The sequence below is a fragment of the Heterodontus francisci genome, chromosome 1, assembly GCF_036365525.1.
Source record: "Heterodontus francisci isolate sHetFra1 chromosome 1, sHetFra1.hap1, whole genome shotgun sequence".
Taxonomy (NCBI): domain Eukaryota; kingdom Metazoa; phylum Chordata; class Chondrichthyes; order Heterodontiformes; family Heterodontidae; genus Heterodontus; species Heterodontus francisci.
In genome coordinates, this window is record NC_090371.1 from 138108487 (window position 1) to 138615936 (window position 507450).

General features: G+C 43.9%; 3 protein-coding genes and 1 long non-coding RNA gene across 4 annotated transcripts; 2 read left to right on the plus strand and 2 right to left on the minus strand.

Moving 5' to 3' along the window:
* Positions 1-1283: 1283 nt before the first annotated feature.
* Positions 1284-50481, minus strand: LOC137372650 (beta-klotho-like). The gene is made up of 5 exons (XM_068036654.1): positions 49631-50481; positions 14408-14912; positions 10838-11103; positions 9492-10665; positions 1284-7548 (listed from the first exon to the last, which is right to left on the minus strand). Exons 1-5 carry the CDS (start codon positions 50381-50383, stop codon positions 7217-7219), a joined length of 3030 nt encoding a protein of 1009 aa, XP_067892755.1. The 5' UTR covers positions 50384-50481; the 3' UTR covers positions 1284-7216.
* A 116067-nt stretch (positions 50482-166548) lies between these two features.
* On the plus strand, positions 166549-258661 carry rfc1 (replication factor C (activator 1) 1). Its single transcript, XM_068036681.1, has 25 exons — positions 166549-166648; positions 174140-174265; positions 174428-174503; positions 179160-179279; positions 190875-191110; positions 192295-192369; positions 193158-193235; positions 194822-194915; positions 202751-203121; positions 206732-206839; positions 214328-214507; positions 214827-214931; positions 219781-220168; positions 230013-230122; positions 235975-236089; positions 236209-236294; positions 239095-239232; positions 240435-240530; positions 242744-242842; positions 243718-243872; positions 244866-244983; positions 250650-250795; positions 251541-251754; positions 251970-252164; positions 253679-258661. Exons 1-25 carry the CDS (start codon positions 166568-166570, stop codon positions 253772-253774), a joined length of 3606 nt encoding a protein of 1201 aa, XP_067892782.1. The 5' UTR covers positions 166549-166567; the 3' UTR covers positions 253775-258661.
* Positions 166863-169197, plus strand: LOC137372671 (uncharacterized). The gene is made up of 3 exons (XR_010975471.1): positions 166863-167230; positions 168140-168370; positions 168835-169197. It is a non-coding gene; the product is annotated as an uncharacterized lncRNA (long non-coding RNA).
* On the minus strand, positions 255774-465558 carry wdr19 (WD repeat domain 19). The gene is made up of 37 exons (XM_068036669.1): positions 465486-465558; positions 458506-458597; positions 451411-451476; positions 450959-451084; positions 428528-428643; positions 418137-418252; positions 412660-412740; positions 403595-403707; positions 402837-403010; positions 399588-399658; positions 398340-398512; positions 397200-397314; positions 392496-392602; positions 382725-382847; positions 376322-376471; positions 374996-375143; positions 369329-369533; positions 365170-365329; positions 362721-362831; positions 353358-353467; positions 352795-352852; positions 334796-334942; positions 333564-333646; positions 310886-310969; positions 308880-309026; positions 307699-307823; positions 306810-306919; positions 285678-285746; positions 277379-277456; positions 272800-272896; positions 271701-271825; positions 270949-271030; positions 268950-269100; positions 264843-264966; positions 262530-262606; positions 262144-262285; positions 255774-259702 (listed from the first exon to the last, which is right to left on the minus strand). Exons 1-36 carry the CDS (start codon positions 465489-465491, stop codon positions 262174-262176), a joined length of 4032 nt encoding a protein of 1343 aa, XP_067892770.1. The 5' UTR covers positions 465492-465558; the 3' UTR covers positions 255774-259702; positions 262144-262173.
* Between the last annotated feature and the right edge of the window lie 41892 nt (positions 465559-507450).

A 507450-nucleotide genomic window follows, 5' to 3' on the forward strand; every position in this document is an offset into this window, starting at 1 on the left:
GAGCTTAGAACTGATCCGTTGGTTGTGGGATTGCTTAGCTCTGCCTATCACATGCTGCTTACACAGTTTGGCATGCAAGTAGTCCTGTGTTGTAGCTTCACCAGGTTGACTCCTCATTTTGAGGTATGCCTCGTGCTGCTCCTGGCATGCCCTCCTGCACTCTTCATTGTACCAGGGTTGGTCTCCTGGCTTGATAGTAATGGTAGAGTGGGGAATATGCTGGGCCATGAGGTTACAGATTGTGTTTGAGTACAATTCTGCTGCTGCTGATGGCCCTCAGCACCGCATGGATGCCCAGTTTTCCATTGCTAGATCTGTTTGAAATCTATCCCATTTAGCACGGTGGTCGTACCACACAACACAATGGAGTGATCGCCCAACCAGGCAGCGTTTGACTGAGTGCGGCACAAGGAACGCTCGTAAAACTGAAGTCAATGGGGAATGGGAAAAGTTCTTCAGAGGCTAGAGTCACAGCTGGCACAAAGAAACAGGATTTTGGTTGTTGGAGGCCAACAATCTCAGCATCGTTGCAGGAGTTCCTAAGGGCAGCATCCTAGGCCCAACTATCTTCAGCTACTTCTACTTCTTAAGGGCAACTATGGGTGGACAATAAATGCTGGCCTTGCCAGGAATGTCCACATCTTTGGAATGTAGAAAGTAAAATTTTTACATTTTTGGAGGGGCAAGGTGTAGGAAATTGCTGTGTAGTGCAGCTTTAAATGCCCTTAATGTGCAATAAGAATGTAAAATTATTATCCTTTCCTTTGTAAAAAATATTTCTTGTAATATATTACTTTTAGCATCTGATGTTTTCCATCCAATTTTCTCCCTCTCCTGACTTCTGCTGTGATTTGGTTCCACAGGCAATGTGGCCATTCTCAGTGAGTGAACCTCGACAATCAGTGGTGGCAGGCTATTCTGCATGGAGAGTATCACAGCCAAGTCCATTCCTGTCTTCACATGATTTTGACCAGAAACTATGGCTCCTATTGCATTCTCCTTGGCTGAGCGATGCAACCAATTGTAGCACCTGCGCTCTCACTTGGGCTGTGATTAGTTGACTCAACACTGACCAAATAGTGTCTTAGGTAAGGTTAGAGGGCAGATGGTAGATATGGAGCTGCATCCAGCATAAGTTCTTCAGGAAAGGAGGTGGGAAAATGGATTTAAAAGGGTTTCAGTAAACATATTAATGTAAAAACCAATGGTAACGTATATATTACACAGGACTATTAATTCTATAATAATTTATGTTACTTCATATGAAGAAATATATCAGCAACAATATACAAGTTTTTAAAAATTACATTCTATAGATCCAGTAAAGTCTGATATCAAGATGTAAAAACCAAGTACACACATGTAAAAACATTCCCATTGACTGATGCATTAAAACCAATAAAATAATTTCTCTTTAACCTTAGGCACAAAGGAAAATATACTTATGTGTGTTTCTTACTGGCATTCCACCTCAAAGACCTGTAAAAAAACTAACAATTCTCTGAAGTAAGGTGAGGGAGTTCAGATGACAACCACCTCTGGGAGTGAACCTCACAGCATTTAGGATGAAGTTGAGCCTTAGCTTTTTCAACTGCTGAGCTGGATAAATCATATGATCTTCTTTGCTTGTCTTCTGATGTTCTAATATAGTGATGATGCTTGCTTCATTTTAATATAACTGATATGGATTTCCCATTATTGGCTAACTCTCAGATTCCTCCCCAATTCACATGTAACACTAAAGTCTACCCTTTGCACAAATTTTGTTTTGGGGATATGAAATTGGACACTTTAAAGCATTATTGCACCTGGGATTGGAAAAGTTACAAAACTGACATTATTTATTGAGATGCCACAATCAGCCTTTTTAACAATGCAAGTCATAATTTTGTGGAATATCATGAATATTCCCACTTTGGAAAGATAATATTTTCCATAAGAAGAGCTTGGTATATGTTATTATTGTCTCGGCCATTTTTCCTACTGGTCTTTTGGTATAACCATGGCAATCTATGTTCATGCTCAGCGTGATAAAAGTAATACAGTTGATAATCATTGAATTGTGCATATCACACTATTTTCACTTTATCATCTGTGCTAGAATAAGCTTAGTCTGCCAGTACATATAAGCAATGAAATATATATAGGGCAGCTTGCTCACTTGGGCCACAAGTGGATTATATGTCATGAAGTGATTGTGTGCTTTAGGGCTCCCACTTTGCCGCGCATATCTGATGAAAGGCTAACATAAACATAAATCTAACTTTCCCTTTCAGATGGTGCCTGACCCTCTGTGCAATTCCAACATTTTTTTGTTTCTATTTTATATGTTTTAAATGTTGCTTTAATATATTTGATTCCTAGATGTAATCAATTTGTAAATAATTTACAAAGAAATAACATTCTGATATCCATTTTGATAAGATACTTTCTTTGAAACCTCTGTGAATACCTTTATCCTAGCAGATTAAAAGTGTCTCCCATTCAGACTTCAGTAACATCCCAAAACTGGAGTCAACCAACTGACATTACTAACTCACGCTTCTTTATTTTTTAACGTGACCTTTTTATTGTATGCTTGCCTTAAGAGTGATGTCCCTTGAAGATCTCAGTAATGAGCTAAGTACCAGGATGTAATCAAGCCAGATCCACTCTGCAATTGGAACACCCAGATGAGGCTGTAAATAGTTTGCTCTGTACTGTATATAATAGCTTAGCTGTTAATAAAATTGTTTGAGATCTTCAACGAACTGGATTCCATGCATCTCATTTATGTTGCATCAGACAACATAAAGAACTCATTACATGGTGGCAGCTGTGGTGAAAACACATGACTACAGGTAAAACAGCTTTGACAACTACCCTTCCTACAGCCAAAAGAGAGAAAGGTCAAAAAAAATGCTGGCCCAAAAAGTGGAAAGAAGAAAGAACCTACCTCCAGCTGTAGGAGATAGAGCACAGAGTGACAGACTGCAAATTAATTCCTGCGATCGTAGAATCATAGAAAGTTTAAGGCACAGAAAGAGGTCACTTGGCCCATCATGTCTGTGCTGGCTGAAAAATGATCCACCCATTCTAATCCCACCTTCCAGCATTTGGTCCATAGTCCTGCAGATTACGGTACTTGAGGTGCATATCCAGACTCCTTTTGAAAGAGTTGAGGGTTTCCGCCTCAACTACCCTTTCAGGCAGTGAATTCCAGACCATCACCACCCTCTGGGTGAAAATGTTTTTCCACAACTCCCCTCTAATTTTTCTACCAATCACTTTAAATCTATGCCCCCTAGTCACTGACCTCTCTGCTAAGGTAAATTGGCCCTTCACCTCCACTCTATCCAGGCCCCTCAAAATTTTGTACATTTCAATCAGATCTCCCCTCAGCCTTCTCTGTTCCAAGGAGAACAACCCCAGCCTATCCAATCTTTCCTCATAGCTGCCTTTTTCCAGTCTTGGCAACATCCTCATAAATCTCCTCTTTACCCTCTCTCGTGCAATTACATCCTTTCTGTAATGAGGTGACCAGAACTGCACACAGTACTCAAGTTGTGGCCTAACCAATGAGTTATACAGTTCCAGCATAACCTCCCTGCTCTTATATTCTATACCTCGGATAATAGAGGAAAGGATTCCATATGCTTTCCTAATCGCCTTATCAACCTGTCCTGCTACATTCAGGGATCTGTGATGATCAGGTGAGTCATTGTGCTGATGGTCGATGACTCCTACTTTAAAAAAAAAACAAGCTTTGAAGTGCTTAAGAAATTGATTTTTATCAAAGGTTCTGTGAAAAAAAGGGGAAAACCTGATTCCTCTCCCAGGCTGATTGAGGTCAGCACCATTACAGGAGGCGTCCGATAGCAAAAAGCGCAGGAAAACCACGAACACTGCAGAGTCTCGATTCACGTAGCCACAAATAAAAAAAACATCGAGTGTTAAGAACATAAACAAACTTTAGCAAAAAAAACCCAATTGAACTGCCTATTGAACAGCTGTATAAACAGGCAAGCTTAAGTGCTGCAAGCAAGATAAACAGAAAACGCTGTCAAACACCTCCTCTTCTCCATCCAAGCAACTAGTCTAAATAACAGAGAATTTCTTAAAGGGGACACAGCGCAGAGGGAATAGAACAAAGTTAAATATAGAGCAGAAAACAAAGGAACAGCAGAAAGATGGATGCCAAATTTCCCAGCATGAATTGGAAGGCCATTGATATCCTACCCAAATTCAAACTTTTCAAACACAGAATGCAGTTATGTTTCACGAACCAAGTGATTGTAGAATCAAAGAAGCAAGCTCTAAAAATACTGATAGCAGTTGGAAAAGAGGGATTACACAGAATCAATATCACAGACTTATCTGAAGAGGACCATAAAGATCCTGCAAAGATATGGAAAATGCTGGAAGATCAGCTCCCAATTCACCACCTGGAATTGATGTCCTACAGCCAACAGCCACAGGAATCAATAGATCAGTTTGTCAGTCGATGCTGTAGTAAGGGCAACAAATGCGATTTTTCAGAAACTGAGCTGTCAGAGTGACTAATGGAGCTGGTGATTGTCTCAACATATTTTGAGGCATTTCAAAAAGACCTCTTGGGGAAAAAGAAAGGTCACAGCATTGATGGGCTGTTTGAAGATGGCAGGAAATACGAAGCCATTGTAGCTAGACAACAGCATCTGCAAGCATAAGGTGCATCCAACAGTATTGGCACAATAACCAGGTCGAAAAGAGCAAGCAAGCTGTGTGGTAAGTGTAGTTTGTCCCATTCACCATGAAGTTGTCCTGCATTTCAAGACCTGTGCAAGGCATGTGGAGCAAAAGGACACTGGGCCCGCCTATGCAAGAAATCTGGCTCCAAAGATGTGGCCAGAAATCACAGCAGAAAACAGGCAAACAAAAGACAGGTGCAGCAACAGGGCAACAACAGCAAGGAGAGCTCCAGAGACCAGTGCAAACGCAAGTCGATACATGAGGTCCACAGCGAAACACGGCTCAGAGTGGAGCAATTCTCAGCCAGAAGACGAGCAGGTGCTTCACATTGTGAACTTGACACATCATGTTGATGAAGTCAAACAACTGGAAGCTGTTGCTACCATTAACATCATGTGCCCAAAGAAAGTTGGCAAACATACACTCAAGGTTAAGTTTGACACTGGAGCTAGTGCAAATATCCTACCAGTCCGAATCCTGAAGGATATGTACAGGAGTCATTGGAAATTAATGATACAACCGACAACTGCAAAGCTATCTGCATACAATGGCTCACCCATCCCTTGCAGTGGCACATTAACAATGCAATGCAGCTATGACATGTTGGCATGGAAACCACAAATATTTTACCTGGTAGATATGAGCAGGCCAGCAGTGGTAGGACTACCAGCTAAAGGCCTGCTCGGGTCTGCAATTGAAACCCGACCCAAGCCCGACAGAACCACATCCGACCCAGCCCGAGTCCTTTGATTTTTTCCCGCACCCGACCCGACCACCGAAATGAAGTTGATTATATTAAAGAGGTTGTGCTCTACCTTGGATGGAATTGCTCACTGCAGATTAGTGCGGAGTCCGGATGCACATTTCCCGCCTTGACGTTCTGGCTGTCACTGTGTCCGACCTGGCCCGACCCAACCCAAGCCCGAATGCCGGACCCGGAAGAGCGACCCGACCCGACCCGACCCGAACCTGACACATGTCGTTGGCCCCAGTTGGGTTTGGGTCGGGTAGCCATGCTCTACTATCAGCATGTAAGGACCTCAACAATGTGACTATCCACGAGGTCACCAAAGTACCCATTACAGGAGAAGAGACCAAGGGTTCCTGCATTGAATCTGTCCAGGGCTTACAACAAATGCACCCAGACAGGTTCAACGCCATGCGAGACTCAAATGGCGATGCCGTACTCCCTGTGTGCAGCCCCCTGATGTCTGAGATTGAGTAACAGTCCTTCTAGGATCTCAGTGGTTCTGGTTTGGAGAGTATCAGCCCCTTCTCAGAGATGCCACACCAAGAGAATGATGGTCCAAACCTAGATGGTGAATGTTTTTTGTCAACAGGCAGTGTTTCCTCGCACTCCAACGACTCAGATGAAGAGATTGACGTTGAAACTATTGAGAAGCAAAGGCTGGCAGTGGGGAGCATTGCCAAGGGGAAATCTCCAAGGACTGGAACCCGCTTGCAGACTCTGGCCAGCATCAAACGTTGCAGTCTGGAAATCCAGCAACAGCATAACTATGCCGCGCCTTCAGCTCTACTTTCTAGAGAACCACAAGCACCACAACGAGCCAGAATGGACAGGTACCTCCATGAGGCAAGTACTCCTCCCATAAGTCCTCGACCTTGAGCCCTTGCCTTCAGATGCGGAGGATGAGGAGAGGCGAAGTACATGCAATGCCCTGAAGAGGCAGAGGTGGAATGAGTTGAACCGTTGTCTGTTGGCTCTTCGAGATGAGGTGCCGGGACTTTCCAAGAATGACAAGACCTCAGAAGTGGTCATCCTGAGAAAAGCAACAGAGTATATTAGCAGGCTGAAAGCAGAGCAACAGAAACTGAATGCAGAGAGGGAGAAACTTCAGAAAAAACACCAACAGATGAGATGCAAACTCCCTGAACAAGAGTTGTCAAACTACCTAAATGACATATGGACTTTTAAGCCTCTGCACTTGTAAATTTCACAATCCCAATCCTTGTACCTGTAAATGTTAAAGTCTGTATCCCATAAAACTAGTTTTGATGTTATCTAATTTTATGTGTTTTTACTTGTAGTATATGAGACTTATCTTTGGAAAGAAAGGGGATGTTGTATGATTGCCTTAAGAGTGATGGCCCTTTAAGATCTCAGTATGCTAATGAGCTAAGTACCAAGATGTTGTCATGTGCCTACAAGCCAGATCCACTCTGCAACTGGAACACCCAGATCAAGGTTCTGTAAATAGTTTGCTCTGTACTGTATATAATAGTTTAGCTGTTAATAAACCTGAGATCTTCAACGAACTGGACTCCACGTATCTCATTAATGTTGCATCAGAAGATATAAAGAACTCATTACACATTTTTTTATGCAAACATGTTACAGTGATGCATTTCCCCTCTTTTCTTGCATTGAAAATCCAGAAATGAAAAATGGTACCTAAACAGCTAAACATACAGGTAATACACACAATGATATGAACCAGAGCATCAAGCTCTCAAGCATCCCTTTATGAAGTTTTAGGTATTTGATTCAGTATGGATTTCTTTGTTTTTTCTTGTGTATGAAAATGATTGCAGCAAACAATATAGTAGTGAGCAGAAGACAGAATCCGAGAAATATAAATATTTTTTCTTCTTTAATAAGCACACACGTGGGGCAGTGTCTTGGTCTGTCCTCCACGGAACATTGTTTACTTGACATTCCCAAAGGAAAACCATTGGCGCTGATAAGTTTATTGTAAAACTCTACTGAAGTCTTCGGTTCAGAAGCGTTGAAGAATCTCAGTGATTGCTCATTTGTATTTGTATCCTTTAATTTCAAGGCATAGTATCCTTTGACATTGACTTGATCTAGTAGGTGTGCTGTGGACAAAAAGGAGTATTTATTTCTAAGAAAGTAAATTAAATTCTCACATTTCAAAATTTTTTTTCTCCAAGACACACATTATTCTCTGACTGATAGCATGGGCAGCTCAATGCTGCAGGCTTCTATTAATGCCAGTCTGTAACCAGGCTCTACACAGTTTGCAATAGTGGCACTGGGTTGGCTTGCCTTCTGATTTTTCCTTTCTAATGTCGCCTTCAGACAGAATGGCTCCCCTCGACCCCCTCCCGGCCAAAGGTCAGTCGAGACTTGGAAATCATTGTTTGAGGAAGATATCAACAAAGTTTGTTTAAAACTCAGTTTCTACTATCCTTGTAGCTCATTGGTAAATGCCCTGCTTTGTGTGGTACTGAGCCATGGACACCAGGAAGGGCTCAGGTTTGATTCCAGGTCAGCACTGGGTTTGCTGATCTTAGCCAGACCAGCGGTGGAAACATTAGAATTAGCCTCAATGTCCCTGAACCAGGGGAAGAAAACCATGATGGCTCCAACTCCTGATTGCTATCCAGTGACCTATACTGGAAAAAGTATGAATGCGGACTTCAGGATTGGACTTGGTAGTGATGGTGTTTGCAGTGGAGTAACCAGCTGACAATCACTTTTCTGAAGACAGTGACACACACTAGAATACTTGTGGGTGGCACAGTGGCGCAGTGGTTAGCACCACAGCCTCACAGCTCCAGTGACCCGGGTTCGGTTCTGGGTACTGCCTGTGTGGAGTTTGCAAATTCTCCCTGTGACTGTGTGGGTTTCCGCCGGGTGCTCCGTTTCCTCCCACAGCCAAAGACTTGCAGGCTGATAGATAAATTGGCCATTGTAAATTGCCCCTAGTGTAGGTAGGTGGTGGGGATGTGGTAGGGAATTTGGGATAAATGTAGGATTAGTATAAATGGGTGGCTGTTGGTCAGCACAGACTCGGTGGGCTGAAGGGCCTGTTTCAGTGCTGTATCTCTCTATGAATACAACTCCATCAGTGTCTACAGTGCACTACAACATAGCCCAAGTGCTCATTCTTCCTCTGAGAGTGTCAGCCCATTATTTTATCATGGAGGGAGGGGGATTTACTTCTGAGCCCACTCCTGCCTTCATTCACTATATATGCGTGGTTGCTTCCTGTAAGAATCGATCGATAACAAATAAGAAATGGAATTCTACTTCAGTTTTCCCTCCTCTGCTCACTGACTTGTCCTGGTCTGTGTGGTTCAGTGCCACACCATTGGTTATTGAGATAGATTCAATTTGGAATTAAGGAACGATTTTTCCTTTGAAAGTTCATTTTAAGAAAATCAAAATATAAGTATTTCAAACTCACAGTGCACAAGCAATAGACAAATCATCACTTGCACTGGCTCAGCTGCACTGGAACCAAATATGGAGCAGTCCAGTGAACCATTAAACCCAAACTTTCTACCTCTCCACCTGAACGATTTTATCCAATTACTTTTCCAGTGCCCTTCCCTTTTCTCTTCTCCGCTGCCTCTTGCTGGTGTGCAGTTCTGCAGGTGACAGCTATCCTCCATACTTCGCCAAAGTTAGATTCATACTGTATTAACCATAAGGGGCATTACAACTGAGCCCACTCCTATCCTCACCCAATATCCAGACAGTCATATTTTCTAACAGGAGGCCTGGACAACAATCATAAATGGAAACCCTGGCTGGTCTATCAGCCAGCTAGCTGAAGCCAATCATAGCTGAGATCAGTTGACTTCAGAGTGAACCTGGGTCCTTCCTGGTTTATATGGCTTGGATCGCTCCAGAAACTAAGCCACTGGGAAAGATCTATTACCCACATTATTTAATCTAATTTTTAACTATAGGATAAATTTGGTCAGTTGTGAGTTATCATGTTAGCTGCCTATGAGATATAGATCACATATCTTTACAACGTTTGTTCAATGTATATAAATACTAATCTCACCTTTCAAAACCTCATTAATATAATTTTTATGATAATATATTCGAAGTTCATCACTGATGGTGGAGCTGTCCCAAACTCCATTTGCTGTGATATAAATGTCCATATTTCCATAGTGCGACTTGATCCACTCTAGAACTTTACGTATCCCCCATGGTGCGACTGCCATCTCAGAATGGGATTGGGAGAGAAAAGGAAAGTGGGAATGGGAGGGGGGTGGGAATGTCAGCAACGTTACATCTCTCAGCAAACTCCCATCATGATCCATTTCATACTTGCTTCCAGTTTTTGGTTTATGTAGGATCAGCCTCGTGGTAAAATGACTGATAGCAAAAAAATCAGCACTTCCTTTAATCATTTGTTTTTCTTCCCTGGTGAAATATGGCAAGAAGGAACTGGAGAGACGTTTTCTATTTTTAAAGAGGATATATTCCCTCATCATGAGCGGATAGTCTCCAGTCTTGAAAATGGCATCTGCAAACCAGGCTATTTGGAATTGCAGGACCCTTTCAGCAGCTCTCCAGTGGGATTCAAGGAAGGGATTTGCTGGTTCTGCCCAGTCAGCACGCAATGTCAGAGACACAAGACCATGGTACTTATTCCTGAAGTCTCTGTTATAGGTATGCCAAGCTAGGGCATGAGCCAAGATCATGTTATGTGCTGCCCTGTAGGTGTTGGTGCTTCTCTGAACATTGATGTTTGGTTCATTCATAGTGAGCCACAATTTGACCAAATCACCAAATTCTTGAAAGCACAATTTTGCATAATCATTGAAAGCAATGGCAGTTTGTCTATCGAGCCATCCTCCCTTATTCAGCAGTAGTGCAGGTAAGTCAATATCACGATATGTTGGATGATACAAAGTGACAGTGCAGGCAATATTCAGTTTTAACAGTTCGCTGATGATACATCGATAGTAACTTAGAATACTTCTGTTTACATTGGACAGATTGCCATGGGGTAGAATCTGGGACCACTTGAAAGCGAAGTTGTAGTGAGTCACATTCATCTTCCTCACCAAGGCCACATGTTGTTTGAAGTTGCTGAAATCAGTGCACTGAAGTCGACGAGGCCACCTAGTCACTCCACTGACTTTGTATAGTTTCTGATCTCCGCTACAGTTCCAAATGTAAAGGTTGTGATCAACAAATTCAGGGGACAAAACCACATTGTTGACCTGCAACCAAAGAAAAAAGTTAACAAGAGGCCTACAGTTTTGGGTGTACAATTCTAACATTGCAGCTAACAGATGTGCAATTTTCCAATTTCAAAATTCCAGTGAGAAAGGATCCAAGCTGGCAACTTGAAGTTCGAAAATAAAGCCTGTAATTCAGAGAAAATGTTCTTACCTGTGCTGTCTCTGCAATTCCCCAGGAGAAGTTACAGGGAAACCGTCCATTCACCATCTGGCTAACCTCAGTCACCGGAAAACCATTTTGTTCTATAATCTGTTTATAGAAGAGTGCAGAGGATTTGGCAATCCTGGACTTGTTCTTACTGCTGAAATCCACATAAAACAATCCCCGTGTAATATTATAGCCAAACTGCCATTCAAAGCCATCCACTAGGGACCAGGCTGTATATCCAAACACGTTGACTCCATCAAAGCGGATAGCTAATCAGAATGAAAACAAATCAAATTAATGATCAAAAGGCATTAGGAGATATTGACGTGTTTTATATACAAGCCTTCTTTGACGCATTCCTGTCTATTTTCTCACATTAACTAATTTTGATTCTGCACAAGTTTGCTTTGTGGCACAAAAGAGTAGTTTTCTATTTTATTTCTAGCTTTTCTTCCAAGTTTCTCCCCTGGTCACATGATTCTTTTCTGGCGTTTGGTTCCTCTGAATGCCAAACACCCTCTGATACCTTGTCCAAGTAGTATTTATATGTATAGCCATGTGTATTGGTGAGCTGTTTAACCACAGGATGTAGTACAACTGAGCATGATCCTATCCTCATCCAAAAGTTACATGCATGCACTTCCAGCAGCCAGTTAATGTACAGGACTGGGATACTGGCCAATCATCACTCCCTAACCCAGAGGCACTGAGGCCATGACACCAGCTGTAGCACCCTTTCTTAGTCTGAATAGATCCTCTTACCACAGCTGTAATCAGTTAAACCATTGAAAAGCCCCAGGGACAATCTTCAAGAAATTCACAACTCTTATTTAAATCACAATTTTTTCCCTGAAGAATCTTTAATAGTGCTTATTTTAGGATGTGCAAAACGGTAACTGAGAGTGACTTAAACTCCAAATTTCTGCTGGTCAGGAATGTTTCTAATGTCCATCTATTCCCTGCATCTATTAGGACAGCTCATATTTAAATCTGAGTAAGAGGTGGATGGTAGAGAAAGTGAGGATTGGGCAATAGTGAGAGTGAGATGTAGGTGATAGTGAGAGTGGATGATAGTGAGAGTGAGTTGTAGGTGATAGTGAGAGTGGATGATAGTGAGAGTGAGAAGTGTGTGATAGTGAAACAGTGGGAAGTGGGTGATAGACTGGGAAAGTGGGTGGTATAGAGAGTGGGGAGTGGATGATAGAGAGAGAGGTGATTTGTGCTAGAGCGAGTGGGGAGTGGGTGATAGTGAAACAGTGGAAAGTGGGTGATAGGGAGAGAGTAGGAAGCAGTTGATAGAGAATGGGGAGTGGGTAATAGTGAAAAACCGAGCTATGGATGATAGAGAGAGTTGGGTATGGGTGATAGAGAGTGGGGAGTGGGTGATAGAGAGAGTGGGAGTGGGTGATAGTGAAAGAGTGGGAAGCGGGTGATAGAGAGAGTGGGAGTGGGTGATAGAGAGGGGAGTGGGTGATAGTGAAAGAGTGGGAAGCGGGTGATAGAGAGAGTGGGAGTGGGTGATAGAGAGAGTGGGAAGTCGGTGATAGAGAGTGTGGGGAGTGGGTGATAGAGTGGGGAGTGGGTGATAGAGTGGGGAGTGGGTGATAGAGAGTGGGGAGTGGGTGATAGTGAAAGAGTGGGGAGTGGGTGATAGAGAGACTGGGGAGTGGGTGATATAGAGGGGAGTGGGCGATAGTGAAAGAGTAGGAAACAGGTGGTAGAGAGAGTGGGGAATGGGTGTTAGAGAGAGTGGGGAATGGGTGTTAGAGAGAATGGGAAGTGAGTGACAGAGAGAGTGGGGAGTGGTTGACAGAGTAGGAAACAGGTGATAGTGAGAGAGGACAGTGGGTGATAGTGAAAGAGTGGGAAGCAGGTGGTAGAGAGAGTGGGGAGTGGATGATAGAAAGTGTGAGGAGTGTGTGATAGAGAGAGAGTGGGGAGTTGTTGATAGAGAGAGTGGGAAGCGGGTGATAGAGTGGGGAGTGGGTGATAGAAAGAGTGAGGAGTGGGTAGCAGTAAAAGAAAGAGATGGGGAAAATGAAGTTCGGAGGGAAGGAGCACATTAGTGACAATGAAAGTAGAGGTAAATGGATGACTTTAGAAGAAGTAAATGTGTACTTATTGAGGAAAGGGATATTAGGCTGAATTTATGCAAGGCCAGAAGTGCATTCCAGCAGAGGTTGGCTGGGAGTCCAGCGCAGCCTTAGGGAAATCAGATGGAGACCAGAGAAGCCAAGTCCCAACCCACAATTTCCGATGGAGTTTGGGGTTGACTGAATCTGTGTCCAACCTAAACATTGTCCATGATGTCAGTGGTGATGTGTCTCAGGAGATGGAGTTCCCATGATGGGAATTTCCTCAAGCCCTGACTCCCTACTGGTCAGGCACCTTGACACCGGATGAAGCAGACATAGTCAGCTAAACAGTGGAAGTGGGGCCAACTGGGGTCAGCCCTGGAAATCCTTCAGGTCAACCCCACTATCAAAGCAGCTGATCCACCTGTTTACCAGCACGTGGGTGAGATGGGTGCCAGGGATCATGTAGCACTACATTTACTAACCCTTCCTCTGGCATCTCAGATGAGCCCACATCGATGCTAGTGCCCACCATACCTGCCTAAATTCAGTGACCCCACCCTGAATATTCCAGTTGGGTCCAGAACAGAGGGCACTTGGTCCAGCTCTGCTGTACTTCCACAGCCAGAGCAGAGCCAAGGATTTTCAGCCCCCTTGACTCCAACCTTAGAAGAGTACCCCATCTTCAGCATTTTCCACAGCAGCCATCCTTCTGCATCGCCCAGCGTTAGTGCCAAATGTTTGGTCAAATGGAATGTTATATGAAGTGGGCCAATGACCGTTAAGAACTGGGTTAAGACTACTCAAACCTTTTTCACAGAGGATGCATGTAGTGAAGAGACAGAGGAGGCTTTCCATCAGCCTGGACTAAGCCCAGAAGTGGAAGGATAACACACCAATTCACTGCAACACTCACTATGCTCTGCATACCCAATTTTGTTCATATATGATCCAGGAAAATTCTGTGAAGGCTCACAGGTGTAAATGTTTGTACCTTGAGTAACATTTCAACCCTGTTTCTACAGCAATATAGTAATATTACATTAACAGTTATAATCTTGCTTTGAACATTAATTAATATCGGAGTAAAAATGGTAAAGTAGTCAAGGGGAGGCTGTGGCGTAGTGGTAATGGACTAATAATCCAGAGCCCAGACTAATGATCTGGGGGCTTGGGTTTGATTCCCAAAACGGCAAATAAAGAAATTTGAATTCAATTAATAAACCTAGAATTTAAAAAAAAGCTAGTCTAATAATGACCATGAAACCATTGTTGTAAAAGCCCATTTGGTTCACTAATGTCCTTTCGGGAAGGAAATTTGCCTGGTCTGGCCGATATGTGACTCCAGACCCACAACAACGTGGTTGACTCTGAAATGGTCTCAGTTCAAGGGGAATTAGGGAGGGGCAATAAATGCTGGCCTAGTCAGTGACACCTGCATCCCACGAACAAAAAAATAATTGGATATCGAGATGTTACTACAGTAAAATGCACTCACCTTTTAGCACTTCGTTTATGAATTTTTTCATAAGGTAAATAGCAATGGTGTCTTCTGTTTTAACATGGCTTTCGGAAAACCATCCATTCTCTGCAATTAAGATCCTGGGGCTATTGTATTCCAACTTAATCCAGTTGAGGACCCGCCCAAGATGGAGAGATATGCGATCTCCAAGTTTGAGAATGTCTTGCAGTGATCGAAAGTTATATGGACCAAAAGAAAATGCAAAGAAATCTGCAGTTCCATTAATGAAACTCTTTTCTTTTTCAGTGAACGTAGGCAAAGCAGGGTTGATTTGTATTTTCAAGTTGTCAGGGTAGTCACCATCCACAAAGATCGGTTTGGCAAACCACCCTAGCACAAGGTCCATGGACATCTGGAAGTTTTTATAGTTGAAGCTGTCATTCTGTGGTTCAATCCAATGAGAGCCCAATACTATGGACACAAAGCCTTCCTGTGACTTGCGAAATTGCCTGTCGTAAGTGTGCCAGACGGTCGCATGTGCCTGCAAGAAGAAAACAATTTAACACCGAGCTGTTAATAGCAGCAAAATCTGGTCAGAGATCTCAGACTCCTTTTAAATATATGGAACGATGATTATTCTTTAGGGCAGCAGACTGCATTGTCACAAATATATGCCACTATGCAAATATCCACCACAGAATCCTATAGCTGATTGTATAATCGGCTATCCCAACACCTTGGGAAATCATAGGCTGCAAGCCCACCATTCCTCGGTATGTGCTCTCTGCAAATGCTGCTCTCCACTGGGAGAGCTGGCTTGCGGGATCATTTGTTATATGTGAGCTATTCGGTACATCAAAACAGGTCACATTTTAAATGACAGTGAATGACAATTCCTTCTAATGAGTGGCATCTGCCAGTCTGGCAACATCATCTTCATGGATTCTTTTCTTTCCCCCCAGCTTTCCTCCCTCTTTTTCTGAAGACAGCCACTGGTGCTGGGTTACAGTTTCATAGGCTCCTGCGGATTGTTGTCAAACATGAGGAGAGCAAAGGGGAAATGAAAGAAAATATACAAATATAAAATAAGCAACAGAATGAGCAGGTGAGTGGGAGGAAGTTGTGTTTCTCACTTTAACGCATTCCTGGTTAGTATTCCAGGCCTCATCCAATGTTTGGGATTAAACGTTGGTGCTTTCCCGTGGAGAAGGCTGGCAAACCCCTTTTTAGTGCTGGCCTTAACTACTTTTCTGCGTGTGGACCACCAACAAGCAACCCTAAAGGCCACTTCTATGAAAGTGTTTCTGGGAAACGAGCCACAAGCAGTCATTGAGGATGGTGGGATGGACCAGGAAACTATACCTTCTCTGCATTAAACCAGGAACATAGTAAAGTAAGAAGCACAGTATCCTTCTTTTCACCTGCTATTTCTCTTGCTTGATTTATATTTTTATATTTTCTGTTATTTTCCTATTGTTTGCTCTCCCCTTTAATTTTAGGCCCTCCCTTTTGCTGAGAGCTTCATTAGTTATAATTAAAAAAGATCTTTTTTTGGGTGGGAGATATTGCTGACTTGTGCTCCTTCAGAAACAATGGGATTTCTCTCAGACATCCCCTGTTCCTCAGTTTTATGAGGAGAGAGATGAGAAGGATCAGGAAATGCACCACGTTAACCCTATTAGTAGGCTTGCTGACTTTTCCTGGTCCTCTCCTTTCACTAAATCTGGATTATGCCCATTTACTGGGCTGGATTTTAAGCAGCTGATGTCCCTGACTCCTTCACGTGCAGGAAGTGTGTCCAGCTGCAGCTCTTGTTAGACCGCATGACGGCTCTGGAGCTGCGGATGGACTCACTTTGGAGCATCCGCGATGCTGAGGAGGTCGTGGATAGCACGTTTAGCGAATTGGTCACACCGCAGATTAGGATTGCTGAGGGAGAAAGGGAATGGGTGACCAAAGGGCAGAGAAAGAGCAGGAAGGCAGCGCAGGTGTCCCCTGCGGTCATCTCCCTCCAAAACAGGTATACCATTTTGGATACTGTTGAGGGAGATGGCTCACCAGGGGAAGGCAGCAGTAGCCAGGTTCATGGCACCGTGGCTGGCTCTGCTGTTCAGAAGGGCGGGAAAAAGAGTGGAAGGGCTATAGTCATAGGGGATTCGATTGTAAGGGGAGTAGATAGGCGGTTCTGTGGTCGAAAACGAGACTCCCGAATGGTATGTTGCCTCCCAGGTGCACGGGTCAGGGATGTCTCAGATCGGCTGCAGAACATTCTGAAGGGGGAGGGTGAACAGCCAGTTGTCGTTGTGCACATAGGCACCAATGATATAGGTAAAAAACGGGATGAGGTCCTACAAGCAGAATTAAGGGAGTTAGGAGCCAAGTTAAAAAGTAGGACCTCAGAGGTAGTAATCTCAGGATTGCTCCCAGTGCCACGTGATAGTCAGAGTAGAAATGAAAGAATAGTCAGGATGAATGCGTGGCTTGAGAGATGGTGCAGGAGGGAGGGGTTCAGATTTTTGGGACATTGGGACCGGTTCTGGGGGAGGTGGGACTATTACAAATTGGATGGTCTACACCTGGGCCGGACTGGAACCAATGTCCTTGGGGGTGCTTTTGCTAACGCTGTTGGGGAGGGTTTAAACTAATGTGGCAGGGGGATGGGAACCAAATGAGGTCAGTGGACAGTAAGGAGGTAGTAACTAAAGCCTGTAAGGAACTAGATAATGAAGTCAGTGTGACTAAGGGAAAGAGTAGGCAGGGAGCAGATGATGAAAGCAAAGGGACTGGTGGTCTGAGGTGCATTTGTTTTAATGCAAGAAGTGTAGTAGGTAAGGCAGATGAACTTAGGGCTTGGATTAGTACCTGGGAGTATGATGTTATTGCTGAGACTTGGTTGAGGGATGGGCATGATTGGCAACTAAATATCCCAGGATACTGATGCTTCAGGTGGGATAGAGAGGGAGGTAAAAGGGGTGGAGGAGTTGCATTACTGGTCAAAGAGGATATCACAGCTGTGCTGAAGGAAGGCACTATGGAGGACTTGAGCTGTGAGGCAATATGGGCAGAACTCAGAAATAGGAAGGGTGCAGTAACAATGTTGGGGCTGTACTACAGGCCTCCCAACAGCGAGTGTGAGATAGAGATACAAATATGTAAACAGATTATGGAAAGATGTAGGAGCAACAGGGTGGTGGTGATAGAAGATTTTAATTTTCCCAACATTGACTGGGATTCACTTAGTGTTAGAGGTCTAGATGGAGCAGAATTTGTAAGGAGCATCCAGGAGGGTTTTCTAGAGCAGTATGTAAATAGTCCAACTCGGGAAGGGGCCATACTGGACCTGGTGTTGGGGAATGAGCCCGGCCAGGTGGTTGACGTTTCAGTAGGGGACTACTTTGGGAATAGTGATCACAATTCCGTAAGTTTTAGAATACTCATGGACAAAGACGAGAGTGGTCCTAAAGGAAGAGTGCTAAGTTGGGGGAAGGCCAACTATACCAAAATTCGGCAGGAGCTGGGGAATGTAGATTGGGAGCAGCTGTTTGAAGGTAAATCCACATGTGATATGTGGGAGACTTTTAAAGAGAGGTTGATTAGCGTGCAGGAGAGACATGTTCCTGTGAAAATGAGGGATAGAAATGGCAAGATTAGGGAACCATAGATGACAGGTGAAATTGTGAGACTAGCTAAGAGGAAAAAGGAAGCATACATAAGGTCTAGGTGGCTGAAGAAAGACGAAGCTTTGAAAGAATATCGGGATTGTAGGACCAATCTGAAACGAGGAATTAAGAGCGCTAAAAGGGGTCATGAAATATCTTTAGCAAACAGGGTTAAGGAAAATCCCAAAGCCTTTTATTCATATATAAGGAGCAAGAGGGTAACTAGAGAAAGGACTGGCCCACTCAAGGACAAAGGAGGAAAGTTATGCGTGGAGTCAGAGAAAATGGGTGAGATTCTAAACGAGTACTTTGCATGGGTATTCACCGAGGAGAGGGACATGACGGATGTTGAGGTTAGGGACAGATGTTTGATTACTCTAGGTCAAGTCGGCATAAGGAGGGAGGAAGTGTTGGGTATTCTAAAAGGCATTAAGGTGGTCAAGTCCCCAGGTCCGGATGGGATCTATCCGAGGTTACTGTGGGAAGAGAGAGAGGAAATAGCTGGGGCCTTAACAGATATCTTTGCAACATCCTTAAACACGGGTGAGATCCCAGAGGACTGGAGAATTGCTAATGTTGTCCCCTTGTTTAAGAAGGGTAGCAGGGATAATCCAGGTAATTATAGACCGGTGAGCCTGACGTCAGTGGTAGGGAAGCTGCTGGAGAAGATACTGAGGGATAGGATCTATTCCCATTTGGAAGAAAATGGGCTTATCAGTGATAGGCAACATGGTTTTGTGCAGGGAAGGTCATGTCTTACCAACTTAATAGAATTCTTTGAGGAAGTGACAAAGTTGATTGATGAGGGAAGGGCTGTAGATGTCATATACATGGACTTCAGTAAGGCGTTCGATAAGGTTCCCCATGGTGGGCTGATGGAGAAAGTGAAGGCGCATGGGGTCCAAGGTGTACTAGCTAGATGGATAAAGAACTGGCTGGGCAACAGGAGACAGAGAGTAGCAGTGGAAGGGAGTTTCTCAAAATGGAGACGTGTGACCATTGGTGTTCCACAGGGATCCGTGCTGGGACCACTGTTGTTTGTGATATACATAAATGATTTGGAGGAAAGTATAGGTGGTCTGATTAGCAAGTTTGCAGATGACACTAAGATTGGTGGAGTAGCAGATAGTGAAGGGGACTGTCAGAGAATACAGCAGAATATAGATAGATTGGAGAGTTGGGCAGAGAAATGGCAGATGGAGTTCAATCAGGGCAAATGCGAGGTGATGCATTTTGGAAGATCCAATTCAACAGTGAAATATACAGTAAATGGAAAAGTCCTGGGGAAAATTGATTTTAGAGAGATTTGGGTGTTCAGGTCCATTGTTCCCTGAAGGTGGCAACGCAGGTCAATAGAGTGGTCAAGAAGGCATACGGCATGCTTTCCTTCATCGGACGGGGTATTGAGTACAAGAGTTGGCAAGTCATGTTACAGTTGTATCGGACTTTGGTTCGGCCACATTTGGAATACTGCGTACAGTTCTGGTCGCCACATTACCAAAAGGATGCAGATGCTTTGGAGAGGGTGCAGAGGAGGTTCACCAGGATGTTGCCTGGTATGGAGGGCGCTAGCTATGAAGAGAGGTTGAGTAGATTAGGATTATTTTCATTAGAAAGACGGAGGTTGAGGGGGGACCTGATTGAGGTGTACAAAATCATGAGAGGTATAGACAGGTTGGATAGCAAGAAGCTTTTTCCCAGAGTGGGGGATTCAATTACTAGGGTCACGAGTTCAAAGTGAAAGGGGAAAGGTTTAGGGGGGGATATGCGTGGAAAGTTCTTTACGCAGAGGGTGGTGGGTGCCTGGAACGCATTGCCAGCGGAGGTGGTAGACGCGGGCACGATAGCGTCTTTTAAGATGTATCTAGACAGATACATGAATGGGCAGGAAGTAAAGGGATACAGACCCTTAGAAAATAGGCGACAGGTTTAGATAGAGGATCTGGATCAGCGTAGGCTTGGAGGGCCGAAGGGCCTGTTCCTGTGCTGTAATTTTTTTTGTTCTTTGTTCTTTGTTCAGCCCTCGACATCAAGATCCGTGGCGGGGAGTGGCCTGAAGATGGCTCCGGATGAGGCCTGCCACGGACCTCGATGCCAACAGGGCCTGGCCTGACCCTCCCAGCAGCAGCAAAGCATGTGGCAGCCCCCCCGCTGCTTGGTGATGGGACCACAATCACCATATTCAAATTAATAGAATTAATGCATTTACATGTACTTACCTCTGATCATGTCAGCCGTCACTCCCACGCCTTCAGACCCCCCTCTGGGAAAACAAGGCGTCACACTGGCGGGGAGGGGGGAGGAGGTAGGTTTATCAGTGCAGGAAGGGGGATGGGGTCAAATAAACGTCATGGGTGTAGGGGACGGTGGGAGGGGTTGTACTTTAAACTTTGAGCTGTTTGGGGAGAAAAGGTCAGATGTTAAGGGTAAGCGTTTTGGGGGAAGGGCAAATAGTTAATGTATTTGTTATTGAGGGGGTTGGGAGAGGGGCAAAAGAAATGTATTTATTTAATGTTATTGAATATGTCTTTAAATATTTAAATAAGCCAGCAGGGCTGACTGCCCTTTAAAAATGGTGTCAGCGCCTGTGCACGGGCAGCTGACGCCATTGCCGAGGACGGACAGCCTGCTCCCTCCATATGATTGGTGGGGGTAGGCCGCCCTGACTATTTAATCTCGCTGCCAAGATCGGCGGCGGGCTCATCGAATCCAGCCCACTGTTTCAGGATTCTGCAGCTGCTTTGATTATTCAACAATACCTCATTTTTGCCCCTTCTCCACTAGGGGACGGCTCCCTGTAGTGGGTTCTAATTGTATTGGGACTCCAACCTGATTATTTAATGAAGCTTCACTGAGGAAAATTGGACAGGGTCATGGTGATGTAACATTGGCAGGGTGAAGTACAGTTCCACAATAAACTGATCAAAGAGAAAAATCCAGCCCCAAGTGCCAGAGGGGTGTTTAATTGTGGAGGACACCACAGCCAAACCCAATCCTGTCCTAACTAATATCGACTATTCAATAGGGTATCACTGAATCGTATCAGGAAACATTTCTAGATTAGAGACAAAAGGCATTCCTGAGTTCCTATTGCTGCACAGCTGAGCTCAGCTAACTCAACAACAACAACTTGCACTTATATAGTTCCTTCAATTTAGTAAATTGTCCGAAGGCTCTTCACAAGAAGCAACATTTGATACCAAGCCACATAAGGAGATGTTAGGACAGGTGACCAAGAGTTTGGCTCAAAATATAGTTTTAAGGAGCATCTTAGAGGTGGACAGAGAGGTGGAGAGGTTTAAGGAGGAACTGCAGAGCTTAGGGTTTTGACAGCTGAAGGCACCACTGCCAATGTGGAGCAATGAAAATCGGGGATGTGCTAGGGGCCAGAATTGGAGGAGTGCAGAGATCTTGAAGGGTTGTGGGTCTGGAAGAGGTTACAGACATAGGGAGAGGCGAGCCCATGGAGGGATTTGAAAACAAGGGTGAGCATTTTAAAATCGATGTGTTGCCAGACCGGGAGCCAATGTAGGTCAGCGAACACAGTGGTGATGAGAGAACAGGACTTGGTGAAAGTTCGGATACTGTCAGAAGTATTTTGGATGAGCTCAAGTTTACGGAGGGTGCAAGATGGGAGGCTATCCAGGCAAGCATTGGAATAGTCGAGTCTAGATGTAGCAAAGATATGGATGAGGATTTCAGCAGCACATGAACTAAGGCAGGGATGGAGTTGGGTGCTGTTTCGGAGTTGGAAATAGGCAATTTGTGTGAGATTGTGGATATGGGGTCAGAAGCTCAGCTGTCAAATAGGAAAGCAAGGTTGTGAAGAGTCTGGTTCAGCCTTAGTCAGGGAGAGGACTGGAATCAGTGGCTAGCAGATGGAGTTTGTGGCAGAGATAGAAGATAGTAGTTTCGGTCTTCCCAATATTTAGTTGGAGGAAATTTCTGCCCATCCAATACTCGATGTCGGACAAACAATTTTACAAATCAGAGGCAGTGGAGAAGTCGAAAGGGGTGTTGGTGAGATAGAGCTGGATGCTGTTTTAGATTAGAGATACAGCACTGAAACAGGCCCTTCGGCCCACCGAGTCTGTGCCGAACATCAACCACCCATTTATACTAATCCTACACTAATCCCATATTCCTACCAAACATCCCCACCTGTCCCTATATTTCCCTACCACCTACCTATACTAGTGACAATTTATAATGGCCAATTTACCTATCACTCTGCAAGTCTTTTGGCTTGTGGGAGGAAACCGGAGCACCCGGAGAAAACCCACGCAGACACAGGGAGAACTTGCAAACTCCACACAGGCAGTACCCGGAATCGAACCCGGGTCCCTGGAGCTGTGAGGCTGCGGTGCTAACCACTGCGCCACTGTGCCACCCTGATGTGGTACATCTTTAAGAAGGTGTGGTTATGTTTTCAGTGTGCAACAGTATAAGAGAAATGATGTAATGTACCATGTAAATTCTACTCGGTGGGAGTCTGTAGAGAGTAGGTATCCAGACCAGACCTGTGTAAGATTGCTGCTAGTTTTATACCTGCAGTACAATTATAAATAAAGAACCTACATAAATGTTAATTGATCCTCTATGTGTGGTTGGTTCTTGTGTATAGTCAACACTAACACTAAGAGAAGCAAACATAATATGGTGGCAGCAGTGGAGTTTTTTCCGATTCTGAACTCCCCCATCTCCAACGAGGTACAAGTTCACAGATTTGGGAAGATCCTCAACAGCATGTTTGGGAAGATCCTCAACAGCATGAGGGATCTGACTTTTGACTGTATTGTATGCAGTGTGGGCAGATCTGCATTTGTGTAGGGTAAGATTATTTGCACTGTAGCTGTGAGATTGGACCCTTGCAGACTCAAATAAAGGGCTCAGTTCAGTAAGGGAGTTGAGTCCCCAGAGTTATTCTGGACCTACAGAGGGAATCTGCAAGTTAGTACAGGCCCTCTGGAAAACACGTTGAGAGGCGTCATGCCAAATGGGTATTGGGCACAGACACTAGGTGGCTGGATCAGGCCGCCAGATTGATAGCGGGTTAGTGCAAGCCATTACATCAATTTTGACGAGGTTGGGCGTGTTCCAAAGTCTATTCGAAAATTTTAGCAATATTACTGCCTATGGTAGGCGAGCATTTTCATGCTGAAATCACTCTGTTTGGGTGTGGCCAACAGAACGTGCACAAACTGTGAGACAGCGCCATGCACTCCAAGCTTCACTATACCATTCTACTGGGCTGTGACAACTTGTGGAACTGCAGACAGGTGCTGTTCCTCAGAGGAGTGCAGCAACAGCCAGGTCTGTGGCACCACGGGTGGCTCAGCTGCACAGGATGGGAGGCAGAAGAGTGAATGGAAGAGCAATAGTGATAGGGGACTCATTAGTTAGAGGAACAGACAGGTGTTTCTACAGCCGCATATGTGACTCCAGGATGGTATGTTGCCTCTCTGGTGCCAGGGTCAAGGATGTCACAGAGTGGCTGCAGGACATTCTTCTGGGGGAGGGGGAACAGCTAGAGGTCGTGGTCCACATTGGTACCAATGACATAGGTAGGAAGAGGGATGAGGTCCTGAAAGCAGAGTTTAAGGAGTTGGGACAGAAATTAAAAAGCAGGACCTCAAAAGCAGTAATCTCAGGATTACTCCCAGTGCCATATGCCAATGAGCATAGGAATAGGAGGATTAAGTGATTTAACACATGACTGGAGAATTGGTACAGGAGGGAGGGCATCAGATTTCTGAGGCATTGGGATCTGTTCTGGGGTAGGTGGGACCTGTACAAGATGAACGGATTGCACCTTAGCAGGACTGGGACTAACATCCTTGCAGGGAGATTTGCTAGTGTTGTTGGGGAGGTTTTAAACTAAATTGTCAGGGGGATGGGAAACTAAGGGAGCTCAGATTGGAGGAAAGCAAAACCGGTAACAGGAAGTAAAGAAGTAATAAGCAAAATCGGAAGGCAGATGAGATGAAGGCAAACATCAAATAGGATCAGAATGAGGAATAATGTTAAGACAAAGTTAAGGGCACTCTTTCTGAATGTACACAGCATTCGCAACAAGGTAGATTATTTGAAGGTACAAATAGAGGTAAATGGATATGATTTAATTGCCATTACAGAAATGCGGTTACTGAATATTCAGGGATATTTGTCATTTAGGAAGGATAGGCAGAGGGGCAAAGGAGGTGGGATAGTGCTGTTAATAAGGGATGAGATCAATACGTTAGAGAGAGAAGATCTTAGATCAAAGGAGCAAGATGTAGAATCAGTTTGGGTGGAGCTAAGGAACAGCAAGGGGCAGCAAAAAGTGGTGGCAGTTGTTCATAGGCTACCAAACTGTAGTGGTAAAGTTGGGCACAGTATAAATCAGGAAATTAGAGCTGCATGTAGCATGGGCAATACAGTAATAATGGGTGATTTTAATTTACATAAAGATTGGGCAAACCGAATTAGCACTAATGCTGTGGAGGATGAATTCCTGGAGTGTGTACAAGATGGATTTCTGGAGCAGTACATGGAAGAAACAACTAGGGATCGGGCTATTTTAGATTTAGTATTATACAATGAAAAAGGGCTAATTAATAACCTGGCTGTAAAGGAGCCATAAGGAAATAGTGACCACAATATGATAGAATTCTACATTAAGTTTGAAAGAGATATAATTTCTTATGAAACTAAGGTCTTAAATCTGAACAAAGGAAGCTATGAGGGTATGAAGGGCAAGTTGGCTATGATGGATTGGGAAAATACATAAAAAGATTTGATGGCAGACAGGCAATGGCTAGTATTTAAAGTAATATTACACAGTTTACAACAAATATACATTCCTCTAAGACACAAAAACTCTACAGGAAACATGAATCAACCGTGGCTAACAAAAGAAGTTAAGGATTGCATTAGGTTAAAGAAAGTGGCTTATAAAGTTGCCAGAAAAATAAGTCAGCTCAAGGATTTGGGGCAATTTAGAGTCTAACAAAGGAGGACCAAGAAACCAATAAAGAAAGGGAAATGTGATTATGAATCTAAGCTACTTAGAAATATAAAAGCGGACTGTAAATCTTCTTTAGGTATATGAAAAGGAAACGATTAGCAAGGACGAATGTGGGTCGATGGCAAGCGGAAAAAGGAGAGTTTGTGGTGGAGAATGAGGAAATGGTGGAAAGACTATACAATTACTTCACGGAGAAAGGCACAGAAAATCTCCCAGAAATACTAGGGAACCAAGGGACTTGTAAAAATGAGGAACTGAAAGTAATTACTATCAATAAAGAGTAATACTCAAAAAATTAATTGGATTGAAAGTTGATAAATCCTCTGGACCAGATGAATTACATCCCAGAGTTTTGAAGGAGGTGGCTAAAGAGATAGTGGATGCATTGGTGGTTATCTTTCAAAATTCTATCAATTCTGGAAGGGTTCCTGTAGACTGGAAAGTAGCAAATGTAACCCTAGTATTTAAGAAGGGAGTGAGAGAGAAAACAGAGAACTACAGACCTGTTAGTTTGACATCAGTGGTAGGGAAAATGTTGGAATCTATTATAAAGGATGAGATAACTGGACACTTGGAAAATAATGATATGATTGTGCAGAGTCAACAGGGATTTGTGAAAGGGAAATCATGTTTGACAAACCTGTTGGAGTTTTTTGAGGATGTTACTTGTAGCATAGATAAAGTAGAACCAGTGATGTGGTGTATTTGGATTTTCAGAAGGCTTTTGATAAGGTCCCAACAAGAGGTTAGTTAGCAAAATTAGAGCATATGGGATTGGGGGTAATATACAGCAATGGATTGAGAATTGCTTAACAGACAGAAAGTAGAGAGTAGGAATAAATGGGTCATTCTCAGGATGGTAGGCTGTTACTAGTGGGGTACCACAAGGATCAGCGCTTGGGCCACAGCTGTTCACAATCTATATAAATTACTTGGATATGGGGACCATTGTAATATTTCCAAATCTGCAGATGACACAAAATTAGGAGGGAATGTAAGTTGTGAGGAGGATGCAACGAGGCTTCAAGGGGATTTGGACAGGCTAAGTGAATGGGCAAGAAGATGGCAGATGAAATATAATGTGAATAAGTGTGAAGTGATCCACTTTGGTAGAAAAACAGGAAGGCAGAGTATTTCTTAAATGGTGAGCAGTTGGGAAGTGTTGGTGTCCAAAGAGACCTGGGTGTCCTTGTTCATGAGTCACTAAAAGCTAGTATGCAGGTGCAGCAAGCAATTAAGAAGGCAAAGGGTATGTTGACCTTCATTGCACGGGATTTGAGTGCCAGAGTAAAGGTGTATTGCTTCAACTGTATAAAGCCTTGGTGAGACCGCACCTGGAGTATTGTGTACATTTTTGGTTTCCTTATCTAAGGAAGGATATACTTGCCACAGAGGGAGTGCAACGGAGGTTCACCAGACTAATCCCTGGTATGGCTGGATTGTCTTATGAGGAGAGATTGCATAAACAGGGCCTGTATTGTCTAGAGTTTTGAAGAATGAGAGGTGATCTCATTGAAACTTAGAAAATTCTTAAAGGGTGTGACAGGGTAGATGTGGATAAGATGTTTCCTCTGGCTGGTGAGTCTAGAACCAGGGGACACAGTCTCAGAATAAGGGGCAGGCCATTTAAGACTGGGATAAGGACGAATTTCTTCACTCAGAAGTTGGTGAATCTGTGGAATTCTCTACCCCAGAGGGCTGTGGAAGCTCAATCATTGAGCATGTTCAAGACAGAAATCAATAGATTTCTGAATACTAACAGTATCAAGAGATAGTGGAGATAGTGAGGAAAAATGGCATAGAGGTAGATGATCAGCCATGATTTGTTTGAATGGTGGAGCAGGCTCAACAGGCTGAATGACCTACTCCTGTTCCTATTTCCTATGATCCAAAGATCAAGATAAATTTCCATGTTCACTGCCTTGAGTTCATGTCATTCCGTTAGCAGCCACACAAATCTATTGATCATTTTGTTAGCAGGTGTTGGGACAAGGTTCATGACTGCAACTTCTCAGAAGCTGAACTCACTGCAAATCACTGAGTTAATCATTGCGTCAACTCCGATTGAGGCATAGCAGAGAGCTCTCTTTGAGAAACCTAAAGGTTACACCATTGATTCACTAGTCAAGGATGAACGCAAGTACAAAGCAATGATTGCATGACAACGAAGTTTACTTTCTTTGTGTTCTACCCCAATGATTGGCTAATGTACCAAAAGTTCCAAATCTGGAAGACCATATCAGAGATGTGTACTCTTAAATGCACCAAGGAGCTGTCCGGCATTCAATGGTGTGTGTTATGACCGAGGTGGGAGGAGTGCACTGTCTTTTCTAGTTCCACTTTTCCACAGGTCATAACATATATTTAAATGTTTGTCCGGTTACCGATACAGCTAATCATATACTCTACTTTTTTTTATCCCAGAATAAAATACACCAACCAGGTTTCTTTAATAAACAACAAAATTATCAGTATATTATAAAACAAGACTTAACGAGTAACGAAGCAAAACATTAACATACAGATTGAAATAGAAACATAAAAAAATAGGAGCAGGAGTAGGCCATTCGGCCCTTCGAGCCTGCTCTGCCATTCATTATGATCATGGCTGATCATCCAACTCAGTAGCCTGTTCCCGCTTTCGCCCCATACCCTTTGATCCCTTTCGACCCAAGAGCTATATCTAACTCCTTCTTGAAAACATACAATGTTTTGGCTTCAACTGCTTTCTGTGGTAGAGAATCCCACAGGTTCACCACTCGCTGGGTGAAGAAATTTCTCCTCATCTCAGTCCTGAAAGGTTTACCCCGTATCCTAAGACTATGACCCCTGGTTCTGGACTCCCCCACCATCGGGAACATCCTTCCTGCATCTACCCTGTCAACTCCTGTTAGAATTTTATAGGTTTCTATGAAATCCCCCCTCACTCTTCTGAACTCCAGCGAATATAATCCTAACCGACTCAATCTCTCCTCATACGTCAGTCCCGCCATCCCAGGAATCAGTCTGGTAAACCTTTGCTGCCTCTATAGCAAGAACATCCTTCCTCAGATAAGGAGACCAAAACTGCACACAATATTCAAGGTGCGGCCTCTCCCAAGGCCCTGTACAATTGCAGCAAGACATCCCTGCTCCTGTACTCGAATCCTCTCGCTATGAAGACCAACATACCATTTGCCTTTTTTACTGCCTGTTGCACCTGCATGCTTACCTTCAGTGACTGGTGTACGAGAACACCCAGGTCTTGCTGCATATTCCCCTCTCTCAGTTTAGAGCCATTCAGGTAATAATCTGCCTTCCTGTTTTTGCTACCAAAGTGGATAACCTCACATTTATCTATATTATACTGCGTCTGCCATGCATTAGCCCACTCACTCAACTTGTCCAAATCACCCTGAGGCCTCTCTGCATCCCCCTCACAACTCACCCTCCCACCCAGTTTTGTGTCATCTTCAAATTTGGAGATATTACATTTAGTTCCATCATCTAAATCATTAATATATATTGTGAATAGCTGGGGTCCTAGAACCGATCCCTGCGGTACCCCACTAGTCACTGCCTGCCATTCGGAAAAAGACCCATTTATCCCTGCTCTTTGTTTCCTGTCTGCCAACCAATTTTCTATCCATCGCAATGCACTACCCCCAATCCCACGTGCTTTAATTTTACATGCTAATCTCTTATGTGGGACTTTGTCGAAAGCCTTCTGAAACTCCAAATAAACCACATCCACTGGCTCCCCCTCATCAACTCTACTAGTTACATCCTCGAAGAATTCTAGTAGATTTGTCAAGCATGATTTACCTTTCGTGAATCCATGCTGACTCTGTCCGCTTCTACCACTGTTATCTAAGTGCTCTGCGATAAAATCTTTGATAATGGACTCTAGAATTTTCCCCACTACCGACGTCAGACTGACTGGTCTATAATTCCCTAATATGAAAGTTCCCTTTTTAAATTACCCAATTACACAACGCACTGGAAAAAAATACAGAAGTTCTCTCTGCAGAGGTCTGTTACAAAAAAAAGACAAAAAAAGAATAATTTGGCCAAATACTTGCTAATTCTTGATGAAAAAAAGAGAAGGTATGGAAGCAAGTCAGTTGTCCCTTTTGTTTTGTCCCCTGCTCTCATGCTCACATCTCTGTCCTGGGATTGCTGCAATGTTCCAGTGAACATCAACGCAAGCTCGAGGAACAGCATCCCATTTACCGATTAGGCACGCTACAGCCTGCCAGACTGAACATTGAGTTCAATCATTTCAGAGCATGACGGGCCCTCCATTTTACTTTTATTTTTAGTTATTTTTTCTTTTTTACTTTTTTACATTTTGTACAACTTTTTTTTCATGTTTATTTCATTTCATCTTAGTTTGTTCAGTTTGCTTACCCACTGGTTTTTTTTTCATGTTTGGACTTGCTGCTGTTCAACCTTCAGTCCGTTAACACCCTATTTGTACTAATGCTTTGTCTTTTAACACACCATTAACATATTGTTTGCCTTTGCTCCATGACCTTTTGGTCAGCTATGTGGCCTTGTCCAATCTACACCTTCTCCTTTGTTATCTCTTGCCCCACCCCCGCCTCACTTGCTTATAACCTTTGGCATTTCTAATGTTTGCTAGTTCCGAAGAAGGGTCACTGACCCGAAACGTTAACTTTGCTTCTCTTTCCACAGACGCTGCCAGACCTGCTGAGTGGTTCCAGCATTTCTTGATTTTAGCCCCTTTTGTTTGGTCTGGTGTCCGGGTATTTGGAGACGGGTCACTGGGATCATTTCAGAAGCAGTCCGTTCTGGAGATGTCGACAATTATTCTAGTAGGCCTTGTAGGAGAAATGTGGCATCAGGGTTTTCCAACAGCACACACCTGAATTGCAGGATTTTTTTTCAGCTTCTCAGGAGAGATGCAGCACCGGGGATTTTAGCTCTCCCACACTGGATCTGTGCAGGATTTCTTCAAAGAGGTAGAGAAAGAGGTGAGCTCGGTGGTTTCTTTCTCATTGGCAGGAAAAACACCAACTGTCTTCAAACAGTTCACACCCAACTAAAACGGAAAACAATGTCCAAACCCCAAACAGAGAGTCGACCTCCTGACCTCCATAAACCTTGACATGTGGCTTCTCTGTAACCATTTTTCCTCAGGTCACCAAGGATTCTGTTGTTTACTGAGCCTAAAGCACCTAACTTCCAGCACAGGTGGTTTTCAAACAACATCTCAAATGTCCTTTCAGTGAACTTGGTAAAAGCAAACACATCCATGGAATCTTTTCAGTTTTGACACAAGTCCTCAAAAAAATAAAATGTTAAAAAAATGGAAGCACTTTCGTAACATGTATACAAAACATGCAGCGCAAAAGGGCATTGGAAGGGGCAGTGCAAGAGAGTCAAACATGATGGGAGGAGCAAGGCTTGTGACCAGAGTCAAACTGTCAACAAAAAGTTACAACACTCTCATAAGCACAGGGACTGTTCTGGATGCAACAAAAAACAGGTACATGAGGATGCCAACAGAAGTGACCAGAGCGATTTTTTAATTCTTTCATGGGATGTGGGCATCGCTGGCAACGTCAGCATTTGTTGCCCATCCTTAATTGTCCTTGTCAACTGAGTGGCTTGCTAGGCCATTTCAGAGGGCAGTTAAGAGTCAATCAGATTGCTGTGTGTCTGGAGTCTCATGTAGGCCAGAACAGGTAAGGACAGCAGATTTCCTTCCCTAAAGGACATTAGTGAATCAGGTGGGTTATTATGAAAATTGATTATAGCTTCATGGCACCATTACTGAGACAAGCTTTCAACTCCAGACTTTTTTATTAGTTGAATTTAGATTCCACCAGCTACTGTGGTGGGATTTGAACTTGTGTCCCCAAGGCATTAGCCCGGGCCTCTGTATTACTAGTCCAGTGACATTACCACTGCGCCACCATCTCCCTGATGATGACAAAAGTGATCCAGGTTCCATGGGACATGAGGAACAAGCTTTTCACACAGTGACTATCACTGCATATATTGATTCCATCACACCATTGGAAGCATTTGCATCCATACAGATTATATGTCCTCGGAAACAAGGCAAATGTGCTATCGACAAAAGTTGATACAAGTGCGAACATACTCCCTTTGCGGATCCTCAAGAATTTGTACCCAAACATGTGGAAAGCCATGATAACACCTACGAGAACCCAATCACATGTTTGGGTTCCATAAGAACAGACTGTCGATACAACCAATCAGTGTTGGCATTCCAACTCTGTCATATTGTTCAGACTACTGGACCGGCAATTGCAGTCCTACAGGTGTGCAGGGACTTAAACCTTGTTATGATATGTAGGATTAATCATCAAGAGGAAAACAGACTGATCAGTTCCAACGATGATCTTACTTTACAATATCCTGACTGCTTCGACAGAATTGGCAGCTTTAAAGGGGACACCGCGATAATGCAACATTGTCAACAAGCCCACAAGTGCAACATGCACATATGGAGCAAACTCAAGATTGAGCTTGACAAAATGGAAGCAGACGGAATCATTAGAAAAATACAAGAGCACACTGATTTGTGTAGTTCCATTACCTGTGTTGTCAAGAAAGACGGCACTATCTGTGCTTATTTAGATTCCCATAGATTGAACAGGGCACTTAAACATTGCCCACACAAGATCCCACTCTGGAAGAACTAAACCTGAAGTTCACGGGTGCGCAGTGCTTTTCCAAACTGGAAAAATGGGTATTGGTTGGTCCACCGAGCAAAACACTTCCAAGAACTGACCACATTACACACTCTGTTTGGTCGATAGTGCTTTCAGCAACTTCCTTTTAGCCTCTCCATAGGCCAGGATTTTTTTCAGCAGCATATGGATCGCATTACCAGTCAGGTACCAGGATGTATTTGCATTGCTGATGATATATCAAACAAGAGGATGACCACCATTTACACTCTCTCATGCAGGCGGCAAGGAGAGGAGGCCTTGTATTTAACAACCAGAAGTGTGAGGTCAATGCACACCAGATTAATTTCTTTGGATCGACTTATTCCAGCCAAGGTATTCAACCTGAACCGAGCAAGCTGGAAGATATTCATGACATGGACGTACCTCAGGACAAGGAAGACCTTCAAAGATGTTTTGGTCTTTTCAACTTCCTATCGCCGTACATCCCTAATTTTGCACAACAAACTTCATCACTTCGAGATTTTCTTAAGAAAGATATTCCTTTCCTTTGACAGGAAGATCATCAATTTGCTTGCAACCAACTGAAGAAGTCATCGTCTGAAGATGTGTCAGTTCTTTAATTTTATGACCCCGCTGAGGTGACCACTCTGGAAGTTGAAGTTTCCCAGAAAGGCCTCGGGCATGCATTTTGCAGAAGGGGTGACCAATAGTGTTCAGCTCCAGAGCGTTGTCACCGGCTCAAGCCAATTATTCCAACATTGAAAGAGAAACGTTGGCATTATGAGCTTCCATGCTTACCTGTTTGGGAAGAGATTTGTGGTAGACACAGACCACAAGTCACTCGAAATGATTTGGAAGAAGCCTTGGCAAGTGCATTGCCAAGATTTCAAAGACTTCTTGTCAAGATACAGGGTTATGACTGCATGATAAAGTACAGATCAGGCTGACTTATGGTTACTTCTGATACTCTCAGCAGGCTACCCAACCTGGCAAAGACCGCGGATATATTGATCAACCGACAAGTTGACTTGATTGATATTGAGCTTGAGGTTCTGCATGATGATTTGGTTCATTTCGGACAGCAGAAATGTGCTCAGTTGCAAGCAGAAACAGCAACAGATCCTACCTTTCAAGAGCTGTGAAGAACCATTGTAGAAGGGTGGCCAGACTCCATTCATGACATTAATGAGAATATCAGACCATTCTGGGTTTACAGGGATGAGACTGGTATTTCGCGAGGAGTCATTTTCAAAAGCAAACAGGTTCTTATCCCGAAATCGTTGTGAGCTGTCATAGTGCAGGAATTGCACCCTACACCTGGGAATTGACAGGACCAGAAGACTAGCAAGGGAGATAGTCTATTGGCCTAGAATCAATGTTGGCATCAAATCCGTTGTCAAGAAATGTCAGGCATGCCAATCCAACATGCCTAGTCAGCATAGGGAACCACTTCTACCCCACAAAGTTCCCTCGAATCCATGGGCCAAATTAACCACTGACCTCTTACACATTCATTGTACTGACTTTCTGGTTGTAGCCAGTTACTTTTCTAAATTCCCAATTATCTGCCAATTGCACGACACATCTAGTTCTACTGTGGCACACACATTAAGTGCTATCTTCAGTCTGTTGGTGCACCCAAAGAGATAATCTCTGACAATGGGCCTCAATATACTGGGAAGCGATTCCATGATATGTATCAGAAATGTGGAATAGACCACACCTCATTACCCAAGATTTAACGGCTTAGCAGAATGCATGGTCCTCACAGTGAAATTTCTCATTCTCAAGTGCAGGCAGATCAATCAGGATCTCCATATCGCTTTGTTGCATCTTGGAGCTACTCTTCTAAGTTCTACCATTCCGTCTCCGACGGAATTGATGCTTGGAAGACAGGCAAGCATAGATCTACCTAGCTACCATCATTCTACCAGTCCGGACGTACGAAACATGCTTTTGGAGAAACAGGAGAAGATGAAAGGTGAACATGACAGACATGCAAGTTTAAAGGGTTACCCAGTCTGTCAGTGGAACAGCAAGTCAGAATACAACATCTTACAAATGGTACTTGGAGTCCAGCAGAAGTTTCTAATATATGTTCAGAACCACGTTTGTATGAAGTCATCACACCCAATGGTACGACAGTGAGATGAAACAGAAGTCAGATCAGAGAAGTTCCTGACTGTGGATCACTGCATGATTCCATCGCGAGCAGGACCAGATCCAAAACCAAGTCTCAAGCAAAGTCTATGCACATTACTTCCAAGGAGAAGGATCTGTGTGAAACTGTTCAGCAATCCAAGAACAGATATACAGTTACCAAGTCAGGGCATATGGTTATACCACTACAGCGTTAGCAAGACTTATGAGTCTATGAATCTTATGTTATAGTCCTATGAAATGTATATGTGCAATTTACCACTGTGTGCTGACTTGTATAAAGTTATGGTTTATTTGTTTAAGGGGGATAATTTTTATTTAGGAAAAAGAGGGAAGTTGTTGGACACCTTTAAGAATGTGTGGTTATGTTTTCAGTGTACTACAGTGTAAGGGAAATTATGTAATGTACCATGTGACTTCTACTCAGAGGGAGTCTGTAGAGAGTAGGCATCCAGAGCGGACCTGTGTAAGATTGCTCCTAGTTGGACACCTGCATACATTTATAAATAAAGAACCTACATTACGTATTAACCGATCCCTTATGCGTGGTTGGTTCTTGTGTATAGTCAACACTAACACAAGGAGAAACAAACACAACAGATGTTGTCAGCGTACATGTGGAATCTGATGTGTTTTTGGATGACGTCAGTACAAATGAGTGATTAAACTTGCAACACACCAAGTCCATTTGGCTCCATTCCACACTAAGGAGAATCTTCTTTTGCTGAGGAATCAGGGAGTTCTATTAGAGATTTATGAATACTGAATCACATCGGTGTGATGTACCACTGACTTATCAATATTTGACTGGCTTTGTTTTAGTTGCATTATAGGTGCTACGTTGTGACCTAACAGGAAGATTGCAGGTTTCATAAGCTGCTGGCTCCAGCTTCCTGTCGTATCGCATGTCAGCATTCAAATCTATCCATTCAAATCTATCCATTCAAATCTATCCATTCAAATCTATCCATTCAAATCTAATGAGTTTAGTTGAATCTCATCCAAACTATTTCTGATAAGAGCCAGACTCTCAACCTCGGTCCCAATTAGTATTAGTTTTAGGAACATAGGAAGATAGGAACAGGAGTAGGCCATTCAGCCCCTCGAGTCTGTTCTGCCATTCAATGAGATCATGGCTGATCCGCGGCCTAACTCCATATACCTGCCTTTGGCCCATATCCCTTAATATCTTTGCTTAACAAAAATCTATCTCAGATTTAAAATTAACAACTGTTCTAGCTTCAACTGCTGTTTGTGGGAGAGAGTTCCAAACCTTACCACCCTTTGCATGAAGAGGTGCTTCCTAACATCTCTCCTGAACGGTCTGGTCCTAATTTTTAGACCATGCCCCCCAGTTTTAGAATCTCCAACCAGTGGAAATAGTTTATCTTTATCTAGCCTGTCTTTTCCTGTTAATATCTTGAAGACTTCAATCAGGTCACCCCTTAACCTTCTAAATTCTAGTGAAAACAGGTCTAATTTGTGTAATCTCTCCTCGTAACTTAACCCCTGTAGTCCAGGTATCATTCTTGTAAACCTACGTTGCACTCCCTCCAAGGCCAATATATCCTTCCGAAGGTGTGGTACCCAGCACTGCTCACAGTACTCCAAGTGGGGTCTAACCAGGGTTTTGTACAGCTGCAGCATAACCTCTGTGTCTTTATACTCCAATCCTCTGGATATAAAATCTAGCATTCCATTAGCCTTTTTGATTATTTTCTGCACTTGCTCGTGGCATTTTAAAGATCTAGGCACCTGAAACCCCAAGTCTGTTTGGACATCCACAGTACTTAACCTCTTCCCATTTAGAAAGTACCCTGCTCTATCCTTTTTTGGTCCAAAATGGATAATTTCACACTTGCCCGCATTGAAATCCATCTGCCACAGTTTTGACCACTCACCTAGTCTGTCAATATCTCTTTGCAATTTTATGCTATCATCTAAACTGTCTACAATGCCGCCTAACTTTGTATCGTCAGCAAATTTGGATATATGACTTACTATGCCATCATCCAAGTCGTTAATGAATAATGTGAATAATTGAGGCCCCAACACAGATCCCTGTGGGACACCACTAGTCACATCCTGCCAATCAGAATACTTACCCATTATCCCCACTCTGTCACCTACCACTCAACCAACTTCCTAACCATGTCAATAATTTGCCCTCATCTCCATGGACTTCTACCTTAGTTAACAGTCTCTTATGTGGGACTTTATCAAATGCCTTCTGGAAGACCATATAAATAACATCCATAGACATTCCCCTGTCCACTACCTTAGTCACCTCTTCAAAAAATTCAATGAGATTTGTCAAGCATGACCTTCCTGTCATGAATCCATGCTGGCTGTCCCTGATTAACTAAAATTTTTCTAGGTGTTCAGTCACCCTATCCTTGATTATAGATTCCAGCAACTTCCCCACCACAGATGTCAGGCTAACTGGTCTGTAATTTCCTTGGTTCCCCCTTTCACCCTTCTTAAAAAGTGGAGTGACATGTGCAACTTTCCAATCCAGAGGAACCACTCCTGAATCTAGGGAACTCTGAAAGACTATAGTTAGGGCATCTACAATGTGCTCCCCAACTTCCTTTAACACCCTCGAATGGAAACCGTCAGGTCCTGGGGATTTCTCACTCTTTAGTTCCATTAATTTCCTTGTTACTGATGTTTTACTTACATTAATTGTATTAACTCCCTGTCCCCTATAGGCTATTAATTTTTTCGGGACTTCCGGCAAGTTATCCTCCTTTTTAACTGTAAATACTGAGGCAAAGTAATTGTTCAACATGTCTGCCATTTCCCCATTATCAATGACAATATCTCCATTTTCAGCTTTTAGTGGGCCCACATTGCTCTTGACCACCCGCTTTCCCTTTATGTAACTATAAAATTTCTTCTTATTGATTTTGATGTCCCTTGCAAGTTTCCTTTCGTAATCACTTTTAGTAGCTCTTATAAGCTGCTTTGTGACCCTTTGCTGGTCTTTGTATCGATCCCATTCGGCCGGATCTGTGCTGCGTTTTGCATTTTTGTAAGCCCTTTCTTTTTGTTTTATGCCATCCCTAATCTCTTTAGTTGTCCATGGCTGTTTTTTCTGTGAAGTGGAGCTTTTTCCTCTCCGGGGTATATACTCGCTCTGTATTTCGTTAAATGTTTCTTTAAAAATTCCACTGTTCTTCAGTCGTTTGACCCATTAACAGATCTTCCCAGTTTACCGTGGACAGTCTCTGTCTCATCCCGGTAAAGTCAGCCTTACCCAAGTCTAAAATTCTAGTAGCTGATTTGTGCTTTTCACTTTCAAACGCTACCTTGAATTCGATCATGTTGTGATCACTATTTGATAAATGTTCACGCACAGTTAGGCTACTAATTAAATTTGGCTCATAACTAAATCTAATATTGCCTGTCCCCTTGTTACATCTAGGACATATTGCTGTAGGAAACTATCCCGGATACATTCCAAAAATTCATACCTATCTGACAGGTGCTAGTCTGCCTCTCCCAATCTATGTGTAAGTTAAAATCCCCCATTAATACTACTCTGCCTTTGTTACACACTTGCCTAATTTGTGCATTTATACAATCTAACACCTCAGAACTGCTACCAGGGAGTCTATACACAACACCTATTACAGTTTTAGATCCTTTTCTGTTCCTCAGTTCCACCCATAAGGTCTCCACTGGATGCTTTCCCCTCATTATATTCTCCCTCACCAATGAGGTGATATTATTTCTAATCAGTAAGGCTACTCCACCCCCTCTGCCATTTTTCCTGTCCCTTCTGTAAACTTTATAACCAGGTATATTTAGTTCCCAGTCCCGACCATCCTGCAGTCACGTCTCCGCAATGGCCACCACATCATAATCTTCCATTTAAATTTGCGCCTGCAGCTCAACTAGTTTATTCCTTACACTCCATGCATTTGTATCTGGAGGTCATATTTGGGCTATACCCCCTAACCTGTCCCTCAGCACTGATGCTTTATTTGCCTGTTTATTATTTCTCTGTTCTGGTTTAACCAGTATACTTCTATCAGTTTGGTAACAATCAGCCTCACCACTAACCTGCACTCCTCCCTTCTCCTTCAACGTCCTGTTTTTCCATGTAACTGAACCCTCTCCCCCAATATGAACAACATGGACAAAAGAGCTGAACTCAAGAGGTGAGGTGAGAGTGACTGCCCTTGACATCAAGGCAGCATTTGACTGAATATGACATCAAGGAGCCCTAGCAAAACTGAGGTCAATTGGGAATCAGGGGGAAAACACTCTGCTGGCTGGAGTCATATCTAGCGCAAAGGAAGATGGTTGTGGTTGTTGGAGGTCAATCATCTGAGTTCCAGGACATCACTGCAGGAGTTCCTCAGGGTAGTGTCCAAGGCCCAACCATCTTCAGCTGCTTCATCAATGACCTTCCTTCAATCATAAGGTCAGAAGTGGGGATGTTCGCGGATGATTGCACAATGTTCAGCACCATTCGTGACTCCTCAAATACTGAAGCAGTCCGTGTAGAAATGCAGCAAGACCTGGACAATATCCAGGCTTGGGCTGATCAGTGGCAAGTAACATTCGTGCCACACACGTGCCAGGCAATGACCATCTCCAACAAGAGAGAATCTAACCATCTCCCCTTGACATTCAATGGCATTATCATCGCTGAATCCCCCACGATCAACATCCTAGGGGCTACCATTGACCAGAAACTAAACTGGAGTAGCCATATAAATACCGTGGCTACAAGAGCAGGTCAGAGGCTAGGAACCCTGCGGCGAGTAACTCACGTCCTGACTCCCCAAAGCCTGTCCACCATCTACAAGGCACAAGTCAGGAGTGTGATGGAATACTCTCCATTTGCCTGGATGGGTGCAGCTCTAACAACACTCAAGAAGCTCGACACCATCCAGAGCAAAGCAGCCCACTTGATTGGCACCCCATCTACAAACATTCACTCCCTCCACCACCGACGCACAGTGGCAGCAGTATGTACCATCTACAAGATGCACTGCAGCAATGCACCAAGGCTCCTTAGACAGCACCTTCCAAACCCGCGACCTCTACCAACTAGAAGGACAAGAGCAGCAAATGCATGGGAACACCACCACCTGCAAGTTCACCTCCAAGTCACATACCATCCTGACTTGGAACTATATTGCTGTTCCTTCACTGTCGCTTGGTCAAAATCCTGGAACTCCCTTCCTAACAGCACTGTGGGTGCACCTACCCCACATGGACTGCAGCGGTTCAAGAAGGCAGCTCACCACCACCTTTCAAGGGCAACTAGGGATGGGCAATAAATGCTGGCCTGGCCATCGACGCCCACATCCCATGAACGAATAAAAAAAACTATTTAGTTTAAAGCCCTATCTACAGCCCTAGTTATGTGATGCGCCAGGACTCTGGTCCCAGCATGATTCAGTTGGAACCCGTTCCATCGGAACAGCTCCCTCCTTCCCCAATACTGGTGCCAATGTCCCACGAATTCAAACCCATTTCTCCCACACCAATCTTTGAGCCACGCATTTACCTCTTTAATCTGATTGACCCTTTGTCAATTTGCTCATGGCTCAGGTAGCAATCCGGAGATTATTAGCCTTTTGGTTCTGCTTTTTAATTTAGCCCCTAGCTGCTCATATTCCCTCAGCAGAATCTCTAACCTCGTTCTACCTACATGGTTGGTACCTACGTGGACCACGACAACTGGATCTTTCCCCTCCCACTCCAAATTCCTCTCCAGATGAGATATCCCGAACCCTGGCATCAGGTAGGCAACACAGCCTTCGGGACTCTTGATCCTAGCCACAGAGAACAGTGTCTATGCCCCTAACTATACTATTCCCGATTACAACTACATTTCTCTTTTCTCTCCCCACTTGAATGGCTCCCTGTACCACGGTGCTGTGGTCAGTTTGCTCATCCTCCCTACACTCCCTGCTCTCGTCAACACCTCACTCATAATCACACCCTCCTGTCCCTGACCACTGGCCAAATTCAAGGTAGTTAATCTAAGGGGTGTGACTGTCTCCTGAAACACAGCATCCAGGTAACTCTCCCCCTCCCTGATGTGTCACAGTGTCCGAAGCTCAGACTCCAGCTCATCAACTCTGAGCTGGAGCTCCTCGAGCAGCCAACACTTGCTACAGATGTGTTCACCAGGAACCACAATAGGGTCCACCAGCTCCCACATCATGCAGGTACAATACATTGCCTGGCCCTGCATCTCTATTTTATTTAATTAGATTTTAATTTGTTTTTTAAATTTCCGACTGGTCTTTAGTTTTTAATCTGTACAATATTTCTCTTATTCACCTTTAATCTGAAATCAATTTAGAATAGGTCATTCAGATTGGCAGTTACTTACCAACCAATGAATTTATGGTTTTCCTGTGATGTCACTCTTTGTTTTTTTTCACACTGTTTTTACTCCGTTAAATTACCCAAAAATTAGATTATTTACACCAGGAACCTTGATTCCACCCCCCCCAAAAAAAAACACTACCTACTATATTAAAAAAGAAATGTAGACCTTTCTCTTTACTTTAGTTACGAACCCTGCTACTTCAATTTTGTGTGCTTTATTTAGTCCTTATGACCACCTGTTGTTCACTTTGTCCAGTTAAAGTGTGTTACTGTCACACTGGAAATTTTCACCTGTCTTTCTCTTTCAGATGTTGGTTGATCTGCTCTGTATTTCCAGTATTTTTCCTTTTATTTCAATTACCAACCAGCTAATCACCATTCTCCAGTGATGGGGCAAGTCGGGTCCCACTGGACTTGAAGATTGGAACTAAATCAATCCTCTGTGGCAGTCTTGATAATCTGATACCCAAATCTGGCAGATCCACAATACTCCAATGATCTTGGCTCATTAATGGGAGTTGGTGGATTAGATCTATCACTGAGGCTGTGATTTTTCCCACTCAGATAACCTTACAAGCCAATGCCTCCATGGTAGGATGGTCCTGTTTGCAGACAAGCTTATTGATACTTTGTACTAGTGAGTGGAGTGACTTAAATTGTTAAATTCCAGCAGTATCCCATCCCACACTTGGAGTCCCTAAACCTTGTTTTTTGGCTAAACTGCATCTAAACTCTCTGTACTTAGGAGTATGGGGTGTGTCCCCACAGGTAGAGAGTTTAACATTCCACTTCAAGCAAACAGAAACACAACTTGTCTGGATTTCTCAGTAGCTTGGTTTGGAGATTCTTAAACATGGTGATGGGTTTCCATGCTTGTCAGACATCAACTCAGCAATAATATTTCAGATTTCTGACACTTTTTAAAATCTAAAATTCTACAGACCTCATTTCAGAAAATAATACCATCAGTCACAGCATAACATTTGCATTGTACTTTGAACTGAGTCTTTGAGGGATGCTGTTTTAAAAATATTTCTCTTTAGGTGTTTGGTATTTTCTTGTTCCTTGTCACTAGATGGTGCAGTACTACAGATCGAACTAAGAGGGCCATTAATGTTGAATACAGTTTAGTTAGTGGAACGTGGTCATAATTACCAAGTACCTGCAATTAAATACAGCAGAAATGTGTAGGTTTGTTGCATAATTTCTTATCTCTGCCAATGAGTTTCACAGTTACTGGATGTTACAAGAATGAAGAGCAACAATAGATTATGTAATAAGAACAAGAAATGCTGGAAATACTAAGCAGATCTGGCAGCATCTGTGGACAGAGAAGCAGAGTTAATGTTTCAGGTCAGTGACCCTTCTTCAGAACTGACAAATATTAGAAATGTAAAAGATTTTAAGCAAGTAAAGCAGGGGTGGGGAAAGAGATAACGAAGGTGAAGGTATTGATAGGACAAGGTTACAAAGAATAATTGACCAGAAGGTCATGGAACAAAGGCGAATGGTATGTTAATGGTGTGCTGAAAGACAAAGCATTAGAACAGAGAGGGTGTGAATGACTGTAAAGCACAAGGCACAAAAACACATTAAAAAACCAAAACAGTGGGTAAGCACAGTGGAAACAAACTAACAAACTGAGTATTTCCAGCATTTCTTGTTTTTATTTCAGATTTCCAGCATCGCCAATATTTTGCTTTTATTTTAGTGTTTAATTCACTGCCACTTCTCTTCCAGGAATGCCTACCTTGAGGAAGTTCTGCTCTTCTCTCCAACTGAATTTTTGTTTGTCTCTTCTACCTTGTTCATCTTCATTGTTTTCTATTTCCCTCCTGGTGTTTGTCACAGCCACATCTCCTTGCTCAGTGACTGTCTCCAGCTCCGACTTATTCCACGTGGATTCCAACTGAAGTTTCATCCTTCATGTTTTGAATCCACCCAGGATTACAGGTACCGTTTGCCTTTGTTCCATGACCTTCTGGTCAGTTATTCTCTGTGACCTTGTCCTATCAACACCTTCACCTTTGTTATCTCTTGTCAGTTCTGAAGAAAGGTCTCTGACCTGAAACGTTAACTCTGCTTCTCTCTCCACAGATGCTGCCAGACCAGCTGAGTATTTCCAGCATTTCTTGTTTTTATTTCAGATTTCCAGCATCTGCAGTATTTTGCTTTTATAATAGATTATGTAAAACAGACTGCGCAAGTGGACTCACCCCATAATGGAAAATATCTTTCTACCTTTTTTTTATCTCCATGCAGATCTTCAGTAAAAGCACAAGAAGGTTTTGCTCTTTCCATCTATTTCCAGTTTTCATATGCCCTCCCAATGCAATATGTTCAAATGAAATTCACAATATATTCGCTGCCTTAAGCTGTGGTGGCAGGAATATTTTTAAGTTGTTCAAAATATTGTTCCAAGAAAAAGGTTGTAGGAACTTCTTGATAGTGAGGTGACTTTTGTGCACCATACAGTTTAGTGTTGAATCATGTTAGGGAGTTGTGGGGGATAGGTCCCAGGTAAATCACTGATCTGTGTTGAGTCAGCTGATCATAGCTGTAGGCGAAGTACTCTGATTGGCCACAGGAACTAAGGACGGAGACAGAAATGGTGGAGGGCAGGATGGTCAGCATTGACCAGAAGTTGAACTGGACCAATCATATCAACATCATGGCGACTCTATGATATGTGCTCACTGCCTCTCAACCGTCTACAAGGTTCAAGTCAGAAACTTGATGGAATACTCAGCACTCTTTTGGATATATGTAGCCACAACAGCATTGAAGAAACTCAAACACCATCCAGGAATGAACAATTCACTTGATAGGTGCCACTGTCACTGAACTTAATTTCCACCACCAGTGCACTCAGGCTGCAGTATGTGTGATTTACAGGATTAACTGAAGCAAGTCATCAAGGTTACTTTAACCGTGACCTCTATCACTGAGAAGGACAAGAGCAGCAATGTCATAAGAATGCTATCACCTGAAAGCTCTCTCCACATCACACACCATCCTGACCTCGATGTATATCACCTTTCTTTCTGGTTGCTAAATCAATGTCCTGGAATTCCCTATCTAACTATTGTGGGAGCACCATCACCACAAGGACTGCAGTGGTTCATTGAGAAGGTCCACCAGCACCTTCTCACAGCAATTCAGGATGGGCAGCATCCGAAGAACATTAAACAAAGAGTGGTTAGGGTATTGTGGATAAGCTTAGCTCAGCACAGACTGGAAATTGAATCAGATTCCTACCTTCCACTTTTTGTTTCAAATCCCTCCATGCTTCCGATCTACCCTACTCCTGCAACCTCCGCCAATCCTAAATTCCAGCGTACACGCTATGTTCTTCTGATTCTGGCTGACTGTGTTTCCTTCTGTCGACTCCACTGTTGATGGCAGCACTTCTGACACCACTTCCCTGTATTCTGGGACTCTCCTGTACTGTGTCAGTTTGGTTCAGTTGGTAGCACTCCTGTCTTTGAGTTAGCAGGCTATGGGTTTAATCCCCACTCCAGGACTTGAGTGCATAATTCAGAGCAGTAACGTATCACTGAGGGAGGGCTGCTTTGGCAAAGGTGCTATCTTTGGGATGAGATATTAAACCGGTACCTCATCTGCCAGTTTATTTAGATATAAACCATCCTAGGGAACCTATTGAAGAAGAGCATGGTGTTCTTCGGGTGCTGGCCGACACTCCTACAACAATCACCACTACAGTAAACAGCTTAAATAGTCATTCTTCTTACTTGTGGGATAAATAAAGAGAATGTTAGAGATTCACAGCTAGTTTGCAAGACTGTATACCTGAAATATCATAGTGTGTTGTTTGCTCTGTTCAGGTGCTGGCTGGCCTGCTGTGTATGTCCAGCTATTTCTGTTTATTTCAGATTTCTGGCATTTGCAGTTTCCCCTTTTATTTTGTTGTTTATGGGATCTTGCTATGTGAAATTTGATTTCCTACATATGCCTACACAACAACATATTTGCACTTCCAAAATTAATTCATTTCGGTAAGAAGCACTTTGGGAGTACTTAAGGCTTGATAAGATGCTATGTAAAGGCAATTTTGTTTCATTGCTTATTTGCAAAACTGCTGCTCCTTGCCACCTCTCTCCCAACCTACTCAAAACTGTGCTTACAATTGTACCTTTGACCACCTCCTGGAATTTCTCTTCTCTGTCCTTCTCAATATCTGATAACAACATCTTGAGAAATTTATCATTTGGCTGATTTCCACACTCAGCATCATTCTCTACCAACTGACTTGGGGAAGAAACGAATTCCCAAATTATCCCAACCACCTGGGGCATGAAAGTCTGCGGTCATTTCATTGGTCTCCCACTGAAGTTACCATAGAATTTCAAGGCCACTATCTTTAACAAAGTGTTCCTTGGTACAAAGTGTCCAAGCGACAACTTGGGTTACATGTGGTCCACGACACTTGCCTACCTAGCTCAAGAACTTTTGCCCCTGAGATGATTGACTGCATCGACTGGGACATAGTCTCTCCTGTGCTTACTCTCTGTGTCCCTTCACATTGTTATTTAACGGAGACTTTAATTGTGGTATCAGCTGGAGGACTTTGTGAAGAGAATGAGAGTGAGACAGACACATAGAGGAAGGTTACAGGGTGAGTGTCACCTGTGCAAAGTTTTCATCTAAATGATAAGTTTTGGAGCAGTTTTGTGGGGTAAGGGAACAGAGTAAAGGAAGTGAGAATGTGATTAATACAGAGGAAAGTAGTTTTGGAGGTATCTTCTTTGGCCTCCTTATCTCGAGAGACAATGGGTAAGCGCCTGGAGGTGGTCAGTGGTGTGTGGAGCAGCGCCTGGAGTGGCTATAAAGGCCAATTCTAGAGTGACAGGCTCTTCCACAGGTGCTGCAGAAAATTTTGTTTGTCGGGGCTGTTACACAGTTGGCTCTCCCCTTGCGCTTTTGTCTTTTTTCCTGCCAACTGCTAAGTCTCTTCAACTCGCCACACTTTAGCCCCACCTTTATGACTGCCCACCAGCTCTGGCGAACGCTGGCAACTGACTCCCACGACTTGTGATCAATGTCACAGGATTTCATGTCGCGTTTGCAGACGTCTTTGAAGCGGAGACATGGACGGCCAGTGGGTCTGATACCAGTGGCGAGCTCAATGTGTCTTTGGGGATCCTGCCATCTTCCATGCAGCTCACATGGCCAAGCCATCTCAAGCGCCGCTGACTCAGTAGTGTGTATAAGCTGGGGATGTTGGCTGCCTCGAGGACTTCTGTGTTGGAGATACGGTCCTGCCACCTGATGCCAAGTATTCTCCGGAGGCAGCGAAGATGGAATGAATTGAGACGTCGCTCTTGACTGACATACGTTGTCCAGGCCTCGCTGCCATAGAGCAAGGTACTGAGGACACAGGCTTGATACACTCGGACTTTTGTGTTCCGTGTCAGTGCGCCATTTTCCCACACTCTCTTGGCCAGTCTGGACATAGCAGTGGAAGCCTTTCCCATGCACTTGTTGATTTCTGCATCTAGAGACAGGTTACTGGTGATAGTTGAGCCTAGGTAGGTGAACTCTTGAACCACTTCCAGAGCGTGGTCGCCAATATTGATGGATGGAGCATTTCTGACGACCTGCCCCATGATGTTCGTTTTCTTGAGGCTGATGGTTCGGCCAAATTCATCGCAGGCAGCCGCAAACCTGTCGATGAGACTCTGCAGGCACTCTTCAATGTGAGATTAGATTAGATTAGAGATACAGCACTGAAACAGGCCCTTCGGCCCACCGAGTCTGTGCCGACCATCAACCACCCATTTATACTAATCCTACACTAATCCCATATTCCTACCAAACATCCCCACCTGTCCCTATATTTCCCTACCACCTACCTATACTAGTGACAATTTATAATGGTCAATTTACCTACCAACCTTGTTAAAGCAGCATCGTCAGCAAAGAGGAGTTCCCTGATGAGGACTTTCCGTACTTTGGACTTCGCTCTTAGACGGGCAAGGTTGAACAACCTGCCCCCTGATCTTGTGTGGAGGAAAATTCCTTCTTCAGAAGACTTGAACGCATGTGAGAGCAGCAGGGAGAAGAAAATCCCAAAAAGTGTGGGTGCGAGAACACAGCCCTGTTTCACGCCACTCAGGATAGGAAAGGGCTCTGATGAGATGCCGCCATGTTGAATTGTGCCTTTCATATTGTCATGGAATGAGGTGATGATACTTAGCAGCTTTGGTGGACATCCAATCTTTTCTAGTAGTCTGAAGAGACCACGTCTGCTGACGAGGTCAAAGGCTTTGGTGAGATCAATGAAAGCAATGTAGAGGGGCATCTGTTGTTCGTGGCATTTCTCCTGTAGCTGATGAAGGGAGAACAGTATGTCAACGATTGATCTCTCTGCACGAAAGCCACACTGTGCCTCAGGGTAGACGTGCTCGGCCAGCTTCTGGAGCCTGTTCAGAGCGACTCGAGCAAAGACTTTCCCCACTATGCTGAGCAGGGAGATTCCACGGTCGTTGTTGCAGTCACCGCGGTCACCTTTGTTTTTATAGAGGGTGATGATATTGGCATCGTGCATGTCCTGGGGTACTGCTCCCTCATCCCAGCACAGGCGTAGCAGTTCATGTAGTGCTGAGAGTATAGCAGGCTTGGCACTCTTGATTATTTCAGGGGTAATGCTGTTCTTCCCAGGGGCTTTTCCACTGGCTAGAGAATCAATGGCATCACTGAGTTCCAATTTTGTTGGCTGTATGTCCAGCTCATCCATGACTGGTAGAGGCTGGGCTGCATTGAGGGCAGTCTCAGTGACAACATTCTCCCTGGAGTAAAGTTCTAGGTAGTGCTCAACCCAGCGGTCCATTTGTTTGCGTTGGTCAGTGAGTAAGTATTGGAGCAGTTTTGTGGGGTAAGGGAACAGAGTAAAGGAAACGAGAATGTGATTAATACAGAGGAAAATAGTTTTGGAGGTATGAAGGAGATAAATCAGTAATTAATAAAATGATTTATCAGCTGGACTTGAATCTGTGAGTGCAGCAACTGTTTTACTTTTTAACTTCAAACCTAAAATGTAAATTCCTGTCTGTTTTAGGGAGAATGGTTCCAGGGATGAGGAATTTCAGTTATGAAGATAGATTGGAGAAGTTGGGACAGTTTTCCTTAGAGAAGAGAAGGCTGAGAGGTGATTTGGTAGAGGTGATCAAAATCATGAGGGGTCTGGACAGAGTGGATAAGGAGAAACTGTTCCCAGTCGTGAAACGATCAAGAACGAAAGGGCAATTGGTAAAAGAAGCAAAAGCGACTTAGGAAAAACCTTTTCACACAGTGAGTGGTTAAGGTCTGCAATGCGCTCCCTGAAAGTGCGGTGGAGGCAGGTTCAACTAAAGCATTCAAAAGGGAATTAGACAGTTATCTGAAAAGGAAGAATGTGCAGGTTACGGGGAGAAGGTGGGGGATGGCATTAGGTGAATTGCTCATTTGCAAAGTCAGAGCAGACATGATGGGCCGAATGGCCTCCTTCTGCACTGTAACAATTCTGTGATTCTGTTTTAACATGAAATAAATCACTACTTTGGTCACTGTTTGCTTGGGGCTATTGAATGTGCTCAGTGATTGGAGATTAGAAGCTGCTGCTATTTGATGCCTCAAAAATGTTTCCTCAGAAAAGATGGAAGGAGAATCTCAGGACAAAGACAAGCTTAAAATTAACGGAAACCTCCACTCTCCCAGTTTGTCACTGTGTTTTTGCAAAAACACCAGGGGCATTGAATTTAAGCAGCCCTCGACGTCGAGCTATGTGGCAGGGGGGTCTGAGGATGGCTCCGGATAAGGTCCTCCATGGACCTCGACGCCGGCAGGGCCCAGCCCGATCCTCCCGGTGGTGGTGAGGTACCATGGTGGCCTCTCCGCCGCTTGGCGACGGGACCACAATTGCCATATTCAAATTAATAAAATTAATGCATTTACATATACTTACCTCAGATCTTGAGGGCCCAGTGCGATCTTTGGTGTGGCGGCCGGTACTCCCGCGCCTCCGGATCCCCACCCGGGAAAACGAGGTGTGACACTGGTGGGGAGGGGGGAGGAGGTAAGTTTATCAGTGCGGTGGAGGGGAAGGGGGTCAAATGAATGTCATGGGTGTAGGGGATGGTGGGGAGGGTTGTACTTTAAAGTTTGTGCAGTTTTGTGGGGGGGAAGGTCAGATGCTAAAGGTAAGTGTTTGGGGGGGAAGGGCAAATAATTCATGCAATTGTTATTGGGGGGGTGGGAGACTGGCAAAAGAAATGTATTTATTTAATTTTATTGAATATGTCTTTAAATATTTAAATAAGCCAGCAGGGCTAACTTCCCTTTAAAAATGGTGTCAGCGCCTGTGCACAGGCAGCTGACACCATTGCCGGGACGGACAGCCCGCCTCCTCCACATGATTGGGGGGGGTGGGGGCCACCCCGACTATTTAAATGAGCCACCACGCTTAAGATCGGTCGCTCTTTGATGTGCGGGCCATGCGGATGGGCCACCATTTTTGAGAATCCAGCCCCAGGATTGTGTTACCAAACTGTAGTAACTGTATCCCAGGGTACTCCATGGTACACACATAGTGTATATGTGACCTGTGGGACATTCCATGGTGCACAACTAGCATACATCACCAGTGGGATTCCATGTTACATTACTAAATGATGTATAACAACAAAGCAATTGGGCACCCCTGCTATAGTTTAGTTTGTTTAAAATACTTTACAATGCAGTAAGACTCTGTAGATTGCTTTCAGAAAAATAAACATGGATAGATCTAGAAGAAAAATTATAAATAATGAAGGATTTATTTAGTGCTTTTTATTTAATTTAAAAGTTTTACAAGACAATTTTAAAAACTTTTTTGCAGTATTAATGTTTGCCTGGAGTCAAATCAACTAACCAACAAGAACTTACATTTATATAGTGACTTAAACGCAATGAGAGGCTGAAGGAGGGGAGGAGGAGTAGGCAGTCTCAATCTTTTGAGATGAGAAACTCCATCATTTCCTTGAATTTATGTAGTGCCTTTAAGGTTAAAAAGCATCCCAGTGTGCTTCACCAAAATAGAAATAAGTGAGGAAAACAGTGATAGACCTGCAGGGGATTGAGGGTATTAAAGGCAGAGATAAGAGAACAAGTCAAGAGTTACATAAACATCATCATCGTCAGGGGTAAAATCCTCTTTCAGTGAAAATCAGGAGAATGTTATTCTGCGTAATTAATGATCCACTAACAGATTCATATTTCTGAAAATTAAGGTTGCATGTTCCTATAATTACAATAGCATGTTATTTATTTTGGAGAAAAACAGACACCCTCTTCCTTTAAAGGAGGAATATTTCCGTAATGTTAAATGAAAGAAGTGAAAAAAATGTAAAATACAAGGAATTTTTTTTACCTTAATCAAGTTGTGACCTACAGTATACATTTCTGTAGGATTCTCTTTCTGTCCAGGGGGATATTTCCCTGTTTTGTATCCATGCCAGGCAATTAGGAAAGGATTGTAGATTGTGATCCAAAATTTAACACGATCCCCAAAGGCTTGAAAGCAGAACTTAGCATATTCATTAAATATATCAATCATAGCCTTGTTGCTCCAGCCTCCGTACTGCTCTTGCAATGCTAAAGGTAGATCCCAGTGGTAGAGGGTGACAATGGGAATTATTTTTCTCTGTATCAGGGAGTCGATAAGTGTATTGTAGTACTGAAAACCCTTGTTGTTGACAGACTCCACCATTCCGCTTGGAAATAGTCGGGGCCAGGAAATGGAGAAAAGGTAAGAAGTGACTCCCAGGGATTCAAGAGCTGCCAAGTCTTTGTCTAAGAAGGTGTAGCTATTACTGGAGGTATCTGCAGTTGTGTTGTTGAATCTGAAGTATTCAGTGTGGGTGAAGTGATCCCAGACAGAAGGTCCCTTTCCATCTCTCTTCCAACCTCCTTCGATCTGAAATGCAGAACTTCCCACACACCACATGAAGTTCCTAGGAAAGGTGTCATGCAGAAAAAGCCTGTTATTCTTCATGTAATTGTGGCTCCATTTGTTTTCCCAGACAACCTTTCCTGCCCCAGGTTCTCCTTGAACAGTAACACTTGCTCCAATATAAAGCAAAAGGAGAGCTATGAAAAGTCTCCTTAACCCACACACACTCATCGTATGTTTGTGGATCCCAAAACAGATCTGAGTCAGTTCATTATTGTAGAAACAACACCGAGGCACAGTAGCCTGGCTCCATTAAAAGTGAACCAAGCACTAGTTTAAGTGCGTGGTTATATCTGATCTCTGTCAATGATTAGCTTCCTCTGGACTTCTAGCTATGGGCTGTTTAAACATTGTTGCTGAAACAGCACATTGGATAGGTCCGTGTCAGAATTCATCATCTGCAAGGTGTACAACATGACTGGAAAAAACACATCTATATCAAGTAATGTAAGCCACAAACAATGAATTAATATCTATGTATCTATCCATTTACCTATCTATCCATCAATCTATCTATCTACACAAGTAGAACTCCAAGGCATGGCTTGTGAAATGATAAGAGTGTTGTACTATGTAACATATTGTATATTATCTCTGAAGCCTCTCCCTACACCCACAATAATTGATCTCCCTTGACATTTTGCACAAACAAAGTAAAAACTCTTCCTGTAACTGTTTCTCTCCATTTTTCTCACTATCCATTCTTTTTTGTGCTCTACTCTCTGTATTTTTTCCTTTCTCTTCCATTCTCACGTCAGACCCTGAAAATGCAGAAGCCAAGATCCTGGCATTTATATCAGGATTGCATCTACCAATGTCCCTTAGCACTGGCTCTGCCAGACTCGGTGTATGGGTAGCTCATTAGCAAGAGGCAGGTGGGCTTTTTGTGCTATTGCAGGCATTTTCAGATGCATGCCTGCTCCTTGCTGCTGAAAACTCCAGAACTTGACTGCCACAAGGGCAGGTGGCCGGATACCATCCCAGGAGATCCCATAGTCACCTCTTGGCCCCCTGTGCTAGGGTGCTTAAACTAGCATGTATGGGGCCCACTTCTGTCTTTCTGGAAACTGCTATACCTCATCTGATTCAGTGTAACAGCCTCCAGTTTATGGTGGATCCCTTATGAAGTGGGAAATTCCAGAGTCTGTTGTTCCCCTCAGACATGGCTGTCCTTTTGAGAGGCTGGTGAACACTCTGCCCCTTACAAGACTAACTGTGATTTCCTAACTGAGGTCAGGACAGAGTATATTTGCGTTATGGTCTGTCTTTGAGTGGTTCCATTAGACTCTTGTCTGAGTTGTTGTAGGAGTACAGTGGATCTGGTGTAGATCCTAAGCCTGAGTGTCTGTATCACATGGCCCAAATCTTTTTATTCATTCATTCTGTTTTACTCTTTCTGTAAGTTTCTCCTCCCTTCTGTCTTTTATCTCTTTTGTTTGACTCCAAGGTCTCTGTGTGACTATCACACATAAAGAGAGATACAGCACTGAAACAGACCCTTCAGCCCAACAAGTCCGCACTGACCATCAACCACCCATTTATACCAATTCGACATCAATCCCATTTTTTCCCTCTCACATCCCCACCTTCCCTCAATTCTCCTACCACCTACCTACACTAGGGGCAATTTACAATGGCTAATTTACCTCTCAACCTGCAAGTCTTTGGCTGTGGGAGGAAACCTGAGCACCCGGAGGAAACCCACACAGTCACAGGGAGAACTTGCAAACTCTGCACAGGCAGTACCCAGAACTGAACCCGGGTCGCTGGAGCTGTGAGGCCACTGTGCCGCCCTTATGTTTCTTTACTGATGTACTTAATACAAATTTGCACTACTGGCATGGGAACTTGCCCACCAGGAGTATATAACAGGAATTCAGCACAGACCTGCATGATTTTTTCTCCATTTGCTTTAATCCATGTCAGAAGCGGCAACTTGCAAAATTACCCCAATATGTATGTTTGCCTTTTTGAGGCCTTGGGCAGACAGGAAGATGGGAGATGGGAGACAATCAAATTTGGATTGGAGGAAGAAGTTTCAGAGATATGGGCAGTCAGTTGAGGAGATATTGTGAAGGTTCAGGCCCGGGGTACTGGAGTGCTGCCACAGAGAAGATCAAAGGGGTTGAGTTTGGAGCCTGGGCAGTAGTAAAGGGAGGGATGGATCTGAAAATAATCATGGTTGGAAGTGTTAGCATCTGGGAAATTCCTGGTATTTTAGGGATGGCTGGGTCTTGGGAAACCTAGTGGGGGAATTGTGCATGGGAATATGAAGTGGGCTGTGAGATCTGAAGGCCTGGAAGGGGCTGACGCTTAAGAGTAATCAGAAGTAGTACTCAAGGAGCCAATTGGAAAATCAGTCTGGGAGAGCTGAGAAACTAGGGTCTGTGAGCAGACAGGGAGGGGGTTGGGGACATGAACACTGGCAGTGTGGAGCACTGGTGTGGGTGGGGTTTAGAAGCACTGGGAGAGAAAGTAGGTTCTGGAACACTGAGGTAGCAGCTGGAGGCTGAAATCACATGAGGTTGGAAGTAGTTCTGGCACTAGGCAAGAAGTGGCCCAATATAAGAAAGGTGCATAGTCTTCAATCTGATAGATATGCTGTGCACTGGACAACAGGCTTTTAGAATGGGAGTGAGCCATGAGTGCTAAAGGGAAGCAAACACTGCTATAAAGTGTAACCAGCATCTCTCTTTGGAGGGACAAGGAGTAGGCACATCTAACTTACGGCAAAATCCTGAAACTCCAGAGTACGTTGTTTAGTTTTGATAAGACCAATTCCATGTGGTGCATTGTCCTTCCTCGCACATTCTGCTACCTACAATGCAGTTGAGTATGCCATTCTTCTCCAATGCTTCTCCTTTGATATCTAGCACCCACTAATCTGAGTTTCCACTTCTATCTATCCAAAGGCAGCCAGTGCAATTCCAGCAATGGCTTCTCTTCCATCCCACCCCAGCCCCCACCATCTATCATCTCCTAGGTAAAACGACAAACCTATCCTTGCTTCCTTATCTTCCCAATTGTTATGACCAGGTGAGAAAAGTGTCTAGGGGTCTCGCTCAGCCTTCACCTGGTCTTACCGTAACAGGGTTTAATTTTAAACACAACGTGTTTTTAGTTCCCCCTTGGTGAATCCTTGCTCACTGCTTTCTACTTATAAGACAAAGAAACCAGCACAAACAGGTTTTCTTAGGTTTAAAGAAGAAAAGTTGAAATTTATTAAACTTGAACTCAAACTTTAATTTGGTTGACGCTTACGGATACACGACACACCCACGTTAGCATGCAAACGCGATGCACCCATGCAAATAGAGACAGAAAAGAGCAGAAGAAAAGTAAAGTGGAAAAGTTTGAGGCAATATCTGAAGAGTTTTTGTTGAGGTTCTTCGAGCTCAAGTAGAGTTCTTGATTGTAGGTAGATCTTGCTTTTCATTGGGGACCAGTATTCTCTTAAACCTTGTTCACTGTCGGACACTTTTCTCTCTTGGGGTTCATGTGTCTTCATTGGATTCAGAGGCTTGTGAGAGAGAGATGGGAGCAGGCAGACAGGAGCGGCTGTGGCGAGCCAGCTAGGAGAGATCTTCTCAGGCCAGGAGCATTCTGCATTCTGACCAATCTGTTTGTACAAATTCAAAAAACTCAGGTTGCCCAGCAGGTTAGTCATGTGACTAGCTGGTTTGACCATGTCCATTTGTGTGCCATCCTAGCAGTCAACCTGGAATGCGAGCTCCCCCATCTTCAATGTCTGGTGATCAAAAGTCCATTGTGGGTTGAATGTGTCAGAGAATGGCTGCTTTATCCTTCCAAACACTGTCTGTTAATATGCAAATATCTTTTCCAGCCACGGCTGATCTGTTTAACAAATGCTTTCTTCACTCCGGCAACGGTTTAAAATTGATGTTCATGACAAATTACTGCGCCTCATTCTTGGCAGGTGGGGGCCGAGCATGACACCTCCACACCCAGTGGAATGAAATGCAATTTGAGAAAAGGCGCATTTCATTAAAAGGGGCGAGAGAAAAATGTAAGATATAGAAAAAAAACATGCATTTCTCTCATTCATTCCCATTCATTCATAAATCCTAAAACGTATTACAGCCTGTCTTCTCTTGGTGCCAGTGCAGCTCTACTTGAACCCTTTTTGGCATCCCAATAAACATGTGTTTTTTTGGGGGGAAATTTTTCTTTCATTTGCCCATTTCCATGGCTGCCTAGGGTCTTTGTTCCTGTTGAGGTCTGAAAAGGGGGATGGGTGGTTTCTCTTTGGTTCTGACTGTGGGGTAGGATTCTTTGCTAATCTCCCCTTTGTCCCAGAGGACATTCTTGCCTGCAGCTATTTGTGCAGACTCTACTGCACTCCCCTGTGTCACTTCAACTAGGTGAGGCATCACCCTCACAGTTTCTCTGCCCCCTAGATGTCTTTCTTTGTCTCTGCAGGTTCCTGTAAATGCTGTTAGCAACTCTTTTTTTTTAGAACATTACAGCGCAGTACAGGCCCTTCGGCCCTCGATGTTGCGCCGACCTGTGAAACCATCTGACCTACACTATTCCATTTTCATCCATATGTCTATCCAATGTCCACTTAAATGCCCTTAAAGTTGGCGAATCTACTACTGCTGCAGGCAGGGCGTTCCACGCCCTTACTACTCTCTGAGTAAAGAAACTACCTCTCACATCTGTCCTATATCTATCACCCCTCAACTTGAAGCTATGTCCCCTCGTGTTTGCCATCACCATCCGAGGAAAAAGACGCTCACTATCCACCCTATCTAACCCTCTGATTATCTTATATGTCTCTATTAAGTCACCTCTCCTCCTCCTTCTCTCCAACTGATGGGGTGCTTCTAGAGTCTGCATACATAGGAGGGTGTGGGGGTCTAACTTTTCACATTTTTTGGGGCTGGCTGACCGGACAATAGGGGTTTTCATCCGGAAGTCCTCCTGGACTTCCTTTAACCTGTCCTCTTGGTCACTTTTTCCCCTTCCCTGTCTAACCTTTTGCCAGCCTTGTGTCTGCCTGTCCCCTTTTGTTCTCAGCGGGTGTCCCTTACAGTCCACCAGCCTTCTGCTGGAGGGTCCTCCTGACACCAGTACAGGACCCAGAGGAGCAGGTTTCACTGTAGCTTTGGGTCTCCCCTCAACCAGGCACATGTGGCAACTCCTGCAGTACTCCACCACATCTTTGTGGAGTTTTGGCCAGTCAAACTGCTGTCTTATGCGGGCTTTGATCTTTCGTATACCAGCATGTGCAGCCACTGTAGTCTTGTGGGCCCTTCTTAATATTTCTCTCCAGTACCTCTGTGGCACAACTAACTGGTGAACTACTGTCCACTCCTTGCTCTCAGCTCTGTGAGGAGAACTCCATTTCTTCATCAGTACCTCATTCTTAAACAGTAGCAATCAGGGACTCCCTCTGCTTCACTATCAGACTGGGCAGCCTGTGCTAACTCTCGCAATACTGGGTCGGTTCACTGAGCCTCAGCCAGGGAAAATTTGTTTAATTCATTCCCTGGGTCTCCTAACTTTCCAAAGAAAGTCTCAGACAGACAGACCTGGTCATCTGCCTGCAGTGCTAATTCAGTCTCCTTTGGGGGAGCTGGTTTGATCATGGCCTGACTCGCTACACATTCAGGGATACTGCAGGGGTCCATCTTCTGCCACGGCCCTGTCTCTTTGACCTCATATGGTCTCTCTTTCACTACTGGAGAAGCTACCACCTTCACCCCCGACAGATCATTATCTAGAAGCAGGTCAACCCCATCCACAAGCAAACTAGGGACAATGTCTATGATCACTAGTCCCAAAACTAGGTCACACTCTAGGTGCACCCAATGTATAGGTACAGGCATGGACTGCCCTCCAGTACCATTCACCACCATTCTGGTGTTCACTGCACTCTCTGGGGGATAGGTCAGGTCGTTTCCCAGTAAAAGGGATCTAATGACCCCTGTGTCCCTGAGAATCACTATGGGCTTGCTTGCCCCACTTGAGGGGTATGGGGTTGCTCTCCCTTCATACACAAAACCCTGATAACCTTCAGGAATCCTATTAAATTTTCCTGCACTTCAGCCATAAGCTTCCTGGATCTCACTCTTACTGCAGTTAAACCCATAACTTGTTCTGCTGTGCTTTCCATCAGGTTCCTTTCTTCACTGAGTGGGTGTGCCCTGATTAAACCTACTGGTTTTCACTTTAGTTTCCAGAAGACAGCTTTTAAATGCCCTGCTTTATTACAATGGAAGCACACAGGTCTCCAGGTCTCACTCTTGCTCACAGCACCTTCTTTTTTGGCTAGAGGAGTGCCCCCTGTGTCTCCTGCTTTTCTTTCTCTCCCAGGACTGCTTGGGCTCCTATCACCTTCCCTCCCTTTGTCCCTTTCGGATTCGTGGGGGTGACTAGGAAAGGTTTTCCCCTGGGAAACCGACTTATAAATTAAAGCAAACTCTTTGGCCATAACAGCCACTTGCCGGGCTCTCTGGACCCACTGCTCCTCTACATGGGTCTTTATTAAGAATGGGCGAGAGTTTTTAAATTCCTCTAACAGAATTACTCCTCTGAGAGTCTCACAGCTGAGCTGTATTTTAAGGACCCTCAGCCACTGGTCAAAAGCCAGCTGCTTACTTCTTTCAAACTCCAGATAAGTTTGATTAGCTTGCTTCTCAAGGGTTCTAAACTTTTGGCGATAGGCTACGGGTACTAATTCATATGCCCTGAGGTTAGCATTTTTTGTCAGTTCATAATTTGATGAACTCTCATCTGGCAACAAGGAATAAACCTCATGGGCTTTTCCAGTTAGCTAGCTTTGCAGTAAAAAAGGCCAGATCTCAGCTGGCCATTTTAGCTGCCTTGCCTGTTTCTCAAAGGACACAAAAAATGTTTCTACATCCCCCTCATTGAATTTTGGAATTAGTTGAGTTAATTTTAACAATTTTGTACCCAGCCTTGAATTACGCTCCTCCATATTGACCATGCTTTCACTGACGTTATTCTGTCGCCCCCTAGTTAACTCAAGCTGCCTTAGGTCTCTTTCTTCGCATTCTTTCTGGAATATTCTCTCTCTCTCTCCTCTCTCTCTCGTTCCTTCTCCTGTCTTTGTTTTTCTTCACGTTCCTTCTGGAAGGCTCTCTTTTTCTCCCTCTCCTGTCTCTTTCTCTTTCTCTTGCCCTTTCTCTTTCCCTGTCTTCTAATTCAAGATTCCTTTGTTCCAATTGTATCTTTGCTAACAATACCCTGTCTGGGTCTACTTCTACCTCTGTTTCTGCTTCTTCAGATTCAAGGGAAAAATGATTGGTCACTAGTCTTAGGAGTTTGGACTTTCTAGCCTTGCCACGTACAGTGATCCCACACTGCTCAGCCATTTTCCTCAGCTCCTCCACAGACAGTTCTTTTAACTTATCCCAAGCTACTTCACCCTGGCTTGGAGAGCTACTAGCTTCAGTTGCAGACATGTTAGTATTCAATCACACACAACCACAAGAAAACCTGTTTTGAAATCTTGCTCTTTTTCGCTTGGGGACAATTTGGCTTCCCCAGTCCAAGTTCTCCCATTTGCCTGTGGGTCAATTCTGGATGCTGGCACCCAAATTTCTGTTCCTTCCAGGTGAGACAGGTGTCTCGGGCTCCCTCTCAGCCTTCACCTGGTTTTACTGTAACAGGGTTTAATTTTTAATGCACCGTGTTTTTAGTTCCCCCTTGGTGAATCCTTGTTCATCACTTTCCAATTATAAGGCAAAGAAGAAAAGTTGAAATTTATTAAACTTAAACTCTAATTCGGTTGATGCCTACCGATACACGACGCGCCCATGCTAGCATGCATATGCGATACACCCATGCAAATAGAGACAGAAAAGAGCAGAAGAAAAATAAAATGGAAACTTTTGAGGCAATATCTGAAGAATTTTTGTTGTGGTTCTGCAAGCTCACTGTAGAGTCCTTGATTGTAGGCAGATCTTGCTTTTCATTGGGGACCAGTATTCTTCTGAAACCTTGTTGGCTGTAGGAAACTTTTCTCTCTTGGGGCTCATGTGTCTTCAGTGGATTCAGAGGCTTTTGAGAGAGAGATGGGAGCAGGCAGACAGGAGAGGCTGTGGCGAGCCAGCCAGGAGAGATCTTTTCAGTCCAGGAGCATTCTGCTAACTGACCAACCTGTTAGTACAAATTCGAAAAACTTGGGTTGCCCAGCAGGTTAGTCATGTGACTAGCTGGTTTGACCATGTCTGTTTGTGTATTCTGCCATCCTAGCAGTCAACCTGGAATGCGAGCTCCCTCACCTTCAACGTCTGGTGATCAAAAGTCCATTGTGGGTTGAATATGTCAGGGAATGGCTGCTTTGTCCTTCCAAACACTGTCTGTTAATATGCAAATGTCTTTTCCAGCCACGACTGATCTGTTTAACAAGTCCTTTCTTCACTCCAGTAACAGTTTAAAAATGTTCATGACAAAATTAATGTGCCTCGTTCTTGGCAGCTGCCGGCCTAGCATGACACAATATATGTGCTGCCCATCAGTGACATCATCTGCAGAAAAGGGCTTGCTAATCCTACCAAGCCCAACGCTTCACCTCTTCTCTTGACCCCTCAGTTACAACCGTCCAGTTGAATTGCCTGTTTGATGAAATCCTGCATGAATGATAACATCCTCCAGCTCAACATTAGGAAGTCTAAAGGCATTGCCTTCAGCCTCCACCACAAACTTCTTTCCCTTATCACTGACTGCATTCTGTCCCCAGCCTCTTTTTCAGTTTCAACCAAATCATTCTCAATCTCATTATCTTGAGCTGAGCTTTAAATGCCATTACCTATTTATCATTAATACTCCTTACTTCCACTTCCACAACGTGACCCACAAAAAAAAAGGGAGAGAAAGTTGATCAGTTTATATCGAAGGTAATATGTATTATAACTTGCAGATCTGTTTAACCCCTTCAGACTCCCTCATGTCCTGGAGAGTGAGGGCTGGATTTTGTTCTCAGCCCAACGTTGGGTTTTGTGGCGGGGTGGGTGGGTGCCAGAGAATCGAGTAGTAATGGCCGCCATAGAGCCTGACTGCTGGGATTGTTAAGTGGCCGCCCGCCATGTAATCACGGCGCCACGGGTCCCATGCAGGGCGACCACCATTTTTTGCAGCCGCCGCTGGCAGGAAAACAAAATCCAACCCTGAATCTCCTGCACGTTGCACACAATAACTTGGACAATATGGTGTCTCTTTTTACCTTTCTTCATCTTGCTGTTTCCTTCTTCAGCTTCTCTCACACTAACTGTCTTTTTGCTAATGTTCTGACCTTGATAGAAGCTAAAAAATAAATTTCAAAATCTCTATTCAGGTAAAATTATCTTTCTGAAACAGAGAGGCAATATATGTATCTGTGCATGCTTGTGTGAGTGAGAGAGAGAGAGAGAGAGACAGAGACAGAGAATGAGAGTATCAATTACACATCTGTTAGGAACCTAAGAACAGAAAGAAGCCATTTAGCCCCTCAACCCTGCTCCACCATTCAATTAAATCATGGCTGATCTGTGACCTAACTCCATATACCCTCCTTTGCCCCATTTCCCTCAATACCTTTGGCTAACAAAAATCTGTCAATCTCAGACTTAAAATTAACAATTGATCGAGCATCAATTGCCCTTTGCAGAAAAAAGTTCCAAACTTCTATCGCTCTTTGCGTGAAGATGTGTTTCCTAATTTCACTCCTGAAAGGTCTGGCTCTAATTTTTTGACTATGCCCCCTAGTCCCAGACTCCCTGACTGGCGGAAATACTTTCCCCCAATCTACCTCCCCTTAATAGCTTGATTACTTTGATGAAATAACCCCTTAACCTTCTAAATTCCAGGGAATATGTGACTTTCTGTTCCATCATCTAATTCATTGATGAATATAATGGGCCCAACAGATCCTTGTGGAACACAACCAATCACATCCTGCCAATTTGAGCACCTGCCCATTATCCCTACTCCCTGTCTCCTTCCGCTCAGCCAAATTCCTAACCAGGTCAATAATTTAACTTCAACTTCAGCTAATAATCTCTTATGAGAGACTTTATCAAATGCCTTCTAGAAGTCCCCATAAATAACATCCATAGACATTCCCCAGTCCACTATTTTAGTCACCTCTTCAAAACATCCAATCAGATTCATTAGGCATGACTTACCCTTTACAAATCCATACTGGCTCTCCCTGATCGGCTGAAAAATTTCAAGGTTTTCAGTCATCTATCCTCAATTATAGACTAATGTAACTTTTTTGTGCTTTCTCAACTTCGGAAAGTATATTGTCACAAAATGTTATATTTTTGTACTAAAATCTTGGACTTCTATCTGTTTCAAAAAAATTGAAAAAAGGATTTTGCTCAGTGAAAGATACCTGCAAAAATAATTGGAATTCCTGCAATGATTTGAAAGGAAGTTCAGAACAAGGGTTGAACTTTATGGATGTTTTGAAAGGAAGTTAAACTTGTAAAAGGAGAGGAAGGTCAGCAGTTTCAAGGAAATCACAAGGATTTGACGTTTCTTCAGAGCAGTTTTTGAACCAGAGGGAGACACTGTGTCTGGACATGTGACCATGTTCAGGAAGGTTCTTTTTTCACTTTGCACCCTTTAAAAAGCCTGTGAATTGGACAAAGGGGGACATTTGAAAATCTTTGCTTGACCTACCTGGTGCAAGGGAGAAAAGATCCAGAAAAGTGTTACCTCTCTCTGTAAAGGAGACTTGCATCTCTTGAAAAGGAATCCTGCATTTGAAAGGTGGCAGATTCCTGTTGCCTCTGGTCTCTGAAGTATTTCTGTATCCAGTGAGATTCCTGTCTCCTGTGTTCTAAGAAATCCTAAAATCTGAAGAATTCTTCTACTGCTAGACTGCTGCTTCAAAACCCTAAGCAGATCTGCACCCCTGATGGAAGACCTATGTGACGTCTGCTGCAGTTAAATTGCCATGAACACCTATTCATCACAGACTGTTCATCAACTTCGCCTGGAGAGACTTTGAGTGGCATCCAACTATTTGACTCTGGGAAACCTCACTGTACCAAAAACATCATACCAGAATGTGAACGTCAATTATTTTTTATTATTCCTTCTATTCCTAAGAAACAGTTATAATGCAAAATACCCTTTTGAAACTGGTTAACCGTTTCTCTTTGAATGTATGTGTGTGTGCATGAGGGTTAAGGGATTAAGGAGTTTTCTCATATATATAGATTTATCTCATTAGTAGTTAAGACCTGTTATTTCTTTTCTAATAAATAGTTAATGTTGTTGTTGTTTAAAGAAACCTGGTTTGGTGTGCTTTACTCTGGGGGAAAAATATAATGTTTAATTTGGCTAGTCTTCGGTAGGTGGGAGACTTTATTTGATATGCTGTGACCTGTGGAGTAATGGGACAGAATTAACTGTACATTACCCCCTCCTTGATCGTAACAATATACAAGATGAATTTTAAAGCAAACAGAAATCCTCTTAAATAATTATCACTTGTGTTTTGTTCACAGTTATCGAACGTACATATTCTAATCGCTGACACCTATGTACCAAAAAAGAGAGGCAGAAACAGAGATAATGAGAGATAGAAAAAAGGCTTTCTTCATCCCAATTTGACTTCTTATTTTAATATGTCGAATCTTGCAAGCAAACAAAGCCTCTGAGGGTAATTGATAGGAACGGAGTGCAGGAGTAATAAAGGGAAGGAGGCAAAAAAGTTGATGTTTGGATAAATACTTTTGCACACCTTGGCTTTCTGTACACGTGACCTCTGCTGTCATGATATGTAAATAAAGGCTTTTGGGCAGTAGCTATTTTATACATCACATAGAACATGGTGTTAGAAGTGAGTAGCCGGGATTTGAGATGATTTTGATAGCTGTAAGACAGTCAGCAGATGTGCAAAACATCAGAGTTTAAAACAACTCCTGTCTGCAACTTTGCACAGGACATCGACAGCTGGGTAAGTCATTATGGCTTTGAATTTTCCAGTACCTGCTCCTTTGGACATGAAGGAAGATATGAGAGAGAATTGGCAATTTTTCCAATCTCAGTGGCAGAATTATGAGATTGCCACAGAAGTAGTGACTATGTTATCATTGATGGGGAAGGAATGTTACAAGTTGTATTGCATCCTAGATCTCACTGAAGAGAAGAAAAGCAAGACTTGTGAGATTTTGGAGGCCTCAAAGAGCCACTTTGAATCCTCTACTAATGTCATTTATGAACATTATGTGTTTAACACTAGAGCTCAGGGAGAGAGGGAGAGTCTCGATCAGTATGTGACTGTACTCAGACGTCTAGCTGAGTCTTGTGAGTTTGGGCAACTGAAGGATGATCTCATCAGTGATAGGATTGGCTTAGGAACAAGAGATCCTGCTGGAAGAGCATGTCTGCTGAGTCAAGATAAGTTTACTCTCAAGAGTACTTTCATGTACAGAGGCTCTGAGGTGGCTAATCAACAGCTGAAGAGTATTGATGGGAGAACCGACGAGGCTGTGCACTACATTGAGAGGCAGTCCAAGTTTGCCATGCACAAGTCAATGATAAAAAGGAAGGACAACTTACAGGGCCAGCAAAAAGATCAAGGCAAGATTACTGGATGTACTGTGGGGGAACACCACAAAAAAGAAAAGGAAGCCTGTCCAGCATGGGGAAAGCAGTGCTCTAACTGCAAGAAGAACCACTTTGCGTTCAAATGTTTAGTTAGAAAGAGAAAAAGCAAGCCTGTAAAGATGGTTGATGGAGAGATGTCAGATAATGATTCTGACAAATCACTACACACTAGAACATGTTGGTGCCGTCAAGTCCTGAGTAAAAAGTGGTTTGTGACTGTTGGAATGATGACTGCAGAAGGAGAGCATCAAGCTGATGTGAGGTGTCAGAGAGCCACTGGTTTTACCTGTAACATCATGAGCTTCACAGACTTGTGTGAAATTGCACAAGATAGTGACCCTAATATTAAGCCATCAAAGGTAAACTTGAGGCTCTATAATGAAATGATGCTAACTCCAAGAGGACAAACCAAGCTGAGAGTCCAATGCAATGGGAAGAAAGAAGAACTTCAGTTCCAGAAAGTGAACATTAAGTAAACCCTCCTCATCTCAGCAGAAACAAGTCAAAAGCTTGGACTGGTAATCCTCCACATACCACAGGAGATTTGCAGTGTTTCGCATGACACCAAGCCAATGACTGCTGAACAAATCCTGACAGGTTACAAGGATGTTTTCACAGGTCTTGGATGCATTCCTGGTGAATATCATCTTGAAATAGATGGGAGTGTGAGGCCAACTCAACATCTTCCAAGAAGAGTTCCAGTTTCCTTCAAGTCCAGCCTGATAGACAAGGTAGAGGAGCTTGAAAAGATGGGAGTAATCAAGAAAGTGACAACTCCTACAGACTGGATTAGCAGCATGGTAGCAATGAAAAAACCTGGAAAGTTGAGAGTCTGTTTAGATCCAAAGGAACTCAATAAAGCTTTGAAGAGATCTCACTCCCTATACCAACCATTGAAGAGATTCTACCTCAACTTGCTAAGGCAAAGGTTTTTACTATCCTAGATACTAATGATGGATACTGGCAAGTGAAGTTGGATGAAAGCAGCAGTTTTCTGACTACTTTCTAGAAGCATTTGGGAGGTACAGATGCTTGCACATGTTGTTTGTACCAACACAGACAACATGAGATAGTCAATTGTCTACCAGGAGTGGAAACGATCGTGGATGATCATCTAGTCTATGGATGTGGAGATATGATGGAAGATGCCATCGCAGACCATGATCAGAATCTAGTGAGATTGCTAGGGACAGCTTGCCAGATGAACCTGAAGTTGAACAAGAAAAAGTTGCAGCTGAAGAAGACTTAATTCAGATGAATAGGTCATGTATTGACAGCTAAAGGACTTTGCCCTGATCCTGATACAATGTGAGCTGTAGCAGAGATGCTGAAAACAACAAATATGGAGGCAGTTCAATGATTTGCTGGATTTGTGAACTACCTAGCCAAGTTCTTTCCCAATCTGTCATCAGAGTGTGAACCTCTGTGCAAGTTCACTGCAAAGAATGTTCAGTGGTATTGGGGCATGGAACAAGAAGCAGCATTCACTCGCATCAAATAACTAATGACGATAACGCCAGTGCTGAGGGAATGTGCTATCAATGAGGAAGGCACCCTGCAGTGTGATGCCAGTGAAACAGGACTTGGAGCCACCCTCATGCAGCAAGGACAACCAGTTGCGTTTGCATCCAGAGCATTAATGCAAACGGAACGACGCTATGGACAGATCGAGAAAGAATGTCTGGCTATTGTCTTTGACTGTGAACATTTCAACCTGTACCTATTTGGGAGAGAGAAAGTGATGGTTAGTCTGACCACAAGCCACTTCAAAGCATCTTTCTCAAACTGCTTCTATCTGCTCCAAAGCATTTGCAAAGAATGTTCCTTCATTTGTGGAGATATCTCTTGGACGTAAAGTACAAGCAAGAAAAGCAGATGTCCTTCGCCAACATGCTGTCGAGATCTACACTCTCTTTGAAGGAAGTTGATGATGCTGTGCAAAATCTTCCAGATTCAACAAGAAGCAACAGCACGATATGCACTGCAAGTTATCAACCCAGCAGAGACATTGAATCTGACAGACAAGCGTCTTGCTCAGATCAAGCAAACTACGCGATGAGATGAAACTCTTCAAGTGCTACAGGAAGTTGTGATGAAAGGATGGCCTGAAACCATCAAGGACACATCTGTTGCTGTAAGAGAGTATTTGGACACAGAGATGAAGTGACCACCCAAGATGGCATCTTGTACAAAGGGAGTAGGGTCATTATCCCTAAAGATATGAGAAAAGAGATGATGAAGAACATCCATGCAAGCCATCAAGGAATCAAGTCTAGTCTGAGGAAGGCAGGACAAGTGCTTTACTGGCCAAACAAGAGCAATGAGATTGAGGACCACATCAGCCACTGCAGTGCTTGCAATGAACATCAAGCTAAGCAAAGTAAAGAGCCCCTCATGATTCATGATATCCCAGACAGACCATGGATGAAGCTTGGAGTAGACCTCTTCATTTTCACTGGAACTGATTATCTCATTACAGTTGACTACTCGGAGTTAGACCAACTGACACCAGTGAGATTGTAGAATGCCTGAAAGCACACTTCATTTGTTATGCCATTCCCGACATTGTGATGAGTGACAATGGCCCTCAATTCACGAGTGAAGAATTTAGACGCTTCATGAATGATTGGGAAATTCAGCACTACACATCATCTCCACACTATCCACAATCAAATGGAAAGGCTGAGGCAGAAGTGAAAAATTGCCAAAAGGATCATAAAAAAATGTACTAGATCCAGAACAGATGTACACAAGGCAATCTTAGACTAGAGAAACACACCTACTGAAGGTGTGGGAAATAGTCCAGTCCAGCAACTAATGTCATACCGCACCCAGACGGCACTTCAAACAGCTGAGAAACTACTGAAGCCAGTAGTAGTAACAGGTGTAAGCGACAAGATCATAGTGAAATGACAGAAAGTTAAATGTCACTTTGATAAAACTGCCAAATCGTTGCCAGAGCTGAGAGTTGGAGAGCCAGTCAGACATTCAACACACTCAAGAATAATGAGCCCACTTGGCAACTTGGGACTTGCAAGAAGAAATCGTCACCTCGATCATACCAGTTAAAGGTGAACGACCAGATCTATTATCGCAGCTGCAGACATCTACGCTCAACTGGAGAAGCTGCTCCCTCATAGTAAACAGCTGATGAGACAGATTTGAATTTGACAACTGAACAAGAAACTGAATAACCATCAGTCCCAGAGGTCAACCATACCCCAAACAGCACAACAGATGATTAGCAACAATCACCACAGCAGCAACACTCACCACAGCAACAACATTTCCCAGAGAAGGAACACCAGCAACATCACCCAAGGAACCAGCAGGCACCAGACAAACAGCCAATAACAACTCACACATGTATCATAAAATGACCTGAATGCTTTAAAGATTATGGGCTGAATTTAATGAGCCCGCAGCCGCAACCGGCAGCCGGTGTGGAAAATGGCGGTGGTCCTACGTGTCACATGTGCAGCCATGCTGCGGCCTTTTAAAACAATGGAGGGGGTTGTCTCCCCCAATCGCGTGGCGGGGGCGGCAGGCGAGACGTCAATCGCGGTGTCAGCTGACATTGGAACAGACGCTGGCTCCATCTTTAAAAACCTGCCAGTCCTGCATTCACTCCTTCCTTACAGTCCACATCAGCTCATTTAGCTGAAAAGTTTAGAAATTTGCATCACTGTCAACTTCAGCAATCACCTCCCAAGGAAGCCAGGAAAGGATGTCAGAGGTCAGAGCAAAGGTAGCCTCATGCTTCAGTGATGCCTCCCTGCTGATTCTCCTCGAGGCTGTAAGGGAAAGGCAGGAAGTTCTCTTCTCCATCAAGATGAGGTCCTCCCACCTGACCAAGCAAGCCTGGACAGAGATCGCAGAAGAGGTCAGCAGCTGTGGGGTCACCCAACGCAACTGGGCGCAGTGCAGGAAGGTCAATGACTTCCTGCGTTCAACCAAGGTGAGTGCCACGCTCATCCCAAAGACAGCGAGGTTATAACTTCATCATGACAGATGCATGGCTACATCTGTGAAACAAGCCACCCTCATTCAGAGCTCAGCCCCAATAAATCCCATGACAGCATGAGTCATTGTGATACATTCAGATCCCCCAGTTGGTGATGAGGAGCCCATGGTAGCAGAGCATCCATATTGAAACCTATGACAATTTATAATTTTACCATCCTTCCTCTTGCAGGAGAAGAGGGTCCTTAACAGGAGGGAGGCAGCCAGGAACCGGTGGTGATGTACCAAACATACGTCCACTCAGGCAGGCCGAAGAAGAGGCCTTAGAACTAGCAGGGAGTCAAGGCAGATAAGCTATAACAGACGGGGAGACCAGAGTCCCTGTGCATGACAGTAACTATTGCCATCCATTGAAAAATCCATTAATGATGGAGAGCGAGCTCAGGCATGTTTGCTATAATGGGAAATATGCAGCCTAACCAACACATGGTTTTGTTCAACCTTGCAGTTTGACATTTGCAGGTGACTGCATCCCCAGAGGGATACCTGTCGACCTCTGAGGTGGAGTAACACTCAGAGGAGGGAGTGCGGGAGGAATGAATGGATGTTTAAGGGCCAGGTGAGTTGCAACAACATGAGGGGGAAGAGGACGATACAGGGATTGAATTGTTTATATGGAATAGGGAATGTGAAAGGGTAGTGATGAGAGTGAGGGAGTGGTTCGAAAGCCACAAGGTAGTGGAAACAAAAAAGAATAGGGAACACAAAGGAAGTGAGTAAGCACAAGTGATGGTGATCGAGATAGGAAGGAAACGATTGATAACAACATTTCCTGCAAGCCTCAGTGAAGAAATGGAGCTGGCAGCCAGTGGTGGCTCCTGTTCCTGTAGTATCACCCAAATGAAAAGAAGAAAAAGACAGATAAAGAAGCAGAAGGAGATAAGCAACAGGGAGAGATGAGGAATTAGAATGAGAGAAGCTGAAGAGGGAAACAGAAAAATGAAGACAGGTAAAAGATAGACCAGATTCTCGAGCTTATTGTGTGCAACACCCCAGGAGATTTACTCTCTAGGATGTGAGGGAGTCTGAAGAGGTTAAACAGATCTTTTATTTATAATAGGTATTATGTGAGATATGAACTATTAACTACCACACAATGCTGTTGTCCTTCAGGTTGAATATCACAATGAGCAGTATCTAGACAAAATGGTAATCGATTCAAAGCGGTCACTGAAATGAGGGGAGCAGGTCAGCTAATGCACAGTACCATGCATGGTGTTGGCTTTCAGCCCATCAGGAAATTATTTAAACTTTCAATGATTCCAATTCCCTGTTAATCATTAGGACAAAGGCAGAGAAAATCAGCCAGGAACATTATTTAATAAAAACAAGCCAGATACAGTAAAAATTAAAGGCGAGTAATGGGATCATTATTGCCCATTTTTTGGACACTATGAGTGCCCTTAGAGCTCCAAAATGGTATTTGCAGTACACGTGTACACTTGTCAGGCGAACCGTGCTGGATGGCATATTGGTGATGGTGTTAACAAGTAGTGAACGTCCACCAGAAGCATGCAGAGCAGGCAGATCATGAAGTCAATCAAGGTTATTTGACTCCAGCTGTGCTATTTTGGAGCTCAACCCTCTCTTAAATTCGCACAACTGAACATGTGTTCAACAGCAGGAAGGAGCCCAGGAATTCTCGCCCCCCCCACCCCCCCCACCAGTGCTATCTAAAGGGATCTTCAACTAATTACAGGTTAGATGATGGTTAGTTGTTGGCTGTTACTATGATTGCACAAGTTTTTGGTGCTTTCTATAGTTGTTTCAAGTTGCAGAAGTGTACAGGGAATGGTGTGGCAGGTGATGAAGAACTTTTTCCTGACTTCAAGACCTCTCCATAAATCAGTCGGCATTCCCCTTGGAGTTCAGCCACTCAGAGCAGGACAAGCTGCTGGAAGAGGGAGGAAGAGGAGGAGAAGGAGGCCATATCCATCCAGGGCATTCAGGGAGCAATTCCCCTACCGGAACCTCAGTCAGGGAGAATGTGAGGTGTCCATGCGTACTGAAATTAGCTACCTGCTGCAGCCAGAACTGCAACCTCAGAGCAGGACAAGCATCGCATTGCCAGTGGCTGCAGAGATTAGCTTTTATGCATCCGGCTCCTTCCTGGCTAGAGATGGAGATATTTACAACATCTACTTGTTCGCCATCCACTGTTGCATAAGGGAGGTCACTGATGCTCTCTACTCATAAGAACATAAGAAACAGAAGTAGGTGTAGGCCATTCAGCTTGTAAAGGGTGAGGGCTTGCCCCGGTACCTAAAAATGCCTCGAGAGTCGGATTTCTTGTCCAAACAAATGATCTTTATTACAAGCATGCAAGGAGAAGTCCGACTCTCACGAATGATTGTAGGGATTCTACCAGTACAATATCTGAGCAGTCAATTTATACAGTTACAGGAGGTTTACTTGACGAGCTGTTTCTTTAATTACGTCAACTTCCCATCTTACTCTCTTCCCTGATCTCATCTCTCCTTGATCATCCTTCCTTGATCATATTATTCACCTCGTCAACCTCTTTATTAGGTTATTCATGTGTCTTCCCCCTGTCCCCGTCTATCTCTTGATTAGATAATTCATGTGATTTTCTGTGTCTCACACAGATAAGCTTTTCTCAAGTTTCAGGAGCCTAAGTTTTATGCCAAGTATCCCATGATCCCCATAAACCAGTTTCCCCTTACAGACCCGCCTTTTGTCCCTTGGCCAGCTCCTGGCCCAAGGTAGCCATTACCCAAGAATCCGCTGCCCGTCGAATAATCTGGGGATCCTACCAGTTTCGATGCGCTTTGGAGCCTTCCCTAGTATCCTCTTGTGACCTCACCTGTGTCCTTGTGACCAGGCTTAGTCTGGGATTGAAACTTTGTATTATGCTACATAAATTACAGCAATTTTAGTCAAGCCTGCAGTACTCCCAGGGTACACCACTTCAGTTGCCTCTTTTGGCCCTTGGCTACTAGCATGATGGCCAACTAACGCAAAGTGCTCCTTGCTCCATCACTGTTGGCCAGACAGGCGGTTAGGTTTGCATGGTTACACATTTTCTAAATTTTGTCTAACATCTCAATTTAGGTGCCAGGGTACAACATTCAACCATAAGTCCGATAGCAAATAGCAACAGCACCACCACCAGTAATTAGAAACAATTCTAATCCAGGGGTGAACATCCACCCTAATACCCCAGTCCCAAACCGTCTCCCACCACGATGTGTCCTCCAGTTCAGCTTCCACATCCTCTCCCAGTTGCTTGACCTCCTGTTGGATTTGGTGATACTGCTTCTTTGCTGTCCAGGCCACTTGCCTCACTTTCAGAAGATGTTCTAGCAGTTTAGGGATTCACTTCCCCTTGGGAAGCAGGCAACTCAACAAGTCCTCTGTTAGGTCATCGGTTATGTTCATCTGCTCCCTACGGGGAGGCCTGATGTGAGTTATCACCGAATGTCTGATTGTCGTTGGGGCTCGGGGGTGGAAGACGAAACTCAAGTTGATCACTGGACAGTGGATGTTACCGTACTGGTATTGAGGGTCGCTGGTGGTCACACAGTATTCCCTTTCTCCACGATGTGCCACCTGCATCAGTTCATGGTGGGCGCTGGAAATTTCAAGGGTACAGTTTAGAGTGTCATTAAAGTCATATGTGGCTCTCATCCCTATCCCCATGGGATGTGGACAGACAACATTATTCCCTACAGCCAGCCAGCGAGATCCTGTAAGGAGGGAATCTCTCTGGGTCGTCTATTTGGGTACGAGGTAGTACTTTGGCCAATTGCTATCTCCCATGGTCCCTGTATTCTCTACCCTGAGAAGGCCTCTCATTCTTTAGTGTTTTGCTAGCATGTTGGTTAAATTCAAATTGAACTTAAAATTCCATTTAAGCATTGCTTTTCTCAATATGATTTAGAGGTCAGTAAGCTCATTATGGCTAACAGCTGTAATTCATTAATAAATACTGACTGGCTCGACACAATTATTCTAGCAATTCAATTTTTTTTAAATTGAATTACAATTGGATCAGTGAATCTGGCTGTGCAGTTCAGCCACAAAGCTAGCTAATGTGCTCATGTACGCTTAATGGAGTCTAACAACCTGTCTCATTCAGGATACAAATAATGAACAGATTACCCAAAATAGGAGCCTGCAGTCAACAATCACGTTGGTTAGACAATTTAATAACAAATAACTTGAATAGAATTTAATCCAACAAGTAACTGCAGACAGATAGAATAGGGGTTATAAATTTAGAACTACTGTGGGTGATACTGATGCTAGATTTATGCATGACTGCTTTATGTATAAAGGGAACCTTCATTGTCACACTTTGAAACTTCAGGCACTGCTGTTCCCCATTCCTAACTGCCCTGATCTACTCCTTAGGCATACTAACTTGTTAACCGTGGCATTTAATGTTCCACGCGCCCGATCACAATTGGCATCGCTCAAGTCCTTATAGAACAGGCCTTGTTGGGGCCCCCAGTCAACTGACTTGGTTCCTTCCGCGATTGTGATTGCCAGACAGATCAACATAACTACGGTTTTCATGGTCCTGTAAAGAGAGAACATAGCGGACGCCAGTTGTCACCGGTTAGTCCTTACTATTCTTTACGTTTCCATACTCCTTGATCTGTGTCCAGTGTTTCCACCGGCCTTTCCCTTCCACATCCACACGTACAAGTGTTGTTGGTCATCGGGACCTTGTAAGGTCCTTGTCAGCAACAGGCTAAGCCTGGTTTTGCAAGTAGGGCCCTAACAATCACTTGATCCCCTACTCCTGGCAATGTTTCCCTGTCCTTTAGAATAACTTCCAAGTTTTAATGTTCCCTATTTAACCACATTTGATTGCATCTTTATATTTGGAAAACAAACTGGAGCTTCATCCCCAGTAGCCAGTAGTTTGTGCCAGTATGTCTTAGTTTTAAAATCGCACTGAAAATCACAAATTCATGCGCCCAAATAAAATAAATAAATCCACACACAAAGACAGAAAAGAGTAGCACATGCGTTTAAAGGAAGGGAAACAGAAATAAATCAATTATGTCAATGATCCCAATTCTCCTTTCTTCAAATGTCTTGCAACAACTATAATTAGAAACTAAAGGAAAAAGATAAACTCTCACAAAGCAGACAAACTCCAAGAGGTTATGCAGCAGCCTTTCACAGTCACTCTTTGACCAGTATTCTGAATTAGCTGATATGAGTCCCCTTTTCTGAGGCCCATAGCCCTAGTTACCTAAGTCCTCATTTCATCCCAAGTGCCTCAAGCCATACTCCCTTTCTCTGTTAGAGCTGAGTAAATCATGCACAATGCATGGTCTATCCTGGTCTCGTTCTCTGACTGCAAAACCCAGTAAGCAGCCTCAACATCATCTCACTCCTGCTCAGCTTTGCTACACCTCTGCTTTAACAATCTCTTGTTAAAAGGGGTCATGAAAAGTCACTGGCAAACAGGATTAAGGAGAATCCCAAGGCTTTTTATACGTATATAAAGAGCAAGAGGGTAACTAGGGAAAGGGTTGGCCCACTCAAGGACAGAGAAGGGAATCTATGTGTGGAGCCAGAGGAAATGGGCGAGCTACTAAATGAGTACTTTGCATCAGTATTCACCAAAGAGAAGGACTTGGTGGATGATGAGTCTAGGGAAGGGAGTGTAGATAGTCTGGGTCATGTCGTTATCAAAAAGGAGGAAGTGTTGGGCGTCTTGCAAAGCATTAAGGTAGATATGTCCCCAGGGCCTAATGGGATCTACCCCAGAATACTGAGGGAGGCAAGGGAAGAAATTGCTGGGGCCTTGACAGAAATCTTTGTATCCTCATTGGCTACAGGCGAGGTCCCAGAGGACTGGAGAATAGCCAATGTTGTTCCTTTGTTTAAGAAGGGTAGCAAGGATAATCCAGGAAATTATAGGCCGGTGAGCCTTACGTCAGTGGTAGGGAAATTATTAGAGAGGATTCTTCGGGACAGGATTTACTCCCATTTGGAAACGAACTTATTAGCGAGAGGCAGCATGGTTTTGTGAAGGGGAGGTCGTGTCTCACTAACTTGATTGAGTTTTTTGAGGAAGTGACGAAGATGATTGATGAAGGAAGGGCAGTGGATGTTGTCTACATGGACTTCAGTAAAGCCTTTGACAAGGTCCCTCATGGCAGACTGGTACAAAAGGTGAAGTCACACAGGATCAGAGGTGAGCTGGCAAGATGGATACAGAACTGGCTCGGTCATAGAAGACAGAGGGTAGCAGAGGGGAAGTGTGACACTGAGTATGGTGCAATGTGTTAGCTGTCATGGCCTTTGTGTGCAAGCTGTGAGATGTGAGTGTGAAGTATGCAGCAGTGCTAAGCATGTGAGGGCACAGTGTGAGGCATAGGAATGTCAGGCATGAGTCCTGATTGATAGAGATTATTGGTAGGTGAGTGATGGGGTGTGGTGCATTGAGCAGTGTCTGAGGCTAGTGCTGCAGGTGGTAGAATTTGGCATTTGAAGATGCATTCACTGACCTTGACCACTCATGTGTGGTCATTGAACTTCTTGTGACACTGTCCTTGTGGTCTATAATAGATAGACTTAATTTGGAATCTATCTTCCCCTAGAAAATGTCTTCTTTGGACATACAGGGTTAAAATTGGTCCTGAAGACTTGGAAGCAAAGTCTTCTGGACATAGAATGGTTACTATTATTACCATTATAATAAACTCTTTCTGCATCAGTATTGCTGAGCTGACATTGTGTTGATTTTAAATAAAACATTTTGGGGCTAAATTGGATAGCCCCCAAAAACAGGTGGGAGATTGCAGTGTGCAATAACTGTGGGCTCTCCCACCAACTGCATAGATGCCCGGCATACACATACATGTGCAAGGCATGGGGGCTTAGACAGCACTAGGGAAAACTTTGCAGAATGTCCAGCTGCAGGAACGCGGGTAGAAGCCAGAGCGAGCAGCACTCAAACTGCAGAGGTACGCCACCCTGAGGTGCAGGGAGGCGAGACACTTGCAGGCATTGCCAAAAGCATGGACCCATCCACAAAATGGGTTAATGCCTGACCAAAATGGATGAGTTGGATCGAGGTGAAGACACTACAGGTAATCAGCTACTTCACACGACTTTAGGTCCATTCCGTTAACAAAACAGAAGCTTTTGCAACACTCCATATCATTTGCCCCAATAAGTCTGGACGGTATCGACAGAGAGTGAAGGTTGACACAGGTGCAAGTGCCAACACACTATCTTTCTGCATCCTCAAGGACATGTATCACAAGGCATGGAGGTCTGTGGTCCAACCCACAAGCGCAAAGCTTACGGCACACAATGACTTGACAATAAAGTGCCCAGGTTCCCTCGACCTGGAATATAGGTACAAAGAGGCAATATGGTCTACATAGTGAATATGTCAGGACTAGCAGTAGTAGGGTTGGTGGCCTGCAATGAACTTAACATGGTCACCATCCATGAGCTGACCCAGTCAGAAGACCACAGCAGTCAAAACAGGTGAACACCCAATGGATTGGTACAAGACTTTTAGTAGTAGTACCTGGTTGGGAATTTCCACGGGGACACAGTTCTACACCTTAAAGAAGGTGCAACGCCATCAATCGATCCATTGTGAAAATGCAGTGTGCACATTCGAGAAAAGTTGAAGATGGAACTGGATGGAATGGAAAAACAAAGCATCATTCGACCAGTGCACACATGGACTGGTGCAGTTCCATCACTACCACAATCAAGAAGGATGGTTCAATTCGACTATGTTTGGACCAAAGGCGGCTAAACAAAGCCTTAAAGAGATGGCCTCATATGATACCAATGCTAGGAGTTAAACCCAATATTTGCTAGAGCAAAACACTTTTCCAAATTAGATGCAAAAAACAGATATTGGTCCGTACTCTTGTCAAGAGAATTGCAAGAGCTAACAATGTTCAGAACTCCTTTCGGTAGGTCCTGTTTCCTCCATTTACCATTTGGGCTATCGGTCGGCCAGGATATATTTCAACAGCATATGGACTAGATTACGGAATGAGTCCTGGGCTGTGTGTGTATTATGAATGACATCACCATAATTGGACGCATGGATGAAGAGCATGACAGAAACCTACACTTGTTAATGGAGATCCAGAGGTTTGGTTTTCAACAGCAAAAAGTGCTCCATTAAGGCAGATCACATAAATCTTTTCAGTGCCATCCAGTAAATTCCGACACTGCAGGGCAAGGATGACCTCCAAAGGTGTCTAAGTCTCTTCAATTTCCTTGCCGCATACATATCAAGCTTCTCGGAGAAGACATACCCACTAAGAGAATTGCTGAAGAAAGACATGCCATTCCCATGGCAGGACAATCACCAACATGCGTTCAGTGTGTTGAAACAAGCACCGTCAGCTGAGTCATGACTTCAATACTATGACCCTCAGAAGGCAACAACATTAGAAGTGGATGCATCGCAAAAGATCTTGGTGCATGTCTTCTTCAAGATGGCAAGCCTGTCGCATTTGGTTCAAAGGCTCTGTCACCAGCACAAGAAAATTACTCCAATATCGAATGAAAAACTATCACTCTTGTCTTCAGGATCACCAGGTTCAACACATACTTATTTGGGAAAGAGCTCACGGTCAAGACAAGTCATAAGCTGCTGGAGATGATCTGCAGAAAACTACTCATGAGTTCACTGCCTCGACTCCAGAGGTTACTCATCAAGATTCAGGGCTACAACTGTGATCTCAGATACAAACCCAATAGTTAGATGGACCTATCCAACCCTGGGAAGGTGCGTGACATACCACCTGACTTTCAGATGGACAAAGTCTGTGCAAGCTTGGAGGATGTCTACAATGTAGATCTCATGTGCTTTGGTCAAAACAAGAGGGAAGAACTCCAGAAGGAGATTTCTCAAGACCCCATACTCTGAGCTCCATGGCAAATCGTTGTGAATGGGTTGGCCTGAGTCCATTCAGGAGACCACTATGAATCTGAGAATGCATTGGCCATATCGAGACGAAATCAGTATATCCGATGGAGTACTATTCAAAGGACGCCAAGTACTCGTTCCAAGACACTTCAGTCTGACATACTTGGACAGCTCCACCAAGGACACATGGGGATAGAGAGGACAAGAGGACTTGCTCGGGAGTCAATATTCTGGCCCAGCATCAGCAAGGACATTGACCAGATGGTGAGATCTTGTGATGCGTGTCAGGAACACCAAGCTAGTCAACAAAAAGAGCATCTCCAACTGCATGACATACCATCATCACCATGGATCAAGATAGCAACAGTGATCTGTGAGCAGTGAAAACTATCTGCTAGCGACTAACTACTACACCAAATTTCCTATTGTGCAAAAGCTTCGAGACACATCGAGTATAGTAGTGGCCAACACTGTTAGTGTTATCTTTAGTCCAACAGCAGTCCACAATAAATGGGAATACCGTTCCATGTGAACGATGGTCTATCAACCATGTCATATCATTACCTCAATATCCTCATTCAAATGGGATGGCTGAACATATGCTCAGGACAGTCAAATCGCTGATCAAAAAGTGTTGGGAGACTGGGCATGGTATCCAAGTTGCGTTACTGCAGCTTCACGCAATGTCATTAGACTCACTTGCTGATATTCTATTTGGTCGACTGGTGAGAACCACACTACCAAGTTATTATCTCACCGAGTCGTCCTTGATCACAGACCAGTTACATCAGAAACAAGATAAGATGAAAGGCACACATGATGTGCATGCCGGTGCAGAATTACCCCCACTATACGTTTGCCAGGAGGTGAGTATCCTTCACCTGCAAGAACAGACATGGATCCCAGAAGAGATGTCCAAGGTGTGCAAAGAACCACATTCATATGAGATGACACCATCAAATGGTTCGGTACTGTGAAGGAATCAATCTCACCTCAGGGGACTTTCTGCTTGCCATGTACAAGGCAACCAACCAGCATCCGTGTGCCTCTGTACATTTTACAAATGAAGAGACAACAAGCAACACACTGACAACTGTGGAGAATCCTCCCAAACACAATCTTCAGGAGGAGAGGATGGACAGTTCGAGAATACACCCACACATCATTGCCACAAGGTCTGGTTGAGTCAGCCGACAACCAGTAAGATTCCAAAGGTAGATAAAACCTTGATGAGGAACATTACAAATGTTCATGTTACAGTTGAATATTTTATTTAAATAGTGTTATGGGGGAGGATTTGTCATTTAAGGGAAGGGGGATGTTGTGATGATATATTTTTTAGCATGTTAAATATAATCATTTAAATATATGTTTATGCTAATAGGTATGTCATTACAGGAAGTGATGTAATATCACGTGATAAAATTCTTTTGCACAATCAGTTAGCATGTGTAAGCTGAAGCAACAAGTTTGCATTAAAGCTCCACATTCAACCCATATGTCGGCCCTTCAGTTTTATTTGTATCAATCTAGAAAGAGATAACACAACACAGAGAACTGAAGGTTTGCTGCGATTAACAATATTAAATAAAAAAGAGTGGGGAGAGAGAGAGAGAGAATGTAAGGAACAAAAAGAAATAAATGGAAAAAATGACAGTCAAAGCTGGAGCTTGGAAAATTTATGGCAGTATCCTGAAAAGAGAATAGTGAAGCATCAGGGAGACAACTTGTGTTTCCCCTCAGCTCCTTTACAAAGGAGCTGATGATACAAGTTAGAATTTCATTTTTACCAATTAAGTTTGACCCCATAACTGCCATTGAAGATACCTCTTCCTCTTGGCATACCAGCATCCAATGATCTACCAGGCCTCATAGGCCTGGGATGTGAGAACTCCCAGCATAAGGGATAAAGGGTAGATGTTGTGTATTTGGATTTCCAGAAGGCATTTGATAAGGTGCCACATAAAAGATTATTGCACAAGATAGGAGCTCACGGTATTGGGGGTAATGTATCAGCATGGATTGAGGATTGGTTAATTCACAGAAGACAGAGTCGGGATTAATGGGTCTTTTTCAGGTTAGAAAAATGTAACTAGTGGAGTGTCACAAGGATTAGTCCTAGGGCCTCAATTATTTACTGTCTATATTAATGACTTGGAGGAGGGGGCAGAGTGTAATATATCCAAATTTGCTCACGATACAAAAATAGGTGCGAGGGCATGTTGTGATGAGGACATAAGGAATCTGCAAGGGGATATAGATAGGTGAGTGAGTGGGCAAAAACTTGGCAGGTGGAGTTTAATATAGGAAAGTGTGAGGTCATGCACTTTGATAGGAAGAATGAAAAGGCAGACTATTATTTAAATGGAGAGAGACTCCAAAAAAGTGCAGCACAGAGGGATCTGGGTGTTCTTGTGCATGAAACACAAAAAGTTAGCATGCAGGTTCAGCAAGTAATCAAGAAGGCAAATGGAATTTTGGTCTTTATTGCTAGGGGGGTTGGAGTTTAAAATAGGGAAGTCTTGTTACAACCATACAGGGTGTTGGTGAGGCCGCACCTGGTGTATTTTAAATTTTTTTTTTAATTTTAGAGATACAGCACTGAAACAGGCCCTTCTACCCACTGAGTCTGTGCCGACCAAGAACCACCCATTTATACTAACCCTACAGTAATCCCATATTCCCTACCACCTACCGACACTAGGGGCAATTTGCAATGGCCAATTTACCTATCACCTGCAAGTTTTTGGCGGTGGGAGGAAACCGGAGCACCCGGCGAAAACCCACGCGGTCACAGGGAGAACTTGCAAACGCAGTACCCAGAATTGAACCCGGGTCCCTGGAGCTATGAGGCTGCGGTGCTAATCACTGCGCCACTGTGCCACCCTGTGTACAGTTTTGGTCCCCGTATTTAAGAAAGGATATACTAGCCTTGGAGGCAGTTCAAAAGAGATTCACTAGGCTGATTCCTGGGATGAAGGGGTTGACTTACCAAGAATGGCTAAACAGGTTAGGCCTTTATTCATTAGAATTTAGGAGAATGAGGGGTGATCTTATTGAAACGTACAAGATTCTGAGGGGACTTGACAGGATAGATGTTGAGAAGATGTTTCCACTAGTGGGGGAATCTCGAACTAGGGGACATAGTTACAGAATAAGGGGACACTCATTTAAAAATGAGATGAGAAAGAATTACTTCTCTCAGAGGGTTGTGAATGTCTGGAATTCTCTACCCCAGAGAGTTGTGGAGGCCAGATAACTGAAAGTATTTAAACAGGAGGTAGTTAGATATTTTGAAATATTGGAGAGTTGAGGGCTATGAGGAGCTGGCATGAAAGAGGAGTTGAGGTATGGGGCAGATCATCCATGATCTTATTGTATGGGGGGGGGGGCAGGCTTGAGGGGCCAAATGGCCAACTCCTGCTCCTATTTCTTATGTTCTTTTGAGTACCCACCCTCAGCTGTGCCATCTACACATCAATTTCTTTTGTGGGCGGAGTCTGTACCTCCATCAATACCATTGGAAGAACATCAATTATATTGGGATACAATGTATTCAGGTCCTCTGCCTTTTTGCTGCATTCCTGCAAGTGTTATGGTGGGACTGCACCACAAGCATTTTCTGTCTTATGAGAGAATTATTTAGAAGTAACAGTCAAAAAGTCTGTGAACATAGGAACATAGGAGCAGGAGTAGACCATTCAGATCATTGAGCCTGCCTGGTCATTCAATATGTTCATGGCTGATCAACCACTTCAACGCCTTTTTCCGACACTATCCACATATCCCCTTATGTCATTTGTATTGGAAGGGAGGGAGGAACTCAAGAAAATTACAATCACCAGGGAAGTGGTGCTGAACAAATTGTTGGAGCTGTGGGCCTGATGAACTTCATCCTAGGGTGTTAAAAGAAGTGGCTGGTGAGATAGTTGATGCGTTAGTTTTAATTTTCCAAAATACTCTAGATTTGGGGAAGGTTCGTTAGATTGGAAAATAGCGAATGTAACTCCTTTATTAAAAAAGGGAGGGAGACAGAAAGCAGGAAATGACATGCCAGTTAGCTTAACATTTGTCTGAGGGAAAATGTTAGAAACTATTATTAAAGACGTTAATGCAGGGCATTTAGAAAAATTCAAGGTTGTCAGGCAGAGTCAACGTGGTTTTGTGAAAGGGAAATCATGTTTAACCAATTTATTAGAGTTCTTTGAGGGAGTTACATGTGCTGTGGATAAAGGGGAACAGGTGGATGTGTTGCACTTAGATTTCCAGAAGGCATTTGATAGGGTGCCAAATCAAAGGTTATTGCAGAAAATAAAAGCTCATGGTGTAGGGGGTAACATATTGGCATGGATAGAAGATTAGCTAACTAACAGGAAAGAGAGAGTAGGTATAAATGGGTTATTTTCGCACTGGCAAGATGTAATGAGTGGTGTGCCACAGGGATCTGTGCTTGGGCCTCAACTTTTTACAATTTATATAAATGACTTAGATGAAGGGACCAAAGGTATGGTTGCTAAATTTGTTGAAGACACAAAGATAGGTAGGAAAGTAAGTTGTGAAGAGGACATAAGGGGGCTACAAAGGGATATAGATAGGTTAAGTGTGTGGGCAAGGAGCTGGCAAATGGAGTATAATGTGGGAAAATGTGAAATTGCCCACTTTGGCAGGAAGAATAAAAAAGAAGCATATTATCTAAATGGTGAGAGATTGCAGAGCTCTGAGATGCAGTGGGATCTGGGTGTCCTAGTGCATGAATCGCAAAAGGTTAGTATGCAGGTACAGCACGTAATTAGGAAAGCTAATAGAATGTTATCGTTTATCACGAGGGGAATTGAATACAAAAGTAGGGAGGTTATGCTTCAGCTATACAGGGCATTGTTGAGATCACATCTGGAATACTGTGTACAGTACTCGTCTCCTTATTTAAGGAAGGATGTAAATGTGTTGGAGGCAGTACAGAGAAGGTTTACTAGACTAATACCTGGAATGGGCGGGATGTCTTATGAGTAAAGATTGGACAGGCTAGGCTTGTATCCACTGGAATTTAGAAGAGTAAGAGGCGACTTGATTGAAACATATAAGATCCTGAGGGGTCTTAGAACATAGAACATAGAACATAGAACAGTACAGCACAGTACAGGCCCTTCGTCCCATGATGTTATGCCGAACCTTTAACCTACTCTAAGATCAAACTAACTACCTACCCTTCATTCTACTATCATCCATGTACCTATCCAAGAGTCGCTTAAATGCCCCTAATGTATCTGCTTCTACTACCACCGCTGGCAGCGCATTCCACGCACCCACCACTCTCTGTGTAAAGAACCTACCTCTGACATCTCCCCGAAACCTTCCTCCAATCACCTTAAAATTATGCCCCCTGGTGATAGCCCTTTCCACCCTGGGAAAAAGTCTCTGGCTATCCACTCTATCTATGCCTCTCATCATCTTGTACCCCTCTATCAAGTCACCTCTCATCCTTCTTCGCTCCAATGAGAAAAGCCCTAGCTCCCTCAATCTTTCTTCGTAGGACATGCCTTCCAGTCCAGGCAGCATCCTGGTAAATCTCCTCTGCACCCTCTCTAAAGCTTCCACATCCTTCCTATAATGAGGCGACCAGAACTGAACACAATATTCCAAGTGTGGTCGAACCAGGGCCTTATAGAGCTGCAGCATAACCTCGCGGCTCTTAAACTCAATCCCCCTGTTAATGAAAGCCAACACACCATACGCCTTCTTAACAACCCTATCAACTTGGGTGGCAACTTTGAGCGATCTATGGACATGGACCCCAAGATCCCTCTGTTCCTCCACACTCCCAAGAATCCTGTCTTTAAGCCTGTATTCCGCATTCAAATTCGACCTTCCAAAATGAATCACTTCACACTTTTCCAGGTTGAACTCCATCTGCCACTTCTCAGCCCAGCTCTGCATCCTGTCAATGTCCCGTTGCAACCTACAACAGCCTTCCACAGTATCCACAACTCCAGCAACCTTCGTGTCATCGGCAAACTTGCTAACCCAACCTTCCACTTCCTCATCCAAGTCATTTATAAAAATCACAAAGAGCAGAGGTCCCAGAACAGATCCTTGTGGAACACCACTGGTCACCAAGCTCCATGCTGAATACTTTTCATCTACTACCACCCTCTGACTTCTACGGGCCAGCCAATTTTGTATCCAGCCAGCCAACTTTCCCTGAATCCCATGCTTCCTTACTTCCTGAATGAGTCTACCATGGGGAACCTTATCAAACGCCGTGCTAAAATCCACATACACATCTTCCTTCATCAATGTGTTTTGTCACATCCTCAAAGAATTCAATAAGGCTTGTGAGGCATGACCTGCGCCTCACAAAGCCATGCTGACTGTCTCTAATCAGACCATGCTTTTCTAAATAATCATAAATCCTGTCTCTCAGAATCCTCTCCAATAATTTGCCCACTACCGACGTAAGACTGACTGGTCTATAATTCCCAGGGTTATCCCTATTCCCTTTCTTGAACAAGGGAACAACATTTGCCACCCTCCAATCATCCGGTACTACTCCAGTGGACAGTGAGGACACAAAGATCATCGCCAAAGGTGCAGCAATCTCTTCCCTCGCTTCCCGTAATATCCTTGGGTATATCCCGTCTGACCCCGGGGACTTATATGTCCTCATATCATTCAAAATTTCCAGCACATCCTCCCTCTTAACATCAACCTGTTCGAGCATATCAGCCTGTTTCACGCTGTCCTCAAAAACGACCAGGTCCCTCTCACTAGTGAATACTGAAGCAAAGTATTCATTTAGGACCTCCCCTACCTCCTCCGACTCCAGGCACAAGTTCCCTCCACTATCCATGATCGGCCCTACCCTCACTCTGGCCATCCTCTTGTTCCTCACATAAGTGTAGAATGCCTTGGGATTTTCCTTAATCCTACCCACCAAGACTTTTTCATGTCCCCTTCTAGCTCTCCTAAGTCCATTCTTCAGTTCCTTCCTGGCTACCTTGTAACCCTCTAGAGCCCTGTCTGATCCTTGCTTCCTCAAACTTAAGTAAGCTTCCTTCTTCCTCTTGACTAGCTGTTCCACATCTCTTGTCATCCAAGGTTCCTTCACCCTACCATCCCTTCCCTGCCTCATCGGGACAAACCTATCCAGCAGTCGCAGCAAGTGCTCCCTAAACAACCTCCACATTTCTGTCGTGCATTTCCCTGAGAACATCTGTTCCCAATTTATGCTCCCCAGTTCCTGCCTAATAGCATTGTAATTCCCCCTACCCCAATTAAATATTTTCCCATTCCGTCTGCTCCTGTCCCTCTCCATGACTATAGTAATGGTCAGGGAGTTGTGATCATTATCACCGAAATGCTCTCCCACCGAGAGATCTGCCACCTGGCCTGGTTCGTTGCCGAGCACCAAGTCCAACATAGTTTCCCCTCTAGTCGGCCTATCTACATATTGAGTCAGGAAACCTTCCTGGACACACCTGACAAAAACTGCTCCATCCAAACTATTTGCACTAAGGAGGTTCCAATCAATATTAGGGAAGTTGAAGTCACCCATGACAACAACCCTGTTACTTCTGCACCTTACCAAAATCTGCCTCCCAATCTGTTCCTCCATGTCTCTGTTGCTATTGGGGGGTCTATAGAAAACTCCCAACAAAGTGACTGCTCCTTTCCTGTTTCTGACTTCCACCCATAATGACTCAGTAGACAAACCCTCCTCGACAACCTCCCTTTCTGCAGCTGTGATACTATCCCTGATTAACAATGCCACTCCCACACCTCTTTTACCTCCCTCCCTATTCCTTTTGAAACATCTAAACCCCGGAACATCCAACATCCATTCCTGCCTGGGTCTTGACAGGATGGATGTGGAAAGGATGTTTCCCCTTGTGGGAGAATCTAGAACTAGGGGTCACTGTTTAAAAATAAGGGGTCGCCCATTGAAGACAGAGATGAAGAGAAATTTTTTCTCTCAGAGGGTTGTGAGTCTTTGGAATTCTCTTCTTCAAAAGGTGGTGGAAGCAGAGTCTTTGAATATTTTTAAGGCAGAGGTAGATAGATTCTTGATAAGCAATGGGGTGGAAGGTTATCGGGGTTAGGTGGAAATGTGGAGTAATCAGTTCAGCCATGAACTTATTGAATGGCGGAGCAGGCTCGAAGGGCCGAGTGGCCTACTCCTGCTCCTAATTCGTATGTTCGTATGTATTTAGAAATCTGTCAATCTCTGCTTTAAACATACTCAATGACTGAGCTTCCACAGCCCTCTGGGGTACAGAATTCCAAAGATTCACAACCTTCTGAGTAAGGAAATGTCTCCTCATCTCGGTCCTAAGTGGCTTCCCCCTTATTTTACAATTGTGGCCCTTGGTCCTAGACTCCCCAACCAGGGGAAACATCCTAGCTGCATCTACCCTGTCTATCCCTTTAAGTTTTTTTTTAGGTTTCAATGAGATCACCTCTCATTCTTCGAAACTCTAGAGAATACAGGCCTAGTTTCCCCAATCTCTCTTTATAGGACAGTCCCGCCATCCCAGGAACAAGTCTGGTGAATCTTCATTGCACTCCCTCTATGGCAATAATATCCTTCCTAAGGTAAGGGGACCAAAACTGCACATAATACTCCAAATGCGGTCTAACCAAGGTTCTATACAACTGAAGCAAGACTTCACTACTCTTGCACTCAAATCCTCTTGCAATAAATGCTAACGTACTATTAGCCTTCCTAATTGCTTGCTGCACCTGCATGTTAGCTTTCAGTGACTTATGGACAAGGACACCCAGGTCCCTTTGTACATCGACACTTTCCAATCTCTTACCATTTAAGAAATACTCTGCACATCTATTCTTCCTACCAAAGTGGATTTTTCCACATTATATTCCATCTGCAACGTTCTTGACCACTCACTCAGTCTGTCCAAATCCCCTTGAAGCGGCTTTGCATCTTCCTCATAACATCTAGTTTTGTGACATCCACGAACTTGGAAACACTACATTTGGTCCCCACATCCAAATAATTGATATATATTGTGAACAGCTGAGGCCCAAGTACTGATTCCCTCTGGAACCCCACTAGTCTCAGCCTGCCAATATGAGAATGACCCAGTTATTCCTACTCTCTGCTTTCTGCCTGTTAACCAATCCTTAATCCATGCCAGTATATTACCTCCTATCTCATGTGCTTTAACTTTGCTAACAATCCTCCTGTGGGAACTTTATCAAAAGCCTTCTGAAAATCCAAGTATACCGCGTCCACTGACTCCCCTTTATCAATTCTGTTAGTAACATCCTCAAAAAACTCCAACAGGTTTGTCAAACATGTTTTCCCATTCATAAATCCATGTTGACTATGCCCGATCAGAACATTATTATCCAAATGTCCATTTATCACATTCTTTCGAATATATTCCAGTATTTTCCCAATGACTGATATAAGGCTAATAGGTCTGTAATTCCCTGTTTTCTCTCTCCCTCCCTTCTTAAATAGGGGAGTGACATTTGCGACCTTCCAATCTGCAGGAACCATTCCAGAATCCATAGAATTTTGGAAGATGATCAGCAATGCATCCATTATCTCTATAGCTACCTCTTTCAACAGTCTGGGATGTAGAATATCAGGTCCTGGGGACATCAACCTTCAGCCTCATTAATTTTTCCAATGCAACCTTCTTACGAATACTAATTTCCTTCAATTCCTCATTACCCCTAATCCCTTGGATCTCTAATTCTGGGAGATTTCTTGTATCTTCCTCAGCCAAAGTTATTCAATTAACCAATATTAAAGACACCATAGTAGTTGAGGAAACTGAATATCATGTTAGGGAGTAGATGCTCTTACATACCCTAATTGCCTTGATCCTGCATAATTCAGGTCACGGTTATATCCTGCCTAATTTCTTGTTCAATCAACTAGGCCTGAGTCCACTAGAGATCTTTATTACCCTTCGGCTGGATGTCTCCAGCTGGTGCTTGGCAGGGTAAGCGACAGTAGGTGTTATGCTGTGTTGGCAGGGCTGGATCTTTCTTGTTCCTGTGTCACATCTAAAGGAGGAGAAGGAGAAGAAGGATAGAGGTTAGAATGGGCCACTGAGGAGTGGTGTTCACACGTTCAGCAGATGGACTGAAAGGAGGGCTTCATGAAATGGTTTGCTGCCACAAATATATGATCCAGTAGAATGCAAAGGAAGACAGGCAGAAACTTGCAGCTGACACCTTCCCTCTGACTTCTACCTTTTCAACTACCTCTGCTCCCAGGAGCTTCAAATCTTACTCCTCATAGGCCATGCAAAGATCGGGAGGTCCACCACCTGTGACCAAGCTCTCTCACATATTACAGGCCGTATTTCTTTTAAGAAAAATGGAACAGATGTGACTACCTTCTGGTAGCCATGAGTTACAGTCTGATGCACATGTCAGCAGGCAGACCATATGAAGGGTGGATGATGACAGGTGCATGAAAACAGCAATTATGTACTATGTAGATCCACCCATGTAAAGTTGTGAGTGTAGGAAGAACTTAAGAGTAAAGGACAATTCCAAAGTGCTTAACAGCCAATGAAGTACTTTTGAAATGTAAGGGGTGATTTTAACCTCACCCAGAAGGAATGGGGCGTTCACACGGTTAAAATCACCTCTGAAAAGGTTACGCTCTGTAACTGCTCCACTCTCACTCGCCTCCACCTTATCCTGGGCCATAATGCTTGTGAGAGTCCAGTGGAAGGGCTGAATCAGGCGAGAGCCTCATTAATACAAGTGAATTGGGGTCTTTTGACATCAAGAGGACCACAATGGCATTTTAACCACTGACTAAGCTGGCCGTGGCTACATTGCTCATTAGAACCTGTTGGGAAGAAGCGGAGGCCCAAACAGGTAGATTTTAAATGTACTCAATGACCCCTGTAGGACAGTGCACAGGTGTGACTGGTAAACACAGGATCAGGCTCAGCAGCGATGCCCTGAATAGTAGAATAGCCTGTCGACACTCACTGTCAAGAATGGCCACTTGGACCAAGTACCAGGGGTCACAAGTCCCCCTGGAACAATCCCAGCAAGAGTCAATACTGTCAGGAACAGAAAAGGAGAAAATGATCAAAATAAAGTACGATTCACACATAGCTAGCAGTTAAACAATATAGAAATTCAAATTAATAATATTAATCTTAGAACCTGGAGGTTTGAGGAAAATGTTCAATTATGCACTTCTTAAATATTTCAGGCTTCTATTTAAGGTAAATAAGCTCAGTTTGCAATGAGAACGTTTGCGGAGGATGTGAAACAATAATTCTGATGATTCCCCTGTTATTCTTTTGAAAATCATGGCTATTCATTACACATGGTGGATGTTTTTCTCCCACATGTATAAAAACAAGGTAACAAACACAAACCTTGCAATAGAGTTAAGGACACTCACCCAATATAGAAAATAAAAACTGTACTTTGAACTAAACGGCAACTGATAGCTACTCCACAGGCATTAAAATCTAAGGTCATTGCCTCCTCAAGGACTTCTTTTACTCTATTTAGGATCTAATCTAGGGTTGAGGGATCATAAAGAATTTTGAAACAGTAACCAGAACAAAAGCTCTCAAGGAAAGCTGTTAATAGTCTAGATGCTCAGAATAAGAACTTCAGTTTATCCCTGAAAATAATAAATGTGAAACATAAAATGACAAAAATCTGGATGATATGAACCGTCTGAGGCAATACTATGGGGGGAGAATTTCCACAGGGCTTCTCCTGTTTCATCGCTGTGATTTTGGTGGAAGCTGAGCATAACATTTGTTTCCATGGAAAATCAGGGGTTGGCGAGCTCAGAAGCCATAAAGCCCCCAGGAAGTAGCTTCTGGATGACTGGGTTGTAACCTATCACCCAATGTTGCCAGATTGAAAAGGTGACTTGAATATTTGTGTCTCTCAACAGTGCTGGCACATGCCATCAGCCCACTGGTAAGATAGCAATTTGCAATAATTGTGACGTGAATCACACACTAACCCCACAGATGTGTACCAGCTGTAACACCGACCATTGATTTCAGTCAAATCCCAGTGGATCGAATGCACAGCGGTCCATAAGTAGACTTAGCGCAGTTTCACAGAAACTTCCCACATGATCCCGCAGGCACCGGTGAGGATTAGTATCTTCCGTCTCTTGTTCTAATTGTGCATGTGATTATGTCTTTTAAAGACTGCCAGTTTCCTATAAGAGGGGAGATACTTGTTGCTACCTGAGTCTGCCCTGAAATGAAGCATGAGATATTTCTACGCATGGGCCATGGAGACTGCAGCTGAACACAGCTGCATGGAGACTGCAGCTGCACAGTGGCGCAGTGGTTAGCACCGCAGCCTCACAGCTCCAGGGACCTGGGTTCGATTCTGGGTACTGCCTGTGTGGAGTTTGCAAGTTCTCCCTGTGTCTGCGTGGGTTTTCTCCGGGTGCTCCGGTTTCCTCCCACAAGCCAAAAGACTTGCAGGTTGGTAGGTAAATTGGCCATTATAAATTGTCACTAGAATAGGTAGGTGGTAGGGAAATACAGGGGCAGGTGGGGATGTTTGGTAGGAATATGGGATTAGTGTAGGATTAGTATAAATGGGTGGTTGATGGTCGGCACAGACTCGGTGGGCCGAAGGGCCTGTTTCAGTGCTGTATCTCTAATCTAAAATCTAATCTAAATACACATTGAAGCAAAGGTACTTGTTGAAATTTCTCAAAGTATTGAACTCCACCATTGAGAAGTTGTCACAGAATCACTGAGGGGTATCCATGAATACCTTAGTTGCCATCATGGACTGCAACTCTACAAATCTGCACATTGAGGAAATGGCACATTCATTTAGTGCAAGCAAAATCAATTGGTAAAAAGCAACTTAATGACAGAAAGAACCCAAAACTAGGTTGCTTTTCTGGAGGGATTGTCTGTCACAAAGTCTGTTCAGTTCAGGAACCTGGTGCTAAATGGGGTGCGGCAGTGGATTAGTTAGTGTCCGCGCACTTCAGGAAGGCTTTTGATAAGGTCCCGTATGGGAGATTGGTTAAGAAGGTAAGAGCCCATGGGATCCAGGGTAATTTGGCAAATTGGATCCAAAAGTGGCTTAGTGGAAGGAGGCAGAGGGTGATGGTTGTGGGTTGTTTTTGCGATTGGAAGCCTGTGACCAATGGTGTACTGCATGGATCGGTGTTGGGACCCTTGCTGTTTGTAGTGTACATTAATGATTTAGACATGAATATAGCAGGTATGGTCAGTAAGTTCTCAGATGACACGAAAATTGGTGGTGTCGTAAATAGTGAGGAGGAAAACCTTAGATTACAGGACAATATAGATGGGCTGGTAAGATTGGCAGAGCAGTGGCAAATGGAATTTAATCCTGAGAAGTGTGAGGTGATGCATTTTGGGAGGACATACAAGGCAAGGGAATATACAATGGATGGTAGGACCCTAGGAAGTACAGAGGGTCAGAGCGATCTTGGTGTACTTGTCCACAGATCACTGAAGACAGCAGCACAGGTAGATAAGGTGGTTAGGAAGGCATATGGGATACTTGCCTTTATTAGCCGAGGCATAGAATATAAGAGCAGGGAGGTTATGATGGAGCTGTATTAAATGCTAGTTAGGCCACAGCTGGAGTACTGTGTACAGTTTTGGTCACCACACTATAGGAAGGATGTGATTGCACTGGAGAGGGTGCAGAGGAGATTCACCAGGATATATAATTTCAATAATTTCAGGGCATGATGGGTCCCCCTTTTTATGCTTAGTTATTTTTTTTTTTTTTTCCTTTTTTATTTGATTATTTTATTTTAGGTTTTTCAGTTTATTTAGTTTGTTCCCGCTGTGCTTACCCACTGTTTTGGTTTTTTTAATGTGCTTTTTTTATGTTTGTGCTTGGAGTGCTTTGTGCTTTACAGTCATTCACACCCTCTCTGTGCCAACGCTTTGTCTTTCAGCACACCATTAACATACTGTTTGCCTTTGTTCCATGGCTTTCTGGTCAGTTATTCTCTGTGACCCTGCCCTATCAACACCTTCACCTTCGTTATCTCTTGCCCCACCACCGCTTTACTTGCTTAAAACCTTTTACATTTCTAATATTTGTCAGTTCTGAAGAAGGGTCTCTGACCTGAAACGTTAACTCTGCTTCTCTCTCCACAGATGCTGCCAGACCTGCTGAGTATTTCCAGCATTTCTTGTTTTTATTTCAGATTTCCAGCATCTGCAGTATTTTGCTTTTATTCACCAGGATGTTACCTGGGCTGGAGCATTTCAGCTATGAAGAGAGATTGGATAGACTAGGGTTGTTTTCTTTACAGCAGAGAAGGATGAGGGGGTGGAGGGGACCTGATTGAGGGATACAAAATTACGAGGGGCAAAAATAGGGTAGATAGGAAGAAACGTTTTCCCTTAGCAGAGGTGTCAATAACCAGGGGGCATAGATTTAAGGGAAGGGGCAGGAGGTTTAGAGGGGATTTGAGGAAAAACATTTTCATTCAGAGGGTGGTTGGAATCTGGAACACACTGCCTGAAGGGGTGGTAGAGGCAGGAACCCTCACAACATTTCAGAAGTATCTAGATGAGCACGAAATGCCATAGCATAAAAGGCTATGGGCCAAGTGCTGGACAATGGGATTAGAATAGATAGGTGTGTGATGGCCAGCACGGACATGATGGGCCAAAGGGCCTGTTTCTGTGCTGTATAACTCTATGATTCTATGACTTTATGACCTGAAATTGGTACAGCTGAGGCAGTACAAGAGGAAGAAAGAATAAAAGACAAGTTGCAGCAAAGTACATAAATTCTATTCAGAGTGAGTTAAAAAGCTACTTTAAAAAACGATTATAGAAAGATACAGGGGTACAGCAGGCAAATGTGATTAGGCCAAGTACATGAAGAAAAACACCAGCAGAGGACTGATAGGTTGAATGGCCTTTACCATGCTTATGATATTTTGTGCAAACAGCTGTCATATTTGCATTGGAAATGAAATATACACATCAGGAACAAGTATCCAAGAGATTTCACAAGACGATTGCAATTCTGAATAGAACAATCACACCATGTGATGTGTGCCAAATGTACTACAACTCTGAACACAGCAGTTCAGAACTGCACACAGTGCTCTAACTAAGGCTTCACCAAGGTCTTACCTAAATTCACCACTACATCTTGATTAAAGTACAAAGGTATATATTTTTAAAATCATGACTTTTACTCAGAACCTCCCTCCAAACTTGTACATTCCTTTCACAGCTTGCCACTGTTTATTTGAATCATTTGCTTTCCTGTTCTTTAAAGTTTTGTAATAATCATGAACAAAATTTTTTTTTTTAATTCGTTCATTGGATGTTGGCATCGCAGGCTAGGGCAGCATTTATTGCTCATCCCTAAATGTCCTTGAGAAGGTGGTGATGAGCTGCCTTCTTGAACTGCTGCAGTCCATGTGGGGTAGGTATACCAACAGTGCTGTTAGGAAGGGAGCTCCAGGATTTTGACCCAGCGACAGTGAAGGAACGCTGATATAGCTCCAAGTCAGGATGGTGTGTGGCTTGGAGGGGAACTTGCAGGTGGTGGTGTTCCCATCCATCTGCTGCTTTTGTCCTTCTAGATGGTAGAGGTAGAGGGTTTGGAAGGTGCTGTTAAAGGAGGCATGGTGAGTTGCTGCAGTGCATCTTGTAGATGGTACACACTGCTGCCACTGTGCGTCTGTGGTGGAGGGAGTGAATGTTGAATGTGGTGGATTGGGTGCCAATCAAATAGGCTGCTTTGTCCTGGATGGTGTTGAGCTTCTTGAGTGTTGTTGGAGTTGCACCCATCTAGGCAAGTGGGGAGTACTCCATCACACTCCTGACTTGTACCTTGTAGATGGTGGACAGGCATTAGGGAGTCAGGAGGTGAGTTACTCGCCGCAGAATTCCCAGCCTCTGACCTACTCTTGTCGCCACGGTATTTATGTGGTTGTTTCAGTTCAGTTTCTGGTCAATAGTACCCCTGGATGTTGATAATCAGGGATTCAGCAATGGTAATGCCATTGAACATCAAGGGGAGATGGTTAGATTCTCTCTTGTTTGAAATGGTCACTGCCTTATACTTGTGTGGTGTGAATGTTAAATGCAGCACGAGTATACTACAAGCTATAAAAACTGTCCAAGCCATTCCACTCCAGTGTTTCTCCACTCTGGTTTTCATCTCATCCATATCTGTGTTCAGTTCTCGAACCGTATTTGCCTAAATTTTTGTGAGAGATCAGCTCATATATTATATACATTATTTTTGCTTTCAAAGTTACATAAGAAAATGTTATCGTTCATGCACTGCATTGTTTTTGATGTTTTGTACAAGAAGAAACAGCACCAAATTCTGGTGACTTTAGCTGTTCTTAAAGATCATGGTGTAGAGTTTACACTTTGGCTGCAATCCAGAAACAGTGCCGAAAATATGCTTGAAATTGCACTCATTAGGTTACAATTTAAATTTCTGCAAACGTTCAATCACGTAATCACAAACGTAAAGTGGGCAAATTTGGTTACCCCAAAGAACCCCGCCTTCCAATTTAAATGATTGTAAGGTGCAGCTCAGCACTAAACATGCTGTTTTCCTGCTTTAGCTGAGGATCAAATTTGTGCAAGGCTAGTTCCACTTAAAGCTAGTCTGCGCTTCTTAAAGTAAGTCTGCACCTCTTAAAGGGGAGGTGTATTGTGGCTGGAGAAGGTTCTGCAAGTGGCTAGGGAAGAGTGTGTGACCTGGAAGAAGTGTCGCACAACATGGGAAACAGTGTGCTCCAAGGCTCTCAGACATTGCACTGGAGGTCTTGGTGGAGAGGAGGACAGGTATCCTTGATCCACAAGGGGCGAGGAGACATTGCGAAGGCAGTGCTGCAAGAAGTTCAGAGACCTCACACGAGTGGGTAACGTCAGTGAATGCATCTTCAAATGCCGTATCTCAACCAACTGAACCAACAGTCTCAGAGACTGCTGAATGTACCACACCCCAGTACTCACCTAGCAACAGTCTCTGTCAATCATTACTCACACCTATATTCATAGCCTCACCTCACCCTCACCACGACCCTAACCTTGTGCATTTCTCCTTTCAGATACCCAAGAACTGCAACCTGACCAGGCAGTGGTGGAAGAGCAAGATGTGGAAAAGCAGGAAGACAGTGATGAAGAAGATACACCGTCATTTGCTCTCACACTCGCAGCCACCAGTTCAGATACTGGCACTGCGCTTCCTTTAGAGGATAGCTTTGAGGTAGCAGCTGCACATGATGAGACACCAGGCACAAGTGACCTGCAGCCAGGGCAGGGGACAAGGATAGTGCAGGTGAGAACTCACCGCAGGGCATGGCCGCAAGTGAGTTTTACTGCAGAGGACTTTGAGGGAGCATCCTACAGTAGAATGCTGATTGGTATGTGTATTGAAATGCTTGGTGCATTGGCAGGCCTGCCAAAAAGTCTGTCGTCACTTATCATGAGCATGGAGGAATCTGACACCAACTTGGCAGAGGGCTTTGCTAAGAGCTTGGAGCCCATCCTCTCCAGCATGGAAGTGATGGGCAACTCCATGAGAACCCTTGTGGACCCATCCATGATGCAGGGAAGAATTTAATGTGGCCACTTAAAGCAGGTATGGCAGCGTGGGGGGACGGAGAATCGCGTCAGAGCCGTCCACCCGGAAATCCAGTGTTGTGACGTCGATTCTAGATTTTGTCAGCAGCGGGAAAGCAACAAGGCAGCATTGCCGCCCCAACCCAACGGGAATCTATTTTAAACTGCTGAGCAGTTGATTGTAAAGCATTAACAACTAATTAACGTTGATTTAATGGCTGGCTTTTGATTGAGTGGATGGCGGATGGCAGTCATGTGCCTTCAGGTTCACGACCGTTAAAAGCTGGTGGCACTGAGGAGAGGCTTCAGTGCTGTGACGGGGAGGCAGCTATGAACAGTGTTGAATAGGGGAAGAGGGGATTCGGAGGCCACTGTTGGACTGTGTTGCTGTGTGCTCTGCAAGGAGGGTTTGGGATCTCAGGCTCTCGACCAGGGGCTTGGGGGTCTCGAGGTCTCTGCAAAGGGGGTCGGGGTCTTGGGGTCTCAGTGGCTTTGCAAGGGCAGGGGCTTGGGTTTGGGGGGCTGTATTGGGTGAGCAAACTGCTATGTGAGATGTTTGGTTGTCCATACTGCTGGATGAGAGGTTCGGCTATCAGCAAGGGTGAGCACTGAGGGCCATTAGGGAGTCTGTCGGGACAATTGTCGAAAGCTCAGTTGCCAAGGCAGTGTTGCCTCTGCATCGACAGTGCTCTCCAGGCCAACTGGTCACCTGGCATGGGTTTCATACACCCTGTCCGTGGTGTGATGTGGTGTCTCCGAAGGAGGGAGGGCCAAGAGGCAGCTGTGCCTGCCCATGAATCTCCACAACGAGAGCAGCAGCAGCCAGCAATGCCAAGAAGGGACCACCTGCGGCACAGAGTGTACCGGACTCGAATCAGCTACCTCCAAATGTCCAAGCAGCATTGTCAGTGAAGACTACAAACTTCCAGGAAGGTCATCACTGACTTAAACACCCTGCTGCAGGACGAGTTGCGACCTATGGGATTTGAGGGTCATCCTATCTTAGTGGCCCTGAAGATCACCGTGGCACAAAACTTTTACGTACTGGATTTTCCCAAGGATCCACCGGGGACACGGGTGGAGTCTCCCAGGCAGCAGCCCACCACTGCATTAAGGAGGTGACCAATGCCCTGTTCAAGAGGGCCGGTGACTATGTGTGCTACCGGATCGACCCTGACAGTCAGGCTGAGAGGACCATCGCTAGATTTCCCTGGGAGCAAGGTATGATAGATCGTATGCATGTGGCCATCAAGGCTCCCACAGACCAACCAGCTGCCTTCACCAACAGGAAGGGCTTCCATTCAATCAATGTTCAACTAGTCTGTGACCACTGAAAGCATTTCCTGTAGGTGTGAGCCCTGCCTCAGCCCCTTGAAGAACCCCCCCACCCAGCTCTATTTAACGGTACTCTGTGGGATCCTGCCTCCAAGTGCTGCTGGCCAATTAGAGGGCTGGCAGCTTAGTAGTATTGGTGGTGCCACCAGGAGAAATGGGCACTGCCAGTACTACAAGAGACCCAGGACCGGGCCCATCACTGGAGTCCCGGACTCCAGGTAAGTGTAGCAGGGACTGGCCTTGGCGAGGAGGGTGGGAGGATGAGCATGGAAGGTGGGGGGGGGGGGGGGGGTGGGTGGTGCTTGCAGTGGGGCCGCTTTTGCTGCCAGGGGCCCTCCGTGCACCACAGATTGCTCACGGAGGAGGCCCCCCCGAATCCTACAGACCGGCTGCCAGCAGAGTGGGAAGAAGCTCTTAAGTGGTTAGGTGGTATTGAAGGTGGCATGACAGGTTAAGAGAGCGGTAAATAAAGAATACAGTATCCTGGGCTTTATTGACAGGGGCAGAGATTACAAGAGCAAGGAGGTTATGTTGAATTTGTATAAGACACTAGTTTGGCCTCAGCTGGAGCATTGCGTCCAGTTCTGGGCGCGGCGTTTTAGGAAAGATGTGAAGGTGTTAGAGATGGTGGAGAGAAGATTCACGAGAATAATTCCAGGAATGTGGAACTTCAGTTATGAAGACAGATTGGAGAAGCTGTTTTCCTTGGAGAAGAGAAGACTGAGAGGAGATATGATAGAGGTGTTCAAAATATGAGGGGTCTGGGCAGAGTAGATAGGGAGAAACTGTTCCCACTCGTGAAATGATTGAGAATGAGAGGGCACAGATTTAAAGTAATTGTTAAAAAAAGCAAAAGCGACTTGAGGAAAAAATTTTCACGCAGTGAGTGGCTAAGGTCTGGAATGCACTGCCTGAGAGTGTGGTGGAGGCAGGTTCAATCGAGGCATTCAAAAGGGAAATAGACTTTTATATGAAAAGGAAGAATGTGCAGGGTTATGCGGAGAAGGAGGGGGAATGGCATTAGGTGAATTGCTCTTTTGCAGAGCTGGCGCAGACATGATGGGCTGAATGGCCTCCTTCTGCACTGTAACAATTCTGTGGTTATTAATTGCCAATTAAGGGCCTCAATTGGCCTCTGGGCAGGAAGGCTGCCTTTGGCCTTTCCTGCCCCGACAAAATTGCATGGCAATGGGAACCCCTGCCTTCCGTCGCTATTTTGTGGGCTCCACCGCCTCCCATCCCACCTCCCGGGGGCCCATAAAATTCTGGCCGTTAAATCTCTTTCTCTGTCCGTAGATACCTGTTGAGTATTTCCAGCATTTTCTGTTTTTATTCCAAGGCCTTCAGCACCTGCCATACCACTCCCTGTAGACTTCAGCAACTTTAAACAACAATACAAATCACCAAACGCTTTTACAAATTCAGCAAGAGCCAGTAGAAATCAATCAGCAACTAACCTGAAAGTAATTGATGATCCCTTTAAATAACGCTGGTGAGGGCTCCTTCCTGCTGCTGAATGCATATTCAGCCGTGCAAGGTTATGAGATTGCGATGGCTGGAGTGTTGAGTTCCAAAATGGCAGCACTGGCATCAAATCAGCGACACACACCAACTGACATGACAATCTGCCTACTCTACATACGTTCAGCGTACACTCCCTATGCCCACACTAATGCCCTACCCAAGATGGTATCCACCAGAAGTGTGTGTGCATATCGGGAACACCATTTTGGTATCAAAACAGCACCCATAACACTGAAAATATGAACAGTCCGCAACGGAATTTTGCGACCAAAATCTTCCATGAATCAGAGCAATCGGCAACATCATGAAACAAAATCATTTTTTTTTCTTCCATTAATTAAAAAGAATTCCTTGATGTATTTAAGAATGGTAATCTGGTGCAGTTTTAATTATACAGTTAAAGATGGGTTTATCACCAGAAATAAGCATTTTTAATAAGGGCGTGCAGTCCTCCATGAGTGTGCAACCTGATTTAAAATAACCGAGAATTAATTAAAAGAACTGCACTGAACCAATTTAATAGTTCAATTGGCATACACTAATCAGTTTCTTAGTATTGAAATACTTTTTAATATGAAAAAAGTTTAACAACCAGGACCTGTGCACCGAAGGAAATGAGTGCAATTTGAGGAGCCTTCCAGAACTAATGCAATTGGTGCAATCTCACAATTTTGACTTAAGGGCGTGACCAGATTTGTGTGTGGGGCCTGATTCAGGTGAACTGAATCCAGAACCGGCATAAATGATCACTTGTTTAGCCAATTGTGCTGGAATCTGGATGCAAAACTAACAGAAAAAAGTGGAAATGCTACCCCAATTTCCCTACAGCCCATCTCCACAGTGATTTTCCCTCAATGCACAGGAACAGAGCAAGTCCTGACAAGTTACGTCAATATCCAGTCTTGCCTTCAATCGATTGTTCACAATCTGTCACACCCTTGGGGCTGTGGATCGAACCTACCTGCAGCTGTGGCTTGCTCCAAAGTCCTGCCCACCCAACTGGAAGCCAAACCTGTCAATCAGGCTGATTTCTGGGTGGGGAACCTGTCAGGGCAAAAAGATGCACGCTGTGGAGTTAAAACAGCATGTGAGGAAACTAGCTTTCATATCCGAAACTCTGGCATCATCCCAACACTCCTTTACCAGCATGCCCTTGATATCAAGGCAGCATTTGACCGAGAGTGGCATCAAGGCGCCCTATCCAAATTTAAGTCAATGGGAATCAGGGGGAAAACTCTCTACTGGTTAGAGTCAGACCTAGCACAAAGGAAGATGGTTATGGTTCTTGGAGGCCAATCATCTCAGTCCCAGGACATTACTGCAGGAGTTCCTCAGGGTAATGTCCTAGGCCCAACCATCTTCAGCAGCTTCATCAATGACCTTCCCTCCATCATAAGGACAAAAGTGGTGATGTTCGCTGATGATTGTACAATGTTCAGCACCATTCGCGACTCCTCAGATACTGAAGCCATCTGTGTCCACATGCAGGAAGACCTGGACAAGATTCAGGCTTGGGCTGATAATTGGCAAGTAACATTCACACTCCACAATATGCCAGGCAATGGCCATCTCCAAAAAGAGAGAATCTAACCATCTCCCCTTGACATTCAATGGCATTACCATCGCTGATTCCCCCACTATCAACATGTTGGGAGTTACCATTGACCAGAAACTGAACTGGAGCAGCCACAGAAATACCATGGCTACAAGAACAGGTCAGAGGCTAGGAATCCTGTGGCGAATAACTCACCTCCTAACTCCCCAAGCCTGTTTACGATCTACAAGGCAAAAGTCAGGAGTGTGATGGGATACTCTCCACTTGCCTGGATGGGTGCAGCTCCAACAACACTCAGGAAGCGTGATGCCATCCAGGACAAAGCAGCCCACTTGATTGGCAACTCATCCACCACCTTAAACATTCATTCCCTCCACCACCGATGCACATTGGCAGCAGTGTGTACCATCTACAAGATGCATTGCAGCAACTCACCATGCCTCCTTCGAACAGCATCTTCCAAGCCCACGACCTCTTCCACCTAGAAGGACAAGGGCAGCAGACACATGGGAACATCACTATCTGCAAGTTCTCCTGCAAGCCACACACCATCTTGACTTGGAAATATATCGCCATTCCTTCACTGTCGCTGGGTCAAAATCCTGGAACTCCCTTCCTAATAGCACTGTGGGTGTACCTACTGCACATGGATTGCAGCGGTTCAAGAAGGCAGCTCACCACCACCTTCTCATGGGCAATTAAGGGTGGGCAACAAATGCTGGCCTTGCCAGCGACGGCCACATCCTGTGAAATGGATAAATGTAAAAAAAGTCACCTGCCCCATTAATATTCAGGAGATAATTTGTATTTGTTATGTCTCTTCACGGGACATTGATAGATCTGGGAATTTGCTTGAATTCAATACTCAGGCTATTCATGTTGACACAGGCTTCCAGCAGAAACCTGGATGGACAGAGCTGCAATAACACTCAAGAAACTCAACACCGCCCAGGGTAGGGCAGTTTGCCTGATTCCGTATGACTGCCACTGTATTGAATATCCAACCCTTGATTACCAGTACTTTGTGGCTACAGTATTATACAATCTACAGGATGCACTGCTGCATCCCACCAAAGTTACTTTTATAGCATCCACCCTGCCTATTATGATGTCTACTACCGAGAAGGACAAGAGCAGCAATGCTATTGGAAAACCATTGCCTCCAAATTCCCCTTGAAGATATACACCATCCTGATTTGGATGTATATCACAGTTTCTTCATCACACTGGAGTATCATCTTGAAATTCCCTGCCTAACACTGTTGTGTGAGTACCATTACCAGAAGCATTGCAACAGTTCAAGGAGAAGGCCCACCACCACCTTCTCAGGGCAATGAGAGGTAATCGTACCACCACACCCAAGAGCAAATATAATAAAGTCATGTACCAATTGTATAAGGGTTTGAAAGGTTAATATCTGAGACAGTGTGAGTAACATCTCTCACTGTGATGATGTAAGTGATCACATGAGAGAGACTTGAGAAGAAGTAGCTTGGCATCAAAGGAGTCAGTCATACTTGAATGAAGCTGTATATAATTCTTAGCATGTAATAAACAAGTTACTGTTAAAACCTACCGAAGATTCAGTAATCTCTCCTAGCTCGACTAACCAAACATACAACATGGTGAACAGCGGTGGTTCTTGCCATACAACACCCAAAAAACTTTGAAGGAAAAAAAGGTTGGAAAGTCAGACCTGAGAGAAGTGGCGCCAAAACTCCAAGACTGCAGAGCTTGAGAAGAGGCTGTGAAGAGCTCCAGAGCAGCTCTGTGGATGAAGTAGAGTCAGGCAGCCGGCTTGCAGAGGCATTCAGGCTGCACCACATGGCGTGGTGGTCTGTGAGGAAAAGAATCCCATTCCAGCGATCGGAGGCTTTGAGTCGGAGAACCAAGCAACAGTCAGGGATCTGGAGTGGAACCTTTAAATAGGGTAGAAATTTGTTTCTAATGGTGCACTAGGCAGGCAGCACCGGCAAAACCAAATCGCTAGCAAGGGTGGATCCCAAGGCAGCGCCATTATACATGGCAAACGCGAGGCAGAAAAAAAAAAAAAAGTGGCTGCAAGTACTTGATACTCCAGGGGAGGGGAGTGAAGAGAGATTGTTCAATTAATGTTAAATTCTTAGTCTAGCAGAGAGATGTCTCGGGTAGAGACAGTGACCACTGTAGGAGTCAGAGCAAGGCGTGGTAAAACTTCCGATACTGGAAGGAAAATTTAAATCAGAATATAAATTACCTTGGAACCACAGAAAATGCTATGGCTCTTAACTTTATGCTACCAGAGAGGGTTGGACACATTGAAGGACCAAATCAAACTCAAAACTGGTCACTTTGGAGCAAAACATTTTGGAGGTACAGAATGGTTTCAAAATTAAACAGCAAGTCTGAAGCAGAAAAAGTCAACATTACTTGATTCCAAAGGAGCAATAGCAGATGATGTTATTGAAAGACAAGGCATTAATGGGACATCAGATAAATTTGAAGAAGCCTTTGATAATTATTTCAACCTGAGGAGTAACAAGATTCTAGAAAGGGCCAAATTAACAGAAGGGTCCAGAAACCAGGTGAACTGATAGATGCTTTTATTAATGACCATTACAGGCTAGTGGAAGGATGCGAATATGGAGATCTAAAATCAGAATTCATACGAGACTACATTGTAGCCAGTATTGCTGATGAATCCCTACCAGATTTATTGCAGTCTAAGGAAGACCTCACCCCAGACAAAGCAATACAGCTGGTGAGACAAACAGATGTCCGAAAGTAGAACAGAGCAATCCTGAGAGGTGAAGAAAAACCTTAGGTCAGGAAACCGCCAATGACCATACAGTTCCTTAAGCACAGGACTGTAAATGAAGCACCAGAAAAGAAGGTACACTTGGGAGGGAAAGTGCAAGATGCTATAAAACCCTGCCAGCGCTGTGGCACCAAACAGACCCACAGGCATGAACAGTGTCCTGCGAACAAGGCAGAATGCTTCCACTGCAAGAAACTTGGCCATTTTGGGAAGATGTGCCAAAGTAAAACCTCTGCTTTCACAGGTTCTAAAGGAAAAGTCTTCACACACAGAGCTATTAATGAAGTTGAACAATCTCCAACAGAAGAGAAATCAGAAAACTTGCTTGGTGAGATCAATGACCCTAATCATGCAATCTGTACTGCAGATATATATGTCAACGGACGTATCAACAATTTTAAACTAGACACTGGAGCAAATGTGACAGTTTTATCAGACAACGAACTGCGGATATCAATGCATTGTCTGCAACCAACAGAAACTCGGTTACACAGTCCAGGAGGGATTGAACTGAAAGTCAAGGGAAAGCTACAGGCAACACTCCAGTACAAGGAAAAGCAGATACGGGAAACACCATATGTTCTATAAAATCAAGAATTTTCTTTTTTAAATAGAAGAGCTTGTATAGACTTTAATCTTAACAGGAAAGTGGAAGAAGTTAGGTAGCAAGAATCCAGGAGTCATTTCCAAAAAGACTTTCCAAAATTATTTCCTGGTCTACGAAGACTTAAGACCGAATATAGTATTACTTTGCGGGAAGATGCTAAACCTGTATATCTTTTCACGCCTAGGAAAATAACACACCCGCTAATGAAGTCAGTCCAACTTCAGCCAGAAGAGATGACCAGGATGGAAATCATTTCTCCTGTCATTAAACCGACAGAGTGGTGCTCTGGAATGGTTGCAGTTCCTAAACCTAATGGTACTCTTCACATTTGTGTAGACTTAACGCAACTTAATAAGGCTGTGGCAAGAGAAGTACATCCGATGTCCTCAATCGACGAAAGCCTGGCAAAGTTATCCAAAAGTACCATGTTCATAAAGCATGATGCAAATAGTGGCTTTTGGCTCGTTCTATTGGATAAGAAATCAAGGTTATTGACAACCTTTATCACTCAGTTCGGAAGATTTTGTTTTAATCGGTTAGCATTCGGTATAATATCAGCACTGGAAATATTCCAAAGGACTATGTTGAACATTCTACAGGGCCTTAAAGGAGTAATATGTCATATGGACAACATCTTAGTCCCTGGTGAATCTGTCAAAGAACATGACCTGAGGGTTAGAGTGGTTTTGAATCGTCTACAAACAGGGGGCCTGACACTAAATTAAAAGTGCGAATTCTTGAAAACGTCTGTTCGTTTCCTAGGGCACATTGTTAGTAACAAGGGCATAATGGCAGACCCGAAAAAAACAAGGGCCATTGGTGAATTCCCAATTCCTACTTGTGTCCAAAATCTTCAACAATTCCTTGGAGTAGTTAATCAGCTGGCAAAATTTCTGCCCAATCAAGCACAAGTTACTGAGCCCTTAAAACAACTGTTAAGCTCAAGTGCGGTGTTGGGATACACATCAGGAGCAGGCATTTCAAAGGATAAAGGAAATGCTGATTTCGCCAGATATCTTAGCTTCACTACCAACCACAATTACAGCAGACACTTCATCTGGGTTAGGGGCAGTCCTTTTTCAAGAACAGCCAGATGGATGTCGTAGACTGGTTTATTATGTGTCTCGAGCATTGTCTGAGACTGAGACAAGGTTCGCCATCATAGAGAAAGAAGTTCTTGCAGTCACGTGGGCTTACCAGCTTAAAGGTTGTCATACAGACAGACCACAAACCCCAAGTTTCCTTATTTGATGAAAAGGAACTCACAAGTATGCCTCCGAGAATCCAGAGTTTCCAATTTGAGGCTAATTAGATTCATGTATAAAACCGTATATTTTTGCAGGGAAGGCTGCAAAATACAGCAGGTGCATTGTCTAGAGGTACTGTTTACCATCTTACAAAACAGGATGTGAACTTCATGAATGAGATTAAGTCATATTCCCAGTTCACTGCATCACAATGGCCGGCAAGTTCAAAAAAGCCCCAAGAAATTCGTTATGCTCTGATGCAAAATGAGGAATGCATCTATAACTGCCAATATTGCACGCAAGGTTGGCCACTGCAGCGTCCCAGTGGTACAGTGATAAAAATCTTCTTTGAACACAGAAATCGCTTTACTATTGTGGACGATTTGCTGGTATATGACGAGAGGCTGGTGATTCCAGTCTCACTCCGGGCAGACATCTTTGAAAAAATACACCAGGGCCACTTGCTATCACAAAATGCAGAGCACGAGCTCAGTCGTCTGTGTGGTGGCCGGTAATATCGAGAGATATAGAATAAATAATTTCTATGCGCAGTGCACAGACCAGACCAGAGGGAACCCCTTATCTCAATGCAATTTCCAACCAGACTGTGGGAATGTCTGGGGTTGGATCTATTCATGTTTAATGAGAAAACCTGCCTGATTGTCATTGATTTATTTTTCCAGGTGGGCCGAAGTCAAACGTTTATACACAACGACAACTGAGACAGTCGTTCAAGCTTTAAACAAGATCTTTGCAACACATGGTATATCTGACCAGGTTGTTTTCGATTATGGTCCATAATTTGCAAATGACTACTTTACGCACTTTGCGGAAGACTGTGGTTTTGTACATCTTACAAGTTCCCCTAGATATCCTCAAACAAATGGTGAAGCTGAACGTGGAGTTAGAACTATCAAAGCACTCTTAAAGAAGAATGAAGATTTTAAATTTCTAAATTACACATCTACTCCATTGCTATGTGGATTAGCACCATCAGAACTGTTGTTGGGGAAGAAGCTCATAACACAACTTCCTATGCTACCCAAAAAATTACTTCCAGAACGAAAAGTCCAGGATTATCAGAGAGTTCAAGACAGAGAAAAGTCTTATCAAAAACAACAATCTTATTACTGTACCAGGAGATATCATACCAGGAACCTACCCAAGTTGATGCAAGGAGAAAAGGTATGGGTACAAGACCAAGGCAGAGAAGGAGTAATCATCCAGAAAGATGATAATAAACAGAGATCTTATTTAGTACATACATCAGAAGGTACAGATAAGAAACAGAAGAAATCGTATTTCTATTCATCAAAGATGTCAATCAGTCATACATTTGGATCAGATGCTGAACCTGAAATTCTGAAAGCACTGGATACTACAAACCTCAATGAAGGCCATCCAAGTCAAGAAACAAGAGTTCAAAGGAGGACTACTGATCTTCCGAGTATGACAACAACACGATCAGGTAAAGTTGTGAAGCCTTCTGACAGATTGAATCTGTGATGTCAGAGACACGGGGGGAGATGGGGTAGTATGTATAAAAAGTAAAAATGAATGTGTAAAAAATATATATGGTTAAAGACTTGGGGGCGATGTCGTATAAGGGTTTGAAAGGGTTAATGTCTGGGACAATGTGAGTAATACCTCCCACCACGACGCTGTAAGAGATCACATGAGAGAGACTTGACGAGAAGTTGCATGGCATCAGAGGCGCCAGTCATACTTGAATGAAGCTGTATATAGTTCTTAGTATGTAACAATTACTGTTAAAACCTACCAAAGACTCAGTAATCTCTCGTAGCTAGACTAACCAAACATACAACACCAATCTGCTGCACCATGTAGTAGAGGTTGCTTTCCATGATTTCCTTGTAAGGGTCAGTTAATGATACCAGCTAAATACTGAGTGGAGCTGCTCACTAATGGGAGAGAAGGAAAAACGTTCGGTGTCAAATCCACATGGTGCTTGTTTATCTCCAAGTGGTCAGCTGCAGAGTGCTAACAGCAGAGCTCTGGAAACTGGTCATCTACCTGTCTCAGTGCCATTGACCCTTGGCCAGGCTCTTTTTTCAAATTTGGGGCTGTTGTTTTTTATTTTTATATCTACCCTTGAATTAATTATAACTGTTTGCAATCATTTGTCATGTGGTGTCATGGTACTTGCTACTGTTGGTACAAGATATTGACTTAGAGCTCTTTACATTCAGGGAGCTCATAAATTCCTTATTTTTCTTATGGTTTTAATCATATTTGCTTTCATGTCTAATCTCTGCATTGCACTTTGCTGAAAGGGAAAACAGTCATTTAAAAACACACTGAACAAAATTCTCCTGTATTTATGGCAGCGGTAAACACTGCAGCATGGTTACGCAGCAACAAAAGGCTGTTAATCTCCTATTAAAGAGTCTAATATTTGTTTCCTAGACAATGGAAAATATTCCCTTTAGAAACCTAATTTATGGTTCAAATAAAGCAATGGATTAATACAAAGTAGATTTAGGAGACGTCTTTTGTGTATTCACTGTAATAAACACAGAGTTGGTGATTTCCTACTACACTTATCAGAGCAACCTCTTCTCTGCGTAATAACACCCATATATTAAAGATTTAGACCAGTATTGAGTTTAAAATTGCCCACAAGATGTATCTGCCTGTAATTGTGTATTGTGGTGCAGAATATTGGCTTCCCAATGTACAATATCTCTGTGTCTCATTGAACTTCACTCTGGGGGTGATTTTAACCCTATCCATCTGGTGGAAACTGGGCAGTGAAGATATTAAAATCCCCCAAGGTATAGAAAATAATCAAAAAGGCAAATGAAATGCTGGTCTTTATTGTAATTAGTTTTTTATGTTGTCTGATGCAACATAAGTGAGATGCATGGAGTCCAATAATGCTGAAGATCTCAAACAGGTTTATTACAGCTAAACTGCTAAACGGAGAAGACTCGGAGGGCGGAGTTCCGGACCGGTAAGTATAAAAAACTTACCTCGGGGATTCGCAGCCTACATCCATGGAGAAGACTCTGAGGGCGGAGTTCTGGACCAGTAAGTATAAAAAACTTACCTCGGGGATTCGTGGCCTACATTCACGGAGAAGACTCGGAGGGCGGAGTTCCAGACCGGTAAGTATAAAAAACTTACCTTGGGGATTTGCGGCCTACATTCTCGGAGAAGACTCAGAAGGCGGATTTCCAGACCGGTAAGTATAAAAAACTTACCTCCGGTAAAAAAAAACTGAAAAGTGACGTCACAGGAAAGCTGTGACCTGATTGGCTGGTAGGGAATTTGTACTGAATTTGAAAATAAAACATTGGTAAAAATTGATTAAAAGCCTTAATTAACTAACAAGTAGAGTAACTAAACCAGAGGGAGGAGATTACTGTATTTATTAGCATTTAATATTTATAGTAGAAATCTAGCATTAGGGACCATTAGTTAATTTTAACAATTTAGTAAGGATTTAATAAGTATTTATTTATTTTATATTAATTAACTAATTAGTGCTAGAAATGACAGTTAGAGGGGTGAAAAGCTTCACCTGTGAGATGTGGGAAGTCCGTGATGCTTCCAGCGTTCCGGACGACGACATCTGCAGGAAGTGTACCCAGTTGCAGCTCCTCACAGACCGCATGGATCGGTTGGAGCGGCAACTGGATGCACTTAGGAGCATGCAGGTGGCAGAAAGCGTCATAGACAGGAGTTTTAGAGAAGTGGTTACACCCAAGGTGCAGGCAGATAGATGGGTGACCGCTAGAAGGGACAGGCAGTCAGTGCAGGAATCCCCTGTGGCTATCCCCCTCTCAAACAAGTATACCGTTTTGGATACTGTTGGGGGGGATGGCCTATCAGGGGAAAACAGCAGCAGCCAGAGCAGTGGCACCACGGCTGGCACTGTTGTTCAGCAGGGAGGGACAAAGCGCAGAAGAGCAATAGTTATAGGGGACTCTATAGTCAGGGGCACAGATAGGCGCTTCTGTGGACGTGAAAGAGACTCCAGGATGGTATGTTGCCTCCCTGGTGCCAGGGTCAAGGATGTCTCTGAACGGACAGGGGGCATTCTGAAGGGGGAGGGTGAACAGCCAGAGGTTGTGGTACACATCGGTACCAACGACATAGGCAGGAAGAGTGATGAGGTCCTGCAGGGGGAGTTTAGGGAGTTAGGTAGACAGTTAAAACACAGGACCTCTAGGGTTGTAATCTCGGGATTACTCCCTGTGCCACGTGCCAATGAGGCTAGAAATAGGAAGATAGTGCAGCTAAACACGTGGCTGAACAGCTGGTGTAGAAGGGAGGGTTTCAGATATCTGGACCATTGGGATCTCTTCAGGGACAGATGGGACCTGTACAAGAAGGACGGGTTGCATCTAAACTGGAGGGGCACAAATATCCTGGCTGCGAGGTTTGCTAGCGTCACTCGGGAGGGTTTAAACTAGTGTGGCAGGGGGGTGGGAACCAGAGCAGTAGGACAGCAAGTGAAATAAATGAACGGGATCTAGTAAATAAGGCCAGTAAGACGAAGAGGAAGAGCAGGCAGGGAGATGTTGCGGAGAACAACGGGACTGGTGGTCTGAAGTGCATTTGTTTCAATGCAAGAAGTATAACAGGTAAGGCAGATGAACTTAGAGCTTGGATTAGTACTTGGAACTATGATGTTGTTGCTATTACAGAGACTTGGTTGAGGGAAGGACAGGATTGGCAGCTAAATGTTCCAGGATTTAGAAGCTTCAGGCGGGATGAAGGGGGATGTAAAAGGGGTGGGGGAGTTGCATTAATGGTTAAGGAGAATATCACAGCAGTACTGCGGGAGGACACATCGGAGGGTTCATGCAGCGAGGCAATATGGGTGGAGCTCAGGAATAGGAAGGATGCAGTCACGATGTTGGGGGTTTTCTACAGGCCTCCCAACAGCCAGCGGAAGGTAGAGGAGCAGATATGTAGACAGATTTTGGAAAGATGTAAAGGTAACAGGGTTGTAGTGGTGGGTGATTTTAACTTCCCCTATATTGACTGGGACTCACTTCGTGCTAGGGGCTTGGATGGGGCAGAATTTGTGAGGAGCATCCAGGAGGGCTTCTTGAAACAGTATGTAGATAGTCGAACCAGGGATGGGTACGTACTGGACCTGGTATTGGGGAATGAGCCCGGCCAGGTGGTCGAAGTTTCAGTCGGGGAGCATTTCGGGAACAGTGACCGTAATTCCATAAGTTTTAAGGTACTTGTGGATATGGATAAGAGTAGTCCTCGGGTGCTAAATTGGGGGAAGGCTAATTATAACAATATTAGGCAGGAACTGAAGAATTTAGATTGGGGGCGGCTGTTTGAGGGTAAATCAACATCTGACATGTGGGAGTCTTTCAAACGTCAGTTGATTAGAATCCAGGACCAGCATGTTCCTGTGAGGAAGAAAAAAGAACAAAGAACAAAGAAAATTACAGCACAGGAACAGGCCCTTCGGCCCTCCAAGCCTACGCCGATCCAAATCCTCGATCTAAACATGTCGCCTATTTTCTAAGGGTCTGTATCTCTTTACTTCCTGCCCATTCATGTATCTGTCTAGATACATCTTAAAAGACGCTATCGTACTCGCGTCTACCACCTCCGCTGGCAATACGTTCCAGGCACCCATCACCCTCTGCGTAAAGAACTTTCCACGCATATCCCCCCTAAACCTTTCCCCTTTCACTTTGAACTCGTGTCTCCTTGTAATTGAATCCCCCACTCTGGGAAAAAGCTTCTTGCTATCCAACCTGTCTATACCTCTCATGATTTTGTACACCTCTATCAGGTCCCCCCCAACCTCCGTCTTTCTAATGAAAATAATCCTAATCTACTCAACCTCTCTTCATAGCTAGCGCCCTCCATACCAGGCAACATCCTGGTGAACCTCCTCTGCACCCTCTCCAAAGCATCCACATCCTTTTGGTAATGTGGCGACCAGAACTGCACGCAGTATTCCAAATGTGGCCGAACCAAAGTCCTATACAACTGTAACATGACCTGCCAACTCTTGTACTCAATACCCCGTCCGATGAAGGATAGCATGCCGTATGCCTTCTTGACCACTCTATTGACCTGCGTTGCCACCTTCAGGGAACAATGGACCTGAACACCCAAATCTCTCTGTACATCAATTTTCCCCAGGACTTTTCCATTTACTGTATAGTTCACTCTTGAATTGGATCTTCCAAAATGCATCACCTCGCATTTTCCCTGATTGAACTCCATCTGCCATTTCTCTGCCCAACTCTCCAGTCTATCTATATTCTGCTGTATCCTCTGACAGTCCCCTTCACTATCTGCTACTCCACCAATCTTAGTGTCGTCTGCAAACTTGCTAATCAGACCACCTATACTTTCCTCCAAATCATTTATGTATATCACAAACAACAGTGGTCCCAGCACGGATCCCTGTGGAACACCACTGGTCACACGTCTCCATTTTGAGAAACTCCCTTCCACTGCTACTCTCTGTCTCCTGTTGCCCAGCCAGTTCTTTATCCATCTAGCTAGTACACATTGGACCCCATGCGCCTTCACTTTCTCCATCAGCCTACCATGGGGAACCTTATCAAACACCTTACTGAAGTCCATGTATATGACAGCTACAGCCCTTCCCTCATCACTCAACTTTGTCACTTCCTCAAAGAATTCTATTAAGTTGGTAAGACATGACCTTCCCTGCACAAAACCATGTTGCCTATCACTGATAAGCCCATTTTCTTCCAAATGGGAATAGATCCTATCCCTCAGTATCTTCTCCAGCAGCTTCCCTACCACTGACGTCAGGCTCACCGGTCTATAATTATTTGGATTATCCCTGCTACCCTTCTTAAACAAGGGGACAAATTAGCAATTCTCCAGTCCTCCGGGACCTCACCCGTGTTGCAGGATGTTGCAAAGATATCTGTTAAGGCCCCAGCTATTTCCTCTCTCGCTTCCCACAGTAACCTCGGATAGATCCCATCCGGACCTGGGGTCTTGTCCACCTTAATGCCTTTTAGAATACCCAACACTTCCTCCCTCCTTATGCCGACTTGACCGAGAGTAATCAAACATCTGTCCCTAACCTCAACATCCGTCATGTCCCTCTCCTCGGTGAATACCGATGCAAAGTACTCATTTAGAATCTCACCAATTTTCTCTGACTCCATGCATAACTTTCCTCCTTTGTCCTTGAGTGGGCCAATCCTTTCTCTAGTTACCCTCTTGCTCCTTATATATGAATAAAAGGCTTTGGGATTTTCCTTAACCCTGTTTTCTAAAGATATTTCATGACCCCTTTTAGCCCTCTTAATTCCTCGTTTCAGATTGGTCCTACATTCCCGATATTCATCCAAAGCTTCGTCTTTCTTCAGCCGCCTAGACCTTATGTATGCTTCCTTTTTCCTCTGAGCTAGTCTCACAATTTCACCTGTCATCCATGGTTCCCTAATCTTGCCATTTCTACCCCTCATTTTCACAGGAACATGTCTCTCCTGCACGCTAATCAACCTCTCTTTAAAAGCCTCCCACATATCAAATGTGGATTTACCTTCAAACAGCTGCTCCCAATCTACATTTCCCAGCTCCTGCCGAATTTTGGTATAGTTGGCCTTCCCCCAATTTAGCACTCTTCCTTTAGGACCACTCTCGTCTTTGTCCATGAGTATTCTAAAACTTACGGAATTGTGATCACTATTCACAAAGTAGTCCCCTACTGAAACTTCAACCACCTGGCCCGGTTCATTCCCCAACACCAGGTCCAGTATGGCCCCTTCCCGAGTTGGACTATTTACATACTGCTCTAGAAAACCCTCCTGGATGCTCCTTACAAATTCTGCTCCATCTATACCTCTAACACTAAGTGAATCCCAGTCAATGTTGGGAAAATTAAAATCTCCTACCACCACCACCCTGTTGCTCCTACATCTTTCCATAATCTGTTTACATATTTGTACCTCTATCTCATGCTCGCTGTTGGGAGGCCTGTAGTACAGCCCCAACATTGTTACCACACCCTTCCTATTTCTGAGTTCTGCCCATATTGCCTCACAGCTCGAGTCCTCCATAGTGCCTTCCTTCAGCACAGCTGTGATATCCTCTTTGACCAGTAATGCAACTCCTCCACCCCTTTTACCTCCCTCTCTATCCCGCCTGAAGCATCGGTATCCTGGGATATTTAGTTGCCAATCATGCCCTTCCCTTAACCAAGTCTCAGTAATAGCAATAACATCATACTCCCAGGTACTAATCCAAGCCCTAAGTTCATCTGCCTTACCTACTACACTTCTTGCATTAAAACAAATGCACCTCAGACCACCAGTCCCTTTGCTTTCATCATCTGCTCCCTGCCTACTCTTCCCCTTAGTCACGCTGACGTCATTATCTAGTTCCTTACAGGCTTTAGTTACTACCTCCTTACTGTCCACTGACCTCCCCATTTGGTTCCCAACCCCCTGCCACATTAGTTTAAACCCTCCCCAACAGCATTAGCAAAAGCACCCCCAAGGACATTGGTTCCAGTCCGGCCCAGGTGTAGACCGTCCAATTTGTAATAGTCCCACCTCCCCCAGAACCGGTCCCAATGTCCCAAAAATCTGAACCCCTCCCTCCTGCACCATCTCTCAAGCCACGCATTCATCCTGACTATTCTTTCATTTCTACTCTGACTATCACGTGGCACTGGTAGCAATCCTGAGATTACTACCTCTGAGGTCCTACTTTTTAACTTGGCTCCGAACTCCCTAAATTCTGCTTGTGGGACCTCATCCCGTTTTTTACCTATATCATTGGTGCCTATGTGCACAACGACAACTGGCTGTTCACCCTCCCCCTTCAGAATGTTCTGCAGCCGATCTGAGACATCCCTGACCCGTGCACCTGGGAGGCAACATACAATTTGGGAGTCTCGTTTTCGACCACAGAACCGCCTATCTACTCCCTTTACAATCGAATCCCCTATGACTATAGCCCTTCCACTCTTTTTCCCGCCCTTCTGAACAGCAGAGCCAGCCACGGTGCCATGAACCTGGCTACTGCTGCCTTCCCCTGGTGAGCCATCTCCCTCAACAGTATCCAAAACGGTATACCTGTTGTGGAGGGAGATGACCGCAGGGGACACCTGCGCTGCCTTCCTGCTCTTTCTCTGCCTTTTGGTCACCCATTCCCTTTCTCCCTCAGCAATCCTAATCTGCAGTGTGACCAATTCGCTAAACGTGCTATCCACTACCTCCTCAGCATCGCGGATACTCCAAAGTGAGTCCATCCGCAGCTCCAGAGCCGTCATGCGGTCTAACAAGAGCTGCAGCTGGACACAGTTCCTGCACGTGAAGGAGTCAGGGACATCAGCCATGTCCCTGAGCTCCCACATTGAGCAAGTGGAGCATGTCACGGGTCTGAGATCTCCTGCCATTTTTAATCTTAAGCTTAAACTTATTTAAATGAAAAAGGAACGAAAAGTTTTTAACCAATCACATGATAAAAAAAAAAGAGAAACAGAAAAAGCCTTACCTTATCTACACACCACCGAGTCCTTTTTTTTGGTTAGAGGAGGACGGGTGGGAGACACTACAGGTGTAGTGTCTCGGGTTCAGAAACGGCCCAAATATAAAGGGTTTTACTTACCCAGCAGCCCCCTGGTCTCCGCCGAAAACAAAAAGAAATTAAGTTTACTTTAAACTGACCTTCCCAGCTGCTCACTCGCTCGCACTCTCTGCTCTCGAAAAAGCTGCTGCAATGAAAGGCAAGTTATTTTAAACGGCCCAAATATATAGGGTTTTACTTACCCAGCAGCCCCCTGGTCTCCGCTGAAAACAAAAAGAAATTAAGTTTGCCTTAAACTGACCTTCCCAGCTGCTCACTCGCTCGCACTCTCTGCTCCCGAAAAAGCTGCTGCAATGAAAGGCAAATTATTTTAAACAGCCCAAATATATAGGGTTTTACTTACCCAGCAGCCCCCTGGTCTCCGCCGAAAACAAAAAGAAATTAAGTTTACTTTAAACTGAAGGATAAGTTTGGCAAGTTTCGGGAACCTTGAATAACGTGGGATATTGTGAGCCTAGTCAAAAAGAAAAAGGAAGCATTCGTAAGGGCTGGAAGGCTAGGAACAGACGAATCCCTTGAGGAATATATAGACAGTAGGAAGGAACTTAAGCAAGGAGTCAGGAGGGCTAAAAGGGGTTATGAGAAGTCATTGGCAAACAGGATTAAGGAAAATCCCAAGGCTTTTTATACGTATATAAAGAGCAAGAGGGTAACCAGGGAAAGGGTTGGCCTACTCAAGGACAGAGGAGGGAATCTATGTGTGGAGCCAGAGGAAATGGGCGAGGTACTAAATGAGTACTTTGCATCAGTATTCACCAAAGAGAAGGACTTGGTGGATGATGAGCCGAGGGAAGGTAGTACAGATAGTCTCAGTCATCTCATTATCAAAAAGGAGGTGGTGTTGGATGTCTTGCAAAGCATTAAGGTAGATAAGTCCCCAGGGCCTGATGGGATCTACCCCAGAATACTGAGGGAGGCAAAGGAAGAAATTGCTGGGGCCTTGACAGAAATCTTTGCATCCTCATTGGCTACAGGTGAGGTCCCAGAGGACTGGAGAATAGCCAATGTTGTTCCTTTGTTTAAGAAGGGTGGCAAGGATAATCCAGGAAATTATAGGCCGGTGAGCCTTACGTCAGTGGTAGGGAAATTATTAGAGAGGATTCTTCGGGACAGGGTTTACTCCCATTTGGAAACAAATAGACTTAATAGCGAGAGGCAGCATGGTTTTGTGAAGGGGAGGTCGTGTCTCACTAACTTGATTGAGTTTTTTGAGGAAGTGACAAAGATGATTGATGAAGGAAGGGCAGTGGATGTTATCTATATGGACTTCAGGAAAGCCTTTGACAAGGTCCCTCATGGCAGACTGGTACGAAAGTGAAGTCACATGGGATCAGAGGGGAGCTGGCAAGATGGATACAGAACTGGCTCGGTCATAGAAGACAGAGGGTAGCAGTGAAAGGGTGCTTTTCTGAATGGAGGGATGTGACTAGTGGTGTTCCGCAGAGATCAGTGCTGGGACCTTTGCTGTTTGTAGTATATATAAATGATTTGGAGGAAAATGTAGCTGGTCTGATTAGTAAGTTTGCGGACGACACAAAGGGTGGTGGAGTTGTGGACAGTGATGAGGATTGTCAGAGGATACAGCAGGATATAGATCGGTTGGAGACTTGGGCAGAGAAATGGCAGATGGAGTTTAATTCGGACAAATGTGAGGTAATGCATTTTGGAAGGGCTAATGCAGGTGCGAAGTATACAGTAAATGGCAGAACCCTTAGGAGTATTGACAGGCAGAGAGATCTGGGCGTATAGGTCCACAGGTCACTGAAAGTGGCAACGCAGGTGGATAAGGTAGTCAAGAAGGCATACGGCATGCTTGCCTTCATCGGTCGGGGCATAGAGTATAAAAATAGGCAAGTCATGCTGCAGCTGTACAGAACTTTAGTTAGGCCACACTTAGAATATTGCGTGCAATTCTGGTCGCCACACTACCAGAAGGACGTGGAGGCTTTGGAGAGGGTACAGAAGAGGTTTACCAGGATGTTGCCTGGTCTGGAGGGCATTAGCTATGAGGAGAGGTTAGATAAACTCGGATTGTTTTCACTGGAACGACGGAGGTGGAGGGGTGACATGATGGAGGTTTACAAAGTTATGAGCGGCATGGACAGAGTGGATAGTCAGAAGCTTTTTCCCAGGGTGAAAGAGTCAGTTACTAGGGGACATAGGTTTAGGTGAGAGGGGCAAAGTTTGGAGGGGATGTGCGAGGCAAATTCTTTACACAGAGGGTGGTGAGTGCCTGGAACATGTTGCCGGGGGAGGTGGTGGAAGCAGGTACAATAGAGAAGTTCAACAGGCATCTTGACAAATACATGAATAGGATGGGAATAGAGGGATACGGACCCCGGAAGTGCAGAAGGTTTTAGTTTAGGCAGGCATCAAGATCAGCGCAGGCTTGGAGGGCCGAATGGCCTGTTCCTGTGCTGTACTGTTCTTTGTACGGTACAGAGCTAATATAGAATCTAACTTTAGGTGTTACCATTGCAGAGTGACTCTGACATCGAGTCACATGACTGCATCCTGGTTCTTAGCTCATTAGCATACTAAGATCTTAAAGGGGCGTCACTCTTAAAGGCAATCGTACATTTACATCTGGAGGTCTAGAATACAAAGGGGTAGAAGTCATGCTTCAGCAATACAAAGTTCTAATTAAACCACACCTGGAGTATGTTAGCAGTTCTGGATACCTCACCTTAAGAAGGATATATTGGCCTTGGAGGGAGTGCAGCGTAGATTTACAAGCATGATGCCTGGACTCCAAGGGTTAAGCTTTGAGGAGAGATTAATCAAACTAGGTTGGTATTTCCTGGAATTTATAAGGTTAAGTTTGATTGAAGTTTTCAAGATATCAAGGGGAACAGCTAGGTTAGATGGAGAGAAACTATTTGCACTAGTTGGGAAGGCTAGAACTAGGGGTCATAGTCAAAAGCCTTTCAGGAGTGAAATTAGAAAACACTTCTTCACACAAAGGATGGTAGAAGTTTGGAATTCTCTTCTGCAAACAGCAATCGATGCTAGATATTTGTTAATTTTAAAACAGGGATTGTTCGATTTTTTTATTAGCCAAAGGTGTTCAGGGATATGGGGCAAAGGCATGTATAGATCACAGATCAGCCATGATCTGATTGAATGGTGGAACAGGCTCAAGGGGCTAAATATCGTACTCCTGTTCCTATATTCTGAGTTACCCAACCAGAAGCCACTGAAAGCTGACAGGTTTCAGTTTTACACTGCTCTTATGATTAGGCGGCAAGAGCATCTGCCCAAAGCTGGCAAGGTCCTTTCCAGCAGATGGCTGTCGGTTCTTGATGACATCATAGGGATCCAACTGCAGAGAGACCTAAGTGGGAACCGGCAGCCAGTTTCCCACCAGGCTAACCCACTATTTGATTGGATTGGGGCCAGAAGGAACCCAAAGTGGTTAATTTATATATTTTGATTTTATATCCTTGTGTGCAAGTTCAATCTTCATATAGATTGGACAAATCAAATTGGCTAAGGTAGCTTTGAGGATGAGTTCAAAGAATGCCTTCGGGACAGTTTTTTTCGAATAGTACAATCTGGAACCAACCAGGGAACAGGTTATTTTAGATCTGATAATGTGTACTGAGACAGGATTAATTAATGATCTCATATCAAAGGATCTTCTAGGAAAAGAATGATCATAACATGATAGAATTTCATATGCAGTTTGAAAGTAAGAAACTTGGGTTTGAAACCAGTGCCTTAAACTTAAACAAAGGCAATTACAAAGGTATGAAGACAGAGTTGGCCAAAGTAGACTGGGAAAATGGATTAAAAGGTAAGACTGTAGATAAGCAGTTGCAGACATTTAAGGAGATATTTCATAATTCTCAACAGATATATTCCATTGAGAAAGAAAGTTTCCACAAGAAGGATGAACCACCCTTGGCTAACTAAGGAGGTTAAGGATGGCATCGAATTGAAGGAAAAGGCATACAATGTTGCAAAGATTAGTGGTAGGCTCGAAGATTGAGAAGTTTTTAAGAAACCAGCAACGGATGGCCAAAAAAAGAAGGGACTCTGGCAAGAAATACAAAAACAGACAGTAAGAGCTTCCACAAGTATATAAAAAGGAAGAGTGTAGCTAAGGTAAACGTTTGTCCCTTAGAAGATGAGACTGGGGAATTAATAATGGGAAACAATGAAATGGTAGAGACTTTGAACAAATATCTTGTATCTGACTTCACATTAGAAGATATTAAAAGCATCCCAATAATAGTAGAAAATTAGGGGGCAAAAGGGAGGGAGGAACTTAAAACAATCATTATCACTAGTGAAAAAGCACTAGGCAAACTAACAGGACTAAAGTCTGACAAATCTCTCAGACCTGATGGCCTGCATCCTACAATCTGAAAAGACGTGGCTGCAGAGATTGGATGCATTGGTTGCAATCTTCCAAAATTCTCTAGATTCTGGAAAGATCCCAGTGGATTGGAAAACAGCTAATGTAATGTCCCTATTCAAAAAGGGAGCAGGACAGAAAGCAGGAAACTATAAGCCAGTTAGCCTAACATCGGTCATTGGGAAAATGTTGGAAGCCATAATTAAGGAAGTAGAAGCAGAACATTTAGAAAATCATAACATAATCAAGCAGAGCCAACATGGTTTTATGACAGGGAAATCATGTTGACAAATTTATCACAGTTCTTTGCGGATATAACAAATAGGGTAGATAAAGGGGAACTAATAGATGTAGTTGCGAGGGGAGGAGGGGGTGGGGGAAGAGGGTGCGAGGGGGGAGCTGGGAGGGGGGGGGGGTTGTTGGTGGGAAGGGGGTGCAGGTAATAAAACATTTCATCAGTTCCCACCATCCCAGAAGACCTCGCTGTGCCTGGTGTGTTGGTTGCTGCTGTGTTTTACAGGATTCCTCATAAGGAATACTAATGGAGATGACAAAGGGGAATGGTTCATAACCCAGCACAAAACCACTGCCGCACATCAATTGTCATCAGCCTGGGAGAATGTTACCAGTGAAGTCCCACAGGGGTCTGCTTTGAAACCTGTTTCATATCTTCATAAAAACTTTGCAGCGAGGAGTCACAGCTCATCCGCGTCCTCCGGGAGGTGGGCGACAGCATCAGCAGAAATTCGCCGACATTGCACTGCAATGTCCCAGCTCCCCCCTCGCATCATCTTCCCCCCCCCACACCCCCTTCCCCTGCACCCCCCCTACCTCCCTGCAGCCCCCTTCCCAGCTCCCCCTCGCACCCCCTTCCCTCCACCCCCCCCCCTCGCACCCCCTCCTCCCACCGGCATCTACCTATGCCTGAGCAGGGACCCTAACAACCCCACTGCCTTGTGGGCATCTCGTGAGAGTCCAAGGCTAAGGGAGTAAACCCGAACAGAAAATCCGGAGCGGAACCCCGTAGGCGGTCATGTGTCACCTTTGGCATGTTTCCGGCAGTTCCTGCAGCCATACCGGTGCCAAACGTCGTGCTCTGCACTCCTTTGGACCCCACCAGAAAGGCTGAGAGGGGGGTTTTGATGCTTGAGCAACTCACAACCCCCATACATTCGCCCAGGCATGCGCAATGGAGAGGTCACTCCATAGTTGCCTCACAGCGACCGAAACAACACGGAAGGCAGCAGTTACGGGTTATAAGTCCAGCTCAATTGGCGTAGAGATTGGGCGCCACGGGTTGCATTTTTCGGTGGGAGAGGTCATTGCACCTCACTGGACAGCTACCGCCCGCCTCAAACCGGGCAGCCCCCGGTCAATAAGGTTCTGTCCCTCCACAGTCCACCTACTTCACTGGGTGCTTGGAGCTCAGGGTCATTGCCCGAAAAGCAGACTGTAACACCGCACCAAACAGCACAATAAAAAAGGGAAAGAAGGTACCAGCCCTTCGTTTTGCAAGCTGGAACATCAGAACTATGTGTCCTGGCCTGTCGGAAGACCTTACACAAACACAGTGGTGCAGTGGTTAGCACCGCAGCCTCACAGCTCCAGTGACCCGGGTTCAATTCTGGGTACTGCCTGCGTGGAGTTTGCAAGTTCTCCCTGTGTCTGCGTGGGTTTTCGCCGGGTGCATCGGTTTCCTCCCACAGCCAAAAGACTTGCAGGTTGGTTGGTAAATTGGCCGTTATAAATTGCCCCTGGTATGGGTAGGTGGTGGGGAAATGTGGGGACGGGTGGGGATGTGGTGGGAATATGGGATTAGTGTAGGATTAGTATAGATGGGTGGTTGATGGTCGGCACAGACTCGGGGGGCCGGAGGGCCTGTTTCAGTGCTGTACCTCTAAACTAAACTAAACTAAAACTAAATCAACGATTCTCGGAAGACCGCCATCATTAACAACGAGCTCAGTAGACTCAATGTGGACATTGCAGCACTGCAGGAGACTTGCCTCCCTGCGAGCGGATCTCTAAGAGAGCAAGACTACACCTTCTACTGGCAGGGCAGGGATCCTGAAGAACCAAGACAGCATGGACTGGGCTTCGCCATCAGAAACTCTTTGCTCAGCATGATAGAGCCTCCCTCAAATGGCTCAGAACACATACTGTCCATCCGACAGCTCACCGCCTCTGGCCCAGTACACCTACTCAGCATCTATGCTCCAACACTCTGCTCCGCACTTGAAGCTAAAGACCGGTTCTACGAGGAACTCCATAATATCATTAGTAGCATCCCCAATACCGAACATCTGTTCCTGCTGGGGGACTTTAATGTCAGGATTGGGGCCGACCATGATTCATGGCCCTCCTGCCTTGGGCGCTATGGCATTGGAAGGATGAATGAGAATGGACAGAGACTGCTTGAGTTGTGTACCTATCATAACCTCTGCATCACCAACTCGTTCTTTCACAATAAACCCCGTCACCAGGTTTCTTAGAGGCACCCAAGATCACGTAGCTGGCACCAGCTGGACCTCATCGTCACAAGGCGAGCCTCCTTAAACTGTGTTCAAATCACACGCAGCTTCCACAGTGCGGACTGCAACACCGACCACTCCCTGGTGTGCAGCAAGGTTAGACTCAAACCAAAGAAGCTGCATCACTCCAAGCAGAAGGGCCACCCGCGCATCAACACTAGCAGAATTTCTCATCCACAGCTGTTACAAAAATTTCTAAATTCACTTGAAAAAGCCCTCCAAAACACTCCTACAGGGGATGCAGAGACCAAGTGGGCCCACATCAGCGACGCCATCTATGAGTCAGCTATGACCACCTATGGCAAACGCGTGAAGCGGAATGCAGACTGGTTTCAATCTCACTTTGAAGAGCTGGAACCTGTCATAGCCGCTAAGCGCATTGCACTGCTGAACTACAAGAAAGCCCCCAGCGAGTTAACATCCGTAGCATTTAAAACAGCCAGAAGCGCTGCACAAAGAGCAGCCAGGCGCTGCGCAAATGACTACTGGCAACACCTATGCAGTCATATTCAGCTGGCCTCAGACACCGGAAACATCAGAGGAATGTATGATGGCATTAAGAGAGCTCTTGGGCCAACCATCAAGAAGATCGCCCCCCTCAAATCTAAATCAGGGGACACAATCACTGACCAACGCAAGCAAATAGACCGCTGGGTTGAGCACTACCTAGAACTGTACTCCAGGGAGAATATTGTCACTGAGACCGCCCTCAATGCAGCCCAGCCTCTGCCAGTCACGGATGAGCTGGACGAACAGCCAACAAAATCGGAACTCAGTGATGACATTGATTCTCTAGGCAGCAGAAAAGCCCCTGGGAAGGACGGCATTACCCCTGAAATAATCAAGAGTGTTAAGCCTGCTATACTCTCAGCACTCTACGAACTGATTTGCCTGTGCTGGGACGAGGGAGCAGTACCTCAGGACATGCGCGATGTCAATATCATCACCCTCTATAAAAACAAAGCTGACGGCGGTGACTGCAACAACTACCGTGGAATCTCCCTGCTCAGCATAGTGGGGAAAGTCTTCGCTCGAGTCGCTTTAAACAGGCTCCAGAAGCTGGCCGAGCGTGTCTACCCTGAGGCACAGCGTGGCTTTCGAGCAGAGAGATCGACCATTGACATGCTGTTCTCCCTTCGTCAGCTACAGGAGAAATGCCGCGAACAACAGATGCCCCTCTACATTGCTTTCATTGATCTCACCAAAGCCTTTGACCTCGTCAGCAGACGTAGTCTCTTCAGACTACTAGAAAAGATTGGATGTCCACCAAAGCTACTAAGTATCATCACCTCATTCTATGACAATATGAAAGGCACAATTCAGCATAGCGGCGCCTCATCAGACCCCTTTCCTATCCTGAGTGGTGTGAAACAGGGCTGTGTTCTCGCACGTACACTGTTTGGGATTTTCTTCTCCCTGCTGCTCTCACATGCGTTCAAGTCTTCAGGGCGGCACAGTGGCGCAGTGGTTAGCACTGCAGCCTCACAGCTCCAGCGACCCGGGTTCAATTCTGGGTACTGCCTGTGAGGAGTTTGCAAGTTCTCCCTGTGTCTGCGTGGGTTTTCTCCGGGTGCTCCGGTTTCCTCCCACAAGCCAAAAGACCTGCAGGTTGGTAGGTAAATTGGCCATTATAAATTGCCACTAGTATAGGTAGGTGGTAGGGAAATATAGGGAGAGGTGGGGATGTTTGGTAGGAATATGGGATTAGTGTAGGATTAGTATAAATGGGAGGTTGATGGTCGGCACAGACTCGGTGGGCCGAAGGGCCTGTTTCAGTGCTGTATCTCTAAACTAAACTAAAAACTAAACTAAACTAAGAAGGAAGTTTCCTCCATGCAAGATCAGGTGGCAGGTTGTTCAACCTTGCCCGTATAAGAGCGAAGACCAAAATATGGAAAGTCCTCATCAGGGAACTTCTCTTGGCTGACGATGCTGCTTTAACATCTCACACTGAAGAGTGTCTGCAGAATCTCATTGACAGGTTTGCGGCTGCCTGCAACGAATTTGGCCTAACCATCAGCCTCAAGAAAACGAACATCATGGGACAGGACGTCAGAAATGCTCCATCCATCAATATCGGTGACCACGCTCTGGAAGTGGTTCAAGAGTTCACCTACCTAGGCTCAACTATCACCAGTAACCTGTCTCTCGATGCAGAAATCAACAAGCGCATGGGAAAGGCTTCCACTGCTATGTCCAGACTGGCCAAGAGAGTGTGGGAAAATGGCGCACTGACACGGAACACAAAAGTCCGAGTGTATCAAGCCTGTGTCCTCAGTACCTTGCTCTATGGCAGCGAGAGCAGGACAACGTATGTCAGCCAAGAGCGACGTCTCAATTCATTCCATCTTCGCAGCCTCCGGAGAATCCTTGGCATCAGGTGGCAGGACCATATCTCTAACACAGAAGTCCTCGAGGCTGCCATCATCCCCAGCTTATACACCCTACTGAGTCAGCGGCGCTTGAGATGGCTTGGCCATGTGAGCCACATGGAAGATGGCAGGATCCCCAAGGACACATTGTACAGCGAGCTAGTCACTGGTATCAGACCCACCGGCCGTCCATGTCTCCGCTTTAAAGACGTCTGAAAACGCGACATGAAGTCCTGTGACATTGATCACAAGTCGTGGGAGTCAGTTGCTAGCGATCGCCAGAGCTGGCGGGCAGCCAGAAAGACGGGGCTAAAGTGTGGTGAATCGAAGAGACGTAGCAGTTGGCAGGAAAAAAGACAGAAGCGCAAGGGGAGAGCCAACTGTATAACAGCCCTGACAACCAGTTTTATCTGCAACACCTGTGGAAGAGTCTGCCACTCTAGTATTGGCCTTTATAGCCACTCCAGGCACTGCTCCACAAACCACTGACCACCTCCAGGCGCTTACCCATTGTCTCCTGAGACAAGGAGGCCAAAGATGAAGAATAGATGTAGTGTATTTAGATTTCCAAAAGGCATTCAGTAAGGTGCCACATAAAGGGTTACTGCACAAGATAAAAGCTTATGGTGTTGGGGGCAATTTTTCGGTATGAATAAAGGATCGGCTAACTGACAGAAAACAGAGCGTCAGGATAAACGGTCATTTTCAGGTCAGCAAATTGTAACTATTGTGGTACTACTGGGATCAGTGCTGGGGCCTCAACTATTTACAATCTATATTAATGACTTGGATGAAGGGACCGAGTGTATTTTAGCCAAATTTGTTGATGATACAAAGACAGGTGAGAAAGCAAGTTTTGGGGAGTCTGCAAAGGGATATAGATAGGTTGAGTGAGTGGGCAAAAATTTGGCAGATGGAGTATAATGTGGGCAAATGTGAAGTTGTCCACTTTGGTGGAAAGAATAGAAAAGAAAAATATTTAAATGGAGAGAGACTGCAGAATGCTGCAGTACAGAGGGATCTGGGTGTCCTTGTACATGAATCACAAAATGTTAGCATGCAGGTGCAGCAAGTAATTAGGAAGGGAAATGGAATGTTAGCCTTTATTGCAAGGGGTATGGAGTAGAAAAGTCGGGAAGTCTTGCTACAACTATACAGAGCATTGGTGTGACCACACCTAGAGAACTGCATACCGTTTTGTTATCCTTAATTAAGGAGGGATATACTTGCATTGGAACCATTTCAGAGAAGGTTCACTAGGTTGATTCCTGGATGAATGGCTTGTTTTATGAGGAAACGGTGAGCAGGTTGGGCCTAAACTCATTGGAGTTAAGATTCAGAGGTGATCTTATTGAAACATATAAGATTCTGAGGGGGCTTGAGAGTGTAGATGCTAAGAGAATGTATCCCCTCGTGAGGGAATCTAGAACTGGGGGCATAATTTCAAATAAGGAGTCACCCATTTAAGAGGGAGATGAGGGGGAATTTCTTCTCTCAGAAGGTCATGAATCTTTGGAATTCTCTACTCCAGAGAGCTGTGAAAGCTGAGTCATTCAATGTAGTCAAGACTGAGATAGACCGATTCTTGAAATTTAGGGGAGCCAAAGGTTATGGGGAACAGGCAGGAAAGTGGAGTTGAGACCAAGATCAGATCAGCCATGATCTTATTGAATGGTGGAGCCAGCTCAAGAAACTGTATGGCCTACTCCTGCTCCTGTTTCTTACATTCTAATGAGGAGTAGGAGTGCTTCTCTGCACTTCACAAGTAAATCAGAGGCCTCCCTTGCCACAAGCTCACCCTCCTCACAGGACAGCCCAGCAGCAGTACTCTCGGACATATGCTGGGTGTGAGGCCTTCAGGCCCTGCAACTGTGTATCGATTGCTGCTGACTCACAACAGGTGGGAAGTTAGCACATGGCAGTTGAATGAAGCCCGGCTGTTAAAATAGTCACAGTTTCATCTATTCCTGTGCAGGTAAGTTTTGAACTGAAATAAAAACTCACCCATCGAAAACTCACCCTGGTTAAAACTTGATTTACTTTTATTTACAAATGTGTTCACTTGCAGTATCATTGACAGCGTTAATGTGAGCCGGTACTTTATTGAGTCAATCCTAATCTTCTGTTTAGTTCTAGGATAGCTTCTGTGATGTGATGATTGTGCCTTACAATCTGATTGGTTGCTGTCTATGTAGCACCATTTTGATCAATAACAACATAGGTGAGAATAGGAGGCTCAAGTGCTGACGAATCACAGGTCAAGACCAGGATCCTCAAACAGGGCAAGGCTGACTGTGCCTAAATGTAACTGGCCTTGCTTTGTGCATGAGTCCTTGTTATATCCAGGATTTTATAGCTGCCTTAGTTAATCAGTAGATCCATGTACTGTTCAATTTGGTTCTGCGCCAGATCCCATTCTGTACTGAGCTAACTTATCATGGTTGATATACTACCATTACTCATAACACACTGGACTATGGAAGAGAATATAATCAGCCAGTTACTCCTCCTGATGTCATGACTCAGTAATGATTTCTGCTGAAAAGTGTACATGTGTGGGCGTTGGCCAAATAGATGATTGGGCTCGGCTTTGGGACTGTCATAGTCGAAAAGCTTGTCAAATACTGTCTCAACTCCAAAATGAAGAATACTGTTGTGAGATTGTTTGTTAATGTGTTTGCACATGTAAACAGAGTTTCTGTTAACAGTGCAATAGAAGACCTGAGGATATTCACTTCCATGGTCTCTGCTTCAATCGTTAACTCCAGTCATGCATTCCACAGCCACAGGAAGTTGCATTCTTAATTTCCTGCCTATCAGTAACTCTGCAGGTGACAGACAACACATCAACGGTATAGATCGATAAATTATAATTGAGGTTGGAAGGTCTTCATTCTTCTTCAATTAAGGACTTTATGGTTCTTACACCTCTTTCTGCTTCACCATTTGACTGTGGATAACATGGTGAACTTGTGAGATGTTGAAATCCCATTCTCATTGCAAACTGTGTGAAATATTCATTAGCAAACTGTGGTCCGTTGTCTGACAGCGCTTCGTCCTGGATATCATGTGTTGCAAAGATGTCTTGTAGGACTCTTATAACTGCTTCGGTTGTAGTTGAATATAATCTTCTCAATTCTATCCACCCTGAGAAGTAATCAATGATGATTATGTAGGACTTTCCTTTGAACATGAATAAATCCATACCTCGACCTTCCCATGGTCTGATTGGAAATTGAGTAGTTATCAGAGGTTCACGCTGTTCTGGTCTTTGTATTGCACAGATCTGGCAGTTCTGGATCACATTTTCGATGTCTTTGGATATTCCTGGCCACCACACTGATGAATGTGCCATAGTTCTGCACTTTGTTATTGCAATATGGCCTTGATGCAGACATTCCAAGATATCCGATCTAAGTGAACTGGGAATGAATAGTCTGTCATTATAAACTAGCAAATCATCTATGATTGTGAAGTATTTTCTATATTAATAGAAAGTTTTCATTGTCTTCCCACTAGGATGTTCTTGTGGACACCCTTGTATGCAATACTGCCTTATATGAATACATTCTTCATCACTTTTTGGGCGTGATGAATTTCTTGTAGTTTCTATATACTTGCCAGCCAGTAGATTGTGAATATGACTCCATCTCATCCACAAAATTCACATCTCGATGTGTCGGATGGTCTACTGTCGCTCTTCATAGCGTATCAGCGGATGTTTGCATATTTTTACTCATACATATATCACATCACTCTCAAACAAAATCTTTGGATTCTTGGAGGCATTTTTGCGATCTCCTTCTCATCCAACAAAAATACCAAAGATTTACGGTCTGTCTTGATGATGACCCTTAGCCCAACAATGTAATCAGAAAACTTTTCACATGCCCATGTGATGGTAAGTGCTTCTTTTTCAATTATCACATACCTTGTCTCTGCCTCGGACAAAGCTCCAGATGCATAGTATATTGGTCTGCGACAACCATTAGGTTGCTCCTGGAACAGGACTGCCCCTAACCCCATGGAGGAGGCATCTGCAGCTATCATTGTTGGTAGTGTAGGGCTATAGTGTGCCAAATGTCCAGCAAGATTAGCATTTCTTTAATCTTCCAGAATCCTTGTTCTTGATGTGACTCTAACACTACACTTGATCTTTTTTGAGAAGTTGTCTCAGCAGTCTGTTACCTGCGCTAAATGAGGTAGAAATTTGGCTGACAGATTCACCATTCCAAGGAATCTTTGGAGATGTTGAACGGAAATGGGAGAAGGGAATTTTGTAATGGCTCGTGTCTACTGTGGGTCTGCCATTATACCTTTACTGCTTACTATGTGTCCCAAGAAATGGATTGATGTCTACGAGAATTCGCACTTCTCATTCAGTGTTAGCCCTGCTTCTTGGAGTCGTTGTAAAACTGCTCGAACTCTTTGGTCATGATCCTCTACTGACTGTCCATATACCAGGATGTTATCCATGTGACAAACAACTCCCTTGAGCCCTTCTAAGATGTTAGACATAGACCTTTGGAAGGTCTCTGGTGCGGAAATTATCCCAAACGGTAACTGATTGAAAGAAAAACTTCTGAATGGTGTTATAAATATGGTTAGTAATCTTGAGGTTTCGTCAAAGGGAAGCTGCCAAAACCCACTATTGGCATTGAGTTTGGTAAACATGATGCTCTGAGACAATTTTGCCAAGCTGTCATCCATTGCAGACATTGGATGAATTTTACGTGCCACTGCTTTGTTAAACTGCATTAAATCCACACAGATACAAAGAGTAACATTCTGTTTTAGGATTGAAACCATAGCCAACCACCACACTGCTGGTTTCATAACAGGAGAAATGACTCCCATCCTGGTCATCTCTTCCAGCTGGTCTTGACCTTGATTTGGGTCATTAACTTCTCCTGGAAAATCTCCTGGTTCTTTTTCTGCTGGATGTTGATGCACTTCAATCACCGCTCTTTGAGCAGGTCTTTTGCTTTGCGATTTTGAGTGAAGAGGTCTTGCTCTGGCAAATTTTTCCATAATGGCCTTTCTTTTTACAGCAGAACCATTCCACTTTACTAGCAGGACACTGCTCCCATCTGTGGGTCTTCCTCGCTCTACAGCACTGGCACGGTTTCCTGGTGTCATGCACCTTCTCACCTGTGTGTTTCTTCTTCCCTATAGATTGCCTCTCCATCTTTGGTTCAAGACTGTACAGTCATTGGACTTCTTCTAATTCAAGGCATCTCTTCAGCCTGCAGAATGCCTCTATTTTATCTTCGGACTTCTGCCTGTCGTACGATTTGAATTGCCTTCTCAAGTGTAAGGTCATCTTTTGACTGTAAGAGATCTGATAAAGACTCATCAGCTATTCCCACAATTATTCTGTCCCTTATCAGTTCTGCCTTCAATTCCCCATAGTCACATCTCCCAACCAGTCTGTACAAATCATTTATAAAAGAATCTATGGATTTGCCTATCTTCTGGACTCGCTTGTTAAATGTTGCTCTTTCCAGAATTTTGTTAATGCTTAAATTGAAATATTTATCAAAGGCTTGTAGCATATCCTCAAATTTATCAGAGCCTCTTTTATTTCTTGCCTCACAATCATGCCATCCACAATTGAACCCATAGAGTAGCAAGATGTCACAGGGAGCTGGAGGTCTGTCACTAGGGGCAGGGCAGCCCGTTGTTTCGTTGATGCTGACCTGGATTTAATGCTGGCGGCTCTGAGGGAGAGCGTTCTCTTCCTGAAGGATGGCAGGAGGAGGCCACCTCGTCGTGCAGCCGAGTCATCTCTCTGTTCAATGTTATCCACCTCTTCTTCCTCTCCCTCTCTCACCTCCTGCTCCTGCTCCTCCTCCAATGAGCTGCCTCCTTCCAGGGCCTCATTGTCCTCAAAGTCCACACCTCTCTGGAGGACCATGTAATGCAGAGTGCAGTAGACCAGCACAATGACCGATACCCTTCCAGGGGGGTTTTGGATGTTGCCACCTGACCAGTTTGGCCAGCGGTATCTTCAGAGGCCCGATGATCTACTCAATGGTTATCACACTGAGCAGGTGGTATTGGTTGTACCGCCTCTGTGCCTCTGTCTGGGGTTCCAGTAGAGGGGTGAGTAGCCATCTCTTCAAGGGATAGCCCTTGTCCTCTTGGATCCATCCACAGACTTTGGGCATTGAAGTGAATATATGAGGCAGTCTGGACTGGCGGAGGATGATGGAGTCATGGCAGTTGCCAGGAAAGTGAGCGCACACATGGAGGAAGCTCTTGTTGTGTTTGCAGACCAGTTGGATGTTGAGGAAGTGGAAGCTCTTCCTGTTGATGGATCTCACTGGCCGGTCACTGGGTCCCTTGATGGCCATATGGGTGCATGATGATTCCATGCACCTGGGGAAATCCAGCAATGGAGGCGAAACCCACTGCCCTCTGTGCCTGTGATGCCATGTCTGATGTTAAATGAAAGTACTGTCCGGCTCTAGCAAAGAGAGCATTAGTGACCAGTGAGATGCAGTGGTATGCAACCATTTTTGAGATGCCACTAAGATGGCTATGGACCAGGTGCTGGAAGGTGGGATTAGATTGGGCGGCTAGTTTCTTCGACCGGCACAGACACGATGGGTTGAATGGCCTCCTTCTGTGCCGTAATTTTTCTATGGATCTGTGGTTCTATCCGCAGCTGATCTTTGGAAGGAGCCAGAAGCGATGAAGTTCAAGGCCACAGTGACTTTGACGGCCACTGGCAGGGCATGGTGACCAGTACTGAGAGGTGCGAGGTCTTTGGTGACGGGGGTACAGATGTCTGTGACCATCTGCCTGGAGAATCGCAGTCTCCAGTAGCACTGGCTCTTGGTCATCTCCAGGTAGCTCCTTCTTCGGTGGTAGATCCTGCATTGAGGGTTTGGTCTCTGTTGCCTTCCTGCCCCTCTTTCCTCTCCTGTGACCTCCTGATGTCCAGGGTTCTGCCCTTCCTTGTGCCTCATCGCCACAGAGCCCAAAATCTGACAGTCATGCCCCCATTGCCAGCTAGAACCTTCCTTCTGGGCAGGAGGCCACACAATTATCCTTGGCAGCCTAGCCCCCTGCTCTTCTGCCCCTGGGGGGGGGAGTGGGGGCAGACCCTGTTCAAAGCCAGGTCGCTGAGTGCCCACTCTCCCTGCCACCTGTGCAGCATCAATGGCACCACCTTACCAACCGCCAAGTCCCCCCTTCATCCCATTGACCCTCTTATGGGGTCAGTGATGCCCTGGAGCAGCCATCACTGGCTCCCCACTCTTTACCTACCACCCTTCAGCTGATCTGTTTCAGAAGGCACAGGTAATCCATGTGCCCCTCGAAAAATTTAAACATCCAACCTTGACAAGCTCTTAATGAGCTTTTAAACTGCTTTAATTGGCCTCAATTGGGCGGAGAGCAGGATTCCTGTCCCACCCTCCCGCTGCCTTGGTTATTGTTGCTGGCACTAGGAATGGTGAAGTGTAACTGGCATGTTGCCCAGTGCCGGTATTTTTGGGGCCCCCCCCCGCCTCCATTCCCGACTTGGGAGGGTCCCTAAAAATCAGTCCAGAGATAGGATCGATGAGGGTAATGTAGTCCTGTATATGAATTTTCAACAGGAATTTGATAAACGACCACATAATAGACATGTTAGCAAAAGTAAAGCCAACTGGATTAAAGGGACAGTGACAGAATGGAAATGAAATTGCCGAATTGAGTTATTTTTCAAACTGATGGGAAGTGTCTCTCTTGGGGTCAGTATTAGGATCACTGCTGTTTCTGATATATATTAATGGTCTTTTTTTTTTTTTCTTTTTTTTTTCTTTTGGGCCTCCTTATCTCGAGAGACAATGGATACGCGCCTGGAGGTGGTCAGTGGTTTGTGAAGCAGCGCCTGGAGTGGCTATAAAGGCCAATTCTGGAGTGACAGGCTCTTCCACAGGTGCTGCAGAGAAATTTGTTTGTTGGGGCTGTTGCACAGTTGGCTCTCCCCTTGCGCCTCTGTCTTTTTTCCTGCCAACTACTAAGTCTCTTCGACTCGCCACAACTTAGCCCTGTCTTTATGGCTGCCCGCCAGCTCTGGCGAATGCTGGCAACTGACTCCCACGACTTGTGATCAATGTCACACGATTTCATGTCGCGTTTGCAGACGTCTTTATAACGGAGACATGGACGGCCGGTGGGTCTGATACCAGTGGCGAGCTCGCTGTACAATGTGTCTTTGGGGATCCTGCCATCTTCCATGCGGCTCACATGGCCAAGCCATCTCAAGCGCCGCTGACTCAGTAGTGTGTATAAGCTGGGGGTGTTGGCCGCTTCAAGGACTTCTGTGTTGGAGATATAGTCCTGCCACCTGATGCCAAGTATTCTCCGAAGGCAGCGAAGATGGAATGAATTGAGACGTCGCTCTTGGCTGGCATACGTTGTCCAGGCCTCGCTGCCGTAGAGCAAGGTACTGAGGACACAGGCCTGATACACTCGGACTTTTGTGTTCCGTGTCAGTGCGCCATTTTCCCACACTCTCTTGGCCAGTCTGGACATAGCAGTGGAAGCCTTACCCATGCGCTTGTTGATTTCTGCATCTAGAGACAGGTTACTGGTGATAGTTGAGCCTAGGTAGGTGAACTCTTGAACCACTTCCAGAGCGTGGTCGCCAATATTGATGGATGGAGCATTTCTGACATCCTGCCCCATGATGTTCGTTTTCTTGAGGCTGATGGTTAGGCCAAATTCATTGCAGGCAGACGCAAACCTGTCGATGAGACTCTGCAGGCATTCTTCAGTGTGAGATGTTAAAGCAGCATCGTCAGCAAAGAGGAGTTCTCTGATGAGGACTTTCCGTACTTTGGACTTCGCTCTTAGACGGGCAAGGTTGAACAACCTGCCCCCTGATCTTGTGTGGAGGAAAATTCCTTCTTCAGAGGATTTGAACGCATGTGAAAGCAGCAGGGAGAAGAAAATCCCAAAAAGTGTGGGTGCGAGAACACAGCCCTGTTTCACACCACTCAGGATAGGAAAGGGCTCTGATGAGGAGCCAGCATTTTGAATTGTGCCTTTCATATTGTCATGGAATGAGGTGATGATACTTAGTAGCTTTGGTGGACATCCGATCTTTTCTAGTAGTCTGAAGAGACCACGTCTGCTGACGAGGTCAAAGGCTTTGGTGAGATCAATGAAAGCAATGTAGAGGGGCATCTGTTGTTCACGGCATTTCTCCTGTATCTGACGAAGGGAGAACAGCATGTCAATAGTCGATCTCTCTGCACGAAAGCAACACTGTGCCTCAGGGTAGACGCGCTCGGCCAGCTTCTGGAGCCTGTTCAGAGCGACTCGAGCAAAGACTTTCCCCACTATGCTGAGCAGGGAGATTCCACGGTAGTTGTTGCAGTCACCGTGGTCACCTTTGTTTTTATAGAGGGTGATGATGTTGGCATCGCGCATGTCCTGGGGTACTGCTCCCTCGTCCCAGCACAGGCATAGCAGTTCATGTAGTGCTGAGAGTATAGCAGGCTTGGCACTCTTGATTATTTCAGGGGTAATGCTGTCCTTCCCAGGGGCTTTTCCGCTGGCTAGGGAATCAATGGCATCACTGAGTTCCGATTTGGTTGGCTGTATGTCCAGCTCATCCATGACTGGCAGAGACTGGGCTGCATTGAGGGCAGTCTCAGTGACAGCATTCTCCCTGGAGTACAGTTCTAGGTAGTGCTCAACCCAGCGGTCCATCTGTTTGCGTTGGTCAGTGATTATGGTCTAGACTTGGGTATAAAGGACATAACTTCAAAGTTTGCCAATGACGTGGAGCTGAGAAGTCTTGTGAACAATAAGAAGGATAGTAACAGATTTTGGTAAAATGGGCAGACACAAGGGATATGAAATTTAATGCAGGGACTTGTGAACTGATACATTTTAATGGAAAAATGAAGAGAGACAATATAAACTAATTGGTGAAATTTTAACTAAAAACAAGAAATGCTGGAAATACTCAGCAGGTCTGGCAGCATCTGTGGAAAGAGAAGCAGAGTTAACGTTTCAGGTCAGTGATCCTTCTTCAGAACTGGCAGATATAAGAAATGTAAAAGATTTTAAGAAAGTAAAGCGGGATTGGTGCAAGAGATAACAAAAGAGAAGGTGTTGATAGGACAAGGTCACAGAATAGCTGACCAGAAGGTCATGGAGCAAAGGCAAACAATATGTTAATGGTGTGTTGAAAGACAAAGCATTAGTATAGATAGGGTGAAATTTTAAAGTGGGTGCAGGAACAGAGAGACCTGGGGTTTCACATACACAAATTATTGAAGGTGGCAGGACAAGTTGAGAAGGCTGTTAATAAAAGATTAAGCTCCTTGCATTTATAAATAAAGACATAGAGTACAAAAGAAATGAAATTATGGTAAACCTTTACAAATCATTGGTTAGATCTCAGCTGGAATATTCAGTCCAATTTCAGTCAAAGATATCTTCTAAATGACTGACAGGGACCTTTAGCAGCACCATTAAAGAAACAGCAGTAACATGTCTTGAGGCTTCAGATGTTGTCTGAACACCTAGGGCTGGATTTTCAAAACAGAGTCGTGAACCCGATGCTCAGATGATCTCTGGGTCCTGACCCTACGCCTCAGCTGTGTGGCCAACGCGACGCAATCTTCAAATGGTAATGCCCTATTTGGGTGGAAGCTGCCTGTCTGGTGCCAGAGGCAAAGTCAAGCGGCAGCCATGATCTTGACCTGCTGCTGCCTTGTTGAGGAGAGCAGGCAGCTCCTCACAGGGACAACAGAATGAACAGGTGAGACAGTAATTCCATAATGAAAAAAAAGTCCTGTACTGAGCCCGGCGCAAGATCCCCATGAGCCAAAAACATTTCTTGTTCAAACAACAAAGTTAGCCCCCTTCCTGCTGCGAGCCCAACAGCTGTGCACTAGATCGGGCTCACCGGATTCCTCTTTGAAAATTGTGGTGCCGACCCCCACCCCCTCCTTTTGCAGATTAATTGCCCCTTAATTGGAGGCAAGCAGCATTTCCGCCCCCACCCCCGCCTCACATTAAAAATTGCAGACTGTCCTGGAGGCGTTCGGTTCCAGAGACGACCTCCAGGACCGCAATTTTTAAATCGTGTCTGCACCGGCTCCTGACCCCACACCCTTTCAAAATCCAGCCACTGGTCCCTACTAACTATAGCTTGCATATTGATCTGGCATCAAATAGCACCAACACCTGACAGAACAGTTTGAAATACTAAGAGAAGAGAGGTTAATATGCAGGTACAGCACGTAATTAGGAAAGCTAATAGAATGTTATTGTTTATCGTGAGGGGAATTGAATACAGAAGAAGGGAGGTTATGCTTCAGCTATACAGGGCATTGGTGAGAGCACATCTGGACGACTGTGTACAGTACTGGTCTCCTTATTTCAGGAAGGATGTAAATGCGTTGGAGGCAGTACAGAGAAGGTTTACTAGATTAATACCTGGAATGGGCGGGTTGTCTTACCGAGGAAAGATTGGAAAGGCCAGGCTTGTATCTACTGGAATTTAGAAGAGTAAGAGGCGACTTGATTGAAACATATAAGATCCTGAGGGGTCTTGACAGGGTGGATGTGGAAAGGATGTTTCCCCTTGTGGGAGAATCTAGAACTAGGGGTCACTGTTTAAAAATAAGGGGTTGCCCATTTAAGACAGAGATGAGGAGATACCTTTTCTCTCAGAGGGTTGTAAGTCTTTGGAATTCTCTTCCTCAAAAGGCGGCGGAAGCGGAGTCTTTGAATTTTTTTAAGGCAGAGGTGGATAGATTCTTGATAAGCAAGGGGGTGGAAGGTTGTCGGGGGCAGGTGGAAATGTGGAATAATCAGTTCAGCCACGAACTTATTGAATGGATGAGCAGGCTCGAGGGCCGAGTGACCTACTCCTTCTCCTAATTCGTATATTCGTATGTTCATATCCTACCTAAGGTGTGATATCCAGAACTACTCACAATACTCCAGTTGTGGTCTGACCAGTGCTTTGTATAGCTGAAGCATGACTTCTACCCCTTTGTATTCTAGTCCTCCAGATATGAAGGCCAACATTCCATTCGCCTTTTTGATTATTTTCTGCACCTGTTCATAACATTTTAATCATCTGTGTACCTGGACCCCCAAATCTCTTTAGACTTCTACTGTTTCTAGCTTTTCACCCTTTTCAGGTCCAAAGTAGATGGCCTCACATTTGCTGACATTGAAATCCATTTGCCACAGTTTTGTCCAATTACTTAATCTATTAATATCTCTTTGTAATATAAGCTTTCATCTACATTGCTTACAATACTGCCTATCTTTGTGTCATCTGCAAATTTGGATATTTGGCTTTCTATTCCATTATCTAAGTTGTTAATAATAATGGTGAATAGTTGAGGCCCCAACACAGATACTGACAGGACATCACTAGTCATATCCTTCCAATTAGAGTACCTGCCCATTATCCCTACTATCTGCCTCATGATTCAATTCAACTAATTTCCAAACTAGCTCAGTAATTTGCCTTCATTTCTATGAGCTTCAACGTAAGCTAACCGTCTCTTATGAGAGAATTTTTCAAATGCTTTCTGGAAGTCCATATAAATAAAATCCATAGACGTTCCCCTGTCCTCTATTCAGTCACCTCTCCAAAAAATTCAATCAGATTCATTAGGCATGACCAAACCTTTACAAATCTATGCTGGGTCTCTCTGATCAGGTGAAAATTTTCAAGGAGTTCAGTCACCATATCCTTAACTACAGATTCTAGTAATTTCCTGACACACGATGTTAAGCTATAATTCCTTGGTTTTCCCTCCGCCACTTTTCTTAAAATGCGAAGTGACAATTTTGCAATCTAAAGGAATGGTTCCCGAATTGAGAAAACTTTGTACTCAAAAGTGGAGTCAGAAACCACATTGGCACAGCCTTGCCTCTCCTGACCCATGACACTTCTTCATACGTCAACAGTTCTTGTTGGCAAACATTTTAATTTGAGAATGGAGGCACAATATTTTTCATGCTCCAGCTATTATCTGTACTTTTCCCAGGCACCAAGCCTCTGTAGTGAAATTGTAGCAAACCTTACCTTGGATACAGAATCTGGAGAGAAGGACCCCTCCTTTCTCATGTAGCCCTCCTAAGACCTTTGGCGATGACCCTTTGACTTGTTTAATTTCAAGCTGGTGTGCAGCTTGGTGTGATTTTTGTCCTTAAGGATCCTGTGCCAAAAGCTGAGGTCATCCTTCAAATTTCTGAAGGTATTCCTTTTGACAGATTACTTCACCATCGTTATGAATCACAGGAAAATGGTTAGGTACAGACCAACTGTTTCCAGGGTGGGACAACGTTATAGGATCTGTGGGGCTTTATACCTCTGCTTCTAAGTTCATTTTCAATTACATTTCAGGTTAGTAGAAGCATTTCAAAAACAGATAACATACCCTCAGTTTCGCAGGCAGGATTCTTGGACCAAGGGGTGCTTCCAGATCCTTTCTATATTCAGTTCCCTCTCCCTCGATAAGTATAGATTACTTCACTGCAGAAGCAGAATGAGGTGGATGCTCTGGACCTGGGAGCTCAATTTGATGCCTAAGATGAAAACAGAAAATGCTGGAAATACCCAGCAGGTCTGGCAGTATCTGTGGGGAGAGAAATAGAATTAATAAAAGCAAAATACTGCGAATGCTGGAAATCTGAAATAAAAACAGAAAGTGCTGGAAATACCTGAAACGTTAATTTATGTCTCTCTCCAAAGATGCTGCCAGACCTGCTGGGTACTTCCAGCATTTTCTGTTTCCTATTTCAGATTTCCAGCATCTGCAGTATTTTGCTTTTGTGTTGCCATTTGTGATGGACAGCTTCACCAATGAGCTTGAGTTTGAGTCTTACAGAGACTGCTGGAGACTTTCGGACAAACATTCTCAACACAGCCCCTGCTTTTGTCCTACTAAATGTTGGTTTATAGCACAGCTAAACCGTAAAAAGTTGGAGGATAGCAATATAATTACTTTGGTCACAATTTAGGGCCATTTCTAAAAGAAAATGCTGAGTGGCTCCCAATGAGTAAATGCACCACCTTGTGTGATAACGAGCTAAACAAACCAGGAACGCCCAGTTTCATTTCCCCATTCTGTGTTGAGTTAGCTTACTTTTGCCAAGCCAATGGATAACAGTGATTCAAATAGACTCAGTGGTGGGGAGATGATAATTTGCCAGCTTTCCTGCTTCTGATCACTGTGGGGTACAGTGCTATGAGTACATGTGTGTGACATTGTGTGAGCTAAGCATTAGGCTTGGCTGTGAGGCCTGCCACAATTGAACAACCTGTTACCACTGTTTGTCTAGGCTTCCATATGAAGAATGGTTGCTCGGGTGTAAAGTTGGACTCCAGCAAAAAGAGGAAAAACTGGCAAAAGGATGAAATTGCAGGGTTGAATTTTATGCTCCTCTAGAAGGCGGGATTTTAGATGGAGGGGGCAGAGAATTGGCATGCAGTCATCCACCATGGAACACAACACCGTAATGCTGTATTCCGGTTCTGCCGGAGGGGGTGAATTACATGGCGGCACTTCCACACCACTGCGACGGCATTGGCAGTAACATATGTTAAACACTCATTAGCATACATCTGAATTTAATTTATAGTGATCTTACCAGCCGTTCACAATCTTGTATAAAAGCAAAATACTGCGGATGCTGGAAATCTGAAAGAAGGGTCACTGACCCGAAACGTTAACTCTGCTTCTCTTTCCACAGATGCTGCCAGACCTGCTGAGTGAATCCAGCATTTCTTGTTTTGGTTCACAATCTTGTGTTGGGCATGTGGCACTCACGTGCCTTCAGATTCGTGTCTTTAAAAAATTGGCAGCACCAAGGCGAGAGTCCTCAGTGACTCGAAAGGGTAATTTACTTGACCGCTGTTATCTAGGGGAACTGGTTGGTTGGAAGAACTCAGCAACTGCATTGTCTGTGTGGGGGGGAGGTGGGGAGGTGGAGAACTCAGCAACTGCATTGTCTGTGTTGGGGGGGCGAGGTGGAGAACTCAGCAACTGCATTGTCTGTGTGGGGGGGGGGAGGTGGAGAACTCAGCAACTGCATTGTCTGTGCAGGGGGGAGGTGGGGAGGTGGAGAACTCAGCAACTGCATTGTCTGTGTTGGGGGGGGCGAGGTGGAGAACTCAGCAACTGCATTGTCTGTGTGGGGGGGAGGTGGAGAACTCAGCAACTGCATTGTCTGTGTGGGGGGGAGGTGGAGAACTCAGCAACTGCATTGTCTGTGCAGGGGGGAGGTGGGGAGATGGAGAACTCAGCAACTGCATTGTCTGTGTGGAGGGGAGGTGGAGAACTCAGCAACTGCATTGTCTGTGTGGGGGTGGGGGGGAGGTGGAGAACTCAGCAACTGCATTGTCTGTGCAGGAGGGGAGGTGGAGAACTCAGCAACTGCATTGTCTGTGCAGGGGGGGAGGTGGAGAACTCAACAACTGCATTGTCTGTGCAGTGGGGGAGGTGGAGAACTCAGCAACTGCATTGTCTGTGCAGGGGGGGAGGTGGAGAACTCAGCAACTGCATTATCTGTGTGCAGGGGAGGTGGAGAACTCAGCAACTGCATTGTCTGTGTTGGGGGGGGGGGGGGGGGGGAGGTGGAGAACCCAGCAACTGCATTGTCTGTGTGGGGGGGAGGTGGAGAACTCAGCAACTGCATTGTCTGTGTGGGGGGGAGGTGGAGAACTCAGCAACTGCATTGTCTGTGTGGGGGGGAGGTGGAGAACTCAGCAACTGCATTGTCTGTGTGGAGGGGGAGGTGGAGAACTCAGCAACTGCATTGTCTGTGTGGGGGGGGGGCGGTGGAGGTGGAGAACTCAGCAACTGCATTGTCTGTGCAGGGGGGGAGGTGGAGAACTCAGCAACTGCATTGTCTGTGTGGGGGGGGGGGGAGGTGGAGAACTCAGCAACTGCATTGTCTGTGTGTGTGGGGGGGTCTGGAGGTGGAGAACTCAGCAACTGCATTGTCTGTGTGGAGGGGAGGTGGAGAACTCAGCAACTGCATTGTCTGTGTGTGTGGGGGGGGGGTGGAGGTGGAGAACTCAGCAACTGCATTGTCTGCGTGGGGGGGGGGGTGGAGGTGGAGAACTCAGCAACTGCATTGTCTGTGTGGGGGGGGTGTGGAGGTGGAGAACTCAGCAACTGCATTGTCTGTGCAGGGGGGGAGGTGGAGAACTCAGCAACTGCATTGTCTGTGTGGGGGGGGAGGTGGAGAACTCAGCAACTGCATTGTCTGTGTGGAGGGGGAGGTGGAGAACTCAGCAACTACATTGTCTGTGTGGGGGGTGGGGGTGGAGGTGGAGAACAGCAACTGCATTGTCTGTGCAGGGGGGGAGGTGGAGAACTCAGCAACTGCATTGTCTGTGTGGGGGGGGGGGAGGTGGAGAACTCAGCAACTGCATTGTCTGTGTGGAGGGGGAGGTGGAGAACTCAGCAACTGCATTGTCTGTGCAGGGGGGGAGGTGGAGAACTCAGCAACTGCATTGTCTGTGTGGAGGGGGAGGTGGAGAACTCAGCAACTGCATTGTCTGTGTGGGGGGGGGGGGTGAGGTGGAGAACTCAGCAACTGCATTGTCTGTGCAGGGGGGAGGTGGAGAACTCAGCAACTGCATTGTCTGTGCAGGGGGGGAGGTGGAGAACTCAGCAACTGCATTGTCTGTGCAGGGGGGAAGGTGGAGAACTCAGCAACTGCATTGTCTGTGTGGGGGCGGGGGGGTGAGGTGGAGAACTCAGCAACTGCATTGTCTGTGCAGGGGGGAAGGTGGAGAACTCAGCAACTGCATTGTCTGTGCAGGGGGGAAGGTGGAGAACTCAGCAACTGCATTGTCTGTGTGTGGGGGGGGCGGTGAGGTGGAGAACTCAGCAACTGCATTGTCTGTGCAGGGGGGAAGGTGGAGAACTCAGCAACTGCATTGTCTGTGCAGGGGGGAAGGTGGAGAACTCAGCAACTGCATTGTCTGTGCAGGGGGGAAGGTGGAGAACTCAGCAACTGCATTGTCTGTGGGGGGTGGGAACTCTGAAAGTGGTGTGTCTGTGAAGTGCGGGAAGAACTCGGTGGTTTTCTTTCGGAAGGCCGGTGCAGGGCACTGAAATGTTGTTGGTTCGCTCATGATGGCTCGCACTTTTGGAAAAGTTGTGGGTCCAACATCAGTCCATACCATGGAGCTAATATAGGCTTTCTGAAACCAAAATTTCAACATCTCTTTGCACATCTCTTTGGTAAACTTAACCTTTGAAGGAAACCGAGTGTCCAAGGAGGATAGAAATGGGTATGATTCACCCTGTTTTCTTGGATCCTTGTGCTGTGCTGAGGCAAATCTGCTGGAGACGGGCCAAAGAGGCAGCCGCGGTGCAAAGGAAGCCTCCCAGACGTGGCAGCCAAGAAAGCAACGAAGAGCATTGATACAGCAGCGAGTATATAGAACTCGCCTGACATACCTGCAGATATCTGAGCGGAATTGCCAGAGAAGACTGCGGCTGTCCAGAGAGGCCATCACAGACCTCTGTCCACTGCTCAATGGTGATTTGCGACCAATGGGTTTTGGTGGTCACCCTATGCCTCTGGCCCTGAAGACTACTTTGACCCTAAACTTTTATGCCTGTAGATCATTCCAGGGATCCACCAGGGGCATGTGTGGGCTCTCTCAATCTGCAGTGCACCACTGCATCAAGGAGATGATGAATGCTCTGTTCAGGAGAGCTGGCGACTATGTCAGGACAGACCCGGAGCGTCAGGCCAAGAGGGCCATTGGATTTGAGGCCATTGCGGGATTCCCACAGGTCCAAGGTGTGATTGACTGCACACATGTGGCCATCAAGGCTCCCATGGACCAACCAGCCACCTTCATCATTAGGAAAGGTTTTCATTCCATTAATGTGCAACTTGTATGCGACCACAAAAAGCGCTTCCTACAAGTGTGTGCCTGCTTCCTGGGAAGTTGCCACGACTCATTCATACTTCAGCAGTCCAAGGTACCACGTCTTGCCCCCGCTTGCCCTTAAGGGTGATTCTCGAGGATAAGGGCTGCCCATTGAGGACATGGCTTCTGACGCCTGTAAGGAACCCCAGCAATGATGCAGAAGAGCGTTACAATGCCTGTCATGGCTCCACCAGAGTGACCATAGAGCAGGCCATTGATATGCTGAAGATGCGGTTCAGCTGCCTCGATAGATCTTGTGCAGCTCTTCAGTATGCCCCACAGAAGGTTGGATGCATCGTTGTGGTCTGCTGTGTTCTACATAGCATTGCACTACAGACGGGAGAGGCCTTGCCAGAGGAAGACATCTGGGAGTATGAAACTTCCTCTGATGAAGAGGACAATGAGGGCACACAAGGCCAAGTAGCCATAAAAGATCCTAGCAGAGTGATGGAGGGCAGACATCTTGAGCAGCGTGCAAATGAGGCAGGACAGAGCCTCATAATAGAGCATTTCCAAAATCCGTGACTTGCAATAAATATACTTCTGATCAAAATGCATCCTTATGCATGTAGTGTCAATTTTTCTGCCTCCGTACTATCTTACCCTCCAGCATGAATGGCAATGTCCAATTCAGCTAGTGCCCATATGACATCATTCAAGTCATGAAACAATCATGCTCATTGGCAGGTTAATGATGCCAGTGGTCACTTTGCAATGTAGTCAAGTGTTTGAGGCAATTGCAGTAGTTACACTCACACCATGGTGGAATGTGGTTATCTAATGAAGGCTGAAGATTTGCACCATTGAACTTTTAATTACATTAAACATGAGATATCTCACCCGTGAATACCCATTATATCAAGGTGTCTTTTTTATACATTTGTGTGTGCTCCTGCGTGGTACATCCCCTGTGACAGCAGCTGGACTGGAGGCAGGCTGCTGATCATGATGTCCCTTGGCTTGGGATGACTTCGGTAGCCGTCCTCTGGGTGCCTGAGGCCTGGAGGGCTTCAGCTGCCTGAAGGCTTCCTGCACTGGTGCAAAAGTGCACTTAGACGTCACAGCTGCTGGAGCTTGGCTCACTGGCGGAGGGGATGAGGAGCTGGTGTGCACACTCGAATCGCCCATCTTGAGACCCGAGATATGGAGTCCATCCTCTCCTCCTCCATCTCAAGGCTCCTTGGAGCCTCCCTGCTCACCGGAGAAGGACTAGGAGCTGGAACATTCTCTGGCCGCCTGGTCTTTCTTTCACCCTGCCACCGCTAAGTGGACCTCATGGCCAAGGCAAGGGTTTGCAGGTCATTGTGCATCTGTGGAATGTGGCTTTCCAAAAGGGTCGCAAACCTTTCCATAGATGAAGCCATGTGCTCATATGCCTGGAACATGGCAGCAGTCTCCCTGCAACTCCAGCATGCCCAATACTGTCAACACCAGAGGTTCATCATCAGCCTGGGGTTCAGCTTGAGGCTCATCACCCACGGTCCTCCGACTATCAGAGGCCTCGGCTGTCTCAGCCTCAGCCAGCTGTTCGGGTGCATGTGTTGTGCTCTCACCAGGTTGTGACACTGATTGTAAAGTGAGCGGATTCCCACCAAGGTTAAAGTACCTGCGCTGGTGGAAGATGCAGGAGAGCCTGGGATGGTGCATCCTCTGAGTGCTCTTCATCCTCAGAGGTTGTTGTCAGTCGCTTGGGGTCTGTGGTCTCCTGCGAACAGTGACCTGCAAGATACAGTGCAAACAACATACGTGTGAGTTAGTCTGCTCATATCCCATTAAGTACAGCATGCCAGAGCTAATTCACCATGACTAATGCATCTTTATCTGATCGGCAAAAATCATTCTTTTGCACTGGGACCACAAGCTCCACGTCTGAGATGGCGCCTTGTCTTTGGCTCCCGGCTAGTCGCAGTGCCTTCTCTTCGGCCTGACTTAAGGGACGCAGGTCGGGCACTCCGCCACTGGCCATCTCCCTCCTGTTATGGGCCCTCTTCTCCTGAAAGAGCAAGGATGCAGATATTGAACATTTCCAAATGTCAACATCATGGTTCTACTAACATGGGTGCTTCATCAACATCTGGGCGATGCTTTGTCTGGCATATTTGACTCAACCTGTCATGGGTCTAACTTGCTCTGTAGTATTAGCGAGGGAGACCTGATTCACATATACAGCCAGTCATGTACCAGCAATCTGATATGACCTCCTTGTCTTTGAAATGGCAGTGGCACCTATGTGGGATACCATGTAGTGGCAACCAGATCACACCAAGTAATTTTGGAATGTGCCATTTACCTTTGCTGAATGCAGGAGGTCATTGATGCTCTTCCTACATTGGGCCCAATTTCGTCAGGTGACTCCATGGCTACTGACCTCCTCTGTGATCTCTGTCCAGGCTTGCTTGGTCAGGCAAGAGACCTTTTCTTGCCATCGCTGGGGAAAAGCACCTCCCGTCTATCCCTTGCTGCCTGGAGGAGAATCAGCAGGAAAGCATCACTGAACCATGGGCCAACCTTCCTCGGACCTCTGACATGATCAGAAGGATGCCCAGTTGCTTGCTGAGTTTTAACTTTTTGGAACAGCACAGAGGTGTTGCTTCAGTGAGCTTCTATAGAATGCAGGGAGACAGTGAATGCAGGCTGGCAGGCTTTTAAAGATGGCGCCAGCACCTGGTCCGATATCAGGTGTTGCTGTGAATGCCGTCTCCATTTCTGCTCCGCCATGTTACTGCAGGGCACGGCCACCTTCATTATGCAAAATGGCCACCCATTACGTAATCACGGTGGCGTGGCCGATCACGGGACAAGCGGGAGCACCACCATTTTGCACACCCACTGGCGCTTCTGGTGCATGATCATACAATTCAGCCCATAGACATTTTGGGCTTAGTTTTCATGTTGTGGGTGGGAAACAGGAATCGGGACTGCCCCCGGGCATTCGATTTTCACAAAGGCGACCCTTAATTGGCATGGAAACAGATTCCATGTCCAATTAAAGGCAACAGATGAGCTTTTCTGCTGGAGGGCCAATCAGAGGCCTTCCAGCTTGAGAGGAAAAGCAGGCTGCAGTAAAGAGTAAGTAACTGAGAGGGTGCTTCAACATACAGATGCCCTCTCACCAATTATTTTTAAAAAGTTTCAATAAAAAACAGAAAAAGTAGCCAGGTCACAACCATTGCCGGGTTTGGCGGGGGGGGGGGGGCGGGGGTTGTGGGGGGGCAGAATCCCTCTACAGGGTGGCCTTTGGCTGTACCCACATCTAGGGAGGCAGGGAGGCCCTGTAAGTTAAATTGCCCCTCCCCCCACCCCTACCCCCTCCCCCGCCGCATCGTCATGTCAGGAAGTAAGAGAGGTTAACAAGGCTCTTAATGAACCTAACTGGCTGCCCTGCTCCACCCTGCCCTGTTGGGGGACAAGTGGCCCTGCTGGCCCATAACCTGCCTCAACAAAAATAACCAGCACCAGTGGAGGGGTCAGGAAACAGTCACGCCAGCCGGCACTGGTATTTTCGGGCCCTGTCCACCTCTGTTCCCGGCCTCGGCGGGGGCCGACAATTCCTTTATGTTTGCAGCCATGACATTCAGTTCAAGGTGCCTTAAACAGACAAGATATATTTGAGGTTTGGACTGTGACCTTTATTTACAGATGCAATTAAAAAGTTTGTAGTTTTCAAAATAAGCAAATTTTAAAGAAAGCACAGAACGTATGATGCAAGGCAGGTTTACAATTATCTAGGAACAGTAGTTTGTCAATACACATTAAACAGATTTGAGTGAACTGCGACCTTGAGTTTTTCAGTACAAGGTCTACACTACAAATGTTTGTAGGAATGGTGGAGCCTCGTTATTGATGAATTAGACCCTCTATTATTGGGAACATATGGCACAGAAGCACAGTTATTAACAGAGTGTGTTACAGAACAAGCACTTTTAAACTGGTTTCTTTCCTAGAGCCAGCAGTTATATCTGAGTCTGTGAAGAGGATATAGTGAGGGGCTAGCCTCGTTCCTTTCTGCAACATAGGTGCCGATCTACATATTGTATTCAGAATATCAGTTGGCTGCTTAGTGGTTTTAGTTTTGATCTGCTGTAGAATGAATCAGCAGCCTTTTGTTTGTGTGTGTCGGTATCTAGCATGGCAAGGACGGGGACTAACTGCTAACCCACTCCATCGATTTGGACTCAAGCATTTTATTTAAGTTGATTGTATGGAACTGATAAATAACACTGCAATAAACATTTACCGACCTCCCTCAAAACATCAAATATTGGTACACAGTTTAAATATTTAAAGTTACAGTCTAATTTATTTTGAAAAAAATTAGATCGTTAATTGATTTAGTTCAGGTCAGTCCTTGTATTTCGCTTGTCATTGGAAAAATAAATTTAGAATTTAGAACATTACAGCGCAGTACAGGCCCTTCGGCCCTCGATGTTGCGCCGACCTGTGAAACCATCTGACCTACACTATTCCATTTTCATCCATATGTCTATCCAATGACCACTTAAATGCCCTTAAAGTTGGCGAGTCTACTACTGTTGCAGCCAGGGCGTTCCACGCCCCTACTACTCTCTGAGTAAAGAAACTACCTCTGACATCTGTCCTATATCTATCACCCCTCAACTTAAAGCTATGTCCCCTCGTGTTTGCCATCACCATCCGAGGAAAAAGACTCTCACTATCCACCCTATCTAACCCTCTGATTATCTTATATGTCTCTATTAAGTCACCTCTCCTCCTCCTTCTCTCCAACGAAAACAACCTCAAGTCCCTCAGCCTTTCCTCATAAGACCTTCCCTCCATACCAGGCAACATCATGGTAAATCTCCTCTGCACCCTTTCCAAAGCTTCCACATCCTTCCTATAATGTGGTGACCAGAACTACACGCAATACTCCAGGTGCGGTCTCACCAGAGTTTTGTACAGCTGCAGCATGACCTCGTGGCTCCGAAACTCGATCCCCCTACTAATAAAAGCTAACACACCATATGCCTTCTTAACAGCCCTATTAACCTGGGTAGCAACTTTCAGGGATTTATGTACCTGGACACCAAGATCTCTCTGTTCATCTACACTACCAAGAATCTTCCCATTAGCCCAGTACTCTGCATTGCTGTTACTCCTTCCAAAGTGAATCACCTCACACTTTTCTGCATTAAACTCCATTTGCCATCTCTCAGCCCAGCTCTGCAGCCTATCTATGTCCCTCTGTACCCTACAACATCCTTCGGCACTATCCACAACTCCACCGACCTTAGTGTCATCCGCAAATTTACTAACCCACCCTTCTACACCCTCTTCCAGGTCATTTATAAAAATGACAAACAGCAGTGGCCCCAAAACAGATCCTTGTGGTACACCACTAGTAACTAAACTCCAGGATGAACATTTGCCATCAACCACCACCCTCTGTCTTCTTTCAGCTAGCCAATTTCTGATCCAAAGCTCTAAATCACCTTCAACCCCATACTTCCGTATTTTCTGCAATAGCCTACCATGGGGAACCTTACCAAATTGTGTGGATAAATCTTCCTGGAGGTAGGAATAACACTGGAAGTATGACTGTTCTGGGGTTGCTACTCGTCTCCTCCTGACGCAACTGGAGTGACATCTGACCCTTAACTATTAGAACAATAAAAACAGAAAAAGTTAGAAATGAGCAGCTGGGTGTTCAGCTCCTGAGACTGTAAAAGATAGGCTAACATTACTGGTGGGATTGTTTTAGGAAAAGCAGTTTTGCGACATTTCTACCCATGCAAATAGTCACCAAGTGTTATGAATTAGGCCTCTGGACTCATTAGAGATGTCAAAAGACATAAATATCACGTTTTATTTCTTTTGGGTTTAAAAACAATATTCATCTCACAAGAGGAAACTCAAGTGAGGTTTACATCCCCCTTCTGTTACACCACATAATTCTATTTATCTTGTATAATAAAAGCAAAATACTGAGGATGCTGGAAATCTGAAATAAAAACAGGAAGTGCTGTAAATACTGAAATAATACTAATACTGCCAGACCTGCAAGGACTTCAGTAAGGCTTTTGATAAGGTCCGCATGGGAGATTGGTCAAGAAGGTAAGAGTCAATGAGATCCAGGGTAATTTGTCAAATTGGATCCAAAAATTGGCTTAGTGGTGATGGTCGTGAGTTGTTTTTGCCAATGGAGGTCTGTGTCCAATGGTGTACTGCAGGGATCGGTGCTGGGACCCTTACTGTTTGTAGTGCACATTGATGATTTAGACGTGAATATAGGAGGTATGATCAGTAAGTTCGCAGATGACACGAAAATTGGTGGTGTCGTAAATAGTGAGGAGGAAAGCCTTAGATTACAGGATGATATAGATGGGTTGGTAAAATGGGCAGAGCAGTGGCAGATGGAATTTAATCCTGAGAAGTGAGTTGATGCACTTTGGGAGGACTAACAAGGCAAGGGAATATACAGTGGATGGTAGGATCATAGGAAGTACAGAGGGTCAGAGGGACCTTGGGGTGCTTGCCCACAGATCACTGAAGGCAGCAGCACAGGTAGATAAGGTGGTTGGGAAGGCATACGGGATATTTGTCTTTATTAGCCGAGGCATAGCGTATAAGAGCAGGGAGGTTATGTTAGAGCTGTATAAAATTCTAGTTAGGCCACAGCTGGAATACTGTGTACAGCTCTGGGCACCACACTATAGGAAGGATGTGATTGTACTGGAGAGGGTGCAGAGGAGATTCACCAGGATGTTGCCTGGGCTGGAGCATTTCAGCTATGAAGAGAGACTGAATAGGCTAGGATTGTTTTCCTTAGAGCAGAGAAGGCTGACGGGGGACCTGATTGAGGTGTACAAAATTATGAGGGGCATTGATAGGATAGGTAGGAAGAAATGTTTTTCCCGTAGCGGAGCGGTCAATAACCAGGGGGCATAGATTTAAGGTAAGGGGCAGGAAGTTAAGAGGGGAGTTAAGGAAAAATGTTTTCACCCAGAGGGTGGTTGGAATCTGGAACACACTGCCTGAAGGGGTGGCAGAGGCAGGAACCCTCACAACATTAAAAAGTATTTAGATAAGCACTTGAAATGCCATAACATACAAGTCTACGGGCCAAGTGCAGGAAAACGGGATTAGATTGGATGGGTGCTTGATGGTCGGTGCAGACGTGTTGGGCTGAAGGGCCTGTTTCTGTGCTGTATAACTCTATGGCCTGCTGAGTATTTCCAGCACTTGTGCTGTGGATCCTAAGGGCTGTATTTTGTTCCCAGCCCGACGTCAGGTTTCGTAGCTGGGGTGGGGAGGGGGGAGCGCGGAGAATTGGAGTGGTAGTGGCTGCCACAGAGCTCGAAGCCAGGATTGCTGCCCCGAACCTCCCAGCGGCAGCAAGGCTCCATGGCAGCACCTCCGCTGCTCTGTGATGGGACCCGTGTTTACATATTTAAAATACCTCTCTGCATAAATTTAAATTTAATTCCCCGTGATCTTAACTTCAGTTCCCAATCTTGAGCATGTCGTGAGGCTCTCACTTGCCTTCACTTTCCCATCCAGGAGAAGCTGACGCCAACGAGGTGGGGAAGGGGTCAACTCTGCAGTATTTAGTGTATGGGGTGGGGAAGGGGTCAACTCTGCATTATTTTGAACTGCTTGCAAGACTGGCAGCCTTTTAAAAATGGCGGCAACATCTGCTCCGGCATCGGGTGACGCTGTGAATGGCGTCGCCAATGCCGCCCCCGCCACGTAATTGGGGGGTGGGGGTGGGCAGCCGCCATCAATATGTTAAGTAGCCACTCATCGTGTAATCGCGACAGCACGGCTCCCATGTGGGGCGGCCACCATTTTCTGCATCCGCCGCTGCTCTTGGTGGCGGGACAACAAAATCTAGCCCTGAATTTTGCTGGATGGCTATCTCAGAGTCTCACTTGTTCCAGGTTGCACTGACTTTATTTGAAACATAGGTTATGCTGGAGTTGACACAATGCTAAATCACTAAGCCCTAAGAACATATCGGAGAAGACTCACCAGAGGAGTACTGCAGTATACTGCAGTATATGCAGTATCCCTTCCTGTATCTATGGAAAAGGATTAATGCCATTGAGGTCTGCTGCCTCCCTATCAGATCCCAGTTTTCATTTTGCTGTTGAAGGAAAAAAGAGATGGAGGGAAAATAGGGCAAGAGATTCAGACCTTGGAGTCTAATCTGAAAGTTTGCGCTGGTACATTTTTACAAAATTCTTAATGAAAGAAAAACAATCCATCGTGGCTCTGACCATGTGTAGAGTAAACTAAATATGAAAGATATTAATTTGATCTGGATGTTGGGATAATGCTTATGAAGTAAACGCAGACATTTATTTATGATAAAAGTTGAGATTAATACAAAAAATTGTTGGAAATGTTTTATTCCCCTTAATTGAGAATCTGTGAGAGCAGACGTAAATGGTAACGATTCACACTTTGTGGCCTTTGCTCAGAGATTCCAGAACAGTAAAATACAATCCTTGAACTGTGACACTTGGCATCATTACCTATTCCAGTTGTGCAACGCCCCATCTTTATTCTTGCTGTCGCTGTCAGTTAAGTGTTTACAGAGATACTGATGTATGATTTTGACCTTGACACTTGTAATTACCTGTTATTAGCAAGCTAAATAACACTGGAGCTTAGTGAATTTTATCAATGCACTGTATGGATAGGCGTTGTACAACTTGCCTACTTTAAATGTTGCCATAATAAACATGATTATATTTCCAGTAACCCATGAAAGTATCAGTGTCATTGTGACTGTAATTGATGGTTCAGCAAAAAATCCAGGCCTAGAAACTTGGGTGCAAATATCAGTCCCTGAGCCTGAGTGGTGAGGCCTGAGCCACCCCTGATACTGAACCTCAGTCCTCATTTCAATCAAGCCAGTGAGTTGCAGAGATCACCAGGTAGCTTACTGGTGAAGCTTGACTGAAGATCAGGCCACTGCTGGCACTAATCAGCTAAGTGAAGAATGGGTGAGTGACTGGGTTGGGGAGAATGGTGGTGAACAGGGGAAGGGGAGCAGCTGGCAGCTGCGCATGCTCTTTTAATGTGCAGTTGGGAGGCAAGCTTTTATTTTTTAAACTCATCTTGTTGATTGTGGCCTGTTACGGTCAAGTGGGGAGGGATTGAAGGGCTTCTCTCTTTTCCTTCTCCTTGTTAGACCACAACAGGTTTAATTATTTCTTACTTACTTGCTATGATCATAACAAGAACCAATCGGGCAGGTTTTCATGAGTTAGCAAAGAAAGAGGTTAACTTTATTGTACGTAAACCAAACTAATAAAATAATGAACAACACGCCATCTTTCACTCTCACACACACATGAGAGGTTTTACACACACACAAATAGATTACAGATTGAGGAAAGGTAGATTGGTTGAGTTAGAGTCCATAAAAAAAGTATACAGTCTGTGGAGTTTGGTGATTCAGCTGGCTTCCAGCTGAATTCACTGGTCCTGAGGCTTTTAGTTTGAAGAGGTAGATGACTGGTTCGATGAGTCTTTTGGAGATAGCGATGCGGATGATTTCCTCCAACGGGATTTCTGATTGTAGCCGGAGTATGCAAAGGTGGTCAGTCAACAAGCAGGATTTGAAAGCTTTCAAGCTGGAATGGAGAGCGAGAGAGAGAGAGAGTGATCTAGTTTTGTTGAAAGATAGCTCAAGGGAAGTGTTTTTACTGTTTTTGTATATGTATCATTTTGCAAATACACTGTTTCATGCTGAATGCTGTTCATTTACTTGTTTATCTAAATAAATTCTCTGTTGGTTTATAGCCTGAGCCTTGTTCTTATTGAGCATAGATTGAAGAGAGAAGAATTACATGGTGGCACATTCTAGTTAGCTGGCATACAGTGGCAAAGATTCTCTATTCAGCCTCTGGTTTTGCTATCATTTACCAACATCCTGTGCAAGTAATAGCAAACCTTGGATTGTGCTTATGTCATTGGCACTAAAACCCAGGAATAATACATCTATCACAAAATCCAAGAACGTAACAGCCACCTCACTCATTGAATTGACAAAAACATAAAATGATTGTAACTCTAAGAAGTTCAGTAAGCCTGGATTCTTAGCTCTTGAGGAATTTGGGTGCAACTTCAGTGGGAAATAGTTCAGATGTAACATAGGTACAATTCTCTAAGGTCAGGGTAATTTCCATTTTTTAAGCAGAGTCTGCAAGCTCTGCAAGGGACCCAGGTGGAGAGGGAAAGGATAGGCAGAGATTAGACATGGTGTAGCTAATCTGCAACTCATCTAACAGGCATCTCAGCATGTTAGAATGTGCCTTGTGTCTTCTCCGTTAGAGCAGTCGTGGGGTTATATGAAGAGGAAACATCTTCATCCCTGCACACAGATGTTCTGGTGTTGTCAGGATATTTCTTTATAGATCTAAATGTTCTTGTGTGAAATGGTAAAACTTGAAAATTCGGTGCAAAGCAAAGTGGTGTAAGAGGGTGAAGAGTAAAGAAGGCAGTTTTCTTGATGAATTCCTCTCAACTCAGCACTGCTGCAATTGAGGTCTGCTTCTCCTTTAACCTACTAATCAGGAAGTGTTCAGGCAATATAGATACCAACATCAAGTCTTAGGGAGCTAAACTGGACAGCCCGAAAATAGCTTATGATGCCTGATTACCCCGCGGCCATTCAATACCATGATTGCACATGCACTAACCACATTGTTGAGCAGCTGCACACCTCAGCAGGGGGCCCAAAATTGTGAGAGGCTAGCATGAGTTAAAGCCAGCCTGTACTTCTTAAAGGAGAGGTGCGTTGTGACGGGAGCAGGTGTTAGCAGTCTTTGTACAAGTCCCTCTGAAGTGGGAAAAGGCTGAATAACGGCACAACATGGGAGAGAACATCCTCCAAAGTTCTCGGACTCTGCTCTTGAGGCCATCCAGACAACAGCTCAGAAGTCAGTGGGACCAGGTAGCCAGGCAGTTAATGCCAAGAGTCAAACATGGAGGACCTGAACACAGTGCCACACAAAGCTCAAAGACCTCACATGAGTGGTCATGGTCAGTGAATGTATTTTCAAATGCCATATCCCACTGACTCCACCACTGGCCTCAGACACTGCTCAATGCACCACATCCCCATCACTCACCTACCAACAATCTCTATCAATCAGGGCACTTTCCTCACATTAATAGCTTCACCTCACCCTCACATCCTTGGCAATGCTGCAAACCTCACACCTACATCTCACAGCTTCCACACACTGCCAGCTATTCAACCATGACAGCCACATCACCCAAACAGATTGTATCACATTCACTGATACACTCCCCTGTCTCTTTCAGGACAAAGTGGCGCTTAACCACAGGCAGCAGCAGCTAACCCACAGGGGACAGACTCGGCTGCACATGCTCACCCCCATGGAGGAGACGGTGCTCACCATCATTGGAGCAGCCATTGCTGCAGCCATGGCCAGTGTTGGGGCTGAAATCATCAAAGGTGATGATATCCTCATACCTGCTCCTCCTCCTCACATCCCACAGGCAGCATGCTCCTCTTGATTTCTCCTGCCCATCCTTTCAACACAATCTTACCCTTGTACCCTTTCCCCTTTTAGATCCACAAGAACTGCCACCTGGTTAGGCAGTGGTGGAAGAGCAACAAGACACTGCTGATGAAGAAACATCATCATTTGGCCTGCAGGCAGGGCAGGGGGGCAAGGGTTGTGCAGGTGTCAGTTCACCAGAGAGTGAGGTGACACAGGAGTTCTGCTGTAGAGGACTCAGAAGAGGATTTAATGAGGTGGCCTACAGAAGATGGCTGATGGGTATACATAATGAATTGCTTGGTGCATTGGAAGGCCTGCTAGAAAGCCTGCTGTCAATGTCAAGGAGCAGGGAGGAATCTGGCATCAACTTGACACAGATCTTTGCACAGAGCTTAAAACCTATCCTTTGCAGCATGGAAGAGGTGGCCAACTCCATTAACACACATGTAGACCCGACCATGGTGCAGCATCTGATGGCCGATGTCTCAGCTTCCCTTGCAGCACAAGCAGAAGCCATTCAACGTCTGGGTGCTGCAGTGGAAGCTCAGCTATCTTTAATGCAAGGTCAGCTCACTGCCATCATTGACTGTGAATAACAGTGATCAAAGGGGTCTGCAGGGTGTCATAGCAGTCCAGCAATTTGTCCACCAACTGATTGCTAGGATTGCCGAGGCGATGCCCCAGAGGAGTGGCAGCGGTGCTGTGGAGCAGGAACCTGCTGTCCTCTGTCAGGATGACAGCATTTGTCCTCCCACCACTGCCTCTCCATCAGTGCCCTTGCTGTTGCCTGTCAGCCAGCCAGCCGAGACAGCTGCCACCCATGCCAAGGTGGTGCAGTCTGATGCCAGGCCTTCCAGACCCAGAGCAGCTTGAGGTCATCTTCCAAGGCCATCTGCAGTCTCCCCACTGAAGGTCAGCAATCTTCCACCAGCCATGCTGCAGCCACTGGGGTAGCACTGCACAGGAGAACGAGTACAGGCAATGGTTCATAGAAGACAGGCACTAAAGGAATGCACAAGGATGAATAGTTTACATTTGTATGCAATATAGCAGTCCTTGGTTTATAAATTTGGTTTGGAATGTTTATTTAGTGTTGGCTTTTATTTTTGTATTGTGGCTAAGTGGACACTGTGATGATCAGTGACAGAGGGAAGGGAAGGCGTGGGACTGTTGGTGAATGGGGAATTGGGGTTTTGTTTGCTAGTATCACAGTCAAATGAGTTGTTCACAGACAGCTGGGCCAGAAAGGGCCTGTCTAGGTTGCCGCCTCCCTTCCTCTTGCTCCTCCTTCTCCTCCTGCTCCTCAGCTGCTCATCATAGAGCTAGTGGCAAAGGCTGTCTCCTCATGACAGTGAGGTGCACAGCATGCAACAGGCCACCACGTATCTTGACACCTGCTCTGCTGAGTATTGCAGGGCTCTTCCAAAGTGGTTCAGGCAGTGAAAGTGTTGATTAAGCACACCAATGGTCTGCTCTATCACAAGCCAAAAGACTTGCAGGTTGATAGGTAAATTGGCCATTATAAATTGTCACTAGTGTAGGTAGGTGGTAGGGAAATATAGGGACAGGTGGGGATGTTTGGTAGGAATATGGGATTAGTGTAGGATTAGTATAAATGGGTGGTTGATGTTCGGCACAGACTCGGTGGGCCGAAGGGCCTGTTTCAGTGCTGTATCTCTAATCTAATTTTGTGTAGCAGTATAGCTTTCATGTACTCATGTTGCCATATATGCTTGGGTTGTGGACCGGAGTCATGAGCCATGCCGTCAGTGGATAGCCTTTGTCATCCAGTAGCCACCGTTTGGTTCGGTGTGGTAGCTCAAATCAGATGGCATAGTGGTCTTCTGCAGAGTGAAGGCATCGTAACTGCTGCCAGGATACGGGGCACTGACCTGCATGATACGTTGCATATGGTCACACACCAGTTGGACCTTGAAGGAGTGCAATCTCCTTTGGTTGCAGTACATCTCAGAGTTAGCATGCAGCACCTGTAAAGCAACGTGCATATAGACAATGGCACCCTGCACCATGTCGAACCCTGCAAACTTTGTAAAGCCATGTGCTCAGTCTGCTTGCTTCTCTCTGGCAAGAGAGAATGAAACATGTTTAACTGTCTTTCAGCAGAGAGTCTCAGTGACCTCCCTTATGCAACAGTGGACAGCAAATTGCAAGATGTTGGAAAACCCCCAGCTCCAGCCTGGTAGGAGCCCAGCCATGGGTGACATAGATCTGAAATTTGCAACCTTAAAGTTTTAACTGAGAGTTGGTTTCGGGCCTCCTCTGCCTACAGTCCTACTTTCAACCATTGGTTATTAAAATGTCAACTGAGTTTCTCATGACATAACTGGACACTGACTTGCATCTATTAATGAGGTGCCCGCCTGGACTCAGCCACCTAATAAAATGGCCCAGTCAAAGCAGTGATGGGCAGGAATGGTATGGAATGGGGCTGGGTTTTCAGAGGCAAATTTCACTGCATAGCCATCCTGGCCCTTCTGGTTGAGGTGCCTCACTCCAAACCTCTGTGAGGAGGAGGGGAAACTGATGTTTCTCGTGACCTGCTTATCATTCTGTCAGCTGAAGTCCAGGCCATACAAATCAAAAATTCTGTAGAAATGAGGATCCGCAAAGTAAGAGAGATCACCTGAATGAGAATTTATCTGACTTAGTTGAACGATGTTTAAAAATTCACACCTCCCCCACCACTGCTAACTGATGGTACAGACTCTTGCTGTTTACTGTGCCACTGATGTCAGAAACCCTTCAGTATTTGGCACAAGTGCTTGGATTTCACTTGTAAGCCAAGGCAGTTTGTTGTCTATGGAGAATATCCCACCCATGTGCATTTCTATCCTGACATTTGTGCACTTTCAAGCAGTGATCAGGAGTGAGAACCCAGCTGATTTTTATTTTTTGCCCTTCCTGGATTACTCCCAGTGCCACACGCTAACAAGAGCAGAAATAGGAAGATAGGGATGATCAATGTGTAGCTTGAAGCATGGTGCAGGAGGGAGGACCTCAGATTCTTGGGGCATTGAGACCAGTTCTGGGACAGAAGGCACCTATTCAAAAGGGATGGGGTGCACCGCAGCAGGAGTGGGACCAATGCCCTTAAGGGGAGGTTCACTAGTGGGGAGGGTTTAAACTAAATTGCAGGGGAATGGGCACCCACATATAGAGGTAAAAAAGAGGAATAAGGTTCATAATGTGTGAGTTTAGAGATACAGCACTGAAACAGGCCCTTCGGCCCACCAAGTCTATGCCGACCATCAACCACCCATTTATACTAATCCTACACTAATTCCATATTCCTACCACATCCCCACCTGTCCCTATATTTTCCCTACCACCTACCTATACTAGGGGCAATTTCTAATGGCCAATTTACCTTTCAACCTGCAAGTCTTTGGCATGTGGGAGGAAACCGGAGCACCCGGCAGAAAGCCACGCAGACACAGGGAGAACTTGCAAACTCCACACAGGCAGTACCCGAAATTGAACCAGGGTCACTGGAGCTGTGAGGCTGCAGTGCTAACCACTGCGCCACTGTGCTAGAGTACTAGAGAAGGGAATAGTTCCATATTAGATAGGAGCAGACCGAGAAGGTCTATGAGGAATGCAAAGACAGGATTACAATGCATGTATGTAAACGCACAAACTGTGGTGAATAAGGTTGATAAGCTACAAGCACAAATAGCAATATGGGAATATGATGTAAATGGCAATAATGGAAACGGGGCTTAAAAAGAACTGGGTGCTTAATCTACGAGGATATAGTGTTCAGAAAAGAGCAAAGGAAAAAACTGAGGTGCTGTGGTAGTAATGATTAGGGAAGACATTGTAGTGTTGTAAAGAGGGGATGTCCTTGAGGGGGCAAGGACAGAATCCATTTGGTTAGAGCTGAAAAGCAAAAAGAATATGATCACACGACTTGGGGTGTAAATCTGAGTTCTTTTTTCCTTCAGTCTGGTTCAGTAAATATACCGAGTCGGATGTGTAGGTAAAATCAATTACTTTATTTGCGCAGTCGCCAGCGGACTTACTCTGAGAACAGCGGCACTGACTCCACCAGAGTCTGTCGGGTCCCCCCCCCAGAGTAAGTAAGTTTTTTTGATACAGGTACTACTGTTTATACATAAAGATTCATGTTACACCTCCTTGTTTAACCAATCAGTGCGATACAATTCAACTTCACCCACGTGGTGACATGCAGTACATCTGTTACTGAGGTTAACAATACACACCATTCTCAATACATACTTGTTACTAATATATTGTTTTGTACCAGCAAGATAAAAGAAAGCGGACACGCAAGCTAATTAGCAAGAGCATAGGAATCATCAATAACCATTCTGGTCTCACCCCCTACATGGATCATGAGTCTGTCTCTACCTTGTGACAAGTAATTGCGGCACATCCTGCTATCTCTATTAGGTGTACATTCCTGAGTGTTTCGTGCAGTCTGCAGCTACATCAAGTAGTGGCAGTTCACAAAGATAAGAGGGGCCTAGCACTCCTTATCACTCACACAGGGATGGACATCATTTGATTCACAGGAGTCCATTTGTTCCAAACCACAGGGAGTCACACAATCAGGCCATAAAGAACAGATGTCCTTGCAATTACCAGTGTCGGCTAGTCTTTACAGTCTCACACGCTCTGCCTTTACTTTTAACTATTTCATTGTGGTTTCTGCCACTTAAAATCAAAGCTCAGCAAAGCTACTATTCCTAACTTGGCTATATTTCCCATTAAGCATAGTGCCATGCCTTTCTGCTCACTTCCAAATAGGCTTCCAAATAGTGAGAGAGAGATAGAGGAGCAAATCTGCAGGAAATCACAGCGAATTATAGAGTGGTGATATTGGGGAACTTTAATTACCCAAATATCAATTGGAATAATGTTAGAGTAAGGAAAAGGAGGGAGAGGAATTTCTGGATTGTGTTCTGGAACTTCTGTGATCAGTATGTTCTTGGCCCACTTAGAAAGGAGGCATTGCTGGATCTGATGCTGCAAAATTAGGTGGGCAAAGTGTCTGTGGAGGAGCACTAGGGTAAGAGTGATTGTTGTATCATAAGGTTTAGACTCGTAAGGCAGAAAAGCATGGAATGATATAAGGTAGAATGGCTAGATTGGAACAGTGCTAATTTAAATGCAATGAGAAAACAATGGGTTATCTTTAAGGAAGAGATGCTTCAGATACGGGCTAGGAACATTCCAACAATGGCGAAAGGTAGGGGAACCAAAATCAGGGCTCCATGATGACAAGGAAATAGAAATTATGATGGAACAAAAAGAGGGTGTATGATGTATGTTTGGTAAATTCTTCAAGTCAGAACAAGGTCAAATACAATAAGTTGAGAGGGGAGGTGAAGAGGAACATAAGACTGGCAAAGAGGAACAGAGGAGAATGAGGGGGGACTTAATTGAGGTGTAAAAAATTATGAGGGTCCTAGACTAGACAGGAAGGACCTGTTTCCCCTAGCGGAGAGGTCAATTACCGGGGGCACAGATTTAAGGTGATTGGTAGAAGGATTAGAGGGGACATGAGGAAAAACCTTTTCACCCAGAGGGTGGTGGGTGTCTGGAATTCACTTCCAGGAACAATGGTGGAGGCAGAAACCCTCAATTCTTTTAAAAGGTACCTGGACATGCACCTGAAGTGGTGTAACCTGCAAGGCTATGGACCAGGTGTTGGAATGTGGGTTTAGATTGGGTGGCTAGTTTTTTCAGCTGGCACAGACATGACGGGCTGAATGGCCTCCTTCTGTGCTGTAATCTTTCTATGGTTCTAAGAGAGAATATGAGAATAGAATGGCAGTCAACATAAAATGGAACCTACAAATCTTAACTGGCATGTGAATAATAAGTGGGTAGTAAGAGAGGGAGTGGGGCCTATTAGGAACAAAGAGGGTAATATATGCTTAGAGGCACAGGGCAAGGCTAGAATACTTAATGAGTACTTAGTATCAGTGTTTACTAAGGAAGAGGAATCTGACAAAATATTGGTAGAATCTGAGAAAGTAGAGGCAATGGATAGGGTAAAAATTGAGAGGAAGGAGGTACTGGAAAGGCTGGCTATGCTTAGGGTAGATAAGTCACCTGGTCAGGATGGCTTGCATCCCAGGTTGCTAAAGGAAGTGGCAATGGAGATAGCGGAAGGGCTTGCCATAATCTTCTAATCTTCCCTGGATACAGTGGAGGTGCCAGAGAATTGGAGAGTGACACCCTTATTCAAGAAAGGACAGTCCTAGCAACTACAGGCCAGTTAGTTTAGCATCAGTGGTGGGTAAGGTTTTAGAAACAATAATCAGGGGGAAAAAATCAACAGGCACTTGGAGAGGTTTGAGTTAATTAAGGAGAACCAGTACAGATTTGTAAAAGGCAGATCATGCTTGACTAATCTAATTGAATTTTTTGATGGAGTAACAGAGAAGGTTGATGAAGGGAATGCAGTGGATGTTGTCTATATGGATTTTAAGAAAGCATTTGACAAAGTACCACATAAAAGGCTGATTAACAAAACTGAGGCTCTTGAAATAGGAAGATCAGTGTCCAATTGGATAAAAAATTGGCTTAAAGACAGAAAACAACGAGTCGTGGTAAATGGTTGCTTTTCAGATGGGAGGTGATGTTCCCCAAGGGTCAGTGCTGGGACCACTGCTTTTTTTGCTATATATAAATGACTTGGATCTCAGAATACAGAGTAGAATTTCAAAATATCCAGATGACATCAAACATGGACGAGTGGCAAACAGTGAGGATGATGCAAACAGCCTGCAACAAGATAGAGATAGGTTAGCAGAATGGGAAGAGAGATGGCAGATGGAATTTAATACAGACAAGTGTGAGGTGATGAATTTTGGCAGAAGTGTTAGGGTGAGGCAATATAGACTTAATGCCGCAGTTCTGAAGAGTGTGCAGGAACAGAGGAGCCTGGGGGTGCAGGTACATCGATCTTTGACAGTGGCAGGACATAACTGAGAGAGTGGTTAGCAAAGCATATGGGATATTGGACTTCATAAATAGAAACATTGAGGACAAAAGCAGGGAAGTCGTTTGCTAAACCTTTATAAATCTCTGGTTAGACCTTAACTGCGTCCAGTTCTGGTCACCACACTTTAGGAAGGATATGAGGGTCCTTGAGAGGGTGCAGAGGAGATTTACGAGAATGGTTCCAAGGATGGGGGATTTTAGTTACAAGATTAGGTTGGAAAAGCTAGGGTTGTTCTCCCTGGAGCAAAGGTGATTGAGGTGAGATTTGATAGAGTTGTACTAGATTATGATAGGCCTAGACAAGTTAGACAGGGAAAACCTGTTCCCATGAACTGATGGTACAAGGACAAGGGGACACAGATTGAAGGTTTTGGGCAAGAGATGCAGGGGCAATGTAAGAAAGAAGTTTTTTATGCAGCAGGTGGTAATGGCCTGGAACTCACTGTCCAGGAGACAATCAATGATTTCAAAAGGAAATTGGATGGGTATTTGAAGGAAATAAACTTACAGAGCTACAGGAATCGAGTGGGGGAGTGGGACTGACTGAATTGCTCCAGGGAGAGCTGGCATGGACTGGATGGGCTGAATGGCCTCCTTCTGTGCTGTATATGACTCTATTCCCTGGCTGAGATTAGCAAATTCAACATAAGTTCAACCTAGGACCTTCTATACAGTTTTAGTGACACAGTGGCGCAGTGGTTAGCACCGCAGCCTCACAGCTCCAGCGACCCTGGTTCAATTCTGGGTACTGCCTGTGTGGAGTTTGCAAGTTCTCCCTATGTCTGCGTGGGTTTTCTCCGGGTGCTCCGGTTTCCTCCCACAGCTAAAAGACTTGCAGGTTGGTAGGTAAATTGGGCCATTATAAATTGCCCCTAGTATAGGTAGGTGGTAGGGAAATATAGGGACAGGTGGGGATGTGGTAGGAATATGGGATTAGTGTAGGATTAGTATAAATGGGTGGTTGATGGTCGGCACAGACTCGATGGGCCGAAGGGCCTGTTTCAGTGCTGTGTCTCTAAACTAAACTAAACTATACTAAGTGTTGCTGCAACCCACCAGGCCACTCGAGGGAGCCGAAGAAAAGTTCAGTAAATGATCCAGGCTAAGTCAAAGAAGCCTCAATTCGATATTTCTGTGGTGGAGTTTGCAGCAAACAGACTGATGGCAATATGTGTTGTGAAATGTTAGTTTCGGCAATCACAATGCCTGTAGCTGTAGTCTCATCGGAACACAGCTACAGAAACACAAGAAGATCTATCATGACAAAAATGTCAGCAACACACTCCCTGTAAGAAATATGACTTACTAATTCTAATGCTGTGTTACGGTGCTGCAGGACATGGTGAGTTTAGGATTTATCTGAGATTTGGAAGGAGTGAGTGAGGGGGAAACACAGCAATGATGGATGCTAGACTGCAGATGTGGAATGACTGTCTTGCATGATCCTCTCTGATGGATTTATTGATTCCAGGCTGGTTGCTTGCAGGATCATTTCCTCAAACTGCATTAAAGGCTTCAGATTGGCAGAGAGGGGTGGGGGTGCAGTTCCTGTTGGTTACTAATTCTCCCTTCTCCATGGACTTATTTATTTTGAAAGTATTAATAGATTAATGAGGTGCTGCCAGTTCAAAGAGACCATTGCTCTGGAAATGGTTGCCATGCCTCCAATAGTATGAATCAATGAGTATACAGCAGGAAAGTGGAAACATTGTCAGTCTAACCTTTTCTGATGGCTGACGTATATCATTGGAAGATTTCCTCTGAAGGTGAGAGGCACTTCATGGACAAATATGGGCTGCTTTGTGATGTGTGTCAGTGAATGTTCAGAGAAACCAAATTCTTGCCATGTGCCCAATCTCAGCTGGTTGAAAGCACGCTTTGAAGGTACTACATTCAGGGTACATTTAACTTGGCCAACTTTTTCAACCTGGTAAACTCACCGGTGTTAATGACCTTGTCACATGTGGATGATACTCACCTCTGTCACCTGTTCCCAGACAGCCGAGGCAACTGCCGAGTGGGGCTTCCATTCTGAGCCAATTGTGACAATTCATTTTTGTTCAGCTTCCCGTCAGCATCAATTCCAAGTTCTCTCTATAAAACAACAACTTGCATTCATATAGCTCCTTAAATGTAGTAAAACATTCCAAGATGCTTTACAGGAGTGTAATCAGACAAAAACTCAACACTGAGACAAGTACATAGTGGCGCAGTGGTTAGCACCGCAGCCTCACAGCTCCAGGGACCCTGGTTCAATTCTGGGTACTGCCTGTGTGGAGTTTGCAAGTTCTCCCTGTGACCGTGTGGGGTTTTTGCCGGGTGCTCCGGTTTCCTCCCACTGCCGAAGACTTGCAGGTGATAGGTAAATTGGCCATTGTAAATTACCCCTAGTGTAGGTAGGTGGTAGGGAATATGGGATTACTGTAGGATTAGTATAAATGGGTGGTTCTTGGTCAGCACAGACTCAGTGGGCCGAAGGGCCTGTTTCAGTGCTGTATCTCTATTTAAAAAATAAAGACACTCTGTCCAGTATGGGTAAGCACTGCCACAGTGGAAACATTTTGGGCGGCGCAGTGGTTAGCACCGCAGCCTCACAGCTCCAGGGACCCAGGTTCAATTCTGGGTACTGCCTGTGCGGAGTTTGCGAGTTCTCCCTGTGTCTGCGTGGGTTTTCGCCGGATGCTCCGGTTTCCTCCTACCACCAAAAGACTTGCAGGTTGATAGGTAAATTGGCCATTATAAATTGCCCCTAGTACAGGTAGGTGGTAGGAGAATATCGGGGATGTGGTAGGAATATGGGATTAGTGTAGGATTAGTATAAATGGGTGGCTGTTGGTCGGCACAGACTCGGTGGGCCGAAGGGCCTGTTTCAGTGCCGTATCTCTAAATAAAATAAAATAAAAATAAAATATGAACATACATACATACGAACATTCAAACTGGATGCAGGAGTTGGTTATTCTGCCCCTCGAGCCTGCTCCGCCATTCTATAAGATCATGGCTGATTTGTTTGTGGACACAACTCCACTTTCCTGTTTACCCCCAATACCCTTTGACTCCTTTGTTTGTCAGGAATCTGTCTACCTCTGCCTTAAAAACATTCAATGACCCTGCCTCCACTGCTCTCTGGGGACTCGAGATCCACAGACTCACGACCCTCTGAGAGAAAATATTTCTTCTCATCTCTGTCTTAAATGGGAGACCCCTTATTTTTAAACTGTGCCCCCTAGTTTTAGTCTCTCCCACAAGGGGAAACATCCTTTCAACATCCACCCTGTCAAGACCCCTCAGGATCTTATATGTTTCAGTAAGATCACCTCTCATCCTTCTAAACTCCAATGAATACAGACCCAACCTGTCCAACCTTTCCTCATAAGATAACCCTCTCATCCCAGGAATCAGTTGAGTGAACCTTCTCTGAACTGCTTCCTTTGCAATTATATCCTTACTTAAGTAAGGAGACCAAAACTGTACACAATAATCTAGATGTGGTCTCACCAATGACTTGTACAACTGTAGCAAAACATCTCTACTTTTATATTCCATTCCCCTTGCAATAAATGACAACATTGCATTTGCCTTCTTAATCACTTGCTGTTCCTGCGTACTAACTTTTTGTGTTTCGTGTACCAGGGCACCCAGATACCTCTGCATCTCAGAGTTCTGCAATTTCTCTCCATTTAAATATATGTTGCTTTTGTATTTTTCTGGTCAAAGTGGACAAGTTCACACTTTCCCACATTATACTCCATCTGCCAGATCTTTGCCCACTCACTTAACCTATCTATCTATAGCTTGGTCAAAAGACAGGTTTTCAGCACAATTTTAAATGAGGAAGGGTAAGTAGAGAAGCAGAGAGGTTGAGGGAGACAATTTCAGAACTTAGGGCCCAGGCAGCTGAAGAAACAACCACCAGTGGTGGAGCGATGAAAATTGGGGATGTGCAAGAGGTCAGAATTGGAGGGTTGAAAGGCTGGAGGAGATTACAGAGATAGGGAGGGGGATGGGGGGACGGTGAGGCGATGGAAGGATTTGAAAAGTGAGGTGTTGCCAGACCAGCTGCCAATGTAGCATAAGGGTGATGGGTGAACTGGACTTGGTGCGAGTTAGGATATGGACAAACGAGTTTTGGATGACCAGCCATTAGTCAATTCTAAATTTAGTTGCAGTTAGGGAATCAGCACTTCACCTTTAAGCTTTTTAAATCTTTGCTGAGCTGGAAATTGTGCCACTGAAGCCTACACGTTCCCAGTACAGAGTCCAATGGGAGTGCTGAGTAATTATTCAAAGGAGCAGAATGTACAATTTCTCGCCAGGCCAACTCCATGCACACCAAATGCAAGGGGCTGAAGTTTTGGGCTCTGTCGAGGTTGCGAACGGAGGCAGACAGAGCCCAAAAAGACTGTTGCTGGCCATGTGCTGGTTTCCCAGGTTGATAGGTAAATTGGCCATTATAAATTGTCACTAGTATAGGTAGGTGGTAGGGAAATATAGGGACAGGTGGGGATGTTTGGTAGGAATATGGGATTAGTGTAGGATTAGTATAAATGGGTGGTTGATGTTCGGCACAGACTCGGTGGGCCGAAGGGCCTGTTTCAGTGCTGTATCTCTAATCTAATCTAATCTAACTCCATTCCTGGTGAGAGTTTCAGGACTAGCATCCCGCACCCAAAGTGAGAATTCAGCTTTGGCTGTATTCACACACTTTTGAGCATGGTGCCACTATGGCCCAAATGCAAAATTGTGTCTTACGTGAATAATGTCTTAGCCATTTTATGGTATTACTGTTTCAATATAGCCATGGTATTCAATGTTTATGATTAGTAGGACATAAGTAATGCAGTTTATGATCACTGAATCATGAATATTACATATTGTACCACTATTACTTGATCACTTGCTAGAAGAGGCTACGTCTCCTCAATATGTATTGATATCATTTATTAAGTATACTTTGGGGGGGGGGGGAGTCCATTTCTGTCAGGTTTTCGCCTCATAATGGCTGAGTTGGAATTTCTGTTCTGGTCTGGAGCCATGTGTGTGTTTGTCTGCCGATGTTGTTGTGAAGTCATTTTCATATATGTTGTTACGAAGGTGTGAAAAGGGTATAGGGGTTCCCTCTCAGCCTTTGCCTGGTTTATCCGTAACAGGGTTTAATTTTTTAGAACAAAGTGATTACTGACAACGCAGCCGGCAGCATAGGTCATCCGACTGCGCCAATCTGCGCACAGATTGGTTCCTACCCTCTGCGCATTGTGCCATGTGTTTAGTTTGCCATTGTGTGATTTTCACCTTAGGGGATGGTTGGTTCCTTTTTCTCCTAACTGTGGGGGGAGGATTCCTTGCTAATCTCTCCTTTGTCCTCTGGGACACTTCTGCTTGCAGATATTTGCCCAGATTCTGCTGCATTCCCTTGCAGCACTTCAAATAGGTGAGGCATCACCCTCACAGTTTCTCTGCCCTCTTGAGGACTTTCTTTGTCTCTGCAGGTTCTTGTAAATGCTGTTAGCAACTCTGGTGGGGTTCTTCTAGAGTCTGCATTTATATGTGGGGTCTAGCTTTTCAAGTATTTCGGGGTTGGCTGACCAGACAAGTTGGAGTTTTCATCCAAGATTCCTCCCGGACTTCCTTTAACCTGCCCTCTTGGTCCCTTTCTCCCCTTTCCTTTTTAACCATTTGCCAGCCTTGTGCTGCCTGTCCCCTTTTGCTCTCGGCAGGGGTCCCTTACCGTTCACCAGCCCTCTGCTGGAGGGTCCTCTAAACACTGGTACAGGACTTCAGGTTGCAGGTTTCACTGTCGGTTGGGGTTTCCCCTCAACCTGGCACATGTGGCAACTCCTACAGTACTCCACCACATCTTTGTGGAGCTTTGGCCAGTCAAACAGCTGTCTTATGCGGGCTTTGGTTTTTCGTATACCGACATGTACAGCCATAGTAATCTCAGGGCCACTCTTGATATTTCTCTCCGGTACCTCTGCGGCACCACTAACTGGTGAACCACTGTCCACTCCTTGCTGTCAGGTCTGTAAGGAGAACTCCATTTTCCTCATCAGTCCCTCATTCTTTAGATAGTAGCAGTCAGGGACTCCCTCTGCTTCAATTTCAAACTGGGCAGCTTGTGCTAGCTCTCTCAGTACTGGGTCAGCTCACTGATCCTCAGCCAGGCAATATCCATTTAACTCATTCCCTGGGTCTTCTAACTTTCCAAAGAAAGTCTCAGACAGATAGACCTCATAGTCATCTGCCTACATTGCCAATTTAATCTCCTCTGGGGGAACTGGTTTGATCATAGTCTGATTTATTACACATTCAGGGAAACTGCAGGGGACCGTCTCCTGCCACTGCCCTGTCTCTCTGACCTCCTGCGGTCTTTCTTTCACTACTGGGGAAGCTACCACCTTCGTCCCCGCCAGGTCATTACCTCGGAGCAGGACAACCTCGTCCACAGGTAAACTAGGGACCATCCCTACAGTCACCGGTCCTGAAACTAGGTTGCACTCCAAGTGCACCCGGTGTAAAGGTACAGGCATACACTGACCCCCAATACCATTCACCACCATTCTGGTGTTCACTGCACTCTCTGGGGGATAGGTCAGGCCTTTTCCCAGTAAAAGGGATCTAGTGGCCCCTGTGTCCCTGAGGATTACTATGGGCTTGCTTGCCCCACCCAAGGGGTTACTCTCCCTTCAGGCACAAAATCCTGATAACCTTCAGGAATCCTATTAAATTTTCCTGCACTTGCAGCCGTAAGCTTCCTGGTTCTCATTCTTACTGCGGTTAAAGCCACAGCTTGTTCTGCTGTACTTTCCATCAGGGTCCTTTCTGTCACTGAGCAGGTGTGCCCTGATTAACCCTTTAGTTTCGAGCAGTCAGCTCGTAAATGCCCTGCTTTATTACAATGGAAGCACACAGATCACCGTGTCTCACTCTTACATACAGCACCTTCCTTTTTGGCTGGAGGAGGGCCCCCTGTGTCTCCTGCTTCTCTTTCCCTCCCAGGACTACTTGGGCTTCTATCACCTTCCCAGCCTTTGTCCTTTTCAGATTTGTGGAGGTGATTAGGAAAGGTTTTCCCCTGGGAAACCGACTTATAAATGAGGGCAAACTCATCGGTGAGAAGTGCTGCCTGCCGGGCTCCATGAACTTTCTGTTCCTCTACATGTGTCTTTATGGAGAGTGGGAGAGAGTTTTTAAATTCCTCGAGCAAAATTACTTCTTTGAGATTTTCATAGCTGAGCTGCACTTTAAGAGCCCTCAGCCACTGGTCAAAAGCCAACTGCTTATTTCTCTCAAACTCCAGTTAAGTTTGATTAGCTTGCATCTTGAGGGTTCTAAACATTTGGTGATAGGCTTCCGGTACTAACTCATATGCCCCAGGATAGCATTTTTTATCAGTTCATAATCTGATGAATTCTCATCTGGCAACATGGAATAAACCTCATGGGCTTTGCCAGTTAACTTGCTTTATATCAATAGAGTCCAGACCTCAGCTGGCCACTTTAACTGCATTGCCAGTTTTTCAAGAGACACAAAAAACACCTCTGACACGACTGAAGGGAACATAAGAAGAAATTGGAGGCATATCATTCCTATTCTCCAAAAGCAACAGCCATTAATTCATTTGGAAGACCCAGAGGAAGATGAACAAACCCAAACCGAACAGAATGCTGTACTCTGTAGTAAAGTTCAACCAAGTCAACAATCCAGATTTACAAAGACTACTAATCATCCCAGGCAGACTACAACCAGATCAGGGAGAATTGTCAAACCTCCTGTCAGACTAAATTTGTGAAGTCAGAGACTTGGGGGGAGAGAGGGTAGTAGATAAGTCATGAATGTATGTATGTTTGAGAAAATGTTGGAGAAAGACTTGGGGGAGATGTAGCATAAGGAGGTAAAGGATTAATACTGAAGATAGCGAGAGAATCCCTTCCCACTGTAAGAGTGATGATGTAACAGTCACATGGTATGGGCTTGAGGAGAAGAGGTAGCAGCCTAGAGGATGCTTGCAGATAGTAAATGTAAATAACAAAGAGTTGTTATTTGACTTTATCCAGAATGCCCTAGCAATGCTACAAATACAACAACAACACACAACATGGAGTACTGCGAGCAGTTCTGGGCACCACACCTTAGGAAGGATACATTGACCTTGGAGGGAATGCTGTGTAAATTTACCAGAATGATACCTAGACTGCAAGGGTTAAATTATGAAGACAGATTACACAAACTAGGGTTGTATACCCTGGAATTTAAGTGCTTTAGTGGTGATTTGATTGAAGTTTTCAAATGTTAAGGGGAATAGATAAAGTAGATTGAGAGAAACTAGTTCTGCAGAGTCTAGGACTAGGAGGACATAGTCTAAAGATTACAGCCAAACTTCTCAGGACTGCAATCAGGCAATTGATACTAGATCAACTAAATTTTAAAACTGAGTTGATAGAGTCTTGTTATCCAAAGATATTAAGGGATATGGAGTTCGGTCACACATCAGCAATGATCTCATTCAATGACACAAAAGCCTCGAGGGGCTAAATGTCCTATTCCTGTTCCCATGATTAGCAAGAGTAATCTGAATCTGGAGGCTGTAATGTTCAGCCGCTAAAATGGAGCTGTTTTAACTTGGCCTGCCCCTTGTATGCTACTGGTGAGATACTATCTGTGGGGAAATAGTCCAAATAGGCACATGCTGAGCTAAAATGGAGTTTTAATTGCAACTGCTTTGTTTCTTTCTTGTGATGCATCTAAATCTCGCTGTGACATTTCTAGGACAGTCAGTGCCTTTACAACATTGTGCATTCTGACGCTGTACAGCAGCCCAGTGCAATGACCCAGTTTCTTCCCGTCTCTGCACCTGTCAATCAAACCTCTCCTGATCCGGGCCCAGCCGCCGGAGGTGCATGACGTCATCCCCGTGCGCCGCACGCCTGCGCGTTGAAATTGTTGGCGCCAAATGTAGTGGCGGAAGGGACGGTGACATGGTGAGCGGGGGGGGATTGGGGGTAGCCTCCTGAGGGCCTTGGGACTGGCTACCGGCCACTGCTGCATCACTTGTGGCTGTAGCTTGGGCCGGGCGAGGGGGTCGGTTGTCAATTTCGGGGGGGTGGAGAAGGGAAGCGGGCCCAGTCGGTGGCCGGATTGTGGGGGTGATGTGTCCGCAGTGGCGGCCGCTTCTTCGCCCTGTTCCTGCCTCTAGATTTTCCGACACTCCGCACTTCTCCTTCGGGTTCCGTCGCTTCTATGACGTTTCTTTTTATATTGTAACATTTACCCTGTTTGAAGAACCGATGTTGGTTCAGTGTCTCTGGTGGGTCGGGGTCGGGCTGCCACACTGCTTCTGCTGGTTCTCTCACTTGTCTGTGTGGGGTAATCACAGAAGGAATCTCGCTTAGGCCCATTTCTGTGACTGCTCTGCCTGTGCGTTGGGTTGAGATTGCATCGAACCTTCAGATGAAAAGCTTCCAGTGGAAATGTTTGCCTGTCTTGTGAGTCCAGTGATTGGGAATCTGGATGAAAATCATGACTTATTGAGGGATGCTTTCCTGTGACCAGAAGTTGTATTGGTCAGTAGAGTCATACATGGAAACCCTAAAAATATACAGTTGATCTAGTAAAGGTGATTTAGTGAATGGGGTCTGTGGATCCACACCTGCTAAATTCCCCTGTTACAGCCCCAGAGGGTGGGTGAAGAAGGGAAGTAAATTCCATGAAAAGTTATGGGTGATGATCTGGAGCAGAAATACCAAGTGCTGAAACATTTACATTCTTTATTACCTAGGGCTGAGGAGTTGGACAAGGGCTTGTTTGTAAGAATTCCTTTCTGTTCCTTTGGATTCCTGAGGGACATCTCTGGCTTGTCTGTAAATAGTATATTTATGTATATGTTGTGCAAAGATGTTGAAAGTGAAATGGGTGATCTTGGTGATAGATGGGGTGTTGGGTTTGAAGCTCTGTATTTTGGAGCAGTTTTCAACTTTGTGATGGGTAAATTGAATGCTGCCAGTGGAGAGTATTCTGGGTATAATCAGCATACATGTGAAAACCAGACTTGCAGATGATGGGAAGATGCAACATGTGGCTGATGAATGGGACAAGGGAAGGGGTGGATCTTTGGGTTGATTTGGAGGTGAATGTATCACAGGAGATGTGCTTGTTGTGATGGTATGGATATGAATGGAATGTGAGACCAGTGCCACAGACTGTGAAGGAAGGTGGTGTGGTCCACCACATCAGTTGTCGCTGGGAGGATGTATCTTGGTCATGTTTGCATAGAATATGATTAGGGCAGAACTGCATGTTGAAGATAAGATTGTCCTTGCAATTTTTCTGCTAGTTTTCTACTGGCTCTTGCTTCCACTCGAGGGGCCTTATGGCCTACTCTTGCTCCTATTTCTTTGTTACTGAACTACAAACTGACAAAAAAGGTGTGTTATAGTGTTTATATCTGCCAAACACCTTTTCTGTCTGCACAGATGTAATGAGCAGGGACCTTCGACTGTACAGGTGTTGTGTTGGGGAGGAATACCATGACTTCAAAGAACTGTGACAGGATGCTTTCTATTCCAACTTTATTCTGCAGTGGCATTACTGCAGACATTCTAAACTGGACACCAAGCACTCTGAAGAGAAAAGAACTTATTTTAACTTTACGGCAATGCTGAATTGGATCTTCACAGCAAGTGGTGTGAAATTCACGTGTTGAGGTAGGACTGTAAATGGTATAATTTCAAAAACTGCTGTTAGGATATTAATACTAATTTGAATTGGGAGGTGGAAGAAACTGGAGGTTTTGTAATCAGGAGTTTCACCTGAGTAAATTTTTTAAAATGTATTTCAAAATGTCTAATTTTTGCAAGAATGATTTTGCTTCATAATTCCATCAACTTTATTTCCTTTTCTCCCTTTTCTAAAAAAGACTAAAAGGGCAGACAGCCTGTGTGCTTGTAATGTTACTTCAGTTGGCCTAAGTTTTATCTTTCATTTTCCAAGATCAGTATAAGATTTCGTTGATGGGCATAAAAAAAGGAAATTACTTGTCAAATTTTCGCATAGGACCTCCCCTACATCAGAGTTTACATAAATATCCAATGGATGTTGAATGCCATTTTGTGATAACATCTGTAACTTTTATGAAATTGGATTAATTTTGTAAAATTTTACATTTTAGGACCATGGATCATGCAGAAGTCATGCTGGTTTTTCTAGTGTGACATGTTTCTTGTCTGGAAAGTGAATGGAGGTGACTGCCCCATTGTGAATGAAGTTGGAACTGGGAATGGACCCCACAAAAGTATAAGAGGAATTTGTCTGCAGCTGGATTGGTGGGAACTGCACTCATGCAAAATAAAGAGCAGAGGGAAGATTGACCTGTTTGTGAACTGTGGGCTTTCTCCTGATTTAAGGACCTGTTATATGTTATGCATAATTACAATTTGAGGGTTTATTTTAATGCATCATATTCACACATTGCACTGACCTGTAACACATTTTGCTGTTCTTGTACTTGCATATAAAATAAACACTTTATTTAGAAAAACTCCTGAATTTTGAATTTTCATTTTTGGCATCAGAACTATGGAGTTGATGGCTGTGCAAGCCTGGAACCTGATTGTACAGGGATAAGAGATGACCAGATTCTCTCTTCCAGTCAGAAGCTTTCATTGAACATGCATCAATAAAGTTAACAGTTGGGCAGCAGTGAGGGCCGAGGAGCAGGTGGGGTGGTGTGAAAGAGGAACTGAGCTCGCTTCTTCCCTCCTGCTCTTAAAGTTGTTGCCACCTTGCTGGGTTATGCCTATATGGGCACTGGTCACTCTCCTATACCTCACCTTTGCCTTTTATTCATTTGTGAGCTTTGGAGATGATCACCAGCAGGCTGCTCATCTATGAGGGTGGGCATCACAGTTGAGTCTGTATTCATCTGATGTCTACGCATTAAGTTTCAGCAGGAGTTACAGGACAGCAATCAAGAGAAGATCTAAGTTGAGGCTGAATCAGCAAAGACTGGGAATTGAACCTTGGATTTTTTGTCTGTATGGCTCTATGACTTACTGGGTCGGTTAGCTGGGCCATCAAACCACTTGTTGCTGACTTTTTTTTTTGCACTAAGTAGTCGGCTTTGTTGAATTAGGTGTGAGTCTCATGCCAGAGTTGTCTTGTTTCACCTTTTAAGGTCAGTGTGAAGAGAAATTACACAAGCAGACTACGATCAAGTGTAGTCGCTTGTTCTTCAGAGTCTGATACCCTTCAGGTACTCCACCAGGCACCTCTTCTAGTAGTACTAAAACTAAACACCGCAGTCTGTTTACATGTTCATCAGTTCTGCTCAAGTTCCTTGTACTTCCCTGTTGGCTGCCTTTTGCCATATGCTGCTTCCCCTTCATTCATTTTCTTTCATGCCTGGACTTGCCTTTTATCATGAGCCACTTCCTGACTTTGTATCACAATTAATCCAATCAACTGTTGCTAGGCTAGTGCTATTGAACCTTCTTCCTGCCTTCCATGTTGTTTTGAAATAGCTGTTTGGAGACATGGCTGGGTTCAGTTTACTGCTCATCTGCCTGTCAGATTTGTCACATTTTTTTTTCTACGAAATTGATAACGTTCACCAGACAATTTGACTGAACTTCCATCTGTTCTTGCCCACTGCACTGGAATACTACTGTACTCCATCAACATGTTGCTGGAATAAGTTTATATAAAAAAATTGTTGCCTTTGATTCACCTTTGAAGTTGGGAGTTAGAATCTGTGAATCGTAATGCAATAATAGGTTTATGTATGCTTTGAGCTTTAAGGTTTTTTTTCCTGAGTGGAGTTGTGGGCTATGGGTTCTTCCTCCTCGCCTATATGGCGAGTTCCTAGTCTCAACCAGGCTGTCTGGCGATGTGTGTTGCACACCACTGCAGCATCATTTCAGCTTTTGATGGAAACTGGTCATTTACCTGTCTCGTGTGTTATTGACGAACGTGTGGCATAAGAGGGCAACTTATATCAAAAGTTACTGCTGGAGGAGAAAGTGGGAATTTCATTTTAGGCTTGAATATTTTTATTGAAATAATCTTAGATATGTTATGGATAAACTTTAAATTAAAGCTAGGGCTTCTGTTTGCTAGAATCTGGGGCAATAGAATCAGTTTTAGTTTGGTGCTACTTCCATAGAGTTCAATCATTTTTAAACTCTTAACCTTTAACCGTGTGCAACTGGTGAATAGATGCGCTGTGTATTTGTCAGTATTCTTAACTTCAGAGCAAAACTAAAAATATTTATTGCACTGTCAGTATTTTGTTGCACAGCATTATTTACCTGATATTCATAACAGACCATGATCAGTCACACAAATGTTACTGTGACCCTGGCAGCTGCTGCTGGTATTGGTTTTCCTGCAAAGGGAGGAAGAGGCAGATTATGTCTTCCTGTCTGACTACTCCAGTTCTCTCCTGGCCTGCTTCCCATCTTCCACCCTCTTTAAGCTTGAGCTCATTCAAATCTCTGCCGCCTATATTCTAATTCTCACCAAGTCCCGTTCACCCATCACCTCTATGCTTGCTGATCTTCTTCGGCTCCTTGTTCAGCAACACCTCATTTAAAATTCTTATCCTTGTGTACAAATCCCTCCATGGCCTTGCCCATTCCTATCTGTGCAACTTCCTCCAGGTATAACTTTGAAATCACTACATTTTTCTAATTCTGGCCTCTTGTGCATCCTCTTTCTTTTGCTCCACCATTGGTGGCTATGCTTTCTGATGTCCAAGCTCTGGAATTTCCACGCCTTTACCTTTTTTTTCCTCCTGTAAGACATTCCTTCAATCCTGTCTCTTTGACCAAACTTTTGGTAACCTGTCCTAATACCAAATGTCAAATTTTGTTCAGTAGCACTCCTTTGAAGTGCTTTGAACACTTTACTACTTTTAAGGTGCTACGTAAATGCAATTTGTTGTGACTATTGACTTTACCCATACATGTGCAATGACTGGTTCAGCATTATGATTGTTAGCTTCATTGCTTTCTGTCAGAAATACTCCAAGAATGAGGACCAGGTTTTCTCATGTCCCATCTATTCAGGCAGTAAACCGTTTCTTCAGATCTGGCCATCTGCTGCATTTGTACTCTCATTGAGTTGAGCAGCGTGTGTTTGGTCTTTTTAGTAGGATATACCATGATGAACTTGCAAGCAGTGGGGTCCTAGAAATTATCCCACTGTTGCCCTTAAGGAAATTGCTCTGAAGAGAAGTCCCAGGGGGCAATGTGTTTCATTGAGCTCAAGGGGATGACAGGTTATCTTTTTGATTGTGCCAAAAATTATAAACATGCCAGCATTCAGAAGACGCGTGGCATTGTGCTTTCTCCACATCCTCTTCAGCATTTTTCCAATGTTTTGGGATTCCAGTTGGTTATACAGATTTAGTATATCCTGTGTTTTACCTTAATCTTTGGACTCTTGCTACTAACCACAGTAAGACGCACATTGTGGGAACATACAGCGTATAGTACAGTGGTGAGAAAAGCAGCTTGTTCATGTAGTTATTTTTATTATGGTCCAGTGAGAGAGGCTGTTCCTGTTTTCTTCCCCATTCCCCACATATTGCTGAATGCCGTTTTACCATCTGTCATTCCCAATGGAATGAAGCCTCAATTCTGGTGGACCTACTGCCTCCAGAGAAAACAATGTCCTGAGACGCATCTCAGGACCTCTAGAGGCGGCAGCACCATTTCATTCATTACAGCGCTGCTGCTAAAATCCAGTCTGGTGTCAAAAGCAAGATTAACTGAAAAGGGCCATTTAACTGGAATCTTGCCTACTCAACTGTAGGCTGTTGTAGAGATGTCATTCAGAAAGCTTTGAAATCTTGCTGAACAAATCAAGTTTGTGTTGTCATTGAGCAATACCATCCAATGTGCCGGACTGTACAAGACCTTCCATGTATTCTATTATATCACAACCAAGAAAGTGTGCCCAATTTGTGCAACTTAATAATTTTCTTTTTGAGAGAGGATAATATTGGAATTGTGCATATGTATGTTTTTTTTTCAAGAGTAGATTAATTGCTCCTCCTTGATGGCTGAACTGCTTAAGACAATGGAAAGCTAAATGCAGATTGAAAAGGTTCCAGGTTTGATCATTTATAAAACACTGGCCAGGCTTCAACGGGGCATCTGACTTTAGGAAGGCTTTCAAAGGATGCGGTAGAGATTTACGAGAATGGCATCAGGGATGAGGGACTTCAGTTATGTGGAGAGATTGGGGTTGTTTTCCTTAGAACAGAGCAGGCTAAAAGGCAATTTGATAGACATGTTCAAAATCATGAATGGCCTTGATATGAGTAAATAAGGAGAAACTGTTTTCAGTGACAGAAGGGTCAGTAACCAGAGGTCACCAGTTTCAGGTGATTGACAAAAGAATCAGAGGTGACTTGAGGAAATGTTTCTTTACATGGCGAGTTGTGACCTGGAATGCACGACCTGAAAGGGTGGTGGAAGCAGGTTCCATAATATTTAAAAGGGAATTGGAGAGATACTTGAAGGGGCGAAGAGACTCTACAGGGCTATGGGGAAGGGGCAGGGGAGTGAGATTAATGAGATAGCTTTGTCAAAGAGTTGATACAGGCACAATGGGCTGAATGGCCTCCTTTGCTATAGCATTCGATTGATTGGCGGTGAGTTAGCTTATCTTGGCTGCGATGCTCTTAGCAGCATTACAGTTGGCCTCTGCCCTAATTTGGAGAGAGGAGTATTGCTGGGGATCTGTTCCTGTCGGAATTGAGTGTACTGTTTGTTGACACCAGGGCTGGGCTTGGCTGAGACCCCCATGGTCGGAGAACTTGCTGACACTGCATGAAAATTGCCCACTTCTGTGAGGGACTAACATGCACCTGTGAAACCACCTCAGTGAGGAGTTAAAGCTTTCAGGAGGGGGCAGAGATAATTGACAAAAAAAAGAATCATTTAAATTTTAGGATTTATTATTTATATGAAACATACTAGCTGTTGGGCCAATTTTGTGACTAAACTAAAGGCCCTATACAATTGCAATGTCGAATTTCTTTCTAAAATGGTTCCACAGATGTTCTCTTTACTGGTCTACCTGGGGGTCCATTTGATGTACCAATCAGTCCTTGCATGGAGCGCTTTGTGATCAATCACTTCTACATTTGCTTTGCACTAGTTTTGAAGTCAAGTCCCCATGTCCTAATCTTTGTAATCGAGTTGGAAATAATATTCCAGATTTACCTTTCCATACTGTTTACTGTCGGGGCTGAAATGTCTTAAGTATTTTCAGGATTCCCTTGTAACTCCAATCTCTAGCACTGTCTCTGAATTGCCAGTGATAGGCCATTTAGTGTGCATGTGTTATTTGCCCATTCTGAACTTTGAGGCAACAACTTAAACTTTTTTCTATTATGGAAGTATGAGTTATCTCAAACAACTGGTGAATTTTTTTAAAGTGAGAATTTTACCATTTTATATTCATAGGACATCAGAAGATTCTTTGGTGGGCTTTCTACTGGGAAAAAACCTGGTAGCGAAACTTTGGAAAAGAACAGAACTAAAAATGTTGGCAAGGGAACTTCTGACGTGAAGAAGAAAACTGATGTCGAGGTCCGTTACTTTATGCCCATTTTATGAGGTTCTGAATATTTCGCTATCACTAATGCTTCAATGAAATAAGACTGCCAGCTTGCATCCAGTGCAATGGACAGCATAGACAGGACAGTTAAACATGATCTAATGGTGCACACTTTATCTGTTTTGTGTTTTCAGGGAAAGGGTTCACCCAATTCGACCTCAGGGAAACAAAAGCCAATACACAGGAAAAAGCACATTATTTATGATTCAGGTAAAGTTTTGTGGAAATTGTCTTCTCTGTTAAATATAATCTATGTAGAATGAGATATCTGGAAGAGTGCTGGTTTCCCCAATTTTTCATCCTCCCATAAAGTTATCGACTCATTGTTAGAGTGTGGTTTCGCTGGCGCTGGATGCTCTGATGTCTTGTCTATCTGCCCATTATTCATGTGAGTCTTCACGATAAGTATGGGCATGGGTGAGGAGGGTGTATCACAGCTGAGACTGGTCCTCTTTTCAGCAGCCATCCAGATGCCTTAACATTTGGCAGACGTTATTGGCTAGGAATCGCAAATAGGGGCGCTGACTGAATTTACTCCCTCCAGTCTAGGGGTGTTGAGACCTATTGTGTCTGTACCATTTCTGTGTCTGAGGGCTGCAATTCTCCCCGGCCCCTCACAGGTGAGGCATTGGATCTTGGATTTTGCTAATCATAGAATGGTTACAGCACAGAAGAGGCCATTCGGCCCACCGTGCCTGTGCCGTGCTCTCTGCAACAGCGACTCACCTAGTCCCATTCCCACACCTTTTTGAGTGGTTTACTAAAGGGCTATTAGTTTGTTGGGAGGAATGAACTAGTCACATGATGTCAATTGCTGAAGCTCATTTCTCATGGCTTTTTTGCCTTATAGTTGCAGTTTGAGTGCTCTCTTAGTTAGCTAGCTTTAATGATGATGACACATGGATTTTTATGACCTGGACTCTTGCCTCTGCCCACTGATTCTAGTAGGTACTCGGCCTTGTGCTGGATTTTAATGTTGGGGCTGAGATGGTGTGATGGCAGCTCTTCCTCCTTTTATAGTAATGTGTCATTGGGAATGCTGTTTGGTCAGATTGGTGGCTGTCATATGGACTGTATAATTTTTGAGTGTGAAGCTGCAGCTGAGAATTAAATAGGGGCCTGTCTTGATGTCTTTTTTTTTTTTGCAAAACCTTGTTGGAGAGTCAGCACATTGAGAGAGTTTTTCTTGACTGGTTTCCTTCTGCAGAAACAACCAATTGGAAAGCAGCTTTCTTTAATATTCATGGATTTTGTTTTTGTTTTTATTGGCTCATGGGATGTGGGCTTTGCTGGCTCAGCCAGAATTAATTGTCCTTGAGAAGGTGCTGGTGAGGTGAATTTGTATGGATCAGGCTCATTGTTGAAGAAAACTAACTGGAATAAATGAGCCAAAAACAATTAAACACAGTACAACTTCCAGGTTCACCACAAATGGAACAAAATTGTTTATGATGCAGGAATTGTTTAAAAAATATATTCAAAAATAATCTGCTCAATTTTAATTTAAGCAGAATAAATTTACAACAACGATAAATAACTGACACTGAAGGCTTGGTGCTAGTTTGAGGGCCCTGGCCTCCCTCCCCTGCATTGATGATAGAAGGCAAACTAAGTGGACTTTGGTCCTTTTTCGTCCAGCAGTTCCTGTGCCCCAGATATAGTTGGTTGTTGTCAGAGGGGGAAATCATTATATTGCTCCTGTTGGGGGTCAAGATCACTCAGTATACTTCTGCTGTGAGAGTAATACTGAGGAATAATTTTAGATTTGGAATTGGTAGTGATGCCCCCAGGGAGGACTCAGAAGATACTGTTCTTTTGTCATTTGTTACTTGTCTCTATTTCTATCTGCATGACTGTCACTGGAATGTAAATGTAAATTGAAAGTGTTAATTGAGAGGGCACTGTACTTGGATCTGTGCCCCTGCTTGTGTTATATTTATTTATCAGCGCTGGTTAAATGTATAAATTACAAGAGTGAATGTTGAATGTGGAAGAAGTTGAATTGGAAATTTAAGCTGGATCCATGACTAGTTGTTAAAACAGATCTGAAATAATAAAAAATGCTGAAAATTCACGGGTGATTGCAATGTAACAATTTTGCATTTGTATTACACCTTTCAAACATCTCAAAACGTTTTGTGGTTAATTCCTTTTGAGGTGCAGTTATAATGTATGAAGATATAATTCTGTACATAATTAATGAGACTATCACTCAAAAATTGAATACATGAATGTTGTCCTTCTGAAGAGGTTTAGCATTGGCAATGTTCGCTACTCTCATAGTGTCCAAGTTAACACTGAAGTGGAGGCAAAAAGGTTACATAGTTTCTCCAGCTCTCATTTGGCACTACAACAGTCATCAAACATGAACACTGCGTTGTGATTCCCTCTGTGAATCACTTGATCCTGAGGGTAATTGACAGCCTCTTGGTTCTATGGGGGCAGCAGTGCTTCATGTGACCCCCTGAGGTGTATTAAAGCACCCTTGTGTTTCAGTTCTTGCTACAGCTATATTCATATCCTAAGTGGAAACATATGGGGTCACAGCCATGAATCCTGCCATAGTGAGTTCCTTGCTATCAAAAGGCTAAACTGAGGGATGGCAACTTTTCAGAATAAGTAAAGCTTAGGGGAGATGGTAGCGTCGTGATAATGTCACTAAACTGGTAATTCAGAGGCTCAGGCTAATGATCTGGGGATATGGGTTCAAATCCCACCATGGCAGCTGGTGGAATTTAAATTCAATTAATTTTTAAAAATTGAATTCGATATCAAATTATCATTTGATAAATTTAAAATTGAAAGCTAGTCTCAGTTTCATGGCTCCATTACTATCATCGATTGTCGTAAAAACCTATCTGGTTCACGAATGTCCTTTACGGAAGGAAATCTGCTGTCCTTACCTGGTCTGGCCTACATGTGACTCCAGACCCACAGCAATATGGTTGACTCTTAACTGTCCTCTGAAATGGCCTAGCAAGCCACTTAGTTGTCCAAGGAAACTAGGGATGGGCAACAAATGTTGGTCTTGCCAGCGATGTCCGGATCTCGTGAAAGAATAACTAGAAAAGCTCAGCACAGGAATGTTTCAGGTTTCTTATGTACATGTTCCGACTTGCAGTTTGATAATGGCAGATACAGAATAAGTTGCTTATGTGCACTGTGTAGTGGGGAGGAGAAAAGGAAAACCTTTCATCTCCTTGCAACACTACTTAAATTACAAGTAATTGATATAAATAGAATATTCTAGTTTTTTTTTAAGCTACTTGGTGTACAAACTGCAGATGCTGGAAATCTGAAATAAAAACTGGAAGTGCTTAACAGGTCTGGCAGCATCTGTAGAGGGAGAAACAGAGTTGATGTTTCAGGGTCAATAATCTTTCATTAATTCTGACAAAAGGCCAATGACCTGAAACGTTACCACTGTCTCCACAAATGCTGCCAGACCTTCTGAGCAGTTCCATTTTTTTCTGTTTTTATTGCTCATTTGGTATGTTCAGCTTGTAAAAGTGTGTGTTGCAGTCATTCTAAAAATATTCAGTTGTGCAATGGGGTGTGCTGACTTTAGACCTGTTCAGGAGCATTTCTATGTATTTTTGTTTTCAGTTTACTTGGTAAATGCTTTTCAATATCTAACGTTGCTTACCTTGTCAATATGCCAGTGTTTTCAGTGAGGTTGGTAAGTACTCTGAGGCGTGCGCCCAAAAATTGTAAACTTTAACTCGTGAATAAGAATAATAGAAGTTAATGGATTGTCAAAAAATCCCAACTAGTTTACTAACGGTCCCTACCTGGCCTATACGTCATTCCAGTTCCATGATGTAGTTGATTCTTAATGTCCTGAGGGTAGCAAATGCGACTTGAAGCTGTTGACCACATTCCAAGAACAAATAGATGGTTAGTTTATTTTAAGAAACTGACTAGTCAAGTGTAGTGAGTAGATTTGCTTTTTCTGTTTCCTCTCCTCGATGAAAGTGCTGGTTACGGGTAGGATACAATTCCATTTGTGGAGGAAGCTCTCTGGTATCTCTTTAAGATGACTTAAAGGCATGCTTGGGTACAAAATTGAAACCCGACCCAGGCCTAACCCGACCCTGGCCCGAGTCCTTTTTTTTTTGCTGCCCCCGACCTGACCCGACATGAATATCACAATAAATTTAGTGATATCAAGCATGTTATTGTGCTCTACCTTGTCCAAATGGTAATACTTATGATCCTGTTCATCTGTTCCAGCAGCAGGCTATTCCTGCAGATCGAGCTGTGGGGAATCATGGGTGAGCCTGATCCTGTGAGTTCCCGGAGGCAGCACTGTCCAACCTGACCCGAATGCTGGACTCGGAATATAGACCCGACCCAAACCTGACATGTCGTTGGGTCTGTTCGGGTCGGGTAGCCAGGCTTTAAGATGACTGTTCTGCATATGCAAGTCTAGATAGGTAATTTGATTATGGAAGGCATCACAACTCATGCTGATCCTGACCCAGCAGGTTCACTGGTTCACTATCTGACAGATGAGATCTCTGATTTTTCCTTCCCTCTTCCATAGCATGGGTGTAATGATAGGAGGTAGAACAAATCAAGAGCAGATTTACCATGTAACGTAGCATGTTCCTGTACTGTAATATTCTGTGATGGTAGCTGTGTGTCCTCCCTATAGCCCATCTCCAGATCAGATAACACAGCAAAGGCCACCAATGAACCTAGGTCCGTGTGTGAGATTTAATACAACACCACTTACTGTAGCCTAGTGCATAACTGCAAACTAGTCATTCCAGCATGTTTTGAGCAGATTTGTATTGTCATAAGATTTGCTATCTATAAGGAAATGTGTGTTTTTTTTAAAACACCTGTGTTACTGTACTTCAGATTCTGAATCAGAAGAGTCTCCACCGGATAAAAGATCCAAGAAAAATACTTCCTTCTCCTCCTCCTCCAAACCTATAAAACCTTCCAAACCAGAGACTGCAATTGTGGTTTCTGAAACTGGTAAGAAACAGATTTGATCGGTGTTCCTATATATAGTTCTATTCTCAGTTTTTGTTCTTGTGAAATAGCAGAATAACGACAGATTGCTTGTGTTTTCACTCATTCTTTCTTGTGCCTGTTGTGCATTTGCTAATCTAGACCAGTAGGTTTTAACAGCCCCATTGTTTGATTGTCAGTATTCTTCGCTTGATTTCAGAACTTTCAAACTATAATTTTAAATTGGTGTAACCCACTTGAGATGGAAAATAAACTACAGCAGATTGGATGTTAGAAGGCTTGATCATAGCTGGTCATGCCTGGGCAGCTGGGAGGAATACTTTTTTTCGTGTAGGATCTATGCTGCTAATGGTGCTTGCTGCCTTGAACTTATAACTCACTTTTATAGGAGCATTTCATTCAGTTTAACTTCAGTCAGAAATGTGGTAAGTTTTTTTGCCTTCCCCGACCAATAACTTTTTAATATAGAACAACACTTAATCATTGGACCATTACTCAGTTATTTGCTTGCACTAATAAGTCATGAATTTATTTCTGATTGCTATTTGTGGCATATTTCAAACTCCTTTTTAGGGATTAAGAAAATAAGAATTAGCATTTTAATCTTCTCCAAGACCAGACATCCTTCCTGAAGACCACAGAAACATAGAAAATAGGAGCAGGAATAGGCCATTCGGCCCTTCAAGTCTGTTCCACCAGTCATTATGATCATGGCTGATCATCCAACTCAGTAACGTGTTCCCGCTTTCCTCGCATATCATTTGATCCCTTTTGCTCCAAGAGCTATATCTAACTCCTTCTTGAAAACATACAATGTTTTGGCCTCAACTGCTTTCTGTGGTAGCGAATTTCACAGGCTCACCACTCTCTCGGTAAAGAAGAAAAAACTGAGTGCAGTACTCCAAATGGACTCTGACCAAAGCTATATACAACTGAAGGATAACTTCCTTCCCTTTCTAATCCAAGTCTCTGGGGTTAAGTCCAATATTCCATTAGCTTTTTTGATTGCTTTTTGTACTGGTCCACTAATTTTAAATGAGTAGTGTGCTTAGACTCCAAATCTCTTTGCTCCTCCACAATTCCTAGTTTCTCACCATTCAGAAAATACTCTGATTTATCTTTCTTCGGTTAAACTGGATGTGTCCACATTAAACAACAACTGCCATAGTTTCACCCACTCAATTAATCTATGTTTCTTTGCAACTTACTGCTCACATCTACACCACTTACTGTCCCTCCCAATTTAGTGTCATCCACAAACTTGGGTGAAGGGATAGAGTTGTATATCCAAGTCATTAATAAATATGGTGAAAAGTTGAGACCCCGGACCAGATCCCTGAGACGGTGCAGAGGAGATTTACCAGAATGATTCCAGGGATGGGGGATTTTAGTTACAAAGTTAGGTTGGAAAAGCTGGGGTTGTTTTCCTTACAACAAAGGAGGTTGAGGGGAGATTTAATAGAAGTGTACAAGAGTACAAGTCGTCACTATTGAGGATACACGTAACATCCCAGTATTAGCTGTAAGTCAGGAAATGGAAGGGAGGGAGGAACACAAGAAAATTACAATCACCAGGGAAGTGGTACTGAACAAATTGTTGGAGCTGTGGGCTGACAAGTCCCCGGGTCCTGATGGACTTCATCCTAGGGTGTTAAAAGAAGTGGCTAGTGAGATAGTTGATGCGTTAGTTTTAATTTTCCAAAATTCCCTAGATTCGGGGAAGATTCCTTTAGATTGGAAAATAGTGAATGTAACTCCTTTTATTCAAAAAGGGAGGGAGACAGAAAGCAGGAAACTACAGGTCAGTTAGCTTAACATCTGTCTGAGGGAAAATGTTAGAAACTGTTATTAACGACGTTCTAGCAGGGCATTTAGAAAAATTCAAGGTAATCAGGCAAAGTCAACATAGTCTCGTGAAAGAGAAATCATGTTTAACCAATTTATTGGAGTACTTTGAGGGAGTTACATGTGCTGTGGATAAAGGGGAACAGGTGGATGTATTGTACTTAGATTTCCAGAAGGCATTTGATAAGGTGCCAAATCGAAGATTATTGCAGACAGTAAAAGCTCATGGTGTGGGGGTAACATATTGACATGTATAGAAGATTGGTTAGCTAACAGGAAACAGAGTACGTATAAATGGGTCATTTTCTGGTTGGCAAGATGTAATGAGTGGTGTGCCACAGGGATTTGTGCTGGGGTCTCAACTTTTTACAGTTTATATAAATGACTTGGATGAAGGGACTGCAAGTATGATTGCTAAATTTGTTGATGACTCAAAGATAGGTAGGAAAGTAAGTTGTGAAGAGGACATAAGGGGGCTACAAAGGGATATAGATGGGTTAAGTGTGTGGGCAAGGACCTGGCAAATGGAGTATAATGTGGGAAAATGTGAAATTGTTCACTTTGGCAGAAAGAATCTAAAAGAAGCATATTATCTAAATGTTGAGAGATTGCAGAGCTCTGAGATGCAGAGGGATCTGGGTGTTATCGTGCATGAATCGCAAAAGGTTAGTATGCAGGTTCAGCATGTAATTAGGAAAGCTAATAGAATGTTATCGTTTATCGCGAGGGGAAGCGAATACAAAAGTTGGGATCAGTTATACAGGGCATTAGTGAGACCACATCTTGTGGACTGTGTACAGTACTGATCTCCTTATTTAAGGAAGGATGTAAATGTGCTGGAGGCAGTACAGAGAAGGTTTACTAGACTAATACCTGGAATGGGCGGGGCTGTCTTAAGGGTAAAGATTGGACAGGCTAGGCTTGTATCCGCTGGAATTTAGAAGAGTAAGAGGCGACTTGATTGAAACATATAAGATCCTGCGGGGCCTTGACAGGGTGGATGTGGAAAGGATGTTTCCCCTTGTGGGAGAATCTAGAACTAGGGGTCACTGTTTAAAAATAAGGGGTCGCCCATTTAAGACAGAGATGAGGAGAAATTGTTTTCTCTGAGGGTTGAGAGTCTTTGGAATTCTCTTCCTCAAAAGGCGGTGGAAGCAGAGTCTTTGAATATTTTTAAGGCAGAGGTGGATAGATTCTTGATATGCAAGGGGGTGTAAGGTTGTCGGGAGTAGGTGGAAATGTGGAGTAATCAGTTCAGCCATGAGCTTATTGAATGGATGAGCAGGCTTGAAGGGCTGAGTGGCCTACTCCTTCTCCTAATTCATGTGTATTTTGCCAAACTTAGGTAAGTTAGACAAGGAAAAACTGTTCCCATTAACTAATGGTACAAGGACTAGGGGACACAGATTGAAGGTTTTGGGCAAGAGATGCAGAAGGAATGTGAGGAAGAACTTTTTTATGCAGCGGGTGGTAATGGCCTGGAACTCGCTGTCCACAAGGGCAGTGGAAGCGGCGGCTGACAACTTCAAAAGGAAATTGGATGGCCACTTGAAGGAAATTATCTTGCAGGGTTATGGGGATCGAACGGGGGAGTGGGGCTGACTGGATAGTTCTGTGGTGAGTTGGCATGAACTCGATGGGCTGAATGGCCTCCTGTGCTGTAAATGTCTGTGACTAGTTAGTGGTAATCTGCTGACCTCTTTAAAAAAAAAAAAATAAGTTGTATGATTTACAGCTTGGGTTATTGGGAGGGATTTGAGCCTTGGTGATTAAGTAGTTGGGGAAAACTGCTGTCTTATTCAGTGAATATTTGGAGGATGTTGAAAAGGCTGTCATGGCTTTTATGAAAATTCTGGCTGGTATTAGTGACCTTCAAGTTATGGATGGTTAGGTGGAGGCCATGACAAAAGTAGTTGCGTACAGTATCTTAGAGATTGGGCCTGATGGGCTGAATAGTCTTTTGCTGCGCTTTTTTTCATTCATAAAACTAATTGTTCAACCAATCAACGTTTTTGCAAATTGATTTGAGTACTGTCACATGGTCACCAGATCCAGTGTACACGACACAGTCCTGATTTTTGGTGAATGGTGTCGCTTTAGTTTAGCTCAACATTTAGATTATGCCAGTGACACAAGAATGACTGTAAAAGATAAACAAGCTGCCATTAATGTTCCAGTGCCATAGAGATGCACCCACTGAAGTAGTTTCTACTATTGTTGCTGGAGGTAAGTATAAACAGTGCCAGCTCTGGGTGATTTGTGCAGGATGTGCTGAACTCTGTAAGCATTTTGCAATGTAAATGTGACTATATACAGTATCTGTTGGTAACCTGTGTCATGCTGACTGGGTTCAGCACATTATTGCTCATTTTCTGACATAGTTGCAGATCTTTGCAGCAGAGTTTTGTTTTTGTACCCTGTGAAATATATTCAGTTTGTGTGAGCTCGTGTAGTTGGAATTGTGGGTCATGCGCCTGACATCACCTGGATCCACTTGCAGCAGGGCATTTTATGCTACATCTGTTTACTTGAACTTGGCTTTTAAAAGCATTTTCTTGCTGTCAATTTTCTCTGCTCCCCTCCTGAAGCTGATAAATCCTGGTGAGCTGTGGTTCTACAGGCACTTGCAGCACTTGGTACTTGCATTCAAATGCAAATTTTGTAAATTTCCATCTCACATTTTGGGTTACAGTGTCTTGAGTAATTTGAGAGATATGTGAAATATGCATGGGAGGTACGGTGACTTTGGACCTATAGCTCCCAAAGCTTTCCACCACTGGGATTTTCACAATCTATCATGCCTCTGACCAAGTAGTGTAAACTAAATATGAAAGATATTAATTTGATCTGGATGTTTGGTAAATGTTTATGAAGCAACCACTGGCAGTTATTTTATTATGAAAGTTGAGATTAACACTAAAAATTGTGGGAAATGTCCTATTTCCCTTAATTGAGAATTTGAGAGAGTGGTAAATGGGAAGGTTTCACATTTTGTGGCCTTTGCTCAGAGATTCCAGAACAGTAAAATAGAATCCTTGAACTGTGACACTTGGCACCATTACCTGTTCCAGTTGTGCAACGCCCCATCTTTGTTCCTGCTGTCGCTGTCAGTTAAGTGTTTCCAGAGATACTAACGTATGATTTTGACCTTGACACTTGTAAATACCTGTTATTAGCAGGCTAGATAACACTGGAGCTTAGTGAATTATACCAAAGCACTGTATGGATAGGCGTTGCACAACTTATCAAAGTTAAATGTTACTATAGTAAACATTATATCTCCAGTAACCCATCTCCCTGCAAGTATCAGTGTCACTGTGACTGTAATGGATGGTTCGGGAAAAATATCCAGACGTTTAGATGCAAGGTTTTTCTCAATTGTCTCATTGCATTTGAGACCACTTATTTCAAATTGGGACCCTTTTTTGGATATGCCAATCATCCAGGAAATGTTGGTCAATTTTTTTCCTGCCCCTTTTTTTTGGCACCATAATGAATTGAAGTTGAAATCTTGTAGCCTGAGTAACAGTGTAAATTATTTCTGGAAATGGGATTTAGTTGGTGTTTTTATGAGGATAGCAGGCAATGGCAGACACTGATGTGTATTTGGAAAAATCCATTAAATTCTGCCCCATGATGCGTCTGTGGGAGACAGAGAAGATGTGAAATGGGAGGCAGCCTCTGAGAGCAAGTTGAATTTTGCTGTCCACTATTTTGTGCCTGGAATTTGGCTTTGGGTACAGGCTTTTTTCCCCACAGGTTTGGACTGATAAAATAGTGCAGAGAGAGATTTAAAAAAACTTGATTAACAGCAACTTACATTTATATAGCACCCTTAATATAGTAAAACATTCCAAGTCACCTCACAGGTACATTATCAAACAAAATTTAACACACAACCAGATGGAGATATTAGGACAGGCGACTAAAAGTATTGGTCAAAGACAGTAGCAACTTAAAGCAGGAGAGGGAAGTGGAGAGGTTTAGGGAGGGTATTCCTGAGTTTAGGGCTTAAGCAATTGAAGGCATGTGCGTCAATGGTGGAGTGATGAAAATCAGGGATGCCTAAGAGGCCAGAATTGGAGGAGTGCATATATGTTTGAGGGTAGCAGATCAATCATGATCATATTGAATGGCAGAGCAGGCTTGAAGGGCCGAATGGTCTACTGCTATTTCTTATGCTTTTATGTCCTTGTAGAGCTGGAGGAGCTTAGAGAGTTGTGAAACCATGGAAGGATTTGAGCACAAGGATGAGAATTTTAAAATTGAGGCTTTGCTTGGCCGGGTGCCAATGTAAGTCAGTGAGCACAGAGGTGATAGGTGAATGGGACCTGGTGAGAGTTAGAATATGGGCAGTAGAGTTTTGGATGAGCTGATGTTTATGGAGGTATTCAGTCAGGAGGGAGTTGCCCTGGGAGTCTTCAACATTGATTTTGGACCCCATGCAGTGTCATGGCATCAGGTCTGACATCAGCAAGGAAACCTGCTGATTACTACCTACCGTCCCCCACCCCCCTTGACTGATGAATCAGTGCTTCTCCATGTTGAACACCAATTTGGAGAAGCACTGAGGGTAGCAAGGGCACAGAATGTACTCTGGGTGGGGGAACTTCAATGTCCATCACCGAGAGTGACTCCGTAGCACCAGTACTGACTGAGCTGGCCGAGTGCTAAAGAACATAGCTGCTAGACTGGGTCTTCGGCAGGTGGTGAGGGAACCAACAAGAGAAAAACCTACCTGACCTCGTCCTCACCAATCTACCTGTTGCAGATGCTACTGTCTATGACAGTATTAGTAGCAGTGACCACAACACAGTCCTTGTGGAGACGAAGTCCCGTCTTCACATTGAGGATACCCGCCATCGTGTTGTGCGGCACTACATGCTAAATGGGATAGATTTTGAACAGATCTAGCAACTCAAGGTTGGGCATCCATGAGGCGCTGTGGACCATCAGCAGCAGCAGAATTGTATTCAACCATAATCTGTAACCTCATGGTCCGGCATATCCCCCACTCTACCATTACCATCAAGCCGGGGGACCAACCCTGGTTCAATGAAGAGTGCAGGAGGGCATGCCAGGAGCAGCACCAGGCATACCTCAAAATGAGGTATCAACCTAGTAAAGCTACAACACAGGACTACTTGCATGCCAAACCGCGTAAGCAGCATGCAGTAGACAGAGCTAAGTGATCCCACAACCAACGGATCAGATCTAAGCTCTGCAGTCCTGCCACATTCAGTCGTGAATGGTGTTGGACAATGAAACAACTGACAGGAGGCGGAGGCTCCACAAATATCCCCATCTTCAATGATGGGGGAGCCCAGCACATCAGAGCAAAAGACAAGGCTGAAGCATTTGCATCCATCTTCAGCCAGGAGTGCCGAGTGGATGATCCATCTTGGCCTCCTCCTGAAGTCCCCAGCATCTTCAGTCTTCAGCCAATCCGATTCACTCCACGTGACATCAAGAAACGGCTGAAGGCATAAGATACTGCAAAGGCTATGGGCTCTGACAACATTCCAGCAATAGTACTGAAGTCCTGTGCTCCAGAACTAATTGTGCCCCAAGCCAAGCTGTTCAGTACAGCTACCACACTGGCATCTACCTGGCAATGTGGGAAATTGCCCAGGTATGTCCTATGCACAAAAAGCAGGACAAACCTAACCTGGCAAATTACCGCCTTATTGGTCTACTCTTGGTCATCAGCAAAGTGTTGGAAGGGGTCATCAACAGTGCTATCAAGCGGCACTTGCTTAGCAATAACCTGCTCAGTCGCGCTCCGTTTAGGTTCCACCTGGGCCACTCAGCTCCTGACCTCATTACAGCCTTGATGCACACATGGACAAAAGAGCTGAACTCCAGAGGTGAGGTGTGAGTGTCTGCCCTTGACATCAAGGCAGTATTTGACCGAATGTGGCATCAAGGAGCCCTCGCAAAGCTGGAGTCAATGAGAATCAGGGGGAAAATTCTCCGCTGGTTGGAGTCATACCTAGCGCAAAGGAAGATGGTTGTGGTTATTGGGGGTCAATTATCTCAGTCCCAGAACATCACTGCAGGAGTTCCTCAGGGTAGTATCCTAGGCAGAACCATCTTCGGCTGCTTCATCGTAAGGTCAGAAGTGGCGATGTTCGCTGATGACTGCACCATGTTCAGCACCATTCGTGGCTCTTCAGATACTGGAGCAGTCCACGTCCAGATGCAGCAAGACCTGGACAACATTCAGGCTTGGGCTGATAACTGGCAAGTAACATTCGTGCCACACAAGTACCAGGCAATGACCATCTCCAGCAAGAGGGAATCTAACCATTTCCCCTTGACGTTCAATGGCGTTACCATCACTGAATCCCCCACTATCAACATCCTGGGGGGTTACCATTGACCAGAAACTGAATGGGACCAGCCACATAAATACTGTGGCTACAAGAGCAGGTCAGAGGCTAGGAATTCTGTGGCAAGTAACTCACCACCTATCTCCCCAATACCTGTCCACATCTACAAGGTGCGAGTCAGGAGTGTGATAGAATATTCTCCACTTGCCTGGATGAGTGCAGGTTTAACAACATTCAAGAAGCTCCACACCATCCAGGACAAAGCAGCCCACTTGATTGGCATCCCATCCACTAGCATTCACTCCCACCACCACCGGCGCATAGTGGCAGCAGTATGTACCATCTACAAGATGCACTGCAGCAATGCACCAAGGCTCCTTAGACAGCACCTTCCAAACCCGCGACCTCTATCACCTAGAAGGACAAGAGCAGCAGATGTATGGGAACATCACCACCTGCAAGTTCCCCTCCGAGCCACACACCATCCTGACCTGGAACTATATCGCCATTCCTTCACTGTCGCTGGGTCAAAATCCTGGAACTCCCTTCCTAACAGCACTGTGGGTGTACCTACACCCCAAGGATTGCAGCTGTTTAAGAAGGCAGCTCATCACCACCTTCTCAAGGGCAGTTAGGAATGGGCATAAATGCTGGCCTAGCCAGTGACGCCCACATCCCATGAATGAATAAAGAAAAGGGCGGGTGGGGGCTGACCTACAGAGCATTAGAATGGTCAGGTCTGGAGTTAACAAAGGCATGAATGAGGGTTTTTACAGCAGCAGAAAAGAAAACTTGTTTTAATCTGTGATATTTGGAGGTAATGGTCAGATTAATTCGGGAAAAATTATGCAGGCTCATTTATTTTTGTTTGTTAGTCCTTGCTCATGCTGCTCCTGCATAGCACGAGTGAGTATTGTTCTCTGGTAGTTGAATTTGAGTACCGCAATACGTGAGTGTTTTGTAACCAAGTACAGAGCTATCTGGTTCAAGCAATTGCTCAAAATGGAAAGCAACACTTGATTGTGATAAAAATAGAAAATGCAGGAAATAGACTGCAGGTCAGGCAGTATCTGGAGAGAGAATCAGTTAATATTTCAGGTTAGTGACGCTTCATCAAATTGGAAAAACTTAGAGATATAACAGGTTTTAAGCAAGTATAGAGGTAGGGAAAGGAGGGGGTGGGGTGGGGAGAACAACCAGGAAAGCATGAGCGATTAAGTGACAAAACGGATGGTACAAGGCAAAAGGAGATGGGCCAAGTAAAGAAACAAAAGATGAGTCTGGTGGAGGTCCAAATGGGAATAGCAGCTGGTGTCTGAGAAAAAATGGGGCAGTCATTATGTTCTGAAATTGTTGAACTCTGAGTTTGGAATGTTGTAAAGTGCGTAATCGAAAGATGAGATACTGTTCCTTGAGCTTGCTTTGAACTTCATTGGTACAGTGTAGGAGGCTGAGGACAGAGAGTCTGCCTGCTACACTTTCCTGGCAAAGAGGAGAAGGCTCTCATGGCCTGGGAATGTGGCAGAGGTGCAGACCCCCCCCCCCCCCCCACCCCCCGCCGATTTGTTGTGTATTGATAAGGGATCCCCAGCCCACCCCACCTCCACTCTCAATAGCTCTGGTGCAGCCATCCTCCATTGCAAGCACTTACTGTGAGAAAATGGGAGTGGCGGTTAAGATCTAAAGATGTTAAACCCATTAGTCATAGAGTTATACAGCACAGAAACAGGCCCTTCAGCCCATTGTGTCTGTGTCGGCCATCAAGCACCTAACTATTCTAATCCCATTTTCCAGCACTTGGCCCGTAGCCTTGTATGCTATGGCGTTTCGCATGCTCATCTAAATACTTCTCAAATGTTGAGGGTTCCTGCCTCTACCACCTCTTCAGGCAGTGTGTTCCAGATTCCAGCCACCCCTCTGAGTGAAAGATTTTTTCCTCAAATCCCCTCTAAACCTCTTGCACCTCTCACCAGCATGCTCTCCTAATGTTTTTGGGCTGTGCATGAGTTAATTCCCTCCCAAGCTAACACCAAAACTTGATGCAATTTATAGAATTCGTATTGTGTGCATGTTTCCCTCCAGAAACCAGTGTGATTTAATGTCAAAACTTTCCATTCTTCTCTTTGTGATAACTGTTTCAGAGACTTGGTTGAATTGTAAGAGGTTGTTTTTCTGACTGCACTGCGACCTGGTGCAGAACTCTTCACAAAGGAGCTTATATTTTGCTTTCGTGTAATATTAGTTATAGTACTGAGCTTCTTTCTTCAGTAAGTAAAAAAGGATATAGTAAATAGAGTCATAGAGTTATACAGCACAGAAGCAGGCCCTTCGGCCATCAAGCACCTAACTATTCTAATCCCATTTTCCAGCACTTGGCCCATAGCCTTGTATTCTATGGCGTTTCGCATGCTCATCTAAATACTTCTTAAATGTTGTGAGGGTTCCTGCCTCTACCATCCCTTCAGGCAGTGTGTTCCAGATTCCAACCACACGCTGGGTGAAAAGTTTTTCCTCAAATCCCCTCCAAACCTCCTGCCCTTACCTTAAATCTATGCCCCCTGGTTACTGACCCCTCCGCTAAGGGAAAAAGTTTCTTCCTATCTAACCTATCAATGCCCCTCATAATTTTGTATACCTCAATCAGGTCCCCCTCAGCCTTCTCTGCTCTAAGGAAAACAACCCTAGCCTTTGCACTCTCTCTTCATAGTGAAATACTCCAGCTCAGGCAACATCCTGGTGAATCTTCTCTGCACCCTCTCCAGTGCAATCACATTCTTCCTATAGTGTGGTGCCCAGAACTGTACACAGTACTCCAGCTGTGGCCTAACTAGCGTTTTATACAGCTCCATCATAACCTCCCTGCTCTTATATTCTATGCCTCAGCTAATAAAGGCAAGTATCCCATATACCTTCCTAACCACCTTATCTACCTGTGCTGCTGCCTTCAGTTATCTATGGACATTTACACCAAGGTCCCTCTGACCCTCGGTACTTCCTAGAGTCCTACCATCCATTGTATATTCCCTTGCCTTGTTAGTCCTCCCAAAATGCATCACCTCACGCTTCTAAAGTACTCTTTCATTCCATCTCTTTTCTTTCCTCAATGTATCGTATATCAGTAAAGTCATTGAATTTTGGAGATCTTGGATTATCTCTGGACAGGCAGGTCTTGAAAGAGATTAAAAGACTCGAAGCTTTTTGGAAGATTTCCTGAGAAATCCCAGGAAGAAATGGGTTAAATCCCCTGCAGTGTGATATATTGGTGGCATTTAAAAGTATTTTTTCAAAAGCAGGGTTCATATGTACTTACTAATGATGCTTTCTGATGTTTAGTGCTGCTTATCCTTTAGAACACAAGCAACACCTCTTGTTAATCATCTTTGTTTTATCCTTCCCCCCCCGCCCCCCCAATCATCTCAAGATGAAGAGGATGATTTCCTGGAAACTAGGAAGATGACCCAGAAATCCAGAGAAAATGGTGGCCTCCCTGGAACGTCGGGCTCTGGAAAGTCCGCAGGCATGAAATCACAGGTCAAACCGACACAGCCTAAACCAACAAGTCCAGTGAAATTCACCTGCACGTCAGTGCGTGATTATTTTGGCACCAGCAGTGTGCAGAGGTCAAATAAAAAACTGGTGGCTAGCAAAAGGAAAGCAGTAAGGATTTTTTTAATATACATATACAGTCCCTGTCTTTCTGATTTTTAACCTTGGTTCTATTTGGAACTGGGTTCTCTGGAAAAGCTTCAGTTGTATAGCTTTTGTAAGGGACCACCCATATTTGTTGGACTTTTCACAAGAGTATAACTCTGATCTTTTCTTCTTCCCTCTTGCATTTGTTTACTTTTGGGAAGTCATCAATGATATTAGTTGATCATGAACTTTAGATCTTTCTGTTCTTTCCCTCACTGTTTATTTTCTTCTCCTGAAACCTTTGACCCTTTTCGGTAGTCGTTCTTCTTGTGAGTTTATATGGTGAGTATTAATGGGCTATTTGGCTGTAAAAGGCAACGCATTTGGGTATCTGGAAGGGGGGATCCTTAGCCATGGTTTTTATTTGGTGTCTCTTCTGTAGTTCAGAGATGCTGAAGCCAATAATAGCACTGTATCTGAGCTCAACTAATGCAGAACTGATTGGGTATTGAACCTCACTCACCGCACCTCCCCCCAACCCTCCCAAACTTGGGCCACAACTCCCAGTCTCAGGCTTCACTCACACTTACCTTTGGTTAGTATGGCTCAGTACCATCCTGGCCAGTGAATTTAGCACTTCCTCAGGTGGAAGTCACCTAGCTCAGCAGAGACTGGGAATTGAACCTGGCACCATTTTGTATAGATTAATAGTACACATGGTGATCTCTTTACCCATTAGATCATTAGAGGAGTTTCAAAATATTTTTTAAAAAGTGGCTGGAGGCTAAGTTACTGCCTCTGATCTAGTCATACCAGGAATGTCCCAGTTTCAAGGTCTGGCCTGTATGGAATAGCTGATCTCAGCTGAGGCACCAATAGAGGAGCTGCAGTTGACTGCAACACCCTTCGATTAGGAAAAGCAAAATTGGTCGTGGTTGCTGCTCTTGATCACCATGCGGCATTTCCTGCTGAAGATGTATGTGTGTGAGGATAAGACTTGGGTCTGTTGTGATGCCATACACAGTTGAATAGCCAGATGATATGCACTGCTAAGGCTTAAGCATGGTTGATGGCCAGTTGGGCAAGGAAGTGGACTTGCTGAATGCTGCGTGTAGAACAGTACACCAGTAAGAGAGTCAACAACCTGAGGAGCGGAAGAAAATTGGAGGGAAAGATAAAATGGGTTAACTTTATTCCTCTGATCTTAGCCTTCAGGCAGTGCTGATTCCACAGTAGATGATGAGGAGCTAGCTCGCCAGCTACAACTTGATGAGGATGCAGAGGTAACAGAAGCTGAAAGACGTGAGCAATTAAAGGGAAGATGCAGGTTTCTTTTTAATGCAATATCTGTCTTTTACAATTAATCCACTTTTTTATTTAATCTGTGCAGTAAACACAAGTGCCAAAGTGAATGTTTTGCACATATTGCCAAGAAAAGCTTAGTGACTTGCTTGAATTTGGAGTTAATTTGGTGAATGTTGTATTGTGTGTTCTTTCTGCACACGGCTTATTGTTCATAGAATGATAAAGTATTCTGAAATGTGGAACTTGCATCCTCCCTGTGTAATGGCAGATAATGTCTCAATTAGAGTCCTCCCTCCAGCTTGATAGTTTTATTTTTTCTTTCATGGGATGTGAGCGTCGCTAGCAAAGCCAGCATTTGTTGCCCATCCCTAATTGCCCTTGAGAAGGTGGTGGTGAGCTGAGTGCGAGTACTTGTACCAGCCAATCTGTTTTGCTCTGGCCTCGCCATTCTCATCCTCGTTGGGCGAGGCCTCCCCATTCTCCTCCTGCCAGTTGGTGTCTGACATGGATGGTTGATCTGACTACACTCTTTTCCTCTTGGGATTGTGCCACTTTCTTCATACAGCCTTAGTATGCAGGTTTGCCCTTTGCAAATCATTGTGTCCAAGTTGATTGAGGAACCTATTATGTGCTGGTAACTTTGCTTGCTCATTCGTTATCTGGGAAAAATACTTGTAAATAATTCCAAGGTTCTGTATATAGTGCTTCTGGTTTTTGGTCCCAATTTTTTCTTTTAAAACCATGTTCTGTTTTTGACTTCTTTCAGCTTGAGAGGCAGCTTCATGAGGATGAGGAATTTGCTAAAACACTGGCCATGTTGGATGAACTGCCAAAAAGCAAAAAGGTAACTTCTGAAATAAAGAACTGCCATTTTAAACTCAACCAATAAAGCTGATTTATAAATGTAAAATAATTAGATTCAGTGACTTTGTATTTTGTTGTGGTACTTTATTTGAAAATGCCTAATTTGCAACTAGTAGCAAAAAGTGACATTTTGAAATCTCTTGGCCATTGTTTTGCAAGGAATGTATTTCATTGTGTTTAACTCAGCACCATTATCAATGTGGAAGGAAGGAATGAATCTAGTTTCTTCAAAAATATGAGTAAATAGGGAAAAAGGCCAAGGAAGCCTGTGCTAAAGTAGCTCACCAGTGTGCTTTTCAGCAGCTCTGACCAGTTTTGGATCATGTTGATCAATTCAGTCATTCATAACGTCCCAGGGAATCAAATCCTTATTGAACTCTTGGCCCTCATAAGGTAAGGGGCCTGAATGGCTTGGGAAGATATTTTTAGCTAGGAATCACTGCACACCAAGTACACATGGAAAATTATTTATCCCAACAGCTGGGTATTAATTGGTCTCATCCCCATCATCCATATAGGGAATGCAGCTCTGCCAAATCAAAGAAGCAATCTATTACATCACCAGGAGGGTTCTGGAGCTCTAGACACACAAAGTAATAATTTTTCACAGACATATCATCTGCATAAAGATTTCTGCACTGTTTCTAGATGGCTAGCAAATCCATCTTTTATCAAAGACTTGCTCTGCTAAGTCTTCAGCATAGACTAGAAGCTTCACTACAACTTTGGAGGGAAAGAACAGGATAGTGAGCATTACTCTGAGCCACTTTGACTCCCCAGTGACAAATTTCAGAAGAGACAATGGTAACACTTGAACAGGTTTCTTTCTGGACCTCTGACTGTAGTAGAAAAGAGTAAAAACTAGTGGGTAAAGGCACAGCGTAGGACTGAGTCATACAGACAAGAATGTCCTATGTCTGATTCTTAGCCTGCTGAGTTAGATAAACTCAATAGGGTTCAAAGAGAGAAAGAACTTGTATATATTTCACATCCTCAGGACCCACTGAAGGTCTTACAGCCGGTGAATAACTTTTTGACGTGTAGTCATTGTTTTGTAGGCGAATGCGGCAGTCAATTTGTGCACAACAATGTTTCACAAATGGCAGAGATAAATTGTTAGTCATTACACTGGGAGAACTCCTCTGCTCTTCATAGAATCATAGAATAGTAGTTTCTAAGGAAGCCATTCAGCACATTGAGTCTGTGCCAACTCTTTCGAAGATTGCAATGGGATTGTTTACATTCACCTGAGCATGTTTAACATGTCATCTGAAAAACAGCACCTCCAGTAATGCTGTTCTCTTTCTGCATTGCACTGAACTGTGAGGGCACAACAGCCTCGATAAGTGAATAGCTTGGTGCAGGTAGAACAATAGCTCAGCAAGGAATTTAAACGTAGAGGAGGTGTGAAGCTTAAAGATGGAGCCAGATCCTCAATATTTTTGTACTTTTTAAAACATTTATTGGATTCCAGGAGCAATATTTATTATTTTTGAAACTGATACCTGAATTAAGGCCATTTGTGATTACTACTTCAAAAATTGACTTTATCCCAATCCTTTGCAGGCACGTACTGATCCTAAAGGCCAGGAACTATCTTTATCCTTGGTTTTAAAAGCTGAACCCAGAAAAACAGATGAACAGGCTGCCGAACACTCGGGTAAATGCACTTTTTAAAAAATGTGATTATAAACTCTCCAGAGGCCCCAAGGTTGAGTGTTAAGGCTGTATAACCCTTAAATTATTGTTGGGTCCATGGAATTCCAGGCTGTCTGGGTCAGTCAAGGGTTTTTGGAATATGTTGCAGCAAAACCGAATGCTGGGATAATGCTAATAGGATGCCAAGAGTAGCGTTATTTCTTTGATGTTTTCCCTGTTCATTTTTTTCCTAACTTTTTTTATCTGTTCCTGGGGTGTGGTCGTTGCTGGCCAGACCAGCATTTATTGCCCATCCCTGATTGTCTTTGAGAAGGTGGTGGTGAGCTGCCTTCTTGAACCACTGCAGTCCATGTGGGGTAGGTGCACCCACAGTGCTGTTAGGAAGGGAGTTCCAGGATTTTGACTCCGCGACAATGAAGGAACGACGAGATGGTTCCAAGTCAGGATGGTGTGCAGCTTGGAGGGGAACTTGCAGTTGGTGGTGTTCCCATGCATCTGCTGTCCTTGTCCTTCTAGTTGGTAGAGGTTGCGGGTTTGGAAATGAAATATGGTAGAATATTTATTAAATTTTCTGTAATTTAAAAAAAAAAATAAGTTTGCCCCTATTCCAGTGCTGCTGGAATTTCTTCACCCATTCTGGATGTGAGGCTAAGAACATCTTAAATTGGCCTTTGGCTGATGACTGTTTTCAAAGTATATTTTTACTCCCATCGTTTGAAGCTCACTGCAATAAGCATTGAACAGGCCACACTATTGCGCGTATAAGGAAGGATAGCAGTGTGGACACACATGAAGGACAAGTTTAAGGTTAATGGATGTTTGGTCTGGATAAAGATTGGAATCCCAGGGGTTCAATTTTCTTCTTGGTATGTGCAGATGATTTGAACAGGCAACGTGATGTTGGAATTTGTTGATGACACAAAAGTAGGAGCTTTGGCAAATCTCTTAATTAAAAAAATACTTCTGAAGACGCAGCTTAGCGGAATGGGAGGACAGGAAGCGGGTGCAGTTTAACGTAGGGAAGGGTGAGGCAATGGGAGGAAAAACAAGGAGTGGAAGTACACTCAGTGGAAAGATGCAGAGGAGTGTGGATGAACAAAGATCCCCAAAGCAGATGATGGAAATCTGAAATAAAAGCAAAATGCTGGAAATGCTCAGGTCAAGCAGCATCTATGGAGAAAGAAGCAGAGTTAATGTTCCAGGTTGATGACCTTTTGACAGAACTGGAAAAAGTTAGAGGTGTGACAGGTTGTAAGCAAGTATAGTGACAGGCAAGGAGGGCGGGAGCGGGAGGAGGAAAGAACAAAAAGGGAGATCTGTGATGGGGTGGAAGGCAGGAGGGATTAAATGGCAAAAGGGATGATGGTGCAATTCATAATTCCTTGAAATTGTGTTTGGAAATGGCTGAGTCCATAAAAAGGCTAATAGAATTGTGGTTTTTATAAATAGAGGCATAGAGTACAGGAGTAACTAATTATAGTAGATTTATACCAAACATTGGTTAGACCATAGTTGTGTGTGCTCTGTCAGGCATTCCATTATGGAAAGAAGATTAAAGCCATTGCGAGTATACATTCATCAGGGATTGAAAACTATAGTTGTGAGGAGACCCTTCAGCTTTTTCCATTGAAGCAGCAAAAGCCAAGATGCAAGACTTATGAGTGGGGCAACAGGGCAGTGGGTTTAGTTTTGGATTGCGTTAGTGAAGGGCTTGCACAGATGCAATGGGCTGAACGACCTCCTTCTGTGCCGTTAATGTTTTTGGTTCAATGGATCAGTTCAGTCTTTTGATCTTTGTTTCTTGAGCATGCTGTTGAATGCTCCAATCACTTAATATGAGCTTGTCAATGACCCACTGAAGGTGCCCTTGATGATTCCTGCTGGAACTGCACATAAGGGATTGGGCATGCTTCCTCCCTTGAGCTCAAACATGAAGGATAGCCACTCAGTGAGGCATGAGAAAGCATATATTGGTGAAATTATACCCTGGAAGAAGAAAGTTGGTCAGTGGACAATGGGGGAAATGTCTTCCCGTTCTTGCACGAGTCACTAGTTAATCTGTGAATGTCACACTAATAGGAAAATGTATGATTAATGGTATGTCCTTGTCAATTCCCATTACTGTTCACAAATTTCCTGTTTTAAAAGGCTTTAACAAATGTCTGCTTTTTGTCACAAAAGTTGAAACGGTTAAGTCACATTTTAAAGCACTTTTGTTCCAAGTTCAGTTCTGTGAAATCTATGGCACCATCTGAAATAACAAAGGCAATAAAAAAAACTTTTTCTTAAGTATAAACATGCCACGGAACTTGGAATCCACAAACCAGGAGCTCATTCAACACATTGTGTTGTGCCAGCTCTTTGTTACAGAGTACATGTAGATGGGCCACTGGGATCTTTTAGAATAGTTCTTTTCAGGTGGCGTTGAGAATTAATTTAGCAGGCATTTTTTGGAAGACAGGAGACGAGATGGGTTGTCACAGTGGACTTCTCGGGGTCCTTTTAGAGAGGTGCTGGAAAGCTGAGCTGGGTTGTGGTCTTCTCTCCTTTCTGGGGAATTCTCCTCTGCTTGGAAGTTCTCCTTTTTTTACGGTTCAACCCCAACTCAAAACAATTCAAAAGCAAAACTGACAACAGGAGGTCAACCTTTTGACCTCCATCAATCTCGACCTGTCACTTCATTGTAAACAGCTTCTCCAGGGGTCCAAAGTTCTCTGCTGTTTATTGAGTTGGAAGTCAGTTGGTTTCCCGGAAAGGGTTGTTGCTGGAAATCAGGTGGTTTCCTGGAAAGGCTTGTTTTCCTCACAAAACCTCTGTGACCCTTTTTAAGAAAAAAAACATTTCCAGGGACTGTTTTTCAAATCAAGTGGCCTATATACGACTCCTTCTGAAAATCCCAAAGTTCAACCTTTTTTTAATCTTTCAAAAATGAATCCTCAAAAAATATATTTAACAAAACACCGAGGCACTTTCATAACACCTCCATCCTTGGAGGAATGTAACGCCCTTTTTAAATCCATTTTATTACAAAGTGTGGAACAAATAGAAGATGAAAACATTTAAAACACACTTTCACACTCATACTCATTCACTCTTTTCTTATAGCTAATACAGTTCTGCTTTGTACTATCTTTGCACTTAGATAACTCAAAGCAAGGTTAGCTTCTAGATAAAGCATCTATGATCACATCATTTTGTCCCGCAATGTGAATAATCTTTAAGCGATAGGGCTGTAATAGTAAACTCCATCAGAGGAGTCTGGCATTCTGGTTTTTGAATTATTCCACGAAGGCTAAGGGATTATGATCAGTATATACTAGTGTATCTCTGTAGTCGCGGCGAACATCGACTTCAAAATACTTCAGAGCCAATAATAGACCTAGGATTTCTTTTTCCACTATTGAATATCTTTTTGGTGTGGATTTAGTTTTCTGGAAAAGTATCCCACTGACCTTTCTATATCTGATACCTCGTCTTCTAACAGGACCGCACTGACACCCCTGGTCACTAGCAGCAATTGCTACCTTGAAGGGCTTAGTAAAATTTGGAGCTGCCAACAGTGGTTCATTAATCAAAATGGCTTTCAGCCTCCCAAAAGATGCTTGGCACATCACTGACCACACTACCTTAGATTTACTACAAAAAAAAAGAAAACCGTCAGTGGAGCAGCTATGGTACTGAAATTTGGTACAAATGTTCGGTAGAAATCACACATTCTCAAAAACCTCATGATTTCTCGCTAAGTCTTAAGGGCAGGGAACTCCACCGATGCTTGTACTTTTGCTGTTCTTGTCAACATTTGTCCTTGCCCCACTCAATGCCCAAGGTAGATCACTCTCGCTTTCGCAAATTCACTTTTTGGCAAGGTTTATTACCAAATCAGTTAATTGTAATTTTCTCAACAGAGCTTCTAGTTGTTCCAAGTGCTACGGTCCACAGTACATCATCAAGGTAAACTACACAGTTAGGAACACTGGCTACCACTTGGCTTATTAGTCTTTGAAAGGTCGCTGGGGCATTTTTTTTAACCCGAATGGCATCACTCGGCATTGGAAAAGACCGCCTGGTGTGACAAAGGCCGTTATTTCTTTAGCTCGGGGTGTTAGAGGAAAGTTGCTGGTTAGACCAGCATTTATTGCCCATATAAATACTGTGGCGACAAGAGCAGGTCAGAGGCTAGGAATCATGCAACGAGTAACTCATCACCTGACTTCCCCCAAGCCTGTCCACCATCTACAAAGCACAAGTCAGGAGTGTGATGGAATACCCTACACTTGCCTGGATGAGTGTAGCTCCAACAACACTCAAGGAGCTCAACAGCATCCAAGACAAAGCAGCCCGCTTGATTGACATCCCATCCACAAACATTCACTCCCTCCACCACTGACGCACTGTGGCAGCAGCTGTGTACTATCTACAAGATGCACTGCAGCAACTCACCAAGGCTCCTTAGACAGCACCTTCCAAACCCACAACCTCTACCACCTAGAAGGACAAGAGCAGCAGATGCATGGGAACACCATCATCTGCAAGCTCCCCTCCAAGTCACATACCATCGCTGTTCCTTCACTGTCGCTGGGTCAAAATCCTGAAACTCACTTCCTGTCAGCATTGTGGGTGTACCTACCCCACATGGACTGCAGCGGTTCAAGAAGGCAGCTCATCACCACCTTCTCAAGGGCAATTAGGGATGGGCAATAAATGCTGGCCAATCCAGCAATGCTCACATCCTATGAATGAATAAAAAAATTCTGCTGATGGTCCTCATGGATGCCCAGTTTTGCATTGCTAGATCTGTTCGAAATCTATTTAGCATGGCCACACAACATGATGGCGGGTATCCTCAATGTGAAGATGGGACTTTGTCTCCACAAGGACTGTGCGGTGGTCACTCCTACCAATACTGTCATGGACAGATGCATCTGCGGCAGGCAGATTGATGAGGATGAGGTCAAGTATGTTTTTCCCTGTTGTCGGTTCCCTCAATGCCTGCCGCAGACACAGTCTAGCAGTTATGTCCTTTAGGACTCGGCCAACTTGGTCACTAGTGATGCTACCGAGTCACTCTTGGTGATGGACATTGAAGTCCCCACCCAGAGTACATTCTACACCCTTGCCACCCTCCATGTTTCCTCCAAGTGGTGGTCAACATGGAGGAGTACTGACTCATCAATTGAGAGGGAGCGGCAGGAGGTTTCCTTGCCAATGTTTGACCTGATGCCATGAGACTACATGGAGTCTGGAGTTGATGTTGAGGACTCCCAGGGCAACTCCCTCCTGATTGTAAGACATTGTCTGTAAGGTATGATTTGGTGAGTATGACTATTCAACAAGAATTCCCTATAACTCTGAGGTATATTATTCCCAACCCCTGCACTCACAGTGGTTTTTGTGTTTGACCTTACAGCTGCAGTCAGAGCTATAGCCTGATCTGTTGTACTCTCAATTTACCCCGCAACTTCCAGCATTCTGCACGAAGATGCCCACCTTGTGACAGTGGTAACACTTAGGCTTGTGGACCTCACTTCTACCCTCAGCATCTTCCTTTCTGGCCTGAAGGAGGAAATCCGGGGAATTCCCAGCTGTCCCTTCCTGTCCCCGGCTACTTGCCTTCCTTTCACTCTCCCACCTTCTATCCTTCTCGGTTTTTTTGGGTTAACGGACAAAGGGTTCGGGCTTATAACCAAGCTCGTAATATCAGCAATTTCCTTTGACTGTTGAAACCTTCTGGTTCTCTACATGGGTTCTTACTAAGTGAATTTTTAAATTCTTCCAGGAGAATTAGTTCCCTAGGGTTGTCATAGGTGGTTGCTACCTTTAGTGCCCGTATCCAACGATCAAAATTAATTTGTTTTACCCTCTCAAATTCTGTGTGTCTGCCCAGGCTGTCTCTGGAGGTTTTGAAATCTCTGCCTGTACACTTCAGGAACCAACTCATATAAGTAGTAAGAATAGCCTTTTTTGCCATCTCATAATCGGCAGAAGCCTGCTCAGAAAGCATGGCATAAACTTCATGAGCTCTGCCCATTAACCCGCTTTGCATAAGCAATGTCCGGCTTTCCTTTGGCCACCTCATATGTTTGGTTATCTTTTCAAAAGAAATGAAAAATGTCACTACGTCCCTTTCCTCAAACCTAGCGAGGGCTTGCACAAATTTAAACAGCTCTTGGTCACCAGAGTTTTCCTTAAAGTCAAGGCCACCCTGTTGTCTTAGTTCTAGCTTTTTAACTTCAACTTCCCTTCCTTCTCTTTCTCTTTGAAAATCTAGTTCAAGTTTTTCATTGTCAATTCTTTTTCCTGCTCAAGTTTTCTCATTTCTATTTCTTTTTCATTGTCAAGTTCAAGTTGCCTCATCTGTAATCAAATTTTAGCTAATTCAACTGCACTACCCTCTGGTTTGCTTTCCTCTTCCAATTTCAAATGGTGTGCTATTACTTCAATTATGTCTGCTTTCTTAGTTCTTGGTTTTAACGCCAACAGTTCTGCCAAATCCTTCAGCTTATCCTTGGTTAAGTGTCTCAAATCACTCTGGGGTATAGCTTCCTTCCCCAAAAAAGTCGCTGCAACTGATAGAGACATTTTGGTAGAGTAAACTTTAATCCACTGCGCAACAAACCTGCTTTTCTTTTCCTTTTTCTTTTCAATTTTTATTACCCCACTTAAAATTGTACGTTGTCGGCGTTGGGTTTATCCCGCAAAGAGCCCCCAATTATATGTTACGACGGAGGCGGGAGAAGTGCACTATTCATTCTAGTCCCACTTCTCCACAGGTCACAACGTATATTTAAACTTTCCCACTTACCGATACGGCCAAACATATACTCTATTTTTCCCTGAATAAAACACACTAACCAAATTTCTTTATTAAACAACAAAATTATCAGTTTATTATAAAACAAGTCTTAACCAGTAATGAAGTAAAGCATAAACACACAGATTAAAATATCACAGTTCCCTTTGTACCTTAGCTCCTCACACACTCACCGCTAAGGATCTTATATGTTTCAATTAAGTCGTCTCTTACTCTTCTAAACTCAACAGATACAAGCCTAGCCTGTCCAACCATTCCTCATAAGACAACGCACCCATTCCAGGTATTAGTCTAGTAAACCTTCTCTGAATTGCTTCCAACACATTTACATCCTTTCTTAAATAAGGAGACCAGTACTGTACAAAGTACTCCAGATGTGGTCTCACCAATGCCCTGTATAACTGAAGCATATTCTCCCTAGTTTTGTATTCAATTCCCCTCGCAATAATTGGTAACATTCTATTAGCTTTCCTAATTACTTGTATCTGCATACTAAACTATCCGATTCGTGCAGTAGAACACCCAGATCCCTTTGCATCTCAGAGCTCTGCAATCTCTTCCCATTTAGATAATATGCCTTTTTATTCTTACTGCCAAAATGGACAATTTTACAATTTCCCACATTATACTCCATTTGCCAGATCCTTGTCCACTCACTTAACCTATCTTCTATCCCTTTGTAGCCTCCTCATGTCCTCTTCACAACCTACTTTCCTACCTATCTTAGCAACCACACCTTCGGTCTCTTTATCCAAGTCCTTTATATATTTCAGAAGCTTGTGTTTCATGCTGTAAATATTTTTATGTTACCTCTGGAGTTCCATGGTAAGCAACTGAATGTACAGCAAGAGAAAGTGGTTGGACACTCTGGAGCAGAGGAAGCTTTACTCTTTAGTTAGCTATACTGTGTTGGGAAAGGTTATTGTTAACACTGAATCCTGGAAAGAGAAGAGTTCCATTCCATGACATCCTCAGCTTGATGTACAAAACGATCTTCACTGATCAATCTCTACCTTAATTTTCAGCCAAGATGTTGACTGAAACTGACAGCAATGTGAAAAACTGCAGTGAAAAATTAGTAAGTAGTAAATCACAGAGCATGAGGACTTTTTCTCAGCCTTCATCTGAATCTTCCAGTACTAAAGTGGAAAAGTCATTTAGTAAAACATCTCCAGTGAAAACGAGTACAAAACTGGCCGTCATGAAACATAGAGAAAAATTGACACGAGTGATAGAGAACAGCTCAACAAGACCAGTCCGAGAAAAGAGAATTTCACCAAAAAAAGAGGAGAAAACTGGATCTTCAGAGAAAGGAGAAACAAAGATTTCTTCAAGGAAAGAAGAGAAAACTGTTTCTCCAAACAAAGAGGAGCAAATATCCCCAAATAAACCTGAGGTAGGAAGCACTTGATCACATTTGCTATACTTTGGGTCAGGTGCATGCTGGGTCGCTTCAGTTTGCGGTTCCTTTCAAATTAAAAGAGAAAGGAATATTTTGTATTCAAAATCCTCCCCCTCACCTGCCCCAACCCCTCCTGTCGACATGGAAAAACAATTACAACAATGTTGATGTACTTGTATTCTTTTTAAAAAAACAAATTAGATTCTCTGTCAGAGAGCCTCGCTTTAGGCCACCGTCCCTCCACTACATGCCACTGACTGAGAGGAGTTGAAACTGTCCAGGGTTGACTCCGTGGGTTGAATTTTAAGACGGCAAGCTTCAAAGGTGGCAGTGTGAACGCACGCGATTTATTCCGTGGAGCCACTGCGATATTGAATGGGTGGACTGACATCCCCCACCCCCCGGATGACGTGGGTGGGGGCGGGCAGTCCGGCCCCGGCAACAGTGTCCGGCGCCATTGCGCAGGCGCTGACGCCATTTTTAAAGGACTTCCAGCTCTTCAATGTAATTTAAATTTTTAAAGATGCATGATTTTAATTTTTAGCAGTTATCCCCACCTTCTCCCACCCCTCACCCGCAATTACAAACAAAGAACAGTACAGCACAGGAACAGGCCATTCGGCCCTCCAAGCCTGCGCCGATCTTGATGCCTGCCTAAACTAAAACCTTCTGGACTTCCGGGGACCGTATCCCTCTATTCCCATCCTATTCATGTATTTGTCAAGATGCCTCTTAAACGTCTCTATCGTACCTGCTTCCACCACCTCCCCCGGCAGCAAGTTCCAGGCACTCACCACCCTCTGTGTAAAGAACTTGCCTCGCACATCCCCTCTAAACTTTGCCCCTCTCACCTTAAACCTATGTCCCCTAGTAACTGACTCTTCCACTCTGGGAAAAAGCTTCTGACTATCCACTCTGTCTATGCCGCTCATAACTTTGTAAACCTCTCATGTCGCCCCTCCACCTCCGTCGTTCCAGTGAAAACAATCCGAGTTTATCTAACCTCTCCTCATAGCTAATGCCCTCCAGACCAGGCAACATCCTGGTAAACCTCTTCTGTGCCCTCTCAAAAGCCACCACGTCCTTCTGGTAGTGTGGCGACCAGAATTGCACGCAATATTCCAAGTGTGGCCTAACTAAAGTTCTGTACAGCTGCAGCATGACTTGCCTATTTTTATACTCTATGCCCCGACCGATGAAGGCAAGCATGCCGTATGCCTTCTTGAGTACCTTATCCACCTGCGTTGCCACTTTCAGTGACCTGTGGACCTGTACGCCCAGATCTCTCTGCCTGTCAATACTCCTAAGGGTTCTGCCATTTACTGTATACTTCCCACCTGCATTAGACCTTGCAAAATGCATTACCTTACATTTGTCCGAATTAAACTCCATCTGCCATTTCTCCGCCCAAGTCTCCAACCGATCTGTATCCTGCTGTATCCTCTGACAATCCTCATCACTATCCGCATCTCTACCAACCTTTGTGTCGTCCGCAAACTTACTAATCAGACCAGCTACATTTTCCTCCAAATCATTTATGTATACTACAAAGAGCAAAGGTCCCAGCACTGATCCCTGCGGAACACCACTAGTTACAGCCCTCCATTCAGAAAAGCACCCTTCCACTGCTACCCTCTGTCTTCTATGACCGAGCCAGTTCTGTATCCATCTTGCCAGCTCCCCTCTGATCCCATGTGACTTCACTTTTGTACCAGTCTGCCATGAGGGACCTTGTCAAAGGCTTTACTGAAGTCCATATAGATAACATCCACTGCCCTTACTTCATCAATCATCTTCGTCACTTCCTCAAAAAACTCAATCAAATTAGTGAGACACGACCTCCCCTTCACAAAACCATGCTGCCTCTCGCTAATGAGTTTGTTTGTTTCCAAATGGGAGTAAATCCTGTCCCGAAGAATCCTCTCTAATAATTTCCCTACCACTGACGTAAGGCTCACCGGCCTATAATTTCCTGGATTATCCTTGCTACCCTTCTTAAACAAAGGAACACCATTGGCTATTCTCCAGTCCTCTGGGACCTCACCTGTAGCCAATGAGGATGCAAAGATTTCTGTCAAGGCCCCAGCAATTTCTTCCCTTGCCTCCCTCATATTCTGGGGTAGATCCCATCAGGCCCTGGGGACTTATCTACCTTAATGCTTTGCAAGACACCCAACACCACCTCCTTTTTGATAATGAGATGACTGAGACTATCTGCACTCCCTTCCCTCGGCTCATCGTCCACCAACTCCTTCTCTTTGGTGAATACTGATGCAAAGTACTCATTTAGCACCTCACCCATTTCCTCTGGCTCCACGCATAGATTCCCTTCTCTGTCCTTGAGTGGGCCAACCCTTTCCCTGGTTACCCTCTTGCTCTTTATATATGTATAAAAAGCCTTGGGATTTTCCATAATCCTGTTTGCCAATGACTTTTCATGATCCCTTTTAGCCCTCCTGACTCCTTGCTTAAGTTCCTTCCTACTGTCTTTATATTCCTCAAGGGATTCTCCTTCCAGCCCTTATGAATGCATCCTTTTTCTTTTTGACGAGGCTCACAATATCCCGCGTTATCCAAGGTTCCCGAAACTTGCCAAACCTATCCTTCTTCCTCACAGGAGCATGCTGGTCCTGGATTCTAATCAGCTGACGTTTGAAAGGCTCCCACATGTTAGATGTACGATCAAATTTATTACTTGCCCTCTTCCCCCCGCTCCCCCCTTCCCAAAAAAACTTGTGCTCCCGACCTTCCCTCCCCACCCAGTTAATAAACATGCACTTTGTCCCATCCTGCCACCCCCTAGACCAATCGAAAAACATTTAACCCTGCTCCCCCCAGCCCCCCCTGAAAACCTACCTGCTCTCTCCTGCTATCCAGTGTTCCGCCTTGGATCTCTGAATAGAGATCCAAAGGTGCGGGAGTGCTGGCTGCCATCACCAATATGGAACCGGGACCGATGTCAGGAGCGGGTAAGTATTTGATTCATTAGTTTAAATGCATTAACATATTCAAATTTTAATGCTACCGTCGGTTGGTGGGGGGGCCGCCACGAGGCCTCACTGCCAACGGCATTATGGGGCGGGCCTCTCCCAGAGCCATTTTGCGGGGTTCCGCCCCCCCCACCACGATCTCCAATGTCGGGGGGCCGGTAAAATCCAGCCCCATATATTTTTATGGGTTACAATTCTGATAGGGTTTGAGAGTAAAAGTGCCTGAAATCCAGGAATATATGTGACTGATAGTAGACAAGTACTTTGAAGAAAAATTACTTGCTTAGACTTTTCCTTATCTTAAACTAATAAAATGGGGCTGGTTAGCTTTCATGAGACCAAAAGAATGGAAATCGTTGGGTCAACCACAGTGAAATGTGTTAATACTAGCTAGTTGGCAAGACTGTGTTTTATTTTACAACTAGGATGGCTGCGCTGTCTGAATGCCGAGGAATGTGTTGGTTGCATTTGTTGTTGATCCTACTTTCCATACTCTAGCTGTTGTTATTAAGCTGAAATGTGTGCAGTTTGGTTCAGATTGGTTCTTTCTGGGGTAGCTTGATATTTTGAAGGCAGCTGCTGACAGAGCACTGTTTACATCTTTGTTTCCATAGTCCAAGCACCCAGAGAATGCTGAAAAGAAGCGTCAGAATTACCTGGCCTATCGTAGCTTCCTGAATCGTGATGGACCTCGAGCTCTGGGGTCCAAAGAAATCCCCCAGGTAGGTTGGTAGAAAGATACAGAAGAAAGATATTTGTAATTAAACAATAGATAAGTTTCTTTTTATAATATGTTTGAAAACCAACTCTATGCTATAGAGTTCTTTTATGCAATTAATACTATGTATGAATTAGGAAATTGTTTAAAATCCATTGCGTGGTTTTATAGTATTTGTCATCCATGTATAGTCAGCCAAATATACAACAATCATTTGCTCTTATGTGGGATTTTATTGTACTATTTGTGATGATGCAATACATAATTTCAAATTTTGCTTTAGTCAGCATGGTATTCAGTCATTTGAGGAATCACTGGATGTCCCTTTGATTCTTTTTTGTGTATTTGACAGGTATAATTTAACTGTGCAGATGGCACGAAATGGGCAGTATGATTAACTGAAGAGGTCTGAGTGACATGAGGTTGATGATGGGTTTATGGAATGGGCAGACAGATACTGGATATAATTTAATACTGAAAAAAGTGAGGTGATTAATTTTGGAAGCAAGAATGAGAAGAAAATTTACATTAAATTATTTTTAAAAAATATTTAGGGGGTCAGATACCCAATTTCTTTTAAAGTGGGCTGACAAGTTGGTTAGTTTTTAATAAAGCAAAGCTAATGCCAAGTCTATGCAAATCATTGCAAATGAGTGTGAGCAGATTATGGTTTTCAGAGGAAGTGGATAAACATATGAGGAAAGACCAGGGGACTGGTCCTAAGTAGATGCTGCTTTTTAAGAGAGCTGGCATGTGTGTGAAGAGCTAAATGGCTTCCTTCCATCTGCACTGTAAAGTTCTGGTTTTGTTTATAGATTGAAATGGAAGAAAGATGTGCTGTGTGTACGTACATATATAAATGTTTGCCACATGAGCATCGTGCTGCTCCTCCCCATAGCTCAATTGGTTAGACCCACTCTTTCTAGTCTGCACCGCACCTCCCTGCCCCAATATAGACCAGGAAGGTCCCAGATGTTTTTCCTCATGGCCAGTTTTGGTAGCGTCAGCCAGTTAGCATTAGGGTTACTACAAGTGGCCTCAGTGTTGCTAGGTAAGAGGAAGGGAGGAAATTGGCCACATATCTTGCTCCTGATTCCTTGTTGGAGAACTAATTTATAAAAGGGAATTGGATGGGGACAGGATTGGTTGTGATTAGCTTGAGAACACTCATTGTTGAGGCTCACATACAAAGAACATCTGAGTGAGATATTTTCTAAAGCAGAAAGGGAAAGGCAGAAAGACCATCATCATTGAATGAGCTTCAAAAAGAATTTTGTAAATAAATAAGTCCTCATTGACAGTTGCCTGAATAGCTTTGGCAAAGGGGAGGCGGTGGCGTAGTGGTATTGTCACTGGACTAGTAACCCAGAGACCTAGGGTGTTGCTTTGGGGACATGGGTTCTAATCCGACCACAGCTGAAGGTGGAATTTGAATTCAATTAATAAAAAAGCTGGAATTAAAAGCTAGTCTAATGATGGCCATGAAACCATTGTCGATTGTTGTAAAAACCCATCTGGTTCACTAATGTCCTTTAGGGAAGGAAATCTGCTGTCCTTACCTGGTCTGGCCTACATGTGACTCCAGACCCACAGCAATGTGGTTGACTCTTACATGCCCTCTGAAATGGCCGAGCAAGCCACTCAGTTGTATCTAACCGCTACAAAGTCAATAAAAAGGAATGAAACCCGACAGACCACCCGGCATCGACCTAGGCACCGGAAACGACAACGGCAAACCCAGCCCTGTCGACCCTGCAAAGTCCTCCTTGCTAACATCTGGGGGCTTGTGCCAAAGTTGGGAGAGCTGTCCCACAGACTAGTCAAGCAACAGCCTGACATAGTCATACTCACGGAATCATACCTTACAGACAATGTCCCAGACACTGCCATCACCATCCCCGGTATGTCCTGTCCCACCGGCAGGACAGACCCACCAGAGGTGGTGGCACAGTGGTATACAGTAGGGAGGGAGTTGCCTTGGGAGTCCTCAACATTGACACTGGACCCCATGAAGTCTCATGGCATCAGGTCAAACATGGACAAGGAAACCTCCTGCTGATTACCACCTACCGCCCTCCCTCAGCTGATGAGTCAGTACTCCTCCATGTTGAACAGCACGGAGGAAGCACTGAAGGTGGCAAGGGCACAAAATGTACTCTGGGTGGGGACTTCAATGCCCATCACCAAGAATGGCTCGGTAGCACAACCACTGACCGAGCTGGCCGGGTCCTAAAGGACATATCTGCTAGACTGGGGATGCGGCAGGTGGTGAGGGAACCAACAAGAGGGGAAAACATACTTGACCTCGTCCTCACCAATCTGCCTACCGCAGATGCATCTGTCCATGATAGTATTGGTAGGAGTGATCACCGCACAGTCCTTGTGGAGACTAAGTCCTGCCTTCACATTGCGGATACCCTCCATTGTGTTGTGTGGCACTACCATCATGCTAAATGGGATAGATTTCAAACAGATCTAGCAATGCAAAACTGGGCATCCATGAGGTGCTGTGGGCCATCAGCAGCAGCAGAATTGTACTCAACCACAATCTGTAACCTCATAGCCCAGCATATCCCCCACTCTACCACTACCATCAAGCCAGGAGACCAACCCTGGTTCAATGAAGAGTGCAGGAGGTCATGCCAGGAGCAGCACCAGGCATACCTCAAAATGAGGTGTGAACCTGGTGAAGCTACAACACAGGACTATCTGCGTGCCAAACTGCGTAAGCAGCATGCGATAGACAGAGCTAAGCGATCCCATAACCAACGGATCAGATCTAAGCTCTGCAGTCCTGCCACATCCAGCCGTGAATGGTGGTGAACAATTAAACAACTAACTGGAGGAAGTGGCTCCACAAATATCCCCATCCTCAATGATGGGGGAGCCCAGCACATCAGTGTAAAAAATAAGGCTGAAGCATTTGCAACAATCTTCAGCCAGAAGTGCCGAGTTGATGATCCATCTCGGCCTCCTCCTGAAGTCCCCAGCATCACAGATGCCAGACTTCAGCCAATTCGATTCACTCCGTGTGATATCAAGAAACGACTGAAGGCACTGGATACTGCAAAAGCTATGGGCCCTGACAATATTCTGGCAATAGTACTGAAGACCTGTGCTCCTGAACTTGCTGTGCCCCAAGCCAAACTGTTCCAGTACAGCTACAACACTGGCATCTACCCTGCAATGTGGAAAATTGCCCAGGTATGTCCTGTACACAAAAGGCAGGACAAGTCCAACCCGGCCAATTACCACCCCATCAGTCTACTCTCAATCGTCAGTAAAGTGATGGAAGGTGTCAACAACAGTGCCATCAAGCGACACTTGCTTAGCAATAACCTGCTCAGTGACGCTCAGTTTGGGTTCCGCCAGGGCCACTCAGCTTCTGACCTCATTACAGCCTTGGTTCAAACATGGACAAAAGAGCGGAACTCAAGAGGTGAGGTGAGAGTGACTGCCCTTGACATCAAGGCAGCATTTGACCGAATATGGCATCAAGGAGCCCTAGCAAAACTGAGGTCAATGGGAATCGGGGAAAACCCTCCGCTGGCTGGAGTCATACCTACCGCAAAGGAAGGTGGTTGTGGTTGTTGGAGGTCAATCATCTGAGCTCCAGGACATCACTGCAGGAGTTCCTCAGGGTAGAGTCCTAGGCCCAACTATCGTCAGCTGCTTCATCAATGACCTTCCTTCAATCATAAGGTCAGAAGTGGGGATGTTCGCTGATGATTGCACAATGTTCAGCACCATTTGTGACTCCTCAGATACTGAAGCAGTCTGTGTAGAAATGCAGCAAGACCTGGACAATATCCAGGCTTGGGCTGATAAGTGGCAAGTAACATTCGTGTCACACAAGTGCCAGGCAATGACCATCTCCAGCAAGAGAGCATCTAACCATCTCCCCTTGACATTAAATGGCATTGCCATCGCTGAATCCTCCTTAGACAGCACCTTCTACCAACTAGAAGGACAAGGGCAGCAAATACATGGGAACACCACCACCTGCAAGTTCCCCTCCAAGTCACACACCATCCTGACTTGGAACTATATCGCCGTTCCTTCACTGTCGCTGGGTCAAAATCCTGGAACTCCCTTTCTAACAGCACTGTGGGTATATCTACACCAAATGGACTGCAGCGGTTCAAGAAGGCAGCTCACCACCACCTTCTCAAGGGCAATTAGGGATGCGCAATAAATGCTGGCCTGGCCAGCGACGCCCACATCCCATGAATGAATTAAAAAAAAAGACATGAGATATGTGTCGGTAGGGTGTTGAGTGCCTTCCAAATGGCGGAGAGGGGAAAAGGGATTTTTCCCTCGCGGGGACGAAGAAAAGAGGTTTGAAAACACATCTATTCGGGGTTGCCAATTGGAACTTTGCTGGAGCTGCAGTGCTTGATGGACCTCTCACTGAGAGTGCTCGAGTCAGCAGTCATTACATCGTCCCATTTGCATGCTGGTGAGGATAATTGTTTGAAAAGGAAATCCATGTTGTTTCTCCAGTTTCAATTCAAAGACGTCTTTGGGCAAATGCAAGCTGAAAACTGAAAGTGATATTTGCACTGACCTCCAGCTCAAGACCTCTGTATCTGCCATTCATTCCCAGTGCACTGGTTAATAGCTGGCAGGCTCAGCATTTGAATTGAGATTATTGGTGACCAGGATTTCTAAAGATGCTGTTTCACTTAAAGGAGAAAGGAGCAGCACATGCCTCTAACAATTATACAGCAGGTTACAACTTGCATGTTGTCCACTGCTACACTTTTTGAGTGTACTACTCTGTAGAACTTCATTGTGCTTGTCTTCCAATACTAATCACTCTTTTGCTGAAAATTTCTCTTCACATCTTTATCAACATCCTGGGGGTTACCATTGACCAGAAACTCAACTGAAGTAGCCATATAAATACGATGGCTGCAAGAGCTGGTCAGAGGCTAGAAGGCGTGCAGCGAGTAACTCACATCCTGACTCCTCAAAGCCTGTCCATCATCTACAAGGCACAAGTCAGGAGTGTGATGGAATACTCTCCCCTTGCCTGGATGGGTGCAGCTCCAACAGCATTCAAGACACTCGATACCATCCAGGACAAAGCAGCCCACTTGATTGGCTCCCCATCAACAAACATTCACTCCCTCCACCACCGATGCACAGTGACAGCAGTGTGTACCATCTACCAGATGCACTGTAGCAACGCACCAAGACTGCTTAGACAGCACCTTCCAAACCTGTGACCTCTACCACCTAGAAGGACAAGGGTAGCGGATGCATGGGAACACCATGGGCGGCGCAGTGGTTAGCACCGCAGCTTCACAGCTCCAGGGACCCAGGTTCGATTCTGGGTACTGCCTGTGCGGAGTTTGCAAGTTCTCCCTGTGACTGCGTGGGTTTTCGCCAGGTGCTCCGGTTTCCTCCCACAGCCAAAGACTAATGGGTAAATTGGCCATTGTAAATTGCCCCTAGTGTAGGTAGGTGGCAGGGAATATGGGATTACTGTCGGGTTAGTATAAATGGATGGTTGTTGGTCGGCACAGACTCGGTGGGCCGAAGGGCCTGTTTTAGTGCTGTATCTCTAAATACTAAATACCACCACCTGCAAGTTCCCTTCCAAGCCACACACCATCCTGACTTGGAACTATATCGACGTTCCTTTACTGTCACTGGGTCAAATTCATGGAACTCCCTTCCTAATAGCACTGTGGGTGTACCTACTGCACATGGACTGCAGCAGTTCAAGAAGGCGGCTCACCATGACCTTCTCTAGGGCAATTAGGGATGGGCAATAAATGCTGTACTAGCCAGCGATGCCCACATCCCATGAACCAATAAAAAAAATTCAAGTTTCTTTAGATTGCATGTCCTCTGTGCACAGACTCAAGTGGAGCATTAATACTGGCATGGACTGGTTGGGCTGAATGGCCTGTTTCCCTGCTATATATTCCATGTAATAGCCACCTTCATGCACTGCATTCTGAAAGCAATGAATCGTTACATCTTTTCTTCAGTGAGCAATGAAAGTCTTGTTTCTTCTCATTTTTTTGAAGAATTTATTTCTTCACCTCCCACAAATCAAAACTAACCTGTAGCAATTCTTACCATTTTGATGTACCACAGGGATCGGTGCTGGGTCCCTTGCTGTTTGTAGCGTACATTAATGATTTAGACGTGAATACAGGGGGTATGATCAGTAAGTTCGCAGGTGACACGAAAATTGGTGGTGTCGTAAATAGTGAGGAGGAAAGCCTTAGATTACAGGATGGTATAGATGGGCGGAGCTGTGGCAAATGGAATTTAATCTCGAGAAGTGTGAGATGATGCATTTTGGGAGGACTAACAAGGCAAGGGAATATACAATGGATGGTAGGACCCTAGGAAGTACACAGGGTCAGAGGGACCTTGGTGTACTTTTCCATAGATCACTGAAGGCAGCAGCACAGGTAGATAAGGTGGTTAGGAAGGTATATGGGATACTTGCTTTTATTAGCTGAGGCATAGACTATAAGAGCAGGGAGGTTATGATGGAGCTGTATAAAACGCTAGTTAGGCCACAGCTGGAGTACTGTGTACAGTTCTGGGCACCACACTGTAGGAAGAATGTTATTGCACTGGAGAGGGTGCAGAGGAGATTCACCAAGATGTTGCCTGGACTGGAGCATTTCAGCTATGGAGAGAGACTGAAAAGGCTAGGGTTGTTTTCCTTAGAGCAGAGAAGGCTGAGGGGGGACATGATTGAGGTGTACAAGATTATGAGAGGCATTGATAGGTTAGATAGGAAGAAACTTTTTCCCTTAGTGGAGGGGCCAGTAACCAGGGGGCATACATTTAAGGTAAGGGCAGGAGGTTCAGAGGGGATTTGAGGAAAAATTATTTCACCCAGCGTGTGGTTGAAATCTGGAACACACTGCCTGAAGGGATGGTAAAGGCAGGAACACTCACAACATTTAAGAAGTATTTAGATGAGCACTTGCAACGCCATAGCATACAAGGCTATGGGCCAAGTGCTGGGAAAATGGGATTAGAATAGATAGGTGCTTGATGGCCGGCACAGACAGAATGGGCCGAAGGGCCCGTTTCTGTGCTGTATAACGCTGTGAATCTATGACTCTATATTTGCTATTCCTTAGTCTTTCTTCATCTACTGACTTGGTGTCTCCTGTGTGCTGAAATGGGGTTCTTGCCTCTTTCCTATTGCTAAAGCTGTTCTCCCAAGAAATGTTTCCTCTTTCTGCCAATTACTTTCTTACCTCTTACCAGTTCTTAATTCTCTGTAAAGGCCAAGCCCATCTATTTCTCCCATATATGGGTAGGCTTTGCTAGCACCTCTCTTGCACTCCTGGAAAGGATATACGATGAAGCTCAACATCTGGTAACAATTCTTCCAGCTCTAGCATCCAATCTGCTGTCTTGCTCTGTCACATTCTCAAATGTCATAAAGACCTCGTTTAAGAGTGATTACTTTCTGATTAGAATGACTGTTCAAATTCTTATCATTAAGGGAGCTGAGAACTGCTTGGAAGGACTTTCGTTCGTCATTACAGGAGTCCTGGAGTCCATGGAACGTGATGATGCCAAGTCTTTAATCGAACGCCATGGAGGGAAGCTGACAGGAAATGTTAGCAAGAAAACAAATTACCTGGTGACTGGTCGAGAAGGTGGACGAGCAAAACTGGACAAAGTGAGTAACTGTCAGTAGCTTGTGTTTAGCAATATGAGTACCAGTCTTAAATATAGTAAGAGATAATTGATATTCTGTTTTGAGTTCTGATGATCCTGTGGCATTAAAGGTGGCCTTTGTGACATTGCAATTATAAAACTGCAGTGTAATATTCTAACGAGATAGAGATCAGATGTTAACATTTTCATAATTGTTGTCTTGTCATTCTTTGCTGACCTGCAATTTGTAGTAATGACCTTTCTGAAAGAACCAAATATATGATCCATTAATCAATTTTCATCCTAATTTATTTTCTTATTTTAAAAAAAAACTTTTTTAGGCAGAGAGTTTTGGAACAAAACAAATTGATGAAGATGGACTGCTGGATCTGATCCGTAGAATGCCGGGAAAGAGATCCAAATATGAAATTGCAGCTGAAGACGAGGTTAGTTTCAAAGAGATTAAGAACTCAATCTGTAACGTTTCAGTTTTATGTCCTGCACAGGGTTCATATATCCAAGGTAACAGAGCTGTGAGTTTGTCAGGGTTTGTACCCTTTTGATTAACATAGTGATTCCTGACAACGCACCAGCCCGCTGACATCATCAGGGTGCGCCAAGCTGTGCACATGCGCATCTACATCTTGCCAGGACTTAGTGGTGTATGTGCTGGATGATGTCATTGCGCAGCACTAACATCATCGCATATCCATGGCAAGTCCATCTTCGCGCATGCACGATAAAGCGTCATCGGGTATCTAGCTACCCAACTCGGCTGGCGGAAGCGGCTGAATGGGAGACTTTGAGGCTGGAGCTCTCCCGCCTCGGCAACTCACTCCAGGCTTCGACGCTTCCTCCCTTCAGCTGCTCAGTCCAGACCTCGCTGCTTCCTCCCCACTCCCCTGGGCGAATGTTCCTCGCTTCGCACCACCCCGCTCTCTGGCCGCTTGCTCCCGGCCACCCCACCCCCCACTCCCCCACCCCAGCCGCTAGCTCCAGGCTGCACTGCTTCCCTCCTCTCGGCCACTTGCTGCTATGTCGCCCCGTCACCCCCTGCGGCCCGCCTGCTTCTTTGGACGGTGCCTGGTGACTGATGAAACTTGGGAGCGCGTGGCAGGGCCAGCGCTAGCGGCTGTGGGGGGTTGCGGAGAGCGAGCAGCCAAAGAGCGGGGTGGTGCGAGGCGAGGAACAATCAGCCAGGGAAGTGAAGAGGAGCAGCGAGGTCTGGAGCGAGCGGCTGAGTTGGGCTGGGGGGTGGGGTGGGAAGAAAGTAAGTTGCCGAGGGGGGAGAGCGGCCAGTGGGTTGAGAGCTAGTAGCTGCATTCGGGTGAAATCAGTCCTGGTCAGTCAAATAAACGAATCACAGTAACGAATTGGCAGCACATTTTATACTCTGCCCGATTTTCCTTTCGATTGATTGGGGTGCTAATTCACTCTTCCAATGGAAATTCAATCAGAAAATTCCTTTTATATTTAATAGGGTTACTGGAATGTTAAATGGATCTGAGGATTACAGTTAGTATTCTATACCTACATAGCATATTACTGGGCTTCCATCCAACTTAATGTAAGGTTAGTTTGCTAGAACGATCTAGCCATGAGCTTTTCCTGTGATAAATTAGGCAGTGCCATCTTTAATCCTGGCAGCTGCCTGAACATTTCGGACCCCGATGTTCCAGTTGAAGAGCCTGCATTTGTGCATGTGCAAGTACTGTGCCACCTAGTGGTTATGTTGTCAGCAAACACAGCCTTTGATTGAAATAATTGATGGTTGTATGCTTCTGTTGTAGTGAGTTTATGAAGTTAGTACCTAATATCCATACTATTTTCTCAGGAGATAATGTAACTTGTACATGCCTCATTGAATGCAGTTAATGCTCTTCCTTGGCCAGCCCACCAAGGTAGAGTCTCTGCCATTTATTTCTGTGCAGTCTCGCAAGTGACTTGCCTGGGGATTGATCTATATACCGCAAGTGGGTTAGTTTGATAATTCATGGTCATGTGAGTCATCCCTCCTTCCATAGGTTATGTCCCACAGTTATTTATATATTCTTATGGCGTTAGATGAGTAATTGATTAAATTGCATTTTGAATTTGAACTAAATAGATTGTAGATTGGTTCTGATGTTGAACTGTCAGCGTTCGCTGTCATTCCCTGTCTGAAACTGACCACAGTTTCAGGATGTCGGGCATGCGCAGATTAGCTAGGAAATCCTGAAGTTGTGGTCTGTCACTCAGGGCTCCGCTGTAGCCTGGGTTTGTAAACGGCGATGTGATTAATAAAATTTGATGGACAACAGAATTAGCTGTGAAAAACTCATTTTATATTCATGGAGTGCCATTAAATTATTAATGAGTTTTTTGAAGCTAATTTCTTTTTACACATTTTTAATTTTAAAAATTCAGAATATTTTAGCTTCTATATTCACCCCATGTATAATGTTCCAATCTTTAATTTGCTCTTTGTAAAAATTAAGTGTTTTTATTTTAGTGCTTTAGTTTCCTGTTTGTGTGTCTGTGAAAATCCTTTAATGTGATTGGCTGCTTGCACAGCTTGATGACATCACTCCAGCTCTGCGCTGTATATGTCCAGTAAAGAAAGCCGCATTCAGTTGCGGTACCACTACACAGCGTTAGAGGTGAAATTCACGCCAGAGAGCTTGCTTGATCTCTGAGCGAGACTTACTTTGTAGTCAGTGACGAGTGCTTTTGCTTCACCGCTGACCGCAAAATCCGGTCCATTGTGTTGTCATGGTATCAAACGTGTGACATCATATACATATAGTTCAAGTGTTTGAAGAGTTGAGTCAGGTTTTTTTTTCATAATTCTTTTCCTTCCTGTAGTCTGGAAATCACAGGGATTATGGAACATATTTTTCTGAGAATTTCTAGGGCAAGGTGGCGAATTTCTAAGAAAAATAGATGTAACTGATAAAAGCTGTGGACAGGGTGATGGCACAGAAGGAGGCCAAGGCACTTGATCTAGATAGATTGCAACCTAGCGTACTTAAAATAACTAATAAAAATTGAGTATGTTTTAGTGGGAAATCCCTGAAAATGCAGAGATGGGATTGGAGAAAAGCGAATGTAATGTCAATCTATTTTGAAGAAAAAGGGGAAAAGGAGAATCCCGGGAACTGCTGTCCAGTTGGCCTCACATCCACCTTGGGGTAAGCAATGGAGGGCAGCCTGACGGAACAAATGATGAACCACCAGGAAAAATACAAACTTTAAGAGGGAGTCAGGATTGGTTTATGCGAGGGACATTGTGTCTGAAGAATCTCTTTAATTACTTTGAGCAGTTAACAACTTACGGACAGAGGGAACTCAGTGGATGTTGTTTATTTAGATTCCAGCAAAGCTTTTGATACAGTGCCACATAGGAGATTGGTCCACAAGGTTGGAAGGCACGGCATAGGTGGAGTGCTTCAGAAATGGTTCGAGAAATTGGCTGAAACAGAGGAAGCGAGGGTGGTTGTATACAGAGTTGGATCAGCATGGAAGGAGGTAACCAGTGGGATTCCTCAAATCCGTTCTGGGACAGTTGTCTATAATGTACATAAAAGTGATTTAGAAGTTGGAACAGAAACTAACTCCAGTTTGCCAAGATTACCAAACTGGGGGTACTGCAGTAGGAACGGGCTGATATAATACAGAAGGGCCAGGATAGATTAGGGGACTGGTCTGATGAGTGACGGATACCATTTAATGTGCTCAAATGCAAAATAATGAGATTGGGAAAGGATAATAAGTGAAAAATGTACTACCCCTCCTTATCCATATTAAATTGCCTTTGCCACCTGTCTGCCCATTCTGTTAATCTGTCTTCCTGAAGTCTTTTACAGTCATCCTCACTGTTTGCTGAACCTATTTCTGTTTTACCAGCAAAGGTTAAAATTGTTCTCTATTCAAGTCCAAATCATCAAGATGTGCTAAGAGCAAAAGTGGACCCAGCATGATTTTCAACCCTTTCCAGTGGGAGCAGCATCTATTCATCCTAATTCATTTTTTCATGTCTGTCAACCAACTTTCTCTCCATTCTGCTATGTTTCCTTTTATGCCATATGCCAGAATGTTTCTAATAAACCTCTTGAGGTATCTTATATACCTTTTGAAAGTGATCGTGTGGAAAACCTGGTTGTTTCTTCCCCTGCCCTTACCTAGTCCAGCCTGTTTCATGCTCCAGCACTTCTCTGACTGAGATCAACTAGTTCAACACAAATCAGATAGCTAACCTGGCACCTTGGTTTGTTTGGCTGAGTACCAAATTGCACCAGGTATTCTTAAAGTGAGAATAATCCTGCTATTTGGATATTGGTGGTATTTTAACCTTTCACTTTTCACTCCGTTATTTCATATAATTCCAATTCCTCCTCTAGCCAGTTGCTCTCCTGGAATAAGGTCTTAAGTTGCCAAACACTTTGAAATTTTGCTTGTACATTTGTTGGAATCAAACTCTTCAATATGTATCTCAAATCTAAGTAAGTGCAGCTGTGATTGCATTGATATGTCCTATGGTGATTTAGGTTCCTATTGGATAGTAGTGGCACTCTCAGAAAGATGCTGACATTTACCAAATGTGTTCCACTTTAATAGTGCTGTGTAATTAATTTGAAGTTACTGTTGAGACTGGTTTACAGAGTGCTTGTTGATGTGAGTTCAGTCCTTTTTTTTTCCATTTAATTTGTCTGATTCAGGCAAGAACATTTATTTTTTAATTAAGATTTTAAATAATCAATTTCAGTTTTTGCAACACCCTGAGTTTAGTGTGAGTCATGCTTTTAGTACTGCATGGTAACCACGATAATAAGAAACAGATGAGCATTGGTGCATGCACAAATCCATTAGGCAGCTCCACCCATAAGGTAAAATTTCAGAATGTAAGTTTCGAATAAGATATTAAGCTAAGGCTCTGTCTGTCCCCTCAGGTGGACATAAAAGATCTTGTAGAACTATTCGAAAAGCCAGGCATTTCTCCTGGTGTGCATTTATCCCTCAAACAACTTAAATTCAAGAAAAATAGATTATCTGGTAATTTATCTCATTTTTGGGAACTTGCTGTGTACAAATTGTCACATTTCCCTACTTTAACAATGACGGCATTTCAAAAGTGCTTAATTGCTGTGAAACACTTTGACATCTGCGGGTCATGTAATGCTTTCTTTCACCATGAGTTAATGAGCACCTCTATGCAAATGACCAATAAAAACTTCCCTCAGATCAAGTGTAATAATGTAAAATACTTAGTTGACTCGATGAAGACCGACTTTATTTTCTTAATTTTTAAAATGACAGGTTAAAAAATCAAATGCCAATGCAAAAGAAGCTGGTACGGTCACAGAAAAAGGTGAACGTAGCAAGAACATCTCGCCGGCATCGAAAAAACAAACTGAAGATAAAAAGAGAAGTCCTCCAGCACCTGAGAACGGCGAGTCCTCAAGATGTACAAAGAGGAGTATTTCACTCAAAGCAGAACCTTTCATCAATCAGTCTGCATTGAAGTGTGAACCTCCGTTGCAGACGTCGGCGAAGGAGGAGCAGAGTTTGCTGTGGGTGGATAAATACAGACCTGCAGCACTGAAGAATATAATAGGACAACAAGGGGAGCAGAGCTGTGCAAATAAACTAGTCCGCTGGCTAAAAAAGTGGCACGTGAACAACTCTAGAGACAGCAAACCTGTAGGTGAGGATGACAAAATATTTCTTTGGAACTTGTTAGTTCAGTATCAGAATTGGTTAATACTTATTCAGGGCTGTACCATCTATGGTATAAATGATGATGTCAAAGCAATACCTGTACCTGTCCTTTAGAATTGTTGCATTCCCTGCTCTTTCGAAGCCCAGACAATTTAAATCCCTGCATAATCACTGAGTTCTGTTTAGAAAGGGAGATACTTTTCTTTTCCTGACAGTGCTTAAGAAATAAACCGTTGCATTCTACAGGCACAAACAGATCTCTATAGGATGGGTAAATATTCTCATGTGAGTTGTGTGCACATGCAAAATAACAGCTTGCATTTATACAGTGCCTTAAACATAGTCATATGTTGCAAGGCTTCATTCCTGGAAGTGGGAGTGTAATAAAACAAAATTTGACTGAGTCCTACAAGGAGATATTAAGATAGGTGACCAAAAGCTTATTCAAAGAGTTAAGTTTTAAGAAGCCTCTTAAAGGACAAGGGATAGGTTTAGGAATGGAATTTCAGAGCTTAGGGCCTAGACAGATGAAGATATGGCTGCCAGTGGAGGGGTGAAGGAAATTGAGGGTGCATAAAAGGCCAGAATTGGAGGAAGCAGAGATCCCAGAGGATTGTAGAACTGGAGGAGGTTACGGGGGAGAGGTGAGACCATGGTGGGGAGGGGTGGTGAGAGAAAGGGGGATTTGATCACAAGGATGAGATTTTAAATTTAAATCACTGGGATTGTAAAATCAGGCAGGTTTTCCTCCAGCTCACCCAACCTAGATTATTATTATATATTATTACAAATTATTAGAGAGGATTCTTCGGGACAGGATTTACTCCCATTTGGAAACAAACAAATTTATTAGCGAGAGGCAGCATGGTTTTGTGAAGGGGAGGTCGTGTCTCACTAATTTGATTTGAGTTTTTTGAGGAAGTGACAAAGATGATTGATGAAGGAAGGGCAGTGGATGTTATCTATATGGACTACAGTAAAGCCTTTGACAAGGTCCCTCATGGTAGACTGGTACAAAAGGTGAAGTCACAGGGGATCAGAGGTGAGCTGGCAAGATGGATACAGAACTGGCTCGGTCATAGAAGACAGAGGGTGGCAGTGGAAGGGTGCTTTTCTGAATGGAGGAATGTGAGTAGTGGTGTTCCGCAAGGATCAGTGCTGGGAACTTTGCTCTTTGTAGTATATAGAAATGATTTGGAGGAAAATGTAGCTGGTCTGATTAGTAAGTTTGCGGACGACACAAAGGTTGGTGGAGTTGTGGACAGTGATGAGGATTGTCAGAGGATACAGCAGGATACAGATCGGTTGGAGACTTGGGCGGAGAAATGGCAGATGGAGTTTAATCTGGACAAATGTGAGGTAATGCATTTTGGAAGATCTAATGCAGGTAGGAAGTATACAATAAATGGCAGAAGCCTTAGGAGTATTGACAGGCAGAGAGATCTGGGCGTACAGGTCCACAGGTCACTGAAAGTGGCAACGCAGGTGGATAAGGTAGTCAAGAGGCATACGGCATACTTGCCTTCATCGTTCGGGGCATAGAGTATAAAAATTGGCAAGTCATGCTGCAGCTGTACAGAACTTTAGTTAGGCCACACTTAGAATATTGCGTGCAATTCTGGTCGCCACACTACCAGAAGGACGTGGTGGCTTTGGAGAGGGTACAGAAGAGGTTTTACCAGGATGTTGCCTGGTCTGGAGGGCATTAGCTATGAGGAGAGGTTGGATAAACTCGGATTGTTTTCACTAGAACGACGGAGGTGGAGGGGTGACATGATAGAGGTTTACAAAGTTATGAGCGGCATGGACAGAGTGGATAGTCAGAAGCTTTTTCCCAGGGTGGAAGAGTCAGTTACTAGGGGACATAGGTTTAAGGTGAGACGGGCAAAGTTTAGAGGGGATGTGCGAGGCAAGTTCTTTACACAGAGGGTGGTGAGTGCCTGGAACTTGTTGCCGGGGGAGGTGGTGGAAGCAGGTACGATAGCGACATTTAAGAGGCATCTTGACAAATACATGAATAGGATGGGAATAGAGGGATACGGTCCCTGGAAGTGCAGAAGGTTTTAGTTTAGGCAGGCATCAAGATCGGCGCAGGCTTGGAGGGCCGAATGGCCTGTTCCTGTGCTGTACTGTTCTTTGTTCTTTGTAACCTGGTGTCCAGCGACCAGTGTGGCAGCATTTCACTGCATTGTAGTGAGGCTACTGGGCCCTTCATCAAGATACAGTCCCACTGGTTTCTCTGCTTGGTAAATTCAGACAGACCAAACTCGTAGACACTGGATCGGAGTTAGGACATTCCCAAGAAAATGTGCGACCCCTATTAAGGGAGAGGCAGCTGAAGGGAGTATTGTGTTGAGCCTCTGGTCAGCAAGTTCCTGCTTTTCTGCCAGTTCCAGTTGCACCTCCTTATTTATCCTGTGTGCTTCACCGGTGTGCTGTCCTGAATCTCAATCTAAGTACTGGAGTGAATATACCTCTGCTGATGCAGGTGCTGATAGTCTTCCATGTCCTTGGGATGTGGGAAGCACGTTCCAGGGCCACTCAGCTCCTGACCTCATTACAGCCTTGGTTCAAATATGGACAAAAGAGATGAACTCAAGAGGTGAGGTGAGAGTGACTGCCCTTGACACCAAGGCAGCATTTGACCTAGTATGGCATCAAGTAGCCCTAGCAAAACTGAAGTCAATAGGAATCGGGGAAAACTCTCCGTTGGTTGGAATCGTTCCTTTCGTACAAAGGAAAATGGTTGTGGTTGTTGGAGGTCAGTCATCTCTGCTCCGGTACATCACTGCAGGAGTTCCTCAGGGTAGTGTCCTAGGCCCAACCATTTTCAGCTGCTTCAACAATGACCTTCCTTCAATCATAAGGTCAGAAGTGGGAATGTTTGCTGATTGCGCAATGTTCACCATTCACAACTCCTCAGATACTGAAGCAGTCCGTGTAGAAATGCAGCAAGACCTGGACAATATCCAGGCTTGGACTGATCCGTGGCAATTAACATTCGTGCTAAAGGCCTGCTACCTGACCCGATGACATGTGTCGGGTTCTGGTCGGGTCGCTCTTCCAGATCTGGATTTCGAGCTGGGGCCGGGTCCGGGTTGGACATGTACAGTATTAATCGGACTTGAAAGGTTGTTTAAAAGGAATTGCAAGGTAGGTAAAGTGAACATTCCTGTGGTTGGGTTGGGATCGGGTCGGGCGCAGCGAAAAATGGAGGGACTTGGGCCGGGTTGGGCTCGGGTCTGATGTGGTTCAAAGAATGGTACAGCACAGAAACAGGCCATTCGGCCCTCCAAGCCTGTGCCGATCTTGATGCCTGCCTAAACTAAAACCTTCTGCACTTCCAGGGCCCATATCCCTCTATTCCCATCCTATTCATGTATTTGTCAAGATGCCTCTTAAACGTCATTATCGTACCTGCTTCCACCATCTTCCCCGGCAGCAAGTTCCAGTCACTCACCACCCTCCGTGTAAAAAAAACTTGCCTCGCACATCCCCTCTAAACTTTGCCCCTCTCACCTTAAACCTATGTCCCCTAGTAACTGACTCTGCCACCCTGGGAAAAAGCTTCTGACTATCCACTCTGTCCATGCCGCTCATAACTTTGTAAACCTCCATCATGTCACCCCTCCACCTCCGTCGTTCCAGTGAAAACAATCCGAGTTTAGCCAACCTCTCCTCATAGCTAATGCCATCCAGACCAGGCAACATCCTGGTAAACCTTTTCTGTACCCTCTCCAAAGCCACCACGTCCTTCTGGTGGTGTGGTGACCAGAATTTCACGCAATATTCTAAGTGTGGCCTAACTAAAGTTCTGTACAGCTGCAGCATGACTTGCCAATTTTTATACTGTGTGCCCCGACCGATGAAGGCAAGCATGCCGTATGCCTTCTTGACTACCTTATCCACCTGCGTTGCCACTTTCAGTGACCTGAGGACCTGTACGCCCAGATCTCTCTGCCTGTCAATACTCCTAAGGGTTCTGCCATTTATTGTATACTTCCCACCTGCATTAGACCTTCCAAAATGCATTACCTCACATTTGTCCGGATTAAACTCCATCTGCCATTTCTGCGCCCAAGTCTCCAACCGATCTATATCCTGCTGTATCCTCTGACAATCCTCATCACTATCCGCAACTCCACCAACCTTTGTGTCGTCTGCAAACTTACTAATCAGACCAGCTACATTTTCCTCCAAATCATTTCTATATACTACAAAGAGCAAAGGTCCCAGCACTGATCCCTGCAGAACACCACTAGTCACATCCCTCCATTCAGAAAAGCACCCTTCCACTGCTACCCTCTGTCTTCTGTGACCGAGCCAGTTCTGTATCCATCTTGCCAGCTCACCTCTGATCCGGTGTGACTTCACCTTTTTTACCAGTCTGCCATGAGGGACCTTGTCAAAGGCTTTACTGAAGTCCATATAGATAACATCCACTGCCCTTCCTTCATCAATCATCTTTGTCACTTCCTCAAAAATCTCAATCATATTCGTGAGGCACGGCCTTGCCTTCACAAAACCATGCTGCCTCTCGCTAATAAATTCATTCGTTTCCAAATGGGAGTAAATCCTGTCCCGAAGAATCCTCTCTAATAATTTCCCTACCACTGACGTAAGGCTCACCGGCCTATAATTTCCTGGATTATCCTTGCTACCCTTCTTAAACAAAGGAACAACATTGGCTATTCTCCAGTCCTCTGGGACCTCACCTGTAGCCAATGAGGATGCAAAGATTTCTGTCAAGGCCCCAGCAATTTCTTCCCTTGCCTCCCTCAGTATTCTGGGGTCGATCCCATCAGGCCCTGGGGACTTATCTACCTTAATGCTTTGCAAGACACCCAACACCTCCTCCTTTTTGATAATGAGATGACTGAGAACTGATGCAAAGTACTCATTTAGTACCTCGCCCATTTCCTCTGGCTCCGCACGTAAATTCCTTTCTCTGTCCTTGAGCGGTCCAACCCTTTCCCTGGTTATCCTGTTGCTCTTTATACACGTATAAAAAGCCTTGGGATTTTCCTTAATCCTGTTTGCCAATGACTTTTCATGACCCCTTTTAGCCCTCCTGACTCCTTGCTTAAGTTCCTTCCTAATGTCTTTATATTTCTCAAGGGATTCGTCTGTTCCTAGCCTTCCAGCCCTTACAAATGCTTCCTTTTTCTTTTTGACTAGGCTCACAATATCCCGCGTTATCCAAGGTTCCCGAAACTTGCCAAACTTATCCTTCTTCCTCACAGGAGCATGCTGGTCCTGGATTCTAATCAACTGACGTTTGAAAGACTCCCATATGTCAGATGTTGATTTACCCTCAAACAGCTGCCCCCAATCTAAATTCTTCAGCTCCTGCCTAATATTGTTATAATTAGCCTTCCCCCAATTTAGCACCTTCACCTGAGGACTACTCTTATCCTTATCCACAAGTACCTTAAAACTTATGGAATTATGGTCACTGTTCCCGAAATGCTCCCATACTGAAACTTCAACCACCTGGCCGGGCTCATTCCCCAATACCAGGTCCAGTACGGCCCCTTCCCTAGTTGGACTATCTACATATTGTTTCAAGAAGCCCTCCTGGATGCTCCTTACAAATTCTGCCCCATCCAAGCCCCTAGCACGAAGTGAGTCCCAGTCAATATAGGGGAAGTTAAAATCACCCACCACTACAACCCTGTTACCTTTACATCTTTCCAAAATCTGTCTACATAGCTGCTCCTCTACCTTCCGCTGGCTGTTGGGAGGCCTGTAGAAAACCCCCAACATCGTGACTGCACCCTTCCTATTCCTGAGCTCCACCCATATTGCCTCGCTGCACGACCCCTCCGACGTGTCCTCCCGCAGTACAGCTGTGATATTCTCCTTAACAAGTAATGCAACTCCCCCACCCCTTTTACATCCCCCTCTATCCCGCCTGAAGCTTCTAAATCCTGGAACATTTAGCTGCCAATCTTGTCCTTCCCTCAACCAAGTCTCTGTAATAGCAACAACATCATAGTTCCAAGTACTAATCCAAGCTCTAAGTTCATCTGCCTTACCTGTTATACTTCTCGCATTGAAACAAATGCACTTCAGACCAACAGTCCCACTGTGCTCCGCAACATCTCCCTGCCTGCTCTTCCTCTTAGTCTTACTGGCCTTATTTACTAGCTCCCCCTCATTTATTTCACTTGCTGTCCTACTGCTCTGGTTCCCACCCCCCCTGCCACACGAGTTTAAACCCTCCCAAGTGACGCTAGCAAACCTCGCAGCCAGGATATTTGTGCCACTCCAGTTTAGATGCAACCCGTCCTTCTTGTACAGGTCCCATCCGTCCCTGAAGAGAGCCCAATGGTCCAGATATCTGAAACCCTCCCTTCTACACCAGCTGTTCAGCCACGTGTTTAGTTGCACTATCTTCCTATTTCTAGCCTCACTGGCACGTGGCACAGGGAGTAATCCCGAGATTACAACCCTAGAGGTCCTGTCTTTTAACTTTCTACCTAACTCCCTAAACTGCCCCTGCAGGACCTCGTCACTCTTCCTGCCTATGCCATTGGTACCGATGTGTACCACAACCTCTGGCTATTCCCCCTCCCCCTTCAGAATGCCCCCTGTCCGTTGAGAGACATCCTTGACCCTGGCACCAGGGAGGCAACATACCTTCCTGGAGCAAAAACAAGAAATGCTGGATTCACTCAGCAGGTCTGGCAGCATCTGTCAGCATTCCAGCATTTCTTGTTTTTGTTTCAGATTTCCAGCATCCGCAGTATTTTGCTTTTATACCTTCCTGGAGTCTCTTTCACGTCCACAGAAGCGCCTATCTGTGCCCCTGACTATAGAGTCCGCTATAACTATTGCTCTTCTGCGCTTTGTCTGTCCCTGCTGAACAACAGTGCCAACCGTGGTGCCACTGCTCTGGCTGCTGCTGTTTTCCCTTGATAGGCCATCCCCCCCAACAGTATCCAAAACGGTATACTGTCGGGTTCGGGTCGGGTTTTTTATCCTGACCTGGACAGGCCTTTAATTTGTGCCACGCAAGTGCCAGGCAATGACCATCTCCAACAGGAGAGAATCTAATCATCTCCCCTTGACATTCAGTGGCATTACAATCGCAGAATTCCCCCAGTATCAACATCCTGGGGGTTGCCATTGACTAGAAACTGAACTGGAGTAGCCATATAAATACCGTGGCTCCAAGAGCAGGTCAGAGGCTAGAAATCCTGCAGCGAGTAACTCCCCTCCTGACTCCCCAAAGCCTGTCCACCATCTACAAGGCACAAGTCAGGAGTGTGAAGGAATACTCTCCACTTGCCTGGATGGGTGCAGCTCCAACAACACTCAAGAAGCTCGACACCATCCAGGACAAAGCAGCCCGCTTGATTGGCACCCCATTCATAAACATTCACTCCCTCCACCACCGACGCACAGTGGCAACAGTGTGTACCATCTACAAGATGCGCTGCAGCAACTCACCAAGGTTCCTTCAACAGCACCTTCCAAACCCGCAACCTCTACCACCTAGAAGGACAAGGGCAGCAAATGCATGGGAACACCACCAACTGCAAGTTCCCTTCCAAGCCACACACCATCCTGACTTAGAATACATGGTGTGTGCTAATACTGTAGTGCCTACTCTGTTTGTAAATGACTGGACTGCCTGAGCATGTGAATAACTGGGGAGGAAGAATAAACACCTGCTTTGAATACTAGCCTTCAACTGGGAGATACTCTGCAGCATGTACCTCTTCAATTGCCTCTTTATATTCCAGGCCCATTGCATGGAGAGTGATTTGCCCGAGTGGTGCTGGGATTTGAGGTTGGCGGGACCATTACCTGTTCTTTGATTCTCCCTTCCTTCCATTTTGTGCTGCTTTTTCCTGCACGTTGGACCAAACTGAAATGCTGGGGCTTTGAGAGCACAAACATTACAGTACAAGTAGCCATCGTGCCTCTTAAAGTATGCAGGAGTTAGTGAGTGTGCTGCATGGTCAAAGATAAATTAGTGGATCAAAGTTTTCTGATTGAGTCACATCATTTGAAGGTTTCCACCTATAAATATGGGCTGGTTTCTATTGTGTAATAAAAATCGAGGCTAAACCATTCACAGTCAAAGTGCAGTGAAAGTCTTTTGTTCGAGGCAAGGTGTACCATTATGCTAGAAGCAGCTAAATGGAGGGTACACTCACCGTCCTCATCTTGGGGAGATATATTGCTCGTCCATGTGCCAACCTCTGCACATCTGAAAGTACGCTTGCCTGCTTTGCCAGATTCTCCCAGGGAGCAGATTCTTGGGGTGGGGGAGGGTAAGAGAAGGAGGAATGACTCACTGCTCCACTGAGGATAACTCATTTGGTGCATCTCCCCCTTGGCAAGACCACCAGGGCTCTTTCAGTTTTCTCTTCTTCCTGGGCCCCTGCCTTCAACCATCAATTGCAAACCAGTGAATGGAATTCTTGCAGCAAACCACAAATTGACAAAAATCTGTGGTTGCCTCCTTAAGGCACGGCAGCATCTTCAAATTTGCTATCAAACTGGGCATTTTGCCCATGTGACCTACATGTTTCCTGCACAGTGTTATTTAATTACTATCTAGGTACAACTAACCCTTACTGGACAGTTGTCCTCTATTAGTCACCCAAGTCATTAGCAGACTTGTCTGGGTGTTTGAAATGAAAACAAAGTGCCAGAAATACTCAGCTGGTCTGGCAGCATCTGTGGAGAGAGAACCAGAGCTAATGTTTCAGGTCTGTGACCTTTCCACGGTTCTGATAAAAGGTCACACATGAAACGTTAACTGTTTCTCTCTCCAAAGGAGCTGCCAGACCTGCTGAATATTTCCAGTATTTTCTATTTTTATTTCAGATTTCCAGCATCTGCAGTGTTTTGCTTTTGTGTTGTCTGGATATTAAGTTCTGAAGTGACTCGGGAATAGAGGGATACGGAGGCTGTGGTTCTTTTTATTTATAATTATTTAATATTTCTGCAGAAGGTTATACATGACCTACTGCTTGCTTTCCTCAGAGAACCTGTGTCCTTATGCCTGATCAATCTGTCAGCTTTTCTATCACACAGCCTTTCCTTACTACTGCTCTTGTTAGATGAAAGCAGTTCACCTATCCACTTGTCAGGTTCAGTTCCTGTGGTATAGTTATCATATTTGAAAGATGACATCTGGACCTGACATCTGATGTTTTTATATTTTTAACCATCTTTGAGGTCTTTTTGCTCGTTAGCAGTCCTTCCATTATCTTCAGCAATTTCTCATATGAGCACACCTTTATTTGTGTTTGTAACCCTATACTGCTCTGATTCCTACAAATCAGAATTTTCTTTCTCCATGAAAAATATCCTTGTTTTTAGGCACATAGATTCCGATGCCAGTTGGAATCTAACCTTTTCCCCGCATAGTTCAATTTTTTGCAGAAGCTTAATTTTAGTTAACATAGTACAATGGTTCGCAATAAGCGTGCAAAGATAGGTTCATAAAGCACTGAAGGAGAGCGTTCAGCCCATCATACCTGCGCTGGCTCTTTTGAAAGAGCTATTCAATTAGTCCCACTCCCTTTCTGTTTCCCCATGCCCATATATACTATATATCCACTTCCTTTCAGGAAGTGCATTCCAGGTCATTGTAACTCACTGCTTAAGAAAATTCTCATCTCCCTGCAATTCTTTTGCCAACTGTAGGGTCCAGTCATTGCAGGGATCACCAAATAATTGCTAATGAGGGAATCTCAGATCATTAAAAAAAAAAGCCCTTATATGCTTTCTCTTAGCAATAAATTGTGCACTGTTTTGCCTGTATAACACAGAGCATGTAATTCATTTTTTAATGCCTCTATGTACAGCGAAATTCACCAAATTTGGTGGGAAAGATGACGGTTCAAGTTTCAAAGCTGCTCTGCTGTCCGGTCCTCCTGGTGTAGGGAAAACAACGACAGCCACTCTAGTCTGTAAGGTAAGAACACATCAGCGCTAGAATAAAATGTCTTTCCCTTTCAGAATTAACATGTGGTGCATTTATAATGCAGTTTTTGCATTTTCAAATAACACTAAAGTTGTATTGTAGATCCAGAGAGATGCGACCTGATACTCTTACAGCAAGTAGACTTTCATTACTCCAGTATTACTGCAGCTATGATTTAGGAAGTACCAGTCAGTCCCTTTGACTTTACACCCATCTGCAGTTCATTTACTTTTACAGTGTGGATCTTGCTCGCATTTTGTAGACGTGTACATTTTAATTGCTGGGAGAAAAGCTGCACTCAGCTGAGTGCGCATAACTCTCTCCTGAAAGAGAGCATAGCAGTTCCAACCAGGCAGTGCAAAGGAATGTACTGACTGTTGGAATCGGTACTGCAGCTTTCTGTCAGCAGTGTAAATGCAGCAATGGGATACTGCACCAATATTAAGTGCTTATTAGTTGTCTCGCACTTTATGTTCAGTTATAAGAATATGTCACAATGAGAACTATAGTGTTTGGCAGCGTCATTCCGGCACAGGAGGAGACCATTCAGCCCATTGAGTCCATGCCGGCTCTTGTACAGCAATCCAATCAGTCCCATTTCCTGCTCTATCCCTGTAGCCCCGCAAGTTTATTTCCCTCTAGTGCCCATCCAGTTTCCTTTTGAAATCATCTCTGCTTCCACCACCCATGTAGGCAGTGAATTCCAGGTCATTACCACTCACTTTGTTTAAAGAAAGTTCTTCCTCATCACCCCCTCCACCTGCATCTCTTGCCCAAAACCTGGGTCCACTAATTCTTGTACTATCAGCTAATGGGAACAGCTTTTCTTTATCTACCTTATCTAAACTTGTCATAATCTTGTACACCTCTATCAAATCTCCCCTCAGTCTCCTTTACTCCAAGGAGAACAACCCCAGCTTCTCCAACCTAACCATGTAGCTAAAATCCCTCATTCCTGGAACCATTCTTGTAAATCTCCTCTGCACCCTCTCAAGGACCCTCATATCCTTCCTAAAGTGTGGTGACCCGAACTGGATGCAAACCTCTAGTCGTGGCCTAACCAGAATGTTAAACAGGTTCAGCATAACTTCCCTGATTTTGTACTTAGTACATCTATTTATGAAACCCAAGATCCCATATGCTTTGCTGACTACTCTCTCAATATGTCCTGTGATCTTCAAAAATCTATGCACATGAGCTTCTAGGTCCCTCTGTCCCTGTACACTCTTTAGAACTGTGCCATTTACTCTATATTGCCTCTCCCTATCCTTTGCCAAAATGCATCACCTCACACTTCTCTGTATTAAATTCTGCCTGCCACTTGTCTGCATATCCTGCAAGCTTACCTGTGTCCTGTTTGATATCCTCACTGTCTTCCATACCTCCAAGTTTGGTATCATTGGCAAATTTTGAAATTTTACTGGGATCCAATATACAAGTCATTTATATATGATATATATATCTACCATCCTCCAGTCTGAAAAGCAACCATTTACCACGACTCCCTGTTTTCTGTCCTTAAACTAATTTTTTTTTAATCCAAGCTGACCCTCCTATTCCATGAGCCTCAATTTTGATAACCAGTCTTTTATGTGGTACTTCATCAAACCCTTTCCGAAAAGGCTGCGTTTGCTGAAAATGCAACCACGAGGTGGCGCTGCACTGGCACATGCGCATATGCAACCTGTTCCACTAAAATGTCACAGTCTGCGACGTTCAGGTAGCTGCCAGGACTAAAGATGGCGCTGCTCAAATAATCTCACAAAGGCAACGGAAACCCATGGCAGCACACAATGGCCGCAGAGAGCGGGTGGGGGAAGCGGGGAGTGAGTGGGTGGAGAGGCAGAGCGGGCGGGGGGAGCGAGTGGGCGGAGAGAGAGAGAGAGCAGGCGGGGGGGCGGGGGTGGGATGGAGTGGAGAGAGCGGGCGAGGGGTGCGAGAGAGCGGTCGGGGGGAGGAAGAGAACTCCTCCCCACCCCCACATCGCGCTCTCCCCTGCTTCCCCTCCCCCTGCTCTCTCCGCCGCTCCCCCCACGCTCTTTACCCCCCCATTACCCGCTGTCTTCCCAGCATTACGCGATGATGTCATCTGCGCATGCGCCAACCAGTCCTGGCAATGTGGAACGCCGCGCATTCGCAGAGAACAGGAGCCCGTTTCCACATGTGGTAGCTTGGCGCAGTCTGATGATTTCATCGGCTGGCTGAGTTGTCAAGAATCACTTTATTCCTAAAATCCATATAGACAGCATCCCTTCATCGACCTCTTTACTTCATCAAAAATTCAGTTCGCTTAGTCAAGCATGATCTGCCTTTTACAAATCTGTGCTGGCTATCCTTAATTAACTCAAATCTCTCCAAGTGCCTATTGATTTTTTTTTTCTCCCAGATCAGCTTGTAGTTACTGGGAATGTCCTTGTACACTTCCTTGAAAAAGGATGTCACATTTACCACTCTCCAAACCTCTGGCACCTTCTCCCATATCAAGGGAAGAGTGGAAGATTATAGCAAGCCCTTCCGCTATCTCCACCCCCACTTCCTTTTGCAACCTGGGATGCAAGCCATCCGTACCAGGTGACTTATCCACTCTAAGCATAGCCAGCCTTTCGAGTACATCCTTCCTATCAATTTTTATCCCACTCATTACTTGTAACATCTCTGCTTCTAATATTATGTCAGCTTCCTCTTCTTGAGTACTTTGCATTAGTGTTTACTAAGGAAGTATTTTAGCCTTGTCCTGCGCCTCTAAGCATACATCACTCCTTTGTCCCTAATAGGACCCATTGTCCCTCTTAGTACCTACTTACTATTTCCATGCCAGTAAAAGATTTTTGGATTCCCTTTTGTGTTAACTGCCATTCTATTCTCATATTCTCTCTTTGCCAGTCTTATTTTCCTCATCACCTCCCCTCTCAAATTATTGCATTTGACCTGGTTCTCACTTGAAGAATTCACCTAACATGCATCGTACACCCTGTTTTTTGTTTTTGTTTTATCATATTCTCTATCTCCCTCATCATCCACAGAGCCCTGGCTTTGGTTACCTTGCCTTTCATCCTTGTTGGAATATACCTAGCACATACTTGAAACATCCGCTCCTTAAAGATCAACTCTTGTTCCGTTAGTTTTTCCTGTCAGTCGTCTGTTCCATTTTACACTGGCTAGATCCGTTCTCATCTTATTGAAGTTAGCCCTCTTCCAATTTAGAAGTTCTACTTTAGTTTGTTCCTTGTTCTTCTCCCTTGCTAATCTAAACCTTAAGCCACGATGATCACACCCAAGGGCTTGCCCACTGACACTTGGTCCACCTCATTTCCCAGCACCAGATCCAGAAATGCCTCCTTTATAGTTGGACTGAGAACATACTGGTCAGATATGTTGTCATGAACACATTTCAAAAATTCTTCCCCCACCTTACCCTTTACTCCAACATTATCCCAATCGAAATTTGGGTAAAGTCCCCCATTATCACTGCTCTCACGCTCTCTCACACTCTCACTCTCTCACTCTCACTGCCTCTCGCTCGGCCCCTCGCCCCGGCCCCCGCCTCCCTCTCTGCCCTCCCCCTCCCGCCTCCTTAGTTTAAACCACGTCCGTCCTTCAGCAAGAAGGAAAAACTTAAAACTCACCAACCAGTCTCCTGCTGTCGTCTGATGTTACTCCTTTCTTTTCTTCTTTTCTCGCAGAACGCGTTGGAAGATATTCTCTTTATCAACCACCACAGCTGCTGCCTCCAATTGGGTCCTCTCCTCCCCCGCTCTGTTTAGCAACTGCTGCCTCCAGCTTTTGTATTTATTTCCCTCTTGTAATGCACAGAAATCCAAAAATTCACAGCACTGAATGGACTGGCACAAAAGTGAAAATGTGCATGTATTGATGTATATTTACTGTCAATTTGTACAATGTTCTGAGCAACTCTCAATAGAAGCAACGATGATTAAATATTATATCCTGTAATCTTGTATTTTGGAAATGATGCAGGACTTGAGATTAGAAACGCAGCAAATTTCTGAAAAAGAGTGATCCAGCCTAATCCCACTTTTCAGCTCTCAGTCCATTGTCTTGAAGGTTACAAGTGCACATCCAAGTATTTCTTAAATGCAGAAACCCTCATTGCCTCTTCCACCCTTTCAGGCATTGAGTTCCAAACCAAGCCCCTGCCACCCTCTAATACTTCTGCCAATTACTTTAAATCTGTGCCCCCTGGTTATTGACCTGCTTGCTAAGGGAAGTAGATCCTTCCTGTCCACTCTACCTAGGCTCCTCAAAACTTTGTGCACATCAATTAAATCTCCTCTCAGCCTCCTGAGTTCTGATGAAAAGTCATTGACCTGAAGCATTAAATCTGCTTCTCTCTTCACACATGCTGCATAGCCTCCTGAGTATTTCCAGCATTTTCTCTTTTTATCCTAGCCTACCCAACCTTTCCTCATAGCTAAAATTCTCCATTCCCGGCAACATCCTCGCAAGTATCCTCTTTAGAGCAATCACATCCTTCCTGCAATGCAGTGACCACAGCTATACACAGTACTCCAGCTATGGCCTAACTAGTGTTCACAGAATCCTTACAGTGCCAAAGGAGGCCATTCGGCCCATCGGCTCTCTGAAAGAGCAATTCCCTCAGTTCCATTCCTCTGCCTTCTCCCTATAACCCTGCACAGTTTTTCCTGATGTCACGTTTGCTTCTCTTACCAAATACTTTAATTCAGTGCCCTCTCGTTCTCGATCTTTTCACAAGTGGGAACAGTTTCTTTCTATCTACTCTGTCCAGACCCTTCGAAGTATTTGGTAAGAGAAGCAAAAGTGACATGAAGAAAAACCTTTTCACGCAGCGAGTGGTTAAGGTCTGGAATGTACTGCCTGAGAACATGGTGGAGGCAGGTTCAATTGAAGCATTCAAAAGGGAATTAGACAGTTATATGAAAAGGAAGAATATGCAGGGTTATGGGGAGAAGGCAGTGAAATGGAACTGAAGGAATTATTTTTTCAGAGAGCTAGTGCAGATATGAGGGGCCGAATGGTGGCCTCCTGCGCTGTAACGATTCTGTGATTTTTTTCTCCAATTCCTTTTTGAAGGCTACTATTGAATCTGTATTCCCCACCCTATCAGGCAGTGCAGTTGAAATTGTTGCTTAAAAGAATCTTTTCCTCATGTCATCTCTGATGTTTTACCAATTTCCTGAAACCTGTGCCCTCAGGTTATTGACCCTTTAACCACTGGGAATAGTTTCTCTTTATTTACTTTATCTAAATCTTTCATGATCTTAAACATCTTTATCAAATCTCCTGTTAGTCTTCTGTGCTTTAAGGAGAACTTGAAACACTAGTTCTGAAATCTGAGATGAAGCTGATTTTGGTACTGATTGGCACAGTAATCAATTGGCTTGTACATTGAAGACCTCCATCAAAACTGAAATGCAAACTTTACAAAACATTTTTGCATGCTTATCTCAGAAAAAGATAATGAACTGAGTAGCTATAATACTAATGGAAATTAATGTAATTTCTTGCACTCATCAAATGTGACAGTTGGTAGTTTTGTATCTGTGTAAGGGAACTTACATTCTCCATTTTTCAATGGCTGCGTTGGCTGACGATGCACGTCAGCGGCTGCCTCGTTGTCAAGAGTCACTTTGTTTTTGAATTTATATAAAAACAGTACAATATATAGGTGTCTCAATCCCAAGCTTGATGTCACCTAACCTTTAGTTGCCTTGCCATCTCTCTACTGTCAAACTTTGGTGATGTTCTTCAACAAGAGCCTTGGCCCTTCATTGTGATTTTCTTTATATAACCTTTTTTTTAAACAAATGTTTATACAAGTTGTATCTTTTTTTTTCTGGCAGGATCTGGGGTACAGCTATGTTGAACTCAATGCCAGTGATACTCGCAGCAAAAACACACTGAAGGAAGTGATAGCAGAGTCATTGAACAACACGAGCATCAAAGGATTCTACTCTGGTAGGTGCTGTTGCATGTCCTGGGTTCAGATCAGTTTTACCAATACACTGCTGGTACAGTTTGACAAATGGTTGATGAGAGTATTTTAAAAAAATTTTGAATTATGTTTTTCTTTTCAGGAGCGTCATCAGTAAGCACCAAACACGTACTCATCATGGATGAGGTGGATGGGATGGCTGGTAATGAGGACAGGGGAGGGATACAGGTAACAGTTTGATTGCTTTGTTTGACATAGAAGCTTGTTTAAATAACATTTAACCAGGGAGCTCCCAATGAAATGCCACATCTTGTTTATGTTTGAGCATTGAGATGGCTGCGAAATGAGACTGCTGTTTATCATTGTATTTGCAGGTTGGTGTTTCCAACAATACACTGTCAGTATTTAGTGTGAACTTGTGTGACCCAGTGAGATGTTACTGATTTCCTGTAGTGTTGATTGAGCAGGACACTTCTGTGCAGTGAAATTGAAGTGTAGATTGCTTTGTTTTTTTTTTTACCCCTGCTAATGTGCACTTACTTTCTATGAGATTTTCTTTGCTTATTGTTGGGATATGGTGACGCTGGTAATCCAGTATTTATTACCCATCTCTAGTTGCAACAGAGACATTAAGAGTCAATCAAGAAGTATGTGACTGGAGTCACATGTAGGCCAGACTGGGTGTTGATAGTGGTTCCCTTCCCATTAGCGAACGAACTGGGTTTTAAGATAATCCGGCATGGCCACTTGGTTGGGGTGGGGGGGGGAGGGTGGGTGAAGGAAGGAAGGAATCCAAATTCTGTGCTTTGGTTACTGATTTCAGCTGAAGCAGTAATTAAGGTGCAGCCATTGGCTTCAGAACCCCTGGGTTAAGATGGGGATAATTAGCCAGAATACCTGCTCCTGATCTGTATCTAGTGATCCCTCTTACAGTTCTGACACTGACGAGTAGTAAATGACCCACTGGTCTATCCAGCCTGTTCCACACAACAATAGACTCGCCACCCAAAAGCCATGTGGTCTCCTGGGAGAGGCGAAACGCCAGGTAAAAGTTCAAGCTAATTAGGGGGGAAAAAAATCTGGAAAAACCTGTCATAGATGCAGTTGCAAGTCTGGACCTGAAGTGAGGACTGCTTTGGGATCAGTGGCGATGTGGACATCGACTTTCTGGGTCAAGAATTGTCCCTTGGGTGAGGTACCCCAGGGTGACTTACCCAATGGAATCCTTGGTATCCTACCACGGAGTTGAAAACTAGAAATTTGGGATACATAGAAAAATTTTCCAGAAAACCTCTTCGGTGAAATAAGATGCCAGGGTTTGACATCACTTGCTAATCTGAGAAGTACAGATCCACATGGGAGCAAACAAAACAAAAACAAAATCCTGCAATTAGAGTGTAATGTTATCTGACTGTGTAGAACCTGGATTAACAGTTATGATTTCAAATAGTTGTTTGGTAGTACAGAACTTGAAAATTTCTGAAACTAGTCAAAGCTTTTCGTCTTGCACTCATCTGGGCAATCTGAAAGAATGCCAAATGTAAGGGAAAACAACAGCTTCATGCCTTGAGAAGAGAGTGCTGATTGGTGGGCAAGTGAACTCTGGTAGAGGCGTTGCCAGTTTATGGTGACTGTCAGTTAACTGCCAAGTTTTGTTTGAAATTTAAACCAGGCAGCTTGACTCTGATTGGTCAAGGCATTGCCCTGAGGAATGAACCAACGAATGGCTGTTACTTATTTTGTTCAGCTGAAACAGGCGCAATGTGTGTACATGTTCTTTGCCACACTGCGAGCCCTACTGACAATCTTAAATTGGTTGTCAGTGTAATTCTTAGCACACTGCGGATTATTTAGCAAATGTTGTCCAATTGCGGAATCGCGTCTAATGTTGGACACTGTTTTGAGTTTCGCAAGCATGGGCTGGTTGGTACGGCCTGTACCTTGCCCGTTGTGAACAGCAGAAGGGACATGTTGTTTGATACGATCCGCCAGTCTTTGGGATGTATGGCCTACATACTTAGCATCACACTGGCATTGAAATTCATATATCACATTACTCATTTGTGTGATTGGCAGGACGTCTTTTTGGCTTGATGGCAACATCCTGTTAGTGGCGAACACCACACGTGTAGCAGCATGAAGCAGCTAGCTTTACATGCTGCTTAAATTTTTGGGATACATTACCCTTCCAGGGTAATTTGAGGTAGACTGGGCACTTTTCAGGGCTGGAAATGACGGCCTTAGGCCAGTTCATAAGTTTGCGCGATGTACAGCGAGAAATGATCTGATCAGGTAGCCATTGTCACGCAGGATGTCTTTGATTCGCCCTATTTCTGCATCAAGCTGGCATGGTGAGCGAATGGCTCGGGCCCTATTTGCGAGGTTGCTGATGAGGCCAATCTTATAGCGTGTGGAACTGTAAGAATGCGTGTATTGACCAGTGAAGGTAGGTTTGCGGTAGACAGTGGTATAGAGCCCCTTAGCAGATTTCTCAACTAGTACGTCAAGGAAAGAGAGCTTATTTGACTGCCCCATTTCAAAGGTGAATTTGAGCACAGGATGGAGTCCATTAAGACATGTAAGGAAATTATTGCATGCAGCTGTGGATTCAAATATAGCAAACGTATCATTGACATATCGGAAATATGCAAGAGGTAGGAGGTTAGGGGTCATTCCCTCAAAGACATGTTTCTCATGGAACCCAACGAAGATGTTTGCGAGAGCCTAGAGGGGATCCCATGGCATCACCATCTATTTGGGCAAACAAGGTTTTGTTAAATCTGAACTCAACTGCGCGAGTATAAGTTACTGTTTTCCCTTGCATTGTTTTTTCTTGCGGATTGCCCTGATGAGTGCAAGACGAAAAGCTTCGAAAACATGTCTCTATTTTCAGCAATTCTCTAGTTATGATTTCCTTCTCTCCTCTTGGTTTTGTCATGTCAGAGGGCAGATTCAGAGTGCCTGCTGTAGCCACCTTTAAAAGGAACTTGGTTGAGACGTTGGATGTATGTTTGTGCTTCTGTTTCAGGAACTGATTTCTCTCATTAAGCAGACCAAGGTTCCTATAATCTGTATGTGTAATGACCGGAACCATCCCAAGATCCGCTCATTGGCCAATTACTGCTTTGACCTCCGCTTCCAGCGGCCTCGAGTAGAACAAATCAAGGTGGGGCTTGAATAGTTCTCTATCTGTTGTCAAACAAGACTCTCATTCTAATACTGCATTGTTTCCTGTTTATTTAAATTTCAGTGTACTGGTCATAATGCCATAAATGTAGCAACTACAACTGTTAGACTATTTAGCCACCGAAGGGTTGATGCTTTTGATGTATAAATTGTGCTTCCAATGTAACATTCGCCCCCATTCTTCAGAGTGTTGCCCCCACTTGCCATGCTTGCAGAAGAGCTGGGTGTAACCTCTCTCGTACATGCACGAGTACAAATGGTGGGTGAATGGTGTGCTGAGAACTAGTTACCATTGTGTTCAGTGTACTGCATGGGTTTGCCTGCTTTTAGTACTTGTCCAGTTAAATGGCTGATTTTTATTTAAGCACTTTGGAGAAGTGGAAGTGGTGACAATTGAGGCCATTTTGTACAGTATAGTAAATTTGAATGTCTCCCACATAGGGACAAAGGCAGCATTATATGTTACAGAACAGTCACTCTATAGCAACTTATAACTATCAATGTCCGCAAACACACCAATAAACAATACTGAAAATAAAACTCATCGAATCATAGAAAAGTTACATCACGGAAAGAGGCCATTCAGCCCATCATGTCTGTGCCGGCTGAAAAAAATAGCCACCCAATCTAATCCCACCTTCCAGCACCTGGTCCGTAGCTTTGCAGGTTACAGCACTTCAGGTGCAGGTTCAGGTAACTTTTATAAGAATTGAGGGTTTCTGCCTCCACCACCGATCTGGGCAGTGAATTCCAGACATCCACTACCCTCTGGGTGAAAAAGTTTATCCTTATGTCCCCTCTAATCCTTCTACCAATCACCTTACATCTGTGCCCCCTGGTAATTGACCTCTCCGCTAGGGGAAACAGGTCCTTCATGTCAACTCTTATCTAGGCCCCTCATAATTTTGTACACCTCAATTAAATCACCCTCACTCCTCAGCCTCTTCTGTTCTAAGGAAGACAACCCTAGTCTATCAAATCTTTCCTCATTGTTGCAATTTTCAAGCCCTGGCACCATTCTTGTAAATCTCCTCTGTATTCTGTCCAGAACGATTATGTCCTTCCTGTAATGTGTTGACCAGAACTGTATGCAATACTCACAGTCTGTGCCATTTCTGTAGAAACACTTATTTATTTGATCCTCCAAATACTTCTGTGAGCCCCATTCTCTCTCATTTTCAGGGTGCAATGATGACTGTTGCTTTCAAAGAAGGCTTGAAGATTCCCCCTCCAGCTATGAATGAAATTATCCTTGCAGCCAATCAGGATATCAGACAGGTTAGTGACTACAGTAGTGAAGTAAACTCAGATCTTGGCAGAAAACTAGAGTCAATGATGAAATGTTTGTATTTGTGTGTAATTCAAGACCCTAAAGTGAAATTTTTCAGAAGTGCCTGTTTTCAGGTATCTCCTTGTTACCTCAATAATTTAAAAACCGTTTACCAGCCTTGTATCAGACTTAATGAGTTGGATTTTATCTGGCCCTAGGAGACGGGCAGAGAGGCAGCGTGCCTGACGTCCTATTCCCATGCCTTTTGTCTACAGTGGGCACTGGCGGATGGGAAGCCTGCTGGGAGGCCAATTAAACCACTTAAGTGGCCCATGAAGGGCCACTTAAGGGCTGCTTCCCATCTCTGCTGGCACTTAGCCAATGTCAGAGGGGCCCGCCACCACACGGAGAGACCGCCACATGCGATCTAGCAGTGGCCTAGCGGGCTCGGTGGGTGGGTGTGGGGAGGAGAGAGGTTTCTCTCCTCACGGAGCAATCCATGACCCACGGAGGGTTGCCCTCACCAAATGTCCCCTTTACTCTTTTCCCCCCCCCCCCCCCCCCCACCCCCCACGTCGCCGGGGCCTGCCTGACTGGCCCTGGTGACCTGACCCCACTTACCGGCGTCTCCTTCATCTTTGCTGCTCCGGGCCTCTTGTGGTACTGGCAGTGGCCACCACTTCCAGTGGTACTGCTGAGCTGCCAGCCCTCTGATTAGCCAGCAGTTCTTGGAGGCAGGATTTTGTCCCTTAAAGGGACAACAACCTGATGATTGGTGAATTCATCTGGGGGTTTGATAGAGGGCCAAGGGCCCCCCTCCCCACACCCGCCTTCCAGCCCGTTGCTGATCATGGCTGATCTGTACCTCAACCCATTTACCCACCTTTGCTCTGTATCTCTTGATACCCTTACCTAATAATAATCTATTGATCTCTGTCTTGAAAGCATCCACAGCCTTTGGGGGAGAGAGTTCCAGATTTCCATTATCCTTTGTGGAAAAAGTGCTTCCTGATTTCCTTCTGTAATGGCCTAACTTTAATTTTAAGATTATGTCCCCATGTTCAAGATTCCCTCAGAGGAAATAGTTTCTCCAGTTCTACCCTATCAAATCATTATAACTTTTTCGATACCTCGATCAGATCACCACTCAATTTCCTATGCTTAAGGGAATACAAACCAACTTTATGCAAACTGCCCTCATAATTTAACTCTCCAAGCCCCAGCATCTCTTGAATCTGTGCTATACCTCTCCAAGGCCAATATGACCTTCCTGAGGTGCGGCGCTCAAAACTGATGCAGTATTCCAGATGCGGGTCTGATCAAGGCTGTGTACAACTGAATCATAACTTCTTTCCCTTTTTATTGCCCCCCCTTTGAATATACCATTAACCTTTCTGATTACTTTTTGTACCTGTGTGCCAGCTTTTAGTGATTTGTGTACCTGGACATCAAACCTCTTTGCTCCTCTAATAGTGCAGACTCCTTGTTTTACTAGTATATTCAGTATCAGGGATGAACTTCAATTAATTTACTTCCCTAGTTTCCCATTATTATTTTACAGCAGACGTTTGAGTAAGGAGTCTGTCTTTACTTGGGAGAGGGACTTTCAGAAGTCGCTCACGAGTAAATTGGGCAACCCACATCTATTCATTTCACAGCAACTGGGTACATAGACCCTTCAATTGAAATTTAAATAACATTGGCAATAATGTCACCAGACTAAAAGCTTAAATGTTAAGGCTCTACAGTGACCTTACTGTTGGATATTAGAAAACGTTCCATCACGCTCTCGTCTCAGTATGTTACATTTAAAAAAAAAAATCATACCGCATATTGTCTTCCTGCCCCTCGCTTATTGGGTTGCTGTCTTCACTGTTTCTGAAGATCTGATCCTTGCCAGCTGGGAATGCTGCCAATTAGTCAATCCCTCATACAGCTCATTGTGGAAGGTAATTGGGAGTCTTGGAGTAAAGGGCCATGTGCACCCCCTCAGCTGTGGTGTGTCCATGACCCTAACTTAAAAAAAATAGTGTGTGGATGGGTTTGGGGTGTGGGTGAGAGGAAATAATTCCAAAGTTAATGGTATGCAGTTTCTGTTTAAAGTGTTCTGCAGTCTCCTTATACTTTGTCCTCTGTCCACCAACCCAGCATGAGTCCTACGTGTTAAGGCACTCTACGTTGACCTTGTACCTTGTGTATCTGTCTTTCCCACATTTTCTAGGTTCTGCATAATCTCAGTATGTGGTGTGCAGAAAGTAAAACTCTGACTTACGATCAGGCCAAAGAAAATGGCAGCAAGACCAAGAAAGATATTAAACTGGTGAGGCCATTTATTCTTTATTGTTACACATATAGGAATGGAATTATTATGTAGAGTATTATTTGTGGAGTTTTGGGCTTCCCTTTAAGAACTCAAGAATTTGTATCCTAGCACTGATTTGATATTTGTTCTTGCTCAGTGTAATTTGGTAAATCTTATTTTTTTGGTGAATTTTCTGCTTGAGTAGTGATGTTAGCGCTGGGGAGTGGAGCGCGTTCCCTTTAGGGCATTCAGCATTGGAATCGAGTAGTCTCAGGAAAAATTGCAAAGTGGAAGAGAGATATAAATAGAAAATAGATCTTTTGGAAAATCGTATTGTACTCTTCTTGCTTAGTGTATCATATCGGAATGGTATTTGTGATGGTATTTATGGGCGGCACAGTGGCGCAGTGGTTAGCACAGCAGCCTCACAGCTCCAGCGACCCGGGTTCAATTCTGGGTACTGCCTGTGTGGAGTTTGCAAGTTCTCCCTGTGTCTGCGAGGGTTTCCTCCGGGTGCTCCGGTTTCCTCCCACATGCCAAAGACTTGCTGGTTGATAGGTTAATTGGCCATTATAAATTGCCCCTAGTATAGGTAGGTGGTAGGGAAATATAGGGACAGGTGGGGATGTGGTAGGAATATGGAATTAGTGTAGGATTAGTATAAATGGGTGGTTGATGGTCGGCACAGACTCGGTGGACCGAAGGGCTTGTTTCAGTGCTGTATCTCTAAACTAAAAAAACTAAACATGATCCTATTATTTTGAGAAAGGCATGAATCTTGATGAATATAAAGAGAAACCCTTTTGGATATCCCATTAGATAAATGCACCTCATATATTTAAAAAAAAATCTATATAAAAAGTGCTTACAAAAAGTCAACTTCCTGATTTCAGGGTCCTTTTGATGTTGTGCGAAAAGTGTTTGCTGCTGGTGAGGAAACTGCCCACATGAGTCTGATAGACAAATCAGACCTCTTCTTTCATGATTACTCAATAGCACCACTTTTTGTGCAAGAAAATTACTTGCATGTGAAGCCAGCGGCTGCTGGGTAAGTAGCAAAGTATCGACCTGCTCCCCTTGTCCTTTCGTATTTTGGGATATATTTCCATCTATGAATAAATGTTTTTGTACAAAAATGTTGAAATAAGGTTGGGATGTGTGTTTTTTCTGAACTGGTGATACCATTATTAATAATGTGTACAAAATTAAACAATGAATTAATAAATAAATAAAATCCAGAAGTACCAAGTTATTCTGGGTTCAATAATACAATTGATTACCTGTTGACTTGACGTTGATAATAAGATCTTTACATTGCTGGTGAAAGTAAAATCCAGGTGATTCAACAGCTGACCAGCGGAATGATGTTAAGGGGTAGTGTCACGACGGAGATAGTTTCAGAGGAACCTCTGCCCAAGAGTGTGCATGGCACAATTTATTAACTATAGAACTTTTTAAGGTGTGTGCATGTGTGATTTTTAGCAGGTCCTTGAATCACTGTGACTTCTCATGACGATATCTCACTTAGACAAAATTCTGTAGAGTTTATATCATGAATATATTTACATAATGTACAGTCCTTCCATAGCGATGTTACCCTGCTTAGGATGCAGTGCCAGAAGGAACTGGAATGCTAATAACTGAAGTGTAAAAAAACACAAACTTGAGTTTTCCCACAGCACCACAACATGTACCTTGGAGCACCAGGCAGAGGGTTGATTAACTGGAATTCATCATGTTTGTTAAATGCACTGTTTCCTTTTAATAGTTATGCATTTTAATTGAATGAACTGTAAAACCATAATGCTGAATGTCAATTTTGAATAGCAGTATTTTTGTATCTGAACATTTACATCCTGTAGTTTAGACAGCTACTGAGTTTCATTGCTTTCATAGCTTATTCAAAACAGTTGATCTGTATGTTCCTAGCTGTCTTTCCACAGCATCTTATCTACTTGTTGCCTGTTACATGACAAATGTCGTCACTGAATCCAACTTCACTTTCTGCTGTTAGTTGTGTTGTTCTGTGCTTATGTTTTAGAGCAAATCTGAGGAAGCACCTCATGCTGTTGAGTAAGACGGCAGAAAGTATCTGTGATGGGGACCTTGTTGATAAACGAATCCGCTCTCTGCAGACGTGGAACCTACTCCCCACTCAGGTCAGTGCTGGTGTGAGGTGTGTGTTGAGTAGGAGGCATTTTCTCTCTCATTCTTTCTTGTTACTTTCTATGTCTGTTACTGATCCCGAAATGTGCCTCAATTGAATTGTGTAAAATTAACTTTGTTTCGCAAGTTCTGGAATTGTGGTTTGAAGTTTCCATAGTTGCAGGCTACTTGCCAAATAACTAATAAATCAATATATTTATAGTTGCCTTTGTCTGTTTGGTTCCATGGGATAGTACTCGTAACTTCGAGTCAGAGGAATGTGGGCTAAAGCACCACTTCAGGACAGGAGTTTATAATCTAGTCTGACACTTAGTGCAGTTCTGAGGGAATGCTACATCATTAGAGTTGCTGTCCTTTGGGAGAGATTTTAAACTCATTTTTCTGCTTATTCAAGTACATGTTGAATAAAATCCCATGCAGCTTTTCAAAAAACAGAGTTCTACCAATCTCCTGGGCAGCATTTCTCTCCTAACACCACAAAAAACAAATTAGCTAATCACATTTCATCTCGTATATGGGATCTTGTTGCATGCATATTAGATGTTTTTTCCTACATGATAGCTGTGACTATACTCTGATGGTAATTCATTGGATAATGAATCTTTTGGGATGTCCTACACAAGTGCTAGTTCTTTCAAGTTACGTTTTGACTGGTTTAAATTTAACCTTAAACAAACGGCGCAGTGGTTAGCACCGCAGCCTCACAGCTCCAGCGACCCGGGTTCAATTCTGGGTACTGCCTGTGTGGAGTTTGCAAGTTCTCCCTGTGTCTGCGTGGGTTTCCTCCGGGTGCTCCGGTTTCCTCCCACATGCCAAAGACTTGCAGGTTGATAGGTTAATTGCCCATTATAAATTGCCCCTAGTATAGGTAGGGACAGGTGGGGATGTGGTAGGAATATGGAATTAGTGTAGGATTAGTATAAATGGGTGGTTGATGGTCGGCACAGACTCGGTGGGCCGAAGGGCCTGTTTCAGTGCTGTATCTCTAAACTAAACTAAACAAAGTAAGAATGATAGTGCTTCACGTGCATCGGACTAAATCAGTTCAGGTCTGACGTAAATAAATCTTTATCCAGCGCCACTCAGTTCCTGACTTGCTGCTGTTAAAGCTATCCTTGATGCAAATAATACTGAATGTGTTACTTATTTGGCTTTGTTGGACCTATTACGTGTAAGGAAATTTCAGTCTACCATTTTCTGACTACAGTTTGTGTGATCTTGCTGTGTCCAAATTGCTACTCAATATGCCAACATAGTTCTGTACCTGAAAGTAACTAATTGGATGGGAAGCACGACAGAGTAATGCCCATTGCTCGGTGTAATGGATTTTGTAGTGTGTCTTGCACAATGTATTATGCATGCAGAGGAGTGCAATGGCATAATGTTGCATCAGTTTAACTAATTTTCTAAGCTATTACAAAATGATTGTAATGTTTAATTTGCTGCTATATTTTAAATAGTCACTAAGTATGCAGTTCGTGTATTTAAATAAGAGAAATCAGTGGTTCTGTTTGCCTGTAGACTTTGCTTTCTGTTTTTTATGAGAAGACCTTGGATAAGTTGCACAAATCTGTGGTATTGTCAATTGTATTAATTCGTGATAATGAATTTTATACTTCGAATCATGGAATAGTATAGCATAAAAGGAGGCAATGTGGCCCATTGTATCTGTGCCAACCTTTTGAAAGGGCTATAAGCACTTAATCCTATTCTTCTGACCATTCTCCACAGGCCTTTTATTATTTTTCAAATATTTATCCACTTCCCTTTAAAAGCTAAAATGGATTCTACTTCCACCCCTTTTTTTCGGTCAGGCATTCAATATATTAACCCTCTGGGTTTATCAAAAAAAAATCTTCTAACCTCCCTTCATTCTTTTGATACTAATTTTAAATTTATCCCATTTAATTACCAACTCACCAATGGAAATAGAGTTCCCTAACTCTCGCCAAAACCCCTCATAATTTTGAGTAACTCCATTAGGTCTCATCTTAACCTCCTCTTCTAGTGAAGAGAGCCCCTCTTTACTATTCACTTACAAATAAAGCCTGTCTTCCTGATATTGTCTTTATAAATTTCTTCTGCACACTCCATAAAGCTTTGATGTCCTTCCTGAAATAGAGCATTCCAAACCAGATGCAATAATCTAATTGAAGTGTAACCAATGATTTTGATTGGTTTAACATTACTACTTTCCCTTTGTTTTTATAAATAGGGGCTTATAGTACAATGCTTTTTTAATAAAACAACTTTATCATTCTTCCCTCACCACTAGCAATGATATGTGTACCTGAATTTGTATGTTTTCTGTTCTACTTTTTTAAAGATTATTTTTAACCATTTAGTGCATGCTTTATCGCCTTCAGGCTCCTCCAAAAATGTTGCGTCAACTGCACAATGATCCTAACATTGACCCTGGCATGCACCACCGTTTATATCCCTTCAGTCTGACAATCTAACATCAACCTGTTTCCTGTCCTTCAACCAATTTCCCTTTGATATGATGTGCATTAAATTTATCAACAAGCCTGCTATGCAGCAACATAATAACTGCCTTTGAAGATCTGTAAACAGAACATTCACTTTTTTTATCATTCTACTCTGCTTATTTATTTAAAACATTTGCCTTTTACAAATTGGTGCTGCCTATTAATTTACCACTGTCTCTGTAACTGAGTAGTAATTTTATTCTGTATCCTGGTAGCTAGCAGTTTATTCGCTACAGATATTCATAAATCTCTTTGGCCTCCTTGTCTCGAGAGACAATGGGTAAGCGCCTGGAGGTGGTCAGTGGTTTGTGAAGCAGCGTCTGGAGTGGCTATAAAGGCCAATTCTAGAGTGGCAGACTCTTACACAGGTGCTGCAGATAAAATTGGTTGACAGGGCTATTACGCAGTTGGCTCTCTCCTTGCGCTTCTGACTTTTTTTCCTGCCAACTGCTAAGTCTCTTCGACTCGCCATGCTTTAGCCCCGCCTTTATGGTTGCCCGCCAGCTCTGGCGATCACTGGCAACTGACTCCCACGACTTGTGATCAATGTCACAGGACTTCATGTCGCGTTTGCAGACGTCTTTAAAGCGGAGACAAGGACGGCCAGTGGGCCTGATACCAGTGACGAGCTCGCTGTACAATGTGTCCTTGGGGATCCTGCCATCTTCCATGCGGCTCACATGGCCAAGCCATCTCAGGCGCCGCTGGCTCAGTAGGGTGTATATGCTGAGGATGTTGGCCGCCTCGAGGACTTCTGTGTTGGAGACACGGTCCTGCCACCTGATGCCAAGTATTCTCCGGAGGCAGCGAAGATGGAATTAATTGAGACGTCGCTCTTGGCTGACATACGTTGTCCAGGCCTCGCTGCCGTAGAGCAAGGTACTAAGGACACAGGCTTGATACACTCGGACTTTTGCGTTTCGTGTCAGTGCGCCATTTTCCCACACTCTCTTGGCCAGTCTGGACATAGCAGTGGAAGCCTTTCCCATGCGCTTGTTGATTTCTGCATTGAGAGACAGGTTACTGGTGATAGTTGAGCCTAGGTAGGTGAACTCTTGAACCACTTCCAGAGCGTGGTCGCTGATATTTATGGATGGGGCATTTGTGACGTCCTGTCCCGTGATGTTCGTTTTCTTGAGGCTGGAGGTTCGGCCAAATTCGGTGCAGGCAGCCGCAAACCTGTCGGAGTCTCTGCAGACACTCTTCAGTGTGAGATGTTAATGCAGCATCGTCAGCAAAGAGGAGTTCCCTCATGAGGACTTTCCATACTTTGGTCTTCGCTCTTAGATGGGCAAGGTTGAACAACCTGCCACCTGATCTTGTGTGGAGGAAAATTCCTTCTTAAGACTTGAATGCATGTGAGAGCAGCAGGGCGAAGAAGATCCGAAACAGTGTAGGTGCGAGAACAGTCCTGTTTCATGCCACTCAGGATAGGAAAGGGGTCTGATGAGGTGCCGCTATGCTGAATTGTGCCTTTCACATTGTCATGGGATGAGGTGATGATACTTAGTAGCTTTGGTGGGCATCCGATCTTTGCTAGTAGTCTGAAGAGACCACGTCTGCTGACAAGGTCAAAGGCTTTGGTGAGATCAATGAAAGCAACATAGAGGGGCATCTGTTGTTCACAGCATTTCTCCAGTAGCTGTCGAAGGGAGAACAGTGTGTCATTGGTGGATCTCTCTGCTCGAAAGCCACACTGTGCCTCAGGGTAGACACGCTCATAAATATGACTCTTTATAGCCACCACTCCCACTAGTCCCAGCTTGAAACGCTTTTTATCTGATTTCTGTCCTACCACAACGTGAAACCACTAGTTAGTCGCCAGTGATATCCTCTGTGACTGTGATCATGGGCACTTTCTCTTTTTGACTTTTCTGCAGTATTCAACGCTGAAACTCCTTCATTGTCCACCTCTGCACGACTGCCTTTCTTTGGTACCACTTCTGTGGCTGGAAACCAGTTTTTGCTGTCTCGTGAAAGCCTGAGTGGAGAGACCTGGAATGACATATTAGTCAGTGCACCTGCTTGCCTGCATTAGGACACAAGCATGCAACTACACAGTTTCTGCTCATTTAGCAGCCCAGAGCAGCAGATGTCCAATCTGATGAAAGCTTGCGCACCCATTAAAAAAAATGGAGCTTTAATACTGTTGGAGACCAAGAACCGGCCTCATTAATAAGTAAATTGTGATAGAGGGCTTTGTATCTGCTGCCATTCACCAAAATGTGGCTTGAGTCAATTGCTGGGATGCACAGAAATATTCCCTTTGTTGCCTATCCTCTTCCTTGAGGGGAAAGGCCTGATTTAGGAGCTGCATCTTTTTGTAATGAGCTCAGGACAGTGCAGGGTCACCCATGTATCCCACCACTCTGATGCTGTCTGTTGGGTTTTCGGTGCTCAGTACCAAGGTGCCACAGTAATCCCTGTTTCCTTAAATGTAATTGTTATCTATGCAGAAATTCTGATTCAACAACTGCATTAGTAAGATAAAGAAATTAAAACAGAACATTAACTGCACATAGAACCTGGCCAAATGACTCATAGACCAAACTATTAAGAGTGAAATGGGCGATCATTAGATTGAAGGATTGGTTGCAAATTTGAAGATGAGATTTTAAAGAACTATTCTATAATAGTGTGCTGATGAACAAGATGAACTCTAAATCTCTGAATATATTTTTTCACTGATTTTTGAGGCAGTTTGGTTCTTTCCTTGTGATCTAAAACCTGGCTTTGTTAGTTACATTAGTTTCAGTCTGTGAGTTAATTCTCAGTTGGGTGGAACAAAATGTGATAAAGGAAAATGAAGGAAATTCAGCCTTGCTTGAATTGTACCTTCTGCTGGCAGGCCAGAAAATAGCATTGATAAGTCTAACAGCAGCATTCTAAGCAGTTCTGATGAAAGGTCACAGGCCTGAAACATTAACTCTGCTTCTCTCAGTACAGATGCTGCCTGAACTGCTGAGTATTTCCAGTATTTTCTGTTTTTATTTCAGATTTCCAGCATCTGCAGTATTTTGCTTTTATTCTAAGCTTCTGGGTTGTGACGAGTTAAACCAGTGTACCGCATTAGAGGGGTGCTGGGTATGAATTAAGAATGACAGTGAAAATATGTTTAAATGAATTTCTGCTGCAGACTGTTGAAGTCTTGCTGTCTTGTTGCTTTGCAGGCCATTTATGCCAGTGTAATCCCTGGCGAGTTGATGAGAGGTTACATGTCGCAGTTTCCAAGTTTCCCAAGTTGGTTGGGAAAATTTTCATCCACTGGCAAGCATGATCGTATCGTGCAAGAACTTAGCAGGCACATGTGCCTAAGGTATGGAGATGTGATATCAACAGAGCAGCCACTTAGTAGGACAGTATTTACATTGTGTGCTTTATTTAAAAAAGGGGTCACATTGTAAGGATCTCCTCAGTAGCTTAATAGGATGTATGATACTGAGCTATACAGATCAGGAAGGTCCGGGTTCAAGCTCCGATCATTATTAAGTTAGCTAACGCCTTGATGTTGAAGTGGCGGCATTGCAGTTGGTCTGGTACCTCTAGCTATCTATGGAGGGGGTTGGTTGATAGGAGTCAACCAGGATTATCACTCCTGATAACTATAAGTCACGTTTGCTAGGAATAGATTGGTGTGGACTTCAGGTCAGAATGGATTTATTTGTGATGCTTCAGTAGAGGGATAGCTAGTCAGCGCTCAGGGTTAGGTTCGCACACCAAAGGATGGTAACTTGGGGTAGGCACTAACCAAACTCTGCACTAATGTCGCCCAGTGTTGAGTCAATGCTTTGAGTGGGGAGTGGGAGAATGTAAGGTGGGTAAGTGTGCAGCCTCAGCAGAGTGACACACATTCAAGTGTTTGTCAGCCCAGTCTTTGGTGGTTTCTAGTGTGATGAGCACCCTGTTGAATGGCATGGAATCCATACTTGAAGCTGATCAGCCAAGAAAGAATACTGACAATAAAGATAACCAAATTCAGAAGAAGATGGTTTTTAATTTGTTTGTATTTGTTGAACTTGCTCCAACCTCTCACATCTATACTTCCTTTTAAAACTCAAAAGGACACATGCCAGTAAGCGTGCTGTAAACTTGGATTACCTTCCTTACCTGCGGGATGCTCTGGTGCAGCCTCTGACACTTCAGGGAACAAATGGTGTTCAAGAGGCAGTTGAAACAATGGATGCATATTATCTGATGAAAGAGGATGTGGATTGCATCATGGAGATCAGCAGCTGGGGTGGTCGACCCGATCCTTTCTCTAAACTAGATCCTAAGGTAACTCCAAGTCCATTTCAGTGCAGTCTGTTTCTGGTGGAACTGAATTTGATGCTTCTTCCATGTCTAAGCAAAATTCATATGTGAGACACACCTGATATTAAACTTCTGTGCTGCAGTAGGTCGAATAGTCTGTGTAATCCTTACCCATCTAAATTACTTACAGCATCTCAAACTTTTCATCTGCCCCCCCCTCCCCCCCCAACCCCTATCAGGTGAAAGCTGCATTTACTCGGACCTATAACAGAGAGACTCACTTGACTCCCTATACACTGCAAGCTGTAAAGAAATTGAAACGTGGAAGTGCAACTGGATCATTGCTGGACTCTGAGCATAATGATGAATTGCAGACAGAGGATGTACAATCAGAAGAGACTGAGGATAATCTGGAATTAGATGGAATGATTAAGGTACAACCTCATCTTTTACTTAATGTTTCTTTTTGAAACCACTTAAGAGATCTACCTCACTGAATAAAATGATTTGAAGTAGAATATTGACTGAAGAATTTTACCTGGAACTGCTTGATATTTAAAATTGAGCAACCAAATGAAGTTGCTCTGTAAAGAGGGATTGATGTGGAAGAGCAATGGCATAAATAGGATAGTCTGTGGAAAAGTCCTCTGCTCTCGACCCAGCTGCAGAAAGTTTGTATGAAAACCGAACAAGTAACTCCCCAGGAATAATAGCTGATTGAAGTATAACTTATGGATTGGAACGGTGAGTTGAGGATTTTACCTAGTTGAGAATTTAGGGTTAACCACATACCTCCTGTTGAAATGGACCTGAGTAGTTTGGACACTAGGTGCATTAAAGATGCTTTTATTTTGCACCAAGACCTGTCCTGGTGGTGATGGGCCTGAGCAGCCAAACTGCACCCCTAAAAGTAATCTTACGAAGTCAGGAAGATGCATTTTGCATTTTTAACCACAGAAATATACAACATAGAACAAAGCTGTTTACCCTGTTTTCTGTGCGGGCTCTTTGGTACAGAAATCCTAAACTAATCCCACTGTCCTGTTCTTTCCTCATAAATTCTGTATCTGCCTCTACTTCGAATGCTCTTCCCTTAAAAGAAGCAATGGTCTCTGCTTCAACCACTCCCAATGGCAAAGCATTCCAAACTCCAGGAACTCTTGCTTAAAGACATTTCTCCTTGTCTTTCTCCTCATCCCTTGGTGACATTTTAAATTGATGGCCTCTCATCACTTGACTCCCTAACAGCAGAAATAGTCATTCCTTATCAAAGCCTCCAGTTAACTCTCTTGGCCTTCCCACCTCCAATGATAATAGTACCAGTATCTCAAGTCTCTTAGAATCATTGTTTCTCATCCTGATATTTTGAAACTGGCCATCCTGATCATAGAACATTCTAGTAACTTTACTATGAGTTGCAGCTACCTATGCATATTGGAAGCACAGGTCCCGTGAAATATAAAAGCATCTAAAACATGGGAAGAAGCCATTCGATATCCTGCGTATGGCCCAGGTGTGTTTGTGTATTAGTTATTAAAGGGTCAGGTATAGACCTACTTCTGTTTGGCGTAATGAGTCTGAGCAGATCTATGGTATGTGGAAGGAGGGTAATGTTTGCTGGATGAGCAATGTGTTGCATATTTAATAATTTGTTTTATTAAAAAGGGTTTGGGACTTTCTTGTGGTTGAAGGCATCTGTTTGTGGGGGCAGTACTGGCTGGAGGACAATGAGCCAGGGTTGAATAGTGAAGATACAGGAACAGAAGTTCCCTCAGGTAATTTTAGGGGTTAGAGTCTACGATCAGGTAGATTGTATCGAGTATGTGGAAGGACCAGGTTTGGGTGGCTGAATAGCCTTTTCTTATTCTCTGCTTTGTTATGGTTGTTTTATCTTTTCAATGTAATGCTTTCATAATTAAAATTCTTTATAAATTGCTTTTCCTTTTAGCCAAAGAAGCCTAAAGCATCAAAGAGTAGAATGGAAGAAAAAATATCACAGCAGAAAGGAAGAAAAGATAAAGGAAAACGAAAGGCAACAAAATGATATTGTCCAGAGATCAGCTACTTTTTATTGGCTGTAGCTCTGCTGACAGAAAATGGGATTGTAGAGACCAGGCTCAATGGCTGGTGCTCAATATGACAATTCAGGCCAGAGCACAGCTCCTTTTGGATTCTTTAAATTTTTATTTACTGTCTTTACTTACTGAAGTAGAGCTGTGTGTGAGAATTATTCACTGTATATATGCAATGCAAAAAAAACTACCCTTTAGGTATTTTTTGAAGCTGTACATTAACAAAATGTGGCGCAAGTTCCTTTTTTTTTGAATAAAGTAATTTTTGCAGTCTCATCTGCACCAGGAAGGTGATTCCTGTGTTACTTTCCTGTGCAGACATAACTGTAAACTGCTAAGCCAAGATTTAAGGATTAGCTGGTCTATTCCCTGCAGTGCCTCTCAAGCCTTGAGATCTGCATATCAGAATCTGTGTAAGCATTGGTCCTGTTCTCGCTATGGCCTTCTTGAAGCTAGTTTGCCCCTCGGTGTCTAGAGCCAGCCCGGCACCCATCATCCCTTCCCTCACAGTTAAATCAAACCCACAGTTCTGCACTTTATATTTCTGAGGCTATAAGTAGTTTAATTGGTCTATGTGACAACAGAAACTGAAGATGTCAAAAATTGCTCCATTTAGATTGAAGCTGTTAACTCAGGAATACATTTTGGTTTAGTGTTTTTTTTTTTTTGGACCCATTCAGAGCCTTCTGCCTGCAGGATGATGCGAGGAAGTGTATGCTATATAAATATAATGCAAGGTTGCTCAGTAAACACATCCTGGAGTGAGCAAGGAAGAATCATTGACTAGGTAGACATTGCTGTATGCCATATTTTGTAGAGTCTAGTTACCATCAATATTCCAGCAGTTTTTGTAGTGTCCAAGCCTAGTGTACCAGGTCGTATCAGATTTTCCAGGTTTTATTCTGTCACTGGCTGGGTTTATTTACATTGAGGTAAAATGCAGTAAATGTGCTATTCAGTGGAATATTCCAGTTGCTGCCTTGAATGAAAGTCAAAGTAAACTGATGCATGGAAAGAGGCTTTTATTGTTGCTTTAAATGCTCTAAAGGCTCGTGGTATTTCACTAGAGGTTGCAGCTGAAGTTTGAATACGAAGTCTATTCAGATTGCTGTAGTTACTGAAAATTTCTGCCTTTAAATGGAGTCAGGTACAAGCTCCAGTGTGCAACTTTCAACTGGTGGGAGGTGGGTGGCACAGATGGTGAGCATCGTCGAGCTGCTACGTCATTTGGCCATGAAAGAGGCTGTTGAGTCTGACTATGCCAGCAGTCTGTTGCATTGCCTTTATTGCTTTCAGGCCTCAGTATTTGGCTTCCTACTAAACATGTACAAAAGATTGCTAGTGCTTCCATTTTCAACTCTGTTTACTTGGGGGCTAACCTTGAGAGCTTCAAAAAGCAACGATAAGATCTGATTTCTCCTCTTCATACTTCATTAAAGGGCGCAGTTTGCCAGACATAGGTTCACTTTAGCCAAGAAACAATCTCTTCCAGATTAAGGTAAGGCTTCCCTCTGGGATTATAGGGCTGAAATTATATGTCGCAATATTTGTAACATGCTTTAATATTAAAAGACAAAAGTAAGACTTGCATTTATACAGTGTCTTCTCAAATCCTACAGAAACATTTCAAAGCACATAACAGGTCATAAATGACCAGTTAATGTTATTTGTGATGCTTGTTGACCAGGAGAGTTTCCTCCTTCAGGAACTTTTATCATTCACTGGAGCAGACATGGAGTTTGGATTAATGTTCCATCTGAAGAATATCCCCTCTGACAGTGCAGTATTGCTCTGGATTCTATCCTGCAGTGGGGCTTGAACCCATAAACCTTCACCTTGAGATGAGTGCTACTAAAATTCTGCTATTTTAAAATGGAAGACAGATTCCTTACTAATTCCTTGCAGTGTGACGTGAAGCCATGAATTGTCTTTCTTTTGAAGAATGAAGAAAATCATTTTTGTGGAAGAGGGTCTAATGGTTAGTTTTATTTGTGATAAATTGAACTAAAGAAAGCAACAATTATAAAAAAATTCATTATAAAAATGGTAGTAATGAAATAACTGCTGGTGAGAGGAGCTTTGTGATCATATGGAAAGCTAGGTATGTTAACAGCATAATACGTTTTATGGAGCGGTGTGTGCACAAATTGTTCAGAATATTTATTTAAAACCATTGACTTTCTACTTCAAAGTAAGTGTTAGTCTGGGAGTAACCAGTGAGCTAGAAATTTCCACATGTAAAACTTAGAATTGAAAACAAAATCCTGAAAAGGCTATCTAGATATTATGTAAGACAAAAAGTCCTTAAGATAGTGATTTTAAATTCATTTATAAAAGGACAAAATTGGGACAATTGGGCATGTAGAACAGACAGACTTGGGGCTGTAACATTTGAGCAGAGATCAAAGTTTGTTTCAAGGGTATATTTCTAACTTTTGTTTAAAATGATAGTGACTGAATTGGAGAAATAAGTAAAATAGTCTGATTTAGTTTCTATTTACAGCATGGAAACAGGGCATTCAGCCAAACAGGTCCATGCGAGTCATCGAGAGATACAGCACTGAAACAGGCCCTTCAGCTCACTGAGTCTGTGCTGACCAACAACCACCCATTTATACTAATCATACATTAATCCCATATTTCTTACCATTCTCCTACCACCTACCTACACTAGGGGCAATTTACAATAGCCAATTTACCTATCAACCTGCAAGTCTTTGGCTGTGGGAGGAAACCGGAGCACCCAGCGGAAACCCACGCGGTCACAGGGAGAACTTGCAAACTCTGCACAGGCAGTACCCAGAACTGAACCCGGGTTGCTGGAGCTGTGAGGTTGCGGTGCCAACCACTGCGCCACCCTGGGTGTTTATGTTCCACACAGTCCTCCTCCTACTCTACTTCATTAACCTCATCAACGCATCCTCTATTCCTTTCTCCCTCATGTGTTTATCTAGCTTGTCCTTAAATGTATCTCTGCTAGTTCCCTCAACTACTACTTGTGGTTGGTAGCGAGTTCCACATTTAAACCACTTTATGGGTAAAGATATTTCTCCTGAATTGGATTTGTTGTGACTTATATTTATCGCTGTAGTTCTAGTATCCCCTGCAAGTGGAAACATTTTCACTACATCTACCCTATCAAAGCCTTTCATAAGGACCTCTATCTGGCCTCCACTCAGTCTTGTCTTTCCTAGAAGAACACTGCCAGAACACTGCCTGTTGATTCATCCCTCATAGGTATAACTTCTCAGTTCTGGTATCTTATCGTTTTTGCCTCGATGTCCTTTCTATAATATAGAGACCAGAACTATGCACTGTATTCCATTTGTGGTCTGTTCACTGCTTTTTAATTCTATCCCTCTTGAAATTAACTCCTTTTTTTTTTATGGCCTTATTAATCTGTATCTGTACTCTCAGCTCCCTCTGCTCCTCTACCCCATTTAGACATTATTTCCAAGTAGTGTGTGGCCTCCTTATTCTTCCTACCAAAATGTACCACCTCATGCATATTAATATTTAAGCTCTCTTGCCAATTACATGCCCATTCTAAAAGTTTATTAATATCCTCCTTTATTTGGTTGTAGCCCTCCACTGTATTAATCACACCTCTTAATTTGGTGTTGTCTGCAAATTTTGAAATTGTACTTAGAATCCGGAGTCCAAATTCTTTGTGAATGGTGAACAGTGGTTCCCAGGACCAATCCTTGTGGAACATCACTTCCCACCCTTTACCAGTCTGAGCAACAATTTTTAACCCCTACTTGTAGCTAAACCCTGACTTCACATGTTCTGACCTTAGTCATGTCTCCTATGCAGTACCTTATCAAAGGCCTTTTTGAAATCCAAACATTTTATGTCTACTGCATTATCCTTATATATCCTTTCTGTTGCTTTTTCAGATAATTTATTAAGGTTGGTCAAACATGGCCTTCCCTTTTGAAATCTGTGCTGATTATTCGTTACTGTATTTTCAGTTTCCAGATGTTTTTCTATTACATCATTGAGTAACGATTCCATTATCTTTCTGATCACCGATGTTAACCTAATTGGTCTATAGTTCCCTGGACTTGTTCCATCTCCCTTTTTAAATATAGGAATCAAATTAACTGTCTGTCAGTCCTCTGGCAAACAGTGTTTCTGCTATCTCTTCCATAAGTTTTAATATGCATGGATACAAGTTTATCAACTACCGCTGACCTTTCTTAAATGTTTTTAAATCTTTTGTGATCTCTTTGAATGTCATGCCCACCTTGTTAGTGCCCCTGGCAAATACTGAGGCAAAATAATTGTTATTTCTGCCATTTTGCTATCATTACCTGAGTTTATTGTATGTATCCCTTAATGGCCCTATCCTGATTTTTCTTTTCTTTGTGTCTGTTGAATATAATTTCTTTTTATATTTCCTTGAAAATCTAGTTTGTTAGTTTCTTATTGTCTTTCTAATTGTGTGTTTTTATCTACTTTCCAAATCTTATTCCCTTTTGTCATCCTTTCCTTTGTTATCTTTGTATGCCTTTTTTCTTCACTTTAAATTTTGTCCTTTGTGTTCATACTTTTTAGTGGAATATATTTCTTCTGGACTTTCTTAATCACCATTTTAAATGGCTTTCACTAATCTATTTATTTGTTTTGTCTATTTTTTTTCTAGTTCCATTCTCAATCAGCTGTTTTCATCAAGTGTATTACTTTGGTCTTTGTCTTATGTCCTTCTCAATCTTTATCTTAAACCTCATGCTGTGATTACTATTACTTAGATGTTCCCCTGCCCTTCTCAATCTGTTTTTTTTTACATACTGGGTAAGAAAGAAGTTTTGCACACATTGCTTAAAAACTCCACTTCCCAGCAAGACCCCCCCCCCCCCCAAAAAAATACATGATCAGGAAATCTACAGAAGTCAGAAACTGCAGTCACTTTCAACAGGCCTAGTCTCTGGATGAGGATAAGAGGGAAAGTGATGCAAATAAAGTGGTAATGTCTGAAGGTGACAGCCAGATACTAAGTAATCTCACAGGTAAAGTGGACAGAGGAGGGATTTATTGGAGCGTATTATGAAAGAGTTTCATACATTGGCAACATAGGCTCTAAATTTCTTTAAGAGCCTGTGTGGAATTACAAACAGCAGATCTTTGGCCCAAAGAGTGCATTTTGGAAATTCCAGGTGGGTGGATATTTCATCAGTTCCATTAAAGGCCTGTGTATAACCTGAGGTGGGGCTGCTATCATCAGCTGCCAGATTTCCCACTACTGCTATGTCCTTTGAATGCTATCAAAATATGGGGTCTACTTTCTATGGCCACAGTTGAAAGATCTCAACTGTAGGGCATTAAATTTTTAAATCAGTCCTTTTATAAAGGGGACTGATTAGTAAGGATTCATTCACTCTTTACAGCCAGCCCTGCTAGTTACTGCCCCACATGGTAATGCAGTTCTGTATCTCTTTCACTAAGTTAATTTGATACATTCTTTAAAAAGATGTGCTTTCAAAATTAAAAATCTGCTGAATTCCAAGAATTTTTGCCTCGGTGTAACTTTGAGGTTGAGCTACCGTGCAATGCACTCAATCATACAAAATGTAATGAATGTTGCAGGAGACTGCAAACAAGTGAGATTGTGATGGGATACTGTACTGGTGAATATTGAACTGGCACTATATATTGTAATGTTCCAATAACTGGTTTACTGTCACCATAGAATTATTTTTATTTTTAAACAGGCTCATTAAACAGATTAGAGTTTACTATAAACATTATGTAATAAACTTAATTTGTGTTTTTTCAGAAAAGAGTATTTACAATTTGGCCATATGTTCATAAAGGAAACAGGTTTGAAGCCTCAGCTGCAGCTTTTCTGTGCACATCTACATTCCAAACAGTGGCGAAATGAGTGTCTCATGCTGGATCTGTAAAACAAATGATAAAACATTTAAGGGTGTACTTGGGCAGTAAACTGGCAAAGCAGAGCACCTGGCCCTCATCAAATCTTGCTGCTTCTCATTTCTGCCCCAATAATAACACCCAACTGAAATTATCCCATTATGTATGATTATAAACACACAAATTCTTGAGCAGTTGCATTTATTGAAAATGGTGACTATTCCAGTTATCTGTTGATTATTGACTGCTTCAGTAAATGTCTAATAGTTGATGTAAGGCTGGAACTGTATTTCCTCTGTTTTAGCATGAACAGACCAAAGTGGTGTCCAACTGAAAAAATGACAGGTATTTTCAACAAGACAGTGCTTTTAAAAAAAAATCATGTGCTCAGTGCTAAGCTTAGAGCTGTCAAACTCCAACATATGCTCATTTAATGTAGCTGCTACAGTGAAAAGATTCCCTCCCCTCCCCCCCCTTTCCAGATGAAAATGAATTAATGGGCACAGGCAAAATCTGATACCAATATTCAGTGATTCTTCAATAAGTGTTTCAGACTGGGTGCTAGTGACCAGAGGCAAGATGGTTCGCCTAGAATGTTATGTGCAGACAGGTGCTCTGGCTAATGACAGCTCTGAGTGTGCCACAAAGCTGAATGTGGTGTGACCCCAAGTTATTCTGAACAACATGAGCTACCCTCAGCTGAAGATGTCTGGCTATCACCAAATAGATGTGAGAACAAAACTGTAGTAATGTTGCTTCACATTGTTCAGATGTATGGGTTCTTACCAGAAGGCATTGTAGGGATTGGAAGCAGATCACTACTCTAAATAAAGGCAATACCACAGAATTTAACTCATGGATTAATTATAGTAAACTTAGGCACTGGAGAAATCTTGAATAAAGGACAATCTGAATTTTTTTTCTCAAAGCAATAACTTGTTTTAAGTCAATATATGCCTTTTCAACTAATTACTTTCTTTATTAAACTAGGATACAATAGGGCTTTATGGAAAATGGAACAGCATGTAAGTTGGTGTTAGTGTAAATATTATTGCAGGATATTGTATAAAACAGAAGAAAACTTGATTTGGAAGGTAACTTTTGTTAGGTGTGGTTGTTTGTAGTCAGTTTATTTTTCTTTATCCCTTTCTAAGTTCCATTCCCCTGTTTCTTGGCAATTGAACATTTGTGAGTTGAGACTGAATGTCGGGAGGCATTGTTGTTGAGCCCGGTCTGTTGCCACTTCATACCCATACATGCACGTTTTTCATTAAGTATTACTGAATATTGCCCATCTGAGGTGAGCATACTCAGCCCTGATGAGCTACCTTCTTGCACTTTCCCCCCATTAGGCAGAGCATTTATTAATGGAGTTGTTCACAACAAAATCATTTTCTAAAAAGGGTAAAACTGGCTCAATTGTGGCCTTATACACATGGAGTAGGTGATCATTCAGGGTAGGCCGCAGGGAAAGAAAATATGCATCACTTTTGTCTATTTAAAAGAAATACTGGAACAGAGGAGGCTATTGAGCAGTTTCCCTACTAGATCTCTTGACTGAGCAGGGCCGTGGAGTGGAAGTCAAAAATCAGCCATATCATCTTGAATAGAGGAGCAGGCTCAAGGGGCCATATGGCCTACTCCTCATATTTCTTAGGAATGAGGCAGAGTACAGAGGGATTTAATTAGCATAAAAGGAGCACTCCTGGAGCGATATTAAAAGAATTTTGATAGTTACCTGGATTGGATTCTAATCCACCAAAGGTTGAAGCCACTACCCCCTTCAGGGTTCAGCACTTGCACATCAATCTGATGTACCCCAGAAGTTAGCTCAGGAATGAGCTAAAGCATGCAATCATTCCAGTGATTAGGTAAGTTAGATTTTAGAATAAGTTCAAAATTATTTTTTAATCTTAGCAACTGCCAGATACCAGAGTATTTACTGACCAGCCTTTTCCATTCTGTATCCAGCTACCATGCTTGGTGTGATCAGTCCTCAGATTATCCTCTCATTTTCTTGCTAGTTCATTTAGTTGGGAGTGTTTTAGTAGATTCAGGTTTGTGTGTAACCTTTGGCTTGCATCATCAGGAACACAAAACTACTATTAAACTGTTAGTACCTGATGGTAGTACTGCCCTAAAGAGCAACCTGTTTAGCTCTTCCAATTAAGTATTAGAAACCAGTTGCAATGGTTACTGAATATGTTATATAAATATTGTACTTCACATTGTCGAGCCTATGCCTGAATCCTTTTGGTTGGCTGTCATCTTTGACTCTATTGAGTGCCTCTTAACAGTAATAGTGTAGTATAAACCTCTACTGTTGGAAGCTCCGTTTTCAAATGGCACAGATGCTTTAAAGTCAAATACATTGGTTAGCGGACTCTTCAGACTGCTACTCACACCTTGATCAGGTGAAATACAATCACTCACCCACATACAAATAGACTACTTAAAACTCTTGTACCTTGAACATTGCATCTCCATTTAGCATTTCTCATGAATCAGCATCATCTGGTAGTAGGTATGGTGCTGGATCAATGATTGACAGCTGCTCCATACTGAGTTTTTCTGAGCACATAGGACAAGCTTTCTCTGTAGCTAGTACACTATTGAAGATACCAAAAAAAGTCATAAATGCACTTTTTGAGCTAATGTTAGAAATAGGTACCTCTGAAAACAAACCTGCACAAGTAGGAATGCAGATATAAACCTAATAGTTCCCCTGAAGAACCAAACCCCTCCCAGCAATCTTCCTGATTTATAGACAAGCATTAAAGCCACAATTTCCCCTGTTAATACTACTCCATTTATCAGACTTTACACATAATTATTTTGAATGGTAATACTCACGCTTTGAACTCCGAGTATAAACCAGGAAAATCACAGTGGGTGCAAACGGTCCAGTCATCCTTCACCATGTGGCGGCCCTGGTGAAACAAATTCCAAATGTGCACTCTGCCAGCTTGCACTGAATATTGATACACATGTTCTGTAAGTTTCTGTTCTTACGATAATGATAACTCTTCAAATAAAGAAATCGTCCATGATAAAAAGGTCTTTTCCTTGAATATTACTTTAAAATAAAAAAATTGGATATTTTTCTTTGAAGTGGAAAACAGTTAAATGCTTTGGAGGACTGTCATCCTCAAAAGAAGCTGCTAATTTTCCCATAGTTTCTAAGCCTGTGTGGGTATAGACTGTATCACCACATGTTTAGGTAAAGTTCTAGGCTAAGGTCCAAAATGATAGTTGTGTTTGGGAGCCTAGCCAACTCCAGGCAAAATCTGTTCCATTTTTAATTTTAAAAAAATTATACACATTCCAGGGTATATTTACAAAGAAACAGTAAAACTTAACCAGGCTTAGAAATGATGTGAAAATTATCAATTTTGCATTTCTTTAATTACATGTTGGCTGGGATTTCAGCTATCAACAATTCATCTACACAGGTATCCGTCTGCAAACAACTGGTCTTCACTGAGTTTGGAAAGATCCAATCCAACCCAAAAGTGGGATAAAAAAAAAAACAGTAATTGGTCAGAAATCAAACCAGTTTAAGATGTACTAACAACACATAGGAGATCCCTATGCTTGTGTTTGGTAGATTTAAATGAATAACAATGGGTATAATGAAACCATAATTTCTTGTGCATTGAATTATAAATAATAAAATAAATTTTGTCTCCTACAATCCTCTACATAAACAGCTCACAACCTTTCAGTTGCTCCATCATGGGAAGCAACAAGAAGCTTTCTTGGGGGATGGGGGAGTAGATTAACTCTGTCCGCATGGAAGATACGATAAAGGGAAAATGATGCCTTTTTTCCTAAAAAGGGAGAATCTAATGCTAAAAAACAAGAATTTACAGAATAAATAACTATTTCAAAGATAAACAGTTAAAAACACAAACTAACTAGGGGCAGTAGAAGGTGCCTATCCAGAGAATCGCTGCTGTAACATAGAAACATAGAAAATAGGAGGAGGAGTGGGCCATTCAGCCCTGCTCCGCCATTTAAAAAAGATCATGGCTGATCATCTAATTCAGTACCCTGTTCCTGCTTTTTCCCCATGTCCCTTGATCCCTTTGGCATTAAGAAATATATCTCCTTGAATATACTTAATGACTTGGCCTCCACAGGTTCACCACCCTCTGAAGAAATTTCTCCTCATCTCAGTTCTAAATGGCGTGACCCCTGGTTCTGGACTACCCCACCATCGGGAACATCCTCCCTGCATCTAGCTTGTCCTGTTAGAAGTTTATAGGTTTCTATGAGATCCCCTCGCATTCTTCATACACTCCATGTGTATAGGCCTAGTCAACCTAATCTCTCCTCATACATCAATTCTGCCATCCCAGGAATCAGCCTAGTAAATCTTCTTTGCACTCCCTCCAAGGCAAGAACATCCTTCCTCAGATAAGGAGACCAAAACTGCACACAATATTCCAGATGTGGTCTCACCAAGGCCCCGTATAACTGCAGTAAGACATCTTTGCACCTGTACTCAAATCTTGCGATGAAGGCCAACATACCATTTGCCTTCCTAATTGCTTGCTGCACCTGAATGCTTGCTTTCAGTGAATGGTGTACAAGGACACCCAGGTCCTGTTGCACCTCCCCTTTTCCCAATCTATCACCATTCAGATAATCTGCCTTTCTGTTTTTACAACCAAAGTGGATAACCTCACATTTATCCACATTATACTGCATCTGCCATACATTTGCCCACTCACCCAACTTGTCCAAATCACATTAGAGACTCTTTGCATCCTCCTCACAGCTAACATTTCCCCCCAGCTTTGTGTCGTCTGCAAACTTGGGTGAGGGAACTAAATGTAACATTTCCAAGTTATTAATATATATTGTGAATAGCAGGGGCTCAAGCACTGATCTCCACTAGTCACTTGGAAATAGATCCATTTATTCCTACTCTCTGTTTCCTGTCTGTCAGCCAATTTTCAATCTATGACTGAACACTGAACTTTTGTGAGGAACAGCAAATTTCTGAAGATTAGTAACGTGAATATTCACCCTGAACACTCTACTGCCTATCATTAATACTGAAGATGAGTCACCTTACAGGAAAACATTTAATTTCAATTTGAAAAGCAATTTTGCCCTCTATTATGCTAGAGAATGGTGTAGCCATTTTTTGATACTCACAGTAACAATGCAGTAAGGCAGGTTGTTTTTACAACCTGAACAGAGCAGCTCACATTCTGGCAACTGAAAAGCACAGTATGGACAGGGAGAGGTAAACTCTTCCACCTCTGATTGGTCAGGACGCCTGGTAAAAATCATCAATAATTTATCTGTCATTACAAAGGTATAATATTGTAACAAGATAATTTCCCCTCTTCCACTGCTCCCCCCAGACAAGGCCTCTTTCTCCACCAACTCTATTAACCCCACTAAAGTCTCTCACTCAAATTTGCTATGAGCAATGCCACAGAAGATCCAATAATGATATATAGTATATAATCATTTAATATTGCCACAATTAGATGTCCTCTGGTGTTACTCACAGAAAGTCATGTTTTGATAGGGGCAAAATACCATGAAATGCACAATGGGCTCTATTTTCATGTATTACCAAATCTAACTTTTGTGCATGATGTAGATTTCCATTGGTCAAATAGACAAGACTAGCAAGCAAATGCCTGAAACAGAAGCTTCCAGATAATATAATAATGATGTGGAAGTGACATATTTACAACCGTTACATTGTGTGCATGCCACTTTTAATCATTGCCCAAAAATAGGCAGCTGGGCACTGAGCAGTAAGTATAAAGGGCCAGTAAGAAGATTCATATCCCATTACATTTGATCAATACACAATTTTCCACCCATAGCATTAACATATTTACTCTACCTGCCCAAATTTCCACCTGGATCTGAATAATTATGCAAATTGTCTGATTCATAAAATATGAGCGCTACTAATCTGATTGGCTCAGTCGTAGCACTGATGTTGTGTCTACTGCTTCGGATGAACACAAAAGATCCTAGTGGCAATTTTTGAAGAGAAGGTGAGTTCACCTGGGGTTCTGGACAATGTTATTTTGGTTGAAGGAGAAACAAACAACAGATTATCTAGTCATTTATCTCATTTCTGTCTGTGGGCCCTTACTGTGTGCAAATTGGCTGTCAATATTTATTACAGCAGTGACTACACTTTAAAAGTACTTTATTGGTTGTGACACACATTGGGATTTCCCGAGATCATGAAAGGTGTGACGGAAACCACATTTGCCAAAATGAGACATATTAATTTTGTCATATGGAACATTATTTTGAACTGTTACTGGACTTGAAATAACTTGTTTAAAAAGACCACAACAGTGGCTGAAAACCTAGTTGCACATTTGCATTCTAAAAGGTAGTTGCATGAAGAAGACAATGGGAGCACTCCCTGATTCAATTAGCCAGTTGGGTTTTGTCAATAGTGATGATCAAGAGACACAAAGTCATTGAATGTGTAAAAGCCAGCATTCCACCGCCATCTCCCCCCCCACCCGCAACTGAGAGTCTGGTAAGCTTGGAGGAATCCACAAATTTCGCAGGCGAGGCTGCTCCAAATAAGGAGCTAGTTATATGACTAACCTGCCGGCCAACTTGGGAGTTTTTTGAATTGTGCCTGACACAGAACAGTTTTTGGAAGAGACTGCGACTGAACTTCAAGAAGAGAGCACCTCTGTCTCTCTCTCCCCTTCTCACGCAAAGACCCACAGAAGTAACTCGAGCCTCAAGACAGAAGACCAGCGAAACAAGTTTGAAAGTGTGCACTGGGTCCCAACGAAAACTGCAAGACTTAACTTCAATCAAAGACTTTACATCCAATCCAAAACCAGTAACTGAACTCAGCTATTACTTCAAAGCTTTCCCCATCTTTCTCCTCCTCTGTCCCTATTTGTGTGTGTTTATCGCGTATGCATACTAGCATGGTTGCGTCGCATTGCGTATTTTTAGTAGCTTTAACTGAATTAGAGTTTTAAGGTTAATAAGCTTACACATTTCTCGTTTAAATCTGAGAAAACCTGTCTGGTTGATTTCTTTGACATTACCATTAGAGAGCAGTGAGCAAGGACTCACTGAGAGGAAGTTAAAAACTCCGTGTTTTAAAAATTAAACTCTGTTCTGGCCAAATCAGGAAAAGGCTGAGAGGGTAGCCCTAGACCCTTGCCTGACCCGTCATAACAAAGGCACGATATAAATGCAAATTCTTTCTACCATTCAGTAGGATAGCACCAGCATGTAAACATCTAGAATTGATTTACACCAACAGACAAAAACTGGGTACAAAATATTATTCTGCTGCTAAGTTATAGATAAGAATGCTTGGGATCAATTACAGGCCAAATTGGATTTTATTAATGTTTAATTGCTATTATGTAAACGCCGTCAGTCACTCTGGCTTTCATCGTTGTTTGTACAGGGTTCACAGTTCCCTGACCAATATGCTTGTCAGTTTCACGTTGTAGCTTTGAAGGATGAAACATTTTGGATTAAATTTGCTGACACCTGTTTGCGGGCGTGGGGGTCACGACTTGAGATCTGCCAGTGTCTGTTCCTGTTGAGACAAACTTTGTGCTGCCTCCTCACTTGTATCATTTTAGTTTGCAGCCAAGTGCGACAACTGCTGCTGGCTGCACGCACAACAGGGCTCCTAACAGGGTGCCAGGCTAGCATGTGTTCCACTTAGCCTCTAGATCTTTAAGGCAGTCTGTCCCTCTTAAAGGGAAGCTGCACTGAATGAAGGAGGCTGCTGCTGACTGTCACTGTTGCAATTCGAGAGAAGGGAAATCAAGCACCAGGACAGAGAGAGGGCATTATGGTTCACAGATGTGGCGCTTGAGACCTTAGTCATGGCAGTGAACAGGAGGAGGGATGCCATGTTTCTGTGGTGGGCCAAGAGGCCCTCAAGACAAACCCTCAGAAGGAATGGGAGTAGTTGGCCAGGGAGGTCAACTCCTGGAGTCTGGCTCCAAGGACCTGCAGCAGTGCTGGAAGAAGTTTAATGACCTCACGCATGTGGTAAATACCAGTGAATGCATCTTCACAGGATAGATGGATCATACCCACTGCACAACTAAGTTTTCATGCTGCACAATGTAACACATTCTTATCGTTCACCCATTAGCAGTCCTTAGCACTCAGGACACTCAGCTAACATTCAACTCACTCTCACATACCTCCAGATACTTCCAGCTATTCGAATATGGAAGGCACATCATCCAAATATAATGCAACAGACTCACTGACATTCTGCCCTCTCTTGTACAGGACAAGGGTGCCCATAATAGAAGGGAGAAAAGCCGAAATGGTAGAGGACAGGCAGGCCTGCAACCCAAGCCTGCTGGATGAGATGGTGCTGCACGTCTTGGGGCCGGCTGCGACAGAGCCTGTAGTATCTGGCATTGTCGAGAGCATTCAGGATGATGGCATGTTACAGCCTTATGCCCCTTCTCAACTTCCACCGTCCTCATACTAGATTATATGGAGTGCAAGCTGCAGATGGTGAAACAATGGACATCCTGCTTTACACTCCACAGCACCCCTCACCCACCCAATCCTCCCCTTCTGATTTTATGCATTCAGAAATCCAAGAACTTCCACCTGGCCTGCTACAACAGCCCCAAGAGGGAGAGAAAGAGCGCAACTCCAGACCTCTGCGAAAGAAGCACCAGCACTTGATTTGACATTTGCAGCCACCAGCTCAGATACTGGCACTGCACAAACTTTAGGATCTAGTATAGAGGAGGGATCTCCTGACGCTTCTGGCACACATGCCCTTGCTAGCATGGGGCGCTGTTGCAGAAATGGCTGAAAGCGTAGCCTGCACAATTTTCAGCCTTCGGAGCTTCTAGACCAGCGATGCAATGGAATCCAATCTCAGTCCTCTGAGACTGGTTTGCATCAGTAACAATGCATTATCTGTGCCTGCAGATGTATTGTTTTAATATAGAGATCTAAACAGATGTTTTGGAATTTCTTAATTTTCCTTTCCAAGTCTACTGGCACTGACGCAAACTGCAGTACTTCCACTACTGCATCCAAGATCAGTAAGGCAGAAAAGACCAGGTATCGACAAGTCAAGAATGTTGCCTGTCTATACAATCTAGTATCACACTCGGTGCTATTGTTTCCATATAGCTAGGTATGACTATCTGTAATCTGAAGTTCTAAACAAGGTGCATTATACCAAAGGCTACTATTTAACACAAGGAGGCACCATAAATGAGAACTTTGGCATTTGAAGCCGATGCTTACCTAACCATAGCCTCTATCTTCTTCTTGTACTTTGCATCAATTTTGTTTCTGTACTCTGGTCTCATCAGCATGGCAGCAAAACTAAAGGCAGAGTTCCTCAAACCTGCTCGGTGACATTCAATTACTGTTGATGTCAGAATGGGCACAATATCTGACAAAAAGATGCAAATATGAGCATTGAGCAACCTTTAAAGCTTTTATAGCTGCTTTGTGATTTTGATAGTGCTGTAAAGCTCAAAAGAAGGGTCATCCAACTCATGTATTTATAATATCAAAATCAGAATCCATCAACCTGGAATGAAAGTCAAGTATCTGATAACTACTAATGGTTTTAGTTTTAATCTAGTTATGAGTCTTTAGTCTGAAGTTGTCCTTGAATTCAAATTGGTAATATTGTAATAAAAAGATAATTTATGGTGTCCTACAGAAATGTCATGCGATCTCAGCTGAGTTATGAGGAACATTACTGAACACTTGCCTCTCCCAGGATATTTGTGGCTGTGTGAACGGGGGAGTGATGGTGTACACAAGTTACACCATGCTAGGATGGGACCGGCTCAGTTGCTGCTGGTCTTTACTTATCACCTGTTTCTCAGTGGGTAGCACTCCCGCTTCTGAGTCAGAAGGTTATGGGTTGAAGTTCTACTTCAGAGACGTCAGCGCAAAAATCTAGGTTGACGCTCCAGTGCAGTACTGAGGGAACACTGCACTGTCGGAGGTGTTGTCTTTCAGATGAGACATTAAACCGAGGCCCCATCTGCTCTCCAGGGTGGTTGTAAAAGATTCCAAGGTGTTATTTCGAGGAGCAGGGGAGTTAACCCTGGTGTCCTGGCCATTATTTATCCCTCAATCAACATCACAAAAACAGATTATCTGGTCATTACCACATTGCTGTTTGTGGGAGCTTGCTGTGTGCAAATTGGCTGCTCATTTCCTACATTACAACAGTGACTACACTTCAAAAGTACGTCATTGGCTGTTAAGTGTCTTGGGAGGTCCAGAGGTCGTGAAAGGCACGATAGAAATGCAAATCTTTGTCCTTTTTTTGTATGATTGTAAGATGCTAAACCAACAGAAGGAATGAAAATTAGCTATGCTCCCTTTTTGACTAGCATTTCTGCATCCCTGCTGACTCTAAGCATCTGTCTGTGAGGCCTCTTAGCCAAAGTCTAGGGTGTGTATTCTCATAATATATGAAAGGGCAGAATATAGTACTTAAAATAAAAAATGTTTAATTCATGCTTTAAAGAGATTGAGGTCAGAATTAAGTATTATTCCTCAGAGACATACCCAATAAGTGTAAGATGCATAATGTGTCTTAAACTCTCAGAAGCAATTTGTTTGAGGTTAGAAATTTTGTGTTACATCTAGCTAATGCAAATAATAAACATAAAGTGCCTAATCACTGATTGCATTAAAATGTGTTCCATAGCATGGTCACCCTGCCCTGGAAAAGCATGTAAAACATGCAAAGTAACATATAATGGAATATCAATTCAGAATTATATGAGTGATTCAGTGCAATATTTACCATGCTGAAATATTGGCTTTATTAGAAAAACAACTGGGCTGTGTAATTCTGCAGGGGTTCTCCTGATCTCCCATTTTAACTTCATCAGAACCCCCAGAGAAATGGTGTAAATGTCTGAAAAAAGCTGTTCACGCTGTTCCTTTGGGGGTTACACCATCTCCAACTGATGTCACAGTGGGAGATCAGGACAGCTTCTGCAGTGTTTCCAGGCCCTGCTATCTCAGTTTTTCTATAAGTAAATTGTTCCATCTGTTTTATAACATCAAAGGTACTTTAAAAGTGAGAGAACCATAACAATTCACAATTGAAATCTTTACTGTTAAGCATATATGCCACATTGTGGCTGCAACTAAAAAATACGTATTTATCCTACCCTCAGTAAAGTAGCAACAGTTTTTTTGTGAAAAAGTTTAAACCATGGCACTTGACTGTCGCTTTGTAATTACAACACTCACACTAGATACTTACGAGATGGAAACTTGCTGATGTTGTTTGCAACACGGATGAGCATCCTTGCTCCTTTCATGTGGTCCCCACGCTTCACATGAGTCTACAAAGAGAAAATAAATCTTCAATTAATCAAAGTGTAGAAACACCCATATCTAAATAATTCCTGCTAATTGTTTAATTCTACTTATGCTTTATCTAAATTAGGACAACCATCTTCTATGCTGTACACCATTTTTCTTATAAACCTGCTTTAATAACTCAAATGATTGTCTCACTAACCTCTTCAAATCATGGCCAATAGGTCCACAAGAGATTGATTTGTTCAGGAATTTTACTTCCCTTTCTTTAAGGAAATACATAGACTTCCATCACCCCAATTTAGATGAGGGATTCACTGGGAGGGATGGTGTAAAATGGATGGTATTTGATCAGCAACCAATAATTCACCTCTCCTGATTCTCAATGTCATTGACTTTTGATATGTTGTGTATTTTGAAGGTATAATCAAACAGGAGTGTTCTATTTGCTCATGTAATGTAGTGGGGGAACTACAATTGGCAGCATAATTCCATTGGTAGCTCATAAATGCCCTTTATATCCAGAAAGTGGTATACGTGCATGAAGCACATTAGAATGCACTAGTTTACAGTTGATTGTTAAGCACATGAATATTTTTAAACTACCAACGCCCAGACAACATGTAATACTATGCTCACCAGGCATGAAAGCTTCCACCCTAATAGCATACGTGAGTGGTTTTAGTTTCCTACCTTTACCAGAATGTAGCTGTGTAGAATCATAAGATTTGTTACCATTTCTGAAGGGATTTTAATTTTCTGAGCCTTGAGCTCTGTGTACATACTAAATAGCACATCATGTGCATTCCTGTAGTTTCCTGAAACAAAGCAAATGATACAGTAAACCTCATTGCTTTCTCAATATCTGCCACATGCATAGAATTTTGCAGCTTACTCTTTGGCACTTAGAGTACAATTGTTTTGTTAGGCAATTTATCCATCACAAACTTGGTTTTGAAATGACAAACTTCTCTGGGGATTTTGAGTTATTGGATCTATATCAGGAGAACTGAATTTCTAGGCTTGGTCAGTATTTGCAGACCAATTTTCAATAGGCAAGACTAAAACAAAGCTGCAAGTGCTTGAAATCAAAAATAAGATAGGACTTCCTACATAAATCTCAAAAAACTTTTAACTGGTAGGGAACAGGCAACTATTCCCTTGCTGCGAAGCATTTCTCCACCTTTTGTTAGAAGGATTTCCAATGGAAGTTAATTGAAGCAACTCAACTACCAGGTGTAACTGTTTAACCTTTTCATAAATGAAATCAAAGCTGCTACATTATTTGGATTGACTTCAATAACTCATTGTAAATGATTATCGATCAATAAATCCATTTGGCAATTTAGTCTATTACATAACATATTAATTGTCTTCTGACGTTAATATCGCTTACAAGAGCAATTCTCTAAAAGTTAAATCCCACTGTGCAGCTTATTATTCATTCTTTCTGGAATAATTCTCGTGTGTATGTGCACAACAGAAATTTAAACAGGCCTACTGTTGACGCAGCCTACACTATCCCAGATTACTACATCATGGGTTGGGAACAAGAGAAAGTACAAGGAGAAACTCGAGTCACTACAATTAATAGTCTTAAGACCCTTGCCAATGAAAGCTGAACATTGTTGGGGTTATTCCAGAATGACAATAAACATATTAGGTGCAGTAACAATGGAAAATAACTTTTAAGAGCAGCACTTTTGCAACAGATATCCTATAAAAGTTTGCTCTCACTGTGATAAAATACAGGTTTCTACATGGCAATCAGTTCTTGCAAAGATGATCATACCTGCAGATTGTTCTTCTCTGGCAATGATTATGGCTGTTCTGGCTGCTTCTCGATATTGCTTCAGTGCCATATACAGTCGGAAAAGGTACTTTGCATCCTATATTGGCAAGGTGAGAGGGGAGAAAACGGGTGGGGCGAAAAGCACAGTATTGATTTTTAAATGCAAATTTGTGTATTTCAGGCATTTAGCAATTAAGAACAGCGCATAAAATTCAAACAGAATAAAGGCCTGCTACCCGACCTGAACCTGACGGGACCTGATGACGTGTCGGGTTCGGGTCGGGTCAGGTCGCTCTTCCGGATCCGGCTTTTGGGCTCGGGTCGGATTGGGCCGGGTCCAGCTTGGACACACAAAGTAAGTATTGCATTTTGCTCTGCTGGTAAGTGTTAAAAGTTAAAAACCTACCTGAGCTGCGAGTCTGGGACGTCAAGGACGGAAATTGAGTGTGCGCAGTGAGCGAATGAGCGTCTCTATGACATCATCACGCTCATGCTGCAGCTTCCTGCAGATTCTGAATAGACAGGTAGGTAAAGGGAACATTCCGGTGGTCGGGTCGGGTCAGGTTGGGCGCGGGAGAAAATGGAGGGACTTGGGCCGGGTCGGGCTCTGGTCCGATGTGGTTCTGTCAGGGTCAGGTTGAGTTTTTTTCCCTGACCTGAGCAGGCCTTTAACAGAATCCTTTTCAGTATGCTAGTCTGATGCTTGAATTTGTCTCATTAAACCATAGTCCAAAAAAATGCTACAAGAGCATTTAACTGGAAATCAATGTCCTGACATCCTTACACCCAAAGCTCAAGGTTAATATTTTTGAAATTTATAAACTTTGGAAGAAATACAGGAATTGTTAATACCCACTATTCCTTTGGAAAATGGACAAAAATAAAACTTGCTAAAAAAAAAAATACACTCCAGAATTTGCAAAGTACTCAATTGTCCTTTCTGTCCTAATCATCAAAAAGTTGTTCCAGAATTCCCAGGTTTCAAATGGCTTTTGGAAATAACTAGTCAAACTTCATGAAGAAAAACATCACTGTATACAAGCTAAAGACAACTGGGAATAAGATCCTCAATTCAAATGAGAGTTAATTTTAAATGCTTTGTTCTTGTCTATTCAATCTAATTTAAGTTAAATAGGTTATTCCCTTGTGTTTGGCAGCATCTCCCAGCCCCATGACCTCCACCACAGAGAAGGACAAGAACAGCAATTTCACAAAAACACCCACACCTCAAGTTTCCTTCCAATTTATACACCATGCTGATTTGGACACAAATCACATCTGCTTCGTCATTAACGGGTCACTGTCCTAGAATTGCATACCTTCCTAACACCATGGTGTTAGCATCATTACAAGAAGGAGGAGGTCCACCCACCTTCTCAAGGCAATTAGAGATAGGCAGTAAATTCTACTCTGCCATTGCTGCCTACATCCTGAGAACTAAATAAGAAAAAAAAAATCCTGTAATTTTGAAGTATGAATGCTGCTCTTCCTCCTACTAAAACAGAAATTTAGGGCCAAACTCTACAACAGAGTTTCACTGTAAACTAAACAGCTGGGGGATTCTCATGTATGTTTTACTGTGATGCGTTGCACTCAGCTCACTGTATAACTTAAGCAATCAGGGAGGTAAGACCAAAGATTAGTCATTTTGTTGCCAATATTTTTTTCACCCAGGAAACAACATGGGAGCAGTCAAACATAAAACAATTAAAGGTCCAGGTATATCACAATTTTTTTAAATTTAAAAAGCAGATTATTATCCCAATCCGCTAATTAAACTCAACATAAATACACATGGCAGAAATCTTTTTAAAAATATCTAAAAATACTATGCAATGTAATTATCACTGCATCTACTTAATGGATTGTTACAACCGAGGTGGGAGGAGTGCACCGTCTCTTCTAGTCCCACTTCTCCACAGGTCACAACATATATTTAAAAAATGTTTATCCAATTACCGATTCGGTCAATCATATACTCTACTCTTTACCCCAGAATAAAATACACCAACCAGGTTTCTTTATTAAACAAAAAAATCATCAGTTTATCAAACAGGACTTATCCAGTAACAATGTAACGCATTAACAGACAGATTGAAATATGAAAGTTCCCTTTTTAAATTCCCCCCCACCACCCCCCCACACACGCACACACTGAAAAAAAATACAGAAATTCTCTCTGCAGAGGTCTGTTACAAAAACGAATACTTTGGCCAAATACTCGCTAATTCTTGAAGAAAAAAAAGAGAAGACATGGAAGGGAGTCAGTTGTCCCTTTTGGTCTGGCGTCCGCTATACGGAAATGGGCCACTGGGATCTTTTCTAAAGCAGTACTTTACAGGCGGCATTGAGAATTACTCTGGCAGGTTTTTCCAGCTTCTCAGGAGAGATGCAGCATCAGGGATTTAGCTCTCCCATACTGGATCTTTGCAGGTTTCTTCAAAGAGGTAGAGGAAAAGGTGAGCTAGGTAGTTTCTTCTTCCTTGGCAGGCAAAATACCAACTGTCTTCAAAACAGTTCACACCCCAACAGAAAGTCAACCTCCTGACCTCCAGAAACCGTGACATGTGGCTTCTCTGTAAACACCTTGCCCAGGTCACCTGTTGTTTATTGAGCTTAAAGCACATGATTCCCAGCACAGATTATTTTCAAACATCTCGTGTCCTTTCAGTGAACTTGGTATAAAAAACACATCCATGGAATCTTTTCAGTTTTAACACAAGTACTCAAAAAAAAAATGGAAGCACTTTCATAACAGGATACAATATAGGAGCATCAAGTAACTCAAGGAACTTAATGTAAATGCTGGAAAGAACATTTTCAACAACTTCTCAACCATGAATCACTGCCACAGTGGCAGCTGATATTCTTCAGGTTATCCCCCAGTATCCGTTGGTAGAATCCATGGATGAACAGCCATCGATGGGAGAGCTGCAACAAGCAATCAAACGGACAAAAAACAAAGTCTGTGGCCCTGATGGTACTCCAGCTGAGGTCTTCAAAGCTGGTGGGGTTTTGCTCACTTCAAGACTCCATGCACGCATCTTATGGATTTGGGAGGAAAAAAGAACTCCCCCACCCCCGACTTCAGGAATACGACAGTTGCAACATTCTTCAAGAAAGGAGATAAATCACGCTGTGGCACTATCGAGGTATTTCCCTCTTGCCCACAGCAGGGAAAATCCTGACATGCATTCTCCTGAATCGCCTCCTTCCTGTGGCTGAGGAAATCCTCCCAGAGACATAAGGTGGCTTTAGACTTTCCAGAGGAACTTCCAACAGGGTCTTTGTTGCCCGACAAATCCAGGAAAAATGTCAAGAACAACACCAGGAACTCTTCATTGCATTCATCGACCTGACCAAAGCATTTGTCTCAGTAAATTGCGATGCTTTGTGGATTGTGCTCCAAAGATTTGGATGTCCAAGAAACTTCATCACAATCCTGCAATTGCTCCATGATATGACTGCAACTGCCTTGAGTGGGAGATCTGAAACAGACACCTTCAAATCCAGACTGGGGCCAAGCAAGGCTGTGATAGCCCCCACACTATTTACAATCTACCTGACAGTGGCTATTCACCTCATGAGAGATCAGCTGCCCTCTGGTGTGATTATTAAATACTGCCTAGATGGAAAACTCTTTAACCTCTCTGTGCCAAAACTAAACTGACCACCACAGACATACATGACCTACAGTTTGCGGATCACTGCAGTGTTGTTGCCCGCTCTGCACCAGGTTTGCAAGCCACTCTCGATCTCTTCAATTCTGCATACAAGAGACTTGGCCTGTCCTTGAATGTTGCCAAAATAAAACTCATATCAACCCACACCTGGTCAGCCAAAGATTCCACTTCCCATACATGTTGAGGAGAGATTTGGGTAATGTTGAACACTTCCCATACCATGGCAGCCACCTCTCTCAAAAGGCCACCAGTGACGTGGGGATCCAAAACCGGATCAGCTGTGCCAGCTCAGTCTTCTACAAACTACAGCAGCAAGTGTTTGACAACAAAATTCCTAGTGTACAGAGCAGTTGTTGTCACCACACTCCTGTACTGCAGTGAGACCTGGACACATAAGAGCGCTAGAACAGTGCCTCTGACACTCTGAAGCTTTCTTTGAAGCGTGGCAGCATTGATGACCGGGAGGAGCTTGCTACCAATCATTCAAAATGGCGACAACTTGTTCATCAAGCTGCATCATACTTTGAGCCCCAATGCCTTAATGATGAGGTAGAGCGGTGACAGAAAAGGAAGCAAATCCTGCACTCCGGATCCCACTACCTCATGGGATGCTCTGCCCCATGTGTCCAAAGATCTGCGGGTTGAGAATCGGCCTGTTCAGTTACCTGAAGACCAATGGCAGAAACTAGTGACCTTGAGTAGACATCAACCTCGAATCGAGGGACAGTCGATGACGACAATGACAATATAGAAGGAGCATCAAGTAACTTGAGTACTTAACTTTGAATGTTACAATCTTATTGAAAAGTACATTAATACATATTAAGTGTATAATGTAGCATGTAAAATAAATAAGAAAATATATAGCTCATATTATAATTCTGGATCAGAGTTACCTTGGGCATTCCATCGCCCTCACCCATTAGATAATCTATCAGCTGATTAGTTAGAATTTCATCCTTGGCTTGTCCAACCTTGAAAAAGTAAAAGCAAAACTTTAAAAAATGACCAATTCTGTCAAGTCTTCTTTACCCTTACAAAAGTACCCTCCTCATATCACTGAAGCAAGCACAATATTCTAAGAAAAGGAACAAAGTAAGATGCAATAACACTGGGGGTTAAATATCTGCCTTTCCCACACCATACAAAATGCAGCTTTGGCTCAGTTTTGTAGTATATGGAGAAGTAATGAAGAATTTTTTTTAAAGCCTTGACTTTATAATGGTTTCCATTCATTCAGTTATTGCATGAAGAAAAATGGAGAAAAATACTGAAGAATAAAACTCTCGTCCCGTTCTCAGGAAAACACTGCTGACTGCATAAGGGGTAGGAAACAGATCAGGACACTTTGCCTCAGCTCCTCCTATGTTTGCTGCAATATGACAGCTCACACTGCCCCATTTGTTCCCGTAAAGTTTTTGTTGTGTATTCACTGAGTAAATCTAACATGAGTCTTACTGTAGGCAGCCATTGTGGAACTTTTTATTTACACATCCCCAACAGAGAGGGCAGCAGAGAGGCAGTATAGATATAGCTCTTGGGTTTAAAGGGATCAAAGGATATGGGGCGAAAGCAGGAACAGGTTACTGAGTTGGATGATCAGCCACGATCATAATGAATGGCAGAGCAGGCTCGAAGGGCCGAACGGCCTAATCCTGCTCCTATTTTCTATGTTTCTATAACAAACGCTCAGCTATTACAACATATTACATTCCCTCCCCACTTAAAAACAACTTATACATTAAAATGTAAAATAGCACATGTACATAATTTCCCAGAATACAGTAACAATACCTGCAATTTAACAGGTTGTGTTGCATGCTTGTTGTTCACAACTAAAACATAGAGAACTAATATTTCCAGAGTAATTTCCATGTTAAAAAATGTATTTCCTTAACACCAGTATGTCTCTAACAAAAATATCATTTGACAATTAATGAAAAGAACAACTTATTTCTTCTTCCGCCCTACATACTTTCAATTAACATATCTGGCTTCTTTCTCTTTCTGTTTTTCTTCCATTTCCATTAGCTTAACTCTGCTCCCTCAACATCTCAGACTGTCGATCCTGAATGCTGACTTTGACTACCAACTCCACTTAATGGTTAGGACTGTGAAATTGATTGATAAGTCTTACTCAAAGACCCTGACTCACTTTGCTCTATTAGTAGATTCTGTGATATCAGCAAACTTTCAGTTTCTTTGTGACTTACACCTTCTTTCTGACTTTCACTTGGGACTGTAAGAATTTGGACTATAGGTGGTTTCTCATTTGTCCCTTTGTCAGATTTTCTCTTTCAAGCAAATGATCTACATGACACTGATGGATTCTCTCTCCAATCCTCATTAGATATGTGAATGCACCTAGTCTTTTTACAACAACTCCAAACACATACTTCTCCTTATCACCTCAGTGGTTTTTCACCATGACCTTCTGACCAGCACTGAACTCTCTAAGTTTCATGCCTCGTGTATCATGACTCATCTTCACTCTGTCTTGCTTTTCTCTTACTTTGCTATTGATGTCAGGCTGAAGAAAACTAAACCTTATACTAGGAGCATGTTTAAATACCAACTCTTAAGGTGAGTAACCTGTTGAAGACTGTGGGGTTATTCTGTAAGAACAGAAAATTGTCTAGCCTCTGTCGAAGAGAAATATGGAAGTTACTGGCTAGCTTGTCACCTAGCAAATACTTCTGCAAAGACCTCTTTACAATCTATACACTTCTTTCTGCAGCACCACTCGATTCTGAGTGATATGGTGGTATTAGTGTGTTTGACTCTGCTCTTACTCAAATATTTCAAACTCTTCTGACATAAACTGTGGATCATTATCTGACACCAACACTTCTGGCAACTTTTAGTTTAGTTTAGTTTAGAGATACAGCACTGAAACAGGCCCTTCGGCCCACCGAGTCAGTGCCGACCATCAACCACCCATTTATACTAATCCTACACTAATTCCATATTCCTACCACATCCCCACCTGTCCCTATATTTTCCCTACCACCTACCTATACTAGGAGCAATTTCTAATGGCCAATTTACCTATCAACCTGCAAGTCTTTGGCATGTGGGAGGAAACCGGAGCACTCGGAGGAAACCCACGCAGACACAGGGAGAACTTGCAAACTCCACACAGGCAGTACCCGGAATTGAACCCGGGTCGCTGGAGCCGTGAGGCTGCGGTGCTAATCACTACACCACTGTGCCGCCCTAATAAATTGCAAACTCATAAATTGCAAACCAACTTCTCAAAACCGCAATAGTTTTGGCACTTGGGGTGGACTCGACATTTATCCACTTGCTATAGCTATCAACCAAAATAAAATGCTCTTTACTTTCTACTTCAAAGAAATTAACATTTCTACGGTTTTCTTGTGTTTGACCATGGAATGAAAGGAACCTTGGTTGGATCATTTCTCATTCTGAGACATGCTTCACAACTTTTCACCAACTCTTCTATATCTCTATCTATCTTTGGATACCAAAATAGCTTCTTGCTACTGCTTTCATACGGACAATCCCTGTGTGCTCTTGATGAAGTTCCTCTAACAAACGCTCCCTAACCTTGGCAGAATAATGTCTCAAACCTCATAGTAGACGGCCTTGATCTATACTCAGTTCATTTTTACGTGTGAAATACTCCTGCAATTTCTCATCATCACACTCTTTAGGTCAGCTATTCATGACATAATTGAGTATTTTACTGAGCACCACATCCTTGCGAGTTTGTTCAGAAATTTCTCTGGCAGACACTGGTATGCCATTTGTGTATGTAAAGTAATTTACAGGTAACTAATTTGCTAAAAATGAATCAGTCTTCATGAGAAATCTCGAAAGAACATCCACATTTGCATGATCTGCTGACTTTCTTATTTAATATCGTACTGATGGGCCATCTCTAAAGCTGTACTGCCACTAGAGATGTACTCCCTACTTAGAACCAAATATGATCGTAAGGGTTTGGTGGTCAGTTAACAAAGTGAACTTCCTACTGTACAGGTATTTATGGAACTTTGTAACACCATGTATGATAGCTAATGCCTCTTTCTCAATTTGTGAGTAATTTTGCTCTGACTTAGTTAAAACACGTGAAGTATATGCTACAGGCTTCTCCACACCATCTTCTATTATGTGAGATAACACCACAGCTAACCCTTGTGGTAAGGCATCACACACTGAAACCAATGGTTTCTTGGTATCATTAGCGGGTCAAAACAGAATCCTATAGTCAGTACTTCACTTCTTCAAACGCTTTCTGACACTCCACAGACCACTCCCCCAATCTATTCCATCTTTGAGTATTTGCTGGAATGGAGCAAATGTATTAGCTAAGTCAGGGATGAACTTCGAATAATATACAACAATTTCTATGAATGTTCTAAGTTCTTCTTTGTTCTCTGGTCTCTTTGCTTTCAAAATCCTCTTAAACGTCTCCTACATCGGATGGATACCTTCACCATCTATTTGGTGACCCAGGTATGTTACACTCAACACCATGAAGCAATACTTGTGCTTTTTAGCTTTGAAAAATACTCTTGATGTCGATCTAGGACTTTGTTCAACCTTACAATGTGCTCTTTCTCTGTCTTACTGCTAACTAAAATGTCATCCAAGAAGCAGCACACTCCTTTCATCCCACTTAGCACCTGCTTCATGATGCTCTGGAACACTGTGGGAGCAGGAAACACCTCCAAATGGTACCCTTTTGTACTGGTACAACCCTGTGTGTGTATGAATGGTAAGCAATTCCATACTCTTGTCAGTTAATTCTAGTTGCAAATATGCATTTGACAAATCTATTTTACTGAACAGCTTCCCATTTGCTAAATTAGAAAACAAATCATCACGAATAGGCAGTGGCTAAGTATCATTTTCAATCACCTTACTTACTGTTTGTTTATAATCTCCACAAATCCAAACAGACCCATCTGCTTTTTGAACTACCACAATGGGTGCAGCATATTCACTGCTCTTCAGCTTTTTATTTGCCCCTGTTCTTTCTAATCTATTCAGCTCTTTACTTACTGCTTCTAACTGTGCACAAAGCACTGGCCTAGCTTTGCAAAGTGTCAGCTGTACATTGTCCTTCATCTTGACTTTTAGCCTTGTGATGCCTAATTTTATCATTTGGTCCTCCTTGCTCAAAGACCACTTTGTGCATTCTTAGCACTTCCTCAGTGTCAAACGTACTCTTACTGATCCCGACTATAAATAACTCGCCCCAGTTTAAACTTATTTTCTTATGTCAATTTCTTCCCACCATGGAGACTTTGCTCCCTCCCACTACTACCAATGGCAAGTAGTAGGATGCATCATTGTATTCCACCCTAACACTGGAATATTGTTATCGGAATAACTAGTCAATTTCACACCAGTTTTCTTAAGGGAATGTGACTTCGGGACTTCTTGTACTCTCCTTCCGAGATAACAGACACTGCTACAGCTGTATCAACCATGAAAGTAAGTTGTGAATCTGCAACTTTCATTTTTACTGTGGGCGCTGGAATTATATCTTCAGCCTTTTTTCTCTCATCTTTCATATGCTGTTTTTCTTGCTCTGAGTACAACTCTTGATCTTCCTGCTCAATAACATTAACTTCTGTTTCCATATCCATCACATACGCATTTGAGGGCTTCCAGGCTCCTGAACTAGCTTTAGGTCTACTAAGACCTCGACCTGGTGCATTACTGTTTCATCTACTCCTGCATGCCGTCTAGATATGATCGACTTGCCCACAGGCATAGCACTTTGACTGGAAATGGGGGCATTTAGTGGTTGGTGGCTACCATGGCAACGGTAGCATCTAAATTTCTCACTCTGAGTCTGTGAACTTGGCTGTCCTGGCCTGGTACCCACTGAAATCTGGGTGACCTCCCCTGCCAGCTCAGTAAAAGAACTTCCTTGCTGCCATTTCCGTGGCTGTGGCCTCATCGCAGACCTCTTCCACATCAGCTTATTGCCTTTACTCAAAAGCTTGGCATGGATCTTACTGTTCTTTAGATCTCCAACAAAATTGTCTCTAAGGTTGGCTTCTAAGTTCACACCATACCCACAGTAACGAGAAAGTTTCTTTAATTCAAGAATATAATCTGCAATAGACTCACTTAGCAACTGTTTCTTTCCACAGATTGCACCTTGCAGTGTAATTTCATTCTTAGTCGTCCCATAAAATGAGTCCAAAATCTCATTAATTACAGAATTGTCCATAGTACTGGGCTCTCGCGGGTAACATTGGTTACACACCACCTCAAAAGCATCTGGCCCCGTCATGGTGAGGAAAACATTCACTTTATTCTCATCTCCTATTTTATTAGCTTGCAGCCAAATGCGTAACCTTTGTTCATAATTACAGCAGTCCTCTTTAAGGTTAAATTCGTCCATTGTCCCAAAATAAGTCTTCAGTGCCGTTTTTTTCAATTACATATATGCTGACTCAGAGTTATACTTGATCATGATGTGCAGACACACCCAGAGCAATCTTTCAAATCGCACAAACTTCCTCAAAATCGACTTTGAGTTCCAAAAAGTGTGTCACAATGTTCTTCAGACCATAATCTCTCAAATGAAATGTAAAAAATTCAATCCCATCTCGTCATCATCTTTGTGTGTATTCACTGACTAAATCTAACATGAGTCTTACTGTAGGCATCCATTGTGGAACTTTCTATTTACACCTCCCCAACAGAGAGGCAGTATAACAAATGCTCAGCTCTTCCAATATATCACAGTTTTGACCCCAGCACTATGTTTAATTTTTAGCAAATATGTTCATCTATTCCAGAGGCAAAACCATCACTTAATGGATGCCTCTAAGCATATCTTTTTGTATGGTCAGAACAGCTTTCATTTAACTAAGCATAATTCTAGCATTCAAACTCACAATTTAAGACATTCCTTCGCCCTCACCCATGAGCTAATCTATCAGCTGATTTGTTAGAATTTCATCCTTAACTTGTCCAACCTTGCAAAAGTAAAAACAAAAGTTCTTGCTGCCCTCTGACAAAGTTGCAATCAACCTGCATAGATGAAAAGTCTGTTCATATCACAACTGGGAGCAGCAAATTCAATAAGGATAAACATGCCCTGCATGTATTCTGTATATTGCAGATACAACCTGAGTCCTGATACAGTAATTCAAAAAATATTTCAAATTTGCTTAGAGCAGGAAAGAGGCAACAAACGTCTTAAACAATTCAACTTCCCAAGAAGGAAATTTCAGCCCATAAATTTCAGGGCAATTATGTCCTGGAAGATTGTGATCCACATAGCCAGGCTGAAAAATCCAATCCTATTCATTGTTAAGATCTCCTATTTTAAGGGCAATCCATCTGTGGAATTTCTCAATGTTTTATCTCCCGAGGGAGCCACTCCACTTCCCAAGCAATGGTGGGTAGAGGGAAGATGATGGAACTTGCCAATCAGTAACCAAGCCGGCTGTTTCTAATTTCCACCCTTCTCTCACCTTTACATGGTCCATCTCTGACACTTCCCTTCCCCTCCTCAACTTCTCTGTCTCCATCTCTGGGGATAGGCTGTCTACTAATATCCATTATAAGCCCATCAACTCCCACAGCTGACTCGACTACACTTCTTCACACCCTGCCTCCTGTAAGGACTCCATTCCATTCTCTCAGTTTCTCCGTCTCCGACGCATCTGCTCTGATGATGCTACCTTCCATGACAGCGCTTCTGATATGTCTTCCTTTTTCCTCAACCGAGGATTCCCCACCCCCCGCCCCCCCCCGCCCCACTGTGGTTGACAGGGCCCTCAACCGTGTCCAGCCCATTTCCTGCACCTCTACCCTCACCCCTTCCCCTCCCTCCCAGAACCGCGACAGGGTTCCCCTTGTCCTCACTTTCCACCCCATCAACCTCCATATCCAAAGGATCATCTGCCGCCATTTTCGCCACCTCCAGCATGATGCCACTACCAAACGCATCTTCCCCTCCCTTCCCGTCAGCATTCCGAAGGGATCGTTTCCTACGCGACACACTCGTCCATTACCCCCACCACCTCGTCCCCTTCCCACGGCACCTTCCCCTGCAATCGCAGGAGGTGTAATACCTGCCCATTTACCTCCTCTCTCCTCACTATCCCAGGCCCCAAACACTCCTTTCAGGTGAAGCAGCAATTTACTTGTACTTCTTTCAATGTAGTATACTGTATTCGCTGCTCACAATGTGGTCTCCTCTACATTGGGGAGACCAAATGCAGACTGGGTGACCACTTTGCGGAACACCTCTGCTCAGTCCGAAAGCATGACCCCGAGCTTCCGGTTGCTTGCCCTTTCAACACTCCCCCCTGCTCACATCTCTGTCCTGGGATTGCTGCAGTGTTCCAGTGAACATCAACGCAAGCTTGAGGAACAGCATCTCATTTACCGATTAGGCACACTACAGCCTGCCGGACTGAACATTGAGTTCAATAATTTCAGAGCATGACGGGCCCCCCATTTTACTTTTATTTTTAGTTATTTTTTCTTTTTTTTTGTGTTTATTTTATTTTATCTTAGTTTTTTCAGTTTGCCGACCCACTGTTTTTTTCATGTTTGTGCTTGTGGCTGTTCAGTTTTCAGTCCATTAACACCCTATCTGTACTAATGCTTTGTCTTTCAACACACCATTAACATATTGTTTGCCTTTGCTCCATGACCTTCTGGTTGGTTATTTTCTGTGACCTTGTCCTATCTACACCTCCTTTGTTATCTCTTGCCCCACCACCGCTTTACTTGCTTAAAATCTTTCACATTTCTAATATCTGCTCGTTCTGAAGAAGGGTCAATGACCTGAAACTTTAATTCTGCTTCTCTCTCCACAGATGCTGCCAGACCTGCTGAGTATTTCCAACATTTCTTGTTTTTATTTCAGATTTCCAGCATCCGCAGTATTTTTCTTTTATTCTGGTTTATGATCTATTTATATGTATCAGGTCTCTGCTATTCTGGTAAGTTGGCACAAATTTGTTACTGCTATATAGTGCAAGCCTTATTAACACTGCAATTGCTAAACACTAACACTACTGTTTTAGAGAAGTCATCGATTTCTTCTTCCTTGAACACTGGAAATTAAGCTCTTCCCATCTAGTTGTAAATAGTTACCACAGCTCCAAAGGATTGCTGTTCTGTAGGATGCTAAAAAATAGCCTTTGCTTCGTCTCTGGCTAGAACAGGCCATTACTCTGCTCTTACCGCTTCAATGGCCATCTCAATAGCGTGGCCATCTTCAGATACTGGACATTTCAAGAAGTGTTTCAATGCCTGTTGAATAAAATATATCAAATTAAAGCCAGTAGTGTGCATTCCTTTCAAATAAATATTAATGTATGAGTCACAAAAACAACAATTTACATTTATACAGCACTTTCTGCCGCACCTCAAAGTTTGGGATCATCGGCAAATTTTGAAATTTTATGCTGTATTCCAATATCCAAGTCATTTATATATATCAGAAAAAGCAATGGTCCTAGCACTGAACCTTGGGCAACACCACTGTCCACCAACCTCCAGTCTGAAAAATTTACTGCAACTTGCTGTTCTCTATCCTTAAGCCAATTTTTTATCCAAGCTGACACTGACCCTCCTATTCCATTAGCCTCAATTTTGTTAACCAGCCTTGTATGAGGTACTTTGTCAAACACTTTCTTAAAATCCATACAGACAACATGCATTGTTTTCCCTTCATTAAACTTCTCTGTTACTTCGTCAAAAACTTCAATTAGATTAGTCCAACACAATCTACCTTTTATAAACAAAAACAAGAAATGCTGGATTCACTCAGCAGGTCTGGCAGCATCTGTGGAAAGAGAAGCAGAGTTAACGTTTCGGGTCAGTGACCCTTCTTCGGAACTGACAAATATTAGAAAAGTCACAGATTATAAACAAGTGAGGTGGGGGTTGGGCAAGAGATAACAAAGGAGAAGGTGCAGATTGGACCAGGCCACATAGCTGACCAAAAGGTCATGGAGCAAAGGCAAACAATATGTTAATGGTGTGTTGAAAGACAAAGCATTAGTACAGATTAGGTGTGAATATACTGAATATTGAACATCAGCAAGTGCAAACCTGAAGAAAAACAACCTGAAAAAAACAGTGGGTGAGCAAACTGAACAAACTAAGATGAACTGAAATAAATACAAAAAAAGATTGTAAAAAATGTAAAAAGGAATGCCAAAAAAAAAAAAAAGGAATGCCATTGTAAAAAATGTAAAAAGAAACGTTAACTCTGCTTCTCTTTCCACAGATGCTGCCAGACCTGCTGAGTGAATCCAGCATTTCTTGTTTTTGTTTCAGATTTCCAGCATCCGCAGTATTTTGCTTCTACCTTTTATAAATCTGTGCTGGCTTTCCTTAATTAACTCAAACCTCTCCAAGTGCCTATTGATTTTTTTCTCCGATTATTGTTTCTAAAACCTTACCCACCACTGATGTTTAACTGACTGTCTGTAGTTACTAGAAATGTTCTTATACCCTTTCTTGAGTAAGGGTGTCACATTTGCCACTCTCCAATCCTCTGGCACCTCCCCCATATCTAGAGAAGATTGGAAGATTATGGGAAGCCATTTAGCAACCTGGGATGCAAGCCATCTGGACCAGGTGAGTTATCCACTCTAAGCACAGCCAGCCGTTCCAGTACGTATTATACGTATATAAACCAGGGAAAGGAAAGGGTTGGCCCACTCAAGGACAGAGGAGGGAATCTATGCGTGGAGCCAGAGGAAACGGGCGAGGTACTAAATGATCAGTATTCACCAAAGAGAAGGACTTGGTGGATGATGAGTCTGGGGAAGGGAGTGGCTGGGTCATGTCGATATCAAAAAAGGAGGTGGTGTTGGGCGTCTTGAAAAGCATTAAGGTAGATAAGTCCCCAGGGCCTGATGGGCTCTCCCCTAGAATACTGAGGGAAGCAAGGGAGGAAATTGCTGGGGCCTTCACAGAAATCTTTGTAAGATCATTGGCTACAGGTGAGGTCCCAGAGGACTGGAGAATAGCCAATGTTGTTCCTTTGTTTAAGAAGGGTAGTAAGGGCAATCCAGGAAATTATAGGCCAGTGAGCCATACGTCAGTGGTAGGGAAATTATTGGAGAGGATTCTTCGGGACAGGATTTACTCCCATTTGGAAACAAATGAACTTATTAGCGAGAGGCAGCATGGTTTTGTGAAGGGGAGGTCGTGTCTCACTAATTTGATTGCGTTTTTTGCGGAAGTGACAAAGATGATTGATGAAGGAAGGGCAGTGGATGTTATCTATATGGACTTCAGTAAAGGCTTTGACAAGGTCCCTCATGGCAGACTGGTACAAAAGGTGAAGTCACACGGGGTCAGAGGTGAGCTGGCAAGATGGATACAGAACTGGCTCGGTCACAGAAGACAGAGGGTAGCAGTGGAAGGTTGCTTTTCTGAATGGAGGGCTGTGACTAGTGGTGTTCCGCAGGGATCAGTGCTGGGACCTTTGCTCTTTGTAGTATATATAAATGATTTGGAGGAAAATGTAGCTGGTCTGATTAGTAAGTTTGCGGACGACACAAAGGTTGGTGGAGTTGCGGATAGTGATGAGGATTGACAGAGGACACAGATCGGTTGGAGACTTGGGCGGAGAAATGGCAGATGGAGTTTAATCCGGACAAATGTGAGGTAATGCATTTTGGAAGGTCTAATACAGGTGGGAAGTATACAGTAAATGGCAGAACCCTTAGGAGTATTGACAGGCAGAGAGATCTGGGCGTACAGGTCCACAGATCACTGAAAGTGGCAACGCAGGTGGATAAGGTAGTCAAGAAGGCATACGGCATGCTTGCCTTCACCGGTCGGGGCGTAGAGTATAAAAATTGGCAAGTCATGCTGCAGCTGTACAGAATCTTAGTTAGGCCACACTTGGAATATTGTGTGCAATTCTGGTCACCACACTACCAGAAGGACGTGGAGGCTTTGGAGTGGGTACAGAAGAGGTTTACCAGGATGTTGCCTGGTCTGGAGGGTATTAGCTATGAGGAGAGGTTGGATAAGCTCGGATTGTTTTCACTGGAACGATGGAGGTGGAGGAGCGACATGATAGAGGTTTACAAAGTTATGAGTGGCACGGACAGAATGGATAGTCAGAAGCTTTTTCCCAGGGTAGAAGAGTCAGTTACTAGGGGACATAGGTTTAAGGTGCGAGGGGTAAAGTTTAGAGGGGATGTGCGAGGCAAGTTTTTTTTTACACAGAGGGTGGTGAGTGCCTGGAACTTGCTGCCGGGGGAGGTGGTGGAAGCAGGTACGATAGCGACGTTTAAGAGGCATCTTGACAAATACATGAATAGGATGGGAATAGAGGGATACGGACCCCGGAAGTGCAGAAGGTTTTTAGTTTAGACAGGCATCAAGATCGGCGCAGGCTTGAAAGGCCGAATGGCCTGTTCCTGTGCTGTACTGTTCTTTGTTCTTCATCCTTCCCATCAAATTTTCACCTCATCCATTACTTCTACCATCTCCGCTTCTACTGATATTAAAAAAGATCCTGACAAAATAAACACCAATACGAAGTACTCTTTGAGTATTCTTGACTTGCCCTGTGTCTCTAAGCATAGATCACCTTCTTTGTTCCTAGTAGGACCCACACTGCCCCTTACTACCCGCTTACAATTTACATGCCAGTAAAAAATGTTTGGATTCCCTTTTATGTTCACTGCCATTCTATTCTCATATTCTCTCTTTGCCAGTCTTACTTTCCTCTTCACTTCCCCTCTCAACTTATTGTATTTGGCCTGGTTCTCATTTGAAATATTTACCTGACATGTATCATACACCCTTTTTTGTTTCATTATATTTTCTATCTCCCTTGTCATCCAAGGAGGCTTTGGTTCCCTTACCTTTCACCCTTGTTGGAATGTAGCTAAAACATCTCTTCCTTAAAGATCACCCATTGTTCCCTTACAGTTTTCCTGTCAATCTTAAATTCCATTTTACACTGGTTAGATCCCCTTCCATCCCATTGAAGTTAGCCCTCTTCCAATTCAGAAGTTCGACTTTAGATTGTCCCTTGCTCTTCTCCATTACTAATTTAAACCTTATGACACAATGATCATTCTTACCCAAATGCTTCCCCATGGACATTTGCTCCATGTGACCCACCTCATTCCCCAGCACCCGATCCAGCAATGCCTCCTTCCTAGTTCGACCAAGAACATACTGGTCAAGGAAGTTCTCCTAAACACATTTCAGAAATACCTCCCCTTCCTTACCCTTTACTCTAACATTATCCCAATCAATATTTGGGTAATTAAAGTCTCCCAATATCACCACTCTCTAGTTCTTGCACATCGCTCTCTCTCTTTTACTATTTGCCGGCCTGTAGAAAAACCTCAGTAGCACGATCATACCCTTTTTACTTCTCAACTCTAACCCAATGGATGCCCCTAAAGGACATGCTCTCTTTACAATGCTACAGTGCCTTCCCTTATCAGTATTGTCAACACCCTTTTTTCCTTCCCTATCTTTCCTGAACACTTTGTACCCTTGAATTTTAAGCGCCCAATACTCACCATTTTTAAACCACGTTTCCCTTATTGCCACATCATATTCTGACATGATTTGTAGCTCACTACACGTTTATGTTGAGATACATGCATTGAAAACCAGTCTCTGTCATCCTATAGCCCTTCTTAGTCTGCTCCTATCTAATATGGTACTACTTCCTTCACTGGTACTATTCAGCACTCTCACTCCTTTATGCACCTTCTTCTTCTTTTCTACTTCTATATGCTGGTGCCCATCCTCCTACCAATTTAGTTTAAACTCTCAACCACACTAGCGAACCTCCCTCCAAGGACATTGGGCCCAGACCCGTGGAGGTGCAACTTGTCTCTTTTGAACAGGTTTCTCCTGCCCCAGACTCCATGATGTCCTTTATCCTGGCACCAGGGAGGCAACACTCCATGCAGGACTCATGATAATAGTTATAGAAATGCCTGTCTGTCCCCTAAATATAGAATCTCCTATAACGACTGCATTTCTACTCTTTGCTGCTCCCTCCTGCACAGTCCCTTGCCCATTGATGCCATGTTCTGGACTGCACTCCTTCAAGGTGTTGTCATTCCCAGCAGCCACCAATGCCGAGTACCGGTCTAAGAGAGGCACACACGCCGAAGATTCCTACACTGCCTACTCTTCTAGATGGCCATCCATCTACAATCCGAACATTTCACTGCCTGTGAGGTAATCACCTTCTGGAACTTACAACCCAGGCAACTCTCATCCTCCCTAATGCTCTGCAGTGACGCCAGCTGTCCCTTAAGTTCAGAAATCCTGAGCTTGAGCTCAAGCAGCTGGAGACACTTCCTACACACATGGTCCCCCAAGACAAATGAAGTGTCCATATGGTGCAGGAATTGCAAGAAACAGATCTCAGCTGCCCATCCATGATCTAAAGTGTGCTAATACTCTTATTATTAATTCACTTAGTGTTTTACTTACCCCAATTGAAAATGTTTAATTTCCAGCTCTTAGTTTAAAACAATGCCTTAGTTTCGAGAAACAAAAAGGTGACCTGTCCATACAAAGGTACACCAGGTAGAGTGACAGCATTGGCAGTGCCTCTATATCTGTAGGATGACAGGGAGATGGAGCAGAGTCTGCAGAGAAGGAAAGCTCTGTTTATGCCCTCTGCTGGATTCCTCCATGCTCCTTGACAGTGACAGGAGGCTGTCTGGCAGGCCAGACAATACACCCAGCATCTCAGTGTGTATTCCCATCAGCACTCTTCTGCATGAGGACCAAACAGATCCTCATCTGAGTCCTCTGCAGCAGAACCTTTTTGCTACCTCATCTTCCGCTGAGCTGGCAAACAAACCATCCTTTACCCCTGACCTGACTGCAACCCACTTGTGCCCAGATGATTCACTGTGTGCTGATCTCAACTCTGTACTAGCCTCCAGGGATAATTGCAGTGCCAGTATCCAAGCTGGTGGTTGTGAGTGTCAGATCAAGCGACAAGGCCTTTTCATCAGTGCTGTGCTGTTGCTCTCTCTTGCTCTTCCTCTGCTGTGGCGGGGCAGGCAGCAGTTCTTCTGTGTCTGAAATCAGGAAATTTGAAGGGGAAGGTTGGTGTGAGGGGAAGTGGGTATGGTGTAAAACATGCCAGATAGCAGGATGAGTGTGTGTTGAGGATTGAGAAGGGCCATACCGTCATCCTCAAATATTCTCAGTGATGCCAACTGCCAGGGATTCTTTCACAGACAGCCCCATGATGCTGAAAGCCATCTCCTCTGGAGGGTTCAGGAGACGCAGGCATCCTTGTCCCCGCCAGCTCTGCACTTCTCTCTTTGTTAAGAGTGCTTCCATTATTTAGTTAAATTTTGAGAATTTGTGTTTTAAAACTGAAAAGGAATCTGTGTTTTTTTTTCACAAGGGTTACTGAGAGGTTTGAATTGTATACAGTTACTGAAAGGCAGCTGTCTTCAAATAATTAGCCAGCAGGGGTAGCTTTTGACTTGGGGAAGATGTTTACAGAGAAGTGACAGGTCAAGATTTATAGAAGTCTGGAGGCTTGACTTCTGGAATGTTTTCAGTTTCACTTTGAATTGTTACAAAAGGCAGTTGGGGACCAACAGTGGTTTGAAAAGGAGTAAAGAATCAGCTTGCCAAAAGTACAAACCACCCAACTCAGTCTGTTCCCACTCTTTGAAGAAAAACCTGTCATTTTTCCATTTCTCGGGAAGCTAAGAAGCAAGTGTAAGAAGCAAACAAAACTGTTGCCACATTTCTCCTGTAAGGCCTGCGTCGGAAACCTCTGTTGCTGCATTTCCTGGAAGCCTATCCAAACTGATCTTCAACGTCACCTGAAAAGAACTGTTCTAGGAAGATCCCAGTGACAGCCATCTATACGCATTGGGGACACCAAATCAAAATAAATGACATCTTTCCATATCTTCTCTTTCTTGTTCAAGAACTAGCAAGTATTTATCTCTATGTTTTTTTTGTAATAGAGCTCTAAAACGCAAATCCCTTTATTTTTCCGGTTAACTGATTATATATATATGTGTGTGTGTGTGTGTGTGTGTGTGTGTGTGTGTGTGTGTGTGTGAGGGGCTAAGGTAAAAAGTGAATTTCAATATTTCAATCTGTGTGTTTATGCTTTACTCAATAATTGGTTAAGACTTGTTTCATAATTAACTGATAATTTTGTTGTTTATTAAAGAAACCTGGTTGATGTGTTTTATTCTGGGATTAAAAACGGGTGCTCTGGTTTCCTCCCACAGCCAAAGACTTGCAGGTTGATAGGTAAATTGGCCATTGTAAATTGCCCCTTGTGTAGGTAGGTTGTAGGAGAATTGAGGGAAGGTGGGGATGTGGTAGGCAATATGGGATTAATGTAGGATTAATATAAATGGGTGGTTGATGGTCGGCACAGACTCGGTGGGCCGAAGGGCCTGTTTCAGTGCTGTATCTCTCTATGACTCTAAAAATACAGTCTGTGATTGACCGTATTGGTAAGTGGGAAAAAATATTAATATATGTTGTGACCCATGGAGAAGTGGAACCAGAATAAACAATGCACTCCTCTGCCTCAGTCGTAACGCCTTCTATTGTGTGCCATCTTGTTCTGCAGAGGGCAGAATGCCAGTGATTGGGTGATGTGCCAACTGAATAGCTGGGAGGTATGTGGAGTCAGTGAGAGGTGGGTGTGAGGGTGAGTTGGAGTATCTAGATGTGAATCCTGAGTGCCAGGGAGTGTTGCTATGCAAATTGATGGATGTGTTGTGCACTGAGCAGCATGAGAGCTTGGTGTGGTGGGTAGCAAATGTCATGTGACGATGCATTCACTGACCTTGACCACTTGTGTGAGGTCATTGGACTGCTTGTGGCACTGCTGCCAGGTTTCAGAATTTGGGGATTGATATCCCTGACCACCTGCTCCCATTCTCTTCTGAGGGTGATCCTTGAGGCCCTCCTGGCTCCTTGCAGAAACATGGTCTCACTCCTTCTGCCCACCTACACCACTAACGCCTCCAGTGCCACATCCGTCTGGAACCCTCTCTCAGCCCTGGTGTTTAATTTTCTTATGTTTTAACTTGTAGCAATTTTTTTCAGTGTAGCTTCCTCTTAAGAGGGACAGCCTGCCTTTAAGAAGGGAAGGCTGGCTGTACACATGGTTTCCAAACAATGCCGCCTGGCTCCCCTGCTGAGCGCAGAGGCTGAAGGCAGCATTTCGCAGAGCAGCAGCAGCACTGGAGCTGCTCAGGCTAAATTACATTCATTCAGATGAGGTGCATACACCAAATTCGTGTGTTGCCCACCTTGATCTGAACAGGTGTGGGCAGATCGTGAATTGCAATGCCTACATACAAAAACAGGGCTATCCAATTTCTAGCCCAGAGGTTTTAGGAAGTGTCTTGGCAGCTGAAGGTATGACTTACAATGGTGGAGCAATTAAAATCAGCGATGCTCAAGAGGCCAGAGGTCTCAGAACGTTGTAGGGCTGGAGGAGTTTACAGAAATATGGCGGGATGAGGCCATGGAAGGATTTCAAAACAAGGATGTGAATTTTAAAATTGAGGTTTTGCCTGACCAGGAACCAACCTAGGTCAGCGATTACAAGGGTAATGGGTAAATATGACTTGGTGTGAGTTAGGACACTGGCAGCAGAGTTTTGGAAGACAAGTTTATGGAGGATGGAAGATGGGAAGAGCAGAAAGTATTCGGTTGTGATATATGGGTTAAAGCAAGTAAATCTGAAAGAAACTAATCTAAATTAGAATCCTACAGATAATACAATAACAGATTCCAAAGTCACACAGGTGCCATTATTTAAATGAGTCCCATGTAAATTAAATTCCTGTTGAAAGAAAAGGGAATGAAATATACCCAACGCCTCCGAAATTCCGATTGGGGCTAAGATGGAATCCCAGCTGATCTTCAAATTGGGAACTGGAAAATGAAACATAAGATCGATCCATTGGAATTCTGTTCCATATTCAAGGGAAGCACAGGTGGATGTTCCCAAACATCACGAGGGCATCTTAGGAATTCTACCCTTGATGTCCTCTATAGGCCTCTGTGGAACTCACACCAACTGAGACCTTCAAAAAGTCCCAATCCTTACTAGGGAAATGTAATTGATCTCAGAGGACATTGATTACTTTCCCCAAGGCCTACTTGCTCCACTGAGAGCAGAAGAACCAAAAGGAGGGATTTTTATGGGCCTCCTCTACACCATCAGAGTGGCATGATGCAACTCTGATATTCCATTGGCAGCTCAGGCTGGATGCCACTGATGCATCCTTGCAAAAGAGGGCAGCCTACTTAAGCCTTGCAGATGACCCGATTCTCAGGATTCGGAGCTCTAGCTTGGGGCTAGAGCGTGCAGGGATTCCACTACACCATACCTGCACCAGTGCAGCAGACCCAGGAATTTTAGGCCCATGCTTATTACTATGCTCAAAGTCTAGTTTCCTGATCACTGCTGAAATGGCAGATTTGAATTCTAGGCCTTTCAGTCCTATAGATAATCACTTCAGCTAGCTCAACTGTAGTACATTGCGGCAAAGTGCCACTGTGAAGTTTTCTCTCCCTCCCATTGGATAGACAGCCCAGTAATGCTGAAATAGTGCAGAATAGTGATGAGTTCAGTGACATCGATAGTGGATAGAAAAGAGAAGGTTAAGGGGGGCGGGAACGAGGAAAGATTTTTTTAAATAATGAAAAGTTTTGATATGGGAAGTAGTAAAAGATTGTTATCACTGGCTGATAAATCACTAACATAGACTGAGGACTGGAAAATTTATTCAAAGTTTTATTCATTTAGGGCATGTTTCACTTTCTGTTTCCACAAATGTACATAACATTTCTCTGAATTGAACTGCATCAACCACCTACTTATCCACTTCACTAACCTGTCTATGTCCTCTGCAATCTTGCAGTTTGCCATGCTCCCTAACATGGTACAGTTTCCACCACTCGCGATGCATTCATGCAAGCATAATTTGTCCACTACAAGAGATAGCCAGTATAGCATTAATTTCAAGTACTGTAATTTTGTTGTAAGTGAAATGCCATGCCTTTTTGACCTGATTGATTGCTATGTCAATGAAGTTGTTCTTTTAAATCATTAATTACATGAATTTGCAATCTTCCTTACCCTTTAAGACTTGATAGACGTTGCCATCCCTGTCATTACAAAGTTTCTATTCAGATAGTTGATGAAAAGTAAAGGCATGAAATGTATTTTTGTCCCTGGTGAAAATAAAATTACAACTGCTGTATAACTGCTATAATATCCCCAAAATGTTCTGTAAAGCAGTGTAAAGTGAATGAAGTCCATTGAACATTGTTTCAGCGCGACTGGCTGCAAATTATATAATGTTTCTCACACATCAACGTTGTCATAGCCTAAGGGAAGTGGAGGGCTAAATTGGATAGCTCCTGAAAATGGGCGTGGAGATCGTGATGCACGATTCACTCGTGCCTGTTGATTGAATTGCAGGTAGCATGCCAACTTTGTGACACCTTCTCATTATGATTTGTGCGTGCAGCCGTGCTAACCATGTTGTTCATTGGCTGTATACATCAGTAGGGGGCACAAAATCGTAACTTCCTTGCAGAACTTAAAGCTAGCCTGCACTGCCTAAAGTTAGCCAAAATCTCTTAAAGAGGAGGCACTTTGTGGCTGCAGCAGCTGCTGGCAGTCGTGCAGGAAGTGAATCTGTCCTGGGAAACTGTGAAGGTGGTCACAACATGGCAGAGAACAGGCTCCACGATTTTCAGACACTGCATGGAGATCCTGGTGGAGGCGGTGCAGAGGAGATGTCCTGAGGGCAGGAGGCCTCCAGACACAGTCAACAGACAGTAGCAGCAGATAGTTAGGGAGGTCAATGCCACGAGTCAGGCCCCAAGGATCTGGATGTAGTGCTGCAAGAAGTTCAATGACCTCACACGAATGGTCAAAGTCAGTGAATGCATCTTAAATGCCATAACCTACCAACTTCACCACTAGCCTCACACAATGCCCAATGTACCACATCCCCATCACTCACCTACCAACTATCTGTCAATCAGGACTCCTATCTAACATTCATAGCTTCACCTTACCCTCATACTTAGCAGTGCTGCAAGTCTCAAACCTACATCTCACAGGTTGCACACACTGCCAGCTATTCAACCAAGACAGCCACATCACTCAAACAGATTGCATGGCACTCACTGACACACTCTCTCGCTCTCTCTTCTGTAGGACAAGGTGGTGCACAAACATAGGACGCAACAGCCAACCAGAAGGGGACAGGAGGTTCTGCATGTCTTAACCCCCATGGAGAAGGCGATGGTGGCCATTGCTGGAATGGCCATTGCCAGGGCCTTGGTCAGCACTAGGACTGAAACCATCAAGGATAATGGTATCCTCATACCTAATCTACCTAACATCCCACTTGCCCCTCATCCCACAATCTCTTCTGTTATACAAGCTGCATATGGTGTAAGCGTGCACCTCTTACTTCCTCCTCTAATGCCCTCACAATCTTACCTTTGTGTCTTTTTCCTTTCTGAAACCCAAGAGTTGCAAACTGGCTAAACAGAGCAGGAACACCAAGAAGACAGAGTGACAATGAAGACACAGCACCGTCACTTGATTTGAAATGCACAGCCACCAGCTCAGACACCAACACTGCACGTATATTAGAGCATAGATTAAAGGTAGTATCAGCACGTGGTGAGGCTCTGGGCATGATTGTGCTGCAGCTAGGGCAGGGGCAAGGACAGCGCAGGTGCCAGCTCGTCAGTGGGTGAGATAGCACATAGGTTCTGCTGCAGAGGACTCCGATGAGGATTTTGATGGAGCAGCCTACAGAAGAACGATGATGGGTATGCACAACAAAATGCTTGGTGCATTAGCAAGCCTGCCAAGGTCAATGTCAAGGAGCTCGGAGGAGTCCAATACCAACTTGGCATAGGGCTTTCCACAGAGCTTGAAGCCCATCCTTTCCAGCATGGAAGTCATGGCCAACTCCTTTAGCACACTTGTGGATCCATCTGTGATGCAGCATCTGACGGCTGATGTCCCAGCTTCCATTGCAACACCAGCAGCACCCAATGTCTCAGCACTGCAGTGGAAGCTCTGATTGCTGTCATGCAAGGTCAGTTTGCTGCCATCCAAGCTCACACGGCTGGATCATGGCTATTGATCACTGTTTTGCCAATCTGTTTTGTTGAATGATAATTTTTTTTGGTCCACTGACTGGAGCTCTGACTTTAAATTTCTTCCAAAAAAAATAACAAGAACATTTTCAAAAAGACAAGCTGCCAGAAAAGTAATCTTTTCTGTTTAAGATGATCACCTAGTTGGCAACACTGTATCCTATATTACAAAGGACTGAGGAGAGAGATGAAATGTCTGCTAATATCCCAGCAAGAACCAAGACCCAGGAAGTTTAAAGGAACTACCTGATCTCTCAGCAAACAAAGAAATACTGCTAACAGCTATGTTTGAATGACTGAGTGACTGTCATGTGACAAGCCCCTCCACAACTGTGGTTTTAAACTGGTGTTTTTTCTGCAGCAGAGGAGAAGCAACTGGACTCTGAGATGAGCAGACCTTAAGTGGGGGTCCCCCCCCCCCCACTCTCTCTCTCTCTCTCCATTACAGCTTGAAAGCTTTCAAATCCTGTTGTTGACTGACCACCTTTGCATACTCTGGCTACAATCAGAAATCCGGTTGGAGGAAATCATCCGCCTTGCTATTTCCATAAGACTCACTGAACCAGTCATCTACCTCTTCAAACTAAAAGCCTCAGGACCACTGAATTCAGCTAGAAGCCAGCCAAATCACCAAAATTCACAGACTGTATACCCTTTTTTATGGACCCTAACTCAACCAATCTACCTTTCCCCGCTCTGTAACCTGTGTGTGTGTGTAAACCTCTAGGGCTGAATTTTACAAGCCCCTCAATACCGTGGGTCACAGTGGGGAGCCCTGTAAGATTCTGCGGGAAAAGGCCCGCCTCAACTCCCGATGTCGAGAACAGCCCACCGCATATTCCCAGCGGCGGGGGGACCTCGATGCGGCTTCCCCACTGCTTGGCAGTGAGGCCTTCATCTACAAATTAACTGTCCGAATTTAGATGCAAATTCACTTATCTGTTGGCGGTAGCCGTATGGAGTTCCGAGGCAAGAACCTGGTTGTGGGTGGAGGAATAAAATTTTCAGGGTGGGAGGGGTGTAGGAGTGGGGAAAACACTTTTGATTGGGTGGGAGGATGGTGGGAAGGGGTTGAAAGACAAAAAAAGTTAGAAGGTTGTGGGGTGAAGTTCGGGTAGGGAAAAAGGCATGTTTCGGTTATCTCGGGCAATGCAATGATCATTGTGGGGGTTGGGGAAGGGCCTCCATATCATTATTATTTGTAATCAAAAAATTAATGCTTACTTTACCTTTAAAAATTAAAATTACTTCTAAGGGCTTAAAGCTCTTAAAAATGGCTGCGTGGTGGCACTGGATGCCGTTGCCAGGGATGCAGTGGCCGCCCCCTCTATGTCATCGGGGGCACCCGCTCCGCCCTCTCTACTTAAATCAGTCCCCGCATGTAATATCGCGGGGGCTGTGCGGTGGCCCTTCCATGTCGGAAGGCCGCTGCTCTCTCAGTGCGCCACCGCGGAGCGCGGCATTCTAATAAAATCCAACCCCTAATATGTGTGAGAGTGAAAGTTGGTGCGTTGTTTATTATTTTATTAGTTCGGTTTAGGTACAATAAAGTTAACCTCTTTCTTTATTAACTCAAGAAAACCTTTCCGATTGATTACTTGTTATAATCACAACTAGAACCAAACACCTACTGAAGTGGCCAGTACATCCACCTTACAAAAGAATTAAACCTGTTGTGGTCAAACAAGGAGGGGGAAAAGAGGGAAGCACTTTGACCCCTCCCCATTTGACCGTAACAATCACAGTGTTCAAAGGGACTTGCAGTGTGTCACAGCAGTCCAGCAATCTGCCCCCAACAGATTACTAGGATTGTGGAGGTGCCACTTCAGGGCAGTGGCTGTGTACAGCACTCAGAATGACAACATTTGCCCTCCCACCCATCAGCCACTAGCGTAGACTGCTGCCACCTATGCTGAGATGGTGCAGTCCACAGCCAGGCCCACAGGTCCCAGAGCTGTTTGAGGTCATCCTCCAAAGGCCATCCACAGTCTCCTCCACTGCAAGTCAGCAGCCTTCCACCAGCCATGCTGCAGCCACTGGGGTAGCACTGTGTAGGAGCACTAGAGTAGGCAAAGACACACAGAAGACAGGCATTAAAAGAATGCACAAGGGTAATTTGTTTATGTCTGTATGCAATATTGTATGTTTTGGTTTATAAATTTCATTTGGAATGTTTATTATCCTCATGGCTTTTATTTTTGCATTGTGGCCAAGTAGACACTGTGCTGGTTAGTGACAGAGGGAAGGTATGGTGTGGAACTGCTGGTGAATTGGGAACGTGGTTACTGGCATCACACTCAAAATAGTTCTTCTTCATGAAGAGTCTGGGCAGAAAGGGGCTGTCTAGGTTGACTCCTCCCTTACTCTAACGATGCTCATGGTCCTCAGCTTCTCACCGTGTAGCAGCTGGAAAAGGCTGTCCCCTCATAATGGCGAGGTTGTGCAGCCTGCAGTAGGCCACCACGAATTTTGACACACGCCCTACTGAGTACTGCAGGATTCCTTCAGAGTGGTCCAGGCAGCGGAAGTGTTGTTTCAGCACACCAATGATCTGCTGTATTACATTTTATGTGGCAGCCTGGATTTCATTGTATACATGCTGTGCATGTGTGAATGAGTTGTGCACGAGTCATTAGTCATGTTGTCAGTGGATAGTCCATGCTGATTTCATGACTGCCAGCCTGTGGTGGACCCTAGTGACAGACCACAATTTCAGGATGTCCGCGCCAATTGTGCATGCCTGACATCCAGAATTTGGGGTCAGCTTCAGGCAGGTAATGATGGCACACACACTGCCAAACACCCACCCCCCACAAAATCCGTTCCAATTAAACGGAACGAGCAAGTTCCGAATGGCAGCCTCTTTCAACTGAAATAATCTCTGTAAACCCCGCCTTCCATCAGTGTTAATTAGCCAGTTTCTGGTCCATTGAGGAGATCCTGAGGAATTGGATCGTCTGGAGAGAGTGCCTGTCACTCAGTAACCAGATTCTCACTGAGAAAGAGCAGCACTTAATCACAGATCGCAAGGAACGACGGGAAAATTCAAAAAACAATAGAGCCAAATCTTAGAGAAATTCAAGAGAATTTAAATTCTATTGAGGAGAAACTTTCAAAGTTGCAGAAATATATGGAGCAAAAAGACTGACCGACATTTTTGAAAGTAAGGGATTATATTGCAGGTCCATTCAGTAAAATTTCACACAGTCAAAAATAACCGATGAGACCTGCTGAATAATTTTCAAATGATTTAAATCAATTGTTTTGTCTATTCCGGGGCAGTTCTGCTATTGTCACTGAACTAACCTTCTTCCATGCTGTCTGCAAAATCCCAGGAATGCCTGCAGTCTCAACAACAACAGCTTGTTTTTGTACTGCACCTTTAACGTAGTAAAATGTCCAAAGGCATTTTGCAAGTGTGTTATCGAACTAAATTTGACACTGAGCTACAGAAGGAAATATTAATACAGATAACCAAAAAACAATCAGAAGTATGTTAATGTTAAAGATGCGATGGTTACAGAGACTATTTCAGTTGAAAGAGGCTGCCACTCAGAACTTGTTCATTTGGTTTAATTGGTACAGATTTTGTGTGTGGGGGTGGGGGGGTGGTGTTTGACAGCAGATCATCAGTGTTTGCCGTCATTACCTGCCTGGAGCTGACCCCAAATTCAGGATGTCAGGCATGCGCTACTGCCGTGGAAATCCTGAAATTGTGGCCTGTCACTCAGGGGTCCGCCACAGGCTGGCAGTCATGAAATCAGCAAGAATTTCAACTTTCCTACCCGGACGTCACAGTTTGAAACCCCTTAAAAAGTTACACCTTGATCAATCAGGTGTAACTAGATTTTTAACGGCAGTGTGATTAATAAATAAATAAAATTAATAAACAGTTCTGATGCAAGGTCACTGACCTGAAACGTTAACTCTGCTTCTGTCTCCACAGATGCTGCCTGACTTGCTGGGTATTACCAGCACTTTTTGTTTTTATTTATAATAAATTATCATTTGATGACCAACAGAACTCCACCCCATCCCCCGCCCCCACAAAAAAATAATCACGGAGAACATTTCCTTTAAAAAAATTATTTTAAAGAATTAGTTTGAGCTTTTTTCCAGAATGTTTTAACTTCTATCTTCACCCCATGTCTATGTCCCAATCTTTAATTTGCTCTGCGTAAATTTTTTTTTTAAAAGGTGATTTTGTTTCAGTGCTTTTTGTTTCTTGTTTGTGTGTCTGTGAAAATCCTTTAATGTGAATGGCTGCTTGGACAACCTGATGACATCACGCAGTTCCATGCAGTACCACTGCATAGCAACAGAGGTGAAAATCATATCAGAGAAATGGCTTGACCTCTCAGCTAGGCTTACTTCGAGATTAGGGGTGAATGCCCTTGCTTCACCGCTGACCGCAAACTCTGGGCCAATATATTTTTAAATTGGTGGTAATCTTTGTCCGACAAAGCAATGTGTTTTGGTGAACCCCTTGAAACTTTCTCAGAGATCCCCTGTTGAGAACCCCTAGTTAAAGCCAGTATCAAACATAAAGAAAAAGCATATAATTACTCAAAGATGGTTGGCAAGTCAGAAGATTGGACAGAATATAAAAAACAGCAAAGAATGACTAAAAGATTAATAAGGAGAGAAAAATTAGAGTACGAGAAAAAGCTAGCTAGAAATATAAAAAGACAGATAGTAAAGAGTTTCTATGGATATTTAAAAAAGAAAAGTTAACAAAGTGAGCGTTAGTCCTATAGAAAGTGAGTCTGGGGAACTAATAAGGGAAAATAAAGAAATGGCAGATGAATTGAACAGGTATTTGCATCGGTCTTCACTATAGAGGATATAAGTAAAATCCCAGAATTAGCTGTAAGTCAGGAAATGGAAGGGAGGGAGGAACTCAAGAAAATTGTAATCACCAGGGAAATGGTACTGAACAAATTGTTGGAGTTGCGGGCTGACAGGTCCTGGTTCCTGATGAACTTCATCCAAGGGTCTTAAAAGAAGTGGCTAGTGAGATAGTTGATGCATCGGTTTTAATTTTCCAAAATTCCCTATATTTGAGGAAGGTTCCATTAGATTGGAAAATAGTGAATGTAACTCCTTTATTCCAAAAGGGAGACAGAAAGTAGGAAACTACAGGCCAGTTAGCTTAACATCTGTCATAGGGAAGATATTAGAAGCTACTAATAAAGACGTTAGAGCAGGGCACTTGGAAAAGTTCAAGGTAATCAGGCAGATTCAACATTGTTCTGTGAAAGGGAAATCATGTTTAACTAATTTATTGGAGTTCTTTGAGGAAGTAACATGTGCTGTGGATAAAGGGGAGCCAGTGGAGGTACTGTACTTAGATTTCTAGAAGGCACCATCCAGGACAAAGCAGCCTACTTGAGTGGCAGCCCATCCACAAACATTCACTCCCTCCACTACTGCACAGTGGCAGCAGTGTGTGCCATCTACAAGATGCACTGCAGCAACGCACCAAGGCTCTTAGACAGCACCTTCCAAACCCGCGACCTCTACCACCTAGAAGGACAAGGGCAGCAGATGCAAGGGAACACCACCACCTGCAAGTTCCCCTCCAAGCCAAACACCATCCTGACTTGCAACTGTATTGTTCTTTCATTGTCGCTGGGTCAAAATCCTGGAACTCCCTTCCTAACAGCACCGTGGGTGTACCTACCCCACATGGACTGCAGCGGTTCAAGAAGGTGACTCACCACCACCTTCCCAAGGGCAATTAGGGACGGGCAATAAATGCTGTCCTAGCCAGCGACGCCCACATCCCATGAACGAATAAATGAAAAAAAAATTTGATAAGGTGCCACATCAAAGGTTACTGCAGAAAATAAAAGCTCAAGGTGCATTGGTAACATATTGGCATGGATTGAAGATTGGCTAGCTAACAGGAAACAGAGGGCTGGAATTTATACTTCCACCACCATAATTGGTGGCAGATGAAAACAATGGTGGTCCACCTGCACGTTGGGGAGCTGCCCCCCCAACCCGGATGATGTGGAGGGCGTGGGCTGTCCATCCCCGGCAATGGCGCCATCTTTGTGCACAGGTGCCGACGCCATTTTTAAAGGGCTTTGAGCCCTTCCATTCAAATATTTAAAAGGTAAACTTAATTTTTAAAATTAAATCCATTTAAATTGCCCCACTCCCACCTTCCCAATAGCCATAAAAGTAATTACTTGCCCTTCCTCCTCAAACACTTCCCCTGCCCACTTGACCTTCCACCCCACCCCCCCACAAAGTACATAAACTTTACACTCTAACCCTTCCCACCATCCCCTAAACCAAGGAGATGAGTTTGACCTCACCCCACCACCCACCCCATCCCCAACTGAGAAACCTACCTGCTCCACCTTCCCTACCAGCATTATGCCTCGGTTCCCCGGACAGGGATCCGAAGGCGTGAGAGTGCTGGCCACTGGCATGAATATATTGAAGGCAATTAATTCCTTTATTTAAATATTTAAATTGGGCTCCCATCGCCGAGTGGCAGGGGCCGCCACCATCAATATCAGGCCAGGCCTTCCCAGTGTCAAGATTCATGGCAGGCCTCTCCCAGAGGCATTTTCTAGCATCCACAAACAACACCCCCACCCCCCCCCAAGGGTAGGCGCAAATGGGTCATTTTCTGGTTCGCAAGATGTAACGAGTGGTGTGCCACAGGGATCAGTGCTGGGACTCAACTTTTTATAATTTATATAAATGACAGGGATGAAGGGACCAAAGGTAAGTTAATAAATTTGCTGATGACACAAAGATAGGTAGGAAAATAGGCTGTGAAGAGGACATAAGGAGGCTACAAAGGGATACAGATAGATTAAGTGAGTGGGCAAAGATCTGGCAAATGGAGTACAATGTGGGAAATTGTCCAGTCGGCAGGATTAAAAAAGCATATTATCTAAATGGTGAGAGAGAGATTGCAGATCCCAGAGACGTGGAGGGATCTGGGTGTCCAAGTGCATGAATCGCATAAGGTTAGTATGCAGGTACAGCAAGTAATTAGGAGAGCGATTAGAATGTTACCGTTTATTGAGGGGAATAGAATACAAAACTAGAGAGGCTATGCTTCAATAATACAGGGCATTGGTGTAACCGGGATTTAGTTCTTCCCCCAGGTGTCTGGGTCTGTGGCGGGGTGAGGGCCTGAAGATGCCTTTGAGAGAGGGCCGCCACGGACCTCAGCGCCGGGAGGGCCGAGCTCGATATTACCAGTGGCGGCAAGGCCTTGTAGCAGCCCCTGCCGCCACTGAGCAACAGGACCGCCATCTGTATATTTAAATAAATGAAAATGAATGAATTAATGATACTTGCGTTGCTGCCCGAGTTCCCGCTCCAATCTTCGGCCGGTGGCCGGCACTCCCACGCCATCAGATCCCCGTCTGGGGAAACAAGGCGCCACACTGGTGGGAAGGGGGGAGGAGGTAAGTTTCTCAGTGTGGGGGGGGTGGCGGGTGGAAAACAGGGTCAAAGTAACACCATTAATGTAGGGGATGTTGGGAAGGGTTTGAGGTTAAAGTTTATGCAGTTTGTGGGGGAAGGTCACATTGTAAAGGTAAGTGTTTTTTTGGGGGGGAGAAATTAATAATTTTATGGTTATGGGGGGGGGGGGTGGGAGAGGGGCAAAATAAATGGATTTAATTTTTTAATATTTAAATCTCCCGGTAGGACTGACAGCCCTTTAAAAATGGCATCGGTGCCTGCGCACTGGCAGCTGACGCCATTGCCAGGGACGGACAGCCCACCCCTCCACCTGATCCAGTCGGTGTGCGTCCGGCCACAGCTATTCAAATGAGCCGCCACACAGTAGATTGTGGCGGGTCCGCGACATGCAGCCCGCATGGACGGGCTGCCATTTTCTTTGCCCGCCCGCCATCAAGAATCTATCTACCTCTGCCTTAAAAATATTTAAAGGTTCTGCGTCCACTGCCTTTTGAGGAAGAGAGTTCCAAAGACTCACGACCCTCTGAGAAAACATTTCTCCTCATCTCTATCTTAAATGGGCGACCCCTTATTTTTAAACAGTGACCCCCCTACCCCCCAGTCCTAGATTCTCCCACAAGAGGAAACATCCTTTCCACATCCACCCTGTCAAAACCCCTCAGGATCTTATATGTTTCAATCAAGTCACCTCTTACGCTTCTAAACTCCAGTGGATACAAGCCTAGCCTGTCCAATCTTTCCTCATAAGACAACCCACCCATTCCAGGTATTAGTCCAGTAAACCTCTTTGAACGGCTTCTAACACATCTACGTTCTTCCTTAAATAAGGAGACCAATACTGTACACAGTACTGTAGCTGTGGGGCTGAATCTAAGGATGGCAGATTTCCTTCCCTAAAAGACATTAGTGAGTTTTTACGACAATGGCACCATTACGGAGACGAGCTTTCAATCCCAGATTTAAAAAAAAATTAAAACATTGAACTCTTATTAATTAATTGAACTTAAATTTCACCAGCTGCCGTGGTGGGATTTGAATCCATGTCCCCAGGGCATTAGCCTGGGCCTCTATTACTAGTCCAGTGGCATCACCACTACGTCACCGTCTCCTTTAAATTTAAGTTTATCATCATCCACCACATTGTAAAATTCAAATAAATGAGTCGAACACAATCTCCCATTTACAAATCCATGCAGATCATCCCTCACTTTTCTAGGTGCTCACCAACTTCATCCTGTATTTGTACTCTGAGCTTATCCACAACTGAGGTATAACTAACTGGCCTACAATTTCCTGGTTTATTTATTTTCTGTGTTCTTGAACAGAGGTGCAACATTTGCCATCCACCAGTCCTTTGGCACAACTGCTATTTCCAAACATTTTGGGGAGTTTGCTTAGTTCTTTTGTTATTCCATCCCAGCATCCTTCAATATTCCTGGATACTTTTCTACTTCAAATCCTATTAACTTTTTCAATAATGAGCTTTTCAATACTTATCTCCATTGTGGTTCTTTCACATTCTTCTCAGGTACTCCTACAGTCCCACTTTTAAATCTTTGTGCAAAAACAGTGTAAATCTCAGGTATTCTCTGAAATACCCATTTACAATTATAGTAAACTTATCTCCCGCCTACTTGGTTGAACCCATCTCAAAAACGCTGACTTCGGAAGGGGAAGCCAAGTAAACCTTCAAGTACTTACTCGGGTGTACTGGCCACAAAGCATGAAGAATTTTCCAGCCAGGAAATGTTTCTTTTCGCCTTCAAAGTACAATGCAATACTCTGATAGTCCTCATTATTGGCATCAGAACCTGCAGAGAAGCACATGTAGCCTTACATACTAGAATCTAATCCAAAATAACAATGCTTTGCTAAATTCCAGGAGAGATAACAGATACTTTTAATTAAAAAAAACTTTCGTTCATCCGAGGAAATAGAAATCAACTGAGTTAGCAGACATGGTGAATAGCTGAGCAATAAAGGTCAGATTAATCCTAGATTCAATCTTTAGTGTTGAATTAGCCAAGATATGGACAGAGGCGCTGAAAATGGTATCAAACTCCCGTAGTATGGGGAAGAAAATTGGCCAGGTCTTCTGCTCCTAATTGCAACCCAGCAAACCAACAACCCTTGCTGAAAGTGCATGTGTGAACCGGAGGTGAGGGTGAGGTATCTGACAGCACCTGGTACTGGTGGCATTGTTAAGGAAATTGGGAGCAAGATGGAAGAAAACAAAGATGACCTACAGATGTAGACAAAATTACAAATCATCAGAGGGAAAAGAAAACTTAATTGCTATGTTAGAAATATTATTTTGCTTCACTTGGACAATGGGCTTTAAATGTTTGCCTTAATACAATTAGTATTAGGTTTACTGGTACTCTTATTCATACAACCATTAAGGACAAAATGCCATCTCTGTTGTTTTTGCTTTGTTTTTCCACTTTCTTTGACTACAAAACCAAGCTACCCAGAGAGAACATTTTGGGTGAGAATTTTGCTGAAAACTACTGCAAATGCAAACCCCAAGTTTGTATTTGTGTTGAATGTGTTTGTTTCAACCCAGCACCTCTTCCAAATATGGGCTTACCAATGATGTCAGCATAGACTTCCATTTGATTATGTTGCTGTGCAAGCTGAAAGGCTTCATCATTACACTTAGACATCACCAGGAACTGGATGGCAGAGCCATAGTCACCGAGATGCAAGAAGAACCTAAAAAGAAACACATCCTCTTCACAAGAACCAGCACATCATTTACATTATACCACTAATTTATAAACATTGTTTATCTTAAGGAAGCTTAAATATTTGTTTAGCTAGGGTCTACTTTTTAAAGTTATGAAGTGTTGATTATAGCACAGCAAATAACTGGTCAACAAATGCAATTACATCTAGAAAGGAAAAATGAATTAGCATTTACATAAGATCTGGGATGTACCAAATTAATTACTTTTCAAAGGCCGACACTGGTTTTGTAGGTAAACGTGACAATCAATTTGAATACAACATAAACAACAAATTAAATAATGCCTAGTTAATCTGTTTTGGTAATGTTGGCCAAGAGAAGAATGTTGACCAGGAGACCTGGAAAAAACTTGAATAGTGTTGTGAGATCTTTTACATCCACCTGAACAGGTGCACAGGGCCTCATTTAAACTCATATAAATGATGACATCTCTAACAGTGCACTAATCCCTTAGTACTGCACTAAAGTGTTGAGATTGCATGATCAAGTCCTGCTTTAAAGCTTGAATCCATAACCCTCAGAGGCCAAGTTGTTTCCACTAAGACAAGGAGACAAGGTTACACATAGTTGTTTGTTATATGCAGCAACTAGTGTGATGTGCATGATTAAATTGGTTTTATTGGGGCGGCACAGTGGCGCAGTGGTTAGCACCGCAGCCTCACAGCTCCAGGAACCCGGGTTCGATTCTGGGTACTGCCTGTACGGAGTTTGCAAGTTCTCCCTGTGACCGCGTGGGTTTTCGCCGGGTGCTCCGGTTTCCTTCCACCGCCAAAGACTTGCAGGTGATAGGTAAATTGGCCATTGTAAATTGCCCCTAGTGTAGATAGGTGGTAGGGAATGTGGGATTACTGTAGGGTTAGTATAAATGGGTGGTTCTTGGTCGGCACAACTCGGTGGGCCGAAGGGCCTGTTTCAGTGCTGTATCTCTAATAAAAAAATGTTTTTCGAAATCTATTAGGACACAATAATCTTAGATCTATGCATTTGCAAGTAACTATAGTTGATTAAACCAGCCTGTGTACCTCGCTACCATTTTGGCCCCATCGATTGACTGGGTTTCTCGGATGATACGAACAGCTTCTTCTGGATTACTGAGATGATCTAACTGAATTCGAATCATATTGTCCCAGTCTTTGGCATTTTCATAAGCCATTGCAGCTTCCCTATATCTAGAAGACAGTCACAAAAGAAAGCAATTTAATTATAAATTCCCCAAAACAAGATAGATTAACCTTGGCAACCAGATCCACAAATGAAGACTGATGTTAAAACATTTAGTACTAATTATAGCAATACGATATACACTCCACAATATCAAGAAATGGCTGAGTACACTGGACACAACAAAGGCTATAGATTCTGACAATAGCCTGGCTGTGGTGCTGAAGACCTATGCTCGAGAATTAGCCATGCCTCTAGCCAAGCTGTTCTAGTACAGCTACAAAACTGACATCTACCCGACAAAATGGAAAATTGCGCAGGTATATCCTATCCACAAAAAACAGGTTAAATCATCTGGCCAATTACGGTCCTATCAACCTGCTCTGAATCACCAGCAAAGCGAAAGACAGAGTCATCAACAGTGCTATCAAGTGGCACTTGCTCACCGGTAATCTGCTCACCAATGCTCAGTTTGGGTTCTGCCAGAATCACTCAGCTCCAGACTTCACTACAGCCTTTGTCCAAACATGGACAAAAAACATAATTCCAGAGGTGAGTTTAAAGTGACTGCCTTTGGCATCAAGGTAGCATTGGGCCAAGCGTGGCACCAAAGAGCCCTAATAAAACTAAAGTTTATGACCATCTGGCTGCTGTTTCATAACCACATCAGTCTGAATGATGTGAGGCAGTGGCACCATCTTGAATGGTATCTTTTTAAAGTGCCCCAGGATCTAACACAGAATGAAATTGTCCAAAATTTCTTAGCGACCATGAAATACTGCAAGTAAACTCATCCCATCCCTTTCTTGATGCAGTTGAACTTGCTCAATTGCCAGAGATGATAGAAGGCTTCTGATCTGCATGGCTGCTGGTGAATGAAGTGGCTACAAACTGAATATTTAAAATATTCCCAGGTATTCACTGCTTAAATGACATTTTTAATTCTTTTATATGAAGACTCTGACTCTTTGCTCACATTAAAATTTAAATGATAGCCACCAGTGTAATTTGGGTCTGTGGAATTGGTACCTGTAATATATCAATAGTAATATGCTCAGCACTTGAATTAAAATAAAGTTCTCCCTAAGGATCGATGTAAATTGCCCATGAGGGGTTTTAAGAGTCGATTAAATTATAAAGACAGGTTGAATAAACTTGGTTGCATTTCCTAGAGTTTACAAAGTTGAGGGTGATCTAATCAAGGTGTTTAACAAATTAAAGGAATTTGATAGAGTAGATGCAGAAAAACTATTTCCTCTGGTGTGGGAATTCAGAATAAGGTGCACAATCTTAAAATTAGAACTAGGCCATTTAGAAGTGAAATCAGAAAGCACTTTTCACACAAAACATACTGGAAATATGGAACTTTCTCCCCCTGTGAAGTAACGTATATTTGTTAAAATAAAGAATCTATAGGTTAGTCAAAATTAAATCAGATACATAACATGAGTTTATTTATATTAAAGAACAAGAGCGTTCACCCATAGTAGCTATAATCTTTTAAAAGATGGGAGAGGGCACAAGAAAGAGGAGAGGCTGATACAGAAATTCTAAGCGTAGCAATGAAATTTTAATCTCAATTTGTATTTCATATAGTGCACAGTCTCTGCCCGGCTATCACTTGTACTTCAATGTACTCCTCCAAAAAACTGGATGCTGGGTCAATTGGAATTTTCAAGTCAGAATGACATTTTTTTTGTTAGGCAAGAATGTCAAGAGATATGCAGCAAAGGCGAATGGAGTTGAGGTACAGATCAGCTATGATGTAACTGAATGGCAGAGCAGGCTCAAGAGGTTGACAGGTCTACTCCTATTCCTAGATTCCTATTACCTACAGTAATTATATTCTAGTTGTACAAGACTGTACCTGCCATCAGCTTCTTTTGCTTTCGCATACTGCAGGTGTATCTTTGGAGATGTTACATGAGGGAGAAGCTCACCAACTTTTGCCCTGTGTTTAAAAAAAAAGAGATCTCTAAATAGCTGTATCTGACAGAAATGTGTTTTAGTAGAACCATGAAAAACAATAGTTATGCAATACAATATGCAAACATTGGATTTTAAAAAAAAATCTACCCCATGCTTGATCTGCCAACCTGACATTGCATGCTTTTGTATTCTTTTTTAAAAAATTCATAGGAATTGAGCATTGCTGGAAAAGCCAGCATTTATTGCCCATTCCCAATTGCCCTTGAGAAAGTGGTGGTGAGCCACCTTCATGAACCGCTGCAGTCCATGTGGTATAGGTACACCCACAGTGCTATCTGTAGCACTTTGATACAACTGAGTGGCTTGCTAGGCCACTTCAGAGGGCAGTCAACCATATTGCTGTGGATCTGGAGTCACATGTAGGCCAGACTGGGTTAGGAGACAGATTTCCTCCTCTGAACCAGATGAGTTTTTACATCAATCCAGTAGTTTTGTGATCATTATTGAGACCAGCATTTTATTCCAGATTTATGAATTGAATTTGAATTCTCCCAACTGCCATGGTGGGATTTGAACTCATGTCGCCGGAGCATTACTAGTCTAGTAACATTATCATGATGCTATCGTCCCCCAATTAGAGGCTACTTTGCAAAAAATCAGTGTAAATTGCTTATCATTTCACAAATGAAGTGACTACTAAACTTTGGGCTTTTCCCCCAACAATCTTGTGTTTGTCGCTCAAGGATGGTTTCCATAAACAAACTGAGTCTCCAATACACAAACTTGTGTCTTTACATATTCAGTGCATGGGCTAGCATGCCCAGGTTTAACAATTAACACTTCACACAATCAACTTATGTGCAATATTCACCAGATTCTCCTGAAGGCATACGGCATGCTTGCCTTCATCGGTCGGGGCATAGAGTCTAAAAATTGGCAAGTCATGCTGCAGCTGTACAGAACTTTAGTTAGGCCACACTTAGAATATTGCATGCAATTCTGGTCGCCACACTACCAGAAGGACGTGGAGGCTTTGAAGAGGGTACAGAAGAGGTTTACCAGGATGTTGCCTGGTCTGGAGGGTATTAGCTATGAGGAGAGGTTGGATAAACTTGGATTGTTTTCACTGGAACGACGGAGGTGGAGGGGTGACATGATAGAGGTTTACAAAGTTATGAGTGGCATGGACAGAGTGGATAGTCAGAAGCATTTTCCCAGGGTGGAAGAGTCAGTTACTAGGGGACATAGGTTTAAGGTGCGAGGGGCAAAGTTTAGACGGGATGTGCGAGGCAAGTTCTTTACATGAGGGCGGTGAGTGCCTGGAACTTGCTGCCGGGGGAGGTGGTGGAAGCAGATATGATAGCGAGGTTTAAGAGGCATCTCGACAAATACATGAATAGGATGGGAATAGAGGGATACGGTCCCCGGAAGTGCAGAAGGTTTTAGTTTAGACAGGCATCAAGATTGGCGCAGGCTTGGAGGGCCGAATGGCCTGTTCCTGTGCTGTACTGTTCTTTGACTTCCAGACAGTGGAAAATATTATTCTGGCACAACAATGTATACCGACTAAAACTACTTGTTAGAATTATTTATAAATTAAGTAATGCATTGAAGTCAAGTGATACAGCAAGCTGCTCAAACATGCACAATGTTTAAAAGATTTATAAAAACAATAAAATTAGAATCTATCTATAAAGGGTTTATATAAGAGCAAAGTACTGCAGTTTCTGGAAACTTGAAAGAAAGACAGAAAATGCTGGAAATACTCAGCAGGTCTGGCAACCGATTCTGATGAAAGGTCATTGATTTGAAACGTAAACTGGAATTTTGTGGGACCGCTGGAGATGGGAACAGAAGCTTGGGGTGGCTGGGGGAGGCATTTTACTGTCAGCGGCCAACATGGAGGGCAGTCTTCACACATCCATGCAGTGGGAAGGCAATTAAAAAAGGTATTTAAGAGCCCAATAGACAGCAATTTTATTCACTGGGTCCAATTTAACTAACGGCTCACGGGAACTAAAGGACTTCAGAGCCTTGCCTGGTAAAAGGAGGCAACAAGGAGTGGGAGCTCAGTGCTGGCTTCACTGAGACGCCAATGGGTGAGGCAGCGTCGTTTGGCAGGGAGGGTAGAGGAGGGAAGGTGGAGGATGGAGGGCATCAGGAGAGATGAAACTGTGGGGCAAATCATACCAGGGTGCCATTGGGGCAGTGCCATGTGAGAAAAAAAAGTGGGGGATGGGGGTGGGCGTTTGCTGTGAAAGCCTTGCACTCAGGGCCTCATTCATCCTGGCTTTGGGACCCCCATTGAGGAGAAACAGCAGTATAGAGGAAGGAGGTTCAGGCACAGGCAGGTGCACGCCAGCAACTTGGGGGCCTACAGGAGGGCCAGCCTCGGGAACAGGACGCTGGAGAAGGATGCAGAGGGGCAAGCCAACAGCCTCCTGTATGTAGAAGAAGCTACTCTCCTGAGAGGGTCTATCAGTTGAGGCTCAACTAACTGCAGATGTCTGAGCAGCAGTGTTTCCAAAGACTCCAGATCTCCAGGGAGGCTTTCACTGATCTGTGTGCCATGATGCAGGATGAGCTGATCCCCATGGGACCTGGTGATCACCCGTTGCTGAAGGTCACCATGGCATTGAACTTCTACACCACCGGATCATTCCAGGCATCCACTGGAATAATGTGTGGCACTTCGCAGTCTGCAGTGCATCGGTTCATCAAGGAGGTCACCAATGCCCTATTCAGGAGGGCCGGCAACTTCATACGCTTCCACGCCAACCCAAACAGTCAAGCAGAGAGGGCTATAAGGGATCAGTGGCACCACTGGATTCTCCCAGGTGCAGGGTGTGATAGACTGCACGCATGTGGCCATTAAGGCTCCCACTTACCAGCCTGCAGCCTTCATCAACAAGAAGAGCTTCCACGCGCTCAATGTGCATCTGGTCTGCGACTACCCCAAACCAATCCTGCAGGTTCTGGAAGGTTCCTGGGAATTAGCCTACATACCTGGCAGTCCCAGGCACCAGAGTTTTTCTGATCCCGTGCGTCTTCAGTGATGGATACTATGAGACAAAGGCTACTCACTGAGGACATGGCTACTGATGCCTATGAGGAACCCATGCATGGATGCAGAGGAGAGTTACAACACCTGCCACGGGTCAACCTGAGTGAACATCGAGCAGGCCACTGGTCTCCTGAAGATGAAATTCAAGTGCCTAGATCGATCTAGTGGAGCCCTTCAGTATGTCCCAGTGAGGGTCTCAGGCATCGTGGTGGTCTGCTGTGCACTGCACACCTTGCGCTACAGACGGGGAGGAGGATGCTCCCTAGGCAGTGCCAGGTGAAGGGCTCCAGGGAGAGCAGTAAAGGTGCCATTAGTTATAGAACTGTAGAAAAGTTACAGCACAGAAAGAGGCCATTCAGCCCATCATGTTTGAGCCGGCTGAAAAAACTAGCCGCCCAATCTAATCCCACATTCCAGTACTTGGTCCGTAGCCTTGCAGGTTACAGCACTTCAGGTGTAGTCCAGGTACCTTCAGGTGCAGTTGGGGGTTTCTGCCTCCACCAATTTGGGCAGCGAATTCCAGACACCCACCACCCTCATGTCCCCTCTAATCCTTCTACCAATCACCTTAAATCTGTGCCCTTTGGTAATTGACCTCTCCGCTAAGGGAAACAGGTCCTTCCTGCCAACTCTATCTAGGCCCCCCATAATTTTGTACGTCTCAATTAAGTCACCCCTCAGCCTCCTCTGTTCTAAGGAAAACAACCCTAGCCTATTCAATCTTTCCTCATAGCTGCAACTTTCGAGCCCTGGCAACATTCTAGTAAATCTCCTCTGTACTCTTTCCAAAGCAATTATGTCCTTCCTGTAATATGACCAACTGCAAGCAATACTCCAGCGGTGGCCTAACCAGCGTTTTATACAGTTCCAGCATTACATCCCTGCTTTTGTATTCTATACCTCGGCCAATAAAGGAAAGAATTCCATATGCCTTCTTCACCACTTGACCTAATTGTCCTGCTACCTTCAGGGACCTGTGGACATGCACTCCAAGGTCTCTCACTTCTACTCCTCTCAAGATCCTCCCGTTTATTGTGCATTCCCTCGCTTTGTTTGCCCTCCCCAAATGCATTACCTCACACTTCTCCAAATTGAATTCCATTTGCCACTTTTCCTCCCACTCAACCAAACCATTGATATCATTCTGGAATCTACGGCTATCCTCTTCACTATCAACTACACAGCCAATTTTTGTGTCATCTGCATATTTCCCAATCATGCCTCCCACTTTTAAGTCCAAATAATTAGCATATACCGTAAACAGCAAGGGACCAAACACTGAGCCCAGTGGAATGCCACTGGAAACTGCTTTCCATTCGCAAAAACATCTGTCGAACATTACCCTTTGTTTCCTGTCACTGAGCCAATTTTGGATCCAACTTGTCACATTCCCCTGTATCCCATGGGCTTTTACTTTTCTGACCAGTCTGCCATGTGGGACCTTCTCAAATTCCTTACTAAAATCCATGTAGACAACATCCACTGCACTAACCTCATCAATCCTCCTTGTTACTTCCTCAAAAAAAATTCAATTAAGTCAGTAAGACACGACCTTCCCTTAACAAATCCATGCTGACTATCCCTGATTAATCCGTGCCTTTCTAACTTACAGTCTATCCTGTCTCAGAATTGATTCTGATAATTTGCCCACCACCGAGGTCAGACTGACTGGCCTAATAATTATTTGACCTATCCCTCGCATCCTTTTTAAAAAATGGTACAACGCTCGCAGACATCCAATCCTCTGGTGCCTTGCCTGCATCCAGTGAGGATTTGAAAATGATCCTCAGAGCATCCGCTATTTCATCCCTGGCTTCCTTTAACAGCCAGGGATACAATCCATCCGACTCTGGTGATTTATCCACTTTCAGGAATGTCAGACCCTCTAGTACTTCCTCTCTCATTATGCTTATCGTATCTAAATATTTCACTTTAACTACAATGTCTGCATCATCTCTCTCCTTTGTGAAGAGAGACAAAGTACTCATTAAGAACCCTGCCCACATCTTCTGCATTCATCCATAAGTCACCTTGTACATCTCTGATAGGACCTACCCTTTTTTTAGTTATCCTCAGTACTGATAAAAACACCTTTGGGTTTTCCTTGATTTTACCTGCCAATATTTTCTCATGTCCTCTCTTTGCTTTCCTAATTTCCTTTCTTACTTCACCCCTGCACTTTCTATACTCCTCTAGGCTTTCTAAAATATAAAGTTTTTTGTGACTGTCATAAGCTTTCTTTTTCTGCTTACCTGTATGCTTCTAGATAATCAGGGGGCTCTAGATTTGGCAGTAGCACCCTTTATCTTTGTGGGGACATGTCTACACTGTGCCCGTAGAACCTCGCTTTTGAATTCCTCCCACTGGTTTGCCAGTGATTTTCCTTCAAGTAGCTGTATCCAGTCCACTTTCGCCAGATCACCTCAGCTTCATAAAATTTGCCTTCTCCAATTTAGAACTTTTACTCCTGTTCTATCTTTGCCCTTTTCCATAATAATGCTAAATCTATCTGTATTATGGTCACCATCTCCAAAATGATCACTCACTGCTACTTCATCCACTTGCCCAGCTTAATTTCCTAAAAGGAAATCTAGAATTGTGCCCCCTTCTCATTGGGCTTGCTACATGCTGGCTCAAAAGTTTTCTTGAATGCAGACCAAGAATTTATTGCCCTCTGTGCCCTTCACACTGTTTGTATCCCAGTTGATATTAGGGTAGTTGAAATCCCCAACTATTATTGCCCTATTGTTTTTGCACTCAGAAATTTGCCTACATATTTGTTCTTCTAACTCCCTCTCACTATTTGGGGGTCTATAGTACATTCCTAGTAGTGTGGCTGCCCTTTTGTTTTATTTCTGAGCTCAACCCATATGGCCTCATTTGATGATTCATTTAGCATATCATCCCTCCTCACAGCTGTAATTGATTCTTTAACCAATAATGCTACACCCCTCCTTTTATCCCCCTCCATCTTGTCTGAAAACTCTATATCCAGGGATGCTGAGCTGCCAATTTTGCCCCTTTTGCCCTCAGCTCATTGGCTTTATTTGCTATACTCCTTGCATTTAAATAAATATCTTTTAATACTGCCAAATTCCTGTGCTGCACACTTTTTACCCTTTGCTTCTTCTGTCTTTCAAAGTCATTCACTAATTTTCTGCTTCCCGTTCCCTGCTCTGAATTCATCCTATCTGAAATGGCCCTCAGGTTCCCATCCCCCTGCCAATCTAGTTTACCCATCCCCAACAGCACCAGCAAACCTTCTTGCAAGGTATTTGTCCTGGTCCTGTTCAGGTGTGGACTTGTACAGGTTGCACATTCCCTAGAACCAGTCCCAATGCCCCAGAAATTTGAAGTTCTCCCTCCTGGACCATCTCTCCAGCCACGCATTCATCTGCTGTATTCTCCTGTACTCACTAGTGCGTGTCCTTGGCAGTAATCCGGAGATTACTATCTTTGAGGTCCTGCTTGCTGATCTCTTTCCTAACTCCCTAAACTCAGCCTGCAGGACACATCCCTTTTTCGACCTATATGTGCAAGTGAGGCTCGAGATGCCCTTATACAGTTATGTTTCCTAAGACCCTTTCCACCTTCTAGAACTGCACCAATAAAGCCCTACCTTTAAGCAGCCCTGCTGTTGCCTCCTTCCTTCTGCACTCCAGCACCCAGTGTCCAAGTGCACATTGCACAGTGGCAAGGCCGCAGTGTTGAGTGCTCGCAGCTTGGTCCCTTTCTTCCAGCCTCTTGAGAGGCAAGGTTTAAATGAAGTCCCAAAAGACATCAATAGGAAGGAAATGTAGTGAGATAACATTGTTTCTTTATTCTGCGTGACACCAAATGCGACCCTATCCATTTAGAATGTACATTCACCTGTGAACCCCTCAGTGCATCTAGGTGCTGCTCTTCAATCTTTTCTGGGTGCTCCTAAGTGGTGCTCTCCCTTGTGCTGTCAGCGGAGGTGGAGGCAGGCTGCTAACCTTGCTGCCCTGTGGCTTGGGATGACCTTGGTGGTCGACCTCTGGCTGCCTGAGGTCTAGAGGGCCCTGGCACACCGAGGACATCCTGCACATGTGCAGTTCCCTCCTCTGTTGTCAGGGATAATGGAGGTACTGGCATCACTGGCAAAGGGACTGAGGAGCTGCTACCCACACCAGGAGCATCTTGAGAGGAGCCCCCAAATGCAGGAGGCAGTCACTCCTCCTCCCTTGCAAGGTGCACTTGTACCTCCCTGCTGACCCATGGAGAATCCAGGTGCCTCATCCCCTACTTGCCCAGCCATTGCTGCAGAGAGCTCATGGACAAGGTGAGGGTATGCAGGTCTGCACGCATCTCCGGCAGCCACTGAGTGGTTTGCTGTATCAGGCTCTCCATGAGTGTATCTGATCTCTCAATGGAGGAAGCTGTGTGTACCAGGCAGAGACATGGCAGCACACAAGGCCTGGATGGACTCTCCATTCTCCGCACTCGGGTACGCATAGCCTATGGCAGCTCTGCCAGATGTTGCCTTATCTCTCACTGCAGCGGTAACATTTCCTGTGTTGCCAGTGATTCCAGAGGCATGTCATCAGCCTGGTCCTCAGCATGGGCTGTCCTCTGCCTGTCCTGCAATTGTTAGTGGCCTCAGCTGTCACAGTCTCCGTCAGCTGCTCACACACGTAAGTGATGTGCTCACCAGCTTGTGCGCCCGAATCTAAATGCAAACAAATACCCACTGATGTGATAGTATCGGTACTGGTGGAGGATCCGGGGGAATAATGCGACAGTGCACCCACTGCAGCTCCCTCCTGCTCAAAAGTGGCCCACTGTCCCCTGGTCTCTCCAGCTCTTTGCTCTTGTTGCTGAGCATGGCCTGCATGAGGGGACAGATAGCATGAAGGGTTACTGGTATCCCGTCACGACATTCCAACCACCCCAACTGTGGAGCTCCATGTCTCCAGTGGTGGACACACGAGCTGCATGGCTTGTCTGTGCCACATACACCCTTGTGGCCCAGGACAACCTCACTCACTCTCTTAGGTGGGTAGCCCTGTCTCACAATTCCCTATGGAGCCTTGCTGCCCTGCCAGTTCCATTGCCTTCTCTTCCATTGGACCAAAGACCTGAAAAAAGGCAGACCACCCAGTCTTGGCCCACTCTTTTCGTGTCTTCTCCTGCAAACACAAAGAAATGCCACGTTATTCTACCAGCGGAGACAATCTATGCTGATTGTAGTCCAGCGGCCTACAATGAAGGTACACAAATGCCTCCTGCATGTGGTCATTCTCAAGGCACTCGGTGGCGGAATGCAATGACAGATGGGCACATCACACAGAGATGCAGCCACACCTCAAGCAGCATTTCATCCTGCCTTATCCCATTGCCCACGGCTGGGTGGTCACTCTCTCGCCACCAAATGCACCCTCTCGCTCTACCACATACAAGGCACAAAGGGTAAAAAGTGTATGGAGCACTCACCTTAGCAGACCTCATGTCATTGACCCGCTTCCAGCACTGCATCCAGGTCCTAGTGGTGACACCACAGCTGCTGATGTCCTCTGCTATCTCCATCCAGGCATGTTTGGTTAGATGAGCTGGTCTCCTTATCCTGTTCTTGGGGGAGGACCCCCCAACCTTTCCTTTGCAGCCTGGAAGAGAACTGGAGGGAGGCATCGCTGAACTGTGGGGCCACCCCAGGTCTTTCTTCTGTCATTCTACTTAAAGGCTTCCATTCAGCTCCTTGGCAGCAGGCTGGCAGTCAGACAGACAGAGGCTCTTTCCAAGCTGGCAGCAGTCAGGCAGAGGCTTTTTCCCCGAACAGGCAGCAGTGAATGCAGGGCTGGCAGCCCTTTAAATATGGTGCCAGCACCTGTCACAGCGTCACCGGACGCCGCCTTCTCAGCCTCCGTCCTCTCACTGGATGGTCCACACGCCTCCCGACTCTTAATTGGCCGGCCGCCGCTTGATTGCGTGGCCAGCTGCTCAATGCCCCAATTGAAGCAGCGCCTGCTTCCTGTCCTGACTTTGGGACCTGCGGCTTCCGATAAAAATTCAGCCCATTAATACTGTTTCTCTCCATAGATGCTGCCATACCTGCTGAGTTTTTCCAGCATTTCTGTCTTTAATGTAAGGGTTAATATAGGCTTTCTTTAAAATATGGCTTTTACAGGTTTGATAAGCAACAGTACTACAGAAGACTTTCTATTATAATTAGCTATTTTAAAAACACTAAGTAGTAATGCAGAAATGTCCTTGTCAGAGGGACCATATAATTTGAACACAAGAGTTGTTGTGGTTACTGTCAGGCTCACTAGCCCATTAAATAGACACATTCTCGCATTCTTTTCGCTTAGGAACATTGGAACAGGAGTAGGCCATTTAGCCCCTCAAACCTGTACCACCATTCTTATGTTCTTAATCAATGTGATTAGGACTGGATCCGTGACTTAACTCCATAGATCGGCCTTTGCCCCATATTCCTTAACACCTTTGATCAACAATCTGTTTTAAAATTAACACTTGATCTTGCATTAATTATCATTTGTGGAAGAGATTTCCAAACTTCTATTATCCTTGTGTGTCGAAATGTTTCCTATTTCACTAATGAAAGGTCTGGTTCTAATTTTTGGACAATGTCTCCTAGTCCTAGCCTCCCAAACAGTGGAAATAGTTTCTCTAGCTGCCTTATCTGTTCCCCTTAATATCTTGAAAACTTTGATCAAATCTCCCCTTGACTTCCAAATTCGAGGGAATACAACTCTAGTTTGTTTAATATCGCCTTGTAATTTAACCCTTGCAATTCAGGTACCACTCTATATTACACTTCCTCCAAGGCCAATACATCCTTCCTAAGATGTGGGGACTAGAACAGCTCATAGTACTCCAGGTGTGGTCGAAATGGGATTTGTGTAGTTCAAGAATGGCTTCCACCCCCTTGCATTTTAGTCCTCTAGACATAATGGCCAGCACCCTATTAGCCTTTTTAACTATTTTCTGTACCTGTTCAAGACATTTTAATAATCGGTGTACCTGGACTTCCATGGTTTGTAGGTTTTCATGCTCTAGAAAGTAATCTTTTTAGGTCCAAAGTGCATGACCTCATATGTGCCTGCATTTAATTCAATTTGCCACAGTTTTGCTCATTCACTTAATCTAATCTATATCTCTTTGTAATTTTTCACTTCAACCTACATTGCTTACAATGCTACCTATCTTTGCCATCAGCAAATTTGGATATCTGGCATCATTGAACTAGCTAATAAATAAGGTAGATTTCTTCTGGCTGTTGCTAAGATTCAACAAATGTTTGGTGCTTTCCATAGTTCTTTCAAGTTGCAAAAGTCTAAAAAGTCTACAGGCGGTGGTGTGGCAGGTGCTGAAGGACTTTTTGCTGACTTTAAGGCTTCTGCGTAAACCAGTTGCTCCCAGACATGGATGCACCAGTCGGTAATCCCCTTGAAATACAGCATGACTGGGAGAATTCGCAGAGGCCATGCAGAGCAGGACAAGCTGCTAGAAGAGGGAGGAGGAGACGAAGAAGGGCTCTCAGCAAGGGTGTTTGGGGAATATTTCTTCTTCCTGAACCTCAGCAACAATGTATGAGATGTCTATGCTTCAAAAAGGACATACTCACTGAAACCTGCCACCTGCAGCAGCCAGAACTGCAACCTCACAGCAAGGCAAGGATTGCATTGCCAGTGACTGTGCAGGTGACCATGGTGATAAACATTTATGCAACTGGCTCCTTTCTGGCTGGAGCTGGAGATATTTGCAACATCTCGCAGATTGCAATCCACTGTCGTGTCAGGGAGGTCACTGAGACTCTCTGGCAAGAGAGAATGAAAATTTTCTCTTTGATTAGAAAGCAGCAGACAAAGTAAGCACAGAGTTTTGCTCGGATTACATGCTTCTCCATGGTGCAGAATGCCACTGTCTGCATGTGCATCGCTTTTCTGATGCTGCACGTCAACACTGCCGTACACTGAAAATGAAAGGGACTCCACACCCTCAATATCCAGCTGGTGTGTGATCATAGGCAGTAAATCATGCAGGTCAATGCCTGGTGTCCAGGCAGCAGTCATGATGTCTTCAGTCTGTGGTCATTTGCTGTGTCAGGTGCTTTTCAGCCTCTACAGCAAAACAAAAGGTGGCTACTGGGAGGCGAGGGCTATCCGCTGATGACACGGTTCATGACTCCAGTTCACAAATTACGCTCACAGGCGCAGCCTGCATACAAGGAAAATATGCTGCCACATGAGATGACCATCGATACCCTGAAGCAATGATTTTGCTGAATGGATCATTCTGGAGGAGCCTTGCAGTACAGGGCTGAGTGGCTCAAGTTTTTTTAAAAATTCGTTTTCACGGGATGTGGGCATTGCTGGAAAGGCCAGCATTTGTTGCCCAGGCCCAATTGTCCTTGAGAAGGTGTTGGTGAGCTGCCTTCTTGAACCACTGTGGTACATCTGGTGCGGATACACCCACAGTGCTGTTAGGGAGGGAATTTCAGGATTTTGATCCAGCAACAGTGAATGAACAGCGATATAGTTCCAAGTCAGGATGGTGCGTGGTCTAGAGGGGAACTTGCAGATGGTGGCATTCCCATGCATCTGCTGCCCTTGTCCTTCTAGGTGGAAGGGGTTGCGGGTTTGGAAGGTGTTGTCGAAGGAGGCGTGGTGAGTTGCTGCAGTATATCTTGTAGATGGTACACACTGCTGCCACTGTGCGTCGGTGGTTAAGGGAGTGAATATTTAGAGATGGTAGATTGGGTGCTGATCAAGTGGGCTGCTTCGCCCTGGATAGCGTTGAGCTTCCTTAGTGTTGTTGGAGTCGCAGCCATCCAGGCAAGTGGAGAGTATTCGATCACACTCCTGACTTGTGCCTTGTAGATGGTGGACAGGCATTGGGGAGTCAGGAGTGTTAAACAGGCAGATGAGGAAGCAAATGACAGTCTCTAATCCACAACTCTCTTTGGCCTCCTTATCTCGAGAGACAATGGATAAGCGCCTGGAGGTGGTCCACCACTGTTTTATTGGTAATTCATAATTCAGTCCAAACATCAGTTCCCAGTCTTTCCTTCTGGAATAACACTCTGGCCAGAGGCAACTCCCCAACTGGGCAAAATCCCAGCCCTTAAATACAAAACTATAGTGAGCATCAACTGCTCTCTATTTACACTGAAATGAGTTCCGTCTAATTAAAGGGACCAGCATTTTCAATATGGTCAGATTCCCTTTCTTTTAAGAAAAAAAAGGATGTATATATATATATATATATATATATCTTTCCTTCCTTTCCAACATTTGCTTCAAACTGGCTATGTCTATCCTCAGCCTTTTTTTCATATACGCTTTTTGTCAAATGTATATTATCCCACAGAAATCGATTATCTATGTCAGATTCAATTTGTATTGTCGTTTCAGTCTCTCTTTTATATAACATTTCTTCCAAGATCTTGGACAAATATAACACCATATCAACAGCATCCATGAGTGCAAGAGTTTCAGCAGCTAGCGTGCTCTTCACCACTCTTATTTTCTTGGCCTCCCATGCCAGAGCAACTTTTCCCATTCTCTCCCACAAGGAATATCACAAACCCTCCTACACTGGCAAATCCATCACCCAGGTTTGCATGCGAGGCATCACTAAAAACGATTAATTTCATATTTTTGGGATCACCCAAAGCAGGGAAGTTCTCTATTTTTAATTATTTTAATGTCTTATTTGCCCTCAGGATGTCTTCAACCTTAGGATGTTTCATCACAAGACTAAGTTCTAGCACATCAAAACTTGCATCTGGTCTTGTCTGTGAGGCTAACCAATTCAGCTGTCCAACAAGACTCCTCAACTGTTCCATTTCATCCTTACACGTAGCTGTGTCTTTCTGTCCCGATCTGGTGCGATCAGTTGTGATGGGAGTGACATTTTCCAAGTAAGAATGCTGATGTAAAACTACATTTGACTCACCCGGTTTCATCTCCAAACCCACATATATAAAAGCCCCAGAAGCTTGACTGCCAATTTTAAATACTGCTATAATTTGATGAATAACATTCTTTTCAAACTCATTAGTACCACCCCACAAAAAATCATTCACATGCATCATAAAGATACCAGAGAGTTTTCAATTATAGTGTTAATAAAACATTGCAGGGTCCGCCTGCAGTTGTGAACACCCTAACTGTAACAGAACTGCCCCCACCAAAAAATACCCAGGAAGCATCATTCAACCCATAAACACATTTATTCAACTTCCAGAGCTTCCCTTCTATGTCTGATGCTTCCTTCGGAGGCAGGAGAAACACTTCCCTGTGAAGTAGGTCACCCTGAAGGAAAGCCACTTTCATATCTATGGACTTGCACCTGCCAAGAATAAGTTGCTAAAATAACCAAAAAGACTCTCAAAATCACTGCTGTGGAAGAGTCTACCCTGATATCTTTATCCTCCAAGCACTCCTCAAAACCTCTGGCCACCAACCGAGCCTTGGCCTTATAGGTCCCATCTGGTAGCACTTTCTGTACAAATCCATCTGTGTGATAAAACAGGTTGGCCCCTATTCACAATCTCTGAATATAGCCCAAATTCTCTCCAACTATCTAACTCTCAGTTTAGCCTCTCTTATTGCCCTATCTTCTAATCTATTCGCGGCTACAAATGCTTCCCGATCACGGGGCCTGCTGCTTCTGCCCTTACCCAGAGAAGGTTCGCCACTATCTAGGCTACACAGTCGCCTTGTCAGGCTGCGGCCTCTCACGTTGAGCACTCTCTGGACTACCTCTGTCAAAATGTCTACTAGAGGTCCTTTCAACTGTACGCGACCTTTTTTTCCTCCCAGACGCATCTCCCAAATGATTATCTGAACTCGAGCTACATTTTCTTGTTCTCCATTCTTGAACTCCTGTTTGCCAATCTATGGCCTTCACTTCTTGTCCCTCTTCTTGGACATTTAACTAATTTTTGAATTTTCCTATAGACTTCCCTGCTCATCCAACTATTGTAGCCTCCCTCCAGTTATTGGACCCTGCTGGTCAGTACACCACCTGGGAACCTACTTTGGGCAATTGATCCCTGGATGAGATGGCTTCTTTTTGTGCTTCCCGAACAGTACGGGTATCAGTATCTATTTCTTGACCTCTCAGATCCCACCCCTCTGGCTCAAAATCGCAGAATGCATGGGTATGCGATGTAGATGGTGCCTCATGATCATCACCTTCTCCCATGTTCTCGGTATTCGAAAATTCATAACGCATCCCTAGTACCCGCGAACAATGTGCTTTTATGGTTTAATTCCCATGTTATATTACTAAAATTTTCCCATCACGTCCAATAACTTTTCCTAGATCTTTCCATTCCCTATGCCCTTCTCTTTTATAATAAACAAGACCGCCAGAACTAAAGTCTTCCGCAGACCGTCTTATGCGATGTCTTATGCTCTCCGAATTTTTTCTAATGCTGCAGCTTGGATAAACGCTCGCCTGTCAGCATTTAGCACATTTAAGTGAGCCGAGAAAGTAGAGCTAATAGTCGTTCCCTCCAGGGCCAGAAGATCGTCACATAGTATGGAAGGCAATTTTGGATTAGGGCCGTATACCAATTGGTATGGGCTATACCACACCCCCTCAACACTTGTAAAGAATTATTTCATGTACTGCCCATGCCAGAGCCATTTGTAGCTTACAGTTCCGTTGATCCGCCAGTATTTTGTGTAACAAGTCATCAATTATCCCATGATTTCTCACACAATCCATTGCTGAATGGACTTTCTGCAGCAGTGTTCATAACTACAAGTATTTAAGTTCTCACACATGTCCCTTAAATATTTGCAAATTCCCCTCCATTATCTGTTAGAAATTTTGCTGGTGTTCCAAGACCTGTACCAACCCACTTTTCCATAACTTTATCCACTATTGTCTGTTTGTCCTTGTTGTTTATTACTGTAGATATGCTGAACCTAGTTGCCACATTGACAAAATGCAACAGATAAGTACCATGATCTCTGTCCCACACTTTCAAGTCCATAGCCACCACTTCATTAAATTCCTGATCAAATGGGAGAGTCACAACCAGGTGCGGCAGTGTCTTCTGATATTTAATACATAGGTCACATTGAGATGTGATTTGTTCAACAAGGGAGTCGTATTCTTTATCCACAACTCCAGCATTCTTTAGTCGTAGCTTTAACTTCTGCGATGAAGGATGGGCAAATTGTCTGTGCAACTTCCAGGCAAGACACACTCAGTTTCCTCAACGGAATACAATAATCTCCTGATCCAGTTAATTGTAAAGTTACCACTTTATCAAAGACAAACGCTTTGTCATTCTCCATGTCCAATCTCATCTTCGCTTTTCTCATCGAAGATTTACTCAACATCGGTATGTCACTCTGGACCACATCAATGCTGTGAAATGACGCATTCCTACTATTTCACACGGGAGGACCACTCTTTAAAGACGTTAACGTATTATCGTCTCCAAACCTAAAGCAAGTAGCACTTTCACATTCTCTAACTTTACTTCTATCTTCTTTGTCAAGGGATTCCAAGTAACAGTTCAGCCAATCGACTCCACACACTGTTGAGGCACAGCCACTATCTAATATCGGACGACTGAATGAATCGGCAACCAAAATGCTCATGGCCCAACTCGAGTTTTCGGTCACCAATATGATATTGTCATGTCGTTCATCATTATCATATTCATCAGCAGAACCGTCAGTCTCATGAGTGACTTCAAATACTCGATTCCTGGTTCTAGGACAATTCCTTGCACAGTGATACTTAGATTCACACCGAAAACACGTATCAACCACTCCTCGCGCATCTCTGGGATTCATTCGCCTTCGGTTATCATCCCAACCTTGCCTTCTGTTTTGATCCATAGATCTATCATAAGTGCAACCCACTTCAAAAGATCTTTCAGCAACTCTCTCTCTGTACAAGCGCCCATGACTAGACCCCTGTCGATTTTGAGAGCCAGTAATCATGGAGTCCTCCATTCTCTATCACTGTAGAATTTCCAATTTGTGAAATGAAGGTAGCTAAAAATGATTGTTTTCCCAAAAATTTCTTTAGGGCTGCAGTCAATTGCTCAAAAAGAGAATCTTTATCATGGAACTGAACCCTTGTCAAAACCAAAAGTCTGTCTATACGAGAGATCTGTGCACAATCTAACAATTTGAATGCAAGCATAGACTCAGGAATTTCTAGACAGAATTTTTTTAAGTTTGTTATGTAACCTATCAAATTCCATGACATATTTTTCCATGGACTGATTGATAAATTTAGGAAGACGGACAAAAATCGACCGTGCCTCATAGGCTTCCAACAAATCATCCTTTTTGTAAATCTTGTCCATAAATTGTATTAGAATTGGCAATCCCTCTTCAGTATCCAAGTCAGTAACGTTCAGTTCGGAAAATACTTTATTTCTAACCTTGCTTTTTCCTGGTAAAGCCAAAGCCAAGGCCATACCTTGCTTCCTCTTGGTTAGGGAAGTGACCCGAGTCCATATTTCCACCTCATTCTTCCATTGTTCATATGCTTCCAATTCCAAGAAGACCGGTGGGTAATCATAGTTCGAGAGCCTGCAGCATGATTCAGTCATTTCATCCCAAAGGCCACCAGGAGCCTTGCTTTGGTTAGAGAAAGAAACATTGTTTTTCTTTATATTCCCACCTGAAGATATCCAGTCACCAAAATGAGGAAGCAAATGACAGTCTCTAATCCACAACTGTTTTACTGGTAATTCATAATTCAGTCCAAACATCAGTTCCCAGTCTCTTCATCTAGACTAACTCTCTGTCCAGAGGCAACTCCCCGTCCAGAGGCAACTCCCAACTGGGCGAAAACCCAGCCCTTAATTACAAAACTATAATGAGCATCATCTGCTCTCTATTAACATTGAAATGAGTCCTGTTTAATTAAAGGGACCAGCATCTTCAATATTGTCAAGGAGGTGGGTTACTCGCCACAGAATTCCCAGCCTCTAACCTGCTCTTGCAGCCACAGTATTTATAGAGGTGCTCCAGTTCAGTTTCTGGTCAATGGTAACCCCAGAATGTTGATAGTGGGGGATCCAGTGATGGAAATGCTACTGAATGTCAAGGGGAGATGATTTGACTCTATCTTGTTGGAGAACGTCATTGCCTGGCACTTGTGTGGCGTGAATGTAACTTGCCAATTGTCAGCCCAAGCCTGAATGTTGTCCAGATCTTGTTGCATATGGACACGGACTGTTTCAGTATCTGAGGAGTTGCGAATGGTGCTGAACATTGTACAGTCATCAGCCAAGATCCCCACTTCTGACCTTATTATGGAGGGAAGGTCATTGATAAAGCAGCTGAAGATGGTTGGACCTAGGACACTAGCCTGAGGAACTCCTGCAGCAACATCCTGGGGCTGAGATGATTGGCCTCCAACAACCACAATCATCTTCCTTTGTGCTAGGTATGACTCCAACCATTTAGTTGTTACATGAGGGAATGGCCCTTACAAAGGGCAAGAAGCAGAGGAGCAGGAGCGCAAGGAAGATGCAGAGGAGGACGTTGAAAAGGAAGGGGCGGATGAGAAGGAAAAGGAAGGTAGGCTGCAACCCAGACACCCCCATCTTGCCCTGGCTCTGGGTAAACAAATAATTATTGAGTGACACCAATAACCTCAATCCCAATTCACTATTCACTAAGAGTCCCACACTCATTACTTTCCCTCTGTAACTGACCATTAAATTGCCCTTTTTGGCACAATGCAAAAGTAAAAGCCAACACAAAATGCACATTCCAATCCAAATTTATATATTAAATCATGCCATTGTGCATACAAAAACAAAGTAATTACTATTATGCATTCCTTTAGTGTCTCTTCTGTGTGTCTTCACCTGTCCTCGTGCTCCTACGAGGCGCTTCCCCAACATGGTTATAGGTGGAAAGTGGCTGACTTTCAGTAGAGGACTGCAGATGGCCTTGGATAGTGACCGCTAGCAGCTCTGGGCCTAGAAGGGTCAGCTGCAGACTGTATCATCTTGGCCTGGGCCACAGCAGTCTGGGCTGGCTGGCTGACAGATGACAGCAAGGGAACTGCCAGAGTGCAGGGGTGGTAGCATGAATGCTGTCATCCTGAGACAGGACAGCAGGTTCATATTCCATGCAGTCTCTGCCACCGTTCCGGCAGTGCCTCAGCAATCTGAGTCCTTTGTTGGAGAGCAGATTTGTGGAGTGCTATGATGCCCTGGAAGACCCTTTGAACAATGGCTTCCAGAGCTATGATGGCGCAGTCTGAGCTTCCATGACAGAAAGCTGACATTGCATGATACCAGTCTGAGCTTCCACTGCAGCTGCTTTTGGATGCTGCTTGTGCTGCAATGGAATCTGTGACATCATCCATCAGACACTACATCGTGTTGGAAAGGGTGGGCTCCAAGCTCTGTGCAACCCCCCAAGGTGGTGCCAGACTCCTCCATGCTTCTTGACAATGAATTCAGGCTTTCTGACAGACTTTCCAGTGCACCAAGCATTTGGATGTGTACATCCGCCAGAATTCTTCTGTAGCCTGGCCCATTGAAGTCATCATCTGCATCCTCCGCAGCAGAACTAGTATGTGACCTCACCCTCAAGCAAGCTGGCACTGCAGTATCCTTTCCCCCTCCCCTGGCTGCGGAACACTTGTGCCCCATATTCCATCATGTGCATATCCTACCTCTGTGCTATCCTTTAAATTACGTGCAGTGTCAGTGGCTGATGGTTGTGACTGTGAAATCAAATGACAGTGTGTTGTCATCTTCATTTTCTTCTTGCTGTTCCTCCACTGCCTGGGCAGGTTGCTCTCCTTGGGAATCTGAAAGGAAAAGAGATAAAGGTTTGGTTGTGGTAATGGGAGAGGAAAAAGAAAAGTGCAAGCTTACACCATCAGCTGCTTCTCAGTCAAAAGAGATTGTGAGATGAGGGAGAAGTGGGACGAGAAGGGGGAATTAGATATGTAGATACCCTCATCTTCAATGAATTCAGGTGGTCACAGACTCAGCAATGCCCTTCCCATAATAGCCAACACCATTTCTTCCATGGGGGCTAGAACATGCCTGTCCTCATTCTGATTGCTCCTGCTGTCTGCAGTTGTGCATCACCTTCTCCTGTGAGAGAGGGAAGTGTGTCATTGAATGTTGTGCAATCTGTTTCGGTATTGTTGCTATCAAATTTGAATAGCTGCCAGTGTGCGCAAGCTGTGAGATGTAGGTTTCAGGCTTGCAACAGTGTTAAGTGTGTGAGGGTGAAGTGAGCAGATGAAGGTTGAGTTCTAAATGATAGAGGTTGCTGATAGGTGACTGATGGGGCTTTGGTGAATTGATCAGCAGTTAATGGTGCAGTTGATGGGATGAGGTATTTGAAGACGCATTCAATAACCTTTGCCACTCGTGTGAGATCATTAAACTTCTTCCTGCACTGCATCCATGTTCTGGGAGCTATGCTCCTACCACTGGCCTCCTCCGCTATCTCTTGCCACTGGCTTCTGAGCATGTGTCTGGAGGGTCTCTGGGCTCCCCGAGGGTACAGGACATCACTTCTTCTTTCCATCTCTTCAAGCAAGACCTCCAGTGCAGCTTCCTAAAATCCTGGTGTCCGCACTTTCCCATAGACAGCTATTCTTCGCTCTTTCCCAGGTCAGACTCTCTTGTAAAACAACTTGCAGCACCTATTGCAGCCACAATGAACTTTCCCTTTAAATGGTGCAGGTTAGCTTAAGTAGTGCAGGCTAGCTTTAGCCACTCATGACATTGGGTCCCCTGCTGATACGCACAGCTGATTAACAGTGCGGGGGAGTGCTAGTTGCACACAGAAATCATTATGAGCAAGCAGCATGAAGTCGGGGTGCTGCCTGCATTCCACTCAATGGGCATCATTTAATCATGTGTTGTGACCCCTGGGCCTGTTTTCAGAGGCTAACCAATTTAACCCCATAGGGTTGTTTCTCCTGGGGCCCCATAAAAATGAGCATTACACGTGAGCAGTGCATTGGCATAATGCTGCATCTGGAATCATCTGGTGAGGATTTTGTAGTTCTTTTGCCCAATCTTTATTTTGCTGAAGTACTTTGGGGTATTACTGGGCTTCCAGAGGATTGGCAACAGAATGCCCTGATGGTTCCCCTCTTGGCATAGCAGTGTGCTGCTCTAAGATCACACCGACTGCATGGGCCCATTATTTATGGGGTGGTGGGGTAAGAGTGGAAGCATGTGTTTGTACTTTGGAAATCTGGAAATGCCCAGATCTAATTTAATGGCAGGATCACATTATCTTTTTATTAGTCCACCCAATTTCCCCACCATGTTAACCGATATTGTTAATACCTCTCTCTTCAGGTGTTGTTCCTCTCTCTTTTAAATCTTCCATCATCACCTCTCTCCTCAAAAAAATCAACCCTTGACCTCCCATCCTTGCAAACGACCATCCCATCTTCAACCTCCCTTTCCTCTCCAAAGTCCTTGAACATGTTGTCACCTCCCAAATCCATTCCCATCTTTCCCAGAACTCCACGTTTGAATCCCCCTCCAATCAGGTTTCTGCCCCTGCCACGGTCCCGAAACAGCTCTTATCAAAGTCACAAATGACATCCTATGTGACTGTGACAAAGGGACTGTGACAAAGGTAAACTTTCCCTCCTTGTCCTTCTCGACCCGCCTGCAGCCTTTGACACGGTTGACCACACCATCCTCCTCCAATGCCTCTCCACTGTCATCCAGTTGGGTGGGACTGCTCTCACCTGGTTCCATTGTTATTTACCTAATCGTAGCCAGAGAATCACTTGTAATGGCTTCTGTTCCTGCTCCCAAGGATCTATCCTTGGCCCCCTCCTATTTCTCATCTACATGCTGCCCCTCAGTGACATCATCTGAAAGCATAGCGTTAGTTTTCACATGTATGTTGACGACACCCGCTCTACCTCACCACCACTTACTTCTCTCAACTCCTTCACTGTTGCTAAACCATCAGACTGCTTTTCTGACATCCAGTACTGGATGAGCAGAAATTTCCTCCAATTAAATATTGGGAAGACTGAAGCCATCGTTTTTGTTCCCCGCTCCAAACTCCATTCCTTAGCTAATGACTCATTCCCTCTCTGTGGCAACAATCTGAGATTAAGCCAGCCTGTTTGAAACCTTGGTGTCACTTTGACCCCCAGATGAACTTCCGACCTCATATTCACAGCATCACTAAGACTGCCTATTTCCACCCCAGTAACATCGCTCGACTTCGCTACTGTCTCAGCTCATCTGCTGCTGAAGCCCTCATTCATGCCTTTGTTATCTCTAGACTTGACTATTCCAACGCACTCCAAGCTGGTCTCCTACATTCTACCCTCCGTAAACTTGAGGTCATCCAAAGCTCTGCTGCCCGTGTCTTAGCTCGCATCAAGTCCCATTCACCTATCATCCTTGTGCTCGCTGACCGACATTAGCTCCCAGTCAAGAAACTTCTTAATTCTTGAGTCTTTTCTTTTTTTACATTCCTCCATGGCCTCACCCTTCCCTATCTCTGCAATCTCCTCCAGCCCCAGAACCCTCCAAGATATCTGCGCTCCTCTAATTTTGGTCTCTTGAGCGTCCCTGATTTTAATCACTCCAATATGTGTACCTCGCTTTCCTCGTATAAGACACTCCCTAAAACCTACCTCTTTGACCAAACTTTTGGTCATCTGATCTAATACCTCTTCATGTAGCTTGGTGTCATATTTTGTTTCATAATGCACCTGTGAAGCGCCTTGGGACATTTTACTATATTTATAGAGCGTCTTTAACAGAAGTTGTTGTTGTTGCTGCTCCATATCCTGGCTGTGAGAGCGCACGCCCCTGTTGTGCTCTTAAAGGTGAAGATGCCCAGTCCATTATTAAAATACACTGTCCCCTGAAATTCAGATGGAGATCGTTGCAGGTGAAAGTTCCAGACCTCCAATGTATACTAGCCCATCTCCTCTTGAGTCAAGAACAGCAGACTCAACAGAGACCCAGGAGTGAGTATCTGGGATAGAGCAAATGACAAGTAGCAGGCAAGGTGAGAAAACCATAAGACAAGGAGTGGTAGGGAGTCAGGCTGAAACAGGTTACAGGTAAAGCATGTATTAGTGGCAATGGGTTCTGGAAGTTAAACATGCTACAAGAAGAACGGGTACATCACCTATGGAGCTATTAAGAAAATAAAAAGTTACATCCTATTCTATGTTTGCTAGTTACAGTGTAGAGGGAGCTGCCATGATGGTTGAAAAGGAATTGAATGATATTCACACTATCTGATTCTTTTCCTCACTGTAGAAACATGAAATCCTTGTAGACACTAATTTAAAATAAATCTCCCTATTCTGATTGGTTTAGTGTTTTATAGTGGAAAAGAACTACAAAACCAGAAAGGGGAACTGATTTTTTTCCTCCAAAATATGCTTAATTCTTTTTCACAAGAACCACTGAATTAATTAGAACGCTTGTACATGAGCCAAGACACAACTATTACATTTACAAACATGTTATTAGACAGTTTGTAAAGCATAATGCACACCTTTTAAAATGAACTTTGATGCATCAGTAAAATTTCCTTACCAATTTTTACAACGGATGTAAACAGATGCTGCTTTGTCATAGTATTGTCCTTTCTCATATAACTGAGCAGCCTCGGAGAACTGCTGTGATTAAAACATAAACAAGATTACAGTGTAGAAAACCAATTATGACATAGTCTACAAAGATTCTGGATTCAATCTGTATTTCTATTTAACTTTGTTCTGTAATATTGAGAGAATTATAGTGCAGAATCACTGGAAATTGCAATTACATTATACTACAAAAATGTGTTCTTTATTGAAATAATGCTATTCTATTGGATTCCTTGGTGGAGTTTTGTATTCAAACATTTCACAGGGGAAAACACACCAGTGTGATAGAGAACAAGAGCTCCAAACTTCAACAGCTTTGATGTCAATGGACTGGGTTGTTAAGAAACTGCTCACAGGATGTACGCTCCATAACCCCACATTTCCAACAACTATTTGCTCAAGCACAGAGATTAACGGGAAAAAGGCGTGCAAAATGTCTCCAAAAACATCTGCACATACTTTGGTATATATTTTTCTTAGTTGCATAGGAAACCTTTGTGAAACACACCAATCCCCAACTAGTTCCTCTAAAAACAGGCTTGTGACCCATTGTTAATGCATCTCTGAGCTAGTTCCGAGTGGAACATGAGAACAACACAGATTGAATGAGCAATTGAATTGGATGAGAATTCTCTCAATATTACAGAACAAAGTTAAATAGAAATACAGATTGAATGAGCTCTGCCAAATGCTCATCTATCAGATATTAAGTACATTTTCTAAGTTGGGTTTACATCTACAATCCTATAGCTCAGAGGCATTAATGCTACCACTAAACTAACCAACATTATCAAGTATAGCAAAAACTCCCAAAAATTCTTGTCACTTACTATCTTGAATCTCCACCAATGTAATCACACTGGGGTAAAACTGCGACTCGAGTAGTGGCGCAAAACGGGTAATATCAGATCGACTGCCCATTATACGCAGCACCTGATATTCAGGCACTGCATAAAACAGGCAGCTGATCTGATATTGCCCGTTTTGCACCACCGTCCGAATTGCATTTCTACCCCACTCTCTTTAAAAACTAGTCCTTGTGAGAAGCTACGAGGGCTCCGATATTGGTACCATTTCCATAGTTGGTTTTGATAATTGCAATTATCATTCCTGCTACTTGAGTCTGCTGGGACTTCTCTTATGCCCTGTAGTTCTAATTATCCAGGGATCATCTTATACCTTCATACTCTCTAGAATAACACCACAGTCTTTCTTCAGAACTCTGCTGGTGTGTCTGATTGCCTGGTTGACTCCACGTCGAATATCACCCATCCGTATGGACATCCTTGCAATTCCAGCTGAACAAGCTTCATCATGGTCAAGGTACTATACAAAAAAGAACATTTCAGAAAGAAAAACAATAGCACACGGAAAATTAATTAGATAGAACCACTATGGCCATGAAATGTACTGATGTGCATAACAGCAATGATCATTTGAGCTTGGGAGGCTGGCACAGAGAACTTGAGCCAGGAAGTAGCAATGAAGACATGGATAATCCCAGTGCGGAGTGAGGTAGGGAGAAGGCAGGCAATACTGCAGCTGGGGAACTGAGTAGTCTGAATGAAAACAAATTATAATCATATCTATTGTAATTGTTGGGGCTGTGGGATGCTTAAGTCACACCAGTGCAATAATACTGAAGGGGCTAAGCTGCAAGAAGGTGAAGTTGTGGGTCCTCTTCCCCTGGGAGGGGGAAATTGGGTACATAGGGCCAACCCCAGAGAATCTATGAGGGAGGGAGAAAAATGAGAGAGTTTAACATGGTAGCAGAGGATGGTTGCCTAAAGCTGAAGGTTGGAAAATAGGAAATTATTTTGGATAGAAAACTAAAGTCTAAAGGGCAATTGTGAAAAATATAGCAGAAAGCAAGGGCAAAGTGTTGGGGTATGATTACCCTCCGGTGTTTTCTGAGTCTGAACTATATGACCAGTGGAAGAATGAAGTGGATATGTGGACACGGGTTACATCTCTACCAAAAAGGAAACAAGGTATGACCTTGGCATTGTCACTTCCATCCAAAAGTAAAATCAGAAGTGAAGTGTTTTCTGAACTGGATGCTCGTCAGTTGGATACTGATGGATCTTCTGTTAGAATTCATGGATGAAATTTACAAGAAAGATGACCTATTGAATGTCTACGAGGCATGGTCAGACTTTGATAGATTTTGGAAAGCACATGGTTATTCAATGGAGGAATATGTCATGGACTTTAACAGACTGTATGAAAGATTGAGGAAATTCAATTTGGAGATCCCTGGTTCAGGGCTAGCTTTTAAATTGCTAGATTGTGCTAGGGTGTCGCATATGGACAGGCTCCTGGTTCTAACTGGGGTTCGGTTCTTTGACAAAGATTCCCTATTGGACCAAATGTCCACTGCCTTAAAATATTTCCTGGGAAACAGTCATTTCAGTCATTTCCCGCAGTCCTGGTAGAACAAGCGGGGCACTCTGCGGTGACACAAAGAATGGAGGACTCAATCTTTACAAGATTTAGAAATAATCCAGGTACTGGAAGCAGGCCTAAGTACAATGGAAGAGTTAAAGACAGCAGGAATAAGGATGAAAGCACCTTTAGCAGGTCTGAATATTACAATGGAAGACAGGGTTGGAACAACAATCAAAGGTGAATGAATCCCAGGAATGCCCAAGGAATAGTTAATAGATGCTTCAGATGTGACTCAAAGTATCATTATGCAATGAACTGCCCTAAGCGGAGGGGCAGAGTCTTCGAAATAACACATGACGCAGAGAATTCTGAGGCAGAAGAGGAAGATACTGATGGATCTGAACGAATGGTAGTAGTCACAAGGAGTTTTAGTCCTGCGATGAATGTGTTGGTTGCGGATTCGTTTAACCGTGCGGTACTGGATGGAGCTTGTACGTCGACAGTATGTGGAACTGTTTGGTTACAGTGTTATCTGGATTCACTCAGTAGTGAGGATCGATGCAAGGTTAAGGAGTATAAAAGTACTACCAGCTTTAGGTTTGGTGATGACAACACATTGAATCACTGGAGAGAGTAGTAATCCTATGTAAAATAGCTGGGGTAAGCCACTTTATTAGTACTGATGTAGTCTCCAGTGAGATACCTTTACTCTCAAGTAAGCCTTCAATGAAAAAGGCACAGATGAAACTTGATATGGAGCATGATGAGGCAATTATTTTTGGGAAGCCAATGAATTTGCAATTTACCCAGTCAGGGTATTATTGTATACCCTCAACAAAACCTGATATTTCTAGTCAGAGTGTTAAAGAAGTATTGATAGCATCAGGTGTCACGAATCAGAGAAATAAAAGGCAAGTTGTCTTAAAGTTACACAGACAATTTGCTCACTCTTCTTATCAGAGATTAAAAACCCTACTAAAAGATACAGGTGTGACTGATGAAGAGTATACAAGGATAACAGAAGAGATTACTGAAAAGTGTGAAATTTGTAAAAAGTATTGGAGGACACCATCATGTCCTATTGTCAGCCTTCCATTGGCACGTGACTTTAACGATGTAGTTGCCATGGATTTAAAGGTATGGGAAAAGACAAGAATATTTTCATTCTACATTTTATAGACCTAACAACTAGATTTAGTCTTTCTACGATAATAAATAGTCAGGACAAAGGGGTGATTATAGACAAAATTATGGAGAAATGGATAGGGACTGGGCTTGGGGCAGCAGCTAAGTTTCTGACTGATAATGGAGGGGAATTTGCCAATGATGAGTTTAGGGATATGTGTGAAAATATGAACATTATGCTTATAAACACTGCAGCTGAACACTTTTAGCAATGGGCTTTGTGAAAGGAATCATGCAGTGGTCGATGAAATGTTACATAAAATCTTGGCTGACCAGCCAAACTGCAAGTTGACAACTACCCAGGCATGGGCGGTTCATGCGAAGAATTCACTTCAGATGGTTGGAGGATATAGTCCCTATCAATTGATCTATGGGCGGAATCCCAAAGTGCCTTCTGTACTGTGCGACCATCCTCCTGCTCTAGAAGGAACTACAATTAGTTCCATTATTTCTACACATTTGAATGCTTTGCATGCAGGAAGACAGGCTTTCATCAAGGCTGAGGTCTCTGAGAAAATTCAGAGCTCTGCGGCACTGTATAAGACCATCTGAGGTGGTGTTTAGTTCAGGAGATTTCGTATATTATAAAAGAGAGGGCCATAGGGAATGGAAGGGCCCTGGTAAGGTAATCAGTCGGGATGGTAAAACAATAGTTATCAAGCATGGAAATCAAACTGTTAAGGTTCATTCTTCACAATTAATCGGGGTTCGTTACAAAATCTCAGAATCTGAGCAGCTGATAGAGGGAGAAGAGGCACCTTGTATCTCAAATACTCATGTGTTTTGTGATGAAGGCCCTGAGGCACAGGTAGCTCAAGAGTTGGATAGTAATGTAACCGATCATGATGCTCAGGAAAGAGCTATGGCATCCAAAGGCCAATTGCCTCAAATAGATACTTGGGTGACAAATATTCCAGAGGGGTCTGGTAAATGGAGGGATGCGACAATTGTGGGGCGTGCAGGAAAATCTACAGGAAGTTTAAATATTGGTTAAATGTTCAAGATGATGGCCAAGAAGCCAGAGCTGTGGACTAGCAGAATGGGTTGAAGAGTGAAGGGTAAGAAAGCGCAGTGCAAATTTTGATAGTGGGTCAGGAAGTGACTCTTGCATAAGGAAGCGATCACGTACTGGGGAAAGAGCCTCCAATAAGGTGCGAGGGAGATCTTCTAGCAATAGTCCCGAAAGACATCAAATTGCTAATAGAGGCCGTAGTATGAACAGATTCCACAATGAAACGAAGGCTCAGGGGAGTCTCGGAATAGAACTAGAAGCAGAAGGCCTCATGATCGTGAAGTTTTAGTGGCTGCCAATAAGCTCGAGGATAAACTAATAAGAGAAGCAAAACATAAGGAATTAGTGAGTTGGAGAGAGTTTGGAATTTATTCTGAGGTACTGGATAGGGGACAGCCAGCCTTTTCACATAGATGGATTTGCACTGAAAAAGTCCTTCCTGATGGAACTTATAAGGCTAATGCGAGGTTAGTTGCGAGGGGCTTTGAAGAGTGATTGGGGAATACCGATGTTGGAGTGGACTCTCCCGCAGCTGGAAAGATAATCTTGAAAATCTTTTTGGCACTTTTGGCCACATATTCATGGAAATGTCGGTCCACGTGCTAGTGAGTAGAGGAATAGAAGAATAGAGCAGATGAATGCGTGGCTGAAGAGATGGTGCAGGAGAGAGGGCTTTAGTTTCCTGGATCACTGGGCCTGTTTCTGGCAAAGGTGGGACCTGTACAGGTTGGACGGGTTGCACCTGAACCGGAACGGGACCAACATCCTTGCTGGGATAAAAGCAAAATACTGCGGATGCTGGAAATCTGAAATAAAAACAAGTAGTGCAGGAAATACTCAGCAGGTCTGGCAGCATCTGTGGAAATAGAAGCAGAGTTAACGTTTCAGGTCAGTGACCCTTCTTCAGAACCTTGCTGGGAGGTTTGCTAGTGCTGTTGGAGGGGATTTAAACTAATTTGGCAGGGGAATGGGATACAGAGGGGAGGTACAGTAGGGGGTGATGCACAGTCAAATATAGAAGAGAAACTGAGTCACTCTGGAAGGCAGAACAAATATAGACCTGTTAAGGCACAAGTGAAAAATGCAAGGCTGGATTGCATCTATTTTAATGCAAGGAGTCTTACTAGTAAGGCAGATGAATTGAGGGCGTTGGTAAGCACGTGGGATCATGATATTGTTGCTATCAGAGAGACATGGTTGCGGGAGGGGCAGGACTGGTAGATCAATATTCCAGGGTATAGAATCATCAGGCATGACAGGGGAGGGGATAAAAGAGGAGGTGGTATGGCACTGTTGATCAAGGAGTCAATTACTACAGTAAGGAGGGATGATATCTCAGAAGGTTCCTCAAATGAGGCCATATGGGTAAAACTTAAAAACAAAAAGGGAGCAATCACTTGCTGGGAGTGTACTATAGGCCTCCAAACCGTCAGGGAGAGATAGAGGAGCAGATATGAGGCAAATCTCAGAGAGGCAGAAAAATAATAGGGTAATAATAGTAGGGGATTTCAACTTACCTAATATCAACTGGGATAGTCTTAAGTGTAAATGGCTTAAAGGGGGCGGAATTCCTAAAATGCATACAGGAGAGCTTTTTGAGCCAGTGCATAGAAAGTCCTACAAGAGAAGGAGCAGTACTGGACCTAATCCTAGGGAATAAAGAACAAAGAACAAAGAAAATTACAGCACAGGAACAGGCCCTTCGGCCCTCCAAGCCTGCGCCGATCCAGATCCTCTATCTAAACATGACGCCTATTTTCTAAGGGTCTGTATCTCTTTACTTCCTGCCCATTCATGTATCTGTCTAGATACATCTTAAAAGACGCTATCGTGCCCGCGTCTACCACCTCCGCAGGCAACGCGTTCCAGGCACCCACCACCCTCTGCGTAAAGAACTTCCCACGCATATCCCCCCTAAACATTTCCCCTCTCACTTTGAACTCGTGACCCCTAGTAATTGAATCCCCCACTCTGGGAAAAAGCTTCTTGCAATCCAACCTGTCTATACCTCTCATGATTTTGTACACCTCAATCAGGTCCCCCCTCAACCTCCGTCTTTCTAATGAAAATAATCCTAATCTACTCAACCTCTCTTCATAGCTAGCGCCCTCCATACCAGGCAACATCCTGGGGAACCTCCTCTGCACCCTCTCCAAAGCATCCACATCCTTTTGGTAATGTGGCGACCAGAACTGCACGCAGTATTCCAAATGTGGCCGAACCAAAGTCCTATACAACTGTAACATGTCCTGCCAACTCTTGAACTCAATACCCCGTCCGATGAAGGAAAGCATGCCGTATGCCTCCTTGACCACTCTATTGACCTGCGTTGCCACCTTCAGGGAACAATGGACCTGAACACCCAAATCTCTCTAAAATCAATTTTCCCCAGGACTTTTCCATTTACTGTATAGTTCACTCTTGAATTGGATCTTCCAAAATGCATCACCTCGCATTTGCCCTGATTGAACTCCATCTGCCATTTCTCTGCCCAACTCTCCAGTCTATCTATATTCTGCTGTATTCTCTGACAGTCCCCTTCACTATCTGCCACTCCACCAATCTTAGTGTCATCTGCAAACTTGCTAATCAGACCACCTATACTTTCCTCCAAATCATTTATGTATATCACAAACAACAGTGGTCCCAGCACGGATCCCTGTGGAACACCACTGGTCACACGTCTCCATTTTGAGAAACTCCCTTCCACTGCTACTCTCTGTCTCCTGTTGCCCAGCCAGTTCTTTATCCATCTAGCTAGTACACATTGGACCCCATGCGCCTTCACTTTCTCCATCAGCCTACCATGGGGAACCTTATCAAATGCCTTACTGAAGTCCATGTATATGACATCTACAGCCCTTCCCTCATCAATCAACTTTGTCACTTCCTCAAAGAATTCTATTAAGTTGGTAAGACATGACCTTCCCTGCACAAAACCATGTTGCCTATCACTGATAAGCCCATTTTCTTCCAAATGGGAATAGATCCTATCCCTCAGTAACTTCTCCAGCAGCTTCCCTACCACTGACGTCAGGCTCACCGGTCTATAATTACCTGGATTATCCCTGCTACCCGTCTTAAACAAGGGGACAACATTAGCAATTCTCCAGTCCTCCGGGACCTCACCCGTGTTTAAGGATGCTGCAAAGATGTCTGTTAAGGCCCCAGATATTTCCTCTCTCGCTTCCCTCAGTAACCTGGGATAGATCCCATCCGGACCTGGGGACTTGTCCACCTTAATGCCTTTTAGAATACCCAACACTTCCTCCCTCCTTATGGCGACTTGACCTAGAGTAATCAAACATCTGTCCCTAACCTCAACATCCTTCATGTCCCTCTCCTCGGTGAATACCGATGCAAAGTACTCGTTTAGAATCTCACCCATTTTCGCTGACTCCACGCATAACTTTCCTCCTTTGTCCTTGAGTGGGCCAATCCTTTCTCTAGTTACCCTCTTGCTCCTTATATATGAATAAAAGGCTTTGGGATTTTCCTTAACCCTGTTTGCTAAAGATATTTCATGACCCCTTTTAGCCCTCTTAATTCCTCGTTTCAGATTGGTCCTACATTCCCGATATTCTTTCAAAGCTTCGTCTTTCTTCAGCCACCTAGACCTTATGTATGCTTCCTTTTTCCTCTTAGCTAGTCTCACAATTTCACCTGTCATCCATGGTTCCCTAATCTTGCCATTTCTATCCCTCATTTTCACAGGAACATGTCTCTCCTGCACGCTAATCAACCTCTCTTTAAAAGCCTCCCACATATCACATGTGGATTTACCTTCAAACAGCTGCTCCCAATCTACATTCCCCAGCTCCTGCCGAATTTTGGTATAGTTGGCCTTCCCCCAATTTAGTACTCTTCCTTTAGGACCACTCTCGTCTTTGTCCATGAGTATTTTAAAGCTTACGGAATTGTGATCACTATTCCCAAAGTAGTCCCCTACTGAAACTTCAACCACCTGGCCCGGCTCATTCCCCAACACCAGGTCCAGTATGGCCCCTTCCAGAGTTGGACTATTTACATACTGCTCCAGAAAACCCTCCTGGATGCTCCTGACAAATTCTGCTCCATCTAGACCTCTAACACTAAGTGAATCCCAGTCAATGTTGGGGAAATTAAAATCTCCTATCACCACCACCCTGTTGCTCCTACATCTTTCCATAATCTGTTTACATATTTGTATCTCTAGCTCACGCTCGCTGTTGGGAGGCCTGTAGTACAGCCCCAACATTGTTACCGCACCCTTCCTATTTCTGAGTTGTGCCCATATTGCCTCACTGCTCGAGTCCTCCATAGTGCCCTCCTTCAGCACAGCTGTGATATCCTCTTTGACCAGTAATGCAACTCCTCCACCCCTTTTACCTCCCTCTCTCTGCCGCCTGAAGCATCGATATCCTGGGATATTTAGTTGCCAATCATGCCCTTCCCTCAAACAAGTCTCAGTAATAGCAATAACATCATACTCCCAGGTACTAATCCAAGCCCTAAGTTCATCTGCCTTACCTACTACACTTCTTGCATTAAAACAAATGCACCTCAGACCACCACTCCCTTTGCGTTCATCATCTGCTCCCTGCCTACACTTCCCCTTAGTCACGCTGACTTCATTATCTAGTTCCTTACAGGCTTTCGTTACTACCTCCTTACTGTCCACTGACCTCCTCATTTGGTTCCCATCCCCCTGCCACATTAGTTTAAACCCTCCCCAACAGCGTTAGCAAAAGCACTCCCAAGGACATTGGTTCCAGTCCGGCCCAGGTGTAGACCGTCCAATTTGTAATAGTCCCACCTCCCCCAGAACCGGTCCCAATGTCCAAAAAATCTGAACCCCTCCTTCCTGCACCATCTCTCAAGCCACGCATTCATCCTGACTATTCTTTCATTTCTACTCTGACTATCACGTGGCACTGGTAGCAATCCTAAGATTACTACCTCTGAGGTCCTACTTTTTAACTTGGCTCCTAACTCCCTGAATTCTGCTTGTAGGACCTCATCCCGTTTTTTCCCTATACCATTGGTGCCTATGTGCACAATGACAACTGGCTGTTCACCCTCCCCCTTCAGAATGTTCTGCAGCCGATCTGAGACATCCCTGACCCGTGCACCTGGGAGGCAACATACCATTCGGGAGTCTCGTTTTCGACCACAGAACCGCCTATCTACTCCCCTTACAATCGAATCCCCGATGACTATAGCCCTTCCACTCTTTTTCCCGCCCTTCCGAACAGCAGAGCCAGCCACGGTGCCATGAACCTGGCTACTGCTGCCTTCCCCTGGTGAGCCATCTCCCTCAACAGTATCCAAAATGGTATACTTGTTTTGGAGGGAGATGACCGCAGGGGACTCCTGCGCTGCCTTCCTGCTCTTTCTCTGCCTTTTGGTCACCCATTCCCTTTCTCACTCAGCAATCCTAATCTGCGGTGTGACCAATTCGCTAAACGTGCTATCCACGACCTCCTCAGCATCGCGCATGCTCCAAATATATGCTTCAAATATAGCTGGACAAGTGGTAGAAGAGTCAGTCGGGGAGCATTTCGGGGATAGTGACCATAACTCTGTAAGATTTAAGGTAGTTATGGAAAAGGACAAGGACAGGCCAGAAATAAAGGTACTGAATTGAGGGAAGGCCGATTTCAATATGATTAAACAGGATCTGGCCAAAGTGGACTGGGAGCAGCTACTTCTAGGAAAGTCTACATTAGACCAGTGGGAGTCATTCAAAGAGGAAATAGTGAGGGTTCAGAGCTAACATGTACCTGTTAAGGTGAAGGGTAGGACCAACAAGTCCAGGGAACACTGGATGTCAAGGGATATACAGGATTGGATCAGAAATTAGATATATCAGGGATTAATCAGGGATAGTCAGCATGGCTTTGTCAGGGGGAGATCGTGTCTAACTAACTTGATTGAATTTTTCGAGGGAGTGACTAGATGTGTAGATGAGGGTAAAGCAGTTGATGTAGTCTACGTGAACTTCAGTAAGGCTTTTGATAAAGTCCACCATGGGAGATTGGTCAAGAAGGTAAGAGCCCATGGGATCCAGGGCAATTTGGCAAATAGGATCCAAAATTGGCTTAGTGGCAGGAGGCAGAGGGTAATGGTAGAGGGTTGTTTTTGCGAATGGAAGCCTGTGACCAGTGGTGTACCGCAGGGATCGGTATTGGGACCCTTGCTGTTTGTACTGTACATTAATAATTTAGACGTGAATATAGGAGGTATGAAAAGTAAATCCGCAGATGACACGAAAATTGGTAGTGTCGTAAATAGTGAGGAGGAAAGCCTGAGATTACAGGGCGATATAGATGGGCTGGTAAGATGGGAAGAGCAGTGGCAAATGGAATTTAACCTTAAGAAGTGTGGGGTGATGCATTTTGGGAGGATTAACAAGGCAAGGGAATATACAATGGATGGTAGGACCCTAGGAAGTACAGAAGGTCAGAAGGACCTTGGTGTACTTTTCCATAGATCACTGAAGGCAGCAGCACAGGTAGATAAGGTGGTTAGGAAGGCGTATGGGATACTTGCCTTTATCAACCGAGGCATAGAATATAAGGGCAGGGAGGTTATGATGGAGCTGTATAAAACGCTAGTTAGGCCACAGCTGGAATACTGTGCACAGTTCTGGGCACCACACTATAGGAAGGATGTGATTGCACTGGAGAGGGTGCAGAGGAGATTCACCAGGATGTTGCCTGGGCTGGAGAATTTCAGCTATGAAGAGAGACTGAAAAGGCTAGGGTTGTTTTTCCTCAGAGCAGAGAAGGCTGAGGGGGGACATGATTGAGGTGTACAAAATTATGAGGGGCATTGTTAGGTTAGATAGCAAGAGGCTTTTTCCGTTAGCGGAGGGGTCAATAACCAGGGGGCATAGATTTATGATCAGAGGCAGGAGGTTGAGAGGGGAGTTGAGGAAAAAAATTTTCACCCAGAGGGTGGTTGGAATCTGGACCGCATTGCCTGAAGAGGTGGTAGAGGCAGGAACCCTCACAACATTTAAGAAGTATTTAGATGAGCACTTGAAACGCCATAGCATACAAGGCTACAGGCCAAGTGCTGGTAAATGGGATTAGAATATTTAGGTGCTTGTTGGGCGGCACGGCCAAGATGGGCCAAAGGGCCTGTTTCTGTGCTGTATACTCTATGACTCTATTGACATAAAAACTGCATTTCTGCAGGGTGAAACTTTTCAGAGAGAAGTGTATCTGAAATCACCTAAAGAGGCAGCAGACACAGAAGGGAAATTATGGAAACTGAACAAATGCTTCTGTGGCCTTAATGATGCTTCCAGGCTGTTGTATTTCTCAGTGAGCTCTGTTTTGTTGAAAATTGGTTGTGTTCAACTAAAAGCAGATCCTGACAGGTTTTTTGTTGGTATCATAAAGGGAAACTTTCAGGCATCTTCATGATGCACGTTGATAATTTCTTATGGGGTGGTAGTGTGGATTTTGAGAAATATGTTATTCATAAGATTAAGGCAGAATTTAAGATTGGGAGTCAGGTTTGTGGAGCCTTCAAATATATTGGTTTAGATATTAAGCAGAATAAGTCTGGAATAAGTTTGAATTAACAATCCTATTTAGTGTGTGTTATTTCCATCCCAGTTAATCGTGTTAGGTCATCACAGGAAGATGATGATATATCTAAAGAAAAGACTGAGCAATTGCAAAGCCTGGTGGGTCAACTAAACTGGTTGGGCTCTCAGACTAGGTCTGTTGCTAATTTTGATGTGCTGGCGTTAAGCATGATGATGAAACTTCCAAAAGTTGAGAATGTTTTGAGGGCAGATAAAACGATGAAAACACTAAATCTGGAGAAATGTGTACTGAAGTTCCCATCCTTAGGTAACCCAAAGAACATGAAGCTAATAATTTTTAGTGATGCTTCACATGCTAATCTTGCTGATAGGTATTCAAGTGCAGCTGGCTTCATAATACTTCTGATGGGTGAAAATGGAAAATGTTGCCCTTTAGCTTGGCAGGCTAAGAAAATAAAACGGGTTGTTAAAAGCACGTTAGCTGCAGAAACAAAGAACAGTACAGCACAGGAACAGGCCATTCGGTCCTCCAAGCCTGCGCCGATCATGATGCCTGTCTAAAGTAAAAACCTTCTGCACTTCCGGGGCCCATATCCCTCTATTCCCTTCCTATTCATATATTTGTCAAGATGTCTCTTAAACGTCGCTATCGTATCTGCTTCCACCACCTCCCCTGGCAGCAAGTTCCAGGCACTCACCACCCTCTGTGTCAAAAACTTGCCTCGCACATCCCCTCTAAACTTTGCCCCTCTCACCTTAAACCTATGTCCCCTAGTAACTGACTCTTCCACCCTGGGAGAAAGCTTCTGACTATCCACTCTGTCCATGCCACTCATAACTTTGTAAACCTCTATCAGGTCGCCCCTCCACCTCCATCGTTCCAGTGAAAACAATCTGAGCTTATCCAACCTCTCCTCATGGCTAATACCCTCCAGACCAGGCAACATCCTGGTAAACCTCTTCTGTACCCTCTCCAAAGCCTCCACATCCTTCTGGTAGTGTGGCGACCAGAATTGTACGCAATATTCCAAGTGTGGCCTAACTAAGGTTCTGTACAGCTGCAGTATGACTTGCCAATTTTTATACTCTATGCCCCGACCGACGAAGGCAAGCATGCCGTATGCCTTCTTGACTACCTTATCCACCTGCATTGCCACTTTCAGTGATCTGCGGACCTGTACGCCCAGATCTCTCTGCCTGTCAATACTCCTAAGGGTTCTGCCATTTACTGTATACTTCCCACCTGTATTAGACCTTCCAAAATGCATTACCTCACATTTGTCCGAATTAAACTCCATCTGCCATTTCTCCGCCCAAGTCTCCAACCGATCTATATCCGGCTGTATCCTCTGACAATCCTCATCACTATCCGTAACTCCACCAACCTTTGTGTCGTCCGCAAACTTACTAATCAGACCAGCTACATTTTCCTCCAAATCATTTATATATACTACAAACAGCAAAGGTCCCAGCACTGATCCCTGCGGAACAGCACTAGTCACAGCCCTCCATTCAGAAAAGCACCCTTCCACTGTTACCCTTTGTCTTCTATGACCGAGCCAGTTCTGCATCCATCTTGCCAGCTCACCTCTGATCCTGTGTGACTTCACCTTTTGTGGAGTCTTGTGGAGGCAGAGGACATTGGGTTCTATTTGTCAAATATTTTGGGTGAAATTCTGAACAAGGGACATCCTGAAGATAGGAAACCCATTGAATGTTCCGTGGATAATCGTTCCTTGTGGGACAATGTACACTGTACAAAAAGTTTGAGTGAGAAAAGACTACATTTTATTTTTTATTTATTTTTATTTAGAGATACAGCACTGAAACAGGCCCTTCGGCCCACCGAGTCTGTGCCGACCACCAACCACCCATTTATGCTAATCCTACATCAGAACTATGTGTCCTGGCCTGTCGGAAGACCTTACACAAATCAACGATTCTCGGAAGACCGCCATCATTAACAACGAGCTCAGTAGACTCAATGTGGACATTGCAGCACTTCAGGAGACTCGCCTCCCCGCGAGTGGCTCTCTAGCAGAGCAAGACTACACCTTCTTCTGGCAGGGCAGGGATCCTGAAGAACCAAGACAGCATGGAGTGGGCTTCGCCATCAGAAACTCCTTGCTCAGCATGATAGAGCCTCCCTCAAATGGCTCGGAACGCATACTGTCCATCCGACTGCTCACCACCTCTGGTCCAGTACACCTACTCAGCATCTATGCTCCAACACTCTGTTCCGCACCTGAAGCTAAAGACCAGTTCTATGAACAACTCCATAACATCATTAGCAGCATCCCCAACACCGAACACCTATTCCTGCTGGGGGACTTTAATGCCAGGGTTGGGGCCGACCATGACTCATGGCCCTCCTGCCTTGGGCGCTATGGCGTTGGAAGGATGAATGAGAACGGGCAGAGACTGCTTGAGTTGTGTACCTATCATAACCTCTGCATCACCAACTCGTTCTTTCACACTAAACCCTGTCACCAGGTTTCATGGAGGCACCCAAGATCACGTCGTTGGCACCAGCTAGACCTCATCGTCACAAGGCGAGCCGCCTTAAACAGTGTTCAAATCACACGCAGCTTCCACAGTGCGGACTGCGACACCGACCACTCCCTGGTGTGCAGCAAGGTTAGACTCAGACCAAAGAAGTTGCATCATTCCAAGCAGAAGGGCCACCCGCGCATCAACACGAGCAGAATTTCTCACCCACAGCTGTTACAAAAATTTCTAAATTCACTTGTAACAGCCCTTCAAAACACTCCCACAGGGGATGCTGAGACCAAGTGGGCCCACATCAGAGACGCCATCTATGAGTCAGCTTTGACCACCTAAGGCAAAAGTGCGAAGAGAAATGCAGACTGGTTTCAATCTCATAATGAAGAGCTGGAACCTGTCATAGCCGCTAAGCGCATTGCACTTTTGAACTACAAGAAAGCCCCCAGCGATTTAACATCCGCAGCACTTAAAGCAGCCAGAAGTACTGCACAAAGAACAGCTAGGCGTTGCGCAAACGACTACTGGCAACACCTATGCAGTCATATTCAGCTGGCCTCAGACACCGGAAACATCAGAGGAATGTATGATGGCATGAAGAGAGCTCTTGGGCCAACCATCAAGAAGATCACCCCCCTCAAATCTAAATCGGGGGACATAATCACTGACCAACGCAAACAGATGGACCGCTGGGTTGAGCACTACCTAGAACTGTACTCCAGGGAGAATGCTGTCACTGAGACTGCCCTCAATGCAGCCCAGCCTCTACCAGTCATGGATGAGCTGGACATACAGCCAACCAAATCGGAACTCAGTGATGCCATTGATTCCCTAGCCAGCGGAAAAGCCCCTGGGAAGGACAGCATTACCCCTGAAATAATCAAGAGTGCCAAGCCTGCTATACTCTCAGCACTACATGAACTGCTATGCCTGTGCTGGGACGAGGGAGCAGTACCCCAGGACATGCGCGATGCCAACATCATCACCCTCTATAAAAACAAAGGTGACCGCGGTGACTGCAACAACTACCGTGGAATCTCCCTGCTCAGCATAGTGGGGAAAGTCTTTGCTCGAGTCGCTCTGAACAGGCTCCAGAAGCTGGCCGAGCGCGTCTACCCTGAGGCACAGTGTGGCTTTCGTGCAGAGAGATCGACTATTGACATGCTGTTCTCCCTTCGTCAGATACAGGAGAAATGCCGTGAACAACAGATGCCCCTCTACATTGCTTTCATTGATCTCACCAAAGCCTTTGACCTCGTCAGCAGACGTGGTCTCTTCAGACTACTAGAAAAGATCGGATGTCCACCAAAGCTACTAAGTATCATCACCTCATTCCATGACAATATGAAAGGCACAATTCAACATGGTGGCTCCTCATCAGAGCCCTTTCCTATCCTGAGTGGTGTGAAACAGGGCTGTGTTCTCGCACCCACACTTTTTGGGATTTTCTTCTCCCTGCTGCTTTCACATGCGTTCAAATCCTCTGAAGAAGGAATTTTCCTCCACACAAGATCAGGGGGCAGGTTGTTCAACCTTGCCCGTCTAAGAGCGAAGTCCAAAGTACGGAAAGTCCTCATCAGAGAACTCCTCTTTGCTGACGATGCTGCTTTAACATCTCACACTGAAGAATGCCTGCAGAGTCTCATCGACAGGTTTGCGTCTGCCTGCAATGAATTTGGCCTAACCATCAGCCTCAAGAAAACGAACATCATGGGGCAGGATGTCAGAAATGCTCCATCCATCAATATTGGCGACCACGCTCTGGAAGTGGTTCAAGAGTTCACCTACCTAGGCTCAACTATCACCAGTAACCTGTCTCTAGATGCAGAAATCAACAAGCGCATGGGTAAGGCTTCCACTGCTATGTTCAGACTGGCCAAGAGAGTGTGGGAAAATGGCGCACTGACACGGAACACAAAAGTCCGAGTGTATCAGGCCTGTGTCCTCAGTACCTTGCTCTACGGCAGCGAGGCCTGGACAACGTATGCCAGCCAAGAGCGACGTCTCAATTCATTCCATCTTCGCTGCCTTCGGAGAATACTTGGCATCAGGTGGCAGGACTATATCTCCAACACAGAAGTCCTTGAAGCGGCCAACATCCCCAGCTTATACACACTACTGAGTCAGCGGCGCTTGAGATGGCTTGGCCATGTGAGCCGCATGGAAGATGGCAGGATCCCCAAAGACACATTGTACAGCGAGCTCGCCACTGGTATCAGACCCACCGGCCGTCCATGTCTCCGTTATAAAGACGTCTGCAAACGCGACATGAAATCCTGTGACATTGATCACAAGTCGTGGGAGTCAGTTGCCAGCATTCGCCAGAGCTGGCGGGCAGCCATAAAGACAGGGCTAAATTGTGGCGAGTCGAAGAGACTTAGTAGTTGGCAGGAAAAAAGACAGAGGCGCAAGGGGAGAGCCAACTGTGCAACAGCCCCAACAAACAAATTTCTCTGCAGCACCTGTGGAAGAGCCTGTCACTCCAGAATTGGCCTTTATAGCCACTCCAGGCGCTGCTTCACAAACCACTGACCACCTCCAGGCGCGTATCCATTGTCTCTCGAGATAAGGAGGCCCAAAAGAACATTAATCCCATATTCCTACCACATCCCCACCTTCCTTCAATTCTCCTACCACCTACCTACACTCGGGGCAATTTACAATGGCCAATTTACCTATCAACCTGCAAGTCTTTGGCTGTCGAAAACCCACGCAGTCACAGGGAGAACTTGCAAACTCCGCACAGGCAGTACCCAGAATTGAACCCGGGTCGCTGGAGCTGTGAGGCTGCGGTGCTAACCGCTGCGGTGCTAACCACTGCGCCACTGTGCTGTGTTAATTGGGGTTTTAATTGAGCACTTAAAAGGAGACACTCACTGGGACTGGGGAGGGTTATATGCTTGTAATCTTTTTACCCTGCACAATAAATGTGAAACTGAGTAAATATAGGTTCCAGTATTAACCTTCCACAACCAGCTTTTTAGATTTTAACATCCTGCTCCTAATTCTTATGTTCGTATGCGCATCAATTGGGTGTTTAATGGTATTCAGGTGGTGGGCATTAATTGGGAACTCACCTGTCCACATATATATAGGAACAGATTGAAAGGGGGCTGGGCTTTTGGATGTGTACCATATGTTATGTGTAACTCTGCAAATAAAAGCTAATGAGTGAATAAAATTTGACTTCAGTGCTCTATCCTTCATCACCTGGCTCTCTGAGTTTTGACACTCAGGACCTCCAATGAAGCAATACAGCCAATGAAGTACTTTTGAAATGTAGTTGCTGTTGTAATGAAGGAAACATGGCAGCTAATTTGCACATAGCAAGGTCCCACAAACAGTAATGAGATAATGACCATATCATCTGTTTTAGTGATGTTGGTTGATGGATAAATATTGGCCAGGACACCAGGGAGAACTCCCCTGTTCTTCAAAATAGAGTCAGAGAGTCATTATGGCACAGAAAGAGTCCACTTGACCCAACGAGCTCATGCCGGCTCTCTATAGAGCAATCCAATCACTCAGTCCCATTCCCCTGCTCTAACCCCGTGGCCCTGCCAGTTTATTTCCCTTAAGTACCCATCCAATTTCCTTTTGAAATCACTGATCATCTCCGCATCGACCAGCCTCGTAGGGAGCGAGTTCCAGGTCATTACCACTTGCTGCATAAAAAAGTTCTTCCTCACATTCCCTCTGCATCTCTTGCCCAAAACCTTAAATCTATGTCCCCTAGTCCTTGTACAATCAGCTAATGGGAACAGCTTTTCTTTGTCTACCTTATCTAAATCTGTCATAATCTTGTACACTTAAATCAAATCTCCCCTCAATCTTCTTTGCTCCTAGGAGAAAAACCCCAGCTTCTCCAACCTAACCTTGTAGTTAAAATTCCTCATCCCTGGAACCATTCTGGTAAATCTTCTGGTGCAAAATAATCTGAGAAGGCAGAGGAGGCCTTGGTTTAACATCTCATCTGAAAGACAATACCTCCAACAGTGCGGCATTTGCTCAATACTGCAATGAAGTGTCAGCCTGGATTTTTACGCTCAAGACTATGGAGTGGGACTTGAACCCACTACTTTCTGGCTTAGATGTGATTGTACTATCCACTGAGCCACACCTGATGCCTACGACTGAACAGCAAAACCAATCAGATCAGGCAGCATCTATGGCGAGAGAAGCAGAGTTAACGTTTCAGGTCTATAACCTCAGAACTGATGAAAGGTCACAGAACTGAAACGTTAACTCTGCTTCTCTCTCCTCAGATGCTGCCTGACCGGCTGAGTATTTCCAACACTTTCTGCATTTATTTCAGATTTCCAGAATCTGCAGCATTTTGCTTTTATTATAGCAAAACCAATCATCCTGGATTAGGAAATCTGGTTTAATGTTGAATATTTTGAGGATTTAGTGAGATCCTTGATTTAAAATTGTCTAAGATTATTATTTCTGGAGCAAAATAATGTTAGGTGCTTAAAGTTCATTATTGTAATCACATACTGCTTTTGTTATTATCCATGAAGTGGGACAATTTAATCTACAATGTCTTGCCTTATTGTCTCCGGTCATGCCTTTTTCATAATGTGCCAAAGCATTCACATAGTCACCCCTGGAAAACAAATATTGTTCAATGTGACAAACAGAAAAACTTGTACATTTTTATCATTAATCCAAAAATAGGGGAAGTCTATTTTGCAATATTCCATAACTTCATTTGTATGTAATGTAACCCATGAAAAGGTGGCGAGATAATGTGCATATTAAATGTGAAGTTAGACGAACATGTATCTTAACTAGTAAGGAACAGCAATTAAAAAGTTATCCTAAAAATTGGCAACAAAGAGAAAAATAAAAAAAACTCCATTCCTTTTAATATTCCAAATTTTGGATCGATAAATCTCGCACATTGCATATGCGGAGGATAATCCAAAGTAACTTTTTGCTTAAAGAAATTCAAATTATCCAGTAAATCAAATTAAGCAAAATAAATGGATAAAATTAGCATGTGATTTGCATTAAGTAACTGAATAAGAGTAGACTGTATAGTAGGTTGACATCACATGGAGAAATTATCGATATTTACAATATAAAAAGAGCTCCCTTTTTAGACATACGTGAATTCCAGTTGAATAGCATATTCTTTGGAGATAAATGAGATCTGATCAGGAGCCAGCCGTTTAGCTAATTGCAGAGCGCTGTCCCAATGCTGTAGATCCCTCCGCATCTGCATGATAAAAGCTCTGCATCACTCAAGAAATAATACGTTTACAAAATATCTATCATAATTCAGAACAAATAATAAATATTTTAAATGAGCTAATGGAGTACTTCCAAGACACAGGCCGTAATTTTATCAAAGCCCGGGCTGTCCAACCTAGAGGAGTATAGAAAATGCAGGGGTGAAGTAAAAACAGAAATTAGAAAAGCAGAGGACATGAAAAATTATTGGCAGGTAAAATCAAGGAAAACCCGAAGATGTTTTATCAGTACATTAAGAGCAAGAGGATAACTAAGGAATGGGGTGGGCCTATCAGAGATGTGTAAGGGAACTTATGCATGGATGCAGAAGATGAGGGCAGGGTTCTTAATGAGTTTTTTGTCTCTGTCTTCACAAAGGAGAGGGTTGATGCAGACATTGTAGTTAAAGAGGAGGCGTGTGAAATATTAGATACAATAAGCATAATGAGAGAGGAAGTACGAGAGGGTCTGACATCCTTGAAAGTGGATAAATCACCAAGGCCGGTTGTATTGCATCGCAGGTCGTTAAAGGAAGCCAGGGAGGAAATAGCGCATATGCTGAGGATCATCTTCAAGTCCTCACTGGATAAAGGTGAGGTACCAGACGACTGGAGGTCTGCGAATGTTATACAATTGTTTAAAAAGGGTGTGAGGGATAGGCCAAATAATTATAGGCCGGTCAGTCTGACCTCGATGGTGGGAAAATTATTAGAATTAATTCTGTGGGACAGGATAAACTGCCACTTAGAAAGGCACGGATTAATCAGGGATTGTCAGCATGGAAATAGGCGACATGTTTAGGTAGAGGATCTGGATCGGTGCAGGCTTGGAGGGCCGAAGGGCCTGTTCCTGTGCTGTAATTTTCTTTGTTCTTTGATTTGTTAAGGGAAGGTCATGTCTTACAACCAGTCCCCATCCACCACCACCCTCCTCCGCCTGGCTGAACTTGTTCTCACATTGAACAACTTCTTCAACTCCACTCACTTCCTCCAAGTAAAAGATGTTGCTACGAGTACCCGCATGGGTCCCAGTTATGCCTCTCTTTTCGTGGGATATATCGAACATTCCTTGTTCCAGTCCTACTCAGGCCCCCTCCCCCAAATCTTTTTCCGGTACATTGATGACTATATCGGTGCCGTTTCCTGCTCCCGCCCCGAACTAGAAAACTTTATTAACTTTGCTTCTAATTTCCACCCATCTCTCATCTTCACATGGTTCATTTCCGACACTTCCCTTCCCTTCCTCGATTTCTCTGTCTCCATCTCTGAGGATAGGCTGTCCACTAATATTCATTATAAGCCCACCGACTCCCACAGCTCGATTACACTTCTTCACACCCTGCCTTCTGTAAGAACTCCAAACCCTTTTCCCAGTTTCTCCGTCTCCGACGCATCTGCTCTGATGATGCTGCCTTCCACGACAGTGCTTCCAATATGTCTTCCTTTTTCCTCAACCGAGGATTCCCCCCCACTGTGGTTGACAGGGCCCTCAAACTCGTCCGGCCCATTTCCCGCACCTCTACCCTCACCCCTTCCCGTCCCTCCCAGAACCGCAACAGGGCTCTCCTAGTCCTCACTTTCCACCCCACCAGCCTCTACATCCAAAGGATCATCCTCCGCCACTTCCGCCACATCCAGCATGATGCCACTACCAAATGCATCTTCCCCTCCCTTCCCGTCAGCATTCCGAAGGGATCGTTCCCTCCGCAACACCCTGGTCCAATCCTCCATTACCCCCACCACCTCGTCCCCTTCCCACAGCACCTTCCCCTGCAATCGCAGAAGGTGTAACACCTGCCCATTTACCTCCTCTCTCCTCGCTATCCAAGGCCCCAAACACTCCTTTCAGGTGAAGCAGCAATTTAATTGTACTTCTTTCAATTTAGTATACTGTATTCGCTGCTCACAATGTGGTCTCCTCTACATTGGGGAGAGCAAACGCAGATTGCGTGACCGCTTTGCGGAACCCCTCCGCTCAGTCCGTAAGCATGACCCCGAGCTTCCAGTTGCTCGCCATTTCAACACACCGCCCTGCTCTCATGCTCACATCTCTGTCCTGGGATTGCTGCAGTGTTCCAACGAATATCAACGTAAGCTCGAGGAACAGCATCTCATTTACCGATTAGGCACACTACAGCCTGCCTGACTGAACATTGAGTTCAATAATTTCAGAGCATGATGGGTCCCCCTTTTTATGATGTTATTTTTTCTTTTTTCCTTTTTTATTTGGTTATTTTATTTTAGGTTTTTCAGTGTGTTTAGTTTGTTTCCACTGTGCTTACCCACTGTTTTGGTTTTTTTTTAAATGTATTTTTTTATGTTGGTGCTTGGTGTGCTCTGTGCTTTAGTCATTCACACCCTCTCTGTACTAATGCTTTGTCTTTCAGCACACCATTAACATACCGTTCGCCTTTGTTCCATGACCTTCTGGTCAATTATTCTCTGTGACTCTGTCCTATCAACACCTTCACCTTTGTTGTCTCTTGCCCCACCCCCGCTTTAATTGCTTAAAACCTTTTACATTTCTAATATTTGTCAGTTCTGAAGAAGGGTCTCTGACCTGAAACGTTAACTCTGCTTCTCTCTGCACAGATGCGGCTAGACCTGCTGAGTATTTCCAGCATTTCTTGTTTTTATGTCATGTCTTACTAAGTTAATTGAGTTTTTTGAGGGAGTAACAAGGAGGATTGATGAGGGTAGTGCAGTGGAGGTGGTCCTGCATGGCAGACTGGTCAGTAAAATGGACGCCCATGGGATACAGGGGAATATGGCAGGTTGGATCCAAAATTGGCTCAGTAACAGGAAACAAAGGGTAGTAGTCAACGGATATTTTTATGAATGGAAAGCAGTTCCCAGTAGCATTCCACAGGGCTCAGTGTTGGCTCCCTTGCTGTTTGCGGTATATATTAATGATTTGGACTTAAATATGGGAGGCATGATTGGGAAATTTGCTGATGACACAAAAACTGGCCGTACAGTTGATAGTGAAGAGGACAGCCGTAGACTCCAGAATTATATCAATGATTTGGTTAAGTGGGTGGAAAAGTGGCAAATGGAATTCAATCCAGAGAAGTGAGAGGTAATGCATTTGGGGAGGGCAAACAAAGCGAGGGAATACACAATAAATGGGAGGATATTGAGAGGGGTTGAAGTGAAAGACCTTGAAGTGCATGCCCACAGATCCCTGAAGGTGGCAGGACAGGTACAGAGAGTGGTGAAAAAGGCATATGGAATGTTTTCCTTTATTGGCCGAGGTATAGAATACAAAAGCAGGAATGCAGTGCTGGACTGTATGAAACACTGGTTAGGCCACAGTTGGAGTATTGGTCTGGTCACCACATTACAGGAAGGGCATAATTACTCTGGAGAGAGTACAGAGGAGATTTAGAAGAATGTTGCCAGGGCTTGAAAGTTGCAGCTATGAGGAAAGATTGGATAGGCTAGGGTTGTTTTCCTTAGAACAGAGGAGGCTGAGGGCTAACTTAATTGAGGCGTACAAAATTATGAGGGATCGAGATAGAGTAGACAGGAAGGACCTGTTCCCCCTAGCAGAGAGGTCAATTACCAGGGAGCACAGATTTAAGGTAATTGGTAGGATTAGAGGGGACATGAGGAAAACCTTTTTCACCCAGAGGGTGGTGGGTGTCTGGAATTCACTGCCAGGATCGGTGGTGGAGGCAGAAACCCTCAACTCATTTGAAAGGTACCTGGACATGCACCTGAAGTGCTGTAACCAGCAAGGCTACGGACCAGGTGCTGGAAAGTGGGATTAGATCGGGTGGCTAATTTTTTTCCGGCCCCGCAGACACAATGAGCTGAATAGCCTCCTTCTTTACCGTAATTTTTATTGTGATATTTATTTATTTTTATTTAGAGATACAGCACTGAAATAGGCCCTTTGGCCCACCGAGTCTGTGCCAGCCATCAACCACCCATTTACAATAATCCTACATTAATCCCATATTCCCTACCACATCCCCACCATTCTCCTACCACCTACAGGGGCAATTTACAATGGCCAATTTACCTATCAACCTGCAAGTCTTTGGCTGTGGGAGGAAACCGGAGCACCCGACGGAAACTCACGCTGTCACAGGGAGAACTTGCAAACTCCGCACAGGCAGTACCCAGAACTGAACCCGGGTCGCTGGAGCTGTGAGGCTGCAGTCCTAACCACTGCGCCGCCATTGTGCCAATGTGGTTCTATGGTTCTAAATGCGGGACCTTAGCAGACGGATGGCGGGACCATACTGGCAGTGGCGAATTAAGAAGATGGTGGTCCACTTCACAGAGCTGCCGTCCCAGTCAGAGGGTAGGCAGATTGGCAGCGCCACTGATAGAGGTGGCTACTGCTGAGGCTGCAGAAAAACAAAGAGCGTGCCTCTATCTTGAGGCACCCTCGAAGCCCAGATAAGATTTTTAACTTAATGTGCCTTGGCCAGGCAGGCAAGAGCCGGCAATTGGCGGGGTGCACCCTCCAGTGGCGGTGCCATAGCTGTCATTGCTGCCGGGAGACCCCTCCATGGGCCATGGAGCGGCCATAAAGGAGGGACCCTTGTCACTCCATCCTAGCACAGCCACCACCCCTACAACCTCCAGGAACCCGCTGGGAGGCTGCCACGATTTACCTGGCAGTCTCCCCACAAGGCAGCGATCCAGACGCCAGTAAAATGTCAATAAGTGGCCAATAATTCTACAATTAATTGGTTTAATTGGCCATCCACCTCCGGTTGGTGGCAGTTGCATTGCTGAGGTTTCCGTACCTGAGACTATTCCGCGGTGGCAGAAAGATGCCAGAATCTCCTTCCGACTCCTTCCATTGCCATTTTACAAGGCCTCCCACCTCCCAGCCTGTCTCCACAGAGCTGGTAAAATCCAGCCCATAATCTTGATTATACTACACTAATATTACTTTACAATTTTAATTATGTGCTGTTTTTAAAAACATCATTTTATAGGTTTAAAAGATCCAACAATCATCATTGTAGCAATTATTGTGTCATGTCAAGAACAGTCTCCAATGAAAGAAGATCCTGCTCGCCACTCTAGTTCTCCAAATGGGCCATTTTAGAAGTAGTAAAGTCAGTCAAATGTTCTGTAGAACCAGGACTGACCAAGCCTGTGAGTTAGAAGATGTGTTGTGATGTAACTTACACAAAAAAATTCTCTCTTCAAGCCAACAGAGGTACTTCCACTGTTTGGTGAAAGAGAACCGTAGTGCTATTTTTGGTGTGGGAAACATAGATCTGACGACAAAAGAAACAGAACTAATGTGACAGAATGTTCCTGACATGGCAGAAGATTTTGTGGGGAATGGCAGTATCCTATTTATATGCGGAGATTGAATAAGTGAGGAAGTAGCAAACTCTTCCTTTCCCACCCTCCTGTTAGGCCAATTATGACAAAATTCTGATATTTAAATATTTTCTGCAATTAGCTCATTTAGCATTTCTAGGAGAGAAAGCATAGATACTGTTGTAAGTTAGTAAGTTACACAGGCAGCAAAGACCCCAAAGCGCTTCACGGAGGTGATAATTATAGCCAACAAGCACTTGAAAGTCCATTTGAATGCAGTATTGATTTCCATTTTATAATCCTATTTTAGAAGTATCCCCTACAGACAATGAGGAGCTTGTAAACTAGTAAATATTTCCTAGCCATTATTGTTCTAACACAGCCTATTTGCAGAGCAGTACAAAATAAAAAAATCAATTTTCGTCATTGATTTTTCAAATAATATTTTGCTTTCAACATCTTCAAAACCAGACTGAAAAACAGGAACAAAGAGCACATTAAGCCATTAAGACTAGCTTGGACATAGTTCAACTGACTGAGAGCGCAGGTGCACTCAATCAATAATCACTTCTATCAAAATAAATAATGGGACATAATCAAATTGATGTATGAGCTTTTGCTTTTTTTCCCTCCTATTTTATGCCTCTCCCTATCTTGCATTAACAGGGCTGAGAAGGCTGGTAAACTGCTCCTAACAACAGCAAAAATGAGCATTTATACAGTGTCTTTAATATAGAAAAACATCACAAAGCACTTCACAGAGGTGCAATAAAAAATGGGTGCTCAGTCAAAGAAATATTAGGAGAGGTGACCAAAGCTTGGTCTAAGGGTTGGGTCTTAAAGGAGCAGAAAGAGGTGGAGAGGCTAAAGCATTTAGGGAGCGGTACAGCAGAATATAGATAGATAGATTGGAGAGTTGGGCAGAGAAATGGCAGATGGAGTTCAATCAGGGCAAATGCGAGGTGATGCATTTTGGAAGATCCAATTCAAGAGTGAACTATACAGTAAATGGAAAAGTCCTGGGGAAAATTGATGTACAGAGAGATTTGGGTGTTCAGGTCCATTGTTCCCTGAAGGTGGCAACGCAGGTAAATAGAGTGGTCAAGAAGGCATACGGCATGCTTTCCTTCATCGGACGGGGTATTGAGTACAAGAGTTGGCAGGTCATGTTACAGTTGTATAGGACTTTGGTTCGGCCACATTTGGAATACTGCGTGCAGTTCTGGTCGCCACATTACCAAAAGGATGTGGATGCTTTGGAGAGGGTGCAGAGGAGGTTCACCAGGATGTTGCCTGGTATGGAGGGCGCTAGCTATGAAGAGAGGTTGAGTAGATTAGGATTATTTTCATTAGAAAGACGGAGGTTGAGGGGGGACCTGATTGAGGTGTACAAAATCATGAGAGGTATAGACAGGGTGGATAGCAAGAGGCTTTTTCCCAGAGTGGGGGATTCAATTACTAGAGGACACAAGTTCAAAGTGAAAGGGGAAAAGTTTAGGGGGGATATGCGTGGAAAGTTCTTTACGCAGAGGGTGGTGGGTGCCTGGAACGCGTTGCCAGCGGAGGTGGTAGATGCGGGCACGATAGCGTCTTTTAAGATGTATCTAGACAGATACATGAATGGGCAGGAAGTAAAGAGATACAGACCCTTAGAAAATAGGCGACATGTTTAGATAGAGGATCTGGATCGGCGCAGGCTTGGAGGGCCGAAGGGCCTGTTCCTGTGCTGTAATTTTCTTTGTTCTTTGTTTTCTTTGAGTAAATTATAGAATGCAAGGTCCAGGCAAATGAAGGCATGACTGCCAATATTGGGGACATAAAAGGGGCATATGTCAAAGAAGTCAGTGTCAGAGGAATGGAGAGTTTGGGGGTGGTTATAGGGCTAGTGGAGGTTGCAGAGATAGAGAGAGTCCAAGCAATGAGGAAATTTAAACATAACAATTAGAATTTTAAATTTGACACACTGCGGTACTGGAAGACAATGTAGGTCAGTGAAGACAGGGGTTATTGGTAAATGGGGCTTGGTATGGGATAACATACACAAGCTTGTAGGAAAGTGTCTTACTCCTGCACTGTGTCTCCCTACAATAGCACAGTAGCACCAAGGTGTAATGCACTCTGTGGTGCAATATGTTAAGGACTCCAATCCCCAGTTTCCTTTTATTTTTATTTTCTTTCATGAGATGTGGGCGTCGCTGGCTAGGACAGCATTTATTGCCCATCCCTAACTGCCCTTGAGAAGGTGGTGGTGAGCTGCCTTCTTGAACCGCTGCAGTCCATGTGAGGCGGGTACACCCACAGTGCTGTTAGAAAAGGAGTTCCAGGATTTTCACTCAGCGACAGTGAAGGAACAGCGATATAGTTCCAAGTCAGGATGGTGTGTGACTGGGAGGGGAATTTGCAGATGGTGGTGTTCCCATGCATTTGCTGCCCTTGTTCTTCTAGTTTTTAGAGGTTGCAGGTTTGGAAGGTGCCGTCCAAGGAGCCTTGGTGCGTTGCTGCAGTGCAACTTGTAGATGGTACACACTGCTGACACTGTGTGTCGGTGCTGGAATATTTGTGGATGGGGTGCCAATCAAGTGGGCTGCTTTGTCCTGGATGGTGTCGAGCTTCTTGAGTGTGGTTGGAGCTGCACTCATCCAGACAAGTGGAGAGTATTCCATCACACTCCTGACTTGTGCCTTGTAGATGGTGGACAGGCTTTTTTTTTGGGGGGGATGTCAGGAGGTGAGTTACTTGCCGCAGGATTTCTAGCCTCTGACCTGCTCTTGTAGCCAGGGTATTTATATAATAAAAGCAAAATACTGCGGATGCTGGAGATCTGAAATATTATTTCAGGGTTTTTATATGGCTACTCCAGTTCAGTTTCTGTTCAATGGTAACCCATAAGATGTTGATAGTGGGGGTTTCAGTGATCGTAATGCCACTGAATGTCAAGGGGAGATGGTTAGATTCTCTCTTGTTGGAGATGGTCATTGCCTGGCACTTAACTGGCAAGTAACATTCGTGCCACACATCAGCCCAAGCCTGGATATTGTCCAGGTCTTGCTGCATTTCTACACGGACTGCTTCAGTATCTGAAGAGTCGCGTATGGTGCTGAACATTGTGCAATCATCAGCAAACATCCCCACTTCTGACCTTATGATTGAAGGAAGGTCATTGATGAAGCAGCTGAAGGTGGTTTTGCCTAGGACACTACCCTGAGGAACTCCTGCAGTGATCTCCTGGAACTGAGATGATTGACCTCCAACAACCTCAACCATCTTCCTTTGCACTAGGTATGACTCCAACCAGCAGAGAGTTTTCCCCCTGATTCCCATTGACTTCAGTTTTTCTAGGGCTCCCTGATGCCATACTCGGTCAAATGCTGCCTTGATGTCAAGGGCAGTCACTCTCTCCTCATCTCTTGAGTTTAGCTCTTTTGTCCATGTTTGAACCAAGGCTGTAATGAGGTCTGGAGCTGAGTGGCCCTGAGCAGGTTATTGCTAAGCAAGTGCAGCTTGATGGCACTGTTGATGACACCTTCCATCACTTTACTGATGATTGAGAGTAAACTGATGGGGTGGTAATTGGCTGGGTTGGACCTGACCTGCTTTTTGTGTACAGGACATACCTGGGCAATTTTCCACATTGCCAGGTAGATGCTTTACTAATAAAATATTTTGACATATTAGCAAACTATTGTTCTCCTTCTTTGTGACTTAAAAAACACAATATAAACTAAAACTAAATGCATGACTGTTTAGCTACATTATTTAAACAGCTTTTTCTCTCACATTTGCGGATGTTGAGAGATATCCTGTCTTCTACAAAATAAAACAAATATTCTAAAGAGTGAAAGAAAAACAATTTACATCAAATAAAAGGATTACCACTCCCTTAAAAATGCAAACATCCTTAGTCGAAAGATCAAAGGATTCTAGTTATAATAACACTCAGCTTACCTCTAGAGCAGCAATTGGGCAGCTGGAGGCCAGATAGAGATCCTGTGCCAGATTGAAATCGTTTGTAAACATAGCAAGGTGTCCAGCTAGTAAGTTGTGATCTTCTATTCCCTAAAATATTAATGACACTACACTGAAACATATTACTATTTTGGTGAGGAATGGAGCAGTGCTAAAATGAAGAATGTGACAATGTAGCCTAAGTTTTAAAATGTGCTCCTCTCACTGCTCACCTCTGTTAGCATGCAAAGAACTAGTAAATAGCTTGATGGTATGCCACTGGTAAGTAGGGTTGAAGAATGTTTGTGGTATATTTTTTGCGGTATTGTTGCAAATTGCTGAATAGTAGAATAGTAGGAGCCACCAGTCTGTGGGCTTGGGATGGGAGATTCTATATAAAATGTGGCCCCCAGTGGCTGCCTCTCTTCCACACCCCTCACATCCCTACTCTTTCCTATCAACTGCTCACTCCCAACACAACGCCTTACTCTTCCCCTTTGTACTGTAATTCTCACACCCTGATTTCCCTTTAACAGTCAACTGTTCAATAGTAGACATTTCTTTCTATGCGCTGATAGCACTGATAATTGGCAATCACCTACCAGACAAGATGACCTGTGACACTCAAGTGATGTGGTCTGGGAATGTTGGACAGTTTACTGCTTGATCAAGGTATGTGTGTGGTAGTTAAACAGACATGGATGTACAGAGAGAATGTGACCACAGTGGCACTGCACTCACTATGAGCCTCATATTTATTGGTGATTGCTGTGTTTCTGGAGAAAGCTTGGGAAGCTTTTGACACATTGATGAAAGTTAGTAACAGTTCATTTCAAAAAATTGTACTGTAGTTTCAAAGCAATAATAATACAATAACTGTATCCAATATTAATTATACAATTAATCATTGTATAAAATACCTTTCTCTAACTGATCTTTGAAAGTTAATGCAGTGCTGGTGAGCAACATGTGTGGAACCATATTACAAACCAGTCTTGAATTGCATTAATTACAGGCTATTTTTTTGACGGTTCCCACAGTCACTTCAGTAATTTGTTCCCAGTTTAGAAGTCAAACATCTATCCTTGTTCTTTCATTGCCATTATAAATTCCTATTTCAAAATTTATAATGGAAACTGCTTCTGTAAAGTTAACTCACTGCACTTGCACCCTTCAGCCAATGACCTGCTTTTTATTCTTTTTAAGTGGGAAGTGATATGGCTTTGTCCGATCGGAAAGGAGCCACCAGTCTATGGGCTTGGGATGGGGGATTCTATATAAAATGTGGCCCCCAGTGGCTGCCTCTCTTCCACATCCTTCACATCCCTACTCTTTCCCATCAGCTGCTCACACCCAACACAACGCCTTACTCTTCCCCTTTGTACTACCTACTCAATCCCTGTACTCACACCTTCCTATTGCTCCAATGTCATTCACCTGTCCTTTAATCTTCCATCACTGCCACCCCAGTCCCACTCATTTCCCCCCAAGATTAGGTGGCGAGTAGCCTGAAGCAATCTTATCGTCTACCAGTTCCCTCCTTTCCTACATGTTTCCCTCACAAAACTGCTTACTTTCAAGCTAAAACTCAAAAACAAATCAAATTAGAATAAAGAACGGAATTGTCTGACATTCTCTGCGTGTGTGACTGTCTCCCAATTCACCCCTCATTCTAACCACCTCCCTACCCTTAATTTGTATATGCTTCCCTCCAAGAGGCCCTGTTTGCTTTCAAAATGTAACTTTAAAAAATCTCATTAGAATAAGGAGTAAAACTGTTTGCCTTTCTCACTCTGTCTCATGTATGTTAGAAATTACAGCCCATCTCACAGGTAAGTGATTGGCATTGACCTTTTCTATCTGTTACTAAAAACAGTGTGAAATAATTAGTAGGTTTCACAATTCACTATTTTTTGAAAATTGAGCATTAGCATAAACAAAGACACTCTTAGCTCAATACATTTTCCGAAATGTATAGAACACACAAAAGCTGTGTATAATTAGTAGCTACTTTTCCCTCACACTCTCACACAAACATTTTAAAAAATTCAATATAAATTTGACCTCAATTAAGCTTTTGAAATTTACCTTCTTGTGCTTCAAATTTATTTAGAATAATGTACTGGGTGATTGCTAGAAGCGCAAGAAAAGTATTGCAGCAGTACAGCTGACTGAATGGTACTGGCTTGTCGGGGGAAATTTGGTGCGCCAAATATACTTGGACTGCACAATCCAAATTCGCCTTACTGAGACACAGCTCTGGTCAAAAAGATCAACTTAAAGCCCAGGTTTCTGGGAGAGGCTGAGGTCTTTAGGTAAAACTTTAATGAAGACATTAAAAGAAATAAAATGTAATTCAATGGATAAATGCAACCATGATGTTGTATATTCTCATTTTATACAGTAGCAGTTGATTAAGATATTTCCAGTCATCCTCATCAGGACCAACCTTGATCTGCTCCAGTGAAATTACCATTCCTACATTTCCAATCATACGATACACACGTATTGCAAACTCCACCTCCATGTGATGGAGGCAAGCACGAGCAAACTCAGTCCATGCTGAAGGATCACTAAGTATTCTGCATACATCCCATGCTTCACTAAACCTGCAAGAGTCAAAATAAAAATTGATAGTAATATGACTTCAGAATAGTTTGGGTGTTAAGCATGATATGTACATAAAATGGTATCATACCAAGCCACAGATACAAGCTTTGCGCTGGGTACAGCCAGAAGAGCAATGGGAGGCTACAATTAGTTTGAGTGTGTCTGGACTAAGGATAGACTTGAAAAGTCAGAATTCAGTATGTCAAGTTGCCTGGAAGCATTCTTTTATGAAAATTTCCACTAACTGAGTCAACATCCTTGTTACAGTTGTAGTAATCTGTGACACCTGTGGTGGTGCTGCAATAAGGTTTCCCCATTTAGAACACTGAGCCACCTGTCATATTTTTAAAGCACAAAAGCCTATGGCTGCAAAATACATTTGTGTAGTGCTGCTATTTAGGCTTACCTTAATTCCCTTGGGGGGGGGGGGGGGGGGGCAGTGCTGCGAGTCATTAGCTGCAGGCATTCTTAATTGATAATGGGCACAGGTAGCTGCTTCCCCGCTTGCACCCAAGCATGTGGAAACGCCACTATACTGACATCACAGAACTGATGTGACACAGGATACCAAAATTGGACAACGCAAGTCCTGGCAATGCTTGTATTGTCCACTCTTAAAAAAAAAGTGCGGGCCCTGCAGTAATGTTATTTAAAGGACCAGGCGCCCTGATAACAGGCAAGTAAAATTTCTGGAACTTTAATCTATTGGAAAGTGTCTGAAAGTACTCTCCAGCACTTTTTGAGAAGTTTGGGTGCATCTGCCAGAGAATGTTGCCACATCCTCACAGGGATGGCAGAGCATTAGGTGACCTCTCCAAACAAAGGCCGTAACAGGTATGGGGGCAGCAGTGACAGTGCCTCTGGATCTGCAACACGGCAGGGAGATGGAGCAGAGGCCGTGGAGAGGGCAAGCTCTTCATGATGTTCTATGCCAGTTGGAGCCGGACTTCTCCATGCTCCTCGACAGTCATAGAAGGCTGTCTGTCAGGTCAGCCAATGCACCCAGCATCACAGTATGCATGCCCATCAGCGCACTCCTATACGCTGCCCCATCGAAGTCCTAATCTGAGTTCTCAGCAGCAGAACCCATCTGCTACCTTGCCCTCCAGTGAGCCAGCACACAAACCATCCTTTACCCCTGGCCTGCTTGCAACCCATTCATGCCTGGCGGCTAGCCCCCAAGGTAAGTGCAGTGCCACTGTCTGTGTTGGTGGCTGCAAATGTCAGCTAAGGTGACGGGCCTCCTCATCAGTGCTGTTGCTCTCTCTCTTCCTCCTTGAGCTGCTGCAGCTGTGCAGATGGCAGGTCTTGGATGCCTGAAAAACAGGAACTCAGAAGGGGAAGATTGCTGTGAGGCAAGGGGGCTGGAGTGAGAAGCAAGAGGCCCATGGTCACACCATCATCATGTGAGAGAGCAGGCTAATGGTGTGCTTAAAGTTGAGAAGTGGCATAAGGCAAGAAGATGTCATCCTCAAAGTTCTCAGTGACGTTGGATGCTACCCCATTGCAGCTGGCCCCATGATGCAGAGAACCATCTTCTCTGTACGGTTTTAGCGATGTTGGTGCCCTTGTCCCCCATCGGCTCGGCTCTGCTCCCTTCTGGTGTATGCCATCTTGTCCTGCAAGAGAGGGGGAAGAATGCCAGTGGTCGTGGAGCACTGTGTTTGGGTGATATGCCTGCCATAGCTGAATAGCTGGAAGCATATGGAGGCAGTGAGAGATATATGTGAGGCTGGCAGCATTGTTAGGTGTGTGAGGGTGAGGTAGTGCATGTGGATGTTAGGCATGAGTCTTGAGTGCCAGAGAGTGCTACTGACTGAGTCATGAGGGTGTGGTGCACTGAACAACATGAAGCTGGTGTTGTGGTGGCTAGATGTCTTGTGAAGATCCATTCACTGACATAGACTGCCTGCATGAGGTCATTAGACTTCTTGTGGCACTGATGCCAGGTCCTCGGGTCCAGACTTTGGGAGTTGGCCTTCCTAGCTACCAGTTCCCATTCCCTTCTGAAGCTGTCCCTTGAGGGTCTCCTGGCCCCTCCATGTGACCATAGCATCTCTCCTCCTGCCCATCTACACCACTAATAGCTCCAGCGCCGCATCCATTAATGTGGATCCCTCTGTGTGCCCAGGTGTTCAGTTTGCAAGTTATCTTTTTTCCCACCCTCCCTTTAAGAGGCAGCCTGCCTATACTACATGATCGGCATACAATGCTGCCATTGCCTGCTGCTGTGTGTAGAGCGCATCAACAGCATTGAGAAGAGGAGACCAGCAGTGCAGCCGCAGGTAATGGTGCTGAAATCATGCAGATGAGGTGGGTAGACCAATTCTGTGTCTTAACCACCTCAATCTGAACAGGTGTGGGCATGCTGCAAACTGCAGCCCCCAAGCCCATAAACCGAGGCAAATGAATTTCACATCCTGTGTCTTTGTGCACTTTATATTGTGTGCGCCTGCAGTTTCAAACACTGAACATTGAATGACACTGTAGAGCTCTTCCCAGCTCTGAATCTCCATCGCATTGGATTTCAATTGTGCAAGGGAAGAACCAGGTAAGTATTATTTATACATATTATATACTTAATAAGTAAGTTTTTATTTTTCCCCTTCCAGATATAGCAAAGATGATACAACTATGAATTTCTGGTAGTGATGAGACAGAATATAAATCAACTTTTTAAAAGTTTCATGAACACCATAAGAACACAATTTCCGGTCAATGTAGGTCAACACTGGATGGAGGGCATTAGGCCCAAGGTCCTTCAACTGCCAAGGGAAGAGTGAGTGCTTAAGAAAATGGTGATTTTTGCACTCTTGGTCTGACATATTAACTCTCCATTATCAAACAATAGTGGCTTGTGAGAAAATAGAGCACAACACTATTTGTTGTGTTTTTATTCTCTTCCTATTCAGAACAGTTGTTGTTACAACCATCATATTTGTACTTATAGTCGTCTGGTAGTACAGAACTTGAGTATTGCTGAAAATAGAGACATGGTGTCGAAGCTTTTCGTCTTGCACTCATCAGGGCAACCCACAAGAATACCAACGTAAGGGAAAACAACAACTTTATACTGTATGAGAAGAGAGTGCTGATTGGTTGGCAAGTGAATTCTGATTGGTAGAGGCGTTGCCATGGAGAATGCGCCAGTTTACGGTGACCGACAGTTAACTGCCAAACTTTGTTTGAAATTTAAACCAGGCAGCTTGACTCTGATTGGTCAAGGCATTGCCCTGAGGAATGAACCAGCGGATGGCTGTCACTTATTTTGTTTAGCTGAAACAGGCACAATGTTTGTTCATATTCTTTCTGTCTGCAAAGAACAGGGCCCTGTGTATTAATAAGCTACATATATTAATGCACAGGGCCCTGTTCTTTGCAGACAGAAAGAACATATACAAACATTGTTCCTGTTTCAGCTAAACAAAATAAGTGACAGCCATTCGCTGGTTCATTCCTCAGGGCAATGCCTTGACTAATCAGAGTCAAGCTGCCTGGTTTAAGTTTCAAACAAGGTTTGGCAGTTAACTGTCGGTCACCGTAAACTGGTGCATTCTCCATGGCAACACATCTACCAATCAGAGTTCACTTGCCAACCAGTCAGCACTCTCTTCTCATACAGTATAAAGTCGTTGTTTGCCCTTACATTGGTATTCTTGTGGATTGTCCTGATGAGTGCAAGACAAAAAGCTTCAACAACATGTCTCTATTTTCAGCAATATTTGTACTTGTTAAGGTGAACTCAATTCCAGAAACTATCAGCATCATGTAAATTTCTTAATCAAAGGATTAAAAGTAGCATTTCAGATTTCAGACAACTTCTCATGAAATCAATTTATAGGTATCTACACAACTAGAACAAAAACAAAAAATACTGGAAATACTCAGCAGGTCAGGCAGCATCTGTGGAGAGAAGAACAGAGTTAATGCTTCAGGTCTGTGCCTTTTCATCTACACAACTCGCTTACTTTCATCATTCCTTACAAAATCTATCTCACCTTTTCAGCATTAAACACTGGGTCAACACTGGCTGAAGATCATTAGGTCCAAGGTCCTTAAATCCGCCAAGGAAAGAATGAGTGCTTAAAAGAATAGTGTTGATCTTTCCATTCTGTGTCTGACATGTTAGCTCTCCATTATACAACAACAGTGGCTTGTGAGAAAATGGAAGTTTAGTACCACCTGCCAGTATGACTTTGGAACCTGTGAATTAAGAAAATATGATGAGAAAGGGATTGCTGTACCAGATGAATATTAACACAGGAATATATTTATTTATTTAGAGATACAGCACTGAAATAGGCCCTTCGGCCCACCGAGTTTGTGCCGACCATCAACCACCCATTTATACTAATCCTACACGAATTCCATATTCCTACCACATCCCCACCTGTCCCTTTATTTCCCTACCACCTACCTATACTAGGGGCAATTTATAATGGCCAATTTACCTATCAACCTGCAAGTCTTTGGCATGTGGGAGGAAACCGGAGCACCCGGAGGAAACCCACGCAGACACAGGGAGAACTTGCAAGCTCCACACAGGCAGTACCCAGAATTGAACCTGGGTCACTGGAGCTGTGAGGCTGCGGTGCTAACCACTGTTCCACTGTGCCGCCCTAGGAACAAAAATTAAACAAAGGATTAAAAATTGGAAACATACTTCTAAATAGTAAACTGTTCAGTGCAAAGGAGCCTAGTGTGTATGGACAGCGAATTGACAGATTTTTTTTAAAAATCAAGAAAATAAATGGTATTTTGGAGTTTATAGTCTGAGGGATCTAACTTTCCTCTCCAAAGTCCTTGAACGTGTTGTAGCCTGCCAAAATCTGGTGCCCATCTTTCTCACAACCCCATATTTGAATATCTCTAATCAGGTGTTTGTCCCCACCACACGTAAATGACATCTTTTGTGTCCATGACCACGGTACAGCATCTTGCCTCACCCTTCTCAACCTCTCTGTAGCCTTTGCCACAGTTGACCACAGCATCCTTTACCAATGTCTCTCCTCAGTTGTCTAGCTTAGTGGTACTGCTCTCACTTGGTTCCACTATCATTTATTCAATCATAGCAAGAGCACCTCCAACAATGTTTTCTCTTCCTGTCCATCCTTGGCCCCTTCCTCTTCCCTATCTACATGTTGCCTTTGGCGACATCATCCACAGATATGTGGCCAGCTTTCACATGTATGCTGATGACACCCATCTCTAACTTTATCGACCCCTCCACTATCACTGTGCTGTCAGGTGGCTTGTCTAGTATTCAGTTTTTAATGAGTCAGAATTTCCTCCCAATAAATATTTGGAACATCAAAGCCATTGTCCTCTATGCCTGCCACAAGCTTCATATCCTTGCCACTAATTCCATTCCCCTCACCAACCACTGTCTCAGGCTGAACCAGACTGTTTCCAATCTTGGCGTTTTGTTCATCCCAGAGTTGAGCCATCAATCCCACATAAACTCCATCACAAAGGCCACCTACTTCAACTTCTAACACTGCCTGTTTCCAACCCTGCCACATTCCACCTGCTGCTGACACCCTCTCCACGCCCTTTTCAACTGCAGATTTGACTATTCTAATGCTGTTCTGGCTATTCTTCCCCCCTCTGTAAACTTCAGTTGATTTAAAACTCTTGTTTCCCATCTCTATTCCCCACCAAATTCTACTCAACCACAGTATCAATTGTGGGTCAGTGGATAGCACTCTTGCCTCTGAGTCAGAAGGTTGTGGGTTCAAGTCCTACTCCAAACACTTGAGCACAGAAACCTAGGTTGACACTCCCATTGCAGTATTGGGGAGTGCTTCATTGTTGGAGGTGCCATCTTTCAGATGAGACATTAAACTGAGGCCCTGCTTCCTCTCTCAGGTGGATGCAAATGATTCTATTTTTAAGAAACGCAGGGAAAGTCTCCCTGGTGTCCTGCCCAATATTTATCCCTCAATCAACATCACAAAAATAGATTTTCTGACCGTTGTCGCATTGCTGTTTGTGGGAGCTTGCTGTGCATAAATTGGCTGCTACGCTTCAGATAACAGTGGCTACACTTCCAAAATACTTCATTGGCTGTAAAGCACTTTGAGATATCCTGAAGTCGTGAAAGACACTATATAAATGTAAGTCTTTCTTTTCCTTTTCTGTCCTTGAGCTAATCCTCATGTTTACGTCTGATAAATTCCTCACCCCTCCCTATCACTGTAACATGCTCCATCCCTACAATTCTCTCCAGAACTCTGTGCTCCTCTGACTCTGGCCTCTTGTGCACCTCCACTCACTAACCCCCCCACTCCCACACCTTCCATCCCTATACTTCACTGTCCCTATATTTCCCTCTTCTCCTTTAAGACCCTCTTTAAAATCCAAATCTTTGAGCAAGTTTTTGTTCACCCCTTCTAGTAGCTCTTTCTTTGAATCAGTGTACATTTTTGTCTAATGATACTTCGGTGACTGTGCTTCTACGTTAAAAGGGCTATATAAATGCAAGTTGCTGCTGTTCTTGATTTAATACAAAACCAAGAGGTCATGATAACTCTGCATAAAATTATGGTTCAGCTATATCTGGAATACAGTATGCACTTTTGGGTCCTATACCATAGCTACAGAAAAAGTAAAATGCAAATTTACCAAGACAATACCAGGGATCAGGTGGCTGAGCTGTATGCTCTCAAACTGAGAAAACCGAGGGGAGATTTGATAGAGATATGCACCTGATCTTCGCCTTCCCTGCAGATACAGAAGGAGTCTACTTGCACACTAGGTCAGATGGCAAGCTCTACAATCTATCAAGGCTGAAAGCGAAGACAAAAACACATTGTGTCCTCATCAGAGAACTTCTCTACACTGATGATGCGGTGCTAGTCGTTAACATGGAAACTCAGCTACAAAGACTCAGGGACTGTCTTTCCATTGCCTGTAACTTGTTCTCCTTGACTATAAGCATCAAGAAAACTGTGGTCATGGGACAAGGTGTTGCATCTCTGCCCCTGAACACACCAACATCCCACTGGAAGTGGTTAGCAAATTCTGCTACCTTGGGTCTACGGTGATAAACACTCTGTCCCTTAATGCAGAGGTCGATACACACATACAGAAAGCAGCTACCACCTTTGGTCAAATCACAAAATGCGTATGGGTTAACATCAAGCTGACCTTAGGACTAAGCTGAAATAAAAACAGAAAGTGCTGGAAATACTCAGTAGGTCAGGCAGCAACTGTGGAGAGAGAAGGAGAGTTAATGTTTCAGGTCTGTGACCTTTCATCAGCAAGAGAGTTCTGATGAAAGGTCACAGACCTGAAACGTTAACTCTGTTTCTCTCTCCACAGGTGCTGCCTGACATGCTGGGCATTTCCAGCACTTTGTTTTTATTTCAGATTTCCAGCGTCTGCAGTATTTTGCTTTTACCATAGGACCAAGCTGATGGTTTCTAAGGCCTATGTTCTCAGCACCTTGCTGTATGAGTGTGAAACATGGGCGACTTACAACTACCAGGAAAAGAAGCTCAATAATTTCCTTCTTCGATGCCTGCAGCGCATTATGGTTATATCCTGGTAGGACAAAAATTACAAATGCGGCAGTCCTCTCAAAGGCAGAGTTCCCAAGTGCATTGGCACTAATCAAACAGAGCTGGCTTCAGTGGATCGGACACATCAGCAGGATGGAAAATGGTCGCATACCCAAGGACCTTCTGTATGGTGAGGCAGCCAAGGCCAGACAACCAGTAGGGCGCCCAAAGCTCCACTTCAAGGATGCTTGCAAGTGTGACATGAAGGCCCTATATGTTGACTATTGCACCTGGGAGTCACTAGCTGGTGAAAGAGAGAAATGGCGACACATCTTGTGGATTGGTGTGCACTACCACAATGACCAGTTGCTACAGCAGCTTGGCCACAGGCACCAACGTCGAAAACAACAACTCACAGCATCACTTGGCAGCGTCACGTGCAGCACTTGTGGCGGAATCTGCCTCACAAGGATTGGCCTTCACAGCCATCAGCAAAGGTGCACCAAGAGAAGACACCCCACCTAAATAAATTGTTTACAACAAAAACAAGAAATGCTGGATTCACTCAGCAGGTCTGGCAGCATCTGTGGAAAGAGAAGCAGAGTTAACGTTTCGGGTCAGTGACCCTTCTTCGGAGTTCCGAAGAAGGGTCACTGACCCGAAACGTTAACTCTGCTTCTCTTTCCACAGATGCTGCCAGACCTGCTGAGTGAATCCAGCATTTCTTGTTTTTGTTTCAGATTTCCAGCATCCGCAGTATTTTGCTTTTAAATAAATTGTTTGTTGCGTGTCCATCATCATTCGTAGATGGAAGGATGCCAACCAATCCATTCAAAATAATGTGATGAATAGACAAGATAAACACACACAACTTGTACTGGTAGTTAAATTGAAGACAAGAGGCCATGATCTTAAGGTGAGCACTGTTACATGAAGTTAGAAGAAAAAGTTATGATGTGAAATTCTTTGCCACGACTGATGCTCAACGCTAAATTAATTACAGTATTCAACTAGGTGCTGCCTAATTACTTCAAGAAAAATAAGTAGCATGAGAATAAAGCAGAAAAATGAGAATGATTAAACTGAACCCACAACTGGCCTTCAGTACAGACAAAAAAGCTAAAATTTGTGGCTTGGATGTGGTAACAGAATACACCCAGAATTCAAGAATAAATAAAATTAGAGATAAAACTCAATAGAAAACATATTTCAGCTACTCCTTGACTAATAACATAGCTATTGTGTAACTTTTAAATCAGAAATAAAGATTTTTTTCCTTACAATACAGCATTAAAACAACTGCTGTAGAGAATAATGGGAGAAAAAGAAATGGATGTCAGAATGCAAAAAAGGCCTCCTATAACAATATAGGATAAATACGTAGGTTCTTGGGGTACCGAGAGAAGAGGAAACTCAACTTTCACAGGGTAGATGATAATTAATTGTAGGTGTAGCGGGAGGAACAAATGAGAATGAATATCACATTTTATTGTCCAGAGTTTTGGTCTCCCTACCCAAGGAAAGATATACTACCTTACAGGGAGTGCAATCAAGGTTCACCAGATTGATTCCTCAAATGAGGGGATTATCCTATGAGGAGAGACTGAGCAGACTAGGCCTACATTCCATAGAGTTTAGAAGAATGAGAGGTGATCGCCTTGAAACATAAAAAATTCTTAAGGGGCTTGACAGGGTAGATGGTGAGAGGATATTTCCCCTGACTAAGAAGTCTGAAACATGGGGTCACAGTATTAGAATAAGAGTTTGGCCATTGAGGACTGAGATGAGGAGAAATTTCTTCATTAAACAGGTTGTGAACCTTTGAAATTCTCTACTCCAGAGAAAAATAGATGCTCAGTCATTAGGTATATTCACATCAGAGATCAATACATTTTTGGATTCAAGTGGAATCAAGCATATGGGGAAAGTGCAGCTGAGGTACAAGATCAGCTATGATCTTGTTGAATGGCGGAGCAGGCTCAAGGGGCCGACTGGCCTATTCCTGCTCTTATTTCTTATGCTCTTAATGACAAATTTCTGTTTTCATTATACTTCCCTTATTGAGGTTTCTATATGTGTCTTATTCCTGACAATAAGGAGGACAACAGAAATACATCATGACAGCTTAATCATACTTGATTCATGCAGCCTCTAGTATGATACCTTGAATTGTATCCTTATGAAACACGTAGGTATACACTTTGTCATCATCATAAGCAATAAAGACCCCTTTATCCATTGTGAAGTGTTCCCAGAGAATGCTTCTAACAGTAGTGGGAAAGTTTGGGATCTCATATACAGTATCGTTCACCTTTAAAAGAACAAGGTTAATGAGAATCAAAGGTTGTTCAAATTTTAAAAAACTCATGCAAAAAATCTGGAGTACTTTATCCTAAAATTACAGTAACCTGCACTGTAAATACAATTATGAGTCTATCTCAGGATAGAACCATAGAACAATTACGGCACAGAAGCAGGCCATTCAGCCCGTCGTGTCCGTACCGGCTGAAAGAAAAAACTAGCTGTCCAATCTAATGCCACCTTCCAGCACCTGGTCCATAGCCTTGCAGGTTACAGCACTTCAGGTGCAGGTCCAGGTACGTTTTAAAAGAACTGCGGGTTTCTGCCTCCACCACAGTTCCTGGCAGTGAATTCCAGACACCCACCACCCTCTGGGTGAAAAAGTTTTCCCTCATGTCCCCTTTAATCATTCTACCAATCACCTTAAATCTGTGCCCCTTGGTAACTGACCTCTCTGCTAGGGGAAATAGGTCCTTCCTGTCTACTCTATCTACGCCCCTCATAATTTTGTACACCTCAATTAAGTCACCCCTCAGCCTCCTCTGTTCCAAGGAAAACAACCCGAGCCTATCCAATCTTTCCTCATAGGTGCAACTTTCAAGCCCTGGCAATATTCTTGTAAATCTCATCTGTACTCTCTCCAGAGCAATTATGTCCTTCCTGTAATGTGGTGACCAGAACTGCAATACTCCAGCCGTGGCCTAACCAGCATTTTATACAGTTCCAGCATTACATCCCTGCTTTTGTATTCTATGCATCGGCCAATAAAGGAAAGCATTCCATATGCCTTCTTCATATCTGTCCTGCCACCTTCAGGGACCTGTGGACATGCACTTCAAGGTCACTCACTTCTTCTACGCCTCTCAATATCCTCCCGTTTATTGTGTATTCCCTCGCTTTATTTGCCCTCCCCAAATGTATTACCTCTCACTTCTCTGGATTGAATTCCATTTGCCACTTTTCCGCCCACTCAACCAAACCATTGATACCACGAAAGAAGTCTCAACTTTCCCAGTCTAGATGACAAGCTAATCATTTTAATGTGGCGAAAAAACAAATGTAGAATATTTAAATTTTATTTGATAAATTATTGTTGTGATTACACTTCCATTCATGAAAATGAGAACAACTGAAGCACAGTATGATAACGTCATGATGCTTGATGACACTGAAAACAGCGTTACTTACTGGGCAATAGACAAACCCATCACTCTTGTCATCAATGAATGCCATTTTGGTCCCACTGGGATCTGGGAAAACTTTACGGATACTGACTGAATGGCGATACTCATTCACATACTGCCAGTCCTCAATATAGAAATATTGGATGATGCCTGTCTGAAAAAAGAAAGTCATGGAAATATTGTCAATACTCTCAATATAAGCTTCTTTGGTAATTTTACATGGGGGTGGGGGAGTGAGAAAAGCAGTGATGGCCTGCCACTCCTCAGCCAGCATCACCAGCAGAGAAATATTTTCTTTTAAATCTGTCCCCTTTATAAGGAAGCTGATATTACAAATGTAGTTGGGATTTCAGCTGGGATCTTGGGTGTCATGCAGTGATGTCTAGGATAGATGGAAGTTCCATGTGCCCCAGGCAAGTTTCAAAGCAAAGCCCTAGTGGCCCTGCGTCCCACTTGAAATCCTACCTCCACCAGCCTCCTGTGCCCCACTTCCATCCTAGGAGTGTGGATGGGGTTGAGAAATTTTGGTCCCTAGATCTTTACTGCTAACTATCCAGTGTAACTGTAGATAAGGATTTAACCTTTAGTTTTACATCAGCTCCTGAACACCAGGCCTCAAGAGGCATCGGAACCACAGCACCTTCTATACACGAGGGTTGATCAAAGCATTCTGTGGTGGGATTTCTGGGGACTTCAGGCCAGGTACCCAGTCTGGACAGTCGTAGGCTTCAGTGCTGCTCCTACACCTCATGTAGGCCAGGTCATTCCTGACATCCAGAGGAGGATTGATCAGAAGGGTAGACAGTAAAGGCATGCTGGGGCAAGTGCATCAAAAATGGACATGAGGGAGCTGCAAAAATATTGCAGCAAATGGAGAGTCAAAGGCGAGCCGGTTGGGATTTAGAAAGTGCAGCCGCAAGCGGCTTCAGGAAATGGTTTTTTTAAACCAGGGACGGACACAGAAGGAAACGCTGGAAAGAATATTGGTGGTGAGGGATGCAAGGATATGAACAGAGATGGCCTTGTCTGTGATACAGACCATGGGAGTAAAATGGTCAGGAGAGCGTGAGGCACATCACCCAAAAACTCACTGACTTTTTACATGCACCATCAGCCACAACTAGGAACTCATCCAGTTTCCTCTTGAACTGTACCAGGCCAACAAGAAAACAGATTCCATATGGATTTAATAATTCAATTTCAGTGCACTGGGTCCCAGATCATAGAATAGGAAAGTACAGAAGGAGGCCATTCGGCCCATTAAATCTGCGCCAGCATTTTTGAAGCAAAGTACTCATTTACTACCTCAGCCATGCCTTCTGCCTCCACCAGTAGATCTTCATTTTGGTTCCTAATTGGCCCACTGCTCCTCTGACAACTCTTTTACTGTTAATATGCCTACAGTAGACCTTTGGATTCCTTTTTCTTAGCCGTCAGTCTATTCACGTACTGTGTCTTTGCTCCTTGTATTTCCTTTTTCATTTCTCTAATGTACCTTTTACGTTCAGTCTAATTCTCCCTTGTATTATCAAGCTGACATCTTTCATACACTCCACTTCCTGCTCTATCCTAAGTTTGAACTCATTCATCATCCAGGGAGCTCTAACTTTGATTGCCATCCCTTTCCCCCTTACGGGAATGCACCCACTCTCATTTTAAAGTCTGCCCATTACTTCATTACATTTCTGCAATCTAGTCTTTGACGCCAATTTACCTGGGCCAGATCCCTCCTCATTTCCCTGAAATTAGCCCTATTCCAGTTAAGTACTTTTATTCTAGATTGCTGCTTGTCCATCTCCATAACTAATCTAAACCTTATGATATTATGATCACTATTCCTGAGATGTTTCTCCACTGTCAGCCATGCATAGAGAGTAGTACTCTCACCTTAGATTCAGAAGGTTGTGGATTCAACTTCTACTCGAGACTTGAGCAAAAAAAAAAACTAGGTTGATACTCCAGTGCAGTACTGAGGGAATTTATTTTACATTTGTTTCATGGGTTTTGGGCATAGCTGGCAAAGCCAGCATTTATTGCCCATCCCTAATTGCCCTTGAGAAGGTGGTGGTGAGCTGCCTTCTTGAACCGCTGTAGTCCATCTGGTGCAAGTACATCCACAGTGCTGTTAGGAAGGGAGTTCCAGGATTTTGATCCAGCGACAGTGAAGGAATGGTGATATATTTCCAAGTCAGGATGGCGTGTGGCTTGGAGGTGAACTTGCAGGCGGTGGTGTTCCCACATGTATGCTGCCCTTGTTCTTCCAGGTGGAAGAGGTCGCGGGTTTGGAAGGTGCTGTCAAAGGAGTTGCTGCAGTGCATCTTGTATATGGTACACACTGCCGCCACTGTGCATCAGTGATGGAGGGAGTGAATGTTTATGGTGGTGAATGGGGTGCCAATCAAGCAGGCTACTTTGTCCTGGATGGCGTCGAGCTTCCTGAGTGTTGTTGGAGCTGCACTCATCCAGGCCAGAACAAGAACACAAGAAACAGGGGCAGGAGTAGACTATATGGCTCATCGAGTCTGCTCCGCCATTCAAAATTATCATAGCTGATCTTAGGTATCAACTCCACTTTCCCGCCCGCTCGCCATACTCCTTGATTTCCTGAGAGACCAAAACTCTGTCTATCCCAGCCTTAAATGTATTCAACGATGGAGCATCCACAAGCCTCTGGGGTAGAGAATTCCAAAGATTCACAACCCTTTGAGTGAAGTAATTTCTCCTCATCTCAGTCCTAAATGATTGCCCCCTTATCCTGAGACTGTGTCCCCATGTTTGAGATTCCCTGACCAGTGGAAATAATCTCAGTGTCGACCCTATTCAGCCCCTTTAGAATTTTATATGTTTCAATGAGATCACCTCTCATTCTTCTAAACTCCACAGAATACAGGCCCAATTTGCTTAGTCTCTCATCATAGGACAACACCCTCATCCCAAGTGAAGTGTATTCCATCAAACTCCTGACTTGTGCCTTGTAGATGGTGGACAAGCTGGGGAGTCAGGAGGTGGGTTACTCGCTGCAGAATTTCCAGCCTCTGACCTGCTCTTGTAGCCACAGTATTTATGTGGCTGCTCCTGTTCAGTTTCTGGTCAATGGTAATCACCAAGATGTTGATAGTGGAGGATTCAGCGATGGTAATGCCATTGATTGTCAGGGGGAGATGGTTAGATTCTCTTTTGTTGGAGATCGTCATTGCCTGGTACTTGAATATTACTTGCCACTTATCAGCCCAAGCCTGAATCTTGTCCAGGTCTTGCTGCATATAGACACGGACTGCCTCAGTATCTGAGGAGTTGCAAATGGTACTGAATATCTTACAATCTTCAGCGAACATCCCCACTTCTGACCTGAGGATACTGGGAAAGTCATTGATGAAGCACCTGAAGATGGTTGGGGCTAGGGCACTACTCTGAGGAACTCCTGCAGCAATGTCCTGCAGCTGAGATGATTGGCCTCCAACAACCACAAACATCTTCCTTTATGCTAGGTATGGCTCCAACCAGTGGAGAGTTTTCCCCGATTCCCACTGATTTCAATTTAGCTAGGACTCCTTGATGCCACACTCGATCAAATACTGCCTTGATATAAAGGGCAACCACTTTCACCTCACCTCGTGTCCAGCTCTTTTGTTCATGTTTGGACCAAGACCGTAATGAGGTCAGGAACCAAGTGGCCCTGGCAGACAGTCAGAGGTGTCATCTTTCGAATGAGATATTAAATCAAGGCCCCATCAGATGGATCTCTCAGGCGGATGTAAAAGATCTCATGGCACGTTTTCAAAGAAGAGCATGGAATTATCCTGGCCAATATTTATCCATCAATAAACATCACAAAAAACAGATCATCTGATCATTATCATATTGCTGTTTGTGGGAGATTGCTGTGAGCAAATTGGCTGCATTGTTTCCTACATTACGACAAAAAGTACTTCACTGCCTGTAAAGTGCTTTAGGATGTCCTGAGGTCATGAAAGGCACTATTTAAATGCAAGCCTTTTTTTTTTTGAGACATTCACCACTTGATCCACTTTCATTCCCCAGGTCTAGATCCAGCAATGATACACTGATGATTGCACAATGTTCAGCGCCATTCGCGACCCCTCAGATATTGAAGCAGTCTGTGTAGAAATGCAACAACACCTAGACAATATCCAGGCTTGGGCTGATAAGTGGCAAGTAACATGCGTGCCACACATGTGCCAGGCAATGACCATCTCCAACAAGAGAGAATCGAATCATCTCCCCTTCACAGTCAATGGCATTACCATCGCTGAATCCCCCACCATCAACATCCTAGGGGCTACCATTGACCAGAAACTGAACTGGAGTAGCCATATAAATACCATGGCTACAAGAGCAAGTCAGAGGCCAGGAATCCTGCAGCGAGTAACTCATCTCCTGACTCCCAAAGCCTGTCCACCATCTACAAGGCACAAGTCAGGACTGTGATGGAATACTCTCCATTTGCCTGGATGGGTGCAGCTCCAACAACACTCAAGAAGCTCGACACCATCCAGGACAAAGCAGCCCACTTGACTGGCACTCCATCCTCAAACATTCACTCCCTCCACCACCGACGCCCAGTGGCAGTAGTGTGTACCATCTGCAAGATGCACTGCAGCAACACACCAAGGATCCTTAGATAGCACCTTCCAAACCTGCAACCTCTACCAACTAGAAGGACAAGGGCAGCAAATGCATGGGGACACCACCACCTGCAAGTTCCCCTCCAACTCACACACCATCCTGACTTGGAACTATGTCGCCGTTCCTTCACTGTTGCTGGGTCAAAATCCTGGATCTCCCTTTCTAACAGCAATGCGGGTGCACCTGCCCCACATGGACTGCAGCGGTTCAAGAAGGCAGCTCACCACCACGTTCTCAAGGGCAATTCGGGATGGGCAATAAATGCTGGCCTGGCCAGCGACGCCCACATCCCATGAATTAATTTTTAAAAATGTTTTAAATGCCTCCTTCCTTGTGGGCCAGAAACATACGGATCCAGAAAGATCTCCTGAGAACATTTCAGAAATTCTTCCCCCTCTCTGCTCTTAACACAATTCACTGCCCCATTCAATATTTAGGCAGTTACAGTCTCCCATTATCACTACTCAATAGTTCATGTACCTCTTAGTAATATTCCTGCAAATCTTTTTTTTTTGTTATTCTTTCACAGGATGCGAGCATTGCTGGCTAAGCCAGCATTTACTACCCATCAGTAATTGCCATTGAGAAGGTGGTAGTGAGCCACCCACAGTGCTATTAGGAAGGGAGTTCCAGGATTTTGACCCAGTGACAGTGAAGGGACGGTGACATAGTTCCAAATCAGGATGATGTGTGACTTGGAGGTGGTGGTGTTCCCATGTGTCTGCTGTCCTTGTCCTTCTAGGGCGAAGAGGTCATGGGTTTGGAAGGTGCTGCCAAAAGAGCTTTGGTGAGTTGCTGCAGTGCATCTGGTGGGTGGTACACACTGCTGCCACTTTCTGTCAGTGGTGAAGTGAGTGAATATTGAAGGTGGTGGATGGTGTGCCAATCAAGCCGGCTGCTTTGTCCTGGATGGTGTCGAGTTTCTTGAGTGTTGTTAGAGCTGCACTCATCCAGGCAAGTGGAGAGAATTCCATCACATTCCTGACTTGTGCCTCGTAGTTGGTGGACAGGCATTGGAGAGTCAGGAGGTGAGTTACTTGCTGCAGGATTCCCAGCCTCTGACCTGCTCTCATAGCCACAGTACTTATATGGCTGCTCCAGTTCAATTTCTGGTCAATGGAAACCCCCAGGATGTTGATAGTGGGGGAATTCAGTGATGGTAATGCCATTGAATGTCAAGGGGAGATGGCTGGATACTAGGTTGGAAATGGTCATTGCCTGGCACTTGTGTGGCGTGAATGTAACTTGCCACTTATCAGCCCAAGCCTGAATGTTGTCCAGGTCTTGCTGCACATGGACACAGACTGCTTCAGTACATGAGGAGTTGCCAATGGTGCTCAGCATTGTTCAATCATCAGTGAACATCCCCAACTCTGACCTTACGACGGAGTGAAGATCATTGATGAAGCTGCTGAAGATGGTTGGGCCTAGGACATTACCCTGAGGAACTCCTGTGGTGATGTCCTGGGACTGAGATTACTGACCTCCAATAACCACAACCATCTTCTGCTCTCTCAGCTCAGGCAGAGTGCAGTTTGGTTTGTGCCCAGACAGAGTCGGGGAGCAAAATTGTCCTCTTTTCTCAGGATGTGAGCCATTACCCTGCTCAGCTTCTAGATCACTGTTAAAAAGGAATGAGTGTATTTTAAAATTCCAGAGAATTAATTTGATCTGTTCCTCTATCCCCTTTCTACTTTTGGTATACAAAATACACCAAATAGCGTAACAGCTCCTCTACTGTTTCTTAACATGGCACTTACATCTGTTCCATAGACCAAGAAGTCAGCAGTAAGTGCGTGGCATGTGACTCGGCATGTGTCATCACGTCCTGGAAAAAGACGAGTCTCTCTTTCTTCCTGAGCTTCAATGCCTTCCATTTCAATCTGCAACCAAATCAGAAAGGGTCATAACACTCTTCCAATGGCTAAGTAAGCTAAATGACTCATTTGCTATAAAAATTTAACAATTTCAATAAATTCGCAACACCCTCCAACAGTACTACCATGACCAATTCAGGCAGAACACAGGATCCATGACATAATTCCCAAATTTATTTGAAGCTGATAGTTTACAACACAAGACAATAGAGTGAGCAAAGCCATTCTGGCCATCAAGGCCAATCTACCCATAGTCCACGCATGATTATTCTATAAATGACTTTTATCTCCTCCCTGCCCCACTGCCTTGATTCCACTACTTTAAGAAATGGTAAGTTCCTTCACCTACCTTTGCTGAAAAAAAAACCAATTCTATTAATCCCTCTTTGACTCTCATTTCTCCCCTTCAACAAATATTGATCCAGCTCCCTATTAAAAGGTGTCAATATAACACAAATTAATTAAATTCTCTGGAATTTTAAAATACACTCATTCCTTTTTAACAGTGATCAAGAAGCTGAGTATGATAATGGCTCAACATCCTGAGATAAGAAGTCAATTTTGCTCCCCGACTCCATCTGGGCACAAGCCAAATTGCATTTTACTTGACCTGAGCAAGCCATTGTTTGCAGGTTCAATTCACGACAGGGCTTTGTGCCTGCAAATTGGACAGAAATCCACTCTAGGCCTAAAAGGTCTGCAGCTGCAGTAATGGCTTTTCGTTCTGGGGCGTTCTGGCCATTACAAAGAGTAACCAAAAGGCCTCTGGCACAATCCTCTTTTTGAATCTTCATTTAGGTCCAACAAATGGCACTCAAGCCCTGCTCAAATTCTCTGATGTGACTGGGGCAGGGTGCAACAAACAAACAGCACCTCTTCTGGGCACTCCTCCAATTGGGATCCACTCATCACCAAGAACAAGGTACATGCAAATGTCTAAAACAGAATATATCTAAAATGTACTATAACCATTTTTCAGGCAAGCCCCCCACCTGCCAAGAATGATGAAAATTAATTTTGCCACAAGAGCATTGATTGTAAACTGCTGATGGTGAAGAAAGAACTTGCTTGAAAAAACAATTGGAGACTTTGGCTGGAGAGAGATATTAGCGTATCAACAGACAAGTACTCCAAAAGGACAAAGAAGCTATTCCCTGCTCCAATTTAATCCACAATGGACTTTTGATTACCAGATGTTGAAGCATTCCAGGCTTACTACTAAGATGGCCGAATACACAAACAGACGTGGTCGGGCCAGTTTGGTCACATGGCTGACAGTTGGAGTTTTTTGAATTTGAGCTTCCAACAAGGAATTTGAAATCAGAAGGCTGTTTTCTCTTGGACTGAGAACACCTCTCTCCTGTCTGCTCTCACCTCACTCTCACCAGCTTCAGAAACCATTGAAGACATATGAACCCCAAGAGAGAAAAGACTACTACAGTGAACAAGGTTTAAGAAGAATACTGGGCCCCAATGAAAAGCAAGACTACCTACAATCAAGGACCCTACAGTGATCTCGAAGCACAGTAAAAAAACACCCCTTTTCAGAGATTGCCTCAAGCCTTTCCTCTTTTCTGTCTCTGTTTGCACGTGCGTATTGCGTGTGCATGCTAGCGTGGGCGCGGCGTAAAGGCCTGCTACCCAACACGAACCAGGCGACATGTGTCGGGTTCAGGTCGGGTCGTGTCCCTCTTCCGGGTCCAGCTTTCTGGGTCGGGTCAGGCCGATCTGGACACACACGGTAGGTGCTCTGCCATTAAGTATTAAAAATTTTTTAAAACTTACTTGAGCTGGGAGTCCAGGACGAAACTGTGTCTGCGCAGTGAGCAAGTGACGTCACTATGACATCATCACGCATGCGCCGCAGCTTCGTGCAGCTTCCCAGTCGGAGGGTAAGTAAAGGGATGGTCGGGTCGGGCGCGGGAAAAAATTTGAGGGACTCGGCCAGGTTGGGCTCGGGTCCACCGTGGATTGGTCAGGTTCAGGTCGGGTTCTTTTTCCCGACCTGAGCAGGCCTTTAGCGCGGCGTCTATCCGTAGGCATTAACCAAATTAGAGTTTAAGTTTAAGGTTTAATAAATTTCACTTTTCTTCTTTAAACCTAAAGAAAACCTGGTGTGCTCATTTCTTTGCCTTATAATTGGAAAGCTGTGAACAAGGATTCACAAAGGGGGGGCTCAAATCTCAGTGGGCTGGATCTTACCTTAAGCGGACGGGAATTCGCCACAGACGTAAAAGTCGGTGGCTAACCCACTTCCTCCTATCCAGGGGATCCGTCCAGCATTTTATGGGTCCCCGGGCTTTAATTGTCCTGAGGCGGGACTTCCACCCGCTGGAGGGAGGAAGTTCTGCCTCAGTGAGCTGCCGGACAATCAGCGGGCTGGCAGCTCTTAGTCCCAGCAGCGCCACCAGGAGTGGTGGCCACTGCTGGGACTGCAGCCCAGCCAACCAGATGGAGCCAGGAGACGAAGTAAATTGGGCTTGCCTCACCAGGGAGATCGGTCTTTCCCTGGTGAGGCTGGAGTGGTCGTTTGGGGGGAGGGGGCATCTTGGGTCCTGGGGGTGGGTTGGAAGGTGGGGGCAGCCCTCAATCAGGCACCCTGTGCCCAGCTGCCATGGCTCCCCTCCCCCGCCCCCCGGCGCTCGGAAAGGCCTGCAGCTATCACTGGGTGGCCTTTCACGTCCCCAGCACACCCGCTTGCCACGGGTAAAATACCCGTGGAGGCGGGCGAGGGCCCTTAAGTGGCCACTTAAGGGCCTTGATTGGTCTCGGGTGGGCGGGCCGTTCCCCCCACACCACCACCACCCCCGCCCGACTGCTGTTAAGTTGACCGGAGGCGGGAGCAAGGCGGGTAGCCTCCCTGAGCCTCACGCTCTATTTTACGCCGCCCCCAAGCCACCATCCAACCAGCTGAGGCGGCGTAAAATTCAGCCCAGTGTGTTTAAAAATTAAACCCTGTTACAATAAGACCAGGTGAAGACAGTAAAAGACCCCGAGGCGCCTTTCTCATCTGGTCATTAACATATTATATTAACCAAAGAAATTTAGTTGGCACCCCCCCAGTTTTCAGCATAAAATAGTGTGATTCTAATATGTGCTTGATGATGTCGGTGAGAGGACAAACCAAATTCAGGATGGGGCCTCATTTGGATGAAACAGGTGAGCTGCAGACGTTAATTGGGCATCCCAATGCATTTCACCAATTGGGGCTTGATGAAATGCACCGGGCACGCAGATAGGTCCCGGGGGAAGGCAAACCCCGGCTGGCAGTATTTTTGTGGAACCAGAAGGAGCACTCCTCTTGGCTCCATAGAAATGAAACATCTAAATATTTTTCTTGCCGTTAATTCAGCGACATCCAGCGGTTCCTTTAAGGGTCATACCACTTATAAACCAATTTCAATCAGGGTCCTACAACTGGTGTTAGGACCTTTATTTGCATATATAAGGCATTGGACACATATCAGTTGGGCACCTCGGATAGTTAAAAGTCGCCTGTTTTCAACTGGGCAGCTGGCGTACTTCTGGGGAGATCAGAATTTAATCTTCCCAAAATTTATTTTAGGTCGAAATTTCTTCCCCATGTGTCCAATTCTCCCATTCATTACATCTGCATTCCAAAACGCTCTGTAAATTAGCCCAAGTTCAGTTTCAATACATTATTTCCTTATGTGAGTACATAGTAATGACAATGATAGAAGTGACATCAGTCATTCTGAATATCCTTGTTCCTACTTTCATTTAGCAGAACACAGAACTCAGAATTTAGATACTGAAAAGTTCAGAACAGTAGATTTCACTTTGAAGTAAGTGGGTCTGTAATAAGAACTAGCGAACAGATTTGAGAATTCGTTTGGTGTAAACTAGGTGTGTAATTAACTCCTTTACTGTTCTGTACAGAAATCACAACACAGCCTATCAGCTTTGCCAGTGCTAGCTCTTCAAGAGTGGAGTGCCACATGGACCAGTGTTGGGACCTCAACTATTTACAATTTATATCAATGACTTGGATGAAGGGACCAAAGGTATGGTAGCTAAATTTGCCGATGACACTAAGATAGGAAGGAAAGTAAGTTGTCAAGAGGAGGTAAAGAGTCCACAAGGGATTATAGATAGGTTAAGTGAATGGGCAAAATTTGGCAAATGTGGGAAAATGTGAACTTATCCACTTTGGCAGGAAGAATAGCAGCATATTATTTAAATGGAGAGAGATTGCAGAACTCTGAGGTACTGAGGGGTCTGGGTATTGTCATGAAGACCCCCACCTGCCAAGAATGAGACATATTAATTTCATCATATGAACATTAATTTTAAACTGTTGCTGGAGTGAAGAGATGACTTGTTTAAAGAGATCAGCAGTGGCTGGAAAATATTTGCATACTGAGAGACAGTGCTTGGAGAGACAATGGGAACTGTTCACTGATTCAATTAACAGAGATTGGTCTGGACAATGGTGATCCACATCTTGTCGTAAGAGACAGCACTACACCCCCCCTCACCAAGAGCTTTGGAATGCACAAATGCAGGAGTTTGTTAAAAAAAGCGAGTGACACGGCCCAGGTCTGGTTTTGAACTGCTCACAGGGCAGCTTGGGTCAGACCTCAGATTGCAACTGAACTCGGAAGAAGAGAGCCTCTCTCTCTCTCTTTCATTAATCTCCAGATCCACTGAAGTCACTTAAACCTCAAGAGGGAAAAGACTCCTACATCGAAACAAGTTTTAAAGCATGCACTGGGCCCCAACGAAACGGCAAGACTTACCGGCAACCAAAGATTCTACATCAAACTTAAAGGGCCATAAATAGAAACCCAGCTATTGCCTCAAACTTTTCCCCTTTATTCTTTCTACTTTTTCTGTCTCTATCTGCTTGTGTGTTTATTGCGTATGCATGCTAGCGTGGCCGCGTCGCGTATTCGTAGTCGTTAACCGAATTAGAGTTTAGAATTAATAAATTTCCACCTTTCTTGTCTAAATCTAAGAAAACCTGTCTGATTTTTTTGCCTTACAATTGGAAAGCAGTGAACAAGGATTCACTGAGGGGGAGCTAAAAACATGGTGTTTTTAAAATTAAAGCCTGTTACGGTTAAACCAGGCAAAGGCTGAGAGGGAACCCCTAGACCCCTTTCTCACCTGGTTGTAACAGCGTCCTGGTACATGAATCACATGATAGTATGCAGATACAGCAAGTGATTGGGAAGGCAAATGGAATGGTGTCGTCAATTGCAAGGGGAATGGAATATAAAAGTAGGGATTTTTTGCTACAGTTGTATAGGGTATTGATGAGACCACATCTGGAGTACTGTGTACAGTCTTAGTCTCCTTATTTAAGAAAGGATATAAATGCGTTAGACGCAGTTCAGAGAAGGTTCACTCAACTGATATCTGGGATGGGAGGGTTATCTTATGAAGAAAGATTGGTCAGGTTGGGTCTGTATCCATTGGGGTTTAGAAGAATGAGAGATGATCTTATTGAAACATATAACATCCTGAGGGGACTTGACAGGGTGGATGCTGAAAGAATGTTTCCTCTTGTGGGAGAGACTAGAACTAGGGACATAGTTTAAAAAACAAGGGGTCGCCATTTAAGATGAAGATGAGGAGAAATTTTTTTCTCTGAAGGTTGGGAGTCTTTGGAACTCTCTCCCCGAGAGTGTGGTGGAGGCAGGGTCATTGAACATTTTTAAGTCAGAGGTAGATTCTTGACTAACAAAGGAGTCAAAGGGTATCGGGGGTAGGTGGGAAAGTGCAGTTGAAGACACAATCAGCCATGTTCTTATTAAATGGCAGAGCAGGCTCGAAGGGCCTACTCCTGCTCCTAATTCGTATGTTTGTATGGAGCAACTACTCTAATTCCATTTCACTGCACTGTCTCCATGCCCTTTTGAGTCCTTCCTTGTTAAATACATAACCAATTCCATTTAACATGATGTTAGTTTCTGCCACATTTTCTTGCTACCTTTGGTAAAGCATTCTAAAAACCTTCTGTGAAAAAACTCATCTAGTTAAATCCTGAGTTTGTGACTGATATTACTGATTCTCCAACCACTGGAAATAATCTTCCACTATTTACCCTCTTAAAACCTTTCCTTATTTTGAAGACCTCTATATGCTTCCCCTTCATGTTCTCTGTTCCAGTGGAGAATTCCAACAGACCAGAGAGCTGTGGTTGTAAGGACAATGCCAGGTGATCCACTACAGCCAGAGATATGAGTGCAATACGGTACTGTCATAATATCACCTAGCTTGAAGGTTCCATGAGGAGGAATTAAAATGATTGGGAAACTCAAGCGCAACAGAATTTCAACAACAATGTGACAGAAATTTTCTAACAATAATCATGATAATGAAATAGTCAAGGAATATGAAAGTACAGGGTGCATATAATATGCTAATTAATCTATATAACAGATATTGTTAAATTCAATGCGAAACAAAAAGAAAAATATTTTCTACAGTTTATTTTTTAAAGGGATAGTAAGCTTCTCTAAGGGGTGCCTTTACCTCTGGCGGTACACTTGTGTATAAAATTTCTGCGTTATTTAAAAAAAAATTAACAATTGCATTAAAATAATGCACAAAGGAATTTAACTCAAACATGTTAACCAGTGAGTTACCAGAGGGAGCTAAAGTCCAAGTAAATGGCCTTGAAATTAAACTACAGAATAACAGTGTACATTTCCTTAATATACTCATCTGAAATTTCTCTATTTGCTACTTTACTGTTTGCATTAATTCATTTGAAATATGCGGGTTAATACCTAGTTTAAAATAGCAGATAAAAAAATTTCACAAAAGTTAGTTAAGCATTTGTGTGCTACGATTCCACAGTGCAATGTTAAGGGTAACCCCTTTTGTAATATATATTATATATATTTTTTCTTAGTGATTTAACCTCAATTGCATTAACTAAAAATTTGCAATAACTGGATCAGATAAATGTCACCGTTAAACTAAAGTAACACTTATTGACCTGCTGATTCCAATAAACTGCACTTTCTGAACAACCTGTATTATACCTGCTGAATAACTGGGAGCATAAAATCGAAGTTGGAACTGATCTACAAATGAAAAAAAAAAATTAGGCTTTAGAGTTAGTTATTCAGAATGTATTACTAGGGGAAGGCAGACAAAAATCATTTGTGAGGCTAAACCTAAGAATTATAGCATTATATGTAAATCACATATGTAAAGCTTTTCCAGTTTTAGTTTACTTCCTTGCTCCAACAGGTGATAACGTAGCAGGATCAGTGCTGCCTCTGCAGTATTCCTGCACTAATGTTAGAACGCTGCGATATGTAAAAAAGATGAACGACATTATAGTGCTGGATGTTAGTTCCTCTGATTTCAAACAACCAGCTAATGAAATGAAATAACATTTAATAATTTTGCCTGCCCAGCAGACAGTCCAGTTCCAATTTTGATCTCATAGAGACTGCTGGGTTGGAGGCCATTATTTTGTTAAAATTCATTTGAATTCAGTACCTGGTTCAGCATTGAGCACAATGGAGTGAAGATTTAATCTCTGGCCCCGTTAATTTCATTGTTGAATATCAAAATGAACATGGGGAGGCATGAGTATCAAAATGAATATAAAAAACATAAATATAATAAAAGCAAAATACTGCAGATGCTGGAAATCTGAAATAAAAACAAAAAATGCTGGAAATACTCAGCAGGTCTGGCAGCATCTGTGGAGAGAGAAGCAGAGTTAACGTTTCAGGTCAGTGACCTTTCATCAGAACTGGCAAAGGTTAGAAATGTAATAGGTTTTAAGCAGATAGAGCAGGGGTGGGGCAAGAGATAACAAAAGGGAAGGTGTTGATAGGACAGGGTCACAGAGAATAACTGACAAGATGATCATGGGGCAAAGACAAACGGTATGTTAATGGTGTGCTGAAAGACAAAGCGTTAGTGCAGAGGGGGTGTTAATTGACAGAAAAATGAACCGCCCTGGTCCAAAGCACAAACATGAAAAAAAACAGTGGACAGGCACATGGTAAAAAAAAATGAATGATGAAACAAACAGAAATAAACTGCTTCTCTCTCCACAGATGCTGCCAGACCTGCTGAGTATTTCCAGTATTTTTTGTTTTTATATTATATAAAAAACATAAATCTTGACATGTGTAAAAGCCACAGTTTAAGAAATAAAATTCCCATTAAAGACATACAAATTTACACATACGCTTTTTAGATAAGGAATTTGTTTCTGGGGTGTTTAGGCTCATAAATGTGTTTTTTATGAGCTTTCATTAAGCATTACTTTAGTTTCACACTATGAATAAAACTTATTGTTCTGATTCAGTACTAAGTGTCAAATACAGCTGACAATTATTTAATACTCCAGCAAGTAACTGGGATACTGAACCCAAAAACAAGGGTGAGTTACAAATAAATTAGTCTTATTAATTGTTGAATTTTTTAACCAATTTTCGTTGATTAATTTGTGCTTTGATTTAGCAACAATTGAATCTTATTGAAACTATAGAAAATAATTCCACATAAGATATATAATCCTGAATTAAGCTGAGAAACAATTCAACAAAAGGTTGTTTTGATTTACATGCCATTGGCTAGATTAAATTATGCATCTTAAACAATCTGTTAAAGTCTTAGGTCTAATTGTGAACCAAATTCATTTTTTCAATTATCTAGTGTGGTCAAATTAAATTGGTCAGTCGGGAGGTGGGTGAGCGGAAGAAATAAGGAATGTGATTTAGAAATAATTAACGTAAAATAGACAGCTATTAGGAAGTCACTAGGTAGTAACTCAAAACTGTTCCAACCCTTTGATAAACTGTGAGAATGTTTGAATGACTTATGATTATTTATATAAACATAAGATTCACTTAAAATCCCTGCCAAACTTATTTTTTGATTTTAATTTATATAAATTGCTTTGTGCTTTTAAAATCTTAAATTGAGTTTTCTGAACGTTTATATTGGCCGTGTTGAATGTAGCAAACAGTAATGTTTGTGATGGGTAATAAAGCTGATGATGATGGCATGTAGCATCATGTGATACATACTATACATAAATGCTTTACCAGTAGGAGCAAGGCAAGAAGGCTCATTTATAAGAGCTAGACCTGTCATTGAGGATTGAAATTCTTCCACATGGTTCCAGATAAGCCTGCAAGCCAAGACTCTGATAAGTAGGTTCATCCCGGATGGACAAGCACTGGGGAACCTAACAGTGTTTTAGTAAGCAGCCTATTTTAGTAAGCTGCATACTTCCTGCTGATTAAACTCCAGCAGTTCTTTTATGAATATTTAAACGTCCCTAAGCCTTGGTTCATCCCAATCTGCATGAAAGCTCTCTGGACTTGGGAAAGTAGGGGAATATCCTTATGTGTGGAGCATGCACTCCATAATCAGGCAAACAGAAACTTGACTGATGCAAATTTCTCGATAGCTCAGTCAATCAACTCTGAAGCGTGAAGATGTAATTTTTTTGTATATCTGACATACGATTGACGAAAAATTTTTGAAACACTCTTCTGTGAGAAAGAATTCCTTTGAACTAGAAGCTTATGGTTTCCATTTTGATAAAACTAATAGTTGTACTAGCTAGAAAATATAAGTTAAAAAAAAAACTAATTTACTAGTGGTTGGAAAGTTAAATGCAAAATTTGAACCATGTTGCATATTTACCATATGTAGCTGAACTCTTCCCTCAAACAGCACTGCCGCATAATCAGAATTCAAGCACATGCTAGTTACTGTACCCAAGTACTCCATGTCTTTTAGCTTCTCCACTCCTGAAATGTTGAAAGAAACAGCAAACCAATCAGCACATTTTGGGATAAAAATAACATTCCATATTAATCAGGAAACTGCAAACTCATTTTCATTCCACGAGATCTATAGAAGTTCATGAGCGAAACTAAACATTGCTCTTGTTTTCTTAACATAAAAAGCTAAACTGGTCAGATCCAAGTGATTTGTCACATTTTCATAGATTTGTGCATTTCAAAATGATTTGTAATATATTGTAGATGGGGCAACAAACAATTGTATTTTGTTTATATTTTCTCCCTTTAGCTCTTCCACTGCCTGTAGCTGTCAATAACAACCTAATTTCAATTGTCCATCTTTCAATGAGACATACTATTGTATTATGGCATCATACATCTGTGATTTAAGACCATTTTGACTGCTTCTAAAACAATTGCAGACATATAGTCCACTAAAAAAACTACAGAGGTCTATAAAGCACAAATCTGGAGACAAATACACAATAAATGAACTTACACAATAATGAAATAAGTACATCATAGTCTGAAAAACAAACTTCTTATACTAAGAATTTTATCCATGCAACATAGTGGTTTTAATAATACGTTAATAGTACAATGCTTAAAGGCAACAAACTGTCATATTAATTGCCCTCCAACCCCCACCAAGAAAAATACTCAAGTTCAGGGCAAGTGCCTAAAAGTAACATTTTATTCCTTCTAATATCTTCAGCAATTTCAGCTCTGTAGAAAAATTCTTTGGGGAAAAGGGGAGAAGGAGATGGAGGAATGAGGAGGGCAGAAGATGGAATAGAGAAGGAAGCAAGGAGGTTATGGATGGGAGTGGGAAAGTGGCAGGATAGAGGCTGATAGTTTTCATTTTCATTCACTTCCTCAAAATATTGTCAGACTCCAGACCAATACCTCCTCCAGTCTAATCTACAACCTACCTGACGGACAACTGGTACCAATCAGCAAGATAAAAAGATAAGGTAGGATATAAAGGGGAGATCAGGGTAGGTGGAGGTTGTCAGATTGGGGTGGGGTGGAGGGAGTGCTGGGAAGGCCTTGCCATTCAACGTGAGTCTCCAATCATGCCACGAGACCCCAAAATCACTTTCCCAATGCTGATAGCCCCTTCCTTTTGCGGCCAGAGGCCTGGTCCCTCCTCACAATCCTCCCCTACCTGAGTTCAGAGAGATGTCAGGACCATCTTCCTTGTGGTACAGGAACCCAGACACTGTTCTCCAGTTTTGCTACAGCCTAGGCAACCCTTCCAGTACTGACATTCCAAGGGCTTCACCCCATGTCCCAAACCCACGAATTCTGCCTGCATAAGCCAAATCCCAATCTTGCCAAAGCCCAGATTCCTCCTGAACAGTGCTACCAAACCGTGAGGACAGTAAAAGGGGCAAGGATCATAGGAAAGATAAAAAAAAGATAAAAGAGATCATAAGGAGGATACAGTAACATAGGAATATTAGAAACAAGAGTATGCCATTCAGCCCCTTGGGCATGCTCTGCCTGTCAATTAGATCATGGCTGATCAGCACCTTTACTCCATTTTCCTGCCTTTGCTCATCTCAGTCTTGATAGACCCAGTTGACTTAACATCCACACTATTTTGGGGAGAGAGTTACTGATTTCTACTATCCTTTATGTGAAAAAGTGCTTCCTGATTTCACTCTTAAATGGCCTAGCTCTTTCATAATTTTAAGATTATGTGGTCTTGTTCTTGATTCCCCTACCAAGAAAATAGTTGCTCTGTGTCTATCCTATCAAATCCTTTTAACATTTTAAACACTGCAATCAGATCAACCTTTAACCTCCTACACTGAAGCGAATACAAGCCATGTTTATGCAACCTGTCTTCATAATTTAACTCTCTAAGTCCCGGTATCATTCTGCTGAACATGAGATGCACCCCTTCTAATACTAATATAATCTTCCTGAGTTTAGAAGCCCAAAACTAAACATAGTACTCCAGATACTCCAACTAAAGCATCATTCCTCCCCTTCATATTCCAGCCCTCTTGAGATAAAAGGCCAACATTCCATTAGCCTTGTGATTGTTTTTCATACCTGGCTTTTAATGATCTGTGCACTTGCACTCCCAAATCTCTTTGCACTTCTACATTCCTTAGTTTCTCAATATTTAGAAAATTCTCCAATTTTTTTTTGGGTTGAAAGTGGATGACCTCACGCTTGCCAACAATGAACTCCATTTGCTAGAATTTTGCTCGCTCACTTAGTCTGTCTCTGTCCCTTTGCAACTTCTTGCTCACATCTGCACTACTTACTCTCGCTCCTTTGTGTCAAAAAAAATAAGACTGCCAAACAGACAGAGATTTACATCATTATGCATGTTAATGCACAAAGTATTATGAATAAAACTCGTTAGCTAAAGGTACTAATTGTTATCGGGAGTATGAAAGAATATTAACAGAGATGTGGCCTAGGCTGGGGCAGTACCAGAAGCTGAACATTCTTGGTTACAAAATATTTATGAAAAAAAGGGAGGTCAGTGTTAATCTGATTCCATTACAGGTATAATGCTAGAGCTGTTCTTTCATAAATATTTTGTAACCAAGAATGTTCAGCTCCAGATACTGCCCTAGCCTATTCCACACCTCTGTTAATACTATTTCATACACCCCATAGCAATTAGTGGCTTCAGATCGCCAATTTTACTCATAATACTTTCTGCATTAACACACATAACAACTCCAACCTCTACTTGGTACAAAAGCTGGATATATTTAGTTGAATTAAGGAATAAGAGGAGAAAGTGGCTATTCTTTTGGGAGTACATTATATTTAAAAAAAACAACGGAAAGTAGACAGAAAGAGATAGGCAGACAATTCAGAGAAAATGCAGGAACAACATGTTAATGGATTACTTTAATTATCCAAAACATTGACTGAGATAAGATCAAAGCAAATAGCAAAGAAAAGGATGGGTTTCTAGAATGTGTCCAGGACTGTATTTTTAGTTCAACAAAAAATGGACATTCTAGATCTTGCTCTAAATAGGACAAATGAGTAATGCAAGATAATAAAAAGAGCCATACATTCACAAGTCAAATCACCCATCCCTGGTATCATCTTAGTGATTTCTCTTCTACACATTGTTCATAATAACATAACTAATAGAAACAGGAGTAAGCAATCATATCATGGCTGATCTTCCACTTCAACTTTCCTACCTGATCCCCATTCATGACGTCCTCCCTAAAGTAAGACACCCAAAACTGGGCACAATATTTGAACTGCAGCCTCGCCCATGATTTGTATGGGTTTAGCATTATCTCTTTGATTTTGTACTCTGTGTCCCGATTTATAAAACCTAGGACTCCTGTATTTCTTATAACAGCTTTATCAACTTCCTTTCCCACTTTTAAAGGTTTGTTCATCTGATACCCTAGGTTTCTTTTCTCCTTTACACTTTTTTAAAGCTTTGCCTTTCAATGCATATTTCCTGTCCTCATTTTTTATCTGTGCCATCCTCCCACACTTGAGGACTCCACTTCCACTGTTCTCCAATACCTCAACATCCACTTCTTAATCCTACCTCATCACAGTAGCCCCTTCCCAAACGCTGCCGGATCCTGAAAACACCCACCTAGTTATCCCATATCCACACAGACAGCCCAATGCTTCCACACCCCATAACCCCTACTCCCAATCCTTCCAGGACCACCACCCAGTACTCAAAGATTCAAACCTCACAGCTCAGCACAACACAACTTGGAACTGCATTCCAATAGTGATACATTATTCCCAGACTCTAGGACCAACTCTCATCACCATCATTACCATCAACCTGGGGCTCTCGACATTGGTCTACACTGATATCCTAGGACTCTCATTCCACTTCTGCTATCCCCTGGAAACTAATTTGTTAAGTCACTAAAGATAGCAAAGTTACCAGCACAAAGCCAATTCTGATGGAGTCTAGAGCCCAGGGATTGAAGGACAAGCACAAGTTTGAGACTGGACTAGAATTGCTTACCATCTGATTGATAATACATTTAACAGTTACACAGTTAGTGAAGAAAAATCAGATGTGAGAAATGGAGGGACAGAAGATGCCTTTATTAGGATAGATAGGAGGAGCTGCTTCCCACCAAGATGCTGCTTTCTTCTTAGAGGAAGCAGTCTTCTGCTATTGTGGAAAGTATATGTCAGATATTTCAGTTTTCTTCTAAACTTGCCGTAAACTGTACTAAGTTGATTTGAGACATTTAAAAAGCCAGTCCAAGCTCTTATTTGGATCTGCACTAACTTATCCAAAATCATGTGAAAAATACTGCCCAAATTTTTCAGCACAGAGGGATGAGACAAAATTAGGAAAAAATAAAAACTTTTGAACATTTATTTAGGAAGCCTTAGCAACATGGTATACATTAGAACTGTTCATAAACAAATTTAAAATGGAATTCATGTTGGCCATATGTGCTGACTTCTACAAAAGTTTCTCTTCATTGCTGTTAAATGCAGTAAAGCAAACCCTTTTGAGACATTATACACTGTGAAAATGTAACATTCAGAGTGGTATATTAAAAAAAGTTTACATTTTTCATTAAGTTTTTATGTGTATAAAGCATTCATCTCAACCTACGATTTTCTCCAAGAGCATAAAACCAGGCTCGATTATTCATTCCAACAGCCACATGATATGGGCCTACAGCGATAAAGTTAGGTTCTACTTCAACAGAAACTGTGATTTGTGGTTCCTGTAGGGAAAATAAATACAGAATGCAGACTGGTGTAAGTTTAACAGGCTTGCCATGATCTACATTTTTTCTAATGAAACTATACCTAGTTCATTCATTCACCAAGGACAGAATATTTCCTTAGTTTTTAATTCTTCAGTATGACAGATAAATTACAACGAGGAAAAGCAAATGTCTATTCAATGGTAGGTGTTATTTAATGGAACATTCTCCTGTGTCCGCCAAGTGACCAAAATTCTTTGTTCTTTGCACTTATTCATGAATAATGTTGTGGGACATTTTTGGCAACAAACCTAAAGCAGGCAATACAAATGAGTATAATTAGACTTAGAAACCCACAAATGTCACCTTCTATTGGGTTGCTCTCCTGAGAGCTCAGTGATCTTACCAATTCTCTACACTTCAACATTTGTGTGTTAATCATTATCAGTAGTAAAAATCAAATTATCTATGATTTTGTTGATTGTGTAAGTTTACATTTTACTTAATTTACTAGCCATTCAGACAAGAGTTAAGCCTAAAACCTGTCTTTTCTCTTTACGGATATTGACAGACCTGCTATATATCTCCAATAATTGTGTTTATTTTGTTTTATGAGCATCTTATTCAGTTAACTTTTTTTTTTACAAAATTTTATAAACATGATGGCTCACACAAATATTTCTGGCTGTGGACAGAATAAAACAGATTTTAGCCTTTTAAAATGTGTTTGACAAAAATGCCCACTAATTGGTTTGATATATAAGTGCATGCAAACAGCTATTTAAAAAATTGCTTTGAATCAGTAAAGAAATTCCACGTTAAGATGCATAACATTCGCAATCCAACCACATTGATTTTCATACAAAGTTAAAATATGTCTTATTTTGAAATGATAAAATGGGACTGTAGGAAACAACCAGCACCAACTGTCATAATCTTGACATAGCAAATGATAAAGGTTTGTAAAGAGCAAATAATCAGTTTCCTAACTAGTCAACCAATCTGAAAACAAAACTTCTAGGTAATTTTATAATTGCACATACATCCTCAACCTGATTGGTCACTGTGACCTCCAGCAGAGAGGTTAGGAAAGCGATGCGAGTTCCACATGTATTTCCGAGAACTGGCAGTTTTGTAAGGAAAACATGCAGTGTTCCACGCTGTGTAGATACAGCAAGCAACTGTCCATCATCTGTCCAAGACAGCCGATCCAGTCCTGAAAGTTTGATATTAAAATATTAAGGCAACTGTACTTGCAACTCTGCAATTTGTCTCACTGATAAATACAGTGGGTAAACATAAATCCAAAACAGACTTGCTGGTTTTAACTAATTTCCTGAATATAAAATATCACCATCCAATCACCTATTCAATTCAGTACCTATGTCCTACACTCCTTATTTGGTTGTCAGCCTGTCATGCCTCTAGATGGCACCTCAAAAAGATTTCCCATTATTAAGTCAGCATCTAAGTCACACATTATATCACTTGTTATACATATCTATAGCTAAGGCACCATTATTCAGACAGACTCAGAGCCTTGAAACTCCAGTTGACCAGAAGTGATTTTTCCTGTCAGGTTAAGTTTTGTTTGAGGTTTAAAATTAGTAAGTTTTTTGCTTCATGAAAGAATTTCCACCCTCTACCCTACCCCAATTTTGGGATTAGAACATTGTTTATAAACTTGCTGTAAATCATTTACTGCTTCCGCCACTGGCCGGCAGCAGGACCCATCTAAGCCACCACTGCTCCCAGCTCAGCTACAGGCCCATTCTTCTCTCCTACTCAGCTATTTTCGTACTACTGCTTCCTGCCCATTAGATGCTTCTGTGCCTCCCTGCCCCCTTACCTTTGTTAGTCAGCTTCTTGTAGTCCAGGTTAGAACAGCTGTTCCAGTATAGTCAAACAACAGGTTGGCACAATCATACTCACAGAATCTCAGAATTGTTACAGTGCAGAAGGAGGCCATTCAGCCCATCGTGTCTGCACTGGCTCTCGGAAAGAGCAATTTACTTAGTGCCATTCCCTTGCCTTCTGCCTGTAACCGTGCACATTCTTCCTTTTCATATAACAGTCTGATTCCCTTTTGAATGCTTCAATTAAACCTGCCTCCACCACACTCTGCAGTGCATTCATATCTTTCTCACATAAAAGAAGAAAAAAAGAGAATGACTTGCAATTGTATAACACCTTCACAACCTCAGGATGTCCTAAAGTGTCCCAAAACTGAGCCAATGCTGACACTGTTATAATTGCTAGGTTTCTCACACACAATTTTTTAAAGCAATTACCTTTAGTTTCATCATCCAAGTTTATAATAGCATACATCTCTTTCAGTTCAGACAGATCATGGATCTTAATGCTGGTAAAGAAAATACATTAGATTACTACATCAGGAGAGACACTGGTACCCAATAAAGAAACAGGAATTCTTCATTAGAATAATTTACCAAAGCAGTAGTTTGAAAACTTTTTTTTTTTTTAAAGAGAGCTGTGGTGTGAACTAAAGCCTGGTTCAGGTATAAAATTAAAACCCAATCCGACCACAGCCAACGCAAACCCGACCCGGGCCTGAGTTCTCTAGTTTTTTTTCATGCCCGACCTGACAATATTAAACATATTATTGAAACAGAAAAAAATCACGTCAAAACGTAGATTAAAAAGAAAACAATACAAAACAAAACAGTACAGTTGAGCCCGACCCGAGCCTGAATGCTGGACACAGAATATAGACCCGACCCCACACGAACCCAACACAGATAGTTGGGTTTGGTCAGGTTCAAGTCGGGTAGCCAGACTTTAGTATGAACTGCTGAATGAAGAAAAATTCAAGCAAATTATATTTGTGAGTCTAAGTTTGGCGACAGGACCCCATTAACATATTGAAATAAATTTAAGTTAATCAATTAATTACCTTTAAGTTCCCACCATCTGTCCCGTTGTGGTATTCGTTCCGCTGGCCGGCCCTCACGCGCCTTCGGATCCCCATCCGGGGAACCAAGGCAGAACACTGGTGGGGAGTGGGCTGGAGGTAAGTGTGGAGGTGACTGGAGGCGGGGGCAGTGGGGTCAAAGTCATATCATTGGTGTAGGGGATGGTGAGAAGGGTTATAGTGTAAAGTTTATGCACTTAGTGGGGGGAAAGACAGGTGGACAAGGCATGTGTTTTTTGGGGGGGGGGAAAGAGGGCAAATAATTCTATGGTTATTGGGGGCGTAGGAGGGGGGCAAGATAAATGTATTAATTTTTAAAAAATCAATATATCTTTAAATATTTAAATTGAATGGCAGGACTCGAAGTCCTTTAAAAAGGGCGTCAGCGGCTGCGCACAGGCAGCTGACATACAAACATACGAATTAGGAGCAGGAGTAGGCCACTTGGCCCTTCGAGCCTGCTCTGCCATTCAATAAGTTCATGGCTGAACTGATTACTCCACATTTCCACCTAGCCCCAATAACCTTCCACCCTTTTGCTCATCAAGAATCTATCTACCTCTGCCTTAAAAATATTCAAAGACTCTGCTTCCACCACCTTTTGAGGAAAAGAATTCCAAAGACTCATGACCCTCAGAGAGAAAAAAATTCTCCTCATCGCTGTCTTAAATGGGCGACTCCTTATTTTTAAACAGTGACCCCCTAGTTCTAGATTCTCCTTTCCACATCCACCCTGCCAGGACCCCTCAGGATCTTAAATGTTTCAATCAAGTCGCCTCTTACTCTTCTAAATTCCAGCAGATACAAGGCTAGCCTGTCCAATCTTTCCTCGTAAGAAAGCCTGCCCATTCCAGGTATTAGTCTAGAAAACCTTCTCTGTATTGCCTCCAATGCATTTACATCCTTCCTCAAATAAGGAGACCAATACTGTACACAGTACTCCAGATGTGGTCTCACATATATTCTTTCTTTCTTTCTTCTTTTCTTTTGGGCCTCCTTATCTCGAGAGACAATGGATACGCGCCTGGAGGTGGTCAGTGGTTTGTGAAGCAGCGCCTGGAGTGGCTATAAAGGCCAATTATGGAGTGACAGGCTCTTCCACAGGTGCTGCAGAGAAATTTGTTTGTCGGGGCTGTTGCACAGTTGGCTCTCCCCTTGCGCCTCTGTCTTTTTTCCTGCCAACTACTAAGTCTCTTCGACTCGCCACAATTTAGCCCTGTCTTTATGGCTGCCCGCCAGCTCTGGCGAATGCTGGCAACTGACTCCCACGACTTGTGATCAATGTCACACGATTTCATGTCGCGTTTGCAGACGTCTTTACAGCAGAGACATGGACGGCCGGTGGGTCTGATACCAGTGGCGAGCTCGCTGTACAATGTGCCTTTGGGGATCCTGCCATCTTCCATGCGGCTCACATGGCCAAGCCATCTCAAGCGCCGCTGACTCAGTAGTGTGTATAAGCTGGGGGTGTTGGCCGCTTCAAGGACTTCTGTGTTGGAGATATAGTCCTGCCACCTGATGCCAAGTATTCTCCGAAGGCAACGAAGATGGAATGAATTGAGACGTCGCTCTTGGCTGGCATACGTTGTCCAGGCCTCGCTGCCATAGAGCAAGGTACTGAGGACACAGGTCTGATACACTCGGACTTTTGTGTTCCGTGTCAGTGCGCCATTTTCCCACACTCTCTTGGCCAGTCTGGACATAGCAGTGGAAGCCTTACCCATGCGCTTGTTGATTTCTGCATCGAGAGACAGGTTACTGGTGATAGTTGAGCCTAGGTAGGTGAACTCTTGAACCACTTCCAGAGCGTGGTCGCCAATATTGATGGATGGAGCATTTCTGACGTCCTGCCCCATGATGTTCGTTTTCTTGAGGCTGATGGTTAGGCCAAATTCATTGCAGGCAGACGCAAACCTGTCGATGAGACTCTGCAGGCACTCTTCAGTGTGAGATGTTAGAGCAGCATCGTCAGCAAAGAGGAGTTCTCTGATGAGGACTTTCCGTACTTTGGACTTCGCTCTTAGACGGGCAAGGTTGAACAACCTGCCCCCTGATCTTGTGTGGAGGAAAATTCCTTCTTCAGAGGATTTGAACGCATGTGAAAGCAGCAGGGAGAAGAAAATCCCAAAAAGTGTGGGTGCGAGAACACAGCCCTGTTTCACACCACTCAGGATAGGAAAGGGCTCTGATGAGGAGCCACCATGTTGAATTGTGCCTTTCATATTGTCATGGAATGAGGTGATGATACTTAGTAGCTTTGGTGGACATCCGATCTTTTCTAGTAGTCTGAAGAGACCACGTCTGCTGACGAGGTCAAAGGCTTTGGTGAGATCAATGAAATCAATGTCTCACATATATGGCTGAAGCATAACCTCCCTACTTTTTATTTAATTCGCCTCCTGATGCCATTGTCATGGCACATCATCAGTGGGGGGGTCAGTCCGCCCCGGCTATTTAAATAAGTTGCCTCACTTAATATTGTGGCGGCTCCGCGACGTGCACCCCGCCATTGTTTTCGCCCACTGCCGATATCAGCGGGGAGTATAAATTTCAGCCCTACATGCTATGGGTAGCTTGAAATAGTAAGGAGACTTATAATGTAACATACCAATTGTCTCCACAGGAAGCAGCTTTGTTCAGGGACTGTGAGATGGCGATACTTGTCAAATTGTCTTTATGGTTGTGGGCTTGGAACAGTTCCTGGCCAATCTCACGGATATGTGTTGAAATTACTACAAAGTAACCTTGAGAAAAGCCAATCATGATATACCCATCCCCATACCTGAAACAGAACAAAAGAAGATACAGTATTACAAGAAAAAAATATATAGTATTTGTCATGCCAAGTCAAAAAAAATCAAACAATAAGCATTAATTGAAAACATACCAGCATTATCTGTACACCACAGCATTTTACATTTCCAAGGTGCTAGTTATATGACCATTATATTTCTGTAAAAAGTGTTAATAAGATTTGGTCTATGTATCAATCACTGGACTTTATGCTAATTGAAATATTAACAGTACAATACATCAAGGTCAGTGCTGAATTTCTATGTTTTCAGCTTCATCTCTCCATTTGAAACAGACGAAACTGAACAAGTTGAGTGAAAAGAGTCAGAATTAAAATTTGCAATTGTGTGTTTATTGTCAGCATGAGTAAAAAATATTCAGACTGCCTCAATAACCAGACTAACAAAGCAACTTTAATGTCCTCGAGAAAGTTTGTCAGGACTGCAAGAGTGGTGTTCAAATAGTCCCATTAAATCTGTGACAATGCAGCACACTCTGATTATGCATAGACTCTTTCCCTTTCTAACTATTCAAACATGCTCTAATTTCTACCACGTAAGAACATAAACTCACCATCTGTAAGATATGATGCTGCCATAGCGTTGCTGGAATGCCAACTCAATAGGATTATCAGGATCACTCAAATTAAATAGGAAGAGTGTTTTCTTGCCTATAACTGCACTCACCTAGTAATAAAGGGCAGAAAGATGACAAGTTACAATCCACATAACCTTACAAACGTATTGAAGCATGTTGTGGGAAAATTTACAATAAATTTCTTAAAGGAATTATTTAGAAAAAGTATTCCAAAATCATTGAGCAAATTATTTTGAAAACATGTTTTGGTAGCTGAGCCATAAAGACTAGGAAAGGCCACTTTGTACTGAATTGACTGATCTCAGTCAGCCAAAGTAACAGCAGGGGTGCTACAAATGCTCTCAAGCATTATTTGGCTTAAAGGAAGAATTTCCTCCCTCTTATCCTATCCCAAAACCGTCTGAGTTTCTGCTCCTGACTGCTATTCAGTGACTCTTTTGGAACTATGCATGTGATGCCTGTTAACTGTATTGGTTTTGAGCAGATTGTCAGTTAAGGCTCATGCATGAAAAATTATTATTTGGGCAAGCATCAGAAGAGCCCAGCCAGGAGTTAACAATCATCAGAAGGAAAGGACAGAAAATTGGCAAGCAAAATAAGGGAAAATCATACTGATTATTAGCAAATTGGAGCATTTCCAATCCTGATCAAGTTACTCATTTAAATATAAGGCATTTGCAAGTCTTCTAAAGATCCCTGACCCAGGGTGAAGCTAGATAAGCACTTTGGAGAACTGACAACATACAGAATACCAGCATTTGTAATCTATCCTCAGACATCTCCACACTTTAAATGCATTTTTACTCTCAGAAAAAAGGGTATGTTGCTTCAAACTGAAAACAAGCTTTGAGACATACAAGATGATCTTGTTGCTCTCTTGATTACAGTGGACGGAAACATCAGGAATTTAATGATCAAATTTAAATCACCTGGTCTGGTGAGTATGGTTTTTGCCATTGCATGTCATAATATCATACCCTGAAGCACAGTGCGGCTTTCGAGCAGAGAGATCCACCATTGACATGCTGTTCTCCCTTGGCCAGCTACAGGAGAAATGCCATGAACAGCGCAGTGGTTAGCACCGCAGCCTCACAGCTCCAGCAACCCAGGTTCAGTTCTGGGTACTGCCTGTGCGGAGTTTGCAAGTTCTCCCTGTGACCGCATGGGCTTCCGCCGGGTGCTCTAGTTTCCTCCCAAAGCCAAAGACTTGCAGGTTGATAGTTAAATTGGCCATTGTAAATTGCTCCTAGCATAGGTAGGTGGTAGGAGAATGGTGGGGATGTGGTAGGGAATATGGGATTAATGTAGGGTTAGTATAAATGGGTATAGATGCTGAGACCAAGTGGGCCCACATCAGAGACGCCATCTATGAGTCAGCTTTGACCACCTACGGCAAAAGTGCGAAGAGAAATGCAGACTGGTTTCAATCTCATAATGAAGAGCTGGAACCTGTCATAGCCGCTAAGCGCATTGCACTTTTGAACTACAAGAAAGCCCCCAGCGATTTAACATCCGCAGCACTTAAAGCAGCCAGAAGTACTGCACAAAGAACAGCTAGGCGTTGCGCAAACGACTACTGGCAACACCTATGCAGCCATATTCAGCTGGCCTCAGACACCGGAAACATCAGAGGAATGTATGATGGCATGAAGAGAGCTCTTGGGCCAACCATCAAGAAGATCACCCCCCTCAAATCTAAATCGGGGGACATAATCACTGACCAACGCAAACAGATGGACCGCTGGGTTGAGCACTACCTAGAACTGTACTCCAGGGAGAATGCTGTCACTGAGACTGCCCTCAATGCAGCCCAGCCTCTACCAGTCATGGATGAGCTGGACATACAGCCAACCAAATCGGAACTCAGTGATGCCATTGATTCCCTAGCCAGCGGAAAAGCCCCTGGGAAGGACAGCATTACCCCTGAAATAATCAAGAGTGCCAAGCCTGCTATACTCTCAGCACTACATGAACTGCTATGCCTGTGCTGGGACGAGGGAGCAGTACCCCAGGACATGCGCGATGCCAACATCATCACCCTCTATAAAAACAAAGGTGACCGCGGTGACTGCAACAACTACCGTGGAATCTCCCTGCTCAGCATAGTGGGGAAAGTCTTTGCTCGAGTCGCTCTGAACAGGCTCCAGAAGCTGGCCGAGCGCGTCTACCCTGAGGCACAGTGTGGCTTTCGTGCAGAGAGATCGACTATTGACATGCTGTTCTCCCTTCGTCAGATAGAGGAGAAATGCCGTGAACAACAGATGCCCCTCTACATTGCTTTCATTGATCTCACCAAAGCCTTTGACCTCGTCAGCAGACGTGGTCTCTTCAGACTACTAGAAAAGATCGGATGTCCACCAAAGCTACTAAGTATCATCACCTCATTCCATGACAATATGAAAGGCACAATTCAACATGGTGGCTCCTCATCAGAGCCCTTTCCTATCCTGAGTGGTGTGAAACAGGGCTGTGTTCTCGCACCCACACTTTTTGGGATTTTCTTCTCCCTGCTGCTTTCACATGCGTTCAAATCCTCTGAAGAAGGAATTTTCCTCCACACAAGATCAGGGGGCAGGTTGTTCAACCTTGCCCGTCTAAGAGCGAAGTCCAAAGTACGGAAAGTCCTCATCAGAGAACTCCTCTTTGCTGACGATGCTGCTTTAACATCTCACACTGAAGAATGCCTGCAGAGTCTCATCGACAGGTTTGCGTCTGCCTGCAATGAATTTGGCCTAACCATCAGCCTCAAGAAAACGAACATCATGGGGCAGGATGTCAGAAATGCTCCATCCATCAATATTGGCGACCACGCTCTGGAAGTGGTTCAAGAGTTCACCTACCTAGGCTCAACTATCACCAGTAACCTGTCTCTAGATGCAGAAATCAACAAGCGCATGGGTAAGGCTTCCACTGCTATGTCCAGACTGGCCAAGAGAGTGTGGGAAAATGGCGCACTGACACGGAACACAAAAGTCCGAGTGTATCAGGCCTGTGTCCTCAGTACCTTGCTCTACGGCAGCGAGGCCTGGACAACGTATGCCAGCCAAGAGCGACGTCTCAATTCATTCCATCTTCGCTGCCTTCGGAGAATACTTGGCATCAGGTGGCAGGACTATATCTCCAACACAGAAGTCCTTGAAGCGGCCAACACCCCCAGCTTATACACACTACTGAGTCAGCGGCGCTTGAGATGGCTTGGCCATGTGAGCCGCATGGAAGATGGCAGGATCCCCAAAGACACATTGTACAGCGAGCTCGCCACTGGTATCAGACCCACCGGCCGTCCATGTCTCCGTTATAAAGACGTCTGCAAACGCGACATGAAATCGTGTGACATTGATCACAAGTCGTGGGAGTCAGTTGCCAGCATTCGCCAGAGCTGGCGGGCAGCCATAAAGACAGGGCTAAATTGTGGCGAGTCGAAGAGACTTAGTAGTTGGCAGGAAAAAAGACAGAGGCGCAAGGGGAGAGCCAACTGTGCAACAGCCCCAACAAACAAATTTCTCTGCAGCACCTGTGGAAGAGCCTGTCACTCCAGAATTGGCCTTTATAGCCACTCCAGGCGCTGCTTCACAAACCACTGACCACCTCCAGGCGCGTATCCATTGTCTCTCGAGATAAGGAGGCCCAAAAGAAAAAAGAAGAAGTATAAATGGGTGGTTGTTGCTCGGCACGGACTCGGTGGGCCGAAGGGCCTGTTTCAGTGCTGTATCTCTAAGTAAATAAAATAAAATAAAAACAGCTATCCCTCTAAGTTGCTTTCATAGATCTCACCAAAGCCTTTGACCTTGTCAGCAGACGTGGTCTCTTCAGACTACTAGCAAAGATCGGATGTCCACCAAAGTTACTAAGTATCATCACCTCATTCCATCACGTGAAAGGCACAATTCAGCATAACGGTCCCTCATCAGACCCCTTTCCTATCCTGAGTCGTGTGAAACAGGGCTGTGTTCTCCCACCTATACTGTTTGGGATCTTCTTCTCACTGCTGCTCTCATATGCGTTCAAGTCTTCAGAAGAAAGAATTTTCCTCCCCACAAGATCAGGTGGCAGGTTGTTCAACCTTGCCCATCTTAGAGCGAAGACCAAAGTATGGAAAGTCCTCATCAGGGAACTCCTCTTTGCTGACGATGCTGCATTAACATCCCACACAGAAGGATGTCTGCAGAGACTCATCGAACGGATTGCGGCTGCCTGCAATGAATTTGGCCTAACCATCAACCTCAAGAAAATGAACATCATGGGACAGAACGTCAGAAATGCTCCATCCATCAATATCGGCGACCATGCTCTGAAAGTGGTTCAAGAGTTCACCTCCCTAGGCTCAACTATCACCAGTAACCTGTCTCTCGATGCAGAAATCAACAAGCGCATGGGAAACGCGTCCGCTGCTATGCCCAGACTGGCCAAGAGGGTGTGGGAAAATGGTGCACTGACACAAAAAAAAAGTGTTTCAAGCCTGTGTCCTCAGTACCTTGCTCTACAGCAGCGAGGCCTGGACAATGTATGTCAGCCAAGAGCGATGTCTTAACACATTACATCTTCGCTGCCTCTGAAGAATCCTTGGCATCAGGTGGCAGGACCATATCTCCAACACAGAAGTCCTCGAGGCGACCAACATCCCCAGCATATACACTCTACTGAGCCAGTGGCGCTTGAGATGGTTTGGCCATGTGAGCCGCATGGAAGATGGCAGGATCCCCAAGGATGCATTGTTCAGCGAGCTCGTCACTGGTTTCAGACCCACCGGCCATCCATGTCTCCGCTTTAAAGACGTCTGCAAATGCGACATGAAGTCCTGTGACATTGATCAGAAGTCATGTGAGTCAGTTGCCAGTGATCGCCAGAGCTAGCGGGCAGCCATAAAGGCGGGGCTAAAGAGTGGCGAGTCGAAGAGACTTAGCAGTAGGCAGGAAAAAAGACAGAAGCGCAAGGAGAGAGCCAACTATGTAACAGCCCTGACAACTAATTTTATCTGCAGCGCCTATGGAAGAGTCTGTTACTCTGGAATTGGCCTTTATAGGCACTCCAAGCGCTACTCCACAAACCACTGACCACCTCTAGATGCTTACCCATTGTCTCTCAAGACAAGGAGGTCAAAGAAGAAGAGTGAATAATATTGAGACCCACGTACAGAAGTAGAGCTCCAAAGCTCTGAACTTTATAAGAACAACAACCCTTTAAATATCATGGTCCCAAAATACTTGAACTGGGGGCCAGAATCAGAGGTGGAACTAATGGGATAACATCCCCTGCCGGAAATTCAACCAGTTCCACCTTTCCTGTGGCCAGGGGCAAGTACACTTGCACCATCAACATTCTGGATGTTACCACTGACCAGAAACTTAACTGGACCAGCCACATAAATACTGTGGCTACAAGAACAGCTCAGAGGCTGGGAATTCTACGGTGAGTAACTCACTCCTGACTGCCCAAAACCTGTCCACCATTTGCAAGGCACAAGTTAGGTGTGTGCTGGAATTCTCTTCACTTGCCTGGATGACTGCCGCTCCAACAAAGCAAGAAGCTCGACACCATCCAGGACAAAGCAACCCACTTGATCGGCAAACCCATCCACCACCTCAAACATTAAAGCCCTCCATCACTGATGCTCAGTGGCAGCAGTATGTACCGTCTACAAGGTGCACTGCAGCAACTTGCCAGGGCTTTTTAGACAGCACCTTTCAACCCTGCATTTTATATCATCTAGAAGGACAAGGGCAGCAGATGCATGGGAACACCACCACCTGCAAGTTCCCCTCCAAGTCACACGGGATCCTGACTGTTCCAGCACTATCACTGGGTCAAATTTCTGGAACTTCCTCCCTAGCAGCACTGTGGGAGTACCTACACCACATGGGCTGCAGCAATTCAAAAAGGCAGCTCTATACGTGGATAATGAGGAAAAATGGCGTAGAGGTAGATCAGGGTTGTCCAACCTTTTCAGGCAGACAGCCGCATTATGATTTTTGCTCAGCCCAGGGGGCCGGTGAGCAAATTTCAAAAGATAAAGGCATTAAAAATGTTAAATTTAAAACAAATGTGCATTTTTGTGAATAAGCTTTAAATGAGAAGACTAATTTATTGACCTGCTTTCTCATCACAATATTGAAAACTGATTTAGTGACATACCTGGCATTGCTTTTGCTTGCATAAGTAGTCAATCTTTGTTCACATACTTGATATTGCGATGCAGAGTATCCTGGATAGATGTCCATCTTTCAGGAGAGACGTTGATCTCTCTCTTTCCCACCCCCCTCCACTCTCCTCTCTCCCTCTCCCCCATCCCTCTCTCTCTCTCTCTCTCTCCAAGTCCCCCACCCCCTCTCTCTCTCTGTCCCCCACCCCCTCTCTCTCCCCCTGTACCCCCCTCTATCTCTCCCCCTGTCCCCCCCCTCTATCTCTCCCCCTGTCCCCCCCCCCCCCTCTATCTCTCCCCCTGTCCCCCCCCCCTCTCTCTCACACAATTGCAGAGAGTAGAACATTCAGCAGATGGTTGGTCAGTTCGTTTAAAAAAAAGAGCGCTGTCAGTTCACAGATGACAGCTGCTGACATCGGGAACAGCCGTTTCCCAACAGACTCTTGGTTTTCCAGCAGGCATTTAAAAAAAATAAGTCATAACCCACCGGAAAACCCCAAGTCTGTTGGGAAATGGCTATTCCCTATGTCAGCAGCAGTCAGCTGTGAAACTGACCGCAATAGTTCAAAAACTGGTCTGGCAATGGAAATTGCGTATCTCCAGTCACGATGAGGATGAGGAATGGCCCCGGGAACAGTTTACATCTGCAGGCCGGATGGAAACGTTTGACAGGCTGGATCCTATGTACGTTGGACAACCCTGAGGTAGATGATCAGCCATGATCTGTTTGAAAGGCAGAGCAGGCCCGACAGGCCGAATGGCCTATTCCTACTCTATGATCCACCACTTTCTCAAGGGAAATTAGGGATGGGCAATAAATGCTAGCCTTGCCAACGACACTCACATCCTATGTCCTGTAAGGATTCCATTCCATTCTCCCAGTTTCTCCGCCTCCATCACATATGGTCTGATGACGCAACCTTCCATACCAGCGGTTCTGATATGTCTTTTTTCTTCAACTGAGGATTTCCCCTGCACCGTGGTTGACAGGGCCCTCAACCGTGTCCATCGCATTTCCTCTCTCCCTCTCCCCCATCCCTCTCTCTCTCCAAGTCCCCCACCCCCTCTCTCTCTCTCTCACTTCTGCTCTTACCTCTTCCCCTCCCTCCCAGAACCATGATAGGGTTCCCCTTGTCTTCACCTTCCACCCCAACAGCCTCTGTATTCAATGGATCACCCTCCACCATTTCTGCAACCTCCAGCATAATGCCACTGCCAAATACATCTTCCCCTCCCCTTTCAGCATCCCTCCGCAACACCCCCTCCACTTCCCATGGCACCAGTCTATTTAAGCGCAAGAGATGCAACATCTGCTCTTTTACCTCCTCTCTCCTCAACATCCAAGGCCCCAAACACTCCTTTCAGGTGAAACAGCGATTTATATTTACTTCTTTCAATTTAGTATATTGGTATATTATACTCGCTGCTCACAATGCGGTCTGCTCTATAATGGAGAGACCCAAATGCAGATTCGGTGACTACTTGCGGAACACCTCCATTCAGTCCGCAAGCATGACCCCAAGCTTCCAGTTGCCTGTCATTTTAATTTTCCACTTTGCTTTCACACTGACCTCTGTCCTCAACCTCCTGCAGTGTTCCAGTGATGCTCAACGTAAGCTCAAGGAATAGCACCTCATCCTTCAATTAGGCACTTTACTGCCTTCCGAACTCAACATTGAGTTCAATGTTGTTCCCTTTTTCTTAGCAGGTTTTGGCTTTACTCTCATTTTTGCTTTCGGATGGCAGCTGTTCTTCATGCTACTATTCACAACTCCTCTAGCCATATCTTTTGTTTCTTTACTTACCCCATTACCACTCCCTTTGGCCCTGCACCACCAACTCTTTTTTTTTAGATTAGAGATACAGCACTGAAACAGGCCCTTCGGCCCACCGAGTCTGTGCCGAACATCAATCACCCATTTATACTAATCCTACATTAATCCCATATTCCTACCAAACATCCCCACCTGTCCCTGTATTTCCCTACCACCTACCTATACTAGTGACAATTTATAATGGCCAATTTACCTACCAACCTGCAAGTCTTTTGGCTTGTGGGAGGAAACCGGAGCACCCGGAGAAAACCCACGCAGACACAGGGAGAACTTGCAAACTCCACACAGGCAGTACCCAGAATCGAACCCGGGTCCCTGGAGCTGTGAGGCTGCGGTGCTAACCACTGCGCCACTGTGCCGCCATTTAATTTCTCCTGTCTTCCACCCCATCACAGATGTTCCCTTTGTTCTTTTTCCACCCTGCCCCCTTACACTTGCTTAAAACTATTACATTTTTAACTTTTCTCAGTTCTGATGAAAGGTCACACAGACCTGAAACATTAACTCTGCCTCTCTTCCCACAGATGCTGCCAAACCTGCTGAGTATTTCCAGCATTTTCTGTTTATTATTTTAAAAATACCTGAAATTCTTTAGTGGAAGTGACCCCCACCATATCATTTTCCTAATGGCAATTGATCCCAGAGCAATCAAATGCTGGTGGAAAAGCTTTAAGTTTAAAATCACTAGTCTATTCAAAGTACTTGCCTGCCTTTGGGGTCAATGGCCCACCCCTAGATGGACTGTCAAGGCACCACCTTGATTTTCTTGGTACTCCATGTGACAGATGCCCAGAAAGTGCCACAAATGGCACAAGCACCAACCCTCCTGTTGCTAATGACCCACCCCACCCAGCATTTGGAAGCCAGAATTCTCATCCTACCACATTTTCAGTTGTGGAATAGGGCCCCTCTAAGTGAAATAGGCCTGTGCAGTCTTATGCACCTTCCTAAAGGCACAACTTCACAACAAAGGACTGCTTTCTTGACTGCTTTCTGGGTGGTCAACCTGCTTAAAAAATGTAATGTAATTCATGAATGTAGAACATCAGATTTTCCAGGGAATTCACCGTGCTTTCTCCCACTGATGCCCGTTCATCTGTCTTCATCACTGAGAACTGTACATCACTTGGCTCTGCTCTCACTGTGGTCTGTTGAAACAGAAACAATTGAGGCTCAGGACAATGGAGTAAGTGCACCCAGTATTAAACAATCAAAAACTGTATTTAATCTGAAGGGGTCTAGACACGGTAGATAGGGAGAAATCGTTCCCATTGGCGGCAGGCTCGAGAATCAGATGACACTGATTTAAGATGAATGGCAAAAGAACCAATGGCAACATTAGGAAAAACTTTTTTATGCAGTGAGTGGTTAGGATCTGGAATGTACTGCCCGAGAGTGTGGTGAAGGCAGATTCATTTGTGGCTTTCAAAATGGAATTGGACGTATACTTGAAAAGGAAATTTTGCAGGGCTATGGGGAAAGAGCAAGGAATGGAACTAACTGGAAATTGGCTTTTTTTTTTAGAACATTACAGCGCAGTACAGGCCCTTCGGCCCTCAATGTTGCGCCGACCTGTGAAACCATCTGACCTACACTATTCCATTTTCATCCATATGTCTATCCAATGACCACTTAAATGCCCTTAAAGTTGGCGAGTCTACTACTGTTGCAGGCAGGGCGGTCCACGCCCCTACTACTCTCTGAGTAAAGAAACTCCCTCTGACATCTGTCCTATATCTATCACCCCTCAACTTAAAGCTATGTCCCCTCGTGTTTGCCATCACCATCCGAGGAAAAAGACTCTCACTATCCACCCTATCTAACCCTCTGATTATCTTATATGTCTCTATTAAGTCACCTCTCCTCCTCCTTCTCTCCAACGAAAACAACCTCAAGTCCCTCAGCCTTTCCTCGTAAGACCTTCCCTCCATACCAGGCAACATCCTAGTAAATCTCCTCTGCACCCTTTCCAAAGCTTCCACATCCTTCCTATAATGCGGTGACCAGAACTGCACGTAATACTCCAGGTGCGGCCGCACCAGAGTTTTGTACAGCTGCAGCATGACCTCGTGGCTCCTAAACTCGATCCCCCTACTAATAAAAGCTAACACACCATATGCCTTCTTAACAGCCCTATTAACCTGGGTAGCAACTTTCAGGGATTTATGTACCTGGACACCAAGATCTCTCTGCTCATCTACACTACTAAGAATCTTCCCATTAGCCCAGTACTCTGCATTCCTGTTACTCCTTCCAAAGTGAATCACCTCACACTTTTCCGCATTAAACTCCATTTGCCATCTCTCAGCCCAGCTCTGCAGCCTATCTATGTCCCTCTGTACCCTACAACATCCTTCGGCACTATCCACAACTCCACCGACCTTCGTGTCGTCCGCAAATTTACTAACCACCCTTCTACACCCTCTTCCAGGTCATTTATGAAAATGACAAACAGCAGTGGCCCCAAAACAGATCCTTGCGGTACACCACTAGTAACTCGTCGGCTCTTTCAAAGAGCCGACGCAGGCATGATGGGCCCAATGGCCCTCTTCTGTGCTGTAAGATTCTGCGCTTTTCTGTACATTTCAATAATGGTCTGTTGTGAAGAAGGAACGTATTGCTCTATGTCATATAGTTTGGGGATTGAAGCATTGAACCACTACAACAACAACAGCTTGCATTAATATAGCACCTTTAATGTGATAAAATGCCCCATGATGCTTCACAGGTGCATTATAAAGCAAAATTTGAAACCGAGCCACACAAGACGATATTAGAATAGATGACCAAAAGTTTAGCAAAAGAGGTAGGTTTTAGGGAATGTCTTAAAGGAGGAAAGAGAGACAGACTGACTTAGGGAGGCAATTCCAGAGCTTAGGGCCTAGGCAGCTGAAGGCACGGTCACCAATGGTGGTGCAATTAAAATCAGGGATGCTCAAGAAGCCAGAATTAGCTGAACACAGATATCTCCCAACAGCTGTGGAGCTGTAGGAGATTACTGAGATAGCGAGGAGTGACACCATGGAGGGACTTTAAAACAATTCTAAAATTGAGGCGTTGCTTGACCGGCAGCCACTGCAGTTCAGTGAGCAGAGGAATGATAGGCAAGGGCAGTTGGTGCGAGTAAGGACACGGGCAGCAGAGTTTTGGATGACCTCAAGATTAAGGAGACCAGCCTGGAGTGTGTTAGAATAGTCAAGTCTAGTGTTAGCAAAGGCTTTGATGAGGGTTTCAACAGCAGATGAACTGAGGTGGGGCAGAGTCGGGCGATGTTACTGAGATGGAAAAAGATGGTCTTAGTGCTGGTGCAGATACGTGGTTGGAAGCTCATCTCGGGGTCAAATATGCACCACGGTTGTGAACAGTCTGGCTGAGCCTCAGACAGTTGCCAGACTGATGTTGGACAAGCAGTATGGTAATTTAGTAACAGTGGAGGAATCAAGAGAGGTGGTGGAGACATGCGACAACTCATACTGTTTTCAGATGATGTAGGTGAGAAGTAGGAGGGGACCAAAGATAGATCCTTGGGGACATCGGAGGTAATGGTGCAGGAGCGGGAAAAGAGCCATTGGAGGTGATTCTATGGCTACAATTAGATAGATAAGAATGGAACCAGGCCAGTGCAGTCTCACCCAGCTGAACCACTGTGGAGAGGCATTGGAGGAGGATGGTGTGGTCAACTGCTACCCAAGGTACTTGGTCTTTACAGAAAATTGGAACATAATAATGAAATTAACTTAAGTAATGGATTCTTTTATCCTTGCAATGGTGATCTGACGAGAAGACCATCATAGTTCATTGAATGCTGTGTGCAGTCTGAAGCTCAGCTCCTTATCACTTTAGCATAAGTGAACAGTCTTGAATATGAATTTAATATCCTGCTGTAGATTTATAAAATCATCGAATGTTTATAGCACAGAAGGAGGCCATTTGACTTGTCGTGTCCATATCAGGTCTCTGCAAGGGCAACTCAGCTAGTCACACTCCCCCGATCTTTCCCCGTAACCCTGCAAATTCTTCTCTTCAGGTGCATACCCAATTTCCTTTTGAACTCATCGAGATGTGAAAGGCGGAAGAGCCTTGCAGAGAAGGCTAACTTCACTCACTCCAACAGGACAGCATGGGCTCTGCGTCTTCAACTTGGCAGTGCAAATCCTGCTTACAAACACAGGAGGACCATCAGAGCTGATGCCATTGCATCCCACTTGACATAAATATCAAAGGCTCTGGGCAACAAACTTGATGGCGGCACTGAAACTATCAACTACGTCTGATCCATTCACCTTGGACGAATTGAACATAGCCCTGTCGACAATCAAATCTGGAAAAGCTGCTGGTCTAGATGGTATTTACCTAGCACCCTTAAAAGCACTGAGACTCAAAGCGAAGAGATGGTCAACCTCCTTCTTCTCTGAGGTACTGGTAACCGGTAAAATTCTATCTATCTGGAGGAAGGCTAAAATAATTGCTTTCCTGAAGCAGGGGAAGATTACTTGAGGCATTCAACGATAGCCCGATCTCTTTACTTTGCACTTATCACAAATTGCTGGGGAGGCTATTACTCCAAAGACTCGCCCAATTATCAAGCTAACCATCCCTAAGGAGCAAGCGGGCTTCCAGAGCAGAAATAACTAATGCAACCAAGGGTCAGCGTTAGCAACGTATATCGAAGCAGGCTTCCACACCAACTCAAGACTGTCGTGGCACTCGTGGATATTCAGAAGATCAGGTAAAGGACATATAGCTATGAACAATGGATTTCCCCATGGTTCTGTCCTGGCACCCCTGTTATTCAACACTTACAGCAGTGATTTGCCCAAAACAGAGTCCTGCAAGTTCATATATGCTGATGACATTGCTTTGGCTACACAAAACAAGAACCTGTCTGCCACTGAGGAGACCCTGACCACTAATATATAGTGGATGGCCTTCTTCCGCCGATGGCAACTTCGGCCAAACTGGAAAAGACGATAACTTCGGCATTCCACCTCAACACCCATCAAGCAAATCAAGATATGCAAACTCTGCAACCAAGCTCCTTTTGTGGCAGATGTAAACCATGCCAAAACCCCTCCTACTCAGGTGTCATGTTCGATCGCACCATGTCATATATCAGCATCTCCAGACTTTGGGAAGAAACTAAAAAGTAGGATCACTCTGATCCAGAAAATCGCTGAATCCACATGGGGAGCAGACAGTCAAACCCTCCGTATAGCAGCATCCGTCCTGGTGTACACTACAGCGGAGTACCGCCCTCTGGCATGGTTATCAAGTACGGATGTCAAATCCACAGATGGCCAGCTGAACTTTACGATGAAAATTATCACTGGCACACATTTATCGACACCAACATCCTGGCTGCCTGTGCTAGCAAACATCGCTGCAAATATGCAGTCCCTAGAAAATACAACCGCTACATCGGTGAAGACATGCTAATGCAGGCCATCTTGACCAATCTATCACAAACCTGTCTCAAATCTAGAAGGTTATTTTGGAACGTTGCCAAAACTCTTCGGCAATCTCCCCTCAGCTTTAATAACCATGGCTTAATGTTTGGAAGAACTGCAACATACCAAATGAATTCCATATAGAGGAGCCCACAGTACAACCTGAAGGATCAAACCTTCCTCGCAAACAGTGAACAACCATCAACCTCCTCAGAACATGTCATGGTGGATGCTGCCACCTTCTCCGCAGATGGAAGATTAAAGTATCCCCATCATGTGATTGTGGAGCTCCTAAAAAGACCCTGGCACACATCAGCGAATACCGTCCTCAAAGGAAATTTGCAGGCAGCCTACAAGATAGCCACGCAATTATAACAGGAACTTTGGCCTGGGTATCTGACTTAGATATTGATATCTGATTTGGTTTTTTTGTTATTACCATATAAAAGAAAAAGTGGAGACAGTTTATCCATACTTATGCTATCAAAACCCTTCAGAATTTTGCATACCACTGTTAAATCTCCCCATAACCTTCTCTCAAAGGAGAATAATCTCAACTTCTCCAGTCTGTCCACATAACTGAAGACCCTCATGCCTGGCACCAAAATCTGTTCTCAAAGACCTTGCCATCCTTGATGAACAGTTGAATATTAACATGAGGAATTATGTAAGGAATTAGATAGTGACCACTAAAATCAATAAAAGATAATAACTTAAAAACTAAAAATCCAACCACAGGTGGCGGATGTTTTAAAAGAATCCAGCACATGGAAAACAACAGATTGACCTGAACAGGATTTTCATCAAATTAATCCAAACATGTTCAATTTGGATCACTTCAAGTTCAGAACTTGCTTCAACATTCTAATTACATTGCATGAGTAATTCACACTATTTGTATCCCTTAAATGAATTACGACTTTGCAACTCCATTATAAATCTTACCAGAGAGATTTCATGCAAAAGTTCTGTAGATTTTTAGGCCTAGCTTTTCTAATTGGGGTTATTTTAATGCCAGTGTTAACCCATTTTAAATAAATCACCCGCATTAAAATGACAAACATTGGCAATCCAGGCTGTAATGTTCTCTCTCTCACCTGTCTAATGGTATCTCCCTCCTGGTTGCTGACAGTTATCGTCTTATCTTCGCTACCCAGTGCGAGCAGGTTCTGTGAACTCCAGCAACCACAAGTGATTCGTTTTGTGTGCTTCCCTGAGATATTGGTGTGAAAAAAGAAATAAAGATTAACCCCTGCTAGAATGAATAAAAGACAAGCGACTGAGTGACAGAGTAGGTTCACACACAATCATTTCACCTTTGTGACACTGGTTCTAAACTACCCCAGACAAATGAATATAAAGGTTCCAAGTCAGTTTCAACCCAGTTTCTAATGAGCACCTGCCCAGAACCATGAAAAGCTACCACTAAACTGGCAACCCGAATGCAGACACTATAGAATGGCTCAAATAGGAAATGGAAATTTAGGGAAGTAAATTGCTCACCTTACCTGGTCTGGGCAACATGTGACTCCAGACCCACAAATGCCCTCTGAAATGGCCTAGCAAGCCATTCAGTTGTATCTAACCGCTACAAAGTCAATAAGGAATGAAACCAGACAGACCACCCGGCATTGACCAAGGCACCGGAAACAATAACAGCAAACCCAGCCCCTGTTGACCCTGCAAAGTCCTCCTTACTAACATCTGAGGGCTTGTGCCAAAGTTGGGAGAGCTGTCCCACACACTAGTCAAGCAAAAGTCTGACATAGTCATACTCACCGAATCAGACCTTACATTGTCCCAGACATCACCAACCCTGGGTATGTTCTGTCCCACCGGCAGGACGGACCCAGCAGAGGTGGCGGCCCAGTAGTATACAGTCGAAAGGGAGTTACCCTGGGAGTCCTCAACATCGACTCTGGACCCCATGAAGTCTCATGGCATCAGGTCAAACATAGGCAAGGAAACCTGCTGATTATCACCTACTACCCCACCTCAGCTGATGAATCAGTACTCCTCCATGCTGAACAGCACTTGGAGGAAGCACTGAGAATGGACTCTGGGTGGGGGACTTCAATGTCCATCACCAAGAGTGGCTCGATCGCACCACTACTGACAGAACTGGCCAAGTCTGAAAAGACATAGCTACTAGACTGGGACGGCAGCAGGTGGTGGGGGAACCAACAAGAGGGAAAAATATACTTGACCTTGTGCTCACCAATCTGCCTGCCGCGGATACATCTGTCCATGACAGTATTGGTAGGAATGACCACCGCCCAATCCTTATGGAGACAAAGTCCCGTCTTCATATTGAGGAAACCCGCCATCGTGTTGTGTGGCACTACCACTGTGCTAAATAGGATAAATTTCGAACAGATCTAGCAATGCAAAACTGTGCATCCATGAGGTGCTGTGGGCCATCAGCAGCAACAGAATTGTATTCAACCACAATGTGTAACCTCATGGCCCGACATATCCCCCACTCTAGCATTACCATCAACCCAGGGGACCAACCCTGGTTCAAAGAAGAGTGCAGGAAGGCATGCCAGGAGCAGCACCAGGCATACCTCAAAATGGGGCATCAACCTGGTGCAGCTACAACCTAGGACTACTTGCATGGCAAACAGCGGAAGCAGCATCCGATAGACAGAGCTAAGCAATCCCATAACCAACGGATCAGATCTCAGCTCTGCAGTCCTGCCACATCCTGAATGGTGGTGGACAATTAAACAACTAACTGGAGGAGGTAGCTCCACAAATATCCCCATCCTCAATGATGGGGGAGCCCAGCACATCAGTGCAAAAGATAAGGCTGAAGCATTTGCAACAATCTTCAGCCAGAAGTGCCCAGTGGATGATCCATCTCGGCCTCTTCCTAAGGTCACCATCATCACAGATGCCAGTCTTCAGCCAATTTGATTCGCTCCACGTGGTATCAAGAAATGACTGAAGGCATTGGATACTGCAAAGGCTATGGGCCCCTGACAACATTCCAGCAATAGGACTGAAGACCTGTGCTCCAAAACTTGCCACGCCCCTAGCCAAGCTGCTCCAGTACAGCTACAACACTAGCATCTACATGGAAATGTGGAAAATTGCCCAGGTATGTCCTGTACACAAAAAGCAGGACAAGTCCAACCCGGCCAATTACCATCCCATCAGTTTACTCTCATGCATTGGTAAAGTGATGGAAGGTGTCGTCGACAGTGCTATCAAGAGGCACTTGCTTAGCAATAACCTGATCAGTGACGCTCAGTTTGGGTTCCGTCAGGGCCATTCAGTCCTGATCTCATTACAGCCTTGGTTCAAACATGGACAAAACAGCTGAACTCAAGAGGTAAGGTGCGAGTGACTGCCCTTGACATTCAGGCAGCATTTGACAGAGTATGGCATCAAGGAGCCCGAGCAAAACTGGAGACAATGGGAATCAGGGGAAAACTCTCTGCTGGTTGGAGTCATACCCAGCACAAGGGAAGATGGTTGTGCTTGTTGGAGGTCAATCATCTCAGCTCCAGGACATCACTGCAGGAGTTCCACAGGGTAATGTCTGAGGCCCAACCATCTTCAGCTTCCTCATCAATGACCTTCCTTCAATCACAAGGTCAGAAGTGGGGATGTTCACTGATGATTGCACAATTTTCAGCACCATTCGCGACTCCTCAGATACTGAAGCAATCTGTGTAGAAATACAGCAAGACCTGGACAATATTGAGGCTTGGGCTGATAAGTGGCAAATAACATTCACGCCACACAAGTGCCGGACAATGACCATCTCCAACAAGAGAGAATCTAACCATCTCCCCTTGACATTCAATGGCATTACCATCGCTGAATCCCCATTATCAACATCCTGGGGGGTTACCATTGACCAGAAACTGAACTGCAGTAGCCATATAAATACTGTGGCTACAAGAGCAGGTCAGAGGCTAGGAGTCCTGCAGCGAGTAACACACCTCCTGACTCCCCAACGCCTGTCCACCATCTACAAGGCACAAGTCAGGAGTGTGAAGGAATACTCTCCACTTGCCTGGATAGGTGCAGCTCCAACCACACTCAAGAAGCTCAACACCAGACAGGACAAAGCAGCCCATTTGATTGTTTGTGGATGGCGTGCCAATCAAACCCTCCATCACCGACAAAGTGACAGCAGTGTGTACCATCTATAAGATGCATTGCAACAATGCACCAAAGCTCAGTAGACAGCATCTTCCAAACCTGCGACCTCTACCACCTAGAAGGACAAGGGCAGAAAATGCATGGGAACGCCACTACCTGCAAGTTCCTCTCTAATCCACACACCATCCTGACTTGGAAATATATCACCATTCCTTCACTGTCGCAGGGTCAAAATCCTAGAACTCCCTTCCTAACAGCGCTGTGGGTGTATCTACCCCATATGGACTGCAGCGGTTCAAGAAGGCAGCTCACCACCATCTTCTCAAGAACTAGCCTAGCCAGCCATGCCCACATCCCATGAACAAATTTTAAAAAAAGGAAACTAGGGATTGGAGTCCTTAAAATAGTGCACCACAGAGTGCGTTCCACCTTGGTGCTGCTGTGCTTTTGTAGGGAGATACAGTGCAGGGGTAAGACGCTTTCCTACAAGCTTGTGTTCTTCTGGGATTGGGGCTAAGGTGCAGTACATGGTTAGCGTAGAGTAGAGGGAGCTTTGATCTGGAGATGGTTGTGCTACACCAGATCTGTAAGTGCTCGTTTTGGTTACTGGGTTTCTTAGAATCTAGGAACATATCCTGGAACATGGGAAAGTGCTCCATTAATGAAGAAACAGCACTGAAACCTGAACTGCCCAAGCCACTGGGTCTGAAAAATTCAAACAGATGAACTCAGTATTCAGAGTACATACTGCTTCAACTTTCAGTCTCATCCTGACCTTATCATGCACAGGTTTGAGCTCCCACTAGGTAGACGGATGCCAGAAATTCTCCATGAATGGCATAGTAAGCAACAAAACCCACCATAAAGTGTCCAAGTTCATTGGCACCATGCACTCGATTACAGCATGGATACACATCCTACCCATCGAACAGCTATAATAGGGGATCGGGGAGTCAGGAGGTGAGTTACTCGCAACAGAATTCCTAGCCTCTGACCTGCTCTGGTAGCCACTGTATTTATCTGGGTGGTCCAGTTCAGTTTCTGGTCAATGGTAACACCAGGCTGTTGAAAGTGGGGGATTCAGTGATGGAAATGCCAATAAATGTCATGGGGAGATGGTTAGATTCTCTATTGCTGGAGATGGTCATTTCCTGGCACTTGAGTGGCGTGAATGAGGAGTTGCGAATGGTGCTGAACATTGTTCAATCATCAGTGTACATCCCCACTTCTGACCTTATGATGGAGGGAAGATCATTGATGAAGCAAATGAAGATTAGAGTACATAGCTTTAGGACTAATTGTTTGTCCTGCTGTATTCAATCATAGCAGACAACAAATCCTAGAAATGTGTAAGCACTGTCTCATCACAAGCCTCTGAGTTGCCTCATCAGCTACATTAGAGTCATCGAGTTTTACAGGACAGAAACAGGCCCTTCGGCCCAACGCGCCTGCTCCGACCATCAAGCACCTGTCCTAACTAATCCCATTTCCCCGCACTTGGCCCATAGCCTTGTATGTTATGGCGTTTCAGGTGCTCATCTAAATACTTCTTGAATGTCGTGAGTGTTCCAGCCCTTCAGGCAGTGTTCCAGATTCCAACCACCCTCTGGGTGAAAAAATTCTTCCTCAACTCCCCTCGAAACCTCCTGCCTATTACCTTAAATCTATGCCCCCTGGTTACTGGCCTCTCCGCAAAGGGAAAAAGTTTTTTCCTATCTATCCTATCAATGCCCCTCATAATTTTGTATACCTCTATCAGGTCCCCCCTCAGCCTTCTCCGCTCCAAGGAAAACAACTACAGCCTATCCAGTTTGTCTGCATAACTGAAATGCTCGAGCCCAGGCAACATCCTGGTGAATCTCCTCTGCACCCTCTCCAGTGCAATCACATCCTTCCTATAGTGTGGCGACCCGAACTGTACACAGTACTCCAGCTGTGGCCTAACTAGCATTTTATACAGCTCCATCATAACCTCCCGGCTCTTATACTCTAGGCCTCAGCCAATAAAGGCAAGAATCCTGTATGCCTTCCTAACCACCTTATCTACCTGTGCTGCTGCCTTCAGTGATCTATGGACAAGCACACCAAGGTCCCACTGACCCTCTGTACTCCCTAGGGTCCTACCATCCATTGTATATTCCATTGCCTTGTTAGACCTCCCGAAGTGCATCACCTCACACTTCTCAGGATAAAATTCCATTTGCCACTGGTCCGCCCCTCTTACCAGCCCATCTATATCGTCCTGTAGTCTAAGGCTTTCCTCCTCACTATTTACGACACCACCAATTTTCGTGTCGTCTGCGAACTTATTGATCATACCTCCTATATTCACGTCTAAATCATTAATGTACACTACAAACAGTAAGGGTCCCAGCACCGATCCCTGCGGTACACCACTGGTCACAGGCTTCCAACTGCAAAAACAACCCTCTACCATCACCCTCTGCCTCCTGCCACTAAGTCAATTTTGAATCCAATTTGCCAAATTGCCTTGGATCCCATGGGCTTTTACTTTCTTAACCAATCTCCCATGCGGGATCTTATCAAAAGCCTTACTGAATTCCATAGGGACTACATCAATTGCTTTACCCTCATCTACACCTCTAGTCACCTCCTCAAAAAATTTAATCAAATTTGTTAGACACGATCTCCCCCTGACAAAGCCATGATGACTATCCCTGATTAATCCCTGCCTCTCCAAGTGGAGATTAATCCTGTCTCTCAGAATTTTTTCCAATAATTTCCCTACCACTGATGTTAGACTCACTGGCCTGTAATTACCTGGTTTATCCCTGCTACCCTTCTTGAATAATAGTACCACATTCGCTGTCCTCCAATCTTCTGGTACCTCTCCTGTGGCCAGAGAGGATCTGAAAATTTGTGTCAGAGCCCCCGCTATCTCCTCCCTTGCCTCACATAGCAGCCTGGGATATATCTCATCTGGGCCTGGGGATTTATCCACCATTAAGCCCAGTAATACAGCTAATACTTCCTCCTTTTCAATGCTAATTTGGTCAAGTATATCACAATCCCCTTCCCTGATCACTACACCTACATCATCCTTCTCCACAGTGAACACAGATGAAAAGTAATCGTTCAAAACCTCACCTACGTCCTCCAGCTCCACACACAGTTGCCTCTATGATCCCTAATGGGCCCCACTTTTTCCCTGGTTATCCTCTTGCCCTTAACATACTTATAAAACACCTTGGGATTTTCCTTTATCTTGTCTGCCAGTGATTTTTCATGCCCCCTCTTCGCTCTTCTAATTACTTTTTTTTTTTAAGTACTCCCCTGCACTTTCATACTCCTCTAGGGCCTCCGTTGTTTTCAGCACTCTGAATCTGCCATACGCCTCCTTTTTTTTCCTTATCCAGTCCTCTATATCCCTTGACATCCAGGGTTCCCTTGACCTGTTGGTCCTACTCTTCACCTTTACAGGAACATGCTGCACCTGAACCCTCACAATTTCCCTGCTAAATGACTCCCACTGGTCTGATGTAGACTTTCCTATAAGAAGCTGTTCCCAGTTCACTTTGGCCAGATCCTGTTTTATCATATTGAAATCTGCCTTCCCCCAATTCAGTACTCTTATTTCCGGTCCCTCTATGCCCATTTCCATAACAACCTTAAATCTTACAGAGTTGTGGTCACTATCCCTGAAATGCTCCCCCACTGACAGTTCTACCACTTGTCCGGCTTCATTCCCTAGGATTAAGTCCAGTACCGCCCCTCCTCTTGTAGGACTCTCTACGTGCTGGCTCAAAAAGCTCTCCTGAATGCACTTGAAGAATTTCGCCCCCTTTAAGCTTTTTGCACTATACTATCCCCTCTAATATAGGGGAAGTTGAAATCCCCTACTATTATTACCCTATTATTATTGCACCACTCTGAGATTTGCCTACATATCTGCTCCTCTACCACTGACTGTTTGGAGGCCTGTAGTACGTTCCCAGCCAAGTAATAGCCCCCTTTTTGTTTTTAAGTTCTACCCATATGGCCTTACTAGAGGAACCTTCTAAGATATCATCCCTCCTTACTGCAGTAATTGTCTCTTTAATCAACAGTGCGATGCCACCTCCTCTTTTACCCCCTCCCCTATCACGTCTGAAGATTCTATACCCTGGGATATAAAGCTGCCAGTTCTGCCCTTCCCTCAACCATGTCTCAGTAATAGCAATAAAATCATATTCCCATGTGTTAATCAACACTCTCAATTCATCTGCCTTACTAGTAAGACTCCTTGCATTAAAATAAATACAATCCAGCCTTGCATTATTTGCCTCAGCCTTGCATTATTTGCCTCAGCCTTAACAGGTCTACATTTACTCTGTCCTCCGAACAGACTTAGTTTCACATTTATATTTGATTGTACATCACCGTACATCACTGTGCTTCTACTCAGTATCCCATCCCCCTGCCAAATTAGTTTAAACCCCACCCCCAACAGCACTAGCAAACCTCCCAACAAGGATGCTGGTCCCGTTCTGGTTCAGGTGCAACCCGTCCATCTTATATAGATCCAACCTTCACCAGAAACAGGCCCAGTGATCCAAGAATCTAAAGCCCTCCCTCCTGCACCATCTCCCCAACCATGCATTCATCTTCTCTAACCTCCTATTCGTATACTTACTAGCCCGTGGCACTGGAAGAAACCCAGAGATACAACCTTTGAGGTCCTACTTTTTAATCTGCTGCCTAGCTCCGTAAATTTTTTTTGCAGGACCTCATCCCTCTTTCTACCTATGTCATTGGTACCAACGTAGACCTCGACCTCCGGCTGTGCACCCTCACCCCCCAGAATACTTTGTAGCCGCTCGGTGATATCCAAGACCCTTGCACCAGGGAGGCAACATACCATCCTGGAATCATGTCAGCGACCACAGACCTCTGTTCCTCTAACCATAGAATCCCCTAACACTATTGCCCTTTTGTCCCTTTTTTTCTATCCCAGCACAGCTGGGTCAGCCATGACATTCCGGTCATGACTCTTGGTGCATTCTCCAGAGGAACCCTCTCCCTCATCGGTACTCAGAACTGAATACCAGTTAGAAAGTGGGATGTCGTCTGGGGAATCCTGCACTACCTGCCCTGACTTCTTTGTCCGTCCGGCAGCTACCCAGTCACCACCCCCCGATTGTGCTCGCCTAGGCACTGGCTTGACTGCCTCCTGAAACGTGTCATCCACGTAGTCCTCCACCTCGCGGATGCACCACAGTGACTCCAGTCGCCGCTTGAGCTCCGAAACCCAAAGCTCAAGCTTCTGCAACTGGAGACACTTTCTGCAGACATGTTCACCAAGGTCATATGGCACTTCCACGACTTCCCACATTGCACAGGAGGTACATTCCGCTTGGCCAAGCTGACCCGCCATTACTTACTTCTACAATGAAAAAAAAAACTTGCACGTGTAATATCTTACCAGCTATTTACAATTGACTTTTATTCCCTGTACCTTTGAGACTGAGAAAGAAAAAGATCAAAGAGCACCTTCCACCGCCCCCAGCCAACGAAAATACCCACATTTAACTTACAGCCTCACTCCATGCAAACAGCACTAGTATAGCCAGTAAATACTAAAAATTTACAGGTAGCTATCCCAGGGCTTTAATTTAAAAGGAACCTTTTTTTTAAACTCCAATCAATCAGTTATCCCCAGGCAATAACAGCTGCCGCCCACCGACCAATCAGCGCCCAGAATTTCAGTGATGTCACTATTCTTTTTTTTAAACTAAATCCAAACTGAGCGTGCACAGGAACAGTCAGAGAGTTTACCGCTGCCCCGGACGTCAGGTAGGTGAAGGGCATCGAGCCCCACTCTTTATTTATAGGTTTTCAGCCCTGTTCCTTTCAGGTCCGCCGCCGCCGCCCCAGACGTCAGGTAGGTCCAAATATATTGTGTAAAGGATCTATACAGAACAGCTTGTGCAGTTAAGTGATCCTAATCTTCTAGATATCCAAGTTCAATGCCACATTTCAAACCTAATAGTCACCAACAGCTTGTGAGAAGAGCTCTGCCAAAGCCATATGCCTGCTATGAGGCTGACATCTCTTCACTGCATAAGCAACAGGTTGGTGTAAACCAGAACTGCCATCTCTGCACCATTTCCTCTTCCCACTTTTTGCACAAGTAAAGCTCTTGTAAATGGGCAAAAGGAAGGCCTTCTGTTGCATGCCTCAGTGTACCAAACTATGAAGGAGAACTGTTTGGACACACATCTTACACCTGCATTTGTTGTAATTGAAGAAAAGCAAGATCAAAGTGCTTGGAGCTCAATCTCAAAGAACAGTGTCTAAGCTAAAGCAGGGATCTACTACAATCCACCGGGTACCAATATGAATCAGTTGAAATCTACTGCAGTTTCAAAATCACCTCTTCGGCTATGCAAAGTCATAGAGCTACAGCTACATTACACCATTATTCTGCCCTAATCTAGAATATATTTTTAAACACCATCATAAAATAAATCAGTCACAAAAAGAAAATTTTCACAACAGATTACAAAAAAATAAACCATGAGCAAATTGAGCCTTCACAAGTCATGCACCCTTCAATTTCATCACTATCATTTATTTTTCAGTAAATAACTCCCATTGTACATCTACTACAAATCAGACAGCATTTTATTTATATGATAAATTGAAAATTTAAAAATATTTATACCTAGGGTGTCACAGTGCAAGTTTAATTTCCCAAGCAAACTTCAGGATGTTTACTGTTGGGAAGTGCGAATGGAGGTCAGTCACTCCCCCAACATTACTACTTCAAAATGATGCACCAATGTACTGCCCTTAATTTATACCTTTTAAAAAAAAGATAAAACTAAATCGTTTCATGAGAGGGGCTGATCGAAGCTTGGGAAGCAAAATGGAGAGTAAAACAGAGTTTAGGTTTAATATTAAAAACTTAAATTCTTGGCATGGAGCTTCGCATGCCAAAAGTACAAATTAAAAACTTAGGCACACGAAGCATGGCCATAATTTTCCATTCATAACGACTGGAAAATGTCACAGGCCTCGGTGGCCTGCTGCAGAAAAAGTCCATCCCCAAACCAGCAGGACTCCCCAAAGGAGGCCCGGGAACCCATCTTAAAAATGTAAACAACCCTAATTCAGAACGCTGGCCGACATCCAGTTTACATCTCTGCGAGAAGGTAGTTCTTCACCTACAAGAGATGTTAACTCAATTACACAACAGAGGAAATTCTAGGTTAAAGGATGTAAATATAAAAACTTATTTCAGAATTTTGATATTACACAAGTAAGGGAATGTAAAATATTGAATCAGAACAACTGACTAATTGCTTTTCAAATTTTCAGAAGACAAAGGATCTAAAAAAAGATGTACCAAGATAGGTCACGTTTTACTCACCAAGGACTGGAACTTTGCGGGAGGTCTGTAGGTTATAGACAAGCAGATTTCCTTTGGTTGTTCCAACAGCAAGAAGTGATCCTGCTTTTGACCACATCAGAAATGACATCTGGTCCCTGCAAAAATATACTGGAACTAAGACTTATAACCATAAACTATGGGGGGCTGGGGGGGGGGTGGGGGTGGGGGGGCACATGGTACTTCGCATGGAGAGAGGTTGCATAGGCTTCCTGCAGAGGACAGAAAACAATCAGGTGAAGTTCATATAGATGCTATTTCATCCAAACTACAGCTGGCAAAAGGGACATTGCCAGAAATTCATCTATCATAACTTGATGGAAGCAGGTCACCTAGTTTCCCTCTCAGCATCAGCAGCACAACTCCAAGCTGGCTTGAAGTTGTTGAAAGTTCTAAAATAATTCTACATAAATATCTTGCTTAAAGATTGTGATATAATTTTAAAAATGAATACAGAAAATTCCACCCAGCCCACCTACCTCCTGTTGAAAACTCGAGGCAGTCCAAAGTCCATAATTAGCTTTTTAATTCAACTCCATCTATTCTTATGCCTAACTTGAAGTTGTACCCCATCCAATACTTTTTGAAACAGCAATTAGTTGATTTTCCTTTTGAAAGAGAACATGCTGCATCTGATGCAGTTAAGCAATAGGTTACTTCCTAAATCAATATCCATGATGTAATAAGTTCCTATTTATTGATTTTGTTCATAATTTCCTAAATTGGAAATTATGTCACCTGCCCTACATTTTGAAGTCAATTCAAAAAAAATCCCTTTCTTCATTTTCACTATTTTTAAAATCCAAATTGTATGTTGATCAGAACAGTGGAGCACCAAAGCACTGTGGTACAGAGTGGACTGATAAATGCTCAATTAGCAAAAGGCTTGACACATCCTGGAGGGGAAAGAAGACTCACCAGCCTCTGTTGCAATCCTCCTATTGTTTCAAGGTATCAGCCTTGGCTCTGTGGTAGCGCTCTCACTCAAAGTCAGAAGGTTGCAGGTTCAAGCCCCATTCCAGAGACTTGAGCAGGTAATCCAGGCTGACGACAGTATAAAGGAAGTACTGTACTGTTGAAGGATATTAAATGGAAGCCCCATTTGCCTTCTCCAGTGGATGTTAAAGATTCCATGGTACTATTCAAAGAAGAACAGGGAGTTCTCCAAGTATCCTCGCTAACATTTATCTCTCAACCCCAAACATCACTTAAAACACATTATCTAGACAGTTATCTCACTGTTGTATGTGGGACCTTGCTGTGCACCATTTGGCAGCCAGATTTCTCTACATCACGATGGTGACTACAATTCAAAAGTACTACATTGGCTTTTAAGTGCTTTGGCATTTCCTGAGGTCGTGAAAGGCCCCATATAAAGGTAAGCTTTTTCATTATTTTCTTTCTAGCGACCAGCTGAAGAGTATCATTGACAAAGATATGAGGGCTGGTCAACTAACCCTCTAGACCATAAAAGAAGCAAGGCTTTCACATGGAGAAAAAGGAGGAAAGAGTAAGATTTCTTACTTTTACTGAAGCGGGACCAATAGGGAACATTAGTAGATTATTTAGCATTAGAATGCATTAATAATCCTAGAATAAACATGAAACACTGTAGTTGTAGGGGACCATGGCATGATGAGATACTTGACCAATATTCTGGGATTTGTACAACCCAGAACCTAATTGCCTCCACATCTGTGTAAACATGTTGTCCTTGCTTCACTAATCAAAGAGATAAGGGAGACTGGAGATGAGACAGGATGCAATAAACTATGGGAACTGGCAGCTTCACTAGCAGCTGCAAGGTTTAGGGAGGATGTTTGTGGGGCAACGCAATCCAGTTTTTTGTTCAAACTGTAGGCCTGGAATGTGTCAGGGTAGTGAGTACAATGAGTAATGGTGATTGTATTCTATAAATGTGTGCTACAAACTATTACTGAGAAGCTCTTTGGTGAACCAGAGGCTTCTCCCTTGTATATGCTTGATCAAAGCCTTTATTTGCTTTAATCCCGTGGACTCGAAAGTGGTTATATTTTCTCAATTGTTCTTCTTTGATCCTCTCAAACGTACTTACACCTCTGCTCAGTATCTAACTCTCCATTAGTAAAGTACTCACTTTTTTTTTTAAACACAAGGAGCACAATATAATGATATTATTAAAATAGCCGTGATAAGTAGTTGCTTCAATACAGAAAGCACTCCGGACACTAATTGGACCTTCTTTTTTATTCATTCATGGGATGTGGGCACCGCTGGCTAGGCTAGCATTTATTGCCCATCCTGAATTGCCCACGAGAAGGTGGTGGTGAGCTGCTTTCTTGAACTGCTGCAGTCCATGTGGGGTAGGTACACCCACAGTGCTGTTAGGGAGTTCCAGGATTTTGACCCAGCGACAGTGAAGGAACGGCGGGCTATATAGTTCCAAGTCAGGATGGTGTGTGGCTTAGAGGGGAATTTGCAGGTGGTGGTGTTCCCATGCACCTGCTGCCATTGTCCTTCTAGGTGGTAGAAGTCGCGGGTTTGGAAGGCGCTGTCTAAGGTGCCTTGGTGAGTTGCTGCATTGCATCTTGTAGATGGTACACACTGCTGCCACTGTGTGTCGGTGGTGGAGGAAGTGAATGGGGTGCCAAACAAGTGGACTGCTTTGTCCTGGATGGTGTTGAGTTTCTTGAGTGTTGTTGGATTTGTACCCATCCAGGCAAGTGGAAAGTGTTCCTTCACACTCCTGACCTGTGCTTTGTAGATGGTGGACAGGCTTTAGGGAGTCAGGAGGTGAGTTACTTGCCGTAAGATTCCTAACCTCTGACCTGCTTTTGTAGCCAGGGTATTTATATGGCTACTCCAATTCAGTTTCTGGTCAATGGTAACCGCCAGGATGTTAATAGTGGGGGAATTCAGCAATCGTAATGCCACTGAATGTCAAGGGGAAATGGTTAGATTCTCTCTTGTTGGAGATGGTCGTTGCCCGGCACTTGTGTGGCGCGAATGTTACTTGCTACTTAAAAGCCCAAGCCTCGATATTGTCCAAGTCTAGCTGCATTTCTACACGGACTGCTTCAGTATCTGAGGAGCCGCGAATGGTGCTGAACATTGTGCAATCATCAACGAACATTCCCACTTCTGACCTTATGACTGAAGGAAGGTCATTGATGAAGCAGCTGAAGATGGTTGGGCCTCCGACACCACCCTGAGGAACTCCTGCCGTGATGTCCTGGGACTGAGATGATTGACCTCCAACAACCACAACCATCTTCCTTTGCGCTAGGTATGACTCCATTCAGCGGAGAGATTTCCCTGATTCCCATTGACTCCAGTTTTGCTCAGGCTCCTTGATGCCATAATCGATCAAATGCTGCCTTGATGTCAAGGGCAGTCACTCTCACCTCACCTCTTGAGTTCAGCTCTTTTGGCCATGTTTGAACCAAGGCTGTAATGAGGTCAGGAGCTGAGTGGCCCTGGTAGAACCCAAACTGAGTGTCAGTGAGCAGGTTATTGCTATGCAAGTGCCTCTTGATAGCACTGTCGACGACACCTTCCATCTCTTTACTGATGATTGAGAGTAGACTGATAGGATGGTAATTGGCCGGGTTGGACTTGTCCTGCTTTTTGTGTACAGGACGTACCTGGGCAATTTTCCACATTGCCGGGTAGATGGCAGTGTTGTAGCTGCAACTATGCTTTCATGTCAGTAGGTTCGGTTGATAACATTCTTGCTCGAAGACTACTGGTTCAAATGCAACAACAGCTTCAGGGCAGTACTGAGGGAGCCCTACATTATTAGAGATGCTGCCATTTGGATGAGATGTTAAACTGAGGCTCGGATTGCCTGTTCCAGTGGATCAGGTGGCTGTTAAAGATCCAATGGAACTATTCAAAGAAGAGCAGGAAGTTCTTGCTGTATCTGTTCAACATTCCACATTCAACCAACACCACCAAAAAAACATTCGCTGATTATTTATCTCACTGCTATTTAAAGTATCTAAATACATAGAAATTAGACCCAGTATTTGCCCACATAACAAGAACAATGCCAAAATCATAAAAAAGCAAAAAAGGAGATTGAAAGGGCTAAGAGAGGCTATGAAAAAGAAAAGAAAGAATAAATGAATAAAACAGACTGTTCAACTTGACTCTTATAAAAGAAAGGGGTAAGTCAGAAATTATGAGCCAGTTAGCTTCATCTCAGTAGTATAGAAATCACTCTAAACCACAACAGGGAATAATAGTACTGAATAATTTAGAAGGATTTGGACTAATCAGGGAGAGTCAACAGAATTATTTGACTAACTTAATCTGATTAATTGGCTAGTGTATAAACAATGGGATTGCAGTGGGTGTAATTTATTTAGACTTTCATAATGGGTTTAGGAAAGTGTCACACAAGAGTCTTGTTAAATATTAAGGCCCAAGCATTACAGGCAAGCTGGCAACATAGAGACATGACTCATGGTTTAAAAGCAGAGATTAGAAATACGTGTATGTTTCTTTGATAGGCAAGATGTAGCTAGCTGCATGCCTCGTGTATCTGCATTGATACCTGTCTGGTTCTCTATTAACATAAAGGGAATAGTATCAAAATTTATTGACAACACCATGGCATAACAAACTGTCAGGAAGAATACAGGAGATGGCAAGAACATATCATCAGGCTAGGGTATGGGAAGATACTTGGCAAATATGAAATAGCACATTTTAGGATAAAACAGAATGGAAAATAACGAAATGTTAAAATTCTTAATGGAATAGACAACTAGAGGACACAAGGACTACAGATACACAGATCAATAAAACAAGTACTATAATTGGGATAATTCATAAAACTAGCAAATGGGATTCTAAGTTTACATGTAGGGATATGGGAAACAAAAGTAAAGAAGTGATGATGAACTTGCATAAGGCATTGCGAAACCACAGATGGAATACTGCATGCAGTTTTGGGCACATTATAGATCACCATGTAATTATAATGAAGAATGCTTTTTATCCCATATCATAAATGCACCCATTTCAGAATCTAATTTTTTCTTAAACAATTCCAGGGTTTTCACCTGCACTACTCTACCTGGAAAACCATTTCAAGTGTTGATCATCCTTTGTGTGAAGAAGTACCTCCTGATATTACATTTAAATGTATCTTCTTTTAGCACTGAATCTGTGGCCCTTATCCTACTCTAGTCATTTAATTGGAGGTAATATTCGAGAATTAGCTTTTCCATTCTCTTACTTACCTCCTTGAGATGATCTCTCAGATGCCTCCATTTTAGGTTCAAATGCCGAAGTCTCACCAATCTCCTCATAACTTAGTCCCCCAACAGTAGGGATCTGCCTCAAGGTTCTTCGCTGCATTGCCTTCAGCACTTGGAAGTCTCCTTTGTTTTTCAACAATTAAAACTGAATATAATGATCAATCTGTGGTCTGACTAGACAACTTCCTCTGATTTGCATTTTACTGTTTCGTCTGTATACATTCTTTGTTGATTGCTGTTATGCATTAGAATAATAGAATCATACAGCATCAGGAAGAGGCCATTCAGTCCATTGCGTCAGTGCCAGTTCTTTGAAAAAACTATCCAATTAGTCCTAGTCCCTTGTTCTTCCCCCAAAGCCAACTTTTCCTTTTTAAATATACATCCAATTTCCTTTTTAAAGTTACTATGGAAACTGCATCCACCATCTTTCAGGCAGTACATTCCAGATCATAACAACTTGCTGCATAGAAAATGTCTTCTCATTGTCCCTCTGGTGCTTTTGCCATTGGTTGGGTATGTTGAATATCGAGTCTGCTAAGACACCTAGGTCATAAAAACATAAGAAATAGCAGTAGGGTAGACCATATGGCCCCCTGAACCTGCTCGTTCATTCAATATGATCATAGCTGATTTTCTACTTCAACTCCACTTCCCTACTCGCTCACCATATCCCTTGATTCCGAGAGACCAAGGGCAGGATTTTCAAAGGGCTGCGGGGTCGGGAGCCGGAGCGGATGAGAGTTGAAGATCACGGTCCCAGCGGTTATCTCCGGACCCTAAAGCCTCTGGGACTGTGCAATTTTTAATATCAGGGCACGGGGGAGGGAATGAGGAAGCCATTTGCCTCCAAATAAGGCCCATTAAACTCCTTTAGGAGTTAAAGGGTCGGGGAGGTTGGCACTGCAATTTTCGAAGAGGATTCCGGCGAACCCGAACAGTCTGGCCACCGTTAGTGCACAGCTGTTGGGTTCACTGCGGGGCAAAGGGAAAGAGTTTTTTAAATGTTTAAAATTATGGGGAGCCCCATTACCCTGCACAGGTATGTGCGCAGTACCTTTGATCTGGCCATTTCGCCTCCATTCCATTTAATATTTGGTGCTGTCTCACTGAGGAGCTGCCTGCTGTCCTCGGCAAGGCAGAGGCAGGTCCCATCATGGCTGCTGCTTGCCTTTGCCTCTGAAGCCAGGCAGGCAGTTCCCACCTTCTGGAGGCACTCAGCCATGATCTAGTTGAATGGCGGAGCAGGCTAGAGAGGCCGAATGGCCTACTCCTACTCCTATTTCCTATATTCCTAAGAAGTTACTCCTCATCTCAGTCCTAAATGATCAACCCCTTCGCCGGAGACTGCCCAATCAAGCCATCAGCATTTAAAAATAACGTCGTCTGAGCAACACAGTGGAGGTGCGGGGTCGGGACCCGAAAATTATCTGGGCATCGGGTTCCTGACCCAGGATTGAAAATCAAGCCCCAAAAATCTGGCCATTTCGGCCTTAAATATACTCAACGATGGAGCATCCACAATCCTCTGGGGTAGACAATTCCAAAGATGTATGACCTTTTGAGTGAAGACAGGCTAAGTGTGTAGGCAAGAACATAGTAGATGGGATATAATGTGGAAAAACGTGAAGTTATCCGCTTTGATAAGAAAAACAGAAATGCAGAGTATTTCGTAAATAGTGAGAGATTGGGAAGTGTTGACGTTCAAAGGGACCTGGGTGCCCTTGTTCATAAATCACTGATAGATAACATGCAGGTACTGCAAGCAATTAGGAAGGCAAATGGTATGTTGGCCTTTATTGCAAGAGGACTTGAGTACAGGAGTAAAGAAGTCTTCCTGCAATTGTATAGAGCCTTGGTGAGACTGCACCTGGAGTCTTGGATACAGTTTTGGTCTCCTTACCCAAGGAAGGATCAACTTGCCAAAGAGGGAGTGCAATGAAGGTTTACCAGACTGATCCTTGGGATGGCGGGACTGTCATATGAGCAGAGATTGAGGAGACTGGCCCTATATCCTCTAGAGTTTAGAAGAATGAGAGGTGATCTTATTAAAGCATATGAAATTCTTACAGGACTCGACAGGGTAGTTGTAGAAAGGATATTCCCGCTGGCTGGGGGAGGCAGTGGCGAAGTAGTAATGTCACTGGACTAGTAACCCAGAAGCCTAGGCTAATGCTCTGGGGACTTTGGTTTGAATCCCACCATGGCAAATAGTGAAATTTGAATTTAATTAATGAACTAGCAACAGCCTGATATAGTCATTCTCACGGAATCATACCTTACAGAGAATGTCCCTGAAACCACCATCACCATTCCCGGATAAGTCCTATCCCACCGGCAGGACAGACCCTCCAGAGGTGCCAGCACAGTGGATACAGTCGGGAGGGAGTTGCCATTGACACCGGACCCTGTGAAGTCTCATGGCATGACAGTATTGGTAGGAGTGACCATCACACAATCCTGGCAGAGACAAAGTCCCATCTTCCCATTGAGGATACCCACCATTGTGTTGTGTGGCACTACCACCATGCTAAATAGAATAGATTTCAAACAGATCTAGCAATGCAAAACTGGGCATCCATGAGGCAGCAGCAGAATTGTATTCAACCACAATCTATAACCTCATGGCCCAGCATATCACCCTCTCTACCATTACCATCAAGCCAGGGGACCAACCCTGGTTCAATGAAGAGTGCAGGAGCAGCACCTGGCATACCTTAAAAATGCAGTATCAGCCTGGTGAAGCTATAACACAGGACAAACTGCATGCCAAACATTGGAAGCAGCAATAGACAAGGCTAAGCAATCCCATAACCAACAGATCAGATCTAAGCTCTGCAGTCCTGCCACATCCAGTCATGAATGGCAGTGGACAATTAAACAACTAACAGGAGGAGGCAGCTCCACAAATATCCCCATCTTCATTGATGGGGGAGCCCAGCACATCATTGCAAAAGACTAGGCTGAGGCATTTGCATCCATCGTCAGCCAGAAGTTCCGAGTGGATGTCCATCTCGGCCTCCTCCTGAAGTCCCCAGCATCACAAATGCCAGTCTTCAGCCAATCCAATTCACTCCATGTGATATCAAGAAATGGCTGAAGGCACTGGATACTGTAAAGGCTATGGGGCCCTGACAACATTTCGGCAATCGTACTGAAGACTTGTGCTCCAGAACTAACCAAGCTGTTCTAGTACAGCTACAACACTGGCATCTACCCAGCAATGTGGAAAATTACCCTAGTATGTCCGGTACACAAAAAGCAGGACAAATCCAACCCAGTCAATTACCTCCCTATCAGTCTACTCATGATCATCAACAAAGTGATGGAAGGGGTCATCGACAATGCTATCAAGCGGCACTTGCTCAGCAATAACCTGCTCACTGACACTCAGTTTGGGTTCCGCCAGGGCCACTCAGCTGCTGACCTCATCACAGCCTTGGTCCAAAAATGGACTAAAGAACTGAACTCCAGGTGAGGTGAGAGTGACTGCCCTTGACATCAAGGCAGCATTTGACCGTGTGTGGCATCAAGGAGCCCTAGCAAAACTGGAATCATTGGGAAAACGCTGGTTGGAGTCGTAGCTAGCACAAAGGAAGATGGTCGTGGTTGTTGGAGGTCAATCGTCTCAGTCCCAAGACATCACTTCAGGCGTTCCTCAGGGTAGTGTCCCAGGCCCAACCATCTTCCTCTGCTTCATCAATGGTCTTCCCTCCATCATAAGGTCAGAAAGTGGGTATGTTCGCTGATGATTGCACAATGTTCAGCACCATTCGTGACTCCTCAGGAACTGAAGCAGCCCGTGCCCATATGCAACAGGACCTGGGCAGGCTTGGACTGATAACTGGCAAGTAACATTTGTGCCACAAAGGTGCCGGGCAATGACATCTCCAACAACAGAGAATATAACCATTTCCCCTAGTAGTTCAATGGCATTACCATCGCTGAATCCCTCACTATAAACATCCTGGGGGAGGGGGTCACCTCCTCATAGCTAATGCCCTCCAGACCAGACAACATGCTGGTAAACCTCCTCTTACCCTCTCCAAAGCCTCCACATCCTTCTGGTAGTGTGGCGACCAGAATTGCACGCAATATTCCAAGTGTGGCCTAACTAAGGTTCTGTACAGCTGCAACATGTCTTGCCAATTTTTATACTCTATGCCCCGAACGATGAAGGCAAGCATGCCGTATGCCTTCTTAACTACCTTATCCACCTGTGTTGCCACTTTCAGTGACCTGTGGACCTGTACGCCCAGATCTCTCTGCCTGTCAATACTCCTAAGGGTTCTGCCATTTACTGTATACCTCCCACCTGCATTAGACCTTCCAAAATGCATTACCTCACATTTGTCCAGATTAAACTCCATCTGCCATTTCTCCGCCCAAGTCTCCAACCGATCTATACACTGCTGTATCCTCTGATAATCCTCATCATTATCCGCAACTCCACCAACCTTTGTGTCGTCTGCAAACTTACTAATCAGACCAGCTACATTTTCCTCCAAATCATTTATATATACTACAAACAGCTAAGGTCCCAGCACTGATCCCTGCGGAACACCACTAGTCACATCCCTTCATTCAGAAAAACACCCATCCACTGTTACCCTCTGTCTTCTGTGACCGAGCCAGTTCTGTATCCATCTTGCCAGCTCACCTCTGATCCTGTGTGACTTCACCTTTTGCACCAGTCTGCCATGCGGGACCTTGTCAAAGGCTTTACTAAAAGTCCATATAGACAACATCCACCGCCCTTCCCTCATCAATCATCTTCGTCACTTCCTCAAAAAACTCAATCAAATTAGTAAGACACGACCTCCTCTTCACAAATCCATGCTGTCTCTCGCTAATAAGTTCATTTGTTTCCAAATGGGAGTAAATCCTGTCCCGAAGAAGCCTCTCTAATAGTTTCCCGACCACTGACGTAAGGCTCACCGGCCTATAATTTCCTGGATTATCCTTACCACTCTTCTTAAACAAAGGAACAACATTGGCTATTCTCCAGTCCTCTGGGACCTCACCTGTAGCCAATGAGGATGCAAAGATTTCTGTCAAGGCCCCAGCAATTTCTTCCCTTGCCTCCCTCAGTATTCTAGGGTAGATCCCATCAGGCCCTGGGGACTTATCTACCTTAATGCTTTGCAAGACACCCAACACCTCCTCCTTTTTGATAATGAGATGACTGAGACTATCTGCACTCCCTTCCCTAGGCTCATCATCCACCAAGTCCTTCTCCTTGGTGAATACTGATGCAAAATACTCATTTAGTACCTCACCCATTTCCTCTGGCTCCAGGCATAGATTCCCATCTCTGTCCTTGAGTGGACCAACCCTTTCCCTGGTTAACCTCTTGCTCTTTATATATGTATAAAAAGCCTTGGGATTTTCCTTAATCCTGTTTGCCAATGACCTTTCATGACCCCTTTTAGCCCTCCTGACTCCTTGCTTAAGTTCCTTCCTACTGCCTTTATATTCCTCAAGTGCTTCATCTGTTCCTAGCCTTCCAGCCCTTACAAATGCTTCCTTTTTCTTTTTGACTAGGCGCACAATATCCCGTGTTATCCAAGCTTCCCGAAACTTGCCAAACTTGTCTTTCTTCCTCACAGGAACATGCTGGTCCTGGATTTTAATCAGCTGACGTTTGAAAGACTCCCACATGTCAGATGTTGATTTACCCTCAAACAGCAGCCCCCAATCTAAATTCTTCAGTTCCTGCCTAATATTGTTATAATTAGCCTTCCCCCAATTTAGCACCTTCACCCGAGGACTACTCTTATCCTTATCCACAAGTACCTTAAAACTTATGGAATTATGGTCACTGCTCCTGAAATGCTCCCCCACTGAAACTTAGACCACCTGGCCGGGCTCATTCCCCAATACCAGGTCCAGAATGGCCCCATCCCTAGTTGGACTATCTACATACTGTTTCAAGAAGCCCTCCTGGATGCTCCTCACAAATTCTGCCCCATCCAAGCCCCTAGCACTAAGTGAGTCCCAGTCAATATTGGGGAAGTTAAAATCACCCACCACTACAACCCTGTTACCTTTACATCTTTCCAAAATCGGTCTACATATCTGCTCCTCTACCTCCCGCTGGCTGTTGGGAAGCCTGTAGTAAACCCCCAACATCGTGACTGCACCCTTCCTATTCCTGAGCTCCACCCATATTGCCTCGCTGCATGACCTCTCTGAGGTGTCCCCCCGCAGTACAGCTGTGATATTCTCCTTAACCAGTAATGCAACTCCCCCACCCCTTTTACATCCCCCTCTATCCCGCCTGAAGCTTCTAAAACCTGGAACATTTAGCTGCCAATCCTGCCCTTCCCTCAACCAAGTCTCTGTAATAGCAACAACATCATCGTTCCAAGTACTAATCCAAGCTCTAAGTTCATCTGCCTTACCTGTTATACTTCTCGCACTGAAACAAATGCACTTCAGACCACCAGTACCGCTGTGCTCAGAAACATCTCCCTGCCTGCTCTGCCTCTTAGTCCTACTGGCCTTATTTACTATGTCCTCCTCATTTACTTCACTAGCTGTCCGATTGCTCTGGTTCCCACCCCCCTGCCACACTAATTTAAACCCTCCCGAGTGACGCTATCAAACCTTGCAGCCAGGATATTAGTGCAGGTCAAATGTTAGGAATTATGCTGCAAATAACTCACCTCCCGACTCCCCAATGACTGCCCACCCTCTACAATGCGCAAGTCAGGAGTGTGTTGGAATACTCTCCACTTGCCTGGATGGGTGCAGCTCCAACACCACTCAAGAAGCTCGACGCCATCCAGGACAAAGCAGCCCACTTGACTGGCACCCCATCAACCACCTTCAGCATTCACTCCCTTCACCACAGATGCATAGTGGCAGCAGCGTATACCATCTACAAGATGTACTGCAGCAATGCACCAAGGCTCCTTCGACAGCACCTTCCAAACCTGTGACCTCTATCACCTAGAAGGACAAGGGCAGCAGATGCATGGGAACACCACAAAGCCACACATCATCCTGACTTGGAACTATATCACCATTCCTTCACTGTTGCTGGGTCAAAATCCTGGAACACCCTTCCTAACAGCACTGTAGATGTACTACACCTCAAGGACTGCAGCGTTTTAAGAAGGCAGGTGACCACCACCTTCTCTAGGGCAATTCAGGATGGGCAATAAATGCTGCCCTAGCCAGCAACACCCATATCCCATGAACGAATAAAGAAAAGAACCAGGGGATGCAGTCTCAGAATAAGCAGAAGGCCATTTGGGACTGAGATGAGGAGGAATTTCTTCACTCAGAGGGTGGTGATTCTTTGGAATTCTCTACCCCAGAGGGATGTGGAGGCTCACTCAGTCATTGAGTTCATTCAAGTCAGAGATCGATAGATTTCTAGATATTAAAGACATCAAGGGAAAAGGGAGTAGTGCGGGAAAATGGCGTTGAGGTAGAAGATCAGCCATGATCTAGTTGAATGGCGGAGCAGGCTCGTGAGGCCAAATGGCCTACTCCTGCTCCTATTTCCTATGCTCCTAAGAAGTTTCTCCTCATCCCAGTCCTAAATGATCGACCCCTTATCCTGAGACTGTGCCTCCATGTTCTAGATTCTCAGCCAGGGAATTCAGATAAAGAGCCTTTAATTTTTTTATATTACCCTTCTTTGCATGGATCTTATTCGCTGATGCACTATTACCGTTACACACTCTGTCCCTTCCTCACCCACTCTGCTTGTCTTTACCTAATCACTACACTGCTCTACTGACTCGACTGTTGTATTTAGATTTCTAAATATTCCAGCACCTGATCCTTCCCCCGACTCTTTTAGCTTAAAGTCCCATCCACAGCCCTAGTTAAATGATTCACTACGACAGTAATCCCAATCCAGTTTAAGTGGAGCCCATCTCAATGGAACAGCTCCCTCTTTCCCCAGTACTGGCAGCAATGCCCCATGAATCAAAACCCCTTCTTTCCACACTACTCTTTGAGCCATGCAATTAATTCTCAAATCTGCTTGACCCTATGCCAATTGAGGGATGGCTCAGGTAATAATCCAGAGATTGTTACCTTTGGGGTTCTGCGTTTTAATCTGGACCCTACCTCCTCAAATTCTCTCAGCAGAACATCATTCCTGGTTCTACCTGTTGTTGGTTCCAATGTGGGCCATGACAACTAGACCCTCCCGCTACCACTCCAAGTTAGTTTCCAGCCATGAGATGATGTGTTTAAACATGGCATTGGGCAGGCAAAACAACCTTCAGAACTCCCGGTCGCAGCTGCAGAGAACTGTATTTATCCCCCCTGAATGTACTGTCCCCTATTACCACTACATTCCTCTTCACTCCCCCAACTTGAATGGCATGCTGAACAATGGTGCTATGGTCAGTTTGCCCATCCATCCTGCAGTTCTTGTTTCCATCCACACAGGTCGCAAGTACCTCGTACCTGTTGGCCAAAGTCAAGGGCTGAAGCTCCTCCATTACTGCATGCGGGATCTTATATCTGCCTGACTCAGCCAAACCCTCCTATCCCGGACCATTGGCCAACTCTAAAGTTCTACTTAACCTAAGGGGTGTCACTACCTCCTGGAACAAAATGTCCAGGTAACCCTCCCCTACCTGATGCCCCACAACGTCTGCAACTCAGCCTCCGGTTCAGCAACTCTAAGCCGAAGTTGCCCAAGCTGCAGACACTTAACACAGATATGGTTGTTCAGGAATGCAATGCCTTCCACAAACTTTCACATGTTCCAGTTATGGCACAGCAACTGCCCTGCCATGTCTGTTTAACCTTATTTATTTATTTGATCAGTTAACTCATGACTAATTTAGTAAAATAAATTAATAGCAAGTTACAGTCTCCTAGCTTGGAGACAAAAGAACATTCGCCAGGTACTGGAAGTAAAATAAAAATAATAAAAAGCAGCACCTCATTTCCCCTCTGCATTGAATTCCCACTTGCATCAAATTTCCGACTTTAGTACTCAGTTAAATGAAGCACTCTGTCGAAAACTTCCTTAGCCATTTCAAAATTATGTACTGAGTTTGTGTGTCACCTACTTTTTCTTCCTATGTACAATATTTTACTCTTGCCAGCAATAAAAATGATATTGGAGCCATGGAAATGGTAACACATAGGTTTACTAAGATGATATCAGAGAAATGGGATATGAAGACTTGGAAAACCAGTACTGTGTTCACTAGAGCAGAGAAGGTTAAGGGGAGATCTAATAGAAGCATTCAAAGTTTTGAAAGGGTTTGGGAGTGAAAGATTATTTCCACTGATCATGCCTCGTAAAAAAGGAGCGACAGTAGTAAGGAGGAGGTTAGAAGGAATTATTTCTCACACATAGGCAGACAAGCAGTCCCAGTGGCACTGCCATTCTGGGAAAGTCGGTAACATGACCCAGCGATTTTAACCTGGGATCTTTTACTTTGGGTTCCTCCACAGCAAATATATTCAATCTCTTGCCTTCCTTCCTTATAGCAGAGATGTGAATTGGAGGTCTTAGTTTCAAACACCTTTTCTTTATACAGTGTATGGCAAAGTCACCCATTTAACAGATAGACCCTCACTGAGATCCACTGACTCACACAGACTGGGAATGGAACCAATGACTTCCCCAAAGTTGAATGGATGTTTTTATCAGTCGCCTTCAATCCTCGCCAATTAACTTGAAGCTCATTACCTCTCTGGTGTTCATCAAATCTGTCAAATGTCTGGACTGCTGGACTTTTATTTGGAGGAGAGCTTAGAGCACTGTTAAACACCAAGTTAAAAATACACATAGACTGAATATCACCTCTTTGAAAGACAGTAAAAGAGCAGAGTGCGGAATTCCCTCTTTTCCAGCTGGAGAAGGTACAGTAGCTGGGAGACTAAGAGAATGGCTCTTGTGTTTTTTTATTTTCTGTATGATCAGAAACTAAAATACACCATTGTACAGCCTTTCTAAATTTGTGCTATGTGGTTAGCATTTATAGTTCATGTCATTACTGGTTAAAACCTGAATTATGACTTGTACAATACAGATTTGTAATCAGCTAACTTGGAGGTAAGAAGGGCATGTAGCTGAGGCCATTGATTCATTGGGTCTAATTTTCATTCCTGGGTCTTGATCCCACCATCAGAATGTAATGTGGATTGGAAACCCACAAATGCCGGCAGCGGGATCCAGAGGACAATTATTGCTATCAGAGACATGGTTGAGGGAAGGGGGGGGGAGGGGTGTAAAAGAGGAGGTGGCATTGCACTATTGATCAAAGGGTCAATTACTGCAGTAAGGAGGAATGATATCTTAGAAGGTTCCTCAAATGAGACCATATGGGTAGAACTTAAAAACAAAAAGGGGGCAATCACTTTGCTGGGAGTGTACTACAGGCCTCCAAACAGTCAGGCAGTGGTAGAGGAGCAGATATGGAGGCAAATCTCAGAGAGGTGTAAAAATAATAGGGTAATAATAGTAGGGGATTTCAACTTCCCCAATATTAACTGGGATAGTCTTGGTGCAAAAGGCTTAAAGGGGGCGGAATTCTTAAAGTGCATCCAGGAGAGCTTTTTGAACCAGCACATAGGAAGTCCTACAAGAGAAGGGGCGGTACTGGACCTAATCTTAGGGAATGAAGGCGGACAAGTGGTAGAAGTGTCAGTGGGGGAGCATTTCAGGGACAGTGACCATAACTCTGCAAAATTTAAGGTAGTTATGGAAAAGGACAAAGATGGACCGGAAATAAAGGTACTGAATTGGGGGAAGGCCAATTTCAATATGATAAAACAGGATCTGGCCAAAGTAGACTGGGAGCAGCCACTTGGAGGAAAGTCTACATCAGACCAGTGGCAGTCATTCAAAACGGAAATAGTGAGAGTTCAGGGACAACATGTTCCCGTAAATGTGAACGGTAGGACCAACAAGTCCAGGGAACCCTGGATGTCAAGAGATATAGAGGATTGGATCAGGAAAAAAAAAAGGAGGCTTATGGCAGATTCAGAGGGCTGAAAACAGCAGAGGCCCTTGAGGAGTATAGATAGTGTAGGGGGTACTTAAAAAAGTAATTAGGAGAGCCAAGAGGGGGCATGAAAAACACTGGCAGGCAAGATAAAAGAAAATCCCAAGGTGTTTTATAAGTATATTAAGGGCAAGAGGATAACCAGGGAAAAGCAGGGCCCATTAGGGACCAAAGTGGCAATCTGTCTGTGGAGCCGGAGGACGTAGGCGAGGTTTTAATTGATTACTTTTCATCTGTGTTCACTATGGAGAAGGACGATGTAGGTGTCGAGATCAGGGAAAAGGATTGTGATATACTTGAACAAATTAGCATTGAAAGGAAAGAGGCATTAGTGGTTTTAACAGGCTTAAAAGAGGATAAATCCCCAGGCCCAGATGAGATGTATCCCAGGCTGCTATGTGAGGCAAGGGAGGAGATAGCAGGGGCAAATCCTTCTTTTCAAGTCCTCTCTGGCCACAGGTGAGGTTCCCAGAGGACTGGAGGACAGTGAATGTGGTAACATTTTTCAAGAAGGGTAGTAGGGATTAACCAAGTAATTATAGACCAGTGAGTCTAACATCGGTGGTAGGGAAACTATTGGAAAAAATTCTGAGGGACAGGATTAATCTCCATTTGGAGAGGCAGGGATTAATCAAGGATAGTCAGCATGGCTTTGTCAGGGGGAGATCGTGTCTAACAAATTTGCATTTTTTAAGGAGGTGACTGCGTGTGTAGATGAGGGTAAAGAAGTTGATGTAGTATACATGGACTTCAGTAAGACTTTTGATAAGGTCCCGCATGGGAGATTGGTCAACAAGGTAGGAGCCCATGGGATCCAGGGCAATTTGGCAAATTGGATCCAAAATTGGCTTAGTGGCAGGAGGCAGAGGATGATGGTCGAGGGTTGTTTTTGCGAGTGGAAGCCTGTGACCAATGGTGTACCGCAGGGATCAATGCTGGGACCCTTGCTGTTTGTAGTGTACATTAATAATTTGGACATGAATATAGGAGGTTTGATCAGTAAGTTCGCAGATGATACGAAAATTGGTGGTGTCGTAAATAGCGAGCAGGAAAGCCTTAGATTACAGGATGATATAGATGGACTGGTAAAATGGGCAGAGCAGTGGCAAATGGAATTTAATCCTGAGAAGTGTGAGGTGATGCATTTTTGGAGGACAAACAAGGAAAGGGAATATACAATGGATGGTAGGACCCTAGGAAGTACAAAGGGTGAGAGGGACTTTGGTGTACTTGTTCATAGATCACTGAAGGCAGTAGCACAGGTAGATAATGTGGTTAGGAAGGCATATGCAATACTTGCCTTTATTAGCCGAGGCACAGAATATAAGAGCAAGGAGGTTATGATGGAGCTGCATAAAACGCTAGTTAGGCCATAGATGGAATACTGTGTACAGTTCTGGTCGCCACACTACAGGAAGGATGTGATAGCACTGGAGAGGGTGCAGATGAGATTCACCAGGATATTGCCTGGGCTGCAGCATTTCAGCTACGAAGAGAGACTGAAAAGGCTAGGGGTTGTTTTCCTTAGAACAGAGAAGGCTGAGGGGGGATCTGAAAGAGGTATACAAAATTATGAGGGGCAGAGAAAGGGAAGATAGGAAGACATTTTGTCCCTTAGCAGAGGTGTCAATAACTAGGGGGCATAGATTTAAGTTAAGGAGCAGGAGGTTTAGAGGGGATTTGAGGAAAGATTTTTTCACCCAGAGGGTGGTTGGAATCTGGAACACACTACTTGAAGGGGTGGTAGCGGCAGGAACCCTCACAACATTTAAGAAGTATTTAGATGAGCACTTGAAATGCCATAGCATACAAGGCTACGGGCCAAGTGCTTGAAAATGGGATTAGAATGGATAGGTTCTTGATGGCCGGCATAGGCACGATGGGCCTATTTCTGTGCTGTATAACTCTATACCTGGATTTCTAAAAGGCATTCGATAAGGTGCCACTTAAAAGATTAATAGGCAAGATAAGGGCTCATCGTGTTGGAGGTCATATATTAGCTTGGATAGAGGATTGGTTAACAGACAGAAAGCAGAGAGTGGGCATAAATGGGGCATTTTCAAGTTGGTAGGCAGTGAATGCCGCAAGGATCAGTGATGGGGCCTCAGTGTTTTACACTCTATATTAATGACTTGGATGAAGAGACAGAGAGTAATGTATCTAGGTTTGCTGATGATACAAAATTCGGTGGAAAGGTAAGCTGCAGGGAGGACTTAGAGAGGCTCCGAAGAGAATATAGACAGATTAAGTGAGTGGGCAACAAGATGGCAAATGGAAGCGTGAAGTTGTTCACTTTTGGTCGTAAAAATAAAAAAGCAGAATATTTTTAAAAGGTGTGAAAGTGGTAAATGTTGATGTTCAGACAGACTTGCGGGTACTCGTACAAGGAACGCACAAAGTTAACATGCAGGTGCAGCAGGCGATTAGGAAGACAAATGGCATGTTGGCCTTTATTGCAAGGGGACTGGCGTACAGGAATAAAGAAGTTTTACTAAAATTGTACAGAGCTTTGGTGAGACTGCACCTGGAATACTGTGTGCAGTTTTGGTCTCCACATTTAAGAAAGGATACACTTCCACTGGAGGCGATACAGCAAAGATTTACTAAATTGGTCCCTGGGATGAGGGGGTTGTCCTATGATGAGAGGCTGAGTAAATTGGGCCTATATTCTCTGGAGTTTAGAAGAATGATAGACGATCTCATTGAGACATACAAGATTTTGAAAGGGCTTGATAGGGTAGAAGCTAAGAGATTGTTTCCGCTGGTCAGGGAATCTAGAACGGAGGCAGTCTCAGGATAAGGGGCCGATCATTCACGACTGAGATTAGGAGAAATTACTACTTTCAAAGGGTTGTGAATCTTTGGAATTCTCTACCCCAGAGGGTTGTGGCTGCTCCATCGTTGAATACATTTAAGGCTGGGATAGATAGACTTTTGGTCTCGCAGTGAATCAAGGGATATAGGGAGCGGGCAGGAAAGTGGAATTGAAGCCCAAGATCAGCCATGATCATATTGGATGGCAGAGCAGGCTCGATGGGGCATATGGTTTACTTCTGCTCCTATTTCTTGTGTTCAAGAGAGAAAAATCTACTTGACCTCATCCTCACCAATCTCCCTGTCACAGATGCATCTGTCCATGACAGGATTAGTAGGACTATTGGTATATCCTTCACTCTATCATTACCATCAAGCAAGGAGATCAACCCTGGTTCAATGAGGGGTGCAGAGGAGCATGCCAGCAGCAGCACCAGACATACCTAAAAATGAGGTGCCAATCTGGTGAAGTGACAACACAGGACTACATGCATGCTAAACAGTGGAAGCAGCATGCAATAGACAGAACTAAGCTATCCCACAACCAATGGACCAGATCAAAGCTCTGCCGTCCTGCCACATCTAATCATGAATGGTGGTGGACGATTAAACAACTAACCATCGGAGGAGGCTCCACAAACATCCCCAACCTCAATGATGGCAAAGCCCAATAAGTCAGTGCAAAAGACAAGAGTGAAGCATTTGCATTCATCTTTAGACAGAAGTGCCGAGTGGATGATCCATCTCGGCCTCCTCCAGGGGTCTTAAGCCAATTTGATTCACTCTATGCAATATCAAGAAATAGCTGAAGGCACTGAATACAGCAAAGGCTATGGGCCCTGACAACATCCCAGCTGTAGTACTGAACACTTGTGCTCCAGAACTAGCCGCGCCGCTAGCCAAGCTGTTCCAGTACAGCTACAAAACTGGCAACTGCCTGACAATGTGAAAAATTGCCCAGATATGTCCTGTCCACAAAAAGCTGGACAAATCCAATCTGGCCAATTACTGAGCAAATTGTTGGAGCTGTGGGTTGGCAAGTCTCCAGGTCCTGATGGAATTCACCGTAGGGTCTTTAAAAGAAGTGGTTAGTGAGATAGTTGGTGCGTTGATTATAATTTTCCAAAATTCCCTAGATTCGGGGAAGTTTCCATTAGATTGGAAAATGTAACTCCTTTATTCAAAAAGGGGAAACAGAAAGCAGGAAACTTCAGGCAAGGCTCGGGGGGCTGAGTGGCCTACTCATGCTCCTAATTCGTATGTTCGTATGTATGTCCATATGCCCCATAAGTCTACTCTCAATCATCAGCAAAGTCATGGAAGGTGTCAAAGACTGTGTTATCTAGCGACACTTACTCAGCAATAACCTGCTCACTGATGCTCAGTTTAGGCACAGGCAGGGCCACTTGGCTGCAAAGCTCATTACAGCCTTGGTCCGAAAATGGACAAAAGAGCTGAATTCTACAGGTGAGGTAAAAATGACCACCCTTGACATCAAGGCAGCATTTGATGAAGTGTGGCATCAAGGAGCCCTGGAAAAATTGAAGTCAGTGGGATTAAGGGGAAATCTCTGCACTGGCTGGAGTCATACCTACCACAAAGGAAGATGGTTGTGGTTGTTGCAGGCCGATCATCTCAGCCCCTGGACATTGCTGCAAGCATTCCTCAGGGTAGTGTCCCAGGCCCAACCATTTTCAGCTGCAACAATGACCTTCCCTTCAATATAAGGTCAGAAGTGGGGTTATTCGCTGATGATTGCACAGTGTTCAGTACCATTCATGACTCCTTAGATACTGAAGCAGTCCATGCCTGCATGCAGCAAGACCTGGACAATGTTGATGCTTGTGTTGATAAGTGGCAAGTAACATTCGCACCACACAAGTGCCAGGCAATGACCATCGCCAACAAGAAAGAATCTAACCATCTTTCCATGACATTCAATGGCATTACCATTGTTGAATCCTCTACCATCAACATCCTGGGGATTACCATTGACCAGAAACTTAACTGAACCAGCCATATAAAGACTCTGGCTACAGGAACAGAACAGAGGCTGAGAATTCTGTGACATGTAACTCACCTCCTGACTCCCCGGAGCCTGTCCACCATCTATCTACAAAGCGCCATTCAGGAACGTGATGGAATATTCTCCACTTGCCTGGATGAGTGTAACTCCAACAACACTCAAGAAGCCCAGTACCATTCAGGACAAAGCAGTCCACTTGATCCGCACTCCATCCATCACCTTAAACATTCACTCCCTCCACCACCAGCACTCAGTGGCATCAGTGGGTACCATCTATAAGATGCACTGCAGCAACCTGGTAAGACTTCTTCGACAGCACCTTCCAAACCTGGGACCTCTACCACCTTGAAGGACTAGGGCAGCAGATGCATGGGAACACCACCACCTCCAAGTTGCCCTCCAAGCCACACACCATCCTGACTTGGAATTATACCACTGATCCTTCATTGTCTCTGGGTCAAAATCCTTGAACTTCTGTCTTAACAGCACTATGGATGTACTAACACCACAAGGACATGTGATTCAAGAAGGGGGCTCACCATCAACTTCTCAAAGACAATTAGGGACGGGCAATAAATGCTGGCCTTACCAGCGATGTTCACATCCCATGAACGAATATAAAAAAAGTCTATTTCTCGGTTGTACATTCTATGTAATTCTGTGTGATCGGGAATGCATTTCCGATAAAAGCTCTACCAACCGCTATACCAATCACTCTATATTCCTGGGCCAATCAACATATTCTGAAAAATTAAAATGAGTTTCCTTTGTACCATGGAGCAGCTTCTACAAAATTACAAAAAGTCACTACCAATACAGTAAGCCCATTCCATTAAGTTACTCTACTACTCTGAAATATGAGCATATGAGCTTTTAAAAGATTAATACAATTTGACATTAGCTTTGGTGATAAGCTAGTTTTATCACAAATATACTTCTAGTAACATTTATCTCAGGAAAAATTAATACTAGATACATTAACAGAAATAAAACTGCTCAAGTCTACCAGATTATTATAAGGGTTTGTTGTCCTGTTTTGTAAACAATAGGAGAGAAAACACATCAATGGCTAGAAATTCAACTATACATTTATCCAAGGGCAAAGTCATAATTGGCCTGTGACTTTGCATTTGTAAATATGAAATATGCAGAGGATGTTTTAGTAACTTGACATTTTCAATTATCATCCAGGTGAGCCAGAAAGCCCTTGGTAAGGGTAAAAATCTTGAAAATAACTTTTTCTAATTGATGTAACTAACAACCTGTCCACATTTTTAAAAATTGTAAGTGTTACAGGAAAGAATAAAAGTAACTTCAGTATTTGTCAGCTCACCTCATACCACTGTCCAAGTGCGAAGTTTTGCGTGTGTTTGCATCCCATAGGTAGATGGTATTTGACTTGTCAGCAATCACAGCCAAGGCATCTCCATCTTTATCCCAGTCCATAGAAACACAAACTCTAAGCAACCCATAAAAAAAAATAAAAATCCAAGTTTACTCTTGTAATTTTAGCTTTATAATTTTAGGCTCCTTTTCTCAGAAATCATCTTTTGAACCTTTCCACATCTAAAATGTTGTATTTATTTTGTAGTACACATTATTGATAAATATCCATATAAATTAGATTGTAAATACATTGTCAGGAAATTCAGAATGATTACAACTGCAAGGCCAGCCTCAGTAGTCTAAATTGAAGCAAAAATTAAAAAGTAACCATAATAAATTTAATTATACATTCTGCAACTTTATAAGCAGCCATTCAGAATATCATGGTTTTCTTCATACCCTGGAAGGCTAATTTCATTCCTTTTATGTCCATGTCGGTCAAAAATCTTCACTGTATGGTCAGACCTAAGACAAACCATCAAATCTCCAGTCAGTTTTAAAGCAATGACATGTGAAAACTCCACAAAAATCTAAATGATTAGGTTGGACATTTACTGACAAATTGCATTTAATTGTCAGATCACTTGTGTACTTTTACTATTACTATCAAACCTAAAACAACTGCAGCAATAATCTTATGTTCTGGGGGATACTGTATTTTCCTTTCAGTTTTCAGTTAAACAAACAACTGTATGAAAGTAATAATTGCTGATTATGAAGCAATTTATAAAAAAAAAATTCTTGGGATGCGGCAAATGTACAAAGAAAGAGTCTTGTGATGATGGCATTTGCTAGAAAGACAATTGTTTGGTATCTCTCCTTGGGTTTAAAAAAAAACAGGAAATGACGAGCTACCTTCTTCAAACAAGCCTGCAAATTATTCCTGACTACAGGAGAATAGGCTACAGGCTAACATAAGAACACAAGAAATAGGAGCAGGAGTAGGCCACTCGGCCCCTCAAGCCTGCCCCACCATTCAATAAGAACATGGCTGATCTAACCCAGACCTCAACTCCTCTTTCATGCCAGCTCCTCATAGCCCTCAACTCTCCGATATTTCAAAAATCTGTCTACCTCCTCTTTAAATACTTTCAGTGATCTAGCCTCCACAACTCTCTGCGGCAGAGAATTCCAGACATTCATAACCCTCTGAGAGTAGAAATGCCTTTGCATCTCAGTTTTAAATGAGTGTCCCCTTATTCTGTAACTATGTCCCCTAGTTTGAGATTCCCCCACTAGTGGGAACATCTTCTCAACATCTACCCTGTCAAGCCCCCTCAGAATCTTGTACGTTTCAATAAGATCATTACTAAACTCTAATGAATAAAGGCCTAACCTGTTTAGCCATTCTTGATAAGTCTTGATAAGGTGCGGCCTCACCAACACCCTGTACAGTTGTAACAAGAATTCCCTATTTTTAAACTCCAACCCCCTAGCAATAAAGGCCAAAATTCCATTTGCCTTAATTACTTGCTGCACCTGCATGCTAACTTTATGTGTTTCATGCACAAGAACACCCAGATCCCTCTGTGCTGCACTTTTTTGGAGTCTCTCTCCATTTAACTAATAGTCTGCCTTTTGATTCTTCCTATCAAAGTGCACGACCTCACACTTTCCTACATTAAACTCTATCTACCAAGTTTTTGCCCACTCACTCAACCTCTCTATATCCCCTTGCAGATTCTTTGTGTCCTCATCACAACATGCCCACCCACCTATTTTTGGATCATCAGCAAATTTGGATATATTACACTCTGCCCCCTCCTCCACGTCATTAATATAGACAGCAAATAATTGAGGCGCTAGGACTGATCCTTGTGTCACTCCACGAGTTATGTCTTTCCAACATGAAAAAGACCCATTAATCCCGACTCTGTCTTCTGTGAGTTAACCAATCTTCAATCCATGCTAATACATTAGCCCCAATACTGTAAGCTCCTATTTTGTGCAATAATCTTTTATGTGGCACCTTATCGAATGCCTTCTGGAAATGCAAATACACTACATCTATCGGTTCCCCTTTATCAACTCTGCTTGTTATATCCTCAAAGAACTCTAGCAAATTTGTCAAACATAATTTATCTTTCACAAAACCAAGTTGACACTGTTTGATTGGGATGCAGGTGCCTATGTCACAGCTTTGTGGGCTCCAGAGCAGCTCTTCAACGGGTTTGAAGTTGCATCTGTACCAGTAATTGTAATGAGATACTTCATGATACTCCCCTTAACTGGCACAATGGGAATGATCTATAGGTGGGGAGTGAGACTTTATTTTCAGTCTGCTTTGCAGCAATGAGATTGATGGTTTTAAAAACTGAAGTAATTTATAATCAATTATAGAACCATAGAAAAATTATGGAAGGAGGCCATTCAGCCCGTCGTGTCCATGCCGGCTGAAAGAAAAAACTAGCCGCCCAATCTAATACCATCTTGCAGGTTACAGCACTTCAGGTACAGGTCCAGGTACCTTTTAAAAGAATTGAGGGTTTTTGCCTCCACCACCTTTCTTGGCAGTGAATTCCAGACACCCACCTCTCTCTGGGTGAAAAGGTTTTCCTCATGTCCCCTCTAATCCTTCAACCATTCACCTTAAATCTGTGCCCCCTGGTAACTGACCTCTCCGCTAGGGGAAACAGGTCCTTCCTGTCTACTCTATCTAGGCCCCTCATAATTTTGTACACCTCTATTAAGCAACCCCTCAGCCTCCTCTGTACTAAGGAAAACAATCCTAGCCTATCCAATCTTTCCTCATAGCTACAACTTTCAAGCCTGACAACATTCCTGCAAATCTCCTCTGTACTCTCTCCAGATCAGTTATGTCCTTTCTGTAATGTGGTGACCAGAACTGTACGCAATACTCCAACAGTGGCTTAATCAGCATTTTATACAATTACAGCATTATATCCCTGCTTTTGTATTCTATACCTCAGCCAATAAAGGAAAGCATTCCATATGCCTTCTTCATATCTACCTGTCCTGCCAGCTTCAGGGACCTGTGGACATGCACTCTAAGGTCTCTCACTTCTTCTACCCCTCTCAAAATCCTCCCATTTATTGTGTATTCCCTCACTTTATTTGCCCTCCCCAAATGCATTACCTCACACTTATCTGGACTGAATTTCATTTGCCACTTTTCTGCCCACTCAACCAAACCATTGATATCATTCTGGAGTCTATGGCTACCCTCTTCACTATCAACTACACGGCCAATTTTTGTGTCATCAGCAAATTTCCCAATCATGCCTCCCATATTTAAGTCCAAATCATTAATATATACCACAAACAGCAAGGGATCCAACACTGAGCCCTGTGGAACGCAACTGGAAACAGCTTTCCATTCACAAAAACATCCGTCGACTACTGCCCTTGTTTCATGTCGCTGAGCCAATTTTGTATCTAACTTGCCACGTTCCCCTGTATCCCATGGGCTTTCATTTTACTGACCAGTCTGTCATGTGGGACCTTGTCAAATGCCTTACTAAAATCTGCAGAGACAACATCCACTGCACTACCCTCATCAATCCGTCTTGTTACTTACTCAAAAAACTCAATTAAGTTAGTAAGACATGACCTTCCCTTAACAAATCCATGCTGACTTTCCCTGATTAATCTGTGCTTTCTAAGTGGCAGTTTATCCTGCCCCTCAGAATAGATTCTAACAATTGTCCCACCACCGAGATCAGACTGAATGGCCTATAATTATTTGGCCTAACCCTTGCACCCTTTTTAAACAATGGTACAATGTTCGCAGGCCTCCAATCGTCTGGTACCTCGCCTGTATCTACTGAGGATTTGAAGGTGATCCTCAGCGCATCTGCTATTTCCTCCCTGGCTTCCTTTAATAACCTGGGATGCAATCCATCCGGCCCTGGTGATTTATCCACTTTCACAAATGTCAGGCCCTCTAGTACTACTTCTCTCATTATGCTTATTGTATCTAATTTTTCACACTCCTCTTTAACTACAATGTCTACATCAACCCTCTCCTTTGTGAAGACAGAGGCAAAAAACTCATTAAGAACCCTGCCCACATCTTCTGCATCCACACATAAGTTCCCTTGTTCATCTCTGATAGGCCCTACCCCTTTCCTTAGTTATCCTCTTGCTCTTAATGTACTGATAAAACATCTTTGGGTTTTCCTTGATTTTACCTGCCAATAATTTTTCATGTCCTCTCTTTGCTTTTCTAATTTACTTTTTTACTACACCCCTACACTTTCTATACTCCTCTATGCTTTCTAAAGTATTAAGATTTTTGTGATTGTCATAAGCTTTCTTTTTCTGCTTTAACTTATCCTGTAAGCTTCGAGATAACAAAGGAGCACTAGATTTGGCAGTACCACCCTTTATCTTTGTGGGGACATGTGCCTGTAGTATCTCGCTTTTGAATGCCTCCCAATGGTTTGCCACTGATTTTCTTTCAAGTAGCTGTACCCAGTCCATTTTCGCCAGGTTACCTTTCAGTTTCTTAAAACTTGCCTTCCCCTAATTTAGAACTTTTACTCCCGTTTTATCTTTGTCCTTTTCCATGATTATGCTAAAACTTACTGTATTATGGTTACTATCTCCAAAATGGTCACCCACTGTTACTTCCTCCACTTGCCCAGCTTCACTACTGAAGACTAAATCTAGAATTGGCCCCCTCTCGTTGTGCTTGCTACGTGCTGGCTAAAAAAGTTCTGTTGAACGCAGTTCAAGAATTTTGTCCGTTCTGTGCCCTTCACACTGTTTGTATCCCAGTTGATACTGGGGTAGTTGAAATCCCCAACTATTATTGCCCTATAGTTTTTGCACTCAGAAATTTGCCTACATGTTTGTTCTTCTACCTCCCTCTCATCATTTGGGGGTCTATAGTACACTCCTCATAGTGTGGCTGCCCGTTTTTTATTTCTGAGCTCCACCCATATGGCGTCATGTAATGATTCATTTAGCATATCATCTCTCCTCAAAGTTGCTATTGATTCCTTAACTAATAATGCTACACCCCCTCCTTTCTAATCTCCCTCTCTAGCCCGCCAGAAAACCCTACATCCAGGAATGCTGAGTTGCCATTCTTGCCCTTCTTTAAGCCAAGTTTCCGTTATAGCAATGATATCGTGCCCTCAGCTCATCGGCTTTATTTACTATGCTCCTTACATTTAAATAAATACCCTTTAACACTGCCAAATTCCTGTGCTGCACACTTTTGAACCTTTGCTTCTTCTATCTTTCAGACTCACTCGCTAATTTTTTGCCTCCTGTTCCCTGCCCTGAAATTGTCCTATTTAAGACTGCACTCAGGTTCCCATCCCCCTGCCAAGCTAGTTTAAACCATCCCTAACAGCACTAGCAAACCTTCCTGCAAGGATATTTGTCCCAGTCCTGTTCAGGTGCAGATAGTCCAGCTTGTACAGGTCCCACCTTCCCCAGAACTGGTCCCAATGCCCAGAAATCTGAAGCCCTCCCTCCTGCACCATCTCTCCAGCCACGCATTCATCTGGTGTATTTTCCTATTTCAATACTCAGTAGCACTTGGCCGTGGGAGTAATCCGGAGATTACTACCTTTGAGGTCCTGCTTGCTAATCTTGTTCCTAATTCCCTAAACTCAGCCTGCAGGATCTCATCCCTCTTTCTTCCTATATCGTTGGCACCTATGTGGACCACGACCTCTGGCTGTGCACCCTCACCCTCCAGAATGCCCTGTAGCCGCTCGGTGATATCCATGACCCTTGCACCAGGGAGCCAACATACCATCCTGGAATCATGTCTGTGACCACAGAAACACCTGTCTGTTCCCCTAACTATAGAATCCCCTATCACTATTGCTCTCTTGTCCTGTGTCCTCCCTCCCTGCACAACTGAGCCACCCCTGGTCATGACTCTCGCAGCACTCTCCAGAGGAACCCTCTCTCCCATCAGTACTCAGAACTGAATACGGTTAGAAAGTGGGATGCCCTCTGGGGACTCCTGCACTACCTGCCTTGACCTTCTTGTCTGTCTGGCAGCCACCCGTTAATTAATTATTTACTTCTTTAAAAAGAGTACTTTAAACAAAAAAGTGTTCCCTCTATGCTTTCTGTTTAAATGTGCAGGTTATATTTTTCAGCAGATTGAGACTTGGTTAGCCTGTTCCATCTTGAAAGGGTTCGTGTTAAAGTTATGATAGGACAAAAAAGGGTTCAAAAAGTCGGACTAAAGGAAGATCTTGAACTATTGATGAAAATGTATATTTTTATTGATATTAGTTTTCTGATTTGAATACTTTATTGCTGAAAAAAGTGCATACAGGGTTAATTGTGGTTGTGAAATGTTTCTACAAGGCACAGAGAATACACATTCCATAACAGCAGACAAAGATCAATGTGAGGCTAGACAGTGGTTTCTGTGAAATAGTGTTTTAAAATATTAATGAAATTGAATGCAGAGGCATTAAGTCCACCTGCTTTATAGAACCTTTAATGGCTGTTCGGAAGAGGAAACCAGTTTTAATTATCAGAATGTTAGCAACTGGAAGACAAGCATCCCATGCCACTGATAGAGAATGGTGCCCAATTTAAATAATTAAAGATGCTGACCTGGATTTTGCTGTGCAAATGACGGCAAAGCTGTCAGCATTCACCGTCATCGCACTGGTGAGAAGCCCAGTAACTTTCCATGTGCACACTGTAATGCGTAAATCGGGAAGCTGTGGTGGGCCATTCTGCGCGGCTCCAGAGGCTTCACTATTGCACTCGCCTACCTCAAGATTAAAACGGAAAAAATGGCACTGGCGAGAATTTGGCCAGACTGTGCACTAATAACAAAGTATTTTCACTACAACATTTTAGGGCTGGTGTTTCCAGGTGGCAAGAGCCTCCGGAGTCACTTCCCTAATAATTAAAAAATCCAGGCAAATGAGGATACTGATATTGGAAGGCCTCCTTTATTTAAATAAATTGTCTCTCAATACATAACCTGTGCCTCAATCTGTCTACCAAAGGGAGGAGAATCACGTGCTGGCATGGGATATATTTCAATAAATCGGCATACAGCAGGAAGTGATTTCTGATCCATTGGTCTTGCAATTGTTTATCTTGACATTAGTAAGTTAAGGTACACTCTGAATTGTAGGTGGTGGGAGGTCTTCCTAGAGGAAGACCTGTTTCTATGCTGTACGACTCTCTGACTAGGAATGGTTCATGATGCCAAATCAGCGTAGAATATTTGGTTTAAAATCCAAAAACAACCTAACATTGTACTAAATGGTTGTTTTAAAGGCAATGTAAATCTTGTATGTAATGTTTGTACTAAACGTTCAACCAATAAAACTAGAACATGAATGTCAATCATATTGCCTAAGAACATTATTAACCCTCAATTTCTGCTCAGAATTGAGACAGATAATCTACTAGAATATCATAATATTGAGACAATGTCACTAAGCATATGTAATAGCAATGCTTTAACTGTCAATCCATGACACAAATATTTTTATCTTCTAGCAGGTTTTTTGCAGTAAAATGTAAGCAGCTTACCCAGTGACAGCTATATAATTCCCTAGTGTTTTCTGCCAGTGGTACTGTACAAGGTTGCCTGCAACGATTTTCTCTGAGATGGTAAATACTCTCTGCACATAAAAGGGAACAACAGACAGGATTTTAGCAAACAGAAACATTTGCTCCAATAATCTACCAAACAGCAATGAAAAGCATACACACTGCAAAGTGAATATTTAGATAAAATTAAAGGAACAGGAGTAGACCATTGAGTCTGTTCTACCATTGAATGAGATCATGGCTGATCTGTGATATCATGGAACAAAGGCAAAGGGAGCACTGATGGTTGTGGTGAAAGACAAAGCATTAGTCCAGAGAGGGTGTTAATGGTAGAATAATGAAAAGCTCTGACAACTTTGTCATTTAGTCGCTCCTGCCCTCTGCCTTATCACACACCTTCCCTTTTGTTCTCTTCACCAGCACCCGCCCCATCACTTGCTTAAAACCTATTGCCAGCTCTGATGAAAGTTCACAGACCTGAAACGTTAACTCTGCTTCGCTCTCCATGATGCTGCCAGACCTGTTGACTATTTACAACACTTTCTGTTTTTATTCTCTTGTTGGAGATGGGTTAGTACTTGGCATTTGTGTGGCGCGAATGTTATTTGTCACTTATCAGTCAAAGCCTGAATGTTGTCTAGGTCTTGCTGAATGCAGGCATGGACAACTTCATTATCTGCGGGGTCGTGAATGGAACTGAACACTATGCAATCATCAGCAAACATCCCCACTTCTGACCTTATGTTAGAGGGAAGATCATTGATGAAGCAGCTGAAGATGGTTGGGTCTAAGACACTGCCCTTAGAAACTCCTGCAGCGATGTCCTGGGACTGAGATGATTCAGATGATTCACCTCCAACAACCACAACCATCTTCTTTTGTGCTGGGTATGACTCCCGCCAGTGAAGAGTTTTCCCCCTATTTCCTATTGACTTCAGTTTTACCAGGGCTCCTTGATGCCACACTCAATCAAATGCTGCTTTGATGTCAAGGGCAGTCACTCTCACCTCACCTCTGGAATTCAGCTCTTTTGTCGATGTTTGGACCAAGGCTGGAATGAGAGCTGGTGATGGTGGGGACCTCAGAAGGGTGCCACACAGATCATCCACTCAGCACTAATGTGCTAGGCTCTGTTGTAATAGTGTATTTGTTAGTATGTTAAATATATTTAAATATATGTTTATGCCAATATGTATATCACAGGAAGTGATGTAATATCATATGATTCAGTTCACTTGCACAGTCAGTTAGCACATATAACTGAAGCAACAAGTTTCCATTAAAAAGTCTTCATTAAGGGAGTATACAATAGATGGTAGGACCCTAGGAAGTACAGAGGGTCAGAGGGACCTTGGTGTACTTGTTAATAGATCATTGAAGGCAGCAGCACAGGTGGATAAAGTGGTTAGGAAGGCATATGGGATACTTGCCTTTATTAGCCGAGGCATAGAATAGAAGAGCAGGGAGGTTATGATGGAGCTGTATAAAATGCTAGTTAGGCCACAGCTGGAGTACTGTGTACAGTTCTGGTCTCCACACTATAGGAAGGATGTGATTGCACTGGAGAGGGTGCAGAGGAGATTCACCAGGAGGTTGCCTGGGCTGGAGCATTTCAGCTATGAAGAAAGACTAGATAGGCTAGGGTTGTTTTCCTTAGAGCAGAGAAGGCTGAGGGGGGATCTGATTGAGGTATAAAAAATTATGAGGGGCATAGATAGGGTAGATAGGAGAAACTTTTTCCCTTAGCGGAGGGGTCAATAACCAGGGGGCATAGATTTAGGTAACGGCAGGAGGTTTAGAGGGGATTTGGAGGAAAAAGATTTTCACCCAAGTGGGTGGTTGGAATCTGGAACACATTGCCTGAAGCGGTGGTAGAGGCATGAACCTTCACAACATTTAAGAACTATTTAGATGAGCACTTGAAACACCATAGCATACAAGGCTTCGGGCCAAGTGCTGGAAAATGGGATTAGAATAGATAGGTGCTTAATGGCCGTCACAAACACGATGGGCCAAAGGGCCTGGTTCTGTGCTGCATAACTCTATGACTCTAAAGCTCTCCATTCAAACCTTTACGCCTGCCCTTCAGCTTCATTTGTATTAGTCTAGAAAGAGATAATACAATATGGTGGCAGCGGTGGTGACAGAACACCATTGATCAGCAACTCAAACAACAATTCAAGTCAGAAGCCCTAACTGAAGCACTGTGACAGGATCACAGCTCTCACATTGGCAGAGCAATGGTGTGAGTATAGATTGAAGGCAATTTGGGCACACTCCCAGTTTTGCCCCAAGCCGGTAAGACAAAACTATCGCTAGTTTCAGCTGCAGAGATCAGTGCAGTGTCGTGTTTTGGCACAGATTCCTTCCTGTTGTTGCCACACCTGCATGCCATTAGTCGACCCCGACACCAAGGTCCCTCCCATCAGCAGACTCACAAGCAGGTGCTGCAACATAGCTCTGGGCGTGGCTCCTGTTCAGCTCTGCAGACATCGCAACTTGCTGCAACTATTAAAGCAATGTTTGCTCCTTGGGGAGAAAAGAGTAGAAGGCTTGGGCAATGGCAGCCAGAGTTCCAGAGATGGACTGGAAAGTACCTGATGTCCCAGGCGAGTTCAAACTGCTTAAGCAGAGGATTGCACTATGCTTCCTAGACCATGAGGTTGTGGATGCAAAGAAACAGGCAATAAAAATCAGGATTGCCATAGGAAATGAAGGTCTGTGCAGAATCAATACCTCTGGTTTATGTGATGCTGACCAGAAGGATCCATCAAAGCTATGGGCAACATTAGAAAGTTAGCTCAAGATTAAAGTTAATTTCAGAGTACACCGCCTGGAAGTCATGCAGTGTAGACAGAAAGCCAACAAGAGCCTGGACGACTGTGTTAACCGATGCAGAGAGAAAGCAAAAGAATGCGACTTCTCTGATACTGAACTGTCAGAACGAATTATGGAGTTTGTTATCGCCTCCACTCCTATTGAGGCATTCCAGAAAGACCTCCTGGAAAAGCCAAAGGGACACAGAGTGGAGAGCATACTATAGGTCGGATGCAAGCCTTAGGGTTCAAGACACCTGTCTGTCAGTACAATTTCCAAGACACCCAGGCAGAACAAGGTGTGCAGTAACTGTGGGCTCTCCCACCAACTGCGTAGATACCCGGCTTACGCAGACACATGCAAGGCATGCGGGTTTAGAGGGCACTGGGTAAAACTTTGCAGAAGGTCCAGCAGCAGAAACCTGGGGAGAAACCAAAGCGTGCATGCTCAAACTGCAGAACTATGCCACCCAGAGGCGAAGGGAGATAAGACACTTCCAGGTATCGTCAAAAGCATAGACCCATCCACGAAATGGGGGAATGCCTGACCAAAATGGATGAGATGGATCAAGGTGAAGACACTACAGGTGAACAGCTACTTCACACAATCACCTTAGTGGAAAAGGTCCATTCCGGTAACAAAACGGAAACTTTTGCAACACTCCAGATCATCTGTCCCAATAAGGCTGGACAACAGTGACTGAGAGTGAAGACTGACACACATGCAAGTACCAACACTCTACATTTCTACATTTTCAAGAACATGTACCACGAGACATGGAAGTCTGTGGTCCAACCCACAAGCGCAAAGCTTACGGCACACAATGGCTCGACAATAAAGTGCCCAGGTTCTCTAGACCTGGAATGCAGGTACAAAGAGTCAACATGGTCTACATAGTGGATGTGTCAGGACCAGCAGTAGTAGAGTTGGCAGCCTGCAATGAACTTAACATGGTCACCGTCCATGAGCTGACCCAGTCAGAAGACCACAGCAGTCAAAATAGGTGAACACCCATTGGATTGGTACAAAACCTCCAGAGGTAGTACCCGGACTGGTTGGGAATTTCCACGGCGCAGAAGAAGGTGCAATGCCGTCAATCGACCCATCGCAAAAATGCAGTGTGCACATTCGAGAAAAGTTGAAGATGGAACTGGATGGAATGGAAAAACAAAGCATCATTCGACCAGTGCACACATGGACTGGTGCAGTTCCATCACTACCACAATCAAGAAGAACGGTTTAATTCGACTATGTTTGGACCAAAGGCGGCTAAACAAAGCCTTAAAGAGATGGCATCATATGATACCAATGCTAGGAGTTAAACTGAATATTTGTTAGAGCAAAACACTTTTCCAAATTAGATGCAAAAACCGGATATTGGTCCGTACTCTTGTCAAGAGAATCGCAAGAGCTAACAATGTTCAGAACTCCTTTTGGTAGGTACTGTTTCCTCCATTTACCATTTGGGCTGTCGGTCGGCCAGGATATATTTCAACAGCATATGGACCAGATTACGGAATGAATCCCATCTTGTGTGTATATTACAGATGACCGCCATAGTTGGATGCATGGAAAAAGAGAATGACAGAAACCTACACTTGTTAATGGAGGCCACCAGACGTGAAGGTTTGGTTTTCAACGGCAAAAAGTGCTCCATTAAGGCTGATTGCATAATTTTTTTCAGTGCCATTTACTCAAGTTCAGGTATCTGCACGGATCCTTGGAAGATCGAAGACATCCAGTCAATGCCAGTACCGCAGGACAAAGACGACCTCCAAAGGTATTTAGGTCTATTCAACTTCCTTGCTGCATGTATACCAAGTTTCTCGGAGAAGGCTTCCCCACTAAGAGATTTGCTGAAGAAACACACACCATTCCTATGGCAGGACGATCACCAACATGTGTTCAGTGTGTTGAATAAGCACCGTCAGCCGAGTCATCTCTTTAATACTATGACTCTTAGAAGACAGCAACATTAAAAGTGGATGCATAGCAGAAAGGTCTCAGTGCATGTCTTCTTCAAGACGGCAAGACTGTCGCATTTGGTTCGAAAAGTCTATTGCCAGCACAAGCAAATTACGTCAATAGCGATAGAGAAACTCTCGCTCTTGTCTTCAGGATCACCAGGTTCCATGCATACTTCTTCAGAAAAGAGTTCAAGGTCGAGACAGATCATAAGCTGCTGGAGATGATCTGCAGAAACCACTCACGAGTTCACTGCCTTGACTCCAGTGGTTACTCATCAAGATTCAGGGCTATAACAAACCCGGTAGTCAGATGATCCTATCGGACACTCTAAGTAGGCTGCCCAATCCTGGAAAGGCGCAAGAAATGCCATTTGACTTCCAGGTGAATGAAGTCTGTGCAAGCTCAAAGGACGTCTACAACATAGGTCTCGTGCTTCGGTCAAAACAAGAGAGAGGAGCTCCAGAGGGAGACTTCTCAAGACCTCAAACTCCAAGCTCCACGGCAAATCGCTGTAAAGGGTTGGCTTGAGACCATTCAGATCATCCCTACGGATCCAAGAACATATTGGCCATGCAGAGACAAAATCGGTTTATCCGATGCAGTACTATTCAAAGGACGCCATGTACTCATCCTAGCGACACTTCAGTCTGACATACTTGCACAGCTCCACCAAAGACACATGGGAATAAAAAGGATAAGACGACTCGCCTGCGAGTCAATATTCTGGCCCGGCATCAGCAAGGACATTGATCAGATGGTGAGATCTTGTGATGCATGTCAGGAACACCAAGCTAGTCCACAAAAAGAGCCTCTCAAATCGCATGACATACCATCATCACCATGGATCAAGATAGCAACAGAGCTGTGCTCTGTAGGCAGAGAAGACTATCTGCTAGTGACTGACTATTGCACCAAATTTCCCATTGAGCAGAAGCTTTGAGACAGAGTACAGCAGTGGCCAACATTGTTAGTATCATCTTTAGTCATTTTAGTGACTGTAGAAGTGGTGTCTGACAACAGTCCACAAAATAAGGGGAAACCATTCCAGCATATCCCTCAATGATGGTCCATCAACCATGTCACATCATCACCCAGATATCCTCGCTTGAATGGGATGTCTGAACATATGGTCAGGACAGTCAAATCGCTGATCAAAAAGTGTTTGGAAATCAGGCATGATATCCAAGTTGTGTTATTGCATCTTTACGCAATGCCATTCGACTCCGAATTGCCATCACTGCCATTCTGTTTGGTCGACTGGTGTGAACCCACACTACCAAGCTATCATTTCACCAAGTCATTCTTGATCACAGACCAAAGCAAGAGATGAAAGATGCACATGAAATGCCTGCCGGTGCAGAATTACCACCAAAGTAGTTTTGAAGTCACCATTACAGATATTAGCTTTTTACTCCAAATTTATTTAGTTAAACTGAATTTAAATTGCCCAGCTGCTGCGGTGGGATGTGAACTCATGTCTCTGGATTAGTTCAGTCCTCTTGAGTTACTAGTCCAATAAGATACTATTCTACTGTACCCTCTATAATGAGTATGGGGGATGTAGCATATACGGCAAGGAAGTACAAGCGCAGAAAAAAAAGTTTGTGGGGGTGGAATAATGAGGATGGGGGGCGGTGGGGGTGGAAGTTGGAGTGTGTGGTGCGGGTTGTTAGTGAATGCAATGGGGAGGGGGGTTGAGTGTAGTGAGGCAATAGTGAGTGCGGTGGGAACTGGTTTGAATACAGTGAGGTGGTGAGGGGGGTTTGAGTGTAGCGAGTGCAGCGGGAGGGGGTTTGACTGTAGTGAGTGTGGTGGGAGGTTTGAGGGGTGTGGTGGGAGATTGGGGGGGGGGGGGAAATGTGGGATGTATGGTGGGTCGGAGTCTGGTTCGAATAGTGTCTGCCAGGGAAGGCAATAGCTCTATATCTCAGTAAGACTATTGTCTAGACCCTCTGGAGTGCACAGACTGTTGTCTACTGAAATAAACAGCCTCGTCTCCATGGTAACCGCGGGGGGGGGGTGAGGCCTTTGTCAATTACGATGGGCGATAAACCAAGTGAAATTACTATAAGACCGGAGGCAGCAACGGACAAAGGAATTGTTAATGCGCATTAACCCTCCCCTAAGCCAAAGAGTTAAAGATATCGGCATCCTGGCCCACACTCCTCTCTCACCTTCATCTCGCTTTATACTTTTCACCAACCGCTTGCATGGGAACCGACCAACGAACCGCGCCGGCCGTATGCGCATGCGCGTCAATGCCCGTTTTTTTTTGGCCCCCTCTTTCCTATAGTGCAACGCGGCGAGTGGGCGGTGCGTCCCGTCGCCCATGGCAACCATCGAAGCTTGGCGTCATCCTGTTTCTTTTTTTAGAGATACAGCACTGAAACAGGCCCTTCGGCCCACCGTCTGTGCCGACTAACAACCACCCATTTATACTAACCCTACAGTAATCCCATATTCCCTACCACCTACCTACACTAGGGGCAATTTACAACAGCCAATTTACCCATCACCTGCAAGTCTTTGGCTGTGGGAGGAAACCGGAGCACCCGGCGAAAACCCACGCAGTCACAGGGAGAACTTGCAAACTCTGCACAGGCAGTACCCAGAATCGAACCCAAGTTCCTGGAGCTGTGAGGCTGCGGTGCCAACCACTGTGCGACTGTGCCACGCAGACTCAAAGCTCAGCAGTTCCCTGGAGGAAGCCTGCTGTACCAGCAGTTTGCAGCTTTGTCTCATTTGGGTCCTGGAGTTGCCTGTTGGGGAAAATATCTCAAAGGACTGTGAATTTTCAAGATTTTGAAAAATAAAATGCTGAAAACTCTCAGCAGGTCAGATAGGACCTGTGGAGATAATAAAGGCTGAACAATTCAACTCCCTAATACCCGGCTAGTGTTGTTTTAGCTCCAAAATGGCATTGGCAGTACACATGCACGTTTTTGGTGCGAACTATGCTGGACACCAATTTGGTGAAGGCGTTAGCATTGCGCAGGGCGCTTCCATTGGAAGAATGCAGTGTTGGCAGATAATGGCATCAATCGGCGTGAAACACTGATTTGACGGCAGTCCTGCCATTTTAGAGCTCAACACCCTCTATTAATCATGCACAACCGTACACACATCCAGCACCAGGAAGGACCCACCACCAGACCAGCACTATTTAAAGGGATTATCAATTACTTTCAGGTTAATTGCTGATTTGAAATATAGTGGCTGAGTGATTTCTATTGGCTATTGCTGTGATTGTAGAAGCATTTGGTGATTTCTAGAGTTCTTTAAAATTTTCAAAGTCTACAGAGAGTGTGTGGCGTATACTGAAAAATGTTGGCCTCACTTCAAAGATTCTGAACACATCATTTGCCCCCAGACATGGGGCACTAGTAGGCATCCCCCTTGGACTATATAGCATGAAACGGAGAATGAACATGTTGCTGAAGAGATGGTGTGAGGGGGAGGGTTTTAGATTCCTGGGGCATTGGGACCGGTTCTGAGGGAGGTGGGACCAGTACAAACTAGACGGGTTACACCTGGGCAGGACTGGGACTGATGTCCTAGCGGGAGTATTTGCAAGAGTGGTTGGGGAGGGTTTAAACTAAAATGGCAAGGGGATGGGAACCTTTGCAAGGAGTCAGAGGAGGGGGGATCAAGACAAGAACAAAGGACAGTAAGGGGAATAAGAAAAGTGATAGGCAGAGAAATCAAGGGCCAAAATCAAACAAGGCCACAGTGAAAAATAGTGGGAAAGGGACAACTTTTGTTAAAAAGACAAGCCTTAAGGCTTTGTGCCTTAACGCGCAGAGCATTCGCAATAAAGCGGATGAATTAACCGCACAAATAGATGTAAACGGGTATGATATAGTCGGGATTACGGAGACATGGCTGCAGGGTGACCAGGGATGGGAAATGAGCATCCAGGGATATTCAGTATTTAGGAAGGACAGACAAAAAGCAAAAGGTGGTGGAATTGCATTGCTGGTTAAAGAGGAAATTAACACAATAGTGAGGAAAGATATTAGCTCTAATGATGTGGAATCTGTATGGGTAGAGCTGAGTAACACTAAAGGGCAAAAAACATTGGTGGGGGTTGTATATAGACCCCCAAACTGTCGTGGTGATGCTGGGAATGGCATTAAACAGGAAATTAGAGATGCATGCAATAAAGGAACATCTGTAATTATGGGTGACTTTAATCTGCATATAGATTGGGCAAATCAAATTAGTCACAATACCGTAGAGGAGGAATTCTTGGAGTGTATACGGGATGGTTTTCTGGACAAATACGTTGAGGAACCAGCTAGAGAACAGGCCATCCTAGACTGGGTATTGTGTAATGTGAGAGGAATAATTGACAATCTAATGGTGCGAGACCCCTTGGAGACGAGCGACCAAAATATGATAGAATTCTTCATCAAGATGGAGAGTGACGCAGTTGGTTCTGAGACAAGGGTCCTGAATCTTAGTAAAGGAAACTATGAAGGTATGAGGCTCGAGTTGGCTATGACGGATCGGGAAACGTTGCTTAAAGGGATGACGGTGGATAGGCAATGGCAAACATTTAAAGAGCGCATGGATGAACTGCAACAATTGTTTATCCCTGTCTGGCGCAAAAGTAAAATGGGAAAGGTAGCCAAACTATGGCTTACAAGGGAAATTAGAGATAGCATTAGATCCAAGGAAGAGGCATATAAATTTGCCAGAAAAAACAACAGACCTGAGGATTGGGAGCAGTTTAGAATTCGGCAAAGGAGGACCAAGGGATTGATTAAGATGGGGAAAATAGAGTACGAGAGCAAGCTTGCGGGGAATATTAAAACTGACTGTAAAAGTTTCTATAGGTATGTGAAGAGAAAACAATTGGTGAAGACAAATGTAGGTCCCTTGCAGTCAGAAACGGGAATTTATTATGAGGAACAAAGAAATGGGGAACCAACTAAATGCATACTTTGGTTCTGTCTTCACAAAGGAGGACACAAATACCATACCAGAAATGTTGGGGAACACAGGGCTTAGTGAGAGAGAGGAACTGAAAGAAATCAGTATTAGTAGAGAAATGGTGTTGGGGAAATTGATGGGATTGAAGGCCGATAAATCCCCAGGGCCTGATGGTCTACATCCCAGAGTGCTTAAGGAAGTGGCCCTAGAAATAGTGGATGCATTGGTGGTCATCTTCCAAGATTCTATAGACTCTGGAACAGTTCCTACAGATTGGACAGTAGCTCATGTAACCCCACTATTTAAAAAGGGAGGTAGAGAGAAAGCAAGGAATTATAGACCAGTCAGCCTGACGTCGGTAGTGGTGAATTCTTCGAGGATGTAACTAGTAGAGTCGATGAGGGGGAGCCAGTGGATGTGGTTTATTTGGACTTTCAGAAGGCTTTCAACCAAGTCCCACATAAGAGATTAGCATGTAAAATTAAAGCGCATGGGATCGGGGGTAGTGTATTGCGATGGATAGAACATTGGTTGGCGGACAGGAAACAAAGAGTAGGGATAAATGGGTCTTTTTCCGAATGGCAGGCAGTAACTAGTGGGGTACCACAAGATCGGTGCTAGGACCCCAGCTATTCACAATATATATTAATGATTTAGATGAGGGAACTAAATGTAATATCTCCAAATTTGCAGATGACACAAAACTGGGTGGGAGGGTGAGTTGTGAGGAGGATGCAGAGAGGCTTCAGGGTGATTTGGACAAGTTGAGTAAGTGGACAAATGCATGGCAGATGCAGTATAAAGTGGATAAATGTGAGGTTATCCACTTTGGAAGCAAAAACAGGAAGGCAGATTAATATCTGAACAGCTATCAACTGAGAGAGGGGAATATGCAACGAGACCTGGGTGTTCTCGTACACCAGTCTCTGAAGGTAAGCATGCAGGTGCAACAGGCGGTAAAAAAGGCAAATGGTATGTTGGCCTTCATAGTGAGAGGATTCGAGTACAGGAGCAGGGATGTCTTGCTGCAATTATACAGGGCCTTGGTGAGGCCACACCTGGAATATTATGTGCAGTTGTGGTCTCCTTATCCGAGGAAGGATGTTCTTGTTATAGAGGGAGTGCAGCGAAGGTTTACCAGATTGATTCCTGGGCTGGTGGAACTGACGTACGAGGAGAGATTGAGTCGGTTAGGATTATATTCGCTGGAGTTCAGAAGGGTGAGGGGCGATCTCATAGAAACCCATAAAATTCTAACAGGACTTGACAGGGTAGATGCAGGAAGGATGTTCCCGATGGTGGGGGAGTCCAGAGCCAGGGGTCATAGTCTAAGGATACAGGGTAAACCTTTCAGTACTGAGATGAGGAGAAATTTCTTCACCCAGAGAGTGGTGAACCTGTGGAATTCCCTACCACAGAAAGCAGTTGAGGCCAAAACATTGTATGTTTTCAAGAAGGAGTTAGATATAGCTCTTGGGTCTAAAGGGATCAAAGGGTATGGGACAAAAGCGGGAACAGGCTACTGAGTTGGATGATCAGCTATGATCATAATGAATGGCAGAGCAGACTCAAAAGGCCGAATGGCCTACTCCTGCTCCTATTTTTATGTTTCTATGAGAAGGGCTCACAGCAGGAGGCCATATCATCCAGACTGTTCCGCGAGCAACTGTCCTACCTAACCTCAGCGCGGAACAGTGTGTCAGACATCAGACATCTATGGTTCAATAAGTCTGATACCTGCCTTAGCCACTCCTGCAACTTCAGAGAAGAGCAAGGAGGGAAATGCCAGTGGCTCTGGAGCTGACTGTGGCCATGAACTTTTATACATCAGACTTTTCCAGGCTGCAGCAGGTAACATTTTCAACATCTCCCAGTTTGCTGTCCACACTTCCATAAAGGAAGTCGCTGAGGCTCTGTATGCCAAGAGAGCTTAATATATTTAACTGTCTCTTAACAGAAAGAGGCTGGCAGAGCAAGTATGCGGCCTATTGAGGATTGTAGGCTTCCCATGGTACAGGGCACCACTGAATGCATGCACGCCGATTTGTGGGCATCGCATGTCAACTCAGATGCACTGCAACCAAAAGATGTTCCACTCCCTCAATATCCAGCTGGTGTGTAACCATACACAGCATATCATGCAGGTCAGTGCCCAGTAGCGTGGCAGCAGTCATGATGCCTTCATTCTGTGGCAGTCCACTGTGCCATCCACATTTGAACTAACAGGACAAACCAGAGTGAGGCTACTGGGCAATGAGGGCTATCCTTGGCCAACATTATTGACTTTGTAGCGGTTAGATACACTGAGTGGCTTGCTAGGGCATTTAAGGGTGAACCACATTGCTGTGGGTCTGGAGTCACATGTAGGCCAGACCAGGTAGGGACAGTAGATTTCCTTCCCTAAAGGACATTAGTGAACCAGTTGGGTTTTTACAACAATCGACAATGGTTTCATGGTCACCATTAGAATAGCTTTTGTTTAAATTCCAGATTTATTAATTGAATTCAAATTTCACCATCTGCCGTGGTGGGATTCAAACCCATGTCCCCAGAGAGCCTAGGCATCTGGATTACTAGTCCAGTGACATTACCACTATACTACCGCCTCCACAAGCAGCTGAGGAAAGAGGAAGAAAAGAAGGAGAAAGATGAAGAGAGGAGGCAATCAGCACAGCCTCTTTCTGGACAGGCTGTCCCTGATCGACTCATCTGACAGCAATACCAGTAAACGCAACCCCAAATCCCCATTCACCTTCCCTCTGTTACTGACTATCACAGTGTCCTCTTGGCAACAATGCAAAAATCCAAGCCAACACAAAATAAACATTTCAAACCATATTTATAAATCAAATCATGCCATATTGCAAACAAACATCAACTAATAAACCTTGTGCATTCCCTTAGTGCCTGTCTTCCATATGCCTTTGCCTGTCCTAGTGCTCCTACGATATGGCTGCAGCACAGCTAATGAAAGAATGCTGACTAAGTGGTCCAACCGTAGCTAACAAGAGGAGCTAATGATAGTATTATATCAAATGATGAGGCCTATAATATTGCCAAAAAGAATAGGAAGCCTGAAAATTGGGAGGATTTTAGAATTTAGCAAAGGAGGACCAAGAAATTGTTATAAGGAAAGAGAAAAGAGAATATGAGAGTAGACTAGCAACAGACATAAAAACAAATAGTAAACATTTCTATAAGTATATGATTAGGAAAGATTAGTGAAAGCAAACGTGGGCCCATTACAGGCAGAGACAGGTGAAATTATAATGGGGAATAAAATGGCAGAGACATTAAACAAATATCCTGAATCTGTCTTCATGGTAGAAGACACAAAAACCATTCTAGAAATAATAACTCAAGGATCTAGTGAGAATGAGGAACCTAACAAAATTAGCATAAGTAAATAAATAGTACTGGAGAAGTCATTCAGACTAACTGGCAACAAATCCCCTGGACCTGAAGACCTGCATCCTAGGGTTTTAAACGAGTGAGGAGTGTGATGGAATACTCTCCACTTGCCTGGATGGGTGCAAATCCAACAACACTCAAGCTCGACACCATCCAGGATAAAACAGCTCACTTAATTGGTACCCCATTCACAAACATTCACTCCCTCCACCACTGCCGCACAGTGGCAGCAGTGTGTACCATTAACAAGATGCCCTGCAGCAATGCACCAAGGCTCCTTCGACAGCACCTTCCAAGCCCGTGACCTCTACCACATAGAAGGATAAGGACAGAAGATGCATGGGAACACCACCACCTGCAAGTTCCCCTCCAAGCCACACACTATACTGACTTGGAATTATATCACTGTTCCTTCACTGTCACTGGGTCAAAATCCTGGAACTCCCTTCCTAACAGCACTGTGGGCGTACCTACCCCACATGGACAGCAAGAAGGCAGCTCACCACCACCTTCTCAAGGGCAATTAGGGAAGGGCAATAAATGCTGGCCTAGCCAGTAACACCCACATCCCATGAACAAATAAAACAAAAGCTACAGAGCGGGATGCATTGGCTTGGATCTTCCAGAATTCCTTAGATTCTAGAACAGTTCCCAAGGATTGGAAGGTAGCAAACATAACCCTGCAATTTAAGAAAGGAGAAATAGAGAAAACGGGAAACTGGAGCCCAGCTAGCCTAACATCAGCAGTAGGCAAAATTCTAGAATCTATAATGAGGGATATGGTAACAGGGCACTTAGAAAATGATAATATGATTAAGCAGAGTCAGCACGGATTTATGGAAAGGAAATTGTGTTTGACAAATCTGTTAGATTTTTGAGGATGTAACTAATAAGATGGATGAGGGGAACCTGTGGATGTAGTGTATTTGGATTTCCAAAAAGCATTCGATAAGGTGCCACACAAGAAGTTATTACTCAAGATTAGGACACATGGGATGGGGGTAATACATTAGCATGGCTTGAGGATTGGTTAATGGACAGAAAACAGAGACTAGGAATAAACAGGATATTTTCAGTTTGGCAGACTGTAACTAGTGAGGCACCGCAAGGATCAGTACTTGGATCTCAGCTATTTATAATCTATATTAGTTACTTAGATGAGGCAACTGAGTGTAACTTATCTAACTTTGCTGATGATACAAAGTTAGGTGGAAAAGTAAACTGTGAGAAGGATGCAAAGAGGGTCAGAGAGATATGGACAGGATGGGTGAGTGGGCAAGAACATGGCAGATGGAATACAATGTGGCGATGTGTGAAGTTATCCACCTTGGTAAGAAAAATCTGAATTTTTTTGAATGATGAGAAATGTGTGCATTCAGCGGGACTTGGGTCTCCTAGTACATGAATCACAGAAAATTAACATGCAGGTACAGAAAGCATTTGGAAAGGCAAATGGTGTGTTAGCTTTTGTTACAAAGGGATTGGAGTCCAAGAGTAAAGAAGTCTTACAATAATTTTACGGGGCATTGGTGAGGCCATACCAGGAGTACAGTGTGCAGTTTTGGTCTCCTTATCGTAGGAAGGACATACTTGCCCTAGAGGGAGTGCAACTTATTCCTGAGGGAGTTGAACGAAGGTTCACTAGGTTGATTCCTAGGATGAGGGGATTGGCCTATGGGGAGAGATTGAGTAAACTAGGCCTAGATTCCCTGGAGTTTAGAAGAATGAGGGATGATATAATTGAAATATGTAAAATTCTTAAGGGACTTGACAGGATAGATGCTGATAAAATGTTTCCCCTAGCCAGGCAATCTAGAACATGGGGTCACAGTCTCAGAATAAGGCGTCGGCCCTTTAGGACAGAGATGGGGAGACATTTTTTCACTCAAAGTGTTGGAATAGGGCGGAAAGGTGAAGTTGAGGTAGAAGATCAGCTGCTCATAGCCTCAGTCATGGCCGCTGAAATGATGGTGAGCACCATCTCCTCCATTGGGGAGGGACATGCAGCCATGTCTAGCCCTTGCCGATTGGCTCTTTCTGCCTCAGGTTACATGCCAACATGTCCTGCAAGAGAAAGGGAACGTGTCAGTAAGTGTGGTGCAATCTGTTTGGGTGACATGGTTATGGTTGAATAGTTGGCAGTGTGTGAAAGCCGCAAGATGTGGGTATGAGGCTTGCAGCAGAACTAATTGGGTGAAGCTATGAATGTCAGTTAAGAGTCTTGATTGATAAAGATTGTTGATAGCTGAATGATGAGCATGTGTTGCATTGGGCAGTGTGAAAGGCTAGTGGTGCAGTTAGTGGGATATGGCATTTGAAGATGCATTCACTGACCTTGACCACTCATGTGAGGTCATTGAATTCTTTACGGCACTGCAATACAGGTCCTTGGAGCTTGATTCCTGGCATTGACCGCCACGACTATCTAGTTTCACTGCCTCCTGGGAGGTTGTCTATAGGGCCTTGTGGCCATCGGTGGATACAACACCTCTCTCCTCCTGTTCACCTCCTGCACCAAGTTGTTCAGTGCAGCATCAAACAACCTTGGAGCATGCTCTTTCCCCTGTTGCACCATAATTCACTCTTCTTCCTGCTCTAATTCTCTTCCACAATGAGTTCCAGCACCTGCTGCAGCCAGAATGCCCTCCCTTTTTAGAAGGGTAGGCTGGTTTTAGGTGATGCATGCTAGCTTTGAGTGTTTCTTGCCTCAAACAAACCTATCTCTCTTTCAAGCTTTCCTCTTAGCTCTATTGGTACTTTATGTGGGGGATGAATCATTGGTTTCTTCTCTGGGTCAATGGTGATAAGATACTCAAAATCTTCAAAGCATCCAACTCTCATCAAAACACTCTGGATACATTTGGACCAGATTTTTCTTGCTTCTGATTGGAGGATGCTTTTCAATGGGTGTGCTAGCTTCAACCTTCATTGATGCCTCCTTCATCTCATAGTTTACCAAGATCAGCTGCAGCTCTTCATAACTCCTCAACCCCAAGATAGCTGGACTGTCTGTTTCAGTAGCATAGAACATACACTTAATGTCTTTTCCTCTGATTGGGATCATTCCCAGCTGTCAAACCCCAGTTCCACCGTGTGCCATCAGCATGATGTTGCTCAATTTCACAGCATCTTTCTTTGGGTAGCAATTCTTTTCAAATTTTCAGGAAAGATCTTCTGGTGTAGTCTGAGCAGGATGTTGTTACTCTGTGCTCCAGTATCAAGCTTCAGCTTCAGATTTTTGGTTGTGGGATTATCTCTCACCTTCTTCCTGATCCATATGGTTGTGTGAATTTCTTTTCACTGAACATTTCCGCATCCAAACATTTCATGTAGGTCTATGGTTCCTATGTCTATTGTGTCCTCAAACTCCCCATCATCTTCCAGGGTATTGATTTCTTTTATTTGACATTTGCCCTGTTTCTGTGCATCTGATACTTTCTTTGTCCTGCACATCTTTTCCCAGTTATTGGGCTTTCCACAAGCTCTGCAGTTTGATCCCCACACAGGACATTTTTTTCTGTCCGTGAGCTCATGTAATTGTCCACATCTGTTGCATATCTTTCTCTCTCTCTGGTGTGCATTCCTTTGTTGCTGTTTGACTACATCAACCCGGCTTCCTTTCCCTTGACTAAAAGACAGCCGTTTGGGTAGTCAGCATCTTCATCTGTCTACTCGTGGCTTCATGTGTTCTCGTGGTGTCTAGAGCCTGCGGTAGTGTAAGCTGGTCCTTTCCAGTTAGAGCTTTTTGTACATCAGGGTGTGCAGAGCCCCAAATGAGCTGATCCACCAGCCTTTCATCTGTGACCCTTGTTACGTGAGCAACGTCTAGGGGTCTTTTGCTATCTTTACCTGCTCTTATTGTAACAGGGTTTAATTTTTAAACATACTGTGTTTTGAGCTCCCTTTATGTGAATCCTAGTTCACAGTTTCCAATTATAAGGCAAAGAACTGAGCACAAACAGGCCTTCTTTGGTTTAAAGCAGAAAGAGGAAATTTATTAAAACATTAAAATTTAAACTCTAATATGGTTCATGCTGATTGTTGAAGAAATTTGATTGTCAAAGAAATTCTCCGGACTCAGACTTTGAGCATTAACAAATTTATTGCATGATATCACGGGGACCACACCTTTCCTAATCACGGTCCGGTGCTACTCCAAAGCGCTCCAGATCTCTGCGGATTTATATAGTACAACAGATGCCGAGCTGACAGTTTCCCAATTAGTTACAAAACCACAAGATAAGCACAGGACGGCCTACGTGACTATACACCATGCAGAATCTGAGGTCAGCTTCGCATAAGGCTGTACATAACAAGCTATTATTTTCCTTCAGTCAATGCATACTCCAGATATCACATTCGCCCGTTGATAACGTCTGTGTGGGTTGCGGTTTTTCTTAGCAGGTTGCTGCAAACAAACGAGTCATTAAAGCAAAGAGCTGTAGACCCCAATGTCAGCCAAACTGCTACCACAATCCCTCCTTTTTGATCATAAGATCAAAGGAGCAGGTCCTGGGGGATTATCCGGCGGTGGAGGCTCAGAATCAGAAGGGTAGTCCTCAGGGTCTGATTGGGGCACTGCCTTGTCATCCTCTCCTCAAGCAGTTTCTTATTCCCCTATCTCCCTGGGAACGTTAGGCTGAGCCACCCTCGGACAAGGGGCGTGGGTTTGCCTGGTCAGTATGTTTCTCACACTAACTGTTCCTTAGGAATGTGTCATGTCTGGGTGATGAGATAAGAAGAGTGTTGCTGAAGCACAATGTCTCTCTCTGCTATTGCGCTGTACCAGCTGCAAGGCCAAGTTGCCTCTGCAGCCCTGAAGTTATGAAGTCATTTCTGATAAGCTGTCCCTCCCTGCAGCACTGAAGCTAGCTTGTTAGCAATACATGATTGATTAATTATTTCATCTTAAATGTCCCCATAAAATTCTGTTCTTAAAATTCTGTTCTCACAATCCTCCCTTTGATTCTTCAAAACACTTTTAAGAATCCTTCCCTTGATCCCACCTAGGTGCCTTTGATGGTCTCTATTTGTCTAGAAACAGCCTTCAACACCCGGAGGAGTCGCACTCAATACGTTGCCTGCTTGTGCCACAAGAGGGGCCTGCGGGAACTCTGTAAAGGCATAAGTTTTGCAGGGGCTTCAATTACTTGTTTACAACATGGCACACTTGTACAATTACAATTTCATTTAAGCATCACTGTTACATAATCGATTGTACAAACATAATACAATTCCATTCTTAGAGTACATTGATCGTTCATTAATTCATTTTAAGTATATATGAAAAGGTTATACAATTTACCCTTTTATGGCATAACTAATTGTCCCTCCTTTGACAGAGCAAGTTCGAACACTAATTGCTTTTCGGGTAGCTGTCCAACCTGTGTTCATACATCCTCTTACATCGCCTAATTAATTTCTAAAGTTGCCAAATTAAGTAGGTCACATATAACACCATGATACCCAAAACCACTATCAGGACATGGGAGATAATTCTAAACCAGGGGTGTATCTGCACGTCTGACCCCCAGTTCCATAAGTCCTCCTGCCATTTATCTTGTGAATCTCATCTTGTAGCATCTTCGACTGTTGTTCCAGATTGTAGTACACTACAGCAATGACTTCTAGCTGCTGTCTCTCTTTACTCAAGCGTATGGGCAATGGCTGAATAGTATATTCATAGTCCCGGAGGTAATTTGTCAAATCCTCCTTAATACTTTCTGTCACAGTTATCATTTCTGTCTTTTGTTTATGTATCTCTACCAACTCCATCTTCCCTACTCGGGTTGGTATTTGTGGGTTGAACCAAAATGTACTGTTGCTCAGCGGCCAAGTCCGTTTATGTCCATACTGGTACTCCTTCGCTGTGGTGGTTAAGCAATATCTCCCCTTTTCCATATAGGCCACATGGGTTAACCCTGACAATGCTTTCCTAGTCTCCATGGTGCAATTTACAGTGGCATTAAATCCACATTTTGATTCTGCCATTTTATTTATAGGAGGAGGACATATGACCACCTGGTTTTCCAGACTACACTCAGACAATGGACAATGTTGTTCCAATTACCTCTTTTCCAATTTCCATAACATTTCCATAACATAGGGTAATATATCATAGTATTTTATGTAATCTTTTCCCCTCATCACCCCTATATTTTCTACTTTGTATAATTGCATCCCTAACTTATCTCAGAATTACAGGTATTCCTAACACTACTCCAATACTCATAGATCCTGTATTTACACACTCCTGACCTTTCCATACCTTAAGTTTTCTGAGTTGGCACCTGGTAATTTTATCATTTGTGTGACTAGCTAAGTCCTCCAACTGGGTGTCATTGATCCAAACTGGTACCTGTCCTGCATCAATTTGCCTCCAATCTGAGATATTCAATAATACCGGTACCAACTCAAGCTTTATATTATCATATACAATTTTATTAGTTTTTATTATCGCAAGTCCATTTTCTGGTCCTGCAGTTAAGGCAGGGCAAGGGACACCAGTCACTTGTGACTGCTGGGTCGTAACCTTACTCGTCGGTAATTCGGATGTGGGGGTAATTGTGGGGGTTGGTGCTTTTTGTCTGTTTAATCTCACAACCTGGAATAGGAACTGTCCTTTTTTTTTAGAGCTTTAATATCTTGCGCTAGGGGGAGTTCGAGGATTGTCTGCACTCACTTTTGCTCTATCTCATGCTTTCCCTGTGTTACTACTATTCCCAAATAAGAAACCTTTTCCTTCATTATCTGTGCCTTTTTCAGCTTAACTTTCACTCTGACCTTCTGGAGGAAGGTGGAATATCGATCAATTATTATAAAATCCCTGGGAGAGACACGTCCAGGTGAACTGTTGTCCCTGGAACGTAAACTTAAAGAACCCAATGCTAATATCCAACACAGTAAACCACTTAGCTTTGGTGGACATCCGATCTTTTCTAGTAGTCTGAAGAGACCACGTCTGCTGACGAGGTCAAAGGCTTTGGTGAGATCAATGAAAGCAATGTAGAGGGGCATCTGTTGTTCACGGCATTTCTCCTGTATCTGACGAAGGGAGAACAGCATGTCAACGGTCGATCTCTTTGCACGAAAGCCACACTGTGCCTCAGGGTAGACGCACTCGGCCAGCTTCTGGAGCCTGCCGTGGAATCTCCCTGCTCAGCATAGTGGGGAAAGTCTTTGCTCGAGTCGCGCTGAACAGGCTCCAGAAGCTGGCCGAGTGCGTATACCCTGAGGCACAGTGTGGCTTTCGTGCAGAGAGATCGACCGTTGACATGCTGTTCTCCCTTCGGCAGATACAGGAGAAATGCCGTGAACAACAGATGCCCCTCTACATTGCTTTCATTGATCTCACCAAAGCCTTTGACCTCGTCAGCAGACGTGGTCTCTTCAGACTACTAGAAAAGAATGGATGCCCACCAAAGCTACTTAGTATCATCACCTCATTCCATGACAATATGAAAGGCACAATTCAACATGGTGGCTCCTCATCAGAGCCCTTTCCTATCCTGAGTGGCGTGAAACAGGGCTGTGTTCTCGCACCCACACTTTTTGGGATTTTCTTCTCCCTGCTGCTTTCACATGCGTTCAAGTCCTCTGAAGAAGGAATTTTCCTCCACACAAGATCGGGGGCAGGTTGTTCAACCTTGCCCGTCTAAGAGCGAAGTCCAAAGTACGGAAAGTCCTCATCAGGGAACTCCTCTTTGCTGACGATGCTGCTTTAACATCTCACACTGAAGAGTGCCTGCAGAGTCTCATCGACAGGTTTGCGGCTGCCTGCAATGAATTTGGCCTAACCATCAGCCTCAAGAAAACGAACATCATGGGGCAGGACGTCAGAAATGCTCCATCCATCAATATTGGTGACCACGCTCTGGAAGTGGTTCAAGAGTTCACCTACCTAGGCTCAACTCTCACCAGTAACCTGTCTCTAGATGCAGAAATCAACAAGCGCATGGGTAAGGCTTCCACTGCTATGTCCAGACTGGCCAAGAGAGTGTGGGAAAATGGCGCACTGACACGGAACACAAAAGTCCGAGTGTATCAGGCCTGTGTCCTCAGTACCTTGCTCTATGGCAGCAAGGCCTGGACAACGTATGTCAGCCAAGAGCGACGTCTCAATTCATTCCATCTTCGCTGCCTCCGGAGAATACTTGGCATCAGGTGGTAGGACCGTATCTCCAACACAGAAGTCCTCGAGGCGGCCAACATCCCCAACTTGTACACACTACTGAGTCAGCGGCGCTTGAGAAGGCTTGGCCATGTGAGCCGCATGGAAGATGGCAGGATCCCCAAAGACACATTGTACAGCGAGCTCGCCACTGGTATCAGACCCACCGGCCGTCCTTGTCTCCGCTTTAAAGACGTCTGCAAACGCGACATGAAATCCTGTGACATTGATCACAAGTCGTGGGAGTCAGTTGCCAGCGTTCGCCAGAGCTGGCGGGCAGCCATAAAGACAGGGCTAAAATGTGGCGAGTCGAAGAGACTTAGTAGTTGGCAGGAAAAAAGACAGAGGCGCAAGGGGAGAGCCAACTGTGCAACAGCCCCGACAAACAAATTTCTCTGCAGCACCTGTGGAAGAGCCCTGTCACTCTAGAGTTGGCCTTTATAGCCACTCCAGGCGCTGCTTCACAAACCACTGACCATCTCCAGGCGCGTATCCATTGTCTCTCGAGATAAGGAGGCCCAAAAGAACAAAAGAAAACCACTTAGACTGTTTTGTTTTTTTATTTTCTAAAACTTTGATTGTCCTCTTAAATATCAGATAAATTTCCCTTTGAGTGCTTTAAATAACCACTCATATCAATTAAATTTTGTTTTTTGATTCCAATTTCTTATGCCCAGACTTGGTTGTACTTTTTGTACGTTAAAGACAGAAGTGCTTGCAACTATCTCTCCTTCTCAAGCACTTTGTCTCATTGAAAAAGATGCTATGGGCATTTGATGTCTGCAATTAAATTCTTAAATTCTCAAAGTTGCTGGATCTCTTGCTGTGGCATCAGTTCTCACATGGCCTTGGAACCTGCCATCACCTGCTTTAAAAAAAACACGAAGAATCCATTGTGGCTCTGCCCCTGAGCCCAATGGGTTAATTTGTCCACTTATATCTGTCAATTTAGAAATTTAAATTTAACAATGTCCAATATGTATAAATTTTACTCTCAGCAATGCAAAAAGCTGCAGCAGGGTTAAGTTCTTTGTTTGTCTCCAAGGGGGCAGAGCAAAACATTCTCAGCTGCGTCACTTTACGTAACCTTTCTTTTCGGATCGAAAGGAACTACTGTCCATTTTAAACTTTTTTTCAATCCTTTTGGTATCCTTAGGATTTGAAAACAACAAAATCATTAGTAACATTATCAACTTCAAAGGAAAACATCTCCTTCAGGAAAGACAGCATTTTAGATCAAACTGCAATTGTTTTCAAATTTTTAGCATCTTTTGTAAGAGGTTTCTAATGCCAGGATTTTTTTTTATAACAAAGATGATTCCAAATTCCAATTCAATGCAATAAATATTTAAAAACCAAAACTGCCAATGTTATATGAACGAGTCTTGTGTCTGGAACTGAAGGCTCCTCCAAAACTTGACATAATAAACTTGAAAGTTCATTGTGGCCACAAATGAAATTTCCAGTTTTTCAACTTAACAGGTCAATTAACCTTAACAGTATTAATTTAATTCAGACTTATTAACTTATAATACTTATTAACTACACAGAACAGAATAGCATGTGCTTATTTTAAAAGATAGGTAAATTACGTCATTTTTCTTGTTCTTCAGGCGCCTTTTCAAATGACTGTAATAAAACCAAAAACTAAAGAAAAAGTTATTTAACATTCTTATAACAAAAGATTTAACACCAGCTTTTTAAACAGACAGAATCTTTCCTATATCTCCTTTGTTTATCCATCTCTCTCTTAAACCAATATCCAATTCCTGACATTTGCTACTTAAAACAGTCAATAAAACATGTCTTTAATTTAAACTCCAGAAACTCGAACAGATTTTAAACTGGAACTCCAATTAAAGCAGGAGTTGTAAACTTCAAATTGGATTTCTGCCAAACATCTTCAGACCTTCAAGGCTGAAGCTTATCTCTTAGAAAATTGTTCATTGCCTTTTCACAGTTGCAAAACCAACTTTTAAAATAATAAAACTTTAACTTAAAATATAATTCAAGTTTATATCCCATTCCTGGGTGCACAATCTTAAATCGAAATGAACACACTCAACAATCACTTTTCACACTCATTCAATTCCAAACAACTTAATAGACTGATGCTTTCAACATTAAAGCTAGATAACAAAGAGTTAATGACAGTCAGTTCTACAGAGCACAATTTGTACAGAACACAAGCTGTACATCCCAGACATTCAATTCATTCGTGGACGCTTCCAACATTCACACATTCGAATCAAAGACACAGTAACTTGTTTTTACTCTAAAACATAGTCTTTTATGTCACTCTGCCATAAACTTTGTCAATGATTTTCTTCTTTCTTCAGGCTTAGGGGGCTGATGGCCTTTCATAATTCTTTAAATTTACCTAAACACCGGAGCATGTAAGCATTATCCCATGAGGGGTCGCCGCACCCACTCTCAACACATGTCCTCCAGTAATCAATCTTTTCCAATTTAAAGGAGCCTCCATAAGGCCAGTTGCCGTGAATCACCCGTATAAATCGGAGGTGAAAGGAATAACATATCTACTGTCACCTGTCTCCCTCCAAACAATATCGGCCGGTGACCCTGGCAGAACCAGGGGGTCTCCTACCTTCGTTTTACATTGCACGTGTTTACCGTGGCGCTTCTGCGTCTTCCTCGAGGGGGCAAACGGACGTGGGCCGCCCTTCTCAGCAGGACATGGTTTACTTGTCCCTGGGGGTAGCCCTTCTTTCTTACGTTTAGAGCTCATCGACCCCATCATCACTTTTTCAGTTCCGAAGCGCGGATCTACGATCTGTGGAGAAATGAACAACAAACCAAACAAAGACAAACTTGCGCTGGCGCCGTTGTCAATCCCTCAAGGTCACCTTAATTGATTACTATTCCCGGCATTCTACGGTTGCGGTCTTTCCAGTTCCGTCTTGTCACAGCGTCTTTCCCTAACTTGGGATCAGCCTGTGGACTCAGGTCAGGATCATGCAGCCAGCCGGTTCTATACTTTAGGTTCGCTCAGGATCCCGTAATTAAGGGATCCTGCCGACTCCGCCAGATTGTTGAAGAAATGTGATTGTCAAAGAAATTCTCCGGACTCATACCTTGACCATTAACAAATTTATTGCATGATATCACGGGGACCACACCTTTCCTAATCACGGTCCGGTGCTACTCCAAAGCGCTCCAGATCTCCGTGGATTTATATAGTACAACAGATGCCGAGCTGACAGTTTCCCAATTAGTTACAAAACCACAAGATAAGCACAGGACGGCCTACGTGACTATACACCATGCAGAATCCGAGGTCAGCTTCGCATAAGGCTGTACATAACAAGCTATTATTTTCCTTCAGTCAATGCATACTCCAGATATCACATTCGCCCGTTGATAACGTCTGTGTGGGTTGCAATTTTGCTTAGCAGGTTGCTGCAGACAAACGAGTCATTAAAGCAAAGAGCTGTAGATCCCAAGGTCAGCAAAACTGCTATCACACCTATGGATGCATGACGCGCTCATGCTAGCATGCACACACGATATAAACATGCAGATAGGAATAGAAAACAACAGAAGAAAAGAAAAGTAGAACAGTTTGAGGCAATATCTTGTTACTATTTCTCGAGCTTGCTGTAGTACTTGATTGAAGATATGGTCTTGCGTTTTGTTGGGGCCCAGTATTAGTCTTAAACCTTGCTCACGTAGGAAATCTTTCTCTCTTTTAGTTTCACGTGTTTTCACAAGATTCAGTTCCGTGGGAAGAGATGAAGCAGGAAGACAGGAGAGGCTGTAATTCTTGTTTCAGTTCAAGGAGAGGTGTTTACTCCATGAGCACACGGCTTTGTTTGAGTTCAAATTCCTTTGATGGGAGTTCAAATTCAAAAAAGACTCCCAGGTTGCCCAGCAGGTTAGTCATGTGACTAGTTCCTTATATGGAACAGTCTCTTCACATCCTTTGGTGGAGGTTCAAATTTCTCTGCCACAGCCAGTTACCCATGTGACTAAAACTGGTCTGACCACTTCTGTGTATTGAAGAAGCAACTGCTGGATCTCCATTGTTTCAACATTTTCTGTTACCATGGAAATGTCTTTCCGGTCAGGGCTTGCAATTTTAAGTTTTAATGTTCATGTGGCAAAATAATATGTGCCTCAGTCTTGGCAGGTGGGGTTTTCCTGACACTCTGAATTTACACTTGCTGGCTACGTTTCTGAATCTCATTAAGAAATTGTCAATAGGCTCACCTTGTTCCTGTCTCAGGCTCTGAAATTCATAATGATGGATCCAATGGTTTGACTTTGGCTGAAGATATGTGATGAATTTCTCAAAAATCTTGCCTGGGTTTTTAATGTCATTCTCACTCATTTCCCAGCTATTTAAAAGATCTAATCTTTTCTCTCCCATCCACAAAAGGATGTAGCTGACCTTTTTCTCTTCACTAGTGCCTTTCAGAAAACTACTGAATGTCAATTTGCACTTTTGCTTAAAATTTTGAATGCCTCCATGTTGTCTTCAGCCTCGCAATGCATCATGGGCTGGAACTGCATGTTCATTGTTGCGGCAGTGGCCATCTCTTTTTTATCATAATCAAATTCAGCATTTACATTGCTCGTGGGGTTTGAGTTCTACTCACAAACACCTTGCTGCCACCATATTTTGTTTTGTGGTTGCTGGAACTCTGAAATAATCACATTTTTTTAACACAGATACTGGAGCTTGCATTTCTTATATTTTACACATCTCTACACATGTGGTGGAATGATACAATGGGTTGGATTTTGTGTGGCCCCCTCAGTTGGCGTGGGAGGTGGGGGGGGGGGATGGATTATCGCAATGGGTGGTGGGGGGTGGCGGCGTGAAGGGCCCGCCCCCTCCCTGTCGCCAAGCGATCTTCCTGGGGGCGGGATAGGCTGACGACAGCCTTCCCGCCCAGAGGCCAATTGAGGCCCTTAAGTGGCCAGTTTAGGGATTCTTTCCGCTGCCATTGGGATCCTACCAGCAGTAGGGGTATCTCCACCATGCAGGGAGGAGGCCCTCCCTGCGTGCTTGGGGGGGGGGAACCCTCCTTTGAGGGAAATTTGCGTCCCATTGAGCACCTGCACCGGGAACAACTTTACACCACCCCCCCCCCCCCCCCACCCCCCAGCTCCTGTAACTTTGATTTAAAAAGACCAGAGATCGCTCCAGGAGGGCCATGAAAAGGCAGAGGCAACCTTTTGGCTTGCAGCGGGAGCCGCGCCTTCAGCAGAAAATCCAGCACAATGTGTATTTGGTACACAGACTGTAGTGCAGTGGTGGTTGATACGGTATTATGGATATGCATGGATAGATACGCATGAACAATAATAGAACAATATAACAATCACAGTTTTACATTTTTGACAGTTTTTCTACGGCAGGAGCCTTTGTATGATTTATATAAAAATGTTAAGTGCAATTCTCAATGGATTACTATTATCACAACAGCCAGAGGATTGGGTGGGGGTGAAGGGGGGAAGTCAGGATCGGGCTTCTTGATGTATTTTAAAGCTAGATGGACCAGTTTGTACAATATTGCTGTTTGCATTCTGCTTCCTACTAAGACAACAAGAGTCAATGCCCTCATCCCAAACTTATTGGGGATTTTTTCAGCATAGACCAGCGATCAAACCTACAAAACGGTTGTGAATCTTTGGCATTCTCTACCCCAGAGAGCTGTGGATGCTCAGTTGTTCAGTATATTCAACACAAAGGTCAATAGATTTTGGGTACTAAGGGAATTAAGGGATATGGGGATAGTGCGGGAAGGTGGAGTTGAGGTAGATCAGCCATGCTCTTTTTTGAATGGTGGAGCAAGCTCGAAAGGCAAAAAGGCTTACTCCTGCTCCGATCTCTTATGTTTTTATGATCTTCCTTGTATGTATAGCTCTGGTACTCTCTGGATAAACTCAGAGTAATTGGGGAAAAGCTTTAGCTGGTTGTTTGAAAGCATCTGGTCTGGCAGATGGAATACAATGTTAGTAAACGTGAAGTCATTCATTTCGGTAGGAGTAACAGGAAAAAGGATTATTACTTGAATGGTAAAAAGTTGCAGCATGCTGCTATGCAGAGGGACCTAGGTGTCCTTGTGCATGAATCACAGAAGGTTGGTCTGCAGGTACAGCAAGTAATTAGGAAGGCAAATGGAATTTTGTCCTTCATTGCTAAAGGGATTGAGTTTAAAAGCAGAGAGGTTATGTTGCAGCTGTATAAGGTACTGGTGAGGCCGCACCTGGGGTACTGTGTGCAGTTTTGGTCTCCTCACTTGAGAAAGGATATACTGGCACTGGAGAAGGTGCAGAGAAAGTTCACTAGGTTGATTCCGGAGTTGAGGGGGTTTGCTTATGAGGAGAGACTGAGTAGATTGGGATTATATTCATTGGAATTCAGAAGAATGAGGGGGGATCTTATAGAAACATATAAAATCATGAAGGGAATAGATAAGATACAAGTAGAGAGGATGTTTCCACTGGCAGGTGAAGCTAGGACAAGAGGGCATAGCCTCAAGATTAGAGGGAGCAGATTTAGGACTGAATTAAGAAGGAACTTCTTCACCCAGAGGGTTGTTAATCTATGGAATTCCTTGCCCAGTGAAGTAGTTGACGCTTCTTCAGTAAACGTCTTTAAAGCTAAGGTAGATATCTTTTTGAACAATAAAGGAATTAAGGGATACTGTGGGAGCGCGGGTAAGTGGATCTGAGTCCACGAAAAGATCAGCCATGATCTTATTGAATGGCGGAGCAGGCTCGAGGGGTCGGACGGCCTACTCCTGCTCCTAGTTCTTATGATCTTATGATCCTTGGGCCTGACAAGCCAGAAGCACGCGGCCTCCACACAAAGGGAAGTCTATGTGGGAAATCCTGAACATTGTGTTTCATGCTGATGTATTAACTCCATGAAATGTTTGCACTTTTACTCCCTCACCCCTGAGAAACCGAAAGAGATAAGAATTTTATGGCCAAAGTCCCATGCTTCATCCATGCACAGAAATGTTCTCTTTTCAAGAATCTTAGATGTCTGCATATATGAAGATATATGCAGAATAAAAGTATAATTCTGCTGTAATTATTTAATCTTGACCTTTTTCTTTAAAAATGTATTGATAGTGCTTTTTGCACCTCATGTGACATTATAAGGAATGTCACTCGGATCATTTCAGTCTATTTACTACTGACTCTGCTTCCACTGCACACTCGGGATGCAGAATAAATACACTGGTTGATAGGAAATTTACAAGACGGACAAATGGAAAGAAAAAGGTACTGCAGCTTTAGAAATTGCTCCAGGTTGCTCATGGAAACTTTAAAGGCATAAAGTTTATCCCGAAGGAAGATTACTATGGCGTACTCTGAAAAAGCAGTCACTACAGAAAATGTGGATTTATTAGGTAGAACTCAGATGAATTTACAGGGGCTCAAACACTGTTGTACCAAGTTTTACAAGCAAAGTATAACTGGCTTAAGTGATAGTTCATTGATTACAGAAACATCAGTCCATCAGAGGCCAACTCATCATTTTCTAGGTCCCACTTTTTCTTGCTTCTTTCAGGGGTGTTTCTTGTGCCTTGTGGGCTCAAGTCAGTAAATTGAACATGGAATTCTTATTTTGTGAATGCAACATAGAAAGTAACTTTTCATTTTTTTTAAGTGTGTGTAAACATTAGATTTTAGTGTTGTTATGTGGGATTTGCAACATTTGTCTGATCCGTACTCTTGTTTGTCACTGCTGGAATTATTCTGAAATACTAATCACAAGATCATTACACATGAGGAATGCCATTTGCTCATCAAACTTCATCCATCCAGAGAATCTTAAAGATACCACTGCCCCTGCCATTGTAGCATCTAATTGTTCTTTAATTGATTCCCCATGGTTTTTGCCTCCAATATTCTATTTGGAAGTTTATTTCATGTGTCGATCACCCTTTATTTGAAGAAGAATTTCCTGATATCAGTCTTTAAGTTACCTTTTACTACTAGTTTGAACCATGTTCCCAACTGTACTCCCACAGTTAGTTTAAAGTAATATTCTGGGTTAGCATTTTGTCTATCCTTAACAATCTTATGTAACTCTCTCTATAAGATCACCTTTCAGATGCCTCCACTCAAAGCTGAAAAGTCAATGAAGTCTTTCCTCATAACATAGACCCTTAAAATGGGTATTAGCCTTTTGTCTCTTTTCTGCATTACCACCAGAGTTTGAATATCTAGTTTCTTAGCAATCAGAACTGGACGGAGTATTCAAAGCGTAGTCTGATGAAGCCACTATACAGTTTACTCATTACTTCCGACTTATATTCTAATCTTTTGATTATGTGTTTTATCATCCTATTAGCTTTGTTCATTCTAGCTTTGTGCCTTCGGAGAATACTTGGCATCAGGTGGCAGGACTATACCTCCAACACAGAAGTCCTTGAAGCGGCCAACACCCCCAGCTTATACACACTACTGAGTCAGCGGCGCTTGAGATGGCTTGGCCATGTGAGCCGCATGGAAGATGGCAGGATCCCCAAAGACACATTGTACAGCGAGCTCGCCACTGGTATCAGACCCACCGGCCGTCCATGTCTCCGCTTTAAAGACGTCTGCAAACGCGACATGAAATCGTGTGACATTGATCACAAGTCGTGGGAGTCAGTTGCCAGCATTCGCCAGAGCTGGCGGGCAGCCATAAAGACAGGGCTAAATTGTGGCGGGTCGAAGAGACTTAGTAGTTGGCAGGAAAAAAGACAGAGGCGCAAGGGGAGAGCCAACTGTGCAACAGCCCCGACAAACAAATTTCTCTGCAGCACCTGTGGAAGAGCCTGTCACTCCAGAATTGGCCTTTATAGCCACTCCAGGCGCTGCTTCACAAACCACTGACCACCTCCAGGCGCGTATCCATTGTCTCTCGAGATAAGGAGGCCCAAAAGAAAGAAAGAAAAGAAAGCTTTATTCATTACTGCTCTAAGACTCCTACTTCTCCTTCAACCTTATCCATAGCTATTTCAGCACCATTCATGGAATGTGCATGCTGTTTGTTTTGCCTTCCTATGTGCAGCACCTGGTCTTCATTTAATTTCATTTGTCATTTTTGTGCTCAATTGCATATTTTGTCCAACTCATTCTGTAATTTCTGAGCTATCTCTACTGATTCCATTCTCCTTCCTAATTTGATATAATCTGCAAACTTGGCCACTTTGTATGGAGTTCCAGAATCCAAGCTAATTTGTATAAATTATAAAACAGTATTGCTTGCAGCATTGAGCTTTGAGGTACCACACTTAATTATTCCCCCCAATCCGACATAGCTCCCTTAATAAGTACTCATTTCCTACACTTCAGCCATTTTATTTTGTTTAACCTTACTCCTGATAATCAGTTCCAATATTTTACATGGATTGAAAGACTATTGGCCAGAAATTCTTCATGACTTAACCAATGGCGCTCTTCCAGCACACACCCAAACCAGGAAACCCGAGCCTTGACAGAATTTGGGCATTGGGTTTCATTATAATAATTGCAGTGAGCTGCCTCCAGCTGTCACAGCTCCAGATGCAGCTCACTACTGTGGTCAGGTCCAATTTGACACAGTTGTCTCCCGGGCAACAATCCACAGGTGCATACAGCGAAGGGTGGAGGCAAAGGGCTGAGCATGGACTGGCAATTGATCACAACATTAATGTGGAGGAAGCAGGAGCATTCCTGGATTCTTCTGGTTCCTCATTGAAGTAAGTATAAAAAACTTAGCTGACGTTTTCTTCAGGGACCCCTAGCATTTCCTTAAAGGACCACTGGTTAGGCTTCTGTAGATCCGGAAAAAGTAGTCAGATTGTGTACCACAAGCACCAATTACACTTAACAAATTTAACAAACAAGTCCTGAAATGGGCTTAGGACCTGCATTGCAATATTGAAATGAAGCTCGCAGTTGTTTCAAGCAGCCCTAACACATTTAGCAATGGCTTGAATAAATGCACAGATCAGATACAAGCTGTCATATTGTTAAATTAGTCATACTTCCACCTGTTTTACAATGGTATATGAGTCTGTAGTTACTTGTGTCTATTATGTCTCCTTTTTAAAATATGGATACAGCATTAGACTGTTTCCAATCTACTGTTATCTACCCACTGTTTATTGACTCCCTCATAACGATCGGTACAGTCTTCCAAATCTCCTCCCCAGTTTTTCTCAGCATGCTGGGGTACATGCATCTTTTATGGTAGTCATCTCTGACTGCCCTCTTATGGTTGAGGTATAGAAAAAATTGCTTAACCTCAGCTGTTATGCCTTTTTCCAGGTTTCTCTTTGCCCCTTTGATCACCCCTTGAACATGTTTCTGGAATTTCTTATATTCATCACAGTGAACCCCTTCCTCCATGCATGATTTCTACAGGCTATTAAACTTTTTTTATCTCACGTTTAATTTGTTTGTTAATCCATTTAGTATCACATCTGCCTAATTGGAGCCTGTTGGTTTTGGGAATGGATCCTGCAAGCTCAGCGTTAGACCTTTGATTTTTTTTTTTTAGCATTAGACCTTACCAGAGTAGTTCATTTCAAAGTTTTCTAACTCCCACAGAATCAATTTCATTACCTCCCAGATATCACTGACATTCATGGCTACACCATGTCCTATCGTATCCACGCTATCTTTCCTAAACATTCTTTACCCTGAACGTTATGTTCCTTTCCATCCTCAGGATTTAGCAACCTTATTGATATTCTGACCACATTGTAGTAATGCCATAAAGTATTTATCTGTTAAGTATGGAGCCCATAAGGTGAAATCAATGATTTAAAAAATAGCATTAAGCCTCATAAATCTACTAAAATTCTTTGCAGAAACAGTGAAATTAATGGATGACGTATATCCACTGATAATGCTCCTGCTGGCCTGCCAACTGGCAGTTACTTCTTTTTTCCCTGTCATTTCCTCCTGTCTAGCTTCTTCCTTTCCTGCCTGCTTCTGTCTGCCTGTCTTCAGGCTTGTCTTCTTCACATTGGTGCTCTGCATCATCATTGTTCTCATTTCTTCATGTTGCTGGTGTCCCAGTCTACGGGAGCACCCTGACATGAATAATGTGATTTATAAACACAGACTCAGCCATTGGTTTCACTGACGTCTTGAAAGACCACAGTCCCAACACTATCAAGCAGCCAGCTGCCTAACATATGTAGCATAATCTACCAACTGATGCTTTAACATTATCATACAAACAATTTAAAACATGAAAACAACAGGAAGTGTGATATCAATAAAGTGCATTTCAAGTTAGCACTGCAAGGTGTTTGATTATTCTCAATACAGCCCTTCCAAAAATGATTGTGAAGAAGATTTTAGTTTGTCAGGATTAATAGAGGAGATTATAGTGTGAATAAGAGAAAGGAATTTCTATTTTTGGTTCTGATTATAACCTGTTATGTCTCAAAATGGTCATTAAAAACTACAAAATGTAGAGGAGGAGAGCAATACTGGACTTGCTATTATGCAAATGCCAGGGAATTGTGGAATTGAGGTACAGATCTAATTCAGCATTATCTAGTACATTTGTCATGAGTAATAAGCAACACTATTGGACATTTGATTTCAACGCTCATTCTCATGTATATGCATGTGTACTGTTATGGTCAAATGAGGAGAGGTTGAAGGGCTTCTCTCTTTTCCCTCTCCTTGTTAGAGCACAACAGGTTTAATTCTTTCTTAAAGTGGATGTACTGGCCAATTCAGTAGGTGTTTGATTACTTACTTGCTATGATGTTATGAAAGTGCTTCCATTTTTTTTTTGAGGACTCATATTTTAGAATTATGGACATTGGTTCATTTGGAAAACTGAAAAAGATTCCATGGATGTTTTTTTTAACAAGAGTCATTGAGAGGGTTTGTTTGAAAACAAATCTTTACTGGATGTCACATGCCTTAAACTCAATAAACAACAGAAACCTTGGTGACCTGGGGGAGATGTTTACAGAGGAGTGACATGTCAAGACTTATGGCGGTCAGGAAGTTTCACTTTTGGTGTATTGTTTTGGTTCAGTTGGGGTGTGGACTGTGTTGAAAGCAGTTGGGTTTATAGCCTGCTGAAAACCACCCAGCCACTCTTTCCCTATCTCTTTGAAAAAACCCTGGGAATCCAGTGTGAGAGCTAAAACCTGATGCCGCTTTTCTCCTGAGAAGCACCTGGAAAGCCTGCCAGATTACTTTCTGATGCCGCTTGAAAAGAACTGCTTCAGAAAGCATCCCGGTGACCCATTTACATGTACTCGGATGCCAGACTGTATGCCATTTTGGGACACAACATATCTCATCCTTTTTCTTCAAGAATTAGCAAGTATTTGGCCAAAGTATTCTTTTCTGTCTTTTTTTTTTGTAAAAGTCCTCTGTAGAGAGAGAATTTCTTTTCTTTCTTTAACCAGTATGTGTGAGTGTGTTGGCTGTTTAAAAAGGGAACGTTCATATTTCAATCTATGTGTTAATGCTTTGTTATTGGATAAGTCATGTTTTATAATAAACTGATTTTTTTTTTGTTTATTAAAGAAACCTGGTCTGTGTATTTTATTCTGGGATAAAGAGTAAAATATATGATTGACCGTATCGGTAACTGGGTAAATATTTAAATATATGTTGTGACCGGTGGAGAAGTGGAACTAGAGCAAGATAGTGCACTCCTCCCGCCTCAGTTGTAACAATGATCATAACAAGAACCAACTGGGCAGGTTTTCTTGAGTTAACAAAGAAAGAGGTTAACTTTATTGTACCTAATCCGAACTAATACAATAATAAACAACCTGTCAATTATTACTCTCACACACACACTTGAGGTTACAAAGTGGGGAAAGATAGATTGGTTGAATTAGAGAGCATAAAACAAAAGATATACAGGCTGTGAAGTTTGGTGATTTGACTGGTTTCTAGCTGAATTCAGTGGTCCTGAGGCTTTTAGTTTGAAGATGTAAATGACTGGTTCAGTGAGTCTCTTGGAGATAGTGATACAGATGATTTCCTGCAATGGGGTTTCTGATTGTAGCCAGAGAATGCAAAGGTGGTCAATCAACAAGCAGGATTTGAAAGCTTTCAAGCTGGAATGTAGAGGGAGAGAGAGAGAGAGAGAGGGACCCCCACTTAGGGTCTGCACATGTCAGAGTCCAGTTGCTTCTCCTCTGCTGTAGAAAAAAATACCAGCTTAAAACCACAAATAGGGAGGGGCTTGTCCCATGACAGTCACTCAGTGATTCAAATATAGCATTTAGCAGTATTTTTTCTTCTTGCTGAGAGAACAGGTAGTTCCTTTAAACTTCCTGGGTCTTGGTTCTTGCTGGGAAATGCAGACTCTCTTCTCACAAGCATTGCAGTGTAGGATAGTGTTGCAAATCAAGTGATCATCTTAAGCTGAAAGGAGGACTTTGCTGGCAGCTTGTCTTTTTAAAAAAAATACAAATTCAGATCTCCAGCCAGTGGATTAAAGAAAATTATTCAACAAAACACATTAGTGTAACAGTACTTTAACATTTTCGTACATTTATTGGTAAAATTGTAAGATGAAAAGCAGAACGTGAAAATGTTTTTTTTGAACATTGAGCACTTTATTTCCTTGGTTACTGCTCATTGGGAATCTGCTAATTACAGGTGAAAATACTTGACTACAGCACTGTGGAAACGCAGCAACATTGTATGGAGAGGGGGCGGTCAGCATAGTCAGCTCGACCATTGAGAATAACTGTTCCAGGACAGTAAGAAGAAAGTAAGTCTAACCAATAATAAGCAGTTTCAATAGGGCACATCACAGCAAAGGGGGAGCAGCGTCCAACTGTGTTCTGGATGGTGAACAGAGGCTAGTCTGGCATTCTCAGCAATCGCTTGATGAAGTCAGAGTACCTCCCGCAACTGGTGGACGAAAACCTAGAAGCTGCATTAAGATGTGCTGTGTCTGATACATTAATGGCAGAATTCCAAATTTTGGTGAAAAAGAAAGACTGCAAAGTTTTGCACTGAATGGTGCTGGATGCTCATATAATTCTACACGTGAAGTACATTTATCTATATTGTGTCATTTACGGCACAGAAGGAGGTCATTCGGCACATTGAGTCCATGCCAGCTCTCCGCAGAGCTATACTGTCAGTCTCACTCCTCGGTTCAATCCCCGTAGCCCTGCAAGTCTATTTCGCTGAGGAGGTCATCCAACTTCCTCATCAAGTCACATGCGTACCTGTGACTAGTCAGTGACATCAATTGGACAACACTAATCTAATTGATTGCTGGAACATGTTCAAGGGGCTGAGTAGTCTAATTCTGTTCCTATATTCTGATGTATTCAAAGTCAGGGTATCTAGCTAACAATGACCACACTTTAGTGGTGTTTAAAGTAAGACTTTGTATGGATGAGGAAGAAACTAAGAATAATGCATTGGCATACACTGTTATATGGAATAGGTACAGAGACTAAATTGAACATATTCAGATAAAATTAGGCGACTGCAGAAAAAATATATTCCATCAGGTTAAAACGTGCAGTGGAACAGGCAGGAAACCAATGTGGGCAACAAGGAAAGTATGCAAAGGATAAGGGATTTAAAAAGCCTTGTATGTTAAATATAAAACTACAGGTATGATTAAAGATAGGAAGGAGAATAGGAAAAGGGTAAAAGGTGTGAAAAAATAAGTTAGGAGAGAAAGAAGGGTTAATGAGATTAGGGTTGCAGATAATAAAAAAAGTGAGATTCTTGTAATCAATATATTTGAGGAAAACAATTGACAAATGAAGCAGTTGGACCCCTAAGGAATGCCAAACAGGATATGATAACTAATGACCACACAATCGCAAATGTCCTGAATTATTTATTTGTGTCAGTATTTATAAATGAATTCGAAAGCCTTCCTCTGACAGCAATTATCATTTAAAGGGGAAGAAATATTACTACATAGAAAAAGTAACTACAAAGAGTGATTTTAGACTTAAGGACACCAAAAGAGAGCAAGGCCACCGATCCAGAAGTACGACCAAACAGAGCATTAAAGGAGGTGACACATCTTGATGGATATTTCAAGAGACTGTAAAAGGGAATTGTGGAGCTAATTTATAAAAGGCAAGGAGTTTACATTGGAAAGCCCCCAAAAATGGGGGTGTGGGGATCATAATGCACTATTAATCATGCCCATTGATTGCAATGCAGGCAGCATGCCAACTTTGTGTTACCTGCTCATTTCAATTACCTCTCCTTCCAGCCAGCACTAAATGCACTATTTATTAGCTGGACACGTCAGCAGGGTTGCCAATATCATGAGTGGCTAGCACCACTTAAAGCTGGTTTATACTGCTTAAAGGGGAGGTGCACATGACTGGAACAGGTACTGGGAGTTATACAGAGAGAATCTGATCTCGGAAACATTGAAGAATGGTCCAACAGGGAAGTGAGCAGGCTCCAAGGTTTTTGGACTCTGCATTGGAGGTCTTGATGACAGACATGGAAAAGGAAGAGAGATGTGCTACATCCAGAGGGGGGATGAGATGCACCGGATACATGGTCAAAAGGCAGTGGGAAAAGATAGCTTTGGAGGTTAATACCAGGAGTCAAGCCTGAGACCTGGATGCAGTGGTGCAGGAAGTTCAGTGACCACAGCCACTGTTCAAATCACCACATCCCCATCACTCACCTACCAACAATCTCTATCAATCAGTACTCATTCCCAACATTCATATGCTTCACCTCACCCTCAAATACTTAGTACTGCTGCAAGGCTCACACCCACACCTTACAGCTTGCACACACTATGAACTATTCAACCTTTACTGCCACATCAACCAAACAGATTGTACCACACTCACTGACATACTTCTGTCTTTCTTTCAGAACAAGGTGCCGCACAACCAGAGTCAGCAGGAGCTAACCAGAGGCAGACAGGTGGACCTGCATGTCCTAAGTTAAAGTAGGAGGCAGCGCTCGCTGTTATTGGGTCTGCCAATGCTGAGGCCATTGCCAGTGATGAGGCTAAAAGCACAAAAGATGATGGTATTTTCATAACCACTCCTTCTCACATCCCACTTCCTGCTCCTCCCACAATCTATTCTGATTTACAAGCTGTGGATGGTGTAAGCATGCACCTCTTACTTTCCCCCATTCCACTCACCAAAACCTTACCGTAGTCTGTTTTTCCTTTCAGATACCCAAGAGGTGCACCCTGGCCAGTGGTGGAAGATGACCAAGAAGAGAGTGAAGAAGAGACAGCACTGTCACTTGATTTCACACTCACAGCCACCAGGTCAGATACTGATACTGTGCACATGTTACAGGATAGATTAGAGACGGGATCTGAAAGTGGTGAGATATTGGGCACAAGTGGGCTGCATCCAGGTCAGGGGGCAAGGATAGTGCTAATGCCAGCTTGCCAGAGGGCGAGGTCACACCTGTTCTCCTGCAGAGAACTCAGATGAGCACATAGCTGAGGCAGGCTAAAGAAGAAGGCTGATGGATATGCACAACAAAATGCTTGGTGCATTTGGACGGCCTGCCAGAAAGCCTGCGGTCTATGTCAAGAAGCACCAGTCCAGCACTAACTTAACACAGGGTTTGCACAGAGCTTCAAACAAGTCCTTTCCAGCATGGGTGGTAGCATTTGCACAGTGGTAGACCCAACCATGATGCCAATATCTGAAGGCTGATGTCATAGGTCCATAGCAACATTAAGCAGCAGCCACCTAATGTCTGAATGGTGCATTGGAAGCTCAGACTGTTGTCACACTGGCTCAGATTGCTGCCATCATGGCTGTGGATTACAGTGTGCAAAGGGGCTTACAGGGTGTCACATCAGTTCAGCAATCCATCCTCCAACAGATAGTTAGGATTACTGAGGAACCATCCCAAGAGAGTGGCAGTGATTCCATGGATCATGAACCTCCTGTCCTCTCTTAGGAAGACAGCATTCGTTCTCCCACCACTGCCACTCTGCCAGTACCCTGGCTGTCAGCCAGATGCTGATGCCCATGCCAAGATGGTGCAGTCCACAGTTGGGCCTTCTAGGCCCAGTGTTGCTCAAGATGATCTCCAATGCCATTTGTAGCAGCCAGGGAAAATCTTAGCCCACTGTGTAATAAAAGTGCAATACCAAGTGTCACAAAAGGTTTTATTGTTGTACTAAAATCTTGAACTTCTATGTCTTTCAAAAAGAAACTGAAAAAAGGATGTTGGTCAGTGAAAGGCACCTGCAAAAATAATTGGAATTCCTATGATGTTTTGAAAGGAAATTCTGAACAGGAGTTAAACTTTATGGGTGTTTTGAAAGGAAGTTAAACTTGTAAAAGGACAGGAAGGTCAGCAGTTTCAAGGAAATAACAGGGGTTTGATCTTTCTTCAGAGCAGCTTGAGTGACAAGGGGGAGACGCTGTGTCTGGACTTGTGACCATGTTCAAGAAGGTTCTTTTTTTCACTTTGGACCCTTTAAAAAGCCTGTGAATTGGACAAAGTGGGGCATTTGAAAATCTTTGCTTGACCTACATGGTGCAAGGGAGAAAAGATCCAGAAAAGTGTTACCTCTCCTCTGTAAAGGAGAATTGCATCTCTTGAAAAGGAATCCTGCATTTGAAAGGGGGCAGATTCCTGTTGCCTCTGGTCTCTGAAGTATTTCTGTATCCAGTGAGATTCCTGCTGTCTCCTGTGTTCTAAGAAATCCTAAAATCTGAAGAATTCTTCTACTGCTAGACTGCTGCTTCAAAACCCAAAGCAGATCTGTTGCTGCACCCCTGATGGAAGACCTATGTGACGCCTGCTGCAGCTAAATTGCCATGAATACTTACCTATCACAGACTGTTCATCAACCTCACTGGGAGAGACTTCAGTGGCATTGACTATTCGACTCTGCGACACCTCACCGTACCAAAAACATCTTACCAGAATGTGAACCTCAATTATTTTTTACTATTCCTTTTATTCCTAAGAAAGTTATAATACAAAATACCCTTTTGAAACCGGTTAACTGTTTCTCTTTGAATGGATGTGTGTGTGCGTGAAGGTTATGGGATTAAGGAGTTTTCTCATATATATAGATTTATCTCGTTAGTAGTTAAGATTTGTTATTTCTGTTCCAATAAATAGTTAATGTTGTTGTTTAAATAAACCTGGTTTGGTGTGCTTTATTCTGAAGGAAAAATATAGGGCTGAATTTTACCGGCCCAACGCTGTGGGTCGCGGTGCGTGGGCCGGTAAAATTCAACGGGGAGAGGCCTGCCTCGACCCGCGACATCGGGAAGGGCCCGCCGCAAATTACCCTCGGTGCGGCCCACCCCCCCCATCGCATGGCGGCAGCATCCCAATTATAATATGCAAACCGGTACTTACCTCTGCAGATTATACAGCCCGCCGCTTCTCCTGCACACATCCTGATTTTACATTGTACGGGCAGCTATCACGTGCCATCCCGTTCCTGAACAGAAAAGCTGACGGGTCTTCAGAGGCCAAAGGTTTCGCAACAGATGTTAAGTTCCGTTTTCAGGGGTCTCACTCTGCATACTGGAAGGGAGGAGGGAGGGTGGATAATCAGGGGTCTCAATCTGCATACTGGAAGGGAGGTACTGTGTACCCTCCCTCCGTAAACAGTGTACCGTCTGCATTTGTTTGTGTTTGTGCAGGAGAAATGACACTCTAGTCACCCAGTGTTTGGGGAGGGTGCCAGAAAGGGTAGGAGCATTCAGGTTATAAGGATGGTGGGAGCAATCGATGCAGCTGGTAGGATCATGATGTGGTCATGCTGTGCCTCTCTCAGTGTTGGCCAAGATGCGCAATGCCATGGCACGCCACATAGTTGATCCATGTTAGCACCTGATGTACCTGTCAATACCAATCCCTGCCCTGTTAGAAACCTTCAGATTAATGAAGGAAACAACTTTATTTATCACATGGAAATGGGTATGGCTCATCCTACAGTGTGTGATCCACTTCTCCTGAGGATCCGTATGTGCCGGAGACAAGATCAACAGGCAGGTGTGGTCCACGTCGAGGTCCCCAGTCGTGAGCAGCAGCCCCCAAGGGGAGCTTGCCATTACAGTCACCGTGCATCTACAGGCCCCACATGACATGCCTCGGATGTCAGAGCACCAGTTTCAGAGGCGATTACGCATATAGGGAGGGTGGTGACACGTCTCACTGCCCTGCTCGACGATGACCGTCAGCAAATGGGCTTTGGTCGACATCCTATTCCTGCGGTCCTCAGAGTGGCAGAGGCTCTTAAGCTTGATGCCTACGCAGCATTTCAGGGGCCCACCAGAGACCTTTGTGGGGTCACACAGTCAGCAGTGCACCGTTGCATCAGGGAGGTCTCCGATGCCCTGCACTAGAGGGCCAGTAAGTATGTCCGCTTCAGGACGGACTCTCACAGCCAGGCCCAGAGGGCCATTGATCTCGGCACCATTGCCGGAGAACCATAGGTTTTAGGGTTCATAGACTGCATGATAGACAGAGCTAAGTTGAATTTGAAATTGACTAACTCTGGAACAACATCTCTTGTTTCCGTGCTCTATCAAATGATCTACCATATGCCCACTCGAAAGAAGGCTTGATCCAATAAAAAAAATCATAGACATTTCAGGGGATGTTGGAAAACTCTGAACACCCCGCTGCCTGGACCCTGGCTGTCTATCCATTGCTACCGATATTTGAAGGAGTCTACAAGTGTCTTAATTTGTCAATTTGTGGAAATAAATTATATTGAAGGTCTTTCAACAGCTGTTCACCAGCTGTTAGGCAGACCAAGACAATGGACTTTATCACAACAATTACCTATAGCGCAGGTAGATAACAAACCTTTGCTAGTTTACAGATTGATGCAGTATCTGTTTTCAAACCTTTACCCAATAAAAATATTGATATTATTTCAAAATGCTTGGAGATTTTTCCCAATATTTTTTACATTTTTGGTCTTAAATGACAAAACCCCACAATGTACTTTTCATGCAGTAAATAAACATTTTCTATATGCAGGATACAGTGCAGTAGTCCATGATCTTGCTGGGTTTAAAAATAAATAAATTAAATGTAATATTGCAGAGTTTTTTTCAGTATAAAATCAGATTTTTCCAACACAAGTAAACAAATTGCTCATTTGCAGTCTTTGAACAAGCCCCAATCTGCTCAATCACACCCTCTGTGTTGATGCCCTTGTCTTGCAAGGCTTCTCTTCCCGCTCCTACACTGTTACCTCTGGAGTCCCTCAGGGATCTATCCTTGACCCCACCTCTTGCATTTCTGCATGTTGCCCCTCAGCAACACCATCCGAGAACATAATGTCAGATTCCACATGTATGCTGGCAACACCCTGTTCTACCTAACCACCACCTCTCTTGACCCCTCCAATGTGTCTGATTAGTCACACTGCTTGTCCAACATCCAGTATTGTAAGTGCAAAAATTTCCTCCAATTCAATTTAGAAATTTTTTAATTCTTTGGTCCCCGCCACAAACTCCGTTCCCTAGACACCAGTCCTAGCCTCCTTCCTGACCATAGTCTGAGGCTGAACCAGACTGTTAGCAACCTTGACATCCTGTTCAACCCTGAGTTGAGCTTTCAAGCCCATAGCCTCTCCCTCACCAAGACTGCCTACTTCCACCTCCATAATATCTCTGCCTCCAACCCTGTCTCAACCCATCTGCTGCTAAAACCCTCATCCACATTTTTGCTTTCTCCAAACTCAACTATTCCAATACTCTCCTGGCTGGCTTCCCACTTATCACCCTCCATAAATTTGAGGTCATCCAAACCTCTACTGCCTGTATTCTGACTTGCACAAATTCCTGTTCCTCCAATTCTGGCCTCTTGTGCATTTCCAATTTCGTTTGCATTGGTGGCCATACCTTCAGCTGTCTAGCCCCTAAGCCCTGGACTTCCCTCCCTAACCTTCTCCAGCTCTCTCTTCCTTTAAAGACGCTCTTTGAAAACTAACTCTTTGATCAAGCTTTTAGTCACCTGTCCTAATATCTCCTTAAGTGGCTCAGTGTCAAATTTTGTCTGAGAATGCTCCCATGAAGCACCTTGGAACATTTTACTATCTTAAATGCACTATATACATGCAAGGTGTTGTTGTAGTAGCAGCGGTAGTGTTTTCCTCTTTTCCTTAGTAGTGCAATCATGTTTCCATCACTTCCCTTTTCAGTCATGTCAAAAGTTCTCCTACACAAAATGTTAATCTGTCTTTTTAGGTTCAGACAGATTGGCTGTGCATCTCCATTACTTCCTGTTTTAATTTCAGATTTCAAGTTTTTGTAGCTTTTTCTTTTCAGTGTTTTGTTTTGTGTGTGTTTGGAGGGAATGGCAGCTTCCCTCTGCAGCACTGCTTAACGAGTAATCTGTAAACTGTCACTGCTGTCTGTATTTTATCAGAAAAAAATAAAGTGGATTCAACGGGGTTAAATTGGGCCGTACAGTGCCTGTTCTTTAGATGCCATGAGGGCACAAAAGCTTTGAAAAGTGTACTTACAATACCATCTTGGTAAAGGGATTTGCACGCACTAACCGTACAACCGCCAGCAGCATAGATTTGAAGCCACTGCTGCAATCTTGAAACTCCACATTCCAACAAACCTTAACCTCGTACAGCTAAGCATAACATTATACAGCATGAAGGACCCTTCACCAGTCATCATGAAGTACCTACAGGTTAAATGCTGTATTATTTCTTCTGTCTGCTGGTGCAATATTATGTATTTTTGGAAGTTGGCTAAAATTTCAGTACTCTACAGGGAGTGGTCTGGTTGGTCTTGCAATACTTTTTTTGTCATTTAAAATATTGTGCTGAAAGAAGTTGCTTGTAGACATGGGTGGCTTATTACGGCTTCCTCTGGGAATTGAACATGACTGGGAAAATGAAGAGAGGTCGTGTAAGCTGCTAGAAGAGAGCAGAGGAGGAGGACTCTCAGCATGAGGCCATATCCTCTGAAGGACTTTGGGAAGTAATTCTTTTATTTATTTTAATTTTAATTTAGAGATACAGCACTGAAACAGGCCCTTCGGCCTACCGAGTCTGTGCCGACCAAGAACCACCCATTTATACTAACCCTACAGTAATCCCATATTCCCTCCCACCTACCTACACTAGGGGCAATTTACAATGGCCAATTTACCTATCACCTGCAAGTCTTTGGCGATGGGAGGAAACCGGAGCACCCAGCGAAAACCCACGCAGTCACAGGGAGAACTTGCAAACTCCGCACAGGCAGTACCCAGAATTGAACCTGAGTCCCTGGAGCTGTGAGACTGCAGTGCTAACCACTGTGCCACCTTATCTCAACTTCAGCAAGGACCAATGCATGAGACACCTTCGGTTCACCAAAGAGGTTGTGAGTGAAATCTGTCTACTGCTGCAGCCACAACTGCAGCCTCAAAGCAGGGCAATAACAGCATTGTCTGTGGCTGTCAAAGTGACCGTGGCTCTTAATCTTTATGCGTCTGGCTCTTTCCAAGCTGTTGCTGGAGATATAAGCAACATCTCACAGATTGAAATATATTGCTGCAAAAGGGAGATCACTGAGGCTTATAGTAATCCCCTCATGACAGGAACCTATACAAACGTGCACAACAAGCCTACAATGAGAGCCTTGCTGTCACAAGGAACATTACAAAGCACATCATTGACATCCTCAAACAATGCTTCCACTGCCTGAGCCACTTTGGAGGAGCCCTCCTGTATTCAGCTGAGCAGGTACCAAGATCTGCACAATCTGGCCATTATGAGGGAACAGCACTTTCCATCACCTATCAGATGAGAAGCTGAGGAGGAGGAATGGAGGGAGACTGCAACATATACAGTTGCTTTTTTCCCCAGACTCTATGTGATCAGATTATTCATGAGCGATATGAGTAATCTCAACTGCATCTCCCCATTCACCAAAAGTCTCACGGCTACTTTACCATTTCTCTATCACTGACCATCACATCATCCTCTTTCTGACAACATAGAAATAAAAAAATTCAAACTTATCAATTCACTCATTAAGTTATGCACACAAAATTAAACTAATCAGAATTGGAAGAGCGCAGGTATGTTGGAGAGTTGTGGGGCGGGAGGAGATTACAGAGATAGGGAGCAGTGAGTAGTGGAACAATTTGAAAACAAGGATGAGAGTTTTAAAATTGAGGCAATGCTCAACTGGAAGCCAGCATTGTTCAGTGAGGACAGGGCTAATGAGTGAATGGGACCTGGTGTGAGTTAGGACACGGGTAACAGAATTTTGGATGACCTCAAGTTTATGGAGGATACAAAATGGAAGGTCAACCGGGAATGTGTTGGAATAATCAAGTCTAGTGGTAACAAAGTCATGGATAAGGGTCTCAGCAGCAGATGAATTGAGACAGGGACGGAGTAGGACGATGTTATGGAAGTGGAAAAATGCAGTCTTAGAGACAGCTTTTGTTGCCAGTCCCTTGAAAAAGGATGACGTCTGCCAGGCATTCATGATTTGTGTGTCTTCAGGTGACTCAACAGATCTATTCTTGGGCAGGGAGGACAGGAGTCACCCTGAGGAAGTCGGGGCGGGGGGGGGGGGGGTGGGTGGGGTTCTCAAGCCAGGGTCCTTCTCTCTCTCCTTTTACTTTTGTTGCTTCTTCGCAGCAGAGTTTATGCAGTCAATTTCTGACTGTGTTGTGGTTTGTTGGATGTGGCACTGTCACGATGGGCCGAAGGGCCTGTTTCTGTGCTGTATAACTCTATGGCATGTTAAGGTTTGTGTCAAGTTCCTCTCACACACCGATATCAATTTGTCTCCTTTTCAATGACGCCTTCGAGTGAACTTAAAACGTTTTCTCTGCCTTCCTTGAGATTGGGTGCCATCCTTAGGTTGTGAGAAGAAGTTCTGCTTCAGAAGCCAATTACATGGCATATGGATAATGTCCAGACCAGTGGAGCTGATTTCTGATGATCATGGCTACGATGTTGGAGGAATTGGCTTCAGTGAGGATGCTGGAGTTTGTTCATCTGCCTTCCCACGTGACTTTGAGTATCCTATGGAGATACCACTGGTGGAAATTCTCCATTGCACAAAGGTGTCCTTAGTAAGTGACGCAAGTCTCACTGTCATATCAAAGGGTGGTGACAACACCAGCGTTGTAGATTAAAGCCTTTGTCCTCTTTTGGAGATCTCTGTTGTCAAAGATACAGTTATGCAATTTTTGGAAGGCTGCGCTAGCACAGCTGATTCTATGTTGGATCTCCACTTCAATGGTGACCTTCTGAGGAAGGCAGCTGCTCAGATATAAGGAGTGTTCAATGATTTCTAAAGTTTCCCCATCAATATGAATAGCTGAAGGTGTAGATGCTTGTCTGGAGAGGGCTGGTGGAGGATTTTGGACTTGTTGATGTTGAGTGAGAGACCAACCCTTTTTTATGCAAAGCTGAAGAGATTAAGGGTGGTCTGCATGTCACTTGCATTGTGGGTCACAACTGCATAGTCGTCGGCATATTGTAAGTTGTGGATACGCTGGAGGGTCACCTTAGTCTTGACAGCACAGCTATGTGATCAGAAGCACATCTTGGGCACAACTATGACTCCGAGGTTGCAAAGGATTAGATATGCAGAGACCCTTATCATCAATCCTACCCAAATTCCCAGTAGCCATGGCCTCAGTGATGCCCCTTCCCATGATGTCCAGCACTGTCTCTTCCAAGGAAGTTAAAATATTCAGGGGTGCTGTCCTCCTTCAGTTTGTTGCAGCTGCCTTCTGTTATGTGACACCTTCTTCTGAAAGAAAGAAGCAAGTGTGCCAATGATCCAACAATCCAGCAATATGTTTGGGTGATTCAGATCCTAGTCATAGAATCATCGTCATCATGATACAGAAGGAGGCCATTCACTTCATCAAGTCCAAGTCAGCTGTTCCAGGCAGGTGGGAAATGGTGTGGTTGGTTTCCACTTATCACGTCCCAACTGACCACGGATAGTGTTTTTGTTAAACTAGTGTTTCAGCCTCTGTGCCTTGTTTGCCAAATAAACAGACAGTGACAGGTTTTCTTGTAGGGTTGAAATAGATGATTAAATATTTATTGAACAATAATCACCTGAAATGATCACAACACCACCCACACACACATTCACTCTCTCATGCACACTCAAGAAAAGATAGAAGGTAAAGGGTAAGACACATTAAGAATTCAAGGCGTAAAAGTCTGCTGTTGTCAGGAAAAACCTGTGGGATCCTCTTGGAAGGTACGTTTTAAAGTTGCAGGCCTGTTTTCTGATTGTCTTGCATTTGCTGGGATGTTGAAATCTTCTGGCAGTCAGTACTTCATTTTGAAGACAGTGCTGGTATTTGTTCAATTTTCACAGGCGGAGGAGTTGTTTAAAAGCCACTGTCTTATTTCTCTGCTGCAATTGGTTGCAAACTCATCTCAGCAGGTTCAACTGCCTTATCTGTCTTTCTCTCTCAGCCTTGTGCTGGAGTTGAAGATGGTTTTTTGATGTTCGGACCGTGGCTGGAGATCTCTGGCTGATGTCTTGATGTTCTGATGTCCTCTTTGTTCTCCAAAAAAGGTTATCTTAAAAGGTAGACTCATTAAATGTTAGTTTCACCCATATGACTTTAGGTTTTTGGTTCTTGAGGAGCTATACAATGGCTTCTGATTTCAGACCTGTTAGTTTGACATCAGTAGTAGGGAAAACGTTTTTTTATTCATTCATGGGATTTGGGTTTTCTTTCAGCCACTTCATCGGTCTGGCTATCATTTCAAAAGAAATTTAAAATGCCTCTACGTCCCTTTCCTCAAATTTTGGGAGGACTTGTACAAATTTAAACAGCTCTCCACTGGGTCCTGGGCTGGAGACATGTCTTTCCCCACCCAAATTTTCATTGGGGTCAAGGGTATCCTTTTTTTTCTCTCTAGTTCCAGCCTTCTAATCTGGTACTCCCTTTCTCTCTCCTTCTCTTGCCCTTTCTCTCTCCTGCCACTCTGCTTGCTTCCTTTGAAATTGTAGTTCAAGTTTTTAAAATTTCTTTCTCCTGTTCAAACTCAAGTTTTTTCATTTCCAATTGCAACTGAATCCTATCTAATTCAACTGAACTACCATCTGGATTGCCTTTCTTTTCAATTTCAAATGCTGTGCTATTGCTTCAATTATGTCTGCTTTCTTAGCTCCTGATTTTAACTCTAACCTCAATTTTGCTGCCAATGCTATTAGCTTAACCTTTGTTAAATTTCTCAAATCACTCAAGGATAAGTCCTCCTTCTCCAGAAAGATTGTGGCAACTGACAAATCCATTCCAGTAATGTAAACTTTCCTTCTAATGCACAAGAAACCTGGTTTTGCCTTTTCTTCTTTTCAATTAGTATTACTCCACTTACAATTGCACTTAGTCAGTGTTGGGTTATCCCTCGCAGAGCCCCCGATTTTATGTTATGACTGAGGCAGGAGGAGAGCACTGTTTTTTCTAGTTCCACTTCTCCACAGGTCACAACATATATTTAAATGTGTACCCATTTACCGACACGGTCAATCATTTAAAAAAAACAAATGCCAGTCCTTAACCAATTCGATTCACTCCGCGTGATATCAAGAAACAACTGAAGGCACTGGATACTGCAAAGGCTATGGGCCGCTGACAACATGCCAGCAATAGTAAAGAGCAAAGAGCAAAGAACAGCACAGCACAGGAACAGGCCATTCAGCCCTCCAAGCCTGCGCCAATCTTGATGCCTGTATAAACTAAAACCTTCTGCGCTTCCGGGGACTGTATCCCTCTATTCCCATCCTATTCATGTATTTGTCAAGATGCCTCTTAAACGTCGCTATCGTACCTGCTTCCACCACCTCCCCCGGCAGCAGGTTCCAGGCACTCACCACCCTCTGTGTAAAGAACTCGCACATCCCCTCTAAACTTTGCCCCTCCCACCTTAAACCTATGTCCCCTAGTAACTGACTCTTCCACCCTGGGAAAAAGCTTCTGACTATCCACTCTGTCCATGCCACTCATAACTTTGTAAACCTCTATAATGTCACCCCTCCACCTCCGTCGTTCCAGTGAAAACAATCCGAGTTTATCCAGCCTCTCCTCATAGCCAATGCCCTCCAGACCAGGCAACATCCTGGTAAACCTCTTCTGTACCCTCTCCAAAGCCTCCATGTCCTTCTGGTAGTGTGGCAACCAGAATTGCACGCAATATTCCAAGTGTGGCCTAACTAAGGTTCTGTACAGCTGCAGCATGACTTGCCAATTTTTATACTCTATGCCCCGACCGATGAAGGCAAGCATGCCGTATGCCTTCTTGACTACCTTATCCACATGTGTTGCCACTTTCAGTGACCTGTGGACCTGTACGCCCAGACCTCTCTGCCTGTCAATACTCCCACGGGTTCTGCCATTTACTGTATACTTCCCACCTGTATTAGATCTTCCAAAATGCATTACCTCACATTTGTCCGGATTAAACTTCATCTGCCATTTCTCCGCCCAAGTCTCCAACCAATCTATATCCTGCTGTATCCTCTGACAATCCTCATCACTGTCCGCAACTCCACCAACCTTTGTGTCGTCCGCAAACTTACTAATCAGACCAGCTACATTTTCCTGAAGACCTGTGCTCCAGAACTAGCTGCACCCATAGCCAAGCTGTTCCAGTACAGCTACAACACTGGCATCTACCCTGCAATGTGAAAAATTGCCCAGGT

Coding starts and splice junctions, on each gene's coding strand:
- rfc1 (XM_068036681.1), top strand. CDS start 166,568: ATGACGTCATCCCCGTGCGCCGCACGCCTGCGCGTTGAAATTGTTGGC. Junction 166,649..174,139: donor GCGGAAGGGACGGTGACATG/GTGAGCGGGGGG, acceptor TTATATTCATAG/GACATCAGAAGATTCTTTGG. Junction 214,508..214,826: donor GACGAGCAAAACTGGACAAA/GTGAGTAACTGT, acceptor AAACTTTTTTAG/GCAGAGAGTTTTGGAACAAA.
- LOC137372650 (XM_068036654.1), bottom strand. CDS start 50,383: ATGAGTGTGTGTGGGTTAAGGAGACTTTTCATAGCTCTCCTTTTGCTT. Junction 14,913..49,630: donor TAGGTCACAACTTGATTAAG/GTAAAAAAAATT, acceptor TTCTTCTTGCAG/GCACATGCGACCGTCTGGCA. Junction 7,549..9,491: donor TATTAATGAGGTTTTGAAAG/GTGAGATTAGTA, acceptor TTTTGTCCACAG/CACACCTACTAGATCAAGTC.
- wdr19 (XM_068036669.1), bottom strand. Junction 451,085..451,410: donor AATGAAATTAGCCTTCCAGG/GTATGAAGAAAA, acceptor TGGGTTGCTTAG/AGTTTGTGTTTCTATGGACT. Junction 262,286..262,529: donor TTATACTCGGAGTTCAAAGC/GTGAGTATTACC, acceptor TATCTTCAATAG/TGTACTAGCTACAGAGAAAG.